General features: G+C 42.3%; 18 protein-coding genes, 2 long non-coding RNA genes and 2 pseudogenes across 42 annotated transcripts; 6 read left to right on the forward strand and 16 right to left on the reverse strand.

The window, feature by feature from the left end:
• Positions 1-231: 231 nt before the first annotated feature.
• On the reverse strand, positions 232-38,671 carry HPS5 (HPS5 biogenesis of lysosomal organelles complex 2 subunit 2). Of its 5 annotated transcripts, none has more exons than XM_019714945.2 (24): positions 38,300-38,648; positions 34,939-35,058; positions 33,214-33,375; positions 30,740-30,850; positions 30,503-30,567; positions 29,858-30,050; positions 28,587-28,720; positions 24,831-25,043; positions 24,446-24,517; positions 19,999-20,087; positions 18,205-18,383; positions 17,592-17,750; positions 16,829-17,015; positions 16,066-16,189; positions 14,380-14,529; positions 13,152-13,229; positions 12,277-12,854; positions 9,714-9,834; positions 9,347-9,502; positions 7,673-7,792; positions 6,446-6,559; positions 4,943-5,049; positions 2,505-2,775; positions 232-1,060 (listed from the first exon to the last, which is right to left on the reverse strand). In XM_019714945.2, the coding sequence occupies exons 3-24, from the start codon at positions 33,319-33,321 to the stop codon at positions 1,000-1,002; spliced, it is 3,390 nt and encodes a 1,129-aa protein (XP_019570504.2). In that variant the 5' UTR covers positions 33,322-33,375; positions 34,939-35,058; positions 38,300-38,648; the 3' UTR covers positions 232-999. The 5 variants fall into 5 exon arrangements, with proteins under 5 accessions (XP_019570504.2, XP_074192205.1, XP_019570505.2 ...); XM_074336104.1 differs by lacking the exon at positions 38,300-38,648 and adding an exon at positions 38,127-38,297; XM_019714946.2 differs by lacking the exon at positions 34,939-35,058 and having other exon boundaries at positions 38,300-38,671.
• Positions 8,118-8,810, reverse strand: LOC109436408 (actin-related protein 2/3 complex subunit 3; annotated as a pseudogene).
• Positions 38,672-38,684: 13 nt separating the features above from the next.
• GTF2H1 (general transcription factor IIH subunit 1) lies at positions 38,685-70,338 on the forward strand. 4 transcript variants are annotated; one of them, XM_074336107.1, is made up of 17 exons: positions 38,685-38,911; positions 40,884-40,924; positions 42,292-42,394; positions 46,670-46,838; positions 49,708-49,900; positions 50,760-50,925; positions 51,893-51,986; positions 53,483-53,632; positions 53,770-53,849; positions 57,381-57,508; positions 57,612-57,699; positions 61,093-61,181; positions 61,519-61,636; positions 63,979-64,069; positions 64,560-64,675; positions 65,874-65,966; positions 69,344-70,338. In XM_074336107.1, the coding sequence occupies exons 4-17, from the start codon at positions 46,685-46,687 to the stop codon at positions 69,428-69,430; spliced, it is 1,647 nt and encodes a 548-aa protein (XP_074192208.1). In that variant the 5' UTR covers positions 38,685-38,911; positions 40,884-40,924; positions 42,292-42,394; positions 46,670-46,684; the 3' UTR covers positions 69,431-70,338. The 4 variants fall into 4 exon arrangements, with proteins under 4 accessions (XP_074192208.1, XP_074192211.1, XP_074192210.1 ...); XM_074336110.1 differs by lacking the exon at positions 42,292-42,394; XM_074336109.1 differs by lacking the exon at positions 40,884-40,924.
• On the reverse strand, positions 51,986-85,852 carry LOC109436409 (uncharacterized). Of its 8 annotated transcripts, none has more exons than XR_012497548.1 (4): positions 84,805-85,852; positions 82,321-82,446; positions 73,078-73,181; positions 66,504-66,980 (listed from the first exon to the last, which is right to left on the reverse strand). It is a non-coding gene; the product is annotated as an uncharacterized LOC109436409 (long non-coding RNA). The 8 variants fall into 8 exon arrangements; XR_012497547.1 differs by having other exon boundaries at positions 66,504-66,983; XR_002136107.2 differs by lacking the exon at positions 66,504-66,980 and adding an exon at positions 70,321-70,410.
• LDHA (lactate dehydrogenase A) lies at positions 78,718-93,936 on the forward strand. Of its 3 annotated transcripts, none has more exons than XM_019714952.2 (8): positions 78,718-78,773; positions 86,603-86,752; positions 88,573-88,690; positions 89,668-89,841; positions 90,292-90,465; positions 91,173-91,290; positions 92,469-92,592; positions 93,216-93,936. In XM_019714952.2, exons 2-8 carry the CDS (start codon positions 86,627-86,629, stop codon positions 93,378-93,380), a joined length of 999 nt encoding a protein of 332 aa, XP_019570511.1. In that variant the 5' UTR covers positions 78,718-78,773; positions 86,603-86,626; the 3' UTR covers positions 93,381-93,936. The 3 variants fall into 3 exon arrangements, with proteins under 3 accessions (XP_019570511.1, XP_019570509.1, XP_074192212.1); XM_019714950.2 differs by lacking the exon at positions 78,718-78,773 and adding an exon at positions 84,325-84,482; XM_074336111.1 differs by lacking the exon at positions 78,718-78,773 and adding an exon at positions 86,217-86,376.
• A 141-nt stretch (positions 93,937-94,077) lies between these two features.
• On the forward strand, positions 94,078-123,189 carry LOC109436413 (L-lactate dehydrogenase C chain). Its single transcript, XM_019714960.2, has 7 exons — positions 94,078-97,947; positions 99,726-99,843; positions 105,939-106,112; positions 112,164-112,337; positions 114,557-114,674; positions 120,669-120,792; positions 122,945-123,189. Exons 1-7 carry the CDS (start codon positions 97,822-97,824, stop codon positions 123,107-123,109), a joined length of 999 nt encoding a protein of 332 aa, XP_019570519.2. The 5' UTR covers positions 94,078-97,821; the 3' UTR covers positions 123,110-123,189.
• On the reverse strand, positions 104,421-104,792 carry LOC141572496 (mitochondrial import receptor subunit TOM7 homolog). The gene has a single exon (XM_074337186.1). The coding sequence runs from the start codon at positions 104,655-104,657 to the stop codon at positions 104,421-104,423; it is 237 nt and encodes a 78-aa protein (XP_074193287.1). The 5' UTR covers positions 104,658-104,792.
• LOC109436398 (WW domain-binding protein 2) lies at positions 121,106-122,842 on the reverse strand (annotated as a pseudogene).
• Positions 123,190-138,943: 15,754 nt separating the features above from the next.
• On the reverse strand, positions 138,944-169,945 carry TSG101 (tumor susceptibility 101). Its single transcript, XM_019714959.2, has 10 exons — positions 169,777-169,945; positions 165,850-165,934; positions 163,870-163,935; positions 161,539-161,702; positions 156,717-156,843; positions 153,332-153,398; positions 149,810-149,901; positions 141,802-142,004; positions 140,478-140,717; positions 138,944-139,279 (listed from the first exon to the last, which is right to left on the reverse strand). Exons 1-10 carry the CDS (start codon positions 169,816-169,818, stop codon positions 139,190-139,192), a joined length of 1,176 nt encoding a protein of 391 aa, XP_019570518.1. The 5' UTR covers positions 169,819-169,945; the 3' UTR covers positions 138,944-139,189.
• Positions 169,946-170,912: 967 nt separating this feature from the next.
• On the reverse strand, positions 170,913-214,793 carry UEVLD (UEV and lactate/malate dehyrogenase domains). Of its 4 annotated transcripts, none has more exons than XM_074336114.1 (12): positions 214,660-214,793; positions 206,999-207,083; positions 203,012-203,077; positions 198,136-198,222; positions 194,541-194,676; positions 191,805-191,923; positions 188,970-189,072; positions 183,927-184,097; positions 182,752-182,925; positions 177,234-177,297; positions 175,227-175,350; positions 170,913-174,416 (listed from the first exon to the last, which is right to left on the reverse strand). In XM_074336114.1, the coding sequence occupies exons 4-12, from the start codon at positions 198,208-198,210 to the stop codon at positions 174,249-174,251; spliced, it is 1,134 nt and encodes a 377-aa protein (XP_074192215.1). In that variant the 5' UTR covers positions 198,211-198,222; positions 203,012-203,077; positions 206,999-207,083; positions 214,660-214,793; the 3' UTR covers positions 170,913-174,248. The 4 variants fall into 4 exon arrangements, with proteins under 4 accessions (XP_074192215.1, XP_019570512.2, XP_074192214.1 ...); XM_019714953.2 differs by having other exon boundaries at positions 198,136-198,299; positions 214,660-214,787; XM_074336113.1 differs by lacking the exon at positions 214,660-214,793 and adding an exon at positions 214,217-214,405 and having other exon boundaries at positions 198,136-198,299.
• LOC109436415 (uncharacterized) lies at positions 214,404-220,454 on the forward strand. The gene is made up of 3 exons (XR_012497550.1): positions 214,404-215,124; positions 219,469-219,506; positions 220,343-220,454. It is a non-coding gene; the product is annotated as an uncharacterized LOC109436415 (long non-coding RNA).
• MISFA (mitochondrial sheath formation associated) lies at positions 215,123-220,454 on the forward strand. Its single transcript, XM_074336115.1, has 3 exons — positions 215,123-217,168; positions 217,572-217,660; positions 217,928-220,454. The coding sequence occupies exons 1-3, from the start codon at positions 217,100-217,102 to the stop codon at positions 217,995-217,997; spliced, it is 228 nt and encodes a 75-aa protein (XP_074192216.1). The 5' UTR covers positions 215,123-217,099; the 3' UTR covers positions 217,998-220,454.
• Positions 220,455-222,614: 2,160 nt separating this feature from the next.
• SPTY2D1 (SPT2 chromatin protein domain containing 1) lies at positions 222,615-243,928 on the reverse strand. 2 transcript variants are annotated; one of them, XM_074336112.1, is made up of 6 exons: positions 243,758-243,928; positions 233,960-234,074; positions 231,662-233,215; positions 229,947-230,115; positions 227,105-227,182; positions 222,615-226,145 (listed from the first exon to the last, which is right to left on the reverse strand). In XM_074336112.1, the coding sequence occupies exons 3-6, from the start codon at positions 233,136-233,138 to the stop codon at positions 226,052-226,054; spliced, it is 1,818 nt and encodes a 605-aa protein (XP_074192213.1). In that variant the 5' UTR covers positions 233,139-233,215; positions 233,960-234,074; positions 243,758-243,928; the 3' UTR covers positions 222,615-226,051. The 2 variants fall into 2 exon arrangements, with proteins under 2 accessions (XP_074192213.1, XP_019570534.2); XM_019714975.2 differs by lacking the exon at positions 243,758-243,928 and adding an exon at positions 243,250-243,493.
• Positions 243,929-275,600: 31,672 nt separating this feature from the next.
• On the forward strand, positions 275,601-279,963 carry TMEM86A (transmembrane protein 86A). The gene is made up of 3 exons (XM_019714968.2): positions 275,601-275,781; positions 277,867-278,131; positions 278,475-279,963. Exons 1-3 carry the CDS (start codon positions 275,761-275,763, stop codon positions 278,909-278,911), a joined length of 723 nt encoding a protein of 240 aa, XP_019570527.1. The 5' UTR covers positions 275,601-275,760; the 3' UTR covers positions 278,912-279,963.
• IGSF22 (immunoglobulin superfamily member 22) lies at positions 279,890-301,651 on the reverse strand. The gene is made up of 23 exons (XM_074336116.1): positions 301,034-301,651; positions 299,672-299,802; positions 296,900-297,031; positions 296,499-296,635; positions 295,234-295,333; positions 295,108-295,147; positions 294,727-294,901; positions 293,973-294,086; positions 293,283-293,445; positions 292,381-292,653; positions 291,196-291,480; positions 290,444-290,568; positions 290,216-290,357; positions 289,765-290,061; positions 288,412-288,714; positions 287,273-287,446; positions 286,926-287,054; positions 286,002-286,298; positions 285,450-285,538; positions 285,068-285,260; positions 284,072-284,371; positions 282,674-283,003; positions 279,890-281,352 (listed from the first exon to the last, which is right to left on the reverse strand). The coding sequence occupies exons 2-23, from the start codon at positions 299,775-299,777 to the stop codon at positions 281,282-281,284; spliced, it is 3,975 nt and encodes a 1,324-aa protein (XP_074192217.1). The 5' UTR covers positions 299,778-299,802; positions 301,034-301,651; the 3' UTR covers positions 279,890-281,281.
• A 771-nt stretch (positions 301,652-302,422) lies between these two features.
• Positions 302,423-358,206, reverse strand: PTPN5 (protein tyrosine phosphatase non-receptor type 5). 3 transcript variants are annotated; one of them, XM_019714966.2, is made up of 14 exons: positions 357,224-358,201; positions 338,578-338,654; positions 316,939-317,132; positions 316,279-316,386; positions 315,962-316,039; positions 315,242-315,483; positions 313,840-314,029; positions 311,392-311,476; positions 307,423-307,502; positions 307,102-307,239; positions 306,473-306,583; positions 304,170-304,330; positions 303,972-304,085; positions 302,423-303,563 (listed from the first exon to the last, which is right to left on the reverse strand). In XM_019714966.2, exons 2-14 carry the CDS (start codon positions 338,600-338,602, stop codon positions 303,470-303,472), a joined length of 1,620 nt encoding a protein of 539 aa, XP_019570525.2. In that variant the 5' UTR covers positions 338,603-338,654; positions 357,224-358,201; the 3' UTR covers positions 302,423-303,469. The 3 variants fall into 3 exon arrangements, with proteins under 3 accessions (XP_019570525.2, XP_074192218.1, XP_019570526.2); XM_074336117.1 differs by lacking the exon at positions 306,473-306,583 and having other exon boundaries at positions 357,224-358,206; XM_019714967.2 differs by lacking the exons at positions 302,423-303,563; positions 303,972-304,085; positions 304,170-304,330 and adding an exon at positions 304,337-306,221 and having other exon boundaries at positions 357,224-358,206.
• Positions 358,207-380,073: 21,867 nt separating this feature from the next.
• On the reverse strand, positions 380,074-386,409 carry LOC109436403 (mas-related G-protein coupled receptor member X2). The gene is made up of 2 exons (XM_019714943.2): positions 386,281-386,409; positions 380,074-381,927 (listed from the first exon to the last, which is right to left on the reverse strand). Exons 1-2 carry the CDS (start codon positions 386,289-386,291, stop codon positions 380,916-380,918), a joined length of 1,023 nt encoding a protein of 340 aa, XP_019570502.2. The 5' UTR covers positions 386,292-386,409; the 3' UTR covers positions 380,074-380,915.
• Positions 386,410-397,817: 11,408 nt separating this feature from the next.
• On the reverse strand, positions 397,818-399,934 carry LOC109453116 (mas-related G-protein coupled receptor member X2). Its single transcript, XM_019742604.2, is given in 2 exon segments — positions 397,818-398,872; positions 398,875-399,934. Coding segments are annotated over 2 exon segments (996 nt in total). The 5' UTR covers positions 399,329-399,934; the 3' UTR covers positions 397,818-398,330.
• A 3,851-nt stretch (positions 399,935-403,785) lies between these two features.
• Positions 403,786-407,463, reverse strand: LOC109436402 (mas-related G-protein coupled receptor member X2). Its single transcript, XM_074337151.1, has 2 exons — positions 407,311-407,463; positions 403,786-405,464 (listed from the first exon to the last, which is right to left on the reverse strand). The coding sequence occupies exons 1-2, from the start codon at positions 407,319-407,321 to the stop codon at positions 404,447-404,449; spliced, it is 1,029 nt and encodes a 342-aa protein (XP_074193252.1). The 5' UTR covers positions 407,322-407,463; the 3' UTR covers positions 403,786-404,446.
• Positions 407,464-411,751: 4,288 nt separating this feature from the next.
• On the reverse strand, positions 411,752-414,233 carry LOC141572453 (mas-related G-protein coupled receptor member X2-like). The gene has a single exon (XM_074337152.1). The coding sequence runs from the start codon at positions 413,286-413,288 to the stop codon at positions 412,239-412,241; it is 1,050 nt and encodes a 349-aa protein (XP_074193253.1). The 5' UTR covers positions 413,289-414,233; the 3' UTR covers positions 411,752-412,238.
• Positions 414,234-420,646: 6,413 nt separating this feature from the next.
• Positions 420,647-422,245, reverse strand: LOC109436404 (mas-related G-protein coupled receptor member X2). Its single transcript, XM_019714944.2, has one exon. The coding sequence runs from the start codon at positions 422,114-422,116 to the stop codon at positions 421,121-421,123; it is 996 nt and encodes a 331-aa protein (XP_019570503.2). The 5' UTR covers positions 422,117-422,245; the 3' UTR covers positions 420,647-421,120.
• A 13,048-nt stretch (positions 422,246-435,293) lies between these two features.
• Positions 435,294-437,438, reverse strand: LOC109439790 (mas-related G-protein coupled receptor member X2). The gene has a single exon (XM_074336118.1). It carries the CDS (start codon positions 437,237-437,239, stop codon positions 436,244-436,246), a length of 996 nt encoding a protein of 331 aa, XP_074192219.1. The 5' UTR covers positions 437,240-437,438; the 3' UTR covers positions 435,294-436,243.
• Positions 437,439-449,562: the final 12,124 nt, after the last annotated feature.

The raw sequence follows: 449,562 nt of genomic DNA on the forward strand, positions 1-449,562 counted from the left end.
CTGTTGTTCTCCAGATGTGTTATAAATGAAAAATGTGAATCATTCAATGTATCCAATACTATGCTTACTCCACACTGAGTCTACGCCACACCTTCCTGCAAAGTGCTCACAATAAACTTCAAGTCTATATTCTATTCAAATGAAAACGTCAATCAGATTTTACATTTATGATTAATATAACATACTACATAAGTGGACAGGAGCCTGACAAATGGCAATCTGGTACGTGGCTTAAATAATACAAGCACTCGCTGCGGTCTTTATTAGTATTCAGCCTTTCTTTATTGTGACTTTAAAAAAAGTAATTTCTCAAAGTGCATGATTTCTTTGAACCACTCTGTTTAGTTAAGATTAGAGATAAAAAGTTTCCAGTAATGAATCGGTCACTTATATATAGGTTCAGATTAGAAAATGTCAACAACTGGAAAAAAAATATATTTTAAAATAGCTCAATTTAAATATGGGGTCATTTCATTTAAATATCTCATTCGAATCTTCAGTGTTTCACTTATTTTATGTGTTAATTCCACCACACCAGGTCTTATTTCAGTAATTTCTCAACTTTCCAAGACAAGATATAAAAAGAATTCAACTCCTGTCAATTATATTATCTGTCTTCATGGGACCAGAATGAGAAACTTCTGCTCCCTACATGGGAGTCACAATGGAAAATTCCCCCAATCCACTAGAGAGGGACAAATAACACTGTTGTTCAGAATCAGACTACACAGCTGTGAACACTCACATTCTGATTCCAGAGCACTTCATTTCAGCAAACAATGATTGATTCCTTTCAAAAGTCAACTGTGGTTGAGAAACACTGAGGCCACAGGTAGTGCCCGAAATGCAGAGATTACAGACACCGGCCAAAGTACTCTCAATAAGGTGGCAGGATTTTCAAGTGATGCCTGTTCTTCAGTAACAAATGCATTCAGAAGATTCAGGAGCATGATTCAGTTTTTCTCAAAATGTCATGACATCCTGCTGAATTGTCATCCACTAGGCCTGCTGAGACCAGAGAAACCGATCACATTTTTCAAGCATACTTTGTATCAAGGCTCTGAAATAACAAAGAAAAGAAATAAGTAAGTTTAGTTCTCACAGTTCATTCTTTAGAAAAAACTGGGGGGGGAAAAAACCCACCAAAAAATTAGAGGATTCTAAAATTTGACTGACTCTGTGCATCAAAAGACATAATCAACAGAGTAAAAAGATAGCCTATGAAAAAGCATTCTGTCCCATAAAATATTTGCAAATCATATATCTGATAAAGTGTTAATATCCAGAATATATAAAGAACTCATACAACAACAGCAAAACAAAACAAACAAACAAAAAAACCCACAAGTTCATGCAATTAAATAATGGGCAAAGAGATTTGAATAGGTATTTCTCCAAAGATGATACACAAACAGCCAAGCATACGAAAAGATGTTCAACATCACTCATCATTAGGGAACTGCAAATAAAAACCACAATGAGATACCACCTCATACCCAAAAGGATGAGTATTACCAAAAAAAACAGAAAATACTGTTGGCAAGGATATGGAGAAATTGAAACGCTTGTGCACTGCTGGGAATGTAATGGTGTAGCTTCTATGGAAAACAGTATGGCAGTTCCTTAAAAAATTAAAAGTAAAATTACCATATAATCCAGAGATTTCACATCTGGCTCTATACCCAAAAGAATTAAAAGTGGGGTCTCAAAGAAACCTCTGTACACCCATGTTCATAACAACACTATTCACAATAGCCAAGAGGTGGAAGCAACCCAAGTGTCCATCAACCAATGAATGGATAAACAAAATGTGTTATACAAATACAATGGAACACTACTCAGCCTTAAAAAGAAGAAAATTCTGACACATGCTACAAAATAGATAAACCTGGAGGACATTAGGCTAAGTGAAATGAGCCAGACACAAAAGGACAAATACTCAATGATTCCACTTAAATGAGGTACTTAGAATAGGCAAAACCATAGCGACAGAAAGAATGGCGGTTGCCAAGGGCTGGGTGGAGGGGGAAAGAGGAGTAGTTGTTTTAATGGGTAGAGAGTTTTACAACATAAAAAAGCTCTCAAAATTGGCTGCCCAATGATATGGATATACTTAACATTACTGAACCAAACACTTAAAAAATGGTTGAAATGGTGACTTTTCTGTCATCTGTATTTTACCACAACTAAAAAAAAGACAAAAACAAAAAACAAAAGACAAACCTGACTGAGACAACTAGTTATTTGGTACCAATAATATTCTTAAGGAACTGAGTACACATCAGATTTGGGTTTTCACATTAATCCAGTGTCTTTGTAATGACTGTAAATAAAACATTCCTTTAGCCACTTCCTGTAATCACCTGAATGAACAACTGAGTCTCATCCCCTATCTGTTGCGAGGGGTTGGGACTGGTCCCGTCCACCTCTCAAAACCTGTGGGGTCCCATATTCCCCAAGCGCCTATGGAGAGGGCATGCAAGGGCACCACAGGCAGATATTACCTCTGCCTCTTCTCGGCAATCCTCAGGATATCGCAGGTTCTGGTAAACCTCTCTGACAGCTCAGGGGTCAAACCACATTCCTGCAGCAGTGACCAGGCCCGATCCGGGCCCATGGCCTTTGCTAACAGCAGTGCCACATTCTCCACGTTGATAGGGGAAGGCCCATCACTGAAGTTCCCATTTGGTGACGTCAGAGGGGCAGGTTTTGTGCTCTGGTTCTGCACAAGATGGAGGAGAAGCTTCCATTCCTCCACGGTCCCTGGGATCCAACCTACACAAACACACAGGAACACAGAAATGTCGGCTCTGACTGCTCTTAGCACTCTGCATGCATACAGGAGACAGTCAAAACCATTTGTGAAAACGTTTACTACCCAAACGTACAAATATTAAAGAACATAATCTCATCACCATAACAGTTGTTTTCTGAACATTTGTTGAAATAGTTCGTGATACAGAGAAGAGACAAAATTAGCTTCAGAATTATTTGATTCTCTCTCTCAGTAATTACCCAGGGAACAGTCTCTGCGGGCTCTGGGTTCGCAACGAGGAACAGTCAGACATGAGGATCCTTGCACTCGTGTGGAGCTTACAGTCTAGTAAAGGAGACGGGACTTAGACAACACATAAATCGATCTGTACTTATAAACAGTGCTAAGTGCTGCAAAGGAAATCATCGAGGAACCATTAGAGGGAATGGCCGAATTTTAGGAGGATCTGAGAAGGGCTCTATGAGAAAGTGGCATTTAAGCAACAGACGAAAGATGAGACAAGCTTAGAGAGCATGGGCACGTGGCCCAGATATGCACACAGCTGACGGGGGAGTGACAGGAATGGAGGGTAAGGCAGCCTGCATTTCTGAAAAAAGGAAATAAGGAAGATGTCCTTGAATTCAGGGAACTCAAAAAGGCCTCTAGTGCACAAAGGCAGCTGTGAGTAGTGAGAATGAGATGATACGGCCAGGCCTTATGGGTCCAACATAAGAATCTCAATTTTATTCTGAGTTCCGTGTAAGGGGTTTCAAGGAGGAGAGCCACACAGTCCAATGTCTGTTTAAAAGAACCATTCTGGTTTCTGCGAGGAAAATGGATTAAAGGTGGGTAAGCACGGACACCAGATGACTAATTATGACGTTACTGCAGAGGCCTAGGCAAGTACCAAGGACCAGAGTGGCGACGATGGAGCAAAAGAAAGTAGATATGAGATAAATGTTGGGCAGTAAATGCGACATACTTGAGAGTGACTCATATGCATTATGAGGAGAGAGGAGTATCAAGGAAAGACCCCATTTAATACACCAAGGGCAAAGATAGCTATTATTATATTAATGAAATATTCAGAGTACTTTTATCTGGGCAGGGAGGACTTTAGGAGACATATAGTCTCTTTATGGTTCTTGAGCTTTCTGTATTTTTTATAAAAAACATCATGTTGTAACTAGAAAAATACAAAGCATTTATATGCTAACTATCCTGGTTATTTTTCAGAAGTCTATGTATGTCTCTAGTTCTAGCCCTACAGAACCACTTGGCCCTCTTTGTCACTTCTGAAACAAAGATGATCTCAGTAATTTTTGCTATAACTGTGACATCTGAAGCTCACCCTTATCAGCCAACTGGCTTCTCTGCTGTTCTAACGCTCCCTTTTGCATACAACAGGGCTGGGAAAGACCTTGGGTCACACCTCTGGACAAAGGACCCTGATGTCCTATTGTTGGCATCTCTACACTAGATGAACAAAGCAACACTATAAAACAGACCAAAACCATCTCTCTGAGTGAAAGATGGGCTCGCAGCCTTCAAAAATCAGTGTGTTCAAGTCCTGGCCTTCTGATTGCCATTTTATCTGTGTTGGATTGATAAAAACCAATTGTTATTAAAAAGTATCTAAATACTTGGGAAAACTTAGGGAAATATGACTGACTGCTCCTTCACTTTAAGTTCATCTTAATGATCTCTGTGCTTGGCTGTGTATAAAGGCAACATGCTGCAGAGAAAAGAACCTGACCACCAGCTTCAGAGAGTCAAACATGGATCTGCACACCAGCCTCTCCAGCTGTGTGACTTTGGGGAAACTAACTGCCCTTCCTCTCGGCCTCAGGTGTAACTTCTGTAGACTAGAAATAGCAGCAAGTATCCCAATGGTTTGTTATTTCATTGAAACAGCAAGTGGAACAGTTCCTAGTATAGTGACTAATACACAGCAGGCACTCATCAAACAGAAAAGTTGCCTGTAGTTTATTCCTGATTATGATTTTGTAATTACCAAGTGGTACAGATTAAAACAAACAAACAAACAAACAAACAAACCTACAACCTTGACAGCTAGTTAGAGTTATATACATGATCACCGAAACGTTCACCAAATTTCTCTGTAGAAAAGTCTGGAGTGACTTCTAAAACACTACAACCAAGAGTAACCAGTTGGGATTTCCATACCACTGTCCCCTTCCATCAGGCTCATATCATCCAGATACACGATGTTGGTGAGGGCCTCTCTTCTTCTCTCCAGCTCCAAACAGAGAGTAAGATATCCAGGCCAGAAACTTCAAAGAGACCAAAGTTGAAGAAGGGAACAAAAGGCAGTGAATTTATGTGGAGCTGCACTGTCCATTACAGTAGACGCTAACCACACGTGGCTATTTAAATGTAAATTAAATTTAAAAGGCAGTTCTTCAGCTGCCCAATCCATATTCCAAGTAGTCAATGGCCACATGTGGCTAGTGTCTACCATACTGGACAGTGCAGTAGGATATTTCCATTATCATCAAGTTCTGTAAGACAACCCGAATCTACAGCGTTTAGTAAAAAAGAATAAAAGCTCATGATAAATACTGATATTTAAGGCCAAGCACCAATTATGAGATATATAAACTTATATACTTTATAAATTGTAAGGTTCAATATAAAATTAGCATATTTCTTCCCCAAATATGCAAACTACGGAAGTTCTCGACTCTTCCCCCTCCTTCATTTGTTATACCCAGTATTAGAAGTCCCACTGCACTTTCCCTCAAAATGTCCCTTGGATGCACTCCTTTTGCTGCCCTACTAATCACCAATTCAGTCATACCTGACTTACTGCAACAGCTTCCTAGCTGGCCTTCCTGTCTCCAGCCTTTCTCATGTATGACAGCAAAAATGATCTCCAGAAAGCTTCATTTTTATCATGTCATTTTCATACCAAAAAGTCTAAAGGGTCTCTACTGATAACTAATGCTTCTGACCAGCTTTCAAGGTCCTACATGATCTCATCACCCACCACCTGGCTAGTCTCAACCCTCGTTAGCAAGGAATAAATGTGTATCAAGTACCTACCACTGTATGCATTGGGCATTATGAGGGAGACATAGGTCCCTATCTCCCAAAGATTATAATCCAGGTGGAGCCATAAGATAACACAGCCAGGCAATAAATAACTGACTAATAATGTGGTATGACTAAAAAGCAATGTCAGCCTTTCATGCTCCTTTTCTTGCTGTTTCTTTCACCTGACCTGCCCTCCTCCTGGCCCCTTTTTAATATAAATCCTAGCCAGCCTTTAGGGCTAACCTCCAGTCTCACCTCCTCCCTGAGTCCTTCACCAGCAATTCTATTGAGCCTACTCTGATCTGTCCCCACTTGGAAAACCTATAGCAATTATAATTCTAATCACACAGTCTGGCGCTTAATTAATTAAATACTATCTGCATGCCTGAGAACTGAGGCTAGCAACTAAGCAGAAGGGAGAGAGAGGAATTAGCCAAGTGCCAGTCTCTTCTACATAAAGAAAATATATGCACAAAATTTAATAGGAAAAAGATGTTCACTTAAAACAAAAGGATACTTTTCCATAGCAAAAAGAACTCCCAAGTGATAAAGCATATCAGTTCAGGCCCTGAACTACAAATGCATTAGCTGAAATGCTTCCAATCTTCAGCTTCTAAGAAAATTCTCACTTACCCATGAGACCTGCAGATGTCAGTCATTTTCTCTTTGGTTGTAAAATCTGCAGGTAGTTTAATTAGATGAAGGATCAGCTGACTGTAACCCCAGGAAAACAAGTGTGAATGAGGCCTGTGAAATGAAAAACTCTCAGTACATTAGATAGGAAGTAAATTCTACAAAATGCTTATCAGTCACCTAATGTAAGAACAGAATTTAATTATACTTGTTCCATTATTATTATTATATTTTTCAAGCATTTCTACTTAGCTTTCAAAAAATTTAAAATAGCTATTTTTCCCATAACAAATACCTGTTTATTTTTTAAAATTAGATATTTTAGGTCATCAAAAACAAAAGAAAGAAGCCTATAATTCCATCACTCAGATAGCCACTGTATATCCTTCCAGACCTTTTGTTTAGGCATATAAGATAGGCATTTGGGGGACTTTTAAAAAGCTGCTCTGGGGCAGCCGGATGGCTCAATAGGTTAGAGCGCAAGCTCTGAGCAACAGGGTTGCCAGTTCGATTCCCACATGGGCCAGTGAGCTGTGCCCTCCACAACTAGATTGAAGACAATGAAGCTGCCGCTGAGCTTCTGGAGGGGCGGCCAGATGGCTCAGTTGGTTAGAGCACGAGCTCTTAACAACAAGGTTGCGGGTTCAATTCCCCCATGGAATGGTGGGCTGTGCCCCCAGCAACTATATTGAAGGACAACGACTTGACTTGGAGCTGATGAGTCCTGGAAAAACACACTGTTCCCCAATATTCCTCAATAATAATAATAAAAAAAGCTCTGGGAGGAAAACACAAGAAAAATTTCTGATACGAGTATCAGTGTGTACTTTTTATGAATCCTTTTTTTTTTAATCCTAAATCAGGTATGTTTAGAAATTTCTAGGAAGAAAACACAAACACAAGGACACAATTTTCTCCCTCTAACACAGGATTAATCATCAAGTGCTCTTAATGTGGGTCCATGAAAGTGCTTCAGGGGGTCAGTTTAATTCTCTGAAACCATGTGCAAAATTTCGCATGGATTTACATTTTTCTGAGAGAAATCATCAGATTCTTATAGGATCAAAAAAATGTTCAGAAACACTAAGCAGCTCAGTCTCAATACTATTATGACATGGTCAGTCTCTTCCACAGTTGTTCCTACAGTGAGCCCAGAATGATTTAAGTGAATACACCCGTTCTATTCCAGAGGAACATCAGAGCTTAGGAAGAAGGCTTCTTCTGTACCTGGGGTTTCCTTCATCGTCCATAGTGGTTGTGCTTGGGGGAGCACCGTGGGACACGGCTAACAGCAGCCAATCCAATCTCAAAGACTCTGGTTGTAGAAGGGACTCGAGGAAAGACGGCCTATGAGAAAGCAGGAGAGAAAAATCACCAATCTTCATGCTGAGAAAGGAAACATAAAATGTGGGGATGTGAAGATGTTTTTGAGGGATCAATAGAGTGAATGAAATAACCTGAAAACCCTTCAGCTACTAATGTCTGGAAAAGCTGGTGAAATCTAACAGCCTTTTTTTTGTTGTTGTTGTTAGAAATTTCTTTATTCTTACTTATTAAGCACTGCTTACTACTGCAGAACACTTCAAATCACCCTTCGAGAACTCATTCTCCCCCACACACACCCAAATTCTCGATAAAGAGCTTTTCAAGTAAAGACATGCTCTCTTCTCTCTTCTGTATAAAACTTTATGAAATAAAGGCAAAGAACTGTGTACGTCTTGCTGTAAAATGCTGCCCATAGCTGCGGAAACAGTGTCTGCCCAGGCTCCCTTTACTGTCCAGGTCCTGAAAGACTCTTGTTCATGAATTGTCTCTTCACAAAGCAAGTCCACCACTTGCTGGGTTTATCATTCTGAGGGTCAAAAACTTTCTCACACACTCTCAGCCCAGTCTCTTGCCTTAGCTGCTGTAAATAGGCCCTCATCACTTCATCTTCCTGTTTATTTGCAGGTTTGGCATAAATTGCGTTAAGTGGAAAACCAGGCTCTCCGGGGATGGGAAAATTAGTGATTCCCAACATATACATTTCTTTCTCGCCTTGGCTTTTGGAATTGCACTTTTGGAGTTTCTTTAGACACTCAGAAATGTAGAGAGTTATATATATCAAGGTCCTATCAGCTTCATTCTTAATTTCATAGTTTTTGAAGAAGACATTGGCCTTGAAGTAATAGATAGCTTCATCCACAATATCTGTATCTTTTGTCTCTCTAGGGGCGGGTCCTTTGAACTGACTTCTGATAGGCAACAGTGCCATGTTTCCAATCAGCTTGGTGTCTGGGTCCATGAGAGAAGAGTGGTAAGCTGGCATCTTGGCGGCCCCCGAGTTTCAACCCTAACAGCCTTTTAAATGAACAGTTGAGCCCCAAGATATTAAGGAAAATACAAGGGCCAAAAATAAAGAGAGAAATAAAAGCCAGGATGTCAAATGAGAATCAATCAAAGGAAGAAAGAGGGGTGGAGGGGTTGCCAGTCTCAATTAACCAGGGGCCACATGGAGACAGGAAATGAGGCTTCAGCCTAAAAAGAGTCAAAGAGTTGAAACTGAGATCCACCCACCAAAGGCTGGAATATCATCAGTAAAAACATAGCAATATTTCCATTCACTGGCAGAGACAACAAGGAGGCTGATCTGTCTTAGCCTAGGCCCTGAGGCAGGGGTTTAACTTTACACTGATGATCCGAGAATCCCTGAGATGGAAAAGAGGAAGAAGGCAAGAGAAGCGTGGTACGTGCACATTTATGTGTGTACTGGGAACTATGAAAGAATGGTACATGACTGCCCAAATCCTCCTCTTCCACAATAGATGGCAGTTGATAATAAAAATGCTACAACTGCTTATACAAGAGAAACAATGTCCTATCAAAAGAAAGGAAAGTCTGCAACTATTCTCGCCTTCTCACCGTTGATCTTCAGGCCTTGACTTCACTAGACTGTCTAAATAGGCCAAAAACTGAGCAGGGTGAAGATGACAAAGTTGCATGACATCCGAAGGCGAAATGGATGGGTAAAACTTGATTAAGGATCGAAGGGCAGATTCCCCAAACTTCTCATATAATCTGCATTTAAAAACAAAACATATTAAGTCTCCAACTTTTATGAGATGATATAACTTAGTTACATTATCTAAGTACTTATTAGAAATAAAAATATACTAACAAAAAGTGGAACAACATGCAACTGAGTAAAACTTTAGAGATTAAGACCAAAAAAAACAAAAAAAAACCGCATGTGCTTTAGTTCATATAAACAACATATAGGACAACTTACTGGGTAGCATATGCAATCAATAAAGGACTGTCAAAAGGGACCGAGTCATCCACTAACTTTAATCTTGTTGGTAGATCTCCTTCTTCCATCTCCATATAAGTAGGATTGGAACTTGCCATTTCTGAAAGATAAAGAACACCCTTTTCCCTTCATCTCAGAGCTGTAAATATTCAATTCATGAACACATTCAATAATCATTAGTCATGTACCTACAGTGTGACAAGGCCTAATGTTGGTTAAACATTATTTAAACATTATCGGAGACTAAAAAGAACAAGATACAATTGCTACCTTAGTGTCAAATTGGGAGGCAAAGTATATTGAAAGATTTAAACAAGAACAGATAACCAATATATAAGCGACTAATTACCCTTGAAAAAGGGATATACATATACGTGTGTGTGTAAAATTATATAGCTACCATAATGCCCAATTCCTTAGGTTTTTTTCCCTAGAAGTAGTGCCCCTACTCCATCTTTTGGAACAAAATAAGTTAATTAAATTTAATTAATTTTAAAATATTTGACCTGTTGTTGTTTTTTTTAAATCATCAGTTACAGCAAATCTTCCTCTGACGGAAGATTTAACTTCTGGGAATAGCAAGTCATTTAAAGCCAAGTGTGGTAAATAAAATGAAAAATGATCTAGTTAAAACTACTTGTAGTTAAACACACACACACACACACACACACACACACACACTCACTCACACGAATTTAAGGTAAAATGAGATTTTTCAAATAGTTTTCAACTGGCTTCAAAGACAAATTCCAAAGAACATTTCCAAGAGCTATTTTCTATAATTACAACATCATTGAAGTGTGGAGCCTGTTCAACAGACCATTTTTAAAAAGCCAACCGTCAATTTCTGATCTGTCTAAAAAAAAAATCATTTTTTCCCAGTTTCATTATTTCCTATTTGATTGTGTCAGGCAGTTATTTAAATGAATTCAGAGGAGAAGGCCATCATTTAGAGCTGGAGAAGTGAGGGCAAGCTTTGATTGGGTGGAAGCTAAACCGAACTTAACCCCAAAATTCAAGCAAATGGCTGCATCATCTCAAACTGCCCATCACACTTGCTCTAGCCAGCTCTGATAATCAGTTAACAACCAATCAAAGCTGATGGAGACTTTTCTGTTATTTTCCTGTGATAAAAGCTGGGTATGACCACATAATAGAAAAAGATATAACAAATTTCCAGTACTAATGTCAAACACCTGAATGTATTTGAAGAGACATAACTTTTATTTCACATAAAGACAGTCAACCTCAACTCAGAAAAAGAAATTGAAATCTTTCTTCTGCTTTTAAGTGCTAAACGTGAATGGAAGCATAACTGTAGATCCATTTTCTAGAAAATGTAAAGATCTTTAAGTCAGTAATGTAAAAATATATCTCTATTTGTGAGTATTCATTTTTGGTAATGAATGAAAAGTTTGCTTAAAGTCTAAATCAATTATTAGAAACGTGGCATCTTTTATTCAAGCAGAATGCTGAATTAAGAAAATGTGCCTCTTCAAAAACCTGGACCTCTGCAGTAGAAAGGACAGGCCTGGTCGCTGGAGTTGGTTTCTATAAGATTATAGAAGCTGGCGAGCTGGTTTCTATAAGATTATGACAAATAGTGTGCCCTTCAGTCAGGTGTGAAGTCGAGACTGCTGGCTGGCAACCAAATTCTCTGAGGCAGACATGCAAGCTCTTTACCCATATCCGTTCTCTTTGTTCTAGATACGTGGATGGGTTGCATTTCCCTGTCTCCTTTGCAGGTAAATGGTGCCATATGGTAGAATTCTTACCAGTGAAATGTGAACAGAAGCTACTACCAGGCCAGACCTAGAAGAGAGCATGTTTGCACCTTCCATGAGCTTTCCCTGGGACATAGCAACCCAATCTCAACTACAAGCCCAAAGGAGGACAGAGCTCAAAAAATGGAAGGAACTTGGAACTCTGGATTACCACACGGAAAAGAGCTGCCCACTAACCTAAAACATCTGTCCTGGATTGGTATATGAACAAGAAATAAACTTCTATTATATCTCAGTTAATATTTTATGAGATATCTATTACAGCACTTCAGCCTACTTAACTTTTATAATCTCTGTGTCTCAGTTTCCTCACGTATTAAATGGAATAACACCACCTACTCTGAAAACTGTGGTAAGGATAAAATGAGACAATGCTTGAAAAGTGTTTAGCACAGTATCTGGCACACAATAAGTACTCAATAAATGGCACATACAACTTCCATATTAGTAAGTTATATCAGGGATTTTCTTGTTTTTATATATCTGCATTTATAAAAATCTTACTTTAACCCCAACTTCTCCAACACTGCTATGTCATTTTCTGAGTATGATTGAGAGAAAGAAAACTAATTTCTTACAACACAGGTGCAAATTAAACCAATGTTTGAAGAACTATTAAGAATTAAATTGAGTGGAAAACAGAATGGAGGTTGACAAGAACAGAGATAATCTTCTACTTAATTCTTATTTTTTAAACTCAAAAATGCCAAGATGCTGTATACCAATTTCTATCTTTGGCAAGGCAATCTGTTTATTACCTTTCAATCCTTCAATAAAGGTATCCCAAACACAAGGACTGTTACTGTAACTAAGCTTGATACTCTCCTTTGCTCTCTTCAAGTCCAGGAGAAAAAAGTACTTTTTTAGGAATTGACAAGCCAGAATTTCAGGAGAGCACTGTTGCAAAGTGTGGTCCACGTGCCCATTTGTGTTTTTGACCTCAGAATTCAATACATTCAATTCCAAACACAACGTTGTCAGTTCAGCCAAGTCCTTCTGGAGACCATTTGCTATGTGGCACGGAGAACATACTCGAAAAAGGTCATCCGAGGGCTCCCTCACACTATTTACAGATTCACATGTTGTTTGATCAACAGTTTCTTCATTGCCTAAAGAGCTTCTTTTTTCTTTTTCATTATCTTCGTCTAATATTCCCTTTTTTGACTCATCAAGCAACAGCACATCCTGGTTCGATGGCCTGGATGCAGTGCCAGCATCTGAAATGCCTGAAAAGTCCTTCACGGCAAAAGTTTTGTCTAACTGTGAAAGCCACTCCTGTAAGATCATTCTCAGAGACTTGGGTTCAAATAAAACCAGTGGGTCCTGTAGCTTGGTCCTACACAAGACAAACAATTAGGAAATTTACGTTTCAGGTGTTTTCATTGAAACAACTTATTTCATGCTAAATAAACCTAATGAATACAACATACTCATCTGGCATAAGTGTTACTTTTTAATTCTTTACAATTATCTCAGCAAGATGACAGTACAGAGAACATTAACTTTACACTAATTCTTGAATTTCAATTCCAAATGAGGCGACTTCTGCCCCACAATGTCTCAGGACCACCACTGACGCCCCCAAAAAGTCATCCCCAGCCACTGTAAAAGTTCCTCATTCATGAACACTCACATTGCTTCTGTCGTTGCTATTTTAAGCTCTTGGAACTTATCTTCTTTAGGAGGTTGACTATTTACTTCTTTTTTTACTCTAAAAAAGTGTGAAAAGAGTTACAGGGGATTAGAGCTTCCTCAGACAAATGTTTCTAAGTGCTTACTAAGTGGCAGGTATTGTCCTGAATGCCACATGAGATAAACTGATGAGTATACAAAACTGTACGAGGTGACTAAGTTCAAGTCAAAAAGCAAGACGTGCAAACACCTAACTATAATATAAGAGAGAATAAAACAAACGTTAAAGAGTTGCACAAGCATTGTGCTGTGAAAGCACAGAAAAAGGAATGACTGTTCTGGCTTAGCAATCAACGGAAGCTTTCCTGAGGAGGTAATATTTGTGTTAGGAAAAGTGGAGGGGAAATACTGCAGGTGGCAGAAATGGCATGAAGAAAGGGAGTGGAGGCGTACACACCCAGAGTTCGGACAGGACTGGAACTTAGAGTGTTTAGAAGGATGTCGTTGAAAATGAGGCTGGAAAGGTGGGCTACAGCCAGACTGAGTCTGCCTTAAATGCCATAGCAATACCTGTACTATAAACATATGGACTCACTAAGCTATTCTGAGGATAACACACCTTCTATTTCATTTGACTACCTAGATGGACTGGACCTGTGGGTCTCTCTCTCAATTCCTGAATGAGTGCTGAGCTTGCTTGCCTCTAATGCTCAGAACCCCTGAACTATGAGGTAAGGCAGAGACTAGATGGAGAAGGCACGGGGCCACGCCACGGGCTCTGCTGCAATTCTGCTGCATCAGGAACATGTCACCACCACATCATAAGGTACAAGGCAAGACATCAATGCCAGTGCTCTCACCTTACAAGCCAGAGAACATGAGTGACTTACCCAAAGTCACTTGTTAGGCAGAAGCAGGCCTACATCCTTGATCATCTTAATCTAATACTCCTTCCCCAACATCCCAGAAGTTTAGAGATTTGAAGGGGAGGGAGGTTGTCCAGAGACAGATGGAAGAGGTACTAATTAAAACTCTGTCTGAACAGACTTGCTATGGGTAGATGTAATCTTCCTACATTTACTTCGTGGTAGTCACAATTTTTATGAGCTACACAAACAATCAACAATGAACAAGGTCATACGTGTCTTCTCCAATAGAACAGTCTATGGCTTTCTTCAAACTGATGGCTGACTCCCTGAGACTTTACAGATTTACATGCAAGGGCTTACTCAGTGTCTTCCTCCTTTGGGCAGGTGACTGGATTCACATCTTCTTCACATGACTGCTCATCACCCCTAGGTTCTGCTCTCACTTTCAGATCAGGGCTTGTATGAAGGGTGCCAATCTTCTCAGTAGTTTTACGCACAAAACTAGAAACACTGGAAGTCAAACACCAAAAACAAATATGAAAAAAAATCTCATTACTGCCAAGAAAGAAAAAGTCAGTACCTGAGTTATCTCTGTTCCTATTAGTCCTAGGAAGGGAACTTGGACTTAATAAAAAGAAAAACTCTGTTTATAACTACTTCCCTCATCAACAACGTATTTAGCATAAGGACCACTTGAAATTTACATTATAATAAGGATTCAATTCATTTACTAAACTGCCTTGATTCAGTGCTAAAGAAAAGGTCTTTAACTCCAATTTGTGTCTGCAATGTTTCTGTCAACTTAGGCAAAGAAGGCCATGTGACACCTGCCCTAATCTGGCCAGAGAACAGAATTTCTTCATGAAACGCAGCTGCCCACTAGTCACAACATATCCTTCTTAATAAGCAAAATTTGTATCCAGTGAGACTCAGATAAGCAGTTAAATAGCTGTATAAAGTGTTCTCTCTGAAACTCAAATGCCAATCCTAGTCCCATGGAGTAGCTAGAAAGACTTCTGAAGTCTCCAATTCTGAGCCCAAACTGAGAAAAGATCAAGAAATGATTAATGATATATGGAAACTGTTCCTATCAGGGATGAGAACAAAATGCGATTTTTAAACTTTTGCTCTATCTGTGGGTTAAAAAAACAAAAACAAAAATGGGGCCGGCCAGGTGGCTCAGGCGGTTAGAGCTCCATGCTCCTAACTCCGAAGGCTGCCGGTTCGATTCCCACATGGGCCGCAAGGGATGGTGGACTCCGCGCCCTGCAACTAAGATTGAACACGGCACCTTGAGCTGAGCTGCCTCCCAGATGGCTCAGTTGGTTGGAGCGCGGGCTCTCAACCACAAGGTTGCCAGTTCAATTCCTCGAGTCCTGCAAGAGATGGTGGGCAGCGCCCCCTGCAACTAAGATTGAACAGGGCACCTTGAGCTGAGCTGCCACTGAGCTCCTGGATGGCTCAGTTGGTTGGAGTGCGTCCTCTCAACCTCAAGGTTGCAGGTTCAACTCCCGCAAGGGATGGTGGGCTGTGCCCCCTGCAACTAGCAACGGCAACTGGACCTAGACCTGAGCTGCGCCCCCCACAACTAAGACTGAAAGGACAACAACTTGAAGCTGAACAGCACCTCCACAACTAAGACTGAAAGGACAACAACTTGACTTGGAAAAAATCCTGGAAGTACACACTGTTCCCCAATAAAGTCCTGTTCCCCTTCCCCAATAAAGTCCTGTTCCCCTTCCCCAATAAAATCTTAAAAAAAAAAAAAAGAAAATAAGCAAGGATTTGAATAGACATTTCTGAAAAAACAAACAAACAAAAAAACACATGTATAAGAATTCAAATATCTACTCAAAGAGGGAAGCTAAACTCCCCCACAGGTAAATCAGAAGTTAAGAGCTCCGTATAACAGGTGTTATGAGAAATAACCTAGAGACTTTTTTCCCCCATTTAAAATGTCATTTCCATTCTTAGCACAAAAGTACCTAAGGTGACAAATGAAGTAAAACCAGAAATGGGATTAAATGACAAGACTAATTAGTTTACCTGTCCTTGACAGCCTGAAGAGACACAAGAGGAGATGGAGAGCGAAATGATAATGGAATGCCGAAGGGGAGAAAAGTTTCACTCTTATCTGTCTCAAACGTCACTGGACCATGAGAAACACTGTCTGATGAATGGAATTGGGGGGAGGGAAAAAACAAAATCTAATCACATGGGAGTTTTTAATCTTTAAAGAAATTCTAAATTAAATAAACCAAAGGAAATGAAAGATTCAGCAGCAAAATCACAACTGACCCAGATACAAATGAGCAGAACACAGGTTTACAAGATGCACGGGATGGTCCACATATAAAACACTCAGGCGGGTACCTTCATTTTCCTACTAACCCTGAATCCCCATAAGTCAAAAAGGAAGTTTAGAGTCTCTATTAATCTCTTCTCAACAGTTCAGTCACAGGAAGGCTTGAACATCAAAAGGGAAAGCCATGGCCCCCAAACTGTAGGAATGTTTTCATTCCTGATGGAAAATAATTTGGTTAGTCAGAATAAATGGTCCCACTCTTTTTGGTTAATGACCTCCTTTCTTAAACTTTCCAGCATTTTGACACATGAGTAAAACTAAGTACTTTACCAATACTATCCTAAACATGAGGGTAAGCAGATCTGTAGGTCTGGATAGAAAGTCTATCAACATAAAAATTATTAACACCTTATAGAAAATTCTATACACGAGATAATTCTGGCAAACAGAATTCACAGAAAATATTGCTTCACATCTGCAATCAACATAAGATGCACTCATTACCTTCATTTCCGTGTGAGCTGCAACACTGATCAGGTTGGTCGTCTTCCAGATGTGACGTGAATTCTTTAAGTCTCTCATCTTCTGAGAGGGTCTGGCTGTGAAGGGAACAAGAGTCTCCATCTGACTGACTGCCTCTTCTACTACTAATGATACGATAAATACCAGAGTCCAAGATGCTGAAACTTTCCTAAAAATAAAAAGAATTCCAAAAAAATCGAAGTAAAACTTTCCTTTATAACACAATATAGCTTTTTAAGAGAAAAACCAACAGTAAAAGTAGCAAGTCAATAATGATAATTATGGCTTATTAGGACAAACTGGTAAGCAAGGTCTCGGCTCCTGGCAGCTAAGTCGCTCTTATGTGCTAGTGGCATCTTATGTGCTACTGCCATTTCTCTAGCTTGTCTGCCAGTGACAATGGGAATTAAGAGACAATCCTGAGCTGCACTGCAACTCAAATTAGCATGAAGGATCTGAAATCACGTATTAGGAGCAACTTAACTTGTCCTGGAGGTCATATGAGGTATATTTGCAAACAGAACATAATAAACAGTGACAAAACAAAATGTGGCTCCGAGACACACCTAAATGAAGGCTTGATAGGGCCATTCAACAGATGAAAGAAAGCCCCCTCTTGACCAATCCCCCAAATTTACTATAGGGAAAGGAAGAGACATCTGGGGATCCTACAGGTGAGTGAGTACAACCTAAGGTAGAAAAATCTTACCGTATAGTAAATTCTCTTAAAAATGAGAATACCTACATGTGAGGAAATGGAGCTTCTTCTACTGCTACAAGCTGAATCCAAAGGTTCAAATTTTAAGATCAATTCTTCCAGTTGAGAAATCAGATCACTAGAGGTTGTGAGATCCAGCTGTGATTTCAAATGCTCCAATTTATCTACAGTCAAAGATTTTCTTCCCTAATAAAAGGATGTAGAAACTCAATAGAATAGCCTATTTGCATCTAAGTCTAGATTCAAATAGCCAATATATTGAAAGAGCCCTAACACAGAACATAAAACCTCAGAAGTGCCTTTAAAAGGCTTAACAATCTAGTGAAAGACTTAATGAGAATATCTTAGCAATTAAGAATTTAATTAGGAGTTGTATGCACAATTATCCTCCTTAAAACAAGGCCTGAAATTCAAATAAATTTGCAGATAAATCTGATACTTTTTTTTTTAATGGAAAGTATACCCTTTTTCTTACCCTCCACCCACCCCTAGATTTTCATGCTTCCTTTGGGAATTTACGGCTGCTTTATCTGTAGGTCACATAGAAAGGGCTAATAAAAGCCAAGCAACTCTGTAACACAACCTTGCAAGCTACGATCGTTTTAACAACCCCAATGAACATGCAAGCTTTCTGACTTACTCTGCTGGCAATGACAGAATTTTGGAAAAGACATAAAGTGTGAGCAGCCAGGGTCCACAGGCCTCTCCTTAGCAGGCGTTCCACACAGCGTTCCACAGATACTAGGGAAAGGTGTGAGATTTTCCCATTTTGGTGCAAACAGAACAGCTCATTCTTGCAGACTGCCACATCCTGAATATCTATAAAAACCACAGGGGTGAACACACACAGAATTTTTAACCAAATATTCCTTTTCCATTTTTTGCAAGGGCTGAAATTATTCTAATAAATTCACTTTTTATATATAGGTTTGGCTAGATTAAATTTCATCTCTATTTTTATACTTGCATTTCAGTGAAGAAATCATATTTTAGACACCATTCTACAAAGAATAATAAAAGATACAGAGAAAGAAACACATCTCTCATCTAAAATCCTATGTTTAAAATACTATGTTCTATGAAAAGGAATTGGGACTTTAAAAGAGGGTACTCTACATTAGAAGACAGGCTGTAACGGTTCAGAGTTACAATCTGATGTCAATGAATGGATTATGGATTTCAACATAGTATTTGAATCAACAAACAGTTCATGGAAAAATAGATCATGAACGACTTACAGGTAGAACATCATGCAAGGGCTTTAACAACTAGTTTTCATGTCACTGTCACTAGATTGTTGTATCACTAGTTTTTATATCACTTAAAAAGTCAAACTTGCAGAAACAGTAGAGTGGTGGTTTCCAGGGGCTGGGGGTGCGGGAACGGGGAGATGCTGGTCAGAGGGCGCACACGCAGTTAGAAAATGCAAACATTCTAGGGATCTAACGCACAGCATGATGATCAGTCAGCAACGCTGTTATACGTTTCACAGCTGTTAAGAGATGAGACTTAAACATTCTCATCACAAAAGGTTATAATCTTACTGCAATATACAAATGTCTCAAATCAAAACATTGTACAACCTTAAACTTATACAATGTATATGTCAATTAAAAAAAAAAAAACAAACTAGTTTTCATGGGACTCCCTTAGGGTACTTAGCCCACAAAAAATCAATGTTGATCAGATTGGTAAGTAATGATTTCTTTCTTTTTATATTTTTACAACGTTGAAAATGATGCAAAAGTCAAGATACACTCTCCGAACAGCAATGCTATAAAAGCTAGATTTCTTCCATTTCTGGTTTTAATCAAAAGAATAAAGATTACAGCACAGACAATACAGTCAATAATGTTGCAATAACTATGTATAGAGCCAGGTGGGTACTAGACTAATTAATCAAGGGGAATCACTGAATAAATTATATAAATGTCTAACCACTATGCTATACACCTGAAACTAATATAAAATAATATTGAATGTCAACTGTAACTGAAAAAAGAAATAACTTTTTAAATAAAGAATACAGATTGATTTTTCTGTCTCAGCTATCTACAATGTCTACTGTTCTCACAAGGACTTTTTGAAACCCAAACTACTGAGACACAAAACAGGAGTTAAAACAAGACTTCTAACAGGGGTAAAAGTTCAAGATAAGGAGAGGAAGAAAATTAACCCATTCAATCCTTAGCAGTGGTTATTAATACTTAAGAATAAATAAAACTGTATTTAAAAGTTAAAAAATAACTAAAACACAAATTAACAAATGTGTGCTTGTGAAGTATCTTACAATGGGAAACATCTATGATGTTAATCTTTACAAGAAATGTCAACTCATTCTATTTTTCTATTTTTTACACAAGAGAATCCACCTATAATAATTCTTTCACAAGCATGAGATTAAAAATTACACAATGAAGAAAAATATAATTACCTTTGACTTCACTCCAAAGAAGAACTTGAACATTCTGAGGAATGAAAATATAAATTCCTCTTTCTGTCCAAGTCAACACACAATGTTCACTGCAAGAAAAAATGGAAGGAGTCAAGAGAATAACTTTGCTCAGATACAGAAGTTTATGACATAATTCCCTGAATTCAGACCCTCACATTAGCTATTACAGGAAAATCAGCCTTTATAAAAAAAACACAACAGTAATCGAGCTAATCAAGTCCTAAAACCTCTTTTCTGTCTATAACAACAACCCACTAAAAAAATAGCAGAATATATGAAAAATTCAGGTATATACACTAAATACTTTCTAGAAAAAGAAAAGGCTGGTGGTATCTTAACCAATGTTTGCTAAAGCTGCTAAACTTCCCATATGTAGTATATGTAGTATGATGGGGCACATTTAAAACAAAGACTGAGAGGCCGGCCTGGTGGCTCAGGCGGTTAGAGCTCCATGCTCCTAACTCCGAAGGCTGCCGGTTCGATTCCCACATGGGCCAGTGGGCTCTCAACCACAAAGCTGCCAGTTCAATTCCTCGAGTCCCACAAGGGATGGTGGGCTCTGCCCCCTGCAACTAAGACTGAACACGGCACCTTGAGCTGATCTAACTCCCAGATGGCTGTTGGTTGGAGCGCATCCTCTCAACCACAAGGTTGCCAGTTCAAGTTCTCGAGTCCCGCAAGGGATGGTGGGCTCCACCCCCTGCAACTAAGATTGAACACAGCACCTTGAGCTGAGCTGCCGCTGAGCTCCCAGATGGCTCAATTGGTTGGAGCGCATCCTCTCAACCAGAAGGTTGCCGGTTCGACTCCCGCAAGGGATGGTGCGCTGCGGCCCCCTGTAACTAACAACAGCAACTGGACCTGGAGCTGAGCTGTGCCCTCCACAACTATGATTAAAACGACAACTTGACTTGGAAAAAATCCTGGAAGTACACACTGTTCCCTGATAAAGTCCTGTTCCCCTTCTCCAATAAAATATTAAAAACAAACAAACAAACAAAAAACTATATTACATAACCTTGTAGCAACTCATCAAGATAGATGTGCTATCCCTACTTAATATTTTTTTAAAAATCTGAAGCTCAGAGACATGAAAAAATACACCCAAGGACATTCAGCATGAATGCAAAAGAGTGAGAATTTATACTCAGGACCGTCTGGTTCCAAGACCAAGACAAAATCCTTGCCTCACAAAACCTACTTCCTCGGTGCCTCACAAAATCTACTTCTTCCCTCATTTATCCTCACTGAACCACCCACTGTTACCTGGAATCCTGATTATTCCATTTAACTGCATTCTCAAAAAGCCATCGATTTCCTAACTGCCAAACCCACTATCCCTTCCTCATTTCCCTTCTTGATCCCCAAGCAGGGGCCAAACCGAGCTGGCTATTCCTTCCTGCCTGAACCTCAGCTCCCTGGACTCTGGGACACTGCCCTTTCTTGGTCCGCATTCCTTTCTGGTGCTCTGGTTCAGTCCATCTCTGCTCATCTTCTCTACTCCTTTGTTCATGCATCTCATTGCTCTCTCAAGGCTGCTACTATTCTTTCATACCACTGGTACTCTCTGCTTCTTGCCCCTTTACTATACATTGGGCACCCCCCCAATGTATAATGTCCTCATTCCAGCCCCCTCTCAAGGATGCGCAGAAGTTGTACTCCCTGCTGAAATCCTTCTCTGACGGTGCTCAGCCTCGCTCGTCCTCCTGCTCTCAACCTCTCTTGTCAACCTGCTCACGCGGCCCTTAAGCATGCACTGCACTGTCACAACTCTTATTTCTCACTCTCGTTAAACTTTCTATAGAAATAAACATTTCTCCAACAAATTATCATCTTGAGATAGTGACCTTTTTTTTTCTTTATGACCCCAAGAGGACTAAAAACAGTACCATGTGGCTATGAAAGTAAGAGTGATATTTAGCAGGAATTGTGTCCTCACGCAAATATTGAACCTGTTGTCAACGTAAGATCACATCACTGCCTTTATAGGGAAGTAATCTTTGTCACACAGATGGAAGAAACGGTCAGAATCCAAGTCCAAAGCAAGTAAAACTGTAAGCCTGCCTTCCGGAGCCAAAGGAGAAAATGAGAGGCCAGAGGATCCCTGAGTAAAGAGATACAGGATCATGATTTTGATACTGAACTTGATATTCAGCTTGGAAAGATTCCTTAGGAATAGCAACCTAGGTTAGATTGGGAGTGGGGGAGAGGTAAGAGTTGATACTTTGTAATTTATACATCCTTCCCCCCCCCATCCCTTCCCTGATAATAAACAGATTGGGACACAAACCTAACAGCATTGTTTAAAAAGTCAAAGAGAAAGTGATCCCACTGTACCCAAGGGGAAGCAAAGTATGTAAGTTTACTTTCTTGTAGTATTTGTGGGTGTAACAGTCAAGGTCACAAGACAGAAGTGCACAGGAGGGAAAAAACAAACAAACAGGAAGTCCTCCTACTCATGGTTTTTCAAACAATCTTTGTTGAATAATTTCGCTGTGTGGGCCAGCGTCTGTATGCCTCACACTGTGCCCATAGTAAAGGAGCTGACCATCTGGTGCTGTGATGGATATTCACGGTACAGTGAAATAGGGGAGGTGATGAAGGAACGAACAAGGTGCAACAACAGGCTAAGTGTCTGATCTAAACACACTAGAGAAGTCAGCAAAGGCTTCAAAGTGCCTTAATTATTGCTGATGCCGAGGAGTAGGCAGAGCCGATCATGATCGGCTCTGCTTGCTATGGCAGGAACTGTAAAGGGAGCTTTAAATAGTTTATCTCCACATATATTTATTAATGTCTATATATGCCAGGCACTGAGAATAAAATAGTGAACAAAGCAGACATGGAGCCCTTACAATCTGCTGTCTCGGAGAAAGATAGGCATAAATGTTGCATGAATATGTAATTATAAACTGTGGTAAGGGGCGGCTGGTTGGCTCAGTTGGTTAGAGCAGTGCTCATAGCACCCAGGTCGCCGGTTCGATTCCCACATGGGCCACTGAGCTGCGCCCTCCACAACTAGATTGAAAACAATGACTTGACTTGGAATTGAGCTGTGCCCTCCACAATTAGATTGAAAAAGAAAAAAGAAAAAACCAACTTGACTTGGAGCTGATGGGTCCTGGAAAAACACACTGTTCCCCAATATTCCCCAATAAAAATTTAAAAAAATAAAAAACAAAAAACTGTGGTAAGTGCCATAAAGGAAGAGTCTTTAATATGCTTTATCCAATTACGGGCAAATAAATAGCTGTCTTTCTCCAGTAACTTTCAGGATGCATTATGGATTTATGAAAGAGTTATATTAGCTACAATCTACTTTTAAATACTTTAGTGTAGGCAGTGTGACATATGCATACATTAGTTAGGGGCAATTAATTAACATTTCAAGTGTTGTTTTTTTTAAATATCACATTTTAAGAGCAGTTAGTTAGCCTTTGAAAAAACCCAATCGGAGAGTCCACACTCCAGCATACCCTATAACAACCTCTAAATATTCTCTGAATCTGCATTAGAGATCTTACGCATTAGCCTAAGGGATACTAGAAATAATTTCCCACTGATGAAACAAGAAGAGTTCCAGACACATAGATTAGCTAAAAATCACACACTGGCACCCCCACAGGTGTAAGAATCGGCAAGTCCAACAGCTAACAGGCTTCACTGGCTCTCTGTGCTACCACTTACTGGTAGACTTTTGCACCTAATCCAACTAGGCAGTAACAGAACCCTGATGTTAGAATAGAACATGGCTGGTTGAATCTGCCCGAGCAGCTCTTTCATGCAAGGTACTTGTCAAAGTGCCTAAAGGAAAGGGAACTGAAATTGCACCAAGCTTACAAAAACAAGTTCTACAACTATTTTGGTGCCTGCCTGCTAAGAAACACATACATCTGGGCCACAGACTGCAATCTGAGACCAGCTTTCACTATAACATCCCACCAGGTAGCGGAGGTTATAAACAAACGAGCACCTATAGCTCTTAACTCGAATTGTGGGAAGTTCCCTGACAATTAAAAACTGCCCAATTGGGGGGTGGCCGGTTAGCTCAGTTGGTTAGAGCGTGGTGCTCTTAACAACAAGGTTGCCGGTTCGATCCCCACATGTGCCACTGTGAGCTGCGCCCTCCACAACTAGAATGAAACAACTAGTTGACTTGGAGCTAATGGGTCCTGGAAAAACACACTTAAATAAATAAAAGTTAAAAAAAAAAAAAACCTGCCCAAATGGTTTAGGTCAGTTCAAAGCATATTTCTATGATCATTTCATTTCTATATACAGAACACTTCACATAACACAGTCACGTCCTAATTTTCAAAAAGTAATTTAGTACAAAAACAACCTTAGAAAGCTAACTGCCCCTGAATGAGAAACAAAAGAACGGTGTTCTTTTTCTTTTTCTTAAGAATCAAAGGGAGAAACTTACCTGAGATGCAAGAGTTTGGGGAAAGACAAAGACTGGGAGGATCCAACTGTATGATCATACTGCGGTTCTGATCTAGGAAATAAGTACGTCTGTTAATGATTTAATCACAACATGAAAGTATCCTTTTCCCTGTATAGGAAAATGTTTGCCTCCAAAACAAACCCAAGAGCCTAACTGCATCTGCCCTTATTCAATTTGCCTTAAGTTATATGAAAGATAATTGATGAAAGACTTTTTGGTTTCTCTCAATCTTTTAATAAAAATCCTGCTTCACTCTTAAGAGATATAATCAAATCTTTAACGCATATACAGTATCAGAGGTTTCAATCCAACCCCTCCATGTAAGTTCCTCAACTATTCCCTTACCAGCCATACAAATCATTACCTTAGAGTAATCACAGGGAGAGGTGGCGATGAGAGGAGTTTCTTAAACTGGTGTGTACTTAGAACTTCCCCATCAAAGTTCACTTCCCACACCCTGGAGCCGGGGCGAGCACAGTATATTAGGGGTTGCTGGCCTGCAGAACACCTTCCAGGGAAGAAGCAAGCTCCATATTCTCCATCTCTTTCCTTGTTTCCAATTTTCCAAAATTTTTCTCTAACACCCAGAAAGGAAGAGGAAGCATGGTTACCTACAAAAAGGTCAAAAACAATGGCACTACCAATCAGCGTGGCCATAACCCCACCCACAATGTCCTCTATTATAGTAGCAGTGGACTAGAAAGAACAACAGAATGGAAAGGGCAAAACAGGGATCTAGCTCTGATTTGCCATTCACTATTTGTGTGACAGGAAGGAAACCACTTCACATCAGTTTATTACCCACAGAATGCGAGGCTCAGAATTCACATGAAGGCCCCTTTCAAAACTGAAAAATGAGTGCTACCAAACCATTTCATACATCTGTCACTCCTACTGATTGCTTCCCAAATCACCGTGTTCTTTGGCCACTCCATGGAAACCACTAATCTACCCCTCCAACCCTGTCTCCAAGCCACTCCCCTACCACAAACACCCAATAAACTTCTTACTCTTTCCTCAAAATGCTAAGTCCTTCTGGAACATTCTGTTCCCTTATGATTACATGAGCTAGATTGACAGCACACTGCCTGGGAACATGGAAGGTGTAATGATGAAGATGTCTCTTCCTAAAAACGCCTTTACTCAAAAAAGAAAAAAAAGAAAAAACTCCTTTACTCATTGTTCATGACTTAGCTCCATCATTCTTCCTCTGAGATTTCCCATAAGCTGAGTTGCATGCTTCCCATGCTATGTTTTCCTAGCACTTACCACATTACATATGGCCACTGTGCCCACTTAAATAGTAGATTATGACTATCTTCAAGACATAGGCCATTGCTTACTCTTTAGTTGAATTCCCAGTATATAGCACAGCATCTGGCCCCAGAAGGCACCCAATACGTAGTGCTCTATATACGCAAACTCTTACTGCAGAATAATCGAACATGCTCTTGAGTGTGAATTTACTATGTGACCTTATCTAATTCAATAAACACCCCTGTACTAATTCACTTCAGGAGTAAAACAGAACATCAGCTTTACTATGAGAACACGGATGTGAAAGTGCTTTGAAATGGGAGAAACAGGAAGTTATGGTTTTATGACTTATGTTCCTTATTTGAAAATAAAATATATTTCTTGCTTATTTTATATTCTCTGCGATGCTTAATGTAGTGCTAAGGATCCAGCAGCATGCAATAAATGTTTGCTGAGTGGACAGTCAATTCACTTGAATGCTCATTAATCTTGTTTTCTATATTTTCAAACAACATGTGACAGGCACAAGGATAATTATTTCATATACATTATCTTCATTAATCCTGACAACTACCTCTTCATTCTGGAAGGGGAAACTGACATTTAGCAAGGTTAAAAAGTGGCAGAACCAGAACATGAAATCATAGGCCAGGCTCCATTATCCAGTGTTCTCTCCACTATATCATAGTTGTTTGTTTCTGTTTGTTCTAGTCCCTCCAGGGATCCACCTTTTTCATTAACAATACTGACAGAAAGTAGACAGTGGCTAGCAAAAGAAGCAAATCCATAGCTATCACTTCGGTTAGTTATTAGGAGTCTCAGTTTAAAAAAAAAAAAGGTGTTTATTGGTAAGGAATATAGGTTGACACAAATAAAAATTTTTTAACATAAATGACCTTTTAAAATTATTATACTATCCGTGTCCCCCAAAACTGAATTCTAGCTTACAGAAAGTGGGCACTTCTAATACATGTTATTTTAGCAGCACGTTTTGTGTTATTTTCATAACCAACTATAGCGACAGTTCTGTGAAATGGATAAATAATTATTAGCAACTCTATTGCAGAAGGAAAAATAAACCTCCACTTATTTAGCTCTTAATTTTAAAAAGTCTTTCATATATACCACTTCACTAGACCCTCAAACAACCACAATGAGGTGTTAATTCAGTTCAGTTGTTCTGATCACTGTGTTAGAATTCCAGCCACATTTCTGAACTGGACTATTTGGTAAACTTGAAAACCTACAGATGAAGAATAGTTAAGAACTCTGTAAAACTAACAAATATTTCAGCACAACCTCAAGGGTGGAGTTAATGACCAAAAGTCTAATGTCAAAGGATGTAGTAGAGGTAACTGAGGTAACAGGAAAGGCACAGAATCAAGACATAAACGTTCTAGTCGCGCCTGCCTCTTCCCAGCTGTGTGATGTCAAGCAAGCTTTCTCACTCACCAGGCCTAAGCTTTCTAATCTACAAAAATGAAAGGGTGACACTAGATGACCTCCAGTTCTGTAAGTGTAACTTCATCTATAGTCTGAAATAAGTCAGAAGCAAGTACATCATCCTCCCTACTAATTCAATGTAACTGACCATTTGTGCCTCAATGCCTTGTCTCTCTGCTGTCCAGGTAGATTCTCTGATACCAGACACCTGCTACCTGCTATTATTGGCCTCCTTCCCAAGTGCCTTTCTCATCCAAAGAAAATAAAAACAAAGTACGTCTTCTCCTCATCCCTGACAGTCAACATACATTTCTTCAAACCTTTTAGAATAAACAGTCTCCTGCTTTCTAGAGTAGCAGTTTTCTGAGATGCATGAACCTCTGGAAATAAAGACTTCCCAAGCCTGGATAGTTCTAAGGCAATCAATTTCCAAACTCTGATTTTCTATGTGTACACTTTCCTAAATCAATCTGAGAACCCACCTACCGAATTAGCATGACATTTAAGGCTGTCACTCTCTGTGGTGCCAATTTACCAACTTGACCTCCCACAACTCCCCTACTCAAGCCAGGCTGGCAGGTTTTGGAATATGACTAGTTGTTTCTCACTTCTCCCCTGAAAGCTGTTTCTTCCTGCTAGAATATCCCTGCCTACACCTCTTCCTCCAAATTTCACCTACCAAATATCCTCATCAAAACTACTGGCTAGTGGGTTCACAGGGATTCACTATACAACTCTCTCCTTTCGTGTATGCTCAAAATTCTCCCAAGAAATTTTTAAAAGAGGGAATGGCCTAAGGAATGGGGGGTAGAGGAGAAGCCAGTGAAAATTTCCTTGCGGTGAGAAAGGCTGAGGAACTTGCAGTGAGAAAGGATGAGGAAATGAATATGAAACATTCATTTCAAGCTGATTCCTGTTCTGCTCTGGTATTTCACAGCTGAATACACTCCTTTGGCTCCACCCTTGAGATTTCAGTAGACTACTTGTCAGAATACAAGTATCTAGCTAGAACCACGCAGCTGTATGTACTACATAAAGTTCTTATTCTTCGTCCAATTTTATCCTTTAGTAAAATTTTACCCTTTAGTAAGATTCCATTAAATACACAATAAATTTAAACAATAACAAATTCAATCAAGAAAGACTTCCCGATTCCCCACATTGAAAAGGCCTTTGTCTGGCCTTCCCCCATGGCAGTCAGACCATGCTTCACGCAGAGCTAACCGAGTATCTACCTTAGTCACCCACTAGCATCCACAGGCTCCTCTATCTCTTCTCTACTGTCTAACGTCAGCTTGCATATAGCTGGGTCCTTATTAATATCTGTATAAATGAAGTGACAGGCTTGGGCTAGATGATTTCTAAGTCCCTTCCATTCTAAAATTCTGTGTCTCTTATGAGTCATGGTTGGTCAATATACCTCTCAGTATCACACAAGAAGGATCGAGTAAGTGAAGAGATAAGTAATCTTCCATCCAAATAATCTAACTGGACAACACAGGAGTCAACTGTTGTTATTGTCTGAACAGGAAACATCACAAAGGTAGCAGCTGCCTAAAAGGGACATGCCAAGGAAAAAAAGTGGATCATTACATATACACATAATCTTCTCTTTACCTTTTAAATAAAAATACTTTGGATAGCAAAATAAAAATGTTTAATCCAAAATTTAATTTGCCTGTTAGGATATCAAAGTTGTGTGAAATAATTTGGTATACAACTGCAGAAGAGAATTCTTTGGGTTCTGTTTGTGATTATCTAATCTTAGAGGTTAGAATGAAAAGGATGAAGTTGTAGAATATGTAAGAGAATTTTTCACCTGTAGACAGTACTTCTCCCTTTAGGAAAAAGACAAATTAGGTCTATACTCTGTGTAGTGTTCCAACTGTATTTTGGATCAAAAATATATAAGGAATCAAGTGATAACTTTAATGCGTCATCTTGACCAAGCCAGAAGAATATTCTGATACGCTAATTAAAATAAAGTAATTTAGCCAGTGGCAGTTAGATCTCTTTTCTGCCAGGATCCTATATGGAAATAAGCCAATGAGAGACAAGTTCCCCACTTCCATGTAATAGCCTTGGAGAAGAGGACTAGTATGGATCTGGCTTCATGACAGACTGGAGCGTTCTGTTAGGGTAACCTGAGACTCAACCCTTCTATTTCAACAATAACCTTGGAGGGAAGCCTGGGAACCTGAACAGCTGAGTGCAATCCAGAAGGTACCTTTAAGATTCCATTCACAGTAAGTTATATCCATCCCCAGAGAACATAGACCTAGACCCATGAGTTTCTTCTATGCTTGACAAAAATAGGAGCCTGGGCAATTGGTGCCATTTCCATGTTTGGCATTTTATTCACACAACTAATAAATAGGCATCTTTTCTTTCTTAATAGACTAATATTAAAAAATGCTTTATTAAAGTGAGCCATACAAGTGAATTATGGAGTACGATAATAAAGTGTAAATTACTGAAGCTAGCTCACAGAAGCCATTTTGCAACAGTATCAAGCTAGACCAGGCAGCTGTATGTACTACATACAAACAAGTCTCCTCAAAATTAATATTCTGGGCTCTAGATAGGTCCCCCAAGAAATACAGTAGATAAAATTGTGTCCTTTAATTTAAATTCTGTGAGACAACACCTTTTATCTCACCCACATACACAAAGAACAGGATTGGTTCTCACCTTCGCTTGTTTAGAAGTGTTGAGCTTGACAGCAGAAACTTTCCCCAGGTGGTCACCTACAAAAACTCTAAGAATAGCTGTGTCCCAACAGAGAGCTGTAACTTTTCGGCCTTTGTGTTCTGAAGACACACAAATTCGTTCTGGTTTCCCACGACGCTCTTGATTTAATTCCCAAACAACTACAAGACCTTGACTGCAAGAATTGAGCCACAGAGGCAAATTTTTGACAATGGTGAAAAAGGTACAATTTAACTGCAGCACAATTTCAGCTATATTAAATATACATGAAAACTTGTTCTTCAAAAAAGAGGAAGTATAAAGTCAAGGTATTGATTTCCTTGCATTGGTTCACCAATACAGTATAATAGAACTTAGATGTTCTAAATTATGTTACCTTTCTCTTTTAATGCCATTGAAATGTTATTGCCGCATATTAGCATTTTCCACAAACACTAAGGTGACCAAACTGTCTATCCAGGTTTGCTGTGGACTAAGAGGTTTCCCAGGACACAGGACTGTCAGTGCTAAAACTGGGACAGTCCTAGGCAAATCGGGACGGCCAGTCACCCTAACAAACACAAAACTCTGTTTGCCAATTTAAAATGCATTTGGAAAAGATCCGGTAGTTTTAAAACAGTTTCTCACCTGGTAGCTACAGCAACATAATCATCATCATGTAAACAACAGGCAACCTGAGAAATTGCACCTTCCTAGAGCACAAAAGGAAAAATTTCAGGCAGCTTCTCAAAAATGGTAGTTTTTTACTGTTAAACCTCCAGCTTTACATTCTTCTTTTATTCTAAATGATTATTTATAATGGAGAAATCTGCACTTGTGAAAGGTACTCTAAATGGGATACAACAGGGCTACCCTTAACCTTACCTTGTGTGAAAGAAAAAGCCTATGCTTCCAGCCTTCTTTTTGAATGAGATTGAGACCTCCTCCTGAAGTGCCCAAAGCCAACCATTTCCGAGACACAGCTATGCTCGTGCACTGAAAACATGTAAATGGACAAGCATGAGATCACGGTCACTGGCTCAAATAAGCTACCCACTTGCAATAAGTACCAAGCATCTGTACACCAGGTTCTTCCCCCACCCCACCCCACCCCACCCCCCAGCTGGACACCACATAATGGCACCTTTGCTCTCATTCTAGTACAGTGAAAATTACAGAAGAACATTTTGGCTTTACATTTTTAATTGAATCTTAAAATGGCTGAACAGGTTCAACTATCTAAATAATTTTCCCTGAAATGGAATGGCTGTGTGCAATGTCAGAGAGGTAATGGATGAGGGGAGAGGGGGTTGTGTCACTGTGTGAGGGATATAAATGATAAATGTCTAACTAGTGCATTGTTTTGTGCACCTGAAACTAATAAAAAGTTAATAGATAAATAAATAAATAATTTTTCCTGGGCAAAAGCCCACTAGTTACTAGACCATTCATCTTTTGTGTAATTTGGCTTGGTCATTCCCATGCTGACCACCACGCTGGAAGATCAAGTAAATCTCCAGGGAATAAAGCAACGACTTTAATCTTTTGCTCACTTACATCATTTCTAGTCTGTGTAATATTAACAGCACAAAACACCCATAGCTTTTAGAGCAAGTGAGACTGCGGAGGACACAGATGAAGGCCGCTACTATTACGTCTCCCCTACCCTCAGCCTGCTGATTCCTCTTCTGCTGCACCAGAGAGAGCAGCGGCCGTGTTGTGCCCACCACCTTGGGGCAAAAATTGTGGGTTGGCTGACAAGACAGTCCCCACCCTCTTCAACCTTGCTGCTTCCACCATAGAAACTGAAAAACTTAAATATTCACTTACCAGTTTCTCTTGCAGCTAGGGGGAGCCATGTGACTCAAATCCAGTAGTAAGCCTAAGCCTGCTAGGGCTTCTTAGAAAGCTTTACCTTCCCAGATAAAAGGCAGAGTGTGAACAAAAGAAAGCCTTTGTCCTTGGACCCCTTTTTCTTGCTTGAGAGGCTAATGGAGACATCAAGATTGGAGCCAGGACACTTATCTTGCAACTCTGACTAAATGCCAATATATGGATGACGGTAAAACAGGAAAGGAAGAGAGCCTGGGTCCTCAGGGATATCACTGGGCCACTACACTAAACCCAGAAACACTATCCTCCAATGAGGTTCCAAATACCTTTACCGCTTAAGCTATTATTGATAAGGTATTCTGTAACTTGCAGCTAAAAAAATATCTAACTGATATCGACCCTCATAACTGTAGTTCCTATTATTTGCCTTTTACTTCCTAGTCTCCCTTTGCTAAGAGGCTAGAATAGTGCTTTGGGGTGGGAGCAAAAGTGTAAGAATGAAATTATTTTGAAACTGATTTTGTCACTTGTTCTTCACCATGTCATTCCTGAGTTTATCAAAAGAACTCAGGATTGGGACCGGCCCGGTGGCTCAGGGGGTTAGAGCTCCATGCTCCTAACTCCGAAGGCTGCTGGTTCGATTCCCACATGGGCCAGTGGGCTCTCAACCACAAGGTTGCCAGTTCAATTCCTCGACTCCCACAAGGGATGGTGGGCTCTGCCCCCTGCAACTAAGATTGAACACAGCACCTTGAGCTGAGCTGCCGCTGAGCTCCTGGATGGTTCAGTTGGTTGGAGCGCTACTCTCAACCACAAGGTTGCCGGTTAGACTTCTGCAAGGAATGGTGGGCTGTGCCCCCTGCAATTAATAACGGCAACTGGACCTGGAGCTGAGCTGCACCGTCCACAACTAAGATTGAAAGGACAACAACTTGACTTGAAAAAAAGTCCTGGAAGTACACACTGTTGCCCAATAAAGTCCTGTTCCCCTTCCCCAGTAAAAAAAATCTGAAAAAAAAAGAAAAAGAAGAAAAAAAGCCTCACTTTAAAAAGAAAAAAAAAAAGAAGGATTTAAAGGAAGCACATTACTTCTTCCCACTGAGCTCATTAATGACTTTTGCTTTGTTCCCTATAATGAAGGGTATATCAAACTCCTTGTTTTGGAATAAACGTATTATAACAGCAGTGGATCATGTTGCTCAAAATGCAATGGGTATACTCACTGTACTATTTTATTTTCAAATACATTACTTTCTAAGAGAAGACAGTAAGATTACTGAGATGAAAAAAATTCAGCAATCAATATCATGGTTTCCAAGGATGGGAAAGAATTCAAATGACAGCTCAAAAAATAAATCAAGAAAGAGCTATGAACATGCTACTTCTATGTAAGGCATTACTATCACAGGTAAGAATACTCAAGATTCCATAAAACAAAGAACTAGAGGGCAGGGGGCACATGTAACAAAGAGCACAGAAATATATGAACATGAAAATGAAAATGGCACAAGGATCAAGAAACTCACCTTTAGACGACTGGAGTCCAGCCTCAGCGCTGAAAGTAATGGATCCACAGACTCAAACTCTGCAAGAACATGGCTATAGGACTCCGGTATCACTGGCACAAAAGTCATTTAGCCAGAAAGTTGAAACTACGTTGAGTGAGTTACCGTACTCCTGAATAAAACCTGCAAAAACATAATTTAAGAAGCTCACCAGTGGGCCGGCCAGTGGTTCAGGTGGTTGGAGTGCCGTGCTCCTAACGCCGAGGTCGCTGGTTCAATTCCCACATGGGCCAGTGAGCTGTACCCTCTACAGCTAAGATTGTGAACAACAGCTCTCCCTGGAGCTGGGCTGCGGTGAGCAGCCTGAGGTTGGTGTGAGCTGCTGAATACCGCCGTGAGCGGCCGGTGACCAGTGTGAGGGCCAGCAGGCAGTCTGAGCAGTGAGCTGCTGACTGCGACCGACTGCCTCAGCTGGGGGAGCGCAAGGCTCATAGTATCAGCATGGGCCAGGGAGCTGTGTCCTACACAACTAGACTGAGAAACGGCTTGAACCGGAGTGTGGGGGGAAGGAGGCAGAAGAAAGGGGGGTGAGCTCACCACTCATTCAGCATGCATTTAATGAATGTGTGGAGAACAGAGGGAAACATGAGAAAGGCACAAGGACCCTTACTCTGGAGGTGCTTAGCATGTAGGTGGAAAGAAAACACACACAGAGATATTTTATGCATCCATCAGCTTGTCCTGCAGCATTCCCTGACTCTACACCTCCCAGAGCATCAAGCCCAGATTCCTGAGGCCCTCCATGCTACCCCACTCTAACAGTGTGAGTGGGTAGAATGGACACTGTACGATTTCAGAGGGAAATTGGTCAAGCTCCTCTATGGTAAAATAGCAACCCCAGCTGCATTTCTTTATGTTGTAAACCTTCTGTCTTTAAGTCTCTCACTAAAGGGCAATTTTCCGTCAAGGCCTCTAACTACAAACCATTATCAGTAAATTCAATGGTTATCAGCCAACAATTTAATAGTGGTTAACAAGATTAGACCTCTGGATCTCTTTCTCCAGCCTTTCAGGGGCTCAGTAAGTATCAGTGGAATGACTGAATGCATCTACTAGTAAGTAGTAACTGAGAAGGTGTAGAGAAGTAGAGCAAGAGGCATAAGAGCTTCAATAAAATACCCAATCAGGACTATATAATTTAACACAAGAATTCTTAACTGTCCAACAACTGTGTACATTTTGGGCAAATTGCACTAATTTTCAAAAAAACATAAAAAGAAAGAAAAAAATTAGGAAAATTCTACCCATGAATTTTAACTTCTCTCAATCCTTTGTTACCTGCCAAATTAAGAATAAAAAAGCAAATACTACAAAAAATTCAGAAACAACTATAATTTTTCAAGTGTTTATACTTTGCGCTTTGATTTTTTTTTTCCAGAAACATGTGTGTTTACTCATTTGTTTTACACAACAAATATGTACCTAGCACCAACTATGTGCCAGGCATTGTTCTAGCTCCCAGAGATACGAAAGATGACAAAACAAAGTCCTAACGCTCATGGAGCATACTTTCTAATGACAAGATACATATAAGCTTAAGATTTTTTTAATGCATACACATAATATAGTCTTACTCTTTAGTAATAAGTATCTAGTATCTGCTAGTAATATTGTTCTTAATATTGCTTGACCTCTGCAAGAAGTGTTCTGAAAAAAAGAATCTTTAGTAGTCCTATACAGGCTTACCTCAGAGATATTGCAGGTTTGGTTCTAGACCACAACAATAAAGCGAGTATCGTAATAAATCAAGTTGTAATCTTTTTGCTGGTGGAAGATCTTGCCTTCAATTTGTAAAAAGGGCAACATCTGTGAAGCATAATAAAGTGAAGCACAATAAAGCAAGGCATGCATCGTACTCAAAATATTTGAGAATTCCTGACCTAAGAAAAAAAATCTCTTTCTTCTCAATATTGAGAACCTAGTAAAATATGAGGCATAACGGTGGGAACAGGACAAAATTATTCCAGAAATCAGTCACTTTAAAATCAAACAGGGGAAAAAAAGGACAAATAACACACATACACACACCCCTCACAAGGAAAACATAAGCAAAGTGCTATGTTGGATCTTAAAGGACAGAGAGATCACATTGAGTTAAAAGGAACCATAGAAAACTTCCTAAGGGACGCAGCACTGGAGCTGAGGACGCTTTTATCAGAAGGAAAGGGTAAGGGTAACAGGTAGGCCGGCAATAAGCAAAGATAGATAGAGGATTTATTTGGAGAATACATGTTTGGTCTTTGCTTGAAACACAGGATTCAAGCAATGGAATCATGAAAGATAAAGCTGGACTAGTAATTCGGGCACAAGTTACAAAACACTTTGAATCTTAAACTAAAGAACCTGAGAAAATTTTAATTTGGTAGGCAACAGAAAGGTATCGAAGGATTTGGTGTTGGGTGATCAAATAATTTCTGTGAAGTCCTGTGGGCAGATACTTGACAACAAGGGTGGGTAGAAAGGAAGTAAAGATAAGGCCTTTCAATTACTAAAATCTGGTGGAAAGGAGAAAATCTCTCTTGACTTTCTGACCAGGGGAGACTCAAACAGATTTGTAGATAGTAGATAAAAGAAAAGTCTTTAAAACTCTTTTTAAGGGTTTTCACGGGTTGAAGATATAAGATAAAAACAACAGTACAAGATCCTAAAGAAGATAGAAAAGAATGACATCAAGACCCCAATATCTACGTATGTCTTCTACTTGTGATCTTAATCTCTGAGGCGGATAGCCATTTGGCCTTGACCTCAGTGAAGAGAGAATGGATGTCCTGGAAGTTATGATTTAATGGGGTGAAAAAAAAACCTGGCTAGTTCTTATTTTTCTAAAAAGGATTTAATGGAGATGAAAGTGGAAAAGAAACAGTATAAGCAATGTCAGTTCTCACGAGAAGTTGCTGCGCGATAGTATTAAGCCAACTCCAAATTTAGACTTTGCTTTGTGCTTATTCTCTCCTGAACTGACTGACTACTCCTTTCCCTCCACATCTACTTATCCAAATCCACCCAGCCTTCCAAGCCCAATATAAGTCCCACTTCGCAGAATTCTCAAGGTGGAAGACTCACAGGTAATGAATTCAGTGCAAATATCCACCTAATTCAGAAATTAGTTTTGCCGTGGATCCCTGAACATTCTCAGCAATGGAAAGGAAGTGCGTCCTCTCATGAAGCTGCCCACTCCACTCCACTCCTCTCCACAGCTCTCACTGTTACAAGGTCCTTTTTAATATTGGGCTGAAACCTGACCATTGAGAACTTTTACTAAGTATTCCTAATTGTGGATTCTACAGTTTAAGGGAATAAATTTACTCCTCTAAAACAACATTTCAGTATTTGAAAAGTGTTATCTGGTCTTCTAAAAATTTAACATTCCCAGTTCTTCGACCATTCCTGACTGAACAATTTCTCTGTTCTGGTCAACCTTCTACACAGGTGCTTTAGTTTACCTGAAAATTTGTTGCCTAGAACTGAACATGATACTCCTTAAGTAGTTGGATAACACAGAATAGAGTAGAAACACTAATCTCCTTGATCTGAACACTAAGTTTCAATATTACTACTTAAAACAGCATCAGATGTGTTTTTAAAGTAGTCACGTCACACTTTTGATTCAACAGAGCAAGTGGTCAACTAAAACCCAAAGAAATTTTCACATAAAATGAATGAGTACAATCTTCCTTGCTAGTACCTACTGTGTTTCCCCGAAAATAAGACTGGCTCTTATATTAAGTTGTGCTCTTATAGTAAGACGCATTAGGGCTTCTGTTCAGGGGATGTCATCCTAAAAAATCATGCTAGGGCTTATTTTCCGGTTAGGTATTATTTTCGGGGAAACACAGTAGATACAGCAGAATTGAGCTCAAAGTAAAAGCTACTGTTAATCAAATATGACAATGGATATAAAAAGTACCTAGAAATTTAAAGGCTCTGTACAAACAGAATGTTGATCATTGTTGAAGTTGGGTTATGTATACTGAGGTTTCATTATATTATCCAGTCTACTTCCGTCTGACATTTTCCAGAACAAGATTTTTTTCAGTATGTACTTTTAAAAAAACTCTGTACAAACCTTCAACAGCTACCCTTCTTACATAATCTATAATCTCATTCCAGTTTCCCAGACTTATCTCCCACCTCCTCTCTCCTACTCTCCAACTACTATATTGAGTCATCTCTTGTTCGTCTTTCACTCTCTGAACTTTGTGCCTCTATACTTTTCTATATGGTGCTTCTTTAATCTTCCTCCATCTAACAAAACTCTATCTTCCTGCACATCTAAGTTTAAACATTCTGTTAAATCTGTCACACCTCCAGCCTAGCAAAAAACTAAGCAAACAGAAGACGGCTATACATGCTTACAAAGCCAATGAAACAAATTTTTGAGGGGTTGGCTTGCCCAACGTCACAGAGCTCTTAAAAGGTAAGGCTAAGACTAGCATCCACTTTTTCTGAGTCCAAATCTAATCATCTTTCCATTTCCCTGCAATAATTGATGGTAACACAACCGAATAGTAGGTCAAAAAGCTTTTTCTCAAAACTACTCATTTTACTAATGGAGCAGTGTTTGCTGCTCACACAAAATGCAAATTACAGCATTCTTTCCCCCACTGGATGCATGGAAGGAAGAAGGGGCAACGAGAGAGAAGAAAGGAAGCAAAAATTAAAGTTATTAAGCGAAGGGGAAGTAGGAGATTCCCCCCATTTCCACAATTGGATCTTACTACCCAAGAAGTACTAATCAGAGAACTCTCCACCTCCGACAGAGAAATGGCAGCTCCCTCATTCATGCGTTCAACATGCCTTGTGTGCACCGCTGGAGACACTCCATGCCTACAAGAATCTCCTTGCCTAGCTGAACTAACTTTTTAACAGCTAACCTTGAATACTGTATTCGGAGTTCTTGAGGAGAGGAGCCTCGGTAACCAAATAATCAAAGTCAGGTTCAAAGACTAGCAGCCCGTAGGTCTCAGCCCCGCCCCACCACCTCCACGCCGGTAACCCCCAATTTTCAGTAGGACAGTCCCTCACCGCTGGGCGCCGGGATACTCACCTAGCACCTAGAGCTGCACCGAAGATTGTCTCCCCTCTCGCTCCTCCCCTCCCTGGTTTACGTCATCCCGGAGCGCCAGGGACGCCGAGACAACGCGGTTAACGGTACTTCCTCGTCACGTGACGAGTTACGCCCCTGCTTGCGCTTAGTCCCTCCCCCTCACGCCGCAGTTGCAATTACGCTCTCTGCGGCCTGCAGTTAGCCGGCCTGTGCTGGCCGAAGACGCAACGCCGACCGAGACCGGAGAAGCTCTATGCCAAAAGGGTGAGCCAGCCAGGATCCCGGAAACCTTCACCGCTTGAAGCCGGCGAGAGGAAAGGAAACAGGCGGGAACCCGCGGGGAAGGGAGGGAACTAGCGGAAGGTGTCATGGCGGCCGCGTCCTGCGGTCACGTGCTCCGCAGACCCGCCTTAGTGCTTCCGGTCACGTGCCCTCAGAGTCCTCGCAGCCAGCGATGGAGGCGAGACCCCCCAGTAACAGAGGCGGCGGCGGTGACGGCGGCGGCTCCTGGGTTTCAGCCTCTTCCCGGCTGCGTCTCTAAGAAGCGTAGCGGAATTCGACCTCACTCAACCCACTTACTTACTCCCTCCCCAGGGCCGTAGCTCCCACCTGGTAAGTTTAGACCGGAGAATGGGGGTGGGTGGGTGGGTGAATTGCTGACAGGCCCAGGAGCCACAGGACGGCTTGGATTCTGCCCCTTTTTCCTGTGTCCCTGTCGTCGTCCCCACAACTCTCAAGTCTGCCTTCTCGGTAGCCCGTTATTATCGTGAAGCGGGGACGAGGCGACCCGTAATTACTTGCCTGTAAGAAGCCTACCCCTCTACTGGGAGGAGGGACTGGAAGATTTACCCAAACCCGGGATCAGACTTGGCTCATGAGAATGAAGGACGTGGAGGCCTCTCCCTAGCGAGGAGCCCTTCCGTTAGGAAATGCGCTATTGAGTCTTTCGGTTTCTGTAAGACCAAAGCTTTCCCGTCAGTGTCCACAAACCTTTTGCTTCACCTGTCAATTCTACGTTTCTTAAAACCTTAACATGTGTGCCGATCCACACCGCACCCCTTCCCCCAGTTTTGGTCTATGCCCAGTTGAATCATCTTAAAATTGACCACCAACACATGGAAATGTATAATTACTGCTTTATAAATGCCCGACGTTCTCAGAAGCTAAATTGACTGAGGTGTATCTGATTGACTCCTAAACACCGATTTTAGGTTCTGTATAGTGGGGAAGGGAAGGGAAATAAAAACTTAACCTTTTGCCCATCACGAGACCCAATTTTAAAACATACAAAAACTAAGTGATTTGAAATATACCTTGCAGTAAGTATTGACTCCATAAAGGAGTGGAACAATTCCTCCCCATGAATACTTACCATGAATTCTCCCAATATATAAAGCAAAGTCAAAACTAGAACAAATGAGATGGAGAGGTCACACCAGAAGGGAAAATAATCTCTAGTACCAGGCCTATGGCTTACAGAAGGACTGGGCTCTAGAGAGAACTTTGTGCTTTTTAGCAGACCTAAATCCTTCATTTGGAAAGAAGGGAGAGAGAATTTGGGGCCATTAAACCTGTTCTGCTGCCCTCACTTAACCAGCAGTGCAGCAGCAGATTGATAGGTTTGAGTCTCTCCTAGATGATATTAAATACATACGGTAGTGCTAATGTAAAAAAAAAAAATAATCCACACAAATGCAGAGGGGACTGTTTAAAAATATTAGGAAGATTGATGTCAAAAAGAGAGGAATCAGTTAAAAGTAATGATCAGCTCCAGTCAATTAGGACTGCTTCCTGTATGCACTAACCTCAAGGCTTATATCTTCTCCCTGCTGGTCTCTAAAAGGTGGAAAACCTTTTGGTCCTGCTTTTCTGTGCTGCTGGTTTTTTCCCCCTACTATCAGAACACTGTCTAGTGTACCTTGCGCTTTCCTGGCATTTTGACCACTATTTCTCCCTCATGGATACTGCTGCAAGAGGTGTCTTTGTGCCTTTCCTCTTTTCTCTCTCGTCTTCAGTGTGGTGATGTCAGGCATTAAGCAGCCCCTCCTTTCCCCATTTTGATTGCCAACTGATTACTCCTCTCTGGATTTTAGCATTGTTCTCTTGTTAGCGTGCAGTATTTATTAGTGAATATGAGTATGCATTGCCCTCTGTCTTCTGTGTGACATTTTCCTCTTTGCTTTCTCTGCACTGCTGTGAGATGAAAAAGTGCTTGGTCTGAAAATTGCTATATTAGTTATTCCTCCTTAGTATTTTCCTTGTGTGTGTAACTATCCTTAAAACAGTGCATTTTGGTCACTCTTTACATGTTTTCAATGTCTTGTTCCCTGTAATGCTGAATTGTTAAAAATTTTTTTGATTGCCTAATGGCAAGCAGCATTCCAAATCTCCATTTTGTATGCTGGCAGATAACAGCAGCTCTTGTTCTAGAGAGTGATAAGGGTTTATATTTCACTTGTTGTCTTTCTGCACATTTACCTTTACACATTGGAAAAGGGGATGTAAATAATGGGAATGCAGAGATGTGGTAATTTAAAGGTTTTTGCTGGATAGTTTCAAATTCTTCCTGTCTCTGTTTCCTTAGAAGCCAGTTATTGGAATCTGTGAGGAATGGTCCTCTGATCTGTAAGTAGAGTTCTAGTGCTTCCTGGAGTTTAGTCACAGATGTGTGTGCAAAGTTTTCTTGTGTCTTACTTACCAAAATAGTATTCTTTTAGCAACAGAGATCTCAAGCAGATGTCACAGATATTCGTTGGACTCTTCCTGTACACCAAAGTACACTGCTGGTACTGTATTGCAGTGAACACAGTACAGTGCAGCTTCTGCCCTTTATGAAGCTTGCAGTCAATCTACTGTGTTTCCCCGAAAATAAGACCTAGCCAGACAATCAGCTCTGATGCATCTTTTGGAGCAAAAATTATAGTAAAATAAGACTGGGTCTTAAATAATATATAATATATATAATATAATACCAGGTCTCATTTTAATTTTTGCTCCAAAAGATGCATTAGAGCTGATTGTCCAGCTAGGTCTTATTTTCGGGGAAACACGGTATTGGGGAAACAGACATTAAAAGAATTACTTTAAAAATTAATTACTGTTGTGGTAAGTGCCATAAAGAGAAGAATAGGAGACCTTGCCTAGTAACTTGGAACTTAGAGTAGACCAAAAAAACAAGTAAAAGTAATGAGATGGAAGGAGAATGTGCAGAGGCTCAGAGCAAGTCATATACATTTAGCTTCAAGCAAATAAATATTTAACAGCAAATGAATTAATGCCTTTACCAGAGGATCTTGCTATTTCAAGAAGTCTTGTGGCAGATTATTTCATAAAGTAAATCTTTTAAGTAAAGCCAGACCTTCATCAAGCCATTTGTTTAAATGTAACTGCACCCATACTTTTTGTCAACAAAATATTCTGTGAATCTTACAGCGGTCTGCTGGGAAGAAGTAAAACTAAAAGAGCATTCAAATCATCTGTAATCCTGTTACTATAGGTAACTACCATTAGAGGTATATCCCTCCAGTCACATATATTTTCATAATAGCGTGGTGGAATTCCAAGGTGAGACTGACCCAGATTCAAACCCAGTTCTGCTACTTCTTGATGCATTTGGAAAGCATCTTGATTTCTCAGAACCAGTTTCCTTTATCTGCAGAATGGAGCTAATAGAACCTACCTCAGGATTGTTAACAGGGAACTGAATGAGATAATGCCTATAAAGAACTTAGTCCAATGCCTGGCACGTATTAAGAATTAAATAAATTTTAGACAGAGTTTTTAAAAATTAAGAGTGGAATCAAACTCCATGGTTTTTTGTTTGTTTGTTTTGGGGTTGTTTTGTTGTTTGTTTTTTGCTAGAACAGTGGTTTTCAGACTTTATAAGGGGCACTAACCCTGTAATCAAAATCTTAGGAGGACTGCAAATAAACCAATTAAAAAATAGTATGATATATTAAGAATTTTAATCCTCTATTATATGTGATATATAGATATCAAAACTATGAGGATTGTAAAACAATGTGGGGAAATATTTCCAATGGCAAGTGAAGAACAAGAATTAACTTGGATGTACTTCAACATTACGTTTGTAAGGTGGGTACAGATAAACACAATTTAAAATTAAAGAAATGGATGTTAAGGTTTTGTGGGCTTATGGAATTTTTTAAATCCCTTTTTGTTACTGAGCTTATTAGGCTCCATCCCAACATTTACAAATGCCCACATAACATATTATAAACTATCTCCACCTGCATGACTCACCAGCACCTCACCCTCATCATGTCCACAACTGAATTCCTTATTTTCACTTTCAAACCTGTTCTTCTTTCTTCTTTATTTCTGTAAATGGCACCACTATACTCATGTCTATAAGTGAGGTATGAACAAGCAGCTGTGATACTTCTTTCAGCCAGTACAATGTCTATTCATCCTGCTCCCTCAGTATTCCTCCTGTCCCTTCCTGTCCATTCTCACTGCCACCAGCCTGGTTCAGACCCTTTGTGGTCCCTTTTCAGTATCATTTTGCCCACAGATTAATTTCCTAGAATACAAAGCACATCCCTGTCGAAGTCTTCAGAGGTATTCAGTTGTCTGCCACATAGGATGGTGTTCTCCGCTATCTGCCTCCCTGTTAACCACCCAGCTTTATAGCCCACTGATCCCCATGATGAGCTTCTTGCTACATCCAGAGCAGGCTGCTTACCATTCCTAGAGAGTCACAAGCCTTGGCCCCAATCCACTCCCTTTGCCTGTTTCCCTTTCTCTGTTAAAATCGTCATTCAAGACCCAATTCATAACTAACATGTATAAAAAAGAATAAACTACTGATACATGTACTAGATGGTGAATTTCAAAAAAACAGGTAGATTAAGCAAAAAGCTGGAGACAAAAGAAGAAGAATACATGATTCCGTTTATATGAAATCCTAGAACAGACAATAACTAATCTGTGATAATAGAAATCAGAAAGTAGTTGCTGGAGGGTAAGAGGAAGAGACTAGACCAGAAAGGAACATGAGGGAATTTTCAGAGGTGATGGAAATGTTATCTGTCTTGTTTGGGGTAGTAGTACCTGGGTGTATACAATTATCAAAATGGATTGACCAGAACAGCTCAGACCTGTGCATTTTGTTGGTTTGTTGATTATACCTAAATTTTTAATTGCCCCCTCCCCCCCAAAAAAAATCTATGAGAAACCTTTGACAAAACCTCCTGTGTGAAGAAATTTACTGAGTCCTAATTCAGAACACTTTTTGTCTTCCTTTTGGGACTTCACAATCTCTAATTTGTATATACTAACACACACACACACACACACACTTTGCTCACTAGCCTGAAAGCCCTTTCAAAGCAGAATCAAAATTGACAGATATTTGTCTTTGGATAACCCCTAGGCTCCTTGGCTCGGTACACATTTATTGAATAAATGTGTTGGCACTGATCCTTTTCAATCTTTGGGTAGCGTAGCCTGTACGGAGACCTATAAACGGAAAGGTCTGGCTACTCAAAATTCAGGTAATCAACGTCAGAGAAATTAAGATTTCAACTCTTTTTTTTTAACTTGTAATTTTTATTTCTAAATCACTGCTTGAGTGAGTAAGAAGTACTAGCTTTTTAATCCAATGGTATTTTTCATTAATGCTAAGAGGTGATGATTTAAGAAGTAATTACTTTTTATTTTTCAGAGATCTTTATACAAGAATTGCTGGTTTCTATTATTTTTAATGTCTGCAACTCTTCCTCATGCTTACTTTCCTATCATGCCCATATAGAAGTTCTCCTCAATATGAATAACTAATGACAGATCCAATATTTCACTGTTCCCAGAAATGGCTTATGTGTGGCATTTGTGCGGCCACTTTCCCCTCCCAGCCCAGGGCAGACATTACCATCAGTCATGGCATCTGTCCTATTGAGCCCAGACTGCCTCAGAGTCCTTTTCGGCCTCATATTCCAGACAAGCCACACACAAGCCTCTGGCATTTGGGTTGGGCATTTAAGATTCCCAGGAGCGGGGAGAGGAGGCTCCAGGCCATTTTCTAGGTAACAAATTAGCCATATACAAATGACTTAGGCTAAGATGTGGAGAGCAGTTAGACATTTGATTGTTAAAAGATAGGGGAAATAGCATCTGAAGTGTTAAGTATTCTCTCAATTTTGGGATGTCACACCTACAGCTGTGGCAGCAGAGGGGAAGGGCCCCCTAAGCTATTTAGCAGCTTTGGGGAGCAGCAGCTCAGGCCTCTCAGGCAAGGTAACAGCCAGCCAGAGACCAGTCCTGGGCCCTGTATCGCAGGCTTGGGAACAAGATGGAGGAGCCAGACAAACTGTTCCAGAGCATAACTTGCCCAGCCTCTCTAGGATCTGCTCAACAGACTGGGAGAGGCGCCCGAGGAGCCTCCAAAGGAATTCAAACTATGGAAGTCAAACTGTGTACCACCTCCGGAGACCTACACTACTGAGAAGAAACTTCCCTGCCAGCACAATATGGCAAGAAAATGGTCTAACATAGTACTACACTGGTGATGATGCCCCAGGGAATAAGATAAGAAAGTGAGGCTTCTCCTGGAAGGGGAGGAGAGGGTAGGATCAGTCAGATGCTACCAGAAGATGAACATACTTCTGATAGGCACAAAGGAGAACCAAGAGAAGAAAAAGTACCAAAAAACAGGAATTTTTGGACTGCAAAACTTACTGGAATGGGTTTTTTGGCAGATAAAGATGATACTGTAAATTACTATGAAACAGTGTCTCCATGAAAATAAATACATGTTAATTAACTATTGCTGCAAGAACTTTCCACTGTGGAATTCATTTTTCATTTAAAACTTGTATGTATTTAAAACTCAAGTGGTGACTTGTAATTGTGAAATTGACAAAACTTGGAAGTATTCTTGCTATCACAGAATTGGTGGCATGGTTTGAGAGTTTTGTCACTGTTGACATGCCAGTTATGAACCTTTTATAAAGGAATGTATTTTTAAAGTATATTGTATCATATTATGAAGTTGTAGGGTGCTTTTCAGCTGTGTGCAGTATAAATAGATCATGAAAATAAAATTACTTATTCAATATTACTATTACTGCATAACATTAACATTTGAATATGTCTATGACAAATACCCTCTTTACCATGTGGTGTTTTAATAGTATTATCATCTATGGAGTGCTTCCTGTGTTCCAGGTGCTTTGTGCATACATTATCTCTGATCCTCAAACAGCCTAGTAAAGCAGGTATTAGTAGCCTGTCAATTGGGGATTTAACTCAGGACAATGGAACTCTAAAACCATCACACGAAACCACCTGTCCACCTGTCAAACTTAGGAACTGCAGTTAGCATCTCTTCAGGTACCCTGCAGTGGTGGTTAGTGGAGATCCTCTTCTCACCTGATTGTTTGCATTACTGTACTTACCATATATGCCTTATATTATGAAAATTTATTAATTTTCCTGTTACATATTAAATTTGCTGAAGATAAGGATCTTCTACAAAGAGTTGCCAGATACAGCACATAAAAATACAGGACAGCCAATTTGAATTTTAGATAAAAACAAATAATGGTTTAGTATATGCAATATTTGGGACATACTCATACCAAAATTTTGTTTATCTGAAATTTGCATTCTACTGAGCATCTTCTATTAGGTTGGTGCAAAAATAACTGCTGTTTTGCAGTTTTAACCTTCTAAACCATAATTACTTTTGCACGAACCTAATATATTTTTTGACAACCCTACTTCTACACGTTTTCTCCACCCAGCTCCTGTTTGCAACAAGGTTGTAGTCAGGCAGATAATCTTTGATTTGACTTCTACAATCTAAAATGCACTATTATTTGTAACATTTTAAAACAAAAAGAAATTTCAGTTTTATTTCCAAGTACACAGGAAGAAACCTAGACCAGGAATCAGGAAAAGTGTGGTTTCACCTCTGGGAGTGGTTCTGGGAAGGTCACAAAACCCTGGTCCTTAGTTGTTTCAGTTAAAACAATTTAAACTAAATCTAAAATTTTGCAGTTCTAAATATAGGTTACTTAAAAGACCACATATTTGTAGTCAAATCATGCAGTTAAGATTTAAGACTATAACATGAAAATGAAAATAAATTGAAAATACTCTGATTAGCATATGTAAAAATGGTTTAAACACTGCCAAATGTTATAAACTTAAGTGTGAGGTAAATTCCCACCTGTGGTATGAGAAAATGAAATTCGATTTTTAAAGAGTAATGCCATACAACTTGATCTTCAACTTTGAATGAGGAAAGAGACTTTTTCCTCATTGTTTTAGGTTTTAGATTTGGAAGGGACTCTAGAAGTCAATAAATATGACCGTAACTGAGATGAGAAATCTTTTTGTCTCTGTTAGCAACTTCTACCCATCATGGCAACTTCATCTGAAGAAGTTTTACTGATTGTAAAGAAGGTGCGTCAAAAGAAGCAAGATGGAGCTCTATACCTCATGGCAGAAAGAATTGCTTGGGCACCTGAAGGCAAAGATAGATTTACAATCAGCCATATGTACGCGGATATTAAATGTAAGTCAATATTAAGGTCTAATGTATGTCACATTTGTTAGTAATTTTAGAAAATTGCTTATAAAACCTGTGGGTTTTTTAATATCCAAAAAATCAACCATATAGAAATCATTACAAAGTGAGATCACAATGTGTAGTATTCTGTAACTTGCCTTTTCCACTTAATATTAGAGTGTGTACAGCTTTACCTCATCTCTGTACATCTCTACCTCATGCAAAGATCTCCACACATACCTTCTTTTAAGAGTTGCATAATATTCCACTGAATGGATGTGCAATTTGTATTTAACCAGTCCTCTGTTGAAAGACATTTAGGAAGTTTCCAGAATTTCATCATTGCAAACAATGTGGCAGTATACTAGATGTGTGTACCAGTATTTTTGTGAGGGCCGTGTATGGGATACATCCGTGTAGTGAATTTACTGGTTCAAATGGTTCATGCATTTAAAATGCTGATAGATGACGCCAAATTGCCCATTAATAAAATCGTATCAATTCAGCAAGTTGTCAAATTAATCTTTAGTTATGTGGCCATCATCTGTTAAGAAGATAGATTCGGTTTTGTACTGAATGTAGATGGGAGAAATACAGAGCATAATATTTTTGTATCTTTCTTTTTGTGATTTTCAAGTATGAAGGCAAAAATCAAAACCCTTTCTCTTTCCAAATTTGCAAGATTAACGTTGAATTATTACCTAAAGGGTTTGATACTTTATGGCTCATTAGTAGATTTATAAGTACCAAGCAAAAATAGGAAAAGACCCCAGGGGAGTCTGAACAACAAAGTTCTTGACAAATTATGGTATCTTAACTGTGACCATTAATAAGGATTTATTTATTTTCCTGGATGTAAAATTCTTCTAGATAAAAACGTGTGTAGATTTTAAGGAACATGACAGACACCTTGGAAAATAGATAACCCTTAACTTGCAAGTGCTCAATTTCCAAATGTCCTTTGTGTATGAACAGTTGCCCTAAGGACTTACTGCCTCTACTTGCTGCTAGAAATGGCCAAGACCCTCATCTTTCTCCACTGAAATAAGTTAGAATCTTAATTTTCAAAAGGAAATACTGTTTAAAATTTATCATAACTCAGTATTGCTAAGCTATCTGGTCTTTTGTCTGCTATCCTAGTAACATTACCTCCTACTAAAACTTTGTTTCTGTGGAAAACAACACCTTACCAGGTTCTGGATATTAGTCTTACAAGCTAACATTTGTACACAATAGACTCATAAATTAGGAACTGCCTGTATTAGCATTTCTATTAAACGGAAAAGCTAGCCTTATAGTTTTGCAAAACACACTCTTTGTGATACCCACAGCATGCAGTAAAGAATGTGCCTACGTCCATTTCACCACAACTCTCAGCTGTTGAGGAGAGCACATACTGAAATCTAGATCTGTGTCAGATCAGTTTTCATTTTGAAGTTGAATATTTGACAGAATGCCCATTTCTGAAAGAAACCATTGAAAGCTATCAATAATAACTTACTAAAGTGAAAATCTGCAGTTAAGTTAGCAAATTCAAAAATTTAGGCCACTCAGCAGTAAGAGCAAAGATAGAACAAGGATAAAGCAGTGACTGAGGAAAGATGCCTAGAAAGGACTGATAGATTGTTTTGGAGGAATGAGATAATGGAACATCCTGGCTTACAGTGTAAATTGTAAGATATTTTATCTAAACTTGGTCTGGAAGCATCTTCCTTTAAAAGGTTTCTGTTTATTTAAGGGGTTAGTAGGTTGGTTTGGGCTGAGGTCCAGGCAGCATGTTCACAGTACCATGAGTCACCCATTTAACGGGACCAAGCCCCTCCATCTCTTTCCTTTGTGAAGAAGACAAGCACTACTGTTGCCAGGAGGCCCACGCTTTGCTAACACAAGTTCTCCATTGTGAAGGTGTACTGGACATGCCCAGCCCCAATTCATTATGAAAATCTTCAGTTATGGAAAAATTTAAGGAATGGTACAGTGTGTGCCTCTACAATATATCCCACCTAAACATTAGTTACTATTTTGCCATGTTTGCTTTATTTTGTGTTTATAATATCACACCAAGAAAATTTTAATAAATATTCAGACCATTATATTTCCCCAGTGTCCCAATAATGTTTCTTAGAGTCGTGATTTTTTTTTCTTTTTAAACCAATATTCAATCTAGGTTCATGTATGTAGTGGTAGTTTCTGTATTCTCTTTAAGAATACAGGTTTGTAGAATATTACACATTCTGATTATGTCTGATTGTCTCTTGAACATTTTGTTTCTATAGACCTGTATTTCTTAGAAACCGAAAGTCAGGTGTATAAGCTTGATAACACTCAAGTTAAAGATTTTCAGCAAGACAACTCATAGGTGGTGGTGTTTACTTCCTATTCTGTCACTCCAGGAAGCCCATTGTGTCAGGTTGTCCTGCTTTCAATGAGGCTAATTTGATCGCTTGGTTAAAGTGGTGACACCAGATCTCTCAAATGTAAAATTGCATATGTTTGCAATTAATAAGTAAGCCAGGGGCTATGTGTTTTGAATCATGACAAGCCATTTTTATTAATGATAATGTTGATTACAGGCAGCTGTTCAGGGTGGATTCAGGACTCCTGGTTGGCTGCTTAGAAAGTTTTAAAGCGATCTGCTCTGGCTGAAGGGAAACAAAAGCCCTTTAGTCTCTGGAGGTGTAAGCAGTGGGTGAAAGATGCCACATGAAAAAGATACTGAAGAAGGAAGCGGAGTGTTAGCAGTGAATTTGTTGAACCATGCTGTGATTGTATGGGATTATTTGAGAAGAGTGTATTTCTGCAAAAGAAGTAACGTATTGTGTGGCACTTTGCACAGTGTGTGTCCTCATCTAACTTACTTCATGCCTCTTTTTAGGTCAAAAAATCAGTCCTGAAGGAAAAGCTAAAATTCAACTTCAGTTGGTCCTGCATGCAGGGGACACAACTAACTTCCATTTTTCCAATGAAAACACAGCAGTCAAAGAGCGAGATGCAGTGAAAGACCTTCTTCAGCAGCTGCTGCCCAAATTCAAGAGGAAAGCAAATAAAGAACTTGAAGAGAAAAATAGGTAAGGGAGGAAAAGAATAGCCTTTTGAAGAGATGCTAGGTTCTCTCCAGTCTTGTACTAGAGTAATAGCTTGCTATTTCTCACCCCTTGTGCTTCGATAGTATAACAGGAAAATATAGCTTTAGTATCTTCACCTCTGTTTGATTCTCAGCTTTAGCATTTTACTAACTGTTTGGCTTTGGGCAAATGAGAATGTATAAACTTAGAAGTTAAATTAACTGCCTCAAGCCCAACATCTGATTAGGAACAGAATTGAGATTCGAAGGTGCTGAGTTCCCTTAATTCTTTTTCCCAGTTCTCTGTCACAGAGAGGATACTAAACCATTAGAAGTATGTTTGTAAATAAGAAACCTGAAAGAAACCATACTGTTAAAAAGTTGAGAAAGCATGTAAATTAATGAGAATTTCTGCTAAGATGAATTATTCCGTCACCAGTATCTTTTCAGGCCATCGACGCTTATGGCTCCAAGTTCCTATCACCATGAAAAATTATTTGCTGGAAAATCTCAAGCATACCTCCTCTTTACCCCACTCACCTTTATTTGTAAAAAAAAATCCAGTGCAATACAAATATAGACACAATGACCTTGTATCACTGGGATATAGAGATAAATAAGACCAAAGTTTTACTCTTTATTTCTTTAGAATTACTTCCACTTGTCTCCAATTATTTTGTTCTCCAATTTTTTTCTTTTTTTTATTTTATTTTAATTACTAACAAACTAAATGACCTCTGCTGCTCAATCATCACAAAATGAAAGTTGAGTGTTTCAGTATTTCGTGTTGTTCAAGTCTAAAATGTCATGTAAATGGTGTTTTATTCTAGAAGTTCAATATACTTGATGTGTTCTTTCCCCAGAATGCTGCAGGAAGATCCTGTTTTGTTTCAGCTTTATAAAGATCTTGTTGTGAGTCAAGTGATCAGTGCTGAGGAATTCTGGGCCAATCGTTTAAATGTGAACTCAACAGAGAGTTCTTCCACATCCAATCATAAGCAGGATGTTGGTATCTCTGCAGCATTTCTGGTATGTCACCCTTCTAGGTTTCTGAAGGGGAAAAAAGAAAACCCCAATGATATGTTAACAATGCCATTTCTTTTATAAAATTTAACATTTCCTTAAAGTAAATTGAGGAAGACTTCAGAATTCATGGTATTCTTCTAAAATATTTTTAAAATATGTGTAGTATTTTTTTTAATTTATATTTTTGCCAGTTATATTTTCTTGGGTTTTAGACTTGATCCTGGTATGCTAGAATTCAAATGGACTTTTGAAATAATCTTTTAGCAATTGGATTAATACTTATTTCTCCTAATACTTTTAACATTTAGGGCTTTCTGATACCTTTTTTATGATTGCGACATTTTGTTTATAATGCCAAGTGAAATGTATAATGACTGTATTGTAGAAAAAGTAAGATTTATAAAATGTATCTTAGAGAAAAATTGGAAATACTTTACCTGTGGAATTAGAAAACGGGATTCAGTTAGCCTATAGTCTGGTGGAACCGAAGCAGTATTTATACATTAAACAAAAATTTGAGTACCAATTATATGTTTGGCATCTTTCTGGGTGCTTAGTAGTGAATTGAATTAATAATGCCTTTCTTAAAGAAACCAGTCAATTAATATTTGCTTATTTAGTAACCAAGGTGTATAGTAGTTTGGGTAACTGTATGAGTTTATGTTAAAGCTCCCCTAGCTATCTGCCTTTGGCCACATGTAGACATGCCTATTTGACCATGTAGGATTTTCAAGGAAGCTGATTTCCTAGGTCACTAAGATTATGTGAAACCAGGCCAGGTTTCTTTGAGTCCTGTTTCTCTGCAAAAGTAAATGTGAGGGACTTATCTCTGTCTCTGTAGTCCATTCAGCAGATCTGTTTTTCCATCTTTGTCCGGTGTCTTTTTCATGCTTAGACACCTTCACCCGATATTTTAATGACTATAAATACACACATATATACACATATATACATATGGTCTTTATTTTAGGCTGATGTCCGGCCCCAAACAGATGGATGTAATGGTCTGAGATACAATTTAACCTCTGATATCATTGAATCCATATTTAGGACCTATCCGGCAGGTAAGAAGAATCAATTCTTCAGCTAGTTAAAATATTTGTTTGGATGAAATCAGTAATATAGCAATGAAAAACAAAGTTTTACGTTTATTCCTGATCACGTGCAAAAATAAATATGTGAAGTACTTTTACGTTATCCCTGACATACGGTAGGTATTAAGGGTTTAGTATGTAATGTGCTGTCATCAGTTCACTGGTATGATGACTTTCCCATTCTTTCCATCAGTGGTTTCTAAACTTTACTTACCCTTAAACATACCTGAGCAAGATGATGACATGCCCCGAGGCATCAATAAATGAGTCTCTCTATAGCACTAACTCAGATCATCCATGCTGCCTCCAGAGTGACCTTTTAACTCACAAATCATTTCCCTTGTAGAAACCATCTTGCTAGAAAGTATAAATGTCTAGCCCTTGTGATTTCTGATGTGCAACCAAGGCTGAGAGCCACTGCTTTGGTCATTCTGACCAAATAGCGCTCTCTTAAACCACATGCTGTTCTCTCTTCCCACTTCCTCATTCCTGTCTGTTTAGTTCTTAAAGAAACATTTCTCACCTACAGGACTGAGCTCAAGCATTGCCTGACTATAAAACCCTGACTTCTTCGGACAGATATAAGCCTCCTCCCCTTTTCTTCTGTAGCGCCTTGTGTCTGCTTCAAAGAGTTATTACTTGTAATGGAATTATTTTAATATCTTTCTGATAACAACATTAATTGTATAGTATTTACTGTGTGCCAGACACCATCCTAAGGCCTTTATGTATGTTAACTCATTTAGTCTTCACAAATACCCTATGAAGTAGGTAGTAATATTACCCCCATGTTACAGATGAGTAAACCAACATATAGACAGAGTAAGTAATTTGCCCAGTGTCACACAGATGGTATGTGACAAACCTAGAATTTTAAACTTAGTCTCTCTGGTTCAAAAGACCATGCTCTTAACCTTTTTGCTCATTGGACTGTGAGCTTCTGGAATGCTGAACTGGTAGTCTAGTGGGTATTGAGATCTTTAGTTCCCTAGCACCTAACACAGTGCCTTGGATTGAAAGTACACATATATAAATGATCAAACGAGCAAAACTCAGGTGACTCCAGAATTCTTGGTGTTTCTACTAAAACTTCGAAACTTGTGATTCTCCTGGTACAAAAGAAGGTTTTGTTTGTAATTTGTTAAGGTTCTTAAAGATAGTTAATCTTTCAAGTTATATTTCATATTTATAATTATATTATTTTATACAGTATATAAAGTTCAGCAGTTTCATAATCTAGTTTTTGCTATTAGTCTGTATTTCAACTAATTGGAGAGGTTTTAAGAAATGGAAATTCAGGAGTGGCTGGTTAGCTCAGTTGGTTAGAGCGTGGTGCTGATAACACCAAGGTTGCCAGTTCGATCCCCGCATGGGCCACTGTGAGCTGCGGCCCTCCTTAAAAAAAAGAAAAAGAAAAAGAAGAAATGAAAATTCAGTATGTGACTCTTACGGTTTTTCTTTTACAGTAAAAATGAAATATGCAGAAAATGTTCCCCACAACATGACAGAAAAGGAATTCTGGACGCGTTTTTTCCAGTCCCATTATTTTCATAGGGACCGGCTGAATACAGGGTCAAAGGACCTCTTTGCAGAATGTGCCAAAATAGATGAAAAAGGTAACTTTATCCCTGTTTTTCCCTGACACATTCTATCATTTAATTTGCTGCTCTGTAGTCACAAGTGCTGTTAGTGAATTTTTTAATTTTTGAGAAAGGTAAGTCTTGATCAACTTTTTATTTCATTGATTTTCTAGGGCTAAAAGCAATGGTTTCATTAGGAGTGAAAAACCCACTACTTGATTTGACCACTTTGGAAGATAAACCGTTAGATGAGGTAAGCAGTAATAGAAGGATTTATGAGAGAAAACAGTCTTTTCCTAGTGTTCACCATGTTTATAGTTTTAAAATTGTCTTAAGTGTAGATTTTCCATTTGTGAGAATGTAAATCAAGCAAAATACAGTTATTTGAGTGATTTATCAGAAGTGCTTGTCAGTAGCACTGTTCGCTATTAAAATTGCCTTGTTTCTAGAACTGAAATTCCGGAGTTGCTAAAACTTTTTTTAAAGACTTACCTAGCTCCCCCATTCCAGTTCTCTAGGTAATAATGGAGGCTTAACATGTTGATGAGTGTGGCTTTGGGCTCTAGGTAACATTAATCTCTAGAAATGTGGATAAGTATTAGTAGACAAGCAAAAGACAACACATATTTGTTCATTGCTCACTATTTGCCAGACATTGAGCATGCTCTTGACCCTTACCCCACGCTAGTCCCAATATGTTTCAACAGCTAGACCATCAAGTCTGAGCTACCTACCTCACATACTCCCACACAACGTCACGACTCTAGGCTTGCACATTTATCCAGTCATGGAGAGAGAAGTGACCCTTTCTGGCCAAGGCGAATTCCATCCCCACCTGTGTCTCCTAGGCTAGGAGGAACCTGCCTTCGTCAGTTATTCTCTTCACACTCTTAATATTTGAATTTCTTGCTCTTCTTTTGGCTCCTTTTCTGCTGGCCATAGATACATGCTTATACCTTTCTGTCTTTTTTCAACTTTTTCCTATTATTTTAGTATATTTACTCACCACGTAAGAAAACCAATGTTAAAATTTTGTCCTACAGTCTAAATTATATGTTAAATCATCCCAAAAAAAGGAAGCTTGGGAAATTGTAGAGATTACAACTTAATGTGATGAGAAAAAAAAATTTTAGTGTTTTTGTATTTTTTCCCCAATAAAAATGATGATATATTGCATACACATGTGTAACTTTCTTCTTTACTTTGTCTATTACCAGTATCAGTCAAAGCTAAATGTATCATAATTGTTAAGTACATAGACTTTAAAACCAAATTACCTGGGTTAGAGTCTGTCATTTTTTAACAAAGTTTAGTTTTCTTATAAATTGGGGTTAATAGTACTGACTGTAAGGGGTGTAGGAAAATTGGAGAGATGTTGTTTAAGGGTACAAACTTGCAACTAGTAGATAAATAAGTTCTGGAGCCCTAATGCACAGCATAGTCAGCAATACCATAAGTTTCAAAGTTGCTAAAAGACTAGATCTTAATTGTTTTCACCAAAAAAAAAGAAATGATAACTATGTGACATGATTATAGATGATTATAGAGGTGTTAGCTACAGTGGTAATAATCATATCGCAATATTTAAATGTATCAAATCAACACATTGTACTCCTTAAACTTATACAATGTTATGTGTCAGTTATATCTCAGTATAAAAAAATACAGGGGGGAAAAAAGTGCTGACCTGATAGGATTTCTACAAGAGTTAAGAGTCTGGAACATAGTGTTCAGTAAGTAATAGTTGTTATTATCTACTCTTTTTAGTGCCTTCATAGTATTCCATTGTATATAAACATTTATATAACTAATCCCCTTAATAGAAAAGTTAGTTGATTCAGTTTTTCCTTTGGTCCCTCTTCTTCCCGTCATCATCCTCTAGTTGTAACTGTCCCAAAATATCGTCTTGGGCCTCCTTCTAAATGCATTCTCTCCATTTCATTGCTTTAAATGCTAAAATGTAATGATAAATCCCAAATAGCCCAAGTCTCTAATTGCAGAACTCCAAAATCATACGTATATCCAACTGCCTACTTGGTATCTTCACTTAGATATTTCACAGACATTTCACTATAGCATAATACAAAATGGAACTTTGCTTCCCAACCTCATAAATCTATTTCTTCCTGGGTCTTTCCTATTTCAGGGGGGGAAAAAAAAACAATTACCATGAACTTGGTTGCTCAATCCAAACCCTAGGAGTTGCATTTATTCTTCCCCTCCTTTCACCTCCAACATTCAGTTCATCAACAAGTCCTCTACAGTACATCTCTGATGTGTGTACGTCTCTGTCTCCATAGATACCTACACCCTCTTCCTTGTAGGCTACTACCATCTTTGGCTTAATTGTTTGCATTAGCCTCCTAATTGATCTTCCTATTTCCACTCTTGTTCCTATAGGTTATTCTCCCCTAGTAGTAAGAGTTTTAAATCAGATCACAATACTCTCCTATGTAAAATTCTTCAGTGGCTTCTCACTGAACTTAGAGTAAAATCAGAACTCTTACAAGGCCCTTCTTTATTTGGCCTCTGCCTACTTCTACCTTAATTTGGGCTACTTTCATTCATTCATGTTCCAAACACAATGACCTTCCAGGTCCATCCCAAGCTTTTTCTACCTCAGGGTCTTTGCACTTTCTATTCCTTCTTCCTGCTCTTCTACCTAACGAGTACCCTCTACCAATCTTTTAGACATCTGTTCTAATGTCACTTTCCAGAGAGACCGTTTCTAACCTCACTGTGTAAAATAGTTCCTCCTCCCAATCCAGTCACTATATCATGTCACCCACTTTATTTTCTTCATAGCATTTGTCACTTTCAAAAGTGATCTTGGTTTTATTTTGTTTTGTCAGTTGTCAGTCTCCCCTCAGTAAAGTGTAAATTTGTGAGGCCGATTGTTCTTGGTCTACCCCCAGCACATGGCATGTATTAGGCACTCAGAAATTATTTGATAAATGAACGAGTGGCATTATCAGTCTTTTTATGATCTTTTACCTCTTTAGCCTTATGTCTCAGCAATCTCTGGCCCAACCTTCATTGCAGTTATATTGAGCTACATATAAACTCATAAATTGCTTCTATACCTTTGTATAAGTAGTTTGCTCACGATGAAGTTTGGTTGTCTCCATATCTACCTTGCAAGCACCAGTTTACCTTATGATGCTCCATGAAGCTTTTCAAAACTGCCCCTCCTCGCCTCTAGTGGGATTCACCACTTTCTTTCTTTTAGCACTTATACATCTTAACTGTGTGTACTAGCTTGCAGCCTAGCATCCCACTAACCAGTATTTTGGCTCCTTTGGTACCAAGATTTAGCAACTTTCTATCTATAGAACCTAATACATAATAAGCACTCAATACGTGTTTGAAAACATTATCTCATTTAATTCTCCAATATCCCGTTTTATAGAGCTTGCCTAGACTAATGTTGGAAAAGTGATAAAGCGAGAATTTGAATTCATGTCTATCTGACTCCAAAGTCCATGCTTTTTTCCACTGTATTCTGTTCCTTCATTTAATATTTTGCTAAACAGATTCAAAATTGCTCTAAAAAACTCTAGAGCTTAAGATTAAGATTTTTTTTGGTGATAAAAGGAGTTAGTGGTATTTCATAATTTTTTTGTGTATATGTTATTTTTTTAAATGTATACCTATAAATATTAGTAATGCTCAGAATTAATAAAGTCCCATTATCCAGAAAGTTTTTGCAACTAAGCATGTCTTTATAACGTAAGAAAATCAGAACTTTATTTTGACTTTCAATATTCTACATTGTTTCTCCTAGGGCTATGGCATATCCTCTGTGCCATCTACTTCTAATTCTAAATCCATAAAGGAGAATAGTAATGCTGCCATCATCAAACGATTTAACCATCACAGTGCCATGGTCCTGGCAGCAGGTCTCAGGAAACAGTTAAGTATATGAGCAGAGGTGCAGGAACTGGGCTGTCCAAGATTGCCAGGAGTTGTGTTGTGCTTGTGGTTTTTATCATTAATTTTTTTTCTTTATTTTTAGAGAAGCACAAAATGAACAAAATGGTGAGCCCAGCAGCATCGATGGAAATTCCGGAGATGTAGACTGCTTTCAGCCAGCAGTCAAAAGGGTATGGATCAAAAATCTGGAATGTTTAGGGCTCAGGTTTCTCCAGATACCTTATAGTATAACTGCTAATACTTTATGTTGACCCTTGGTTATTTCAAATGACTCAGTTCTTCTGACCAAGACTTTAAGTATTTGGCTTAAATTGTAGAACATTTTAGAATACTCCCTCAGTTTTGGCTTTCCAGACTTCCATGGACTCATGTCTGTTGACTATTTTTATTGTTTGTTTGTTTTTCCCCCTTCACGTGTATACATACACATATATTGACATACAGTTTTCTGGGAAAGTATTCAACAAAGGCAGTGTTCGGGAAAGAAAAACTAAAGGTTTGTATATATGATCTTTAAAGATAGGATTTGGCCCTCATATTAAACCTAGCATTTCAAGGCTAAATATGTCTTTTCCTTTAATATTAAAGAAATCACTTCAGGGTGTAGGGGAGTATGGACAGTTACCTACCTGCGTACGCCTGTCCCTACAGCTTTACCAAGCTACCCTCTCCCTGGTTTTTAAAGTTCTTCCCTCCCCACTTATAGAAATAAATTATGATAAAGCTTTCTTAGAGGATAATATATATTAAAATTTTTTAGTTTTATGCCCTTAATTCCACTTCTGGACAGTATTCCACTTTGGACTTTTTTTTTTCTTTTTCTGTTTCCTTTGCTCATTTATTCAGTTCTTTAGATTCCACAGTAAGTGAGATTATATGGTATTTTTCTTTCTTCGATTGATTTCACTTGGCATAATGTTCTCTAGGTCCATATGGACATTTATTTTTTTAAAAAACTAAAGACGTAGGGGGCAGCCGATTAGGTCAGTTGGTTAGAGCATGGTGCTCTTAACAACACTGTTGATTCGATCACCACATGGGCCACTGTGAATTGCGCCCTCCACAACTAGATTGAAACAATTACATGACTTGGAGCTGATGGGTCCTAAGAAAACACACTTAAAGTAAATAAAAGTTAAAAAAAAAACAACTAAAGATGTGTACAGATTTAGATACTCATTACAGTATTATACTTATTACAGTATTATAATACAGAAAATAGCAAACATCCTGTCATCTGTGGGGTATCCCTACAGCGAAGATTGATGCAGCCATTATTTTAAAAGATTAATGATGTACTGAATTAAAAAGAATTCACATATACCATAACAGTAGTTCTGTTTATAAAAATTTTAAATCAAGAAACCATTTTTGAATTGCCTAAAATACTATACTAGGTGGTGGGAAACAAAATGAGTAAGTTCTTGTCCTCAAAGAGTTTGGTGTCTATAGGTAAGACAAAATCAAAAGAATAGTTACAAGACAAAATTTTAAATACAGTAATTGTGTTATTTACAATAGGAACCAAAGAGTATAGAAATAAATAGAATAGTTCACATAGCAGATTGTCTGATGTAATTTCACATGGAAAAAGTTTATGAACTTTAAAAGGGCCTTTAAAAGAATATGCTAAATGGTTATCTTTCCATAAAGGGATTATGAATGAGTCATATATATTTTATTTCATGTATTTCAGTAACTTAATATGTTTCTACAGGCATGTTCTCTTTTAAAATTAATAAGCCAATAAGATTTCTTTTCTAAACTAAGAAAAGTGAAACTACAATGTAAGTTACACATAGTAAAGAAGAAATCTAGGAAATGATGCTTTTCTTTGCAATACTATTGCACTAACTATCCTTGATTCTTGGTAGTGAAAGAGTTGTCTAGAATCATTCTGTGAATTTCACAGTATTCTATAATAGATGCTGACTCCAGATAATCCTTTCAAGAAAGTCAATAGTTGTGTGCTGTGTGTTCTACAAATGGTTTTGTAGCATGAGAGATTCTAAAATAATAATAGAGTTCTTCTATTTATGGAGCTTTCAGTTAAGTATGCAAGTTAGGAGACCTAACTCTGCTCTGACGGAAGTTTAGGATTTGGATTATTATGGAGGTTGGGTAGGAACATGACTTAGATAAGGCAACAGCAGGAGTGAAAGTGAGCTGGACATATGTGAAAAGTAATGAAGACAGTAGTATGCCTTGAAGTTGGCTGAAGGGCATAGAGTTGAGAAAATAGTATAAAATTAGGCTGAGTCTAAGTAAGGTGGGACTGACTGTTGTGTTACTCCAGGTACCACGCAGAGGTCAGATTTGTTCCTATACTATGAGAGGACTATTCAGACTCTTAAAATAGGGGCAATTTAAAATACTAAGTTTTCAAGTTGATCTTTTTTGTGATATATTTAATAACCTAAATATTTTGATCCCACTTTTAGTAGATGCCGATGAGAGTTGACCAGATGAATTTCATAACTATGTAGAGGATGAAATATTACAGAATTATTTTCACATATGTTTACATAGATTGTCTTCATGTGTCTTTTATAATTAACGTGTTTTATTATAAGGCTATAGAAATTTAGCAGTTTATTACTAGCATAGAGAAAACAGATTGGTAATACCAAAGTAAAGGGTTCAGAAGAAAACCCAAATAGGGCCGGCTGGATGGCTCAGTTGGTCAGAGCACGGTGCTCTTAACAACAAGGTTGCCGGTTCGATTCCCACATGGGCCAGTGAGCTGCGCCCTCCACAACTAGATTGAAGACAACGAGCTGCTGCTGAGCTTCTGGAGGGGCAGCCGGATGGCTCAGTTGGTTAGAGTGTGAGCTCTCAACAAGGTTGCCGGTAAAATTCCCGCATGGGATGGTGGGCTGCGCCCCCTGCAACTAAAGATTGAAAAACAGCGACTGGACTTGGAGCTGATGGGCCCTGGAGAAACACACTGTTCCACAATATTCCCCAATAAAATTTATTTAAAAAGAAGTAAACCCAAATACATGGAGGAATTAAATATAATATATGATAAACGTGGCATTTCAGAATCAGTGGGAAAAGATTATTCTACAAATGTTAGTGGGACTGATAACTAGTGAAAAGAAATTCATTCCTTACCTTACTTCTTATTCCAAACTAAATTCCAAGTGGATCAAAGATTTAAGCAAAAAGTTAATCCACAGAGGAATAAGCAAAAAGGAAATAATTAAAGCCAAAAAACGCCAAATTGGAAAAAGGTATTTACAACACATATAATAAAATTAGTCTTTTACTTATTTTGGGGGGGAAATAGTAAAATACATATTTTCCCCTACCAGATTGTCAAAAATTAGAAGTTCAATAATAATTACTAGTATGGTCAGAGTGTAGGAAAACAGGTGTTCTCTGTAAGTGATTGGTGAGAGAATGAATTCGACCATCTGTAGAATGGTCATCTCCAAAAAGTGAAACTCATGGTAGAAAGACTTTATAATTTACCCTCTGTACCATTTTACTTGTTCAGTCACGTTCATTACTTTTATAAGGGAAAGTTATAATAAAAAGTTCTATGTTAATAATTATAGGCGAAGTTACAAGAGTCCATTGAATATGAAGACTTGAGGAAAAATAATTCCATGAAAACGATTGCACTAAACCTCAAGAAGTCAGATAGGTAAGTTCGGTCAATATTAAATTAACTTGGGGCAGAATAGTTATATAACACAAGTCATTGCAGAGTATATTCTGCAAGTATAGCATTCAAGTTTTAATCAGTTTGTTACCATAAAAGTACAGTGTCCTTTTAACTTAAAATTTTACTTCCTGCATCTCAGGAAGGGCTCCTAAATGATCAAAGCCACAAAAATAAATATTGGTTCTCTGTGCTATTTTAACTATGTTATTTTTTTGCTTTGGGGAACGTTGTATTGAGACCAGTAAAATATTTGAAAGACGAATGATGGGCACCTTTATTCTGTGTGATTAGTCATTTCTTCTCTGCTTATCTTCAGGTATTATCATGGTCCAACTCCAATCCAGTCACTACAGTATGCAACAAGTCAGGACATTATTAATTCTTTTCACGGTATTAGACAAGAAATGGAAGCGTATACACCCAAATTAACTCAGGTAGGTAACTTGTACTGTTTGAAAACCAGAATTCCCATAGCTGTTTCCTCTTTTTATGAGCACAACCAAATTGAACTACATAACTAATATTTTAATTGGGTTTAAAGACATATGTCTGCTAAACAAATTGAAAAAAATTAAGGGGTAGGGAGAAACGGTATTTGGCATTATTCAAGAAGTGTCTGAAGATAATGAAAAATAAGATGAGTTTTGTTACTGCTAATTTTTTCCTTCTATATATAGTTTTATCGGTCATCTCTCCCAGAAAACTTCTAGACATCACTCCGCATGACCTCAAACTCACAATATATAAAACAGAGCTCATTAGTCTTCATTTTTCCCCACCCTTATTCATACTTAAGTTGATCAGCAAGTTCTGTCAATACTTCATTATTTCTTGACTCCATCACCTTTATTTAGGCAACCTGAGCCATTTGCCACACTGCCACTGCAAGTTATCGTTCTAAAAACGTAAATCTAATATGACGACTCTGCAGCTTAAAAACCTTCACTGCCCCCTTTGTTGCCACAGTAATTAGTATCTGCCTTGTTTCTCCACCAAAAAGTTACTGGTTTTCCCTTTGTAATTAATAAGTATCTCATGGGGAGATATTTTAAGAATATGGAAATATTCTGTTTCCCATCAAACTTTTACCCACTAGTTTTTTAAATCCATTGGTGATTCTTGCCGAAAACAGTTATTAATGTAGTGGTGGTTAAATGGTGATTTTCTAATTCCATCATCCATTCTACATTTATCAGTTGACATTCTGTTAAAAGGAAGAGCTTCCTTCCCTTCTCCTGTATTTATTTATGTATTTATTTATATCTGCATGGATCTGTGGATTCTTATATTAGCCTATGGGTTATAAATTATTGCTCTTTTTTTAAACTAAGGTATAATTTACATACAGTAAAATTGACCTTTTTTTAGTCTATTCTGTGAGTGTAAATAAACATGTACAGTTGTAGCACCACCAACACAAGATAGAAAAAACAGTTTTGTCGCCCCCAGAAGTATGCCCCTTTATAGTCAGACCCTCCCAAGCCCTTCACACTGGCTTCTGTGTCTTTCTGATAATATTTTTGTCAATTTTGAGCCCCTCTGCTCTTTATGGCACAATGAGATCGGTGTTTCAGGTTCATCTGAACGCTTTCCCTGCCCCAACCACAGAATCATTCTTTTAGTACTGAGTAGATTGAGAAACCAAGATCCCAGTGCTGCGTTTACTCTCTGCTGTTGGGGTGTCATTTGCTACTGGTGGTGTTGTCCCCTCAGCAGACAGAACTAGGAAATATATATATGCACATGTATGCACACATAACAAATTTGGGCTTATTTGACTACTTCTTTCCTTCTAGTCTATAACTGCCCACGGCAGACCTAACTTTTGAACTGTGGTCAGTCTTAAATATTTAGATTGTTTCCCATATCCACCCTATACCCCCAAAAAGTGATTTCATTATCTGAGACACCTGAATTGAGTCAGGAAGGCCCAAGAGATTATCTGTCTGTCCTCAGATGTGTATACCTGAGTGCAGCCAGTAGCTAGTCAGCAAGCTCAGCAATCACAGAAACTTCTGGTTATAATGCATTATAAAATTTCTGACAAAAGGACATAAGAATAAGGTGACTTACTCCTTGACTGGTTGCCATGTGCGGTACTTGACACCAAGCTTAATTTTTTTTTTTTAATCCAGCCCATACACTCATGGATTTATACTTGTAAAAGCTCCATTGAAAAACTTGAGACACGCTAGCCCTGCACTTGAGTTATTCAACAAATGATTTATTACTCTCTGTAGCCACCAGTGCCTGGCACTTGTTAGGCACTCATTGAATAGACTAGTCAGTTATGTCCCTAAATGTTGATACTAATACAGTGGGGAATATATTTTTTCCCCTTTTAACTAAGTGTATTCACGTCCTTACAAAATGACAACTGATGTATTTCTGCTCTGTTGGGGTTTTATGTTTTCCTAGCTGCCAGCAAGGATATATGTTAATGTTGTTTTACTTGACTTATTTTCTTAAACTCAATTTTACCTTCAGTGGTAAGAGTTCACGAGTAAAGTTGAATCAGTGCTTAAGAAAAAAGCTTGAGTAGGCAAAAGCATGTGAGTTTTGAGGTACCTGCGGACTTCCCTGGTACTTCTGAAAGATTGGTAGGTATTCTCTTTCTATACACTGTGTCTCTGGCCTCATGGAAAGTAGTTCACTCTGCTTACTATAAATTATGTATTTATACAGGAATAAAGACTTGCTGGACATTTTGCTATAAAACTGAAATGTTAAGTAAGAAAAATGGCAAAAGAAACCCACTTTCTATGTTGTCTTTCAGGTCCTCTCCAGTAGTGCTGCCAGCAGTACCATCACAGCACTGTCCCCTGGAGGAGCACTTATGCGGGGAGGGACACAGCAAGCCATAAACCGTATGTGCTGGGCCAGCTTCCGTTGCTATCCCTTTACTTAAATTCGCTCTAAAGAGCACATTGAGAGGAGGGCTAACATTTTATTGGTTTGTTTTTTGTGTCTTTTTTTTTTGGAACATTTCTGGGATCTTGTTTTGTTTTCATGCATCCAGATCCTGAAACATATCTAGACAATAACTTAGGTTTCAAAATTGTCTTAAGGTTTCAAACAGTGGCACATTAGCAGTCTCCCTATATCATTCTAAATGCTTTCCTTTTTCCATCCCTTCCTCTTAGAATAAAGGGAAACCTAAAAGTTTTTCCAAAATCTCAAGAGTATTTAAATTCTGTGATCTGTCAACCACAAAATCAGTAATTTGTCTCAGGATAGTGTATCCTGGTTTGGCATTGGCAAAGAGCACATGTTCACATTTATTCTCTGAGTAGTCATTCTGTCAGAAACTATACATATGTGAAAATAGGTTTTACCCTCTGGACCTTTGTTTTGCAGAAATGGTGCCAAATGATATTCAGTCTGAATTGAAACACCTGTATGTGGCTGTTGGGGAACTTCTACGGCACTTCTGGTCCTGCTTTCCTGTTAATACACCATTCCTAGAAGAAAAGGTCAGAACCAGTTCCAAACACAGCTATGTGGTAGTGTGACTTGAGGTATTATGTTGAAATCTGAAAATTGTATTAAGTGTTTACCGTGTGCCAAACACTGGGATAACTTACTTTGCACAGGTTTCATTTAAGCCTCACAGCACCCTGATGGAATAGGTACTGATACCAACTCTGTAGGTGAAGAAACTTGAGGTCCAGACCAGTTCCATAACATGATTGTACGTCTTAAAACATGTGTTTACACTAAGCCACTGGGAGTGACCGAAGGACAGAGACCCAAAATGAGTCACATCAGTAAAATTACTTATTTGGTACTTTTTTTCGGTGTAATGAAACCTAAACTGAGATTGACAGCAAATACAGCACTCGCTATTTAACACTTAAACCCTCTTAACCAATTAAACGACATTTGACAAATAGAAAAATATTTATAGTATTAATAGTAATAGCTTTACTATATAGTTTGCTGTTATAAACAATTTTTAAGAAAAAGATAAATGCCCCCATTAAAAATAAGAGGCAAAAGAGTTTTAACAGGCAGCTCAGTAAGAAATGCAAGTGGCCCAATAAACATAAGAGGAAATTTTCATACTCACTAGTATTCAAATAAATTATCTTTAAAACTACAGGAAAAAAGCATTTTTCATCTATAATCTGCAAAAAAACAAAAAAACTTAAAATGGTCAGTGTTGGCTGAGTTACTAAGAGTCCTTCCCCTAGTAGTGCTGCCTTTTTGAAAAATGCTTTGATGCAGAAATTCAACATTTAGAAATTTAACCAAAGGAAATAATCAGTTATGTAGATTGAGCCATAAAGATGTTCCTCTACCGCTGTCTATGAAAGAAAATGTGGAAATGGCCTAAACGTCTACCAGAAGGCGACTGCTTAAAGAAGCATTTGAATGTGTTATGATCTCATATGAGTGATAGATAATAAGAACTATGTTTTTATTTTCTTTTGCATTGTTTAAATTTTTCTACAGCTATTATTTATTACCTTTAGGATAGACATTTTTTTAATTTAAAAAAATATAATTAGGTATTGCTTCTCTGCCTGGTGGAGCCAAATAATCTAAAAAAAGAAAAGTAAACTTTCTGTGTGGGTTTTCTTTTGGGGGGAGGGGGGGTAGGTTTTTTTTTTATCCCTATAGGTTCTTTGAGATTTCTCTTTAATTCATTATTTCTCTCACCTTTTTTAGGTAGTGAAAATGAAAAGTAATCTGGAACGATTCCAAGTTACAAAGCTCTGCCCATTCCAAGAAAAAATTCGAAGACAGTATTTAAGCACAAACGTAAGGCAACAATCTGATTTTGGCCTGATTTTCTTTCTCTGTGTAGTAAAATGATGAATTAACTTTGTTTTCATGTAAATGAATAGGTACATTGTGTGTTTTTTTCTGTTGCTTGAATACTGTTTTTTAATTCTAAAATGTATCATAATATTTAGAAGAATGTTTAAAATACATGTGCTTTTTAAAATAATAAAACAAGTATCTCTGTGCTCACCAATCCCAGTGGAAAATAGAACACTTCCAGTCCCCACAGGGATTCTCTGAGTACCCCTGTCCAGTTGCCTATCCCTCCCTCACTCTTCCCCAAGGCCATGACTAACCAGGTATTTGTAATAATCATCTCCATGTATTTCATATAGATAAACATCCTGTGTGTGTTTCTAAAAAATATTTATTTTGAAAACCTGAGTAGGCACAAACCCAGCAATGCAAAGAAATGCAGAATTGCCACTCTCTGGTAGGAAGTCATAAAGTTCTTGGGTTATGGTCTGCCAGGAGCTTCCCTGATTGTTTATAGCAGGGTGGGGCAGTGGAAGAGGTAGTGAGTGAAGTGTCACTTTGTGCCCAGGATTTTTTGCTTTGTTTTTAATACACGACTAGAGCAACCACACAAGATTGTTTTTTGTGTGTATTATGCAAATCCTCTCAGATGACTGGGAAAGAATAGTATATAGAAACTTAGGATTCAGTATTTCAGTAAATAGGATAATCAGAAAGGGAAGTTTTCCAATTGAAAGCTGAAAAATCCTCATCAGTAGGATTTTTAAGGAAGTGTTTATTCCCTAAGCATTCTAAATGGTTTTCCTCAAAATGTAACAGTATTACTTTAAATCAGAGAAGAGGCTTGAAGTGTCTTCACGCAGCAGGGCAAGGGTGACAAATAGGTTTCAGCTCATGTGCCTCCTCCGATGATGGTAACGACCTGGAGCACTGTGGTAAAAGGATTCCGACGTCCCACACAGCCTTCCAGGAGGAGGTGGTGTTCATCTCTTCTAACTGGTGCTTGTGGGACCACTGCTGCCCATTAAGCAGAAAAGATGATTTTTACGTAGTTTCCAGACAAAACTAACAACACATATGGATACATACACACTATGATAACAGATGTGGTAAATAAGGGTGTTTGCTTTTCTTTTGTTTTTTTTTAATTCTACCTCAGATTGGATCTAAGTCATTGACATGCTAAACGGGTTTGGGACTTCCTGATCTCCATCCCCATACTGCCAGAATTGACTTGTAGGCTTTACAGGACTTTTATTGCCAACCACATAAATACTGTCCACCTCCAAGGAAACATATTCTGAAGACATTCTACCTCAGGAGTCTATCAGTTTAGACCAGTGTGGTCCTGTTGACCTCTAATTATGTCCATGATGAGGGCAAATTCTTTACCACTCAAGACATATAGTCCTGAGCAAAGGTGGGACATAGACTTGTGTGAAGCACTGAAACCATTTAGATTTTCTGTAATCTTCTGAGTTATATCGGAATCCTGAAATGTTAGAGCTGGAAAAGACTCTAGGGGGCGTAGAAAAGTGCTTCACAAGATTGGCTATGCAGCAGAATTAACTGGAGAAGCTTTTGAAAAATCAAAGATTCCTGGGTCTCATCCCAGACCTGCTACCCAGACCTGCTACATCAGAATCTTCAGGGGAGTTAGGCATTTTTCTGTAAGATGTTCTGTAAGATAATGTTGATGCCACCATCCTGGCCTTGGTCAACAGACTAATGTGTAAGTCTAGAAATCACTGGGTTAGTTCACCTCCTGCATTTGACAGAAGGAACTGAGGCCTAGAGCACAGTTAGGACTTTGATGTTGTCCTACCGCTGATTAATGACAGGGCAGACATAACAACCCAGACAGAGCAGGTGCACTTCCACCTCTGTGGTACCCACCATCTCTCTCAGCTTTCTGTACAAAATGTGTCTGATAACACCTTCAGAGAGGACTTGGTACGTTGCCTTATTAGGACAATAAGTGAAACTGTACTCTGAAGTATGAGGTGTGATCAAACAATACGGTGAATGTTTAAATAAAAAAAAATTATTACAGTAAAAGACACATTGCCATTAATCCCCCTCAAAAGACTCCCCCTCCCTTCGAATACACTTATCCCATCATTCTTGCCACTTTCTGAAGCAGTTCTGGAAGTCCTCTTTCATGAGTGTCTTTAGTTACACTGTTGTGGCTGCCTCGATGTCCTGAATCGATCCAAACATTTACCTTTCAGTCATTTTGACTTTGGGGAAGAGCCAGAAGTCACATGGTGCCAGATTCAGTGAATAAGGTGGATGAGGAAACACCATAATGTTTTTATTTGACAGAAATTGCTACACCAGTAGTGATGTGACACGGAGCCTTTCCGTTGTGGTCACAAAATACTGCCAAGTGCCATCCAACAGGAAGGCCAGGGATCTTCAATACGGGAAGCGGATGTTGAACCTTAGTAACAGTGTGTGACAAGTTTCAACTGGTTTGGTGCAGTCAGTCAGTTGTGAGCTACAGTTGAGAAAAGGTGTGTTTTACAGTGTGCCATAAATCATTCTCCATTGTGGCAACATTCCTGTGTCACACATCGCTTCTGGTATATGGCAATTTCTGTCAAATAAAAACATTACGGTGTGTCCTCATCTACCTTAGTCACCGGAGCTGGCACCATGTGACTTTTGGCTCTTCCCCAAAGTCAAAATGATTCAGGACATGCAGGCAGCCACGATAGCGCAACTAATGACACTCACAAAAAAGGACTTCCAGAACTGCTTCAGAAAGTGGCAAGAATGATGTGTGTTCATAGAGAGGTATACCCAGTGCCATAAACTATTGCATTTTTAAGAGTTTAATAAGAGTTTAAAAAGTATTTTGAGGGGGATTAATGGCAATGTGTCTTTTACTGTAATAAATTCTTTTTTACAGAAATGTTTATTTTTTTCTTAGTTTTCAATTGACAGCTGTTATTGAAGGTTTACTTTATCCTTGCTATTTTTATGTTTTTTTAAATTCCCACTTTTTAAATTTTTTTTATTGGAAATATTGGGGAACTGTGTGTTTCTCCAGGGCCCATCATCTCCAAGTCGTTGTCCTTCAATCTAGTTGTGGAGGGCGCAGCTCAGCTCCAAGTCCAGTCATGGTTTTCAATCTTAGTTGCAAGGGGCGCAGCCCACCATCCCATGAGGGAATTGAATTGGCAACCTTATTGTTCAGAGCTCACGCTCTAACCAACTGAGCCATCCGGCCACCCTGTAATAAATTTTCTTTAATTTAAGCATTCACCATATTTTTTTTAATCATACCTCATATATGTCAGATCTGAACCAGAAGCATTAACTTCCGCAGCCTTTGCCCTATTGTTGCTTACGTGTCTTGCTATGTTTTACAGTTGGTAAGTCACATAGAAGAGATGCTCCAGACAGCCTACAACAAGCTCCACACGTGGCAGTCACGACGTCTAATGAAGAAAACGTGAAGTGACTGTGGCTCTCACAGGTTTTGTGAGATCAAGAGAACTGTGACCTGCAGTGACTCTGGAAACCTGGCCTGACAGAAATGCAGATGGTCACACAGAAGTGACCAGAAACATCTGCACCACGCCAACTCTCGGAGCTGATGCTATTGTACTTGCACATTGTGAAAGGAAAGGAAAGGAACTGATTAAACTCAAAGCTGGGGACGTAAATTAAGGCAGAACCAAAATGACCTAAGTTGCAAAAAAATATATATATTTTAAAAAGACACTGTTTACTGCAGTTACTCAGGAACTGCTTTTGATTCACATTAAGCTGCTTTCAGAAATTTAAAAAAAAAAAAAAAACACTTTTTAAAAGGGTGCATTGATAAAATCTGAGGTTTTTGTTGTTGTTTTCTGTGTAAATTTTTTTTTCTAAGTTTATGGCACAGGGTACACCTTAAGTATTTCTCCTCCGTCATCCACTTGGATCCTCAAGTTTTACTGAATTCTAGTTGTACCTTACATCAGCAAGTTAAAGAGAGTACTTTAAAATAAAGTCGAGGGAAACTGTTGCTCAACCAGCAGGAAACAGTTGTAACTCAAGACATCACTGGCCCTGTGTTTCCTACGGAAATAAGAAACAATAAATATTGCACTGAATGTGGTTGGAGTCCCTAAATGATAAAGAGGGAACATATTTGCAGAAAGTCATGTGGGGGTTTTTATGCAGAATTTTGTCAGAAGACAATGGCGCTGCATGTTTTTCTTCGAGTGCAAATGTACATTGCTAAGATTTTTTTTAATGGCATGTGCTTTGAGAAAAGGTAATTGCATTTTTAAGAGTTTAAAAATCTTATGAGTGAGAAATATAAGAAATCTTACTTATTTTCACCTCTTTAGAAAAAAAATAAAAGATGTTTCTCATACCTCCTTTTCTTCAGTATCTGACTGTTACTGTCCTTGGCGAATTGATAATCATTGCATAGTGACTGAAAAGCCTAAATGCAAGGGGGGAAAAAAATGTTCTTGTTTCTGGAATCCATGCCATATTTTGTTCCTAATAGGATCAACTAACTGTTTAAGACTTTAGCTGTCTTGTATTAAAAGTTACAGAAAAAAGTAAAACTTTTTATAGATACTCTTAACTGTAACATCTTGTGGTTTCTCCTTATGCGTGAAATTGAGTTGGGTGAGCTGCTTGAAAGCAACTCATTCTTTTTTAAAGCCATTTGACAAGCTAGTTATCCTTTATATAATGGCTAGAACAGGTCAGAATTTCTTCAGACTTTGAACTGGTAAAAGGAGAGGCAACATCACTTCCTGCTTCAATCCTCCCATTTCTCTTTCAGATCAGTATAGTAATGGCGTAATCCCTTATACCTTACAGATTACAAAGTGCTTTTTAGATGTATTATCACCGCAGCTATTCTGAAGAATAGCAATGGAGCAGATAGAAAAATGTTTGAAATAGAAGAGTATGTCTATTGGGAAAGGCAAATGTAAAGAAATAAAATGCTCTGTTGAATGCATTTAATCTCTACCAAGATTAAGTGATAAATATAATAGAGCCTGAAGAAAAACTTTTTCGGGGAACTTGGTAGACTTCACTAAAGAGGTAACAGTTAAGCCTTGAATACAGAAAAGCATGATGAAGGTATGAAAACTTTGAAATACCACAGTGTTAAAAAAAAAAGAACAACAGTGTGTTTGTTAGGTTGGAGGGTTGGGAGTGACGAGTGAGAGGCTGGGAAAATCTGTTTAATTCAGGTGAATGACTTCATAGGTAAGAAATTCAGAACTTTACCCATAAGGCATGGGGGACCTTGGAGAAAATTTTGAGCAAATAAGTGGTTTTTCAGAAGGTTTTTTGATTGTTTAGATAAGTCTGGCAGGCCAAAACCTAGAAGGCTTTTGGAACAATCTAGACAGGAAACTAGGTCCAAATGAAAATGGAGTTCTGGTAAATAGAAAGGAGGGGACTGTGAGAAAAGACATTGCTAAGGTATGTGACCAGGTCCCTTAGGGAAAGAAGGCCTTACGGGAGATTTCACCAGAGATAGCTCTCAATTTCATGTTTAACTTATATTTGATCCTTGGAGTCCTTTAAAAATGGACTTTGGCAGCAGTGTAGGCCTACGATGGCCCCACCTTCTCATTGTAGAAAATGATGGCAGCTGCTGGTGATTGAAAACTTGTAAACCAGCACTGCCAAGCACCTTTTCTGCTATCTCACTTCATACTCAAAACAACCAGTGAATCAGGTAGGTGCTGTAGATTATTTTACAGATTGGAAGTGGTTTCAACATTAAGTTACCGAAGTTCACACAGCCAATAAGGGACAGAACTGGAATTTATCCTAAACTAGTTACGTAGGAATAAGATGCTTGTGAAGTTGGAAGCTTTTATTCCCCAGCCTAGGCTTCCATTGCCTCTTTATTTTCCTCCCGCCCTGTCAGTCATTCCTCCAATTCTATTCTGTGCTGCTTTTATGGCAAATCATGGAGTTAATCTGCCTAGTGGGTCCCATTAACCCATGAGGCTGCAAAATGTAATCTAATGAAGCCATGTCCTGCCTTAGGAAAATGCATTTCTCCTGAAAAGAAGCATAAAGTCAGTTCTATTCTGCTTTGGACTTAACACTGGCAAAACGAGTAGGATACATTGTGATAACCACTGTAATCTGGAAAGCAAAAGAATGCTTTAACATCTGTACCTAGAAAGGTAACCCACTCATTCAGGATAAGGGTTTAATCCAGAAGATGATTTCCTGTTGGTGCATATCTGGAGCCCACAGTGGCCCTGAGAAGGAAAGCTGCCCATTTTAAACTTAGATTTGCTGTCTCCAGTGTCAAGACCTGCACAGGATTCCTCAGTGCATTACCTCTGACCTTTCCCAGTTTAGCTTTAGCTTTTTCAACAACTCGGCTGCTCTCCCAGTCCCTGGGGCCCGGAGAATCTGTTATGCTCAGCTCTTAAATTGTCCAGAGCTGGAGCATTTCCGAGGACCGGGTTCAGGCGTGATCAGCCTTTGTCGGCCATATCCTTGTTTGGGTGTTTAATATTAAAGTCAGAAAAGACTTCAGAATTCAGACTTTATAACCAGAGAACCCTGCGTTCATAGTCTTTCACAGAACCCCTACTACATATGACACGTGGGATTACACCTGTTACGGTGGAGGCAGCGATCCAGCTTCTCCCACCCAACAATACAGCAGGAAAAACCAATACGCTCTCTGGCCACCTGGCAACCTGCTGTTTGTTGGGATGGCTGATACCAGGAGCAGGATGAAGCTGAAGTACAAGAAAAATTCTGGCTTAAATGTTACTTATCTGTGGTCAGAAATAGCAAGATGGTAGACTCAAACTCAACTTATTAACAATTACATTAAATGTAAACAGATTTAAGCACTGTAGAAGACATCATCAGAATGGATTAAAAAACAAGATGGGGGGGTCGTAGATGAGGGTAAAAGGGATGAAATATATGGTGATGGAAGGAGAACTGACGGTGATGAGCACACAATGTGATATAAAGAGGATGTATTACAGAATTGTACACCTGAAACCTATGTAGCTTGACTAACCATCATCACCCCAATAAATTTAATTTTAAAAAAAAGATGCAACTAAATGCTGATTATAATCACATAAATGCCTACACTTACCTCACTGGACTTGCTCTCCATCAGGTGTCAAATTCAGGTTCACCAGGTGTTAAGAGTTCAAAGGCCCTTTATTACTCAAATTTATTTCTCTCTGGTTCTAGTAGCTAAATGGTGAACAGAACAGTGTAAAGGGAATGACAAATACAAGATCGTTGACTATTAATGTCCATTTAAAAATTTATAAAAGCATAATTTATTTTTAAAGTGTGAGTAGTACTAAAGTATATAAAATAGAAAATGTTTCTGGGGGCAGCCGGTTTGCTCAGTTGGTTAGAGGGCAGTGCTCTTAACAACAAGGTTGCCGGTTCGATCCCCACATGTGCCACTGTGAGCTGCGCCCTTCACAACTAGACTGAAACAACTACTTGACTTGGAGCTGATGGGTCCTGGGAGAAAACAAATAAGTAAAAGTTAAAAAAAAAATTATTTAGATTTAAAAAAAAGTTTCTGTACCCTTACCCCCAAATCTCACTCTCTCAAGGTAATGCTCAGTGCATTTTCTTCTGGACATTTTCAGTGTACTTAAAAGTAATTATTTTTCTAACCTACAACCTGAGATTTTTTTCTGGCAAAGAAATACCTGTGCGCACATTCATGCCCTTTAAGATAAACTTTGACAATGGGGCTCATCTCCATTTGTGGTCCTATGTACATTTTTGTGAATTTTGGTCCTACCCATTAGTGCGCTATTTCTGGCATCTGGTTATACATAAGAACAGGCTATGCCTGGCCTGAATACAAAAATTCCTTGGAATTTCACATGTACAATCAAAGTTTTGTCACCCAAGAATATTTACACCCACCGATATAAAGAAGAGAGAAAAAGTAGTGTTCCAATAGGTCTTCTCAGGCTTGATGACAACCTCAACAGACATGGTATACTGTGTTTCCCCGGAAAATAAGACCTAGCCAGACCATCAGCTCTAATTGGGTCCTTTGGAGCAAACATTAATATAAGAACTGGTCTTATATTATACTATAGGAGACCAGGTCTTATAGTAAAATAAGACTGGGTCTTATATTAATGTTTGCTCCAAAAGGCGCATTAGAGCTGATAGTCCAGCTAGGTCTTATGTTCGGAGAAACAGGGTAGCAGAGCTGTTAGAGCACAGACTAGGCTTGAGGCTGTTTGGGTTCAAATCCCAGTTGCATAATTCACTAGCTTGTGACCTTGAACATTTATTTAATCTCTTTCCGTTCCTTCACCTATAAAGTGGTTCTTGTAGTCCTACCTGACTGAGAGGGTTCTCGTGAGGACAAATGATAACGTATATAAGGCCCTTGGCTTGTGTGGGCTCCTTGCCTGTCTCAGAACTGCCCCTGGCACAGTGCCAGCCCAGACAAGTGAAGGGGGCAAAAGTTTTGCCATCCTGAAGCTGCCTTTTGGGATATTGATTTTAACCTGGTTATTAAGAAACAAAAGACTCAGAAAGAACCTTTTACCCTCCCCCTTCCTGCCCAAGAGATTCAGATAGAAAAACCAACTTCAGGAAGGAAATCTTGGGATGTTCACTTAGCTTAACTTGAATGAAGCATGGTAAAGAGGCAGAGGCCTGTAGCCAGATACCCCGTGTCCCATTGTTTCTGAGGTGCCCAGCAAGAATTTGCCTGCCATGTGTTCTGCTCGTCTTCAACTACCTATAAATCACCCATTCTCACTTCTAAAATCTAATACCCCACTCCCCCATGTTCTCCTTTGTCCCAAATGTCTTAATATACTCAGTGGTGCCTCACTGTCTTTGGAATTTTTATGCATATGTGAATTCCCCATGTGCATATATTAAAATTTGATTTTCTCCTGTTAATCTGTCTCTGTTAATTTTATTAGCCCAACTAGAGGAACTTAGAAGGTGGGAGGAAAAGTATTAATTTTTCTTTTAGCCCCATACAAGGCAATGCAGGTTGGGAGGGCAGGTGGTATCAAAGTTCTCTCCTGGCTTATGGGGCTTGTTTCTCTTCTTAGGTTGAGTTTTCCAGGAAGTGTCTTCAGTTCAACATTCCAGATTGCCCCAGAGGGATAGCAAAGGGAACTAGCATTCATTGAGCACCTATCGGGTGGGCAGAGCTTTACTTTGAAGCCTCACAACAATATATGATAATGGTATCATCCTCATTCTACGGAAGCTCCAAGAGATCAAATCCCTTGCCTGAGTGCCCATGAAGGGCAGAGCCAGGAGTCAAACCTGGGGCAGTATGAGCCCTAGTGAGGGGAAAACCCCAAGCAGGCCCAACTCCTGGAGACATGTGCCTTCCTCTGCTGTTGTCTGGACATTGCGTGGATGCCTCTCTTCCCAACCTGTGAGGAAAACCAGGCAGGGGCTCCCTTTCTGGATCCATGCAATGGGCAGAGACCAGCCAGGGTGTGGCAATGGCCAGGCAGTGTGTGGTCAGCTTAGGGTGGCCAGAAACAGCCATGTGTTTTACATCATAGACTAGACCCACCACAGAAAATTAGGAAACTGGTAGCCTCTCCCTGGCCAGCCCAGCCCTGTAATATAACCGACTAGTACTAAGTACTAAGGTGTTCCTCTTTAAAAAAAAAAAAAAAAAAGTGGGTAAGGCAAGCACTGTGTACAGGTTCTGGAACAGCCCTCACCTGAGAGGATGGAGTCAGTCTAGGCCTGGGTGCAAGGTGAAGGAGAATTCCACAAACCAATTACAGTCAGAAATACATGAAACAAATTGTCAGAACAGTGACCACAAACTCACATCTCTCCTCAGCTCATTTCCTGAGAGGAATCTGGTTTATTGAGCAATTCCCTGTGCCAATCATGGTGTTTGCATTAAACCTATCAGGTGGGAACTGTTTTCTTCCTATTTCACAAATGCAGGAGGCATAGAAAGTGATTTGCTCGCAAACGTACAGACAGTAGGAGCAGTCAGGGTTGAAACCCAAGTCTGCCTGGCTCCCAAACCTGAGGTTCCCACTGAGACCCTCTTCCTGAAGGACAGTACGTTTGGTGCAACATAGAGAAATGCAGGGCAGATGAAGCCCTTGCCGTCCGCCCTTCCTTGTCCCTTAGATGTGAAGAGTGTCTCTCCAAGTGGCAGGGACTGGAGGGAGATGTCTGTATTCTGAAAAGCCCGGACAGAAAGATGGAAAGATAAGACCTCTTCAGAGGGGGTCACTCTGGGCTTTGTGTTCCCCTACCCCCTTCGCCCCTTGGACTTAACAAAATGGCACAGAAACAGGCTGGCAGGAGCTGCCCCAGATGGTCACTTTGGCCCCAGGTGCATTCCTGCTGCTCAGATCCCTGAGGGAGCAGCCTCCACGCAGGATGCCTCATGTAAACCTCATTGATTTTCTGCTTCGTTAGGTCAGTGAGAGCCTGCAGCTCTGGCAGAGAGCCCTCTTCAGCAAGGCCTAGCAATATCCTGGAGAATCTACTGAAAGGAACTCTCCCCATTGGCCCTGCTATTAGAGGCAGTGGCTGCTCCTGGTCTCCAAGCAGGGAGCCTACCCAAATCCCACCTGGATTTCATGAAGCCTGGCTGCAGCACATCTGGCTGTGTGACTTTACCTCCCTAAGACTCAGTTCTGTTTCTGTAAAATGGGAATAATGATACTCCCTACTCCATAGCGTATTTGTGAGGGTTAAATTAGGTAACGCATGCAAACGATTCAGTAGGCTTCCTGGGTACATATTAAATATACAGTAAATATGGGAGCGATTATTAATGCAATTCTCATAAATTCTAGACCCACAAAATTTGATCTCCCCGCACTGACGAAGAAGCACCCTTCAGCAATCACTAGTAATTTCAAAATAGCTCAAATCTTTGTCAAAGGGAGAGTGGAGATATCAGTGAAGCCCACAGCAGCCTTTAGCGAAAATCTTTTCCTCTCTAATTCACTTTCTTCAGTCTACAGTGAGGAGCATCTCTTTTCAAATCTCCTACCCCCGCTGCCTCCAAAATTATCTTGAGCTGTTTTCTCTCCCTCTTTATTATGCAGATTAACAGCCTGTGGACCCAAATCCTTTCCCCACATACCATCCCACAGAGTCTTCCCAACCAGGTATTCTGGATTCTGCATCACAAAAGCCCAAAGAACAAAGTTGAGACGAAATTCCCCTCAGTGACCGGGAAAAGGAATACCCGGGGCAGCAGGGAAGGCTGGGAACCCTCCTCTGGTTCTTACAATTGAATGTCAGGCTCACTGGCATCCTCTGCTGTCAAGCGCTCTTGGAAGCAGAGCGGTGCCCAGAGGCTGAGACAGGGGCGGGAGGGACCAGGCACAGTTCCACTTCGCACGCTGATTCATTTTTCTCCTCGAAATGGAATCTCTCTGAAGAGATCTTGCCAGTTCTTAAGATTGTGGCAGTGAGGTCAGCTCTATCTCTGCTCCTGGGGTGCCCTGCCAGCTCCCCTGCCTCCTTTAGGAGAACCCACAAAGGAGCAGGTCTGTCTACCCAGGCCCTCTGGACTCTTTGACTCCACATCAGTAAACACCCTCACCCCTCTCCCCCAACCCTCTCTGAGAGCCTGCCAGCTCCTCACCTGCCCGAGGGGCCATTTTATGGGGTGCAGAGTGGCAAGGAACTGGGATTATTGCATAATCCATTGCAAGCTATTCCCTGTACCACTACCACCCCCTTCACCAGGGAGAGCAAAGTCTGAAGCCAACTAGCACACTGAAATTTTCAACTTTCACCCATTGCCCTCAGAAGGGTTTTTTAACATTGGAGCCCCACAACCTGAAGGGAGGGGGCAGCTTTCAAAGAAGGGCCTTCCCAGCCTGTCCCATTTCTGGACCTTCTCAAAGAACTCCTGCTGAGTCTGAAGTCTTCCAGGGCAACACAGCCGGCTGATTCCCTAGGCTGTTCCTACTAAGTTCTAGGGATGACAGCCATCCTGGAGTCTGCAGACGAGCCCTGCCAAGGGTGCTGGCTCCAGATCATTGGCCACGGCAGGAAGCTGCGGCCCCTGGTTACCGTGGAGATGCTGGCACAGGCTGGGCCCATCTGTGGCTGACAGGCAGCCTCCCTTTGGAAAGGAGGAGAAATTTGGTTTCTTGAGAACTAGCTGAGCTTGGTGGGAGAGTCTGTGACATCGTGAGCCTGCCACCGAGGAGGCTGGCGAGGAGGCTGAGGCCGGGAACTGTGTGAGAACAGCACGCCACTGAGCTTTAATGGCTGGGGTATGGCCTCCTGCAGAGAGAGGCCTCCCTGCCAAGCTGCCACCCCCAAGCAAGGGCTGTTGGAAGAGGCTCTGATACAGTGGAAAAACCCCACAAGTCAGAGCCAGAAGCGACAGCCACACCCACAGGAAAGAGCCAGGCCGAGAAGGTGTCTGGTACACAGGAGAAAGCACTAGACTAAGTGGGAGGTTCCAGTCCTTTAGTCAGTGCCTCTGCAACACGAAGGGCATGAGAGCACTTCCTTTCCCTTCCCTTCCCTGCCAGTTCCCCCGCTGTGAGAATAACCTTTGCCCTGGGGGCTGGGTTGCAGAGAGGCCCCCTGCAGGGTAAGCAAAGCAGGGGCAGATGTGACGGACAGGTGGTAAGGCTGTGCCCCTAGGCTTTCATCCCTGGTGTGGCTAAAACTGGAGGATGAGCTAAGTCAAAATGTTCTTTGAGCAGGCTTGACGCTGCAAGTGTGTTTGTACAAAGGGCAGGACCTGTGCAAGGCTAGTGGAGTGAGCAGCAGGGAAGAGGGAAGCCGACTGGCAGGGCCCGGAAGCAGCCCCGTGGGCAGGTGAGCTGCCTGGACCTTCACCTGCCCTGGGTGAGGAGGCTGGGGGATATCTACCATATTTGCCCTTTGATATCCAGGGAGCAAAGGGCTAATGGCTTTTCAGGCTGTGAAGCACCTCAGCAAAGACAGGGGCAGAGCATGTAGGGGAAGGAAAACTAACCTGGGAGTCTGAAATCCACTTGGCTGCTTTCCAGCTGTGTGGCCTGAGGCAATTACATGTTTTAAGGTTTGGTAACCTCACCAGTAAAATAGAGGTGAAAATTCCTGCTCTGCTCTCCTCTCCTGGTTGAGGTGAAAATGCCGTGAGAGAAGAGATCTGAAAGCCACCCTAAGCTACTCACAAATGAAGGACCCGGCAAGCTTTATGTAGCTGCGGGGGAGCCTTCCATGCCTGCACTGGCCCCACCACAGCCTGAGATCGCTCCCAAAGGAAAGATACAGGGACCTTTCCTTTGTTCCTCTTAACAGAATCCCCGGTTCCCCAGTGGAGCCCAAACCCCTCTGGTACGCTAGAAAAATGAGGAGGGGCTGCCTTTTCAGGCCACGATCCTTTGAGCAGGCGTAAATAACAGAGCAGAGAGCCTCCTCCTCCAGCAGAACCTGCTTTGTGAGGAGTGGCTGTGTACAGCTGTTGAAACAAAACAACAGGGCCCACAAACCAACATTTCTGAGAGGGTGCCCTGCACTCGGCAGTGACACAGCTAAGACCTCCGTTCCTCTCCCACGTCCCTGCCCCAGGAAGTTACCTATAGACTTCTCTGGCCTTATTCAGTATTATAATTGCTTTGATCCTCTTGGAATTTTTAGGAAATTACCCTTTTCTTAACCACAGGCTTGGAATGTAATTCTTCCTTTGGTAAGGCTTAAAAGTTTAAACCCATCTACACAGGAATCAGAAAAATGGGTCTCCGTTATCAGTCATCTGCTTTCAAAGCCCTGTGAGACTGTTTTTATTAACAAATTCCACAGCACAGTGCCTTAGGACTTTTGGACCTCATCTGGAACTAAGCAGGGAAGGAGAAAATGCTAGGCCTGGATTTCCTGTTGCACTAGGTGGGGCCGGCTCCCTTGACTTGCTGCCTCTACTTCAGGTGCAGCCCTAATCACTTCCCCAAGCGGGCACTGGGAGCAGTTTTGCCTCTGAGTCTCCTGAGCTATTGTAAACATGAAGGTGTGTGTGGAGGCTTGACTCCCTGGATGTCAGAACCGGGAGACTGAGACCCTCATGTTTATAGTCAAGGACGCTGAGGCTCCGCCAAAATGTCACCCAGAGGTGGACGGAGCTGTCTCCTCTCATCTGGTGCTCACTCATCTTTGCTAAGCCACGCCTGCCGCTAGCCTTGCTACCTAAGGTGTCAGGGGGAGACTACCACAGCTTCCCACAGTCCTCTCCCGCTAGATAAGGGGCATTTAACTAGATTAGATAAGGGGCACTTTCTGTTCCACTGGGGGCTGTCAGGCTTGGGGAGACCTTTGGACTCCTGCAGCACTGATTTTGGGCAGCCTCAGTTTGGAAGCCACTTATATTCTGGTGACAGTCTTTACCTCGGAACCTCTCAATGTGATGGAAAGTTTGAGGCTTAAATCCCTGCCAGGGAAGGATGGAGAGAAAAGGACACAGCTCTTATTTCTTCCTGGGATGGGAAGGGGCTGAAAGAGTAACCTTAGTCCATTTGGATTGTTATAACAAAATGCCATAGACTGGATGGCTTTTGAACAACAGAAACTCATTCCTCAGAGTTCTGGAGGACAGGAGGAGAATGACTGGGGTAAGGCGTCAGGGCACCAGCAGAGAAGGCACCCAGGAGAACGTGAGGAGTCGGAGTCGGGGTGGAGTCTTCGGCTTCCACTCCCATCGTGTGACAGGTGGATGGGGTTGGGGGGATGACGTGAAGCAGTGTCCCAGGGGAGGCACCTGCTGTCTTGACAGAGGAGCAACCTCTGCTTTGGCACATACACAGCAGGCCCTGGCTGGTCAGGGATGGAGACCGATGAGGTCGTCTGCATCCTGGGCCCTGCAACTCAGGAAAGCCATCAGCTTTGCAACCGCGGGAAAGGTGAGAAAGGCAGGCTGTCAGTGAGTGTTCCGAGGGGCTGCGGGTGTGTAGGATGTGTCAGCGGACTGCTCGTTCTGTGCAGATGCGTTCGGAGCTGTATATGTTCTGAGCTTTGCGTTGCGTATTATTGAAAAACAGGTGACCCCCTTTCCCACGGCCTCTCAACCATCTGGCTTTCACTCTATCTCTCCTCATTCCCCTAAAACTTCAGTGACTTCCACTGGCCACCAAAACAAAACAAAACAAAACAAAACAAAACCTCCAAATTTCTTAGCTTGGCATTTAAAGCTAATGATTCACCAGACGCATCTTGAATTCCCTGCTTCGATTCATTTCTTTACTCATGCTGTTTTCTCTGCTTTCTCAACACCAGCTCTTCACCAATTGAAGTCTTTTTTTAGGCTGTGCTCAGCTGCTACCTCTTCCAGGAAGCCTTCACTGGTATCGCCAGCCAAGTGACCTCTCTCTTTGAATGCTAGAGCAATTTTTTCTACCTCTTTTGTGGCAGTGTTACAGTTTCTCTTGCAGTTTAACTATGGAGGGGGATGCTGTTGAGATTCCCCCACTAAATGGCAAGTCTTTGAAGGCTTATTAGTTTGTCCTGTTTGTTTTTGTACTAGCCCTTTATATAGCATGCATGCAATTCAAAGTACATTTATTAAACAAATGACTGTATATGTTGCGGATATGGAGATGAAGGAGAAAGTTTCTGTCCAGTAGGCGCTTACAGCCTAGTGTGAGAAAGAGATGCACAGCAGTAAGAATTAATTTAATATAAAGCCTAAGGAATAGCCAGCGCTTGACCTATGAAGAGGTGGGTTTTGGGTGGGCAGAGATGGTGGCAAGGGGGAGAACATTCAGGCTGAAGGAACTGCCGAGGAGGACGTGCGTGGCGCATTTGGGGAACGTGGTAAATAGCACTTGGACTGGCATACAGGAAGCATGAAGGAAAACAGGCGATAGTGGACCAGAGTGGAGATGTGGGCACTGACCATGGAGGGCCTGGTGTGCCTTCCCAAGGAATGTGGATCTTATTCTGGAGACCATTGAATGAGGAGCCACTGAATGCTCTCGAGGAGTAACAAATACTCAGTGAATGGAGGAATGACTCGGCACTGTGTTTTGGGTGGACACCATCCTTTGGCCAGATCCATTTTAGGAAAATCTGTATTGGGGGCTGAGCAGCACCCCTTCTCTGAGGACAGACTGTCCCCTGGCCAAACCACTTCTTTGTGAGATTTTCTCTTTTAAAGCGCCCAAAGAACACTTGGGCAGGTTGAGAATTCTGTTCTGCCTTCTGAAAAATGGGTCTGCCTCCTGACCCATTCCACGGGTCCCTCCGTCTGGTCTGGCTTTAGTACAGAAATTCTTCTGTTTGGACTGTATTAGTCAAGGTTCTTCAGAGAAACTCTGTGTGTGTGTGTGTGTGTGTGTGTGTGTGTGTGTGTGTGCGTGTGCGCAATGAGATTTAATATAAAGAATTGGCTCACGAGATTATGGAGGCTGAGAAGTCCCATGCTGTCGTCCACAAGGAGACCCAGGAAAGCAGGTGGTATAAATTCCAGTCCAAGTCCAAAGGCCTGAGAAGCAGGAGCGCCGATGGTGAAAGTCCCAGTCTGAGGACGAAGGATGACCAATGTCTCAGCTCAAGCAACAGGCAGATATCCACTGCCTCTTGCTGAAAACTGAGCTTTCTGAGCCCGGAACTGTCTTGAGCAGCCTACATAATTTCTTGACCTTTGCGGAGTGGGGGCTAAGGAGTGAGGAAGGGACAATGCCCTACACAGAAAAAAATCATAGGCTTTGGAGTCAAGTCAGCCCTGGGTTAAAGTACCAGCTGAAATCACTTTTTACCTGTATGACATTGGCAAAATCACTAATCTGTCTGAGCTTTGTGGATAATTATGCTTAATTCAAAGAATTAAAAGTGAAGATGAGCATAGGGATTGCCTCGCTTGCTGCTTAACACAGAGTGGGTACTCAGTAAATGGCAATTGTTTTATTCATATTTGCAGAGTTAAATAGAGGCTATTGCTTTTTGGAGGGCACAGCCCATACCGGGATCGAACTGGCAACCTTGGTGTTATCAGCACCAAGCTCTAACCAACTGAGCTAACCGGCCACCCCCTGAGGCTATTGTTCTGCATGAGAAAAGGGAAGATGTGCCTGGAGTGAGCTGTGGTTAGGTGCCTTAATTTTGGGGGACATCAAACTCCTTGCCTGGATTATGTTCAGAGGTCATCCCAGAGCCCTCCTGGTGAGGGTTCTCACCTGGTGAGGGTCTCCCTGGCCTAACTTCCACTTTCTGAGCTCTGCCCTCCTCCTCCCAGCAGCTGTGGTCATATTAGGTAGGCAGGCAAGGGCCCAGCTCTAACTGAATGAGGACATTGTTGCAAAGACTGGGGAACCAGACACTGTTGCAATCTTCCCTGTCCTGAGGGAACTCTGGAGAACCCTGGCTAGCCTCAGCCCTGCCCACGGTGTGTTTGAGGTGACAGCTTAGGTTCCTGGGCCTTCTAGAATGATGAGAAAACTGTTAGGACAAGCTGGAGAGATGCCCTGCTTTTCTGGAGTGGAGGTTAGAATTTTCCCTTCAAAACCAAGAAACCCACAATTACGCTCTGTTTTGGAGCTGGGTGCTCAGGATGTGCCCCAGATGCAGGGAGGAGGTAGACTCACCCATGTTGTTGACTCACCGTCAGGTAGCGGAGCAAGAGCTCAAGCGCATCCCCCACCCCCATGCAAGAGGGTTTGAAGGACGGACAGACCAGTGAGGTGTAAAAACATAGGAGAGAGGTACCAACTCACGGGTGTGTGAGGCGGGGAGGTTGGGGTGAATACCAGGAGATTGATAGTTTAAAGAGATGGAGGAGGAAGGCATTCCAGACAAAGGAACCAGCGTGAGCAAAGACTTGGAGTGAAGGTAAAAATAACATATTGATAAAAACAAAAATAACCCCTCCTCCTGAAAGTTCTTGGGTGTGGCTAGGACACGAGGTGCTGGGCGGGGTGGGACAGTAAGGAGGGCAGCCCAGAGAGACTGAGGTCTCACTAGGAGCTGTGGGGCTCGGAAGGCTTAGCAGCAGGGGAAAAGCAGCGTCAAGTGCTGGACATCACTCGACTTGGGTAGGAAGGACAGACGGGCTCTGTGCTAGCCATTTTCTTTCTTTCAACAAATGGTTGTCGAATGACTATTATGTGCCAGATGTTCTGGGCACTGGGAAATAGAGGTGAAGAATCAGAGCAAGCCTTCCCTGAGGGTAACCTCCACATTTTACGGAAGAGGAAATTGGTGGTCGGCTTGAATCCCGCTGGTGGCTCTCGCCCGGGCTTTTAAGATCTGAGGGCATCGTGGCTCTGGGCTGCCCCTTGGGTGTCCTGGAGCTCGTGGGTAGGTCCACTTGTGGGTTTTCTGGCTGCGCGCGCCGCCTGGGCCTCTCCGCGGCCCTGCCCGGCTGGGATCCCGCCCCCAGCCCGACCCACACGTGGGATCCCGCACGTCCGCCCAGCTCCCCCCTGACGTCAGCCTCACGGTTCCATTTAAGGCCCCTCCCGTGCTGGGCTCCGAGTACCGGAGCTGCTGCCGCCAAGTCCGGATCCAACGCTGCGCGCCACAGACGCCCGCTCACCCGCCGCGCACTCCCTGTACTAGGTAGGGCTCGGCGCGCTCTAGGCGTGAGCCGGCAGGCGAGCGAGCTGTCCCGGGCCCATTCTGGCCCGGCGCTGCCCGCCAAGGGGTCCCTACTCCCTGGGGGTGTAGGCGCTGCTTCCCAGAGGCATAGTCGGGAGACCTGGGCGGTGGCCCACGCCAACCGTGGGCGCGGAGCGTGCCGCGCTCTGCTTTGGCTCTAAGTGGTCACCGTGGCCTCTGGCCGGCTGGGGAACCGAGGAGGTGGCCGCACCTAACCTGGGGTCGAAATCCTGAGTGGATGCAGAAGGACAAGGAGATGACGGGTGTGAAGGGTGGGACATACCTCTGGGCTGGAACTCGGCCCGAGGTGCAGAACTCGAGATCCGGTTCCCCGCACCCACAGAACCGAAAAGCCTCGGCAGCCTGGGCAGGTTCCTGGAAGCCGGAAAGCCCTCAGCACCGCCCTCCCGGGTCGCATTTTAACCTTGAGTTTTTCGAGAGGCGGGCTCCATGGAAGAGGCCGCTGCCGGCAGATTATAGGGTGCTCTTTGCGCTAATTACTTTTATTAAGCAGCTCTTGATGTATCTACCGGGCGCTATGCTAAGATGCATGCAAAAATGAAGCCCTCTCGTATCTCAGACGGTCTGTTGAGAGTAGGATCAGCCGGTACAGTCTCCTCCTTTGGATAAATGGGGAACCTAAAGCTGGGAGAGGGTTAGGGCATTTCTAAGGTCACAGTGAGTGGGTGGCAGAGTTGAGGAGTAGGCCCTCATTCTGCAGGGCTCCTGCCCTACCCGTGTCTCCACATTGGAGGGAGCGCTGGAACTCAGGGCTTAGGTGTTGGTGAAGCCACGAGGTCTCTGCAGGAAGAACTTCTCCCTTCCCCCTGCCAGGCTTCCAAAACCTTACAAGGCTGTCTAGAAATAGCAGTGATTTGTAAGGAGAGACCTGAGTCCAGCTTGGTGACTCTGGGCTGCCTGCCTGGAAGTCCTGTCGGATATTTTTGCCCTTTGGGACGATGTCAAGACTAGATCCAGTGAATGCAGTGCAGGGTTGGATGAGGCCTCTTTCCTGGCTCTGGAAATCGAGGGTTCCACCAAGTGTCTAGTAACGGTAAGGTTCCAGGCCTCGGGCCTCTGCAGCAATTTCTGCACTTCCTGTACTGACAAAATTTCCTCAGACCGGGCCTCATGCCTTTGAAACAAGGATCACAGCAGAAGTCACCAGGCTCCTCCCTCCCGGTTGGTTAACAGTCTGGTACTGCAATTTAAAGTCTGGTTCAGGCCGCGCGCCAGGCCAGAGGCTGCCAGGCCAGAGGCTGCCAGCCGGGCTTCACGTGGTTCGCATCTGCTTCGGAGCACAAACACATTAAGTCTAAAGTCTGACTCGAGTTGGCTCCCTCTGACCCTCAGAGCCGGATATTTCCTGATGATTTCCGCTCACGGGCGGGGCCAGTGCCCATCTCGCGGAAGCCTGGTCTCTAGACCGCTCCTGGGCGCTCGCGGGGATCTGAAACGCGCATGCGCACAACTTTCACTGGCTGGGGAGGGGGCAGCTGCTAATCTTCCGGGTCTGGGCGGGGTGTACAACCCCGAGGCTTCCTGGAGATTGAGCAGTTGGTCTGATCTCCGCCCCTTCGGGAGTTGGGGGAAATGAGTGAGCGCGCATGAGCAGAGCTCACCGCCTGCCCCACTGCGGCTGGGTTTGGCGGTGAGGCGGTTAATTGCACTTTCTGCACGTAACTCGCGTCCTTACAAGAGGGACTTGGCAGGAGCCGGGTGACTGGAGTAGACGGCTCACAGTGATCTTGTTTGAGAAAAGGCCATCCCCGCTTGGGATTAATAAAACAAGATGAGTGAGCCCTCAGGAGGCTATACTTACACTCAAACGTCAGTATTATTTTTCCATGCCAAGGTGAGATCCATCGCACCAATATCCTAGCTAGACCAGACCGTCATTAGACTTTTCAACTCTCCTATGGCTATCTTTAGGTTTCTATCCCTCCCCCGTTAGTCATCCCTTGTGATTTTTAATGGCAGGTACCCCAAAAGGAAGTGAAATAAGCTTTTTAAGAACAACTTTTGGTTAATAAGTGTTGATTTAAAGAGGACGCAATGACTACATGTTTTTCCTCATCTAGATTCCTTTTGGTTCTAAATTCAATATGGCAACTCTCAAGGATCAGCTGATTGTGAATCTTCTTAAGGAAGAACAAAGCCCCCAGAATAAGATTACAGTCGTTGGGGTTGGTGCTGTTGGCATGGCCTGTGCCATCAGTATCTTAATGAAGGTAAGTTGGAGCCCATCATCACTCTGGAAGCCAAGGATAACTTGATCCCACCCATCCTTCCTCTCCCTCCCCAGTACTTGCATTATCACATTGTGTATACAAATATTGAGGTTCATGTACTCATTCAAAGAACTTTATGTGAAGCAGATGTTTGAAATATGATGCTATATCAAAATGGAATCAGAACTAAAAAAAATCCCAAAGGTTATTAGGCTGGCAACCCAGTTCCTTAAATTCACTGTGCTGTATTAACATGCATGAGTTGCCTACAAATGAAAGAGTCCATGCCTTAAAACAAGCTAAAATTATTTTAAGTGATTTTTGAATTGAAATACTCCTGATACAATTGTTATGATAAACTGAAAATCATGCTGAATGTGGGAAATCTAAAGTCTTCCTCCCATGTAAATTCCTGTTGCCTCCCTCCTTGGATAGCAATTTTGGTACTACCATGTTTCCCCGAAAATAAGACCTAGCCAGACAATGCATCTTTTGGAGCAAAAATTAATGAGACCCGGTCTTATTTTACTATAATATAAGACTGGGTCTTATATAATATAATACCCAGTCTTATTTTACTATAAGACCCAGTCTTTATAATATAATATAATATAATACCCAGTCTTATTTTACTATAAGACCTGGTCTAATATAATATAATACCCGGTCTTATTACACTATAAGAACCGGTCTTATATAATATAATTATAATTATATTATATAAGACCGGTTCTTATATTAATTTTTGCTCCAAAAGACGCATTAGAGCTGATTGTCCAGCTAGGTCTTATATTTGGGGTAATACGGTAATAATGGAGCTAAAGTTCAATTAGAAAAAGAGGACTTGTGAATGAACAGAGACCGCTTTTACAGTAGTTAAGCCTGGTTTATATAAAAAAGAAATTGAGGCAGCTTACAATATTAAAATATTTTAAGTTTAGATTTTGAGTTCCTAATAAGAGAGTGAAATAATGAATTCTGGGTTATGAACAGAAAAGAATTAAAGTGAGAAGACTGGAAGCAGAAATGAGCTATGCAGAAGTTGCAGAAAAACACAGCTTGCTGTATATGTTCTCTTAGGAGAGGCCACAAAGTATAACAACTCTTACTCCTCCCCAAACTGAATCAGAAATTGATGCCATGTGTTTTTCCCACACCCCCTGTGGTCTTCTGTGATGGCCTCTAATTGAGGTATGGGTAAGAGTAACTGCCAGACCACTCATGCTGTAGATAACTTGGGAGTAGACCTGCACCTCAGCTAGTATAACCTCTTTGGTTATGACAGCCCACATTCCATTTGTATTAAAACTGTTACTGGTGCTCCTGAGGTGAGATACATCTAGGAACTTTTATAGGTTCAACTGAAGGGATAATTTTTTTTTACCAGTATTTTAAAGTGCACAAATCTTTATGTAAAATGGTTAGAGTTGGTTAATCTGTGGAAAACTAGGAAATGATCCAGAAGATCACTTTTTAATTCCAGGTCTTAATGCTGGTGAATATCCGTACTTAATGAATAATAATCCAAATTCAATATGTAAAACTACATTTGAAAAAGTAACTCAATCTATTTTACGTAATGGGACATTATTCTAACCATTGCCAATCCTTTGTTCTGTTTCCACATAATGGTGGTGGGGCTCTTGCAGAGGTTGCTTCAGTGAGGAGAGAGGGTCAGTGTTTCTTCCTATGTAGGGTCATCTATGAGGCAGCTTTTAAATGGGCCTTGCTCCTATGCCAGAAATATGGAAGTTGTGCGTGCCCTGCTAAAAATTTGGAAGAAGCAGTTTTGATTTATCTGAAAATTTTACGTCTTTTAGGACTTGGCAGATGAGCTTGCTCTTGTTGATGTCATGGAAGACAAATTGAAGGGAGAGATGATGGATCTCCAACACGGCAGCCTTTTCCTTAGAACACCAAAGATTGTCTCCAGCAAAGGTTGATTTCAACAAGTTTATATTTTGCCCATGCTAGACTTAATTCTTTATCAGGTTCAAAATCCTAGCCCTTCAAAGATTCTTTTTTATATATGCAGGATAAGAGTGCCTTTGAACAGTTTTGCATTGGTACCTATTGATATCAAAGTTTCCAGTTCTGGTAAATGGTTTTAAATGGATGTCTAGTTTGTCCATGAGGTGGAAAGCATCTGAGTTAGATTATAATTAGTAAAGCTCCTTAGGTCCATATTTAACCACATTGCTTCAAATATTTAAATTGCGTATACTTACTTTCCCTACTTCCTTTCACACACTACCATAGGTTGAGAATAGGGTAATTGAGTCTGTTCAGTAGATATTCTTGGCTTTGACCCTTTTTATGAGCACCGGCCAGGACACCTGGACATGGACCCAAATAGTATCTGTTTTGACACTTGAAATCATTGACCACTTTCTGATAGGTAACTCCCTTCATTTTCTTCATCCCTGAGTTAACTACCCTGTGCCGTAGGGTATCTAGAAGCAAGATGTCCTTCATAAGGATAAAGTGACCTTTGTTTTAAGAAAAACAAAAGAAAAAGGCCTGTCTTTGGGCTGACATGACCACAGTTCAATAGTTAAGTAGAAATAGAGTATGGAAGAGTATGAGCATTGAGCTTAGGTGGCCATGGATCTCATTTGATATGAGAGTCAAATAAGTTTGATTCCTTTTAGCTTTTCCCAATTGTAGTTACATAAAGTCACAATGCGACTAAAACCAGAATACAAGGAAAACGATATATTTTCCTCCATGTAAGTTTGGCCATGGTGATAAAACTCCAAAAACTAACTAAAGGAGGAGTCTGAGGGGCATTAGGGACATTTTTCTGCCACATACACAGAACATATTAAAAAAAAGATTGTGGAACAAATTTTTGCTGGCTAGGTAGTGGAGCTCTCTTAAAGGCCTTAACCTGATTATTGTTTCCGTTTGTCTAGATTATAATGTGACTGCAAACTCCAAGCTGGTGATTATCACGGCTGGGGCACGTCAACAAGAGGGAGAAAGCCGTCTTAATTTGGTCCAGCGTAATGTGAACATCTTTAAATTCATCATTCCTAATGTTGTGAAATACAGCCCCAACTGTAAATTGCTTATTGTTTCCAATCCAGGTAAGATTTTTCCTTGCATAAAAATAGATGAGCTCGAGGAAAACTAATAGTGTATATTATATTCCGTATTCACATATTTCTCATTTTTTATTTTCCTCCTGAGAGTGGATTTGTGTTTTCGTAATACTTAAGTTTAAAACATTAAAGGAGATACAGTGCCTCTGAATGTAGTTGGAACTTTAAAATTAGTTATTTGTGCGAGAAGATCTCGGATAAGGGAAAAGTTTATGGATAATATATTATTCTCTTAATTGATGCACAGTTTCATTAAACTACACTTCTTGAATACTTAATGTTTTGCTATATTATACATAGTATCAAGGTTTAAAATTATTAACAAAAACATTGGTCATGACCATTATCAAGATCCGTATAGAGGGATGTATCTTGAGTAGCTGATCATTATCTAATGATTCACCTAGTATCTTTGCTTGAATGTTTTCTTCATAGTGGACATCTTGACCTATGTGGCTTGGAAGATTAGCGGCTTTCCCAAAAACCGTGTTATTGGAAGTGGTTGCAATCTGGATTCAGCCCGATTCCGTTATCTCATGGGGGAAAGGCTGGGAGTTCACCCATCAAGCTGTCATGGGTGGGTCCTTGGGGAGCATGGAGACTCAAGTGGTAAGCAGAGCTTATTTTCTCTTTTTGTTTTCAAAAAGATTGTGTAAAAAATTGACAGGAGTTTTATTAAATCAGAGCCTAAATCAGGTAGCTATCCATTCATCAGGGTTCAATGGTTTCCAGAAATCTTATTTTTGGTATAGTTATATGCTAAGAATTGTTAAGGTTTTAGCCATCTTGTATGACATTTATATGGCATACAGGATAAGGAATTAATTTTTTTTTTTACTTCTTACCATGGACATATTAAATAAGATAATAGTTCTTAGGGTGACCTCAGTCATTTAATATCATAGCTGTTTAAATTTGACTTGCAATGTTTGGCCCTGAAAAGTTCAGCCAAGTCAAATGGAGTTTATGAAAACATTCTATCATCATCACAGTTGAAAGCTGTTATAATTTGTGCAGAGTTCTCAGTTCTGTATCCCAAGAAAATTTCCCTTATGATCTCATACTGTCTTTTTATTTCAAATATGTACGGATTAAGCATCCCAATAGGTTAGAAAAACATTTTGGAATATAGTGAAAATGCTTTAGATAATCGAAACAAATGAAAATCTAAAAGTAAGGGCATTGGTCGTCTAGAGCATCTACCAAAAGTGGGTAATCCTCCCCAGATAAGAAAAGAAAGTTAGAAAAATGGGTCAGAATTACTAGTGTGTTGTCTGGTGTGTGGAAATAAATGTATTCTGTACTATTTCTTTTAGTGCCTGTATGGAGTGGAGTAAATGTTGCTGGTGTCTCCCTGAAGTCTCTGCACCCTAATTTAGGCACTGATGCTGATAAGGAACAGTGGAAAGAAGTTCACAAACAGGTGGTTGACAGGTAATGTCTCATAATTTGACAACATGGAAGGTTAAAATTTATTGCTTTTGTTTAAAAGTTTAAAAGTATAATAGCATCTGCATTTGAGTACTTCTTTAGCGAGAAACCTTGTTTTCTAAAGCTTTGTTAAAGATCATACTATAAATAGCGGTAGATATTAAAAAGTACAGACCTTTTTTAGTGCTGTCGTCTATCTTCTTTTGCCATAATCCTCAGTTTAGAGCTTGTGTGGTAAACTATGAAGATAAAACAAGTTAGATTAGATTAAGTCTACCCTGTTTGAGATTCAGTCTTTGCTTCAAAAGCATATATGATTGATTCATTTAGGAAAAATAAATTTTAAATTCGAGTTCCTAGTCTTTATGAATAGAAACACAGCTAGCTTCTTGTTTATTCCAGTGATTATGAAGTTTTAGGCAATGTCTAGATTTACAATGGTACTAAAAATGTAAATACTTATTAACTGCTAGAAATTGTTGAAATAAAGAAGCTTTCAACTTTTGGTGGCATTATTTTCTTATTATAAATCATGTAGTCATGTGTGGACCTCGGGTCCAAAGAGTTGAATAATGAATCTAGGGTCTAGGCAAGGCCCTCTTATTTATATTTGTTTAATTAAATAAAATGTGTGAACTCACCACCCAACCCAAAAAACACTGACAATAGTTGTCAACTGCCTGTATTGTTTGTTGGGTCAGAATTACTAATTTGTTGCTGCTTGAAAAATGAGTGAATTCTGTGTCCCTCCCACATACCCCTCCACACCCCCCCCACACACACACACTTGAGATAATCCTGCGTCAAGCATGCTATATGTAATCTTTACTTTTTAAGTTCAATATTACATTTTGAAGAATCATCTCTCGTTGCATGTCACTATAGTTGTTTTGATAGCTAATGTAATATTCCACTGTATGAGTGTACCGTAGTTTGTTCATTCTTCTGTTGGAGAGCACTGGGCTTGTTGCCAGATTTTTGCTACCACTGACACTATTGTTGTGAACATTCCTATACATCACGTCCTGGTATATGTGGCAAGGACTACGCTTATGTGTATAATGCAACTTTGTGGCATTATTTACTATATAGCTTATGTTTAGTGAAGGCTTTGTTTTTTTTTTCTTTGTTTCTCTCACCCTACTTTTTCCTGCCCTTCCCTGTCCTTCCTTTCCCTGTAGTGCTTATGAGGTGATCAAACTGAAAGGCTACACATCCTGGGCCATTGGACTATCCGTGGCAGACTTGGCAGAAAGTATGATGAAGAATCTTAGGCGGGTGCATCCAATTTCCACCATGATTAAGGTAGGTTTATGTAGTGATATGTTGTACTTGAATGCCATTATTCCTGTTTTTTTAATTTAAAGGCGAAAGATTTATACGATCTGAAGAGAAACCAGAGTACTGTTTCCTGTTTTTCAAAAAAGAATTTTTCAGAGAAAGCAATTAGAGAATGTAAATCCTCAGTCATTGATTTAAGAAATAACTTAATATACCTGCAGCTTTCTTTTTTAAAAAGACATGGTTGAGTTTTAGGATTTATGTCCGTTAGCACTATGTTCAGCACACAGATACTTGATAGTTTATTGACTAAAAAACTATTCAAGTATATTGAGATGGGTGGAAGACTAGAAAAGAAACAGATTTTGTTCCTTTGGTAAAAATGGAAATCACATTCAAATTAGAGTTACCGAAGTGTTATACAATAAAAATTGGAAAATACTGTGGATAATGGGAATAGTTTCGTTGGACATCTTGGCTGCTATTTGATTTTATTTATACTGTTCATCACATCTTAACTGAAAATCTTGAAAAGAATTTCTACTTATCCAGCTGTATTAAAAAAACTTCATAATGGTAGAGAATGAAAGTCTTGGGAGACCCCAGAACGCATAAACAAAACAAAATATTTTTCATTTTGTCTTCAGGGTCTCTATGGAATAAAAGATGACGTCTTCCTTAGTGTTCCTTGCATCTTGGGACAGAATGGAATCTCAGATGTTGTGAAGGTGACTCTGACACCTGAGGAAGAGGCCCGTTTGAAGAAGAGTGCAGATACACTTTGGGGGATCCAAAAAGAGCTGCAGTTTTAAAGTCTTCTAATGTCGTGCCACTTCACTGTCTAGGGTACAACAGGATTTTAGTTGGAGGTTGTGCATATTGTCCTTTTTATCTGATTTGTACTAAAGCAGTAATATTATTAAGACAGCCTAGGAAAAACATCAATTTCCTAAAGTTAGCAATAGGAATGGTTCATAAAACCCTGCGGCTATATCCTGATGCTGAATGGTACTTATCTCGTCCTAAACTGGTTAGTGTGGAATAGTTCCACCCCTCAGAGGCACCACCACTGCCATTGTTGCACACGATGCTACAGTTGCCCTTCAAACTAGATGTGTGTTTACTGTGTTATATAACTCGGGTTCCTTTACCCTGTGTGCCTAATCCAACTTTTTTTTCTCCAGTCCCACAGCTGGAGACCCAATGTATAAATCCAAAATTGCATGTTCTAAAGGATCTTATTTTATGTACTATATGTGTCAGCGTATACTGGAGACTAATGTAAAATGAAAAGTCTACATATTAATAATGCAGTCAACTATCCAAGTGTCGTACCAACAAAAACACCAAATAAACCTTGAACAGTGACTCCTCTGTTATTTTATTATTTTAAGATATAACGTCATAAAACTGCTATTTATTCATTACATTATTGGGAGCCCTTAGGTTATTCTTGGACAAACCAGCAATGACTTTTTTAAGGGATACTGGTTACTGATGATTAGACTTTGGTTTAACATGAGTTAATATATTAAGGGTATGACTAGACTGGCTAGGTTGTTTTGGTACCATTTCCGTTATAATTGTTTTAATACACTAAACCCCCAGGTATTATATGAGATAACTTTGTAATAGTGCTAATCATAATTGGTACCCTACAATTCGTGTATGTAACATTCTATACACAAATATGAAAAATATTTGCCAACCTAACATAAGCAGTGGTACTTGACCGCTATAAGGGACACAGATTTTTAAGAACTTACAGTCTCAGGAGGTCAGTAACAATGGTATAGTAGTCCTCCCCTTATCTATGAGGGAAATGTTCCAAGTCCCCCCAGTGGATGCCTGTAACGTCAGATAGTACCAAACCCTGTATGTGCTGTTTTTTCCCATACATGTATACCTAAGATAAAGTTTATAAGTTAGGTGCAGGAAGAGATTAATAATAGAACAATTATAACCGTAATACAAGTTATGTGAATGTGGCATTATTAAGTAAACTAAGGGTTACTTGAACACTAGCATTGTGATATCGCAACAGTTGATCTGATAACAGATGGCTACTGAGTGACGTGCAGGGAGTATATACTACCACGTGCATAAGCTGGACAAAGGAATGATTCACGGCCCAGGTAGGAGGGAGCAGGATGGCGCAAGATTTCATCTTATTCAGTGTTCAATTTAAAACTTGTGAATCATTTATTCTTGGAATTTTCCATTTAATATTTTCAGACTGCAGAGTAACTGAAACCGTGGAAAGTGAAACTGGATAAGGGGGGCTGCTATACTTAATAAATTTAAATGAAATAGTCCTAGTGGCTGTCTACTACAAAGTTTTCTGAATATTTCTATAACTATGACCCTTATCCAGGCCTAAAAACCGTACTTCTTGAGGTTAACTATAGAACAACTTTGTTGTCATAATTTTTTTTTTAGTGTGTCTCAAATGTAAAAGGACAAGACTGACCTACATAGTCTTGACAGAGAAAAGATTTGCTTCCCTATAGGCTTTAAAAAAAAAAAACAGCCTTAAGATACAATTTATATACCATAAAATTGACTCTTACTAAAGTGTTCAATCCTGTGGATTCACATAGTTGTGCACTGTCACCACTATCTAAGGACTTTTAAGTTACCCAATAAAGAAATGGGTACTTAGTCTTTTGTAAGTTGAGGCACCTTCAGCCTGTTTTACAAAATATTTACATTTATTAATTGCATATTACTCGATACAACAAGTCAACACCAAAATGACTGGAAAATAATGCTTAAGAGAAAGATTTATTAAACTAATCTTTCATAAATGTTCAGATTTAATCTTGCTTCCTTGCTTTCTGGCACAATATGCGTTCCAGGTTTATCTTATATCTTCCCCCAGACAAGGAATAGGCCAACTCTGCAAGGAGCCCTGAGTCTTGAATGGAATCTGATCTCATTTTAGTCTTAGTATCTTGGGAAGTGGATTAAGCCCCACCTCATGCAAGTTGCCAATTAGTGGGAGAAGCAAATGGGATGTTTAGAACATGGTCTTGCTTCCATACATAATAGATGGAAAGGCCTATGTCTACCTATTAATATACATAGATATAGATATATAGATTTTCTTTTTCCACTAAAGCCTATGTTGACAAAATACTAAAACTATCAGGACTTCAAAGCTATGTTCTTTCAAATTCTGGATGTGTGCCTACACTTTGGTAGATGTTGGAATATACAAAGCAAATCTTAACTCTCCTGTATTTACATTGCTGCAATAAAGTAAAATGGTAAGTTAGCTTGGTTTGCAGTCACCCAGAGAACCCACTCAAGCGGAGCATGTCAAGTGCCTGCCAATGTCCCTGTGCCTTGGGCAGGTATGAATGGAGAGCCTCTTAGAGCAGGAGTTTGGTAACTACTAAGATAATACCTCCTTCTGCCACCAGGGGCATGAGGCAGGTGTAGAGCTTGAATTTGGAGGTCATCCAGGTAGCACTGTCCCTGTCTCTGCCCTGTGGGAAAGGAGGTACAAAGGCAGGGAGCACACAAGTAAGTGGTAGTACAGGGCCGACAGCGGCTGCCACTCCTGACTACCAGGAACCTCTTGCTTGGGGCTGGTAGTAGGTTGTGAAAATGCCGTTAAGAGAAACAGGAAATTTGTTAGGGAGGTGGTGGTAGTTGACACATTGGTCAAGGAAAGCTAGAGGAAGTGACATTTATGCTCAAACTGCAAATGAGGAATTGACTTTGAGAAGGGTTGGGGAAAAACCTTCCAGTTATAGGGAGGAGCAAAACGTCCTAAGCCAAGAAAAAGCTGTCAAAAGCTGAGAGTGAGGTGAGAGTGTTTTCAGATGAAGTTAGGGCTAGAAGGAGGTCAAATTTTCAACGTCTTTTAGATTGTAAAAAACTGGTTATTTTAAGTTTAACGGAAAGCTACTGAAAGGCTTTAAGCAGGGTTATTGCATGATCTGAACTACATTAAAAACAAACCAATTATAGACTTTGATACAGAAAACGAATTACCTTTTAGATTTTGAAAAGGATTCAAATGACAAAAGATGACAGAGGAGGCTGTGTCCCCTTGTGTGAGTCATAAATCAATTCTTGTCATAAATTACAGTCACCCTTAGAAAACTAGACGTGGCCTTTTCTTTGCATTACTATCCTCTGTTCTCACAAGAGAAATTTGAAAAATATTTCATTGCTCGGTCCTGAAGCTTCAAAGGTTAATAGTAATTTTTTAAAGTCCTGCAAATGAATGCTTGCACAAGGGGGTGATAAATGCATCAAAAAGTACGTTCCTCAAAGTAAGGTCGGTCATTCCCAAGTCCACCCTTTACTTAAATTCCTTTGCATCCTCGGGGCTCAGCTTCCTGTAGCATGCCCTCTCCGAAAGAGGCAAGTTAGGTCGGTACAAACTAGCTGCCCATCTGCGGTCTCGCCTCAGGATTTGGAAGCAATTTCTGCAGGTTGGTGTTTTAAGCTGGCACCACCCAAAGAACAGGAGGTGCTCCCAGCAGGGTTCTTGGCCATGGGGGCCTCGAGCCTGGCAGGGTGGTAGGAGAGTCTCCATAGAAGACACAGCCCTAAAATTAGTCCCAGGCCTACGCCGGCTGAAGGAAGTGAAGCAACACTCCAATATCCTTTCTTGCAAGCCCACTCTTGAAGTTCACCTAGAATTCTTCACAGACATGACGATGTAACCGCAGGTACCCTAAGAACCCGCTCACACCCAGACGACAGCAAGCATTTGCCAATGCGCTTGCGCCTGGGTCGGCCAGGGGCGGAGCCTGCGTGCTGACGTGATGGGAGCGTGCGTACGTGACGGGCGGAGCGTAACCGTCGCCCGGCTTCGCACCTCGGCAACGGTTGCTGCTGGGTTTTTTTCCTGGGGTTACTGTTGTAAAACATCTTCGTCAAAGGCGGATTGCTGCGCTTTGGGGCTTTCTCTACCGAGTTGCGCCACACAGAGCGTTTGTGAGCATCTGGTACTGGGGCGAAAATGGTAGCTGGAGGCAGGGAGAAATCAAAACGCCCGTTGGTGTCCCAACCCCTACTACTGATAGATCGACTGACTGGTCCTTGATCTACTTCTCCACACCGGGAAATTCTTTCCTTGGCTTCCCCCCAACCCCCTCGCTCCAACTTTCTGCAAACTCAAGAGGTAGTTTCTTAGGTGTTAAGTGTGGTTAGGTACATCGGGTAGGTATGACAGTGATTAATTTAGGGAGTTGGACTCCACTGAAATTGCATTATCCCTAGCAGGTTCTCAAAATGTCAACGGTCAAGGAGCAGCTTATTGAGAATCTAGTTGAGGATGACAAACTCTCCCAGCGGAAGATCACCATTGTTGGAGCTGGTGCTGTAGGCATGTCTTGTGCTATTTGTATCTTACTGAAGGTAAGGGGTAATACGGCCATCCTGTGGCTGAAAATCAAGTAAGCACTTTTAGGCCTTGTAGATGTTGAATTCGGGGTTGCAGGGCTAATCCCTTGACAGCAAATATGTATACTCTTCTCAGATTTTGACACAATTTAAAAAACATTTATTGGGAGTTTACCATGTGTCGGGCATTGATAGACTATTTTAAATTTATTCGTAGGTTGCACGTTGATGGGATTATTTTGTTGAATATTATAACATTTTCTGTTGAAATGATCCATGAATTGCCTTCCTTGTAGTGCAATAGGTAAAAATCATGTTTCCCAATGGCGTATACTTTAAATTTTTTTTAATTGTGTAAGTATTACATGCTCATTGTAAAACAAAAAATACCAAATTTAATAAAATAAAAATGGAAGTTCTTTAATTTTCCTTTGTATTTCCAGAGCATCTTTTCATGTGCTCATTGGCCATTTGTAAATCTTTGAAGAAATGTGTATTAAATCCTTTGCCCATTTTAAAATCAGGTTATTCATCGTTGTTCAGTTGTAGTTCTTTTTATATTCTAGATATTAACCGTTTCCCAGATACATGATTTTCAAATATTTTCTCCCAGTCTATGGGTTTTCTTTTACTGTGTTGATTGTGTCCTTTGATGCATGGATGTTTTTTATTTTAATGTAGTTAAATTTATCATTTTTACTTTTGTTGCCTGTGCTTTGGTGTCATAGCAAAAAAAATCATTGCCAAATCCAATGTCATGAAGCTTTTCCTCTATGTTTTCTTATAAGAGTTTTATAATTGTAGGTCTTACATTTAGATCTTTGATCTATTTTGAGTTAACTTTGTATATGGTGTAAGGTAAACGGTCCAACTTCATTCTTTTGTGTGTAAATATACCATTTATTGAAAAGACTGTCCTTTCCCCCATTGAATGGGCCTGGCACCCTTGTCAAAAATCATTTGACCATAAACATGAGAGTTTATTTCTAGGCTCTCTATTCTGTTCCATTGCTGTATCTGTCTGTCTTTGTTCCATTACCACACTGTTTTTGATCACTGTAGCTTTGTTTTGAAATTGGGAAGCATGAAACCTCTTAAGTTTGTTATTTTTCAAGGTTATTTTGGCTATTCAGAGTCCCTTGAGATTCCATGTACATTTTAGAATGTACTCTTGTATTTCTTCAAAAAAAATGCCATTGGGATTTTGATAGGGGTTGAATTACATCTGTAGATCACTTTGGGTAATATTAACATGTTAACAATAGTAAGTCTTCCAATCCATGAACTTGGGGTGTCTTTCCATTTATTTGTGTCCTCTTTCATTTGTTTCAGCAACGTTTGGTAGTTTTCAGTGTACAAGTCTTTTGCTTCTCTAAATATTTTAAAGGTATTATTTAATCTTTATAACAACCTTAGGAGGTAGGTACTGTTATCTCCATTTATAAATGAGAATATTGAAGCACGGATGTTAAGTACCTTGCCCATGGTCAAATGGCTGGTAAATTAAGGGGCCAGTATTCAAACCCAAACCTTGGCAATATGGACACAGATCCTGTGCTCTTAAAGATTTTACTATATTATTTGGACATTGTTTGGAAACCTGCAAAGGAAGATGACAAGAAGCAAAGCCAGTTGGTCACTCTAAGCATATTCAAAAACTGCCATTTTTATCTATTAAAAATATAACTATCCTTTGATTATAAAATAGTCATACAAAATTTTTTCTTATTTTATTAAAACTAAAATAGGAACATTTTCCAGAACATTTTATTCAGAATTTTCATGTATTTTAGGATTTGACTGATGAACTCGCCCTTGTTGATGTCGTGGAAGACAAATTGAAGGGAGAAATGATGGATCTTCAGCATGGCAGTCTTTTCTTTCATACTCCCAAGATTATCTCTGGAAAAGGTTAATTTTAGTTTTATAAAGTTATTTTCAGAGTTTTAAAAAAAGCAATGAATTTTACCAAACTGATAAATAAGAATTAAAAATAGGACCATTATCATTAGAACATATAGTTTAAAAGGTTAGTTAGTTTTTTTTTTTTTAAAGAACATTTCATTCTCGTTGGAGAAAATTTGGTGAATACACAAAAGTATAAAGAAATATTTAAATCTCTTCTAATACCATATTTCCTTTTTCTCTGTTTATCTTACATAACTGACATTATATAAATACTTTTTAAACTTACCGTCTGTCTTATAGATTGCCTGAAGGATATGCAAACTTGAATAGTTTTTTTAAATATTATTGATATATTTATCTGTACTCTTTAACCTGGTTTTCTTTCTTGTGTTTATAGAGGATCAGGTTTCAATGTATAGTGTGAGGTTATAGAACAGGAAATGGAGAGCTTGTCTCCATTATCATTAGCGTAATGTCTTGACCAACTAAGAAGCCTCAGAGAATTAGGAAAAATAATTATTTTATCATACACTAAAGTGGATAGCGCACTCTGGTAGTTTGATTCAACAGATGTAGTTGTACTAGAAGCCCTTTTATCTAACATGATTAGAACTGAAGGTGGTTACTTAATTTAAATATGCTGTTAGAAAGAACCATCATAAACATTGTATATTGACCTAAAACATGTAAATGTACTTAGATTAGAAGTTCATTTGCTAATTTTCTGCTTGTAGGGCAAAGCCTTTTAGTGTGGCTCAGCTGATTGGAGTTTTGCAGTATCTTTTTAAAAGCACAGCAGTAGTGATCATTTCAATTTCTTTAAAATACTACAGTTAATTTAAAGATACTCATGAAGCAATTTGATCACAAAACTCTACTAAATTGTTATGGTTTTCCTTTATTTTTATTTCTCTTGCACCTAAAAGGACAACTTTTAAACAACTTGTTTTTAATGTCTTTCCAAGGCATTCAACTTAATTTTCATAGAAACAATTATTTTAAAACATTATGAGATATTTGAAATATAAATAGTTTAAGTATAATAAGCATCAGTGTATCCAACACCCAGCAAAAGAAGTGAAACATTGTCAGTTCAGTTGATACGATCTGGCTGTAACATCTGTTCATATCTCAATTCTGAATGTAGTGTTTACTGGGCATTTTTTTTCACACTTATATTTAGTGATTCACGTCATATAATTAATAGATATGACTGGCACAAATAATGTTTGGGCATAAACATTCTTGATATGCAGCACTAATGAGCAGAAGCACACACACGGACTAGATCGAAGCCCACGAGTTGAGAGTGTTCAGTGTGCCTTGGCATCAGTATGGTTCACATCAGTTAATCTACTCAGTTGGTTAAGTGGAGTCAACTTAAAAGAGCTACTACTGTATTAAAATACTTTAAAAACCATTCAGCCTTTCATTTCTGGTAATATGGCAGATGCCATATCTGGATCAATTGTTTTGCTGTAAATAAGAAAAACTCCTTCATAAAATGTGAAAGAAAAAGATATCCTGAAAGAATTCATATGCTCTTAACAAAGTGAGACATTTTCATAGCAGTCAGTAGAGAGTTAAGCAGAGCACTGTAGCTAGTTTTCACTCGGTAGCAATAGCCAAACCTTGTGAATTTCAATTTTGTTTTTCGCTACCTCACAGGACTTAGGAGACTGGAGACAGCCATACTTGGGGTGTTGCATAGGAGATAATCCCATAAAGCTGGACTCCAATGGATTACACCAGAGATCAATAAAGTTTTTCTAGAAAGGGTCAGATAGTTAATATTTTAGGCTTTGTGGGCTATGCGGTCACTGTCAGAACTCCTCAGCTCTGCAGGTGTAGACTGAAAGCAGCCATCGACAGTACTTAAGTAAGTGAATGTGTACTTAAGTAGGACTTTATTTACAAAAATAGTGGACGAGATTTGGCTTGCTGGCCTTAGTTTGTCAATTCCTTAATGTAAAGATGACCTAGAAATGATTTCCTTCCTACCTTTGGGGACTGCAAGTAAAATTGAGTGTCTCAGATGCTTAGTAAAGGGGGGAAATTGTTGCTAAGGATTTTGAGCTATAAGCTCTAAATAAGCTTATTTGAATTCCGAAAAATATCAAGCAGTCTTCAGATGTAAGATGACTCTTTTGACCGGCCTGGTGGCTCAGGCGGTTGGAGCTCCGTGCTCCTGACTCCGAAGGCTGCCAGTTCGATTCCCACATGGGCCAGTGGGCTCTCAACCACAAGGTTGCCAGTTCAATTCCTCGACTCCTGCAAGGGATGGTGGGCTCAGCCCCCTGCAACTAAGATTGAACCTGGCACCTTGAGCTGAGTTGCCGCTGAGCTCCCGGATGGCTCAGTTGGTTGGAGCGCGGGCTCTCAACCACAGGGATGCCAGTTCGATTCCTCGACTCCTGCAAGGGATGGTGGGCAGCGCCCCTTGCAACTAAAATTGAACACGGCACCTTGAGCTGAGCTGCAGCTGAGCTCCCAGATGGCTCAGTTGGTTGGAGCGCGTCCTCTCAACCATAAGGTTGCCGGTTCAGTCCCGCAAGGGATGGTGGGCTGCGCCCCCTGCAACTAGCAACGGCAACTGGACCTGGAGCTGAGCTGCACCCTCCACAACTAAGACTGAAAGGACAACTTGAAGCTGAATGGTGCCCTCCACAACTAAGATTGAAAGGACAACAACTTGACTTGGAAAAAAAAAAAATCCTGGAAGTACACACTGTTCCCCAATAAAGTCTTAAAAAAAACTAAAAAAAACAAATATAACATACAAATATGTAAGAGAATGAAGTAAAACTCAATTAATGGATTTACTAATAGAGCAAACACATTTAAAGAGAGAAGTGGTGAGTCTAAGGCAATTACCCAGAAAATAGCAAGAAGTGGAAAATAGGACAGGTTAAGAATCTTGGAGGGTAGAGTGCTAAAGTGTAATGTACATCTAATTAGAAAAGTGAATGGGGCAGAGGATTACGATTGGGCATTTTTGAGAATTGATGAAAAATATCAACCAAATTCAAGCCAAATAATTTCAAGAAGGACCACCTAGACACATTTTTGTGACATTAGAGAACAGTAAAGGCAAAGAGAAGAAAAAATGGTCACAAGACACATTACCTACAGAAAAGAGAAAGGATGACAGACTGACTTATCAATTGCAGCAGTGACAACGGATGACAATGGAATGATACTTCTAATGTGCTGAAAGAGAATGTCAGTCTAAAGTCTGTATCCTGTAAAATATCTTTCAAGAATAATGGTGAAATAGACATTTTCAAACTGAGATAGTTATCATCGGTTACAAGGTCTGAGATGCAAGGGACAGAAAGCACAGAAAATGGCAAAAATGAGGACAAATCTAAATATACATCAGTTGTATATAAGACTACAATGTCTTAAGGGATTAAAAAAATAAACTGTGGGGCTGGCCCGGTGGCTCAGGCGGTTAGAGCTCCATGCTCCTAACTCCAAAGGCTGCCGGTTCGATTCCCACATGGCCCAGTGGGCTCTCAACCACAAGGTTGCCAGTTCGACTCCCGCAAAGGATGGTGGGCTGCGCCCACTGCAACTAGCAATGGCAACTGGACCTGGAGCTGAGCTGCGCCCTCCACAACTAAGACTGAAAAGACAACAACTTGAAGCTGAACGGCACCCTCCACAACTAAGATTGAAAGGACAACAACTTGACTTGGAAAAAAAAGGCCTGGAAGTACACACTGTTCCCCAATAAAGTCCTGTTCCCCTTCCCCAATAAAATCTTTAAAAAAAAATAAATAAACTGTAGCATATAAACCTGGGTGTGAGAGGTGGTAGTGCTAAATGATGTAATATTCTAAATTCCCCAATCATTAGGGAAGAGGGAAAGGCGATGATTAACTTTGGACTTTGATAAGTTACATATGCATGTTGTAAGTTCTGTGACAACCTTTAAGGAATAGGAACAGTGTGTAACCTCTACATTAGCAAAGGGAAAGAAGTAAAATTTAGAAAAACATACCCAGTGAATCAAAAAGAAGATAAGGAAAACAAATATAAGAAGAGGGACAACATATAGAACTGAGTAAGAGTGAATTAAGGATGTCAGACGCAAGTTATTAACAAACCATTATATTCCTGTCAAAAACAGGCAAAAAAATTTAAAACTGATATTTACAAAATCCTCAAAAGCAGGAAGTACCTGGGAATAATTCTAATAAGACATGTCTAAGAGCTTTTAGACAGAAAATAATACAACCTCATTGAAAAATATCTAAGCGAATGAAGAAATATGCCTTGTTCATAGAAGTCTCAATATTGTAAGCTGTCCATTCTTCCCATGTTGATTACAGATTATTGGCAATCACAACAAAACAGACTTCGTTGTTGTTGTACATGGTAAACTAATTCTAAAATTCATCAGAAATTCAAAGGTCTGAGAATAGACAAGATGCTTTTATAAAACATTGTTAAAATACTTTATTTTCATACAGTTTATCATAAGTCAGTAGAGTTTCCACTCTGCCCCAGATGCATCTGTGTAGTAAGAACCTGGTGCCACCCAGCTGGTGAATGTCTGAATGATGTCCCATGTCTTATCTCAGCTGGAGCGGAAACCTTCCATGTTGTTCCTGTCCATTGATTGCTTCTAAATCCAGATGACCAAATAGTCTTTTATCTAGGCCTAGGACAGTTGATTCAGGGATTCCAGGATCTGCACCCCTCTTGAACCCCTTGTAAATCATGAGCAGAATAAAGCTCCAGTGGATAGCAAACTTGCCACACTTGAGCTGAGGCATCCTCTGCTTGACCTCTGCACTCAGCTTCACCATGGTAACATCCTGGGCTGTGCCTGTCAACAAGACACTCTTGAACAATAAGGAGGTGGTGAGAACTTGCTTTACCAGATATCAAGACGTATTATAAAGCTACATTAACTGAGTGCAGAGACACACAAAAGATGGTTGTGTAACACTGATATTACAGGTCATTGGGAAATTTGTGGACTTACTTATAAAATTGTTTTTTGTTATGGCAATGGTTATTTTCATGGAAAGAAATAAAATTGAACTCTTACCTGATAATATACACAAAAAGTTTTCCTGCCCCAGTAAAAATTTTAATTAAAAAGACAAACTTAGAAAGATGGCACTTTTAGGCTGACATGTTTCACATTAATCTGAGAAATTATTTCTCCCTTCTATCAAGTAAAAGATCTACAAGAGGAAGCTCTCTTCTCTCTCTGCACACAGTCCACTCACTCTTGCTTAAAGAACTTGTTTGACGTTCACCTTCCATAAACTCTTACCTAACCACAGAAATCCAAAGTAATCTCTCAATCTCTTTTTTTAAGGTACGGTTGTGATTTTCACCACTCGAGAATGGTCGGTAACTTCTGAGTATAAAGGATGTGTTAGGGGCCACGGGCTTCTAAGATACTGGGGATGTCTGTTAATTTGTGTGATTTTTACCAAGTTGTTAACCTTAGTATTTAAAAAATTGAACATGTATTTCTTATACATTCTTCTAAATAAATGATATAGTTCACAATAGAGCATTTGGAAAATAAGTGTAGTGAGCAATGGAATGTCACTGATTATCCACCGATGTTTTACATTTTCTCATCTGTACAATAGTTAATGCAGACCTCAAGTGCCTGAAACATAGAAGATGCTGAGATATTTATGAAAGAAAGGGAGGAAGATTAGATCAGAACCTGTTATAATGGATCTTATGATCAAATTAGGGGTATAAATATGACATAACCATGGAAAGAGAATATAAGGTACTATATATGTAAGGACTGTTTGAGAATTATAGGCAGTAATTCAGTAATGCTATAAAAATTCAGTAAAGAGAATAGTATTTGGGTGTAATAATATTTCAAATAATTTGAACTGTGGAGAGGTGATTCTGGAGAAGTTACAAGGGTTTTTGTCCATTTATCCTCTAATATCCAGAATACTACATGGAAAGTCTGTTCATCTCCAAATGCCAGACATGAAGGTATATGAGCACTTTAATAACAAGGTCATACAATAGACTTTTAAAGAATTAAGGCACGATGATTATGGCAGTCTTGATGTAAATATTGTCTTTTGTTTTCCTTTTAGATTACAGTGTATCTGCAAACTCCAAATTAATTATTATCACAGCAGGTGCACGGCAGCAGAAAGGGGAAACTCGTCTTTCCCTGGTTCAACGTAATGTGAATATCATGAAATCAATCATTCCTGCCCTAGTCCATCATAGTCCTGACTGTAAGATGATTATTGTTTCAAATCCAGGTGAGTCTTTTTCTTCCCTTTAACTGCATAAGGGATGGTCTTTCCATAACATTCCTTTTAAAAAAAACAACTTAATTGAGGTAACATTTATGTACAATAAGCTGCATTCATTCAAAGTATACCATATGAGTTTTTTCCAGCTTTATTGAAATAGAATTGCCACATGTAAGCTTAAGGTGTACACTGACATATTACGAAATGATTACCACTGTAGGGTTAGTTAACACCTCCGTCACCTCATAGAGTCATCCCTCGGTATTCTTGGGGGATTGGTTCCAGGACCCCCATGGATACCAAAATTCTCGGATGGTCAAGTCCCTTATATAAAATGGAGTAGTAGTTGCCTATAACCTATATTTGCATATAGTCTACAGTAGGGTATGCCTACATGTTACTTCATTTGCGTGGATTCAGCATAGTGCTCAGTGTGTGGTAAACTCAAGTTTTGATTTTTGGAACTTTCTGTATTTTTTCCCCCCAAATATTTTTGATATGCGTTCAGTTGATTGAATCCGCAGATACAAAACCTTTAGATACAGAAGACCAGCAGTAAGTATGATTTCTTTATTGTGGTGAGGCATTTAAAATTTATTCTCTTAGCAACTTTCAGATACGTTGTTAACTATAGTCACCAGTACTGTATATTAGATCCTCAGAACTTATGCATCTTATATCTGGAATTTTAAGTTTATCCTTTGACTGACATCTCCCCATTATCCCCCCTCCCCTGACAACCACCATTGTACTCTTTTTTTTTTTTTAATTTTATTGGGGAATATTGGGGAGAAGTGTGTTTCTCCAGGCCCATCAGCTCCAAGTCGTCCTTCAATCTAGTTGTGGAGGGTGCAGCTCAGCTCCAGGTCCAGTCGCCGTTTTTCAGCCTTTAGTTGCAGGGGGCGCAGCCCACCATCCCATGAGGGAATTGAACTGGCAACGTTGTTGTTGAGAGCTCGCGCTCTAACCAACTGAGCCATCCGGCCACCCCACCATTGTACTCTGTTTCTATGAATTCAGTTTTTTTTTAGATTCCATATGTAAGTGACATCATACAATATTTGTCTTTCTCTGTCAGACTTATTTCATAGCAAAATGTCTTCAAGGTCCATCCATGTTGTCACAAATGGCAGGATTTCCTTCTTTTTTGTAGCTAAATATTCCATTGTGTGTATATATACTCGTATACCCAGAAGCGGGATTACTGGGTAATGTGGTAGCTCTATTCTTAATTTTTTGAGGAACCTCCATGCTGTTTTCCATAGTGGCTGCACCAGTTTACATTCCCACCAACAGTGCACAAGGGTTCCCTTTCCTCCACATCCTCACCAAATACCCCTAAATATTTCATATTTTTGATGTTATTATAAAAGGAGTTGTTATTTACATTTCATTTCAATTGTTTATTGTTAGTGTATAGAAATACTATTGGTTTTTACATATTGAGCTTGTATTTTGAAACATTGCTAAATTCACTTATTAAGTCTAGTAAATCTCTTTAAATTCTTAGGTCTTTACATCATTATGTTATCTGTAAACACGGTTTAACTAGTTTTAATTCTTCCTTTCCAATTTGAATACCTTTTTATTTTCTTGCCTCATTTCACAGGTTAGGACTTTCAGTACAATAGTGAATAGAGGTAGTAATGAGAGACAAATCTGAATCACCCTGGAGGCTCATTTTCTCCCTCCTTTGGTAGCTTATCAAAGCCAGCATGTGGCGAGACAGCAAGGTCTGAAGCTGATGTCAGCATTCCTGGCATGCAAGGTGCTTTCCAGGGCCCTCCGTAGGTAGACCTTGGCTCTGAAAATGCATACTCCTTACCATTGTTCATGGACCCAGCTATCCTCTAATAAATTTTTTGTTACTTAAGGAAACTAGGGGTTCCCTTCCCCCTCCAACGCTAACATATAGATATGTAACACAGTGTGGTGGTGGGGCTCATTCTTGTGCTGGGAAGAGTTTCAAGAGAACATCCTGCTTGCCCGCCAAGGGAGGCTACTTCGTACTTGGCCATTTGGTATGTAGAAGATCTGTGCCTAACCTATGCTGTAGCATAATGAGAGTTCAGTGTGCATAGTATGGCGCCCTACTTCTCTGCTTCTAAGATTTCCCCCAATAAACACTACATGATACTCTGGTATTACTAGCTTGTGTCCATGATACCCTCACACAAGTGCTGACAGTGACATGCTTGCCTATTTCCTTATCTTACGGGGAAGGCATTCAGTCTTTCATCATTGAGTATGATGTTTAATGTGTGTTTTTCTAGAAATTCCCTTCTCTTCATAATTGTGGAGAGTTTTTAAAATCATGTATGGGTGTTAAATTTTGTCAAATGCTTTTTTCTGCATCTATTGACCCCTTTATCATTATATAAAGTCTTTGTCTTTAGGAATAATTTTAAAGTCTGTTTTTTAATTGTGGCAAAATTACATGATATGAAATGTACCATTTTAACCATTTTAAAGTGTGTAATCCAGTGGCATTAAGTATATTTTATTTTGTTCAACCACTACCACTGTGTAGAGCCCAGATTTTTCATCACCCCAAATGGAAACTCTGTACCCATTAAAAAGTCACTTCCCATTAACTCCTCTCTTCATTCCCTGGCAATCCCCCTTTTTTTGCTTTCTGTGTCTATGGATTTGCCTAATCTGGGTATTTAATATAAATGGGGTTATACAATATTTGTGTCTGGCTTCTTTCACTTAATAATGTTTTCAAGGTTCATCCATATTGCAGCATGCATTAGTACTTCATTCCTTTTTGTGATTGAATAATATTACACTGTATAGATATACCACATTTCATTTACCATTCAGCAGTTGATGGACATTTGAGTTGTTTCTACCTTTTGGCTATTGTGGATAATGCTGCTGTGAGCATTCATGTACAAATTTTTGTTTGACCACCTGTTTTCAATTCTTTTGGGTATATACCTAGGAGTAGAAATACTGAGTTATATGGCAATTTTATGTTTGATTAGTGAGTAACTGCCAAACTGCTTTCCACAGTGGCTATACTATTTTACATTCCCACCAGCAGTTATAAATGTTCCAGTTCTTCCCACCAATACTCATGTTATTTTCCACATTTTTATTTTAACTATTCTAGTGGATGTGAAGTGACATCTTATTGTGGTTTTAATTTGCATTTCCCTAGTGCTTAATTGCATTGCATATCTTTTCAATGCTGTTGGCCATTTGTATATCTTCTTTGGAGAAATGTCTATTCAAGTTCTTTGCTTATTTTTAATTAGGTTGTTTGTCTTTTGGTCATTGAGTAATAAGAGTTCTTTATATATTCTGGGTACAAAACAGTTATCAGATACATGATTTACAAATATACTCTCCCATTTTGTGGGTTGTCTTTTAACTCTCTTGATAGTGTACTTTGATGCCCCAAAATGTTTAATTTTAATGAAGTCCAATTTATCTGTTTTTCCTTTTGTTACTTGTAATTTTGGTATCATACCTAAGAAATCATTGCCAAATCCCAGGTCATGAAGATTTACCTTTATGTTTCCGGCTCTCATATTTAGGACTTTGATCCATTTTGAATTAACTTTGTATATGGCATGAGGTCAAGCTTCATTCTTTCGCATGTGGATAGCCATTTGTCCCAACAACATTTGTTGAAGAGATTATTCTTTCTCCAATGAATGGTCTTATCACCCTTGTCTAAAAATCAATTGATCATAGATGAGTGAGTTTATTTCTGGTCCTTCAGTTCTAATCCATTGATTGATATGTCTGTTCTTATGCCAATATCATTCTGTTTTGATTACTGGAAGTCATCAAAACTATGACTCCAGCTATGGAGTCAGTTTTGAAATCAGGAAGTATGAGTCCTTCAGCTTTATTCTTCTCTTTAAAGATTGTTTTCACTCAGGTCCCCTTGTGATTTTGAATGTATTTTAGGACTGGTTTTTCTAGTTCTGAAAAAAAAAAAAAAAAGGCCTTTGGAATTTTGATAGGAATTGAATCAAATCTGTAAATCACTTTGGGGAGTATTGCCATATTAACAATTGTAATTTTTCTAATCCATAAACATGGGATGTGTTTCCATTTCTTTATGTCTTCTTTAAATTTTTTTGGCAATGTTTTGTTGTTTTCAGTGTACAAGTCTTTCACTTCCTTGGTTACATTTATTCCTAAGTGTTTTATTATTTTCAATACTATAAATTGAATTTTCTTGTTTTCCTTTTTGGATTGTTCATTGATAGTGTATAGAAATATAGCTAATTTTTTTAAAATAATACATTTTATTTAACCCATAAAGACACAAATAAGTTGTAAAAGTAAAAGATGGAAAAAGATAATTCACACACACACAGGAACCAAAATAAAGCTGGAATCACTATGCTGATTATCAGAGAAATTAGACTTCAACACAAAAATTATTATTAGAGGCAAAAAAGAATAATATATAATGATAAAAGAGTTAATAGGTACAGAAATAGCATTCAACAAAATTCAACACCCAATCATGATTTTTAAAAAGAATCTCTCAGTAAACTATGCATAGAAGAAAATTTTTTCAACCTGATAAAAGATATTTATGAAAAACCCACGGCTAGCATCATACTCAATGGTGAAAGACTGAAAGGTTTCTCCCCCCCAAGATCAGGTAAGACAAAGATGTCAGATTTCACCACTTCTATTCACATCATTCTGGAAGTTGTAGCCAGAGTCATTGAACAAAGATTTACCAGACAAATCCTTTAAATCAACTACTTAAAAAAAATATGTGTAAAGAGGTAAAGCAAACCATGTATGAAGAAGTAAAGGAAATGTGAGACTGATGTCTTGCCAAATAGTGAATATTATTAGTAAATACATAGATAGAAATTATAAAAAGGAACTAAATAGAAATTCTTACATTGAAAAGTTAAGTGAAATGAAAATTTAGTAGAGGGGTTCAAGAGCAAATTCAGAAGGCAGAAGAAAGAATCAGTGGACTTGAAGATTGGTTAGTTGTATAATATTTGGGCTTCCTTAGGGATAGTTTCTACTGCTTTGCTTCCATTGTATGGTCCATACTTTCTTGTTTTGTTTCATGTCTCATAATTTTTTGTTGAAAACTAGACATTTAAAAAATTATAATATGAAAACTGTAAGAAATCAAATTCTTCCCTCCCAGGGTTTATTTTTGTTGATGCTTGTTGTAATTGTTTGTTTTGTGACTTTTATGAACTAATTCTGTAAAATCTGTGTTCTTTGTTGTGCATGGCCACAGACATCTTTATTTTCTGTTTGTTTAGTGATCAGCTAGTGATTGAACAGAATTTGCCTTAAATGTTGAACGAAAAAGTATCTCCTAGTCTTTGCTGGGGGGCTCTATGTGCATGTTGGGGCATGCCTTCAACACTCAGCCAGTTTACAACTGTGCCTTACCCTTCATTTCCTGCTTGTACAGCACCTCAAGGTCAGACAGAGCTAGAGCTTAGGATCCTCTCATGTTTCACCCAAGCATGCACACACCTGCATACAGCCCTGGGGATGCATGTGGCCTTATTCTAGGTAGGAGATGCTGATAGTTTAGGTGAAGATGTGGTGATGGAAAGGAAAATGTAGGTGGGGGTGGCTGGTTAGCTCAGTTGGTTAGAGCGTGATGCTCTTAACAACAAGGTTGCAGGTTCGATCCCCACATGGACCACTGTGAGCTGTGCCCTCCACAACTAGACTGAAACAACTACTTGTCTTGGAGCTGATGGGTCCTGGAAATACACACTAAAAATAAATAAAAGTGTTTAAAAAAAAGGAAAATGTAGGCAATCTGAGAGGTAGAATTAACTGACTGATTATTAAATATTCAGATAGGCACATATATTATCTCAAGTGAGAATTTGTTTGTTTTAAAATTCTGATAGTGAATAATTTAGCCTTTTAAAACCTATGTGAGAGATTATCCATATTTCTTTGCTGATTTGCTTCAATTTGAACTCTGTAATGAATCTGTATTTGACTGTAGAAAATTGAACTATTCAGAAAAGTAAATTGTAAAAGGAAGTTACTATAAATCATTTTCTTACAAGAGATTGTTCTTCCTAGTGGATATTTTGACGTATGTGGTCTGGAAGCTAAGTGGTTTACCTGCCACTCGTGTAATTGGAAGTGGTTGTAATCTAGACTCTGCACGTTTCCGTTACCTAATTGGAGAGAAGTTGGGTGTCCATCCCATTAGCTGCCATGGTTGGATTGTTGGAGAACATGGTGATTCTAGCGGTAAGTATAAACCTATTATCATTATGTAATCACACTTCTTATCTGTAATGATGCTTATTTTCTTTGAAGTCTATTTTTTTTATATTAATATAGCTGTGCAACTTTTGTTTTATTGGTATTTCCCCAGTATATCTATGCTTTTCTATTCCTTTACTTTCAGTCTTTTGCATCATAAAATTGTGCATAGAGCATATAGCTGTTTTAAAAGTCAATGAGTGTTTCTTTTATCTGGAGCACTTCCATTTATTGTTATTTTTAAAATAACGTTATTAAGATATAATTCATATACTATAAAATTCACCCATTTAAAGTGTATAAGTCACTGGCTTTTAGTATATTCACAGAGTTGTGCAGTCATCACCACCATCCAATTAAAGAACATTTTCATCACTCCAAAAAGAAACTCCTACTTCTGCACTCACCCCCACCCTAACCCCAAGTAACTGCTACTTTCTGACTCTATAGGTTTATTTATTCTAGACTTTCATATAAATAAATTTCTATAATATCTAATTTAAACTATTACTTAGACCATACCAACCTTTTTCTTTTCTGAACTTAAACATTTAAGCTCTGCTGCACAATTAGAACTTTATACTTCTTACGGTGTTCTCTAATTGTGTCATATGTATAAATCTTATTTCCATAGTGGCAATAAACTCACTGAGAATAGGGACCGTTTCGTCATTCAGTCATTCATTTGTATATTCAAAATATTTAATGAGCCTTTCTCTTTTCTTTATACTACACAAGTCATAGTATAATAAATACTTTAGATTTGATTTGGACAAATACTTCTTTGATTAGTGCCTTAGTTTGACCCTGTTGGCTTCCTGAAAGTCATTAAAAAGAATTTCCCCAAATATGTTTTAATTTCTCACATTTAGTATTCTATTGTTTTATTTTAAAACAAAGCAGTGTATTCTGATTAGTATTGATTTGAATATATTTAGTATTCTATTTAGTGAGATTTTTGTTTCTTTTCTCTTTTTCTGCTTTTTGTTGGATTGATTAAACTTTCTTTAATTTCCTCCATTACTTTGGATGATACGCTCACTTTGTAAGAGGTTACCTATAAATTTTTAGCATTCATACTTGACTTCAAAGTAATTAGTGTCTTCAGTGGCCAAGACATGGAAATAACTGAAGTGTCTTTCAATAGATGATTGTATAAAGAAGATATGGTACATATATACAATGGAATATTACTCAGCCATAAGAAAAAAATGAAATATTGTCATTTGCAGTGACATGGATGGATCTTGAGAATATCATGCTATGCAAAATAAGTCAGACAGAAAAAGTCAAGAACCATATGTTTAACTCATTATGCGGGATGTAAAACTGAAAGCAACAAATATACAAGACAAATAAACAAGCAAAAACTCATAGACAACAGTTCAGTGGTTACCAGAGGGAATGGGGAAGAGAGCGAGGTAGAAAAGGGTAAAGGGGGTCAAGTATATGGTGATGGAAGGAGGTTTGACTTTGGGTGGTGAACACACAATGCGATATACAGATGATGTACTATAGAATTGTACACTTGAAACCTATATAATTTTAACCAATGTCACCCCAATAAATTTAATTAAAAATTATTAGGGTCTTTTTTCTTCTTTGGAACACAAAGACCTTGGAATGCTTTAAATTTAATCACTCTCTTTCTATCATATATGTAATTATTAACCACTTTTCTGGTTCATCCTGTTTTTATATTCCCAAACTGGTTATAATTATTATTATTTGAATACTCAATAGCTGTTTTTATTTATGAACATGTTTGCCGATTTTATTGCTTGTCTTATTTCCTGTATCTAACTCCTTCAGTTTTTTCTTCCTGAAGTATATCATTTCAGTGTTGTTTATGGGAAGGTGTTTTAGTTTCACCTCATTCTTGAGTGACTGTTTAACTGGATATAAGATTGATTCTAGATTGACAGTTATTTTATCTTTTTTCAACCATTCTTTTCTTTGTGGATTCTGTTCTTGTACCTTGCTTTAAAATGCCTTGTGTACCACATAATTATAAATAAATTCTACTACATGTTTTTCTAACACTTATAATTTTATTTTTTATATTTCCCTTTTTTGTCCATTTGAAACTTATTTTTATATATGGTAATAGGTAGTAACCTAACTTTATTTAAAAAATTACTAAACTAGAACAACTGATGCAGTACTAAGAAGAAGCATTCATTCTAAGATATATTTCTTTTTAGTGCCCTTATGGAGTGGGGTGAATGTTGCTGGTGTTGCTCTGAAGACTCTAGACCCTAACTTAGGAACTGATTCAGACACAGACCAATGGAAAAATATCCACAGACAAGTTGTTGAAAGGTAATAGTACTAATTCAATTTCTTAATGTTTTCTTTTGGTTTATTAGCCATGTGGAGCCTTATCTTAATGTTCTTATAATCAGTCTTAGGAACGAATTTCTCCATAAATATCTGTGACTGTCCCCATCACAGCTTTTGCGATGCAGGGGAGGAAACACAGTATCAGGAGGATCACAACAAGTGGAATTACAAGGGGGGGCCATAATTTGAAGCATTGAAGAGTATGATGGAAATACATTGTGAAAACTAGAGACAAGTTTGTTGAGAGTATCAGCTATACCTGTATTTAAAGGAGAGGCCTCTTGCAGTGTCAAGACCTCTTTATGAAACTGGATAAGATCAAGAGTAACATTTTTTCTTACACGGTCTGTGAGACTCATACCTCATAGCAGAAAAAATGTTTATTCCAATCACCCTTTGTCTGTTAACAGCCGAAGCATGAAGTCCCATGATGTCTTACCTTCTCAGGGTCAAGTCACTCATATTGTAACAGCTCTGTTGAGATAAGTGGAGAGAACTGATCTTCATTGCCCTCATGACTTCTCTCACAATCAGGTGAGAGAGGAAAGCCAGAGACAGCAGTGGCTTTTGCCAGGCAGGGGGAAGGGGAGGAAAGGCTCCTTTTTGGGTCTTCTAAGGCAGCTCATTGGGGGTCCCCACTCGGTTCCGCCTGGCTTAGGTTGTATCTCCCGTGAGATATCTTACCCGTCTTTGGCTGCAAACCATCTTTTGGGGACCAGACAGAGAGACATGAGGTGTAAACACAAGGATGGAACAGAGTCCCAGAAAGGCACAGTCTTACAGACTCTTCTTTCCTTAAGGAAAGACATGGGGGGACAGTCGGCTAGGCTGTTGTGTGACTACATCTCCCCCTTTTTTGTTTTTGAACTATGAGAAACACAGAACGTGTAGTTATTTCATTTACAGCCCATCAGAGGGCTATTTGTCCACATCTGAGGACTATGTAAAACAAACAGAACAATAAACAGAAGAGCAATATCCCCAGCAAACCCTCTACCCAAAGTCTTTATCCATTTAACAGGATTTAAAGTGGAAAGTTCTTCTGCAGCCGCGAAAGTGAGAGCTTTCCCACACCCTAGGGGCGTGGATGGGTACCTATAGATGTCTCTCTTCTGTGGGCTGTCGCTCATGGTATGGTTTAACACCGACCAGGAATTCACAAAGGTTTTTCTTCTGGACCTGGAGAAATACAAGCAAAGCCTCTTCCCCGTGTTATCTCGCGGGGAGAAGTAGGATCAGCTTTCCCACGTAATATTTTAAACAAAGGTTGTAATTCACCGGTTGTCAACCGCAACTGAGGTCTAATCCAGTTAATGTCTCCCAGTAGCTTTTGGAAATCATTTAACGTTTTTAAACAATCTCGCCGGATTTGTATTTTTTGAGGCACAATGGCCTGAGGCATTAAACAATATCCCAGATAAGAGTAAGGAGGCACTTGCTGAATTTTTTTGGGGGGGGGCTATAACTAGCCCATAATTGTGGAGCTTTTTTGTAAATGAGCAAAAGCAGCAAGCAACTTTGGTTCACAAGAGTGGGCAAGAAGTATGTCATCCGTGTAGTGGATGATGTAAATATCTGAAAATGTCCTTCGGGTAGGTTCTATTGCAGCTGATACAAATTTTTGACACAATGTAGGGCTACTAGCCATTCTCTGAGGTAGCACTAGCCAATGATATCTCTTAAAAGGTTTTTGTAAATTAACAGAAGGAACACTGAAAGCAAATCTAGGGCAGTCATCAGGATTTAAAGGTATAGTATAAAAACAATCTTTGCAGTCCAAAACAATTTTATATGTGTTTTTTGGTATGGCTGCAGGACAGGGCAAGCCTGTCTGTAAGGCTCCCATTAATTTCATGGTTTTATTAACTTTTTGTAAATCTTGTCATAATCTCTATCTACCAGATTTTTTCTTAATAACAAAAATGGGAGAATTCCAGGGAGAATTGGAGGAAGCAATGTGTCCCTTTTTAAGTTGCTCCTGTACTAGCAGCTTGGCGGCTTGAATCTTTTTCTGTTGATAGGGGCCTCGGGCAGTGGATCTAGCCCTGCAACTACACTTGGAGGAGAGCTTCATTGTAACCTAGGCTTCTATTCTGATTGAGATTCTAATAAAGGCCCAGTCTGTCGAGCCTGAACTAACTGCATTTGAACAGAGAGGGAAGTGAGTGCAGCTTGTAATCTTTGCACCTCTGCTTCCAAGGGGGATCCAGTTTGGGTTGGTCATTTTTAGAGTATCTGATTCCTTTATGTCTAGGATCGATCACATCCCTAACCAAATTCCATAAGGAAAAAGTGTCTACTGGTACTTCAGAGGGTCCATGAGCATCATAATATCCCTGCAAATGCTCTTACCTTTTCCCAAGTTTCTAAGTTTAAAGTCCCTTCTTCTGGGAACCAGGGACATATTTGTACTACAAACTCTAAGAATCGAAGCAACGTGCTTCACTGGTTTTAATTCCTCTAGTTTTTAGCATGCTCCTTAATATGTGGGTAAACAGCCTTTTACTGTTCCCCTGTCCCATTTTATTTTACTCCCGACTATGGTATCTCACCGCTTTCGCCAACCTTATTTGACGCGTCTCATTTGCAAGCGGTGTCCTTCACTGATTCCCCAGTATTCGGGTCCCTGTTCGGGCGCCACTTGTCGGAGCCTGCCGACGAGACGAACGGTCCCTGAAGTGGGGAGTGAGGATTGAGAAAAAAATAGACAAGAGACAAAGATGGGATCAGGAGGGCGAGCAGTTCTAATTAGACTGCAGCGCCTACTTTATTTTTCAGCTTTCTTTTATACACACAGAAACAAGAAGGTTACATAAAGCGGCTGAGGCAGCAAGTACAGATTAGTTATGTTTTCTCAAAGTTTGGCCCTGACTGTTCTTAGACCTTTAGATATTTTCCCATTCCCAGGGTAGCAGGTGTCTGTTTGTTCTTTATGCTTATCGGAGTTCCCCTTAGCGATCCTCCCAAACTCTGCTTGAAGTTACATTTTCTTAACCCTTAATGCTCTGGCTCCCTACAGGGGGTCAAGTATATGGTGATGGAAGGAGGTTTGACTTTGGGTGGTGAACACACAATGCGATATACAGATGATGTACTATAGAATTGTACACTTGAAACCTATATAATTTTAACCAATGTCACCCCAATAAATTTAATTAAAAATTATTAGGGTCTTTTTTCTTCGTTGGAACACAAAGACCTTGGAATGCTTTAAATTTAATCACTCTCTTTCTATCATATATGTAATTATTAACCACTTTTCTGGTTCATCCTGTTTTTATATTCCCAAACTGGTTATAATTATTATTATTTGAATACTCAATAGCTGTTTTTATTTATGAACATGTTTGCCGATTTTATTGCTTGTCTTATTTCCTGTATCTAACTCCTTCAGTTTTTTCTTCCTGAAGTATATCATTTCAGTGTTGTTTATGGAAGGTGTTTTAGTTTCACCTCATTCTTGAGTGACTGTTTAACTGGATATAAGATTGATTCTAGATTGACAGTTATTTTAGCTTTCTTCAACCATTCTTTTCTTTGTGGATTCTGTTCTTGTACCTTGCTTTAAAATGCCTTGTGTACCACATAATTATAAATAAATTCTACTACATGTTTTTCTAACACTTATAATTTTATTTTTTATATTTCCCTTTTTTGTCCATTTGAAACTTATTTTTATATATGGTAATAGGTAGTAACCTAACTTTATTAAAAAAATTACTAAACTAGAACAACTGATGCAGTACTAAGAAGAAGCATTCATTCTAAGATATATTTCTTTTTAGTGCCCTTATGGAGTGGGGTGAATGTTGCTGGTGTTGCTCTGAAGACTCTAGACCCTAACTTAGGAACTGATTCAGACACAGACCAATGGAAAAATATCCACAGACAAGTTGTTGAAAGGTAATAGTACTAATTCAATTTCTTAATGTTTTTTTTTTTTTTTTTTTTTTTTTGTAGCTTTATCTTAATGTTCTTATAATCAGTCTTAGGAACAAATTTCACAGGCAAAAATATATAGTTGATCTATGCTTTTTGTGATTTAAATAACTCTACCTGCCTGAAAATCCTCGAATTTAGACTTCTATTTTGCAGAGATTAATTTGGGGAACATTTTTCAAAAAGAAAATGGACTTCACGAGAACTATGTGTTTGAGGGTAATTTAGCAAGTGGTTATGAGCATGGACTTCGGAATCAGGTTGCCCAGGTTTGGAACATGGTTCCACCATTTATTAGAGGTGTGATATTGGGACGTTATTTATGTAAAAAGCTCAGTTTCCAACTCTTTAAAATGGGGATAATAATAGAGCCTACCTTAGAGGGCTGTTATGAAGAGTGAGTTAATACATGTAAAATGCTTAGAACAGCGCCTAGAACTTAAATGTTCATCAAATGGTTTGATGAAAAAAACAAGAAGCTGATGCAGATCATCAGATGGTAACTAGGTTTCCCTTATAAATGAAGTGTCTTGACTCCGTGTGCATCAGCCTTGACAGCACACACGATGCTCCTTCGTGCTTCAGTCAAGTTACATGTTAGTAGAAGTTACAGAACTAAAAAGTCACTTTTGGATATTCTAAACTGGAATATTAAATTTATAAAAGCTCAAGCGTAGTGTATATATTTATGATAACAACTCTGCAGACATGTGTAAGAATTAGGGCAGACACTAAAAAGGCACACAATATAACAAGGTGATAATGAGTAAATTTTTATTTTCTAAGTGCCCTCTAGTTATATATCAATCGCCAGTTGCCTCCAGGCTACAAGCCTGTACAGCATGGTACTATACAAATGAACATGAGATCAAATCAAGCACAAGAGAAAATGATGCAATCAAGAGACGTGAATATAAGATGTATGAGGCACTGCTGGCATCACATGGCATATTGTTTTACAGCAAACTTTTTTTTTTAAATAAGTAGAAAGAGTACACTCTAAAATAATGACAAAAAGAATAGTAAATACATAAACTAGTAACATAGTCATTTATTATCATTATCAATTTTTATGTACTAAACATAATTGTATGTGCTACACTGTTTTACAACTGCATGTGCTGAGGTGGTCCGTTGACACATCAGTCTTACCTTTTGCAACCAAGTGTGTCCCAGCGTCTTGAAACTGTGCATAGGTGGTTGCAGGACCACCGGATACAAATAATGATGCTGTACATTTTGTGTTTCCTGGATCCTTTTCTCAAAACTAAATAAACTCAGTGCTATGTTAAAACCTCTTTGTCCTTTGAGTTTGACTGTCAGTCTAATCCTGAGATCTTTGTTGGTGGCAGTGCAAAAATATAATACATATTTATTATAGAAAACAAAATTCAAGAAAGCATAAAGAAGATAATCTCACCCATTAGCCTGTCACTCAAAAATAGTGTTAATAACTTGGTGGATTGATGCAGTTCTAAAGTTCCTATAAAAATGTATTATATTTTTTTACAAGACTAAGATAAGAAATTGCACATTTAGGACTGTGCTATTTCCTTTGAAAATGTATCATGAACATTTTCCTGTATTTCTATATATTATTGATGTAATGACATATTCTTAGGAAAAAAATATCTGCACATGGCTTAAATTATATACATTGTACCCTAGTAACAATTTTAAGTGGTTAGCAAGATGTATATACTAACTTTAAAGGTGATCAGATTCTATGGATATTTAAGCAACAATACAAAAAGTTTAAAACTAGTTTCATCTTGAGTGTTGCATATGCCCTAGTATTCTACCTTTATTATAAAAGAAGGATGAATTATTACTTAAAGTGAATAATGAAGTTCATGAGAGTAGTATAGAAACCTGTTTTACCTATTCATAACTAATTTCTAGAAGAAATCTCTGAAAAAATTTTAATAGAGTGGTATTGACATGTAGGTGGTTTCATAATGAATGCTTGAAAAATACTGTTTTCTCTAAGTGGACATCTCATTCATTTGATTGTCTTACTTTCTACAACTGCAGTGCCTATGAGGTTATCAAGATGAAGGGCTATACTTCTTGGGCTGTTGGCCTATCTGTGACAGATCTGGTAGGATCGATTTTGAAAAATCTTAGGAAAGTGCATCCAGTTTCCACTCTGGTTAAGGTAGGCTTAAACTGAATCTTCATTTATCATCTTTCCCTTAGTATTTGCTGAGTCCTTACTATGCACCAGGCATTAGGCAAGTTAGTGAGGTTATAATGGGGAACAAAATAGACAGGCCCTGACCCCCTAGAATTTAATGAAAGACATGGGCTTAATAAGACTATTACAAAAGAAAATATATAATAAATTTTAAGTGCTGTGATGAAAAACTAAAAAGTGCTACTCTGGGAAGAAGGGGGCATGGGTGGTGGGTAGGGAAGTCTTCCCAAGGAAGTAAAGTGTGACCTAATCTGAGTAATGAGTAGGAGTGCATTTGAAAGGCTGGACTAACATTCCAAGCAGAAGGAACACACGTGCAGAGGATCTGAGGTAGATACAAGTAGAGAACACTTGACGATCTGAAAAAAAGGTTAGCTGTTGCAAGGCAGAGAGCAAAGGGAGCAAAGGGAAGTTCATGGTGAAGCTGGAGAAGCAAGCAGGTCAGGCCACCGAAAGGAAGAGTGTAGGCTGAGGGGATGGCGGCAGGGGATGGTGGTCAGCACATAGGGACAGGCCAAGCCAGGCCGAGGGGCCCAGGGGCCTTGTTTTCCAGCCTACCCAGCAGCCCCCAAATGGCATGATGGAATGAACAGGCATTCTTCAGTTCTAGTCTGAGGAGCTCCTTCCAGAAGGAAGAGAGACAGAGAAAGTAGAGGGAAACCAATTACCAAAACACTGGCAGGGAAGCAGAGGGCTTTCTTCCCCTGCCACAGTGGCCTTGGTCCTGATGCCACCCAACCCCTGGAAGCTCATGTTAAAGCTTCAAAAGTTACACAGAGGTGGCAACAGAATGACCAAGCACAGGAAAAGGACGGGAAGGTGAGTTAACTGGAGCTGGAGCCTGGCTGGGAGTGGAATGTGGGCTGACAGTCTGGTGCAGCAGTGGCTTTCCATGACGAGGCGCAGACCAGGTTAGAGTGAGGAAGGAAGACGTGTGACTGGTGTAATGGAGCTCAAAGTGGCTCCAAAATGAGGGAGCTGGTCTTCAGTCGGGCAGGTGGCCAGCGTCCCTTTGTGGGTGACTAGGGAGCGAGACAGAATCAAGGGGTACACCCTGAGCTCCTCAGGAGAGCCCCAGAAATGGTGAGAGGAGGGGGAAACTGGGCTGAGTAATGCCTGTGGGCTGGGAGCTATCATGGGAGCTGGGAGTCACCCCTCCAGAGTCAAGGGGCCTCTCCATTCCATGAATGCTAGTTCCTGGTAACTTTATAATCAGACCGGGAGGAAGAACAAGATCTTCCCATCGCCTCCTCCAACCCTAGACTCACCCCCAAGGCGTGGGGAAGGAAAGACCAATGAGTGGTGAGAGGGGGGAGGCATGAGGAGTGCACTGGGGACAGGAGGAGGCAGAGGCTTGTGTCTGGGCACACGGGCAGTGTGTGGGTTGCCCAGGTTTTCATGGTCTCTGGCAGCTGCTGCTGAGGCCCTGGATTCAGCTGCGGGAGTGGAGGGAACATTAGAGTTGTTGGCTGGAAGTTCAGTGGGCCTGTCTATCGTGGGAGGTCGAGGATAGAAGTCAGGTGGGGTGGTGGACAGAAGTCGCCAGGAAGACAGGGGTGTATTCCACTGGCAACTGGTGGGGGCCTTCCTGCGCATGAGAGAAGACCCATACCCATAGGAGGCCTCACCTCTGGAGGCTTGAGATGCCACCTGTAACATCTGTTGTCCAAACTCAGTGGTGCCCTCTGACGTAAAGGTCAACTTATCTCAAGCACAGCCTTTCTAGCCACTTCCTGCTTCCGACTTGACTGTTACCTTGATGTATTTAAACATGGACTGCTTGACTTCACAGTTCTTCAGCAGATAAAATGATCTGAAGGCCTGCATGGCATCCCTTCCCTTGGACAGGAGAACGGCCCAGTACGGGGTAGAGTAGACAGGGCCTTTCTTGGGCCCTTTGAGGCTTCTGGCACGTTATTCATGTCACGGAACATAAGTTCCACGTGGTCCTAGGACACTAGATGCTCTTGGTATTGTTGACGATCACTCCACCACTTTCCGAGCGATTCATTCGTACTCCATAGCCTCCCAGGGTACTCTTATTCTGAAGCTCTCTTGCATAGCTGCGTTTCCATATCAGGTTACTAAATAATAACCCAATTTTGCCTTTTAGGGCTTATATGGAATAAAAGAAGAAATCTTTCTCAGTATCCCTTGTATCTTGGGGCAAAATGGTGTCTCAGATATTGTGAAAGTTCATTTGAATAATGAGGAGCAGGCCCTTTTCACGAAGAGTGCTGACACACTTTGGAATGTCCAAAAAGACCTGGTATTTTAAAGTCTTCTAATGTTCCAGTGTTTTATAGAACAGAAGATAACATACTGTATATTTTACATTTTGAAAGCATTTTAATCTGATCTGTAAAAAAATAAAGAAAACATTGAAGACCTATAGTGTAACTCCAGTCTCTCAAGGCTAGAAAAAGGAAATAGTAAAGACATTTCTCCTCTTTATGAATCTCTTATAGTTCTATTCTAATGATACCCAACTTGTACAGATATGTTATACTTCTGAGGGATGTCATATATATGAGTTGCCTTCAGGTTTAGTAGAATATGTATAACAATCCATTGTAATATAGAACTTATGATTCTTCTCATAAAACAACAAGCAGTTTTTCTAGTATTGACATTTCATCTTGTGATTTCTTTAGGGCACCAACATATTCACTTTATATGTCTATGTGTAATCTTTATCAAGTACTTTTTTTTTTTTTTTTTTTTAAGATTTTATTGGGGAAGGGGAACAGGACTTTATTGGCGAACAGTGTACTTCCAGGCCTTTTTTCCAAGTCAAGTTGTTGTCCTTTCAGTCTTAGTTGTGGAGGGTGCAGCTCAGCTCCAGGTCCAGTTGCCATTTCTAGTTGCAGGGGGCACAGCCCACCATTCCTTGCAGGAGTTGAAGAGTTGAATCAGAAATCTTGTGGTTGAGAGCCCACACTCCAACCAACTGAGCCATCCAGGAGCTCAGTGGCAGCTCAGCTCAAGGTGCCGTGTTCAATCTTAGTTGCAGGGGGCACAGCCCACCATCCCTTGCGGGACTTGAGGAATTGAACTGGCAACCTTGTGGTTGAGAGCCCACTGGCCCATGTGGGAATCGAACCAGCAGCCTTCGGAGTTAGGAGCATGGAGCTCCAACCACCTGAGCCACTTGGCCAGCCCCCGCAACTAATTGATTATTGATGAATGCTTGTTCATGTTGCAACCTGCACAACACAAGCCGTGGGAAGGCAAGGGAGGCGGCGAGGGTTAAACTATAATAAAGAGACAGAGACTCATATACAGTTAAATCACAGAGGACCAAGGGACTCGCAGTCTCAAGAGACTGGAGCCCCGAATCGGGTCACTGACAGTATTTATTGATTACAAACAATGAACATCACATGATTAGAGGCAGGGTCTGTGAAACTCTTACACCATTTCAAAAAAATCATTTCAATACCCAATTATTTGTCCCAAAGCAGCCGAAGCATGTCGTCCCAAGATGACGAAGGTGCAGTGTGCACCACCCTGGGGGAGAGAGTCTCTCGCTGTGAAACTGTCCCATGAGCTGAGCAGAAAGAGCTTGATCTTATCGCTCTAATGGGCCTCTCTCACAATAAGGTGAGAGGGAGTAGCAGAGGCCAGCAGCAGCTTCCCACAAGAACCAGAGGAAGGAGGGGCAAGGCTGTCTCCTATTATTTCTTATAACAGCTCATTGGGGTCTCAACGGGGTCCCATCTGGCTTGAGTTGTCCCTCCCACGAGGAATCTTACTCGTCGTTGACCACAGACCCTTCTCTTGAAGACCAAATGGAGAGACTCAAGATATTATAAACTCAACCCCAGAGAGGCACAGTCCCACAACTTCTTTCCTTAGGGAAAGGTTGGGGGGGACAAACAGCTAGGCTGCTGTGTGACCACAGTTCACAGTCAATTGGTAGCTCCCTCTTGGTGCCCAGGGTAGAAGTGCACGTGCTGCTTTTGATTTACATATACAAATACATATACTTGTATATACACACAAATATATATACATACATACAGGTATATACATATATATATTATATATACATATATAATACAATAAATATTATAATACAATAAATATAATCATTCCATGATTCCACAAAGAATTTAAGGGAGTTATGGGAAACATAAATAAATTGTCAGATGTGTATTATGTATTACAATTCATAAATGAGTTAGAAAACAATTAGGTAGAATGTGGTGGGAGAAGAGAGGTAGAAACCTTCATTTATACCAGACTAAGGGAAGATAGGGGAACTTTGGATCTACACTTAAGGACTTCATAAGTAATGAATTGAGCTTTCTCTTCTTGTAGAAATGGTTATCAGCACTGCACTGATCCAATTCTTAGGGTTTCATCTTATTTAAAAATCTCTGTTGCATAGAGGAGTTTAAAAATTTTATTTTTTCTACTTCAGCTCACATTTGTGGGTGGTAAAAAGTGAAAAATTCCCAATCAAGTGTCAAGCCCTAATTGGATACATCTAGACATGGTTTGGTTAGAAATAAATGTACTTGGGCTCTCCACTGGATGCGTTCTGGGAACAATTTTGATAGCTGAGGCCCACTATTTCAATGTGCCTGCTGTACCTCCAGTGCTTGGAGTCCGAAGAGCCTGTGAAGCCCGCCAAACACAGAAACCGCCCCTGCGGCTGGCGCGCAGGTGCCCGGCCGCAGGCAGCAGGCACAGGCGCTGTGCTCAGAGCCCGCCTCCGGGCCTCGCGCCTGCGACAGGTGTGTCAGATCCCCACGAGCTGGGCGCGGCTTGCTCAGCCTCCGTAATCAACGGTTGTCCTCCTTGGACCTCAGCTAGTTCTTTTCCTCTCCGTCTTGAGTGGTCATGAGGTGGGGCTGCAGGAGTCCTGCGGACCAGCCTGAGAGTGGACACCGCGGGAGCGAATTTCATTTGCCCAGGGATGGCAAATTTCATTTGCCCAGGGATTTGCCCAGGGTGGCACACTTCCCACTTGGGGTGGCTGGCGCTTCTGTCGTGTGAGTGTGGCCGGAGGTACCTTGCGCCGGGCTGTCCTCGGCCCTGGGCCTGTGGACTCAGCGGGGTCCTGGAGCTGAGAGCTGGGAAAGGGGGAGAACGAACCTGGGGAGGGGCGGAAGAGCCGTCCTGGCTGTAGTCTCATCTCCGGTGGAGCAGCCCCTTTGCCTTCCTTTATTCCTTCTTAACCCCTCTTAACTGTAACCTCCTTCCTCCTTTTCCCCTTGGTTTGCCTCCTGGAGGCTGGGCTGCTGGCCAGAAACTACCTGCTTTTTTAACAGTCATCTTTGTCGTTCTCTGTTGACGAAAGCACATCCTTTCCCACGGGTGCCCAGGAGTTCTCTGTATTCACCCTCTCACTACAGACCAATTCCTAAGCTGGAAGTAGCTTTGCAGTTTTTTCTCACTCTGTTAGGTTTCCAAGATGGCGACTGTCAAGTGTGAACTTATTAAGAATTTCACTTCAGAGGAGGCCATTTATCGCAATAAGATCTCCATTATAGAAACTGGATCGGCTGATACGGCCTGTACAATCAGCATCTTATTAAAAGTTACGTGCTGTGTGCCATAGGGTTAATTAAGGTTTCCTTGTTTGGAGGCAAGGCCACTGCATATGGCTGTGCAGGTTGTGTCCAGTCAAGGGTGAGTGGGGTCCTGAGCTGGCTTAACGCTGAGGAACACGTGCCCCTCTTAATTGTTCCACCCAGAGTGGGCTTCTTTTTCCAGTGTTTATCATGGTATCATATGTTATAAGCATCACTGTGTAAAAGCATGTTGACATTTGACTTGAACTCATGTGATGGCAATATGAGGTACCCCTTTGCTTGTCTAGGAAACAGCTCACAGGTTTAAAAAACTGGAGAACTAGGTGACAGAAAAAAAGTATGCAACCTGTTCGTTGTGGTAGCTGTCCTACTAGTGCCAAATACAATAGTTGTTTTCCTTTAAAAAGCTCTCATTTCTTTGTCTAGTTCCCTTCCTTCCTTATTCATGTTAGGTTAGTTTTAGTGTTTAGTTTTTCCTAGTATTGATGTAGCTGCTAAAGTTAGCGTCCAGTTTAATGTCTAGACACGACTAAAAAGACTCTGACACTTTTCTAAGAATATTACCCTCATCTGAACCCATAACGTTTAATAAATCATAATAAACTCTTTGAGCTATGCTTTTCGTGTTTTTGGTGACTAGCTGTACCGGTCAGGTGTTTCATAGACTGCCCCTCTTAGAAATTGTCTGATGGTTTTCTCATGGTTATATTGGGGTCATGGATTTTTGGGAGGAAGACACGGAGGTCAGTGCTATTTTCATCACATCATATCCAGAGTGACGTCCGTGATTTATCACGGTTGCTGTTGACCTCAGTCACCTGGTTTCTCTACTGCAAAGTTACTCTTTTTTTTTCCCTTCCCCTTACTGTGCTCTTTGGAAGAAAGTCCATATGTGCAGGCCGTACTTACTGAGTGGGGAGTTATCCTCCCTTTCCTTGAGGGTGAAGTATCTACATAAGTTATTTGGAATTATTCTGAATGGAGGATTTGTCTCTTTCCCCCTGTTTATTAATTCAATCATTTATTAATATCAGTATAGACTCACAGATTTAATTTATATTTTGATTTATAATCCAATACATACTTATTTTGTGTGTCAAATTATTTCAGCTTTGGTCTGGGGAGCTCATTCAGTTGGCTACTGTATCCCTTTTACATACCCCATTCACATAGGGTTTTTGTTTTGTTTTGAGCACTTCCTTACTTTCTGGCACTATGTTTCATCTTCTTTATCTTGTGTATTTTCTGCTCCAGTCCTAAATCAGCCTTTTCCCCAAGGAGCCCTGATTCCTTTTATTGGGGAATTGTATTGTAAACCAAGATCTGGATGCTGGGTGTGCTCATTGCAACTGGGGCCACAGTACATTTTAAAAGCAGCCTTTCAAAGATAATTTTATCAATGCTGCATAATTCTGTTCCATACTTCTAAAACATACATGTATTATGAACTATCTGAAAGAGAAACTAAGAAAACAATCCCATTTACAATCACATAAAAAAAAAAACCAACCCAAAAATAAAACCTAGGGATAAGTTTAACCAGGGAGGTAAAAGACCTGTATAAGACACTGAAGAGAGAAATTCAAGAAGATACAAATAAATGGAAGCATATACAATGCTTATGGATAGGAAGAATTAACATAGTTAAAATGTCCATGCTACCCAAAGCAGTCTATAGAAACGTGCAATCCCTATTAAAATACCAGTGGTATTTTTCACAGAACTAGAACATATAATCCTAAAATTTATATGGAAACACAAAAGACCCTGAATAGCTACAGCAATCTTGAGAAAGAAGAACAGACTATCAGGTATAGTTTGATATATGATATCAAACTTTATTACAAGGCTATAGTAATCAAAACGGCATGGTACCAGCATAAAAACAGACACACAGATCGGTGAAACAGAATAGAGAGCCCAGAAATAAATCCATGCCTATATGGTCATTTAATCTATGACAAAGGAGGCAAGAATATACAGTAGGGTAAAGACAGTCTATTGAATAAATGGTGTTGGGAAAACTGGACAGATGCATGTAAAACATAAAACTGGAGCACCTTCTTATGCCACATACAAGAATAAACTCAAAATGAAACCATAAAACTAGAAGAGAATGTAGGCAGTAAACTCGCTGACGTTGCTCTTAGTGATATTTTTTTTTCTGAAATATCTCATTTGGCAAGAGAAACAAAAGAAAAAATAAATGGGGGTGCATGAAACTAAAAAGTTTTTGCTCAGCAAAGGTAACCATCAACAAAATGAAAAGACAATCTACTGAATGGGAGAGGATATTCGCCAGTGATACATCTAAGGGGTTAATATCCAAAATTTATTAAACTCATACAACTCAATAAAAAAAATCCAATTATAAAGTGGGTAGAGGACCTGAATAGACATTTCTCCAAAGAGGACATACAGATGTCAATAGACATATGAAAAGATGCTCAACATCACTAATCATCAGACAAATGCAAATTAAAACCACAATGAGATATCACCTCACCCGTTAGAATGGCTATCATCATCAAATCAGCAAACAACAAGTATTGGTGAGGATGTGGTGAAAAGGGAACCCTCGTGCACTGTTGGTGGGATTGCAGATTGGGGCAGCCACTATAGGAAACAGTTTCGAGGTTCCTCAAAACATTAAAAATAGAACTATTCTATGACCTAGCAATTCCACTTCTGGGTATTAATCCAAAGAAATCCAAAACACCAATTCAAAAAGATATATGCACCCCTGTTTACTGCAGCACTATTTACAATAGCCAAGATATGGAAACAACCTAAGTACCCATCAATAGATGATAAAGGAGATACGGTACATACACACAATGGAATATTGGCCATAAAAAAGAATAAAATCTTACCATTTGTGACAACATGGATAGACTTAGAGTATTTTATGCTAAATGAAATAAATCAGAGAAGACAAATACCATATGATCTCACTTATGTGTGGAATCTAAAGAACAGAATAAAACACAGACTCATAGATACAAAAAACAGACTGATGATTGCCAGAAGGGAGGGAGGTTGGGGGACTGGGTGCAAAGGGGGAAAGGATTAAGAAGTACAGATTGGTGGATACAGAATGGTCAAGAGGATGTGAAGTACAGCACAGAGAATATAGTCAATAATATTGCAACAACCACGGTATGTATGTGCCCGACTAGTGGGTACTAGACTAGTTGGGGGGATCACTTCGTAAAGTATATAAATGTCTGACCATGTAGCTGTACATCTGAAACTAATAGTGAATGTCAACTCTAACTGAAAAGTAAAAATTAAAAATTCTAGTTAGAAGTGGCCTTATACTTGAATTATACAAAAACTTCTTGAGCGCCTATGTGCCAAGTAGACGCTAATCACTAGGGGAGTGGAGATGAATAAGACGCCCTATGTTCAAGGAGCTCACAGTACAGTGAGAACTTTCTTCCACAGAATCCCTGCTTTATCATGTAGTCTCAGCTAAAATTGAAGAGACGTTCACTCCCTACCGAGACTGTTCTCTTTATCAAATGGTTTCTGGTTTTGTTTCCCTAATGGTGAGCTGAAACTTCCCTGTTTGTCACTTATATGACTTTTGTGTGTGTGTGTGACTTTTACATCAGATGAACTGTTGAATAAATTTACTGTGTCTTCTAATAATTCCTAAGATAGGTATGGATGGCCAGTATAAGAATTTTCTTTCTCTCCCTCCCACCCCGCCCATCCCTTGACTAACAATGTCTTTTAGGGCTTGAGTGACGAACTTGCCTTTGTGGATGTTGATGAAGGCAAAATGATGGGCGAGACAATGGATCTTCAGCATGGCAGCCCTTTCGTGAAAATGCCACAGTGTTTCTAGCAAAGGTTAATGTCATAGTTAAATACTACAAATATTCTAATACTACATGAATATCTAAGAAAATCATGTCTTTATTTTCCTTTGTAAGACTTCCCCAGTTTTTATAGATAAAGCTGGTTGCTCCCTACCCTGTACTCCCACAACATGTTTTTTATTTCATTAGATTAAACTTCAGTTGTTTAAAAGGTTTCCTTCTGCTCTATACTGAGTTCCTGGGAGCAGCAGTAATAATAGTTATTACGATAGTTGTCATTAATTGGTCTCCCAGTTTGTGACAGACACTGACTAAGCACTTTACATACATTATTTAATCCTTAGAACTCTGGTTTACAGATGATGCACCTGCAAATGGAGGCTAAAAAGAAGTGATGGCGTAAGGGTTTGAACCCAGTTCTATTTGACTCAAAAGTCTAAGCTCTTACCTGATGTACTTTATTTACTTGGGACCCAGGAGATACTTATTTGAAGAAATGAAGAACTAAGATCTCCCTGTTCAAGGGTCTTTTCACATCTAAGTAAACATTCTCATTTACCAGACTTAAGTACATTTCAACATCTTACTCTATAAAATACAAAAGGTGTATTAGGAGGATTTTTAAAAATATATACAAGGAAAACTTAATACTAATTTCCTGAAATTAAGAGTGCTATGGGCAGAGCAGATCTAATGGAACCCAATCTTGAGTAAACATAGTGTAGTGATTGAACTGAACAGGAAATGTGTGCTTAAATGTCAGCTGTTTTCTCCCATAATCTATTTTCTAATCAAATCCTTCCCCAGATTATCTTGTCACTGCCAACTCCCGTCCAGTGATTATCACAGCAGGCGCAGGCCAGGTGAAAGGAGAACATGCCTTCATTTAGTCCATGTTTAGACCCATGATTTCCAATATTATCCAGTACAGTCCTTGCTGCAAACTGATCATTGTTTCCAGTCCAGGTCGGCTGTATTTTACTGTTCAGTGAAGAACTTTGTGGGTTTTTTTTGAGAGGGATGGTTTTAGTAACTTGGTAGAAAAACTAATTTAATGAGTTTTAAATTATAAACTACCAATATAACCAGGATCGTTTCCTGTTTTGTTACTATAACATGGATTTTGCAGTTGTAATCAGTGTGTATGTACCATAATGAAGATTTCCTTAAACACTGGTGTGTATGAAAAGAGAATATGTTTAATCATATGAGTTTCAAGGTTTACATTCTAAAGGCTTTCATATCTGAGCTGTTTCCAGATTACTCAGGGTGCAGAAGTGAATGTAACACTAGTTTACTGCCTGACCCTCCAAAATTGTACTAGGCTCCTCACTGGTGCAGGCACAAAGTGGGAAAATTCAAGGTATACTGTGGAGATAAAATATGCAGAACTGCTGATAGATTATGTGTAGTGAGGGACAGAGAGGAAGCAAAAATGACTTCTAGATTTTTTTCTTTGAGCAACTGATTGGATGCTGGTTCCGTTTACCTGGGTTGGGATGCTTTCAAGGAGGTGGAGTCAGTGAGGGAAGTACGAGGGAGTGTTGGGTTTAGGGGAGAAAATCAAGGTTTCCATTTGGGATACGTTACATTGGAGATAATGTGAAAAGACATTCAAGAGAAAATATCAAACAGGGAGCTGATTGAGTCCGGAACTCAGAAATCTAGGCTGGGCTATTCAAATTACTGTATTTTAAGGTCATTTGGAATAGTTTTTCTCTGCGAGTAGGCCAAAACTGAGTATATGGTTAAGTTTAAAAATTTTGATATTAAAATTAAATTTTGTTTCATAATTTTATAAAATACTTACATGGCCCTAGATTTACATCAAATCTAGAGAACAAGAATTATTCAAAGAGGTTATTCTAGCTTCTGTCTCTGTCCCCCTTTTCCTATAGCTTCCATCTCTTCATAGGTAACCATTTAAAACTTTATTTTATTGTTTATAATGTGTTTGTATGTACACTTTTCTCCATTTTCTTCTTTTTTTAAACTTGATAATATATCATGAAGATCATCCATAGTGTTATTTAGGCTGTGTGGTGAGTTCTGGAATCAGGAGATGTTAAGTCCTCTAACTTTCATTTTCAAGATTGTTTTGGCCCTTCTGAGTCCTTTGCATTTCCACATGAATTTTAGAATTAGCTTGTCAACTTATGCAAAAAACTCTGCAGAGATTCTGACAAGGAGTATATTGCATCTGTAGACTTTTGGTAGTATTTCCATCTTAATAATATTTAGTCTTCCCATTGATGCCCATAGGATGTCTTTCCAACTTATTGAGGTCTTCTCCAGTTTCCTTTAGCAATTGTCTTTGTAGTTTTCAGTGTACATATCTTACTCTTTCCTTCTTAAATTTCTTCCTAAATTCGTATATTTATTATTTTGGATGAGATGGTGAATACAATTGTTTTCTTAATTTTATTTTTGGACTGTATGTTGTAAGTATATAGAGATGTAGTTGACTTCTGTATGTTAATCTTGTGTCTTATTTTGCTGAACTCATTAGTTCTAATATGTTAGATTTTTAGAATTTTCTATATACAAGATCATGTTGTCTGTAAATATACGGTCGTCCCCCCTTATCCACCAGGGATATGTTCCAAGTCCATCAGTGGATGCCTAAAACCATGGATAGTACCAAACCCTCTATGTACTGTTTTTCCTATACAGTCATTCCTTGGTATCCACGGAGGATTATTTCCAGGACCCTCCTCGGATACCAAAATCTGAAGATGCTCAAGTCCTTTTTATAAAATGGTGTAAAACAATGCATACTGTCGGTCAGCCCTCCGCATCTGTGGTTTCCCAACCATGGATCGAAACTACTGTTTTCAATCCATGGTTGGTTGAATCCACAAATGTGAAACCCAAGGATACAGAGGGCTGAGTGTATGTACATACCTATCATAAAGTTTAATTTATAAATTAGGAACAGTAAGAGATTAACTATAATAATGGATAAAACAATTATAACAATTACCGTAATAAAAGTTATGTGAATGGAATTAAAGTATTTTAGAAAATATCTGACATTGAACCATCTTTGCATTTCTGGGTCATGAAGTATTTTTTTAAAAACCCATTTAATTATATTTGCTAATACTTTAGTACTTATGTATCTATGTAAATAACTGACATGGGTTTATTATTTTTCATGTGGTCTTTGCTCAGTTTTGGTATTAGGTAGGGTTTTATTACCCCCACCAAAATCTTTTTCCTGTAATCTAATAAAATAGGATGTGTAAGAATAAACTGTTCCTTCAAGCTTTGATAAAACTCATCTGTAAAACAGTTTGAAATGGTGAAGGGATAGATTTTTGCTAGAAGTTCATGAATATATATTTGTTTATTCAAATTTTCCATTTCTTCTTAAGTCATTATAGGAAGTTTTCTAGAGTTGTCCATTTCATCCAAGTTTTCAAATGTACTGGCATGTGTTTCATATTTTATGACTTTCTAAACCTCTACTGTATCTGTGGTTACCTCTCCTGTTTCCTAATATTATTTGTTTGGGACACAGCCCTTCCCCCACCCTGCCCTCATTTTGCCTAGTCATTTTCTAATTGATCAGTCTCCCCTTCCCTAAGAATTTGCTTTCTGTTTTGTAGATACTGGGTTGTTTTTTTTATCATACTACTGTCTGCTCTTATCTTTACTTCCCTTTATTTTGTGATCAATACATCTTTGCCATTGATTTTTAATCTTTAAAAAATGTGTTTAAGAATATATATTTATTAGTTTTTTATTTTTGGTTTTGTATGTTGTCATTCAATTCTAAATATTTTGTTAATTCCTAGTTTTATTTTCTCTAACAGTCATTTAAGAGTACATTTTTCACTTTGAAACATTTAAAATATGTTTTATTGTGGTCTAACTTAGCTCAGTTGAGATCAGAGAAACGGACTTAACATCAGTTCTTTCAGATATGTTAAGGCTTATTTTCTGACACAGCCAATAGAAAGTGTAAATGTTTTGTTTTTTTGGGGGGGAGCGGAATGGACTTTAATGGGCATGATGATCTTTCTCTATATATTCAATCACACTTATCAATTTCGTTTAGTTTTACTATATTACTGATTTTTAATTTATTACTGATCTATAACAATTCCCGGTAAAGGTATTATATGTTGTAATTGTCCACTATGATTATGAATCAAATCCACCTTGCAATTCGCAGTTTTCCTTTATATATTTTGAGACTATTTTATGAGTTGAATCTAAGTTCATAATTATTATATATTGTTGGATTGTCTCATATATTATGTAGTACCTCTGTTTATCCCTATCAATGCTTTTTTGTTGTTGAAAATTCTATTTTGTTTGCTGTTACTATAACTACACTGCTCTTCTTTTGGCTAATAGTTACCACTTTTTAAATTCAGTAAGAAAAAATTCTGATAAAGCTAATGATGTTTAAATTATTAGTTCATACACCTAAAACATCAGACTATGCCAAAAACTTTGCCCTTGCCTCCTGGGATTAAGGCCTGATTATGTTTTGCCAGACAATTATATTCTATCTATACTTGTTTCTCTCTGTTCCCCTTAACTAAGCTTTTTGCTCTAAATGGGTTGTTCTCTGAGAAAAATTAAAAGACTTGATAAGAGAGTATAGATGTTTCTCAAAAATTTTTATGTAGTGAACCTACTGTTTCTGCACAATAGGTATGCAACGTAGCAACAAAAAAGTTTTTAATAAATTATTTCTATGGGTATTGTTGAAATTGTGGTATAGCTGGAGTTGGATAGAGAACCATGTTTTCCCCCCACAAAACATAAGATTTACCAGTTATCTATCTATCTATCTATCTATCTATCTATCTATCTATCTATCTATCTATCTACACACATACATATATATTTTACCAATTTTAGATAAATCTGAAAAAAATGCATCATTTTAAATGAGAACATTTTCTGACATGAATTTTTTTCTTTTCAGTGGATATTTTAACTTACGTAGCCTGGAAGTTCACTGCATTTCCCAAAAACCATGTTATTGGGAGTGGTTGTAACGTAGACACTGCCCATTTCCGTTTCTTGATTGGGCAGAGGCTTGGTATCCATTCTGAAAGCTGTCATGGGTTGGTCCTTGGAAAGCACGGAGACTCAAGTGGTAAGCATAAAAGCATCACTGAGCCATGTACACTCTCTGAAACATTTAGAATTTATTGATCGTATAGCTATTTAATCATAAAGTAAAATATCTCTTGGGTGGGGAGAAAGGGCTCATTATAATAATCTACCAGAAATACTCAGAAATTTGAAAAAAGTGAATGTTACTACAATCCTATATATGGATAGTTAAGATTATAAGACTTTTTTAATACAGCACTAAGTAACATGATATAGTTTATATTTAACTTGGGCCACTCTAGTTCATAAAAGTCAGTATTGTAATTTAAGTAATATGAATTCCTTATATTAACTGGAAAAAATTAAAAGGGAGAGGAGAGCGGTAATATGGCCATAGTAATCCTTTTTTCTTAGTTTCTTTTGGTTAAGGACCTGTGAAATCTAATATACACCCCAGCTATAGAAAAGGAACTCGAAGTGATAAAAGTTAAAATTTATAGTTGAGTTTAAAACTGTCTCCTTCTTGGATCTCTACCAAGATGACAGAATTGTGGGCCCATCCCTGGAGTTCGGTGAGCAGATACGAGCTGGGACTTAGACATCTGACGTGTTTGACAGTCTTGCTGAACATTCTAAGTTGAAAACTGCTCTGGGCAATGACAAGTTTTGTTAAGGTTTTTTAAAAAATCCTGTTACCGTGTAACAGATTTTTTAGTGTCTTTCTCTTAGTTCCTGTGTGGCGTGCAGTGAGCATTGCTGGCATCCCTCTGAAGGATCTGAAATCAGATACAGGAACCGATGAGGATCCTGAGCAGTGGGAAGTGTTCACGAAGTCGTCGTCAGGTAATACGTTCGTTTTTGTCTTGTCAGTACCTTGGAAATTAGTGAGCCTGAATTCTGCCAGAGGGATGAGATGAGGTCCCTACAGTATATGTATGTTGTTGTATTTCCCGTTCTTTTCTTTCATTAGCACTTCTCCTTTTATTTTAATGTGATTACATTCACCAGGTGATAAATTCTAGGCAGTGAGGGTCTGCGTCTGTCTCCCTCAGTGCTGAGTCCGACCCAGTGTCTCCCACCTGGGAGGCACTCACTGTTGACTGACAACGTAGTTTTTTAAACCGTTGCTATAGTCTACTGTTAGTGGTAAAATGGATTTCGTTGTTTCTGGATCTCTGGCTTAGCCTCCTAACTCTGTTTACCTTAAATAACCAACCCCTGTAAGAAGTATCTAGGAGAAATTATTGATGGAAACATTTCAGTCTTGTTCAGGCATTTTCAGACAGGTTCCCACAAAATGGACGTTCAGGGACCAGTATTTCTTCCAAACTTCTTATGTTCATGATTTCGTCTAACTCCACAGTGGCTATGAGATGCTCACCAAGAAAGGATGTACCGTTTGGGGTGTGGCCCTGTCTGTAGCTGATATAATGGAAAGTATTTTGAAGAATCTTAGTAGAGTGCATCCAGTTTCCACTTAAGTGAGGTAGGATGTTCATGTTTGAAAATTTAACATTAACATAAAACGGGGTAAAACATTGAGCAGGGACAATTCATTTTTGAGGTTGATCTTGTAAAGTACCTCTGTGTTCTTTGTTGCTGCTGAAGAGAGAAGAGGGAGGGGGTGTGGGGTGAGGGAGAGACTTATCTTTGTAGCTCTCTGTCATGGCTTAGTGGGGTGTTTCTTATGTTCAACTAGATAGACGTAATCCTTTCTGCATCTTTAACTCTACAAATATCTAGTAACATTGGGAAGCACAGTGGGTAGGTCTTGCTACATTTTGAGTTGTTCTCTAACAGTTCCAACGGTGTCCAATGACTTAAGTGATAGACCTAAGAAAGAAGCGCTAGTCACACCAGCATTAGCAGTTAGACTCCTGGCGGGGGGGATTTGGAGCCTGAGGAGGCTCCTTCTGCTGGTCTGAATGGGAGAGGTTAGAAAGAAATGGAATTAAACCATTGGGAATAAAGTACAGAAATTTTGAAGTGGTGCTGATAGGAAGTAGTTTGGGGTAAGGAGATAGGAAAAGGAGGGCGGGTCCCAACAAACACGGCAAGAGGCTGGGCCTTTGTGGAAAGATGGTTCTGAATGTGAACAATGAACATGTATAATCATAGGTTTTAAATTGTTCTGTCTTGGTCTGTTTTTCTGCCACAGTTCTTATACAAATCTATTAAATACTCATTCACCCAGCAACTATATTTCTTATATTTCAGACCTTTATTAGAAGTGGGAAAGAAAAAGGATTAATTTCCAGGTTTTTACTTTTAGGGCCTTTATGGAGTATTCCTCAGTGCTCCTTGTGTCCTGGGAGGGAATGGTATTGCAGACCTCATAAAGGTAAAGCTGACCCCTGAGGAGGAGGCTTGTTTGAAAAAGAGTGCAGACACTCTGGGAAATTCAGGAGCTCAAGCTTTCAAGTTGCTTAAAACTACCATTCTGAAGTTATCGAAGATGATAGTAGTTATAGGATTATATATATCACACTTTTGAATAAACTCAAATTCCTAAAACTTGGAAAAAGGAAAAGGGGAAGAGTGACTCTATTTAGCCTTCCAGCTGTTTTATTTAGCATCCAGATTGTTGGATGATACTTATTTTTTACAATTTCTAAGTGACTGCATCAAAGATGTTTTGGTACTTCTGATGAACCAGTACTTACCTGGTATGTATGGAGGTACTTGCCATTTGGTCCAACTGGCAACACTGATAGGTGTTTATTGTGTTCTAGAAATTCTGATTCTTTTCAAGCATACGCTGCTGCTTTCGTCCTGGCTAACTGATGCCTACATGAATTTATGTTATAGAAAGTTGGACTTCCTCTACAATGTAAAAATAAAAGTATGCATCACAAAAATAACTCTAAATGGCAGTTTGAACCCTAACACAAAATTAAACCTTTATTTGAATTTGTTAGTTTTTCTTCTGATATTTACAAATGGATTTTTTAAGAAAAGATCTAAAGTGTGTAAACCCCTCAGTGACAACTGAGACTAACCTTTTCCTTGGGAGAACTATGGAGTAGGCTGCCTAGCTCTCTAGATATCTTAGAACATCTCAAATTAGAAAGTTCATTACTTTACAACCTCATCAACCTTCCAACTCTTCCATTTGATAGAGGAAATTCTGTTCTTCTAGATGAGCTCTGCAGGACAGCACAGCTCATTTTGTGGTCACGAACTTGGCTACAGAATCACTTGCCAGGAAGACTGCCTTCAAATGACGGTAAAAGCAGGGAGGCTAGAGCAATACACCGTACCTTCCTCCTTAGTTGTGGCCAGACCATCTTGCCTAGTTAACCTAAGTTCTCAGGTATGGCCATTTGCTTGGCCATTTGCCACTTTGCTCCATTTTTCTTGATGAAAACAGTTATGGTTCAGTCAGGCCTAGAAAGGAAACAAACCTAGGTAGGGACTGGTAGGTAGGATACAACCCAAGACCTTTCACAGAAAAAGTCACATTCCTCAATTTCAGTTATTTCAAAATTTAGATTTCTATTTGTATATCCCATATTAAATAGAATTCACTTTATATGCTATAGAATAAAAAAAGCAAAATTTCAACTTATAATGGATATTGTTTTGCTTGCTAAATTAAAAGCTGGGTTTCTTATTAAGGTTTCATGGATTTTTCCTAAAGATGTTAAATAAAGAAGAGAAAAATTATGCAACAAATTTTATTTAGCATAGTCAGTCCCAACATTCAGCACAAAAAAGTTTACAGAGGATAGAAAGTGCATTAATAAAAGCCAGTCTTTACCAAAAGAAAACAGAAAATATATTATTGATTCAAAATATTTTACACTTGAATGATAAACTGCAATAACTTATTCTGGGCACCTACTGATCAGAGAAAAGAAGAGAAGAATGCGTCAAGGAGAGTCCGACCTCCAGCTGGTACCAGAGGAGTCAGTAGAGGTCACTGAGACCAGCAGTCTTTCTGGCTTTTTGCATTAGTGCCCTCAGCTGGAACTGTTTCCGGGACAGAAGACGTACGTGCTGGGAGGGGGAAAGGTTTCAACAGTTTAGAAAGGCTTTGGCCCAGGCCCAGGCCGGAAGTATCAGACAGTCTGTAACCTGAATGGGATCTAAGAATCCTAAACTTTGTTTGAACCTTCCTTTGGAACCCGCCCTTCATTACATGTGGCTTTTTAAACTCCAACAGGTTGATGCTGGCAAACCGTGTTAAGGAAGGAAATCTGAGACCTCCTAAAGGCTGACTTCACAAGGAAAGCACCAGCACCACCACTGCCGGCTGAGCTACATCTTGAGACCGTCAAGATGCCAGGGAAACTTGTACTGTGATCCTAACAACAGTTACAGAAAACTCTGGTAACTATGACTCCTCATTGGCTAGGAAGGGTGGGGATGCACGTCACAAGGCCAGCGCATAACACACGTCTCTCCTCTCCACATGCACCTTCCCTAGGCTACGCTGCCCAAGCAGGGGAGTGTAGAAAGGAGGTCCTTTCTTGGGTCTCTGATTTGTACCCAGCCATTCATGTGCTTACACAAGGTCCAAGAGTGGTTTGGCCTCTGTCATAGTGATACAGACAAGAGCTGCAAGTGACCCAACCAGCCTCGCGTGTACACTGAAGCACCAGGAGCGGCTGCACTGCACACCCACAGGGCGGCTGCTATTCCTAAAACCATGCTCTTCACACCCACCAGACCGGTCACCAGACTGGGCCTACTGGATCTTTCCTTCATGTCTGTACAATAGCATTAAGCCTGAAACAATCTTCATTCAGAAGTGCTCCAGTACCAGCTGGGCAGCCCGATACTTTGCAGGGCTGTTTGATATGGGAAAACAGGTCTTAAAATTATGGAACTCTACCAAAATTAACAGAAAAACAATGGGGATGGGGCAGTTAGTGATCTCAGTTTAGAGGCTATGACCTGAAAGAACCAATGGAAATCTGACTGTACCTCCTGACCCACTCAGCTTGGTGCTGCCTGGGAGAGGGGCCCTGCACCCACAAGCCCACTTTTCTCCCCGTCCCCCAAGACAGACCCTGAGCCCTCTGGAGGTGAGAGGACACTGCTTACAGTCATATACGAGCACCTCACTTTCTTTTGAGAAGGTGAAGAACTTTAACCCTCATCCTAGAAAAACCCTCTTGGTTTGTGATTTTCAAGGTCAGTGCCTCTAAAACACAGGCTCCCCAATCCTGGAAAGCAGATGAGGAAGACATACCTTTAGGAAGACGTCTAGGTCTATGACTCCCCGCCTCAGGGCTTCTCCCAGGTAGAAGATAGTGTCTTCAATAGCATTTTCCTCTGCGTACAGATTTAGGATCTGTTTGTACAGTGGGGCTGTGGGAATGATAACTTCATCAATGTCATTGTTTTCCGACTGATTTTCCATTTTCTCCAGAGCAGAGCTGAGTTCTTCATCCTTCTTTCTCAAAAGTTCTATGTTTTTATCAACCTCAGCCTGTAAACAGAACAGTCCCAGCGTGATGATTTTATATTAATTGTACATAATTATCTGCTTGCCAGATATCTACAACTCAACTTCACAGAAACAGCCTTACTAATAAAAAAGCTATGTGTAAACACTCATGGATGAGATTAATGTTTCAAATAGCACACTTGGTCAAAGGCAGAGGAAAAGGTGTGATCTAGTATGCTGAGGGAAAACAGGAACGTTGGGAATACCCAGAGCTGAACACTTTCAGTGGCAGTGAGAAGCTTGTCACTTATCACTGACAAATGACATTGCAAACTAAGCCGCCAGGCAAGATACTTCCCACCGGGAGGGTCCTTACATGAAAATCATAAAAGAAGGCTTTCTTCTAAACAAGTGGGCATCTGCCACCAAGGACTAACTAGCCCCAGTCTATACAGAGGATTCAACACAGAGAACCCTAAACCCTGAACACCAATCACAAGATGTCACATTATGCCAGTGCCTCCATAATGTGAACAAAAGCACAGGGCTGACCCACACTGACTCCTCGGGGCACAGCAGCCTGATAAAAATGTGAGAAAGCGTAGAGCTAACGGTTGCAAACACTACGTTTATTTGTAGCTCTTAAGTCACCCATATATCTCTGCATTATTAAGTTAGAAGGGCTCAATAAAGACACTTTGAATATAGCTCACAAGACATTTGGAAACAAAAAGAATTGACCCTGAGATCTGCAAGCAAGGTCTGCAGATCTTTACCATGGCTTAGAGCTCTCTAAAATTCTTATTTCCTGGTAACTGTCTGGCAATATCAAGCATCAAAAAACAGTATTCCTTTGGGTCAAAACAGCATCCCCCAGAGTGAAGGTGCAAGCAAAAATGCACTAAATACCATCCACCTCCCAACCAAAGACCAACCAATTCCACACATAGGCTCCATTTTAAACAAAGCTATAGAGAAGCTATATTCACATGCTTAAAGACATGTTTAATTTTCAGAACTCTATTAATATATCCACAATGACCACTGTAACCAAGGTACACACAGAACTTGGCCTTGCCTACAATTCAATCTAAAAATAGCAACTAATTTTCAATGAGTTACTTACTACTTCTTGATCTAAACGTGTAACCATCTCTTCCAGTTTCTGGTGACCTTTTTTCAGGTCTTCCTCTGTTCGTTTCAAGGCATTGAGCTCTGCCTGGGCGCGATCCATTTCCTCCTTCATCCGCCATCTTAGTTTGTCACTGACCGCTGAGATGAGAGAAGCTCGGATGGTGTCCTCACTGATTGTGCCATCCCTACTGGGACCTGCAGATGAAAAAACAAAACAAAAAACCCTTTACTTCCCAAGCTCTTGCTACTGCTTTCACAGAAACCTTCAGAAAACAGGACAAAGTATGAGCTGACACTTTCAAAGTGGGAGGGAAGAAATATTGTATGTTAAATGTCACAATTTCATCAAAAATAAAATTAAAATCTGAGTTGATTCAGAAATACTTTCCCTGTAAGAGATTACTAGTAATTCATATTTACCTGCTTTCTTTACGTATAGCCCAAACTATTAACTATTTTCTCAATAAAGCAGACGCTATGTCCTTACAGATTACAATTATTCCTAAATCTCCAACAAATGGAACAACAAATTTATACCAAGGAGAAACATGAATTTGGTCAAGTCCATTCTCAGGTTTCCTTGCAAAGCTGAAGGCGACAGGAACCCACTGTAGAGGCCAGTAAGAGAACAGAGAACAGGCAGAGTTTCTCTAAATGATTGTACAGTAATAAGTATTCCCTTCTGCAAGGTTTTACTCCTTTACTCTTTATCAGAAAGATGAGCAAAACAGAATGACATCCAAAAAGTTCACCAGCAGACAAACTTATTTTCAGATTCTTTACTATTCTCTTCCAAATGCGCTTTCCTAATCAGTGTCTTACATAATTTCCTTCCACATTTCAGATCCATTTCAGACATTGTCTTCAAAAGGTCCTCCCATTAACACATGTATGAATACTTTTTAGGACAATCAACGTTCTTCAGTTAGGGTCCTCACTCAGCAAATGTATAAATATGGCTGATGGAATACCATGTGAGGAATTACTGTAAGTACATTTAACCTTTATTGCCTACAATGAATACAGACTAACAGAATACTTCCACTTTGAGCTTAAAATTTTGATCACCTTTACAGTGAGTTCCACTCATCAGGGGGAAAAAAATCCCCTTTAATCTGTTTGTAAAAATGTCCCCAAACTCTCACCACTCATGTTCGCATCCATTACAAGCCCCTTCCTGGCCCTGAGGTACTGTTTGTAAAAGGAACTGCTGTCCGAACGCCACACGTGCTCTTCCGGGTGCTATCTGATCACAACTCCTGCATTTCATAAACTGGTCTGGTCACTCCGGATTAGTAAAGCTGTCTTATCATTTTCCTGTCTGCCCCCCATAGATACCAGCAACCTCCCCGCATTCACCGCATCTCCACTCATTCCCTCTCACACCATGCACTGCTCCTGTGTCCGGTCAGCATCTCCCTCAGCCCGACTCCATATCCAGCCCTCAGGCTGTACACAGGCTGCCAATCAAGGCGGCCTCGCTCACTGTCCGTCAGATCCCCAAAGGCCTCGCCTGCCATAACCTAACCCAAAGCCTCAATCCTTTTCATTCTTTCTTTAAGCTCTATGCACTCTTGTACCTTCTTTCCACAAAGGCAAAAAATCCTCTGAACATCTTCAAAGAAGACTGAAGCCATCAGATGGGAGACTTACACTCTCTTTCTCTCCCTAGAATAAGAATCCAAACCCCTTTAATTAGGTGCCTGACTCCTCACCTTCGGAAGTATTAACTTTTCTCAGGAAGACAGCTTGCTTTCTTCCAGATTTGAATTAGTCTAAGAGTGACTGCTTTTCCTATTCTGCCTTTGTTCTGGTTCTCTGGTTAAGCTGTGTCTTGGCTACGGAAAGCTCCATTTATTCACCTCTGTTCTTGGCCCCAAATCTTGGATAACCTGAAACCATTCTCTCCAGTGCTACCTACGAGTTCTAGTCCAGGCTTCCACGCAGCTCTCTCCTCACATTCTCTGGGTGTGACACTGCTCCTACAGTGCATGCAAACGGACTCTCAGGGGGTTACATACACTCGTGCTCTCTTTATAAAGTGGAGACGTACATACAGTACATCAAGAGATATACAGTATAATCTATGGTACTAACAGTTCATGGCCGGGATGAATAAGAAATGTCTAAAAAGGCTCCTGAGGGGTGTGATAAAGAAAAGGAGGTTAGGAAACACTGCTGTAACCCATCTGTGATTTTTTTTTAAAGCAGATATTTTGTTGCTGCTGTAAACTACTTGCTGGCCCTGTCATCACATCCCGTATCATCCTAAAATTTTGGTCCACATTTGCTACAACACTTACGTTATGCTAATCAGAACCTAGGAAAGGCAAACTTCCTGAAAAGCCTGCAAATGACTGGCGGCTCTAACTACCTGCTAGATGGTCACGCTTTTTTCCATAACCATCTCTACCTCTTCCATTAACAAACTCTAATCATTCTAAACTTAACATGTTTAATGCTCTTGAGTATCACAGTCCATCGTCTATCATTCAATATGGTTACGGCTAATCTCTACGAATGATCCTTCCTCTATCAACCGTAACTAATTCCCCAAACACCAACACAACAAATAGAATCTGCTTTCTTACCAGTTCTTACTGTATTTATCAGTTTAAAAATCTAACTTTTCCAAAGGGAGGGGCTGTATAATCCTCATTATCCTTCCTCAACACTAAACTCACGAGCGGCAAATTGCTGAATGATTTCTTGAAACCAACAGAGCAGTGATGACCTAGGAGGAGTCCTGGAGCAAGGCACCCTGAAGTCCTAGATTGCTCCCCGTCTTTAGGATGTGGTTTTGGAACCTTCCTTCCTTTTACTTTATGCTGGGATGGAGAGGAAGTAATTATTGAAATTGCTTACAAATATAGGTAAGCTGCAAGATAAATGATTAGTATTAAACCAAATGAAAGATCAAATCAACATCTCTACTACCTGAAAGTCAGAAGACCAAACTTCTAAAGCTCTATCATCTCAAAGGGGCGTGTATGGGAAAGGGTGTTGAAAAATGAAACAGTCAACATCAAGATTTCAACACTATCGCTGTTTCCATTTAATTCTGCCTAAATAGCTACCACAGTTTAGTGCTAAGCCCTACTGGAGTCAAATTCTTTAAAGACACTGTTCTGGTCCCCAATGGGACAGCCAATTTTTACCAGGAAATCGTCCCATAATTCAATCTCTGACTTGCCATTTTTGCCAGGGAGGTGAAAACTATTATTTTGGTTTCTCACAACAAGTTCAAAAGATTAGAAAAAAAATGCAAACTGCAATTATAAATATGAGAAAATTTTATTGAAACAACTTAATACAGGGGAAAAGTTGTTTCTGTAACAACCTTCCCCTTTTGCTATACAGACCAGTTAAGTTTCCAGCCTATTCTCTATTGCAAACCTCCCTCCCCCCAAACTGCACAGTATAGGACGCCCAGCGATTCCTGGCTTGTAACATGAGTGGTGACCTCTCCGATATTAGGGAACCACATACCCCCTTTGCCAGTGCCCCATGCTGCCCTTCTCATCTTGGAATTACAGGATCTTGTAGGAAGTTTTGGGTAAAGCCAAACTTTGAAAAACAGGCCTTTTTTGTACTCTGGGGTATTTTTTTAAAGTTCAAACAAAATACCTCATAGTTTGGTCCTGTGCAGTAAAGAATCTACCTACCCAAAGAGAGGCCTGGCCTTTACCCCTGGCTGCTGGGGGGATCGCTAAGCCCCTGGACTGTCCTGCTGTTTATTTGGGGGCCTTGAGCCACCCCAGATAGTCTAACAGTGTGATCTGTGGTAGGGGCTTTGGACCATGCAGTAACAGCTCAACACCAGTGGGGCTGGAGATGAAAGGTCAGCCACAAGGGTAGTCTCCCATCTGTGACCAAGCCCCACGAAAAACTCTGGACATCAAGGCTTGGGAAAGCTTCCTTGCTTGGCAATACTCTACATATAACGACTCCACTGGGAGAGGACAACTAGAAATCCTATGCTTGGAACTTTCTGGACTGCCCCATGTGTGTCTTCCCTGAGCTAGTTTTAATCTGTATGCTTAGCTATGTACTAAGTCATAACTGTGAATATAACAGCTTTCAGTAAGTTCTGTGAGTCCTAGAGAGTTATCAGACCTGAGGGTGGTCACTGGTATCAGAAGTGAGGGTGGTCTTATGAACTTCTCAAGCTTTACAGGTCTTTAGTAACTGAGGGTGTTTTCTCACCTAGTCAGGAATCCTGACATTCATGGCAATCTGCTGAGTAAGTCAGTGTACCTCAAATGAGGATGTGTGAAAAGGTAACATTTTTCCTTCCTTACTAAATATACAAAATAGAACATACCAGAGTTAACTCTTACTTCATGAGAAACTTTCACAGATACAATGTAACCTAAAGACAGATGTTAATTTGGACAGATTTTAGGCCAAATCAAAACATCTAGTTTCTCACATTGTACTAATTTATTAAGTCCTTAAAAGAGCAAAAAGGCTAATTTTCAAAATAATGACTAGTAAAGATGGTATCTCTCATTAAGTCCCTACTTTATAAAGCTATATTAGGGAATTTTAAAACTTGTTTTTAAAAGAACTTGGCTTATCATATTCTACCTGAAATTTTATTATGGTTCCTATGAGACAGGACAATGTTTCTCCCAGAGATTGGAGACCCAAACGATATGAATATAGTGAGACATTCAAATGTGTGGTCAATCATATGCAGCAATTAAAGTGTTCATTGATCTGTGTAGAAGTTACCTGAACTAATAAAGGCTTAAGGATCTTCTTATAACTAGCCTGGATTTTTCACACACAAACACATCAATGAACTTTGTTAAAATGATTACATTAAAATGGATCAAGTTATACTTACACTAAAAATTCAAATCCCCATTTTTAAAAACACACATTTAAATCCTGGAATTTACATTCCGTTTCTCTTAGATAAAATATGTTAAAGGAAAATGCCACCTCAGAGCCCCAAATAAGTCCTTGCAAATAAGCCTCCAGCTAAAGCCGGTGACACTCAGAACAGGAACCAAGATGAGGCAGCAGTTGCCTGGCTGTCTGCAAAGGTCACAGTTCACCCCGAGGAGGCTAGAAATGCCTAGGCCTAATCCTTTCCTTTATCCCACAGACCTTATTATACAGCTTATTTCAACACTTTAAATCCATTTACTTTCTAAAAAGGAGAGAACTGTAATTAAGATCTGAAATATGCCATAAAAAAACAACAACCCAGATTTAAGTTCAAAATTCAATGAACCCTGACATTTTAAGGAACTCTGTATATAAACAAAAAAAAATTGGTGGAAGATTCTCATCTTCTGGATCACATCTCAAACAAAAAAAATTTTTTTCCCTACAATGTCTTAAAAGAAACTTTAATATTCTTTATATCTGCAGTAATGAGCCCTGGGTTAAGAAGAGTTTGTGGCAAACAGGCATCCCTCAAGTCCCCACACACTGACCTTTACCCACAGAGTCAGATTTCACAAGTGCCCTTCTACAATTCCAGATTCGTAGTAATTGAAAAGGTAACAGATTTTGAGAAACAGTCCTAAGCAAAGCATTTAAATGTCAGGATCCGATCACTAAGCTTATTTCCTAAGGAAACAAGACAAATTTTCTACTATTAGGAAACCAATACCCTACCAATGACCTGGTAATTCCATTTGAATCATCTTCAAAGTGCACTAGTATACAATGCCTGATTTTAAGCCATCTTTAAACACTTAAGACTATCAGTTTTATTTATCTTTTAACAGTACTTACGGATGGTGATCACTACTTCCTATAACTCAAAAAGGAGCTCATTCATATTAGAGAATCCATGGTAACCCCAAAGTAAAATACAAATTAACTAAACAGTAACTTTTCTGACCTCACTTCTAATAAGCAAAAGTGAATAACCGCCCAGCATTTTTACTTCTGGATGTTACCTGCTCAGACCCACATACTAGTCTCTGGTCTGGCATTTATGCAACAGCAATCTATGGTGCCTAAGCAATCACTACCATGCGTTTACTGCATATCTACTCAGAAACTGGATCAAGCCCATGTGATCACTAGATCAAGCTCATATTATTTCCTTTTATAATAAAAACAACAACAAAAAACTGGTCAATCTCTGAAGTAGGAAGAACATCTTAAACAACTATCGGCATTTTGATTCATGCTATTAAGCGCAAACCAAGCAAATTTGTTAAGTTGCTTACAAAGGCTTTTATTTATAGTCTCTGAATATGTAAGCTTGTAATAGTACTGCCAGGCGCAGTGCAGGCTATGGAACTTTCTTCCAAAGAATCAGGACATCTCAATTTATCTTTTTAAACACTATCAGAGCAATATTCTTTATTTAAGCTCTAGAAAGTTTCTATAACCACAAGAAAAAGTTTAAAGAAAGCCATCATAGGTTTACAATTCTTAAACACGCACTACAAAGAAAGGATTTAAATTAGTTTACATAAAAAAAATCAAGTTTTCAAAAGTGGAGGTAAGTACATAGGACCTTATTAAAATAGAACACAAAAGTAGTAACTACTTCAAAAAAGAAATGAAAATAAAATCATTCAACTATCATAATCATAAAAGATGAAAGCTGCTACTGACAGGTGTAAGCACAAAGGTCAATTAATCTGAAGGACAGTAAAATTCCATCCTTCGAAAAAAGGGTGAGAATCAAAGTCATGCCTTAAAATTATTTTGTGAAAGAGAATAACTTAGGAATCCACTGTGTTTCCCTGAAAATAAGACCGGGTCTTATATTAAGTTTTGCTCCAAAAGACGCATTAGGGCTTATGTTCAGGGGATGTCATCCTGAAAAATCATGCTAGGGCTTATTTTCCGGTTAGGTCTTATTTTTGGGGAAACACGGTACAATGTTAAAGGTATCCTACTGGAATAACCACAGGAAGCCAAATGAATCAGCTTCTCCTTCCTTTCATATGTTAGTATCTTGAGGAAGAGATGGATTCATATCAGCTCCTACCTCAAGCTCTTAGGGCACAGTGCCTTCAGTATAATAGTAAATATTGAAGGGATACGTGAAGGAAAGGGAACATAATAGTGTTGAGATATACAGTACTTGGGAAGGTTTTCCAAGAGAAATTCTGTATAAGTATTGGCTTTAACTCTAGGGGTTATCCTTCATATATTTCTAGTAAAGAATGGAGGCCAGATTGTGTACTGTTGGGTGTGTCATACCATATGATAACCCAATAATTAAGGCTGCATCTTTTACTTTTAGACAAAATCACATGAATTAAATTCAAGTTCCTGTGCTGCATATGTTCTTCTTAGTTGAAGAAATATTCTATTTGCTTAAAGTATTATTACATTTTAGGCAAGTCTAGTAAGCAACACAAAAAAGCAAGTACTACTGATCCACAATAATTTGTCTTACTTGACCCACTCATATTACCCAGTGGTGCTTTCTTCTCCTAAAGATGCTCATGTTTACATACAACCAGGCTAGAAAAAACTAAGTATCAGTTAATAGTTCAACCATACAAGGTTCATGAGTAAAAATATGTTATACACAGGAAAGAGTAGTAAGAGTCCATCAGATTTATTTTTATGCCCTGATGGAAGAAGCCTCATTAACATGATGATAAATCCCTTCAAGTTTTAGATTCTAGGATAGTGGCCATTAAGAGTTTTTCCTCTAAGAAGGAAGAGTAATCTAACATTTCAATATAAAGGTGAACTGCGGGAATAGGGAGGTAAGTAAGATTGACAGTGTTTAAGGGTACAAATTTGTAATGAGTAGTAAATAAGCCAGAGATGAAATGTGCAGTATAATGAATACAGACAATATTGTATTATAATTATGCAATGTAACATTGCTATAATGGCAATCATAATATATAAACGTATCAAAGTAACACGCTGTACACATTAAACGTACACAACGTCACATGTCAAATTTATTCAATTAAAAAAAAAGTGAAATGCACTTTTCACAACAGAAGACTCTTACTTTCCTTATGTGGAGACATATAGTTTTGAAGGCTACTCACCAACAGTGGTCACAGGAGGCTGGGAAGGGTACTGGGAACTTGTTGTGGCGGGATACGGACCACCAGTTGGGTAAGGACAGCCTGGGTAACCACTAAAGAGAAGAACAGAAAACATTAAATGTTAAGATGACCCAACACTACAGTATCTTTAAGAACCCCAACTCAGGAAGTTAAGCTTGGCATGTCATTGTTTTACCAGTTAATGACTTTATAGTTTTAAAGCTACAGGTGTCTATTTAAGCAAGGCTCTATAGAAATTCCATTAACGACACTGGATTTACTCTCAAAGTGAACGGTTAAAATATTCTTGCTTGGCCCTGGTTATTTGAGGGTCTCCCTCACAGCAGCAGAAAGCAACTCGAGTGTTTCTAAGGGCAGTTCAACAGTATCAGAACTAGAAGCAACAAATATTTCTGAGAGAACATTTTCACTCTGATTTTCTAACATATAGGGAAACGATACTATTTAATTTTTACTTGGGGTTCATTGATAACCTTTGTGAATATCTGATCTGAAAATACTCTTTAAAATAAAGTTTAAAAAATTTTGTTCTCATTCTATGGAAAGTTTGTTATTCATGTATTCATATCAGAGTTGGAAGGAACTGTCCTCTTATTTCCTATCCCACACTGGTTCATAAGTATCATTTACAATATCCCTGGCAAATGGTCAGTGTCACTACTCTTGTGCTTTGGAGCCATTATTAAGTAAAATAAGGGCGACTTGAACACAAGAACTGCAATACCACAACAGTCCATCTGTTAACCAAGACGGCTACTAAGTGACCCATGGGCAGGGCGCTTATACAACGTGGATCCACTGGACAAAGGGACGATTCATAGCCTGGGCGAGGTGGAGTGATATGGCGCAAGATTTAATCATGGTACTCAGGATGGTACGCAACGGAAAACTTAGGAATTCTTAATTTCTGAAATTTTCCATTTAATATTTTTGGACTGCGTCTAACAGTGGGTAACTGAAACTGCAGAAAGGGAAACCACGGATAACGGGGAACTACTGTACTATTTTCTGTCTTTGTACGTTATTAAGCAATTTGCCCTAACTAGTAAATCCTTTCCAAATTTTTAGAGCTCTTTTTGACCTAAGTGTATTTAAAAAAGAATTTCCAACACTCTTATGTTCCCTTTCCTTCACGTATCCCTTCAATATTTACTATTTATTATACTGAAGGCACTGTGCCCTAAGAGCTTGAGGTAGAAGCTGATATGAATCCATCTCTTCCTCAAGATACTAACAATCAAAATAAAGCAAGATCCCTATATACCATCCAGATAGGATAAAGGAAATAACAAATGCTAAACAAAAGTTCAGGAGGTGTAAAGTAGAAAATCAATACCAGCCCAAGGAGATCAGGGAGGGTTTTAGGGAGATCTGTAAAAACTATGAAAGTGGCACCTTTATTCTCTTCAATTTCCCTATTCATCACCTTATATTTTCCAGCCAAACTAAATCCCTATTTTTTCCTGTTATTTTTTTTTTTTGGCTTTCATACCTTTGCTCATACATAAAATGAGTGGGTTGCACTTGATAATTGGTAAGTTTCCCCTCAGTTATAAAATGTTATTACTCTTTGCTGCTCTCTCACCCTCTAAACACCTAAATTTCTTCTTTAAGGTATTCTTTATAAACCAGTTCTTGTATTTGTGAAGCTATCTCTAAGCTCCCACCTCCAAACCAGATGTGACCTCTCCTTTAAAGCTGTTTATTTATCACAGCACTTACCATTTTCTGTCTTTTCTGATATCAGGAACTATTTCCTAATAATCTTAATACATGCTCGCCAGCACACATACTGAAACGGGAACAAGAATTCTTGCTATAACCTTTCAGTTTCCTTGTATGCGTGCTGCACGTGCTACATAAAACTCGGAAAAGACCTAAGATTTGGAAGGGGCCTTAGAGATCATCTAGTCCAACTTTCCAGAGCAAGAATCAAGACTGTTGTATTCATTGCTTTACGATAAAGATTCTTCTTCAGTCAATGACTTATCATTTCTCCTTTAGGACAAACAGAGAAGAGAAAGAGGTTCTGAGGCTCTTCTGCCAAGACCTTTTATATACAGAAAGACAGAGGTGGCAATTTGGATCGTTATGCTTAACAACTCATTAGCATGTTACATTTTGAGATTAAAAGTCACGTTTCACAGAAAACAAAAACAAAAAACAACACATCAAATCTTTGAAGAATAGCTGCCTCAAAAAGGAACTTCTTACAAATAACCACACAAAAGACTTTTATGGTTATGTAAGATAAGTGAGTAAGATTTACATTTTTGTCAGTATCTTCAGCCTTCATTTTTTATGTACAAGTTTCTTTGAAACGGCTTTACTGTTCAGAAGTCCAGTTCCTTATTATACTTCCAACATCCATTCCCTACATGTCCAAAGTTCTGCTTACTAGCAACTATTAACTACAAAGGCTTATAATTTCAATGCTTCAGACAGGATTCCATTTCTAGAACTTAATCAGAAAATTAAGGGCCTCAAGAAATCTAAAACTTACATCCTGCTTATATAATTGTGGCAATCTTTCTCTATTGTCCCTGACAGATGTTCATCAAGTCTCTACTTACCTTTCTAATGTGACAGAATGTTTACTACCTAGAAAGCTAGTCCTTGAAATTAAGAAAGGCCCAGAAATAAATAAGTTTGCCAAATTTAACTTATAAGATCCTGCGCGATATATATAGGTAACCTATCCTATATGTATAAGTAACATATTTAGTCATGGCAGGTGTTCCGGAAATCTGGCTGCATTTATCTCTTAGGGTTATCTGAAGCTAGTAAGAGCTAACATTTCTTGTTAATTGTTAGAGTACCTGGAAATCTCATTTAGGCACCAGGACATGCCAGTTTAAGTTAGCCCAAAGACCACCTCTTGAAAGCACCCCTAGATTACTACTGGAACAAGCACACATTTAAAACATGGGTTAATAATTATTTCTCATTGATTTTCCAGTGTGTATTATTCAAAGACTGCACTATTAATTTAATTTACCTGTGTTATGTCATTGGGTAATAAAGGTCCATAATACATGTAGTTTATGAAATAAATGAATAAACATCATGGGACAAGACTGACCCCATCATACGTATGAACCATTAATTTGTTCCCTGTAATTTACAGAAAAGGTAAGTTTTTTTAAAGGGGTATTAAAATATTCTTCTCCTTGATTGAATTCATTACTAGTAGTATTCCATTAACCTTTCAGTTATCTACACTGGACATACAAAGTTCTTAAAAGGGAAGTAACAAGAATTTCAATGTCCCAAACCAATCAAGATCATTGTCTGTAAATGAGGAGTTGCACTTCTCTAGAACGGAAAAAACTCCCTTTGAACTATGTACATACCATAAAATTCTACCAATAAACAGAGTTTTAGCTACCATTAAATTGCAACTAAATTTACTTTAATGCCTTAATTAGCATCCATTATTTTGATTCTAGATCTAACAGTAGAATTTCTAATACAATTATTCAAAAGATAATTTTTCATTACCTGGGATTGGGAGGGTATCCGGATGGGAATGGAGAGATTCCACTGGGCATGCCTGGCATGTAGGAAGCTAAAAATAAGTTTTAACATTTTAAAATAATATGCACAGTCCTGGATATATAGGTTATCCAATAAGATATACATCACTGTCAAGCCACAGCAAAATTTCATACAGTTAAAGACTCCAAATCTCAGCACCAAAACAAAACACTCCACCCACATTAGTTCTTTACTTCAAGCATAGTTCTCTGCAGATCACATAATTCTCGAAGTATTAAACATGAGTTATGACAACACACATAACAATCCCAACAAAGAATAACTGGCAAATAGGTCAACTTGGTCATTTCTAGAAGCTCTCAAGGAGTCTCTAACCTGAGACAGGAGCTGGTTCGATTTAGAATTTAGAAGAGAATCCTACCCTCCTCTAGTCCAAGGTCGTCAACCTCTTATAAAGTGGCCTCTTGATTATATCTAAGAAATCTTTTGATATTTAAGACAATGTTGACCGATTAGCACAGCTGGTTTTGTTGGTTTGATTGAGGACTAAGACTTCAAACTACTACGAGAAGTCCTATACAAAACTGATATTCAGCTAGATTGGTTAAAACCAAAACAAAAGCTTGGAAATACTAAGAGAAAAGGCTCAAGTATAGCAAGCTTAAAGAATGCTTTACATATTTTTTAAAGAGAACACCAATGACACAACTAGTCAGTGGTATTAAGAGGCTAATCAATATAGAGGCAGAAAAAGATAAGTTAATTTTGGCTTTAAATGGAAATGACTTGTCTGAGAATTAACTTATCCTCAGTGAAATTTTTCTTACGAATATAATGACGAATTGGCCCTTAATCCAATTAACAAATATTTTAGTGCCTTCTATGTGACAGACACCAGGAATCTGATGATGATGGGGAAAAAATAAAAATAAAAAAGAATTCCTGGCCTCAGGTTGCTTATAGTCTAGCCGGGGAAACAAGAAAGGAATAACAATAGAGTGGTAAGTTTTACGTGTTACGGCAGGGGAAGTGCAGAAGTGCTACATATGTGGTAAAATAGGAGGTAGATAATCTAAACCTAGGAGGTGGTGATAAATAAGTGATCTAGAGAAATGGTATATGAAGCCTTGAAGGCAACAGAGGTGGAGCCTTCAAGAAATAAACTTTTAGAGAACAGAGTGCAAGCAGGTGAGTGACATATGCTGGACTCTGATCAAGGGCCTTGGAAGTCTTTACCAGAGTTGCTCTCCAAGTACCAGTGTTCCTAGTTTTATTGTTTGGATGAATCTATCGATGACATAAGTAAGTTTTTTCTTAAGTATAATGAAGCTAGGATGATGTTTAATGCTATTTCAAAAAGGAAGAAACCTTCCAAAATGTTACAACTGCTACATTCCATAAAACATTTTTTTCTTCCCAGGGGCAAAGCACAGTTGATCTTTCTGAACATCAAAACATGCAGCCACTATTAAATGTCAGCAAAATACACAATCACTAGCGCCCATGCTAGTTTCACTCTCACACCGCCTCAGAATTATAAACAATTTTCCTATTCTGAGGTTTTGAAAAGCCAGCAATTCCACCAAAGCCTTCAAATTTTGATTTTGGGACAAAGAGTAAACATAATTTGGATCCAAGACTGGCAAGTAGATAATAAGGTGAAATAATTTTAGAGCCAGAATAAAATGGGATATAAATACACATAACATATGGGGTTATTATAAGAATTAAATAAGAACAATTATGAAGTGCTTAGCTATCTCATAGTTGCCAGTCAATAAATGTTGACTATTACTATTACTTGTGGCAAAAAATGAGGTTTGAACATAACATTTTTTAATGTGACTCATAGCTAGCTCAAGTCATCCTAAAACAGGAAATCAAAAATATTTTAAGTAATGATAATAATAATAGAAGTATATAATTTCTCAACTAGAAGACAATATTTACTTAAGAATGTATCCAAATTTCTGGGCTATTCCTTGGTGTGTGTGGGGGGGAATGGAATTCAGACCATTTCTTTACAGTCATACCTGATAATAATGAACACTGTTTAAATATATAAAAAGTATTAAGGCTAGAATGGATGGACAATCAATTGGCCTCTTTGTAACTTACTTAAATTAGTTCTAGATTATTTAACGTGATTTATAGTGAGTACAAAATTGAACTGCCATAGTGACCTCTTTACTGTGGTTTCTTTCTATGTCAATATAAAACTGGAAGAAATTTAGGGAAAAAAATGTTGCTCAGGAAAATCCCTAAATTTCTGAAAAGGTTATCTTTATCTTAAGCGTTCACTGTTATTTGAGCAAATAAACATGAATGATGAACTAGGAAATATTTGATATTTCATACTTAAATGAGCAAGATTATCTAATCTTGAGTACTGGAGTTAACAGAATTTATTAAGATGAAAACAAATTTCTGGTCAAAAGAATCACTAGAATCTTTATTAAAAGAGCTACTAAATCCTAAAACTAAGCTTATTCTGGGAAGGCAGGGAAGGAAAAGGGTTCAGAAGGTTCTTGCTGTTAGATTCCCATTCAGCTGGGAAGTAAAGATGCTCAAGACAGAATGGATTAAAAAGGAAGAGAATAATTTTAGGCAGAAGAAAAATTAAAGCTCAGATAATCTGACTTACAAGATAAATAAGTCTAGCTAATTAAAATCTTAAAACAAAATCTGTTAAAAAAAAATCACAGCTCAAAACAATGAAATCAATATAGGTTTAATGCAGTCAAAACAAGTAAGTACAACCAACTCTCAATTATCCAGGATGATTTTAATGTATCAATTAGAATTATTTTTAAAAACCCAGAAATAACAGAGATAATGTACACCAATTGGGGAGAACTGGTACTAACTGCATGCCCCCACCGTCTCCACACGAGGTAAAATCATGAATTGGCTGTACTAAAGAGAAGAAAGCTGAGAGCTAGATGCCCAATTGTGTATACCCAGAATAGCTGAATGTAAATTTAGTTGACTTTTAATTGATTCTTATCTACAACACTGATCCTAAAGTTGCAAAGAAAAGTCAGACTACCTTTCCAATTATATCTGCCTCCAAACTGATCAAATAAGGCTATTCCATGGCATGCATAATTTTAAAAGAAAATTCAAGCTCTATCCCAGCATTCTTTCTCCTCCATTTGGAATCCAGCACATCCAGAGTTAGATTTCTACCCACAAACGAAAGCCCAAATGCCAGTCTTTGGTGGGAATCTGTACATGCAGATGTGGGGCCTCAGAATACCTCCAAAAACTCCACTAACTTGATAAGCTAAAAAGCAAAGTGAAGTCATTAAAAACATTTTTTTTAAACAAGGTTTTCTGTTTTCTTCTGTTTCTCTGAGTTTAAAAAGCCAATCTCCATTCTACTTACTATTTGGTGGCCCTGTTGCCTGGTATGGAGGATAGGACGCTGACATGGTAGGCCGGGAGAAGACTGGCGGTTCATCTCCAAACACCACAATCATCACCTGAATAAGCCCCAACAAGTCTGACTGTGGCTGAAAACAAAACAAATTTAAGACACTAGATTACTGTACAAAATATACAAATTGTTAAAGGATCTTTCCTTCCACTACCATAATTACAAAGAGAGTGCCTGTTTTTCCATAAAGGTTGCTCGACTTTTCTCTCAAATATCAATCGAACACTAACTTAAGACAAACTATGCCAGGCAAAGTTGTTCAAATTGGCTTATTTGATGGTTCCATTTTCACGTCTTAATGTGTTTTGTGTATATTTCATCTATTTCATTCATTAGTTCATCAGGTGCTGAAGTATTCAATCATCTTGATCTGCTAATCATCTTCATAACTTCTCCTGATAGAAGAGTTCACTATCAGTTTTCAACTATCCAAAGCACCAAACTCATCTCTTGTTCGATTTGTCCCAACTTATGAACAACGATAAATAACATTTCAGAAAGCTTCCTGTAAAAATTTGCCACATCGCACTATTCTAATCTTTTTGTGTTGGTGAATTTATACGCTGAGACTGGGGGTAAGCATGTGCAGTATCTGTGTAACACCAGCAACTATGGGCTGGGGACCGTGGCTAGTATGGGAGGGTGAGGGTGGTTTTGAGACCACACACTTTTATCTCCTGTTAATGATCTAGTCCAGCAAAACACCCAAACTAAATCACAATCTCATGCATTTTTAAGTTGATATATAATTCACATACCTTTTAAAAATTTACCCTTTTAAAGTGTATAGATCAGTGGTTTTTTTCCATTACCACTAATTCAAAAATATTTTCATTATCCCAAAAAGAAACGCATACTCGTTAGTAGTCATTTCCCACTTTCCCCTTCCCCCCAGCCCTGGGCAACCATTAATGTATTTTCTGTCAATGGATTTGCCTATTCTGGACATATCATATAAATGGAATCATACAACATGTGACCTTTTTTGTCTGGCTTCTTTCACTTAGCATGTTTTCAAGGTTCATCTGTGTTGCAGTATGAATCAGTACTTCATTCATGCATTCTTATAACTACAGTTATGTCGGGACAAGTTTTATTTTAATTCTTTACCATACCATTCCTTTCACACTAATTCTCAGAAAGAAGGAAAATTAACCTAATCTTTAATATCTACTTCCAGGCCTAGGATAAAGCAATAGGTCATGAATTCAAACTAATTCAGAATGATACGGGATATGAAAAAAGTAGCAATATGGCAGCAGCTTATTTTAGCTCAAATGCCTAATGGTCAACTAAACACATAATACCTTTAGGAAATTGCTTTCCTATTGTAAACCCTGCAAAACTCCTCTGTTCTCTACCTTTTTACTTGCTTGCTTTTCTAGCAAGCAATAAAAAGGTCAGATTTTTATATTCTAAGCAGTATATATGTTCAGGGTTAATTAGCAATTTAATCAGTAAGATAAACGACAGCAGTCCTAGCTTACATTCTGTCATACTAGATTACTGTAACAGCTTCCTATGTAGCTTCCAGTTTTACTTACTTATTATGACTGAAAGCATTTTCTATATATGTTCATGCTTCCCCTTCCGTAACACAGAGTTGTCACTGAGAATCAGCTGTTTGGGCAGGGACTACATTTTCCAGCCCTCCTTGAAACTAGTTTTTTCCAATGGACCATAAGCAGAAGTGATTTAATTTATAAGCCAAGATGGACAGAAGGGGGTACTCCTTTACCACTCTCTCTTGGCTTGTCTTCCTTCATGTAGAGGAAGTCGTGGGAGATGGTGGCATCACAAATTGGAAAGAGCTTGGGTCCCTGAAGTACCAAGTAGAGGAAAGCTGCCTGCCAATGAGGAACACTCCCGTGGACTATTACGTGGGCAAGAAATTTCTAGTGTTAAGCGTCCAGCATGTTGGGGTTTATGTTTTAGAGCAGCTAATGATTATTTGTCAGTTAATGAATGTATTTATCTAGTACAGTTCAGACATTGTACCTAATAATCATTGCTTTTAATACCCTACTCTTGTTCAAAAATCTAAAATGATTCCCAACTGGATTTTTTTCTGGGTTCTTTATTATGGTCCATCTATGTGTTTGAATATTCCTGTGACAATTCCATACTATCTTAATTACTAGTTTTATAATATATTTGGATATCTGTAGGGTAAGTCCCTTTAACCTTATTCTTCTTGGAGAGTGCCTTGGCGACCCTCAATCTTTTGCATTTCCATATAAATTTTAGATCCAGCTTCTCAAGTTCACAAAATTAATAAAGAAATACAGAAAGAAATGAAAACTCGTTAGGATATAGATCAACGTGAAGAGAACCAACATTTTTGACTCAATACTGAGTTTTCCAATACATGAATATGGTTCACTGTCCTTTGACTTAAGTCTTCTTTAATGTCTTTCATTAAAATTTACAATTTTTGGGCCAGCCCGGTGGCTCAGGCAGTTAGAGCTCCATGCTCCTAACTCCGAAGGCTGCCGGTTCGATTCCCACATGGGACAGTGGGCTCTCAACCACAAGGTTGCCGGTTCAACTCCTTGAGTCCCGCAAGGAATGGTGGGCTCCACCCCCTGCAACTAAGATTGAACATGGCACCTTGAGCAGAACTGCCTCCTGGATGGCTCAGTTGGTTGGAGCACGGGCTCTCAACCACAAGGTTGCCAATTCACAGCACCTTGAGCTGAGCTGCCGCTAAGCTTCCAGATGGCTCAGTTGGTTGGAATGCGTCCTCTCAACCACAAGGTTGCTGGTTTAACTCCCGCAAGGGATGGTGGGCTGTGCCCCCTACAACTAGAAAATGGCAAGTGGACCTGGAGCTGAGCTACGCCCTCCACAGCTAAGATTGAAAGGACAACAAGTTGACTTGGAAAAAAGGTCTGGAAGTACACACTGTTCCCCAATAAAGTCCTGTTCCCCTTCCCCAATAAAATCTTTAAAAAAAAAAAAATTTACAATTTTCTCCATAATGGACTTGTACATCCTTTGCAAGGCTTATTCCTAGGTCAATAGCACTAAAAAAATATCAACTATTCATTTACCACTTTGTTAATTCTCTATTATGAGTGAGTCCAATCTGCTACTAAACCCATCTATAGAGTTCTTAATTTCTATTATTCTATTTTTCAGTTCTAAGATTTCCACTTGGTTCCTTTTTATTATAATTCTCCATCTTGAACATATTAATCACATCTTGAACATATCATTTTCAAGTCTGTGTCTGATAGCTGGGTTACTTGGTGTCCTGTTTCTATTGTCTTTTTTCCTCTCTGTCCTCTTTCTTGATGTACTTGATATTTTTAAATTGTATGCTGGACACATTTTGCGAAAAATTATCAAGGCTCTTATGTATTGTCTTCCTCTAGCAAGGGTTCACCCTACCTATGGCCGGCAGGTACTATGAGAATGACCTTAATATAATAATCAGAGACGGAGCTGATTCAAGCTTGGGGTTTTGTAAGGCTTATCCCTGACTTCCTACTCTTGAGTTGTGTTCCTCCAATGGCATCAACCCAGAGCCTAGGATGTCTACTTACACGCCTCTTCCTTGATAAGCTTCCAAACTCCTATCGCCTCCTCAACAGGAGGCTGTTGAGAACTTGGCTGTGTTTTTCCGAAGTTTTCTGCTTAGCTTTTTAGCATCTTATCTTTGAAGCTTAGAAATTCAGCATATCCCGAGGGGAAAACTTAGATTATCTGGTTTATTTCTTTGTAGCTTCCTTTTCTCCCAAATCTTGGCTCCTGAAGTACAGCAGCTATTATCATTTTAGCCCTATGAAACTGCTAGAAACTCTGCAGGTTTCTTTGGCTCTTAGCTAAAACCCTCTGCCCAAATTCTCAGCCTCTTACCCTGTACCAAGAATCAGTAAAGACTCCTAGGGAAAACTGGCAGAATGTTGGCTCATCTCTCACAATTCCCTTCTCTGGAGGATCTTGGACCTTCGAGTCCCGATTGCCTCAACAGTTCTCCACAGCCTTCCCCACATGTTGTTTGTACTTTAGCTTTTCTAGTTATTTTGATAGGGACACTGGAGTGCCAGAACTTTATGATCAGAGGCAGAAACAACTTTCCTACTATTATTACTTCTTGATAGGAACACTTTGAGTAATGAGAGTTGAATAGTCTCACAAATACGTGCCACCAGTATACTATTTTTTAAATGCACTTCCCACTCTGTAAAATCTATCCATTCTTAAAAGTTCAACTCAAGCAAACAGAGACTATGCATGCTCTAAAAATTATAAAGCTCTATACAAACACAAGATACACAGTCACGTACCACTTAACGGGGAGAAGTTCTGAGAAATGTTTTCAGGTGATTTTATCATTGTGTGAACACCATACAGTGCACTTACGCAAACCTAGATGGTATAGCCTAGTACTGCACTTGTATGTGCTGTACTTTTATACGATTGGCAGCGCAGATCTGTTTATACCAGCATCACCACAAACACGTAACATGTTGTGCTATGTTGGGATGGCTACGACATCACTAGGTGATAGGAATTTTCCAGCTCCACTGTAATATTATGGGACCACCATTGTATATACAGTCTGTTGTTAGCCGAAATGTTGATATACAGAGCATGACTATATTTCTTTTGGAGAGTCTTTTCTGATTACCCAGCTCAGTGATTAGTGATCTTACGTGAACTTATCTCTTCCTTGGAATCCTCTTTGAGTGTTAACAGAAAGTAGATGCTGGTAAGCAGATATATATAAACTACAACAAATTCACAAAACACTGTTTATACTTACATGTTTCCATTCATGTAGATAAGGAAGATATATCTTGCCATTTGCATCAACATGCTTTCCTGTTTTAATAGTCATTGAACTAGTAGGTTTAACAAAACAGATAGGAGGATTGTATGGGTAGGTGTCCAGCAGCCAAAGACATATTGGAATGTTATACGTATTACCTGAGAGAGAAAGATAGACTTCAGTTATTCCATTTTTATTATTTTTCAATAATGGCTTAGTAGGTAAGCAAAGAGAGGGCTACAGCTAAGCAATACTTTACAAACTCACAATATTTTAATGTTTCAAAGTTCTGTTTAAGATCAGTTTCTCACATTTGCAGTCTGTAAAACACACCAGCAGGATTAAGGAGCTAATTGATCACTACTCTGCCAGCGTGTGCTTGCTGCTGTCAAAGCATTCTTCAGATGATCTTTTGGCTCAATCCATTCTTTGCTACTTGAATCCTGTCACGTCAGTTAATAAGGTTCACTTGAAAGGCACAGAGAAAGAAGACCATGGATTATGGTATCCTATCAGAAAGTGATATAATTCCCTTGCCAAAGCTATTCAACTGTCAAACAGATGCTGACTGGTGGCCACAGCTTGACCAACGCATATGGCATATTCAATCAGTTATGTCATCTCCTGCTCTTTGTTTTATGTAACAGAATCTCTCATTGAGAAATTTGACCATATATATATGGTCAAACTGAACAGTGCTTCAAAGGATCCAACAGTTAATATATTGAACAAAAAGCATAACCTTTTCTTATTAAGCTCAAAGCCAATGTCCAAAGTAACCGTTTGAATCACCTGACCTAATTTGGATAACTTTCCTCTTAGAAAGTTTCACTTCATATAAATATACACATGAGTATAAATCTCACTTAAAGAAATCAAGATAGTTGTGGGACTTTGGATTTATTTTTTACCTCAAACTTCTACAATGAAGAAAGAACTCCAATAGAATATATCCTAATACATAAAACATAAGTTTGTTTCCACCACCCAGAATTCTTTGCTTTGTGAAAATGAAGACTTCTCCAGAATTACTTAGGCTTAAGAACTATGCTATATAAAAAATGGTGAGGGAATACAGGATTTAGATAAAATTTTATATACATGAAATAAATATCTTTAATTATGTTTACCACAGTTCCTGCCCTCCCTCTTTTTCTCATATATCTATTTCCCTCACCAGAGCTTATTTCCTGAAGGCAAAGACAAAGTCAGCAATGCTGAATCTGACTCAGTCATCCCTAATTTTATCATACATGCTTTATTCAATTTTGATGCTCCAGTGTCTTTTCCCTCTGCACAGAATGTCCATTCTGTTTTGAATGGCTGACTCATGCTTTAACAAGTTCAAATGTCATTTCCTCTATTATCTTCCCCACATGGTCTTGTTCTCCTCTGTAATCTCACAGCACCTTTATATTTTATCATTCTATAGCAGTTATAGAATATTGTAAATATCTATTCATTCCCCATTTCCCCTATTTGTGTAAGCTCTTCCAGGGAAGGTACATCCTTTGTTTACCTTTGTATCATAGCCCTTACCCCTATGCCTCATGTACAGCAGGTACTACATAAAATTATGGGTAAGTCACAGAGACAAAGGTCTTAGTGAGTCACAAGGAATAACTCACAAACAGCTTCCAAAAACAGAACAGTTGTTTATGAGACTGAATGTTCCCTATCACTGCAACTGTTCCAGCAGAGGGCAGATGACTGGTTAACAGAGATGTAATTATCCATTATCAGCATTATCACCAATACTAACTACAACCATAAATAACAACTGCTTTTGACATCTGTTTATTATATACCAGACTCTGTGCTAAGTCGTTACACACATCATCACAATGAGTTCCGTTTTCAGTCAGGTACTATTATCCTAACGTTAAGGATGCCCATTGTCACAAACCTGATAGATTACAGAGCAAGAACTGAAACCTTACTCTGCCTGGACTTTAGGACTTTATCTTAGAAACGATACTACATGGCTTCTCATTGTCAGAAAAGTCTGAATGGGGTGGGAGGCTGAACTAGGAGGCATCTAAGATCCTTTTCTAGTTCTAAGATTCTCTGATACCAGGAAACATTAAATTCTTCTAGCACAATGAGGCATTTACTGATATATCTTGGTAAGGAAGGAAAAAAACAAGGCTGAAAATATTAGGTGCTGCTGCCAAATGAAGTTCAATTACAATAGAAGTTAAACTCTCTACATCATCATGAAAGTCATGAGAAAGTTGGTTTCAATTACTTATAACTCTCTGGCAACATACTTTGTGAATCAAAATGCATCTGTACTGGAAACCTAAATTACATTAAGACACTTGCCTCTATAAAGCACAGGAATTGTTCCGGTGAGGTTCATCAGTTCCCTGGAACTACCATCATTAAAAACTGAAAGGAAAGAACAATGATTTAATCACAAGCATTTTCACAGATGCTCCCATGTAAGTTATTCTTTTAGAAACGCTGGTTAAAACTCATTATTATTATTGCCCTCGAAAGGGGCTAACTTGTTAATGTATCACCCATTTTGTCCAATAACAGAGTATCCTTTGTTGATTCACTCAAAGGGATCAGTTTTAGAATGAGTAAAGGAAAGATGCTTTGAACTACTTGGAAAAATCGATGTGAGTGCTAAATAGGAGCTCTGTGTTCCAACATGATTATAAAATTACTTAAAAAATCACCGTCAACTAACACCCTACTAAGTGTTCATCTAATACGTAGCATAAAATTTTAGATTCCCCATAGGTTTATCCCTACTCACTATCATTCTCAATCCCAATGTAGTGAAAAAGCGCAGTATTAAAAAGAAAAAAAGTTTTCAGTTAAATATAGACATCTTCTATTAATACAAGTATTTCTCACATCACACAAGTTTCTCTAGCTATACTGGACGAATCAGGGCACATGACTTGTATTACACGGACTGCTCTTCTCTGTAACAATGACTTGGCATTAGCCCCGTATTGCCCAGAGAGAGCTGTGGTGAGCACAAGAACATAGCACTGTTACCTCAGTTCTTTTACTTACATTGACAGTTACCAATGGTGCTGGAATTTATTCTGATTTTGTGTTTTTTAAAAAACCACCTTATCGAAATGTCTGGCTTTATTTACTCTAAAAGCATGTTGATAACAATGGTTCAGATGCGGTCGGCCATGTAAGATCTGTTCAACGATTGTGGAGTCTGTCAGTTTTGATCAACATGCTTATGCTTTCAGCATGCAGTAAGAACTGTACACTTACAGTAAAATTCACATTCTACCTCCCCCATGAAGCGAGGTTTAAATTAACTCTAGGTTGGGTAATATGAGGGGTGTTTTGGATCTAGATACCACAGTACAACATGTGGACATGAGGGAGAATTGTGCCCTAGGTTCACTCTGTGTTGTTAAGGAAACTCAGCATTAGCCCTCTGCTGCCTCCCACCTCTCTTCACCAGGCTGTGCCAATGTTTTCAAAGCCCTAGGGGTGAGCGGAGTTTAGAGTGAGAGTCTCAGCTACAAACTTCAGCTCCTTGCCCTCAGCGCCACCAAGGACCTCATAATGGACAGAGCCCTTGACCATGGCACATTAAGTATGGGGACAAAAAGATATATATTTAAAAAAAAGTACAACTTTAGGTATTGTCATTTCTTACTTAAATTCCACGTTTATTTCGTCTCAACGAAACTGTCACCTATGCACTCTACAGAATTAAGGATCACATTTAAAAAATGTTTTCCTCATCTACAAAATGAGAGGAATAGTCCAGAACACTGTTTTCCTAAATGACCGCCTAAGAATATAAAGAGAAGCTGGGTTGCTGGAGGAAGGGGGTGTTAGGGTTCAGTAGTTAATCAACCTTAGGATACACTATACAATATATTCTCTCCCCTCTTGGTGGGGTACAACACATTAGTATATTAAAGGCTCTGAGAAACACTGTTGTCAAGAAGCCCATTTAATCTGTAACTGCTCAAACTTAACCAGAGACTCACCTTTACCCGCTCCCCACCCCCCCACGATCGTTCTTCACAACTGTGGATAATACTTTGGGAAACGATGGACAAAACTATCTTTAACATCCCCTCTAGGTCTAAATTTGTATAGCTCTATGTTAGAGTATTTGTTTTAAAACTTAAACAAATATAAGATGTTATCATTAGATCTTGTAATTTTCTATCCCTCTAACCCTTAATAGGTGGTTTAGTCCTAAAATGGAAAAACCAACAAACTTAAAAGGAAAATGGGAAAACTACAATTATTAACAAAAGGGTAAACTCAAAGTGCAGTAATTGATATTTTACTATATAAACTCACCATATGAATCCAACACAGGTTTGAGATCTTTGTATAATGTAATAACATTGACAGTTTCACGTACAGTTAGGTCTCTGTATTTGTACTGAAAAGCAAAATCACACAAGAATTTAGTTTAAAATCAATGTACATATTTTACTGCTAGATTAATTTTCTTAAAATCTTATTTTCTTAATAGCACTCTTAAAAGCTTAATGGTTCTCACTAATCATTAATTAAAACCTGAAAGAATCTCAATAACTTTCTCTCCTGCCACCTATTCAAACCCTTCACTCACCTCCATGTTAGCTCTTCTTTCAACTTAAAAGGTCTTCCACCAAATCAAATCTTCATCATTTTAAAAAACCTAGCTTACATCTCTCTCTCTTCTTAACGAATCCTTTCCCAGAATTCCCTTTAGCCCATAATGATCGTTCCCTTTCTTCAAACTCCAGCCTTTATTGTCAATAACAACTATTTTGCAATTTATCATTTGCTGTATTGTATTTTCACATTCCCAGCTTGTACCACTCCACTCCAGAAAACTAGGAACCTGGCTTACACACTCTTGGCAGATTAGGAGATCAGAAGATGGGGACCCCCATCTGATGACAATACTTGAAGCTCACCATCTGACAAGCTCCATCCATGAACACAAAGCTTTCAATCAGCTTTTAGTGTTTCTTAAAAAGAAACAGTCGGCTATTGAAAAAACAAAGACTCCAAGAAGCTTGTCAGAGACCAAACAGAAAAGAAACAAGTAAGTAATAGAAATCATGCAAGGAGAAGAAAACTTCAGAAAGAATTAGCATTAATAATTTCAAAGAAAGAAGAAATGACATTGTATCCATGAAACAAGGACACTTAGAGAAGAAAGGACCCTTGGACATAAAAAATGTGAGAGTAGAAACAAAACATTCAATAGAAGGATTTGAATATAAAGTCAAAGAAATCTCACAGAGACAAGCACGAAGGGTAACAGACAATAAGCAAGAAAACACAAAAAATTAGGGAACAAATCTAGGTCTACTCAAAGGCATCTCTTCAGCACTTTTTGCCCTCTTTTTTCCTGAAGTACCAATTTTTCCATGCTATGGGATCAGTACTATTAGCATACAAACACATTTGTATTTCTCCCATTTTAATCACACAAGCATGAGTTTCTAACCTTCCTTCACCCCTCTAGCTACAACCATACTTTCTCACTTCCCCTTTATAGCAAAAACTCCTGCAAGGAGCTGTCTATCTTTGCTGTCTTTGCGCCATTTCTTTCTATTCTTTTTTTAAACCTTTCTATTATGGAACATTTCAAACACATCTAGAAGTAGACAGAATAACGAGCCCCCTGTATCCTACCTACACCCAGCTTCCACAATAATCAACTCATAGCCAATCTTATTTAACCCATAATCTCATTCATATTTCCCTCCTCCTGTCGTATTCTGAAACAAATCAGAACATCATATCCCATCACCCATAAATATTTTAGTATGTATTTTTAAAAGAATTAAAAAACCCCCACAATACTATTATCTATTAAAATAATCACTATTTCCTTAATATTATTACATATGTAGTCTCGTCATTTTTTTTCTTTAGTTTGTTTGAATCAAGATCCAAATAAAGTCCACACATTGCAATTTGTTAAAATATCTTTTAGGTCTCTTTTAATCTATAGATCCTCTCTCATCCCTCTTTTTTGATAGCAGCTTTGAAGATAATTCACAAATGTAAAATAAATTATACAAAGTTCAATGGTATTTAGTACAGAGTTACACAACTACCACCACAATCAATTTTAGAACATTTCATCACCTCCAAAAGAAACTGGCTTTAGCAATTATCCCCTTACTCCACCTGTCCGCACCCTCATTCACCCTAGGCAACCGCTAATCAACTTTCTGTTTTTATCAATTTGCCTATTCCGGATATTTCATATAAATGGAATGATATGCTATTTATGACTAGCTTCTTTCACTCAGCATGTCTTCAAGGTACATCCATGTTCTAGCATGTATGTATCAGTGCTTCATTCCTTTTATGGCTGAATAATATGCCACTACTACTAAATATATCACATTTTATTTATCTACTTATCAGTTGATAGGCCCATTTCTATTTTTACCCCTTGGAATTTGTCCACAAAATCAGTTCATTTGTCCTATAGAGCCTCCTATGATTTGGATTTTGCTAAATGCATTGCCTTGGTGTAGTTTAATATATATGCTCCTATGTCCTCTGTATTTCCTGTAAATTAGTAGTTGGATCTAGAAGTTATCAGCTTTTTCCTGATTTTTTTCTAAATTTTACTTTTTTTCTTCCTCCTCCCCCTTAGTCCTCTCTCTCCTCTCTCCTTCCTCCCCTCCTCCTCTCTCTGTGGCAGCCCCTTCTCAGTCTCTGCTGGTTCTTTCTCTCCTAATCTCTTCAAATTATTGAGCCCCAGGGCTCAGTCCCCATCCTCTCTCTATCTAAACTCAGTCCTTTGGTGATCTACCTCAAGGCTGTAAACACCACTTACATGCTGATGACTCCCAAATTAAAACATTCCAAACTGAACCTGTTTCCTGAACTCCAGATATGAATACCCAATTGCCAATTTGACTATCTCCACTGGGATATCTAATGAATACCAAAAATGGCATGGAACAATACTCTTCAATTACAGAGTATATACAATGATATACTTTTTTTCTGTTTTTTTGTTTGTTTGTTTTAAAAGTGATACATAAACGTTACAACATAGATCTGGGCCACAATCTTCTAGGGCTCCCCAAAACTTCCTCTACAGTCCAGGATAACTACTTTCTCAAAAGAAAATCAAGAAGCCTAGAAGATAGTAGACAACCAAGAGAAGCGTTATTTTGAAAACTATCACTTTCTCTTTAGAGGTTATAGCTCTTCAACCAAAGACTATGGGGACGATTTTACTAGAAAAAAATTTTTTTCCCCAAAGAATTAAGCTTATGCATAATAGTGTGTTTCTGTAACACTGAAAATGGTTTAAACCATTTCGATTCCTACCATTCTTGCTTTGATAAACATATCCAAAGCTAACTAGGTGACCCACAGAAGATTCAACTCTCAATCACTTCCCATACACATACATCTTAGTCCAACCAGCTTTGGTAAATTGGGGGGAAAAAACAACAACACCTTACTCAGTTCACTCTGATATCACGTGCTACAGGTGAAGTAATTATCAAAGTATTTCACGGATTTCATAGACAAAACGCATATGTTGTGTTTGGTTTTTTTTAATGAAAAAATACACCGGTCGCGAACTGTGAAGGCTACAAATTAAGTTCAAAGCGAATAAACTCGCGTTATAAGCATACAATTAAAGACAGATAGTTAATCCTAGCAAATCAAAGTCCCTGAAATGGTAATGCAATTTTATTTATTTCACCCGAGGCAGTGAGGTACTGGTATTTTGGCTTCTCTGGACGTTTTTACTTATAATCGAGCCAATTCAACCAGTAGTTCCTCATCGAGCGTGTGAGGAATACAGAACTCAAGAGGACACAATCTCTGGGGACCGGGAGGAAGGGCGGAGACTGACGGCCCCGTACATTGGGACAAGAGTTGGGGAGGATTGCCCCAGATCGAGGATACAATACAACCCCCTCTTTGTGTTTATAAAAAGTAAAATGAAAACTACGCTGTCCCCCAGACTGTTCCAAACTCAACCCGGAGAGAGGCGAGCAGGGTGGCAGGCGGCCTCCGCTCGCGCCTTTGTTGACGGCCGCCGCCCCCCTTCCCTGGTCCCGTATCGGGGCTCCGGCACAAGGCGACAGGCACGTCTGAGCTGGGGCAGCAAAGACGCCCGAGGGCAGGACTGAGGTGTCCCGCCCGCCTGGGAGGCTGGCCGGGCTGGGTCGGGCCAGGCCCCGCCGGGCGCCGAAGGGAGCCGTGGGTGCGCGTCGGGGGACGAGCGCGGCGCGGCCTCACCTTGGACACCATTTTCTTGAGCTGGCTCTCCGACACCGCCATGGCGGCCACGTCGCGGCTCCCGTCCCCGAAGGCAGAGCGTCAGCCGCTCCGGGGCTGCCCCAGGCCACCCCACACAATCGCACACGGAGCAGCCTGCCCCCCACCCCCCGCCTCTAACAGGAAGTCGGCAGCCACGACAGTCCTTCCGCTTCCTTTACGTCACTTCCGAGGTAAGCAGTGAGGCTGGGCGAGGGGTGCGTTCCTGCCGACCCGCCGCACAGGTGCGGTGCTGCGCAGGCCGGGTTGGGTCCCAATGACGAGGGCAAGCCGGTCCCGAGGATCGGAACTCTGGGCCAGGACAAGAGCGGCAGATGTTTCACAGTTGCCCTTAGACGAGGGGAGCAGGGGCAGGGGTACTGCGAAAGTTCCCAATGAGCTTTAATGACTGATTCATCCAATGGTAGAGCACTGGACTGGGAGTCAGAAAACTGCCGCTGACTTGCTCTTGTGATAATAGCACGCAAGTACACTTCTAGTTCCGGCCGAAGTTCTTCCCAACTCTAAGATGAGAGGCTGGCTCTGGATGATGCCCAGGGTCTCTCTGATGATGAGGGTTCATTTACTTTAAGCTTAAAAGTTCTTCAGACTACACTGACAAGGGCAAAGTGCAGAGACCTTGTTTCACAGGAAGCCTGGCAGTAATTTCTTGTCCAGGAAATCATTCCCCTGCCCAGGCATAACCGATAACACAGGCTGCATTCTACCTTGCGTTGTATTTGTGTAGTAGCCTGTCCAGCGTCCAAGTCTTTGAGGGCAGGCTCATCTTCCCATCCTCATTGCACAAGAGTACTCAAATCTTAACTGAATGTCTACTACTTATAAAAATTCTTCATGGTCATTTATATTAGCCATTATTGCACATCACCACCAGTTTTATAAGTATAGTGTCGTCATTCAAGGTATTGTAAAACTTGGTTTTGATTATGTGAATTATGGTAATTTGGATTGTTTTAGCTTAGTGCTAATGACGAACAGGCTGTGTATTAATTCCTTTCTAAATTGGCATCTACATAAAGAGGGCTTAACTGAAACCATGTAGAAGCATCACTATAAATTGTTGCACACACGCAATAAAGGCTATTCCAATAGGTATCAATTTTTTTAACATTTTTTATTAGCTTTAGGTGTACAAAACAATGTAATAGACATTTATCATTTATGTTCCTCACACAGTGATAACCCCCTTCCCCCATCTACTACCTCTCTGACATTGCATAGAGCCGATACATTTCCACTGTCTCTATTCCCAATGCTGTACTCCACTTCTTGTAACTATATATACATATATAAAATTATAGTTGACATTCATTGTTGTTCAGCTTCAGCTTCAGGTGTATAGTGCAGTGATCAGGCATCTACATCATCCCTGAGGTGGTCTCCTAATGAGACAAGTGTCCATCGGATACTCTACAAAATCTTTACAACATTATTGATTACATTCCCCAAATTGACTCTCGTATCCCCGTGGCAATCTTGTGGTTACTGCCAATAGGTATCATTTTGTTTTGGGATATGCACACCATACGTATGTTAGTAAAGCATACAGCCCCAGTCAAATGAAAATAGAAGGCAGTCTATCCTCCCACTGCATCTCTTTTATGTCACTTAAAAGCACTGTGGTTTTCAAACTGTTCTTAAAGCCACAGCTCCCTCAGGAAGAGCAACTCTGCTTTCACCATTTGGAAGAGTGCAGGTAATATATTGTTTTAAAAGTTTTCTTGTTAAAACTAATTTTTTAAAATTTGAAAACAATTAACAAAATCCATCTCTTCATTTTGCACTTTAGCCACTTATAACTAAGTATCCTGGGGACCATATAAATTATATGAAAGAATCTTTCTTCTCAATCTGAATAAATTTCCTTCCACTCAATAAATTAGGCACCTCCTGGTGATTTTTTTATTCATTATTAATAGTCAAAGATTGTTTTATTCATTATTCTTACTATTTAAGGAAAACTACAATGTAAGTTGGAAAATAAAATATTTCTCTCTGCTACAATATCAAAGAAACATTTTAATCCACGCCCCGCTAAAAATCATACATAACAAGAGACATTGCATGATTTTGGAAAAATGAAAAAGTGAAATAGCAGCATCATGGATGTCAGATTATCACCGAATCATAGTGAGGTGGTGGTGGTACTGCTTCTTGACTTGTATATGGAACTTACAACATGATTGATAATATTCTACACTCAAGAACTATCTGATAGAATTATTTCTATATTGTGGGCTTCTATAAGGCAAGGGCTATTACTCATCTTTAAATACTCAGATTCTAATACAGTACTTAGAATAACAGTAGATGCTCAATAAGTATTATATTGACATGTTTCTTTTATAATTAATGTAGTGAATTCTTGGCAATTCATCTACTATATAGTATCTTGTAGTTAGGTTATTGTGTAAGAGCATAGGAGAAATTAGGTAGTAGAAATTATCTAATTTCTAATCAGATATTAGGAAAGGCTAGTTTAAAAAACACAAGATTCTTTCAGTTTTACTTTCCTATCTCATACGAAAGGACAATGAGGATACAATACTAGAGTAGCACCAAAATAATCTACCCGTCTAGTGAAATTATACAGAACTAATGCTTATCTCTTCAAATGTCCAAGGTTTTCATACTAGTTAATTCTGGTGGGAATCTTTCCAAGCATATTAAATACTTTTCTACTTTCTTAAACATGGGACACTGAATATAATATCACCTTTTCTTAATGATTTGAACTTATCATTATAAGCATCCATTATTATATTAAATCAGTATTAGTTTGACTGTTTCCTCTCTACCTAGGATGTGTCTGCCTATATAAACTATTGGGCTCCTATCTCTCTGACCAGCTTTGGATTTACCTATGATATGCTTTCAAAGCATCTAAGACTTCTTCACAGTACTTATTCCATTTGCAATTGTACATTTACTTGTGACATTTGATTACTGTCTCCCATACTAGATTATAAGGACCACAAGGCCTTGTACCTAGTCCAGGTTTTCTCACCACTGTATCTGCAGTGCCTAATATATGCAGCACTGGGTGTACAGTAGGTTCCCAGTCAATACTACCTGAATGACTAAATAAATAAACACCTACTTCGGTGTATACCCCTCGCTGCTATTTGCTGAGGGCAAGTCTGGGAAGTCAGGGAATCAATCTTTCTAAAAACTATGTTGGGGAAAAAAAAGTCAGCTTCTATATGAGAATGGAAGAGCACAGAACCCCAGCTTTAGGGTCTTGTGGTAACTATTTTGGCTATTAGGTCTTTCCCCACTTCTAGTGTTTAGAAAAAGTAGAGGTTGTATGGTTAAGTGCCCTTTAGCCATGAGGTCTTAGTCACTAAAGCTCAATTTCCTCTACTATAAAATGGTAATAGTTCCTACTTCAATGAGTTACTGTGAGGATTCGATAAAAGAATAAAGTGCTTATCACACTGCCTGAAATATAAGAAGTGTTGATGTTAGTTGTTACTATTTGTTGCATGCTACCTTAATAGGAATATGCTATCTTTTACATATGAAGGTATTTGTTATTGGCCCATCACCAAAGTGTACATACACTGACTCCTTTCTTCAGGAGTCATTAAAGGATTTGCTCTGAATAATCAGTCTATCCAACTTCTCCCCCTTAAAATCAATGGCTTTTATGAAAGCTTCATATGTTAGCTTTACAGTAAACTGCTTGGCTTTCATTCATAATTAATTTTCACTGAAAATACACATTTCTCTATGGCTGTACTAATATTACAGTGAGTTTTTGAGATGTTAAGAGATCTGATATAGCCCAGGAAAGGTTACAGAAAATTTCAAAAAGGATAGTCCCACTAGAAGTTAAACTACACTTTTTCTTCATTTATTAAAAAATTTCACTTTCTCTTTTACTTTTTTAAAGTACATGTAAAACTCTCACTTTTGGTAGCTATTTCATTGAAGAAAGAAAACAAAATGCTTTATTGCTATTACTACCATCTGTATTTTATAGAGGAAATATTAATACCTTGAACTGTGGATCCTTTGAATGTATACCTAGCACAGATTTCATGAATTCATACTGGGCCTTCAGCTTATCATGTTTACTGTAATAGTCAAAGAGTAATTTTCTTTTAAAAATGTATTGCTTTCAAAATATTCCCAAAGTGCTGAATGTGCTGTGAGGGTACATAATTTTACATGATGTATACTGCAGATGATGTTTCCCTCTGCTGTCGGTTTAAAGAATGGTATACATATCTCAAGAACAACAAAGAAAATCAGATTTTCTTCCTCCTTATCTAATTCCCTAAGAATTCAAATTGCAAAACTAACCAAGAAACTATCTACCTTAATCAAACAATTTGTAAGGGTAAGTAGTAAGATACAGAAATTCTTCACCCAATCTATGTCGGCAAAATTAAATGACCTTTCCTTTCAGGTAGCTCTGAACTTTAGAATCAAAGTTTTAACTGTTGCTGGAGACCATGGATCGATGACGCACTACTTTGGAGTTTCTCAGTCACTCTGTCATCTTTCATTGTGTTTTTGAGGACTTCAGCTACCCCATTGGTTCCCAGGATGCAAGGCAAACTTAAAAACACTTCATTGTTTATATCATAATATCCCTGAAATGAATAAAACTTGGATTAGAACAGAGCTGAATCAATGCAAAACAGTTAATATCATAAATATGATTACTTTCTTGCTTTTCTAGCCCTAGTACAAAGTGATACAAGTTGAACTTAAAAATTTTTTTTGGTTTATTTATTTTCTAAACTCAAGTTATTGCTTCAGAAAATTTCTGTGAAATGGGAGAAACCTGGTCAAAGACATCCCCTTAATGGGAAGGCAAGCTAGTCCCCTGCAATATGGGTAGCAGGTTGGGGGCTAAGAAAAAAGACTGTCAGAGGAGAAGAGCACAGAATGGGCTCTGGGTGCAGTCAAATACAGTAACCTGTTTGAAGTTTGCCTTTCTATGTTTTATTTCTCCTGGCATTCCTAAGTTTTCAAGAAAATGTGGTTAAGCGTTGGTACGTTGTCTTTGCTGTGCTTTAGGGAGGTTATGCTTGGGATAAAGTGGAAAAAGGACAAACTGAACCGGAGAAGCAGACTGATGACCAGCTAAGGCCAGTTGGCACGTCAGTCTGGGGTGACCTGGCTGGCTGAGGTGATAAATGACAACCAGAGGTTTATGGAATATATACATGCTTCTTGGGAATTTCCCCAAATTACATGTGGGGTAAAGGGCAAGTCCAGACTTCCCATAACGAAGCAGGACACGACTTAGACCAAACTACCTCTTCCCAGGTGTTACTTTTAGAAAAGCTGGTGATATTGAAGACACCTAGGTTACAGTGGGAACAGCACTTTTCCTGGCTTTATATTCATAATATAAAAGTTTAAGAATATAATGAGAGAATGAGAATAGCAATTACCTTTGCTAAAATGGATACAGAATGCACTTTCTTTTTATCATTCACAAGACTGTCAACCAGGTCAGCTACTGATAGTCCGACAGACCAGGATCTTTGACCTTTTAACTTTAATAGTTCCATGGCTCTGGGTTACCAAAAAACAAACAAAAAAAACTTCAGAAAACACACAAAATAAGCATATAGTTTTACCTTCTGTTTATGGTATTAATTACATATTTTTATGACACAGAAATAAGAGTTATACATCAATTGTTGGACAAGCCTACAGATAATCTAATGATTCAGCTTTTCTTAAAATGTCAGTTCACAGAGAGATAAAACAAATGACCTAATAACATAGGAAGATGCTTACCACCACTAATATTTAACTAAATATGAGTTAAAACAGTAAGTCCACTTACTGTTTGGCTGATGACAATTGGCAAAAATTAAAAAGACTGATAACCACTTTTGGAGAAGCTACAGAGAAACAGGTACGGATTCCTAAAACTGTTATTGAGAGTGGAAAGTGATGTTGTCTTTTAGGAGAAAGATTTGGCAACATCTGATCTAGAAAACCTCTTCTAGGAATTAGTCCTACAGCAATATGCTCAAGTGTACAAAGATACACATATATGTATGTTTGCCTTGCTTGAGACAGAAAAAAAGTTTGGAAACAATTAAGCAAGAGGATTGGTTAAAATTCAGGGGTGTCCAAACTTTTTTCAATGTTTTTTACCAAGGGCCATATGCGGTAAAACACACAAACAGCCGGGCCACTCACTCGAGGTGAAGTACGTATTGCCTCACCTGGTTTATTTAAGTAAACTAAATATATTTTTGGAATTTGCTGCGGGCCAATTAAAAATGGATTGCAGGCCGCAGTTGGCCCGCGGGCAGCAGTTTGGACACCCCTGGGTTAAATAAATCACTGCCAAATGTAGTACCATGCAGCTCTTGAGAAGAATAAAGCAGACTTATATGTACAATATGGAAAAATGTCCAAGGTTTGCTATTAAGGAAACAAAGCAAGCTATAAAATAATACAAATAGCATAAATCTATTATAAAAATTTTTTTAAATATAATAATGACAATGTTTACAGAAACACTGAAAAAATTGTCTGGACATGTGGACACTAAACTGTTAACAGTGGTTGTTTCTGGAAAATGGAATTACCCCAGCTTTTCACCTTCTATATTATAGATATCTGTAGTATTTAAAGTTTTATAATAGCATACACTCTTTATGTAGCTAATAAAAAAAATGGTATCAATTCAAGAACCATGTTTGCATTTCCTTTAAAAGCTATAAATATCGGATTAGATAGAGAATTAGGTTAGAATGGTTTATATAATATACTACTCTTCTCAATAAGAGAATATTATTTCCAGTTGTTATATTCTAAACATAAGCTAAAGGTTTAAAAAGCTAAAAACCTCCACCACTCAAACTGTAGGACAGTATTTTATGATGTGATGGTGAAACAACAAATGGCATGAAAATATATGTAGAGGCTAACCTCAGGGACCAGACCCTGGAAAGCTCTGAATAAACACAAAATATACAAGGATCTGTGCCTTATACTTTGCTCTTGCCTGAACTTATAACATGGCTTATCCATTCATATTAGACTAATTTCTAAACATGTTTATGTGAGATTTATAAATACATATTAATTTTTAAGTGGTATGGACAAATTCTCTTCTACATTTAAGAAAATTCTCAATATCCTCAGATGTACAGATGTAGGAGCTGTAAACCACCGTCTACAAATCAGGAACGTGTTCTACCCTTTAAGTGTCAACTGCGTATCGGAAACAAAGTTTGCAAAGCACTCATAGATCTACTTTCAGATAAGAAATCAAAGAACAGAAAACATTGCTCCCTTGTACTTCTGGATTTGTCCACACTAGCTAGTGTTGTCTGCAGAAGCCTAGTAAGTGCGTGCTGTGTAAAGAGCTGTTATGTTAGCTAGAAAGGACATGATTGTTAGCTGGATAAATGCAAATCTACACTCAGTATTACCTGCTGGACAGCTGCTCCCGAGAGATATGACTCATTATTTCTTCTTGGCCACCCCATTTGGTCACTAAAAGGTAAATGAAAAATTAATTATATTTTGTCAATCACTCTCTTAGGATTAAGATGTGATAAATGATCATTTGCAACCAAGGGTACCTGTATGAAACAGTGAATATGCATTTTCCCCCCACCTAGCAATAGTTACATTTTTACACTGATGACACTAAATGTGCTGTAACGGTTGCCATGGGTTAGAAAGACTCTGAGCTGTAATCCCCAAAGTCTCCTTGCAGCCTCCCCACTTGTCCGCTCTCATCAATAACAATTCTGCCAGGGCCGTTTTACTGTACAAGTAGAAAGCTATCTTCCCTTAGCAGGCTGTGAATAACAGGTTCTCAAGTGCTGCAAACACTTGGCATCTGTTCTGTTGGGAACCACACAGATGAATTTCTTTCACCAGGTGAGAAATAATCTGGTCACGGATCCTGGGCTAGATTTCCACAGCTATCAGAGAGGCTGAGCACAGTTTTCTAAGAGCATCTTTGGCGTGACCCATTTCCTCTCACTACACCATTGATAAAAACAATTCAAAATTCAACACTGTGCACGGGAACTGGATATTTACACCACACCTTAATACTGAACTGAAAGTAACATTTTTAAACCTCTCTAAAATATTCATCTGTTTCTCATCTGTGTGAAGACATTCTTTGATACAAATCTTTACTTGGGTAAGCAAAACAAAAATACATCCAGGTATATAAGACTATCTTATGTTTAAGATACAAGTCTTCTCAAATGCATTCAAAATTAGGCCTAAATTTAGTGATGTGTCACCAACAAAGGACACTATGTGTTTCTCCCTTCTTCAAACTGAGTATAAGCTTTCAGGGGGCGAGGACCAGGTGTTCTCCCTCTGTGTCCTCTCACATACTTTACCATGGCAGAGAATGCACAGGAGATAATACAGGAGATAATACAGAACTGACCTCACACACCATCCGTAATTGTATCTCACAACAGAGGAAAACATAACAAGGTGAAAAACAGAAAAGTTTTTAAAATTTTTCTGTTGAATAAAATAACAGCAAAACAAAGAACTGTTAACATGAAAAACTTAAATGTGGACAGATTAGGGATTTAAAAAAAATGTTTTCCTTGGATAGAAGGATTACACATGAATTATTTTCTAAAACAATTTTGGTACTTTATTAGCATATTCACAATAAACAGAAAATTGCAAGGAAATGTCTCCTAAATGAAATACAGCATTTATAGACCTTGGAAAGATGAATATAAGGGGCAAGGTAGGTATAAAAAAGGACAAAGGACACAAAACAAATCTGGAAATGAGTAATGAATATCACTGTCATTATATATTATCTACATGATCACATTCTTTATCTTTCCTCTCTGAATCTGGACTTATAAGAGCCACAAGAATTTGCTCATGACACAGTTATTAGAATTTTCAATTAAGTTGAGATGGACTTAATTATTTCATTTTTTGTTCATTTACTGCCTAGCCCTTCAAACTTCCTAAATGTATATCCATCCTAGTTTATGGAGCCCATTCAAATATTGTATTCTAATTTTTCTGGTTCCACTCCTCAAGAACAGTAATAATCTTCTGGCCCCCAAATTTTAATGAAAAATGACCATGGGATAGCAGTTTTCCATTCCATATAACACCTACTCCTTTGGTAAGACTGAGGCCCAAAGCAGATGAGCTAACCCTCTGTTCTGAGGTCCAGCCCTTGGATTTCTAAAACACCGTTTGAAGGAGTTACCTCCAGTTTACATACGCTTTCAATATCACAGCTGACAATAGCAGCTCCGAAGCACATGTTCTGCTGACTATCTAATTTGGTGGGGCATAATACGAATGACCTTTGGTCACTAGATGGTGTCAGGTTCATTCATTTCAAAACACATTCCAAGCTCACGGAGCTTGCAGTCTGGTGGGGTGAACAGACAGGTAAATAAGCAATTATAACACAGTGTGATAATTTTTATAATAAAGGTATTAACTTACTTAACCTGGAGAATTAGGGAAGGCTTCCTGGGAGAGGTGGCACTCAAGCCCAGTCTTGAAGGGTAAGGAGGAGTTACCGAAGTGAATGAAAGTTCAGGGAAAGGAAGCATCAGGTGCAAAGGCAAGGAGGCATGAGAGAGCACAAACCATTCAGGAAACTGCAAGCTGACCATCTGACTAACATAGAATGCCCGGCAGATGGCAGATGACGCAGGAGAGGGAAGCAGGAAACAGATTCTAAAGGGTTTTGTATGGCATATGATTCCTTCCCCAAGCTGTAACCATCATTTGTCTCTGAAATACTTGAGAATAATTTTACTTACACACCTGCTATTCTTATAACTGTTTCCAAATCCTAATACTGCTTTACTTCAAAGCATAGTTTTACTTGTCCTTTGGCCAATTTTCTACTCATCACCATCTTGCTGATTACTACAATAACAACGACCGTGTATGAGAGTTTACCCTGTGCCAGACACTGTCACCAAATGCTTTAGATAAATTATCCAGTTGAGACAGCAAGAAAAAGCACAGCTTTGGAGTCGATCAGGGTTCAAATCTCAGTTTTGCCCTTATTAGACATGTAACGTCAGACAAATCAGTTAACCTCACTGAGTCTTAAGATTCCTCATCTATTAATTTGGAAAACCACCACCTCCTTCTCAGGGTGTTTTTAAATTTTAAATGAGATATGCAAAGCATTTAATACATATAGCAATCACTCAGTATAAAATAACTACAATCGCTATTACTATGGTGGTGTCACTTATGCAAAAATATAATCAGTTGGTGTCTACACATGAAACCAGCAGAGGGAGCCTCTAATCCATTTCGGGCTTCACGGCCAAGGTAAGTATACCTATCCTTGGATATAACTATCTCTGGGAGGAAGTAGAAGACAGGATAAAAAGTGATCTGATAGTGGTATCTAGACGGGAGACAGGGAGATGAGTTGGGAAGTACGTAGGTAGCTTCAGTGGTATCGGTGATTTTCTTAATTGAGTGTGAATTAATGAATGTTTATACTAGTATTATGCTTTAAAACATACATCTACATTATGTGTATTTTGTATGTGTCAATATTACATAATACTAAAGTGATTGCAACTAACGTGTACCTACATCTCTTTATTTCTAGTTCCTAGCTAAGAACTTCCATATCCCTTCCTTGTGCTTTTATCCTACTTCCCTTGGACCTCTCTCATAGCAAATCAATACTGTCTTTTATTATAGTCATTTCCTTTATTGGACTCTACGCTTCCTAAAGACAGGGTCAGGTTTTTGTACTTCCGTATACTAGCTCTAACAGTAGTCAGCACAGTTCCTTAGGTTTCTTTATTGTCACGTCATCCTTTATTTTCTCTTCACAATTTGTGATATTAATGCAACCATCCTGTGAAATGTATTAAACAATTGTAACTTATTTGGGGGACTAATTACATAAATTTCGATATATCCGGTAGTTAAAAAGAATGAATGAGATCTATACGTTCTTATGCAATCATTTCCAAGTCATATTAACAAGTAAAAGGACAAGGTGGAGAACGATGCATGATTTCATACATGTCCTTGTCTATGCACAGAACATTTCTGGAAGGTTACACACGAAGCTGCTAACTGCTTGCTTCTAGAGAAGGACTGGGTGTCTGGCATAGAAGGGTGACTTATTTTTCACTGCCTATCTTTGTGTGCTATTTAATTTTTTTGCGATGTGAATGACTTTTTCAACTAAAAGAATAGCTTAACAATTTACACTTTTAATAAGGAGAAGGTGCACAATGTTAAAATTGGATGAGAATAAACAGCAGTTTAACAAAAGAATAATGCCATGAGACAATATATGGTATTTACCATAAACTAGCAGTAGCTTTTAGCTCAAAGGAATGAAGAAATCACCGTGGAGTGATGTGATCATGAAAAGCTTCATAATGTAAGTAAAGGGGGCTTGACCAAGGCTTTGAAGGATGAGATTTGAATATGCAGAGAGATTTGAATATGAAGATGATGGGGGAGGTGGATGCAGTGGGCAAAGGTCCCTGTGGCTGAAGCAAAGCTGTGGGGTGGGGGGACTGGAAGACACAGGACCTCGATTTCAGTCCTCCTCTGACCCAGAAAGCTGTAGGCTCTTGGGCAGGTCACTTACCATCTCTGCATCCATTGCTGGCTCCCGAAAACAAAATATAATTGATGACCCCTTGGGTCCCTCCCAGCTCTCTAATAACATGACTACCTCCATACCTATAATGGGGAAGGAAGAATAGGGCTACATTTTGGGACTCCTTGAAGGCCAAGCAAAGCAATTTCATGGTTTGGTCAGAGGAAGCCAGTGAAAGTTTTTGAAAAGAGGAATATGATTTAGGAATATTGAATTAATATATGAAAGGATATAGCTGATGTAATACAGAATTGTACACCTGAAGTCTATGTAATTTTACTAACAATTGTCACCCCAATAAATTAAAAAAATATATATCTGAAAGGATATAGTAAACACTATGAAAGTTTTGGCTAATATTATTAATCTGGCATCATTTATAGGGTAGACTAGAGGGGAAAGAGCAAACTAACTGGGAGATTTGCAATAATCAGATAAACAAAGGATCAACATAGACCAGAACTCAAATGGAGTAGTAAGTAAAGTTTAGGGTCTCGGGTTTGTTTGAAACCCTAGACCAGGGGTGTCCAAACTTTTTTCAACGTTTTTTACCAAGGGCCACATGCAGTAAAATACACAAAGAGCCGGGCCACTCACTCGAGGTGAAGTACGTATTGCCTCACCTGGTTTATTTACTAAATATATTTTTGGAATTTGCTGCGGGCCAATTAACAATGGATCATGGGCCGCAGTTTGGACACCCCTGCCCTAGACATTCGTTGCTCTAACACATCTGCTGCAAGTTCTTGTTTGCTACTGTTTTCTAGGGTCCTATTGATTAGAGCTTCCTGTCAGGCAGCATTATGAGCCTGAAAAGTAGTTCTGCTTTAATCACACAGCCAAGTTTTGTAAAAGTTTATTCTATAGCCTTTCTAGCATTGTATTTTCTAGGTAGCCAGTGCAGATTTATACAGATTTAAAATGCTGCTGTATTTTATTAAAATAATTTTCTTAAAAATACCACATATGACAAAATCAGAAAACACAGAAAAGTACACAATTTTTAAAAGTTACCTCTAACCCCGATACAACAACTGTTAATATTTAGCATCAAAGCATATAGGAAGCTTTAAATTCTAAGAAAATAGTTTTGAGAACATATACAACCTGACTAAGGGATCACGACTAATCTTAAACTTACAGAAAAGTAAATATAAGTAGAATAACATGTTTCAAGGAGTCTATTCACAATATAGGTAGCACATGTTACACAGAAGGCACTCAAATGTGGAACAAAAACCAACTAAGCTCCACAATTCTTGAGTCCCCAGATATATCTGAGTAACATGGCCACTGGTGATTTGAGCCACTGGTGAAAATATGTTTCTTACCTTTGTCTTCTCCCTGCTCACCAATAACCCATACTTCTTTTCCTGAAGTCTGTGCCTTCAAAACATTTGTAATAATATACTGTAATCTCTGTGAATCCAGATTGCATCCAATTCCAATCACTCGATTTGCAGGAAATGTACTCAGTTTCCATGTCACATAGGTCATGATTTCCACTAAATATTGCATACAAGGTGAAAATGTAGAGATTTTAAAAAATATACTCTTAGCCTAGTTCATAAACAAATATTTATTATTTTAATAAGTATATGAGAACTTGTACATACTGTTCTTAGGTCTAAAAGCAATATAAGGCATAATATATTTTTAATGTATATTAAAAACACAAACCAGATTTCAGCATGATTTAACATCACTTTGTTGTTAAATATAAATTGTTAAGAGTAGAAAACAGATAATTTCCTAGTATAGTTAAGCAAGGAGGAGGAAAACTGGGCACAGAAAACTGGAAGACAATTTTGTTTTCATTGATCGAGTTCTCTTTTACATCTATCTTAAGATGAATTTGAATTTCTATCTTTAAATTAAAATATGGAATCACATACCACCACTATGCAGTACAGCATTGTGAACAAAAACACAACTTTTTCTTACATGCCACAAGGATATCAGGAATTAAAAGAGACCAGTGTCTCTCAACCAATTACTATAGGAAAACAAGTGAAATGCATACCACACTCCTCTATTGGGAAGATTTAAAAAACATGTTCACTAATTTGAGTCCAGCACCACATCTAACTCTTTGAAGATATTTCTTTTTTAAGTAAAACAATTTCAAATACAAAATGTTAACCTGCACTCTTGCATGCTCACTAACATTTTATGACACTTTGGAATTAACAAAAGATCTTTCACATAAGCCAGCATTTTTCTCTTGGGTGTTTAACGATTTTTCTCACTGAGGGAAGCATGGCTAACAACCTGGAACATAATAATATTACATTTAAAAAAAATCATAATTTGTAACCTTCCAGTTAATGCCAGTCGTAAGAAATAACTTATTGAAAAGATATGGAAATACTGTAGTGTTCATTATAAGAGCAATTTAACAATACTCCAGCCGTCCCTTTATAATCTAGTTTTATGACTTTCATGAGTAATGGCAAGTCTACTGATGCACTGGACCGTCAACTTCATTTAAAATAAAACCTTTTACCTGGTTGAGATGCAACGAGCAGCACACTGTGTTGACTATAATGTCCCAGAGCAGGGACAAGGGCTCTGAACAGATCCACGTTTCGCTGCACCACGTCAAGGTAGGACTGAGAACTACCCAGCGAGTTAACTGTGAAGATGACCACCTTGGAATGAGCGGAGGCAGACAAATCTAATGAATAAAAAGAAACAGTCTGAGCTCAAGATGTAGGTTTTAATCAGGTCTAAGTTCAGGACAATGACGTTTTTCTTTTCTACAAGCAGAGAGCTTTTAGGTGTACCTGCCCTCAGGTCCATCCTATTTCCATAGGAAGTACACGAAGTGCTGAAGTTTGCCACCAGAAAGAGGATTAAGAGCATAAGTGTACCCCAAGGTGGGGAAAGAGAGCAATAAAGCCAAATAAATCACAGGATCCAGAACCCACAGATAAGGAATTAATGATTTTTACGTAATTCACAACTCTCTCTCTCTCTCTCTCCTCTTTAGAAATATCTGCCCTCAGTGTCTTCATTCACCTCAAGCCTCAAATGGGACCCTCCTGAGCAGCAGTCAGATTCAGTGATTTCTAGGGTGGCCTGCATTTCTAGTTTTCCAGAGTGAAAAGAAAAGACCAAAAAAATGAAAAGAGGAAAAAAAAGACCATCACTATCTCTTGGTATGGACTCTTATGCAAACACAGAAATTTCAAATGTCATGGGAATAAGAGACATAAACAGAATCTTGCCTTGGAGCCATTTAGTTACAAAGACCACTGTGGCAGAGTCTCTGATTGGAGTCGCCACTATCATCAAAAGTGACTGACTCCCCCCTGCAACCTTCTGGGTAACAAGACGAGAAGGGAAAGGGATGAAGGAGATCTGCAACATGGAGGACGCTTGGGGAAATAGTTCCATGTCTGTGATTTTCCCCGCTGTTTCAGTGACTGATGGTCACTAGAATGATCAATCCTGCCCAATTCAGTGCTTTTACAAATCGAGACCATGTGAAAGAGTTCTGAAGATGGGAGTGCTTCAAAGACCTTGGTATCTGTTTATTCTCTTGGAGTTCACAAGCAAGTTTTGTTGTTGCTAAATTTGTTATGGAGCCGCAAAGCTACTGAAATCACTTCTTTACCCAATTGGACTACTTTTAAGGATCTTCAGTGTGTGTCTTTTTGTTGTTGTTGTTGTTGGGGGAGGGTAACAGGACTTTATTGGGGAACAGTGTGTACCTCCAGGCCTTTTTTCCAAGTCAAGTTGTTGTCCTTTCAATCTTAGTTGTGGAGGGTGCCGTTCAGCTTCAAGTTGTTGTCCTTTCAGTCTTAGTTGTGGAGGGCGCAGCTCAGCTCCAGGTCCAGTTCCTGTTTCTAGTTGGAGGGGGCACAGCCCACCATCCCTTGCAGGACTCGAACCGGCAACCTTGTGGTTGAGAGGACGCACTCCAACCAACTGAGCCATCCCAGAGCTCAGAGGCAGCTCAGCTCAAGGTGCCGTGTTCAATCTTAGTTGCAGGGGGCACAGCCCACCATCCCTTGAGGGACTTGAGGAGTTGAACCGGCAACCTTGTGGTTGAGAGCCCACTGGCCCATGTGGGAATCGAACTGGCAGCCTTCGGAGTTAGGAGCATGGAGCTCTAACCGCCTGAGCCACCGGGCTGGCCCCAGTGTGTGTCTTTTTTATAAAATGTATTTCAGGGCCGGCCAAAATGTATTTCATGCCCAGCCAAAATTAACAAGGGGAACCTGAAACTTGCCCCGAGATAGTGTGCTCTCAGTTAGCATTCCCTCCTTGGCGACAAGCGCCATGCCCTACATATCCACTCCAAGGATTCCACTCTTTCAATTATCTGAAGCCACGGTTATTGATGGTTAATGAAACACACAGGAGGAAACAATTTCCTCAGGTCCTAAATGGCCTCACAGCCTCCAGGGTCCATGTACTAAACAGTCCCCTAAAGTCATTTGGAAGAGTTAAGAGGTCCCTTAAGAATTTCAGTACCTGGAAATGACAGGCACAAGGGAATAACCAGCTCCCCCAGGGATCCTCTACTCCAAGCCGACAGAAGGATCATTAAAGCAACTATTGCACTCTTTCTAGAGACAGAAAATGAAGTCATTGTATCCTACAGGGATCCAGAGGCTTGCTAGCACTATTACACCCAAGTATTATAACCTAGAGGTATAACTTCAACTTTAGTTCTTGGTACATTTAGGCTTGTGAAACCATTATGCCTCAACATTTTACTTGGAAAATATGGTCAAGGAATACAAGGGACCAAAGGAAGGAAAGGCAAAGAAAAGCCAAACAACTACAACATATCACGAACTGACTTTCACTATCACCTGGTTTCGGAAGGTTAGAATAAACACTTTCTAGTTCAATGGTCTTCCAGTTTTTTTGATCATGCATCCCCGGTAATAAAATATTTTTAAGTCCACATCCCCAAATATAGTATTTACCTACATATTTATTTATTTACCTACATATTTATTACCTACGTATTTACCGGGATGCAAAAACAATATATACATATTTTAACAGATTTTATCTATGCTCAAGCAGTAGTTCACCGTAATCAGAAGTGTCTGGACGCTGATGGTCACCACTTTGAGCAGCTCTTGTAATTGCAGAAGTCAAATGTGACTTGTATTCATCTTTTGCTATCGGTATATATTGAATATTACAATTACTACAGTTTTTTTCTTTCTTAAAATGTGTATACATTTTTCTGGCACCTTCTGTATATGCCTGTACTAATTTATTATGTACATTATAAAATACAGGTAAAATTTTTAAATTAAAAATTACTTTTTTAACATTTAAAATTTTATTTATTAATTATACAGAAATGCTTTTTGTTCTTATTAAAACTTATTTTAACAATACATTTTTTCCCAGATAAGGAAAAACTAAAGGAGTACATACAGCACCACCAAACTAGTATTACAAGAAATGTTAAAGGGACTTCTTTAAGAAGAAAAAAAGATAAAAAATATGAATAATAAAATGGCAATCACTACAACCAATAATTACTTTAAATGTAAATGGAATAAATGCTCCAATCAAAAGACATAGGGTGGGGCCGGCCTGGTGGCTCAGGCAGTTAGAGCTCCATGCTCCTAACTCCAAAGGCCTCCCGGATGGCTCAGTTGGTTGGAGCGCATCCTCTCAACCACAAGGTTGCCGTTCAAGTCCCACAAGGGATGGTGGGCTGTGCCCCCTGCAACTAGCAACGGCAACTGGACCTGGAGCTGAGCTGTGCCCTCCACAACTAAGACTGAAAGGACAACAACTTGAAGCTGAATGGCACCCTCCACAACTAAGATTGAAAGGACAACAACTTGACTTGGAAAAAAGGACTGGAAGTACACACTGTTCCCCAATATAGTCCTGTACCCCTTCCCCAATAAAAAATCTTAAAAAAAAAAAGACATAGGGTGGCTGAATGGATAAGAAAACAAGACCCTTACACATGCCGCCTACAAGAGATTCACTTCAGATCAAAAGATACACACAGACTGAAAGCAAAGGGATGGAAAAAAATATTTCATGAAGATGTAAATGGTAGAAAAAAACTGGGGTAGCAATACTTATATACCAGACAAAATAGATCTTAAAATAAAGAGACAAAGAAGGACCCAGTAATTCCACTTCTGGGTATTTACCCAAAGAAGACCAAAACACTAATTTGAAAAGACATATACATCCATATGTTCATTGCAGCATTATTTACAATGGCCAAGACACGGAAGCAACCAAGTGCCCATCAATAGATGAATGGATAAAGAAGTGGTACATTGAATGTTACTCAGCTATAAAAAAGAATGAAATTTTGCCATCTGTGACAACATGGATAGACCTAGAGCGTATTAAGTGAAATAAGTCACACAGAGAAAGACAAATGCTATATGATCTCACTTATATGTGGAATCTAAAAAAATAAATAATAAACAAATGAACAAACAAACTCACAGAGAACAAACAGACACAGAGAACATTTTAATGGTTGCCAGATGGAAGGGGGATGGGGGTGGGGAGATGGGTGAAAAAGGGGAAGAGATTAAGAAGGACAAATTGGGAGTTACAAAATAGTGATGGGGAGGTAAAGTATAGCATAGGGAACACAGTCAAGAGTAATGTAATAAGTATGCATGGTATCAGATGGGTCCTAGGTTTATCAGAGTCATATAAATGTCTAATCACTATGTTGTACACCTGAAACTAATATAATATTGTTTGTCAACTGTAATTGAAAAATAAAAAATTATTTAAAAAACAAACAAAAAAACTCAATATATTTTTAGTGAAAGCAATGTGAATTGAATTTTTAAAAAATCTTGATTTAGCACTTTGCTATATACCAAGAGGCAGGTATTATTCCCACTTTATAGATGATCAAACTGAACTTTGAAAGATTATATAATCTGACACATGTCAGAGGTATAATGTGGCAGAACTAGGATGCACACAGCATCTGACTAACTTTAAAACCAGTGTTCTTAACCATTATGAAAAAGCAAGCAATCAGAGAAAACAAATTTATACTAAATGTAAGCCAGAGACAGAGAACAAATCCAATCTGATAATCAACTGCAGTCTCTGAATGACTCTGGGTAAGTCACTTAACTTATTTGAATCTTAGGGGATTTGGACTAGGTGCACTGGCATTACAATCTAGGACTCTAGGCAAAGCACAGAGGATTTTTAGGGCAGTGAGAGAACTCTATGATACGATAATGGTGGATACAGGTCATTATAGATTCATCCACACCACCCATAGAATGTACACCACCACGAGTAAATCCTAATGTAAACTATGAACTTTGGATGATAATGATGTATCCAGGTAGGTTCATCAATCGTATCACTCAGGTAGAGGATGTTGACAAGGGGGGAGGCTATGTATGTGTGGGAGCAGGGGATATATGGGAAATCTCTGCACATTCTGCTCACTATTGCTCTGAACCTATAACTGCTTTAAAAAATAAAGTCTATTTAAAAAAAATTCTAGAACTTAAATATGAGAGCAAACAAAGCATCCATCTTTTAAGCAGAAAAACCAGACCTTTGCTGATCTCCACATTCGGAAGGTTGAAGATATCAAGGTCCATCATCCCTCCTTTAGTCCCTTCTGAGAGGTCTAAGAGGACAAGTCTGTCTGCAATGCCCTGTACAATAAGAAAAAGAACAACATTACACTGGACATGGCCGGTTAGTCACTTTTAATTCATTCAGAAAAATGTGATCCTTTAGGCTTGACTGAAAACTGGGATCTAACAAGGGCTAACTCAGAAGTCATAGAGTGCAGGTTTCTTTTGATGGAACGAATAACAAAGATGATGCGGTACACTGTGTTTGCTATTGTTCTTGAGCTTACGTTTTCATTTTGATGTCATAATTTACCTTCTGAAAGAATTTAGAGTGATTTTTTGGGTCTATTTTAGCATCACAGTTAACACTATTGCCAAGCTTCTCTTTAAAAAAAGGATAATAACCATAAATCTAAAAGAAAATCCTATTATCATGTGGTCCTCTCCCCAGACAGCTCACGGAAAATGCCTGCATGTGCCTGTAGGTGGCTCTCGGGGTGCCATGGTGGGTTGACCGTACATGACAACATGGAACTACCAGAAGTCAGTTTACCTTTGTGCAAAGTCTTTTTCCAAAGTAGTAAAGGAGGTGAGGATGTCTCCCACCTTAGAGTGCAGGGGCAAGAGTACCCAGGGACCTACCAGGCTATCAGGTAGAAAGTACAGAAGTTAAGAAAACAACCCAGCTGTACTACTTATTAGCTCTGTAATGCTGGGCAAGTCACTGAACTTGGCCTTATTTCATGGGTTGTGAGGATTAATTATGTGACATAGGGCTGGTGGAGAGCAGTCGTCTCTAAATTGTACCTATTAATTTTATTATTGTTAACCACACTTGTAAGGGAAATGCAAAGAAAACTATGAGTTACCATTTTTCATTTATCAGACAGGCAAAGATCCAAAAATTTAACAATAAAAAACAGGTATGTTCATATGCTGTAGGTATGAGAATAAACTGGTATAATTGACATGGGAGATAATTTGACAATTTCTATCAAAATTTTAAAATACAGTAACTCCTTTAACACCCCCAATCTCATTTATAGAAATTATCCTACAAGTTTATTAGTACATGTGTCTAATGATACAATAGGTATACAGATATTCAAAAGACTAGAAACCACCCAAATGCCCATCAATAACAACAACAGTAATAATGAGGCAGTATAACATAGTGGTTTGGAGCACAGCTTCTCCAGCTTGCAGGCATCGCATTAAATAGACTAGTGAAGCACATGGATCACCAGGGATTTTGTTTAAATGCAGGTTCTATAAATAGATTGCCTAGCCTGGCTGCATTTATTAGCAGTCTGACTGGGCAAGTTGGGTACCTCCCTATGCCCTTGTTTCTTCACTTGTAAAATGGCAGTAATGATGGTATCTAAGCCACAAGGCTGCTGTAAAAATGAGTGCCTGGCACCTAGTAAGCATTCGGTAAAGGTTAGTTACTGCTGGTACCACCATTCCTTCATACCACTGTCACTATTATGACTGCTATTGTATTATTTGAATGCTGTGCCTTGTATGAACAACATTGTTTAAAAAAGAAAAATGGAAAAAATGTTCCATCTAGATAGTTCACAAAGGAATACTGATAGTAAGACTCTTAAACAGTTAAAGCAATATGACTTTAAAGGGCCTTCCTATACTTAATAAAAATGAAGAAAATTGATAAAACTCAGTACTGTTAAGGATACCAAAAATCAGGTCGGTGTGCACTTTTTTATTAGTAGCATAAATTAGTGCTTCCTGAAGAACCATCTAGCAATATGTAATAAGTGCCATAAAAACCATTCATGCCCTCTGACTAGCTAGTATTATTTTTGAAATTATGTACACCTACAAGAAAATCCAGATGAGAAAATAAGCAACTTGTAAAGCAATGTTTACAGAAGAATTCTGTTTAGTAACAAAGGAACTGAAAATAATTCAAATTCCAATTAAGAGGGAACAGTATATTCAGATGGAGGGTGCAATAAATAAAACTATAACATCTCAAAAGTTAGTATATATTGTTCTGAGCAGCCAGGTTTTAAATTTTTCTAGCTCCCTGGATACAATTTAATTATTTGCTTGAAGTAGAATCTACCTCCAAGACATATGTGAGCCTTAAATGAAAGAAATTAGATGATAAGGAAAGGGAAGAATTTAGATGGTGAACAATCAAATTTTAATAGTAAAGAAAACCAATTGCCAGCTACCAAATAAACAGAGGAAAGGTATTCTATTCTGGGCTACATCCCTCAAATGACATAATAGACATGCTGTTACCAGCACACTGGGCACTGGAGGGACTTTTGAACCGCTCTAGAAGGGGATTCAAATGCCTTTCTGAAAATAATTTATGCAGAAAAAATATAGTAAAAAGAACTGATGAAAAATAAACAAATCTCAAACTAGTAAAATGTCAACTCAGGAATTATGGTCCTAAAAGAAAGTACACACAAGAAAAAGGCAGTCTTAACAAAAATGCTAATTTTAGAGCTAAAATTATTAAATAAGAGTTTAATTAAAGCAGCAGGACAGAAAACAAAAAAGTTTGTGACTCAGTCAGATGAATGTTAAATTGAGGTTTCCCTTGGATTAGGATGATGAGCTCATTGTCCAAACCACTTTTTCAAAGCCTAATTAAGAGGCAGCATCCCTGATGAGAGTTTTCAACTATTTTTTTGTCAACTAACTACAGTATAAGACAAAATGAGGTTTTCCCACATAACGAAATTAAGCCATGACTTCTTGTATGTTAAATATAAACTACCTAAAAGCGTTGCAATATAACAAATGTATTTATGACCACTATCCTTACATACCTTGGCTGAAATTGCTAATGTGCAGGCAACTCCCAGTTCTCCACCTCCAACCACAGTAATTTTGTTAATTGTTTTATTCTCATAATTTGCCCAGTTCTTTGAATTTATGTCTGATACACCTAGAAAGCAAAGTGAATGATTATGAGAACTTAAAAAATACACCAAACTTCAATAACTTGGACAGAAAACACTGTGCTACTGTGTTTCCCCAAAAATAAGACCTAGGAGACCATCAGCTCTAACGCATCCTTTGGAGCAAAAATTAATATAAGACCCAGTCTTATATTATGTAAGACCTGGTATAATATAGTATAATATAATATAATATAATATAATATAATATAATATAATATCAGGTCTTTATAATATAATACCCGGTCTTATGAGATCGGGTATTATATTATATTATATTATATTATATTATATTATATTATATTATATTAGACCGGGTCTTATATTAATTTTTGCTGCAAAAGACACATTAGAGCTGATGGTCCGGCTAGGTCTTATTTTGGGGGAAACATGGTAGTTCATAATAGGCACTCAAAAATACTTGTTGAACATACGAAATGCAAGAAAGACAGGAATCTCATATTAAATATTCTACTAAATAGAGGCTACTCTTTTTTTTTCTTTTTTTTAAGGAGGGCACAGCTCACAGTGGCCCATGCGGGGATCACCTTCAAAGTACTCCCCTTAGGAAGCTGTGCACTGATGCCAGGGCCTAGTCCACCCTTCAAAGCAATTTTGGAACTCTTTCTGGAATGGCCATCAGAGGCATCGTACCCTTGATGTCCTGAATGTCATCAAAATGTCTTCCTTTCAATATTTCCTTTATCTTCGGGTAAAGAAAGAATTCATTGGGGGGCCAGATCAGGTGAGTAGGAGTAGGGAGGGTGTTCCAGTACAGTTATTTGTTTACTAGCTAAAATCTCCCTCACAGACAGTGCCATGTGAGCTGGTGCATTGTTGTAATGCAAGAGCCGTGAACTGTTGGCAAGAAGTTCAGGTGGTCGAACTTTTTCATGCAGCCTTTTCAGCACTTCCAAATAGTAAACTTGGTTAACTGTCCAGTTGGTACAAATTCATAATGAATAATTCCCTTGATATCAAAAAAGGTTAGCAACACTGTTGCAACAAGTTCACGAACTTAATTGTCAGACCTCGTATCTTTTCAAACATTTATAAAATATTATTTAAGACCGTTACTGTAGGCAGAAAGAAGAGGGCCATGGGGAAAGAAGGGAGAGGAAGGAAAGGAGGAAGCGTGGGAGACAAAGGAAAGAGAGATGAGATCATTCTTAAGAAAAGATGCAGCTACAGCTAACTATAATAGATTATAATACTACCAGCATTGCGGGCAGGGAAAAAATCTCCACCCGCTGTGCCACCATGACAGTTCCAACAAGGCCAAGTATTAATAAGAACCAGGAAATCCCACTTCCCCACAGGAAGGAGTAGTCAGCAAAGACAGCTGGGACCCGCCCTGGGAACACCTGGGACACCACTCCTAAAACTTGAATATTCTGTGCCTTCATTTGAATAAAATCCTAAGCCTCTTTGTTCATCAGCACAGTTGCCCTCCTCCTGGCCTGCCCACGCCCATCATTTTGGGAGTGTATTCTTTTTCTTTACTTTAATAAATCCTCTGATTGCTTGGCTTTGTCTGTGTTGCTTATTAGGTACAGCCTCGAATTCCTTCCCATGACGTTCACCAAGAACCCCCATTCTCCGGTAACAAGACTAAAAAAATAGGATTTCTGTAATTCTGAAAAACATTGTGATTCTTACTACTCTGGTCTAAAATGTAAAGAAATATATAGCTCCTCACTAAATTTTATATGCATGGGTATTTTGCTTTATACTCAATGAGAAACACTGAGAATCAAAGATTTTTCTGGTCCAATATATTGAAATGAGGTGGGGCGGTTGGATGGCTCAGTTGGTTAGAGCACAAGCTCTGAACAACAGTGTTGCCGGTTTGATTCCCACATGGGCCAATGAACTGCGCCCTCCACAACTAGACTAAAAACAACAGCTTGAGCTTGGAGCTGGGCCACAAGTGGAAGACCAGTTGGTTCAGTGGTTAGAGCGCAGTGCTCACGCCACCAAGGTTGCTGGTTGGATTCCCACATGGGCCAGTGAGAAGCAATGGCTTGAGCTTGGAGCTGAGCTGCTGGTAGGCGGCCAGTTGGCTCAGTGGTTGGAGCACAGTGCTCATAACACCAAGTTCGCTGGTTTGAGTCCCACAAGGGCCAGTGAGCTGCGCCCTCTACAACTAGATTGAAAACATTGAAAATGACTTGAGTTGGAGCTGAGCTGCACCCCCCACAACTAGACTGAAAAAACGACTTGACATCCTGGAAAAACATAGTGTTCCCCAATATTCCCCAAATATTAAAAAAAAAAAAAAAAAGAAAAGAAATGAAGCAAAGCCCTATAATCATATAATGAAAAAATTTGGGACAATTACTATATATTGAGTGGTTTTGAACAAAACCCGAATTATTTTATCTGTCAGTATAAGAGTAATATTTTGCATTTTAAGAAACCATATTCATCGGAACTGTATGGTAGGTAATAGTTCATAAATGTATAGGAATTTATGATTCAACATAAATACGTGTGTATATATATACATATATATGTATATTTGTAAAAATCAGGTAACAGAGAGTAAAGGCTATTAGTGAGAAAGTATAAACTCATAACTCTCTGATTAACAAAAATACAAACCTTCCGTGATTTTTGCAATATAGGCCAGCAAGTCCACCTGCCGCGCCTCATCAGATGATGACAGAGAATACAGGGGAAGTTCCTCTTGAAACTTGGCAATCATTTCTTTAACTAATCCAACAATGACAGATTTAGGCTGCAGAATGCACACAAAGGGAAGAGTTATGTAAAAAATTTGCTAACAAATACTAACTACATTGTTAAGTATACATTGTTATAGAGGTAGCCAAAACAAAGTATTGCACTATACTCTCATTTTTTGAAAACTTCCATAGAAATCATGTGACACCTTCAACACCTTTAATACTTTTAACTGAAAAAATAAAGGGAGAAAAGCTACATATACATCTCCATAAAGTGGGAAAATAGCAGGAATGTGCTCATCTGCAGAGTACCTATGTTTGGGAATGATCTGTCTTTTTTTAACTTTTTATTTTGAAATAATTGCAGACTATAGAAAAGTTGCAAAAATAGTACACAGATTTTCCATATACTTTTCACATCACTTTTGCTTTCTTAGTCTCTTTCCCTCTAAATATTTTTCTGAACCAAGTGAGAGTAAATTGCAGATACGATACCTCTTCACCCCTAAAATACTGAGAAAGAGAGTGAAGAAATAACATGGCGTCACCACAGTCAAGCTGCTTAATTACTAAACTCAAGTAGACTCAGGTATGAGGAAACAATTCTATTCTTGTCTAAACTAGCTTGAGACCTTAAACTTTAGAACGTTCTGGTCCTGTGTCAATGCCTAGATATGTAGCAAACCTCCAGATAACCTCTGGTGACCCCCTGAAGGACTAAGGAAAGAATGTGCACTTATCCAGACCACTTAACATCCATTATGAAGACTGCCTGACAGCCATTACCCAGACAACCGGTCAGCTAGAAGATTACCATCTCAGACCAATCCAGAGACTAAGAATGCAGGCCTGATTCCTAAGAATGGAACTTTTTTTTTTTTTTTAAGAAGGGCGCAGCTCACAATGGCCCAAGCAGGGATCAAACTGGGCAAACTTGGTGTTATCAGCACCACACTCTAACCAACTGAGCTAACTGGCCACCCCAAGAATGGATTTAGTTTTTCTTTCTTCTTTAGAACACTCTGAGTATTGCCTAGTTGTGTTTCCAGTTTGCAAACCCTCTAAGACCCTTGAATAAATCTTAATCATTAATTTCTAGCCAAGGCCTCCAGATTCTTTTTGAGTCCATCTAATAACACTATAGTGTGTATTTCCAAAAAGGCAAAAACAAAATTAAACATTCTCCTATACAACCATTACCAAATAAGAAAATTAACATTGATAAAATATTATCTAGTCTGGTACCGTTTCTTTTCATTTAACTAGTTAAGCAACCCTAGTGAAGTTCACTTAATGTCACTGAGCTTCAGTGTTATCAGCAATATAATGTGAATAATAAATCTCAAGTGGCTACTATAAGAAACCAATGGGCTGATGCATGCAAACTATACACTGAGTGTAAAACAGATGGTTATTATTATTATTAGGAATATTTAGTAGTTTGTTCATTTTTAAAAGTCCTTGATTTCTCAGAGTCTGGGTATTTATAAATCACTATCACTATTTGTAAGTTAAGAGGAGGAGGCCAGTAGGATAAAAAACTCTTAACACCTTTAAAGATAAAGCAGATAACATAATGTGTGAGATTATAAAGTATAAGAAACTTTGGGGAGATGGTTATTGCGGCAAATTGGAAAGAGTGCTTGTGTAGGCACTCAAATTCATATTCAAAACAAAACAAAGTAAAACCAAACCACTGTGCTGTTCAAACAGAATTCTGTAGGCCTAATACAGCACGCTGATTCTCTTGGGGAAAATGTCTATAATCCTTGGCCTAGACAACCTTTAGATTCTTTCTAGCTCCAAAATTCTATATAATTACACTACATAATTATAATTCCAACTGCATGTGGAACTTCAAGTTACCATAGCACTTTTAAATAGGGCAATTTAAATAATGTAATGTCTTAAGACTAGTTTTAGCTTATAATAAAGAGGCTCAGAATAGTAACATGAAATCAATACTGTCTGAACTGAAATCAAACACAGACTCAACTATCTCTGAGTATTTATTAAACAAACAAACAAAACTATGAAAAGAGGGGCCAAAGGAAGCCAGAAGAAGAAAACAGGAAATATGAATTCCCACAAAAAGGCACAGATTTCAAAACACTGTTTGAGGATAATTTTTAAAAAAGAAAAGCAAGTAAAAAAGAAAGGTAAAATGGATAGAGATAAGCAGATAATTCAAAAAAAGAAGAAACATACGTGATAGATAAATATATGAAAATGATTTCAATTTCTCAACTAACCAAAGAACTAAACATTAAAATTAAGACATCGTTTTTTGTCCTTCAAATGGACAAATTTTTATCATGTTCCACTCATAACATTTAACTGACAATCTTATTTAAATCACCAAGTAATATAAATAATGCACAAGTTCAAAAAAGATCAATGTTTCCCCATCTAAACTCCACTACTGACAATTGTGTGAATCCTGTCTTTTAGTATTTGTTTTTCTTCTTTTAAAGGTTTTATATATATGAAAGATATAGAAAACCATAAAAACAAAGTAAAGTATCCACAATTGCACACCTTTTTATAGAATTTATATAAAATCAGAAGTGGTAATCCTAACGCCATCTGTTACTCCAACCTCACTTGACTCTGACATATATATCCCTGTCCTCCTGTTCTACAACTTTCTGGGTACCTATATTATAAATTATCCTTTCATGAAAGTTTTCATTTCTTTTAGAAATGAGAGTATATTCTACAACCTCTAAGTAAATGTGAAGAGATAAGCAAAGGTTTGTTTTCTTTTAATGATAATACCTTCTGTGAGAGCAGGGGTGCTCTGACACAGGTGCTCATCTACACTGCTTTCTACTGATGGTAGCCATGCAACATTTCGTCTACCTTTTGGAAGCCAATTTGGCGATATACAAGAATAGCCTTCAACACATTTACAACCTTTGATCCAATAATTCTACTCCTAAAGATTTACCATGCTCAATATAATGGTAGATGAAAAATGCAGAAAACAAAATTGCATAATGTGAGATCTATAAAACGAGTAAATTACAGTTACATACATCAACATGGGTAAATTTTAAAAACTTAATACTAAGTTAAAACAAAGCACATAACAAGATTATATACAGTATGATTCAATTTATGTAAAGGTCAAAAACAGGCAAAACTACAAATAAATACATATATTACATAAGACTCTTTAATAGGGAGTGACTGGGAAATAATGTCCAGTATCTTGCTAGTAGCTTTTCATGTACATCAACAAGCAGCAAACAACTATAAAAAGACAGGGAGCAAACAACACTTGGCTCCTAAGCCTGGAAGGAGCAGCTTCAGGCAGGCTGCTGTCATCAGGGTTCTGGGACTTGGGTGACCCCCAGGAGGGGCTGAATTTCAAATTACTTTTAAAGACCATATGAACAACATCGTTGAAAGAAAATTCAGTAACATATTTGTTACTTTGATCAACTAGGATCAAAGATAAATACTCAGACAAATAAGAACTTTTGAAAGAAAATCCAACTTGATCTTACATGGCTCCAGTTTTGGAGGTAGGGCAAGTATATTCTGCCTTGAGCGTCCACATGTTTTCCAACTGAGATTCCCATATTTGCAGTTGGCTTTAAGAAGCAAATGGGGGGAGCAAAAGGGTGAGAATCCAAAATCCACAAACGAATTGGTATGTTATATGTATTACCTATTTGAGACAAAATAAACACACTTCAAACAACAATAAAACATACACATTTACTTATGGCATAGCTAGGTAGCATTTTATAATAAGTCGTGTAGTCAAATTTATATAAAAAGGATTTATGTAAATCGAGGCCTATTTTCCCCATTTCATTTACATTCACATCGGAAATATGTTCCATCTAAAGCACCAGCATAACATTTGAGAAAATTTAATTAAGACAATGGCCAGCTCATCCAATTCAACTCAATAAATATTTATAGGACCTACTGTGTCAGGAGTTTGAGATACCCCATCTTCACTACGTAACCTTCTTTGCTCCACCCAAGCAGAGCTATTGTACCTTTCTTGAATGGTAGTGGACACTTCTATTTTTATACTTACTTCTTCTGCATGGAAATGATTTGCTTACAGGTCTGTTTCTCCTTTTACACTGTAAACGACTTCCCAAGAGAGGATTACGTATTATGTTTCTATATGCCCTGCACCAAGTATACTGCTGAACATTCTGGCTGCTCAACAAAAGTTTTATGTGAATAAGAATGACAGAGGTAATAAGCAAATGAAAAACAAATGAATGAGCAAAGACGAAGTTGCTCACTCATTGTAGGAACCATAACATACAAGCTAGATTCGATGCATAGAACTTAGAGCTGAAAATAACCTTAAGAGTTACCTTTGTCTAGTGGTTCTAATTAGTGTACTGAGATAGGAACTTGCGTGTACTCATGTGCTCTTCTGATGGTAACCACGTAAGTCATGCCAACCCAGAGTCAAACTCTGACTGCCTTGGTTGCCAGGAAGCCCCACGCTAAACCTAATATAAGTGCAAAAAACTAACCTTAAACTAGAAATCTGATTAATTACCTCAGTTGTTTTATTGTAGCTCCTGATACTTATTCTTGCTTTCAAAGTCTTACTGCATATGTTTTTCACTGTTCTTAAGAACACAGCTGCTCAAAAGCAAGAATGCCTAGGTTCAAGTCCCATTTCCACACATTACACACATAGCTCCTACCTCATAAGGCTGTTGTGAGGATGAAATTAGCTAACGTACGTAAAATGCATAGATCAGAATATGACATGGTAAGTACCATGAAGTGTTGGCAATTTTTGCAATTTCCCTCAAACCCATTTTGTAAATAGGCTAGGTATAAATAAAAAGTGTTCTTTTCCACTGTCGTACTAAGGAAAGCCTCCTTCCACTGAAAGCTACTTTTTTTCATCTTGCTTACTCCTCCCGTAAGCACAATGATACTCAGCCCTGTCTGCAAATTAGAAACATTTAAGGGACTTCACAACATACCAATATCCAGGCAACTACCTAAAATTTTCTGATTCGTTGGGATGGCCTCTGGACATAATTTTTTAAAAGCTTCCCATGTGATTCTAACGTGTAGCTGGGATTGAAAATCAGTATATTACAGAAATGTCTTTATACCTGGAGGGGTCTATTATTTTATATCAGCAGTTCTCAGAACCACATTCCTCTTCTACTTTTGTCTAACTATTAAAAACAATTTTTTTCATTGAGGTATGGCTACACAATAAGTCTAGTTAACATCTGTCACCACGCATAGTGTTTAAGTATTTACAATCAAGGTATAGGCATAGCTGTTGGTTGGTAGATAATTCCATGATTATAAAGTCATGCGATCATAGCACCACAAAGGGACCAGCAGCTACTGAGATGCACCATCACATTCTTCCAGAAGTTTCTCTGTCTAATTTCTAGTTTCTCTAGTTTCTCTAAGCCAGTGTTTTTCAAGTGTTGGTCACAAAAATGCATCACAAAATTAATAGAGGAGGTTGCAAACAATATATTTTAAAATGGAATTAAATAGAAAATAGAATGTATGACAGGTAGTATGGTATTTCAGTTATGCGCATATATGTGCGTGTGTACACATATACATACATACATATCTATTACCTATCTTTATAAAAGTATTTATTATTGTAGGGTCACAGTTAAAACATTGGAAAGCCACAATGCTAGGCCATGAAAATTTTTTTGTTTAATAACATAGCTGGAGTGGCAGTCCAAACCCCGATAGAGCCACTTTCTGTGTCAATCACTATACATTAAAGATAAGGAAAGAAATGTTTATTAAGGGTATTTTCCTGAGATCAGTGACCTGCTACCTCCATCAATGCCCCTTCCCAGCAGTATTCATGCATTTTAATAGCCTACGCCAGGCAAAGCACCTGGTGAGCCCGATTCCCTTGTCTCACTGGTAAGATGTCACTACTGGTGTTCTCTATTCTCTTCTTCCTTCTTTCCCATTCTTTTCTGTCAGCAATTGCCCTGCCTCCTACCCTGCCCATTTATCTTTCAGTAATTCATTAACCAAAGAGTCAGAACTCCTGGTAGAGTCCTCAGATTTAAAGTAACTATCTCATAAGAATTTAAGTTAGCTATAAAGTTTCTAAAGAATGGGTGGATGAGGAAAAAGTGTCATCAAGACCTTGATACAATCTTGGAGGGATGATATGAAATAGACCAGAAAAATCTCTGCAGGTAAACATAAGGAAGCAGCAACAGAAGATTCATATCGGAATAGGACTGAATGGGAGGTTAGATATATGCTTAACCTCATCCTGTCTAAATATTTTTAGAATGAGCATGTATTATTATAGTTATTATACTAACAACACGAATAACTAAAAGAAAGTAATACAGGCAGACAAACAATAATGGCCAACATTTATTAAGTACTTACCATGCCAGGCACTCTGCCAAGAGTTTTCCTTATAGTAGTAATTCACTCAATCCTCACAATTCTAGAGTTAGGCTCTATTATTGGCCCATTTTATAGACGAGAAAGATAATATATTCTGACCTTCTGATCAGCAGGAAATAACTAGTGTGCACCACACTGAGCTGATATAATTCTAGTCAAAATTAAAGAAAAGAAGTGCACTGCCAGTAAGAAGGTATTGTAGGCACCGTTACTACCTTGAAAGACCCCACATAAGAATCAATGACATAACTCCATGGCTCTGGGAGAGGCAGAGTGCCAATGAGGGGCATCTTACCAATGGTATTAAGAAAAATTTTATGCCTTCCTATTACCTCCCCCCACTGTTCTAGAAACTGAAATGAATGCTACTAAGCAAGGATTCATTCAAAGTCATAGGTTCCTCTGTTACTACGCAACTACCCTTGAAATTATTGCGGTGGGTAAGAATTGTGAAATCAATCAATCAATCCATCAGTCATTGGGGTGGGTTAGAATTCTCTCTCTTTCTAATATCTAACTATAATAAATGCACAATACAAGTAACAGGGAACAGGTATGAGCAAAGTTCTCCAGGCAGCCAGAAAACAGTCTGAGAACTTGGCATGGAAGGAAAATAAAAATCAACTCTTATGTCAACGATACATGAAAGTACGCGGGATCTTTTCAATAACATTACCGTGTTTCCCCGAAAATAAGACCTAGCCAGACCATTAGCTCTCGTCTTTTGGAGCAAAATTAACATAAGACCTGGTATTATTTTACTATAATACAAGACCAATAAAATAAGACCGAGTCTTATATTAAGTTTTGCTTCTAAAGACACATTAGAGCTGATGGTCCAGCTAGGTCTTATTTTCAGGGAAACACGGTAGTGTAAAAGCAAGGTGTTACTTCATATTGAATTTATAGATTGCATATATAATATATACTTTGATGCCCACTGTCTGAAAACACACCTAAGATTAGAAGTGTTGAAGAAACTGAGAAGCCAAAATTTTTGTCTATAATTACTCATCTTCTATGTCTCTTTATCCTATATTTATGTTTAACTACTAGGAAGCTGTATAGGTGACTAATAAAGTACTTATTACATGTTAAAAAAAAATGAATTCTATAAGCACAGCACTGTATATTAGTGATTTTGGAAGTTATCCCTCCTGGGATTATTTGTATTTTAAAAGAACAATGATTTAATGGTGGAATTTCAGGCTCCACTTCAGAAAAACATACTGTAACCAACGCTTCACTGGTGTCCTTCAAACCACTCTATAAAAGCAATCTCCTGTGATACGTATCTGAAAGGTCAGCCCTGCTGGACATGGAGGAAGTAGGTCTGGACAAATAGGAAGAGTTACGTACGGAAAAGTTAGTGATTTTTTTTTTCTCTTGGGGCAAACACTTAACTATTTTGGTGACCTGTCAGGTCACTGAGACTGTGTTGCTTCCTCTGAGCTTTAATAACCCCTGTGTTTTAAATTTTTCCTGTTGTGAGTTTGAAGTTCCAACCCGATACCAGATTTATGGTCTTAGGTAAATCACTTGACTAGGCTTAGACTCAGTTAGACTCAGTTTCACCTACAGAATGGGGATAATACTACATCACATAGTGGGAAAGAGAGAGGCACAAAACATTGACGTAATGGAGAAAAAGGTGGGGATCCCTGCCATCTGCTACAGAAAAGAGAGATAACGCTCCACCAGAGCAGGCCTATGTCTGTCTTACTCTCCTCTGTATCCCAGCACCCAGCAGAGTAGTGGGCACATAGTTATCACTCAATATTTACATAACTGAATGTGTTGATATTAATCTAGGCCGTCCCAGATTGGGACAATCTGCTATACACAATAAGGTTCTGTAGAGATCACACACATGTCAAAGCACTGAGAATGTTAGGGCACTGAACAAAGGTTAAGTTCTTCTTAAACTGCTCTTTTAGAAAATTCCCACAATTTCTCAACTTCCACACTTACCCTGATACATCACAGGAATAGTACCAGTGACATTTAGCAGGTCTTTCTGGGAACTGTCTTTGAAAACTGGAAGAAAAAAAAAAGCCACAGAATGTGCAATCAGCAATAGGAAGAACAGTATTAAAGTAGGGTTGCCAGGAGTCAGAGGCGACTCAATGGCACCTAACACACACACACACACACACACACACACACACACACACACACAGAAACACACATAACGTCTACACGTCTACATACCATCAGCTAGGAATCAGTAAAATGTTGACAAGGGGAAATTACTAGATGTTGTTTTCTTAGAAAGCAGAGAGGATAGTTGAAAGAACACAGGACTTTGACACTGAAATCCCAACTTCTAGGCCAATCTTCCCCACTTAGAAGCATGTGACTTTTTGTTAATTTCTTTGACCTTCGTTTTCATCGATTATAAAATAAAGTTAGTGAGACTGCATTATAAAGTTGTCACAAAGATCAAATGAGATAATGTGAAAGGCCTTAATAAGAAGAATTATAAAATGTGGAGACTTATTAAATAATTGTCACATGTAACAAATCACTTTCAGAAATCAGATTATAACTTTTATAATCAGAAAAGAAAATGTTAGCGGTATTTTTTAAAGTGACCTCTTAGAAAGATCAGTAATTATCTTCTTTGGTTTTTCTAATTTCATTATTCTCAACTTTTTTTTCAACTTTCACATCCCTGAAATTTCAACGTACTCATCAATAACTGGGACACATTGTGGAGAATTAATGCCCTAATCTCTGAACTGAATACAGAAAACACTACCTCTGGCTTCAAACTATCATACTGCCTTAGAATGTAGTCCTTTTAGTACCTCAGTAGCTATACTATCTAGGCAGGAAGAGAAAATGCCAAATAGACTTGATGACCTATTAGGATGGGAAAAGAGGAAACTAGGCCTGACAAAACTCAAGGCTAAGAGTGTCCATAAGTACAAATGTTTACCTTGAACTATATGAGTGAAAGGTAACAATGAGTGAAGGGGTCACTCCAAGGCAAAAATTAAAATGGAAAGAGGTGTGGAACAGGGATTGTTACTCAGGGATACAGAATAACCTAGAAAAGTGGTAGAGAAACCACAGGTGTAAATGCTTATTGTCAAATCATATTATTCAAAAACCCAAAACAGAAGTGATTATAATGTGTGACTATCATAGTCTTCAATAATAAAATATACATTGACAATATAAATCCTACAGCTTGAAGGTGTAATGGCACCATAGCTCACTTTCTCTAGACAGGCTATGATGAAGGAAGACACTGTAAAAGGACAAGCAGTATTCAAGCAAAAGGCAAGATAGATATGGGTACAAACCCCAACTCCATCCCTAACTAGCTATGTGTATCTTGAACAATTTATTTCAACTCTCTGAGCCTTGGTCTCTTTATTTGAAAAATAAAGATGATAATACTTACCTCACTGCTTTGGTTGTAAAAAAAAATATGCCAGATAACACAGATAAAACATTTGGAAGCATATCTGGCATTCATTAAATAGTATTAATAGCTGTTACAGCCCCATCCCAGGCAACAAGGTGCCAATCAAAAGAGGCCAGTCACAGATGGACCAGAACTGATCATTTCTTCCACATATAAAATTAGCTATATTTTGAGGAGTTATTTGAAGTATTTTTAGTCCTAAGAAATACTTCAAATAACTCCTCAAAATTTCTAATATATAAATCCAAATTAGATACATTTTCTTAACCCCAACTAATTCAAATATAAAACACACATGTAGAAAAAGAAGTTTTTCAAAACTGTATTTTGACTAATTCGTGGGTCCTGGAATTAATTTAGTGAATCTCAATCAGCATTTGTTTTTAAATGGAATGTAATAGAATAGAAGGGAACATGACTGAGTAGCCATAGTATTTTAGTTATATGTATATGGGGTCATGACACAAAACATATTTCTAAGTGTGGGCTGTGCTCAGAAATTTTTGAAAGATAGTAAGGTAAAATCTTTCTTAGGTAGCCAGACCTTCTATATTAAGTGAACCGGATAACTAAAATTTTGTTATTATAATTTAGAATCAACCATATATGTGGTCGGCAAAATAATGGCCTCCAAAGATATCCAGTGCCCTAATCCTTGGAACCTATGAATATGTGACTTTATTTAAAGAGACTTTTTAGATGCGATTAAGTTAAGGACCCTGAGATGGTAAAATTATCCTGTACTACTGGAGTGAGCCTAATCTAATCACATTGGTCCTTCAAAGCAAAGAACCTTCTTCTGGCTGTGGCCAGAGGGAGATTTGACTACAGAAGGATGGTCAGAGAAATGCGACATTGCTAGCTTTGAAGGTGGAGGAAGGAGACCTTGAGCCAAAGGATGTGGGTGACCTTTGGAAACTGAAAAAGACAAGGAAACAGATTCTCTCCCGGAGTCTCAGGAAAGGAACTAAGACCTGCCAACACCTTGGTTTTAGCCCAGATTTCTAACCTACAGAACTGTAAGATAGTACATTTGTGTTGTTTTAAGCCACTGAGTTTGTGCTAATTTGTTTCAGCAGGAATAGAAAATACAATGTAAATTGTATTAACCTAAATTTCCTCAGAAACCATAGGTCACAAAGGGTAGTGCAAAAGCAGGGGATAAAAGAGGGAAATGAGAAACTATAATTTTGTAGCTCTCTAGGTGTAGGGAAGATGTTGAAGAAAATTTGCTTTCATTGTTTGACGTATGTTTATTAGCTTTTGTCTGTTCCTTCATGTGAAGTGATGGTTAGCTTAGGGCTAAAAGAATTCTGTGCTGTGATTAGGAGTTGAGTAAATTCCCCCTTTGGTCTCATTCTCCTGAGCAGGGGAGACATGAAATGATGTTGCTTACTGTATGAGATGACGCTGCTTTTCTGTCTGTGCTGTGAGGCTTTCATCTGTTACCGCATGTGAGGTGATGGTTAGCTTAGGGTTAAAAGAATTCTGTGATCAGGGGTTGAGAGAATTGCCCTTTTGGTCTCATCTTCCCGAGTGGGGGAGATATGAGATGATGTTGCTTTCTATCTGTCTCGCTCGCATCAGCAGATGAAGTGAAGAAGTAGCTAAGTTATAGCAGGACGACGTGACAGGCACGTTGCCAGGCTTTGAAAGGTCTTGGGCCAATGGTCCCAAGCAGCAACAGTAGATGTTGCTTGTCTGGATGAACTAGCCCTTCAGCCGGATAAGCAATATTTTTATCACATTAACTGCCGGACCCTCCAGGAACTGGCCATTCCTGGAGGGGGAGGCAGCAACAAGGAGCTTGGCTGTAAGGCACATCTGAAAAAAAGATGTAAGACAGACCTGAGTTCTGAGACAGAGCTCTCTTGATGGTGAATTGTCATCATTCTAGAAAGCTTTGGAACTTGTATGCAGCTTGCAGCTTACAGCGTCAGGAGACGCAGACCTGGTGAGGTCTGGCTGGTAGCCAACCTTTCCAGGGTTATCTCCTAGTGTTTGGTGAGCTTCTTTAGTATAACACTGTTACAGTGTTTCCCCGAAAATACACCTAGCCAGACCATCAGCTCTAGTGCATCTTTTGGAGCAAAAATTAGTATCAGACCTGGTATTATATCATATGTTATGATATGATGTGATATATGATATATGATATGATATTAGACCCAGTCTTATATTATATTAAAATAAGACCAGATCTTATATTAATTTTTGCTCCAAAAGACGCATTAGAGCTGATGGTCCAGCTAGGTCTATTTTCGGGGAAACACATTATTAAGGTGTGTGTAGTTTAATCTTAACTGCATTTTACTTACTGTGCATATCTTGTGATTGTATTCTTTGATTGCCTTGATTGCCTTTGACTTCTACTATTGATTAGATATTGCTAAATAAATAAATCAATAAATCCCTCTCTAGCATGGGATCCTCCCCTTTCTTTTCCCCACTGGTCATTACACTAGGAACAAATAATTAATAGTTTATATAATGTAGCAAAAACTAGGGAATATGATTCTTACCATAGGTGTCCATGGAATATCTGAAATGTGGAAAAAACGTATTTACATTCTTTAATTCTTCCACAGTTAGATCTCTGAACTTGTACTGAAATGAGAAAAATGAGCATGGAATAATAAGAAATCTATAGGCAATGGAACAATTACAATGAACATTTAAGTGAACACTTACTATGTGCTAGGCTGTGGGCTCTGAGTTTTACAAACATGAATAGTATTTGATTTAATCCTTTTAATAATAACCCTATGAAGTAGACAGGGCTTATAACTGCTCTACTTTACAGAAATGAAAATTAAAGCTAGAGAATCAAAATAACTTGCTGAGTTAGACAGCAAGTTAGATAGGGAACCCAGCACTCAAACCCAGGACCTGGGCCTTTCATCACTAAATCAAACTGACTCCAAATACCTCCTGAAGTCTTAAGAAGTACGTATTACCACTGTCACCACTGTTCAAGATCCAATTTTTATTCTTGAATACCTCATTCATTCACTTGAGACACCTTGAATTTCCCTTCCAACCCTCCTGGTACTGCATCTTGGGTTTCAAAGGGAGAACAGAAAGCACGCAAGCATTTGCAGTCAGGGTAAGTGAACCGTCTCTTCATTCATCCAGATGTACTCCCAGAAACACTACCTTGGTTGCCCTGCAGGCAACATCATTTAATTTCTTTGACTTTATTTTCTCATTTCCAAAGAGAAAGAATACCCACCTCCTAGACTTGAGCTAAGGATTAAATAAAAGCAAAAAAGTATGTTAAGCGTCTATTACCATTCTAAAAATGAATTTGAGAAAACAATTGCATTTACAACAGCATCAAGAAAAATAAAGTAGTTAGGAATAAATTTAAGAAGATGCAAAAGTTAGACTCTAAAAACTATAAAACATGGTTGAAAGAAATTAAAGTAGATATAAATTAATAGAAAGACACTCCTTGTTGCTAGATCAGAAGACTTACTATTGTTAAGATGGCAATACTCCCCAACAGATTCAATAATTAACAATCCTTATCAAAATTCCAGCTGGTTTTTCTTGCTTGCAAAAATTTACAAACTGATCTTAAATTCATATGGAAATTCAAGAGACCCAGAACAACCAAAAAACCCCTGGAAAAAAAACAAAGAAGTTGGAGGATTCATACTATAATCAAAAGACAGGCTATAATAAAAAATTTTTAAAAAGACAGACAATAACAAGTGTGGAGAGGATGTGGAAAAATGAGACCCCTCATATACATATACCACTGCTAGTGGTAAAATAATGCAGCTGCTTTGGAAAGGAGTTGGGCAGTTATTGAAAAGATTAAACACAGAGTTACCATTCAACCCGGCAACTCCACTCTGAGATATACACCCAAGAAAAATGAAAACATGTGTACACAAAAACTTGTGCACAACTGTTCACAGCAGCACTATTCATAACAACCCAAAACTGAAAACAATCCAAATGTCTATCAACTGATGAATGGATACAACACGACACATAAAGTGGAATATTCAGTCATAAAAATAAAGAACTGATACATACTAAACATGGATGAACATTGACAACATTATGCTAAGTGAAAGAAACCAGATACAAAAGGCCATACATTGTAAGACTTGTCTATGACATATCCAGAACAGGCAAACCATGGAAACAGAAAGTAGATGAGTGGGTGCCGAGGGCTGGGGGAGATTGGTAGAAAAATGGGGAATGCCTGCTAACAGATCCTGTTTCCACTCTCCGAGCCTGAAGCTTTTTATCTGCAAAAGAGACATAGCTCTGCTGCCTACCAACTTCAACAGGTGTGTGTATGAGGCTGTCATGATTAACACATGTAAAAGTGAGATAGTAAACAAAATAACTACACAATGTAAGTACAGACAGGAAACGATGAATCAGTATAAAGCATATCAAAGTTACAGAAAGGCTTCCAGGAAGAGCTGTCTACAATTCATCTTAGAGTCTAGAATGCTACAGAAAATTAGAGGGAAGATACTTCTCTTCCTACAAGGTCATTTGAAGATGGGGAAGAACTTGGCAGACAGAAGAAAAAGCCTATGATTATTAACAACTCGCGGGGCAGGAATCACCTCTTACTCATCTCTGTATCTCCCCACAGCACTTAACACAGGGTATGCCTTCAATAAATGTAGGCTGACTGGGTGCCAGTTAGCAAAGAGGCAGATTTACATGAGCAGAGTGGATGGAGAAAGCATCTGTGATCACCGGACTGAGAATTGATCAGTATTAACCACAATACAGCAGGGTGAAATGTGCCCCAGATTCAGTGTCCCTAATTCAGGGTATGCAAAAGTGAATGAAATCATCCCAACTCCAAACAACACACAAATGTACAAAAAATCTACATTGCTGTCATCGGAAATATACATTTATTATGAACAAAAACAATTTTTGTTTTGTTTTCTATTTAATATTATAAGCTGTTTTCTACACCCTTAACATCCTGTAAGACTGTGACTATTAATGGCTACAGAGAGATAGATAGAACAGAATTGATTTAATTGCAAAACTGCTATAAAATTTACCCAAAGAGGGCAAAAGCACTCTTCCTTAGGGCTTGAAAACCCAAGTCACTACTACTTGTCGTCAAAACATGATTTGCCTTTTTGACACCTGAAAAAAAAAAGACATCTATTTTATCTGTCCTGAAAGATATTCACGTCAAGTTTCACTCTAACAGGAAACAGAATACCTTCTGAGTGTAACATTAAGACATATATTCCATTATTGTTCCTATACCACCTATGAGAAGTCTGTACAATAGTCTCTAAGGAAATGTGCCTCAGACACATATCCATAATTATAAATGCCACATGCTTAGAGTACAGGCATGTCACTGAAGAGATGAATTGATCCATTAGATTCTAAGACAAAAGCAATTATACTGTCAAAAAATCAGTAAGACTGAAAAATTGGTAAGTTACTAAAATTTTAACTTTGACATTCTATAGTATGTTTATTTAGTAGACTGATATTTATGAACACCAAGAATATTCTTGTATGACAGTGCTCAAATGTAGGACACACTGAGGAATACTATGTGGCATCGTTTCATAAAAAAATTTTTAGCAGGAAGGAATCTTCCAGATCAAGTCCAATCTTATCAGTTTACTAGTAAGCAAATCTAGGCTAAGCCACTTATCCAAGGTAACTCAGCCAGGGGAGTGGGAAATAGGAATTAGGGAACTGAAGAATTTTTCTAAACTTAATATTTAATACAAACTAAATGATACATAAACAGGTACACACATTTTGAAGAATAAACACTCGTGCACCAGCCCACCCACATACAATCTAGAACAGCGCTAACAAAACTTTCTACCATGATGGAAAAGATCTATATGTGCTGTCCAATACAAGAGCCACAAGCTACATGTGGCTACTGACACTTGAAATGTGGCTGGTGTGACTCAAAATCTCAATTTTTAATTTTATCTAGTTTCGATGAATTTAAATAGCCACATGTGGTTAGTGGCTACTGTACCGCACAACTCAGACCTTTCCAATATCTTTACACCGATCTGAAGACCTTTTTTGCCCACTCAACTGCCTCCCTTGAATTGAGTATTCACATTCCTTTGCTTTTGCCCTCCATAGCTTTATCACATGTGTGTATCCCTAAAAAACAGTTTATTGTTTAATTTCTGTTTAGTTTTGCTTCTTGGTTTTACTAAAATAAAATTTTGTATATAACCTCTGATACTTTTTCACTTTGTAATGTTGCATATCGTAGCTCATTCACTTTCACTGCTACATAGTAGTTTTCCATATGTGAATATACAACAAGTTATCCTTCTGTCAATGCATACATATTTGGGTTGTTTCTAATTTTTAGTTATAAATAATTCTGCAAATGTCTCGTTTCATATATTCTGAATTTTCTCTGGTAACTACCAAGATGTAGAAGGGACATACAACACATATAATCAAATTAATAAAATTAATAAAATAAGGCCAAATTGTTCCCCACAATGGTTAAATAAGCATTTAACCATCAGTAGTGTTTAAAGTTCCAATTCTTTCACATCTTCCAAATCATCTGAAATTATCTTAATTTGTGCCAGTCTAGTGAGGGAAAATGGTGGCTTTTCCATGGCTACTAATGGATTGAGCATTCATTTCCCTGTTTCTTCTTTTTTTAAAAAATGCTTATTCATGTCTTTTGTCCAATTTTCTATTGGTTTTAATACTGATTTGTAGGATGCTAATTTATATATTCTAGATATCAATACTTTGCCAGTTATATGTTACAAAATTCTTCTCTAAGATTGTATTTTGACTCACTTTCCTGATGCTGTCTTTTGATATCCAGAAGTTCTTAATTTGAATGTAGTCAAAGTTATCAGTCTCTTAAGTATTTTATGTCTTGTTTAAAAAAGTTTGCATATTCTGAGTCCATAAAAATTTTCCCCTACATTTATCTCTATACATTTTAAAGTTTGTCTTTTACGTTTAAATCTTTAATGCACAGGAATTCTTAAGTTTAGTAAGAGGCTGTAGGGTAGATGTTGAAGAAAATTTGCCTTCATTGGTTGATGTGAGCTTTTGTCTATTAGCTTTTTATCTGTTCCTGCAAGTGAGGTGATTTTCTGTGCTGTGATCAGGGGTTGAGTAAATTCCCACTTTTGGTTTCATCCTGAGCAGGGGAGATATGAGATGATGTTGCTGTTCTGTCTGTGCTGTAAGGTGATGGTTAGCTTAGGGTTAAGAGAATTGTGAGATCAGGGGTTGAATTTCCCCTTTGGTCTCATCCTCCCGAGTAGGGGATATAATACGAGATGACGTTGCTTTCTGTCTGTTTCACCCACATCAGCAGATGAAGTGAAGAAGTAGCTAAGCTCCATCAGGATGATGTGACAGGCACGTTGCCAGGCTTTGGAAAGGCGTTGGGCTGATGGTCCCAGGCAAAAACAGCAGGTATTATTTTCATCAGCCAGATGTACAATGTTCTTATCATTAACTGCCCAACCCTCCCGGAACTGACTATTCCTTGAGAGGGGAGGCAGGAACACAAACTTGGCTCTGGGGTGCATCTAAAGAAATATATAAGACTGACCTCAGGTGACATATGGATATTGACTGACAGCTGTTTCAAGAGATTGCTATTCAGAAGATTTGCTGTTTCAGGACTGCTTTTCAGGACTGGATTGTTTATAGTAAGAGATGGGAACTTGCCTCAATGGACAGTAGAGACTTCTTTTATTTGGTGAATTGTCATCATTCTAGCATCTTTGGGAACTTGTATGCAGCTTGCAGTATCAGAAAATGTCCTAACTTCCAACTACAACAACAACAACAAAGACCACAACAGCAGCAGCATTCTTGGGAACTAACAAGCAGCGTGTGGGAGACGCCTGAGGTTCTCAGCTACAGACCTGGCAAGGTTTTGATTTATGACTTTTCCAGTGCCATTCCCCACCCCGATCTGGTGAGCTTGTGGTATCTACTGTAATAGTTACTATCCTATAACTAGGGTACTCCTACTGATGTTATTTGTGTATTTAGCCACGTGATTTTTGGTCAATAGTAAACATGTATTGGGATCTCTTAAACTTATATGTATGTGTACTCCTTTAACATGACATTGGTATCAATGTATATAGTGTAGTCTTAACCACCTTTACTTTCTGACATAACATATTCTATTAATTGTCTTTGTCTTTTGCTATTGGACATTGCTACCTAAATTGATTAGATATTGCTAAATAAATAAATTGAATAATCCCCACTCCAGTGTGTCCTCTTCTCTCTTTTCCCCACTTGTCATTACAGAGGTAAGAATCCACTTTCATTTTTTCCCCATATGGACAAGCATCTGTTCCTGTATTCTCCTTTCCATAGTTATCTGCAGTGCCTATTCTGTTTTATATTGCATTTCCAAACAGGTGTGAATGTGATTCTAAGCTCTCTAGTTTGTTCCACTGGTTAATTTGTCTACCCTATATCAATACCACACTAAATTTTAATTACTAATCTTGACATCTGGTAAAGCAAGTCTCCACACCTACTCTTTTTCTATAAAAATGTCAAGATTATTGGCCTTCTGACCTTCCAAATGAATTTTAGAATCAGCATGAAAAGTTCCCAAAATAACCTGTTAGAATTCTGATTGGAATTGCATTGACTCTCTAGATTAATTTGGAGAGAGCTGACTTCTTCATATCCATGAAGTTGGAATATTTATTTACATTGGAATATTTATTGTGTTTTGTTTTCAATAAAATTTTTCACTTTCTCCATACAATTGTTTAATTTTAACGTATTGTGGACAGATTTTTCAGCTTAAAATTATTTCTAGATACTAAGTTATTACATTATTTGCCTAGGACTAAAGAACTTTAAAAATATTAGCCAGACTGACTTTTTTCTAACTGGTTTCCTTAATTTACAAATCCAACAAATATTAAGCACCTATGTGCCAGATTCTGTTAAGCACTGATGATGAAAAAATTTCTCTGCTAGTCTACTCCCATCCTTGAGAAAATCACCATCTCTCTTTTGTCTTCTTCCTTCATTCCAGTTCCACCAAAATTATTAAGTTCTTTTTCTACTATCAACTTTAACAATTCTTCCCACTGGGCAATAATAATACATCACACTCATTAACAAACTTGGTAAGAATGAATGGTTCTTTTAATTTCATGTTGTCTGAAGAGGAGATAGAAAGGCTGAAATTCTAAGCGTGATGATACTTCTCTTCCTACAAGAGCTATACCTGTCACAGGAGATAAAATCATTCAAATCGATTACATATAAATCATTTCAATCATGAGGCTTCAAAATCTCTCACAACAAAGAAAGACACAGACAAATCCAACAAAAAAAAATGTCATAAATGTATGGTTTCCGCTGGGAAAGTCGTAAGAAACATTAAGAATCACTTAACTAGAAAACTGGTGAAAAGTGGGCTTCCTTCCGACTACATACACTGCTGGGGACTCAGAGAGCCTGACCTAACCCGGAAACTGGCGCCAGTCATGACCCAGAAATGCAGATCAGACTTCTGGGTCACCCTCCCACTCAACCTTTCAACACTAAGAGAATCTCCTGTGGGCCTTCAAGCGCTGCCCTCATACTTAAATCTACTCAGGTTTTTCATTCACTGCACGGTTATTAGCACCTCCGTTGTCCTCAGGCACAGGGCGAGGAGAAGCACCGTCTTATGGGTCATAGAGTTCAGAAGCATGAGTTAAGTTTTGTAAATAAATACCTACTCCATCAAGTGATAATCGATCCTTCCGAAAGCAAGTAGAGAGAAGGGAGTGATTCTATTTTCCGGGAGTAACAGCTGAGTCGTGTCTTACAAACGATGAGCACGGCAGGTCAAGAAAAAGTGGGACAGGCCATTTCAGCAGAGAGGGGCGTGGCCAAAGGGACAGGCAGGTATTTGGGACCCAGAGAAGCCGGAGGCATGAGGGCTCACTCTGGGTGGAGGTTGGGGGACCTCGAACCTGCGGGCGGAGCCAGAGCCCCGGCCTGGGGAGGGGGAGGCCCGCGGCCAAGCCAGGGCTGTTCCCGCAGCCGACTTCAGGCCAGCCCGCCCGCGCTCCACGCCCCAGGACGAGCCGGGGACACACCGCGAGGAGAAAGCTCGGCCCGGGGTGGAAACGCCCCCAAGACCCGGGAGCCCCAGGCCCGGCCGCCGGGCTGCCCTCACCTTGCCAAGGAGTCGTCTCACACGCTCGCAGTCGAACTCCATCTCCAGCCCGGTTCCGGAGCCAGGTGGCCGGACCCCAGCCCCCGGACCTTCTGCGACACCGGTTCCCGGACGGCGGCCGCCGAGGACCAAGCCTCCCGAGCGGGCCAAGGCCCCGCCCCTTCCCAGACTCGAAAGTCACCCGCGTTCCACGCGCGGGGCTGCGCTGCGTTCCGGCCGGGAGTCCCTTCACCGCTGCAGCGTGAGCCCTGAGCGCCGACAGAAACGCGTTAGGGAACCACGACCCGGCCTGCTGGAAGCAAACTTGGGAACGTCTGTGACGAGAGGGCGAGGAAGGACCCGAGAAGCAGTAAGGGAAGTGGAAGCAGCTCTCGCTGTTCTGGAAGAGTTTCTGGGATGTGTGAAATTCAGCAGTATCAAAAAATATCAAGACCGAATATTGTAGGTGGATTTAGGAAGGGAGAGGTAATGAAACTCCAAAAGCAAAATTACGGGGAGCTAGAAAGGGAAGGGGAGTCAGGAGGAGTGTTGTCAGAGACCTGGGAGATGGGACAGCCTTGTGAGGGTGTGTGGCGTCAGGGCGAGGGTGCGCCTTTTAAAAATTATTTTATTTATTTGTTTGTTTGTTTGTTTATTTTATGAGGCGGTGTCATAAACATGTTGGTGGTAGAGAGAGGAAAAATCCAGGTGAGAAAGAGTTTGAAAACAACAGAGGAGGTAGATTGTTGGATAAGGTCATCGGGAGAAGGAAGGTGAAGATAAGCAATATGCTGGCATCGGTTGGGCTCCTTGACTTGTGGGTTCCCTGCTTTGTATCCCTGGCTTGAGCCATTGGGCCTAAAAACTCACAGGAGCTGGATGTTTCTAACTGTCAAGATGTTGGGGTGGTGGGAGGGTGATTGTGTTAATAGGAAGAGCCAAAGGCAGGAATGCTGTGACTCAATTAGGAGAAGAAAGCAAAAGGCTGGAAGGAGACTTTATCCATTCAACAAACTTTTGTTGAGCATTGACCAGTTGCTAGATAGTTTTCAAGGTCTGAGGATACGGAAGTGAACAAAATTAACAAAAATATCAGCTGTCCTAAAGCTGTCATTCTTTTATTAGTAGGAAGAGCGCAAAACAATAACTATAGTAAATAAATTAGACTGCATGTTAGAAAGCGATTGTTATGAGACAAAAAATTTTAAAGGCAAGGTAAGGAGATCAGGGTAGGTCTCCTTGAGAGATGAGAGTGTTTCATATAGAGGGCATTCAAAGCAAAGTCCTAAGAGAAGCATGAGCATGGAGAGGCTCAAAACAGCAAAGAGGCCGGTGTGGCTGGAGTCGAATGAAGTAAGAAGTGAGGAGGCAGAAATAGGGTAAATCCGAGAAGTAAGAGGGAGCCAGCCACAAGTGGTTTAAGGCAGTGATTCTTCCGGTGTGGTACAACCTCAGCATTACCGGGAACTTGTTAGAAGTACAGACCCCACCTGAGACTTACAGACTAACCAGAAACTCTGGGGGTGGGGCTGAACAATCTGTTTTAAGAAACCTGGATGATAAAGTCTGAGAACCACTGTGGGGCTTGGTAGACAATTTTGACTCTAGCTTGTCAATGCCCTCCAGCCAGAGACCAGCTGGAACACTCCCCCAATTAAACAAGTTGGGTTTATTACCCCTTGCTGTGGGAGAGCAGATAATGTAGAGAACCTTTGGATAGTTCACTAAGAGTGTTGGAAAGAACTGATTACAGGATTTGAGTTTTGGGTGACTCGGGGGCAGGTTTAAGGAAACAAAGCTTCGCTTTGGATCGGGAGCTATCAAAAAGCAGGGACAATTCTATGGTTGGGTATCTCAAAAAATAGAAGATGGGCAAACTAGAGCAAGGATAAAGCTGTAATTGATAAAGAAGCAGCAGTCACTCATATTAGCAGAGAGAAGAGGATGTTTGACATTTCGTGGGTTGCACAATGACCTTGTTTTTGTCTATTTAGACAAAATTATGAGGTGGCCTTGTTTTGTCTCATTTTGTCATAGTCTGAGTGACCCTGTCTGATGTTGGTGTTCTGTGACATTGTTATATCCAACAGGAGAGTAACAGCCTAGCTGTGAGTGCCAGGTCGGGTAACAACGCTGAGACCTAGTTGGGTCGGACCAGTTCCGATGTGAGGGGCTGCGTTTGTCTTTGTTAGGCTTTTACTCTGAAAGAGGAAGTTCCTGGAGGGTTTTGAACAGAGTGGCCTGATCGGACCTGTTGTGAGTATGGGCCATGTGACCAATGATGTCACAATGCCCTACTGGATTCCAACATCTCCATGAGGGAGTTGCGGATCCCTTGGAGTCAAGGACTGAAACTGACATGCAAGACCTCTGCCAACTGAGGGTTTTATGAGCACACTCCTTTGCCAGGATCTTGGGGAAGAGTCGTTCACTGAGCAATTGTGTCTTAGAAATCGTTGTCATGATTGTGCTTGGCTGGATGTTTTTTGTGGGATTTGCATGTTACATGGGCACATTTCCAAAGTTCGCGGTGAGTAATGACACTGCCTGTAAACCCCTGGTGGTCAGCCAGTCCCGGCTCTGGCTGACCCTCCCAACTGGGGTTTCTGGCCAAATGAGAAAGCTAGTTGCGGTCTCACTATTAATTGGATGTCAGGATGCACTGGGAACAAAGTTTCCCAGGCTACTTCCCATCCCATTGGGACATCTTTAAGTCCCCCTCACCCTTAGTAACTTATTTCAAAGCATGGAATTTATAAGGGGTCTGCTCCCTATGGTGCCTGACTTCTGGATTGCAGGCCAAGTGGATCAGTGGTGGGAATGTGGGCCTTGTATGGGACTTTTCAGCAGCCCTTCCAGTCACAGATAGAGAGAGTCACCTACTGGGCCAGAGAGTACAGCCCTGTCTGCCTTTAAATTTCTTTCTGACTCAGCCTTCAACTCTGAGGTGGAAAGAAAGGCGGCCTGTTCAGGAGAGCAAGGCACACAGGAGGCGCAAGGCTTTGGATGAAGACCTACAACTGTGAGTGGTGGTCAGGTCTGTTGGGCTGGATTCCTCCCTCCCCAGAAAACTTGGTAACACCCTGAAATCTCAGTGGAGAATGTATATTCCTCTGGAAAATATAATAAACTATAGAAGGGGAAATGATTGAACATAGATGGTGGGGAAAGAAAATTCACAGAGCACTGCTGAGGGCAGCAGGCCAAAGTTCAAAGATTTAATAACCCCACCTCATAGGTATTCTTTTCAAAGACTGTTCCAATTTACTAACTTATTTGCTCCTCACAGACTCTATAATAAATTGGACCAGCATTTTGAACGCCCCTTTTGGAAGATCCTGAAACTGGAGTTAACGTGAATGTGAGGTCAAGTCCTAACTTTACAACTTACTAGCTATGTGACCTTGGGAAAGATTCATCTCTCTGAAGTTCAGTTTCTATCTCAGTCTCTTACTATTTTTGTGAGGATTACATTTTGTAATTGCTGTAAAGCCTTTAATGCAAAGTTTGACAATTAGCATTTAGTAAATGCCAACTTAACACCTAAGCAAGATAATGAACCAGTCAACAAAGATATACTGGTGGCAATGACCTCACCTGTTTCCCCAAGGCTATAGAAACCCACTTGTTTGTGAAGCTGGGATGCAAGCATAGATCTCTGGACTTAATGGCCTCTTATGGTTATTCTACTAGACCAGCCTGCCTACAGCAAACGTTAATCGCAGCATCCTTTTAGCAAACCATCTCCTGGGTTCCTCCCATCCCACCCCATTTCATTCAGACCTGTTGTCTTTGGTGGTGTTGTTTTGTTTTGTTTTTAAGATATACCATAGTTAAAGAAACTTAACTCTGAGTCTTAGTCTTCTACCAATGACAGGAACAGGTTTTCTGGGAAGCTACTCCAGGAGGCAGGGAGGGGGGGAATCAAGCCCCAGCCCCAGGTACACTAAGAACAAGGCATGATGGTTTTTCTTTTTCTTCTCCATCTGCCCCGGAATTTCTCTGAGAGTATTGGCACAACGCAGTTGGCCCTCTGTGGGCGTGGGAATGTGGATGGAGGCACCGGGCACTCGTGTAGCTGAGTCACTGCCACCCTCCGATCCTGACCAAACCACTGAAACTACAACTCAGTTCCTCCAGCTGTGAAATGAGCATAACAGCCCATCCTCCTTCTCTTCCCTCCTCAGGGACATTGTGAGGAAGCTTACCCTGTAGGATGAAGATTTAACTGTGCTCTTGTGCAAAATGCAAGATTTTTCTTCTTTGAATAGCCTAACAATAGTATATAAAGTAATTGCTCCTAGCATCTTAGCCAGTTCATCCAGGCTATTTTTTGTTTTGTTTGTGTTTTACATAGGAGTGGTTTTTTTGCATCTGATTGCCTAGAGCCAATAGTCAAAAGTTTGACAGGTGATAATAAAGATATAATGCCAGCTAGATCCTAACCACATAAGAGTCACCAGAAAACAAGGCCCTTCTGTTAAGGGTTCTTTAGCTCCAACACACCTGGTATCCTGGCCAACCATCCCATTGCTACTCACTCTGATTGGTCCCCAAAGACACAAGAGCTGATGTCACAACTGGTATCTGAGCTCTGCCCCCCAAAATGGCCATGGCAAGCCATTTCAGTTCAGACTAGACCACAAAGCTCCTCAGCCAGGAGCTGTCATGCTGGGCCGTTCACCACCTGGTCTTGAATGAAGCAGCCCAGTACCCAGGACCCAGGGACTAGAACACACCTTTGAGAAACACCATTTTCCCTCTGAACACACCACCAGCTGAGCAAGAAGCCCGCAATGATTGTTGTCTTATGGATGCTTTTCATTGCAGGAACAATGTGGAAGGGATATAAGTATCCCCCAGGAGGGGTAAGTGTGCCTTAACTTTGTTCTCTATTCCTACTTTGAAATGTGTCCTCCCAGGTAAATGAACTGAGCATCAAAATCCAACTCTAGTAACTTTGGAAACAAATACCCTTTTCTTTATTAAAAAAGTTACGTACTTCAATTATTATTCACTGTCTACTTAGTGTTGGGAGAGTTCCCTGTCTTTCCTTTGACCTTTTATACATATTTTCCTAAGAGTCTCTATTCTTTTTAAGTTCTTCAATTTCTTTCAAATAAACTGAAGGTGTAGAGGTAAAGATTTTGCAGGCCCAGGGTCAAAGCTGTCTGACATGGGCAGGTCACTCTTGTGCTCATGGGACATTTTATATGCTCAGCCTTCAATACCATTTCTTAAATCACCCCACACCAGCAACCCACACTTAACTCTCCCTCATCAGATAAACACTGGTCTGTAAAATGGTTGTTGTGGCAGATTGTCTCTTATCTCTCTCCTCCTACTGGACCTTGGACCTTTCTCTTTTCACTGCCTCTTGTCAGCTCCCATATTGCTAAGCCCCACTTGCCAACTGAGATCGCAGATATCAGTAAGTGACAGAATTGGAAACAGCTACCCTTGCGTGCCCTCGGCAAGGAGAGCAACCGTGTTTCCTCGAAAATAAGACCAGGTCTTATATTAATTTTTGCTCCAAAAGATGCATTAGGGCTTATGTTCGGGGGATGTCATCCTGAAAAATCATGCTAGGGCTTATTTTCCGATTAGGTCTTATTTTTGGGGAAACATGGAATTACCTCAGCCCCACACCTAGCAAACACTAAACAAGACCCACTTGACAAGCTTTTTTTTTTTCTTCCTTCAGACTCCTCTGGAAATAAGCAACGATGATCCTGGTGAAGAAATGCAGCTCTGAAGCTCACCTGACCAGCTGTATAGTTCCTGTTGTTGGTTTCACATAAAGTCATTGCACGTTACTTGGTCACATTTTATGTAAAAAGTTACTGCACTTTTTAAGATGAAGACTTGGCATTCTGTTAGTTCGAAATGGAGATGGAGGAAGGGAGGTAGTCAGGGTGGATGGGAGTGATTGAATCTCCTCTGTTTCATAGTCCCTAAGGTTGGTATTAAGACTAAGAGATTGTTCAATTTGTCCTCTGTTCTGTATCCTTAAGGACAGAAATACTTGACAGCTCTATAGACCTATTTCCCATGTAATGTTTTTCCTGGATCCAGGGTTGAAAAAATGTTAAATGTCAAGGGATTGCAGGAACATTAAGCCTATTTCAGGGGGGTAGTTCTCTGTGGCTTTATTATTAAATAGTTCTTTATTATTAAAGAACTATTAATAATAGTTAATAGTTCTTTAGCTATTATTAAAGAACCCAAAGCTTACACGGTTGGGGAAAGGACCTCATTTTTATATTGGGTGCTAGATACTAAATTATACATTATTTTAATCTTCAGCCCTCTGAGCTGGGTACTAGCCTCATTTTACAAAATGGCAAAATGAAGCTGAGAAGCTTAAGTGCTTTCCCGACTCCCACAGCTCTGGGTTGCAGTCAAGATTAAGGTCCGGGCCTTCTTGACATGCTTTTATGTGCCAAGGGCGAAACAAAAGAGACTAGGATAGCCAAGATCTTGGCTGCCCCTTGGCTCAAATGTCTCCCTCACCTGAAGAACCAAGAAATTGCCTAATGATTCTTTTAGCAGTGACTGCTGCTAATAGAGGCAGCATGTGTAGAGACAAAAGCTAGCTGCTCGCTCAGTCCTCAATATGATGCCATTTGAGTTGATGAAACCAAGGTTGGAACCTAAGTATAAGAACCATGCAATCTGGGTATCTGAGCCCTAGGTTATTCATAATAAGCCCTCTAGTGGTTTGGAGCTTTCTGACCCTTAAAGGGGTAGGGAGGGAGGAAGAGACAAATCTAACAGTAAATACAATCCTTTAAAAATAAACTGTATGGAACTGTTCCCATTCTGTGGCTGCTTGGGGTCAAAGGTGTCTGACATGGGTGACCTAGTTCCATTGTTCAGACATGCACCCTTACTGGCAGGTCTTTTGGTTACATAGACATTTTGTTGATGACTATTTGGTACATGTTTACTAAACTATTTGTAAGTGGCTCTATGCACTGAATGGATTACCCTTTTTATTTTTTATGGGGATAAAAGTGAATTCAAAATCCATAAGCAAAATTTTCTTTATAATTTCTCACTAGGCTACTAGCATTTTATACTTCTTAGGACCTGAACTCAACACATTCCATTAAGTGCCTACATTCTCTGGCTGCATGGCTGTGCCCACTGCCATATAAATATATACCAGGGTTGCCAAAAAATGTATACAAGTGGACACTTTGGTCAACCTTGCTCAAGCAGTTCACCGTAATCAAGTGTCTGGATGCTGATGGTAACCACTCTGAGCACCTCTTATAATTGCAGAAGTCAAATTGACTTGTACACGTTTTAAGTTTTTTTTCCTTTCTTAAAATGTGTATACATTTTTTTGGCACTGTGTATATGTATTATATATGTGTGTGTGTACATTTATTAATTCCTAAGGACTCATCTCAGTCGTCTCAGGCTTTTATTACAGAGGATCAGAACCTGCTTTTTTAATTAAAAAAAAATTTTATTGGGGAATATTGGGAAACTGTGTTTCTCCAGGGCCCATCAGCTCCAAGTCATCGTTCTTCAATTTAGTTGTGGAGGGCGCAGCTCAGCTCCAAGTCCAGTTGCCATTTTCAATCTTAGTTGCTGGGGGCACAGCCCACCATCCCATGCAGGAATTGAACCAGCAATCTTGTTCAGAGCTCGCGTTCTAACCAACTGAGCCATCCGGCTGCCCCAGAACCTGCTTTTCTTGGTAAGAGAAGTATATACCCAGTTCTTCCTTCCAAGTGTATCCCCAAAATGTTCTGGGTATCGTCTCTAAGCTGGTGGGGGGGCAGGAGAAGATGAGGTTCAGTGGCAGGGGCTAAGTAGGCTTGAATGTGTAAGGGAGAACCAACGGGCATGTATGTAAGGAGGCAAACCCATTTCTGAAGTCTGATGAGTCTATTGGGGTTTCTCAGCTGGAAAAATGTTCAGGGTGATGAAATAAGGAGTTTTAGTAAATAAATGCAAACCAGTGAAAATAACAATAAAATATTTTTAATGCCTACAATTTCTTTTATACATAAATTGCAAAACTTTCACCTGTATATGCAAAAGTAGTTTCTCTTGCAGGTCGACAGCACCAGATTAACAATCTAATGTATGCAAATGCTTTTTTAACTTGATTTGTCCATTAAGTAAAAGACATGATGGATTTAATAACTCCCAAGAAACCTATATTCCACTCTTAATCATACACTAAACACCTGAATATTTATTTCATCACGTTCACTCACAAAATAAATAGTAGTCTAATATTAATATATTTAGCACATTGAAAATAAACCAACCAGTCTTTCCTCGTATATTTATTCTCTTTCCAAACATGTTTTGGTCTCCTGCTATATCTCAGAAATGTACTACTAGCTGCTTTTAAGTTACAAAATACAAAACAGTAATTTATTTCTTGGAGAAAATCTTGGGGATTACATTAAAAAAATGCAATTTCAAGTTCCCATAGACTTTCTTTTTTAACAGTCTTTGAACCTTCTCACGGCACACATGTAAGGCTGCCTGTGACATGTGATACCCTGGCCTCCAAATGGACATAACTGCATTTAGTTTAGAGAAAATACAAAGACAAATTCTGAAAGTGGCCTTAGAACAAAGTGCCCCTTGCTTTGACATAGCAACATCAAAAGCAAGTGGGACTGTGCAATTAGAGCCATATGAGTTTTATGAAAACTACTTTCCTTTCACATCATCTGTTAAGAGAATGCCACATCCATGATCATGTAACATTGCAATCGTGAAATAACATTACTACATTCGTGAATTAACATTACCTAATAAAAGGCACATCTTCAAATATTGAATTAACAAAATCTGAAAATCCAAACAATAAAGAACACATTAAAAATCAAGCACTTAATTTGTAAACCTTGATAAAATAACAGCCTATTCCAGTTTCTTCGAAGGTTTGTGAGCTTTTTGTAAGAGTGGTCAGGGATTGCAGAACAAAATGGAAGACAGGATTTGGAAACAAGGCCAAGTTTGAAAGACTTAGAAAAAATTTTTTTTAAATGAGTGCCCTTTTATGTTGATGCTGAATACTAAAATCAGCCCTCTACATTATAAAAGAAACACTCAAGTGATAGACATAAGGACACAATCTGACTCTTCTGAGTTCTATAACTTTTATCTTGCACAATAGTGCCTTTCTGTACAAATAACTGCACAATATTATTGGGTAAAGTGCTAGTAAACTTTAAGCCACCAAAAATCTTTTCAGCTGTGATGAGCACTTGATTGTAATTACAGATTTCAAAGAGTATGAATATTGAAACATCTATACCCAAGAAAAACTTTTGAATAGGGGGATAAAGCATGTAAGTGACAGCAAAGGAAATAACAGTGGGTACCTTGGTTTTCTAATGTAATCCGTTCCGGAAGACGGAGTTCTGAAACGTTCGAAAACCGAGGCACGGTTTCCTCATAGAAAGTAATGCAGTGGATTAATCCATTCCAGAACTTTAAAATCAACCCCTAAAACTGCAAATTTGGCATGAATTTTACTATCTAATGATACCACAGATCCATAAAATTTACGGTGTTCGTAAACCGAAATGTTTGTCAACACAGATGTTCGAAAACCGAGGTACCACTGTAATGTTCCAAATCTATTTTATTATATAGAGTATCACACTACCCTTAAATCAATTTCACTGAGGGTATTTGTGATGGGTGAGAGTTAACAGGATTTTCTGCCACCAGTGTTAACAGTTCTATGTGGAGCCCTGGAAAGAGCATTATTCCTAGTGATGATGACACCATAGGATAAAACTTCAAAATTAAATCCTCGCACTTTCAAAGTTTGAAATTCAATTCAAAATGAGTCACAGTCTTAGGGACTGAGTCATATGGTCATCCCATTAAGGGAGGCTAATGAATGGTCATCTATACTATCCAAACTTGAAGAATAAAGAAAGCTTTATGGATAAAAGAACACAAAAATTTGGGGCCTTTTGAAGAGGAAGGATTCTTTGTAGGACAACCTCTCCTACTTCCCAATCCCCACCATCCAATGGGTTAAGGTAGCCACCATGTTTATTGTAGAACTGTTCTACAAGCCTACGAGTTATGTCCCACTGTCCCCAACCCTCCACATGTAGAATCTAGGACAAATGCTCTCTAGCATCTTATCTCATTTTGTTGCTAACTTTCCTGGAAACTTGGCTTCTCTCCTGCCAGAACTTACATCTGCCTAATTGGAATTACTTGGACTTGAGGCTTAAGAGAGAGCAAGTCAATAGATATGACTTGAAGAAAGGTGAGAATGCAAGAAGTTCCACAGACCAGTAAAACCCCCGTTACAGGGCACATCCTTTTCTACCTGGGAAAAAAATGTCTTCACAGTGCATAGTTTGAAATAAAAGTGCAATATGGGCAAAAAGAGAAGGTGGTGCTCTTGATACACATGAATTTAGTTTTTGGTTTTTGCCATTAATTGCTAAGGAATTTTAAGATAAAAATGCAAAGTCATTAACATCAAGAAGTACAAGGGCACCTTGGATTCCAAAATAGCTCTATAATGGGGAAGAATGGGGAGGCGGGGAACCTCACATGTCACTTGCTTATTTTTTAAACTATTTCTCTTCCAACTCTAATGTTTGAATAAAATAAGTATTTTTCTTCAATATAAAAATGAGTTTTTAGATAAAAATCAGCACAGTAACGTCTATTTTACAATAAATCTGAAAGGAAAACTTGGAAAAGAATATTCTTACACTAAATGACATAACTTGTATATTAACTTGGAAAATTTTTGTTAACTGTCTAATCACCTAAATTACTAAGAATGCTCAGCATCCAATCCATGAATAATGCAGAATACCGTATTATTTATTCTACTTTTTACTTCAAAGTCACAGAGATGACATCCATATAATTATAAAGCCTACTCTACATTTTCAAGTTCCCAATCCAAACATAGATTAGAACAGGTCGCTTTATTGCTGACAACATTCACGGAAGGGCCAGATTCCTCATAAAAAGACAAAATTTGTAAGTTTGACTGGGAGCTGGCCATAGCCCTATTCACGCATCAGAAGAATTATGAAAGTCAAGAGACAATCTTTTTTTTTTTTTTCCTTTGTAAAATAGCAAAGGGACAGGAGAAGATCGGCTGCCTGGTGAGCAGCCCCACATTAGAGTGCACAGCTCATCAGGGTCAAGAGCGGCAGCTTGAACGGTTAACATCAGAAGAGCACTCACTGGGCATTATATTATCTGCTTTACAGATTTTACCCTGGAAAGTATTTGAAAACACTTTATGCTCAAACTATACATTATGCATTCCTTCTCCTCGAGGACCCAAATATAAATCTAAAATGATAAGGGGGCTTCTTCTGCCTGAAGGCAGGACTTCCTTGCAGCGGGTGTCTCCAGAACTTCACAAAAATAAAAGCAGCAGCTAACGCCTCTTCAGTTTCTTGGTCTTTTGGCGTTTCATTTCTTCTTCTTCACGTCTCATTTCCTCTAAGTCCTCTTGCATACCTAGTCTTAAACTGTCAAAAAAAAAAAAAAAAAAAAGGTATGTGTTAATATATGTGAAACTACCACTTTCTTTAAAAAGCAAGAATGGAATTTCAACTGAGAGCTCAGATAGAATGTATTGATGCACTCGAAATGACTCAAGGCTTTATTTACCACTGAAAACAGATTTGCAGGTAAAATATTTTTTTACCAGGAGCCGCTGCCACTGACTCAAATTATAGTGGAAAAAAGACCTCACGTACAAACAACACACCTTAACATTCCCATTACAGTAATAAAATAAAAATTATCTCAACAGCATTTAAAAATAACGTTTATTTAAAAATAAAATAAAATTCTATGCGTGTCCATTCCCAACACTTTAATTTGGTATTTTATCTGGTTATAGGAGGGGAGGACAAGGAGAAAATGGCTTAATATTCTGGGTTGAGAAAGAGGTGAATTAGGTTAATACTATAAACAAAATAATCATTTGTTACTCATACCCAAGAAATCATCATTAGTTTGCTATCAGGTAGCCAAACGGTAATCATGCAGAGGGGACTGAACATCTCTCATCAGGTCCCGGAGGCCAGCAGTGGCATAGGTTAGCAAGACTGAGCTGTACCTGACGGAAAGGGAACTAGGATGGAGGAAGAAAAAGAAGGCGCTACAATGGGATCAGAGGAGGCCTCTAGCGGTTACCGTGTGCCACACGGGTGAGGCCCTGCACTAGGAAACCTGTCCACATTTTATCTTAATCCTCACAATTCCGCATTCAGTAAACACAGTGTGTTCTCACTCTACAAATGAGAAAACGAGATTTAGAAAGGCTAAGGAAATCTGTCTACAGCCCCACAGCAAGGAAGCAGGGTTAGAATTCAGAACTGTGTAGCCCAAAGCCCTTGCTCCCAATGGTGCAACTGAAGCAGCACACAGAAAAAGAATTTTTAAGACATGTCTACACAAATGTGCTAAGTTTTGTGCTTACCTCTTTGCTTCTTCCTTCTGCTGCTCTTTCCAACTACTCTCCATGTAACGTAAGGCATAATCACTTTCATCTGTGTATCTGAAAAGAAGAAATTCAAGTTGTTTAAAAAAAAAAAAACAACTCAATTTTCTAAAAGAACTACATCTTCCTGTTTTTAAAATCAGTATCTTTATAACTAAATCACACACACACACACACACACACACACACACACACACACACACACACACACATTTAGGATTATTCCTCCTCGCTTGGCAAGGAGTTTGGGGGACAGAGGATGGGTAGAAGTGGATTTCTGAAGTAAAAACAAATTAAATGAGCGCTTATTCCCCCCAGAAGGCAACTATTCCCGAATCTAATGCTGTTGAAGGTGCCAATCCAACACCTTCTATTTACATGATTATATTAAAGTCCTGAAAGCACAATATATATGTGAAAATTATTTTGCATAAAAACTTGAACTTCATGACCATCATGAGGTAGGACAGAACTTGAGAACAGAGGAGACTGAAGCAAATAGGTTAATGGGTTGACCAACATTTGATTTTTAATCCAGTTCTTTCTTCTCCTAAGTATCTTTTTTAAAAAGATCTCCTCTCACATCTATGGCTTCGAAGGAGGGAGCACTTGTTGATTGATAGGCACTGTGATAAAGCCCTTCTGTTCTACATATATACTTCTTCATTTAATCCTTCCAAATGTCATTTTAAAAATAATTCCCTCGGGCTGGCCTGGTGGCTCAGGTGGCTGGAGCACCGTACTCCCAATGCAGAGATTGCCAGTTGGATTCCCACATGGGCCAGTGAGATGTACCCTCTACAGCTAAAACTGAGAACGGCTCTCCCTGGAGATAGGGCTGCCGTGAGCAGCCCGTGAGCAGTCGGAGGTCAGTGTGAGCTGCCATGGGCTGTTGTGAGCGGCCGACCGACAACCGACTGCTTCAGTCAGCAGAGCACAAGGCTCATAACACCAGCATGGGCCAGGGAGCTATGTCCTGCACAACTAGACTGAGAAACAACGGCTAGAACTGGAGGGAGGGAGGAGGCGGAAAAGGGGTAAAAAATAATTTACTCAAGTTTATCCAGCTAGTATGTAGTGGAACTTCCATTCAAACCCTGATCTTTCTTCTAGACCAGAGCTTCTCATACTTTAAGGTGCACATAAATCACCTGGGAACCTTATAAAGCCGATTTGGATTCCGTAGATCTGAAGTGGGGCCTGAGAGCCTGCGTTTCTAACAAGCTCCCAGGTGATGCCAATGCTGCTGTCCAGGGACCACACTTTTGAGTCGCAAAGCTTTTTATACCAAAGAAAGAAAAGCGGGTGTCAGATCAGACCAGCTTTCAACATAGTAGCTGTGTGGATGGCTTTCTGATTTCAAAGCCAATCTATTTCTTTTTTTTTAGTAATTTCTTTTTATCTTTCCCCTTCTTCTGCCTCCCCCCACCCCCAACTCTGGTTCCAGCCGTTGTTTCTCAGTCTAGTTGTGTAGGACACAGCTCCCTGGCCCATGCTGGTATTATGAGCCTTGCGCTCCCCCGGCTGAGGCAGTCAGTCGCCGGTCATTAGTTGGCCGCTCACAGCAGCTCACAGCAAGCTCTCGCAGGCTGCTGGCCGCTCATGATGGCTGCCGGCCACTCATGCGGGCCACTGGCCACTCGTGGCAGCACACAGTAACCCACGGCAGCCTTCGGCAGCCCAGCTCCAGAGAGAGCCGTTGTTCACAATCTTAGCTGTACAGCTCACTGGCCCATGTGGGAATCGAACCAGGGACCTCTGTATTAGGAACACGGTGCTCCAACCACCTGAGCCACCGGGCCGGCCCAAAGCCAATCTATTTCTACTACACCAAGCTGCTTCATTCTAATTAAATACACATCTTATAAATATGACAAGTTTAAAAATGGATATTTTTTGGCCCCCGTGAGGAACTACACAAATAATTCTGGATTAATTATTAAATATTAAGTGTCGAAGGAGTAAATCTAAACAATCACGCAAGGATTCCTAATCAAGAATTGTATTCAAGGGGCCGGCCCGGTGGCTCAGGAGGTTAGAGCTCCATGCTCCTAACTCCGAAGGCTGTCGGTTCGATTCCCACATGGGCCAGTGGGCTCTCAACCACAAGGTTGCCAGTTCAATTCCTCGAGTCCCGCAAGGGATGGTGGGCTCTGCCCCCTGCAACTAAAATTGAACATGGCTCCTTGAGCTGAGCTGCCTCCCGGATGGCTCAGTTGTTGGTTGGAGCACGGGCTCTCAATCACAAGGTTGCCAGTTCAATTCCTCGACTCCCGCAGGGATGGTGGGCAGCGCCCCCTGCAACTAAAATTGAACACGGCACCTTGAGCTGAGCTGCCGCTGAGCTCCCAGATGGCTCAGTTGGTTGGAGCCTGTCCTCTCAACCACAAGGTTGCCGGTTCGACTCCCGCAAGGGATGGTGCGCTGTGCCCCCTGCAACTAGCAATGGCAACTGGACCTGGAGCTGAGCTGCGCCCTCCACAACTAAGACTGAAAGAACAACAACTTGAAGCTGAACAGAACCCTCCACAACTAAGATTGAAAGGATAACAATTTGACCATTGTTCCCCAATAAAGTCCTGTTCTCCTTCCCCAATAAAATCTTTAAAAAAAAAAAAAAAAAAAAAATTGTATTCAAGGGATTTTACAGTTAAGATGGCATAGCAGATGTTACACACTTTCTACTGTTGCTAATAAAATTTATCTTAATCTTGAGGAAAAAAAGAATTGTATTCAATGCCTCTACTTATTAATGCTTACTTTTTTCCCCTTACCATAAATTATTCAAAATAGAAAAATGTATATAAATCTTTAGCCTTACTTTTTTCGGTCATAGCCAAAGATTTCTCGAATGTGCTTGGATATTTCTTCCTGAGGTTCTCCTTCATCTTCAATAAAATCTTCCATTTCAGAGTCATACTCTTCATCATCCTCCTCTTCATACTCTCGCTGCCTTTTGTAACCTCTAGGGAAGGAAAGCCTTTGAGGACCTAAGAATAAAAAAGCCATTATTTACAAAAGCATTAAAACTTAAAATAATCCCAACAAAGTTCTATGTAAACTGAGATTTTGAGAACTCAGTTTTCTCTAAAACCACAGCCAGGGAGCAGGTGCCCAGCATGGAGTCATTACTACATCATTCCCGCTACTTCACAGTATCCACAAGGAACAGAATTTTCCTGTCTATCCCAGGGCTTACTAGAGCGGTCTGTAGTAGTCCCCATTCTTCTAGATTTAAAAGACTGGCAGAATTTCTAAACAAAAACAAACAAACCCCAAACAACAAAAAACAATTACAGAGCTATAGGATAACTAACTTAATTTCACAAAGACACCAAAAATAACAACCTACCATCTATCACCATAATCTCATTAAATTTTTTAAAAAGTCAATAAAGTAGGAAAGGTTCTCAGAATTATGGATAATTGTTCAAACCAAATAAAGTTTGACTTTACGAAAAACTCACTACATTATGCTTATTTTTGTCATTTTACCAAAAGAGTGATTAAATTTTTTGCAAAAGATAGGCATTGATCAATAGACCCATATCTGGAAATAACTGCTTTCTAATCCTTGATTACAGACACTCCTTTTGTTCTTCTAAAGTTCTTAATATGCAAGGCTTGTCTCATTAGCTCACAGTTTCTTTCTCATCTTCAGCACTACTGACATTTTGGCCCAGATGATTCTTTGTTGCAAGGAGATGTCCTATGCACTGTAGGATAAAAGCAGCATTCCTGGCCACTATCTACTAGATGCCAGTACCATCCCGTCCCCAGCTGTGTCAATCAAAAACATCTCTAGGCATTGCCAAATGTCCACTGGGGATCAAAATCGTCCTTGGTTGAGAACCAATGCTCTAGCTGAGTTAGGAAATTAAAAACATGGAATCTCATCTTTTGTTTCTTTTTATATTTTCTATGGAGCCTAACAAGTCCTTTAACAAATGCTTATTACCATGAAGAAACTATGACCTAGTAGCTGGTAGGTGCCACCAATCCCATACCTTGGGACAATAGATTCCTACAGAACTAGTAGCTAGGGCCTTGACGTCGCCCATTATAAGGAGCAAAAACACAAGAGCAGTCTGAAACAGTTTCTGGCACATAGTGGTACTTAAATATTTGGTGAATAAATAATGCAGCAAAAAGCTTCAAGCTTACAAATACCCTGCAATCCTTGAAGACACGTTTCTCTCGTCCTCATGAAAAGGTACAGATGAATTCATTCATTCATCTTTATAAGGCACATACACTCACCCTGTCTTCCAAATCACATAGCTAAGTTTAGTAAACTTAGATCCATTTTAGGGGTAAACAGAGAGAGCTCTAGATACCTCTCTTTCTAAAGACTTTTCCAAGCCATGATCACTAAAGAAACTCTCAGGTACAGGACAAAGCATCAGGATTCCATCAACATAAGAGTACAATGAAAGCCACACAGAAAAGTTACAGGACCACTGGTTAGATAAAACAAAGGATGTTTTCCAATTTCCCAGTGTCAAATAAATACTCCAGGGTGAAGGGCAATTTTACCTTGGGCAGATCTGTAGCCAGATAAGGGAGGCTTCATTCCGTTCATCTGTCCATTGCTGGACCGGCTAATGATATTCTTGGAAGAAATTGTTTCTGAGACAACAGTGCACTTGGGCTTCAGGGGTGCGCCTGAACTAACTGTTCGCCCAGGTCCCAAGCTGCTCACTGGTCTTCCAGGACCGGAACTACTGACAGTTCGTCCAGCTGGAACTGAGCCACTTACTGACCGACCAGGACCAATGACTGACCTCCCAGGGGGTCCTGAGCCACTCACTGGTCGTCGAAGGTCATGTGGACTGTTCACAGGCCGCCCAGGGCCACCAGAGCTGCCCACCAATCTCCCAGAACCACCTGTGCCACTGATGGGTCGCCCAGGCCCAGGGCCACTTGAGCTGCCTGCAGGTCGTCCCGGGCCATTTTTACCGCTGACTGTCCGTCCAGAAGGACTCTGGACTGTCCGTCCATAAGGACTGAAGTCACTAGTTAACCTCTTCATTCCACTGACCGATCGCTCAGGTCCTGAGCTGGAGCTGCCATTCTGGCGCCTGGGAACGGGGCCAGAAGTAACTGTAGGCTGAGCACTCCCTGTGCTGGGCCGCCCAGGGGCTGAGCTGGAGCTGCCACCTGGCGGCCTGACACCTGCACTCTTAGGCTTATTATGTGGGGTGACCGTGGACCCAGGCCTGGAATGGCTAGGATGCGGAGATTTTTTGGCTTTGTGCTCAGCAGCAGATTTCTGAGTCCCTTTAGCAGAAGTCTTTGGGACACCTGGTGAATAGGTACTCGAGTGGGTCTTTCTAGCCCCATTGAAAACAGGTCTGTCGTGGCCCTCACGAAGCGAGGGTTGGGAGCAACTGCCAGATCCTATTTTGGTCCTCTCTCCTGGCATGGATTTAGATGAAAACAAACCTAAGTGTTTCTCGTTAGCTGTGCTGGGTCTGGATTTCTTCTCAGCATGAGGAAGGGGAGTACCCTTGGAAGGAGGATGCTTGTCCCCAGAAACTTTGCTAAGTTTTGTGCCCACACTTTCTTTCTGAGAGGGTACCTTTTTGGTTGGAGGTAGTCTTGCATCTGTCTCAGGTTTCTTTTTCCTATGCTTTCGTTCAAGAAATTCTCGCTCCTTAATTTCTTCAGCAGTCATAGGCCGCTCTTCTGTTTTCTTCACTACTTTGATTTCCACTGGTTCGTACTGCTTTTTCTCCGCCAGCCTGAGCAGATCAGTGAAGTTCATGAGTGGTGGGGCACTTTTAAGGGGGACCTTTGGTTTGCTTTCAACTTTGGGAGGTTCTTGCTCTTCTTCATACTCCGGCTCTGATGCTGCTTGATTGTATTCTAAGAATTCATCCTCTTCTTCCATCTCATACTCTTGGTCTGTTCCCTGACTAGCGTGGCTTTCCATTGCTTGCCTCTTCTTCGCCTTCTCTTCAACAGGAATCCCATCATAACCGTGGAAATTATCCTTTGTCCTCTTGGCCATAGCTCTTGCTTTCTTGTCATGTTTTAGCTCAATTCGCTTTTTCACTAGTTCTTCTTTTCTCTTTTTCTCTTCTAAGGCTAAAATTGACAAAACCAGAACACATTTCAAGGTCTCAAGATAATATGTTTATCTGAAATCAGTAGGTAGCCAAAACACAAGCTATATTTAGTTTGAAACAATACAGTTTGAAGACATCTAGGAATCAAATGGGGAAGTCATTTGAACAAGTATCAATTGAGTCATCTTAACATAACGAATGGTTCACATATGGGTTTTCTATATGACTAAGCAAGTGAGAGACTTGGCTTTTAGCTTTAAGTATAGAAAATAGTTCATACCCAAAAAAAATATATCAAGTTAAGGCAACATTGGTACCCACTTAGCAGTTATTATGAATCAATGACTACTCAAACTCACTGAATCAGTCTCCCTGTCATTTATATGAAGCAAAACCACTTTTTAAGTTCACTGGTATTCAAAAATTGCCTCTATTTTAACCTTGTAGCTAGCACTCTTAACAACAACAACAATAATAAAAATACAAAATAGATTAAAAGCAGATTCAACACCAAGGTCAAAGAATGGAGTTTTTATTGAGGCCCTTATTATGGTCAATGACAAGACATGGTCACTATCCCCAAAGAGCTTTTAACTTAAGAGGGACTAAAAGATAGCGGCTATACTAATGATCAACATAAGAACATACATAATGTTGTAAACACAGCTGACTCAGACACACAAGCAACAACTCCATTAGCCTGTTACATTATTACAGCTAGTTGTGACGTGGAAGACTTTAAAGTAAGGCTGTAGGTACGAACCTTTTCGTCTGAGCTCCTCTTCTTTTCTTCTGAGAAAAGCTTGTACGGCTGCTGATTGGACACCCTTAACTTTGGGGTCTTTTTTGGAAGGACCCACTGCCAAACTGTACCTTTTCTTTAAAAAAAAAAAAAAGTGTAAAAGTTATAAGCAATTCAACTTTAAAAACATATTGTCTATTAGATGTAAGGCACTGTGCCAAGAGATGAGAGGTTTCAATGTTGACTGAAAAACCTATTCTGAATATTTGAGATCATATAACCCGCATTAAAGCTTAGCCATAAAATTTCAGGCTAAATATGATTATGGATAACTATTTTTATGTGTGGTTTCTCTGTAACATCCCAAAAAATGCATAAATGAAAAATTCAGAGAAACACTATTTTCAGGCTATTTCCCCAAAAAGGTAAGGTACCTGGACCGGGGACTGGGAAAAACAAAATAAAACAAAACCAAAAGCCACCACTTAGAACAGATTGTTTTACAATTCTGATTTAAAAAACCAGCCTTCAGGGTGGCTGATTAGCTCAATTGGTTAGAGCGTGGTGCTAATAACACCAAGGTTGCCAGTTTGATCCCCACATGGGCCACTGTGAGCTGAGCCCTCCTTAAAAAAAACAACAACAAACAGCCTTCTTCAGAATTAAGCATTTCAAAGTCCAACTTTTCAAACAAGGAGAGAAAACTACTACTCACAACTGTGTTCTTTCCTGAGTACCCTACTCCGGATGATTTTCTAGTAGGGATTCGTGGCTACATAGGTTATTTTGCTTACAACATGAATCACTGAGATTTTACTCTGACTATAGGCAAAGGCTGGTGGCAAACCACAGCTAAAAAACATTTCAAAGAAATCTAAGAAGCAAGAAGGGCCCAATTCTCTGTAACCTTTAACAATGTACCTCTTAGGTTCATTAAATAATAATTTGCCACATAAACTCTTTTAGCCAGGTTTACATATCACCCAAAGAGTGAACACTGTTACCATTATCCTGGCACAGAAGGTCTTTCTCTGGGCGTAGTTTTTTATGTAACTGCATTGGGAAATCACTAAAATTAGAATACTGTTAATTTGAAGTATGAAAGGAAAAACATTTCCATTTTGTAAGTATCTATCATTAAGGAAGTATGATTTATAGAGCTAATAACTCAGACTGGGATGATTCATCTCTCAGACCATTCCACATTAAATTTATGCCCTAACAAGTAAGATTTTTTTTTTTTTTAAAGATTTTATTGGGGAAGGGGAACGGGACTTTATTGGAGAAGAGTGTACTTCCAGGCCTTTTTTCCAAGTCAAGTTGTTGTCCTTTCAGTCTTAGTTGTGGAGGGCGCAGCTCAGCTCCAGGTCCAGTTGCCGTTGCTAGTTGTAGGGGGCGCAGCCCACCATCACTTGTGGGACTCGAGTTTAACCAGCAACCTTGTGGGTGAGAGCCCACTAGCCCATGTGGGAATCTAACTGGCAGCCTTCGGAGTTAGGAGCACGGAGCTCCAACTGCCTGAGCCACCGGGCCAGCCCCCAAGAAGTAAGATTTTTTAAAGTGCCCTCCCTCTTTTGTCCTATTAGGCAAATGATATTCTTATTCCCTGAACCTGTTGCTGTGCTAGGTAGTTAAAAAAAAACAAAACATTCAGAACAAATTGAGCTACTCAGGAACCAAACAATGATCCCCAAAACGTATATGAACTTCCTGGAGGAAAGCCAAAGGATCCATTGCTTACCATTCGACTGCCTAACACAAGGCATCTTAAACAGGCTGGAACTTCTAGCCAAGTTAGTCTACCAATGAAGCAGCTGGCCACGAAAGCAGGCCCTAATCCAACCTGAAAAGCCTGCAAGATAGCAATGCTAAAAAGTCACACATCCCTGAGAGAAATACCAAGACAGCAGCCAGAGTCCTTTCCCAGTTACCTTGGCTGAGTCACAATGAGATCCTTTAAAAAACCCGTATCTTTGTAAATTCAGCTGTAGACCCTTTCCACAGTGGATTGGGGACCAATATTTAAAGGAGAGGTAAAGGGATACTGAGGAGAAAGGGACACACAGCTTATCTAACTATATAAAATTGTCCTGGTTTACGAGAAGCTCAAACATTATCCACAAGAAGCTCACATTTTCATAATGGAAGGGCCACCGTGAGTATGATTCAAGTTGCATGAGATATATACAGATTCATAAGCAGAGGTGCACACACTCATTCCACCCCATCAGGTAGATTTGTAAAAAGAGAAAGGCTGGATTTTTAGTGCTAAGACTTAAGATTTTCCTGTCCCTGTCAATTATATAGCCCATAGAGTTACCTTCCAAATCACAGCTTATACAGTGTTTCCCACAGAAAAATGCCAATATACAGGTTTGTGTTATTAAAATAGGATTGGTTTGTTATCTAGATATTACAGCAATGAGCACTTCCCAACTTGATTTCAGGATAGACACCTTCCTATCCTGGGCCTTTAAGAGATAAGTAATGGGATTATGACAAAAAACTACTCTTGACTGAATACAGGCACCCAAAGGAAAAACAACGTAAATGGGCAGTTTAATAGCGCTTACCAACAGGCTTCAGTCATTCACATACCACTTCCATTTTTTTCCCTTTTAGTATACCACCTGTATTATTATTTACTAATTTTAAGAAAGTACCTAATACCACGACTTACTGTTACAGCTTTACCCCAAGTACTAATATCCATGAAATGGCTGGTTTGGAAAGCTACTTATATCTTTCCAAATTATATCAAAATATATAACTACTTTTTTAAAGGAATGCAACCATTAGAATAAAAAGTATTTTTGTATCACCTAAAATCATGGGAGAGCCAGAGCTACATGTACTGAGCTTTAGGAAACACAGACTAAGGAACATAAATACAGGAAAGGCAGACCACAAGAAACAAGGAGGGGCAGGTAGTTCAAGAACTCGGATTCACTCAGAAAAGAATCCCAAAAGCCAGCATAAAACTGACCATCTTAGCCACATAGTGTATCTCATTTTTTCTTTCAAAAGTTTTTATTTGAGAAAAAAAAAACACATGCTTTATGTTATTAGAAAAGTCAACACTGACAATAGAATAAAATTTCATTACCACCATTTAAATTTACCTACGTAATTGTCATTTTTAAAGTTCTACGTATATTGTTTTTAACCCAAAGAATTAAAATATCCTTGCTGAAACATTTAATGGTCAAAGAAACTAATTATCTCTTAATTTTAGTTAAACCTGAGAAATAATTATATTAATTTCTCAGTTCAGGGATGTTAGGCACCAACTTACAAAGCATTCATTCTCCACAAGATATTCTCTTGGCCTTTGAAGGCATCTGTTTTCAAACTTAATATTAGAGTCGAGTAAAAATTAACAACGAGGGTTTTCAAAATAAAAATGTCGGCTGGCCCGGTGGCTCAGGCGGTTAGAGCTCCATGCTCCTAACTCCGAAGGCTGCCGGTTCGATTCCCACATGGGCCAGTGGGCTCTCAACCACAAGGTTGCTGGTTCAACTCCTGCAAGGGATGGTGGGCTGTGCCCCCTGCAACTAGCAATGGCAACTGGACCTGGAGCTGAGCTGCGCCCTCCACAACTAAGACTGAAAGGACAACTTGAAGCTGAACGGCACGCTCCACAACTGAGATTGAAAGGACAACAACTTGACTTGGAAAAAAGGCCTGGAAGTACATACTGTTCCCCAATAAAATCTTTTAAAAAATAAAATAAAATAATAAATAAATAAAAATGTCATCTATTTTGTATAATCATTTATCTAATCTATTTTGTATAATCATTTATCTATGTAATCATTTATCTATGGCCTATACATTTTACCATATTTTCTGATACCTATCACCATGTAGTGCTACACTGGGTATATGATTTCATTGATATGAAATGTCCAGAACTGGCAAATCCAGAGACAGAAAGTAGATTAGTAGTTGCCAGGGGCTGAGGAGAGGGGGAACGGGGAGTGATTGCTAAAAAGGAGTATTTTTGAGGATGACGAAAATGTTCTGCAATCAGACAGTGGTGATGGTTGCATAACTCTGTGAATATACTAAAAACCACTGAATCGCACACATTAAATGGGTGGGTTTTATGGCCTGTGAATTGTATCTCAATAAAAGTATTTAAGAAAGCTTCGGGCTGGGATTACATTACATTCTACTTAACAAGGCAGGACTATTTGGCACTGTCCCCTCCATCAGATGGTCACATTCAGCTCCAGCAGCAGCACATCAAGATGCACCCAGGATTCTGAATCCATTCAAGGCACCAGCTGCTTCATTGTTTCAGCTTCATGAAAAGCAGCTGCACACGAGTTTCTTTCACCCTAAGTGTATCCATTTCATAATATGGCAAGCCATCAGTCCTTCTGCTGGGCCCCAATAAATAGTCCACAACAGTGAAGTTTATGCCATTTAAATACGGTATCAGAGATTTTGCCAAGATTTGTAATTCTGAAGCCAACAGACCTAGAAGACATTAGGTCACTTTAAAACACATGTGTTCCTTGGATTGAGATTATACTGTTCGGTCAGATTAAGAAAATAAGAAGCTTTCAGTCTGGAAATAATGTGTTCACCAAATAGTACGTTATGTTGGAATCAACAGTCAATCCCTTCTTGAAAGCTATTCTTTACTCAGGAGATAACATATTGTTGTCATTGTAGAGGATACAAATTTCCGGATAGTTACATACACTATAGAGCTATTATTGGTTACAATTTAGGAGTTAGGAATAGTCAAATATAGTCTTAACTTTAATAATCACTATACAATTTCTAAAATCTTCTCAAAACATCATAGCCAGGGAATGAATGTAGGCCTGGAAAACCAACGGTTTGCATTAGGCTTTGCTTAGCTGGGTAGCTAAGAGAGTGAAAATAAAACCACCAAAAAGCTTTCCATTTAGGATTGCTATTGAGTTAAATGTAAAATTTACTATTAGAGTATTTATAAACATATACCTGATTATAAAATGTAATATCAGAGAGGTACTTCAGAGCCTTTCGCCCAACCTCCATGTCAGAAATGGCCCAAAAAGGACAACTGTGTATTTACTAGCTGTCACTCAGTTTGTAGCAGTCTGAATTAGAACCTAGGTCTGACTGAGGTCCAAAAGTGTTCTCACCACAATAAGCCTCACTTCTTAGTTAATTCCAACACTTTCATCTCCAGCTCTAACCTCAATCTTCAATGCCTTTCTCTAATTTCCACCTGCCTCTAGGACAGTGCCATTACCTCAAACAGGTCCATCACTGAACTTTCTATCTTATCTTCCCTCCCCCTCAGATTCTATTTCTGTTAACCATGCTGGCAGTCTCCCTACCAGGCCGGAAATCTCTCTCTATCCACCAGTTTCAAATGCTGTTGGTTTGGCCCTTCAATTTCTCTCCCATCAGACTTTACTGGACACTGAGAAGTGTCATCAAAAAACCAACAGGGTTACTGCCTAAGGCTCTATTAGGCTGGAGTTGGGGCTGAGCTGAATGAGTTCAGTGGTGCAAGCTGTATAGATTGACAACCTTCCTCTCCACCCCATATCCAATATACTCTCCGCATTCAACACAGGTTCGTGACTAAGAACAAGCACTCTGGAACCAGTCTGTCTGGATGAGATTCTCTGCCCTGCCATTAATTAGCTGTGTGACTCTGGGCAAGTTTCTTCGTCTCTCTGGGCCTCAATATCATATGTAAAAACAACCTTCCTTATAGTCATTATGGTGATTAAAGTAATTAATATACATAAAGTGCTTAGAACAGTGTCTGGCACAGAGTAAGCACTACAGCTGTTAATTGCTGTTGCTATTATGTTTCAGAAAGAGATTATCTAGGTAATGATGGGGAAGAGAAATAACAGAGTCTCTGTGGGGGCAGTAGTTTCTAAAAGACCCTTTCCCTAAAACACTGTTTGAGAAGTACTGCTCGAGGCTAGAAATCCAAAGCTGCACCAGTCACTGGAAAAGTCATTTTCGGATCCAAGAGTGGGAGCAATCCAGGTATAATCAATTACAGGTCAAGGGTTCAAAGTGACTACCTGAAGAAACTTTTTTGTTGGCCCATACTGCTCTTTAAAAGGAAATACAATAACTGTAACAAATGGTAGGCTTCTTTTGAATACACGGAATTTGCCATCTATCATTCTATATCCAGATTACTTCAAGAACTTGCGTTATTTACCTGGCCCCTGAAGACATCTGAACTCGCCACCCCAGTTAAAGTCCCTGGGCTCCATTTTCACACCTACATTCTTCTCCTTAAGGGGCTACAGCACCCCAAATCCTTATATATCTGGTACCACATGAAGGTTTCTCCTTTAGTTTTTGGTTTGAGGATCACACCAGAGTTACGGTACCTTGTCTGGGATGATTCTCACAATCTGACTGCGAGAAAGACCATGTAATTTGTCTCATGCCCTACAAGCCATCAATTACAGCTACCTGAAACCTAAAGGAATCCATATTCTAAACTCTGCTATTCTATCAAAACAAGACAACCATTTTGTTTTTGCTAAAAGAAGGCAATCCAGTTATAATCGATTACAGGAAGTGAAATAAGTGCAAGGTTCCCAAAAATATCTTTTCTCCTTTAAATACAAACAGAGCTAAAGACAATGACTGGTTACATCACCTTGATCAGCTGTTATTTTGTATTCAGATTTCCACTGGGAAATGATCCTGTGCCTAATATTTCCAGGCATGATGCAATCCTTTCTGTTTTAACTAAAACATTATAAAAATAACGAATATTCCAAACAGTGGAAATGACAGATGTCCCATTAGGAAAATAAATATTCATTGCTTCTCAAGCCAGATACCATTCGTAGACACCTCTCAAAAATAAAGCCCTGCAAAGAGTTTGAAGCAGCTATACAGACAGGTGTTTTAGATTTTAGCCTCCCTTGGATTTCAGTCTAATCAACATTAGTGGTATTTCCTTTCTGTAGTAAAGGTCTGACATCAGAATTCTGAAGACTGAAATCTGAACGTCAGCTCTGACAGGATCCAAATGGAGGGTAGGGGAGAATACAGCTAAAAGGGAGAAATAAACCATGGATTAGAGAGGGTTCAAGCTACAGCTGTCCATTACTGCAAATCCTCTGTAGTTCTCAGACCATCAATCAATCAGTCAATCAAGTTTATGTCAAGCAGGGTGTGTGTATGTGGTTTGAAATGTTTCTTGACTTGGATGGTGGTTTACAAGAATATTTGTTTTATAACAATCTGTATTATAGTGTGCCATATATTAAATTTCATAATTTAAAAAAAGGAAACTGGGGTTGGGAGACTCTTCAGCTGTATCAATTAGGCTTTATTCCTTTTAAAAAATATGAATATGGCAAAATGTTAATATATATTAAATATGGGTGTGGGCATACTCTGTATGTTTTACAAGTGTCTAAAATTTAAAAATATATATTTTGTAAGAATGTGTCTCTTTCCACAGTTGACTTAAAAGGAAGAGGAATCCTGCTGAAAGACAGCGTTTTTCCTAGGCCTTATATACACTGTTTGCACTGATGGTGTCCTCTAAAAGCCTTTACTTTGAGCTGATGAAGAATATAACTTAGAATAATTAGATGAATCCAATTAAAGCAAGATCATGGAATAAATTTAACTAGTCTTGCTCTATTCCTCAACAGTTTCTTTTATAATGTATTTTCATCTGATGTAAAAAGATAAGCATTATAATGCTGCTAACTAAATCACACTTCTAAGCTTACTAGCTTTTTGAGTGGAGTGGGTAAGGAAAAGCATGCTTTCATAACATACATACCTGTGTTCATCTATTAAATTTTAAATGACCTCAGCAATATACCTGTTTTCCTTTCTGCATCCAATCTTTGTTATTCCAATCAATAGATAATGTATATATTGTGAAATATACACATATTTTGAAATCTGCTTTTGCTCTGGGAATGTCTACTTTTCTTCAGCAGTTATCAGTTTTTAGAATAAGAAACAACTAACTTGATTCTTGGTTCTAATTTTTCCACAGAATGTTCCTGGGCATCAAAGGTAGTATTATCACCTATTTTTAACTTCCACTGAATTCAGGAAGATCTTGAATGAACTATGAACCTAATGCAAATATCCAATATTACCAGACCTAATATTGACGTGCCTAGGAAATTTACAGATGCACGAAGTAATTCTGTTCAAGGTTTCAAACGTTTAAGCCCAGAACACCAACCTGCAGAGCTTATGACTCATTGGCTTAGGAGAATGATTTTATTAAGAGTACTTGGGATGGAGATGGAGAGACAGATAATAAACTGGGAGATATCAGTTTTATGTACCAGTTATTTTACTACCTTCAAATCAATGTTTTCAAAAAGGTAATAGAATGGACCAGCATCAGAAAACAAGCACAGGAAAGAAAAAAAGTAACATTTTGCAATATACAAAATTCTAAGAAATGGCAGCTCAATGAATTCCAGTCGAATTGACTTTGAGAGCTGTTTGAATTCTACATCTGTGCTCAAGCGGCGGGTATCACCATGCAATTCATCGGTTCACAGCTGTGCTGTGGGTACCAGCTGAGGATCCAGAAATGAATCGTTTATGCAAAACAGCTACAACCCCGAAAACCAGGCACTTGCCACCACTTCAGTATTTGGATTTTAAAAGTCTTACACCGCGAATTGGCCAACGTCACTGAGCAAATGAGACCTCGATTTCAAACAAAGACGAATCTGGAAGGCCCCAAGGAAACGGAAGCTGAAACAAGCTCACCTATGCTGTTGGTGGCCAAGGATTTCGTGGAATCCACTCAATTTCTCTTGCCAATACAAAAGGTGATCCTTGGGAGGCGATAACTTAATCACCTCGTTTGCTGAGTGGGTGGGGCCACAAATCAACAGAACTTGTTCTGGAAATCACTAATGTTCGACCCGAAAATAGGCAGGAAATCATCAAGTTTCTAAAAGCGCTGACCTCCCAACATACGTGCTTCCTCCCCAACGTTTGGGCAGAAGTTTATGGCGAAGCCAGAAATGACTCGATTCCACTGTGTGCCAGGCACGACTCCACTCACCAGCTCTCACACAACTCAAACACCCAAACCGCAGGAGTAACTGAGCTGGCAAACCCCACTCGCCGGAAGGCTCCCGCCTCACATCTCACGCCTCTCTTCACGCCGGAGTTCCCAGAAGTACATGCCCAGAAAAAGGAAATACAGGTGTTCAGGTCTTTCCTCTCTCGGAGCCGAGAGGCGGATGCCTGGAAGTTCCACCCGATACACATTCCGAACTTGGAAGATCAGGATCTCCTACAGGGGCGCCCCAGCGGCTACATACCGGTACGTTGTTGACTCCCTGTCCCTTGGAAGCTATCATGAGAATTTCCCGGAAATCCATGTTGACCGAAGCGGAGAGAATGGGCCAGGTTCTCGGAAAGGAGTGAAACTACGCCTTAGCCAGGCGGCCAGCTGCAGCCCAGTGAGCAAGCTGGCCAACCCCTTTCCCACCCCGCCCCAGCACGACCACTTCCGGCGCCTTCCAATGCCGTCTGCCCGCCCCCTTTCCTCAAGCGGCCTATATCCTTTCAGGTCCGTCGCTCACTCGCGAGTCCCTGGCGTAACTTCCGCTCTTAGGCTCTGGACACGTAGAAACGTGGTACGTGGCTGCTGACGTCATCTCTAAGGGGCGGGACTAAGCCCTTAACCGACCAAGGAGACATGGTCTAGTAAACGACGGGGTGTGGCTAAGACAGAGGGCCCCTTCTCTGGCGGCTCTGGAGCGCGGCCTGATAACGATGGCGCTCCTTATGAGCCGTGGGTAGGGAAAACGAGGGGGTGGGGGTTACCTTCCAGGCCTGGGTTCGCTGGGTGTCACGGGTGGACTCTCAGATTCGAGAAGGCGGCGCCCCGACAGCAGAACCGACAAGTCTCGCGCAGGAGTTTTCAGTTACTGGTTTCTAGGCGCTCGCGAAGCCGCGCAGGCGCAAACGACACCGACTGGTCCTCGGTCTTGGATGCACATTCATCACGTCCTGGCACATGGCTGTGCTCACCTCCTACACAGATGCAGGCATGCCACGTGTAGAGGCACCCCCTTACTGCCTTTGCCCCATTTAGATTAAAAACTCCACGTAAGTCAGCCAACCGTGTTTTGCTCAGTGGATGCATGAAGGAGGTCCTCACAGACCCTGCCTGGAAATAGTTGGTACACTGATAAAACATGCATATGTGCACCATATTCGTATTAATTGGGAGTCCACTCCTGGGTTCCTCTTAAGGGTTATCTGTAGTCTGCAAGGTTATCTCGACCCAGTAAAATGCACTCCTTAGGAGGATTTGGGGCTAAAGGTGGGAACAGGCCAGGATTGCAATGGATAGTAGGGATGTTTTCAGTGATAGAAATGCCCCCAAACTGACTTGCGGTGATGGTCGTGCTGTAAATTTACTAAAAATCATTGTACACTTAAAATAGGTGAGTTTTACAGTATGGAAATCAAATCTCAATAAACGTTTTAAAATAAATACTAGACAAAGCTACTTGGTCTTACTCTTTGAACTGAAGTTTAATGCTGACTTGTGGCACTCACTGCATTTTTACGTTTAAGGCTGCCAAAACGAGATATTACCAGCGCAAGGGTCCTTGCCCCTTTCAGGACAGAAATCAAGAGAGGGGGCGACAGTCTGCAGAGAGAAAGGTTTTTTAAAGTGAAAGCTTGATGCACCAAGGGAGACTGTGTTACCAAACCCAGGTTCGGTGCTGCTTGCCTCCCGAAGAGCCCAAAAACCAGAGTGACAAGGGTTGGTGAGGAGGAAAGCGTCCTTTATTCTAGATGCTGGCAGGTAGGGAAGATGGCAGACTCCTGTCTAAAAAAACCCACCTTCCCTCAGCCAAAATGATTAAGGGGCTTTATAGGCAGGTAAATGGGAAAGAACAGAGGAAAGCAGGCCTCAGGGCTAATAGTTGAGAAGTCGTCTCCTGGGGTCTTCTGAGCCCTCAGCTGGGCCTCAGTGTTATCTTAAATCTTACTGGTCCTTAGCCAGAAAGTCATTGGTGAAAAACTGCTAGGGAGTTGTGATCAGCATCCCGACTTCCTGGCGCCTGAGGATTAAAGAAGCTGCTCTTTTCAGGTTAGGATGTTAATTAATGAGGTTTGGGTAGTCGTGAAAAAGGGAACAGAGTTCTTCAGTTAATCAGTGGAAGGAGAAACGAGTAAACAGCTGAATGTCAGGATGGATCAAACTTCACACTAGCTGTGTTTAATTACATTATTGATCTACTAAATTTCACCCTTACAAATGGAGGTGGCTCCCTAAGGCTTACAGGCACAGCAGTTTTATGTGCTCTTGGGGCTCCGTCTTTCCTTTTTCCCTCCCCAAAGTATGTTGAGGTGGGTCCTATATTGCAGTGTACCTACATGCTACTTCATGGGTTGCATGTCTCTTTAGCATCTTACATTTCCACCTAGGAGAGTGTTTTTCATTATGATAATGAGGAAAAGTTAACTACAGCACAGCTTTTTAAATGAGGGTACATGCGCGGCTTTAGAAACTTTCCCTGGGCCTGCTTATCTCCCGCAATTATGGTTCTGTCCACTCATTGTTTCTTATTGGCTGGGGGATGTGGCTCAAGATTGTTCTCCCCAGCTGCAGGCCTTAGCTACGAGACCACCAACCACAAGCAGACCAAAATTAAGTCTGTCTGATGGCAGAACTGAATTCCGATTTCTCAACTTTCCTATTCTCAACTTTCCCCTCTGGGGAACCCAGCATTGCATGCAGATCATCTATGCTATACGTTCCTTTCAGATACATACCCACCTATTTTAAGTAGTTCACACTTACAGGAGGCCAACTCTACAAACATTTTGCCCTCATTATTGTGATTTATATGGAAACTTGGGTGTAATATATTTGAAAAAACCAGCATATCTCAGATTCCTCATCTGTAAAAACACTAAGATTTATATATTTCCTTCAAATGGCTCACTATTCAGTGGGTAGAGTCATTTTTCAATGGTTTCCCATTGTTGTTAGAATGAATACCAAAATCTTAATCCTAACTGTGGCCTGTACGTACTGCTATGATTTGCCCCAAACCACTTCTCCAACATCACCAGCTTGACTCTTTTTTTTTCTTTTTAGTTTCAAGTGGACAAAACAACATAGCAATTAGACATTTATATACTTCACAAAGTGAAAACCCCAATAAGTCTATTACCCATCTGACACTGTACATAGTTATTATAATATTATTGACTATATTCCCTATGCTGTACTTCACATCCCCATGACTATTTTTTTAATTGACATTCAATATTATTTTATATCAGTTTCAGGTGTACAGAGTACTGGTTAGACATTTATATAATTTATGAAGTGATTCCCCCAGTAAGTCTAGTACCCATCCTGACACTATAGTTTTTACAATATTATTGACTAGAATTCCCATAGTGTACTTTACATCCTTGTGAAAATTTTGTAACTACCAATTTGTGCTTCTTAATCCCTTCACCTTTCTCACCCAGGTCCCCAAACCCCCTCCCTTTGGGCAACCATCGGTTTGTTCTCTGTTTTTTCATTTATTTTGTTCTTTAGATTCCACATATAAGTAAGATCGTATGGTATTTGTCTTTCTTAGTCTGATTTATTTTACTTAGCATAATACCCTCTAGGTCCATCCGTGTTGTCACAAATGGTAAGATTTCATTCTTTTTATGGCAAAGTAATATTCCATCCTATATATGTACCACATCTTTATCCGATTGTCTATTGATGGGCATTTCAGTTGTTTCCATGTCGTGGCTATTGTAAATAGCACTGTAGTGAACATAGGGTCATATATCTTTTCAAATTAGTGTTTTGGATTTCTTTAGATAAATACCCAAGAGTAGAATTGCTGGGTCATAGGGTAGTTCTATTTTTTATTTCTTGAGGAGCCTCCATACTGTTTTCCATAGTGGCTGCACCAATTTGCAATCCCACCAATAGTGCACAGGTTTCCCTTTTCTCCACATCCTCACCAACACTTGTTGTTTGTTGATTTATTGATGAAGGCCATTCTGACAGGTGTTAGGTGATATCTCATTGGGGTTTTTATTTGCATTTCTCTAATGATTAGTGACAGTGAGCATCTTTTCATATGTCTATTGACCCTCCCAGCTTGACTGTTTTATTCCCTTATTAGTGCCAAGCTTTCTCCCACTCCAAGGCCTTTCCCTATACTCCCCAGACTCTGCCTGGTATATACCTTTGCTGGACCAGCTCCACCTCTTCCTTCATCATTTTATAAGCCTTTTGTGGGTGGTTGTCTAGGTTCAAGCCTCAGCTCTAGTCATTCTCAGGTATAGTATAACCTCAGGTAAGTGTTTAATCTCGCTCTACCTCTGTTTAATCTATAAATTTACAACAGCAATGATAGGGGTGATGTAAAATAATGCACATTGTAGGAGCCTGACTCAGAGAAACTATGCTATCCGGCAGCACATGACCTAATTCCTGGAACAGTCAGTTTGCCCTTAAAAGGTCACGTCTCTGATAAGTAAAGCCCCTTCCTCATTCCGCTCTCTCCTTCCTCATTCACTCCCCGCCCAGTTTACCCTAACCCATATAATCTTGTAGCTGCAATAAAAAATTTGAGGCTTGATCAGAACTTTGTCTTGCCTCCATTTCTTCGCCTCCTATTTTCTCTTTTCAGGGTGTCTCCTTCGTCCCTGTTGAATGCCCGCTGGTCGGGCATTTCTGGCATAACGTGGGGCCGAGGATCCCAGACCCTTGAAAAACTGTCTGCCTTAAGTCCGGCCGGACGCGTCGCTGAGTCTCCGCGCGATTTTACCGCGCGAGCCTGACTCGTTTCCTGATCTCCGCGGATAAAAGCCGATCCGTGAGCCTGATCTGATAGAGGTAAGCAGACAGACGAAAATAGATGTTTTGGGATGATTTTAGATGTAATATTACCCTCGGTCGAATGAATGTGTGAATGAGTGATAGTTCCACGACTTCTCGTCACGGAGCTTGCTTGGGCCCTAATCTGAGGTTCCGGTTCTGTCATACGGCATAACGGCGACTGGACTCCGGTCCACCAGTTCGGGGGTTTATACCGAAGCGCCTTAGCTAAGACAGATTTAGTCCCGCGAGGGTCACGGCCAGATGGGCATCTGATTGTTTCGCTTGTTGATTGAAGGGCCGAGAAGGGGACCATGGGTCAGACATTAAGTTCTCATGAACTGTTCATTTCTGGGTTAAAGAGTTCCCTCAAGGTGCGTGGAATTAAGGCTAGAAAAAAGGATCTCCGTGAATTTTTCGAGTTTCTGACAGATATTTGTCCCTGGTTCCCCCAAGAAGGAACGATTGATATTAGGATTTGGAAGCGCGTCGGCGATGCGTTCCAAGATTTTTATAAAGCCTTTGGGCCTGAAAAGGTCCCCGTTTCTACTTTTACTTACTGGAATCTCATAAATGACGCCCTCAGGGTTCACTCCCATGACCCGGATGTTAGAGAAGTTATAAAAAAGGGGGAGAGCCTCTTAAAGGAATCGTCCCGTCCCCCGTCAGAAAATGACTCCATGTCTATAGATATCCCTATTACTGACCCTAAGCCCAAGCCCTGTCTCGAGGAAGGCCCTACCCAAAATTCGGCTGAACCCCCTAGTCATCCCTCATTAAGACTTTATCCCTGCCTTAAAAACCTTCCCCAAGATTCAGACACAACCCTCCCTCCCGAGGACCAGGCTACCCTTAAGGATGCGGCCGCTCATTACCATCAGGAGGACCCCTCTGTATCGTCTCCTCCACCCTTCCGGCCACCTCCTTATATCATCCCTCAACACCCTCCATTCCTCGCTCCCATCGTCCATGGTCCCCCTTCTACTATTCCTCACTCCAATCCCCCTACTCAAACAGCTGCTTCCCTAACACAACAGATTGCCTCTCTTCGAGAGGCCCTCCAGGAAAAACGCCAACACATTAGTCTTCTCAAAGAACTCCGTGCCCTCGAGGCTGAACTCGCTGCACTCTCTGGGCTGCCCTTTTCCCCCCGTCTACCCCTAAAATGAGCTCCTAAACAAAAACCTGTCCTCGCCTTTCCGGTCACTCGCAGACAGGCTGCAGAAGTAGGTCCCGATACTCAGACCCCTGAGGACCCCCAAGAGGAGGATACCGCGGAGGAGTCCGATAATGAGGCTGAGGAACAAGATAACCCCCCCTCAGAGGAAGAAACGGAACCCCCAAGAGACAGACAGCGCTACCGCCCTTTAAACATTAAATATTTAAAAGACTTAAAGGCTGCGGTCCACGCTTATGGCCCTGTGGCTCCCTTCACGGTAGCCTTGCTGGAAAGCCTCACCGACCGTTGGCTAACGCCAAATGATTGGTTCACTTTAGCTCACGCCGCCCTGTCTGGCGGTGATTTTGTTTTATGGCGCACAGAGTATGCGGAAAATGCACGAAAAATGGCTGAACGAAATACTCAGAGCCAGTCCTCCCACTCCTGGACTAGAGATCGCCTTCTCGGCCGACCGCCCTATAACACCAATGAGGCTCAGGCCGCCTTCCCCCCAGGCTTATTAGCTCAAGTCCAAAATGCCGGCCTCAAGGCCTGGCGTAAACTCCCACCCAAAGGGCCCGCCAGCACCTCCTTGGCCAAAATCCATCAAGGGCCTGACGAATCCTATTGCGATTTCATCAGCCGCCTAACTGAGGCTGCCGAGCGTTTAATTGGAAAAGAAGAGTCAGATAGCGCCTTTATTAAACATCTTGCATTTGAAAATGCCAATGCCACATGCCAAAACGCCATCCGCCCCCATCGCAATGGCTCCCTCTCAGACTATATTAAACTTTGTTCTGGTGTCGGGGCGTCTCACGCCATCGGTCTAGCCATTGGAGCCGCACTAAAAAGCTTCACACAGGACAATCAAAAATCCTGTTACAATTGTAAACAGCCTGGTCATTTTGTCCGGGAATGCCCTTGATGTAGGCTTCTTCCCCTTAAACTGCACCGCTATTGTTAATTCCACTGCTCCTGCCTGCCCCGCTCCTAATCATGTTTTCATCTGCGGCAACGGCCTGGCCTTCACGGCCCTCCCCACCAATTGGACTGGCCTCTGTGCGCTGGCTTTTCTCTTACCAGATATAGATATTCTACCCGGAGATCAGTCACTTCCTATACCAGCCCTTGATCTTTTCCCTGGACGACAGAAACGGGCCCTCGCATTTATTCCCTTATGGCAGGACTAGGTATAACTGCCGCTATGGCCACAGGTGCTGCCGGGTAGGAGTGTCCGTAGACACTTATCAACGGCTCTCTCTCCAACTTATTGATGATGTTACCACACTATCAGATACTATTAATGACCTTCAAGACCAGGTCGATTCCTTAGCAGAAGTAGTACTCCAAAACAGACGAGGGCTTGATCTTCTAACAGCGGAACAAGGGGGGATCTGTTTAGCTTTACAGGAACGATGCTGCTTCTATGCCAACAAATCCGGCATAGTGCGAGACAAGGTCAAGAGACTCCAAGAAGATCTTCTTCAACGCAAAAAACAACTTCTTGACAACCCCTTTCTAACCAGTTTTCATGGTCTCTTGCCTGTCCTCCTCCCCATCCTTGGCCCCATTCTAGGATTACTCCTACTTGTCTCCCTCGGACCTTGGGCATTTAATAAACTGACAGGATTCATCAAACAACAAATAGATAACATTCTGGCCAAACCTATCCATATTCATTATCAACGCCTGGCCACGATGGACCATCCGGAAGGTAATTACAACCAGTTACAAACAGGCTCCAGCTATATAAACATATAGCAGACACGGTGGCTGAAAACGTGTCGGCCCGATCTAAAGGGCTTGAGCACCAGACGGCTGCAGCGACTGGGTACTGCAAGGGAGGGTCCCGATTGACCCAATTTCAGCTCTCCCTGAACTCATGTCCAGACTACATAGGGGTTGGTGCCTAAGTCAAAACAATTGCCTCACCCCTGGTCCAAAAAAGACACCAGAGGCTATGCCTTGCGCGTTATTCGGGCCGTCTGAGACCCCTGAGTTCCCGTCTTGGTTAAGGCTCACTCTCTTAAAAAGATAAAGAGAGAGGAGATGTAGGAGCCTGACTCAGAGAAACTATGCTATCCGGCAGCACATGACCTAATTCCTGGAACCGTCAGTTTGCCCTTAGAAGGTCACGTCTCTGATAAGTAAAGCCCCTTCCTCATTCCGCTCTCTCCTTCCTCATTCACTCCCCGCCCAGTTTACCCTAACCCATATAATCTTGTAGCTGCAATAAAAAATTTGAGGCTTGATCAGAACTTTGTCTTGCCTCCATTTCTTCGCGCCTCCTATTTTCTCTTTTCAGGGTGTCTCCCTTCGGTCCCTGTTGAATGCCCCGCTGGTCGGGGCAGCACATAAAGACTATAGATTAGTACCTGGCTGTTTTGGTCTCAGTTGTGTGCTCCCAAAATTCACATGTTGAAGTCCTAACCCTCGGGACCTCAGAATGTGACCGTATTTGGAGATAGGGTCTTTAAAGATGATCATTAAGTTAAGATGAGGTCCTTAGAGTGGGTTCTAATCCAGTTGGGGTGTCTTTATAAGAAGAGGACATATGAACACAGACAGGTATAGAGGGAAGACCATGTGAAGACATAGAAAGAGGATGGTTACCTACAAACAGAGGACAAAGGCCTCAGAAGAAACCAACCCTGCCAACACCTTGATCTCATACTTCTAGCCTCCTAAATTGTGAGAAAATAAACTTCTGTTGTTTAAGCCACTTATTCTGTGTGCTTTGTTATGGCAGCCCTAGCAATCTAATATACTGGCATATGGTGAATATTCAATAAATATCAGGTATTATTTCTCAAGGAAGCTCTCTTTGAACTAGCTCAGGACCCCTTTTGTAAATTCTTACAGCTTTTGGTATGTTTTCCATCATAGAGTCTTTCACAGATATAATAGCTAATATATATTGAGCCCTTACTCTAAACTAAGTGCTTGACGTGGATCCCCTGATCTAATCATAGTTGCCTGTAGTAAGCAAGGCACTTGTTGCTATTTTATAGATGAAAAAAACTGAGGCTTGAAGAGATGAAATCACGGAGCTAATATTGTAGAACTAGTCAATGGGAGAGCCAAGACAAATCTTTGAGAGATTGCCACCATGCTTGACTGCCTCTTTATATTTCAATGAATCCATTTGAACTGGTACAAATATGTACACATGAAAATATAGATTAGGTAGTTATTCAAAATCACCAAGAACAACTGTTGGATGTGGGAGTGAGGTAAGGAATGAGGGGGGAAGAGCAGTTTTTCTGTACCCATAAGAGAACATTTGTATCACTGAATTCAGCAAATATTTCCTGAGAAACAACTGTATGCACAGCCCTGTCTATATACAACACAAAGAAAGGAAAGACCCAGCCCTTGCCTGGTCAAGGCTTTTATTCTTATATGAACACAAATAACAATGATGTAAGAAAGTATTAACTGAATTAGGGGTACAAAGTTGCCATATTTAGCAAATAAAATAAGATGCCCATTGTGGCCAGAGCCAGGAGTGCAGTTTCCAGCCTCTTGGCCTCATGTGGAAAGGTGCTGGCTCAGGTAGTAAATGGCCATCAACTGTGATTGGAGGCCATCAGCTGTGGCTACTTGGCCGTCAGCTGTAACCAGTGAGCCATTGGCCACTAATATAACTGCTGTGGCTACACTAGCAGAAAATGGGGGCTAGCAAGAAGATGGTGGCTGGCAAGCGCGGATTGCAGTTAGGACAGCGGGTTGCGGACAGTGTGGCTCCTATTTCCTGTGTCTCCAACCCAGCCGCTTCCCGTATCTATGGCTCCGTGGGTGTTCCTTTTTGGCCTCACCATGTCCTGCGTTCTTATGTGGGGAGCAGGACCAGAGACCCTGCATGCCACCCTGCATGACACCCATTCATATTTTAATTTCAGATAACCAATCAAAACAACAAAAACTATTCATTGTTTATCTAAAATTCATATTTAATGGTTGTCCTGTATTTTATTCGGTAACCCTAGAAGTGATGGAATTCTAGTCAGAACATGAGCAAAGACAGAGAGGCAGGAAAGCATATAAAAGGGTTCAGAGAACAAATGGTGGGTGTATTTAGAATAAGGTCGGAAGTAAGGATAAGAAATGTATCTGCTCACTCGCAGGCCGTGAAAGAATTCACAAATCAGATAGACATGAAGATTTACTCAAGAGGAGGCTCGGTTCAGCAAGTCTGCTGGAAACTACTGCAAACTACTGCGTGGAGTCTTTGTTTGGTCTGAAGTTTTGTTTTCCTGTAGTTGGGGGTGGGGGAAGGTACGGTAAAGCTGCTTATCGCAACCTTTGCTTATGTTATGTAGATTTAGGTTGGAGCTAGGAGAGTGGATCCCATATAGATGCAAAACCTCTCCCAAGTCATAGGGTCAGCACTGGGCCTAAGGAAATAGAAACACTGAAACTGCATAGTAATTGTATAGGAAGCAGAATCATTAAGAGGCAAAGAAAAGAAAGCTTTCAAAGAGTCCCAAGCTAAATTACACCGATTAATTTCAATTATACCAGAGATCCAAATCTCAAAAATATAAGATTCAGTGCCACCATTACAATAGCCTCTTGTCAATCACAGGTGTCAATCAAGTGGCCCCACACCTGGAGAGTGGCAACCCATCCCAGGTAAAACCCTCAGGCTCCTGCGAGTCACACCTTTTTGAGCCTTGCCTTTGCTCGGGGCCCACTCCAAACCCTTTCTCTTCTAATAATGGCTTGAGCTACTGCTTTCTGTTCAGGCCCATGTTTACCTCTTTGAGGTGTACTTTTTCTTCAAATAAATTGCCTTTTCACTACTTTATCTTGGAATCTTGTTAGATTCTTTGCTCCACTTGCCAAGAACCTGGACATTGCGCCAAGAAGGACCTACTCTCCAGTAACACTTTCACTCATCAGATTGACAAAGTTCAGAGAGTTGGAAAATAAGCAACGTTGGAGAGGGTCAGGGAAACAAGACAGTATGATGGGAATGTAAATTAACCTCTTTGAAAGCAAGTTGACAAAATAATAAATTGATGTAATAAAGGCTAAGGTTATGTGTTTCTTGTATGCCAGGCCCTCTTCTAAGTAGTTTTTGTACATTAACTCACTGAATTCTTACAGCAAACCTCTGAGGGAAGGCACTGTTACTGATAGTGAAACCGTGGCTCTTGGCGGGCTGTGTCTCCAATGTACCAGCCTATTCCGTCAAGTCTAAGATTCAACTACATGGACAGAAATTCCCTTTCTAGGAATATGCTCTACCAGAGTATTCATACATGCGTAAAAAATACAATTAAACAGTTATTCATTGTAGCATGGTTTGAAAAACACTCTAAATGTCCATCAGTAAGAGACTAATTAAATACATTTTGGTACAGCCTTAGAGTGGAAAACTATGTAGCCATTACAAAGAATGAGGCAGGACTCTACATATACATGTGGAATGATTTCTGAGATATATTTTTAAGTGGAAAAAGCAAGATGTAGAATAATGTGTGCTACTACTGGGGTCAAAAAAAGTGAATATATATATATATATATATATATATATATATATATATATGCTTGTATATATAGATTATCTCTGAAAGGATGGGGGCCAAGAAGAAGATCTTGGGAATGGTTGCCTCTGTGGAGGAGACAACTCAGTCATTTTTCACTGTGTTCTCTTTGGTGCTATTTGAATGTACTGCCTTTTCAAAACAAACTAATGTTTTTTTTTCCAGGTTTTAAAAAAGGGGATTATGCCAGCCAATGGTTTTGTAGTACTCTCCACTTTATAATGTACACTCATGTGCATGAATTTCTTTGCTCTTCAGTTTCAACGAAAGCCTTATTTACCCCTCTCTGGGGAGTCATTGTACGGACATGAATGTTCTGTTAGAGATCTCGTTCCGGAATGGACCCTTCAGAGCGTCAGAGCTGCTGCAGTAGCACTTTTATTATCACTTGTAAGAAGCAGAGGCCCGGGCAGGGCAGGCCTGAGTGTTCAACTGTCTCAGCATTCAAAGTTCCTCCAGCAATTAAGCAACCCCAACCTTCCCGCAGGGCTTTTGTAAGCAGTTTCAGCAACTTGACATCCGAAGAACTGACCGACTAGAGGTTAATGGGGTGGGAGGAAAAATGGGTGACTACGGTATTTGAAAACATCTGGTGATGAAAAGGTGAGAGATGTGCAGTGAGGAGGGTGAAGGGTGGGGGCTATTGGGAGAAAGGCAAACTCAGAGGCTGTGTGAACAGAGAATAATGGAATGAGCGGGGTCTTTGCCAATGGCAGGTCTAAGCTTTAATCTTAGCTCTGCCGTGGAAGAGTTATGTATTCTTAGGTAAGTTACTTTTTGGTTATTTTTTAAATGTATTACTGCACAGTATTTGAATACAATGACGTAAAAAACTTGCAAGCAATAGAAATAACACAAAAGCCCCCATCAGCCCCACTTAATTTCACTTCCCTCTCCAGAGGAAAACTACCATATCAGATTTCTGTGTGCTCTTCTGAGATGTTTTTATATGCACAATTATGCCTAATGTATGATATACGTGTAATATACACATATAAAGATATAAAATGTGTAGAATACCATATATATGTAGATACATATTTTATATATACGGGGTATATACACACAACGTGTGCGCACATGTTGTGTGTGTATATTTACAGGACAATACAAATTTAAAGTATTTATATTTGGAAACAATATGGTTTGTTTACAAAAAGGATATCGTTCTATGTACTCATGTATATATGTATAAGGATTTTTTTTTAGTTTAAAATGTCTTGGAGCTCTTTTCATGTCAGTACGTATTGATCTACTTTGTTTTCACAGCTGCTGCATCATATTCCATAGTTTTTACTTAGCATAGTTTATTCAACAACACAACTGGTAATGAATGGTAAGGCTTCTTACAAATTTTTACTATCATTAGCAATGCTGCCATGAATATCTTTGTACATGTTTTTTCTTTGTGCAAATAGTCCTCATGTTTTCCTATGTTAGATATTTAGATACCTAGAAATTGGATTGCTGGGATAAAGGGTACTCACAATTAAAATTTTGAGAGCTACTACCTACTTGTCCTCCCAACAGGGCATCCCAATTTAGATCCCCGCCAACAATGTATTGGCACACTCTTTTCTCTTTACATCAGCTCTGGATATTATCAAACTAACAGTTTTGCCAATTCGATGGGTGAAAAATATCTTGTCTTATTTTTCCTATCCTCAATGACTAGCCAGCATCAATTACTAGCTACTTTTCATATGCTAATGGATGTGTTGTTCTTTTTCTTATTCTGTAAATTGTTCACATCTGCAATGGATAGTTTGATTATTTTACTGGCATACATCCCACTCCGTCTCCCATCGTATAGCAGGAATTCCATCCGGGTGGGATACACCCTCCTCCCAGACCACATTCTCATCAGTATAACAATGATGTGGGGATATTTTCCTGTGACTCCCCAAATGATGTAGGTGATGTTGGATCTCCGGCAGTTTCTGGGTGTGGGCCGGGATCGTGTCTCGTGAAGTCGAAGAATGGAAACACAGACCAAGGAGAGGCAAAAAGTTTTAAAAAGAGGATAGTTTCTTAGAGGCAGGAGAAGAGGTTGCAGCTCCCGAGCAGGAGGGGGTTCCGAACAGGGGGTGCCCCCTGACTGAGGCAAAAGCTCTTGCTTGGGGAAGGGGGCTGGAGCCTTCTAATTGGATTCATCTATCAGGTTTGTCCTGTTTGCTCATCCTGAAGGGATTAACGAACCAACTCATTTCTATCTATCAGATCTGCTCCTATGTCCAGCCAGAAGGGATTTGAGATTATCTATTAACCTTAAGGTGTATTCTCATGTCTCTGTCCTGGAGTGAAGGAGACATTCCAGGACCTGGAGTTTCAGGATATGGCTGCTTTTTTTAAAAAAGATTATCTTTTTATTGGGGAAGGGGAACAGGACTTTATTGGGGAACAGTGTGTACTTCCAGGACTTTTTTCCAAGTCAAGTTGTTGTCTTTTCAGTCTTAGTTGTGGAGGGTGCCGTTCAGCTCCAGGTCCAGGTCCAGTTGCCGTTGCTAGTTGCCGGGGGCGCAGCCCACCATCCCTTGTGGGAGTCGAATCGGAAAACCTTATGGTTGAGAGGACGCGCTCCAACCAACTGAACCATCCGGGAGCTCAGCTCAAGGTGCAGTGTTCAATCTTAGTTGCAGGGGGCGGAGCCCACCATCCCTTGCAGGACTCGAGGAGTTGAAATGGCAACGTTGTGGTTGAGAGCCCACTGGCCCATGTGGGAATCGAACTGGCAGCCATTGGAGTTAGGAGAATGGAGCTCTAACCACCTGAGCCACCAGACCGGCCCCCAGGATATGGCTGCTTTTTGTTTATTCCATCAGGGACCTCCCTATATACCTAGTAATTATACTAACTAACCTGTCTCAACATCACCCTGGTTTTCCAAGTGATTAATTAAAAAAACACACCCATGGATCTGATCATAAAATAGTCAAGTAGAAATGAGTATTATTCAGGCACAGTAGGCACAGAGCCCTTATCTTTTTAAGGGCACATGAAAATGCCTTAATTTCTTCTAAAATCAAAAGGAAAAAAATGAACTTTTAGGTTAAAGAAGATGCTTTAATATACAGAAGATGCTAAAAAAATGTATATACATTTTTAAGAAAGGAAAAAACTATTAAAATTGCAATACTCAATATATAATGATAACAAAAGATGAATGCAAGTCATGTGTATACATTTTTTTGGCACCCCTCCCCCATATATTATGGATTGAATTGTGCCTCCCCACCCCCCCACCCCCGCAATTCCTGTTGAAACTCTAATCCTCAATGTGACTATTTAAAAATAGGGCCATTAGGGAGGTAACTGAGATTAAATGAAGTCTTAAGAGTGGAACCCTAATCCCGTATGACTGGTGTTGACAAGAAGAAAATTCTAAGATGTCCTAAATTAAATTACAGCAGGTCAGAGGGTGGAAGGAAGAGAGAAGAAAGAAGTTAAGAACTGCAGGGCCAGCTGACAAAAGACTGCTCGGATTCCTGTATGTCTGTTAGAATTTTGGATTAACTTCCAGGTGGCTATTTCTGAGATTATCCAAAAGAGAGAATAGCCAGGTGCAATCAGACCCCAGGAGCCACCGTTTTTTTTGTTTATACATGAATTTTCCAATCTGTCGCCCACAGCAATCCACAGGAGCAGTCTTCCTTTTCATTCAGACTCTGCGCTTATCCCCAAACTAGCCCACTTCACTTTCTCCGATCACCTATAGTTGTCTATAGTGAATGTAAATTCTTGCAGAATTGTCGCCACGCAGCTGCTTAACCGTCTGTCTCCTTGTACCTGCCCCCAAAGAAAGGAGAGTCTGTAAGATGGATCCTTTCAGGGACTTTGCTAAACCTTTGTGTTTGCACCTTATGCCTCCCTGTTTGGTCCCAGAAAGATGACTGGACAGTCAATGTTGAGTAAGATTCCTCACGGAAGGAACAACTCAAGCCAGGCGCAGTCGCGTGGGGACCAACAGGAGAACCCACGGGGTTCACAGAGGTGGGCACAGCCCCCCACCTTCCTCAGGCTAAGGAAAGCCTCAGCCTTTGTGGCTGCGTTCCTTCCCAAAACCTGCAAGGAAAGTGATTCAATGATGTGCTCTCCATCTATTCATATGCATATAGGTTTTGTCCCTTGGGGAAGTTGAGACTTATGGTCCAGCTGCCTGGAGGCAAGGGTGATTGACTTAAATCGGTTTCCTATTATGATGTATAGGATTCACAGATCTTGAGATTGACAAGCTTTATCTCCTTTACTTTCCCACCGAACTAATAAAAGCTGATGTGAGGCCGGATTCGGGGCTTACAGTCCTTGAGACTGGGGGTCCCTTGGCCTCCGCACTTAAACTCTATTCATGGCTACTGTCTTTTCTTAACCCTGCGCCGCCCTCCTCGCTCCCCACAACTCTCGTCTCGCGGGACGCGACACAGAATGGCTTACATCTTTCTCCCCACTACCTGATACATAAAAATGCTCCCCAACTTCAGGATGGTGTACACGCTTGCCTTTCCCACCTAGTACTGCTGGTGGTGGTCTAGACTTCGTGACTTAGGGCCTGGTCTTTTACTTGCACCAATCACCTAATAAACCCTTTCTCTTAAAAAAGATTTTCAGCCACATCCACACAGAAGAAAGGCCATGTGAGGACACAGCTAGGAGGTCATCTGCAGGCCAGGAAGAGAAGCCTTGTCAGACACCAACCTTGCCAACACCTTCCTCTTGGCTTCTAGCCTGAAGAACTGTGAGGAAATAAATTTCCGTTGTTTAAGCCCCTGAGTCTGGTATTTTGTTATGGCTGCCTGAACAGACTAATACAAAATATAGTATTAGTATGTTCATCTTTACCATGAAAGTCATAATGTGGCCCTGTCATTAGGCTCTGTCATTATCTTAATCCAGGCCTTTAGAATAATGGTAGGGAAAAAACACTGCTCTAGATGGTTGGATATGAACACGAGGCCTGGAATAGCTGCCACTACTTTATTACAAGGGAAGCTGACACACTGAAGAAAACAGAATAAAGATCACAGAGAAATGCAATCAGAGCTCTGAGCTCTCATGCCTCTATGCTTCAAAATCTTACGAAAAAATTTTTTTTAACAAAGTAATGCATGCATGCATTCAGTTTTAAAACAGTTCACACATACACACAAAGCATCAAATTTAAAACATATTTTTAAAAAGTTAAATGGTAACTTACTCTTTTTTTTTGAAGAGTAGTCTTTTATCCCACTCTTCTCCCTACACCCAAGGGTGCCACCCCAATGGCAACCATGCTCAACTCTTCTTGATGTCTCCCCAGTCTTTAACTGTTATATGCCTAAATAATGTTTTTCTATTTGCTGTGTCTTTTTCACTCTAATAACAACCGGAACTGACACATGTAAAGTGCTTAGTGCTCAACAAATGGTATCTTTAATGTTAGAAATCATCAAAACAACCCAATGAGGAAACTATTATATTATTCTTATTCTCCTGATGAGGAAACAGAGGGGCCAGAGTGTAGACAGCATGTTATTTTCATGAAAGTTCACTCCTCCTAAAATGTTTGGAGGCAGAATTCAAATGCAGAGCCAAGGTCTTAGCCACAATGATTCATTATCACCCGTAATCACCATTTTGAAAACCGCTGGTGTGTAATGTGGTACAAACGAACTTGCTTGAGAATAGAGGAGATAAGGCATGGTGAAGGTGGGGACCTGCCTCAGTACGTAGCCTTGGAATAGGGTTGCAGGTTAAATCATATAACACCCAGTTACATTTGGATTTCAGATAAACTATGAATGATTTTTTTTAGTAGAAGTTATGTACCAACCAAAAAGTTATTGGTCGTTTATCTGCGATTCATATTTAACTGGAAATCCTGCATTTTTACTCGCTAAACAAGGTACCTAGAACCAATTGCATGATTTCCCGCAAGGAGTTTAGCTCCATGGAGGAGCTGGCAATTAGAGCGGCAGTGAGGGCCTGTGGTAACTCCAACCCCTGTCACTAGGCGGCAGTAAAGGACTGAGCAGGACGCGGGGTGGGACTGATGGTGGGTAGAGGAGGGCAGGCCTGGGAAAGAGCTTTGGCATGGAGAACCTCAAATCACAAAAGAAGGAACAGGCAGCTCACAGAGAGAGAAAGCACAGTTTATAAATGATTAATTAACATGACAGGAAGCTCAATGCATTCATAATTAAATGAATAAACTTAAATTTAGATATTGTCTACCACTCAGATTGGCAAAAATAAAAATATCAAAAAAGATTAATAATAGTGTTACAAACGTGTGAGGAAGTACCATGTGAGTGGAGACCGGTGCATCAATTTTGGATTAGTGTCAAAAATGCATGTAACCTTTAACCAGTGATTCAACTTTCGGGGATTTATCAGACTTACTCTCACATATATGTGGAATCATGAAGATGTTCATGGTTGTACTAGCCAAAAAAACCCAACAAACAGCTAAATATCCACCCAAAGGGGACTGATTCAATAAATGATAACATATTCAGATAATGGAACACTATGCAGCCGTTTAAAGAATGCTGTAGATCTAGATATGTTGATGAGGAAAGAATTCCAGGATATTTTGCCAAGTGAACCAAGCAAGGTGCAGGCCAGTGTATAGCATTTTGTCCAATTTGTGTGTAAGAGAGAGAGAGAGAGAGAGAGAGAGAGAGAGAGAGAGATATTTATAAATTTACAGAACATTTCTGAAAGGATATCCATGAAACCATCCACAGTGGTTGTCCTTGGGGAAGAATGCAGGAGGTCCAGGATGGAAGGAAACTTACTGTGAACTGTGTCAGTTTTACTCGTTAATTTTTTTTTAACCACATACAGATATTACCTTTAGAAATTTAAAATAAAAAACAAGTTTGAAAAAGTAAAGAATGTCGATGTCAAACTAAGAGGTAGAAAGAAATGTGTCCAAAAATGAGATAGAAAAAGTAGAAATGACCCCTGAGCAAGAGAGTGAGGCAGCAGCAAGCTGGGTAGGTCTGTTCAGAACACATGAAAAATTTTTGGTTCCTAGGGTGCCTTTTTCTCTTTGTGAAATCATGTACAGTTCCCATACGTTCCACCCATAGATGCAAGGTGGAGCTGGGTTGCAGGTTCTCAGGACACATTGAGTGTCAATGTGAACTTCACCAGCTGTGATGTGTGACTTGACCAGTAGGAGGAGAGAGGGGAAGTTCAGGTTTAGGGAGCTGCATGTTATCTAACCTCCTTCCCTCTAACCCGTTCCTCCAACCGTCTCATCTTTGCTGCTGTGGGAGACAGCAGTAGGGAAGGTATGGAATCACCTAGAATCATCTAGACCTGATGTCAAATTCTGGCTTTGCCACTTACTTGCTGTGTGACTTTGGCTTAGCAACTTTGCCTCTATCTGAGCTCCTTATTTTCATCCATCCATCCATTCATTCAATCATACATTTATTCAAAAATATTAATTGAAGGGCCGGCCTGGTGGCTCAGGCGGTTAGAGCTCCATGCTCCTAACTCCAAAGGCTGCCTGTTCGATTCCCAGATGGGCCAGTGGGCTCTCAACCACAAGGTTGCCTGTTCAACTCCTCGAGTCCCGCAAGGGATGGTGGGCTCCGCACCCTGTAACTAAGATTGAACACGGCACCTTGAGCTGAGCTGCCGCTGAGCTCCGGAAGGCTCAGTTGGTTGGAGCACGTCCTCTCAACCACAAGGTTACCAGTTCGACTCCCACAAGGGATGGTGGGCTGCGCCCCCTGCAACTAGCAATGGCAACTGGACCTGGAGCTGAGCGGCGCCCTCCACAACTAAGACTGAAAAGACAACAACTTGAAGCTGAACAGCACCTTCCACAACTAAGATTGAAAGGACAACAACTTGACTTGGAAAAAAGTCCTGGAAGTACACACTGTTTCCCAATAAAGTCCTGTTCCCCTTCCCCAATAATATATATATATATATATATATATATATATATATATATATATATATATATACATATAAATATAAGATTGAGAAAATTAAAATTGAGAACAGGTCTAGGATTATTTGGTTGCAGTGGTACAAATCTACTTTCAGACCAGCTCACAGAACATTAAGGAATTGTTGAAGTCCTGCACGAACAGCTTGAGAACCACTGCTCTACCACATAATCACCTCTATTTTTGTCAACCCCTTCATTGCCCTATTACCAGTAGCCTTTTTTTCCTATGGCCTCAACGGCCAGTCCTTCCATTTCTCCCTATTCTTCATTTCTAGCTCTCCTTCCTCACTGGGACCCCTGCTGGCTGTATGGCATGTATAGTCGGATATGAATTCATTTATTCAGCAAATAGTTATTGAGCACCTACTGTGTGCCAGGCTCTGTCTTAAACACTGGTAATACAGTAATGACTAGAAATAGGCATGTGCTCATTTCTTATAGGGCTTTTAATCTAGTGGGGAGAAGATAATCAAATCATCTAATTATTTGTACTCATAATGATAAAGTGAGATGACATCTCTGAAGAACAAATTTATATAGACACCATGGAGGCAAGCATCAGAGGCAGTGGTGGTGGAGCTGTCCAACAAACAAATTAAGTCACCTTTATGAGTAAACTTACTTAATCAAGTCAGGAAAGTCAGAGAGAGCTGTCATAAGTTGACGGATGAGTTCAATCTCTTATGATAAACATAGGTATACCCTTGAGTATACAACCCAGTTTCTTACAACAAATATTTTTACAAAAGTAGTTTCCTTATAAAAAAAATATTTATAGCCTCAAGATTGTTAGTCAGCAATTCTCAAAACCATTAAAACCAACCTGTCATCTTACAAGGAAGTCCTTTGTCATTCTTAGTAAACGAACTTAGAAACTCCACTTGATAATGACAGGACATAAATAAACATAGATTTAACATAAATTTAATGGTAACTGATATGTAAATGTTCTCTATTCTTTTCATTACCTAGTGGAGATGTAAGGCCAGCTGAGCAATTTATCTCCAAGCACCTGTGTCAACAGTCGTCTTTTTCAATATTCCTCTTTAAAGGGGGAACTAAAGTTTGTGGCCTCTGGCTTCAGATGTAATGTCTAGCCAAGGCTTATTAAAGAATTTTGGGGGGATTATAATTTTTGGTTTCCTCATATGTGACCTAGATCAAGTCCTGAGCCTCTCTGAGCCTCAAGTTCCTCACCTGCAAAATGGAGATAATAACAGTGCCTGTGTCACAAAGGTATTGCGAGAATTAAAAAAGAAAATATAGGTAGAGCCCTCAGCATATTGTCTGGCATATATTAGGTTTGTACAAAAGTAATTGCGGTTTAAAAGGTTAAAAATAATTGTAAAAACCGCAATTACTTTTGCACCAACCTAATAGCAAACACTAGAAGATGTATGTTATTATTAATATAGGAAGTGGAACCTCTAGAAAATTAATTGAAACAGAAATGTGATCTTCACATCATGCTTAAGAATTTACATGTTTATTTCCAAGATGAACTAATGTTCTTCAGCGCTTTCACCAAAGCAGAGACTCTTTTTAGAGAATAATGTGGCAATTTACCTGGAGAGCAATTTGTAAATCATAAATAATATAATAATTCCATTTGGTTTAATCATCCTACTCCTAAGAATTTTTCCCAAGAAAATATTCAGAGATGTGGGTAAAGATTTATGTAGAGTATGTTCATTACAGCATCATTTACAATAAGGAAACAATTTACATATTCAATAATTTGGGAAAATTAAATAAATTATGGTGAGTTTATATTTTAAAACTTGAAATATTTGCATGTAAAAACAATTGGAAGGAAATATACCAAAACATTCAACTCTGATTATCTCTGGATTGAAGCATTATAGAGTATTCCTATTACTATTTATGCTTTTCTATTTTTTTCAAAACTTTTCATAATGAATGCGTTATTTTCATAGTAGAAAATGTCCTTTTTAATAGACAAATTTTTCCCCCCTAAGTTTTGTAAAAGACCACCCAGGTGACAGGATCCCCATTTGGAAAGGAACTGCGCAGATATCCTCTCACTACTACTCTAGGTTGGATCTTTTACAACCTTCTCATGGATTATTGCAGCAGTTCCTAATTGTTCTCCTTGCTTCCAGTATTGACTGTGCAATCTCACTCTCCATACTGGTTGCAGCTAAAATAAGCTTTCTTCAGTGAAAATCTGTGTGTTCACCCCACACCTACAAATCTTCACGACTCCCAAGGTCTTTGTCATAAAGTTGAAACTCCTTGGCAGAGCAGGTCCATGGCAATCTAGTCCCCAAACACACACCTCTTCCCTCTTCATTTCCCACCCCTCTCCCTGGTCCACACCTAGTCATACTGTCACAACTTTATGTCTTTGTACACATGCACTGCTGCGGCTGGTAAACCCAGCCTATCCTTCAAGCTGGCAGATGCCCCCTCCTCTAGGAAGCCTGTTCTGACATCTCCCTTTGCAGGCAGCATTCAGTAGCCTCTGGCTACCCTTTCTTTGGTGCCCACTTTCATCACAAGTCCTTGTGGCTATTCAGTGGTTTACATGTCCATACAGCCAACAGAATGCACCTCTTTGAAGGCTATTATTTGGTAACTGTTTAATAAGTGCTCTCTATGTGCCCGGCCCTGGACTAGGCATTGGCCTTTCAAAAAATGTTTTTTTTTCTTTTTTTGCCTCTGCCAAGCACGTGCCATATGCTTATTGAATGAATGGCTGAGTTAATAATTATGTAGGACAGAGACTCTCAAACTATAGCCTGCGTATGAATCACATGGGAAGCTTGTAAAAATGCAGATGCTGGGGCCCCACCCTAACACTACTGAAGCACAACCTACCAGGTGAAGTTTAGTCACCTGTGTGTTTCACCAGTTTCCTAAGTGATGCTGACACACTCCAAAGTTTGTGATCGTTGAGAAGTCCCACTTAATCTTCAGAAAAGATTATGCCTAAGTCATTCCAGGCAGATAAAAGCCCCTCTGAATTTCTTTCCTCAGAGGAAGGAAGACTCTATGTAACGAGCACTTATTAAATATCAAGTGGGTTATATTTAGGTGCCTTATATACTTTTCTCATTGAATTCGCACAAAAACCTTCTCAGGGAACTACTGTTTTCCCTATTCAAAGGACATCAGAAAGATTCATTCACTTGCCCAAGAGCACCTGGGGGTGCTGGGGCTCTAACCAGATACTACTGCCTCTCCAGCTCTTTCCATGACACCAGGCTGCCGTCACCCCCCACCCCCCCAACCAGTGCCTCTCTGTGCTTCATTTTTCACAGTTCCCAAATGCACACCAACAAACTGTTCTGGTTCATGAAGAAGGTTTCACCAGGCCTAGAAGAAATGGGAAAAATAAAAGTAATACAACTCTTTTTACTATGATAAAGTTTATTTAAAGGACTGGCCTCCATTCCGATTATTTTCTTTATTTTTAGGGTTAAAATGTCTTTTCTTTTACAAAATGATGGTGATGGAGGTTGATAGTTCTTTTTTTTAAATGTCTTGGCAAATGCAAAATAGGTAACCCTCATTTAGGGTCCGAATTTTTTTTTTTTTAGAGTAGTTCTGGAAATCCCAAAATGTGGTTATTGCTAATTTAAATGCAATCCCCCTTCTACAGTGTGGGCCTGTTTCCTTGGCTCTCCCTACAGCAAGTGGAGAGCATTCATGACACTTCCCTGCACAATGACAGTTTGCAAATTTGTTGCTGGGTGGTGTGTGTGTGTGTGTGTGTGTGTGTGTGTGTGTGTGTGTGTGTGAAGTAACGGAGAAGAATGGGCTGATGTTTTAGGGGAGAGGAAACTGCTAAGCATCCCCACTTGACTGCTGCCTTCCCTTTTTCCCCTTCTGAGCCTGCTAGGGCACAAGCCATCAGAGCTGGGTGCAGGCAGAGGAATATGATCACAATTCCAGCTCTTTTCCTTGGCAGTTTGCACCCTATTGTAATACATACGTATTACATTCCTCCAAAGCCCACGCTTCTCAGGATGGAAGGCAGGAAGCCGACCTAGATTAGGAAAGGGTTTGGAGAAGGCTGAGGTTATACAAATAACTCTCCTGACCTTTGTACAGGGTGCCTCGGCCTCACTGGCTTTGTTCCACTTCCTGTCTGGTTGGAAGGAATCTCCTGGAAGGTCCAGCCAGGCTTGGCCAGGCCTAGGCAGTCCTTGCTGTCCCTGCCTATATGTTCTGGTCTTGGGAAATCTGGGGAAAAGGGGGTGGAGTGGAGGTGGGAAGCCAAGGCCAAGGTCTTTGCATTGGCCTCTCCCACTGGATCCTACGCTCCATGAGGACAGGGAAGGTCTGTTTTGTTCATGTCTGTGTCCTAGATCCAACCTGGCCCATTGTAAGTGGTTAATAGTAACTCCCAGTTCATGTATGAATGATTGTATTGAGTGAGGTTACGAGAGGAAGAATCTGGGCAGGGGAGATCATCTGTCTGGGAAGATGGGGTCTCTGAAAGGAAGAGATAAGAGGGTTGCTCTGGCCTATTATCCCAAACTGGTCCTCAGGTGTTGATGTTGAGGACAGAATTACTTATTTAGGGTTCTGGGGCTTGGTGAATGGAATCTTCTAGGCATTTATTTTTTTCCTCAAGAGCCATCCTCCTGCCCAACTTCCTGATACTTCTTTCTTATTTCTACTTCCTCATACTAACTTCCCAGTACTGAGGAAGGAGCAACCCAAAAGCACAACCCAGAGATCTTAGAATCTGGATGGTGAGGGAACTTGGAGGGGGGCCGGGGTTGGTGAGACAACTGAACTTGGATGACCCCAACACAAGGACTTATTAAGACACATGAACTTCACAGAGCCTGGAGCTCTAGAAGCTTGGGTGTTGGAGATCATCTAATTCTATATACCCCGACAGAAACCAGAAATCCCTCCTGGGGCATCCCTGGAATTGAATCCCATTAGGAGACCGTTGGTTTGGCAGTTTTACCATGAGAGAAATCCAGTTATGTTTTAAGACTTAATGATGCCCTTGTCAATAGACAAAAGAAAGGAAAGAGAAGTTAAAATCCAGTTGTGTCTGGCTCGAAGCCCAGGAGCCAGCCAAAGACCCCAGAATGATCTTAGGGACACTGACCCACATATTATCTCAAGACAGCATTAAAATTTAGCCTTAACTGAGACTCTAGAACAATGAGTTCTCCTAAAATCTATGTCCATTTCCTAAAGGCCTCCTGTATCATGGGCTATATTGGCCACTCTAGGGCTCACCTACATGGCCTAAGTGGGCTCCAGCATTCTGGAATCAATGTCTTTAGAGAATGGGTGGTAATGGGATTCCATATTCCGAGGTTAACTCTTGTAAGCAGAGAGAGCAGTAGAGACCTACAGGAAAGCCCTGGGCTGGGGCTAGGGGAATGGAGCCTCACACAGACCATGAGCTGATAGAGCACACAGGCAGGAATAGAGATGGGTCATTGTCCTCTGTCTTCCAAGCTTCTGACCTACCACCATGGGGAAGCAGAACCGCCACCTCTCACCTGTTCTAGGAGGAGAGAACCAAACCACAAAGACCACAGGCCATCTGTGTGAGCATATACCTCTCGGGCTGTGTCTGTATTTCCCTGTGCGTGTACTGGATGTGCCAGATACATCTCAGCATATCTGCTTACCTTCATATCTGTCTTCTTCCTGGTCTCCCTACTCCTTTTTTCCCTTTAAATGTCATCTACCCCAGGGCTTAATCTGATCGCTCTTCTCTACTCCCTCAAGACCCCTCCCTGGCTAATCTCATCTACATAGCTTTCAGTGTGGCTATGGCTTCCAAATATATGGCCCGGTCTTTACCTCGGTTCTGAGCTCCAGATCTCTACCTAGCTCCTCCCAAACACATCCACTTGGCTGACACACATTCATCTCACTCCTATCAACTCATTTCCTCATGCTGCTATTGGAACATCTGAACTTGTTATGCCACCCTTAACATTTCTTCACTGGTGTCTGGTTTCCCTCCCCAGATTTATAGATGGGGCAGGGGTGAGATGGGGTGGGGTGACTCTGAGTGTTGGTTAGAAGTCTTCTGGGGGTTTGGAACAGAGAAATTAGCCAAGATCCAGCTGCAGGTCAGGGTTAAGGTAAACAGTTTAAAGCTGGGTTACAATGCCAAATGGGGCAAACCATGTGAGGAGAAAGTATCCTGTCGTAAAACCATGGGGATCAGAGATGGAGGAGGCTACTGGGTGAGAAGCAGCCCCACAGGAGGAAGCACGGCAAGCTTAGAATGCTGACTGGTCACAACTTCTAAGTATCATCCATGTATCCAGTATGTGGGAGCCAGGAATAATCAGAGAAGCTAAGAACAGAACACAACTGGTGTACTGTCAGCTACTAGGTCAAGGCTGATAAAGATGAACTGGAACTTAACTCTTTTGCTGCATTAATTGACTTCAAGTTTGTTTTTTTTTTCTAAATGTGTCCGAAATCCACAAAAACCAAAATGTTGATCTTTTGACTATTTTATGCATTTAATAATAACAATTTGAGCTGCTTTCTATATAAATGACATTATCTTTATATGTAAAAATTTCAGATATATTCGACTGTCACAGCAAAAGGGTTAAGCAAACACAGTCGGGAGGCTCTATGGGAGGAGTTAGGGCCTATGGAAGTTCTCCCCGCTCTGTGTGATCCTGAGAACCCTACAGGAAGAATTCTGTTCATAACAAAGCTCTGTGGTCCTAACTTCCTTTTCCCTTCTATAAATACCCCTCCGTCTTTGCACAAAGGCTGATTGTGCACGTGGCTTGCCATGTCTTTATGTACTGAATTGCAACCCTTTCTTTTTCCCAAATGAATCCTTTTGTTGAAACACCTAGTCAATATATTTCTTTTCAGTTGACAAGTCCAAACTCCTTAGCAAGCATTCAGATCCTTTCTGACCTGGCTTCTGCTCACTTCTCTGGGTTCACCTTTTTCATGCCTCAGCTCACCCCAGTACTACAAGTATTTCCCGGGATTCAGTATGTTGTTTGTGCTTCTATGTACACACACGGTTCCCTCCACCTAAAACATCATTTCCGTTGGTGTCTACTCAGCGAAGACCAACTCATCCTTTTAGACGAGCCCCAGATTTCTCAGCTCCTTCAGGTATAGTGAGTAATTCTCATGTCATGTGAGACATACTTTCTTACCTCAATTCTTTCAATTGCCATATTACATAGTAATTGTTTACCTGTCTGCCTGAACTGAACTGTGTACTCCATGCATACAGAACCTATATTTTACTGAATTTTTAAAACCCCAGCATCTAATATAGTGGCTGGCATACACTTGATGCACAGTAAACATTTGGATGAATGGATAAATGGGCTCACATTCTATTGGGGAGACAAGTAAGTAAAGAGAAAAATTACAAAACTGTGTGAAAAGGGCCATGCTAACAGGTTGTTTTGGGTTCAGAGAAGAAGGAATGCTTAATTTCAGACAGCCCTACCCCACTTCCTGGTCCCCGCAACATGCAATTCAACATAAAAACAATACATGGTGAAATAAAATTTTATTTTTGACAGAAACAAGAAGTCTTATCCATAGAAATGAAATTAGATAAGCTTTTTCTTTTGGGGAAGGAGGCAGTGGCTCTGCTTTGTGGTGACTGTATCAGTCAGGGTGCTGGTATACTCAAGAATGTAACAGAAAAGAATGTAGGACTACTGGCAGAGATGTAGGCAGGATTAAGGAAACCAGTCAGGGCTGAAGAGGCACCTAAAGACTAACAACAGTGGGAGGCTGTTGCCACATCTAAGCCTGAGGTCTAGGGCAGGAGCCTGGAGCGATAGCCATGGAAGAGCAGAGCCACCTTAGCACCTCAGCCTGGCCCATCAGGCTGGTGGTAGGGGGACCTCAACCATGCTCTCCTCACACCCTCAGATCCGCCTCTGACTCTCATTAGCTGAACCCAATCAGAAGCCAGAGGGGAAGCAAGCCCTGGTGATCGAGTTCGTAGAGGTCAGACTCCAGGGACAGGGTGGAGAAGGGCCGGATATGGGTCTGGGTGGTGGCAAGGCAAACAGAGAATAGCCAGCATGGAGGAAAGATGCCTCTACTCTGAGGGCGACCTATGTATATGATTGTTGCCTGTTGGGTAATTAAGCATTAATTCGAGCCCTGTGGATGAGAATTGTATTATATCTCGTGTTTTGTATATTTAGGTATTTGTGTGTCCAAGCTTATTAAAATCTGTGCTGCTTAATTAGTAGGTCTGGGGTGGGAGAGCGGTACCTATATTGTTAAAAAGCTTCCCAAGTAATGTTGATAGTCTCCGCTTTTTGAAAACCACTTTTATAGTCCTAACCTCTCGTTTTTATAGATAGGGAAACTAAGGTCCAGAGAAATGGAAAATGCCATGTTTGACCACTCTCTGTTTGTTTGAGAACTATCTCTTAGGTGGTGTTAAAGGGTTTGGCTGGAAAACTGACATGTTTGCATATATCATCTAGCCCAATTCCTCCATTGTATGGATGAGCAAACTGAGACTCCAAAAATGGAGTGATGTGCCCTGTTAGTTATATAAGTCATGCAGTTATGTAGTAAGATAGTTGTATAGTAAGTCACAGAGAAGGAGGAACTAGTACTAAAGACAGTATTTCTAACTCTCAATTCAATGTTCTTTCCAGGCAGCACATTTTGTAGGAAGGTGTGTGTGTGTGTGTGTGTGTGTGTGTGTGTGTGTGTGTGTGTGACAAAGCCCTGGAGGCAGCAATTCTAGTCTCCAGTTCTGGTAAGGTAGGTCTCGCCAGAGCCTCTGACTGGAAAGAAAACAGGGCAGGCAGAGTTCATTGGCCACTGGGGCTTTATGCAGGAGGGCATGGAAGGACAGAGGAAGGCTGCGGGTGACCCCCAGTCCCAAGCCTTGATTCTCACGCTTATTGCCCTGGACTCTGAATCTCTGGTTGTCAGTTCCATCACTAGAAGAGGGTGTCAGGTTGACAGCACAGGCTTTAGGGAAAGCTGGGTGGGGCCCAAAAGAAAAAGGAAGAGATCTGTGTGGGAGGGGCTCAGACTGGGGTCCTCTCCTTGGCAAGCACAAGGCTGAAGGCCATCACTAGGGCTGCAGTGTCACCATCCCAGGATGTTTCAAACTCCTGGATGGCTGCTAACTAGGGCTAATTAGGGCTGGTTACCCCCAACCCTACCCCCAATTCCCACAGCTATTTCCCTCCTACTGCAAATCAAAGAGCCATCCTTTGGATGACCACTGAGCCATCGTTTAAGAGGTATCTGAAATCATCAACTCTAGGAAGCCTCTAGACTTCAATTTTCTGAAACTACAGTGTTTCCCTGAAAATAAGACTTAGCTGGATAATCAGCTCTAAAGCGTTTTTTGGGCAAAAATTAATATAAGACCAGGTATGATATGATATGATATGATACCAGGTATAATATAATATATTATAATATAATACCAGGTCTTATATTAATTTTTGCTCCAAAAGACACATTAGAGCTAATTGTCCAGCTAAGTCTTATTTTTGGGGAAACACGGTAGCAGCCCTTCCTTTTTCCCCACTGTGTGAGAGGAAGAAATTTTCTTCCACCTTCAATTTTCTTTCCACCACCCTTTGGCTGGTCTAATAATCAAATAGACATGAGACAGATTAACAAGAGAAAATGATCAAATTTAATACATATGTGAGCATGGGAGCCCCACATACATGAGAGGTTCAGGGACAGAGAGTTAAAGTGAGGTATATATGGCATTCTGAGCTAAGGTTAAGGTAAGGAGCTTTGGGGGCTTCAAAGGGTCATTGCAAGATGATAAGAAAAGCAGATGTTTAAAAATTAAAAGTGTGTCCTGCCCTATAGATAGGTCAGACAAAGTTATTTCTAGTGATAACTCTTATGGGAAAATTTAAATTTTTAAGGGAAAGGCAAAAGTTTCTCATGAGCCTGCAGGGTCTTGATTAGCTTCAGCTCAAATAATTCACATGCCAATGTGGCACATTTTGGGGAGGCCTGCTCTGAACCCCTACAGTTTCCTACTCTAAAACTTCCTGAGAAGTTTCACCTTCCAGAGGTTTTTAGTACACAATTGATATTAAAGCTTAATTTAAAAAAAAAGCTTCTAATAAATTTATTCAATCTTATCCAGCTTGATCACACATAAAATTTCCTCTCTCAAGATTCCTTTTCATAAACTTTCTACAACTTTCTTTGTTCCTTTTAGTGTGTCGCTTGTTCTCTTAACCAATTCAGAAATAATCAGTACAAAACTACTTCATTTCCCTTAATGAAAACACATCTCCATAGCTCATTCTTTTAAAAAAAAAGCCAAACGTATCCTATATTTTGGGTATACACAATTGTTTTCCCTATCATCATTATTTTTTTGTAACTTTAATTACGTATATTAGAATTCTTAACCTTTAAAAACCTTAATTTCTAGTGAAAACTAAGAAGTAAGCAATTGTGAACTGTCTGTTACACCAGTATGCTTTTAGTTGATAAATTTATGAACATACTTCATAATTTCTAGAAATATATATTTCCTCATAACACAATTTTTAAAATGTGACCTAAGACATGTTTACTAATAGACCCAATTATCTTTAGTTTCTCTATAATAAGAAACAAAAAGCAGATAAACCTATATTCAGTAATTAACATTTTATCATTTTATCTTATTTGGAAATAATTTAGACATTTAGACTTATCATTTAACTTAACTTAGCAAAATTCTAAAGTTTCAAGTTACCAAAAAGTTTTAGGAAACCATTTTTAAGTATAATTATTTTTATATTGTAAGTACAATATAATTATTGCTAAAGAGTTCACCAAAAAATAACTTTATCTTATATTTATTTAATTTACTTGTTCTTAACCATTATGTTTAGATTACTTAAGAAAATTTCATCATATCGAGTTATTTTTCCTGCTGACAAATTTTGCAATGGAGATAACATGAACCTACTTGACTAATAAATCCAGGTAGAGTATTATACTTAATGCTGATAACTCTAAAGAAATGCCTATTTAACCAAACCAAACCGGCTTTAATGTCAAATATTTTCCCAGATCACCTGATTCTGAAAAGCATTTGAGTTAGTTTGTGTTATAGTTTTGAGATTTCTTATATAAGTGCTTGTTTGTTTAAGCCAATTAAGTAGAGTTCTTTTGTAAATTAATAATACCATCCGGATGTAGAAAGCCCACACAACACACATGAACATACAGACACACAGACCTCCTAACCTTTATTTTAAAATTACTGCCTTTTCAATAATATTGTAATAACTATGAATGGTGCCAGGTGGGTATTAGACTTATCAGCGGGATCACTTTGTAAATTATATAAATGTCTAACCACTATGTAGTCCACCCATGTAGTTTAGAAATGTAACATTGAATGTCAACTTGTAATCGAAAATAAAAATTAAAAAAATTACTGCCAAAAGATGGGTATGATAATGTAAAAGGCCAGTAGCATCCAAACTGTGTTTCCGGCATATGGAATAAATTAAGTACCTACTTTGATGGCAAAAGCTTTTTCTTATTAGTATTTGTGGAGAAAATAATTAGGATTTGTATTTGTCCTTGGCAAGGGAGCCAGAGAAGCTGTTTATGCTTTAAAGAAACTCTCTTTTGCCTTTTTTTTCCCTTCAGCCTTTGGAATTGGGGATGATCAAGATACGTAGGCTTTGAATTGCTTCTAGAGCTGTATTTCTGGTTTTGCAAAGTTTTGTAAGAACGATTGCTCTCAAAATTGAGTTGTAACTTGAGTGACATCATAGGTTGATCTAGCTAACTACATTTTCCTAATTTGCATTTTTTCCTTTGGGTACATAGTTTTAGTTTAGCTTGGGGAGGATGCTCAAAGACGCCACATATATGAGAGGTTCAGGGACAGAATGTTAAAGTGAGGTATATATGGCATTCTGCGCTGAGGATAAGGTAGGGAGCCTTGGGGGCTTCAAAGGGTCATTGCAGGGTGATAAGAAGAGATGTTTAAAAATTAAAATGTGCTCTGCCCTATAGATAGATCATAAAAATTATTTCTGGCGATAATTCTTATTATGGGCAAGGCCCCTAATATAAATTCTTTAAGGGAGAGGTAAAAGTTTCTTGTGATCCTGCAGGGTCTTGATTGCTTTCAGCGCAAAATAATTCACATGCCAAAGTGGCATATTTTTTGGGAGGCCTGTTCTGAACCCCTACAACATCCTACACATGTTGGGCATGGAAGGAACTGCAGCGATCATCCACTCAAATACTATGAGGAAATCAAGGGAAGAGATGGGAAATGATTCACCCAATCACATAGCATGGAAGTGACAAAGCTGGGATTAGATATCAGTTCATGTGACTGCCTATCGGTCTACCTGTGTAATTTCCATGCTTCTGAACACTCTCAGTTCTAAATGTGCCTGGGTACCTTTAGTCTGTGTAATATTAACATAAAATCTGCTTAAGTTGTATTTTTGGCAAAGTTAGTTCACACTCCCTTGGGTCCTTAAATATGCTGAGGTCTGTCTGTCCATCATTCCTGGTGTGTTCTTGTACATGTTACAGTCATTTCTGAGTTGTGAGTGGTGTGTGCTTAAAGGGACTTGAGTTATGGGGTCTGTAGGCTGCTGTGTGCCTATATATTAATATATGTCTCTGTTTTTATGTTGAAGGATGTGCGTCCATCTGTGGTTGTCGTTTTGTGTCTATGTATTTGCTTGGTGTCTAAGGATAGCTGTGATTCTGTATGTGCTTGTGTATATATGTTAGGAGTATGGATCTATGGGCTGCTGTGTACCTATTTATGTCCCTCCTTTCATGTTGAAAGTTATGTTTCTGCTGACCACTGTGTGTCCATCTTGGATGTGTGTGTGTACACAGTGAAGGTTGTGGGTCTGGTGTCCTTGTGGACTGAATATTCAAAAGCTTAAGGGAACATGTCTTTGTCTTTTATCCCCTTATGTATGTAGCCGTGTGTCCAGGACAGGAATGTTTGTCTCTCAACCAGGCTCGGTCCTCATCCAGGGATTGGGGTATCCGTCACGTTCTTGGATGCCTGTGGCATTGCTTTCCCTGGAGGCCACGCCTTCCGCCCCCTGGGAACAGAAGCCCCTAGGACCTGGAGGGCGTTTCCAGCAGGCCCCGCCTCGCCCCCACTGCAGCCCGCTCATTGGCCATGTCTGTGGTGACGTCGTGGGGATCGCAGACAGAAACCCCAGCGCACCGCACGCGGGAGGTATTGTCCGTCACCCCGGGCTTTGTTACGTTGTCGTCTTCTCACCCGGCTACTGCCGCGTACTGGCCGCTGCAGCCTGGAGAGGGGTGTCAGCTGCTGCAGCCGTCGCCGCCGCCATGGTGTCCCCGGTCACCGTGGTGAGTGAACGAGCAAGCGAGCGAGCCAGTGTGTGGCGCGGCCGGAGCCCACCGGCCTGGGGACGAGGGTGCTGCCAGCCAAGCCACTGGGGGCCGAGGAAGGGCAGAGGTCCCTCGGCGGCCGGCGATTGCTGTCAAGGCCCCCGGCTCTTCAGACCAGCGATGCCCTTCCTCCTCGCGCCCCCCGTCCACCCTCCCGCCCTCGGGAGGGAGGGACACAGTGGGCACGTGACTCGGAAGCGTGACTTTGTTGATCTCTGTGCGTCTGCCGCGGTCGACCGGGTAGCTGCTGGGCAGGAGAGAGCGGCGGGTTCTGCGTGGGAAGACCACAGGGAGGCGTGGGAGAGGGCGAGGGAGAGCAGGAGGGTGACTGGGACCTCCTGGGAATCCTGTCCCAAATTCGTTTCCTCTGCTTCCTCATTTTATAAACAAGTCTGGGGCGGAGGAGGGTACGCCCCTGAGTATAAGCATCGTTGGTAACGCGCTGTAGGAAGAGGGGTGATTCTCTATTGACACCTCTTCTTTCTCAGACTTTCGCAAGTCGAATTTTTGTGTCTTCCCCACCCTTCGGTCAAGTGCAGCCTTCTCTATGACTGTCAACGTCTCCCCAGCTACTACTGCCTATTTCTTCTAGGTAATATGGGGCTAGGGGAGGGGTTGATGCTTCCAGCGACTGGCAGGTGGATACTAGGGAGACCTGGGGACTATGGGGGCTGTGTGTCTCCTTCAGTCTCCTCCTCTGCCCATGCTCTGCCCTGCCCAGCTTGGATGGGGTATCTCCAGAGGAAGGGACTTAGTCATCTCTTCTCCCTGCTCTGGTCCCAGCAGAGCAAGGCAGGCTTAGACCCTGGGCCCACCCACCTTCCTCTTCCCAGTCTCCATCACAGTCTGATCAATCCCCAGGTAGCTGGTGTCTGGGAGTCTGAGTGTGTCCCCAGAGCTCTGTGCTGGACAGTTCACCCAGCTGGATGCACAATCACTTTGGGCAGTGTGGGTACACAGGGCACCTCAGCTGCTCTGAATGGCCTTCAGAGACCCCGTACCAGAAAGAAGCCCAAGGAAAGGGGTTTCAGGTGATCAGTTATTCAGAATATCAGCAGCAGCCCCCTCCCTCAGCTTGGAGAGTGCCTGCAGTGACCTTGGACACAACCTTTCTTTAGCCACCCTCCCCCTAATCTGGCTGAGACCAAGTCAGCTGCTCTAACTTCCCCCTTTCAGTTCTCCGTCTCCTCCCAGCCTCTCTGCTGGCTTCAGATCAAAAGCTGGGGGCAGAACCTCCACTCCTTCCTGCCTCTCTTTCTCGTGTGCTTTGAGTTGCTCCTGTTCTCGGGGACATGAGACTGACTGACATGTCCCTCCAATCCCCAGATCCCTGCAATTCCTGGCATGTCAGGGGTAGTTTTCTTGCTCCCAACTCATGGGTCCATTTCTTTAGCCAGCATCCCTAACTCCTCTCCTTGTCCTGGATGGTTACTGTGAGGCTGGGGCAGCTGGAGTGGAGGCTGAGGAGTAGACTGGCCAAGGAGAAAGCCTATGGGGGCAGAGGTGGTTGGCAGTGCCCCACCTCACACATTCCTGGCACTCACCTTGGTGTTGCCAGGGCCCTAAGCCTGTACCCTGGCCCCACTGCTGAGGATCACGAGTTGGCCAGTTGTAGTGTGTCTGTGGTTTGCTGCTGACTATACTCCATTCCAGACAGCTGGGGGCTGATGCTGCCAGAGGGGCTAAAGGGACTTTGGGGCGGGAGAGGGGGGGCAGAAGGCAGAAGCATTGGGTTGCAGGAGGAGACATTATCCCAAGGTCTGTTTTCTGCCCAGTGAATGACCATTCTGGGCCTGCCCCAGGACCAAGAATGGACATGGCCAGCAGGTATAGTGGAACCCGGCCCCTGCCTAATCAATTAAGCATCAGGGTGGTGATGGGCTTGTTTACATTCTCCTGGCTGGTTGGGGCAGGCCAAACTGGTTTGTGTGTCAATCCGCCCCACTCGGGAGTTGGGCCTGTCTCTAGGATGGATGTCTGAGCTCTCCTATGGGCTTCTGAACTCCCAGGTTCTGAGTGCTGCCCTTGTCCTATGTTCTCCAGGTGAAGAGTGAGGGACCCAAGCTGGTGCCCTTCTTCAAGGCCACCTGCGTGTATTTTGTGCTCTGGCTGCCCACATCCAACCCATCGTGGGTCAGCGCCCTCATCAAGTGCCTGCCCATCTTCTGCCTCTGGCTCTTCCTTCTGGCCCACGGCCTAGGATTCCTGCTGGCCCACCCCAGTGCCACCCGAATCTTTGTGGGGCTCGTCTTCTCCGCCCTAGGTGATGCCTTCCTCATCTGGCAGGACCAGGGCTACTTTGAATACGGTCAGTTGCTGCAGTAGCTACTTGGGGTTGGGGGTTAGAGGGTGCAAGGGGGCCAAAGATTTGGGAGGTTTTGAACAAGAATATGGGGAATCTGAAGGGTTCTGAGACCAAGAACTGTGGGGCCCCTGTTGGAGGATGACCTTGCAGGTGATCTGGTGGTCAGTGCTAGAGTTCCTCAGGGGAGTGTGTGGGGGGGTGTCTTTACCTTTGGGGATTTCTTCCCCCCCATTACTCCTCAAACAAAGCTCCTGGGTTATCCCAAGCACTCCACTCCCACCTCAGCCTCATTACTTGTTACTTACCTGAGCCTGCCCTCAGCACCCCCCCATTCTCTTACTCCCAGGTCTACTGATGTTTGCTGTGACCCACATGCTCTACGCCTCAGCCTTTGGCATGAGGCCACTGGCTCTTCGGACAGGTGTGGTGATGGCAGTGCTGTCGGGCCTGTCCTATGCCTTCCTCTACCCAGGCCTTTCGGGTGCCTTCACCTACCTGGTGGGGGTCTACGTGGCCATTATCAGCTTCATGGGCTGGCGGGCAATAGCAGGGCTACGGCTGGTTGGAGCAGCCTGGCGCTGGACTGAGCTGGCGGCGGGCAGTGGTGCACTGCTCTTTATCATCTCAGACCTGACCATCGCCCTCAATAAGTTCTGCTTCCCCGTGCCCTACTCGCGGGCACTCATCATGTCCACTTACTATGCCGCCCAGATGCTCATTGCCCTGTCAGCTGTTGAGAGCCGGGATCCAGTGGAAGACTACAGATTGAGCAAGGCCAACTGAGGGGCTGGTGTCTGGTCACCCCTCTCTCCCCCTGGGACTGGGGTCCAGAACCTGGTAAACGGCAAAAGCTGTACTGATGGTTGCAGTACCAGCCTGGGGCAGCAGGTACCACCTGGAAAATGTACAAGTTTGAGGGGGTGAGCAGGAAAGCATCTCTCTAGCAAAGCTAGTAGTCCAGGACAATGTGGAGAGCTAAAATGAGCTAAACGAATGCCCCACGCTGGAGCCCGAAGTAGACATGTCCCCACCTCTGCCCCAGCGGGACTGTCAGAGCTCCTCTGGAGGGTGACGGTGCTTGCTTTCTTGGCCTCTCCCTACTTCTACTAGATGGAAGAGTCTGACTGACCCACTCCCACTCTTTCTGCTCTGTGTAGAATTGAGGGGGAGAGGAGAAATCAGTGCCAAGGCTTGAAGCCCCTGTCGTAGGCCCCTAGTTGGGAAGATTAGATGAGGGTGGACAGGCTCCCTTTCCCTCATCTATCCTTGTTACTTGAACAATCTCAATCTCTCTGTGGTAGGTGAGAATGTGAAGGGGTTTATGTCCAGGTAGGCAAGAGAGGGGCTGGGAACTTGAGCTATTAAGTATTCAAGGTGGTCCCATCTCTCTCAAAGGCCAGCCCGGAGCTCAGGCCCCACATCGCCACCCTGAGACTCTGTCCCCAGGGCTAGGGTGAACCATGCCAAAGGAAGGGGCCAGCCTGTGTGTGTGTGTGTGTAAGTCTGTGTTTGTGCAATCTGTCTCCCAGCCTGTCTTTCTCTGCCATCTGTCTTCGTTCTGCTGTTTGTTAAAGTCTTATAGGGAGAGGCCTCAGGGAGCTGCTGAAGGGGTGCTGAGCCTGGCTGAGAGAGCTGGGAGCTCCCCCCCCCCCTTAATGCTTTCCTCCATGACACTCCTGCACTGCAAGCAAGAAGAGGGGGCTCCAAAGACACTCTAGGGTCCTAAGACCCGAGGCACATTCAATGCAAGAGGAGCAAGGATTGGACAACTCCATCCTTTATTGCTCATGTGAAAAAACAATAAAAACCATGGGCTGTTGGCTGCCCTGTCTGTCTGTCTGTCTGTGTAGTACGTGCCTGTCCTGGAGAGGAGGGGGTGGGAACGTGGAGCCAGGGCCTTGGATGTCCTCACAGCTTGGGTCACAGTCCTGGCCAGTGCATCTTGGCGCCAGGCTGGCTCCCTGGCTCTGGTAACACTGTACTGGTTGGAGTGGGTCTCACTTGACCGGTCACGTGTGTGTGGGTGAGGATGTAGTTCAGGAGGATGGGGGATGGGTAGTAGTTGCCACTGTCCACATTTGTCCTTGATGCACTGGCCTGTGCACCAAGTTCCCCAGTGTCCTCCTGCTGCCCACCTCCTCCCTAACCCCAGACCTGCTGCCTGCTCCGACACAATCCAGATTCCCTTCCAGCATCTCCTCTCTCCTTGGACTCTGGGCTCAGTTGAACAGATGGGAGGAATGGGATTAGACTGGGTGATTCATACTTTGGATGTGAAGCCCTGGCAGAATAATGTGTCCCCCCCACTCCAGGGACATTTGCATCTTAATGGGCAGTGCCCTGACCCAGAATTTGAAAGGGAAGCCTTGGGTGGTGGTGAATATGCCATTAGTAGAGGGGTTGCACAGTTGCGGGGATGTGATAGGAGACTCATAGTCCCATGTGGGTGTTGGATGAATCAGTGATTTTCAAACAAGGATTTTTTTTTTTTTTACAGAAATCCCTGGTAGGAAATAGAAAAAGAATCAGTAGAGGAAGGAGGCTCAAAGACCCCTATCTTTTGTTTCAAGTCCAGTAGCTTAGGATTTTTTTTAAAAAAGGAAGGATTCTGCTGCAAAACCTAAGTTTGAAAGTCAGAGCTGGATGACTAATCCTTTTTAGCTCTGAGATGCTCTAGTCCTCAAAGAGTGGGAACCCTACATGCGTAAGAGGCAAGGTCCTGATCCCATCAAACCCTGAACTCTTGACGACAGACCTGCCCGGTCTAAAGAAATGGGACAGAGCAGGATGGGGAGAAGGATGAATCTGGCGACACTTGCCCATCCATGCCCTGAGAGGAGAGAAGGCAAGTCAAGGCCCAGTCAAAGGGGAGCTGGTCACTCCCCATGCAGGTGGGTTTGGACCAGGCTCTGAGCTCTGGGTTCTGTGCCTCCCCATCCCACGCCCATTTCCAACTCCTTGGTCCAGGCTGTACACCACCCTCAGGAATAGGCGAGGGTGAGCTCAGTCAGTTTATTGTCCCATCCCTTCACTGGATGTTTACATTGACAAGCACCACAGAGCAAAGTGGGCTTCCCTCATGGGGACCATGCCCGAGACAGGCCAAGAAGCCCCACGTCACAACATCCACCTGAGGCTGGGATGGGCTGGAGCTCACATAAGGTACTTTGATTTCTTCTGCAGACTCTCCGTGACTGATGCTAGAATTGACTTGTCATCTTTATCTGAAAGAGCAAAACAAGTATTAGTGTTAATGGTGCTAGGAGCAAGGGAGACTTCATACAGCTGGACCTGTAGTTACTATGCAGGAACCAGGGGCTAGACCCTGCCTGGGACCCTCCTCCCCTGGGGCTGGCATGGCTCCAGTCCCAGTCTCCCGAGATCAGGTGAGTGTGTGGGGCAAGAGCTGCCAGTTATTGAGCATTTAATATTTGCCAGGCAATATTTGCCTTGTGCCGGGCACTTCCATGCACTATCTCATTGAAGCCACAGAACAGCCCTGAGAAGTAGAGGAGAAAACAGATTTAGTGTGGCTTGCCAAGGTCACACGGCTGGTCAATGGTGGAGCCAGGACCCTGGACCCATGTGCTTACAACCAGAATTAAGTGGTCAGGGATCTCGCTATCGACTGAAAGCTGGATGTCTCCCACAGCACCTTCCCTGGCCTAGTTCTGTCACACAGTTTAGCAGTAGCCACTCTGAAGGCTTCACCTCAGTGCCAGACACGTAGCTGAGTACCTGGGAGACAGAGCAACAGGACATGGTCCTTTCCCCAAGGAAAGGTATCTATACCACGATGAAAAATGTCTGTCACCACGGTGACGATGGACACTGATGGAGTGCCATGGAGAGTTCAGGGAGTGGCAGGGGATGTGGCTGGAGAGGGAGTTGGGGTGAGGGAGGGGCCTTGTTGGTTGGGATTTTAGCAAGAGGATCATGGGAAAGCTAGGAGGGAGTGTAAGCAAGAGGGAGCAAGGCAGGTCAGCATGGCCTTGAGAGTTCATGCTACCAGCTGTGTGGGCATGAAGACAGTACACTGTGTAGGCAGGACTAAAATATTTCCCCTCCATGTGTACACATGAGCAGAAACATGGCACAAATGTGCAGAGGGAGAGCGTTCACTAGGTTCCCCTCCATCCTCCCCGCATTTGTGCCTCCCATCTGGCCAAGACCAGTAGTTTTCAATCTTGAATCACTTGCAAAAATTTGTAAACATCAAGATTCCTTCCAGGACCCTGCCAGAGAGATTGTGGTTGGTGAATCTGGTTTAGGCCTGATCACCAGTGTCGTTTTCAAGGCAAGTCTAGGTCCAGCAAAGGTTGCAAACCACAATCTGCCAAGGGCTTGCAAACCTCCACATCTGCAGGGGCCAGGCACATAACAAATGACATTGAGGATGGAGAGTGTTTATACCACCTGATGGCAGATTAAATAAAAGTTGCCAGCCATGCAAAGAGAGTCAACAGCCCACGGGACTGCCATTTTGTGCCTCTGCCCCAGATGGGATGCAGCCCGCCTCCTGCCCCCATGCCATGGCACCCTCACCATAGACGGTGAGCGTGCAGCTGCTGCGGTCCTTGCCCAGCTCGTTCTCCACCAGCACGCTGTACTCGCCACTGTCTTTGAGTGTGCAGGTGGGGATGACAATTGTGCATACGCCACTGGTGGAGTTGTACCAGAACTTGGAGTTGGCTGTGATGTTGACTTCGCCCTTGTAGAGGGTCACAGTGGGCCGCGGGTTCCCAAGGAAGGCACAGGTCATGGTGCAGTCCTGGCCGCGCAGCACTGTGTGTGGCTTGAGCGGGGTCAGGAAGCGAGGCGCGTGGCGCCAGTCCTTCTTCTGGTATGGCTTCAGCTTGGAGCTCAGGTCCTCGACTGCATGGGCGGGATGCAGAGGCTGTTAGCACCCCCAGGTCCCTACCTGTCACCCACTATCTTAGAGCTTGGAAGGCACCCCACGAGACCCAGCTCGTGGAACCCCAATGACCTGGGTTAGATTCCCAGATGCCATCAACTCTGGAGCCTTTTCACTGGTTCCTAAAGTTCCCCTTCTGCCACTCTCCCACCCCCCTTGCCACTTCAGGGTTCCCCGAGCTAAGCCAGGTCCACGGGATTTTACGCTTTCCCAGACCCTAGAGTCCTAGACTTCTTTCCAGCCACCAGCTTCCCAGACCTGAGATGTTATTCAACTTTTAACTCTCCCTCCAAGCTTTCCTTGATGTCATCCCAGCCTCCTTGGTCTCAGTTCTCTCCTATTTAGCCCCTCATTTCACATTTCCTGACACTGGCCCCACCCCTGACCCCTTGCCTCCAGGGTTCCTGGACGTCAGTCACACCTGCTCCCTACCTGTTAGAGACCCTTCCCAGTGAGGGTCTTAGAGACCCCCTTGGCTCAGAGAGGACCACATTTCAGCACCACACCCCCCAGTCCATCCGGCCCTCCACTGTCACTCCACCCCCAAGGGCACCTCCCCACCTCCATCTTAGCCCCACCCCTCAGGGTACCCCAAAGGTATCTTCTCTAGGTTTCCTGACCTCTGACTTTTCCCACCAGCGACCCTGACTTTCACCCTTCCACCTCAATGGTCCTCTGATTTTACCTGAAGTCTTGGGTACCCCCAGCAACTCTTTTTTTTAAAATAGATTTTATTGGGGAATACTGGGGAACAGTGTGTTTCTCTGGGGCCTATCAGCTCCAAGTAGTTGTCCTTCAATCTAGTTGTGGAGGGCACAGCTCAGCTCCAAGTCCAGTTGCCGTTTTCAATCTTTAGTTGCAGGGGGCACAGCCCACCGTCCCATGCGGGGATTGAACCGGCAACTTTGTTGAGAGCTTGCGCTCTAACCAACTGAGCCATCTCGCCATCTCATCCCCGGCAACTCTTATATCATCCCCAGCATCAGGGATCCCAGATGTAACCTGAACCCCCAAATACCCTGACTCACTCTTGTCCTTGTTGACGAGCCAAGTATCCTTGGAGTCGAGCGGGTCACTGTCACCAATTTCATTCCGGGCCAGCACTCGGAAGTAGTACTTCCTGCCAGGGAGCAAGCCAGTAACCGTGTACTTGTTGCTGAAGACGCGCTCTGCAGCTGTGAACCAGGTGGCAGTGCTGGCATCCCGTTTCAAGATGACGTAATGGGCCTCACCATCCTCCTGCACGTCAGGGCTGTGGTTCCAGGTCAGAGTCACCGTATTTGGGACCTCCTCAAACAGCTGTAGGTTTGTGGGTGGCCGCGGTATATCTGGAACAGTCGGAAGGTCCATCACCACCCCAAGGGACCTGAAGTATTGTGCCCCCACCCCAGCCACCTGCCAAGCCCTTTGAGTCTCAGGCAGCTGGCTTCTTGGGAATCAAAAAGAACTGTTAATGAAGTATAGCGCTGCTATGTACTAGCCCTGTGAACTTAGGCAAGTCACTTATCTTTTCTGAGACCCAATTCCTTATTTGCAAAAATAGGGCTAGCAATAACTATCATAGAAATGTTGGGTAAAATGCCTGGCATGTAGAAACTTCAATAAAAGTTCATCCCTTCATCCTTTGGGGGTTTAGGGCTTTATTTAAAGCTTCCAGCCCTAAGAGGTCACCCTGATTTTTAATGAATTCATCTCCATCTGTCCCTCCTGCCTGTCACCGGTTCTCTCTGCTCTCTTTTTCCGACCTACTCTGCATATGTCCCAAAGCTCACCAGATATGACTGCAGAAACCGAAACAAGGGCTTGGTCCTAGTTCAGTGCCCCTGGGGCTTCAGCACAGTGAGAACATGTGAAAACCCACCCCATGAAGGCAAAGGCTAATGAAGTCTTACTTTGTGGTGCCAGAGAAGCCTTTACGACCTTAAGGCAGGACTTGATAGTAGCAGGAACTCAAGCAGCAGTGGGGAACTATATTTTGGGGAGTGTGCAGGGATGCTCCTCGAGGCCCCTGCCCACTGTCATACCTGCCACTCGCACATGGATGTCATAGTGTGCCTCTCCAAACTCATTCTGGAGCAAGATGCGGTACACCCCGGAGTCGGAGCGCTTGGTGCTATTGATGAGGAACTGGGAGTAGTTTTTGCCTTTGGTGATGGCTTCCCTGCCCTTGGTGGGAATGCCATCTCTCTGCCAGATCACGTTGGGTGGTGGTGAGCCCTGGTGGTGACAAGAGATGGCACCAGGGGTCACCAAACTGGTATTTGGGGGCAGGCCCTCCCCCCCAATGTTGAGGAGGAGTCTCCTGCCAGGCTGTAGTGCCAGAGATCGGGCGAGGGGCAGAGTCAGAAGCAGCAGCCATCTTGGCTGAGTGGTGGGCATTTGGGGCCAGGGTCAAGAATGACTCACGGAGAAGGCGGCATGGATGCAGAGGGCTGTCCCAGCACGAACCACCATGTGACTCTTCAGCCGGGCACTGAGATCAAACTTGGGGGCAGCTGAGATGGAGGAAACAGAGATGGGGGAATGGACCTCTCTTTCCAGAAGATCAGCTTTAAGCTTCCCCTCCAAAGCCTTTCCCAACCTCTCCTCCTTCATGTCCCTGTTATAGGACATACAGGTATTAACAGCCTTGATTCACTGTGAAGCATTTGTTTTCTCATTTGTCTCCCTCTACTGGTATATAAAACGCTTGAGGGCAGGTCCAGTGTCTTATTTGTTTCTATATCCCTCACGCTTCCCTTGGCATGCAGTAGATACTATTTGGCACATAATCAATGTTTTTTGTGTTTTTGGCAGGGAAGCTCCTGGGGGTGACCCCTGGCTCTGTCCAGGCACAGCAAGTTTGGATGACTTTTTCTTAATCACAGTAACACCCAATTTCTCCCTGGGGGGTGAGGGGGGGAAGGTTTGGAAGCTAGGACGTTGGGGCACACACCTCAGCCCTCTCTGTGTCCTCACCTGGTGGTGGCATAGCACGGACCCCGTCATCCAACTCCACAGGCTCCCCAACCCCAGCCTCGTTCACAGCCCGGATTCGGAAGAAGTATTTCTGCCTCTCAGTGAGGCCTCCCACCGTGTAGCAGGTCCCTGAGATGGGGATCTTCGTGCACTTGGACCACTCCTTGGTGTCTTCAGCCCGCATCTCCAGGATGTAGCCAGAGGGCGGGTCTCCCTCTGCAGGCTCCCGCCAGGCCAGGGAGATGCTGGAGTTGGAGGAATCAGACACGTGCAGACCCTGCACCAGGCCTGGGGGTTCTGGGGTGCAATACACATCCAGTCAGCCCCCGAAACCCATCTCCACTAACTCCACACCAGTTCTCACACTCAATAACCCTGAAACCCTCCAACTTCACCACTTCTACCTCCAACTCCCATTAGTTAACACCCTCGATATCCAACCTGGCACACTCCCCAAATTCAATTCTCTTACTGACTCAATACTTTCACCCTTGGAGTCAATACCCTCCAAATTCAACTTACCCTACACATTCAACCCCTCTGTATTCAACACCCCAGCCCTTAACCCATCCATCTCTACCATATCCTTTCCCATGCAGTATCCCCACCTCACCTCCTAAACACAACGCCCTCCATACCTGTACTTCATCCTCAAACAACTCTACTAACTCAACTACTACTAGAAATAGTCAAAGTGTGATAAACAACTGATTTCCACCCTGCCTCCTCACGGTCCCTGGCACTCAACCTTTATTTGCTGGCTTTTCCAGGTCTGAATCCTGTCCCTCCAACAGGCTGGGAGCTCCCAGAAAAGTGAAGACTTTTGACCCCCCTCCTGTTAGACTTTCCCAGAAAAGACGTCTTCTCTCTCTACCTTGAATGGCTAATTCTACTATGTATGGTGCCTGGCAGCCCCAAACTCACTGACAGGGTCTTTGGCCACCACTGAGTTGGATGGTATACTGGGATGTCCGGGGCCTGCCTTATTCACAGCTATAACTCGGAATTCATATTCTGTATCCTCCAGGAGACCATCCACTGTGCACTTGGTGCCTGAAATGGGAATTTGAGGGGTTATGAGGCCCAGAGGCCCATGCGGTGGGAGACCATAGACTGAGGGGACATAGAAGAGAGGGTCATGGGATACTGTTAAACTCCTCAATGGAGTTGGGGGAGGGAGTATGTTCAGAGCAGCAGGGGTCCACCCAGCATGGGTCCACCCAGCAAAGTCTCCCTCAGTCCCTCCTGGGTTTCTGTCCCTAGAAACTCACCCTGGATGGGGTCCTTGTTGACTGGCACCCACAAGTTACTGCCTTTCTTCCTCCGCTCCACAATGTAGCCGAGCACTGGGGCTCCCCCATCCTGGGTGGGGGCATTCCATGTGATGGTCACGGCCTCTTTGGTCACGTCAGTCACTTGAGGCTGGGAGGCAAGACCAGGGGGCTCTGTAGGGATGGAGAGAGGACAACGGTTAGGAGAGAGAGCATGAAGACACTCGCCCATCCCATGCTGACTTCTCACCCCCTCTTTAAAAAAAAACACCTTAAACCCATGATGCTTAGATCAAATGAAGTGGGAAGGAAAAAAAACAACACCAACAATTAGTGTCTAGGTCCTACATCCCGATATTTTAATTTATTTGGCCTGGGGTGAAAGCAAGGCACTAGCATTTTTAAAAAGATGTTGATTTTAATGATTCAGAATCACTGACTTAAACCTTCCAACCTGTGTCACCCCTAATGCCCTAGTTCTTAATGTACTTTCTTGACACATTGGGACATGAGACCAGCTGGGAGTAGTGTAGAAAGTAATTAATTAGTACCATGTTTCCCCAAAAATAAGACCCAGCTGGGCAATCTGCTCTAATGCATCTTTTGGAGCAAAAATTAATATAAGACCCGGTCTTATATTATATTGTATAAGACCCAGTCTTATATTATAGTAAAATAAGACAGGGTCTTATATTAATTTTGGCTCCAAAAGATGTATCAGAACTGATTGGCTAGGTCTTATTTTTGGGGAAACACAGTAATCATAATTAAAATATTGATATTGTCCAGGGTTTTCTTCGGAATAAATTTAGCATGGTTTCAAGGTTATCCCTCAAGTAACATCTCTCACTTGGATTCGCGATGATTTCTGGAATGGAGAAACAAGTGGAGTCAGTTCCCTGGAGTTGTGCACAGTTCTGGGTACACACAGGAGTATCTTGTGCATGTGTTCTCACTGGAAAAAGCTGAGAATTCCTGCCCCAAACGATGTTGTGCTCTTGCTCTGAAATCCATCTATCTCATGGGGCAGCTAGAGAAATGACCTTGTGTAGTTCCCTACAGACCAGCATTCCTCACTGGCTGCAGGCCCCCATCCTGCCCCCTGAGTTCCCCACTGACCACGGGGCTATCTCACTGACCAATAGGATTTCCTGCAAACACTTCGTCTGTCTCCAGCGGATCGCTCACTCCTTCTGAATTGACCGCCAGGATACGAAACTGGTAGGCTTTGCCCTCCTCCACTTTGTTGGTAGAGAACGTGGTGACTTTGCTGTCCACTTCGCCTATTTTGACCCAGGACTTCTTGCCGACTGCCCTCCGTTCCACTATGAACTGGGTCACAGGCCGTCCACCGTTGTCCTTTGGAGCCTTCCATTTCATCTGCACACAATTACCCGAGAGCTCCAGGAACTCCACCCGGCCCTGGGGAGGCTTGGGACGGTCTGAGGACAGAAGATAGCATCAGTGCAGGGCTTTGCAGCAAAGGAGCAGAGGGCTTCATCCCACTCGCGGGAGGTCCAGCCAGACTGGGACATAGCTAGATTCTGAGCTGCCTGGATCCTTTCTCTGTGTCTGCTGCCCTTCCTTCTAAGACTTGTCCAAAGAGTTCGATCCTCGCCCCCCTGAGACTCCTGCTTGCCTAGGAATGGGTGAACTGGAGACCTGCGGGGCCCCTTCCTCTGCCGATCCCCTCCTTGTCCTCTTCCAGACAAGATCTCCCCATTTTCTGAGCTTCCAGAACTCCAGTGCTTTCTGGTATTACAGTCTGCCTTATGTTATAATTACATGTCTACCAGTTTTCATCCCTTTTGGGTTGAAGGACTGCTGGGGATACTTCATTTCTGTGTCCCCAGTACTGAGAACACAGGAGGTGCTTAGTCTTGCTGCTGAATTGAACTGAAACTCAAATCTCCCCACCCCACAGCTTGATGGAGATGCAAATGGAGGAGGTAATGATGGTGTGTGTGTGTTACAGGTCGAATATTATTAGTTCACGAAGGCCAGCTTCTCATCTCTTTCCTTAACCTTATGTTCAGACCCATCCCAAATCCCATTCCCCACATTATACCATCTTTTCCTCAACCTCATTTTATCCTCGATCCGATCTCTCCCCTCCCCCACTCCATTTCACTTCGAACCCCAGTACTCTTTGCAACCAACCTCACTTTCATCCCTAAATCCCATCTTTCTTTCACCCCATTTTCACCTTATTTCCAACCATGTCCTCATCTCTAAGTCAATACTTAAGTGACATTAGAAGGCGTGCTTTAAAAATCACTTGAAATAGATACTTAAAAAAGTCACCCTGTTCCGTAAGTGAAACTGAGGCTTAGGCTACCCAAGGCCACCTAGTTAGAAGTTAGGAAATGGGGCTTCTGGCTACAAAGCCAGCACTCCAATCCCATTCATAATCCAAATGACTCTGTCCCCAACTCTATCCTCTGAGCACCAGGCAGTAGGTGCGCCCAGCCCAGCCAGGGTCCTGCCCTCACCCAGCACGTTAAGGTGCACAGTGGCCGTGGCTGAGCCGTGGTCATTCTTGAGCTTGAGCAGGACAAGGCCACTGTCCTCGCGCACGCAGTTGGAAATGGTGAGCAGCGCCTGGTCTTCTCTGCGCTCCATGGACACGCGTTCTTCCTCCGTCACCTCCACGCCGTCTTTGTACCATGTCACTTTGGGCAGCGGCTTTGCCCGGAAGGGCACCTTGATGTTTGCCGTGTGGCCCACCTTCACGGTCACGGGGTGCGCGGCCAACGCTTCCAGTACCGATGGGTCGATGGTTGGAGGATCTGCAGGTTGGGGCGGTAGGGAAGGCTCGCCCAGCAGGGATGGGGGAGGGGTCGAGGGGATGGAGGTAGAGGCCACGGGGGTGGGGGAGGGGCTACACGCATGTGGGCGGGGCAGGCGTGGTCGAGGTTTCTCTACAGTGGGGGGCGACCTTACCTGCAACGAATACCGAGGCTTCACTCTCTGCGCCCTTTGCCCGGAAAGTGTACTTGCCCTCGTGCTCCGGGCCCATATTGGGAAAGATGAGCTTGTGCACCGCGCCCTGCTTCACGATCTGCACGCCAGGCAAATCCGTGATCTGGGGGCCAAGGGGTGGGCGTGAGTGTGAGTGTTTCCCGCTGGCCCCCTTCCTCCTCGGTCCCTTTCCCTGGCCCTGCTCCCCACCTCCTTGCCATCCTTCAGCCACACGCCTTCCACCTTCTCGTCGTTCAGTACTACGCACAGCTCCGCGGGGCTCCCGGTGGCCGCGTGCACGTCGGACATCCCGCTCTTCACCGTGGCCAGACGCTCTAGGGAGAAAGGGAGCAGAGGCTTTGGGAAGAGCCAGGTGTGCTGCGTCTATCAAAATTATTTGTGGTGAGCAGGAGGTTTGGAAATGGTCAGTGGGCAATTGGGGAATGGTCAGTGTGGGGATGGGAGCTAATAGGTGAGGGGTTGGGGGAAAATCAGGGGCCCTGGGAAATGGTGACCAGGAAGACTGGGAGATGGCTGATGGGGGGAAATGTCGATGATCATCAGAGGATGGTCAGTGGGGACTTAGGATGCTCAGTTGAAGATGGGGAACAGATGGTGGGGATGCAGGTGGTTAGTGGAGTTGAGATGCTTAGTTGTGGTTATGCTGGTCTTGGGATGCCCAGGGTTATTGGGAGTTGAGGGTGGTCAGCGTCCGTGGGGAATGGTCAGGGTCAAAGAGTGTGGGATGGTCAGTGTCTAAGAGATAGAGATGTTCAGGAGCTGGGAGATCAGAGATAGTCAGAATTTGGCAGATGAGGGCTGTTAAGAGTGAGGAGGTAGAAACCGAGCAGAGCCTGGGGGAGGGTTGGAGTCAGTAGGCGGGCTGATGAGTGTCCAGGGTAGGGCACTGTGAGGGTCGGGAGGGGGCTTGGTCAGTGGGGACTGACAGGGTGGGTGCGTACCCTCTACGGTGACCGTGGCAGTACTGACGTATTCAGTGGGGTCTCCATCCTGCATGGCCACCACGGTGTACTCGCCACCATCACTGAGCTGTGCATCGTCAATGATCAGCTCTGCGCGCTTGCCCTCATGGTTCATGCTGTACTTGGAGCTCCGCTCCAGCAGCTGCCCGTTCTTCTTCCAGCGCAGCGTCACATCCTTGGATGTCAGCTCACACTCAAGGCACGCGCGGCTCTTCTCTTTCACGCGTACATTCTTGAGGGTGCTCACAAACTTGATGGGGATGCCTGAGGACAGATAAACACTTGGACCTCCTGTATCCCTTTACTGCAGCTCTGCAGAAACACAGGGACTTGTGACATGGAGTGTGTTTGTGTGCAACATGTGACCTGTTGAGATACCGAGCAGGGAGAGTCCCAGCTCTGCCCCTTACTTGCTGCCTAACTGTATGCAATGCATTCACTAAGTCTCAGTTTCCTCATCTGTAAAATGGGATGAATGCCCCCTGGAACTCTAGCCATAATTACTTTGTCTCTCTGGTGTCTGGGCTTTTACAGATGCTGTTCCCTCTGCTGAGAATGTCTTCTCCTCTTCCTCCTTCTCTGAAAGCTGAACTACTGTTTGTTCTTCTTGGTAAAGCTTGGTTATCACCTCATCACATCCTTTCTGACACCACCAGGTGGTGCCCTTTCTTTGGGCTCCCACAGCTTCTGTGTCTCCCTCCATCACAGCAATGATAATTCCACGTCACATGTGTCAAGTGTGGTTCACATGAGTGACATGCTTCGTGGTGTAGCCACCATCATGTGCAACTCTCCACATGAGCTATATAATATTAGAATGTGAGCAGTCAAGAGTGATGTATTGTAATATATGATATGAGGGCTACAAAAGCTAATTTCTTGGCCCGTGATCTCCCAGCTGATAATAAGACCCCAATGTATCATGACTCCTTGCTTGAGAACTTTTGTACTAATTCCATTTCCACATCTGCCTCTTCCACTAGACTAGCAGTTAGTGAGGAGGAGAACTCTTGTTTCTACCCATCACAGGGCCTTGCAAAGAGGAGATGGATTGATGATGGATGGATGGATGGATGGATGGATGGATGGATGGATAGATGACTGCCCACATGGAGGTTACTGTGGCATGAAGCCCTCCCCTCAAGCTTTGACCCAACCACTCACGGTCAATAGTGAGCTGGGCCTTCTGTACCAGGTCCCCCACCTCAGCAGAGAACTCGCCGCTGTCACTGAGTCTAGCATCCTTAATCTTAAGTGTGTGGGTCAGACCATCCTCGGACACTGTGATTTCATACTTTTCATCCCTCTTCAGCTCCTTCCCATTGAACTTCCACACAAAATCGGGCACTTTCTTGGAGAGGCGGATCTCAAACACAGCTGTCTGGCGCTCTGTCACCTTCACTGGCTTCATCTCTCCCAAGAACTTCAGTGGCTCATCTGCAGCAAAAAGTAGGAGGGGCAATCACTGGGCTGCAGCTCTGTTCTCTCCTGAGGGGTGGGACGGTGAGGAGGGCATGGAGACTCAGATGTCACTGGCCACCTGTAGCCCACAGTTGGGGAAAGTATCCTTCTCTTCATTTCTCTTGTGAATCCTGGAGTCCCCTCCCATGATGTTCATATGGTCTCCTCCCCGGTAATGTTAACAGCTATTTTAAAAAGCACTTATGTAGTTTTAGACATGTGCCAGGCACTCTTCTAGCCAATTTGCACATATTAATGCATCCAATTCTCACACAGGTAGATTCTACTATTATTCACCATTTTATAGATGGTGAAACTGAGGCAAAGAGGAGTCAAATTACTTGCCCCAAATCACACAACTCGTAAGTGACAGAAGCTGGGATTTGAACCCCAGTGGTCTAACTCTAGAGATGGTGCCTTCATCGCTGTACTACACGGCCCCATGGCAGTTATTATCTCAGTCTTCTTCCTTCCACCCCACATTTCCCTCCTGCATGAATTCCCACTCCCATGCAGTCCTTTCCTGCATAGTCTTCTCTTTCAGAGCCCCATGGACCCCATCCCTGGCTAGTCCTCCTCCCTGACCCTCATGCCCACACGCATACCCAGCACTTTGAGCTCAGCACTCATCCGTTTGTCACCCACGGACAGGCTGTAGGTGCCTGCATCATTCATAGTCACGTTGGTAATAACCAGCATGTACTTGGTGCCCATCTGCTTCACATCGTACTTTCCCAGGGAGTACTGGATCCTCAGTGGTTCATTACCCTGCCCCGTGAAACAGGTAGAAAAGCTGCTGAAGCGGTTTAGGAGAAGATTTCCAGAGGTCCCCATTCCTCAAGGCCAGTCTAAGCTGGAGGGTGCCATGCCTACCTCTCTAAGCTCCCCAAACACACCCAGAGGCTCCAAAGATCTTTCTAGACTCATTATCTGGCTTGGTGTGATCCAGGGTCCCTGCTTCCCCAAGGCCTAAACTCTTAATTTGCATGATGAGTTCATTAGATGCTTTCTCTTAGCTCTTCTGTGGCCTTCAGGACTATCTAACCCAGCATTTTCAGATGGGTAGACTGAGGGAGAGAGAGAGGAAAGTAACTGTCCCAAATCAAACAGCAAAGTGGGGGAACAGCTAAGAATAGAGCCCAATTCCCACCGAGTTTCAACCATACCAGGAGGCACTCTCTTGATAGGATGGAAGACAGGATATGGCTGATGGAGAATGAGAGGGTCTGGAAAGGGAAGGGGTGCAGAGAGGAAATGCTATTGCCAGGGTGGATCCTGCCTGGGTGCTTCCCCACCTTGACCCATGTCATCTTCATATTGGCGTCCTTCAGCTCCATGATGCATTCAAAGCACACGGTGGTGTCAACCTTGGTCTCTATATCTTCCAGGGGCTTCAGAATCCGGATGGCCTAAGAGATTGAGATAACAACATGGCAGGTGTCAGGGCCACCTGAAGCCTGCCCAGTCTGTCCCCAATCCTGGAGGAGCCCCCCACGGATCTGGGGAGAAATGACTAGGCTGATTAGATGGCTGTGTTTCCCACCACCTCCTGCCACTGATTTAGGGGAAGACAGATTATGATGGGGGATGAGAAAAGCACCATCATTCATGGGACAGTCACTATAAACCTGGGCTCATTACAGAGAGTCTTGAATTCCAGTGTAGATGCTTAAGAATCCTGAGTTGGTTGACTGAATGAATGACAGCAATAACATGGAAACAAAAGAAGAAAGTATAATTTTCATTTTGCAGATGAGGAAACTGAGGTTCAGACAGACACCCAAGTTCACTGTTAATAAGGCATCAGACCTGGGATTTGAACCCAGGTCTGACTGACTCTGAAGTCCATCCGGGAGTGGTGAAGAGAGGAGAGGTAGAAGGAAGGTGATTTGAATTCCTTTCCTGCTTTTGCTGTACAGTATGCCTGTGAGTGTGTGTGTGTACAGGATGGGGAGACCTTGCCACCAGGAGACACACAGGCACTAGCACTTTTGGTAAGATCCATTCCCTGTTCTGCAGACCCCTGCCCCCCACTCCATCGGTACTGACCTCCACTTCTACTTTCTTCATCCCTTTGAGCTTTTTGAGCAGCCCCCGGAAGTCAGTGAAACCATACTCCATGCAGACCTTCTCGAAGTCCTTCTTGGGCACCTTGGACAAAATCTCCAGCATCTCTTTCTCATCTGTCACCTTCTTCTGCTTCTTCTTGGGAGCAGGGGGAGCCCTGGGAGGAGGTGGGTGCCAAGCTTGGACTCAGCGACTCCCTCTGAAGACAGAGGGAGCCTCTCCTAACTCTGAGATGCCCTCCCTACTCCATGGATTCTTGGAGCCTCGGCCATTAACTCAGGGCCCTGTTGAGAGGCCCTCGAGAAGCTCTAGCCTGGAGGATGGGGGGAGAGCACGATGGGCAGAGGAGCCTCCCAGCCTCACCTCTTCTTCAGCATCTTTTTGAAATCCATTTTATCTTGACCTGAGGACAGAGAGAGAGAGGGACAGGGTCAGACAGGGAGAGTTTGGTCCTTAAGAAGAAAGGCCAGGAGGAGGGGGCTGGCTCACTTTCTGTCACCAGCAAGGACACGGTGTAGATGGCATCTGCATGGTCATTGCTCGCAATGCACTTGTAGTTGTCAGAGTCATCCAACGTCAGTGGCTCCAGCTGGATCAGAGTCAGGCTATTAGTGGAGGAGGGGGGAGGGGACCACAGGGAGACTTTCTTCAAGATGAGAAAGGAGGGCATTTTTGGACGGTGGGGGGGAACTGAGTGTTGGGTGTATGTGTGGAGGTTTGAACAGCCTCCATGATTTGGAGGTACCAGGTAGCACTCTGTGTGACTGTTTGTAGCCGGACACGCATCAGATTCTCCCCCTCAGCTGTGAGCTCCTGGAAGACAGGGACTTCCTCTGAGCTGTCACTCTATCTGCAGTTTCTGGCACTGGGCTGAGTACTCCTATGTTAACACATATTTCCTTTTCCTGCCAGGCACTGGGCTGAGCCCCTGAGGAAACGGTGAACAAGGCTACTTTGGTGCCTGCAACAGGGCGCTTACAACCCAGGGGGCTTTCAGAGGTGCTTGCTGAAAGAATGCGTTTGTGTAAAGCGCGGCCAACAGGGGGACTCTGGGGCAGTTTGTATTGTGCTGTGGGGGGCTGATGGTCCAACAATGGGTTTTTATGAGGAGAAGGAACCAGCTTTGGTTTGTGGGGGAGAGGGGAGGCTCTTTGCCTTTCACAACGGAAGTTGGGGCTGGACCAATTGAAACAGGAGTAATTACAGGCCTAGGTCGCCCAGGGACGCCATCCCTCCTTTTCCTCAAAGGATCTGGAACCAGAGGTTGCAGAAGCTGGTTATATCAAAGGATTATCAGCTGTTGGCAAGACTTTCTGGAAGGCTCCTCTGAAGAGCCCAGGAACCCTAACCCTCATCCCTACTTTATGACCAGCCCCTCCCTCTGTCTGGGTCCACTTCAGCTCAGCTTCACTCTACCCGCTATGGTCCCACCCCTTTCTAGCCACTCCCTTAGCGCTGGTCTCTGGGTCCCTTGGTTCACTCACCTTCAGGAACACTCATTCCTTCGCTTCCATTTGTTCTGTCTTTACCCTAGCTCTGCCTTGCCCTGCCCCTAATTTTGGTCCCCTGCTCTGGGAAAGCCCCAGCTCCTGACTGCACTCTGATCCTATCCCTCCTCTAGGGCAATGACAGCCTCTTTTCCCATCTCCCAGTTCTTGGGTGGCTGTCTTGTCCGTGAGAGGCCCTGTGCTCCCCCCCTGGGTTCCCCACCTCTGGTCTCAGCGGTAACTGGAGCTCAGGCTCAGACCCCGCACCTTCAGCACATGCTCCTTGTTAATGCTGTCGTAGAACATCTTGGCAGACTCCTTGATGGGGATGCCGCTTTCCCTCTTCCAGGAGATGTTGGGCTTGGGGTTCCCGTTCACCTGGGCTCGGAACACAGCTTTATCTCCTGCAATGGGCACAGGACACGTGTGCACCTCCTAGCGTCCAGGCCGCACCTTGCGCCGGCTCCCTGCCTCCTCCCAGGGATCTCACCCCTGCCCAGGGATCTCGTCCCCGCCCGGGCAAAAGAGGAACCATTGGTCTGGCTCTGCCAGTGTTTGCGTATTGGGGGACAGTGGTGGTGGTGGTAGGGGGTGGCGGGGACACTGGGGAAGAAATGGAAGCAGCCAGGGGCCTGGGGAGATACAGGTGGGGTGGGAGGGTGACGCACCCTCAGGTGCAGTGACTGGTTGAGGCTTCTCCATGAACTCAGGGACGCTCTGGCCCTCAGGGATGTTGGAACTTCGAGTCACCAAACTGAAGAACTCTACAGTGCTTGAGGACTTCCTTGTCACGACTTCCTCTGTGGTGGCAGGGGAGAGGTCAGAATGGGCTCCCGAGACCAGAGCGCTGACCTTTTCTTGGGGGGATGGTAGAGCACTTTAGGCCAGCGCCAGCAAGACTGGCTTTGGCTAAGAAAGGAGGCCCTTAAGAAAAAAGGAACCCTCATACACTGCTGGTGGGAATGTAAATTGGTACAGTCACTATGGAAAACAGTGTGGAGGTTCCTCAAAAAATTAAGAATAGAATTACCATATGACCCAGCAACCCGAAAATTTAGAAAACATTTATCTGTAAAGATATATGTACCCCTATGTTCACTGCAACATTATTCACGGGGGCCAAGCCATAGCAACAACTGAAGTGTCCCTTCGATAGATGATTGGATAAAGAAGATGTGGTACATATATACAATGGAATATTACTCAACCATAAGAAAAGATGAAATACTGCCATTTGCAACACCATGGATGGATCTTGAGAATATGCTAAGTGAAATGAGTCAAATGGAACATGTTGAGAACCGTATGATTTAACTCATATATAGGATATAAAACTGAAAGCAAAAATGAACAAGACAAACAAACAAAAACTCAGAGACACAGACAACAGTACAGTCAGTGGTTATCAGAGGGTAAGGAGGGAGGGAGGAAGGTAGAAATGGGTAAAGGGGGTCAAATATACGGTGACAGGAAATTTGACTGCATGGTAAACACACAATGCAATATACAGATAATTACAGAACTGTACACTTGAAACCTATGTAATTTTATTAACCAATGTCAGCCCAATAAATTAATTTTAAAAATCTGAATAAAAAAAAGAAAGGAGGCCTTTAGAATGGATGGGTTATTGTATTTGGCAAATTTTAAACAGCAGGGGGAGCCAACTCCTCTCCCACCCCCTCAGTGGTCTGTCGCCCTTACTGGGCCATGGACCTGAGTCCTAATTTTCTTTTTTTAAAGAAGAAACTTCTGTTTTGGGATTTTCTTGATCACTTGTGCTTCTCTCCTGGAAGTCCTGGTCCCCCAGTAGTATTAGGAGGGGCGGGGCCTGCTCCTGCTGGTAGCTTAGCTGAGCTCTGCTGTGGGCCTTCTCCCTGCCCTTCTGTGGGTTCTGCATTCATTGCCACGGGAGTAGTGATACCTGAGTGGGAGACAGGAAACATTCCCACTCCAGTGGGACTACATATGGGAATCTCATTATCGGCAAGAGTATATTCAATATGGTAATATAATTTTATATTTGGGAAACAAAAAGTTGTTCTTTCAATAGAAACTACAATACGCAACATCTTGTTGGCTAGTGAGTTAATAATTGTTCTGACTCATGGAGCTCCTTGTGTCAGGAACTGGGCTAAGCACATTTCAGAGATTATTTTATTTAATCCTCTCAATACCCCAGTGAAGTAGGTGCATTTATTATCCCCACCAATCTGAAGGACTGAAAAGCAAAACATGTGTTAAGCAGCCTGTGGCCTGCTGTTGAATGGTGGTCAGAGGTCTCAAGCAACGTTCAGGCTGCACTGGCCTGTACACCTTTTATTTGACTTCAGCAATGTTTAAACGAAAAGTAGCCTTACATAGAAAACTTGAGAGATTTCACATAAAAATTCAGGTTTCTGGATTCTCATCTTCCCACATGGTAACATGCAGTGGGAGGTGACTACAACGGCCCCTTTAGATGAAGTATGGAGTTCACTTCCGTCTTTTTCCTGCATTTAAATTCCCTGCCTGGACCCTACTGACCAGTGGTTTTCAATTTTGGCTGCATATTAGAATCTCCGGAGAGCTTTAAAAGCAAACACCTGATTTAACAGTTGGGTGAGACCAAGGTATTGCTATTTATTTCCCTCTTGCCCCCCCTCCCCTCCCGCACTCCTGCAGCCAGCACTGAGAATCACTGCCATAATCACTTGAGTTTGCAACTTCTGGTCTCAAGTCCCAGTAATTCTATATGTTCTGCCTCACTGACAAGGAGGAGTCGGTATAGTGTGTTTATCTGGCCTTGACCTCTGTGCACAGAGTACTATCCCTCCAGGACTTTGAAGGAGGGGCAATGATGGGGAGGATGCATATTCAATATCCTGGCCTGTGACCATCTTTTAATCACTTTTCTCTAGAGACAGGACTAAAACAATCTGTTTTGCTCTGAGGCCATTTCTCAGCTTTCCCTTGGATCTGTCCTCCCCCAGGTCTGGTCCCCAAGGGATGAGATCCTGGAAGCTTAGGTCACTTGTTTATGTGTTCATCTTCTCTCCACCAGCAGCTCAAAGTCTCTGATTTCTTAAGTGGTGCAGGGTCAGCATTACTTATGTGTAGACGAGGTAGCTCCCTAACTTCCTCCATGCTGAAAATTACACCATCAGAGAGACAAGCTTTTGCCTATGGTTCTGATCACCTCAATTAAGGGTTCATCAGTTACTCACACACAGCCATGTGCTTGATTTTTCCTGCGATGTTTTCCTGGAGATCTGATCTGTGGATGAATAGCCGACTGGCTGAAGCTTTATCAAAGTACAGATTAGAAGCACAGGTTGGGAAAGGGTTCCTCTTGGGCTTCTGAAGGGCCCACTAGTCACAAAGACTGAGGCCACCCAGGGGGTGGATGTGGAGAAAGACAGGCTGCCCCTTTCCAATCCCTCCCATCCCATTCTACTTGCCTCCCGCGATCTTGGTTGTCTGAGAGAAGGTCTGCACATGGGTAGTGGAGCTGGAGAACTCCATGGACACATGTTCCTGCACCATCTGCTTATGAACGGTCGTCATGGTGACATCAGGCGTGGGCACTCACCTGGGAGGACCGGGAGAGGATGAGGCCATGAAGGATGAGGGAGGAGGAGTGAGATGCAGAGACATTGGTGTGTGTGTGTGTGTGAAGGTACAGGGGCAGGTGGACACAGGGGAGATAGCTGTGCACTGGAGAGGGTGAGGAGAGGTTGGGCAGCAATCTTCTCTCTTCTTCCCTTTGTATCTCACTTTCCCAGGCTGGTTACAGAGCCCAATAGGCCTGTCCCCCAATGAGTAATCCTAAACCATTCCAAGTTGTGGGAGGAGGACGCTGTGAGGTGTAGGTTTACCCAGTGAACTAAGTAAGGCCAGAGGGAGTTGAGGATACCTACTGACAGTGCATGGAACTAGGGAGGCAGTGCTGGAGGCTTTATCAGAAGGAAATGAAGTCGGGCCGGAGGAGGCAGTTTCTGACTAAGCCATACTGGAGCCGGCCTTGGAAGCAGCTGTGGATTTTCTTCCTGGGCCCCAGGACCCCTGGCCGTGGTGGAATGCTAAAGCCAGACCACAGCGCATTTGGACAGCTCTTTTGTTTGCGACATAGTTAAGACAGAGGTTAACTTTTTATTTCTTATACTTTTTTTTTTTAATTGGTGATTCAATCACATAGTTAAAAAATAAATAGCGGTATAAACAGGTATGTGAAGAGACTCTCTCCCGCTCCTGAGCCCGTCCATCTCCCAATACTCCCTAAACAGGTAACCACTGGTGTTCTCCAGGCTCCTTCTGGAGCTCCTTCGGGAAAATATGAATATGTCTTTGTCCTCGCCCGCTTTTTTACATGTAGCCTATCATACACAGTACTCAGCCCGTTTCTTTTTCACTTCGTAAATCTTGTGGCGATCTCTTCATACCAGTTCATAAGGTTTCCTCATTCTTGTTACTAGCTACACAGTATTTCAATGAATGGAGGTACCTGTCTAACTAGCATGGCAGTTTTTAACCCCCTTTTTTTGGTATATGAGGAAACTGATCTCTGAGAGTAATAACCTGTCTAATGTCACTCAGACTGGAATCCTAGCCTCTTGACTACCAGTCCAGTGCCCTTCCAGGGGACCCCAAAAACCCTGTTCTAAGTCAGGCAATTCAAGGCTATCCCCCCAATGATATATCTCTGCGGGGCCTGTTTCTCCCTCTGGGTTCCAAGTCCACCCCCATCCCAGCTCTGGCTGTCCCGCTCTGGGCACAGAGAGTAGCAGTCTCTGCTCTTTCTGGAGGGAAGAGGGAAGTCTTACCTTTGCGTGACCAGTCCCTCCTAACCCTCAGGTGCTGTGCTCACGGCTTTGGAGGCGCAGTTACTGCCTGGGCTGTAAACTGGCCAGTCTCCTTCTTCCTTTGCCCCAATAGTGAGGCCACCAGGAGTCACAGGTTCCTTAAATGTCTGGTCCCCTGGGGGCGATCCCTTACTCAGTCTCTGCAGCTGCCCCGCCTAGATGGCACATTGCCTTTTATTTGGGTGGTGGTGGGGAAACAGGGGATGGAGGAAATGAGACTGGAGCCAGGGCTAGAGGAAATGCTGGGGGCGGGGCTGAGGTGGTGGCCCAGGGGTACTTTACCTGTTCCCTTGTGGCAGAGATTTTGGTTCTCACTGCTGCTGGGTGGGAACTCTCTGAGCTGAAGGCTCAGGCTAGTGTATGTATGTGTGTATGTGTGCATGTACAGTCCAATGGGAAGGTCTAGAGGGTCTTCCATTTTGCATAAATCCAGGGGGGCACCATTCATGTTGCATTCTATATATGGGTCCTGCATAGCCTGAGTGACCTCACAGGACCACCCTGGGGGAGGAGAAAGAAACGTTGGCTCTCCTCCCAATTTGGGTATGAGGGTAGGAGGACCCATTCTCCTATTGGAGGGTGGCTGGAGCACATGCCCCTCCCCCTCTCCTGGGACCTCCATTTCAGCTGTTCTAGCTACTCCCTCTTCCTTCCTCACTGTCTGTGCCATACCTGCATGCCTGGACCCTTAACCAGCCCACACAAGGCTCTGGGACCTGTAAGGACCTGCTGGTTGGTCAGAAGCCCTGCGCTAAGCTCCACTCCTGACCTGGAGTGACCCCTGCCTGCCAGCAGTGGCATCACAGCTACTTTAGCTGCATCCCTAGGGGCTGGGGTAAGAATAGACCAAGGGGCTACTCTCAGACCAGGCCTTAAAAGGGAACTTGCTGGGTTGCAGCTGCTGTTGGGACCTGTAGGGCTAACGTGGGATAAGTTATCCTTATCCTGGCCAACAGGGAGGAACATGGGGGTGATCTGAATGTTCCCCTGCCCGAGCCCAGCATTCTCTAGCTCATCTGTCAGAGCTGGAGGCCTGCTAGCCACTGTGCCTTCTGTAGAAGCCTTCCACACCTGTCCTTGAGGGTCCCCATGTCCCAGGGCTCCTGGCTTGATGGGGGTGAGGGTGTGTGAGAATTCTCTCCAGTGGATTATTTTTGGCTTTGCAAATCTGGATTCGCTTCACATTCCCAATTTCCACAAGGGGGCATTAGGGAGCTTGAGGGCAGTGTTTGTATGTGTGTTTGTGTGTGTGTGTGTGTACTTGTGTACACACACTCTCTCTTTCTAGGAGGAGGAGAACAGGGAGGCAGGGAGTGGAGGGGAGCGGCAATCACACAGACCCAAGAGGGCTAGTTTTGCTCAAAATGCTCCATTTATTGCTCTATTCAATGACCACGAGCAAATTATAAAAAGACACCAAGTGTCTCTGTCTGCCGTGGAATAAATATTTAAAGTCAGCAATAAAAACACGTGGCTCCAAGATAACACATGTTGCCAAAGAGTCATGCATGCCCTGCAGATGGGCTCTCAACACACGCAGGGACACAGGAACACACGCAGAGCTACACGCAGCAAGACTTCTGGGAAGGCTTTCCCACAGTAACACAGGAAAATGTTTCACACAGATCTGGGGCTGAGTTCCTACCCCATCTTCGGAGCTACACCTCTCCCTTCCGCCCCCACCAGGGCCCAGGTCCTCTGGGTTCCCAGCCCCCATGTGTCCCCTTCCCTCCCAATGCCTCACAGGCTGGTCACTGCCTCCTGGGAGCATCTGACACCCAGAGGCCATCCAGGCTGCGATGCTCCTCTCTCCCCGCTGCGATCTTTCTCCGCTCTCAAAAGCTCACCATGCCTGACCCCCAGGACCTCAGGCCCCTCTCCCCACCCTTGTCCCAGTAACTGGGGGCAAAATGTAATCTGCCTGTTGGGAGAAGTGGGGTGGACGCCCGAGTCAGGCACCTCTGCCTGGGCTACTTAGGGGCTGGAGCTCATTACCCGTTTCCCAGGCTGAGGAGACACAGTGTCCGGTATAGACAGCAGAGATGGATGGACAGACAGAATACGCTGTGGCAGAACACTTGGAGTGCGGCACAAACATTTTGGATTAAGTAGCAATGAAACCATCATTAAAAACTGAGGCCCCAGGTCTGTGTGGTGTGGGTCAGGCCTGGCCTGGGGCCCCAGGCCTGGCCTGGCCCATCCCTCCCCCACCCCGCCCCACTCCCCAATATATACAGTAGGAAGAGCTATGTTGGGGGAAAGGGGCCAGGCTGAAGGAAGCAGGAGAGGCAGGGCAGGGAGCAGGCCAGGACCCAAGGCAGGGCCCTAGGGGTGGCTGGGGGGAGGGCCCAGACGCAGGCTGGGTGGTGCCCAGGGGACCTCCGAGGAGGAATGGAGTCACTCCGGGGGCTGACGGGACAGCTGCTTCTCATACAGGCTCATGACATGGTGCACAAACTGGTACTGCTCGCACGTCTGGATCATGCCGCCCCTGCCCAGCAGAGACACACAGTGGGGATGGGGTTGATGCAGGAAGATGGCCCCCAAACCCATGGAATACCAGTCATTTGTGAGGGGCTTTGTCTTTACGCAGCTTGGAGAGGCCAACCCTTGCCAGCCACTCCCCTGTTGCTTCTTGCCCCTCCCAGCTTTGACATAGATAACAGGGACAGAGACGGCATGTCCCACTGCTCTCAGCCCCTGTACCTTCCGGCCCCCAGCAACTCCTCTTTCCTCTTCATCCAGCCCCTCTACACATCTGTCTTCCCTCCTCCCGTCAACCAGTTGGTCCATACCTGGTACGTCCTCCCGCCCCTCAGCCCACACACAGGTCAGCCTCTGCCTTCTGCTCCTGGGGCTCTAGCTCTCCCTGTGCTCCCGCCCCCACCTGTGGGCTGACCTGTCCTGACGGAGCTGGCACGTGGTCTTCAGGATGTCCACCACGCCCTCCTGCCGTAGCTGCTGGCAGCAGATGCTGGTGGCGATGAAGCAGCCAGTCCTGCCAATCCCGGCGCTGAGGGCCGAGGGGATGGGCAGGGTGAGAGGCAGGACAGCAGGGGGTGCTGCCCTGCCCTGGCTGGTGGCTGGGAGGACCCACCTGCAGTGGACGATGATGGGGGCGCAGTGGGGCCCCTCCTGCTGGGCGGCCTCCTCCACCTCCTGCACCAGGTGAAGGAGTGGGGGGGCCCGGTCTGGGGTCTTCTGGTCGGGCCAGGACGTGAACCAGTAATGCTTCAGGCCTCGCTCTTCGGTCCCGCTCTGGCCAGGAGACAGAGGCCCACCCCAGATACACTTGAGATCTCTGAGCCCACAAACCAGCCCAGAGATGGAGATGGGATGGGGGGAGGAAGAACACAGGAGGGAGGACACAGGGAGTGGAACCTCTGGCCTTTGCCATCTATACCGCATTGCCCAGTGGCAGCAGACAAGAGACCCATAGCCATCTCGGGAGTGGGGGCTGATGAGTGATGTCAGCATTGGTCTTTATATCAGTTCTCCCCAGCAACTCCAGCATCATCTAAGAGAGGTGAAGAGTCCCTCTCCAATTCATTCCTGTCTCCCAGCTGATCTTAACAACTAGCCCAGTCACCCCTTTGTCACATAACCAGAGCTCCGGGACCCTTCCTTTCGCCTCACTATGCTTGGTCTGCCTACCCCCACCCCTGGCAACTATGGTCATTTCTCTCCCTCCTCTCCTTGTCCCTCTCTCTACCATCAACACCTCTCTTCCACTTTGGCCTTTATCATCTCTCCCTGTGTAAACCTCTCCTTGCCCTCAGACTGCACCATCTCCACCCCAGTCAAAATGGTCTACCTACGGCAGAAATCTGGACGTGCTGCTCTCCTGCGCAGAACGCTTCCATGGTGCTTGTTACTCTCTGAACAAAACCCATTCTCCTTAGATTTCAGCCTGGCAAATATTACATGCATTGCAGGTTCTACCCTTCTAGGCTTATCTCCTACCCCTGCATACTGGTACTCTATGCTCCTGCACTAATGGTTTGTAGATAAAACCCTCTGCTACACACACACACACACACGCATGTGTGTGACACACAGCTGTTCTGTCTTCCATGTCCTTACTTTTACTTTTTTCTCTGCCTGGAATGCTCCTTCCATTTGTCTGCCCCCTGGCAAACTCTTACTCATCCTTCAAAACCCCATTCTGCATCACCAGTTCCAGGAAGCCCTCCCTGAGTACCCCAGCTAGCTGTTTCCTTCTGTGTTCTTACCTACCTCTAGCTCAGTACTTACCATACATGGGTGCTCTTTGAGGAGAGTCCAGGCTTTGAACAGCTCTGTGTTCCCAGTACCCAACCCAGAACCAGGCCCAGGGCAGGTGTTTGTAAAGGTTTATGGAAAGAAGTAAGTACCTCCCAACCCTAAACTGCCCAGTTCTTCCCTAACCAGCCCAGTGGCACTGAGAAGATGAGACAGCCCCCGCCTCCCAGCCTCTCTTTCTGGGGAATCAGGAAGCTGGTTCCTTGGGCTCCTGCTTTATCTGGCTGTGGCAGCTACCACAGCTTCTGCTCCCCATGTCCTGGCCCTTTCTGCCCTCTAGCCAGGCCTATATCCCAGAGCTGCTCAGGTGGAGAGGGCGCAGCTCAGAGGAAAAAGTCTCAGGCCTTGAGCTGGACCCCATGGCTGCCAGCATTACTGGACTTTCCAAGCGTGAATAGGGCATCACGCTTTCTGGTGCCCGGTTCCCCTCTTCCAGCCTTTGGGGTTATTACAGTGGCTCCACCTTCCCCTTATCATTTCTCAAAATGAGAACCCACTGATTCTCCTGATTCCAAAGGAACAGTCTCCTTTATTATGCTGCTTCTGGAAGAAGCACAACTTCGGGGTGGGAGGATGCCTCCCCCAACTCTTCTGGGCTGTTTTGTATTGCTCATATTTTGTGTATCTTCCTTTTTTCCCTTTTCTGTAATCACCACCTCTTTGTGCAACCCAAACGCAGCAAGGAGTGCCTTCCCTCTGGTGGACAGATTGGGTACTACAGGCCAGAAGCTGAGTATCCCAGGTGAAGGGGTTGCTTCTAGCCGGGATCTCAAAGTCACCATGGTTCTTCAGTTATAAGGACAGGGCTGGAGGCAGCTGGAGACCCCTTATCCAGACAGTCCTGGATTTGGGTGCATTTGAAGCAGAGCTGGAAGGCATTATGAATGACAGTGTAGACACAGAGAGAGCCCAAGAGCATGAAATACAACTGAGGTTTGGTCCTGCTTCTGACCCCCAGCTCCATTCACCCCTCCCTCATCCCTGCTTATCAGTAAATCCTGGGAGACACAGGCCTTGATTTCAGCTACAGTGGACTCTGGGACCTGTTCTCTGCGGAGTCCCCAATCAAGCCTCTGCCCCCATCCTCCCAGCCCAGCCCAGCCCAGCCCCAGGCCTCACCCTGAGAGAGATGAGTCGCAGCCGGTAATCCTCAGTGTGAATGACTTTCCTCACGGTGATCTCGACACCATCATACACCACCTGCTCCTCTGGCCAATACTCGGTGCACTTCTGAAGGGACCCAGATCAGGCTGAGATACTCTCCCAGTTCCCCCATCACACTCTCCCCAGTGCCCATCCAGGGTTAGCGAGGAGAGATATCAAAGGGCAACAGGTTTGCAGTTAGAGAGTACAGCTTCATAACCTGTGAGTTAACTTCCCTTTTCTGAGTCTCAGTTTCCTCATCTGGAAAATGGGAGTACTACCCATTTTGAAGGACTTTTCTGGGGTTTCAATTAAATGGGGGTGTTACAGGTATAGAAATAGCCAGTGCCAGCCGTGGGAAGCTGGGAGGCAGCAGAGCATCCTGCTTAAGAACAGGGGCACTGGAGGTAGAGAGGTCAGCTCCAGGCTCTGCCTCTGATTGTCTGTGCGGCGCTGAGCCAATGACTTAACCTCGCTGAGCCTTATACCTTGTCAGCAGAGTCAACACTATCAACCTCACAAGACTGTGAGAATTAAGAGGGACACAAGACGCTTAGCACAGGCACAAAGCAGCAGACAACTGGTGATGGTACAGGGGTACCTACCTCGTTCATCTCTTCGATGTTGGTGATCATGACAATGATCGGCGTGTGCTCCTGCCACACCATGCGCCAGAAATCGCCGACCGTGCTGACGATGGGTCCCTGAGTGGCAATGTACACCTTCTCCTCCCCACCGTAGCCCTGCGGCCAGCCAAGTCCAGGCTGTCAGGGTCAGACGCAGTGTTCCCAGGACCCACTCTCTACACTCAGGCTCTTCCCGGGGGCTCGCAGTAGCCTCCCTGGCTTAGGGACAAGCTTAAAGGATGGGTCCCATTAGCTTGGGCCTCCTTTTCAGGGAGAGGCCATCGGGATAGGGCTACATACCCGGATGTAGTTGGCGTTGATGTAGGAACTCAGAGGGTCGTCAGGGTCTGGTGAGCTCAGACACACTCTGCTGTGAGGGTCTGGGGTGGGGGAGACAGGTGAGGCTGGGATGTGACACGTGCAAGCCCGCTGGGGCAGGGCCCACCTTGTCTGGCCCATTCAGGGCACCCACACTTCTTCTGGAACTCTTGAAGTTCCTCCTTCCCCTCCCCAGTAGCAAAACACTGACCCATCCTCATGGTCCACTGTGGCAGGTGAGGGCCCAGGCTGAAGAGGAAGTCAGAGTACAAGACCCTGGGTCTCTGCCTCTGCAGCATCAATGCCTGGCCCTTGTCTGTGTCCCTTAAGCTGTCCTGTACTCACTATACCTCACATTCTGGAGAGAAGAAAGCTAAGAACGAAATTACCTAGGGTACACATCCTGGATAGCAGGGGCAGTGAGAATTCAAGTGTTCACTCTCACCAATGTGCTGTGTACACTTGTATAGCACATGGCCTTTCTAAGCCTCAGTTTTCCTGTCTGTAATATGGGGATAAAGATGCCTACTTCCTAGGATTGTTGAGAAGGTAAGTGACAAAACAGCTGTGAAAGTGCTACGTAAACTGTAAAGTACTTTATAACTCTAAAGGGCTGTTAAGAGTTTGGGGACGAAAACTGAAGGAGAATATTGGGATGAAAGGAGTAAAGCCTTTCATGTCTGAGATGAGACGGTAGGGTCTTAACAGCAGAGCTGTGTGTACAAAAGGATATTTTTTTCTCTTAAATCTATTCACACATCAAATCTCATAACATCCTGCTCTTCTTCCTGGAATAGAATCTGTTTTGTTGCAGCTAGAGCCTCTCTGTATTGACTATTCTGTCAGCCTGCAGCGGCTGGGATTGAGATGGGAACAGTGTGTGGGGTGGGCAGGAAGCTGGCTGGGGACCCCGCGGTCCTGGTTGTGGTCTAACTTTGTCAACAGCTCACTCTTCTCTCTTCCCTGGGCCTCGGTTTCTCTCCTGTATAAGGAGGCTGGACTAAAAGCGCTTCCGGCATGTACAGCATGGGGATCTCAAAGGCAGTACAGGGAAGTGGGTAAGAGTCTACACCGCTGAGCCAGAGAGCCTGGGTTTAAGTCTGTCTCTGACTTGCTACTAGTGGCAACATGGGCCATTTACTTCCTCTCTCTCTGTGCCTTATCTGTAAAGTGGGAACATTTCTTGCATTACAACCTCACTCATCTTGTAAAGGTTAAAAGAGTGAACGTTACCGAGTTCTTAGATGAGTAACTTGGCCCGGCACACAGAAGACACTGTATAACAGAAAACACTCTATGCCTGCCATAACTTATATAGCAGGTATAAGTTAACAGGTAAAAAGAACGATCCCACTCCCGGCAGGAGAAACAGTACAAGCCTCCGCTCTCCTCCGCCCCAGCCCCAGTGCCTGAAGTTCTGGTAGCTGATTTGGGAGTGGGGGTGGGGCAGCTCTGTGGACAGGGGTGGTGGGGGTATCAGGAGTGGACAAGAGCGAGGGTAAGGAGAGGAGTGAGGATAAGCAGAAGGGGGCTCTGGGTGACCAGCAGAAGGGAGCAGCAGGGAGTGCTGCATGGGCCATTTCTCTTCTCCTTGTCAGCGCGTGCCCACATTAGCTGCCCCAAGTGGGCACCGCCCCCTCTGGCCAGACATCGGGGTCTTTGGTATTAAAGAACCACTGTGGGAATGGGAATGGTCCCACTGACCCTACTGAGTACCGCTTCTGCGCCTGGCACTGTGCTTGAGAGCAGACACTCCTAAACAAACACGATACCGTCCTTGTCCCAGGGTGCTGGGCAGGCACACAAGTAGTGTGTGGTTTGTGACCACTGGGGATGAGGAAATAGAGGGGCCCCTCGATTTGGCTAGGGTGGTCAGGCTTCCTAGAAGAGGTGGTACCTGGGCTGGGTTTGAGGGACCAGTAGAAGAAGTAGGGAACACTGTTCTGCCTGTTTCAAGTGCACAGGGCAGGTGGGGGCTGATGAGAGAGGAGCTGGAGAGGAACCTGTTGACAAAAGGTCTTATAAACCATACTTGTAAGGCTGGACCTAAACCCGAGGGTTACAGAGTGACATGACAGTGTGTAAGGAGGGGAATGACACAACTGGATTTCTGTTTTGCATCATTTTGGTGACAATGGTAGAAGACAGACAGGAGGGGAGAATGTGAAATCAGGAGACCAGTTGGAAGGTTGCTGTGATGGTCCAAGTAAGAAGCGTCAGGGGTCAGAGGGTATTATGTCAATGTAGTCTATGTAAATAGCGCCCCTGGGAACTGGGAAACATGGAAGGCCCAACCCCCCCGAAAAAGTCATTTGGCAGTGAGGATGGAGAGGGGGAGTTAGATTTGAGAGATATGCATGCATACATTCATTCATTCGTTCACACTCACTCACCCATTCATTCACTCATTCCAATAGGTGCAGAATGTCTATCATGTGTCAGGCACTACTTTGGTGCTTGGGACACAGTGGCAAAATGGACAGAAATTGCTCCCCTGCATCTTGTTCTCGGTGCTGCCTGCTGGGTTACTGGTCATTTTGTACTGAAACTGTCCATGGATCTGTCTCTCCCACTAGCCTGTGAGCTCCCTACGCACAGTCTGTGTCTCATTCATGTCTGAATTCTCAGCCCCAGGGGCAGGGGCTCAGGAAATGTGCAGAATGAATGTGAGAACAAATCTCAGGGTGTCTTGGATCTGAGAGGGTGCTTCTGCCCTCTGGTCACCGCTCCCCCTCAGCGCCCCCATTCCAGTCTCAGAGAGCACAGGGTCAATTCTCTGTTGGGCTCAGGGGCCTGGAGGCTCAGGACATAGGTGGAGGTAGCTTGAGGTCTCTCAGCTATCCAGTGCCAAGAGGCCCTTCCCCAGTGGCCATTCTGTGTGGCCAGCAAAGGCCCAGGTTCTGACATACCTGAGCCACTCCCTCCAGGTGGGGCTAGGTGGGCGGGTGGGGGGCAAGATGAGGCAAGAGGTGAGCAGCCCTGAATCGTGCATCCTGGCCTTAAATGGTGCTTTGTTTAACTGGAACTACCTAGAGACTGTGTAACCATAGCAACCACAAGTCGATATTTTAAAAGTTAAAAATAAGTCATGACATCTTACGTGTGGTTGGAAATGCTGATGGCAAACTGCTTTTTTAAAGCCTCGTCACTCCATAAACTGAGCAGAGTAGGTTTGTGGGGAATCACTTTCAACAAGTCACAGCCCCCTCTCCCCCCATGAAGCTAGCCCTGGGGCCTGGGGCCAAAACTCTGCAGGGTGACCGGCAGACAGGGGCTTGATTAAAGTTACCTGAAAATGACACACAAGGGCTGAAAGAGAAACATTAGGTCACCTGGTCTAACTGCCCCTAAAGGGGGAAACTCCCTATCAGACCTTCCAGGGGACGGGGACTGCTCATACAGCCTTGCTTGAACACCTTGACTGACGGGGTGCTTACTCCCTAACAGGAAGCTCATTCCCTTGTGGGGTGGCTCTGCCTGTTCTAGGATGCACACTCTGGACAAACTAAACTCGAGGCAGACTAAAGAGCCCAATTCTGAGGTCACAGAGGCCCGGTGTGAAACAGTTCTGTTACTTCCAAGCTGTGTGACTATGGATGAGCCACTTAACCTCTCTGAGCTTAATCTCCTCTCCTTAAAATCTGCCCACTCTGAAGAGACAAAGGATGTGAAAACACTTTCAGTCACCACGCACTGTGTAAGAGCTGCTGTTATCATCACTCTTTCTCTCTGGGTTTCCAGAGAGCCCAGCACAACACTTGGCCAGGGCAAGGGTCCAAGTGCTGTGTGAAGAAATTAACTAACCTCTGCCCTCACTAGGGGGCATTTCCCTTCACTGTGCACCCCCACCTAGCTGTGTCCCTAGCTCTGGAATTAAGGTCTTCCTCAGGGTGAGGGGGCACCCAGGTGAGGGTGAGCCTGCCCCTATCCCCTGGGGCAGTGAGTACTCACTGGGCAGGATAGTCCTGTACCGGTTCTTCCGCACGAGCCCAGGGATGTCATACTCTTTCGGATCCACAAAGTTCATGGGGATTTCCTGCAGGAGGACCACATGGGGGTGTGAATAGCGGCGGGCTGACGCTCATAGACAGACCTTTGAGTCCTGGGGCAGGCGTTAAGTACATGCATTCATGCAACAAACATTTACTATTAAATGAGTTAGTGAACCTAAAAAAATTTCAGAACAGTGTCTGACACAGGCTGAATGCATAATAAACGTTATTATTACTACATCTTATCGAGAGCCAGTCTGGCACATGGCAGACACTCAATAAATGGTTCATGAACAAAGAAAAACAGGAGAAAAAGCGACCTGGCCAATCATTGCCTTCTTCCACACTGCCTGTGCTACAGCCACGCTGAGTGGCTGTCTTGATCCGTGTTCTCGCCCTGGACATCCCCATCTCAGACCCTAAAGTTGTGCTATTTACTGTGTGATAACATCCATCCCCTATCCTCATCTCATGTCCTGTCCATCTTAAATGCCACCTCCTCCAAGAAGCCTTCCTTGATTCTCCAGCAGGAAAGGAGCTATTTTCTGAGCTCCCAGCCACTCTCTGTGTCCAGAGCTCCATGGGTAAACTTCTCTGCCTGGAATGTGAGGTCATCTGAGATCTGGCCTTTCTTTACCACTGGCTGCTCTCAAGAGAGCCACACTTTAGTTATGCTGGTCTCTTCCTGGTGGTATTAACATGCCATTCTCCATCTTACCTGCAGGTCTGAGCTCATGGCATTCCACTTGCAGAGAACACCCCTCTTCAACTCTCCACATCATGCCCACCCTTTAAGGTTCCCCTCTAGCCTCACCTCCCCCCATGCCCTGTGGGATGACTCCCCGGTGCCTCTCAGCTCTTCACTCCCCATCTATCTGTCCACATAGTTTAGCACCTGACCACATATAGTTTTATTGTGCTCACTGTTTGGACCCACTGAGGATACACTTTGTAAGAGGAGGGTCCTAATACTCACTTTCTAGGGTTGTTGTAAGAATCAAAAGAATAAAAAACACGTAAAGGCCCCCATGGAGTAGGCGTGCAGGCTGTGTTCCTTTCTCTCTGGGCAAAATCGACAATGATTTACTGGAAATAACAGAAAGGATGCAAGCCCCTTATTCAAGGGGCGGTGATGGCAATGGGAACTCGGAGCAGGAGTAAGGGCTGGGTGGTCCAGGAAGGCTTTCTTTCTGGAGGCACCCAGGGTGGGGGATGATGCATGGAAATGCTGGAGGAGAAAGACACAGCAGGGGCTGGCCCACTTTGAAGTGGACAGTCCCTGCAGGGGTCAGGGGACGTGAGGCTGAAAAAGGTGGCTGGGGCTAGCCCAACTTGGTAATGCAGGCTGTGCCAAGTCCTACAGAATTTGGAGCAGTGGGTCACAGGGTGGTGCGGGTCTACTCAGAGGGGAGAGCCATCCAGTCCAGACAGGGAGCAGAGTGGCCTAGAGTGAGGGAAGTTGTGAGGGAGGCACACGGTTCCCCATCCTTCTGGCCTCTCCCAGGAGGGACTGTCCTCAAATACTCATGACCTTTCGTCCAACATGCCCACAGAGGTGGGCACGTTACCTGATAGGTGCATTTGATTGAGAAATGGGCTTTTGGGCCCCAGCCCCTTCCTTCCTCCTCCTCGTGGGGCCCTCCTTCCGGGAAAGAATTATAGGGATGCCCCATGGGGTGAGAGGCCCAGGGTGTGCTGGCACCACCTGGGGTGGGTAGAAAGTTTGTTAATTCTGGGGGTCGGTATTAGGAAGCTCACTATTGCTACATACCTAAGTTTCATTTTAAACTTAGTCTTTATCAACAAAAATAAAGGTGATATTGTGATCTCCTAGGTCTTAACTCTTAACTGGTTGAGTGCTCAGGCAGGTAAAACAGGGGTGTCATTTACTGAATCCCTCAAAGGCCTACAGGAGGCAGCTGGAAGCTGCTGCAGAGGACTAGAAAGGAGGTGATCAGGACCACCTTAAATTACAGCCACAGGGGTGGAGAGACATCAAAGCAGGATGAACAATGCTTGGTGGTCAGGCAGGAGGAGGGTGGGAAAACAGGAGTCAGAAGAAAAGGCTTTCTGTGGCTTTCAAAGCATAGTACTGGGCACTAAAGATGAGAATGCCGCTGTACACTCATCACCTGGATGGGCGCTTTGCACACATTAGTGATCTCTTTAATTCTTGCAACATCCCCATTATTTTAGCCCCATTTTCCAGATGAGGAAACTGAGGCCCAGAGGAGCAACAGCTTGCCCAAGACAGTAGGAGAGCTGATAATGAAATGATGTTAATCTATTTTAAACTTAGCATTTAATGCTGAGTTCTGAGCACCCTGCTCTACTGCCTTGTTAGGTGGGTGACTGACACGAGCACAGAAGTCTGACCACCATGGGGTGGCCGGCTCAGGGGACTCACAAAAAATTCTGCCTGTAGCAGGAAGGGGTCCAGGGCCTTTTCGTGAAGCTCCTTGGCCTGGAGGATGCGGGAGGCGCTGAGCAGGTACTCGCGGGAAGACTCTTCCCGTGGTGACATGAGATAGCCAAAGCCCTCTTCGTTGCAGCCTGGTGTGCACATGTCCAAGGTCAGGGAGACGTTGGAGCCTCTCCTGGAAGAACCAGGAAAGAGGAAGTGAGTCTCAGGGGCAGGGAGGGGCATCAGCCAGGGGCCTTGCAGCAGGAAGATGAGGGAGGGAGGGATCAGGAGTGGGAACAGGATGCATTCCACAAAGAGGAGTGGGGGTGGAACAGCACCCCTGATATAAGGAGCACGAGTCTCAGTTCCAATGCTTAGGCCCAATTCCCCACCTCTTCCTTCCTGCAGTGGAGTCGCTGAGTGGGGGGTTGGGAGCCCCTGTACCAAAGGTTCCATCTGAGGCAGCCTCAACACAGCCCTCCCCTGGACTCTCCTGTGTCACTACTGGAGGCACTGCCCAGCCCTGTGGCCCCCGGGAAGCTCCCAGAGAGAGGGCACCTGCCTAGAGAAGAGAAGCAGGGCTTGACCCTCTGTATCATGGTCCTGGGCCCGGTAGGCTGGGATGAGGGTGCCAATGAATCAAGGACATCTCATCCAGGAGAGGCCGGGACCCTCAGCTGTCAGGGAAAGAGGGAGTTCTAAGGGCAGCACAGTGGTGGCGAGGATGTCTACCCTGGACAAACTCTACAGAGTTCAGCGTCGAAAGGCACACAATAGGAAGGGCCTTATTACATCGACAGGGAAACCAATACCCAGAGAGGGCATGAAATTGCCCAAGCCTGTGCAGTAAGGGGTGACAGAGCTGAAACAAAAAGCTATGTTTTCTGGCTCCTTCTATGACATCATGTGGGCAACTCAAACCTGGTGTGATCTGGCTTACCCAACTGGGCTCTGAAAAGAGGGTGTCGACACCTCCCAAAGTGTGCTCTGTGGAGCGCTGCGAGGTACTCTATTAAAGGAGGGTTCTGTCGTCCAGTGACTTTGAGGCATGCCACACACTACTCCCTTGTTGATTTATAACACATGCATGTTAAAGGCTCTGACTAGACTTGCAGTAAAGAAACCTACCCAAACTTACTTGAGCACAGGAGTGTACGTGTGAGTGTGCACGTGTGTACACGTGTGTATGCCTGTGTGTTGGTGTGCAGTAACAGTATTTCTTAGCATTCACCTTGGGGCATTCTGATCTACATGCATCAGACCTAAAGAGCATGTGTCTACACTGGCTAAGCTATGAGGTCGGCTCGGTCCTGGGCACCGGGAGTTAGAGTCAGGCATCCACCCTTCTGATTAGGAGCTGAGAGCTCCAGGGCCCATGAGCCCACCCCTCCTCCACCCCTCCCACCTCTCCTGCAGACCCATGGACTTGACGGTGAGTGAGGCGGGGTCGGCCTCAGGCTTGATGTCCATCACGCAGTCAAACACAGGAGTCTCCGGGACCAGGTCCAGGTCCAGGAAGTCATCCTCGACCTTCTCCTCCATCCACTCTGAGTAGGTGAAGGAGGGCTGGCGGCTCACCGACTGGCGCCTGTCCTCGGGGGGCAGTGGGGTGGGTGGCTCTGGGGGAGCCCTCAGGAGGTGCCACACCTAGTTGGAGGCATATGGCATCACGGACCTGGGACCATGCCGCTGCCCCCTGGCTGATGGGCTGTCCATGGGATTGGGGCCCCTGCCCCTTAGTATGTCTACAGCAGCCCTGCTCTCCTAGGAGCTGTTTACAAGGTACTGCCCCTCCCCTAGATGGGAGGCTCCCCCCCCCTTATCCTTCCTATCCCCTCCCTCCCCCACCTTCAATTCCTTGTGGATTGAGGGCTTCTGGGTGGGGTGTGGGAGTTCCTACTCCAGTCTTCTCCCTGCCTCAGCCCCTCCCCCTGGCCTAGAACATTGTAAACCAATTTTGAGAAACTGCCTCTCAGCCCAGGCTGGATAAACTGGTTGAAGGAGGCAGATGCCCTGTCCTTGGCCCTACCTAGAATGTCTAGTCTATAGGTCAGATGGGAGCTTTCGGGGATCAGCCTCAGGGTCAGAGGAGGGGAGCACTGAGTCGGGTCAGGAGGCGCCTTACCAGGGTGGTAATGAGCAGCACAGACAGCGAGACCAGCAGCAGACTGAAAACTTCCCAGGTCCCAATGCCCAGCCAGGCCTGGGGGACATGAGACAAACAGGTCAGGTGGTGGGGGGCAGAGATCTCATCTGTTTCATCAGGGACAGAACCAAGGCTCTGAAAACTTTGGGCCAGGTTTGGGTGGGGAGCAGGGAGAAGCGCCTCAGAGCTGAGGAAATAAGTATCTTCTGAACTCAGAGAAGCCCCATGCAAGGGTCGGTGGGACTGGAGGCCCCCAACTCCTCCCTCCTACCCTGGGGGTCCCCGAGCTTACTCACTGTGGGTCCTAGCTGTTCCAGGAACGTGAGCAAGGAGGAGAAGAGGTCTGTGGCGTTCCGTGACCAGATGGGGCCATAGCCGCTGAGCCAGAGCATCCCGCAGGCAAGCTGGGACAAGCAGACCGGGTTTGGAGCCCGGGCTCCTCGGCTCCATTTCCCACCCTGCAGAGCTCACCTTCTGCCTCAACCTGGCCCCCCAAGGTCCAGACTGAGCAGCTGAGGAAAGGGCCGAGGTCCCCTGTGCCCAGAGAAGGCCTCAGGACTCTCTCTGGAGAAAAGTGAACTGAAGGGAGCCAAGAGAAAGCTCTTCCCAGAGAGGACTCCTCCACCCCAGCTGAATACATAAAAAGGCAAGTCTCCCAGAGATGCATCCATAGACAAGAAGTCCTCAGAGAGACCCCTGCAGGACCAGGGGGATGTGGGGAGGGTGAGGGGGCTATGTTCCTGCTTTTGGGGTTAAGGAGGGCTTAGCTATCTAGGCTGTAGCTCAGCACTCCAGCCTTCTCTTCATGCCAGCCCAAGGGCTGCGAGTCAATGAGGGGCACCACGCAGGCCCCTCATCTTTCTGTATCCCCAGACAGCAATATCGGAGAGGCCCTGGAAGGCTGTCCCTTGACACACACCATCTCCAGGCCCTTATGAGGCCTGCAATGCCCTTACCAGGAACTGGGAGGCAGCTAGTAGGCACAGGCTGCTCCTGACAGTGAGGGAATGGCTCCTGGTGCCTTGAGGTGTTGGCTTCTGAGTTGGCTCTGAGGGCGGTGAGGGAGGTGGGGGCAGTGGCATCTCTCTCTGCGAGTCCGTGAGCCCTTCCGCCTGGTCCAGCGCCTCCATCACTACCGGCTGGGGGAGACCTGTGGAAAGCAGACAGCAGACCGATGACTCGGGTCCTGCAGGCCCACGACGGACCGCTCCTTCTGGGGCTGCTGTGGCTTCCTCTCAATCCGGAATCAGTCAGCGTGGCTCCACTTCCAGCATTCACCCTCGATTAGCAAAGCAATATTCACCTACCTTCGTCAGAAAGAGCTAAGTGTGGGTGGACAAATTATTTCTTTTATTTCTCCAGTAACAGAGTTAAAATGGCAGGAGGTTTTTCAGGGAGTTAACATTGTTGAGTTTATGTAGCGTCATTCTTTTGCATTTCTTAAGGAAACAAGAACCAACCACCTCAAACTCAATTGAGAGAGAGAGAGAGAGAGAGAGAGAGAGAGAGAATAACCAGGTGAGAACCTGAACAAGCCACCCACGCCTGCCCTCTGGGTTTTTGACTCTCTTGCTCTGTGCTTTGACTGGGGCTGGAAGCTGGACACTTGACAAGCTCATGGCCACATGCCCCTCCCCCACCCCAAGACCCCACACTGAGGGGGTGTGGGGTGCGGCTAGGGTGATGCAGAGGAAAATCTTGGTGTAGCAGAATTTATCTCAAACACCTGGGATTCAGTTCTGCGTCTGTCCCTAGTTGTGAGACTTGGGAGCACTACCTCCTCTCTGGGCCTCAGTTTCCACACCTGGAAAATGGGGGTTAGGCTCAACCCTTGGTTTTCTAACTGTGCTTTTTAGAGCCCTAGCATTTTCTAAGGTGCACCAGGCATTACCAAGTGCTCTGAGTTCCTATACTTGTGGCTCAACCATGGAAGCTCTGTTTGTCTCCGTTCCATACACTGGGTTTCCTCTAAGGTTATTTCAACACAGGGTTCCACTACTAAAATAGTCTGATGCCACTGGCTTAGGTCTGAGGCCCTGAGTGTAGCGTAGGGAAGGATTTCAGCAGCAGACACCTTGGTGAGTCCCAGATGTTGAAGGTCCCCATCCAAACCCACATGTTTCAGTCTAGTGCCAAAAAGAGAGGGGGCAGCAAAATGGACGCATACCCCTTGACAGTGGGGATGGGACTGTCCACACACCATTGTGTATATAGGACAAGGGACTCCTTTTCTGGCTGGGCAACAATGGAACCCCCACAGCCAGGACCACAGGAGGCCAACGTAGCTGCTTGTTGATGTGCTTGCTTGCTCACGCCACAAACATGTACAGAGCATCTCCCATGGTTTGGATCAACAGTGTGGTGCGGAGCCCAGGTCCGAGACAGCTGTATTTCTATCACAGCCTCCTCCTTCCCCGATGCTGACCCTGTATGGCTCGCACCTGCTGTGTGCCAGCCATCCTCCATGCAGCTCCTCAGGTGAGGCCACCCTCTGTGCTTTGCACATGTTCTTCTCCCCTCTGCCGGGAACATCCCCTCCCCCCCAACAACACTTAGCCATGTTAACGCCTATTCATCTTGTAGAACCCAAGCAGATGTCAGCGGAAGAAGGTCCTGCCCTATCATATATGCCCAGCACCCCACGCCTCTCCTTCATTCCACCAGCAGCAGCGCTCTATCTGGAATGGGCAAGACCCTGCTGTGAGTGCTGTATGTGTGCTAATTGACTCCCTTTTCCTAGCACCCCTGTGCAGTTGTAGTACTGTCAGCCTTTTCTTACAGAAGATGAAGAGGAGATGCAGAGAGGTTAAGAGACTTGCCCAAGGTCAGCTAGCAAAGTGGCCGAGGTAGGTTCAAACCGAGGCAGTGGGACGGTCTCCGGGCTACGTTACACTCACTACGGTTTGTAAAATTATTTGTTGACTATCATCTCCCCCACTCGTCTGTAAGGGCAGGAGTGGTATCAGTTTTGTTCATTATGACGGTCCACAGCATCTAACACAAGTCCTGGCACGTGAACCTGCAGTAAATACTTACTAAATGAGTGAATGATGAGGGGTAAGTGACAATCTTCTACTTAGTTTTCTGACTGATAAATTAGGACAATCATATGTACTTTGAAAGGCTATATGAAGACTATAGATACTATAGATGAAAGACCCAGCATAGCACGGAGCATCTAGTGGGTGCTCAATACATTCCAGATTCTAATAATGATTACACATGATCCTCAGTCTCGTGGGTAAAACCGACCAGCCCAGCGGATACATGTTTACAATATAGTACATTAAGTGAAAAATCTAAGTGCTGGTGGAGTCCAAGGGAGCTGGGGGAGGGCATCTACCTTTGCCCATAAAAGCTACAGTTACTAACCACTTGAGCACACGGTTCAGATCCTGGCCAGCAAGGAGAAAAAGCAAAAGCTGCTGCTAAGAGGTGGATCACATTGGAAGCCAAGAGTTTACACTTTGATAAGCAGAGGGTTGATTACTCAAGTAGCAAGGTCTCAACCCACACCCTTCAAATAAGTAGTCTACAATGCTGCCAAATACAGAAAGCCGGGAGGGGTACAGGCCCAGGGGTCACGTGGTTTGGCTCTGCAACACACACGCTGTGGACTTTGGACAATCCCTTCTCCCTGGCTCGCAGTTGCCTTAAAAAGAGGGGCTTGAACTAGAACTCAGTTCTTCTCAGATGTTCTTGCCATCCTCAGAGGACAGGGGCACTTGGGTTTTTGGGGAAAAACAGCACGCTCACACAATCCTGAACTTGGCTGCTTTGTTTTTAAAATTCATGGGTACTCTTTGTTCTATACTATGGTATGTCTGTACTTGTTTTGAGATTAAAATAAGGTGTTATTTTTTTCCCTCCCAAAGCTTTGAATCAAATTTATGCTTCAGGAAAATGTGCTACATTTATCCTGTGGCTTCGCCCTCAGGGGTACACGTACCCCAGTCTGAGAAGCATGGAACTTGCCTGCAATAAAACATCATGTCGCTGTTATAAATGACTCTGTAGATGAATATTTAATAACATGGAAAGAAATTTCGATGCCGTGGAGTGAGAAAGGCAAGGTTACAAAACAGTATGATGTCCTTGGCCTTAAAATTTAAGAAAGTATAAATGTGCATATAAAAAGGTAGAGAATACCTGATGTTAGGAGAAGAGGTTAACATGAGATCATGCTTGGAAGGCATGCAGCACAGCGTATGCCTGGTACATAGTAAGTGCTCCATAAATGTCATTCACAGTACGTGGGAAGAAGAGAAGCCAGGTATTACCGTATTTCCCCGAAAATAAGACTGGGTCGTATATTAATTTTTGCTCCGAAAGATGCATTATGCCTTATTTTCAGGGGATGTCTTATTTTTTCATGTACAACAATGTACATTTATTCAAAGTCATGTCATTTTCTTCTGGAACATCATCACAACTCTTCAAACCCCGAATTCTGGCTTGAATCTCTTGCAACTCCATTTCCTGTAGAAACATTGGCCCCAATCTCTCATGTCCAGCAACAGCGCTCTCCTTAAATGAGCACTTCTTGTCCATGTAGCCTGCTCGTAGTGCATTGGCAACACAGCTGTCAGTGATTTTATCCCAGGAATTCTTCACCCAAGTCACAACCTCTTGCAGGCTAGGCTTCACAAAGTTTCCACGCTGATTTCTCTCCTTTCTATTTTCAATATAGTCATTGATTTCCATGTGCAAATTGTTGTTGAATGGCTTGTTTATTGCAATATCAAGAGTCTGGAGATAGGCAGTCATTCCTGCGGGAATCATTATTTGATCTCTTCTTCTTTCTGTAAGGAAGTTCTTCATGTCTTTAGCGCGGTGAGTGCTGGCTGAATCCCAGACTAGCAGACCTCTTTGGCCACTTCGCAAAACAAATGGCAGCATTAAATCGACCTACTTCCTTATAACTGCGTGTGTGCACCAGGCTTTTTCGGTTTCAAGAACATAAATGCCTGAAACACGTTCAACCTTATCTTTCTTGCCCTTAGTGATGGTTAGAGGTGGGGCTTTCTTTCCATCCAAACAAATTGCCAAAATACAGGTAACACGTGCACTTTTGTAACCAGTGGAGGGAATGTAGACTGACAAGGCACCCCTCTGATCGTTTGAGATCCTTGGCCCATAAACACTGTAGTTTCATCCATAGCAATCATGTTGATATTTAGAAAAGTTGATGCCATCAACAAAGGACTTGAATGCAAGTGCACGTTTAATAACTTCAGTATCTTCCAGCTTGAACAGTGTTGTCGATCTTAGAGACTGTTCATATCGCTGAAGGAAGCCATCCAGCCAGTGTTGTGATGCTTTGAATTCTTCTGGGGATATTTCTGACTGTGGCCTTTGTAAGGGCAAATGCTTGACTATCAGCCTTGCGCACAACCAAAGCCTTTGCTCTCCTGTCAGCAGTCCATTCACAGATGATGTCTTCCAGCTCAGGAAATAATGGTTGCCGACCTGATCCACACTTACGCTTCTTAGCATTTCCCTCGTCTACCTGTTGACTGAGGTTATTGTACTCTGCTCGCCATTTTCAGACCATTCGGAGATCTAACTTCTTCTCTTTGCAGAAAGCTGTAAGATTCTTACCCCGGGAATCCTCCATGATTCCTTTCCTGTACTCGACAGAATAGCTCTTTTTTTTGGACTCATTTTGTCTGGGGGTAAAAATATTATTCCTTTTAAATCTACCATTAAATCAAGTGTTAATTGAAGACTTATGAGACAGGAGTGGCAACAAAAATGATGACAGTTAAGAATGATGGTCCACACAAAAGCAATGAAAAATTGCAGACACCAAAATTCAGAAAACGTTTCTTTATTTCACATGAGTGCATTAAGTATGTCTTAATTCAACACACGACATATTGAATTATGAAGATTCATATTAGACACAACCACGTCCGTTCATTATCAAGTGCACACGCTATTCATGCGTTGTGTCTGTACTCTGATTCGGCAATAAGTCTCGAGTTCATCTGTTTACATAGGCGATCACCTCTCATCCAAAGGTGCCTGCTTGAGTATTTACAAATACTTAATTATAATTTATATTATCATTTATTTTAAGTATTAATGTCAATATTATTTATTTATATTTAATTGTATATTAACATTATTATTTTATAATTCAATGCGTCTGTTCTGTGTTGCAACAGACATACTAAATGCGTCTGTCTGGCTGACGATCTTAACTGGGGCTTATTTTTGGTGCAGAGCTCATATTACGAGCATCCTGAAAAATCATGCTAGGGATTATTTTCTGGTTAGGTCTTATTTTTGGGGAAATACGGTAACAACAGTTCTTTGGACGAGGGTGAGATTAGAGGTGATTTTTTTCATTGTTTATGTATTCTAGATTTCCTCAAATACACGCACACATTTATACGTATACATATGTATAAGTATACAGAGGGGCCAAAAAAATGTATACACATTTTAAGAAAGGAAAAAAGTAGTAAAATTGTAATACTCAATATATACTGATACTAAATACAAGTCATATGTACACATTTTTTGGCACCCCCAGTATATGTATATACACATACACATATATTTATTTCTAGTGAGAAAAATATTTTTAAAAAGAGATCACCATTGTAAATTTAGATACCAGGAGGCCTAGTTAATATTCCCAGGTTCGGGGGCCCTGACTCCCACCTGTCACACCTAAATGTACATAGTGGGACATGTGAAAGAGACTGAAAGAGTGTGCATAGCTCTGTGAGACCCACCCAGTCATACAGGACAGAAGTCAGGCCCCTGATGATGCATGAGCATCACTTTTGCATATGAAAGGTGGCAGGTTAACTAACAGGCAAGAAAGAAAAACTGCAGGCTGGTGGAGCCCTGTATACACATCTCAGAGACAAAGGTGGAGGCTGTCGTTCTGTTTCGTTTTGTTTTAAATCCACAGGGTACCTGGCAGCCCCGGGGCCAGATAAATCCAACTGTGGGATACTCACTAAGCGTCTGGTAGATGCCCACCTTTCAGAGCAGGGTTTATTTAAAAGCTGTTCTGGGCAGAAATCTAACATTTCTTTACTCAGGAAGATATATTTTCAAACACACACTATATTCTGCGTACAATTTTGGAGGGGTTCTTGTTAAGAACCCCTGATCTCAGCAGTAGGGAGTAGAAAGTGGTGGAAGTTGTGGGAGGTGGAGAACTGGGCTGACTTCAGTCTCTGCTCTTTTATGTGTGAGTCCAACACACATGTATTGAGCACCAATCATATACTTTGACAAGCACTGGATCAGGCTCAAAGCAGTCCCTGCCTGCATGGACCACTGCATCCTGGGCCCACTTGTCCTGTTCGCCTCCAGTCCCATTCCTAGAGATGACGCCAAATCTTGTCCTTGCCTTGCCCACCCTTCCAGTCACTGTCTTGTTTTGGGAATGACAATGCCACCTTGCTGGGCAGGCTCTGTGCAGTTCCCAAAGCGTTTCTGCACACGCAGTTGCATTTGCTTCTCTCGGCAGCCCTGTGAGGTAGATATTATCATCCGCAGCCCCGTTTTGTCGGTGAGAGGCGGCTGCTTGTGTCAAGGGCTGGCTTTTCAATAGTTCACAGCGAGGTAGCTGCTTTGCCAGGCATGAAACCCTGACTCAGAGGCAGCTTGCTGACAGTGATTTAACATCGCACCAGCTCCTCATGCGCTTGCCTCTTGCGCAGCGTGAAGGGGGTTTTCCAGACAAGGACATTGAGGCTTAGCGAGGTTAAGTGGCTTGCCAGAAGAAGTGCAGACCTGACATTCGAACCCAGAGCTTCCTGACACCAAGTGATCTTTCCATTTTGCCACACTGCTTTTCAGGAAAGGGTCACTGCAGCAAAGGCCGGGAGATGGTGAGAGTTTGGGAGGAAGGGAGGGAGGGAGGAAAGGAGAGAAAGAGGGAGGGATGGAGGGAGGGAGGGAAGAGGTCCTGGAAGGCAGGAGCTCAGTATCCCAGGCCAAAGCTCTAGGGCCTTGGGTAGGGCCTGCAGGCAAATGGCTTGCAGATTTACCTGGGGCATGTGGAAACACTATGATCCTTCTCCTTTCACAGGCACTCAGATCCCACCATTAAGCTCTGCAGCTGTGTGCCCTGGGGCTCCTGAGCTGGAGAACCCGTGGCTGCTCCTGTCAGTGACTCATCCTTGGAGCTCCCAGCTGCTAGCTCACCGGAACTGGAGCAGAAGGCTGGCTCGGCCTGTTCCTGTTTACATGAGGAGGGAGTCTTCCCTAACATGGCCAGGGTGACCTCCCAGCCATGCCCACCTAAGTCACAGGGGACCCTGACTAACAGAACATCATACTCCGTCCTGCCCAGGCTTCTAGAACTACTGACTGCCAGAGCCTGACAGGCCCTGAGGGGCATCTGATCTAGTCTGCTAATTTTTCAGATGAGGAAACTGAGGCCCAGAGATAGGAAGCGGCTTGCTCAAGGTCAACAGCCAGCCAATGGCAGAGCCAGGATGCTGGCTGCTACCATCACCACTGTTAGCTAACACAGAAAGAGTGCTTACCATGTGCTGGGCGCTGCTCTAAATGTTTTACACATATTAACACATGTAGTCCTTACAACAATCCTAGGAGGTAGGTGCTACTCTTACTCCCATTTTACAGGTGAAGAAACTGAGGCACAGGGAAGTCAAGTTCCTTGGCCAAGGTCAGCTAATAAACGGATAAGCTAAGACTAGAACTCAGGCAGTCTGTCTCCAGAGCCCATTCCATTAACCAACACACTAGATGAGACTATCTCAGGTATTCTGTTCTCCACTCTGCATCATCTTTAAGAAATCTCCAACACTCCCACCTCTCAATGTTTCAGAAGTATGGTCTCATCTATCTGGGAGACGGTGCTGGACTCCACAGCTTATCACTGCGTCTGAAATCCCACCATTAGACTTGGATACTTGTGTATAGGATTATTGCTCTTATCTTATTGTGGGGATGGAGGGATGTGTGGGTGGGATGAGGAGGAAGCCTGAGCGGTTTTCTAACAGCTTCCACCTATGAGGGGGTTAACCAGCAGGGAAGACTTATCCTCTGTCATGCTCCTACTCTGCCAGCTCTGAGCCAGACACATCAAAAGCCTTATGCTCATTATTTAATACCCATAACCACATCGTGGGTTGACTTTATTGTCCAGTCTCACTTGTGGAGCCGTAGAGGCACAGAGAGGTTAAGTCGCTTGTCCAGGGTCACAGAGTCAGGAAGTGGCAGAACTGGGATATGAACCCAGGTCTGTTGGACTCCGCAGTCCATGATCTCTCTGCTATTCCACAGAAAGACCTGGCAACCCACAAGAGGGGGTGAGGCAGGCTGACCAGGCCTATTTTGAAGTTTTGCTTGGGTAGGTCCTGAATGCAGAACCAAGGGAGGTACTGCCAGGGAAACTCAGTTTCAGAGTCTAGAATGAATAGGCCCAATCAGCCATTTCTGCCATTGCAATCACCACACTTGTCAGCACTCCCCTGGGTTCTGAGGGATAGCTAGGCCTTGCTGGGCATGGGCCCTGCTGTGGTCTCCGTCCTTACTGGGACAGGCTGGGGTGGTGGCCCCATTTTCTGTTCCCTTTTGGGGAGTGCACCGCAGGTAAACTGGGAGTCAGAGGGGATGTGTTGGGGTGAGAGAAGTTTCCCCAGTGTTTTCATCTGGCACACATTTACAGAGCACCTGCTCTCTGCCCTGGGGATGTTTTGTGTCTCAGTACTGATGCCTACCGGCAAGACTCCCAGGAATTTTGAGAAGAGCCCTGATGAAAAATGTCTAGCCCCTCCGGGCACAGGCAAAGCGATGGTGGGTGTGGAGTTCTGCGGGTCTGCACAGGCTTCCCACAGGCCCTCTGGATGCTCAGTCCTACGGATCAGTGAGTAACACAGCGGACACATCCACAGAAGGACACAGCAAGGATCTGGGCTGGCAGTACGTGTTTGCTCCCTTTGGATGGTAAGCTGGCCGAGGGCAGGGCCCAAGTCTTATTTATCTCTGCATTCCCCAGGTAGGCAGGATGGCATGGGAAAGGAAAGTGATTTGGCATCAGAGGATTCCGGAATAGAACATGGGTGCTCACCATTTATTACGTGTTTCCCTGAAAATAAGACCCAGCTGGACACCCCAGCCTGGGCCTTCGCTGCTTCTTCCTCTTCCTTGTTGGGGGAAGTAAGCCTGAGAAGGAGCTTCAGTCCATTGTAGGACAAAGGGACAGGCCTTCTCCCCATGGCACAGCCTATCACACTCCGGCATGCGGTGGGGGCGGGGTCAGAGAAAAGCAAGACTGGGACCAAGATGATGGGAAGAGTCTGGGAACTAAGGGTATGTGATGCTTAGTCTGGAGACGGGCAGGCTGGGGGCTGGTAGGCAAGGGGGCTGAATGTGGTTGCAGACACCTGCGAGGGAAGAGGGCACTTCAAAAGGCAAGACCTGTATGTGGATGCTATAGGCAGGCAGATTTCCAAGTAACAAGAAATAGCTCTAGAACCTGACCCTACAAGTCTCTAGCGCAGCTCTTGCTATCCCCACAAATGGCTTTGTTTCCAGGGAGGCAGCGGTCTGTAGTAGCTCAAAGTAAAAGCTTTGGAGTCACACAGACTTAGGTTTGAGGCCTGGCATTGCCATTTACTAACTATGTGACCTTGCGTAAGTGACTTAATCTGTCCTCTCCACAACAGATATACTACAGCTTGTCTCTTGGATTTTGAGGATACCATAAGGTAAAGCATTCCAAGGGCTCAGCCTGGTGCCCCACACAGGGTGAATGCTCAGTAAACAGTAGGCAGAATTTAGAGAGGAGGGGGTGGGGTGCAGGAGATGGGAGCTGAGACAGAGGCAGCAGTAAGAACTTCCCTTTCATCTGCCAGGTGGGCCCCCCAGGAGGACAATGGGTCCCCGCCCCCACATGGGTAGGGGCTTTGAGGCTGCTGACTGGCAACTGGGGTGGTGGATAGAATGGGCATGAAATGGGGGTGGTGCAAGTGGGGCAGTTTTTTCTCTGCCAGTTAATTAAATCCGGAATGCTAACAAGCTTTCAAAACCAAATGCAACTCAAGTACTCTCTGGATGGGATCTAATAAAATGGTTCTATCTGAAATAGAACCAAACAGTTTTGTTGTTGCAAACAAAGACTCAGTTCTTCGTGCCTCTCTGGAGCGGAGGCCCAGAAGTACAAGGGTGAAAGGGTCAATGAAACTCTGAGGGTGCAGCACCCCCCACCCCCATGCTGAGAACGAAAAGAACTGACAGAGAGGCCCTTGGGCGAGACTTAAACACAAATGCATGGGAAGGAAGGGACAGAGCTGAGAGTGCATCTTGTTCCACCCTCCCATTTCACAGATGAAGAAACTGAGGTCCAGAGAGTAAGAACCAGCATCGGCACGCATGTCTTTAACCTTCTGGCTCAGTTCTTGCCCATTAAGGCAGCATGGGAAGTTTCACAGAGGGGATCAAAGGTTGGAGGCCCCATGGCAGCAGAAGGCTGGATCCTGGCTTGGGGTTCTTCAGTGGGTTCTAATAAAGTGTCCTCAGAAGTCTAGGAGAGTCAGTGATAGGAGGTGAGCAAGAGTGTCCAGAGACCCCCCAGGACAGTAGTGCCAACAAATCCCAAGCCTCCAGAGGCTGCAACCCTCAGATGGTCCTCTATAACTGAGGAGCCTCATAATGTAGGCAAAGTGTCACAAGGATTGAGTGGCAGTTCAGCTCTGCCTCTAGTGGACTGTTTGATCTTGGGCATCTCACTGCCTCCATAGGCTTTAGAGGCCTCCTGTCAATTCAGAGTGCGACACAGGGTGTTTCAGGGCCCTTCTAGCGCTGCCTTAGAAAAATCGGAGCCCCAGCTTTAGTTTAAGTCAGTGGCTTCCCCTGGTTCTTAGGATAACGACCAAAATTCTCGCCATGGCCAACAATAAAGGCCCAGCATGCTCTGGGTCCCCCTTATCTCCCCAGCCTCCACCCACACCACCTTTCTTCTGGTTCTCTCTGCTCTAGCTTCTTCCAGATCCTCTCCTGGAACAGGTCTGGGAAATAGAAAAGTCTGGAAACTGGTCGTTCTGCTCCAAGAAATTCTCACACGGTCCCTAAGGGGGAAAGAAAGCCGTGGTGCCCTTCCCTGCTGTCTGTGGTGGGGTGGGGGTTGCGGAGGTATCGGCAGGCCCATTGCTTGGGGGAGCTGGTAGGCCAAGTGTCCAGGAACGCACCGGGGAGCACTGTGCAGCCCTTAGGAGCAAAGGATCAGAGTACATATGACACCAGTACATATGGTACATATGGAAGGATCCTAGAAACAGTGCTGAGCGAAAAGTATGTGCACTCACACAACACAATATTCACAAATTAAAAATATATGCACACAAAATATCATAGCAAAATATAACTAACACAAGCAGTTTTATCCAGGTAATGTGGACTTTCACAACAGGCCAGGACTCCCACTGGGGAGAGGCAGGCCTGAGAGGTTGGGTGTGACTGAGGGTTGACTCTCCCTGATGCTAGAGGCCAGGACCAAGTGGGTGGGTGGCTCAGGTTGGCAGAAGGTGATGCTGGGCTGGGTGGAGGACAGAAGCACCCTTCCAAAGGGTCTTGTTTGTGATGGAGGAATGGTCCGTCTTAAGCTAAGAGATGTTCAGGAGGGATGTGGGCAAAACGATGATTGAAATGGATGTAATGCTCACCGTTAGCCACAAACTGAATGACCCAGGGTAAAGGGATCGGCTCTGGGAACCACCTCCAGGCTTCAGTGCTTGTAGCAGGGGAAAGCCAGACTGAGAGGTGGGACAGAAGAGAGCGGAGGCCGATGTTTGTTCCTTAGAAGAGGGGTGATATAGGCAAAGCTTTGTCTTGGTTTAAGAAGATTGCGTGGGAAAAACAAGATTGCATGGAACAGGCAATTTGGGGCAGCCTTCTCGTCTATATTTGAAAAGGCAGTGGGACCCCAGCTAACGTCCGGGTATGCTTGGTCAGACAGTCTACATCCTCCCTTAACAACTTTCCCTGGTCCCTTAGATCCTTCAGGTTTTAATCACTCAGGATTAAAAAGAAATAGCACTGGGGTCTCAATAAGCAGCTCCACCTGTCCCATGGCATTATTTTCGTGTGTGTGTGTGTGTGTGTGTGTGTGTGAAATCTCAAAGTTTAGAGATATAAAGTGATTCGTGCAAGACCCCTACCTCCAAAGGAACAAAGCTCAAATTCACTCCCATCCAGGGCTTCTGAATTCAACAGTGAGACACCGTAAAAAATGACATGTGAGTAAGCCTGTACGGTGTACAAACCCTCATTCACATTCTTTCTCTCACTGCACTCTGGCAAGTGCCATGAGAAGACTGCTGGTCCCATTTCACAGGGGTGAAGCAAACGGCACAGCGCGAGGGATGGAGCAGCACAAGGGCTTGTGGGAGCCCGTCTGTGAGAGGTGATGCCCAATGCAGGGGCACACACACTCAGCACTGTCCTCACACTCAGGAAAATGTCCCTCACACTGGCCTCACACTTTAAGAGAGACCCTTCTTCAACCCTTCACAGGCACGCTCCTCAGCATGGTGAGAAGTTCATGGAGCCAAAGGGACATTCCCCCTTTTAGACCACATACTGGGCAACACAGATTTCCCTGCCAAAAGAGTCCTGAGCCTGATTCCTGCCCTGTGTGGTCCTCTTCCCCGATTACTGTGCTTGTGTACGCATCCCTAGGACTGGCCTCGCTCGGAGTGACTGCAGAAGGTGTGTTTGGAGCTTGGATGTGTGGGCTGGGGTACCCATCCGCAAAAATGTGCACGAGAGCCCTTGTGATGGTGGACAGAGCCAGGGATGGCTGGGGACTGGCTGTCCTGAGGTTCCATATTTTGGTGCAGAACTCTGAGGAGTCAGAATTCTAAACCTGAATCTGGCTTTCAAGCTCCTTACAAGGGAATATTTGTCAAGGGAGAAGGACAGAATACATTTCATTTAAAGCTTGTTAGCTTGCTTTCGAACTCTTAGTTAACTGTTTAGACACAGACATCGCACATATAGGCCCTACGAATGTCAGGGGTGGGCCTGCATACAGCTATGCTCACTGCAGATTTAAATTACAAAGGGTGAGTAGTTTAAATAATGGAAAGCTGGGGGTTGGAAGAAAGAATGCCACATGAGATGGAGGCTGAAGGAAGGAAGATTTAGGGGAGGAAGAAGCTAGTATTAGGAGGTATGTGAAAACTTACAAGGAGGGTACTTTGGTGGATTCAAGATGGCCACTGATTCTCCGCACTCCTCCTGTCAGAAGGTGCAATTGATTTCCCTCCCCTTGAATCTGGGCTGGCCCTACGACAGGCTTTAGTCAATAACTGTGGTGAAGGCACGCCATGTTACTTCAGAGGCTGGGCTTTCAGAGATCAGAAGCTTCTGTTTTTGCCCCTGTTGGAATGCTCTCTTGGAATGCTTCTTTTTTGGAAATCAGCTGCCATATAAGAAGTCTGACTCCCTTGAGACCACCATGCTGGGGGAAGTCCAAGTTAGCTGCGTGGAGAGATAGGCCAAGTGGAGGAGCACTGAGGCACCTCACATGTAAGACAAGCTCTTTTGAACCTCATCCCAGCTCAGCACCAGGCAGATACAGCTGAGGGAATGACCTCAGCTGATGCCACACGGAACCAAAGAACCACCCAGCTGAGCCCTGCATGACCCTCTGAATCATGAGCAAATAAAATGATTGCTGTTTTCAGCCACTAAGTTTTAAGGCAGTTTATTAGATAGCAACAGATAGCCACAGCAGGTGCTGAAACCTGGAAAGGAGAAATAAGCTTACATGGAAAGATGAAGGTTTTTGTTTGTTTGTTTGTTTTGTTTGTTTGTTTTTTCTTTTTTAAGGTACAAAGAACTTCCTGAGAGCTGGGGTGGTTAGTCCCTGGCCAGGCCAAAGAGGAAGGTGACAGCATCTATCACTGCATGTCTCATGAATGTGATGGATGCCCATTTGTCTGAATGGGCTTTAGCATCAAACTGTGTGGAGCCAGGGGACTGGACCGGATGGCTTTTCTTCCAGTTGCAGACTCTCTTTTCAATCTCCTCACACATCCAGGTATCTCCCTAGAATTATCAGAACTGTTTCTATTCTGGTGAAGGAAAATGGATGAGTTCCCCTATAACTCTGGCCCCTCTTCCCATCTGACTTTGCAAGTAGATGACAGTCCTGCATGTGTCTGTGCTGGTTCTGTGAGGTCCCAGGCCTGTGGCAGGGACCAGGAAAGGTCCATAAAGCTAACCGTCCACGCCACTGCTGAAGGACTGGCCTGGGACTTGATGCCTGGGCTCTGGGAACACGCAAGGCTTTCTCTGTTCACACTCCATATCCTGGCACACGCATCGCCATCATCATGACCTACCATTTATCAAGTACTGGGTAACAAGCACTTTACGTGCATCAACGCACTTAGTCCTCACAAAATCTCTGAAGATCTCATCATATTACCCCCTTCATTTTAGAGTGAAGAGTTTGGAGCTCAAAGTAGTCAGATAATTTACCCAAGGTCAGGTTGCTGGTCTGTGGGAGAGCTGGGATTTGAACCCAGGTCTGTCTGCCTCCTCATAGCACCCCAAGATCCAGCCACCTGGGCCCCTACCTCCATATTTGTTCTGGTGTCTGAAAATAGTTAACGTATACCATAGCTGACCAGTGAGTAGGTGGCTGGGTGCTTCTCTTCTCAATACTATGGTATTACAGAATGCTACCCACTTAGGGCTCCTAGCACATCCAAACAGTGTTTTGTTTTTCCTTAATTTTCATTTCAAAGACTCAAGTCAAAGACAATTTATTATACCATCAGCCACAATAAACACCCCTAAATGCATTCAAAGTCCTGAGGGAAAACAAAACCATCCGTTAGCAAAGAAATAAAAGTCTGAGTGTTGACAGACACAAGTAACATCTCCGTAATGATACTATACCCAGGTCTGTCTTCTCTACATTTGTCCATCTGGGCTCCTGTACCTGCTCCCAGACCCGTCTGAACCAGTCCTAGGCACCAGACTGGATGGTTTTGTGAGAACAAGGGTTAGCAGATGGGGACAAGGCCCATTAGGAGGCTAACTTGTTCCCTGAAATGCCCTGATAGCCAGTTCCTACAGACACGACCCAGCACCTGACTCATCCTTCAGGTCACAGATTAAAGGCCATTTCTTCCAGGAAGCCTTCCATGACCCGCCCCCCAGCCAGCTTGCCCCAAGACAAGGTTACATTACTATGACACCCTTCCATGGAGTCCTGTCTTCCTTGAAAGCAGGGACCAGGTCTAGGTCTGTCTTGCTCTTCACTGTATCACCAGTGCCAGGCTCTGAGTGGATGCTCAGTAAAAAACTGTCAAACCGATACAAGGGTCAGGCTGCCTTTTCAATTGGCCCTTGCTAGCTTCTGGCCTATGATCTTATCCATGCTGTGGAAGCTATGACCACCCCTCCCTGATGGCCAGGGAGAATCGCTGCAGGATTAGGACAACAAAGGTTTCCTCAATACAGACCTTTTCTAAGAGGCCACCCATAATGGGCAGTGGCCTCTTGCTGAGACCTACCTAGATCTCGTCCCCCCTCAGAAGAGGGTCCACTTGATAATCATGATGATACAGAGACTAAGGCTGGTGGAGTGTTAGGAAAAGTCACTGGGACTTAGGTGGGAGTGGGTATCAGAGTCACCGGCCCAAGAGGCCAGCTGCTCCTACCAAATGGGCAATGGTCTACTCAGGCCTCAGTGTCGACTCACAACCTTGCATAGAACCAGCTTATCATGACATACTGAAATCTCAGGATGGCCGTGACATCACAGCTCCAGCCAGCTGCCAGCTGTAGGGAGCAGCCTGTTCCCAAGAGCAGTGTTGTCCTTAGACCTGGGCCCTACGCGCCTTCTTCTCTGGCTGTGCCATTCCCTATGGGGTAAGAAGTCCACAGGGCCCAGGAGGCACACACACACTCCTCTTTCCAGGCTGTGCTCTGGCTACTAGGACTGCAGAGCTCCCTGCTTGGAGCAGGCCTGAAGCCTGCTTGGGTACAGGTGTACCTTCGGAAGGGGCACATGGCCTCCTGCATGGGGATCTTTAGGTTTGAGGGGTGGCCAAAGAGCAGCTATCGGGGTGGGGTGTGCACCACGCTTGGACACACGACAGGCCCACATGCATGCACACAAGGGCCCTGGCAGTGTAGGCCTGAGCAGTGGGTTGATGCACCACTCGGGGCCCCATCTGTAGTCTGGCCTCGGTCCCTGCACATGTCAGGAGCAGGCTCACCCATGAGTCTGCCTACTGGAGACACAGAGCAACACTTGTTGATGTCGTGCTATCACTAGTACCTCCGGTTGCCTTATTTTCTTCCTTGCTTTCTCTGCGCTGTACCCTGAAGAAACTGCTGGTCCCAAGCTAGGCCCCAACTGGTGCTGGCTGGGGAAGGAGCGGAGGCCCAGCATCAGCAGGGTTGCCTGGTTTCTTGCAAATGTGAACACCTACGCATGGAAGAGGGGGAGTGTGAGCTGGAATGTATAAATGTGTTTGGGTGACTGTGAGCAAGTAAGTGAGCAAGCAAGGGGGAATGAAAGAGAAGACAAGGAGGGTGACCATGTGAAAAAGTGTGCATGAGGGGAGAAGAAAAAGAAACGTGTGCATGTGCACGGAGTGGAGAAGGCAGCTGGGTACACACCCAGTGCCCGCTGCAGTACCAGGAACTGTGTGTAATGGAGGGCCTGGGAACAGGGCAGAGGACAGGAGGGGAGTGTGCCTGCTTGTCTGTATGTGTGCGGGAGAAGGGGCATGGTTGCGGGAGAGAAAAGAACTAAAGAGGGAATGAGAGAGCAAGCAAGTCTGTCCATCTCTGAAAGCATGTATAGGGAAAGGGTGTGTGGGGCTGCGGATGATGCAGCGATGGAGCTAAGAGAGCCTGAGTGTGCAAGAGGAAGAAGACTACCAGGTGTGTGAACCTGAGGGTGGGCACGTGCCTGGGCAACTGCATGTGGGTACGTGCACGTGCGCGTGTGAGCAGGAGGCGGTGACAAATGAGAACACATACGAGTGTATGAGCACATGCGTGGAGTGCCCCAGGGGTGTGAGCAAGCGTGCCTGCCCCTGGGGCAGCTGTGAGTTGCCTGAAATGTTGGCAATGTGAGGATGTTTTCACCCAGAAATCTCAATCTGGGAGGACCGTGTGACCTGCTCGGCATTGGCTCTGGTCCAGGAAACTGGCTGGAAATGTTGGTCATGTTGCCCCAGCCTGGTGGTACATGTGGGAATGAATGAATCACCCAGGCATTGCCGGCCCTCACTCTGCCTTGCTCTCATCTTGCCCAGCAGGAAAGACAGCTGGGAGGGGGTAAGGTTACTTGAGGGCTGTATTTTTATACCATTATTATGCAATTGCTTGCAGTGCCCATGGCCTCATTCTGAAGGCCCAGCACCTCAATTTACCTAGCCTTTGTACCTCCAGCTCCTTTTATATCCATGTTGCAGTTCAGGTGAGTGGTTTCAGCTGACAAATATTTATGGAGATCTGCTCCTTACCAGGTTCCAGAACCACTCTATTTACAATGCCAAACCACCCTCCAGTCCTTTCCCACCCCCCGCTTCTTGGCCTTAATTTTATCCATAGTACTTATTACACTATATACAGAGGGTGCCAAAAACAAAACAAAACGAATACACACTGTAAGAAAGGAAAAAAACTGTATTAAAATTGTAATACGCAATATATGCCGATAACAAAAGATGAATACAACTCACGTTTGACTTCTGCAATTACAAGAGCTGCTCAAAGTGGTTACCACCAACGTCCAGACACTTCTGATGACGGCGAACTACTGCTTGAGCAACACTGACCAAAGTGTCCACTTGTATCTCTGCACATGCCGTGTCAGTTTCTTCACACAGTACCATGAGTCTCAAACTTACCACGAATACATGCAATTGTTAGGTGTGTTGGAGGTTCTGTTGCATCCCCATTGCCTCCACTGTCGCTGTATTTCCACAACATTCTTGAATTTCAAATACCACTTCAAAATGGTCTTGCGCCCCTCGAACGACAACCGTGCTTCTGCCATTTTCTTTGATTGTCCTGCCTGTCGCATGGTGACGCTAGCATTCACTTGATGAACGCCACCTTTTGAGCAAATGTCATACTACACATTGCTACCGTGATTCAATTCAACTTCGGAAAGTAAGACATAGATAACATCTTTTAAAATGTGTATACATTTTTCTGGCACCCCAGGTGTTTTACTTATTTTGTCTATCTTTCCCTTCATAGCAAATGCCTGTGCAGCACTTGCTATGGACCAGACCCTGTTCAAAGCTCTCTCTTTTAATTCATTTAATCCTCCAACAACTTTGTGGCAGTGAATATTATTCTTGTCATTTTTGTGAATGGGCAGCAGAGAGGCTAAGTAGCTTGCCATGATCACCCCAATGGCGAGTGGTGGCGCCAAACCTGGTCCAGAGTCCTTGCTCTTAACCAGTACACAATACTGTTCTATGAGGCTGGAAATTTTCTCAGTCTGGTGCATTGTTGAATCTCCAGTGCTTACAAGAGTGCTCAGCAGGCGCTGGATGAATAGCCAGTGAATGGATTAAGAAATGAGTGAATGAATGCTGGACATGGAGGATGAAATAGAGAGGTATTTGCCTTCCCAGAGCTCATGGTCCCATAGAAGAAACAGACAAAAAGTTACTTTAGTATCATTTCAAGATGGCATCGTGGGAGTCGAGAGGGGCACACAACTTGCCCGGCCTCTGGGAAACTGGCAGGTGTGTGAGCTGCCACCTCCTCCAAACTCCTCCCTGGGGACAGACACACAGCTCTTCCTGCCTTAATCTGCAAGATGCCAGAAGATGATGGTGGCTCCACGGTAACAACGGAGACAGGATGGAGTAGTGGCCAGGAGTATGAGCTCTGGAGAGAGACTGCCTTACGTAAATGCTCACTCTACGAAACAGCAGGTAAGTGACCTGGACAGACTCCCTACCTCCCCGGGCCTTGGTCCTCTCAACTATATGATAGGGATAGCAAATGACATTAACTTCCTAGGTTAATGGAGAGGATTGCATGAGACATACGTGTAAAAGCACTGGAAACAGTACATAGCATGAAGAAGGCAGTATGCCAGCTCCAGTGGAGATGACCAGTGCTCCTCTACCATTCTACATTGGTGGCTGGCTCTCAGGGAGGAATGGGAGAGAGGGGTAGAATTAAACATGCTGAAGCCTCTCTGCTGTGGCTTCACCCCATTTTCCAGAAGCAACTCAAAGCAAGAAAGGGACTCTGTCTGCTTTAGCTACCACTATTATTCCTAGCACCTTGTATAGAACCTAGTACAGAACAGTAGGTTTTCAATAAATATGTGTTGAATAAGTGTGTGATTACATTTATTTAATCCTTGTGAAGATAAATATTCATATTGTTGTTGTTTGCATTTACAAATGAGATACTAGAGGACCAGCAAGGTTAACACACAGCCTGTAAATGGAACAGCCAGATTCAAAGGCCAAACCCCGTGCTCTTTCTCCTCTACACCATACTAATCTCTGGGGCCATCCCTGGTTGTAGAATCACCTCCGAATTCTATGACTCATATCTGAATCACAGAACTGTTCAATAGTTGAAAGGGACTTTTGATGTCATCTCAACCTCCCACCCACTGTGGAAATTTCCTCTTCAATGTCTATCCAGAAAATATTTGAATGCCTCTAGTGATGGGACATTCATTTTCTTCCTCGTAAAATTATCAAATTCTATGACTGGATCACTTTTAGAGTCAGAAAGAAAAGTTCTGCATCCCGTGGGCCAACGGGCCACTCTTTAATTTCTATGTATTGGGTTTATGCCATCTTCCTAAGATACACACAGAATGAATCGGCTGCCTCCTTCACAAAGCAGCCTTTCAGATAATCGCAGACAGCTCTCACAGCCCTTTGGAGAATTCTTTTCTTCAAGCTAGTTGTTTCTGGTCCTCACCAGCGACTCCTGTGCAGTGGTGGCATCCATCCTAGACCAGTGTTTTGAGCAATGGCACCCCCTACTGGATAAGGCATGAATTGCATTCCATGCTTACCTTGCCGCCTGAGGAGCTTCCGCAGTAGCTGGGGCAATCGCTCATGGTGTGAAGAAAATAACCACTTATTTTAAAGAGTCATCACTTTAGACTCAGAGGCATACCTAGTTGTTTTAAATGTCTCCCTGAAAGAGTGTCACTGAAAACTCCATCCTAAGGTTCCTTGCCAATCATGAGGTTTCTTTTTTTTTTTTAAAGATTTTTTTATTGGGGAAGGGGAACAGGACTTTATTGGGGAACAGTATGTACTTCCAGGCCTTTTTTCCAAGTCAAGTTGTCCTTTCAATCTCAGTTTCAAGTTGTTGTCCTTTCAGTCTTAGTTGTGGAGGACGCAGCTCAGCTCCAGGTCCAGTTGCCATTGCTAGTTGCAGGGGGCGCAGTCAACTATCCCTTGAGGGAGTCGAACCAGCAACCTTGTGGTTGAGAGGACGCATCCCAACCAACTGAGCCATCCGGGAGCTCAGCGGCAGCTCAGCTCAAGGTGCCGGGCTCAATCTTAGTTGCAGGGGGCGCTGCCCACCCTCCCTTGCGGGACTCGAGGAGTCGAACTGGCAACCTTGTGGTTGAGAGCCCACTGGCCCATGTGGGAATTGAACCGGCAGCCTTCGGAGTTAGGAGCACGGAGCTCTAACCGCCTGAGCCACCGGGCCAGCCCCATGAGGTTTCTGATACGCTACAGGTTTGGAATTTCAACATCAGAATTCAAATGCCTGGTTTTTTTGCTTTAAAGAAAAAGGTTTGGAAGGAGATAGGAAAATGTATGCTGCATTATAGGATTATGGTGATTTTTCTTTTCTTTTTTTCATTTGTCTTTATTTTCTAATATTTCTACAATGGATATTTGTTATACAAAGAAAAAATCAATAAAAATTTTCTAAAAAGAAAAAACCACACTAACCCCTCACACACACACACACACACACACACACACACACACACACATACACACACACACTTTCCTTCCCTTTATTCCTTCCAAGTCTGTTATTACGAACTGAGTACGTGATCTACGACTGGGACGCTGCCACCCGTGGGCAGGAGTAGCTTGGTAGTCTTTGTGGTGACCGCAATGGCCTCTGGTTCAGACAGCCAGGCTCCCGCCGAGTGTGGTCAACCAGACTCAAACAGCACAAGGTGACATTCACAACCACGCTTCTCCACAGGTCTGTCAGGTAGTTTCTCCATATCATGCACCCCACCCTGGGTTCATGCCACAGACAGGTTGTTTGTGTTTCCTAATCTTACCTCTTGGGCCGCGGTCATGTTCTGATCAGCCCTGGACTCCCCAGCTCTTCACCCTTCTCTCCACCCTCCCAGTCTACCCTCAGCGACCCGCTCTTCTCAGCCCAGAGCAGCTTCAAATGATGACAAGTCGGAAAGACATCAGGGATTAGAAAAACAAATCCTCATTTAAAGGAAGACCTATGGACCAGCTGAGTCACTCCTCTCCAGCAAGTTCACAGCTAACCAGGCTTTACTCCAGCCCCAGTGACATCTGGGACTCTTGCCCTCCATTCAGAAGCCTGGGGGGGACCTGAGTGCTGGGAAGACTCACCCGGCAGCCTCTCACTGCAGCACATGTCCAGGGCCCCTCCCTCGGAGTCATCAGCAGCGTGATTCTCTCTCTCCCTCCTGCAGGAGGACGAAAAACATGAGACGATGCTGTTGAGCTGGGATCCAGACAAAAGCCTGAGCAAAGGTAAAAAGCCTTCCTTTCTTGCACGGTGTCCCTTTGAATAACCCCACCCCATCAGGGGGACCTGAGGAGAAGACCAACGTGCCGAGGGGTCAGGCTGCAGAGGCAGGGACAGGATTCTGCAGGTATCTCCCATGTGCAATCCTCCTCTGCAGCAGCAGCCCTATAACCATCATTACCACCATCATCTCTACCATGGAAGCAGGGCTTACTATGTGCAAAGCACTTTACAAACTTTATTACACTGAGTCTCCATCATGACCCCATGAATTAGGGGTTATGAGAAGGCTCAGAGAAGTTAAGTAACTTGTCCAAGGTCACCTGGCTCCTCAAGGTGGAGCTGGGTAGGAAATTACAGCCTAGGACTCTGGGATCATGCTCTTACCGCTGCACTGTTCTTCCTCCTAATTCCTGTGGGTTTAATAATTGAAAGCATGGGTGAGCAAGAAGAGGGGTCCGGGTAAGACACAGTCTGTGTCTGGCTCCCCAAAGCCTGCAAATGCCCAGTGCCTCAGGCAGTGGACAGCGGGATGTGAAATTCTTCTCCAGAAATAGGCAGAAGTAGTATCCCTCTTTCGAGACTATGAGGGACTATCGGGGGTCTAGCTTTCTCAGCTGACTGATGGGGGGACACACCCACTAGCCTGGGTCAATCAGATTGTCTTGCCTGCACTTTTCAAATGCACTCCAGAGGGCCTGGAGCCTTCAGTCGCTGGTGCTGAATCATGGTAGCCACAGTGCCCTGGATTAAAGGTCCGAAAAAAATCTGCTGCTGAGGGCCTTGGAGCTGCTGCATTCTTGCCCATTCTGCATCCCGAATGGGTAACATGTCCATCAAGACCACGAGATACCCCAGAGTCCTTCCACTAAATCCCAACATTTTAGCTTAAGCCAGTGAGTGGGATTTGATTTCTGAGATCGGCAACCAAGAGAAACTTTAATATAGCCTCATTAGCATAACACTTCCAAGAAATCTGAGAGGTCAGCTGCTTCTCTGCCCACCAGTCCTGCCGTCTTTCCTCCCAGACAGGTCCTAAGGCTGATTTCAGGCCTGGCTGCAGATCTGAAACAATTAAGGGCAGACGGGCTGGGTTAAGGTGCTCGCAACTGGCTCTGCATTATTTTATTTTTTCCTCACTGCAGTTGGCAGGGTGTCTGAGAATCCCACATCCCAGAGCTCAGCTCTCCTGCAGAGAGGTCTGCTATTGTCAAGGCCCTTTAAATGTCTCCTGAGTCCCTCCACTTTTCTCCCTCTCCACCACTTCCATCTTGGTCCAAGCCAGCATCTCTTGCCTAGATTACTGCAGCAGTCTTTTAACTGGTCTCCAGCATCCATTCAGGCTGGCCTCCAAAATAGTTTCCATATGCTCCAATACATATGGCTTCATAGGTTGTGCAGTTTACAACCTGCACAACCGAATGGGGCAGGCCTGAGTTAGAATCAACTCTTTCAAAACTCCACATTTAATATATAACCTCCCTTGAAAAACTATTTTAATGGCATCATACTGTGCTTAGAACAAAGATAAAAATCCTTTAACAAAGTTTACTAGATCTTGCATGATCTGACATTTGTTTATCTGTCCAACCTGATTTCATAGTTCTTGATCTCTGCACTCTGGCCACTCTGGATAGGTTCTTTTTCTTACAGTGAGTTCGTACATTCTTTTCTCTCTGCCTGGAGAACTCCCCCAGCTCAGTACTTTTTACTCATAGCACTTGACACAGTTTGAAATTTCATTTTAATTTATGCTGTTGTTTGAGTAACATCTATTGTAACCATTAAACTACAAGCTACATGTGGGCAGGGACCACCATTTCTTTTTTATTTACCATTGTATCTTCAAAGCCTCACACAGTGCCTGGCTCATAGTAGGTGTTCAATAAATAAATACTTGCTGAAAAAAATGAATGTTGATCTGACCTTCTTGAAGAAACACCGGGAACCTCAAACATGGCTATCATCTGAGTTGCCTTGCGGGTGGATTTTTGTAAAGCTACTGGGAACCCTCCTCCAGAGCTGCTGTCCACAGTAGTCACAGAATTACACAGCTGGAATGCCCTTCATTTTGCAGAGGAGGAAACTGAGGCACAGAATGGGGGCCTGATTCGCCTCAGGTCGTACATCGTGCAGGGACTGGGATTGAAAACATTTCCTAATCCTGAGCTTTTTCTTTCTTTGTGCTAAATAGCACCCCAGCTAGAGGACAGCCCATGAACAAAGTATCCAGATACTTCTCGAAGGGGCCCCAGGGGTGACTCACAGCTGCTTTCACACCTTAAGCCTCCCTGGCCCCAAGCTGTGTTCAGAATAGCTTGGTGCTGCATGCGTGCAGAGGACTCTATAAATAAGCTTCCTAGAAAATGACTAATTTCATAATCAGAAAAGCAGAAAGAGTAGCACCTCGCATTTGTAGAAGAAAATGGAGCAAGAGTCCGCTGCTCGGTCCTGTAGTTGAAGGACTGCAGGCAACCTCAGCGCAAACCCTTAAGTCTAGACTTTGCAGGGGAGGGTTTTAATTAGATTTCCAAAGAGAAGAGATGGTCCATTCACGCTACATGGAGAAACCTAGTCTCTGGGCATTGCCTTCCTCCCTCCCTGCCAAGAGCAGAAATAGCTGCAGGCTCCTTCTCTCTCCTTTATCAGCCAGGCAACCGGAGCAGAAAACTGGCCTGTGACAACAGGCAGAAACTTGCTGGGGTGACCACTCACCATTGCTACGCTTAGAACCAGAGATCCCTGGAGATGAAGGGACATCGCCCAGCCTGTCCCTCCCTCACTGGTGGAGAATGTCTGGGAGGTAAGAGATCCTTCCCAAAGCCATTGCCTCATTCAACAAGCATTTGCCGAGCACCCCTATGTGCATGGCACCAGAGCTGTCCCAGGAATAGTGACCAACAAGCCAGGCCCTCCCTCCATAGCGCCCAGTCCCCCTGGGGAGACACATGTGCAAACAGGATGGCACCCATACCTGCTTTAATTGACTCATGCATGTGACACCTTGGGAAGGGCTCAGTTCAGCTTGCGGTGAGGGGGCGGGGGAAAGAGAAAGTCTTCTCTAAGGGGAAGACAGGAGCTGGTTCCTAAAGGATGTTTCTAGGTGGATGAGGGGTCACAAGGGAAACACCTTCTTGCATAGTGCAGACTGCAAGAGCAAGGCGTGGAGGCCTGAGATGGACGGAACATTTGGCAGTAATTGGAAGCAGACTGGTCAGTGGGATGGGAACACACAGGGGAATAGAACTCAGCAGGGGAATATGAGCAAAAAGCAGGCCTGGCTGCCAGGAATCCTGTCTCCTGGGGGACAGCCCTCTTCCACTTGACCATGAGGCTCCCCCACACTGAGGGGTGCCACAGGCACTCCAACCCATGGCCTGGACTGGGCAGGCCCATAACAGGAAGGGGGAACAGCAGATATGTTTGAGGAATGGACATTAGACCCAGCTGGTGGTGTCTGATCTGGTCCCAAATGACTCCTTCTTTTATTGTGGTAAAATTCACATAACATAAAATTCATCACTTTAACCATTTTAAAGTGTACAAGTCAGTGGAATTTAATACATTCACGATGTTGTGCAACTACCACCATTATTCAGTTCCAGAACATTTCCATCTGCTCAAAAGAAGACCCCACACCCATCAAGGAGTCATTCCCTAGTCTCCCCTCTCCTAGCCCTTGGCAAACACTTGTCTTCTCTGTGTCTCTATATATTTGCCTATTCTGGATATTTCATATAAATGCAATCATACAACATGTGGCCTTTTGTGTCTGGTGTCTTCGCTCAGCATACCATTTGCAAGGTTCGTCCCAGTTGTAGCAGTATTTCATTCCTTTTTTGGCTGAATAATATTTGACTGTAAGGATATACTACCTTTTATTTATCCATTCATTAGGCAATGGACCGAATCTGGGTTGTTTCCACCTTTTGGCTACTGTGAATAGTGCTATGAACCAAACTTCTCTTTCAAACTCTGCTTTCAACGTGCTTGTGACTTTGAGTAGGGCTGTCTCACCCTGGGCCTGAGGCCTCATTTATAAAATAACTGGTCAGACTCTATAAAGCTCCCTGCAGCTTGACTGTCGTCACCATCATCTGTTCATTCATACGTATGAAGGTAACGTGTATCACGCAGCCACTCCACCCGTGCTGGGTGCTAGAGACCTGGCCTGGACCAGCCTGCCCCATCTTCTCAGAGCTTGTTGCCTGTGGGGGGTAGACAGCACAGGTACCTGCTGTGGGCTGGGTGACGTGTTCTAAGAAGCCTGTCCAAGATAGGCTGGGAGCACCTCACCTCTGTCTGGGGGTGGAGTGGGGGACGAGTGGGTGCTGTTAGGATGCATCCTTGAACAGATGCCAGCTTTGCCCAGGATTTATGCAGAGAAATAGCTGACAGGTTTGGGGAGGGAGGCAGAGGAGCCTGAGCTTTCTCCCCAGGTGGGTGAGGGACGAGGAGGAGCTGAAGCCAGGGTTCTTGGGTGGGAGGCTGAGCCGCCAGGAGCTTCCTGATCCAACCCCAGGCAGACATGTCTTCTACTTTGGACATCACACTGGCTGCCAGTGCCCTCCAGACACCATTCACTGTCAATACAGATCTCCTGCCACCCTCCCAAAGCTTGACCCCACTAGACTCCTCCATTTCCTGAGTCAGACCTGTCCACTCCCACCGCCAGGCTTTTGTTCATGCTGCTCCTTCAGCCCGGAATTTCCTTTCCCCATCCTGCCCAATCGTACTCATTCTCAAGGTTACCTCTTCCATGAAGTACTCTCTGATCTCCCAGGAAGAATCAAACTCTCCCATCTCTGGGCTCCCTCACACCCCTCACTCACTTCCCTCTGCCTCTTACTTTGTTTTGCTGCTACATTAGCTGTTTATGCACCTGGCTCCTCCATCAGGCTTCCAGTAACTCGGAGCTTCCCCACCCCCTCAGCTACCACTGCATTGCAAGTGTTCAGTACAGGGCCTGAGTCTCCTGACATGCATGTTGAAGGGCAAGGCAGGATCTTGGAGAAGATGGCCAGACGATGGGCAGGAAGAGCCCATGTGCCATCCAGATTTCCATCAGCATGTTCAGCATGTAGAGGCAGAGGGCATGCTGGTTCCATGGAGAACAAATCATCAGGCTGACACCTCGTGCAATGAGTCATGGTCCCAGAGCACGCATGCGGAGAGGGCTTGCCCTCCTCAGTGAGATGAGCTGCAAGGACCCACACACTCACTCACCTTGCTCCCTCATAATTCATTCTCAAGATGTCTAGATGGGGAAAGGTGCTATCTGGGACCAGGGCAGGAAGCTTTCTTAGCAAGAAACACTGGAGACATGAATGGAGGCGAGATGTCAGCTTTAGAACATCCAAGTGGGGAAACTGAGGCAAGAGAGGTTAAGTGACTTGCCTCGTGTCACATAGTGTGTGAACAATTGTTTTCAGGTAGTTAACAAAATCCTGATTTCCTTTTGGGAATTACCTTGCTTTTCCTCTGGCACCCTGCCTGTCTCTTGTCGCCGGAAGGGCGCAAGAGGTCAGTTCCTGTCATTCTGTGTCATACCCCAAAGTCTTCTGATAAGTAGCTTTTCTGCTTAAGTTACTAAGAGTCAGTTTATGTTGCTGGCAACCAAAGGACCAGACTGATATGTGCAGCAAAGTCGTGGAACAGATAGGCTGTGAGCCCAGGACTCCCAAAGCTTAGTTCACTGCTATTTCTATCCTGCCAAGCTGCCTACCCTCCCTGCCCAGCTGTCCACTGTCCAGCCATCTGTCCCCACGTCTGAGCAGACGGCAAACTTGGAGTGTTCTGGATCCCAAACACAGGGTCTGAGTGTTCTCTGCTTGGGATGTGCCCAGATAAATGATGACTTCTCCTCTATCCTGCTCTGTTGGTGGGAGACGGGGGCGTGAGCATGGCAGAGACCCAAGGGAAGGGAAGATGGAAGGAAGGGCGCTGGAGAGGCCCAGCCTGCAGAGGGGTTCAGGCTTCTCAGAGTTTTCTATCTTTCATGTGAGTCTGATTCAAGGACTGGACCAGTCATTTGTTCAACTAGTGTTTACTAAACACCTACTATATACAGGCCATGGCACGAAGCCCTGGAAATACAATGAACTATAGACTCTCAGGGCATCATTGCGGAGTACAGGTAAGCAAAAGGCAATGGCACGTTTGATGGGAGAAATGCAGGCTGCTGTGGGGGCCTGTGGGGGTGCTGTGGGGGCACCTACAAGGCCCCTAAGGAAGCAGAATCAAGGAAGGTTCCCAGGAATAAATCTGTGATGCCCATGAAGGAGGAGTAGGGGCCAGGAGCTGTGGTATGAGAGAAAAGCTGGTGGGGTGTTCCAGGCAGAGGGAGGACGCGTGCAGGCGCCTGGAGTTGAGAGAAAGCAGAGCACGTTCAAAAACACAGAAAGAAATTCAGTATGACAAGGGTGACAGGGGGCGAGAAACTGACCAAGATGCTCATTTGTGATGTTCTTCCTCTTGTTTGCCTTCTCCCGCTTCCTTGCCAGAGAGAAAAGGTGGACCTTAATTCTTAAAACAGCCCTTGGGGAAACATACTATTACCTGTATTTTCCAGATAAGAAAATGGAGATTCTGAGAAGTAAAGTAACCTGCCCCAGGCCACACAGCTAGTGACAGATCTGCCCCTCACCTCCCAGTATATATTCTTAAGCTCTCCTCTCTTTTGGCTTTTAGCCTTTGTTAAAACAATGCTCTGAAGGGAGAGCATGAACAGGAATGAAACAGCAGGCTACAGCTGTTGCGACATATACAGACATACCTCATTTTAATGCATGTCGCTTTATTGCACTCCACAGATGTTGCATTTTGTTAAAAATTGAAGGCAAGACCCTCCAGTCATAATCCAAAAAGATTACGACTTACTTTATTGTGATTCTCACTTTATTGTGGTGGTCTGGAATGGAACCCGCAATATCTTCAAGGTATGCATGTATGTTCTTTAAAAAATTCCTCACTGTAAGTCTATGGAGCAGCACCCCCATTTTATAGGAGAAGAAAGTAAGGCTCAGGGGGTGAAGTGACCGTGAGGCTCACACAGTAGGTGAGTTAGGGAAGGAGCCTGGGGGAGACACTAGTGTGCCTGTCCCCTTGCCCAGAGCTCTGAAGGAGCTTTGTGTGTCCCCTCAGGAACAGAATGACTGGAAATCCTTTGTGCACCTGAAGAACGGCCCAGGGAGCCCCTCTTGGTCAACTGGCCTGGGTGGGGAATGTGTGTAATGCAGCTGTGCTACATTATTGACCTGACAAATGCACTCACTGGCCAAGGACTCAACAGCCCTGAGCTCTAGTCCTCGGCCATTGTGTCATCTTGGGCCAGTCGTTTCCTCTCATATGAGTCTCAGCAGCCCCAAACAGAAGTCAAAGGACTTGAATTTAATGAGTTTTAAGGGTTTTTCCTTAAGGTCAAGTTTCAATTCTGGGGCTATCAAGGTTTCATGAGGTGGATGGTGGTGGAGCAGCAGGGAACCAGCAGAGGGCGCTCCCAGCACCAGGGAAACAAGGCTCTGGGGCGGCAGAGCCTGGCAAAGGCTGCCTCACCTTCAAGTATAGAGGGCAGATCTTGCTGAGGCCACGTTCAGCTGTAATAAGGAGTGCCTGCTTTGGATAGTCCTACCTGTGTGGTAGACAAGAGCCCAAAAGAAGATCAACTGAAGAGCAGCTTTTCAGAGTTCAAAGGGCATCTGGTTTAACCGTCTGTTCTCCAAGACTCCGAAAACATTCTATTCTGCTCCCTCTCTACATCCCCTCAAATCCCCAGGTATACAGTTTAATTTACAAAGAGAAAACAGGCAATCACAAATGTGAAGGCGTGATCACACTTCTTGTGGGGGTGTTCTGGTATTTCCATTCAGTTAGATACTCGCTCTTATTTGTAACGTCTTGGAATGCACTTTTCCCTTCACTGGAAAAGCCCGCTTTTCTCTTCTCTGCTTGGAAAACTCTTTAAGACTCTTCGAAGACCCTGTTCAAATGTCACCTCTTTGGTGGAACGCTCCCTGACTCCTTTAGGAAGACCTGGGTACTCCCTCTTCTGTTCTCACCCCTCTGTTTGGTAATTATCTATTGATAACTTGTATCCCTGCCTCACCAACTTGTGGGTTATAATCACTGCAGCCTCTTTTTACTGAGTGCTTACTGTGCACTGGGTACTGTGCCAAGCGCTGGGCATGACCTCATTCCTCATTATAACCCTATGAGCTAAACACAGTTATCATCGTCCTCCCACACACGTGGAGACTGGGACCTGGAGAGACCCAGTCACTTGCTTAAGGTCACACAGTTGGTCAGTGGCAGACCCAGGCTTCACACTGAGTTTGCCTCAACCCCAGGCTCAGACTTTATTTAAACCATTAGGTTTATAGCTTCTTATATGGATTTTCCTGTTTCCCATGCTTAATACTCTATCTGGCACCAGGCAAATATTCAAGACATATTTCTTAAACAAAACAAATGAAAAGTGGGCTAGAGTTTGAGCAGGTATAAATAGCTCATTAAAAACACTACAACGCACAGGCTTTGGGATTTGCCCGAGCATGAATCAAGTCTCCCCTACTGGCTGCCTGATTTTAAGCAAGACACTTGACTTTTCTGCGCCTCTGTTTCCTCATCTGTGAAATGGGGATAACAGTGTCTACACTTCAGAGGGATCTAAGGAGATAAAATGAATTTTGATCCTTACACAAAGTTTTTACACGAGGCGCATGTAAAATGCTTAGAACAGGGCCCAGCACTTGTAGATTCAGAGAACAAACTGATGGTTGTCAGATTGGGGGGGGGGGTTGGGGAGCTGGGTGAAAAGGGTGAAGGGATTAAAAAACAAAAAGAAGTAAAAATTAAAAAAGCCCTGATTTGCGGCATTTGCTGATTTCCATGGTATAAATGCTCCCATCGTAGCTGATTTCAAGCTATGAATGTGAGGGTTATCCTGCCAGTCCTGGAGGAGGTCAGGAATTTTACTCCAACTCTCGATGCCTCAGTTTTATCATCTGTAAAATGGACCAGTAGTAGCACCCAACTCAGTATTGTTGTGATGAGTAAACAGAAAGCTCTGAGAATACCTCGCACGTACTACACTATGTAACTATTAACTAATACTACTGTTGTTAAGAATTTCAACAACACTTAGGCTCACTGCTGCTTGTCTGGCTCTGACACCGGCCCAGTCCCAGCACCTGGCCTCCCGCCTATGCCCTGGCAGGCAGAGTCTGTCCTGATCATCTGCTTTCTAGGACTGAAGCCTGTCTACTCTTGCAGTTCCATCCACCTGGAACTAGAATTCTGACCTAGCCTGTGCTGGTTACTCACCCACCCTGATCACAAATGACTGTGCTGTGGGCGCTACCTGCCTCCGGTTTCAGCCCTAGACGTCTCTGATGCCAAGCCCTGGCCTGGACTGCCAGGACCGCCTGTGCCTTGCTCCACATTGTCCAGGATGGTCCCATTTGACCTCTGCTCTCTTCTCTAACCACTTCTCACGGGACATGTAGCACTCACAGAGGGGAAAGCTGGGGTTCGGAGCTAGGATGGCTCCCACCTGTAGCTAGAGAGGCCCCTAGCTCCTGCCATACCCCACTGTGGGGTCTAGTCCTCTGTCAGGACCTCTCCCTCAGCCTCCGATTGAACCCTTCCGCGCTCAGGCTAGCTAAGCTGTGGCAGCACCGGCTGGGAAGATCCTGGCTCTTTAGGGTTTGGTAGAAGAGTCAGGCAAACTGATTCAGAAGTGAGGCCTGGCAGAGGCTACGTTTGAGAGCATTAGCTAGGTCTGAGGCTCTTTTGACAGGAGAGAATAGAATGTGAGATAGGGAGTCAAATGGAATGGGAAAGAAAAAACAGCCAGATGGGACTTGGAATCAAGGTTGGAAAGGGTCTGACCTCCTGAATTGACACTGAATAAATCTCACCTGCATACCTACCATGTGCCACACGCTTTCCAATCTCTATTTCATGCGACCCATGTGACAACCTTGTGAAGAAGACATCATTACCCCACTTTGTACAGGAGCGACATACTAGGCACTCAACGGGGCTACAGACTGGTGTGAGTGCAGGGAAGTGGTCACTCTGGTCCTGCCCAGGTGCCCGATGGAGGAGACAGGACAAAGCCTGGTCCTGGGCCAAGGGGAGTTGATTCTCTCTCTGCCTCGTGCCAGTGGACAGCTGGCAACCTGGGGCCTCGGGTGTGCTGCCAACAGAGCTCCTCAATCAAGGGTAGAATTCCTCATAACATAATAGACTGACCATCCTGAGGTCACACATGTCAGAGTACTCATGGTTCTCTGGAAAAAGGATGGATTCAGAGGTAGAGAGAGCTGGTTGAAAGGCTGTGTTTTGCCACCTTCTCCCCCACGGGGCCAGTGTCTGAACCTCTCTGAGTCTCAGTTTCTTCCTCTGGGACATGGGAGCAAGAAGAGCTGCCTGCTGCAGGGTTGTGGGAAGGACCACGGAAGTGATTGACATAAAGTACGAGGCAACCTGAGGCACACAGCCTCCTTGTCATTACTGCTGACCTGGCTCTGCACCTCACTTCCAGGCGCCCTCTAAGTCAACCCAGCACGGGACATGCTCCTGCTCTTTGTACTTGGCAGTGCCATCAGTACAAAGGTCTGTTTCCTTATTCCTCAGGCTGTGTCCGGTGTTTCTGGAGCTAATGAGAACAATGCAGGAAACAGTAGCTTGAGGATGAGCGGGGCCTCAGACTCCTCTCCCCTCTGGAGAGCCCCAGACTGTTTCTAAGTCCCCCAAGTTAGACCCAGAATCCGTGGGAAGGGAAGGTCAAAGAACCAGAAACCCGACTTAGTAGGATTTGCCAAATCCTCCTCCATCATGAAAACGCCCCCTTCTTCCAGCCACAGTCACTCTTGCTTCTCAGCCTTTGTCTTCCGTTCCTTCTTCCTAGATGGGCCTCCCTGCTCCTCCCCTCTGAGTTGTGGTCACCTGCCTTTCCAAGGCCTGCTTCAGCTCATACAGCCTCCCGGAAGCCTCCCCAGGGAGTCTGGTACATACTGACCTCTCTTCTGGCTGAAGGCCCCCCAACCACCCAGCATTTGATGGGTGACTCAGAATCTAGCAATGGACTTTACCCCACCCTAGCTGTTCCCTGGCTGTTGGATTCTGTGAGCTTCCCTGGCTGAGAAGGGACAAGGGACGGGCCTCTTTCAATACCCCCCAAAACAGGGAGCCCAGTGTAGAGAAGGAGGGACGGAGAGCAGGGCAATGCACATCCAGCTTTTTCCTGTGCACTCAGATTTTGAAGGAAGATGGGAAGAAGTGGGAGGAAAGAAAGGAAGGAAGAAATGAGTGAAAAGGAGTGAAAGAAGAGTGAAGGGCAGCTGCGTGGACTCAGGACCAGGGTCACAAGAGGACAGATCAAGCCCATGCACAGGCTGCCTTGGATCATGCTTTATGGTTCTGTATGAATTACCCTCTGACTATGTAACTCCCTTGCTCAACAGACTCCTGTTTAAAACTCTTAGAACTCACCTCCTCCAGGCAGCCTTCTCTGATTGACTCTGATCTTCTCCCCATCCCCTTGGGTGCCTGAGCTGCACTGCTTGGCATTCATTCATGCCATTTCCCATGTTGAGAGGCAACATTTATCATTTGTAGTCAGAGATTACAAGTGTCTTTTTGGACCACCTTTCTTTTATCAGCTTCAGAGGGTGGTTTCAGATATATTTTACAGTTATTTTAAACCCAGCTTGTCTCTAAGATAATCTTGAGAAGTGACCTATCATAATCTTATATCCATTTCTTTACTATCAGGCTCTGAGCTGGGCTGGTGGGGATACATAGACGACTAAGACCCGGTCCCTGTCTCAACCAGCTTCCGGCCCAGTAAGTGAAGTCTGAAATGTGCTAAGTGTCAGCGGAGGCTGTCTTACAGGAGTGCCTAGGAAGGCACAATGGGAGAGTCTGGGAAGCTGCACAGATCGGTGACATCTGAGCACCGCAAGGACAAGCAGTTCACCAGACAGTGGGGGAGGGCGTTTCTGGCAGAGAACGCTGTGCTGGGAGAAGGAGGGCACCTCAGTGTGGCTGGACAGTGGGCAGGAGCGCGGACTCACATTACATGGCAGAGGGTTTTGTACCTCAGGTTGTGACATACTGACTTTAACTCGTAGCCCATGTTTTTCTCCGTGGGCGCCAGGCAGCTATCCCCACGCTATTTGGCAATTAGAAGTCTATGCATGTCAGGGAATGTGGGGGCACAACAACACGGACGGATCTCAAAAACTACTTTATGACACACAGCACCACATGCTATCTGATTCCATGTATATGAATTCCAAGAACACACAAAACTCATCGACAATGACAGCAACGGGCACAGTTACTACGGAGGGCGGGCACTGGCTGGACAGGAGTAAGAGAGGACTTTCAGGGGCCATGGAAATGTTCCACATCTCAAACTGAATGGTTGTTGGATGAGTTCGTGCAATCGTCAAAACTTAACGAAACACTTAAGGTCTGTACATTTCTGCGTTCATGAAATACAGAGGGTGCCAAAAAAAATGTATACATATTGTAAGAAAGGACAAAACTATTAAAATTGTAATACTCAATATATACCGATAACAAAAGGTGAATACAAGTCATGTGTATACATTTATTTGGTACCCCTGGAATATCTTTAAAATGCGTGTGAGCATTTTTTTTGGTTGTCACCGTGACTGAAGGGCGTTCCTGGCAAATATTTAGTGTTGGGGCCAGGGATGCTTTCACAACAAAGAACTCTCCTAACCAAAGGCCAAGAGGATCCCTGTTGAGAAAAAGTGTGCAGGCCACAGGAGCTACAGGAGTTTAAAGAACAGAGAGAACTGGCTACGTCTGGATTTGGGAAAGACAGAGCCATGGCAGTGATGGGAGCTCACAAGGTCCAGGCCTCTCAGGGCAGTGAAGTGACGCAGAGGGTAGACATGTGACCACCACTGTCACTCTTAGACCTTGTCTTTGGCCAACTGTAGCAGGAAGGAGGGTGGTTTTTGTTCTATGTGCCACAGTTCAGTGACAAAAGCTTTTTTCAGTCTGAGAGTCTGGGAATTTCAGAACTCTGCTAGACATTGGTGGCCAAATGTTCGTCCCACATCTCACCAGATGCAGAGAAGATGGTGACGGTGTTGAAGAAAGGGGGGAAATCTTATTTCCCATAATGCCATGGTTTAAAATAAGGAAGAGATTTTTAGTGATGACACTGTTTAAAAACTAAATTGGGTTTAAAAAAAATTTTTTTTTCCAAATAGGGGAATATTGGGGAACAGTGTGTTTTTCCAGGACCCATCAGCTCCAAGTCATTGTTTTCAACCTAGTTGTGGAGGGTGCAGCTCACTGGCCCATGTGGGAATCGAACCAGTGACCTTGGTGTTATGAGCACCGTGCTCTAAGCAACTAAGCCAACCAGCCACCCCAACTAAAATGGGTTAATTTTTCTTTTTTTGGGGCTGACCTGAGTTTCCATGTTTTTTAGAGGCAACAAGAGAGGCAGCATGAGATAGAATTGGGATCACAGCACCTAGAGAGTCTATGATTCTAAGAAGACTAGACCACATGTCAACTCGTGCTCTCACAAGGTCCAGCCTAATATCTGGCTCTGTCTGCTGATGGGAGCATCCCATCTCTTCTGTGACATCCCATCCACAAAATCATCGAGTGCCACAGGAGGCCACACCCCCACTGTGTGACAGTGGTCACTGTCCTCCAGAAAGACAATGATGTGGGGCTACAGATAAAACAGGTTACAGGGCTGAGTGCTTCAGGGACCCAGAAACCCCAGCCCTCCCCCCCGGAGATGGGGAAACTGAATTTGGAAGAGGGGAAGGACCTCACCCCAGGTCACTTAATCATGAGTAAGCTTAGGACTGAACACAGATTCTTACACACACACAGTTGTGTTGACCCACACCAGTAAGAACACTGCTTCATACATATTTCATGATGAGTTGGTTAAATTTTTGGTGCCATATGCTTTGAAATGTTCACATATCTCCCTGTGTTCAACTTCATGGAGGCAAAAGCTTTCAACGATTAGCCATCTTCTGGAGCTTTTCCATTCCCATTTATAGATCCATTTAAACAATTAATTAGGTGCCTTTAGAATTTATCCTTCTATAAATAATTTCTCTCTCCACACTCCCCTCTCTGCCTTTTCAGGAATCTGTCAATTTATCAGAGAAGATGACAATTTGTTGTTCCGCAAATATAGGTCTTCGTGCTAGAGATGAGTTTCTTTAAAGTCTGTATGAGGGAAATGGCTGAGGGCACAAGAGTTGCACAAGGGAAAATTCGAAATGAGGCCAGAGGTTGTGTATGCACTGGAAGGGGATGAGGGATGACCAAAAATGTTACCATCTTAATTGTTTTACAGTCTTTTCAAGTATGTTTTACTATTTAGTCTTAATCAATAGCAATGTCTATAATATCAAGACATACCGAATAATACAAACAGATTTGATTCAAATTTTCATGTTTAAATGACAACATATTCAAATCATCTGAGCTTTACCATTTTGATCACACTATACCTTACTATGCCCTTACTATGTCATAATATCTTTATTTAGTGGTTCATATAAGCTCAAGATATGAAGTTCCACACATAAATGCTCATTTCCAACATTCATTCATTCAGCAACTATTTAGTGAGTCACTGCTGAGTGTTAGGCTGGTTTACCAGGCATAAAGAATACAAGAATAGGCCTCAGGTTCTCTTGGACTCATGAACACTGTGATTTCTTATTCCTCAGGCAACTACATGGTCTGGCCCTGCCCCTCTCTCCCACCTTTCTCCTTACCACCCTTCCCCTTTGCCTATCTCTTACAGCCACACTTGCTGTTCCTTGAAAGCACCAAGCGATTTTGACCCCAGTGCCTTTGCACTTGTGGTCTCCTCTTCCTACGGTGCTTTTTTATTCCCCGAGGTTTCCTCCTCACTTGATTCAGGTCTTGGTTCAAACATCACCTCCTTAAAGACGATTCTATTTAAAGGCAAATCTCTTCCTCTACTCTCGCCCCCAGTCACCCTGCTTAATTTTTCTCCAGAGCATTGCTCACTCCCTTCAAATGTTATATCTTTGCTTATATTTTATTTTCTGTCTACCTTGGTAGAGCTTGGGCAGGAAGTTTTTTTTTTTTTTTTCTTCAGCGATGTATCCTTAGAGCCTAGGACAACCTGTCATGCTACAGATGTTTCTGTGTATTTGGAGAAAGAATGAATGAAAGAAGGAACCAGCTCTTGAGTTTGGGGAGCTCAGCGAGCCAGCTTTGCAGGAGGAGTTTTTATGGTTCCCTGTCGGATCCATGGCCCCCACTTTAAGCCTCCTCACTGCTCCCCTGTTGGGCTCTTTTTGTGAATGGCATCCTTAGTCACTGAGGCTCAAAATCTTGCCATGATTTCTCATTCCTCCCTCCCTCCAGCACTCTCATCCAATGAGCTGCCACTTTTGGTGACACTGGAACCTCCTGCATCAAGTCCTTTTTCTCTTCACTCTTACAAACACTTCCAGTCCAGACCATCGTTCTCTCTCACCTACACTGTCACTGTTTCCTACCTGGGCTCCCTGCCAGCAGGCTCTCCACCTCCATTCTGGTTGCTACTGAGTGGCCAGAGTGAGTTTCCTAATAGCCAGGTTTGATCATGTCTCTCCCCGACTCAAACACTAAAGGCTAATCCCTTAGCTTGGTACTCAATGCCCTCAGCAACTACTTCCCCCCTCCTACTCAGCCTCGCTTCTCACTGCTCCTCTTTCATCCTTTTTGCACCAGTTGGAATGAACTGCTTTCTTGTTTCTACACGTGCCCTAGAAGCACTTACGCTGTTTCTACTACTTGCAATATTTCCCCTCCTTTCTTCCATTGTATAAATCATTTAGACCCAGCTCAAATGCTACCTAGCTTCTCCAAGAAGCCATTCCTGATCTTCCAGAAGACTAAAACCCTCTTTTTTCTCCACTCTTTCCAAGGGGTTAGCTACCTCTCTTTTAGGACAGATCTTGGAAAAGGACAGGCACTGTGACATAGAACAAAGAGTTCATAATCGAGAGTCAGATGATCTGAGCTGGAGGTACAGCTCTCTGGCTCTGAGACTTACAGTACACCCCCGTAGATAAGTTAAACTCTGAATCTTAACTTCCCCATCTATAAAATGGCAACAATAACACTATTGATATCATAGGTGTGTTATGAGGATTAAGTATAAGTGACAGAGTGTAAGAAATGCTTTGGCACCATATAAATTAATAAATTGAATCACACTTAGGTGTGAAATAACTGATAAACAAAAGTGCGACTTCTCCCACGCAGTTTGCCTGGATGTCTTATGCTGGCTGAGCCTCAAATCCAAGAACAGGTCAGAGGGGAGGGATTTTGAGGGAGAGGGACTTTGAGGCCCTAAAAATCCCATTCCTTGGGCAATCTGAAAAAGGGAAGAAGTGGAGGGTATAGACATAAAGCTGGAGCACTAATGGTATTAGTTACTTATTAGTTACTTATTCCTGAGCTTTTCTATGCCCCAGGCACTGTGCTAAGTACCCTTCATAAATTATCTCATCTCATTCCTTCACAGAGTCATAGAAGAAAACCAGGCCCACAGCAGTTATAAAATAAGTGCTCCCCTTCCCACCCCCAACAATGCAGACCTGCAAGATATCCTGAAACTCTTCAAAATGATGATCTTATTTTTTGGATGGAGAAACTGAGACCCAAGAGATTATGAGCGTTTAATGAAACTGTCCAGCCCGTGAGGAGACTGGGCCTGGAGCCCAGATCTCTTCACTCTCAGGGTGGGAGCCACTGCGTTGCAAAAACCCAGGGGCCACTACTCATTATGAAGTCTACGCAAATGGTGCTTCTGGGGCGCAATGCCATTTAGGCGGACTACAATATGAATTGTGGCTCTTGGATTACTCAGGTGGTCACCCTGGCTCTGCTTCATGCCACACTGCTCACCCCACCCAAGAAGGAAGCTCCTGAGGCGAGAGGCCCCTAGAGACTGAACAGTGCCCTCCTTGCCAACTATCCCATCCAATGGGGTCTCCTCAAAGGTAACTGGCTTTGTCCATACACCACCCAGCTTGCACTCCTTCAGCATGCCTCTCAGGGCACCCTCTCTGTGCCCTTGAGGGAGCCTTGCCCTGAGCTGTCACCAGAGCCTGATAAGGCTGTAACTCAAGCTTCGCCAGGAGCTTTGTCAGCAACACCAACAACCACACTCAACAAACAGCAAGGAGGAAGAGGTAACCTGACATCATCCTTCCACGGAAGGATGATGAAAGGGGCCTCGTTGGATTAGAAGACCTAGGCCTTTACAAAGGAGGGAATAGTGACTGGGAAAGCATGCAGTCAGGCAGGTCAGAGTAGGGGAAGGGGGTGACTCCTTGAGTGCCACATCACCTGGTCCAATTGAGGACACAGGCCCAATGACTCCTGGGAGAACCAGGATGTACACCTTGGAATCTGCTCTGTCCAGGACTGATTCATTCTGTAAAACTAAATCCCAAACCTGGAGTGCTTGCATAAGAACAGCGCTCTCCTCTGAGGCCGAAACAGGCAAATGAAAGGCTAACCTCCCCCTTTTTTTTTTACAGTAAGGATGGTAGTAAATGAATGGCACCTGCTGCTCCGAGTGGGGGCGGGGCTGGGATTACAAAGACTTTCAAGGTACACTCAGATGAATTCTGGGGTTCTGAGGCTTCAATGGGAACCGGATAAAATTGTGTAGGGGCGAGGAATGAGTATGAAAGCCGGGGACCCCAGATTCTAATGCAGGCTTTGCTACTAATTCTCCGGTGACCTTGGTCAAACCGCATCACTGGGCCTCAGTTTCCCCATCTGTAAAATGAGGCGGTTAAATGAGTTCCAAAGGTTCCTCTTATCCTGACCCTCTCAGCCTTATGATCCTCGTTAAGGCGAGCCCTCATTAGGGCTCTGACCTAGGCAATCTCCAAGTTTTGCAGGAACCTGGGCCTCATCTAGAAAAAAGCGGCATCCTGGAGGAGGGGAATGCGCTGGGCTTTTATTTTGGAGGTAGGTGGGAAGCGAGTGATTTAAGCTACATGGTCCGGGGGAGGAGAAGCGACCAAGGCTGAGAGCCGCAGTTTACAAGCCAACAGGCTAGCGGCGACCTCTAACCTCCTTCCGGAGCTTCAGACACTGGGGAGACGATGCTGCCAGGAAGCGCGCGCACAAACCCTGGTCGCAGAGGCTCGGACCCGGGACCATGACCCCATCCCTCCCTAGCATCGCTTCCGAGCTCCGTGGGGAGTGGCTGTTACTCCCTCCCGGCTCCCCAGCGCCCGGCCCCCTCCCCCAGCGAGGGGGACCCCTCCCCCCAGTCCGGGGGCGTCGGAAGCCCTATGGGGGCGTGGCGGGGGCGGGCGCGGGCTCCGCGGCCCTGGGGGCTGGAGGAGGTCTCAGTTGCGAGGCCGCCCCGGGAGGGACCCCGCGCCCTCCGCCTCCCAGCTCCCCACACAAAGGCGCGGACGGTGACGCCACACTTACCGGCCAGAGCGGGCTCCGGGCGCCGGCGAGCGGGCGGGCAGGCAGGCCGGCGGGAGGTTGTGCAAGCGAGAGTGTGCGTGTGTCTGCGTGTGTCCCTGTGTCTGCTCGAATGTGTGTGTGTGTGTGTGTGTGTGTGTGACAGGGCCTCGCTAAGCTCTATGCGTCTGCGTGTGCGGGGGCGTCCGTCCGTGGGTCTGTCCGCCCAGCGCTCTGTCCCGCGTTCCGTGCGCGCTCCTTCGCGGGACCGCCCCACCAAATGCGCTTCAGCTGCGGAGTCGCGGGCGCAGCTGCGGGGTGGGTTCGGCACCCCCCAACCCCAGCTCCGCCCCGCCTCCCGGCAGGCTTGTGCAGCTCCCCGGGAATTGCGCAGGGCCGGCGGGGCTGGAGGGCGGGAGGTGGGAGCTCCGGCAGCGCCCAGGGCCCGAGTGAGGCCGATCGCAGACCCTTAATCCTGACCCAGATCTCGGGCGCCCCCTCCCCGGACTCTGCTCGGAGTCCCCGCAAGCGCCGCCCCCGCGCCGAGGTTGCCTGGACAGGGAGGGCGGGGTAACAAGAGAACCGCATCCATTTCATTCATGATTTTCTCCTCCTGGGAGCCCCGGGCCCGGGCTGCGCCGCTACGGCGACAGTCAGAGGGATCCCCGCGGGATCGTGCGCGCCGAACCCGGTGTGGGACAGACAGGCAGACAAATGAGGGTAGGGGAAAGTGAGACAAAGGGGTCAGAGCTGGGGGGGGGGGTTGCATGGAGGGGGTGCTGTGGCATTACCCTCATGAGGCTCGCACGATGCCCACACCTGCAGAAGCGGAGTGGTTGCATACCGGGGTTCACACAGTGCCGGGTGCCCGGGACCCGCTCTAGGGCTGGGAATAGGCAACCTCCTTCCTACCCTTCCCTTTCAGTCTCTGGGGAGCAAGATATTCCTCTGCCAGGTCTTGTCCTCCGGACGCATCGCGGGGCGCGCACCTGTCTTGCCTTTCTCGTGGGCACCAGGGGCCCGGACGCCTAAGGAAGCCCACAATCCCACATTCCCCAGGCTGGCACTCGGTTGGCCAGAGGTTCCTGACATTCCATCCCGATGTCTTTTTCTTTTTTCTTTTAAGCGTTGGGCTGTACACAGGGCGGGGATCCTAAGCTCCATTTTCACATGAGGAAACCGAGGAGCACCACCACACAGCTATAACCATGGCTCCAGCCACCATACTCTTTCGCCTGGTTTTCGGCAATCGCCTTCTTACCGCGGTCTCCCTGCTTCCACTCTTGATCCCTTGCAATTGATTCTCTACACAGAAGTCTGAGCGATCCTTTTAAAGAGTAAGTCAGATCGCGTTGCTCCTTTATTAGAAATCCTACAATCGCTGTCCATTTCATCCAAGTGACAGCTGACGCCTCTATAACTGCCTGCAAGGTATCTCATGAGCTGGCTCCCTTTTAACTTTCGAACCTCACTTCTTACCACTCCAGGCCTTTTTAATGCATCACCAACAAGGCAACCACTCTGTGGCCTGAGGACCTTTGCCCTGCTATTTTCTCTGCCTGAAAACTTCCCCCAGATAGTCACAGGGCTTGCTCCTTAACCTCTTAAATGTGTCACTTCAAAGAGGCCTTCTGTGACCATCCTATTTTTTTAAAAATTTTATTAAATTTATTGGGGTGACAATTGTTAGTAAAATTACATAGATTTCAGGTGTACAATTCTGTATTGACCATCCTATTTTAAATTTCAGGCCACTTCCCCCATTTTCTCCATGGTTGTCATGATCTTTGTTTTGTGTTTCCTGCCCCTGAGACTTACTGGCTCTTCACTGCCGGCTCTCACCTCAACCCTCCTGTACCCAGTTCACGCAGCCTCACCAGACCACTCTGTTCTATAAAAAAACAAAAACACACAAAAAACATATTTCCCCTTTTCTTGCCTTTGCTTATGCTGTTCATTCAGTCTGGAATGCCATCCCCCCACGTCTTACCTAATTTTTAAGGTACAGTTAAAATACTTCCTCTATGGAGCCTTCCCTCATCTTCCCAGGGACACTTGGCCCCTCATTCTTTTTTGTTTGCTGTAATTGCAGTACTTTGTCTTTCCCCCCAAGTGCTCTGTGAATTCCTGGGATAAGGTTGGGTCTCTTCTCTCTCCCTAGTTCACAGAACAGAAGGTACCAGCAGTACATGTTTGTGGATCAAGGGCAGTGAAGGGGAGGCCCTTGCCTGGGCCTTGGTTAGTCTCTAGAAGGAGCACAGAGCCCTGCTAAGTCTTCTTGTTATCCCCAACTAGTCTCCTGTGGGGCTAGGGGAAGGGTAGATAAATGTCAGATAACCAGTTCATGATGCTTGGCCTGTGTGGCAATGTGGGTAGACCTTTCAGCTGGTGCCCAAGGACACACGCTCTCTCCTTGACAACCATCATCTCTGTGGTTCAGCATACTGCTGATATTCCCCAGACGGTATCACGGTAACAACAGCAGCTACTATAAATGAGTGAATACTATGTGCCAGGTACAGTTTAGTGTGTTTTCAATGCACTGCTATGTTTAATCTGCATGGCAACTTTGGGAGGGAGGCATTTTGATATCCCTGTCTTTAGGAGCAGAACCAGAAAGAATAAGTGACTTACTTAAGGTCCTCCAGTTGATAGGTGAGGGGTGTGTGTTTCAAATTCAGATCCAGCTAATTCCAAAGCTTATAGAAAGCAGGGATACCTTAATGGGGAAGGCCCTGGGGGCTGATGGAGGTGAGGGGAGGGGCTTAGGGAGCCTCAGTAGAGGTCAGCCTGTCCTAGATTCTTGCTGAACTCAGTTCAGCTAGGGAGTCACAGAGGTATGGCACTGCAGAAGGGCTGGGAACTCGCAGGTTTCTGTCGCTGGTGCCTCTGATGGCCTGTGGTGGGACCTGGTCCTTGGCCTTTGTAGTCAATTTCAGAAGACCAGAGCTGCCTCTCAGACATTCCTAGCTGTGTGCTCTGGATTCAAGTCCAGCTCTAGTTGTCAGATGTGGATAACAACGCTTATCTCAAAGGATTATGGTGAGGAAGAAATGTGGTGATATACTTAGAAAGTAAGAGGGGCTCAAAAATGATCTTTTCCCCTTCTTTTTTTTGAAAAGATTTTATTCGGGAAGGGGAATGGGACTTTATTGGGGAACAGTCTATACTTCCGGGACTTTTCCAAGTCAAGTTGTTGTCCTTTCAATCTTAGTTGTGGAGGGCACAGCTCAGCTCCAGGTGCAGTTGCCGTTGCTAGTTGCAGGGAGCACAGGCCACCATCCCTTGCGGGAGTTGAACCGGCAACCTTGTGGTTGAGAGCCTGTGCTCCAACAAACAGCCATCTGGCCACCTGGGAGCTGAGCTGCAGCTCATTGACTTCATTCTAGTTGCAGAGGGTGCAGCTCGCTGGCCCATGTGGGAATCGAACTGGCAGCTCCATTGCCCAGAGCTTGCGCTTTAACCTACTGAGCCACCGTCTGCCCCTCCCCTTACTTCTTGCAGGGAGTTGCTATCATATAGGGATGTACTTAAACGAGTTTCCTCACCCCATGTCTGCCCTGTACACCCTCTTAGAATAGCTTCTGATTCCCATAGTCCATTGAGTGTTGCCCTGTGGTGCAGGTAAGGAAGGAAAGTCTAACATTTGTTGAGAGCTTTACCAACAGCTATTCATGTTTCTTCTCTTCATTCTCTCTTTCATCTGCACAGACACCTTAGGAGGGAGCTATTGTTACCACCAACAAGGAAACGGGCCCAGAGAGGTCCGGGGACTTTCCCATGGCCACAGCCCTCACTAGGTAATGGCAGTAATGAGATTCTAACCTACGTCTGACTCTGCATTGAGCCAGCACTCATCTTCCCTCAGCCCATCACCATGCAAAGCAACCCCATCAAGTTCTTTTCTCTAATTGGGAAGAAGGAAAGTTCTCTGAAACCCACGACAATGAAGTAGTTGTGAGGTTGGGAGCATTTAGGCTTACTGGGTCATTTTGTGTGACTCATTTGCTCTCTCTTGATAGAGGGTGGAAGAGGTGTTTGTGAAAGAGAAAGATGGTCTGGTAACCAGAGAGTGTCTTGCTGGTATTTTCTGATGGACTGTTAGAGATTAGAGTCAATATGTTTTGTTTTTTGGCCTCACTTGCAATTCATTCTTGGTAATCAAATGTTTTGCTTGAGTGAAAATGTTCCCCTATCCAGATTTTTATTTATTTACTTATTTATAACCCACCCAATCCACAAAGGATTTGAGGTAGCTTACCACAAGAGCAGAAACCATAAAACAATGTTAAAATATCAACAAGGACAGAGAATCAGGACGGAGGAAAGCATAAATAAACTTTGAGAGACAAGACTAGGCTTAATACTGTGTTTCCCTGAAAATAAGCCCCAGTTAAGATTGTCGGCCAGATGGACGCATTTAGTACGTTATGACGATGTTCCAGAGGAAGATGACATGACTGTATTTGGATAAATGTAGATTGTTGTACATGAAAAAATAAGACATCCCCTGAAAATACGCCCTAATGCGTCTTTTGGAGCAAAAATTAATATGAGACACGGACTTATTTTTGGGGAAACACGGTATAAGACCTGGTCTTATTTTCTGGGAAATGCGATAATTATAGCTGATTTTTTACTGAGTTCTTTTTGTATGCAAAGAATTTATGTACATTATTTCATTTCATCCTTAAAAGAGCCCTGTAAGGAGGTGGTATTATTATCTCTGTTTTGAGGTATAGGGAGCTGAGGCTCAGAGAGATTAAATGTGATGCCCAAAGTCGTGTAGGTAGTAAGTGGTATAGCCAGTTTGGGTTTGGATCCGTTTGAGAAGGAACTTATGTCCTTAACCACTTGTCCTGTCCTGCCTCTCTGATGGACAAAAGACCACAAGTTTGCAGACCACAGGGCCCTCTAGAGGACTGAGCCTCAAATTTGGTTCTGACCTTTTTGGATGCCAAAAAGAAAGGGAAACAGTCAGTGACATAGAACTAGTGCTCTCACATCCTTCAAATCTCCGCTCAAGAGTCACTTTCTCAAGAGACCTACCCTGACCACTCTCCTTAATTAATACTGCAGTCTGTCTCCTTCTGATCCCTTCAGTAGTCTTATTCTCCATTTATCTTTTCTTCTAAGATAACACATTTTACCTTCTAACATTGGAGAACTTCTAAACTATATAATATATATAGTATATTTTATATAACGTAAGATATTCTATGATACATTCTATATTAATAAACTTATTTATACATACAAATTAATTAATTTATCTACTTAATGTGTTCACTATGTAATTGTCTGTCTTCTTCCACTACGATACAAGGCCCACATGGTCAGGCATCTTTGATCTATCCCAAGTCATGGACAATGCCTGGTACATAGTAGGTACTCAATAAATGTTTGAACACACGAATGATTGTTTTATAGAGCAATATACTAGGGGTGCCAAAAAAATGTATACACAGGACTTGTATCCATCTTTTGTTGTCAGTATATATAGAGTATTACAAATTTAATACAGTTTTTTCTTTCTTAAAATGTGTATACATTTTTTTGGCACCCTCTGAATATACAGTAGCAAAGTAGTTTGCTTTCTTTTTGCTAGCTCCTATTTTGTTTCCCTTCCCTTCCCTCCTCTTTTCTTTTCTCCTTTTCATTTTCTCATTTCCACAAAGAATTTGAGGCAGCTCTAGCACTTAGCTCTCAGAGCAAGTCTTCAGGAGGGCTTTCTGATGGTAGACCCTGAGCGTCCCTGGGGCCAATGACTTTCATACCATTGTTTTAGCAAATGCATACATGGGATTCGTGAGGCTCATTTTGATGCGATCGCTCAATGGAAACTGGACATCATCCCCACACTTAAATCGGCAAAGATAATCCTTATAAGGGGTCTAGGAATAGTGTCCAAGTACAAGTCCCAAGGATTTGGGATTTGGAGCAGATGCTATGGGGATGGAGATAGGAAAATACAAAGCAGAGCTTTCGTGTGAAACAATTGATCTAAAGGGAGAGGATATCCTTGTGTTCCTAAGCGCTCAACTCCGGAGTCGTATTTCCTGGCTGCAAGCCTAAAGAGTGAAAAGCCAAGGACGTTAGCAAGGTTTGTCAGGAGGGAACCCGAGCTGAGACGATTGCTGGGCTGTGTGTGGTAGGGAGTGTGATGTAACCTTGCTGTGGGAGCTTGCCACAGACCGAACCAAGCCTCTGGGGGCCGCAGACACCAGCCAGCAAGCTCAAGGTGAAGGCCAAGGGCATCTGGCTGCTGGTCCCAGGAAGAAACATCAGAAACTGTCTCAGGAGGAGTGGGAATCAGAAGTTTGTCTCTCCCATGGTCACTGCTCTGGGCTCCTGCAAAGCAGAGTCATTCAATAGATATTTTATCTGTTGGCCTACTGTGTGGTAGCCACTGTTCCAGAAGCTTAGAGAACAAGATAGCTTCTCTGCTCTCATGGAACTTACATTCTAGTGGGGACACACTGCCAATGAACCAGGTTAAAACAATGAATAGAAGGATAATTTTCGACAGTGGTAAGTGCAATGAAGAAAGAGAAAAGAGAATGGGGTGATGGGGAGAGAAGGTGGAGAGGGTCCTTTTGATTGGGAGTTCGGAGATAGCCTCTCAGAGGAGATAACACTTGAACAGAGCCTTAAGGTACTAGAAGGAACCAGCAGTGCAGAGTAGGGGGAGAGCTTCCCAGGCAGAACTTTCTCTTCTAGGCAGAGCAGGGAGGCCAGAGTGAGAGGAGGCAGAGAGGAGGGCAGGAGCCAGGCTGCATGGGGCATTGAAGGCTGTGGAGGAGTTTGGTTGTTTCTCTAATGGGCTTGGAAGCAATGGGAGGTCGCTAAGTGGGGAGAGTGATGAGATCTAGCCTTGAACTGGGGGGATCCTAGGGAGAAGCAGCATCACAGAAGCACTGATGATCTCAGCCCTTCTGCTCTCAAAGGGCCCAGCACAACCCACAATACCCTAGTCCAGAGGGCGCACACAGAAACTCATGGTGGAAACGAGACTCCAGAGGGCTCTGTTGAGCCTGCAACCAAATCAAATTAGTTGCCACCATTAAAAAATAACTGGGACATTTCAAGTACAAATCCATATTAAAATAAGGAACAAATCTGGCAGATTCAGGCTCACATGCCTACATGATAGTGACCAATGGAGCTGGGTAGCAGTTCCTCCCTTGAGGCAGGGCATGTACAGTTTGCCAGAATCTCCACCCCATTATCGAGGGCATGTGTTATTTGCCATTTATCAAGATGCTTGCCCTGTCGTTTTTCTGAAAGGGGAAAGTCACATATTTCCTGTAACACATCTAAAATATCTCTTATCTGACCCAGCTTGCTTCATTTCCCTGGCCTCTGAAAGCATTTGATTTATGACCCTATCCTTTCCCCCCTGTGCACTGCACATTCCTCATTTGTAAAGTGAGGTATTTGAATACAGTGATTCCAAGGCCCTTTCTAGTTCCGGTTTCCAGGGCTCTCCAAGTCTGCACTTCAGAAATGAGTTGTACTATTGACAATGCTTAATTGTTTTGCAGATGGGTTTTGAGGGATTGCTCACCCTTGACGCTTTTGTCCTTGAATTATGATTCATCTGAGCCCTTGGGAGAAAAATGCCTTTTGTTTTGGGAGTTTATCCTTCATCTTTTGATTTTGAAAAAAATGAGTACTTCAAACAATGCAGCATAGCTGCAGTTGCTAAGAAGAGAGAGGAGCAGCAGAGGCTGCCTGGAAACAAGGCTATCAGAAAACTCTTGTCCTCTCTTCCTTCCTTCCTCCCTCTCCCTCCCCTCCCCTTCTCCCTTCCCCTCCCCTCCTTTCCCCCCTTTCTTCTCTTTTGAGCAAAGATATCATAATCAGTAACCCATTTTAAAAGACCAATCTTAATCACCAGTAGAGTTTAAGTTGTCCTGAATCCAAAGGATTTATGTCTAAAGATCACTCCCACCGGCCAAACTATTAAATTCTTAGTGAAATGACCTCCTGAGTTTTAATTCTGGCTCTGCCACTAGATAGTCATTTGGCCTTGGGCAAGTAATTTATTTTTCCTCTGGGCCTCAGTTTCCCCATCTGTAAAATAGATGGGTAGAGGGGGTGCTTGGATGCTCTTGTATGTATTTCCTTCTAGCCCTAATATTTTAGGAGCTGCCAGAGATTTAGAGAATGAGGTAGCACCAGCAGGTAAAGTCTCTACAGCTCTCGTCAGCAAGATCCTAGAGGCCCTTCACCTTGAAGCCATAATATTTTGCCGTAGGTCTTTGGCTTGCTGTCCTCAGGCTCTCCTCTAGCTACTTAATCAGTGGTAGAGGAGGGATTTCTATCCTCCTTTCTCAGTAGATGTGATGTGCCCTCGGTGTCTTACTCTTTTGCTAGATAATATTACTTTAGCATCGTTCCTTTGTTGTAGAAAGGGCCAGTGACAGGACCTAAATGTCTATGATTGTTCTTCAAATCCAATATAGAGCTCTTAGACTCCGCCGGTCCCCAGCAGCAGGGATGATTGACAATTAAAGCAACAAGTGCGCCCCCTGGTGACATATGTGAAAATTGCAGAAAAGTTCAGACATTCAATAGATGCTACAAACTGAATTTTAAGTCCTGCCTCTGCTTAACCCTCAAGGTAGGATAACAGAAATGGGCATAAATGTCCTGTGAAAGAATATACAGTCTATAAGGGGGAAAGTTATCGTCTCCAATCTTGTATTTCCACTCTCAGAGCCAACTTTTTCCCATTTGGCATGTTCACCCTTTGCTGCTCAATTCCTGACTTAGCAGATGGGGTAGAGGACATATTGAGTTTGATACTGCCATCCTCCAGTTACACCTGTCTCTCAGTGCAACAGTGGAATTGGTTATTTCAAGAGATGATCAGCTCTCCGTGGTTGGAGATGTAGAAGCAGATGTTGCAGGAGTCCTTTTTGGGAATGCTAGAAAGAGGAGAGGTAAGGTTAGATTTCACTCTTTCAAATGATCAAATACTTATTGAGTACCTACTGTGTCCTAGAAACTTCCTACGTGGTAGGGCATGCATGTTATGAAGAAAAAAATGTCCTTGTTTTATGAGCTTACATTTTACTGGGGGAAACGACCTCCAATGTTCTTTTCTAATCAGAAGTTCTAAGATTCATCAATTCCAAATAATGCTAGTCTGGTTTGACAAAAAAATTATAGCAATGATTTTGGTCCAGAACTTGGGGCCCTAAGGAGGTTGGTACATCGAAGTAAAAGCAGTTGAGGCCTCTGGACATCACCGTGACAGACAAGAGCCCTCCCACTGGCAGCTGTTCTGGGTTCTGAAAGTGGAATCTGAGGGAAGCTGGTTCAAGGTCTTCATTCTCCAAGGTGCAGTTGGTCCTGGGTGTAGCCTGTGGATGAGAGTAGAGTAGAGAGAAGAACAGATACAGACGTCAGGAGTTGCATATACATGTATTATATTTACAGGTTCTCAGAGCTAGAAAAGCATCTTAGGGATGATCTCTTCTAAGATCCTTATTTTAGAGATGAAGTAACTGAGACTCAGAGCGAAGTGCTTTTCCTGAAGTCACAATAAATGATCATTAGCAAATTGGAATTAGAAATTGAATTTGTATATATTCATAAGAAGAGCAAGCATATTACAAATAAGTGTCAATAGTGTGATTCTAATTTAGATTAAAAATCAAGCATGGTTATGTTCTGGAGGTGAGATTACAAAAGTTTAATTTTTTATTGTTTGGCATATAATAAATAGTCCGTTCCACATCACTCAATAAATCGGTCAGAGCAGTATCCCCCACCGTGAAATATTCTGCTTCCAGAACACAAAGAAGCTTCTCAAGTCTCGAGCTTCTTTCTTGGTGACAAGAAGTGTAAGGTCTTTTACTTTGAAGGGGATGTCCCAGCGTGCCTACAACCACGGAACCCCCAAAACTTCACAGATGCGGTAGGCAGGTACCTGGAATTTTTAAATAGTTATCTCCTGGATATCCAGAATATTTGCCACTTCTTGATCATCTAGTCAAACTAATATGATGTCATCAATTTAGTGGAACATATATATTCTGGAAGGTACAGATGGTCCCTGTCTCTTCAGAATATTTTGTGACAGAGAGTACAATTGTTGCATACTCTTGCCCATCCCACCCGAAGCAAACTTCTTTTGATTCTCCTTCCTGATGGCTACTAAAAATTATAGCAGAGGCCATGTTACTATGTGCTAGTGAAAATATCAAATTTAGCACAGCAGCTGCACTTGGTACTACTGCTTGGTAGATGTCAGCAGTCCACTGTTATTTGCCATATTCACCTGCTTTTTACAAGGGCCAAACTCATGAGTTAAGTGGACATATGATTGAGACAACTACCCCTGAATCACTTCAATTTTTTAAGGCAGTACCAATGTCTGCATTCCCCCTGGAAGGCAATGTTGTTTTATATTTATTATTTGGGCTAGAAGAGGGTGTAGTTTCAGGGACTTCCACCTGATCTTTCATACTACAGTAGCTTTTACTCTATAGGTCAAGGGACCAATATGGGGCTTTGCTAACTGCTAGGTAAGACCTTTTCAATTATATATTTAAGAGCTGGGAAGATGACCACTCACATGTTTCACTGTGAGACGGACGTAGCCCAGGACTCCATTTATTACTTGACTCCCATGTGCCACTCCTCTAACAGGGGACAATGATGGGCTTTGGGTCCCTGGGTCTCTGTGTCAGCTCAGATTCCATAGATATCAGCCCTCAGAAGACCTAGGTATTGCCTTTTACCCAAATATTGGCACTATAGTCACTCAAAAAGTGGAGGGTTCACTATACACACACTTACTGTGGTATTTCAGGGTACTTCCCCAAGGGGACTCAGACTTTCTTTCTTTAAAGAAAATTAAAGTGTAGGTTTTTATTTTGAAACAATTATAAACTTACAGAAAAGTTGCAAGAATAGTACAAACAAGTCCTGCGTATCCTTTCCCAGAAACTCTATTCAAGTTTCATCAAGAATGTCCATTACGACAACTGATAAAAGAAAAAAAAGAATGTCCTTTGGAGCAAAAGGATCTAGTCGAGGACCACATGTCTCATTCACATGTCATGTCTCCATGGTCTCCGTTACACTGCTACAGCTCCTCTACCTTTTTGTAGCTTTTATGACGTGGACATTTGTTTTGAAGATCACAGGCCAGTCATCTGTACAATGTCCATCAACATGCCCAAGTTGTAAGAGCTAGAATACTCTGTGTGTGTGCATATGTAGCTGTGTGCATATGCATATTCATACAGATAAATACGGATATTTCTGCATCTAAATGTATATATTGAAAACCATTAGCTAACACCTATATCTCAAATTCCAATCTAACACCAATCCAACAGGGTTCACAGCTTTCCCTGTATTTATTTGTATTTGCCTTTCCCAACTAGAAGAAATCTGGCTCCCATTATGCTCAATATATTTACTCATTTGCTGAATCCCCCTGAATATGACCAATAGCCTGACCCCACCAGGCCAGCACTCTGCTGGGACACCCTCCTCACGCATGTATTGATCTAGCTGGTCTGCATCACTCCCCCCAACCCCTGGCTCTGATGTCCTTGCATGGACTCATCAACCTGCCTTTCAGTTGATGGGTTCTGGGACTGAGACCTGGCTCAGGTCTGAAAATCGGGTAAAGCATCTTGACACTCTGTTGAGGTGGCTGACCTCAATCTTCTGCTCATTCATTCTTGATTTCTTTTGGTTATACATATTAAACGATATATTTGATGCCTGAAAATCTTTATTGCTCCGAGGAATACTCTGCTCTATTTTCCATCTCCACAGTCCTCCAGGTCAGGGCCCAGGCTGCTATTCTGACATTGCTGCCCACTGTGGTAATTAAGGTCATCTCGCCTCAGGTGATTAATGCTGCCATTTGGCCTCTCTGACTCCAGAATCCTATCATCCCAATTGAAACCAGGGAGCCCAGCTCTGTAGCAGCATCTCCTACTGTCAGCTTCAGTCTGCAGAGGACAGCCACCACTGAGCTTCTCAACCAAGCTGAGCCCTCCCTCAATGTTCATTCCTTTTCACCTTGGAAAGGGCAGGCTCCTCTGGGGTGTTCTGAAGAGCAGAGCCTGAAATGAGGATTGCTGTGCAAGTTCAGCAGGAACCTGTACGAAAATGAGGGGAGCAGAATAGAGAAGGGGCAGAGCTAAGCATGGAAATGGTTTCAGGGAAAGTCAAGTCTCATCTTGATCTGGAGTATAAATTGTATCATGGAGTCTGTCCCATCTTGAGGCAAGAAAGAAGGGTTTTAGTAATTTCCCCCTCAGCCAAGCATCTCAGGGTGAGATGGCTCCATTCACCCAAAGACAAGCCTCTGCAGAATGTTTCAGGTTTGAGCCATTATCAGTGGTGCCTGCACCAGCTGTTGGATGGACAAATGGAATCAAAAGAACAAACTGAGTCTCAGGGGATCTTGACAGGTCACCGACAGTGTCTGCTATACTTGGACAGGCCTCAGCCCTAGTTGACGCTGAAGCTGCTTATTTTGTGTTTGTACCCTAAGAACAGACCATGGCTAGAGAAGGAATACAATGAATAGTATCTCTTTAAAAATGACCAACAGTCTCAAGTGAATCCTTAATACGGCCAGACGACTATGGTACATTTCCCCAGTCCATTCACCTCTTATTCTCCTACATGACTATTCTGTGACTTCCTCTTTCCTTAAGCCTCTGACACCGTCTCCATCATTCTCACTGTCAACTGATGACCTTAATCGGAACAATAGAAACAATCAGAAGAGAAATTCCTCAAAGCTCCAACTCTACATTTATTACCTACCAGCACCTTTAACTATGTGCCATCCCTTCCCTTCTGTTCCTGTAGGTGAACTATCGCTATTCCTACTAGTGCTAACCCCATGCGGTAGGAAAGTGAAGGGTTGGAGGGTGAAGCCCCATCCCAGTGGCACTGCTGGCCTACAGGGGCCACTCTTATCCAAGTCTAAGGGCGGTACAACCCAGAGCTAGAAGGGAGCAGGGGAAGAAATATCTCGACTACTCCCTCCTGCTTTCTGATCTCTTGCTGTTAGCTCCCATTGGCTGAACCAAGGAAGCCCATGAGTTTAGTCAGTAGAAGGTAGCCTCCTGGGGGCACAAAGAAAGGCAGAGAAGGATGGAGAATTGGTTGAGGTGGGGGCAAAGAAACAATAGCCAGCACAAATGCGATCTATACTGATGATTTCCACATTTTTATTTCCCCAAGAACCTCTTAATTCCAGACTCATATATCTACTTGCCTATTGTATTAATTAATCTATTGCTACATAACAAATTACCATGAATTTAGAGGCTTAAAACAATACGTATTTATTGTCTCACAATTTCTGTGGGTCAGGAGTCAGGGTATGGCTTATCTGGGTTCTTTGCATGGGGTTTTATGAGGCTGCCATCAAGGTCATCGTTCATATGTGATCATATTTGGCTCAAGGGTTTCAACTAAAGACTGTAGACACGTGTTTATAAAATGATGGGACTATGTCATTCTCTGATTGGTGGAACAGAGACCACAGAAGGGAAGAGCCTTGAGTGCTGGTTGCTACTTGTTGACAGAGCTCTGCAGCCTGAGATGAATTTGCACACATGAGTGCTGTTGTGGGCGTGACTTTTGGGCAGTTTCAAGTTGTCTTCCTGAGGGAGCATGATTGAAGCAGATGACCATATCTTGGTCGTAGCAGCTGTATAGATGAAAATTTACAGTGAGGACAGGATTCTGGGCTGTTTGGCCCTCTGCTTATGGAGGCGCCTAGGGAGCTGAGCTGCAAGGTAGATGCAGATTCCCCCATCATCTGGTTGTGGACAAGTATAGTCAGTCTTCACACACAGTTGTTGTGATGCTGTGCCTCAGTTTTTCCAGAAGGGGGAGCTGAGAGACTAAGTCTGCGGGCAAATGAGTACCTTGGTTATGAAAATGGTCCTGATTTTTCATTTTACTTGTTAGGGATGCAGTGTCTCGCACACCTGGGTGGACAGGTTCCACAGTTCGGCATAACCCAAATTAATAGTTTTTTTTTTTTTTTTTAACTTCTGGCAACTAGAGAAAACAGTGTTCAATCAACTTTCCGGATCCTCAGATGTTTAATATTAAAGCTTCTATTTACCTTTCCATCCTCATTACCTACTTGTTGTCTCCTATTTTCTGGCATCGTCCTCCCAAACCCCACCCACAGAAGACATGGGTAATGGATCTCAGAAACTTGTCACACTGAGTCTGGCTGGAACTGGAGAATTCCTCTGAAGACAGCACTGCACAGACTTTAACAATCAATTGGTGTTAACCTGAGAGAGGAAACCTCCACATTGTTCAATGCTTTCTAAGTAATTTTTGTGCCTTTCCTGAAATTACCCTGTGTCTGCTTGCTTTCCCTGTTGCCATCTCTACTGGTGGAAAATTTTCTTGTCTTACACTTAGGCACATCCTAGGATTATAATGAGTGTCAAAAGATAAGAAAGATATTGACAGTTGTTAGGAACTTGCTTTGTAAGTGAAGAACTGTATAAAGGTAAGAGCTTCTGCTCTCAAATTCCAGCCCCTTCCTGAAGCTGCCCCCTTGTTTGTACCCCCACCCCAGAAAGTCCTCACCGACCTCAACCTCTGTACTCGGCTAGCTCTGAGATGGTAGTTATTGGTAGCCAGCATCTCTGCCCTCTTGAGAACAGCCTGTAGTACTGTATCTTGTCCATTTGTACATCTATCACAGGGTCAGTCAGAGTGCTTTACCAGTACTGATACCTGAAACTTATTAATCAACCCATGACTGGACAGAAATGGCTGTCCATTCAGCAGAAGGGCAGAACGTGCAACATAGTGTTGGTCCAAATTCCAAGAATGCTCTCTCTCTCTCTCTCTCTCTCTCTCTCTCTCTTCTCTCTTTTTTTTAAAGATTTTATTGGAGAAGGGGAACAGGACTTTATAGGGGAAGAGTGTGTACTTCCATGACTTTTCCAAGTCAAGTTGTCCTTTCAGTCTTAGTTGTGGAGGGCGCAGCTCAGCTCCAGGTCCAGTTGCCGTTGTTAGTTTCAGGGGGGCACAGCCCACCATCCCTTGCAGGAGTCGAATCAGCAACCTTGTGGTTCAGAGCCCACACGCCAACCAGCTGAGCCATCTGGCAACACAGGAGCTGAGCGGCACCAAGCAAACTCTCTGAATAACAGAGGACCAGGGAGCATAGGGCTGAATAAAGACATTTGACACTAGTTTGTGTGGCTGGCTGGCTCACAAATCCTTTAGTGTCCATACTTTGAACTACAACCTTTTCCTGTTTGCTTATGACGGATTCCACTTTCCTGAAAAGGATAATGGTATGTGAGTAAACCGGGGTCATACTGAATGCCATACACCTTGTCTCTAGTGATTGGCCCATGGGTCATGTGACCCAAGCAGAACCAATGAACATCCTCTACTGAGATTTTTCTGACTGGAAGTGGCAAAGATGTTTCCTTTTCACAAGGAGCCACTAGGGAAGATCAGGGGAAAATGGTGTATCTCCAGAGATCTAGGTTATGAGAGCTATTCCAAGGGAGTTTTTAAAAATGCTATGGCCTTTTATGTAATATTGAATATGAACTATAATTGAAAAAAAATCTTTACTCATTTTAAAAATGAGGTTGTTTTTTTTTTGTTTTTGTTTTTTTTGTTATTATTAAGTTGTAAGAGTTCTTTATATATTCTGGATATAAGTCATTTCATTATTCTATATTTACAAAACAAACAAATAAAAAATGCTATGGCCAATGCAGTTTGTGTTTCTGAGAAACCTGTCTTCACATGGGCTGTATGCATACCTAGGGGACAAAATGTGAAGCAGTCCTCCAGGGAGCAGAAATCTTGGTCTTAATTTTAAACCTTGTACCTGGCTTAACTAGGACCCCCACCTTTGTTCTCCTCTCTTTCTGCCTCTTCTGTTGCACTTTTAATTTCTGTGGGTTTTTGTTTCTCACGGTCGCTTTTGTTTCTGTGGGTTTTGTTTCACAGTGGGTTTTTGTTCTCAGGATCGCTTCTGTGCCCCGAGCCCCTGCTTTCAATCTAAAGAGTAATTTGATGATGATGATGATGATGATGATGATGATAGCAGCTAATACTTATGTATTGCTAGCAGTGTTCTAATCACCTTATATATGAACACATTTAATTCACTAACAACTTTCTGAGCTATTATAAACATATGAGTTACATATCTGTGCTATTGTTTTCTTCTGTTAATCAGCAAAACTGGATTTACTCAATTTAAAGGACAATTTTTATCCTTAGAGTTTGTCCTTTTCATATTTTTCTCTTTCTTCAGTCTGCCTTTAGCCTTATTTTTCTTTCTTTCTTTATTTACATAAAATATTTTTTATTTTTCCATTATGGTCAACATGCAATATTATGTTAGTTTCAGGTATACAACACAGTGATTAGACATTTAAATAATTTACGAAGTGATCATCCCAACAAATCCAGTATCCATCGGACACCATATATAGTTATTACAATACTACTGACTATATTTCCCATGCTATAATCTACATCCCAATGACTATTTTGTAACTACCAATTTGTGCCTCTTAATCCCCTTCCCCCCTTCAACCATCCTTCCAGCTCCGCCCTCTAATCTGGCAACCACCAAAATGCTCTCTGAGCTTGTTTCTGTTTTGTTTGTTCATTTATCTGTTCTTTAGATTCCACATATAAGTGAAACCATATAACATTTGTCTTTCTCTGTATGACTTACTTCACTCAACGCAGTGCCCTCTAGATCCATTCATGTTGTCACAGATGGCACTGTTCCATTCTTTTATCAGCTAACAGTCTTATGGGAGCTCCCTTGCAGGTAACTAACTGCTTTTCTCTTGCTGCTTTTAAGATTCTTGCTTTGTCTTTAAGCTTTGTTATTTTAATTATGGTGTGTCTTGGTGTGGACCTGTTTGGGGTGAATCTTGTTTGGGACTCTCTGCACTTCCTGGGCTTTATGTCTATTTCCTCCTCCAGATTAGGGAATTTTTCCATCATTATTTTTTCAAATAAGTTTTCAATTTCTTGCTCTGTCTTCTCCTACTGGTACCCCTCTGTTGCAAATGTTGGTATGCTTGATGTTGTCCCAGAGGCACTTTAAATATCATCATTTTTTTTTTATTCTTTTTTCTTTTTGCTGTTCTGATTGGGTGTTTTCTGCTACCTTATCTTCCAAATTGCTGATTCAATTCTCTGCTTCATCTAATCTGTTGATTCCCTCTAATATGTTGTTTATTTCAGTTATTGCATTCTTCATTTTTGACTGGTTCTTTTTTATGTTTTCTATCTCCATTTTTATGTTTCCTATCTCTTTGTTGAAGTTCTCACTGAGATCACTGCACATTCTTACAACCAGTGTTTTGAACTTTGCATCTAGTAGATTGCTTGTCTCTATTTTGTTTAGTTCTTTTTCTGGAGCATTATTCTATTCTTTCATTTGGGACACATCTTTTATATCCCTATTTTGGATGCATCCCTGTATTTGTTTCTATGAGGTCAGACAATTAAGTTCGTGAACTCATCCTAGAAAAAGTGCTACATACCTCTACCTCATTGTTGAATATCATTATGGTCACCTTTGAAGCACTCCCTTTGAGAAGCTATGCACCAATGCCAGTGCCTAGTCCACCCTTCAACACAATTTTGGAACTCTTTTTCTGGAATGGGAGTCAGAGCTTAGTCATATTACTCTTCCTGTCCCAAATATCATCAAAATGTCTTCCTTTCAATATTTCCTTTATCTTTGGGTAAAGAAAGATGTCATTGGGGGCCAGATCAGGTGAGTAGGGAGGGTGTTCCAATACAGTTATTTGTTTACTGGCTAAAAACTCCCTCAGAGACAGTACCGTGTGAGCTGGTTCATTGTCGTGATGCAAGAGGCATGAATCATTGGTGAAAAGTTCAGGTTGTCTAACTTTTTCATGCAGCATTTTCAGCACTTCCAAATAGTAAACTTGGTTAACTGTTTGTCCATTTGGTACAAATTCATAATGAATAATCCCTCTGATAAAGGTTAGCAGCATCGTTGCAACAAGTTTGTGAACTTAATTGTTCATATGTATTAGGTTGAGCTACTATGTCTCCCTATTTTAGTAGAGTGGACTTATGTAGTACGTGTCCTAGGGGGTCCAGTAGTGCAGCCTCCCTGGTCACCTGAGCCAGGTGCTCTAGGTATATCCCTTGTGTACTTGTGTGTACCCTCTTGTTGTAGTTGAGCCATGGTTGATGTTTGCATGTTAATGGGAGGAATTAACCTTCAGGCTTATTGGTTGTGACTCCAGTGGAGGAGCTGACCCTATGGAGCAGGATTTGATTTAGCAGGACTGGTGCCTGCCCAGTTTGCCCGTTGTATGTGTATTTTGTGGAGGTGGTTGGATGGTGCACTGGTTTGAAGGTGACCACCAGGTGTGTTGGTTCTGGGGCCCCTGGAGAGGGGTTCTGTTGCAGGATCAGATCAGCCACTGCCTGTGCCCTGCATAGGGCCACTTAGTATAATATGAGCTACAAAGCAATCTGCAGATGGTTGCCACTTGCACTGGGCTTGGAAGTGCCTGGGGAAGGCCAAGATGAGAACCGAGTCTGGCTGTCATTAGTGCCAGGCTCGGGACTTCTCAGCAAGTGGTACAGGGCATGCTGAGGCCCTTCTTGTTTGGGGTTTGTGAACCTCTGAGAGATTTTAGGAATGTCTGCAACATAAGCCAAGACAATCTGTTTATGTGGAAAAGCCACTGGAAGCGTCTTAGGGGAGCCCACAAATTGGGTGGGGTGGTGTTTCAGGGAATCACCAAGGCAGGGCAAATGGTGTTAGTTAGGCTTATGGGTTCTTAGATATGGCAGCTGCCGGCAACTGCACTCTGGATCAGGGGAGGACTCAACAAAAAAAAGAATAGTACATTCCAGCACTTCTCTCTGGGAGAAAGCTGCCCTTCCAGCCCTTGCCCTGAATCCAGACAATTCTGTTCTTCTCCATATGTCCCTGGTGCTTTTCAAGCTGCTGTCCCAGTGCTGGAGCTCAGAGTGAGTGAGTCTGTCTGTGAGTAAGATCATGCATAGTCCCTTTAAGAGGAATGCCTGGGACTCCAGAGGCTCTCTGACTCACCCAGCCACAATCTGCACTGGTTTTCACAGCCAGATGTTATGGGGACTTCTCTTCCCATCACTGGAACCCTGGGCTGGGAAGCCTGGTGTGGGGTTGGGACCCCTCACTCCTCAGGGGGAATCACTGCAGTCAAGATATTCCTCCTGATTTTTAATGGTCACACATGGGTTTGGGACCAGTCTGTTCCGCATCTCCACCCCTCCTGCCAGTCTTGATGTGGCTTCTTTTATATATCCTTAGTTATAGGACTTCTGTTTGCTAGACTTCAGGAGATTCTCAGTGATGATTGTTCATTGAGATTGTAATTTTGATGTGGTTGGGAGAGGAGGCAAGCACAACGTTTACCTACTCTCCCATCTTGACCTTTCCCCTTTTCATATTTTTCTAATCAACTTTATTAAACTACAATTTACAAAATGTATTATTATAAAATGCACACATTTTATGTGTATGAGGTATAATCAAAATGAGGTTTGACAAATACGTACATCTGTGTAATCACCACCACCAGTCATAATATAAAACTTTTCTATTACCCCCCAAAATTTCCATTATGCTTTCTTGCAATCAATCTTCCAACCTAACCAATTGCCCAGACAACCACTGATCTGTATTCTGTCACTAAAGCATAGTTTTTTTCTTATTTAAAATGGACTATTGCACTATGTAATCTTTTGTTGCATATATCCCTACTTCATTCTTTTTATTGCTGAGTTGTTCTCCTTTGTGTGAATATACCAAAATTTGTTTATCCACTCACCTGTTGCTGAATATTTGGATGTTTTCAAATATTTGGAAATTGTGAATAAAGATGCTTTGAACATTTATGAATAAATATAAGTATATATATATATATATATATTTTTTTTTTCTTTTTTTCTCTTCTGTTGTTAGAAACAACCAATGAGAGGACATCTAATAAAGAATTTTGCTGGCCTTTGTTCTTGTTCCTGGTAGGTAGCATCTAAACCTTTGGAATTTTCAGAGTGATAGGAGAGTATTTGTTATTCATGGTGGGCCTTTCAGGCCATACCTGATAGTTTGTGGTAATGAGGTGACTCTTGGTGGGCCCTAGATAATTTATGCTAACTATATCACTCAAGATGGGAGCTGACCATGCCAGAAAGACCAACCATGTGATTATAGATTGGGACTTTGAGCCCTGGGGAGGGGAGGGATCTGGAGATTGAGTTAAACCACATGGCAATGAGTCAAATAATCACGTCTACGTAATGTAACTCCGGTGAAAACTCTGGATATTGAAGCTCCAGTGAGCTTCCATAGTTGGCAATACTCTGCATGTTTCCATACATTGGTGTCCTAGAAGGGTGATACATTCCTGAAAATGATGGGAGATTCAAGTTTGGGACTGTCTCAGACCTTGTCTTACATGCCTTTTCATTTGGCTATTTCTGATTTGTATTCTTTTGCTATAATAAAACTGTAATCGTAAATATAGTGCGTTCCTTAGTTTTGTGAGTCTTTCTAGAGAATAGCTGAACCTGAGGGATAGTGCATAACACTGAATCTATAGCCAGCTGGTCAGCAGTGAGGTTGGCCAGGGTTCCCCTGAACTTTCAGCTGGTGTCTAAATGAGGGCAGTCTTGTGAGGACTGTGCCTTTCATCTGTGAAGTTTAGCCTGACTCCAGTTACTTGGTGTCAGAAATCATTGCAGAAGCTCATGGTTAAGTCTTCTGTCAGGATCTAGTTGAGAATGTTGAGTTATGAGAGTGTCCTGGGGCAAAGTATACTTTGATCTTGGTACAAAGTACATTTGCTGTTCTCTTGGGAAGTTTGCCTATTTATACATCATGAATGTGTGACTGACTTGGTCTTCAGATTGCCCACTAGAAAACTCAGGGAGCTAAGGAGTTTGTGTGACCTGCACTTGAGTCTAATTTCTGGCATCACTTTGTCTCCAGCCTTGAGTGTCTTTCTTTTATTTTTCTCCATGTTTAATTTATACTGTCCTGGATAACTCAGATGTCATCTGGGACCTTGCATGCTTATATCACCTCTGTCTTCAGCATCTGGTTTATAGATGATCTCTTTTTCTCTAGTGTATCTTCCCAGAGGCAAGTTCATCTAACTTGATTTACACACATCCACAGACATATGCACATACACGCACACAATGCTCCCCACTCCCCATATATCTATCCACATTATTTGTAAGTGTGGTGAAGACTTCATTGAAGATATGAGGGTCATGGGAAGAGGCCATACATTATATCGCATAAACAAATAACCAACATATAAATATTATACATTTCTGTTCTAATGTACATTTTTGGCCCTCCCCTCACTAGAGATTTCTCACTGGCCCTTTGCCCTACCAGGTACTCAAGCAGCCACTGGTCATCTGTTAGCTCCTCTCTTCCTCTTTCTTCCCCATTTCTTTCCTTCTTTCTCATGAGCTAAAAGAAATTTATCACATTTTCTCAATTGCCTGATCTATAGGAGTCCCTCAATTTGTTTCTGGATTTCTTTCAGAGGAAATTGATCCTCTGTGGGAGGAGGGAAAGTCAGGAGCCTCTTATCCAGCCATCTTGCTCTTAATTATATTTCTATATTCTAGTAATGAACAATCAGAAAATGAAGTAAAAAAAATATTGGGTACAATAGCATCAGAAAATGTAAAGTACTAATTTGGCAAAGGGTGTGCAAGACTTGTAGAGTATAAAGTACAAAAATTTGCTGAGAAAAATTAAGGGAGACCTAAATAAATAGCAAGATATACCATGTTAATGAATTCAAAGTCTCTCTATTCTAAGATGTCAGTTATTCCCAAATTAATTAATAGATTCAATGCAATCACAGTCAAAATTTCATCAGGAGTTTTGTAGCAATTAAGAAGTTAATTCTAAGATTTATATGCAAACGCAAAAGACTTAGGTAGCTAAAATCATTCTGAAGAAGAAAAACAAAATTTGAGGACATACTCTACAGGATTTTAAGACTTACCACAAAGCTATAGTTACCAGAACAGTGGGTGTTGGTTTAAGAATACACCAGACATCAGCAAACTTATTTTGTAAAGGGCTAGATAGTAAATATTTTAAGTCTTTGGGGCCATATAGTTTCTGTCACAGTTACTCAACTCTGTTGTTGTAGTACGAAAGTAGCCACAGACAATATGTAAATAAACAGGTATGGCAATGTTCCAATGAAATTTTATTTACAAAAACAGGCAGTGAACCAGATTTGGTCCATAGGCTGACTCCTGGACTAGACTAATAGAACAGATCAGAATGTCTAGAAATACTCCAGGGCTTATAAGAATACTTTTTGACCCAGGAGCTAAATGACTCAATGGGAGGAAAAGAGTCTTTTCAACAAATGTGCCATACAACTGTATAATTGTATTGGGGAAAAAAAGAACCTTGACCCCTACCTCAAACTCTGTACAAAAATGAATTTGAAACGGCTCATACATCTAAATGTAATTTTGCTTTATTGTAAAAAGCAAAAATTATAATACCATTAGAAGAAAACATTGGAGAATACCTTTGTTTCCTTTGGAGTAGGCAAAGGTTTCTTAGACTGCATAAAGTGCTAACCATAAAAGAAAAAAATTAGTAAATTAAATTTCACAAAAAACCCCAACGATTTCTGCCCATAAAAAGATAATTGAAAAATTAATAAGCAAGTCTCAGACTAGGAAAAAAATATTTGCAATACATAAATCTGACAAAGGATTTTTATTTAGAATATATAAAGAACTTCAACAAATCAATATAAAGAGACAAACAGCCCAATAAAAATGGATGGTAGACTTGAATAGACACTTCAGAAAAGATATGTAAATGGTCAATAGCACATGAAAAGATGTATCCTCTTTTGGGGAAAAGGTTGGTATGTTTCAGGTATATGTGAGATAGGTATATCATGTTAGGGAGAAGCTTGACTTTGCTTTATTATTTTTATTTGGAATTAACTATGGTTTAATGAGGTGTTCGTGGGTGCCAAGTTGACAAGGGGTAGACTGCGATGGGTTTGAAACTTGGCTAGTGTGAATTACATTTCCCAGAATTCTTTTCCCTTCCATGTATGTTTCCAGTTAGGGTGGGCATCAAAAGAGACATTTTGCACAAGATTTGGTGGTTGGAAATGAGGCAGCAGCCATTGTTTTTATGTGTGAAAGATTAGTGCAAGTTACCAGGGCACTCATGCACAGTGTTGCTTCTCTGTTGGCTCATCAAATTGGTATAAAGCAGCAGCTGGGCCTGCAGCTGCTCCACCTTCCCTTGGATCCTCCCTCAGTGTCTCTGACTCCTGGACCAGGTATGTGTTTAGCTCCATGATGAAGGAAGCCAACTTCTCCTTCAGAATTCCCACATCATCAAAACTGCAGGCACTTAGAGAGACTGGCATGCATTGTGGTAAGTTCTCATGGGTTTTAGCTCCTGTTCCCAGTTCAGCCTTGCAAACTTCAAGCTCTAGCATCAAACAGACAACAGCTTTACAGAGACATTTTAACCGTGTGTGTGTGTGTGTGTGTGTGTGTGTGTGTGTGTGTGTGTGATTACACAATTATACACATAAACTTTGAGAAATACTACTTCTGCGACTGAGGCTTGTTTGATACAGAATCACTACATGAAATTGCTTCCCGAAATCTCCCTGGTTTCCTGAGGAAGGCTTCCTCCACTTTTCTTCTCCTCAGCTATGTCCTCCAGAGCCCTCTGGAGAACCAGCTTCAGGGTCTGCTGCAGCTTCCGCTGTTGTCTAAAGGAGCCAACAAAAAAGTAAATGATGGGGTTGGCACTGCTGTTAAGACTAGACAGGGTAATCCCAGTCCTTCTAAGAAAATCTGAGAACATGCTGCAAGGATGCTCAATCCAGTACCACAGAAACCACTTGAAGCCAAAAGGCAGGCCACAGAGGAGGCAGACCAGCACTGTGAGCAGGACGGTCACATACAGCTTGGTCAGTTGCACCCGCTGGGAGCCACACAGCAACCTGGTCACCAGGGCCAGGCTGGACCCTGAGAGAAGCACAAATAAGAAAATCAGCCACCCAGCAGTGATGAAATCAAACGCCCGACACCAATCTTTGTCACGATTCCTAAATAGGAAGCCACAGTAGTTCCCATTTAGGATGCTCAGTAGCAGGCACAGGGCCCAGAGCAGGGCACACATGACAGCTGACATGTGTCTGGGGCGATGGCAGCGGTACCAGATGGGGCACAGGACGGACAGGCAGCGCTCAGTGCTAATGGCACTGAGAATGCTCAGGCCTGTGATGTAGGCAAAGATCGACATAGTAATGAAAAAGCAGGGTATGCCAATAGAGATGGAATGGAAGTATTTGATGAGTGCCTCCAGGGAACATATAATCTGGCAGCAGAGGAAGAAGAAGTCGGCTCCCGCCAGGTTGAGGATGTAGACAGAGAAGGCGGTCCTCCGCATGTGGAAGCCCAGGAGCCACAGCACAACCGCGTTTCCTGCCAGCCCCACCAGGGCAATGATGAAGACCGGAAGGGCTGGGGTCAGGGTCACCGTGTCACATTTAGGAATGGCTTGGTCACTTCCATTCGTTGGAGTAAGTGCAGTCTCCCAGGCTGTGACAGTTGCATTCATGCTCGGGAACCCTCCACTGGTGTCACTAGAACAGAAACGAGACCTTTGTACCTGCTGTATGATCTCTGACTCTTATGGCCACTCTGCTATGTGGGAATTACTGTCCCTGTGCTACAAAGGAGGGAAATGGAGGCTTGCAGAGATTAAGGTACTTCCTGAAGGCCACACAACCTTGGTGTCCTGGAACCTGGATTTAAACCCAGTTCTATATGATTCTAGAGCCTATGTTCTCTCTACTGCAATACAGACCAGCTACTGATATGGGAATATTCTGTAGTCCCATCATGTCTTTACATGCCTCACTCATTGTCCAGACGTTATGTTGTAGCCACAGAATTTCTTGAAGGAGGAGATAAATGTCTGGGATAGAATCTGACAGACCAGGAGAGGGCTATGGGTGCAAATATTACTCTGTCCTGGGCTGGAAATTTTCTCTCAGCTGCATGAAGTCAAGAGGATGCAGAAATGACCAAGGGCCACCCTCATTAGTAAGAGTGGCCTGTCCACAGAGGAGAAAGAGACCATGCTTTAGAAGCATAAGGGGAATATGACCACTTGCTAAGACAGGAGTGAGGATAGCTGGGCCAGGTGGGCTCAAAATGGCTCAGTGTGTCAACTTTATGAGGACAGAAGTACTTTTTATATGCCCAGTGCCTAGCTGTGTGGAACACATAGTGTGTACTCAATAAATGTTTATTCAATCAGGAAGTCCTAGCCACAGCAATCAGACAAGGAAAAGAAAAGGCATTCAAATTGGAAAAGAAGAAGTAAAGCTGTCATTATTTACAGATGATGTGGTATTATATATAGAGAACCTGAAAGATTCCACCAAAAACCATTAGAACTGATAAATGCATTTAGTAAAACAGCAGGATACAAAAATTAATATTCAGAAATCGGTTGCATTTTATACACCAATAATGAACTACCAGAAAGAGAAATTAAGAAAACAATCCCATTTATAATTGCATCAAACAAACAAACAAACAAACAAAAACCCTAGGAATAAATTTGACCAAGGAGGTAAAAGACCAGTACTCAGAAAATTATAAGACATTCAAGAAAGAAACCGAAGAAGATACAAATAAATGGAAGCATATACCATGCTCATGGATAGGAAGAATTGACATTGTTAAAATGTGCATACTACTCAAAGCAATGTATAAATTCAATGAGATCCCTATCAAAATACCAGTGGCATTTTTCACAGAGCTAGAACAAATAATCCTAAAATTTATATGGAACCACAAAAGACTGAATAGCCACAGCAATCTTGAGAAAGAAGAACAAAAATGGAGGTATTGTGCTACCTGATACCAAACTATACTACAAGGCTATAGTAATCAAAACAGCATTGGAACTGGCATAAAAACAAACACATAGATTAATGGAATGGAATAGAGAGCCCAGAAATAAGTCCGTTTAATGGTCATTTAATCTACAACAAAAGAGGCAAGAATATACAATGGGGTAAAGACAGTCTATTCAGTAATAGGTGTTGGGAAAACTGGACAGATACATGCAAAGAAAAAACAAAAGAAAAAGAAACTGGACCACCTTCTTATGCTGCATGTAAGAATAAACTCAAAATGGATTAAAGACTTAAATGTAAGACCCCAAACCATAAAACTCCTAGAGGAAAACATAGACAGTAAACTCTCTGACATTGCTCTTAACCAAGAGGTATATATATTTTTTGATATACTTCCTTGGGCAAGGTAAACAAAAGAAAAAATAAACAAATGGGACTGCATTAAACTAAAAAGTTTTTGCTCAGCAAAGGAAACCATCAACAAAACGAAAAGACAGCCTACTGAATGGGAGAAGATATTGGCCAATGATATATTGATAAGGGGTTAATATCCAAAATTTATAAGGAACTTATACAACTCAACACCCAAAAACCTCCCAAACAATCCAATTAAAAAATGGGCAGAGGAGGCTGACCCTGTGGCTCAGGTGGTTGGAGCTCCATGCTCCTAATGCCGAAGGCTGCTGGTTCGATTTGCACATGGGCCAGTGGGCTCTCAACCACAAGGTTGCCAGTTCAACTTCTCAACTTCCACAAGGGATGGTGGGCTCTGCCCCCTGCAACTAAGATTGAACACGGCACATTGAGCTGAGCTGCCGCTGAGCTCCCAGATAGCTCAGTTGGTTGGAGTGTGTCCTCTCAACCACAAGGTTGCCAGTTCGACTCCTGCAAGGGATGGTGGGCTGCGCCCCCTGCAACTAGAAACGGCAATTGGACCTGGAGCTGAGCTGCGTCCTCCACAACTAATACTGAAAGGACAACAACTTGACTTGGAAAAAAGCCTGGAAGTACACTGTTCCCCAATAAAGTCCTGTTCCCCTTCCCCAATAAAATCTTAAAAAAAAAATGGGCAGAGGACGTGAATATGCATTTCTCAAAAGAGGACTTATAGATGGACAATAGACATATGAAAAGATGCTCAACATCACTAATCATCAGAGAAATGCAAATTAAAACCACAATGAGATAACACTTCACACCTATCAGAATGGCTATCATCAATACATGAACAAACAACAAGTGTTGGTGAGGATGTGGCGAAAATAATGTCTTATAATTTTCTGAGTACAGGTCTTTTACCTCATGCACTATTGGTGGAATTGCAAATTTGTGCAGCCACTATGGAAAACAGTATGGAGGTTCCTCAAAAAATTTAAAATAGAACAGCTTTTGACCCAGTAGTTCTACTTCGGGTATTTATCAGAAGAAATACAAAACACAAATTCAAAAAGATGTATGCACCCCTATGTTCATTTCAGCATTACTTCCATAGTCAAGATATGGAAGCAACCCAAGTGACCATCAGTAGACAATTGGATAAAGAAGATATGGCATATACATGCAGTGGAATATTACTTAGCCATAAAAAGAATGAAATCTTACCATTTGTGACAACATGGGTGGACGTAGAGGGTATTAACACTAAGTGAAATAAGTCAGACTGAGAAAGACAAGTACCATATGATCTCACTTACATGTGGAATCTAAAGAACAAAATAAACAGGCAAACAAAACAGAATCAGACACATAGATACAGAGAATGAATTGATAGTTGCCAGATGGCAGGGGTTTGGGGGCTGGGTGAAAAAGGTGAAGGGATTAAGAAATACAAATTGGTAGTTACAAAATAGTCATGGGGATTGGGATAGGGAGCAGAGAGTTGGAAGGTGCACCTTTGAACGCCCTGAAGCCTCCAGTCCAGGTCTAATAACCTTTCTCTCTTGTTTAAGTCATCATTGCAGAGAGTCTATTAGAGAGCCACACTTACAAGGAATATGTATTCCTTTTTTAAGTTACATTCCAATTTCAAGGCATTTTTGATGAATGTAGGTGATTGCTCCATAAAAGTAACACTAGAGAAAGAAGGTGCAAACAGTCGGAAAAATAACTCTGACAGTGATGAGATGAGAAATGATTTCATGACACTGAGATAGAGAAAAACCCAGGAAGTGAAAAACTGTGAGGAGGACAAAGAGATGTGAGGGGTAGTCTCCAATTGTTCTGAGAATCTCCTTTCCATCCTTCTGTACCCTGTTTGGCATCCCAAAAGCGTGGCTTCTAGGTACCTCATCAGGAGGATCCTGTACTGGTTTCTGATTGAATTGAGCCACCAGGAGACAAGGGCAGGGGGAGAGAGATTTGGGCTTTTCATTTCCTGGCACTCTCCCTGCTGGGCTGTGTGTTGGCAGTGGCAACCCTTCTCCACCTGTCTGGTCATTCTCTCCTACCGCTATTGCTTTGGCTATGGCCATGCTCTTTCTGGGTAACTGCTCCGTCCCTGGTCACTTTAAGTTGTGGGGTGGAAACAGTGCTGCGTTATTGCTTGCCTTAGGGTGCTTCACAATGCATTGTCACTTTCCCTTAAACCGGCTCAATAGTCGCCTCATGAACCACTCCTCATTAATCCCAGTGGACTGTTTACTCCCAGGACTCTGCCGGGTCCAAAAGAGAAAAGAACTTTGAAAAGCCAGTAAAACAATGAAATCTGGGTTAACAGCAATTATGCTCTGGGAAGCAACACCTGCATGGTAACTTGCTGCCTGAATTAAGGTTTAAGAGGCAACATTCTTTCCATGACAACAGATTTGAACGGTTAGAATGAAGGGGAGAATATGGCAAAGTGGATCAGAAGGGAGAAAGGTTCTGGTTGACTCCATTTGCATTTCTCACAGTCTGAGCTGCTGCACCCAAAAATGCTAGAAGAGAGCTTCATGTCTCCAGCCTTTTCCTAAAGGATGCACAGGACCTCTGCATGTAGCACCCACATTGGAAACATAGGGATGGGAACTTAGCGCAAAAACCACAACTGACTTTGGAAATAAGACAGGTCTCGGTATATATTCTTACCATTGTTTCATTCTTCTAGCCAGAGGTGGAGAGCTGACCTGTGCCAAAGGAGAGAGCCTTTCCGGGATTGAGTGATGCCAGAGGATACTTCGCTGTCCTGTAAATCGCAAGATGTGTGCAGCAGCTGGAGTGAAATTTGGTGACTATGAAAAGTTTATCAAGTATTGGACAGACCTTGCAATTTCCTGTGCAGGAACTGTGGGCAATTCAGAGGCCAGAGATGTTCGAGACACGCTCACTCACCGAGATGTTTCTCAGCATTTGCACCACTTCCACTCACGTATCAGCCTCTCCCATCCTACGCCATCCGGTCCACCTTCCAGTACGTAATCATTGTTGTGGAGACTCGAGTTGCCCACTGTGAGCCTGGGGAGCAATGTCAAGCAGTGTAAGTTTGCATTGTGAGGCTTTATAATGAAAGAACAAAGCCTATCATAGGGTGATTGAAAGTTGACCATGGCCTGAACCCACTTTTTGTTTGTTTCAATTATCGTAGCAGTAATGTATTCATGTGTATAATTTCTTTCCAAATGATAGAGAAGTATATATAAGGTGACAGGCTCCCTGAATCCCATTCTCCAGAGGCTACCATTTATTACACTTTCTATGCTTAGTTCTTTTATTAGCTCTGAAGGATAAATGTCTATTTTTAATTTATCAGCATTAACCAGTGTATCAAATGACTTCCATTATAAAATGTAAGGAGTTCAGCCCACATAACATATTCTTTTTCTTCCTCCCTGCACTTCATGAAATTCTAAAACTTGTTTTCATTTGGTGTAAATATTAAAAGTTTAGGTCTTAGCTCTTATGTCTTGCTTTAGTGTTCTTCATGCTACAGCCATGTTAAGCTACTTGTTATTTTTAAAAATGTCATTTGAATTAGAAACTATTTCAAATATTCAGAAAAGTTCTTCAATGGATTCATTCAGCAAATATTTGATAATGGCCTTGTTATAGGCTGAATTGTGTCCCCACCAAAATTCATATATTGAAATCCTAACTCCCAGTACCTCACAATATGACTATTTGGAGATAAGATTTTTAAAGAGCTTATTGAGTTAAAATGAGGTCATCAGGGTGGGTGCTAATCTCACATGACCGGCGTCTTTATACAAAGAGGAGAGTAGGACATAGACATGCAGAGGGCAGGCCATGTGAAGACACGGGGAGAAAATGCCATCTCGAAACCTAAAAGAGAGGCCTCAGAAGGTATGAACCCTCCCAACACCTTGATCTCAGAATTCTAGTGTCTAGAATTGTGAGGAAATAAATTTCTGTTATTTAAGCCACCAACTCTGTATATTTTGTTATAGCAGCCCTAGCTAACTAATACAGACTTACTGTGCCCCAGGCATTACTTCAGACAATGGCATTTCATTATGAACAACAACCATAAACTGGACCCACAGCCTTTTGAAGCTTATCCTCAAAGGTCTGGATGAGCTTTCTCAGAAAGTAAATACAGACTGAAAAGAGAAGAGGTCTGAAGGGTCTTCATCCATTAGAAGTTTGGAGGAAAAGTTGGATCCAGCAAATCATATATAGAGAAGCTGATCAACGGAACAAAAATCTCAGAATCAGATACAAATGCATATGGTAATTTAGTATATGACAAAGACGGTATGTTAAAGTAGTGAGTGAAACATGACCTAATCAGTGATTGGAATTGGGACAACTGGTGAGCACCAAAAATAAAATAAAATTCAAAATATATTTTACATATGATGTTAGGATAAGTCCAAATATACTAAATAGCTAAAAATTAATAATGAAAATATACGAGTGCCTGGAGAAACCATAGGAAAATTCTTTCTAACTCAAAGTTGGGTAAGACTTTAAACATATAACATGAAATTCTGAAGTCTTTAAAGAAAAGATTAATAAAGATGAGAATATAAAGAATTTTTTTTTTTTTTTTTTTTTTTGGCATGGCAGGAACTGTCACAATCAAAAGAAAAAATGACAAGTTAGGAATGTATTGGTAACTCACATCAAAGAAAAGTACTAATTCTCCTATTTGTAAAATGATAATTCAAAATCCTACTAGCCACTAAGAAAATGACTATAGGTCATGAATTTACTATTTCTAGAAAATAAAAAATGGCTCTTAAATCTACGGAAAGATGAGAAACCAAAGTTCTAATAAAAGACATACAAATTTAAGTTACACAGAGATATATTTTACTCTTTGAAATATAAAAGACCAAAAAGTTTGGTTGTGTACCATGAGGGAGATGGCGTGGGATGTGGCACTCTCACACATTTCTGGTGGGAGTGAAATATGATGGAGACACCCAGAGAGGACAATTTGAAACACCTACAAAGTGTCATACTTTTTCTCCCTGTAATTCCTCATCTAGGAATTGATTCTAACGATATATCTGTACATGTGCAAGAGGCATATGTACAAAGTTAATAAATGTAGAATAATTTGCAATAAGAAAGATTGGTAACAGCCAAAATAGCCATCAATATTGCATAAATTATGGTCAATCCATTCAATGGTATACTGTGTAGCTATACAAGGAGAGCAAAAAAGATGTTATGAAAGGATCCCCAAGTTAAAAATAAAAGACAGAGTGTCCAACAATGTGTATTTGTATGAGAATAAATAAATAAATATATGTTTATAGATATAACGTATAATATATAACATGATATGTGTATTATATACAGTCCTTCTCATACAAAATATCTATATATGCTTATTTTAGTGTTAAATATCTCTGGAAAGATTTTGAGAAACAAATAACTATAATAACAGTATTTGTCTTTGAGGAGAAATCATAGATACGTAACGGCCTGGAAAGGGAATGATGGTTTGCAATGTGTGCGTTAAAAATGGTTTTTAAAGATGTGAATGTATTGCTACTTCAAAAATAAAATTTTAAAACATGGAAAATAAATTTAATGATACAGCCAAGATAAGAAGATAGAGATGTAAAAAAGATGACAGAGAAGGAGAGAGGGAGGGGGGAGTAGGAGGAAGAAAGAGATAAAAGATAGAGCTGGATAGAGCCATAGAGAAAGCGGAGGGAGGGGGCGGAGGAGAGAGAGCTACAGAGATAGAGAGAAAGGGAGAGGTTGAGAACAGGGAGAGAGAGACTGGGAGGTGAGGACATTAAGGAAAAGAGTATAGAAAACTCACTTAAGGAGATTTGCGATAAAGGAAAGGAGAGAAATGAGGCAGTGGGTGGAGGAGAATGTAGACTTGGGTGGTGTTTCAGGCTGGGAGACAGGATAGCATGTTTGTACAGTATTGAGATGATCCCACTGAGAAGGGGACATTGAAGATGCAGGTGGGAGAGGTAATATCTTGTGAAGTGTTTCTATATAGGAGAGGGATGGGAACCTATAGGCAGATGGAAAAAGGGTTTAAGATGCGAGCATGCAGAGCTATTCCCTGGCACGAGAAGAAAGGCAGAGAAATGAGCTGAGAGGCAGACTGGCTGGTGGATTTGGTGTGTGGAGATGGGGAGATTCTCAGGGCAGCATCATCTGAGAGTGATAGAAGAGTGAGGAGGGGATTTCAGGAGAGAGATGGCATGAAATGTTACCTTTGGAGAGTAAAAGAGCAATCATGGAAAAGTTACATGATTAATCAGCGGAGCTAAGTGGATATGCAGGGATCGTGGACATAAATCGGAAGTGAAACCATTGGGCATGTTTGTGTGTTGTTCTCTAGCCACTCTCAGCCCTCTGGGAACAGGCCTGGAGTTAGTAGAGAGTTGGATTCAACCAGGGCAAAAGATTTGAACAGACGTTCCCTAAAGAAAACATGGATGGCAAATAAACACATGAAAAGATGTTCCACATCCCTAGCCATTAGGGAAATACAAATTAAAACCATGGTGAGATACCACTACCTACTTCTTAGAAAGGCTAAAATAAAAAATATTGATAGTTTCAAATATTGGGAAGGTTTTAGAGAAACTGGTTCTTTCATACATTGCTGGTGGGAAAGTAAAATGGTACGGCTATGGCGGAAAACGCTTGCATTTTCTTAAAAAGTTGAACATACACTTACCGTACAACCCAGCAATGTACTCTAGGCGTTTACCAAAGAGAATGTTACACTTATGTTTACATAAAAACCTATATACAAATGTTCAGAGCAGCTTTATTTATAATAACCAAACTGGAAACAACCCAACTGTCCCTCCACTTGTGAATGGTGAAACAACAACTATAGAGTACAACACAGCAATTTAAAAAAATCGCAACAAACGATGGATACGTGCAACAACTTGGATGGATCTTAAAGTCGTTATGCTGAACAAAAACAGCCAAACTCAAAATATTGAATACTGTATGATTCCATACATTTTTGAAAGGACAAAATTATAGAGATGGAGAAGCGATCAGTGGTTGCCAGAGGGGTTTGGGGAGGAGAACAAGGTGGATGTGACTACAAAAGCCCAAGGGAGTTCTTTTGTGATGAAGACAGAGTTCCATATCTTGCATGTGGTGGTGGTTACATGAATCAATACATGTGATAAAGTGTCCTAGAAGTACATACAATGGCATAAAAATGTGTTCATGCAAGAACAGGTGAGATATAAGATCTGTAGTGTAGGGAATTGTATCCTACTAAGGGCAATTTCTTGATTTTGATAATATATGATATTTGTGTAGGATGTCATCGTTGGCAGAGGATGGGTGATGGGTACACATATCCTCTCTGTACTACTTTTGCAGCTCCTTGTTGGTCTATAATTAATTCAGAATGGAAAGCTAAAGAATAACTGAAAGGCCAGTCTGTTGGATTCACTTCCTACATGGATATTGAAGTCACCAGAATGAGGACAAATTTTATGCTGGAGAGGATTTGTAAAACTGCACATAAGGCCAGGAGATAATATAATAAGTGTTCACACACCTATCATTAAAATTAAGCATACGAGGGCCAGCCCGGTGGCTCAGGCGGTTGGAGCTCCATGTTCCTAACTCCGAAGGCTGCCAGTTCGATTCCCACATGGGCCAGTGGGCTCTCAACCACAAGGTTGCTGGTTCAACTCCTCAAGTCCTGCAAGGGATGGTGGACTGCGCCTCCTGTAACTAGCAATGGCAACTGGACCCGGAGCTGAGCTGCACCCTCCACAACTAAGACTGAAAGGACAACAACTTGAAGCTGAATGGTACCCTCCACAACTAAGATTGAAAAGACACCCTCCACAACTAAGATTGAGAGGACAACTTGACTTGGAAAAAAGTCCTGGATGTATACACTGTTCCCCAGCAAAGTCCTGTTCCCCTTCCCCAATAAAAATCTTAAAAAAAAAATAAAAATTAAGCATATGAGGTCTGACAACTAAGTTCTAGGACTCATCCTAGAAAAAGTGCTACACACCTCATTGCTACGGTCACCTTCGAGGTACTCCCCTTGGGAAACTATGCACTGATGCTAGCCCCTAGCCCATCCACCCAAAGCAATTTTGGAACTCTTTCTGGAATGGCCATCAGAGCTGTCGTCATATTACCCTTGGTGTCCTGAATGTCACCAAAATGTCTTCCTTTCAATATTTCCTTTATCTTTGAGTAAAGAAAGAAGTCATTGGGAACCAGATCAAGTGAGTAGGGAGGGTGTTCCAATAAAGTTATTTGTTTACTGGCTAAAAACTCCCTCACAGACAGTGCTGTGTGAGCCGATGCATTGTCGTGATGCAAGAGTTCTTTTGGGACCACTTTTGCACATACCTTTCTCATGCCAAGATTTACAGTTAAGATTTTCCTAACTGCTTATCTATCGCTATTTACTTGGTCTGCTGTGCTTCTCACAGTCAGCTGATGACTTTGACACACAATTTGACGAATTTTTGCAATGTTTTCATCAGTTCTGCTCATTACTGGCCGCCCTCACCTCTCTTCATCAGTGGCACATTCTCTCCCCTCAGAAAAATCCATTTGTACACTGCCGTTTTCTTCATGGCATTATCCCCATAAACTTGGACTAACGTGTCCCTGATTTCACTTCCACTCTTGTCAAATTTAACAAGAAATTTAATGTTTGTTCATTGCTCTAATTTAAGTTCAGACATTCTCGCAACGGTACACAAAAACACACAACAATAATGAATGCCACTCAGCAAGACACCACCACATGTCGACATGAACACAGCTGTGAGACACTGATATGCCAAGGTTATGAAACCTTACAGAGCTGTTTGTACGGTGCTGCCGATGTAAGCGCATGGTGGCAAGTTCTCAACCCTAATTGTCAGAACTTGTATATTAAAATTTTGTCATATATGCTTTCAATCTCTTTAAAAATGAATAAATAAAATTTTACACGTACAACTATAAAATTGGCCCACACCCCTCTCACTGACATCTTCAGAGCTTTTGAAGTTGATAAACATTCTCTGACACGTGTAACAGGATGTTAGCAGTTTTGATCTAAGTATCAAGATACTACTCATAGATACTACATTTCAAAAGAGGAACAAGATGACATGCAGAATTTAAATAAGAAATTTCTCATAACTGTTTACCAACTCTAAAGCCATTATCCGTATCAAAGCTATAAAAATTTGGAGTTGAATTTTGATGTGAGGAATAGAACATTGAGTTTAAGTTAAAGATGAATCATCTGCCCTGCACCAATTTGGCTATTTGCAGGCCAAAAGACTGCAGCTGAGAAGGGGGTGAATTTTGTTGCTTCTGTCCCATCTCTCCCCCCACCTTCTCCTTGTTCCATATCCCTGTTGTTTCTAGATATGCTTTCGGACCCTGTAGGGTTGGACATATCCCAGGAGACCAGGACTTACTTTTTGGGCTTGTCTTGCTGGGATGACCTCGCTGGCTATCTCTAGACTTGACAGTATTGTAGAGTTGACTCCAATTAATTTTACAAAACTTATGCCAATCTCTGTCAATTCAGTCTACAACAGACATAGCTCATTGTTCACAGCACTTCATCTTATATGATCCTTCTTAAGAGGGATCTAGTAACCATGCCAGATACTTGGGATGTCACAGGGAATGAAATTTATTTGTAAACTGATCACCATTTTCTAAACAACTTTTGTGCTTTTGTTAAGAATGCCACTATGAATTGCCTCTTCTCTTATTTCCATCTCTCCAGTTCCTGTTTATCTTCCTTGCTTGCCTCAAAGCTTGATGTGCCTGGCAAAAGTGACGTAGGGCACTTGCATGGCAAATTGTAGAGTGATTAGTTCAAATTCCAAGTATTTCAAGAAGACTTCCCTGATCCACTTGCTATCACATACACACTTATCAATGAGATCTTCTCCTCTGCTCCCTATTTCTGCGTTCGTACCCTAATAGGATTCAGAACCAATTTACCAATATGATAAGCATGTATATGGAGGTCTCTGCTTCCACACTGTACTGTGAGCTCCTGGAGAACAGGGACCAAATCTCAACTATTTTTATAGCATTGACAATATTGTACCCAATACATATTTTACCATCATGCAGAAAGAGCATCAGGCAACTCTCTGAATTCCAGGTAGTTGTCAAGTACAGCTTCAGATGAGAAGAGTATATGACCATGTTTCTAGTCAGATGTAGAGACATCAACTTCTGAGGCTGCCTCACTTGCAACAGAAATTACCTTCAGTCCATGTTGGTGGTAAAGCCAAACCCCACTGGTTTATTCTGAAAACAGGTTTCAGACCACAAATGGCATACGCTTCAGACCGGGGCAATCGCATAATCTCACTGTCTACTTTGATTACCTTGAATGGGCTTGTCACCCAAGTTGATCACGGAGTCAGCCTGAGAATCCAGGTTCCCTGTCTCTAGGTCCAGTGCTCTTCCCAATCCAGCAATCGGGTGTTCTGCATTCCTGAATACCCCAGGATTTGTGGATGCTGAAGTGGGCTTGGCTGAAGGCAATGGTTTTCTCTACTGGAATACTGGGTTGTGGGAATAGGTAGTAGAGCAACGCCTGTGACCTACGCACCTGCCAGCATTCTTCTTGAAAAATGTTTTTGGGAATTGTATATTGGTGTGACATCAGAGGGTAGACTGGCGGCTGTGAGTAGCTTCAGCAGAGTAAGTCCAGTGATTCCATCAATTGTAACACTTTAGCTGAGGATGTTGTCTGTCATGAGGAGCCACCTGGATACTGTTGTGCTTTTCCCAGCCTGTGGGTGTGATCTTGCTCTTCAAGATGGAAGCAAGACAACTTAGAATTTTTAGATGACCTCTCTTCTGAGCACCAGTGACCCCCAAGCATAATTCTATGATGGGATGCACCATATCGTGAGGCAGTTTGTCCTGCACTAAGCTCTTTCCTTCCACAGACTGTGAGCCCCTTGAAGATGGGATGTGGTCTTTGATTCGCTAGCCTGGCACAGGAGCTGGAACAGAAGATGCTTAGTTATTATTTACAGAAAGAACAGGAGGCTTACTGAGTGACATTGCTGTAAAAATCCCACTTAATGCATTCACAACTATAAGTGGACATGTTTATTGCAAAGGTCTGTTAAATGTCAATTATAAAAAAGATATATTTGGAATATAAGTATTTTATTTTTACCTAGAATTCGTTCACCAAAAATGAAGGAGAAGGAAGTACTTTCCTTTGAGTACGGGTCAGCAAATAGAGTCCTAGCCTCTCTTTTTTTTTGCAGAAAACACGTCCATTAAGCACAGTTTAAGCTTTGCAGCTTGGATGTATTACACTGGAGATCTTAACATCATATGTATAGCACTGTGTGTGAGGACATTTATCAACATTGCTAAATAGTTTCACTCTAGGATAGTGGTCAGGCTCATAATTAAATCAATAACAATAATTTTGAGACTAGCTTTTATTGCCCATTTAAGCATTCCTATTAATTTTCATTGAAACTATAATTCTCCTTTCATAATCATATTTGATGGATTTATATTGCATTTTGATAAATTAGGTAATTACATGAATAAGTTCTACTGCCATAAGCAGGACGGAAAACAGACTCAGTTCATTCTTGTGAAACAGGTAACTGGTGTTCTAGTGTCCAGGTGTACTAGAGAATCAGTGAGTGGCCCTGAGGCCTCAGGATGTATCGGAGGTCCATCAGTAAATATATTTTGTAGATGGAAAGGACAGGGTTGGTTAAACAGGTAGGGTATACTGAGCAGGTGTCTGCTCCATACAGAAATAGCATGGTGCTTGATTTCGTATGTTTAAAAGATGTTTGTTGAATCTATGCATAAATAAAGAGTTGTGGATGACAGCTCCCAAAAGGTGGCATAAGGGCCTTTCATATCACTTTTCTCTTCCTGCAGGAAAATCCTGGGTCTTCTATATGATCCACCCCAAGGTAAAGCTACAAGGAAACACTGTCACTGGTTTTGCAATGAAGGCCGCTCATGAGCAGACTCTTTGCTCATTCTTCTCCCATGGGCAGTGAACAGACCAGTAATGAAAGGAAAGAACCTTCCTCCTAGTGACCAATTCCAGGAACAGTTTCTGTTTTCTTTCTTTCTTTTTTAAAACCCCAGTCTTACTCTCATTTTTTTTTTTTTTAAAGATTTTATTGGGGAAGGGGAACAGGACTTTATTGGGGAACAGTGTGTTGTTCCAGGCCTTTTATCCAAGTCAAGTTGTTGTCCTTTCAGTCTTAGTTGTGGAGGGCGCAGCTCAGCTCCAGGTCGTTGCTACTTGCAGGAGGCGCAGCCCACCATCCCTTGCGGGAGTTGAACCGGCAACCTTGTGGTTGAGAGGATGCATTCCAACCAACTGAGCCATCCGGGAGCTCAGTGGCAGCTCAGCTCAAGGTACCGAGTTCAACCTTAGTTGCAGGGGGCGGAGCCCACCATCCCTTGCGGGACTCAAGGAGTTGAACTGGCAACCTTGTGGTTGAGAGCCCACTGGCCCATGTGGGAATCAAACCGGCAGCCTTCGGAGTTAGGAGCATGGAGCTCTAACCACCTGAGCCACCGGGCCGGCCCCAGTTTCTGTTTTCTTGAGTGGGAGATGCCTGCAGCAGCTACAGGGACACCTGGTGACTGAGCCAGTCTTTTTTGTTTCTTTTTTTTGACTGAGCCAGTCTTTTAACGAAGCTAGACAACACTGAGTCATTCAGGCAGGAGCTGCTTGAGAAAAATAGTTGCTGGGAAGCTTCTAGGTTGCAGGCCAAATCCCATCAGTAGGGTTTCAATGACCTGCTATCTGTTCTTAAAGACCTCACAGTGTGGTGGAAGAGGGAGATACACAAACCAAACAATACAGTACAACGTTGTAAGTGCTCCAGTACAGGAATGTTGGAACCAGGGGAGTTTGGTATGGGCAGCAGAGTCCAAGCCTGAGCATCCAGGAGCTCTACCTTTTCCTGCAGCCAACATGCAGAGGACCTCCACTGACAGAATAACCAGATGGCCAGGTTACTCTGTCAGTATTTGATTCAAATGCAAGGTGAAATTTCCCTTCAGGGCTCCTTGTCATGGACCAATTAAACCAAAGCTCTGTAATTGATGGAATCACAGAACTCACAGGGCTGACTTTCATAAGGACCCTCATTCTAAGTTGATTGCATCACATCGAAGCACCCTCCCTGGTGCACAGGCTACAAGCATTGTTTTCCTGCCTTCTCCCACCACCCTGCAATACAGCTGAGGAAGCCCTTATCTACAGCCAAGCCCTACAACAGCATTTGGAACAGAAGGGTTGCGTGTAGGATACAGAATCAGCAGAGTGCTGGACTGGGCAGGGCATTGGGTCTGGGGTCAGGGAACCTGAATTCTACTTTAGGAATGATTGATACATTTGGTTGGAAAAATTGAAGACTGTAGTTGGTATGATTTGCATAGCTACCTGTAGTGTCTCCTGAGTACTGGCAGTTCACTTGTCAATTCCATCCTCCGAGGGTATATGTTAGGGGCGGCCACACTGTCTGAAAGGAACAGACAGCCCACTGTGTTGTCTCACCATCTCATAGTGGACCCTCTCTGTCTGCCTGAGTTCTGTGAGTAACCACTGGCACAGAACAGTCCAGAGTTCTGTGCCAAATCTAAATTTTTATCAATAGAACTGACATGACTATAGAAGAATAAGATGATTTCAATCCTGCTCCTCATGGGGATTGGCCATGAAACTGACCAAAAGTCACAGCCAGAACAATCAGTGCAAAATCTTGAGGCTCACAGCGACTTCCAAAAACATACCTGTAAGCTAATAATAATAAGTGGTTTCCAAGATAACTTCTATTTTGAAATGGACACTGACGTTGCAATGGCCAAATTGGAATTGGTGGGACATATTTCTAGATTGCAGTCTGGTTGAGGCGAGAGCCAAATAACTGTTCATCAGCTTTCAAAGGTAAAGGCCATGGTTTTCTTTACTACAACCCATGGCAAACTTGTCACTTTGCCACCAGAGAACATGTCATAAGCCGAATTTCCTGGAATGTTCTGATGCAGGTAGAGGTTATGTCTTTAAGGACATCATTTTCCCAAAACCCATAGAAATCAATGAGATTAACAGCAGGGAAACTCACTTATTCAAGCTTTTTTTTTTTTTTTTTTTTTTGCCATTTTATTTATCTACTTATTTTATTTTTTATATTTATTGGGGTGACAATTGTTACTAAAATTACATAGTTTTCAGGTGTACAATTCTGTATTACATCATCTATAAGTCAATGCCCCTAATGACAGGACTAAACATGAATCATAAGGGAGAAAGAAAGAATAATATAATAATCTGAGAGAAATACATAATCTGAGAGAAAAATAAATCTTATTTTTTTTATCCTGTCAATTATGAACTGGATAAAAACAAGGTTTTTACAGCATCAGACCAGGATTCTTTCCATTGCAATAAAAATTGTAAAAAAAAATTCACGAAGGAGATTCAGAGGACAATGACATGAGAAATTTATTGGTAATGATGGAGAGGTGTAACATTCAGACTAATGCTTTCTCTGAGAAAAACTAGAAAAGCCAGATTAAAAACAACATAAATGAAGACACTGAGGAACCACTGAGTCATTTCTGAGGCATGAGGCTGAGAGAAGACTAGGTAATTGCCAAGGCTGGCAGGGCAGTATTGACCCTCAGAGTCATGTCTGACTGACCAGGACAGAGGCTCTTCATCACTGCCCCAATACTCTTCCCGACATCTCCAGAGTTTCCTGAGGAGGACGTCCTCCATGTTCATCCCCCTCCGGAGTGTCCTGCAGAGCCCTCTGGAGAACCAGCTTCAGGGTTTGCCTTCCCTTCCTCCATCGCTGCCTGAAGGAGCCAACCAAGAAGTAAATGATGGGGTTGGCGCAGCTGTTGACACAGGACAGGACAGATGCAACCAGGGTAACCAGATGGGAGAATTCATTTGAATCACGCTTAATCCAGTACATGAGGAACCAGTAGGTGCCCCAGGGCAGGCCGCAGAGGAGGAAGACCAGCACTGTGAGCAGGACGGTCACATACAGCCTGGTCGGCTGCACCCGCTGGGAGCCACACAGCAGTCTGGTCACCAGGGCCAGGCTGGACCCTGAGAGAAGCACAAATAAGAAAATCAGCCACCCAGCAGTGATGAAATCAAATACTTGACACCAATCTTCGACATGATCCCTCAAGAGGAAGCCACAGTATCTCCCACTCAGGATGCTCAGCAGCAGGGACAGGGCCCAGAGTGGGTACACATGACAGCCGACATGTGTCTGGGGCGATGGCAGCAGTACCATAGGGGCCACAGGACAGACAGGCAGCGCTCAGTGCTAATGGCGCTGAGAAAGTTCAAGCTGGTGATGTAGGCAAAGTTCAACACAATGACGTAAAAGCGGGGTATGCCAAAGGAGACAGAATGGAAGTAATTGATGATTGTCTGCAGGGAACGCATCATCTGGCAGCAGAGGAAGAGGAAGTCGGCTCCCGCCAGGTTGAGGATGTAGACAGAGAAGCTGTTCCTCCGCATGCGGAAGCCCAGGAGCCACAGCACAACCGCGTTTCCTGCCAGCCCCACCAGACCAAAGATTGCCATCAGCAAGACTGAGATCACAATCTCCCTTTCATTTGCAGAAATGGCCTTGTTATTTTCATTAACTGGTGTTGTCCCCAAGGTTGTGACAGTTGGATCCATGCTCTGAAACATTTCACTGGTGCCCCTGGAACACACACAAGACTTAAGCACAGGCTGTATGATCACTGATTCTCATGGTCACCTTGCCACGTGGGCATTGTGGTCCCTTGTTACAGAGGAGGGAAATGTAGGCTTGCAGAGATTAAGATGCTTCCTGAAGGCCACACAGCCTTGGTGTCCTGGATCCTGGGTTCAAACTCAGTTCTCTCTGACTCTAAAGCCTAAGCTTTCTCTACTGCAACAGGGACCCTCTAAAGACATGGGAATATTGTATGGTCCACACACCTCCACTCAGAGTCCTAGGCCATGAAATGTCCTATGGAGGAAGCAGGAGAGAAGTGTGGACAGGCTGTCTGGATGACAACAGGACTCTGAGTCCAGGATTCCTTCTGCTTTGGGTAATGGTTTCTGCTCAGGGGCAGGAAGTCAGAAGCCCCAGGGATATACCAGTACTAACCGTGGTCCACCCACCAGGGTGTGTGGCAGTGTTACTCTACCTAAAGACATATCCTTGTCTGGTGGCCTCTCTTACAGTTACAGTGACAATTATAGCTACAGCCACAGCCCTGCCTGAGCTGTGGTAACTTTCCCTTGTTTTTTAAGCTTAGCGATGTTAAGTCTTCCTGCTCTTGCTTTCCTTGGGGGTAAGTGTCACCATCCCATGTAATCTTCCCTAAACCTGCCCAGATTGGTAAATTGTCCTGAATTAAACTCTTGTCAATCATCCTATTTTAGGTCATCTGTTTACTGAGAGGTATAGAAAAGAAAATTTTGAAAAGCAAGAAAAGCAGACAACTGGGTTATTCATAGAACTGTAGTTTTGGGATGCATGCATGTAAGCTGTCTTGCTCTGAAACTAAGGAAAGCAACACATTTCTCACCATGAGGCACGTTTGAATGGTTGGGATAGAGGGGAGAATGGAAAGAAGACATAATAAGGGGGCAATAGTGTGGGTTTACCAATTCAGATCTCCACAACTGAGGCTGCGAGCACCCTAAGTTGCCCGGTGGGTACTTCATGTCTCTTGTCTTTTCTGGCTGGAGTCCCTTGGGTACTGAATAGCCCACAACCAAATGGAATTATCTGGATGTCCTCTCAAAAAAACAAACAAAAAACAAACAAACAAAACCCCCAAAACACCCCCCAATGGTGGCTTTGAGAACGAACATTTGATAAACGTACCTTTCCTCCATTCTTCTTGCTGAGGGTAATAATCGGATCTGTGCTGAAGGGAAGAGCCTCTTGAAATTGACAGTTGATAGAGGACACTTCTCTGCCCTGAGAGGCACTGGCAGAAACAGGGGTGAGGCCTGGTGCTTGAGCGAGAGTTATCAAGATGCTGAATAACCCCTGTGATTTCCTGTACAGGGAGCTGCTGGCAAATGAGAGTGCAGGCTTCTCTGAGTCATGACCCCTCATGAGATGTTTCTCAACCTTTGCTTTGCCGCCACTCTCTCCCAACGTCTGGCTATCCCTTCCCCATCCGGTACCTGTCCCTGCAGGGGGCTGTTGTTGTGGAGCCTTTTGCTGTCAACTGTGTACCTGAGCAGCAATGGCAAGCAAGGCGAGCCTACTCTGGGAGGCTGTATAACTAAGAATAAAGTGCACCCTCCTTACTTGTCATTCAAGACCGTCATGGCCTGTCCCACTCTTTCACTTTATCATAGTAGTGAAGCATGCAGGTTTACATTTTCTTTCCAATTGTGGTAGAGTGCAGCAAATAAATGGAAAAGTTCTACCTGAATACTATTCTGCAGAAGAAACAGCTTTTTCCAGCTTTTCTTAGAAGTTCTTTTACTATTTATGGTGATAGACATTGATAGTAAACAAAAATTTCTATTTGAAAAAACTTATCAGGGCCGGCCCGGTGGCTCAGGCGGTTAGAGCTCCATGCTCCTAACTCTGAAGGCTGCCGGTTTGATTCCCACATGGGCCAGTGGGCTCTCAACTGCAATGTTGCCAGTTTGATTACTCGAGTCCCGCAAGGGATGGGGGGCAGCGCTCTCTGCAACTAAGATTGAACACAGCACCTTGAGCTGAGCTATCGCTGAGCTCCGGGATGGCTCAGTTGGTTGGAGCGTGGGCTCTCAACCACAAGGTTGCCTGTTCGATTCCTGGGGCCCCCAAGGGATGGTGTGCCGCGCCCCCTGTGACTAGCAATGGCAAGTGAACCTGGAGCTGAGCTGTACCCTCCACAACTAAGACTGAAAGGACATCAACTTGACTTGGAAAAAAAAAAAGTCCTGGAAATACACACTGTTCCCCAATAAAGTCCTGTTCACCTTCCCCAATAAAAACATCTTAAAAAGAAAACCATTTAAAAAATTTATCAATATTTACAGCAGGATCAATTGGCTCCCCAAAAGATGTTAAGGATTTAGGATATGGCCAAGAAATGGAATGATCAGACTGGGAATTTACATAACCACAGTTAATATGCTAAGGATTCTAATGGAAAAGTGGAGAATATGCAAGAGCAGATAGATAATATAAGCAGAAAGATGAAAACTCTAAGAGGAATGCTAGAAATAAAAAGATTATGACAGAAATGAAGAATACATTTGCTAGGCTCATCAGTAGACTAGATACAGCCATTGAAGGAAACAGTGAGTCTCACGGTATGTTAATAGAATCTTCCAAAAATAAAAAGCAAAGAGAAAAAAACTGAAAAAACAGAACACAGTGTTTAAGAGCTGTGGGATGATTACAAAGATGTAACATACATGTAATGGGAATATCAGACAGGGAAGAAGGAGAGAAAAGAACAGAAGAAATATTTGAAGTAATAATGGCTGAGAATTTCCTGAATTATTGACAAGTATCAAAACACAGATCCAGTTAGCTCAGAGAACACCAAACAGGATAAATTAAAAAAAAAATCTATAGTAAGGTACTCAGTTCATTTTGGGGGCAGAGAACTATTCTATCTAATACTGTTGTAATGGTAGATGCATGATTGTCTACATTTGTCAAATGCATTGAACTATACAACGCAAGGAGTGAACTCTAATGTAAACTATGGACTTCAACTTATAGCAATGTATCAATATTGGTGCCTCAATTTGAACAAATGTGCCACATTAATGCAAGATATTAATAATGGGAGAAACGCATGGGTGAGTATAGATAGAGTGGGAGTATGTAGGAACTCTCTGTACTTTCTGTGCAATTTCTCTTTAAACTTTAAAGTGCTTTAAAACATAAAATATATTAAAATGAATAGGCAAACCACTGACTGGATGAATATTTACAAGACACGTAAACAAAAAAGGACTCATTCTGCATATATAAAAACTCCTACAAATAAATGACTAAAAGGAGAAACACAATAACAATGGGGTAAACTTAAACAGACACTTCAAAAAAATACCAAAAGGCAATAAACACATGAGATGTTGCTCCATTACATAAGTCATTTGGGAAACGCAAATTAAACACAAGGAGATACCACGTCACTCTCATTCGAATGAACAAAATTTACAAAGCTGACAATACTGCTTTTGGGAGCCTGGGGAGCAAATGGAAGTTGCATACTTTGCTGGTTGGGAATTTAAAATAGGACAACTACTGTAGGAAGAGAGTTTGGTAATTTCTTATCGAGTTCAGCATACATCTTCCTATGACCCAGACGTTTCACTTCATCTCATGTATCCAAGGAAAATGAAAACCTATGTCCAGGAAAAGACTTGAAAAAGAATGTTCACAGCAGCTTTATTCATAACAGTTTCCTATATGTGGAATGCTACTTAGTTACCTATCAATATGAAAATAGACTGGTACACCCATGTAATGAAGTAGTACTCAGCTTTATACCAGGGACAAACTACTGATATGTGCAAGGCAATGACATGGGTAAATCCCAAAATATTATGCCGAGTGAAAGAAGGTAGGAACAAAAAAATACATTTCATAGTCCTAAATATATGAAGTCAAAGGTCAGGCAAACCAACCTTGTGACAGAAGTAGGAACAAAGGTGGCCTCTGTGGCAGGAGGAATGACTGGGAGGGACATGAGAGGACTTTCAGAGGTGCTGAAAATAGGATGTGTGTTGACTGGCATTTGAGTCACATGAATGTATCACGGCCCAAACTCATTGAAGTGCTGATCTGTGCAACCACTCTCTCTTAATTACACCTGCATTAAAGATGTTTAAAAGGGCAATGTTTAAACAATATATTTATTTATAGAATATGTAACTTACAAGTTTTTTCTGTAATGAGATTAATACATGTTGAGAGGTGTTTGCATAAAAGGTATATTTGACACAGTAGCTGTCCTTGGACAGCATAGAGTCCAGTAAGACCCATTGGAAACCTGACATGAAGGATTACAGTGTCACCAAAAAGAGACAATCAGGGCAAAGTTAAAGGGTTAGAAAGAAGGGAGCATGTAGAATTCTACCGGAGGGCACGGTAAAGGAAACACTGGAAGAGAACCTACCCAAAATCTAAAATGTGCTTTGACATTAATTTATCTGGTTATAAAATTTAACTTCATCCTTGCAAAGGTTGAAAATGGTGAAAGCAATTTACTTAAAGATGGTGTCTCAAATCTAGCAAACATGGATTGAGCAGAGATGATTTGAAAATTCATCATTTATTAATGTATTACATCATTGATTCAACAATATTTATTACTCTATTTATTATGCAGATATTGTAAGGCCTGACAAAACCAAAGAAGATTGGTCTTGGGCAAGAGATTACATTTCATTCCTTTTAATTTATTCGAGACAGATTGTAGGAAAATAACTAAAAATCTTGTCAAGAATGTAAGGTACTTGTAGTTTCTATCAAGTGCGGTAATCAGAGAAATTTAGACTTTTCCTGTGCTGCTCTTAGCCTCTGCTGAAAGTAGCACTCTTCAAAAGTGGGAAGAGTCCTGGACCCCAGCGTTGGCAAAGCTCCCAAGGGTGTTTGTGGAGTGAGCGTCCTGGGTAAGGCAGTCCTGAGACCCTGCACCCAGTGTGTAGGGCTCAGTCTCAGTTAATCCTCATCAGCAGGATAATTATATTTATCTGTTCAGATTCAGATTCCCAGAGGTTGAGAGACTTAAGAAACCTCCCAAACGGATAGGGACAAAGTTGGTTCTCCAAACCCCAGGTGTCGGAACAAAGCAAGACTCTGAATCAGGAGGCCGGAATCCTGCCCGACATCTCCAGGGTTTCCTGAGGAGGACGTCCTCCATGTTCATCCCCCTCCGGAGTGTCCTGCAGAGCCCTCTGGAGAACCAGCTTCAGGGTCTGCCTTCCCTTCCTCCATCGCTGCCTGAAGGAGCCAACAAAGAAGTAAATGATGGGATTGATGCAGCTGTTGACACAGGACAGGACAAATGCAACCAGGTAAAGATGAAAGCAGAACTCATCTAAACCATGATTAATGCAGTATTTGAGGAACCAGTAGGTGCCCCAGGGCAGGCCGCAGAGGAGGAAGACCAGTACTGTGAGCAGGACGGTCACATACAGCCTGGTCGGCTGCACCCGCTGTGAGCCACACAGCAGTCTGGTCACCAGAGCCAGGCTGGACCCTGAGAGAAGCACAAATAAGAAAATCAACCACCCAGCAGTGAAGAGATCTAATACTTTACACCAGACCTGATGTCTACTGCTAAACAGGAAGCCACAGTACTTCCCTTCCAGGATGCTCAGCAGCAGGGACAGGGCCCAGAGCAGGGCACACATGACAGCCGACATGTGTCTGGGGCGATGGCAGCGGTACCATAGGGGCCACAGGACAGACAGGCAGCGCTCAGTGCTAATGGCGCTGAGAAGGCTCAGGCCTGTGATGTAGGCAAAGATGAACACAGGGATGAAAAAGCGGGGAATGGAAATGGGGATGGAATGGAAGTAGTCCATGAGTATACACAGGGAATACACAATCTGGCAGCAGAGGTGGAAGAAGTCGGCTCCTGCCAGGTTGAGGATGTAGACAGAGAAGGCAGTTCTCCGCATGCGGAAGCCCAGGAGCCACAGTACAACCGCGTTTCCTGACAGCCCCACCAGGGTTATGATGACCGCCAGGAAGATGGAGATCAGTAGACTCATCCTGAACGCTTCAATAATTGTCTGGTCACTTCCATTCATTGGCTTAACTGCAGTCCCCGAGGCTGTGACCGTTGCATTCATGCTCAGGAACCCTCCACTGGTGCTAGTAGAAAAGAAACAAGACTTGAGTACCTGCTGTATGATCTCTGACTCTCACGGCCACCCTGATGCAGGAGAATTACTGTCCCTGTGTTACAGAGGAGGGAAATGCAGGCTTGCAGACATTAGGTACCTCCTGAAGGCCAAACAGCCTTGTCCTGGAACATGGATTCAAACCCAGTTCTCTCTGAGTCTAAAGCAAGGGCTCTCTCTTGCATCATGGACCCTGTACAGATGGGAATATTCTGTGGTCCAAACACCTCTCCTCGTAGTCCTTGATCATGACATGTCTCCTGGTCGCAAGAGAAGAGAAGTCTGGACAGCTGATGTGGATGACAACAGGACTGAGCTCAGCGTTCCTTCTATATTGGGACTGAGATTTCCTTTGAGGGGAGGATGCTGGAAACCCCAGGGGTGACCTCAGGGCTAGGTAGTGACTCAGTGTTCCTCTACCAGAAAGGAGAACATGATTTAGTGTCATGAAGGAATGGCATCGCTTGTTATAAGAGGTGTGAGTGTTGCCAGGCCTCTAATGGCCCAGTGTGTCAGCTCTGTGAGGACAGGAAGTACTTTTTCATGTCCATTAGTGTGTCTCCATGCCTCGCTCTGTGTAGGACACAGTTTAAGTCACTCTTACAATGGATTTCTTTATAGAGAAACCAAAATCTTACACAAAAGATACTTATAAATAAGAGTGTACTTTCATCTTAAAAACAAAACAAAACAAAACCCAACTACATTCCATTCTCAAAAAATCTATGATGATAATGAGAGATTTTTCCAGGAAAGTGACACCAAATAGAGAGGTGCAAAGAGTGAAACAAACAAACTGAGGAGATACAATGGGAAATTGATCCAATCACATGATTAGAAAGTCCTAGGAAAACCAACTGTGATAAGGTTAGAAGAAAACATGAGTTTTTTCCCTTTGTCATCAAACCTCATTTTTATCTTCTCTACGCTCGTCTCTGTTCTGCAAAGATACTTCTCTGCCCCATCAATGGACTTCCGTTCCTTCTGGCTCCTGGTTGCTCTCAGTGAACGGGAGACACTAGTAGGTGACTGGAGAGCAGGAGGAGAGTGATTTGGGGTTTTTAACTTCATGGCTCTCTCCTGTCAGGTTATGAATTGGCAGTAATGGTGTTACTCTACTTAAGGAGAAAGCCCCTGTTTGGCACTTTCCTACTGTGACTGTCACAACCACAACTACACTCATAGTCCTCCCTGAGTTCTGGTAACTTCTCCTTCCCTTACCCCTTGGGTATTTCAATGGTAACACCTCCCTATTATAACTTGACTTTTTGGGCCTCCGTGTCTTTTATAGATTTCCCTTAACCCTGCCCACGCTTTGTACACAGTCCCTTTATTAAACTCTCCTCAATTAACCCATTAGCTAGTGCCCGGTGTTTTCTACTGGACAAGCCAGATACAAGGATACAATAAACAAACAGTCTAACAAACCCATTGAACAGCAAGCTAATCTGTGAAAAGCAAAGTTATTAACAATAAGTTAGCCTTGGAAGGCAATGTCTGCATGCCATCTTGTTCCCTAAGTTAAAATTAGCAAACCATTGCTCTCCATAGTTGCACATTTGAATGTTTGGAGAGAAAGGGAGAACTAGGGAGATACAACACAAGCAGACAGAACCTGGATGCCCCCATGTGGATCTCCCGTATTTAATCTCCTAGCACCCACAGCTTTCCTGAGGGAGCCTCACGTGTGCTGACTCTCACTGATGGGTGCCCATGGCCCCTGCCTGCCCCTCCCCAAGATGAAATCACAGCATGTGGACTAAGAGGGAGAAAACAACACTGCCTTTGAAGGAAGACAGTTGTGAGCGAACTCTTACCTTAGCTCCATCTTCTCGTTGAGGGTGGTGAGTAGAAAAGGAAGAGTCTCCTGGGGGAGACAAACAGCAGAGGATGCTTTTCCACCGTCTGGACAGGAGGTGCCGGCAGGAGCAGCAGTGAAACCTGGTGACTGCGAGAGGCTTATCAAGATGCTGGACAGACCCTGTGATTTCCTGCACAGGGGACACTGGCCAATGAGATTCTGGAGATTTGTGAGACAAGGACCTCACGAGACATTTCTCGTTGGCCGTGACTCCAACCACTTATCTCAGCCTCACCCCGTCCTTTCCTGTCTATCTCTCCCTGTGAAGAATGGCTGACCTGGAGCCTTTCGCTGCCGACTGTGAGCCTTTGCAGGAAGCCCAGTGTGGGGACAAAGTCCCAGAGAGCATTATCCAGGCTCTCGGCCTCACGTGGAAGGGTGCTGGCTTGGGTAGTAGACGGCCACCAGCTCTGATTGGTTGGCCATCAGCTGTTACCAGTTAGCCAATTAGCCACTGATATAACTGCCGTGACTGCGTTGGTTGGTTGGTTGGTTGGTTGGTTGGTTGGTTGGCAGGCAGAGAAGTGAACGGCGGATTGCGGATCGTGTGGATCCTACTTCGTGTGTTCACCCGGCCGCCAGCGAGAATATAGTGGTATGACTCCCCTATCTATGGCTCTGTGGGTGTTCCTTTTTGCCCTCAACATATCCTGCATTCTTATGTGGGGAGCAGGACCAGAGACTCTGCATGACACCCTGCATGACACCCACCCACCAGGCAATGTGAGATTCCACAGCTAAAGAATACTTTGCTTGGCATTCAGGGCCCTCCATGGCCTGGCTCACCTGAGCTTTTTACATTGACTCACAGAAGTAAGGTATGCACATTGGTCTCATTGCAGAGGTCACTGAAGTGTATAAAGTGAAATGCAAAGTCCTTCTTCATCTCATTCCCCAATAGCAACTAATGTTTATAGTTTCAATTTTTAGCTCTTTTACCAGTTATATTACAGCTTTGCATAATCAAACTGTTTCTGGTTTTGATTTATCAATGTCAATAGCAGAGTTTATCAAGTTGCCTCCTAAAGGGTAAGAAATGTACCACACCACACACACTGTCTGTTGTCTTTCTCCCTCTTCTCAGGATGTTTGTTAGCTGGATGATGAAGATGACCAAGGACATTGCAGCCTTAGGTCCTATGACTTCCTTTCATGTGCCCAAGCTGTAGCCAAGTCCAGTTACTTGTCATTTCCTTTAAAAACTTAACTATGAAGCATTTAAAGTAGTCAGAAAACTCATTCACTCATTTCTGCATTGACCCAGCACTGCTGTGTGCCTGTGCTGTGCCAGGCACTGTTCCAGGCAGGGAAGATGCAGTGATGAATAATGCACAGGACTACGCTCGGGCTTTCCAGAGGAGCTGGGAGAGCTCATCCTTGGACTGAGTGTTGATGGAGAAGGGTTTGGAGACTCAGCATTAGGGCCTCCACCCTGCAGACCCCTGGAAGAAGAGAGGACCCAGCCAACACAGTAGTAAGAAGGAGCTCCTGAAGGAGGGGTAAACGAGGAGAGCACAGTATCCTGAGACTGAGCTGAGAAACCGATTCTAGCAGATGGGAGTGAGCAATAGTCTCAGTCCTCCGTGAGGCACTGAGTGAGATGAGGTCTAATATTTGACCTTGGGATACGCAATATAGAGTCATTGCTGATCGTGACAGGTGTGGTTCCAGTGGATGGTGAGGCTGGAAGGTTGAAAGAGTGGGTTCAGGACAGATGGCAGGTCGTGTGATAGTCCACCTGGAAAACCACAGAAAATCAGCTGACAATCAGTATAGCAAAAGACCTGTCAGTAAAAATGGCTGGGTACAAAATTCCTCTACAGAAAGTGTTAGCTTTCTCATATAGGAAAAAAAAAAAAGTTATAATAAAATATAACGTCAACTTATTCTGGAGATAATAGAAAGCCATGAGGACTGGTGACAGCTCATATATATGAGGGGCTATTCCAAAGCGTCAGGGGAAAGAACACTGAGGTGCTCACATAAACAGGCAGAGCGATCAATGAAGCAGAGCATAAAGTCTCAGGCATCAAACATGGTTCATATGGATTCAGTCTGTAATGAAGGGGTTATTTGAAATGGGAGTATGTAGGGATAACTTATTTAATAAATACTATTCGGCAAGTGGTAACTACCTAGAATAAAATACAGCAGGACTCATACCTTGCATCCTATAGCGTTTTATTTTTCAAATGGATTGTATTTTTGAATAAGAATAAGGGAATCATGTAGAATTAAAAGAAAATGTGAGAAACTGTTTTGTAACCTTCTATTGGAGATGTTGCTAACCACAACACAGAAACCATAAATGAAAATATTGATGAAAATAACTATTAAAAATAAAAAATAGTTTTTCTGCATGGAAAAGGCCATCATCAGCAAGTGAAATAACAAACTGGAAAAATATTTACAATGCATAGTTTTAACAAAATGCTAATATAATGACACACACACACACACACACACACACACACAGACACGAGGTCAGACAATTAAGTCTGCAAACTTTCTACCCTGCACTTTCATGGAGAAAGGTTGGCGAACCTAATTATCCAACCTGTGTGTTTGTGTGTGTGTGTGTGTGTGTGTGTGTGTACACATGGACATTTAAGGTCACGAACTTGTTGCAACAATATTGCTAAACTTTTTTGATATCAGAGGGATTGTTCATTATGAATGTACCAGTTGGAATGTCACTGTCATTGACACTGTCACTGGTTGTGGAACGAAGGCCGCTCATGAGTAGACTCTTTGCTCATTCTTCTCCCATGGGCAGTGAATAGACCAGTAATGAAAGGGAAGAAGCTTCCTCCTAGTGACCAATTCCAGGAACAGTTTCTGTTTCCTTGAGTGGGAGATGCCTACAGCGGCTACAGGGACACCTGGTGACTGAGCCGTCTTTTTTGTTTCTTTCTTTGACTGAGCCAGTCTTTTAACGAAGCTAGACAACACTGAGTCATTCAGGCAGGAGCTGCTTGAGAAAAATAGTTGCTGGGAAGCTTCTAGGTTGCAGGCCAAATCCCATCAGTAGGGTTTCAATGACCTGCTATCTGTTCTCAAAGACCTCACAGTGTGGTGGAAGAGGGAGATACACAAACCAAACAATACAGTACAACGTTGTAAGTGCTCCAGTACAGGAATGTTGGAACCAGGGGAGTTTGGTATGGGCAGCAGTGTCCAAGCCTGAGCATCCAGGAGCTCTACCTTTCCCTGCAGCCAACATGCAGAGGACCTCCACTGACAGAATAACCAGATGGCCAGGTTATTCTGTCAGTATTTGATTCAAATGCAAGATGAAATTTCCCTTCAGGGCTCCTTGTCATGGACCAATTAAACCAAAGCTCTGTAATTGATGGAATCACAGAACTCACAGGGCTGACTTTCATCAGGACCCTCATTCTAAGTTGATTGCATCACATCGAAGCACCCTCCCTACAAGCATTGTTTTCCTGCCTTCTCCCACCACCCTGCAATACAGTTGAAGAAGCCCTTATCTACAGCCAAGCCCTACAACAGCATTTGGAACAGAAGGGATGCGTGTAGGATACAGAATCAGCAGAGTGCTGGACTGGGCAGGGCATTGGGTCTGGGGTCAGGGAACCTGAATTCTGCTTTAGGAATGATTGATACATTTGGTTGGAAAAATTGAAGACTGTAGTTGGTATGATTTGCATAGCTACCTGTAGTGTCTCCTGAGTACTGGCAGTTCTCTTGTCAATTCCATCCTCTGAAGGTATATGTTAGGGGCAGCCACACTGTCTGAAAGGAACAGACAGCCCACTGCATTGTCTCACCATCTCATAGTGGACCCTCTCTGTCTGCCTGAGTTCTGTGAGTAACCGCTGGCACAGAACAGTCCAGAGTTCTGTGCCAAATCTAAATTTTTATCAATAGAACTGACATGACTATAGAAGAATAAGATGTTTTCAATCCTGCTCCTCATGGGGATTGGCCATGAAACTGACCAAAAGTCACAGCCAGAACAATCAGTGCAAATTCTTGAGGCTCACAGCGAGTTCCAAAAACATACCTGTAAGCTAATAATAATAAGTGGTTTCCAAGATAACTTCTATTTTGAAATGGACACTGACGTTGCATTGGCCAAATTGGAATTGGTGGGACATGTTTCTAGATTGCAGTCTGGTTGAGGCGAGAGCCAAATAACCGTTCATCAGCTTTCAAAGGTAAAGGCCATGGTTTTCTTTACTACAACCCATGGCAAACTTGTCACTTTGCCACCAGAGAACATGTCATAAGCCGAATTTCCTGGAATGTTCTGATGCAGGTAGAGATTATGTCTTTAAGGACATCATTTTCCCAAAACCCATAGAAATCAATGAGATTAGCAGCAATGAAAATCACTTATTCAAGCTTTCTTTTTTTGCCATTTTATTTATTTGTTTTTTATTTAATTTTTTAAATTTATTGGGGTGACAATTGTTACTAAAATTACATAGTTTTCAGGTGTACAATTCTGTATTACATCATCTATAAGTCAATGCCCCTAATGACAGGACTAAAGATGAATCTTAAGGAAGAAAGAAATAATAATATAATAATCTGAGTGAAATACATAATCTGAGAGAAAAATAAATCTTATTTTTTTTATCCTGTCAATTATGAACTGGATAAAAACAATTATGAACAAGGTTTTTACAGCATCAGACCAGGATTCTTTCCATTGCAATAAAAATTGTAAAAAAAAATTCACGAAGGAGATTCAGAGGACAATGACATGAGAAATTTATTGGTAATGATGGAGAGGTGTAACATTCAGACTAATGCTTTCTCTGAGAAAAACTAGAAAAGCCAGATTAAAAACAACATAAATGAAGACACTGAGGAACCACTGAGTCATTTCTGAGGCATGAGGCTGAGAGAAGACTAGGTAATTGCCAAGGCTGGCAGGGCAGTATTGACCCTCAAAATCATGTCTGACTGACCAGGACATAGGCTCTTCATCACTGCCCCAATACTCTTCCCGACATCTCCATGTTCCTCCCGCTCCGGAGTGTCCTGCAGAGCCCTCTGGAGAACCAGCTTCAGGGTTTGCCTTCCCTTCCTCCATCGCTGCCTGAAGGAGCCAACGAAGAAGTAAATGATGGGGTTGGCGCAGCTGTTGATACAGGACAGGACATGTGAAACTAGGTAAAGATGAAAGGAGAACTCATCTAAACCACTATTAATCCACCATATGAGGAACACGTAGATGCCCCAGGGCAGGCCGCAGAGGAGGAAGACCAGCACTGTGAGCAGGACGGTCACATACAGCCCGGTCGGCTGCACCCGCTGTGAGCCACACAGCAGTCTGCTCACCAGGGCCAGGCTGGACCCTGAGAGAAGCACAAATAAGAAAATCAGCCACCCAGCAGTGATGAAATCAAATACTTGACACCAGTCTTGGTCATGATCCCTCAAGAGGAAACCACAGTATCTCCCTCTCAGGATGCTCAGCAGCAGGGACAGGGCCCAGAGCAGGGCACACATGACAGCCGACATGTGTCTGGGGCGATGGCAGCGGTACCATAGGGGCCACAGGACAGACAGGCAGCGCTCAGTGCTAATGGCGCTGAGAAAGCTCAAGCTGGTGATGTAGGCAAAGTTCAACACAATGACGTAAAAGCGGGGTATGCCAGTGGAGACAGAATGGAAGTAATTGATGATTGTCTGCAGGGAACGCATCATCTGGCAGCAGAGGAAGAGGAAGTCGGCTCCCGCCAGGTTGAGGATGTAGACAGAGAAGCTGTTCCTCCGCATGCGGAAGCCCAGGAGCCACAGCACAACCACGTTTCCTGCCAGCCCCACCAGACCAAAGATTGCCATCAGCAAGACTGAGATCACAATCTCCCTTTCATTTGCAGAAATGGCCTTGTTATTTTCATTAACTGGTGTTGTCCCCAAGGTTGTGACAGTTGGATCCATGCTCTGAAACATTTCACTGGTGCCCCTGGAACACACACAAGACTTAAGCACAGGCTGTATGATCACTGATTCTCATGGTCACCTTGCCACGTGGGCATTGTGGTCCCTTGTTACAGAGGAGGGAAATGTAGGCTTGCAGAGATTAAGGTGCTTCCTGAAGGCCACACAGCCTTGGTGTCCTGGATCCTGGGTTCAAACTCAGTTCTCTCTGACTCTAAAGCCTAAGCTTTCTCTACTGCAACAGGGACCCTCTAAAGACATGGGAATATTGTATGGTCCAGACACCTCCACTCAGAGTCCTAGGCCATGAAATGTCCTCTGGAGGAAGGAGGAGAGAAGTCTGGACGGCCTGTCAGGATGACAACAGGACTCTGAGTCCAGGATTCCTTCTGCTTTGGGTAATGGTTTCTGCTCAGGGGCAGGAAGTCAGAAGCCCCAGGGATATACCAGTACTAACCGTGGTCCACCCGCCAGGATGTAAGGCGATCATGATTTAGGGTCATGAAAGGACTGTGACCACTTGTTATGTCAGGGTGAGGATACCCAGGCCTCTTGGGCTAGAATTGGCCCAGTGTGTCAGCTTAATGAAGGACGGACGTGCTTTACTCTTGTCTGTTGCTGTGCCCTCAAGGCCTATAACTATGTGGTTGACACAATGGGTAGTCAAGAAATATTTGTTCCACAAATGAATGAATGAGTGAATGAGGAGCCTCAGGTAGTGGAAAATTTGGATTCAACATTATGTAAAAATTTTTTTTTATGACATTAGTAAAGAAAAGAAAATTTTATTCCTAATCATTCCTCTGTGAAAAGCTCGGGTATGTTTGAAAGATTTCTTTATGCCTGCACAGGTAACAATTGATGGCCATTGTGACGTCTGCAAGCAGGGGAGAACTACATAGTGTGTGGCGTTAGTGAGTGACTAGGAGATTTAAGTACATAGTTTAGGGAGAAGATTCAGGGCTGAATTTAATTCTCTGCATTTTAGAGGGTAAAGAAGCAAGGTTGGGAAGTCAAGAGAGAGGAGGCAATGGGTCTGAATAAGGTAGCTGAGACTTAGAAATACCGAAGAGGGATTATTAAATGATTTTTCTATGACATGTGTAATATAAAACCCACCTATTGTCCCCCCAGGTGATTTCCCAGGTGATTTTGAGTAGAGATCTCTATGCAGATTAAAGCATTTGTGTAATGCTTGGTGGGGCTTTAAGAAATGCTCATTTCCAGTTTATGAATGGCTTTAGGTCAAAAGAGAGATGCTCCTGCAGAATTCAGGTGAAAAACAAGGCCAACTCACATGGAGGTGAAGAGTAGCATGTAATCCAGTGCATATTTGGTATTCCATCTCTGAGTCCTCTAAGTAGCCCTGTGAGGCCAGTGGTATTCTTATTCCCAACTTGCATATGAGCAAACAGAGAACAAGTAAGTGAGTGATATGCTCCAGGACTCACACCCACAAGTGCTAGAGTCCGGATTTGAAAGCACAGGTTTATGTCAGAGTCTTGGTCTTTCACCAGTCCTGCAGCCCCACTACCAGAGTGGTGTGTCCAGGGTGAGAGTGGTGGGAAAGGAAATGAGGGACTCTCTGGGACAAACCTAAAATGGCAATGCACTTGTGTGTTTTATTAAAGTAGAATAGGCAAGTTTTGTAAATAACAAGGAAGTGAAGCCCATCCAATATGGAAGAAAGAAGAAGTGGCATGAAGACAGCTGAGCCCCTTCTTGCCTCTGAAAGGGCCCAATCCGTTCAGACCGGCCAGGGCTCACACAGGGCAGGAGTAAGGGAGTGGAGGTAGGCAGGGTTCCCTTGATGCAGAGGTAGCACGGGGACTGAATTCTCATCGCTCTTAGTTGCTGTGGTCCTTGCTGGACTAATGAGGTAATGGATGGAAACCACAATGTCTGTTGTCCTCCCTCAGGGCGTCATGGACTTTTTCTGCGTGGAACTCAACCCAGTTTATTGCCCTAATTTTTAAGTGTATGTATATTTGTTTTCTTTTGCTTTTCTTTTTAAACTCAGTGCTCAATAATGATGCCTAGAACTGTCTGGGGTTTTTCTTTCTTTTTTTTGTTTGATTAGTGTTGTTCACTATTGTATCCCCAGCACCTAGCACATATTCTTTAGAGACCATCTGTTATAGTAATATCCTCATTTAACACAGGAAGAAGCTGAGACTTAAAGAGTCAAATGAATTTCCTGAGATCACATCGTGAACAGCAGGTCCAATACCAGTCCTGGTCTCCGGGAGCCCTGCCCAAGACTTCCCACTGTTAGTTGCCACATTATGGGAGAAGCAAGCACCCAAGAAAAATCTTTGTGTGATCTCAGAATGTGAGAGATTCAGGGGTATAGAAAACGCTCATTGGCCCAAATATCCATTTCTTCCTCAGCCACATAATAATTCTGAGAGTTTTAGACCACAAAATGGATTCTAACCCCAGCCTCCATTAATGCTTGATGACACCTAGTGACTAGGTTCTGGCCGATGGGAGGTGAGCAGAAATGATGTGACTAACTCTTGAGTTGTGTGTTTCCTTTTCCTCTTTTCCTTTGGATGGAATGCTGATGTGTGCAGGAGCCATGAGAACTATGAGAAAGAATGAGGCCACTTCTCTAGGGATGGGGAGCAGCAATTTGGAAGATCCCTTGTGTCTGATGCCTTCTGGTCACCAGTCCAGTCCTAGTAACTTCTCTCTTGTTTAAAAAACGATTATAATGGATTTCTTTCTAGAGCAAGGAACTTAAAATACTTATCAATACCTGTGTGCCCCACCTTAAAAAAATTACCTTACTTTCTCAAGGCATTTATGATGATAGTGAAATATTGTTCCAAAGAAGTGACACCAGATAGAGTGGTGCAATAAAACAGTCAAAGAAACAAACTGTGGAGATACAATGAGAAACTGATCCAATCACATTGAGAAAGAGAAAGTGCCAAGAAACACCAATTATAAGGAACTATACGAAGAACTGGATTTTCTCCATTAGTCATCATGGTCTCATTTCCATCTTCGCTACCCTCCTCTGTGTCCCAGGAAGAGATGTTTTTGTGTCTCATATGGGCTTCCTTTCCCTCTGGCTCCTGGTTGCTCTCAGTGAAAAGGAGACATTGGTAGGTGACCGGAGAGCGGAAGGAGACTGATTTGGGGTTTTTAACTTCCTCGCACTCTGCTGCCAGGCTGTGAGTAGACAGTGGCAGTGTTACTCTACCTAAAGACATATCCTTGTCTGGTGGCCTTTCTTAGAGTTACAGTGACAATTATAGCTACAGCCACAGCCCTGCCTGAGCTGTGGTAACTTTCCCTTGTTTTTTAAGCTTAGCGATGTTAAGTCTTCCTGCTCTTGCTTTCCTTGGGGGTAAGTGTCACCATCCCATGTAATCTTCCCTAAACCTGCCCCGATTGGTAAATTGTCCCGAATAAACTCTTGTCAATCATCCTATTTTAGGTCATCTGTTTACTGAGAGGTATAGAAAAGAAAATTTTGAAAAGCAAGAAAAGCAGACACCTGGGTTATTCATAGAACTGTAGTTTTGGGATGCATGCATGTAAGCTGTCTTGCTCTGAAACTAAGGAAAGCAACACATTTCTCACCATGAAGCACATTTGAATGGTTGGGATAGAGGGGAGAATGGAAAGAAGACATAATAAGGGGGCAATAGTGTGGGTTTACCAATTCAGATCTCCACAACTGAGGCTGCGAGCACCCTAAGTTGCCCGGTGGGTACTTCATGTCTCTTGTCTTTTCTGGCTGGAGTCCCTTGGGTACTGAATAGTCCACAACCAAATGGAATTATCTGGATGTCCACTCAAAAAAACAAACAAAAGACAAACAAACAAAACCCCCAAAACACCCCCCAATGGTGGCTTTGAGAACGAACATTTGATAAACGTACCTTTCCTCCATTCTTCTTGCTGAGGGTAATAAGCGGATCTGTGCTGAAGGGAAGAGCCTCTTGACGTTGACAGTTGATAGAGGACACTTCTCTGCCCTGAGAGGCACTGGCAGAAACAGGGGTGAGGCCTGGTGCTTGAGCGAGAGTTATCAAGATGCTGAATAACCCCTGTGATTTCCTGTACAGGGAGCTGCTGGCAAATGAGAGTGCAGGCTTCTCTGAGTCATGACCCCTCATGAGATGTTTCTCAACCTTTGCTTTGCCGCCACTCTCTCCCAATGTCTGGCTATCCCTTCCCCATCCGGTACCTGTCCCTGCAAGGGGCTGTTGTTGTGGAGCCTTTTGCTGTCAACTGTGTACCTGAGCAGCAATGGCAAGCAAGGCGAGCCTACTCTGGGAGGCTGTATAACTAAGAATAAAGCGCACCCTCCTTCCTTGTCATTCAAGACCGTCATGGCCTGTCCCACTCTTTCACTTTATCATAGTAGTAAGGCATGCAGGTTTACATTTTCTTTCCAATTGTGGTAGAGTGCAGCAAATAAATGGAAAAGTTCTACCTGAATACTATTCTGCAGAAGAAACAGCTTTTTCCAGCTTTTCTTAGAAGTTCTTTTACTAGTTATGGTGATAGACATGGATAGTAAACAAAAATTTCTATTTAAAAAAACTTATCGGGGCCGGCCCGGTGGCTCAGGCGGTTAGAGCTCCATGCTCTTAACTCTGAAGGCTGCCGGTTTGATTCCCACATGGGCCAGTGGGCTCTCAACCGCAATGTTGCCAGTTTGATTACTGGAGTCCCGCAAGGGATGGGGGGCAGCGCTCCCTGCAACTAAGATTGAACACAGCACCTTGAGCTGAGCTGCCGCTGAGCTCCGGGATGGCTCAGTTGGTTGGAGCGCGGGCTCTCAACTACAAGGTTGCCAGTTCGATTACTGGGGACCCCAAGGGATGGTGGGCCGCGCCCCCCGCGATTAGCAATGGCAAGTGAACCTGGAGCTGAGCTGTACCCTCCACAACTGACTGAAAGGACATCAACTTGACTTGGAAAAAGAAAAAGTGCTGGAAATACACACTGTTCCCCAATAAAGTCCTGTTCACCTTCCCCAATAAAAACATCTTAAAAAGAAAACCATTTAAAAAAGTTATCAATATTTACAGCAGGATCAATTGGCTACCCAAAAGATGTTAAGGATTTAGGATATGGCCAAGAAATTGGAATGATCAGACTGGGAATTTACATAACCACAGTTAATATGTTAAGGATTCTAATGGAAAAGTGGAGAATATGCAAGAGCAGATAGATAATATAAGCAGAAAGATGAAAACTCTAAGAGGAATGCTAGAAATAAAAAGATTGTGACAGAAATGAAGAATACATTTGCTAGGCTCATCAGTAGACTAGATACAACCATTGAAGGAAACAGTGAGTCTCACGGTATGTTAATAGAATCTTTCAAAAATAAAAAGCAAAGAGAAAAAAACTGAAAAAACAGAACACAGTGTTTAAGAGCTGTGGGATGATTACAAAGATGTAACATACATGTAATGGGAATATCAGACAGGGAAGAAAGAGAGAAAAGAACAGAAGAAATATTTGAAGTAATAATGGCTGAGAATTTCCTGAATTATTGTCAAGTATCAAAACACAGATCCAGGTAGCTCAGAGAACACCAAACAGGATAAATTAAAAAAAAAATCTATAGTAAGGTACTCAGTTCATTTTGGGGGCAGAGAACTATTCTATCTAATACTGTTGTAATGGTAGATGCATGATTGTCTACATTTGTCAAATGCATTGAACTATACAACGCAAGGAGTGAACTCTAATGTAAACTATGGACTTCAACTTATAGCAATGTATCAATATTGGTGCCTCAATTTGAACAAATGTGCCACATTAATGCAAGATATTAATAATGGGAGAAACGCATGGGTGAGTATAGATAGAGTGGGAGTATGTAGGAACTCTCTGTACTTTCGGTGCAATTTCTCTTTAAACTTTAAAGTGCTTTAAAACATAAAATATATGAAAATGAATAGGCAAACTACTGACTGGATGAATATTAACAATACACATAACTAACAAAGAACTCATTCTGCGTATATAAAAACTCCTACAAATAAATGATGAAAAAGAGAAACACAATAAAAATGGGCAAAACTTAAACAGACACGTCAAAGTCATACGTGTAGAAGATAAGCACATGAAACAATGCTCCATTTCAAGAGTCATTTGGGAAATACAAATTAAACACAAGGAGATACCACGTCACTCTCATTGAATGAACAAAATTTACAAAGCTGACAATACTGCTTTTGGGAGCCTGGGGAGCAAATGGAAGTTGCATACTTTGCTGGTTGGGAATTTAAAATAGGACAACTACTGTAGGAAGAGAGTTTGGTAATTTCTTATCGAGTTCAGCATACATCTTCCTATGACCCAGACGTTTCACTTCATCTCATGTATCCAAGGAAAATGAAAACCTATGTCCAGGAAAAGACTTGAAAAAGAATGTTCACAGCAGCTTTATTCATAACAGTTTCCTATATGTGGAATGCTACTTAGTTACCTATCAATATGAAAATAGACTGGTACACCCATGTAATGAAGTAGCACTCAGCTTTATACCAGGGACAAACTACTGATATGTGCAAGGCAATGACATGGGTAAATCCCAAAATATTATGCCGAGTGAAAGAAGGTAGGAACAAAAAAATACGTTTCATAGTCCTAAATATATGAAGTCAAAGGTCAGGCAAACCAACCTTGTGACAGAAGTAGGAACAAAGGTGGCCTCTGTGGCAGGAGGAATGACTGGGAGGGACAGGAGAGGACTTTCAGAGGTGCTGAAAATAGGATGTGTCTTGATTGGGGTTTGAGTCACATGAATGTACCACGGCCAAAACTCACTGAAGTGATGATCTGTGCAATCACTCTCTCTTAATTACACCTGCATTAAAAATGTTTAAAAGCCAACATTGACACTCAATACATTTGTTTGTAGAATATGTAACTTAAAAAATGTTTTTCTGTAATGAGGTTAATAAATGTTGAGAGGTCTTTGCATAAGAGGAGTATTTGACATACTAGCTGTCCTCAGAGAATATAGAGTCCAGTAAGACCCATTGGAAACCTGACACAAAGGATTAGAGAGTCTCCAGAAAGAGACAGTCAGGGCAAAGTTAAAGGGTTAGAAAGAAGGGAGCATGTAGAATTCTACCGGAGGGCACGGTAAAGGAAACACTGGAAGAGAACCTACCCAAAATCTAAAATGTGCTTTGACATTGATTTATCTGGTTATGAAATTTCACTTCATGCTTGCAAAGGTTGAAAATGGTGAAAGCAATTAACTTAAAGATGGCGTCTCAAATCTAGGAAAAAGGGGTTGAGCACAGATGATTTGACAATTCATCATTTATTAATTATTACATCATTGATTCAACAAATATTTATTACTTTATTTATTATGCAGCTATTGTAAGACCTGACAAAACCAAAGAAGATTGGTCCTGTGGACTAGGTTAAATTTCATTCCTTTTAATGTATTTGAGACAGATTGTAGGAAAATAACTAAAACACTTGTCAAGAATGTAAGGTATTTTTAGTTTCTATGAAGTGTGGTAATCAGAGAAAGTTAGACTTTTCCTGTGCTGCTCTTAGTCTCTGCTGAAAGTAGCACTCTTCAAAAGTGGGAAGAGTCCTGGACCCCAGCGTTGGCAAAGCTCCCAAGGGTGTTTGTGGAGTGAGTGTCCTGGGTAAGGCAGTCCTGAGACCCTGCACCCAGTGTGTAGGGCTCAGTCTCACTTAATCCTCATCAGCAGGATAATTATTTTTATCTGTTCAGATTCAGATTCCCAGAGGTTGAGAGACTTAAGAAACCTCCCAACCTGATAGGGACAAAGTTGGTTCTCCAAACCCCACGTGTCTGAACAAAGCAAGACTCTGAATCAGGACAGCAGAGTGCTCCCCGACATCTCCAGGGTTTCCTGAGGAGGACGTCCTCCATGTTCATCCCCCTCCGGAGTGTCCTGCAGAGCCCTCTGGAGAACCAGCTTCAGGGTCTGCCTTCCCTTCCTCCATCGCTGCCTGAAGGAGCCAACGAAGAAGTAAATGATGGGGTTGGCGCAGCTGTTGACACAGGACAGGACATGTGCAACCAGGTAAAGAGGAATGGAGAACTCATCTAAACCACTGTTAATCCAGCATATGAAGAACCAGTAGGTGCCCCAGGGCAGGCCGCAGAGGAGGAAGACCAGCACTGTGAGCAGGACGGTCACATACAGCCTGGTCGGCTGCACCCGCTGGGAGCCACACAGCAGTCTGGTCACCAGGGCCAGGCTGGACCCTGAGAGAAGCACAAATAAGAAAATCAGCCACACAGTAGTGATGAGATCTAATACTTGACACCAGACCTGATGTCCACCGCTAAACAGGAAGCCACAGGACTCTCCTTCCAGGATGCTCAGCAGCAGGGACAGGGCCCAGAGCAGGGCACACATGACAGCCGACGTGTGTCTGGGGCGATGGCAGCGGTACCAGATGGGCCACAGGACAGACAGGCAGCGCTCGGTGCTAATGGCGCTGAGAAAGCTCAAGCTGGTGATGTAGGCAAAGATGAACACAGGGATGAAAAAGCTGGGGATGGAATAGGGGATGGAAGGGAAGTAGTCCATGAGTATATACAGGGAATACATAATCTGGCAGCAGAGGTAGAGGAAGTCGGCTCCCGCCAGGTTGAGGATGTAGACAGAGAAGGCGGTCCTCTGCATGCGGAAGCCCAGGAGCCACAGCACAACCGCGTTTCCTGCCAGCCCCACCAGGGCTATGATGGCCGCCAGCAAGGTGGAGATCAGTGCCCCCATCCTGAAAGCTTGAATAATTGTCTCGTCACTTCCATTCATTGGCGTAACTGCAGTCCCCCAGGCTGTGACCGTTGCATTCATGCTCAGGAACCCTCCACTGGTGCTAGTAGAAAAGAAACAAGACTTGAGCACCTGCTGTATGATCTGACTCTCACGGCCACCCTGCTGCAGGAGAATTACTGTCCCTGTGTTACAGAGGAGGGAAATGCAGGCTTGCAGACATTAGGTACCTCCTGAAGGCCACACAGCCTTGTTGTCCTGGAACATGGATTCAAACCCAGTTCTCTCTGAGTCTAAAGCCTGGGCTCTGTCTACTGCAACATGGACCCTGTACAGATGGGAATATTCTATGGTCCAAACACCTCTCCTCATACTCCTTGGTCATGACATGTCTCCTGGTGGCAAGAGAAGAGAAGTCTGGACAGGTTACGTGGATGACAACAGGACTGAGCTCAGCATTCCTTCTGCCCTGGGGCTGAGATTTCCTTTGAGGGGAGGATGCTGGAAACCCCAGGGGTGACCTCAGGGCTAGGTAGTGACTCAGTGTTCCTTTACCAGAAAGGAGAACATGATTTAGTGTCATGAAGGAATGGCACCTCTTGTTATGAGAGGTGTGAGTGTTGCCAGGCCTCTAATGGCCCAGTGTGTCAGCTCTGTGAGGACAGGAAGTACTTTTTCCTGTCCATTAGTGTGTCTCCGTGCATAGCTCTGTGTGTGGGGCACAGTTTAAGTCACTCTTACAATGGATTTCTTTATAGAGAAACCAAAATCTTACACAAAAGATACTTATAAATAAGAGTGTACTTTCATCTTAAAAACAAAACAAAACCCAACTACATTCCATTCTCAAAGAATCTATGATGATAGTGAGAGATTTTCCCATAAAAGTGACACCAAATAGAGAGGTGCAAAGAGTGAAACAAACAAACTGAGGAGATACAATGGGAAATTGATCCAATCACATGGATAGAAAGTCCTAGGAAAACCAACTGTGATAAGGTTAGAAGGAAACATGAGTTTTTTCCCTTTGTCATCAAACCTCATTTCCATCTTCTCTGCCCTCTCTGTTCTGCAAAGATATTTCTCTGCCCCATCAGTGGGCTCCCTTTCCCTCTGGCTCCTGGTTGCTCTCAGTGAACGGGAGACACTAGTAGGTGACTGGAGAGCAGGAGGAGAGTGATTTGGGGTTTTTAACTTCATAGCTCTCTCCTGTCAGGTTATGAATTGGCAGTAATGGTGTTACTCTACTTAAGGAGAAAGTCTCTGTTTGGCACTTTCCTACTGTGACTGTCACAACCACAACTACACTCATAGTGCTCCCTGAGTTCTGGTAACTTCTCCTTCCCTTACCCCTTGGGTATTGCAATGGGAACACCTCTCAATTGTGACTTGTCTTTGTGGGCCTCTGTATCCTTTATAGATTTCCCTTAGCCCTACCCACACTTTATACACAGTCCCTTTATTAAACTCTCCTCTATTACCCCATTAGATTGTGCCTTATGTTTTCTACTGGACAAGCCAGATACAAGGATACAATAAACAAACAGTCAAACAAACCCATTGAACAGCAAGCTAATCTGTGAAAAGCAAAGTTATTAACAATAAGTTAGCCTTGGAAGGCAATGTCTGCATGCCATCTTGTTCCCTAAATTAAAATTAGCAAACCATTGCCTCCATAGTTGCACATTTGAATGTTTGGAGAGAAAGGGAGAACTAGGGAGATACAACAGAAGCAGACAGAACCTGGATGCCGCCATGTTGATCTCCCGTATTTAATCTCCTAGCACCCAAAGCTTTCCTGAGGGAGCCTCACGTGTGCTGACTCTCACTGATGGGTGCCCATGGCCCCTGCCTGCCCCTCCCCAAGATGAAATTGTAGCATGTGGACTAAGAGGGAGAAAACAACACTGCCTTTGAGAGAAGAGAGTTGTGAGCCAACTCTTACCTTAGCTCCATCTTCTCGTTGAGGGTGGTGAGTAGAAAAGGAAGAGTCTCCTGGGGGAGACAAACAGCAGAGGATGCTTTTCCACCCTCTGGACAGGAGGTGCCGGCAGGAGCAGGAGTGAAACCTGGTGACTAAGAGAGGCTTATCAAGATGCTGGACAGACCCTGTGATTTCCTGCACAGGGGACACTGGCCAATGAGATTCTGGAGATTTGTGAGACAAGGACCTCACGAGACATTTCTCGTGGGCCCTGACTCCAACCACTTATCTCAGCCTCACCCCATCCTTGCCTGTCTATCCCTCCCTGTGAAGAATGGCAGACCTGGAGCCTTTCGCTGCCGACTGTGAGCCTTTGCAGGAGGCCCAGTATGGAGACAAAGTCGCAGAGAGCATTATCCAGGCTCTCGGCCTCACGTGGAAAGGTGCTGGCTTGGGTAGTAGACGGCCATCAGCTCTGACTGGTTGGCCATCAGCTGTTACCAGTTAGCCAATTAGCCACTAATATAACTGCCGTGACTGCGTTGGTTGGTTGGTTGGTTGGTTGGTTGGTTGGTTGGTTGGCAGGCAGAGAAGTGGACGGCGGATTGTGGATCGTGTGGATCCTACTTTGTGTGTTCGCCCGGCCGCCAGCGAGAATATAGTGGTATGACTCCCCTATCTATGGCTCTGTGGGTGTTCCTTTGTGCCCTCACCATATCCTGCGTTCTTATGTGGGGAGCAGGACCAGAGACTCTGCATGACACCCTGCATGACACCCACCCACCAGGCAATGTGAGATTCCACAGCTAAAGAACACTTTGCTTGGCATTCCGGGCCCTCCATGGCCTGGCTCACCTGAGCTTTTTACATTGACTCACAGAAGTAAGGTATGCACATTGGTCTCATTGCGGAGGTCACTGAAGTGTATAAAGTGAAATGCAAAGTCCTTCTTCATCTCATTCCCCAATAGCAACTAATGTTTATAGTTTCCACTTTAGCTCTTTTACCAGTTATATTATAGCTTTGCATAATCAAACTATATTTCCTGTTTTGATTGGTCAATATTAACAGCAGAGTTTATTGAGTTCCCTCCTAAAGGGTAAGAAATGTAGCACACCACACACACTGTCTGTTGTCTTTCTCCCTCTACTCAGGATATTTGTTAGCTGGATGATGAAGATGATGAAGGACATTGCAGCCTTAGCTCCTATGACTTCCTTTCATGTGCCCAAGCTGTAGCCAAGTCCAGTTACTTGTCATTTCCTTTAAAAACTTAACTATAAAGCATTTAAAGTAGTCAGAAAACCCATTCACTTTTTTCTGCATTGACCCAGCACTGCTGTGTGCCTGTGCTGTGCCAGGCACTGTTCCAGGCAGGGAAGATGCAGTGATGAATAACGCACAGGACTACGCTCGGGCTTTCCAGAGGAGGTGGGAGAGCTCATCCTTGGAGTGAGTGTTGATGGAGAAGGGTTTGGAGACTCAGCATTAGGGTCTCCACCCTCCAGACCCCTGGAAGAAGAGAGGACCCAGCCAACACAGTAGTAAGAAGGAGCTCCTGAAGGAGGGGAAAACGAGAAGAGCAGTATCCTGAGACTGAGCTGAGAAACCGATTCTAGCAGATGGGAGTGAGCAATAGTCTTAGTCCTCCGTGAGGCACTGAGTGAGATGAGGTCTAATATTTGACCTTGGGATACGCAATATGGAGTCATTGCCATCGTGACAGGTATGTTTCCTATGGATGGTGAGGCTGGAAGATTGAAAGAGTGGGTTCAGGAGAGGTGGCAGGTGGTGTGATAGTCCACCTGGAAAACCACAGAAAATCAGCTGACAATCAGTATAGCAAAAGACTTGTCAGTAAAAATGGCTGGGTACAAAATTCCTCTACAGAAAGTGTTAGCTTTCTCATATAGGAAAAAAAAATTAGAAGTTATAATAAAATGTAACGTCAACTTATTCTGGAGATAATAGAAAGCCATGAGGACTGGCGACAGCTCATATATATGAGGGGCTCTTCCAAAGCGTCAGGGGAAAGAACACTGAGGTGCTCACATAAACAGGCAGAGCGATCAATGTAGCAGAGCATAAAGTCTCAGGCATCAAACATGGTTCAGATGGATTCAGTCTGTAATGAAGGGGTTATTTGAAATGGGAGTGTGTAGGGATAACTTATTTAATAAATACTATTCGGGACATTTTTAATTCTCTCTTTTATGTCTTTACCTGTTAAAGCATAGCAGAAATCGAATTCTCTGATAATTTCAATGCTAAAGTCTATACGTATCTTATTTTATGGTCTATTGTTTCTTTTACCCCATTCATACGGTGCCTTGTTTCTTTGTGTGTGGTGAGTTCTGAGTGTGAGCTGCTCACTTGCCTTGGGACTGTATTTGTGGACTTCTTTGAGGTCTGAATTATAGTGGAGTTCCTCCAGAGAGGACCTGTGTTTCCTTTTTCTAAATGACTGGGGGAACTTCCCAGCATGGCTTTCATCTATCAGGATGTTCCCAGAAACCTCTCTGTCATTTGAAGTTTCACAAACTACAGGTTTTGTGAATTTGGACCACAGTATGATACTGACTTTTGGCACAAATTCTCAGGAGAGAATTTTTCTTCACCCAGAGCCACACTTGATCATGAAATTTCTTGGTGGTTTTATTTCTCACTTTTGAGAAATACACTAAAGGTTTAATTTTTGAAGTGCCAACTTCTCATGGGGCACTTGTGTTAAACGTCTCACTTTTGGGTTGTCCTAAAAGTGTATCTTCTATCCCTGATTGACCAGCAGAGCTTGTAGCCATAATAGGAAATATAAATCTCCTTCTGAGAGTGAAGGGGATCCACCTAAGGCATTTACTCAAGTAAGTGACTCCATCAGCTTTGTCCTTCAGAAATGTGCTTCAGGCTGCTGTGAGGCAGTATGAGTATGTAGAATATCAATGAAAATGTAAATCTCCAGTCATACTTCCATATAAAAACATTTGCATGAACTTTGATACATATACACAAATTTTCCAACTATTTATGGTGTTGCATAATAAGTAGTGTATTTTCAATTTGATAATTATTAATCGTGGGTCCTGTTTGGCCTCAGTTTCTCATCTGCAAAATGAAATGCTTTATTTATTTATTCTTTTTAATATGTTTTGAGTCTAAAACTAAAAAAATCCATGGTACCTATGAAGGTTTCTTTTTCTCTTGTCCCTTCCCTTCCCCTTGGATCTGGTGCCTGGGGAGGCTTCTTTCACTTATTACCTCCCCACTGTCCTGGGAATTGTTTTCTACCAAAGAGAGTGAAGACCTAAAACAGGGCTTCTCAGACAAACTAGTTTTCCCAGTTGGAATTTCTCCAAGTCTCGCATAAGTTCATTTACCATATATTTATTGAATGTCTCCTTTGTGTCAGGCATTGGTGTAGGCATTGGGTAATCAGGAGTGAACATCACAGACAAACAACCCAGTGCCTGTTGAAATTACGTTCTGGATGTGCATAGTTAATTGGTTCAATTAAGTGACCTTCTGCTTAATATTTCACATTTGACATGTTCGTATTCAATATTAGCAAACTCTCTTCTGTGAAGGCATTTGTCCACTATACTGTTGCTGTTCCTTTCTCTCCTGAAGCTCCCAACATTGTGTTGAGCCATTCTGATTTCTTTTAGTTCATCAGCATCTCTCCGAAACTCATAGATACCCAGATTTTGTAGAGGACCTTGTGGTCACATTGCAGATGGAAAAGCTGAGAATGTAAATAATGTAATATATCCATTAGACTAGCTCAGGCAACGTCACTCCTGGTTCCTCCCTAGTGTGCGGCATTGCTCCCTTCACCACAAAAGCCGTACCTTTGACTCTGTCACCATTGGGTGATTTTGCTGGGGTGGGAACTGCATTGATAGTGTCACCTTATTCAGAAGAGGAAATATGGTTTCCAAGGGATGCTGGGGAACTGTCTGAAGCTGACCACTGGAGGCATTAAGACCAGGCCCTGGGTTGGTCAATTCTGAAAGACAGCAGCAGTCAAACTGCTGCTTTGACTGACACTAATGGACGCATGACAAGAAGTTTTTAGCTCTTACTATCAAAGTGATGGTTCTCTGACTATACAATTCTCCACTGAATTGGGTTCTCTCTGTGCCACCGTCTGCCTGTTTGTATATCTACCTTTCCCTGTGTCTGTGTAGTTCTTGGTCTTTGTCCCCTTACTCTTTATATCTGCATGGTTCTATTTCTGCTTTGCTTCTTTGCGTGCTTCGTTTTATATGTCACTCCTATTTCTTTATCCTCCCCTCCCAGGTCTTCACATCACCTTCAACAGTTTGAGGGGATTACCTTAAGAATGGCCTCAAAAGGCCTCAATTCTTTTTCTAACGGCTCACTGTAGGGGGTCTCAGAAGTGTGTGGGGGCCATGGGAGAATCAAGAGAGTCAGGGCTTTGAGGGTCTCTGGACACCCTCCTGGAGCCATAGCTGGAATATTAGTGTCAGACACTTCCCCGAAATGGCTGTCAGCTCAGGGCATACATCCAGGGTGATTCCAGCTAACAAAGTACAGACCACCTGCCGTGTGCCAGGGCCCAGGAGGGAAACTGAGCATGTAGGAGTGAAGGCAGCGGGCATTTGGTCTTTGGCAGCAAGAGTGTGGGGACAAAAGGGGCTGGGGTAGGATAGAATAGGTCCCCGTAGCCTATTGACTCTGGAGGACCAAATTCTTCGATTTGAGTCAAGGATTCTTGTACGACCAGGGGTTTATGAACAAAGCATGTTAGTAAGTCTGATGTTTATTTATACAGTTAGCCCTTGATCAACAATGGTTTGAATTGCTCAGGTCCAGCTATAGGTGACTTTTTCCCCAATAAATATATTTTCTCTTCCTTGTGGTTTTCTTAATAATGTTTTCTTTTCTTTAGATCACTTTATTGTGAGAATAGAGTATACCATATGTATAACATGTAAAATATGAGTTAATTGACGGTTTATGTTATCAGTAAGGCTTCTGGGGAGCAGTAGAATTTTATTTATTTATTTATTTATTTATTTATTTATTTATTAAATTTATTGGGATGACAATTGTTAGTAAAATTACATACATTTCAGGTGTACAATTCTGTATTACATCGTCTATAAATCCCATTGTGTGTTCATCACCCAGAGTCAGTTCTCCTTCCATCACCATATATTTGATCCCCCTTACCTTCATCTCCCACCCCCCACCTCTCTCACCCTCTGGTAACCACTAAACTATTGTCTGTGTCTATGAGTTTCTGTTTCTCATTTGTTTGTCTTGTTCTTTTGTTGTTTTTGGTTTATATACCACATATCAGTGAAATCACATGGTTCTCTGTTTTTTCTGTCTGACTTATTTCGCTCAGCATTACACTCTCAAGATCCATCCATGTTGTCACAAATGTTCCTATATCATCTTTTCTTACCGCCGAATAGTATTCCATCGTGTATATATACCACAACTTCATCTATCCATTCATCTATCGAAGGACATTTTGGTTGTTTCCATGTCTTGGCCACTGTAAACAAAGCTGCAATGAACATTGGAGCACACGTGTCTTTAATTCTAAATGTGTTCAGATTTTTTGGGTAGATACCCAGGAGAGGGATTGCTGGGTCATATGGCAATTCTATTCGTAATTTTTTGAGGAACCTCCACACTGCCTTCCATAACGGCTGCACCAGTCGGGAGCAGTAGAATTTTAGTAGTTAAATTGTTGGGGATCAAAGTTATACACAGATTATCAACTGTCCAGGGGACCGAAGCTCTAGCCCCACTTTGTTCAGAAGTCCACTGTAAATACCTCCATATACTTGGGACAACAGTCATGAGAAGATTTGGTGCATATCCACAGTTTTTGTGTTCTAAGGGATGTCCAGGACTAGTTAGTAGGTCCCTGGTCATGGACGCAGCCACTCTGGCTACCTGACCATTCTGACCCTGTAATGAAGATCCTTCCTGATGGTTTTCCAGAAGCCCTGTGCCTGCATTTTGCTGACTCAGCTCATTGCCTTCTGTTGTCAGGTGGCAAATGGAGTGGCTCCTCCATCTCTGTCCTCCACTGACAGCATCCCCTTTCCCTGTATTATTGTCTCCATTTAACCATGAGCTCTTGGATGGAAACTGTTCTAATAGTGCCTCATGTTGTCATCCATGCCACCTTCTTCTCCTATACTGTTTAATTTGTCATTTAAGGCCAATGTTTCCTTACTGATTTTCTGTCTGGAAAATCTATGTATTAATGTTAGTGGGACATTAAGTTCCTGACTAGTGTTGTATACTCTCATATTTTCCATTTATGTCTGTTAATATTTTCTTGATATATGTTGCTGTCTAAATATTTATGAACGTTATATCTTCTTTTTGGATTGACTCCTTTATTATTATGTAATGTTCTTCTCTGTCTTTTGTTACAGTCTTTACTTTAGAGTCTATTTTTTATCATATGAGTATTGTTACCTCAACTTCCTTTTCATTTATATTTCATGAAATATCTTTTTCCAGCCCTTTACTTTCAGTCTGTGTGTGTCTTTCAATGTGTAGTGACTCTCTTATAGACAGCATATAGATGGGTTATTTTTCATCCATTCAGCCACATTGTGTCTTTGTTTTGAGCACTTAGTCCAGATACATATAAATTAATTATTGATAGGTATGTATTTAAACTTTTCCCAGTGTTCTGCTGGTTTTCTTTAGTGTTGTGTTTCAGTTTCTTTATATTATATTTATTTATTGTGTATAGCTTGTATGTTTTTGGTCTGTGATCACCATGAAATTTATATATATGTATATATATATATATATATATATATATATATATATATATATATATATTTTATATATATATATATATATATATATATATATATATATATATATATACATATATGTATATATGTATATATGTATATATATTCAGTCTATTTAAGTGGATAGGCATTGAAGTTCCAACACATTTTAAAACTGCTGTTTCCCCTCCCCATTTTATGTTTTTGATGTCAGTTTAGATATTTTTTTTGCATGTCCCTTACTACTTATTGTAGTTATAGTTGACTTTGCTATGTTTGCTTTTTAACCTTCATACTAGTTTTTAGGTGACTGATCTACTGCCTTTACTATTTATTAACCAGTGAGAATTTTTTCTTTCATATATTTTCTTCTTGTAATGTTATGACCTTTTGTTTTCATTTAACAGAGGCCACCTTAACATTTCTTGTAAAGCCAGTTTAATGGTGATTAACTCCTTTAGTTTTTGCTTGTCTAGGAAATGATTTGTCCTTCTATTCTGAAGGATAACTTTGTTGGACAGAGTATTCTAGGTTGTTAGTTCTTTCTCTTCAGCTCTTTAAATATATCCTTCCACTCCCTTCTGGCCTGCAAAGTTTCTTCTGAGAAATCTGCAGATTGCTTTATGGGGTTTCTCTTCTATATGACTAGTTGTTTTTCTTTTGCTGCCATTAAGGTCTCTTTTTATTCTTATCTATTTCCATTTTAATGATAATATGTCTTTGTGTGCATATCTTTGGGTTCTTCTTGTTTGGGACTCTGTGCTTCCTGCACCTGATGTCTCTTTCCTTTCTGAGGTTAGGAAAGTTTTTAGTCATTATTTCTTCAGGTATGTTTTCTGCCCCTTTATCTCTCCTCCTTCTGGGACCCCTATGATGCGAGTGATATTATGCTTGATGCTCTCCCAGAGGTCCCTTAAACTATCCTCATTATAAAATCTCTCATTGTTGTTCAGATTGGGTGATTTCCACTATTTTGTCTTCCTAATCACTGATTCATGTTCTGTATCCTCCTGTCTGCTGTTGGTTGCCTGTAGTGTATTTTTCATTTCAGTTGTTGTATTCTTTAGGTCCAATTGGTTCTTTTTCATATTTTCTATCTCTTTCTTGAAGTTCTCACTGAGGTCCTCATTTCTCTTTGTGAGTTTGGTGATCATGTAATGATCATTACATTGAAGTTTTTGGCAGGTAAATTCCTTATTTTGTTTCATTAGGATTTTTTTCTGATGTTTTTTTTTTTTCCATTTGGAACATATTCCTCTGTCTCCTCATTTTATTTGAGTTTCACTGTTTGTTTCTATGAAGCAGCTACCTCTCCTGGTCTTCAAAGAGTGACTTTGTGTAGGAACACGCCTTGTGTAGAGTGTGTGTGCCTATGGCTTTGCAGGCAGCAGGAGCTGGGTGGGCAGGGGCTTAGGTTTCCCAGTGGATGTGGCTGTGGGGCAGCAAATGGGTGGAGTAGTTACTGGAACTTGAGTGGGTATGGGGTGAGCTGACTTATGGTGAGTGGCTCAGGGATCCCTGTGGCAGGGCAGAAGTTGTGTTGGGTGGCTCAATCTGGAGTGGATGTGGGACAAGTTGGCTTCGGGTGTGCTCTGGTGGGGCAGAGTTTGAAATAGAGTTGGAATAGGCTTAGACATTCTGGGGCATTGCTTCTGGGGTAGCCCTGGCAGCAAGGCTGACGGGAGCTGGAGGTAGTGTGGGCCATGGGAGTTGGGGCATGCTGGGGTGGTCTTGCAGGTTGGCCAGAGTGTTTGGACTTAGCTCCCAACCTCTTTATCTAGGTGGAGGGGAACATACATAATGGTGTTCTCTGGCATCTTGGATCCTGGACCATTTCAGCAGTTCCCATCCTGTTTAGCAGGCTCTTAGCGTTAGTTAATTGAGTTCCTTCCTGGATAGTCTCAGTGCCCCTTGCACTGATGTTTTTTCATTGTGCCCCTAGGCAAGCAAACTGCAACTGGCCCCCACTTTGAAATCTCCACTATGGCAGGTCTGCATGTTTCATGTGGGACTTCCATCTTTACCATGTCTCTGTCTCTTCTACCTTCTCTATGTGGTCCCTCTATCATTTGTTGTGCAGGGGCTGTTCAATCAGCCCTCACTTCTTTAGTGGGAACTGGTCTATGTGAAGCAATATATTCACTGTGGCCCTCAGAAGAGGAAAATTCAGGGTCTTTATATGCTGCATGTTAGAACTCCCTCATTCTCCACCCTTTTACTTTATAATCATAGTAATGCATGCAGGGTAACATTTTCTATCCAATTGACATACATGTGTAACAAAGAAATGGTCAAAGTCTTCCTGAATCCATTTCCAGATGGAATAACTTGTTCAACTTTTCTTCTGTGTTCTTTTAATAGTTATGATTAAGGTTTGAATAATAAGCTTATATTATATTTTTTAATTTTTCAGTATTAATAACAGGATCATTTGAGTTCACATAGAAGATGTAAAGAATGTAGGTTATGGCCAAGAATTTGGAATGATCAGGCTGGGAATTTATATAACTGTGATTAATATGCTAAGGATTCTAATAGAAAACATGGGCAATATGCAAGAACAGATGGACAATATAAGCAGAAAGATGGAAACTCTAAGAAAGTGGTAATGCTAGAAATAAAAATATGGTAGCAGAACTGAAGAATGCCTTCGTGAGCTCACCAGTAGAATAGATATGGCCTTTGTCGAATCAGTGAACCTTAAGATATACTGGGGGTGCCCAAAAAATCTATACACATTTTCAAAGATGTTATCTATGCCCAAGCCGTAGTTTGCAGTAATCAGAAGTGTCTGGACACTGATGGTCACCACTTTGAATACCTCTTCTAATTGCAGAAATTAAAGGTGACTTGTATTAATCTTTTCTTATTGGTATGTATTGAGTATTACAATTTTAAGATTTGATTTCAATCTGATAATGTGTATGCATTTTTTTTGGTGTCCTCTGTTTTAACAGAAAATTCTTAACTGAAAATGAAAGAGAAAAGAATACGGAAAGAACAGGGACTATTCTATATGATACTATAATATTCAAAAACGGTGGGATGATTGCATAAGTTCTAACATACATGCAATGGAAATGTCATAGGTGGAGGAAGAGAGAAAGAAAGAGAAGAAACAACTGAACTAATAATAACTGAGTATTTTTCAAATATTGACAGGATCAAAGTACAGATCCAGGTAGCTCAGAGAACATTTGGCAGAATAAATGCAAAAGAAAGGAAGAAAGACGTAAAGATGAAAAGAAAGAAAGAAAGAAAGAATGAAAGAAAGAAATGAAGAAAGTAAAGAAAAATTATTTTATATGATACTATAATGGTACTTCAGCATTTGTCAAATGCATTGAACTATACAACTCAAAGAGTAAATGCTAACGTAAACTATGGACTGCAGTTCATAATAATGTATCCACATGGGCACATCAAATTTAATAAATGTGCCACATGAATAGAAGAAGTTAATAATAGGAGAAACTGTGTGGGAGAGTAGATACGGGGGAGAGGAAGTGTATGGGAACCCTCCGTGCTTTCCGTGCAATTTCTCTTTAAATCTATAAGTGTTCTAAAATATAAAATTCTGTGAAAATGAATGGGCAAACCACTGACAGGATGAATATTTACAATACACAAGTAACAAAGAACTCATTCTCCATATACAAAAACTCCTACAAATAAATGATGAAAAAGAGAAACACAATAAAAACGGGCAAAACTTAAACACACACTTCAATGTAAGTAGAAGTAGACAGTAGGTACATGAAACGATGCTCCACTTCAAATTAAGGGGAAATTCAAATTAAACACAAGGAGATACCAATTTTACACTGATTGGAATGAGTAAAACCCAAAAGACTGGCAATGCTATGTTTTCAGGAGCCTGTGGAGCCACTGAAAGTTGCATAACTGCTGGTGGGAATGTGCAATAGGACAATCACAGTAGAAAGAGATTTGGCAGATTCTCACAGAGTTCAGCATACGCCTTTGTGTGACCCACCAAGTTCACTTCAGCTCATTTATCCAAGGAAAACGAAAACATATGTCCAGAAAAAGTTGAATAAGAATGTTCAAGCCTCTTTATTCACAATAGTTTCCTATATATGGAATGCTACTCATAACCTATCAATGTGAAAATAAGCTGTGGTGCACCCATACAATGAAAGAGCACTCAGCTTCATACCAGGGACAAACTACTGATACATGCAATGTAACGACATGGGTAAATTTCACAAGTATTGTGCTTAGTGACAGGAGGTAAGAAGAAAAAGTACACTTTATGATCCTAAATACATAAAGTCAAAAGTCAGAGAAAACAAATCTTTGGTGACAGAAGTAGGAATAAAAGTTGCCTCTGTGGCAGGAGGAATGACTGGGAGGGACAGGAGAGGACTTTCCGAGGTGCTGAAAATAGGATGTGTGTTGACTGGGGTTTGCGTCACGTGAGTGTATCACGGCCCAAACTCGTTGAAGTGAGGATCTGTTCAACACTCTCTCTTAATTGCACTTGTATTAAAGATGTTTAAGAGAACAACATTGAAACTCAATATATTTGTTTAGAGAATATGTAACTTAAAATTTTTTACTGAAATATGATTAATAAGTGTTGAGAGGTCTTTGCATGAAAGGCATATTTGAAACAGAAGCTGTCCTCGGAGGCCATAGAGTCCAGTAAGACCCATTGGAAACCTGACATGGAGGATTAGAGAGTCTCCAGAAAGGGACAATCAGGGCAGAGGCAAAGGGTTGGAAAGAGAGGGAGAACGTGGGATCCTGCGGGAGGGCACTTGAAAAGAAACACTGAAGACAACCCACCTGAAACCTTAAATGAGCTTTGACATTGATTTATCTGGTGATAAAACTTAACTTCATGTTTGCAAAGGGTGAAAATGGTGAAAGCCACAAACTTAAAGATGATGGCTGAAATCTGGCTAAATCTGGAGATTTAGCACAGACTGGACTTGAAAATCATCATGTATCCTTCATTAATTCATTTATTCAGTCAACAGTTATTATGATAGGGAGCTTTTCTGAGGCCTGCCAAAAACAAAGAACACTGCTCTTTGGGGCTGGACTGAACTTTCCTTCTCTAATTTATAGTGACAGATTGCAGGAGAGTGACCACAGAAGCTGGTCGAATGTAATGTTCTTTTAGTTTCTATCAAGTTTGGTGATCAAAGAAATTTGGTCTTTCCTGCACTGTGTTTAGCTCCTGCTGAAGGTGGGATTCTTCAAAAGTGGGAAGAGTCCTGGACCCCAGTGTTGGCAAAGCTCCCAAGGAGGTGGAGTGAGCGTCCTGGGTAAGGCAGTCCTGAGACCCTGCACTCAGTGTGTGCTTAACAGACACAGTCTCACTTAATCCTCATCAGCAGGATTATTATGTTCATTGTTCTAATTCAGATTCCCAGAGGCTGAGAGACTTAAGAAACCTCCCAAACTGATAGGGACAAAGTTGGTTCTCTAAACCCATGTGTCGGAACAAAGCAAGACTCTGAATCAGGACGCCAGAATCCTGCCCGACATCTCCAGGGTTTCCTGAGGAGGACGTCCTCCATGTTCATCTCTCTCCAGAGTGTCCTGCAGAGCCCTCTGGAGAACCAGCTTCAAGGTCTGCCTTCCCTTCCTCCATCGCTGCATGAAGGAGCCAACCAAGAAGTAAATGATGGGATTGGCGCAGCTGTTCACACAGGAGACGACAACTGTGACCATGAAAAGAGGATCATAGACCACATTTAAATGATGCTTAATCCAGGATTTAAGGAACCAGTAGATGCCCGAGGGGAGGCCGCAGAGGAGGAAGAAAAGCACTGTGAGCAGGACGGTCACATACAGCCTGGTCGGCTGCACCTGCTGGGAGCCACACAGCAGTCTGCTCACCAGGGCCAGGCTGGACCCTGAGAGAAGCACACATAAGAAAATCAGCCACCCAGCAGTGATGAGATCTAATACTTGGCACCAGACCTGATGTGCACCGCTAAACAGGAAGCCACAGTACTTCCCTTCCAGGATGCTCAGCAGCAGGGACAGGGCCCAGAGCAGGGCACACATGACAGCCGACGTGTGTCTGGGGCGATGGCAGCGGTACCAGATGGGCCACAGGACAGACAGGCAGCGCTCGGTGCTAATGGCGCTGAGAAAGCTCAGGCCTGCGATATAGGCAAAGAATAACACAGTGATGAAAAAGCTGGGGATGGAAATGGAGACGGAATGGAAGTAGTGGATGAATGTGTTCAGGGAATATATAAAATGGCAGCAGAGGAACAGGAAGTCGGCTCCCGCCAGGTTGAGGATGTAGACAGAGAAGGCGGTCCTCTGCATGCGGAAGCCCAGGAGCCACAGCACAACCGCGTTTCCTGCCAGCCCCACCAGGGCTATGATGGTCACCAGCAAGTCTGAGATCACTGTCCCTATAATGACGTTTTGAGGAGTGGCCTGGTCACTTCCATTGATTGGTGTTAGTGATATCCCCGAAGCTGTGACCGGTGCATTCATGCTCAGGAACCCTCCACTGGTGCCACTAGAACAGAAACAAGACCTGAGCACCTGCTGTATGATCTGACTCTCACGGCCACCCTGCTGCAGGAGAATTACTGTCCTGTGTTACAGAGGAGGGAAATGCAGGCTTGCAGAGATTAAGGTACTTCCTGAAGGCCACACAGTCTTGGCGTCCTGGAAACTGGATTCAAACCCAGTTCTCCCTGAGTGTCTCTCTACTGAGACTCAGACCCTGTACAGATGTTGGAATATTCTATTGTCCAAACACATCTCCTCATACTCCACAGCCATGATATGTCTCTGGGAGGGAAGAGAAGAGAAGTCTGGACAGGTTATGTGGATGACAACAGGACTGAACTCAGCATTCCTTCTGCCCTGGGACTTGATTTCCTTTGAGGGGAGGAAGTTGGAAGCCCAAGGCATGATCTATGGGCTACTTAAGTGACAGAGAGTGTCCATCCACCAGAAAGGAGATCATGATTTAGGGTCATGAAGAGATTGTGGCCTCTTCTATTAGAGGTGTGAGTTGGCCAGGACTCTAGGGTTAGAAATGACCCAGTGTGTAAGCTTTATCATGACAGGAAGTACACTTCTCCCATTCATTGTGTGCCCCAGTCTAGCTCTGTGTGTGGGACCCACTTTAAGGAAATCTTTATTAAAAGAAAAATAGTTTCAGGTTAAAAACAATGTAATAGTTAGACATTTACACCCTTCACAAAGTGATACCCTACCTTCCCCAATTTACTACCCCTCTGTCATTGTATATAAGCTGTTACAATTCCATCAACTCTATTCCCTTTGCTGTACTACACATCCTATTACTGTATATGTGTATAATTATAGTTGACATTCATTATTATTCAGCTTTTGCATTATGTGTACCCTGCTGTGGTCAGACATTCAAACTATCCATGAAGTGTCTCCCTAATAAAAAAGTGTCCAACGGATACCCTACATAATCTTTACAAGACTATTGATTATATTCCCCAAACTGTCTTTCCTATCTCTGTGGCAAAGGTGCTCTTATAATAGTTTACTTTATATAGCATCCAAAATCATAAACTTAAAATATTTATATATACCTGTGTACACCCACCTTTAAAAAAAAGTCTGCATCTATTCACAGGCATTTATGATGCTAGTGAGACATTATTCCAAGAAACTAACACCAAATAGGGAAGGACAACCAAACAGTCAAACAAATAAACAAACAAACAAAAGAGATACAGTGAGAAATTGATCCAATCATATTGAGGGTCGGTACCAGGAAAAGTATATGTGAAGAGGCTATAAGAAGACATGGATATTCTCCTGTGACATTGGATCTTATTTCCATTTACTCTGCTCTCCTCTGTGTCTGGGGAGGAGACATCTCTGTCTCATGGACGGGCTCCCTTTTACTCTGGCACCTGGTTGCTCTCAGTTTAAAGGAGACACCGGTAGGTAACTTAGAGCAGAAGGAGGGTGATTTAGGGTTTTTAACTCCCTGGCCCTCTGCTGCCAGGCTGTGAGTCAGCAGTGGCTTTATTACTGCACCTAAGGACATAGCCTGTGTCTGGTGGCCTTTCTTACTGTCACAGTGACAACTACAGCTACACCCACCGCCCTCCCTGAGTTATGGTAACCTCTCCTTTCCTTTCCCCATCAGGACACAGAATGGTAATACCTCCTTATTATGATTTGCCTTTGGGGTCCTCTACGTCTTTCACAGATTTCCCTTAGCCCTGCCTGCACCTTTGTACACAGTTTCTTTATTGAACTTTCCACAATGACCCCATTAGTTTCTGCTGGGAGAATCCAGATACAAGGATGAAACTAACAAACAAAAACCTCATTGAACAGCATGCTAGTGTGTGAAAAGTGAGGTTATTAACAACAAGTTAGCCTTGGAAAGCAATGTCTACTTGCCATCCTGCTCTCTAAATTAAAATTAGCAAAACATTGCTCTGCATAGTTGCACATTTGAATGTTTGGAGAGAGAGCGAGAACTAGGGAGCTACAACAGAAGCAGACAGAAGCTGGTTGGCCCCGTGTGACCTCCCACAGTCTAAGCTCCCAGCGCCCACAGCTTTCCTGAGGGAGCCTCACGTGTGCTGACTCTCACTGATGGGTGCCCATGGCCCCTGCCTGCCCCTCCCCAAGATGAAATCGCAGCATGTGGACTAAGAGGGAGAAAACAACACTGCCTTTGAGAGAAGACAGTTGTGAGCCAACTCTTACCTTAGCTCCATCTGCTCGTTGAGGGTGGTGAGTAGAAAAGGAAGAGTCTCCTGGGCCAGACAAACAGCAGAGGATGCTTTTCTAGCCTCTGGGTAGGAGGTGCCGGCAGGAGCAGGAGAGAAACCTGCTGAATATGAGAGGCTTGTCAAGATGCTGGACAGACCCTGTGATTTCCTGCACAGGGGACACTGGCCAATGAGATTCTGGAGATTTGTGATACAAGGACTTCACGAGACATTTCTCGTGGGCCCTGACTCCAACCACTTATCTTGGCCTCTCTCCATCCTTCCCCACCCACCCCACTTTCTGGAGGAATGGCTGTTCTTGAGCCTTTCGCTGCCCACTGTGAGCCTGTGCAGGAAGCCCACCCACCAGGCTATGTGAGATTCCACAGCTAAAGAATACTTTGCTTCACGTTCAGGGCCCTCCATGGCCTGGCTCACCTGAGCTTTTCACATTTACTCACAGAAATAAGGTATGCACATTTGTTTTATTGAGAGGACACCAAAGTGTATGAAGTGAAATGGAAAGTCTCCCTTTATCTTATTCCCCCATAGCAAGCGATGTTTACCGTTTCCATTTTTAGCTTCTTTAGCAGTCATTTTATACCTTTGCATGATCAAACAATGTTTCTAGTTTTGATTTATCAATGTGAACAACAGAGTTTATTGAGTTTCCTCATAAAGGATAAGAATTTTAACACTCTGCACACACTATCTGTTCCCTTTCTCTCTTTACTCAGGATATTTGTTAGCTGGATTGTTGTAGATGATCTAGGGACAAACAGTATTTGCGGCTTTAGGTCCTATGACTTCCTTTCATGTGCCCGAGCTCCAGCCAAGTTCAGTTACCTGTTATTTCCTTTAAAAACGTAACTATGAGGCAATTAAAACAGTCAGAAACTAATTCACTTTTTTTCTGCATTGACCCAGCACTGCTGTGTGCCTGTGCTGTGCCAGGCACTGTTCCAGGCAGGGAAGATGCAGTGATGAATAACGCACAGGACTACGCTCGGGCTTTCCAGAGGAGCTGGGAGAGCTCACCTGGGAGCAAGTGTTGATGGAGAAGCGTTTGGAGAGTCAGCATTAGGGCCTCCACCCTGCAGACCCCTGGAAGAGAGGACCCAGCCAACACAGTCGTAAGAAGGAGCTCCTGAAGGAGGGGAAAACGAGGAGAGCACAGTATCCTGAGACTGAGCTGAGAAACCGATTCTAGCAGATGGGAGCGAGCAATAGTCTCAGCCTCCGTGAGGCACTGAGTGAGATGAGGTCTAATATTTGAACTTGGGATACGCAATATAGAGTCATTGCTGATCGTGACAGGTGTGGTTCCAGTGGGCAGGAAGATTGAAAGAGTGGGTTTAAGAGAGATAGTCCACGTGGAAAACAGAGAATCAGTTGACAGTTCAGAAAGATGGCTGGGTACAAAATTCATGTACAGAAAACAACATTTTCCTATATATTAAAAAAAAAATTAGAAACCATAACAAAATGTAATCTCAACTTATTCTGAACATAACAGGAAACCATGAGGATAACTAGTCTTAATAGATATTAGAAACTACCCTGAAGCCTCGGGATATAACAATGTTTTGCTAACATAAAACAGCAGGCAGGAAGTCTCAGGAATCAAACACAGGCCATATGGATTTCAGTCTACGATGAAGGGGCCAGATCAAATGGGAGGGGTGAAGATGGACTATTTAGTAAGTGTTGTTGGACCATTTGGAAGCCATCTAGCGTAAAATCTATCAGGGATCATACCTCAGATCTTACACCCTGTTAAATTTAAAATGGATTATTATTATGTGTAAGAAAATCATATAGAATTAGGAAAAAAAAAGGGGCATGAATTATTTTGTAAGTTTATGGAAGTTTTGCCTAACCTTGACCTAATACTCAAGCCTTAAATAAAAATATTGATTAAAAAATTATAATTAAAAATATTTTTTCCCCATGATAAAGGCCAACATTAGAAAGTCAAAGAAAGAAGTGGAGAAAGTACTTGCAGTGTATCTTTGGACAAAATCCTAATTTATATTGATGTATACATTTTAATATATTTATTACTCATAAGTAAATATTTATGTAACTCCTATACATAACTTAGGAAGAACCCTATCAACCTAATAGGAAAATGACCAACTCGGTTCCTAGATAACCCATGTATCTTAAACGAACGAAAAATGCTAAGACAAACTCAGGTGAGAAAGGGTAATAGGAAACTGCCCTGAGATGTGTTCACCTTCAGATTTCCAAATATGCAAACGCCTAATTCCCTGTGTCGGGGAGTGCACGAGGAGAGTGGCACCGTCATGTACTTGGTGTCCGAAGCAAAACTTTGCCCGAAAAGGGCAGCTGCTCACATGAGGCTCTTCACACAGACCTGCACTGGTAGGAGACAGTGCCCCGACCTGAGGGATTGGTCAGCTGGCGTTAAAGTCTTCCTTTACCAGAAACATGTCTCTACATCTGCCATTGTATTTCATTTTTATATTATTATTATTACTATTCTTTCAATTTTCCCATTTTAAATGGATTGAGATTTCATGGGAAAATAGGAGCAGAATTGAAAGTACTTGTGTTCCACTCAGAAATCACTGACTTTATAGAAGATGTTTGTTCTCCTGTCTTGTCTGGAAATATTAATCTCTACGTCTGTTTTCCAGGCAATAAATGTAGGTATTTAACATACTTATGTAAAGTCTAAAGGCAATCAGTGTTTTTAACCTGCAAAGGAGTCCACTTCTATCACCTTTATACAGATTAGGACAAGGTGCCCTTTCTGAGCTGAGGAAAACCTGATCTTGTTTTTAGGTGAAGACGTAATGTGCCCCTTCCTTCCCAGCAGTCACAGCACCTGGACACAGCGTTAACCAGCACATTGTATTTCAGCCCCTCTCCCCTCCTCTGCCTGGGACAGTGTTTGGTGCAGTGGACAAACCGCACAACCGTCCCCAGGAGTCTGCCCTCCCGATGAACCACACCGAGACCTTAGAGAGCTTCAGCCTCCTCCTCCTCCCAAACTGCTGTGTCCCAGGACTTCATTTTGATTCTGTTTTCCCCCAAGAAATAGAACAGCTATTGTTTTCAATAGTCAGTGTTTGTTCAAGAGTATTCCCATAAGCTACAATGTTCTGCTCACCTCCCCATTTCCCATGTCATGTCTTGTATTCCTCACATCACACTCTTCAGGTGTGCCTTTTGTGAAAGTCTGTGGGTGGGGAAAGTGCTCCAGGTTTTCTCTGCCTGAAAATTTCATAGTTTCCCCTCATTTTCTAAAGAGGATCTTTTCAGACATAGCTTTGTAGGAGGCCATTTCCTTTCCTCCAGCACATTGAAGATTCACTGTCTTTGGCTGCATTTGTCACTGTTGTGAGATTGGCCATTAGTGAGGTTGCCATTCAGTTGCAATGATCTGTCTCTGTGCTTTCTAAGAGCTTTCCTTTCTCTCTGCTGTGATACACTTTCACCATTATTTGCCTAGTGGCTTTCTTTTTCGTATCATATTTAGTTTGGGGGGAGTTTTCTGGTTTTCAGAATTACGTAATTTAATATTTCTGGACAATTTTCTGCTATTATCTCTTCAAATATTCCATAGTGGTTAAGAAAACCAACTGGAGTCAGGCTGCTTCACATCTCTACGTGGCCTGAGGCAAGTGTGGCAACTCCTCTGTTTCAGTTTCTTCGTATGTAGGATGGCGGTGATATTATCGCCTACTTTAGAGGTGTATTGTGAAGATCAATGAGTTCATTCTATAATAGTTCAGAACAGGGACACATACTAAGTAGTATATACTTATTAGCTCTTATGTGATGCTTATGATTATTGTTTTCTACAAGTCTAATCCATCACATGGTAGAGTTTTCTTTTCTGTTTTCCATACCTTTAAATTTTCCTTTTTATTTTCCACAGCTACTTGTTTCCTGGAAAAGAACACCTAGCCGGACCATCAGCTCTAATGTGTCTCTTGGATCAAAAATTAATCTAAGACTCACTCTTATATTATATAAGACCAAGTCTTATTTAAAATAATACCGGGTCTTGTATTAATGGCCGAAATTTGGGTGGGGCCAGGTCTCAAATTAACAAGACATGGCAAACTAACTGCTGAGATTCAGTTAAGATATGGGGGCTGCCTGCCTCTGCACCCAGGGAAGGGGGAGGCCTCAACAAAGAAACAATGGCCTCTGCCAGCTCCCCCATCCAGGAGAAATCCACCTCACCAGCCCCCATCCCAAACCTGATATCTCAGGTCCCCACAATTTGTCCCTGCTGCCTTTGCAGCTGCTGCCCCAGCGCTGGAGCTCAGAGCAAGTGATTCCCTTGATGGGTAAGTCTGTGCTCAATCCCTTTAAGAGGCCTGCCTGCGAGGGCAGCTGCACTCAGTCTCACTCACTCACAATCTCCGCTGGTTTTCAAAGCCAGAAATTATGGGGACTTCTCTCCCAAGCACTGAAACCCTGGCCTGGGATGGGGCTGAGATCTCTCACCCTTCTAGGGGATGGGGGAGGCCCCTCACAGCTGAAATAGACCTTTAATGGTCACACTTGAGTGTGGGACCAGCCTGTTACGCATCTCTGACCCTCCTGCCAGTTTCGAGGTGGCTTCTGCACATCCTTTGTTGAAAGGCTTCAGTTCAGCTTGATTGTAGGTGATTCTCAATAATGGTTGTATTGTGGATTTGTTGTAATTTTGATGTGGTTGAATTTAATGTAAGAACACAGCCGTTGTGGGAAAGCAAACTCATCTGTAGTTGCCTTAGATTAGTTTCTCACTTCCTGTACAATTTGAAAAGTGGTGTATTGGGGGATGGAGGGAGCAGGCCAGTGTGACAGAGAGAATCACACTGGAGTCAGAGAAAGTGGAAGGAGAATATGCGGGGTTGAGGGTGGGGACAGAAAAGTCACTGGGTTGTAGGATCCTTTCTATGAAAACACTTTGTGGAGTGGGTGTCATTCACAATCTCTTGTCCCTTCTTGGCCAGGTGATCAGAATGATGGTTGATTTATGAAACGTGATCAGAATGAGGTGGACGTAGGAAGGCCCGGTCATGGGGGTGGAGGAAATGGATCAAGGTTAGTCTGAATTGGCTGAATTGGCCTCAGGGAGAGAAGAAGAGCCGAGCCGCGGCTAGCTGAGCAGGGCAGGAAGCAGGAACTCCCTTGTGAGAGCTCTGTGCCCCCTCTCACTGAGTTATGGCTGCCTGCAGTCCTTGCTGAGGAAATTACACAGCTTCTTAGACCCTTGATGAGACAGATAACACCTTCTACAGGGCTCTCTTGAGCTAGAGACCCTGCTCACTGCATCATTTGTAATGCAGGGAGGCCTGGGGTCTCTGCTCCGCCCCCCCCACATAAGCGACATGGTGAGGCCAAAAAGGAACACTCACGGAGCCATAGATGGGGGAGTCATACCACTATAGTCTCACTGGAGGCTGGATCCACACTGTCCGCAACCCGCCATCCTAACTGCAATCCACGCTTTCCAGCCCAGCCGCCATCTTCTTGATAGTGCCCATTTTTTTCCTAGCGTAGCCACAGCAGTTGTATTAGTGGCCAATGGCTCACTGGTTACAGCTGACGGCCAACTAACCACAGCTGATGGCCATCCAATCATAGTTGATGGCCATTTACTACCTGAGCCAGCAGCTTTCTATGTGAGGCCAAGAGCCTGGAAACTGCTTTCTGGGGCTCTGTCCCCACAGTCAGCCATTCTGATTTGCTGTCAGGGAACATGAAATGTAGGCCTGGGGAGATTCTAGGAATGAAATATTTGGGGAAACCAATACTCTAGTTTTCCTAGTTGGAATTTCTTTTTCCACCAAACATTACATAAATTCATTCAACAAATATTTATTGAATGTCGACTTTGTGCCAGACACTGTTTTAGGCACTGGGGATAAGGAGTGAACCTCACAAACAAAACCACAGTACCTGTTACAGTTACATCCTGGAGATACGTGTGTGCATAGTTAGCAGGCTTGGTGTAACTGAGTGATACTCTGGTGGATGTTTCTTTTTTGATATGACTGTGTTCAATTATTAGAAACTGTCTGCTGGGAACATTACTTTAGGCTCATCCCTAGTGTGCGGCATTGCCCCCTCTGTCCTAAAACCCCTGTCTTTGACTCCTTCACCATTGGGTGATTTTGCTGGGGTGGGCACTGCACTGATAATGTCACCTTTTTTGGAAAAGGAAACGTGTTTTCTAAGGGCTGCTTGGGCACTGTCTGAGGCTGACCACTGGAGGCATTAGGACCAGGCTCTGGGTGGGTCAATTCTGAAAGAATTAAAGCTGTCAAACTGCTGCTTTGAGGGCCACTAGTGGACACATGACAAGAAGCTTCTTGCTCTCACTATCAAGGTGACGGCTCCCTGCCTATACCATTCTCCACCAGATGGGGTCCTCTCTGTGCTGTCATCTACCTGCTTGTGTATCTACCTTTCTCTGTCTCTGTGTGTTTTATGCTCTTTGTCGCCTTTCTCTTTATCTCTGCATGGCTCTATTTCTGCTGTTCTTCTTTGTGTCCTTGTTTTTACGCCACTCCTGTCTCTCTCTGCCCTCAGTCCTAGAGCTTCGCACCACTTTCAACAGTTTGAGAGGGTTGTCTCTGCCAGTTCTCATGAAGGCCCCAATTCTTTTCCTAATAGCTTAGTCTGGGGAACTCAGAAATGTGGGAGGACATTGGGAAAAGCAGGAAGGGCCGGGCTTTAAAGGTCTCTGAGAGATTGTGCTGCACCGGTGTCAGGCACTTCCCCGAAATTGCTCTCAGCTCCAGGGGGTGTATCAGGCTGATCCAAGTTAATAAACTACAGAGCACCTTCCATGTCCCAGGGTCAGTAGGGAAACTGCGCATGCAGGAGTGAAGACAGTGGGCATCTGATACTTTGGTAGGAAGAGCGTGAGGGCAAACGGGAAAAGGGTCGGGGAGAGTAGGTCCCCGCAGCCCTGCTGATTGGAGGACCAAGTGCTTGGACTTGAGTCAGAGTCACCGGTAGGAGCAGGGGTTTATGAGCAAAGGGTGTTAGTAAGTCTTATGTTTATAAATAGTATATATACTATGTGAAGAAGGGTACAAGAAGATTCAGGTATATTTCCACATCTTTTGTGTTCTCAGGGATGTCCAAGACCAGTAGAAGGTCCCTGACTCTGGCTACCTGACCATTCTGAGCTTATAATGAGGGCCCCTTCTGATGACTTCCCTGGGGTCTTGAGCGTGCATTTTGACTCAGCTCATTGCCTTCTGTTGTCAGGTTGCAAATGGAGTGGTCTCCTCCGTCTCTGTCCTCCACTGACAGCATCCCCTTTCCCTGTATTATCTTCTCCTATTAACCATGAGCTCCCTCATGGAAACTGCTCTCACGGTGCCTCATATCATCCATGCCACCTTCCTCTACACTCCCAACCTTAGCATCCTGCCGGCTATCAGCAACAAGTGCTGCCTCTCTGTCGTCTTCCAGTTCTGGTGACCCACTCCTCACCCCAGAACTCATTGGCTGCTGTGTGTCTGTCTGTGCTGGTTGTTCTCTTCAGAGGGGGCAGCTGACATCTGCACAGCTCCTTGCTTCTGCGCACCCAGAGCCAGAGCTCACAATGCATGTGTGTCTCCAGTGTGCGTGTGTGTGTGTGTGTGTGTGTGTGTGTGTCCATGTCCAGCCTTAGCCTGGTCATTGGGGTACAGCAGAGCTCCCAGCGATGGCTGCCTGGCCAGCTCTCTATGGTCATGTGTCCCTGTCCTTATTTTACTGTCTGTGTCCCACCCCTCAGCATGGTTACGTTCCTCAGATGGTGGATGGATATTTATTCTAGTGAGAACTGGAGCTACCTTGTTTTGGGATCTTCTGTCCCGTGTGCATAGCAGTGCCCCTCCCCCCATACTTCCTCACTGGCTCTCTTAGGCCATGAATACAATCTGTTGAGATCCAGCTATATATTATTTGTGAGACATTAATTTAAAACAAAGAAATTAAAAGTAAAACACAAAAAAATTAAAAGTAAAGGAACAGAAGAAGAATCAGCAGCCATACACTAACCCAAAGAGAGATAATGTGGTTATATTAAATGTGACGGGCCAGCCGCCACGAGTCGATCAGTACCTGAATGGGGGAGTGGGAATGAAATAAAAGACACACACAAATGCTAATGCGGCCGGTCTTCAGTCATGCTGAAGCCCTGAGTTTATTATCTCTAACCAATATATACAGTTTGAGTACGTGCAGTTAAACGAAGAAGATATGCATTATCTCAGCGAAAGTAAATCTTTCCAGCCTCAACTTTACTTTGACATAGAAGATACAAGGTCACTGAAACTCACAAAAGTAAATATCTCAAGGAGACAGAATCTACTAATTGTCCAGAAAGCCCTTAGTCTTCTGTGTCCGGGAACTGGCTGTTTCTACCACATTCCTCAGCAGCCGTTAGGCGCCTCTCAGATAAGGCAGAGGCAATGTTATGGGGGCAGAAACCGAGCCAGTCTGCAAGGTTCAGGGTTGCAAGAAACCATGGCTCCCCACATCTCCCCCTTTTTTATTTTATAAAAGCAAAGTCCATCCAGCCAGGATGGCGAGGTGACGGTGCCTGACTTAGGTGTCTCAGGACGCCAGCCTCAACTTACCCGTCTTTGGTACTCATATTTTATTATACAAGCCCTGTCTTAGGTGTTGAAGCGGCTCCCAAGTACTTACCCGTCTTTGGCTAACCCGCCCCTCTAAATGTATGGGGGAGAAAGACTTAAGACTTGCCTTGAGCTCAAGCTGATGGATGTCAGCTCGTAAGTCTAACATCCTGCTGATGAAACATCTGATGAGGATGGGGAGTAGGCACAGAACCAAGCAGACACAGATGCTCAATGTAAGAAATATTATAACAGAATGGGTACTATAAGGCATAGCGGGCAAAACACTCCTAAGAACATCAACAAACTCAGAGGCAGCCTGAGCTGTATCAAATTTTAAGGGTTCAGCTTCTCTCATACTTTGAACTTTATCATGAAGCTGAAGCATATCTAAAGACAAATTAGCATTATGCCAAATTCCTTGAAGATGTAAATGAACCCGATTCCAATCATATTGACTACTATTATACTTTTTAGAAGTGACACATATCCAATGATATTTTGTATGACACTCTAAATGAGATTTAACTTTCATACCCTGAATGACATTTCCCATATACCGAACTGTATCATAAAGAGCATTCTCTTTTTGCTCTAATTTCTCATCAATAGCTTTTTGATGGGATCGGGAGGGCGAGCAGTTCTAATTAGACTGCAGCGCCTACTTTATTTTTCAGCTTTTTTTTTATACACACAGAAACAAGAAGGTTACATAAAGCGGCTGAGGCAGCAAGTACAGATTAGTTACGTTTTCTCAAAGTTTGACCCTGACTGTTTTTAGACCTTTTGATATTGTCCCGTTCCCAGAACAGCAGGTGTCTGTTTGTTCTTTATGCTTATCGGAGTTCTCCTTAGCGATCCTCCCAAACTCCGCTTGAAGTTACATTTTCTTAACCCTTAATGCTCCAGCTCCCTACATATCCCCCTTTTTTTATTTTTTATTTATTTTATTTATTTATTTTTTATTTTTTAATGCTGTATCTTTAAAAAATTCTTCTGTGGGTTTGGCTTCCTCCCCCTTTTCTCTCTCTGCCAGAGAAGCGGCAGATGAAAGAATTTTCTCATTGCCAGCTTGTTTTACTTTCTCTAGTTTACAGCTCTTACGCCTGAGATCTAAACAATCTCTAATCAAGGTCCACAACCCGAATGTTTCTACAGGGATCTGCTGAGGTCCGTGGGCAGCATAATAATCTTGTAACTGCTCTCCCACTTTCTCCCAAGTTTCCAGACTGACAGTGCCTTCTTCTGGAAACCATGGACAAACTTCTTTTATAAATTCTAAAAACTTATCTGTTTTCTGTTCACCCGACTGCCACGGGCGGCAAGCAATTTCTTAAGTCCTCTAACATACAGGTCCTTGCTGCTAGCGTGACCCATCCTTCACCCTAACTCGGCCCTTCAATCAACAAGGAAAACACTCAGATGCCTGTCTAGCCGTGCCCCTCGCGGAGCTAAATCTGTCTTGGCTAAGGCGTTTGGTAAA

The sequence above is a fragment of the Rhinolophus sinicus genome, linkage group LG06 (assembly GCF_036562045.2).
Source record: "Rhinolophus sinicus isolate RSC01 linkage group LG06, ASM3656204v1, whole genome shotgun sequence".
Lineage (NCBI taxonomy): Eukaryota > Metazoa > Chordata > Mammalia > Chiroptera > Rhinolophidae > Rhinolophus > Rhinolophus sinicus.

What these genes read in the sequence shown, in the direction of transcription:
- HPS5 (XM_019714946.2), bottom strand. Translation starts at nt 33,321, where the DNA reads ATGACTTTTGTGCCAGTGATACCGGAGTCCTATAGCCATGTTCTTGCA. An exon ending in GAAGCTCCATTTCCTCACAT is followed by an intron (nt 17,016 to 17,591) that starts GTAGGTATTCTC and finishes TTTTATTTTTAG; the next exon opens with GAAAGTTTCAGCATCTTGGA. An exon ending in CCTGATGGAAGGGGACAGTG is followed by an intron (nt 2,776 to 4,942) that starts GTATGGAAATCC and finishes GTGTTTGTGTAG; the next exon opens with GTTGGATCCCAGGGACCGTG.
- GTF2H1 (XM_074336107.1), top strand. Translation starts at nt 46,685, where the DNA reads ATGGCAACTTCATCTGAAGAAGTTTTACTGATTGTAAAGAAGGTGCGT. An exon ending in GAACTTGAAGAGAAAAATAG is followed by an intron (nt 49,901 to 50,759) that starts GTAAGGGAGGAA and finishes TTCTTTCCCCAG; the next exon opens with AATGCTGCAGGAAGATCCTG. An exon ending in GACAGTATTTAAGCACAAAC is followed by an intron (nt 65,967 to 69,343) that starts GTAAGGCAACAA and finishes TATGTTTTACAG; the next exon opens with TTGGTAAGTCACATAGAAGA.
- LDHA (XM_074336111.1), top strand. Translation starts at nt 86,314, where the DNA reads ATGAGTGAGCCCTCAGGAGGCTATACTTACACTCAAACGTCAGTATTA. An exon ending in TATTATTTTTCCATGCCAAG is followed by an intron (nt 86,377 to 86,602) that starts GTGAGATCCATC and finishes TTCCTCATCTAG; the next exon opens with ATTCCTTTTGGTTCTAAATT. An exon ending in GGAGCATGGAGACTCAAGTG is followed by an intron (nt 90,466 to 91,172) that starts GTAAGCAGAGCT and finishes TATTTCTTTTAG; the next exon opens with TGCCTGTATGGAGTGGAGTA.
- LOC109436413 (XM_019714960.2), top strand. Translation starts at nt 97,822, where the DNA reads ATGTCAACGGTCAAGGAGCAGCTTATTGAGAATCTAGTTGAGGATGAC. An exon ending in CTATTTGTATCTTACTGAAG is followed by an intron (nt 97,948 to 99,725) that starts GTAAGGGGTAAT and finishes CATGTATTTTAG; the next exon opens with GATTTGACTGATGAACTCGC. An exon ending in CAGTTTCCACTCTGGTTAAG is followed by an intron (nt 120,793 to 122,944) that starts GTAGGCTTAAAC and finishes TTTGCCTTTTAG; the next exon opens with GGCTTATATGGAATAAAAGA.
- LOC141572496 (XM_074337186.1), bottom strand. Translation starts at nt 104,657, where the DNA reads ATGGTGAAGCTGAGTGCAGAGGTCAAGCAGAGGATGCCTCAGCTCAAG.
- TSG101 (XM_019714959.2), bottom strand. Translation starts at nt 169,818, where the DNA reads ATGGCGGTGTCGGAGAGCCAGCTCAAGAAAATGGTGTCCAAG. An exon ending in ACCTGTGTTGGATTCATATG is followed by an intron (nt 163,936 to 165,849) that starts GTGAGTTTATAT and finishes CTTTCCTTTCAG; the next exon opens with TTTTTAATGATGGTAGTTCC. An exon ending in GGCAACAGGGCCACCAAATA is followed by an intron (nt 153,399 to 156,716) that starts GTAAGTAGAATG and finishes ACTTATTTTTAG; the next exon opens with CTTCCTACATGCCAGGCATG.
- UEVLD (XM_019714953.2), bottom strand. Translation starts at nt 214,701, where the DNA reads ATGGAGTTCGACTGCGAGCGTGTGAGACGACTCCTTGGCAAG. An exon ending in GAATGTGGAGATCAGCAAAG is followed by an intron (nt 184,098 to 188,969) that starts GTCTGGTTTTTC and finishes TTTATTCATTAG; the next exon opens with ATTTGTCTGCCTCCGCTCAT. An exon ending in CTGTATCCATTTTAGCAAAG is followed by an intron (nt 174,417 to 175,226) that starts GTAATTGCTATT and finishes TATTCATTTCAG; the next exon opens with GGATATTATGATATAAACAA.
- MISFA (XM_074336115.1), top strand. Translation starts at nt 217,100, where the DNA reads ATGATTGTGCTTGGCTGGATGTTTTTTGTGGGATTTGCATGTTACATG. An exon ending in GCACATTTCCAAAGTTCGCG is followed by an intron (nt 217,169 to 217,571) that starts GTGAGTAATGAC and finishes TTTCTGACTCAG; the next exon opens with CCTTCAACTCTGAGGTGGAA. An exon ending in TTGGATGAAGACCTACAACT is followed by an intron (nt 217,661 to 217,927) that starts GTGAGTGGTGGT and finishes TGCTCCTCACAG; the next exon opens with ACTCTATAATAAATTGGACC.
- SPTY2D1 (XM_019714975.2), bottom strand. Translation starts at nt 243,309, where the DNA reads ATGGATTTCCGGGAAATTCTCATGATAGCTTCCAAGGGACAGGGAGTC. An exon ending in TGGCTACAGATCTGCCCAAG is followed by an intron (nt 230,116 to 231,661) that starts GTAAAATTGCCC and finishes TTTTATTCTTAG; the next exon opens with GTCCTCAAAGGCTTTCCTTC. An exon ending in CAGAAGGAAGAAGCAAAGAG is followed by an intron (nt 226,146 to 227,104) that starts GTAAGCACAAAA and finishes TTTTTTTGACAG; the next exon opens with TTTAAGACTAGGTATGCAAG.
- TMEM86A (XM_019714968.2), top strand. Translation starts at nt 275,761, where the DNA reads ATGGTGTCCCCGGTCACCGTG. An exon ending in TGGTGTCCCCGGTCACCGTG is followed by an intron (nt 275,782 to 277,866) that starts GTGAGTGAACGA and finishes TATGTTCTCCAG; the next exon opens with GTGAAGAGTGAGGGACCCAA. An exon ending in CCAGGGCTACTTTGAATACG is followed by an intron (nt 278,132 to 278,474) that starts GTCAGTTGCTGC and finishes TCTTACTCCCAG; the next exon opens with GTCTACTGATGTTTGCTGTG.
- IGSF22 (XM_074336116.1), bottom strand. Translation starts at nt 299,777, where the DNA reads ATGACGACCGTTCATAAGCAGATGGTGCAGGAACATGTGTCCATGGAG. An exon ending in TGAAGATGACATGGGTCAAG is followed by an intron (nt 293,446 to 293,972) that starts GTGGGGAAGCAC and finishes TTCACGGGGCAG; the next exon opens with GGTAATGAACCACTGAGGAT. An exon ending in GGCCCAGCTCACTATTGACC is followed by an intron (nt 291,481 to 292,380) that starts GTGAGTGGTTGG and finishes ATCTGTCCTCAG; the next exon opens with GCATCCCCATCAAGTTTGTG.
- PTPN5 (XM_019714966.2), bottom strand. Translation starts at nt 338,602, where the DNA reads ATGTGCTGCAGTGAGAGGCTGCCGG. An exon ending in TAGCTGCCTCCCAGTTCCTG is followed by an intron (nt 316,387 to 316,938) that starts GTAAGGGCATTG and finishes TGCTTGTCCCAG; the next exon opens with CTTGCCTGCGGGATGCTCTG. An exon ending in CCCATCATCGTCCACTGCAG is followed by an intron (nt 304,086 to 304,169) that starts GTGGGTCCTCCC and finishes CTCGGCCCTCAG; the next exon opens with CGCCGGGATTGGCAGGACTG.
- LOC141572453 (XM_074337152.1), bottom strand. Translation starts at nt 413,288, where the DNA reads ATGTTTCAGAGCATGGATCCAACTGTCACAACCTTGGGGACAACACCA.
- LOC109436404 (XM_019714944.2), bottom strand. Translation starts at nt 422,116, where the DNA reads ATGAATGCAACGGTCACAGCCTGGGGGACTGCAGTTACGCCAATGAAT.
- LOC109439790 (XM_074336118.1), bottom strand. Translation starts at nt 437,239, where the DNA reads ATGAATGCACCGGTCACAGCTTCGGGGATATCACTAACACCAATCAAT.